The sequence below is a fragment of the Chelonia mydas genome, chromosome 4, assembly GCF_015237465.2.
Source record: "Chelonia mydas isolate rCheMyd1 chromosome 4, rCheMyd1.pri.v2, whole genome shotgun sequence".
Classification (NCBI taxonomy): Eukaryota; Metazoa; Chordata; order Testudines; family Cheloniidae; genus Chelonia; species Chelonia mydas.
In genome coordinates, this window is record NC_057852.1 from 138427946 (window position 1) to 139004661 (window position 576716).

General features: G+C 48.7%; 4 protein-coding genes and 1 long non-coding RNA gene across 33 annotated transcripts in view; 2 read left to right on the plus strand and 3 right to left on the minus strand.

The window, feature by feature from the left end:
• Nucleotides 1–84643: 84643 nt before the first annotated feature.
• On the minus strand, nt 84644–384881 carry DYSF (dysferlin). 8 transcript variants are annotated; one of them, XM_043544955.1, is made up of 57 exons: nt 366929–367158; nt 347928–347983; nt 345095–345186; nt 324609–324714; nt 308372–308486; nt 301591–301778; nt 301107–301235; nt 299749–299811; nt 297011–297061; nt 296869–296899; nt 295341–295456; nt 291619–291745; nt 290739–290842; nt 284109–284177; nt 283964–284007; nt 282882–282964; nt 278932–278973; nt 276794–276909; nt 275995–276108; nt 274822–274999; nt 272413–272537; nt 267560–267666; nt 249467–249659; nt 243552–243707; nt 237772–237903; nt 236693–236859; nt 234357–234471; nt 233439–233544; nt 232021–232163; nt 228319–228492; nt 212566–212659; nt 210300–210377; nt 196634–196815; nt 194998–195138; nt 193283–193312; nt 189021–189047; nt 187539–187580; nt 184023–184124; nt 183224–183385; nt 181850–182015; nt 180607–180680; nt 161224–161286; nt 148800–148898; nt 146851–146979; nt 141776–141931; nt 139651–139742; nt 136424–136594; nt 135595–135737; nt 132555–132694; nt 129710–129798; nt 129205–129300; nt 126927–127068; nt 112587–112686; nt 102146–102324; nt 101126–101235; nt 100257–100404; nt 84644–88313 (listed from the first exon to the last, which is right to left on the minus strand). In XM_043544955.1, exons 1-57 carry the CDS (start codon nt 367020–367022, stop codon nt 88275–88277), a joined length of 6330 nt encoding a protein of 2109 aa, XP_043400890.1. In that variant the 5' UTR covers nt 367023–367158; the 3' UTR covers nt 84644–88274. The 8 variants fall into 8 exon arrangements, with proteins under 8 accessions (XP_043400890.1, XP_043400893.1, XP_043400892.1 ...); XM_043544958.1 differs by lacking the exons at nt 278932–278973; nt 366929–367158 and adding an exon at nt 384679–384881; XM_043544957.1 differs by lacking the exon at nt 278932–278973.
• An 18082-nt stretch (nt 384882–402963) lies between these two features.
• ZNF638 (zinc finger protein 638) lies at nt 402964–474564 on the minus strand. 14 transcript variants are annotated; one of them, XM_043544967.1, is made up of 32 exons: nt 474345–474561; nt 464207–465830; nt 462617–462637; nt 456420–456481; nt 456089–456127; nt 452145–452452; nt 449437–449786; nt 447918–448064; nt 447607–447738; nt 447197–447255; nt 446985–447046; nt 446352–446402; nt 445373–445444; nt 443237–443449; nt 443076–443144; nt 442924–442992; nt 441718–441770; nt 439171–439302; nt 438872–439000; nt 438306–438347; nt 435100–435240; nt 432567–432692; nt 419675–419724; nt 413513–414968; nt 412841–412906; nt 409056–410181; nt 408789–408860; nt 407727–407900; nt 407547–407606; nt 405616–405708; nt 404102–404220; nt 402964–403279 (listed from the first exon to the last, which is right to left on the minus strand). In XM_043544967.1, exons 2-32 carry the CDS (start codon nt 465626–465628, stop codon nt 403208–403210), a joined length of 6987 nt encoding a protein of 2328 aa, XP_043400902.1. In that variant the 5' UTR covers nt 465629–465830; nt 474345–474561; the 3' UTR covers nt 402964–403207. The 14 variants fall into 14 exon arrangements, with proteins under 14 accessions (XP_043400902.1, XP_043400903.1, XP_043400907.1 ...); XM_043544968.1 differs by lacking the exon at nt 462617–462637 and having other exon boundaries at nt 474345–474564; XM_043544972.1 differs by lacking the exon at nt 462617–462637 and having other exon boundaries at nt 414803–414968; nt 474345–474559.
• A 7048-nt stretch (nt 474565–481612) lies between these two features.
• Nucleotides 481613–497614, plus strand: LOC122465430. Its single transcript, XR_006290283.1, has 3 exons — nt 481613–481661; nt 488425–488606; nt 495973–497614. It is a non-coding gene; the product is annotated as an uncharacterized LOC122465430 (long non-coding RNA).
• Nucleotides 497615–511390: 13776 nt separating this feature from the next.
• Nucleotides 511391–555183, plus strand: PAIP2B (poly(A) binding protein interacting protein 2B). 5 transcript variants are annotated; one of them, XM_037898414.2, is made up of 5 exons: nt 511426–511547; nt 535202–535331; nt 540433–540587; nt 551325–551501; nt 552117–555183. In XM_037898414.2, exons 3-5 carry the CDS (start codon nt 540441–540443, stop codon nt 552171–552173), a joined length of 381 nt encoding a protein of 126 aa, XP_037754342.1. In that variant the 5' UTR covers nt 511426–511547; nt 535202–535331; nt 540433–540440; the 3' UTR covers nt 552174–555183. The 5 variants fall into 5 exon arrangements, with proteins under 5 accessions (XP_037754344.1, XP_037754342.1, XP_037754347.1 ...); XM_037898416.2 differs by lacking the exon at nt 535202–535331 and having other exon boundaries at nt 511391–511547; XM_037898419.2 differs by lacking the exons at nt 511426–511547; nt 535202–535331 and adding an exon at nt 535898–535922.
• Nucleotides 555184–564479: 9296 nt separating this feature from the next.
• NAGK (N-acetylglucosamine kinase) overlaps nt 564480–576716 on the minus strand; it is a 15593-nt gene continuing 3356 nt past the window's right edge. For 2 of the 5 annotated variants that reach the window (XM_037898420.2, XM_037898421.2), the window contains exons 2-10: nt 573030–573114; nt 571959–572057; nt 571357–571498; nt 570250–570360; nt 568807–568919; nt 567245–567332; nt 566254–566351; nt 566018–566096; nt 564480–564905 (exon numbers count right to left, since the gene is read on the minus strand). In XM_037898420.2, the coding sequence (XP_037754348.1) occupies nt 564718–564905; nt 566018–566096; nt 566254–566351; nt 567245–567332; nt 568807–568919; nt 570250–570360; nt 571357–571498; nt 571959–572057; nt 573030–573114 (1003 nt within the window). In that variant the 3' untranslated portion in view covers nt 564480–564717. Of the gene's footprint in view, nt 564906–565258; nt 565403–566017; nt 566097–566253; nt 566352–567244; nt 567333–568806; nt 568920–570249; nt 570361–571356; nt 571499–571958; nt 572058–573029; nt 573115–576716 lie in introns of all 5 variants that reach the window. The other 3 variants (XR_005225272.2, XR_005225273.2, XM_037898422.2) reach the window with 3 other exon arrangements.

A 576716-nucleotide genomic window follows, 5' to 3' on the forward strand; every position in this document is an offset into this window, starting at 1 on the left:
TGCATAGGTGAACACAGACCCAAACCCTTGGATCTTATGAACAATGAAAAAGCAATCAGGTTCTTAAAAGAGAATTTTAATTAAAGAAAAGTAAAGAAAAGTAAAGAAAATTTAATTAAAGTAAAAGAATCACCCTTGTAAAATCAGGATGGTAAATACCTGACAGGGTAATCAGATTCAAAACATAGAGAATCCCTCTAGGCAAAACCTTAAGTTACAAAAAGACACAAAAACAGGAATATACATTCCATTCAGCACAACTTATTTTATCAGCCATTTAAACAAAACAGAATCTAATGCATATCTAACTAGATTGCTTATTAACCCTTTACAGGAGTTCTGACCTGCATTCCTGCTCTGGTCCCAGCAAAAGCATCACACAGACAGAGAGGACCCTTTGTTCCCCCACCCTCCAGCTTTGAAAGTATCTTGTCTCCTCATTGGTCATTTTGGTCAGGTGCCAGCAAGGATATCCTAGCTTCTTAACCCTTTACAGGTGAAGGGGTTTTTCCTCTGGCCAGAAGGGATTTAAAGGTGTTTACCCTTCCCTTTATATTTATGACAGGTCCTGGCTACTCATCACCCTTGACTGCCCCATGTCACTTTTCATCATGTGGGCTGGTGGCTCCATTTTCGTAGTCAAAGAGATTCAGTGGAGATGTATGTCTGTGAGTACAAAAAAATGGCCTCATGATACCCGTATGATAAATTGGGCTCATTTCACATCTTTGACCACCAAGCATGCACCTTCCCTCTAGCCCATCTGAGCAGGGACCGCTGCTACCCTTCTGAACCTCTGAGTCGCTCCCACTTTGTAATAATACAAACACAACCTGCCACAAAAATACAGGACTGGGAACCTAGAGATCAGGGTCCTTTTTCACAGTGGAGGCCATGTTTTAATGCAGAGATTGTCTCGCGACACCTCCCCGTTCATTTACAAACCTGCTACAACCCGACAACCATTACTGTGGCTGCTTCAGGTGAAAAAGTAACATCAGGGAAGTATTGCGTACAGTTATTAGCCATTGGTCCTTTACCAAGGACACTGGGAGGAGCAGCCAGCACATGGAATGGATAACTAGCAAGCAGATCACAGCTTGAGAACCCTTGCTGCAATGTGTAACATCTGGTTACCTCGCCTTAACCTGCATAAGTCTAGTTACCCTCCCTAAAATCATCCATCGCTGTTTAGAACCCAGCTTACAGCATTTCATGCTCTGAACTCCTGCATCAGTGAGTTCCAATGGTAGGAAGGATGATTTTCTTCTTTCGCTGCCTTTCATTCTGTAGAAATCAAAACATTATGAGCCATGCTGATGGGAACTGGGGAATGTTGTCCTGATGCATTACACATTTCTCCAGCAGTGTAAATTTTGTTTGGGGTTTTCTCTGCTCCCACTACTCCCTGGGTCCCCCATAAGGCCCTGTCAGGGTGCTGATAAACTAGTTGGTCCCTGATGAACAAGGAGTTAACTCCATCTCACCTGCCCCTCCACTTGCAGGGGTGCTCAAGGCTATAAAAATGGCTGCTGGGGATACAGAGGTGGGGAGTTGAGAACATAGGACTGGAAGAGACCTCTTGGGTCACTGAGTCCAGTTCCCTGCTATCTCAAGCAATCCCATTCATAAACTTGATCTTAAAACCTAGTCAGCCATTTGCACCCGCTCCTCCTACTGGGAGGCTGTTCCAGACCCTCCCTCCTCTGAGGGTTAGAAACCGTCTTCTAATTTTCAGCCTCAATTTACTCATGGTCAGTTTATCTCTATTTGGTCTTGTGCCAACACTGTCCTTTGGCTTCAACAGTTCATCTCTCCCCTGGGTGTTTATCCCCCCAATGTATTTATAGGAAGCAGGCATAGCCGCTCTCAGCCTTCATTTTGCCAGACTAAACAACCAAAGCTCTCTGAGTCTCTTCTCATAAGACAGGCTTTCCATTCCCTGATCATCCTAGCAGTTCTTCTCTGCACCTGTTCCAGTTTGAATTCATCTTTCTTGAATGTGAGTGACAAGGAGAGCGCTGGGAGAGCGCTGAGCCAATTCAACTGAATGTCTTCTCATGTGAACTTGCTCTGTTCTCTTGTTGGGAATATTGTGCCTTGATGAGCAATGGCAGGTACGTCACCACAATGATGTCACTAGGGTGACCAGATGTCCCGATTTTATAGGGACAGTCCTGATTTTTGGGTCTTTTTCTTATATAGGCTCCTATTACCCGCCCCACCCCGTCTCGATTTTTCACACTTGCTGTCTAGTCACCCTAGATGTCACTTTCATAGATTCCAAGGCCAGATTGACCACTGGGATCATCAAGTCTGCCCTCCTGTGTAACTTACAGCCTTTCTATCTTACAATGTGGGAAGACCATAGCTGTGCCCTGGGCTGTCATGGCTATAACTGCATATGCCGGTTGCCCTGCTGGTACCTATGTTTTTATAGAATCATGGGTCCTTGTGCAATTGCATTTACTCCCTTCTCTCAAAGCTCCTAACGGCTTTAATGGGTGTTTGCCAGAATAAGGGAGGATTAAAAACTGAGTACAAATTACATAAGGAGCTCAGGATTTGGCCCATAGAAATTAGAAGGGGATAAGACACACCTTGTCCCTCCCTCTACTCAGTACAGGCCTGTCCCTATAGTATATGCTGTCATGCTTTGTCTAGTTTAGTTTCAAGCGGTGAGGAAAGCTGGTGGCCTGGCACACAGGTTCTGGGTTCAAGTCCCATCTCTGCTACACGCTCCCTGTGTGACATGTGGCAGCTCACCTTGCTCCCTAGGGCTCAGTTCCCCTTCGGTACAATGTGGTTTGTGCTCATTGCCTCATCTTTGTCAGATGGGATTTTCAAAAGCACGCCCCGCAAGCGAAGGGTTCAGTTCCAACTGACAGTCAATGGAAGCAAGGCACCTCACTTACTTGGGTGCATCTGAAAGTCCCCCCCTTCAGATAGCAAACCCTATGGGGGCAGAGACGGTCTCCCACACCGTGTCTGTACAGCACCTGGCATCGTGGGCCCCCAATCTCGACTGGGGCCTTGGGGTGCTCACCTTAGGCAAATAACTCAAGCCACGGAGCTGCTTCTAGAGCTTCCTCGGCAAGACTCTCATGCAGTCGAGTAGGAGGACGCAGTAGGACATTCTTCAAGTTCAGTTCCCTTTTGTTGAGCTTTACCCAGTGCATCTCTCTACTCCCTTGGACACACCAAGGAATTCCTCTCTGTCAAGATTCTTCTGCTCTCTCCCTGATGCTCAGCACATCAGATGGCACTTAAGCCCACCTCTTGTAACAAGAGAAGCTTCAGGCGCATGCATGCAGGCTGTCTAAGATGTTTGCTTTCCATCGCCCTCCAGCCCAGCTAGCCGAAGAAAAATGTTTTCTACATCGGCCGCTTGAAAGACTACAGATCACCTACAAGTATTTTTATTGAGGCCGTTTTTTTCTTGTTCCGAACTGTAAATACTTTATGTCTTCCAGGTGCTGGCTACTTGGCTGTTGATGGAGTGTGTTTAGCCGAGTGCACAGCTGGGCCACGCAGGTGTGTAGAACACACAGCCAGGTGAATCTAAACAGCTGCTGGACGGGGAGAAACTGGAAGTCCCTTTCAGTCCTCGTGCCTTCTTAAAGTTGAAGCCACGGGGTGCAGTGTGCTGATGACCCAACGCAGGCTAACTGCTTTGAGAAGGGTCTCTCCTGCAAGCTGATTTTCAAAATTAAGCAGTGGAGGACAGCGAGCGGTGCGTGCGATAGAAATGACACAACACTGGGCTCTACAGACACTGCATGGTAAATAGATGGCAACGTTCAGTCATCTCTGCTGCCTTGGCAACACCTTCTGAGTCGTCACTGCCTCTGGAGCAAAGATGAGTCCTCCGCTGAGACATGACATGAGATGGAGAATCCTGGAGGTGGAATGTGTTATGTCAGTCACAGCTGTGTGAAGCTAACATGAGATGGGTGTGAACCATGGTCCGGGAGCATTTTACTGTCCACTTTTGCAGCGGTGTAAATCATCATGCAGGAGGTGAGGCTGCAGAGAATCAACAGTTTAGGACAGGAAGTGAAGCAGAATACTGTATTCTGCACTTCAGAGGGAATTTTGGGAGGCAGAGTGTAATTATCCAGGCTGGAATTGGGGAAGGATATCAAAGGGGCAATTTACATGAGATCGGGAGACTGCAGAGCAATTCCTGACTGCTTTCATCATACCTTTTGAGTCCCATATAATACATTAAAGGCCAAATTTCACTCTGTGAATCATCTTGACAGCTGTATAGATCTCAAGGCCCAGGCTGAAGCACACGAGAGCTGGAAACAAAGCATCTGGCTATGACATGGACTTCCAGAGGAGATTAAAAAAACAAAAAAAATCTAGAACCTGATCATTTTAGGTCCCCTTAGAAAAAGACGTTACACGATAGCACTAACACCCCCTATAGGCTGATATTATGGTTCAAATTTTCAACCCAGTTCTTTGACACAATCTCTAGAGATGGGAAAACACCTGGGCGGGGGTGAGGGGAGGGAAGAGAGAGCTTGGTAAACTGCAAATCTCACCCCAAGCATGTTAACCAACCTGACTCACGTGTGGAATTTTGATAATTGAAAACCCACAGTGCATTCAGGTGCCTAACCCCCATTGAAACCATTGCAACTAAATACCTTTAAGGCTCTGGGCTTTGCTGACTACAACAGACAGACTGAGAATTTTTCACCTGATTTATTCAGTGAACCAATTTTGTATCACAAACAAATTTGAAAAAACTCACAAGCTGCTTGTGGGCAGTTATCAAGCTGGAAAAGAGGTGAACTTAATCAAGGTATTTAAGCCTTGGTAAAATACAGATTTTATCCCCTTCGATTGAATGTTTTCCCTGGTTTTTTTAAAGGGAAATTAATCTTTCAGAAAAGTCCACGCTCATTCTATTGTTTGTTTTTTAAAACAGCAGGAACACGAAGCGTTGGCCTTCAGCTTTGAATTTCCGGACTTTTAGCAGCTTTTGCAACACCCTTAATTAAATGTGTGTGGCGGGTGGTGGGAGGATGTATGTACATATGTTGTGGCAACGAGCCAGTCCTTAGATGCCTGGATGGAAATGGAAAACGGGCTGTAATGAAGGAGGAAACTACATCTGCAACCCATGAAATCATCAGAAAGATTACAGGCTGCAGCTGGCTGTGAAGATGTGTTGCCCTGGAGAACCAGAGAACAGGTTCATTTCCAAAGTTCTCCTCCCCAATCTCAAATGGTGACAAAGGATGAGATGCTCTCAAAACCTGTGTCTCTGAAAGAGAATGAATGCATTAAATTGGAAGTAATGCAGTAGCGAATAGGCCGAGGGCTACTGAGGGTTAAGCTGGTGGCAGGAAATCCCTCCTCTGGCTTTGCTGGAGGTGCTTATCCAAGTGTAAATGAAGAGAAGGAATCGGTCCAGCCTCAGAATTTTCACTGGTGGGATCCAAAGGAGGTGAACTGCTTTCTGTCTCCCAGGCGTCTGCAGAAACAAACGCCATGCACAACACATCAAAGATGGCCACGTGTTGCTGAACCCCACGCTGGAGGAGGAGGAGGTGGTGGTCTCATGCTCCATTCCCTTTGATGCTTTCCAACACTCAGCCTACTATTCAGCAATAAAACAGAAAGTGCAAGCATGTGCACATTGGCAGTTATTCAGAGCACCTTGCTCTTGGCCTGTTTAACGCATCATGGAAGGATTTTTCCTTGGCTCTACAGTAGCTCATGTTCTGTCTTGAGGGTACTGACTAGGGTGGTCTGGTCAAAAATGTTCCCTCAAAACTGTTTGCAGTCAAATGAATGTTTTTGCAAAAAGTGTCTGCTTTCCATGGAAAAAGCTGGATTTTTTTCATCCAGAAATCAACCACCTGAAATATTCTGATTCAGCTATCTCACCATAGTGTCTCATGGGAGTCATAGTTCCATTTCCTCATGTCCCCATTCACCTCTATGAGCCTCACTCCCCAGCTAGACTACATTTCCCATGAGGAATCACGACCAGGGATTCCCACGATGTAACTTCCTCCCCTCACCATGAGAGGACACCATGGTGCATCATGGACGGTGTAGTCCAGCTAGGGAGCCTGACCTATAAAAAAGGAGAGTATGAGACTGCCAAACTACCCCTCCCATGATGCACTGTGGTAGGCTATCCAAACTGAAATATTTCAGTTCTGATGAAATTTTTCCATAGGAAAAAAAGGCACTTTTTTTTTGTTGTTTACCAGCTCAGCTACTTACCCCTGTTTTTACAGGGTGGAATTCACCCCGTGCCAAGGGCTGCCACCAGATCTATGAACCATTTAAGTCTAACTTCTTACCCATCATACCTCCCTCGTGTGTGCCTCAGAGTCATAGTTGCTGATATTAGCAGCTATGATATGTTTTTGCACCTTCTTAGTCCAGCAGGAGCCCACACAGCCCTGGGAAAGGGAGCTGGGGTCTGTTCCATCTTGTGCATCATCAGCAGAATTCTTTACCAAGCTCCAATCCAGTCCACCCGTGCAAACCCATTGGAGGTGGTGAGACTGCATGTGTCCTGAGGGAACACAGTATCCAGCTTTTATCTCGGTGACGATACGCAAGCAGGAAAGAACCCAGTTTAATTCTCGGAGACCAAACTGAGTTTGCAGTTTTGCCAGTTACCGAAAGCACTTTTATGAATGTAAGCCAAGCACGTTTACTGGCCTGATTCTCATTTCCATGGAAGTAATGCAATGGAAAGGACAATCAGGCCCTCGCTATTGAAACTACGAAGACACGGTAGGCACAGAGCCCAGCGATGCTGTTTCTGCAGTCTCTTTGCAGGACAGAACCGTATTTTTAAGGAGCCCAATTCATTGCTAGCATCACTCCCTGGAGTTCAGTGGAGCAACACCATTTTAAAGTGCCATAACGGTGCAAACTGGAACACAGTCACAATTGAGCTCTTGGGTCTAAGGACTCAGAAGTGGCATGCGGTTGTGATTTCCTCTGTTTTTTCGGAGGACGGGCATTCAATATGGTGCGAACATCAGGCCTCTTCGAAGTGACTCAAGATGGACAACTGACCATTGTTGCATCTGAAATCACTAGCTGCTTCTGCTAATGTAGGCCACAGTTTAAAGGGCACAGGCAGAAGCAGTACACAGGTGATGCATGGGCAGCTGCAGAGCAGCAAGTGACCATTATAACCTGAGTGCCTCGTGGAACAGGAGGTCTCCCTGGAGCACTAGGGGACATCTCTACAGGCAAAGCACAGAGAAAAGAATTCATGCTGACCACGGTTTGCATGCTTCCTCTGGACAAAGGAAGCTCCTCTTGAGTCCCACAGCAGTTTGAATCCTGGACAAGCCCCCACTTCTGTGATGGCTGCTAACTCCCTAGCGAGGGCTGTAACAGGCTCATATCAGGCAGAGAGGGGGACCTGTATGTTACATGCACTCACCAGTGCATTACATAAACACAGCTCAAAGTTCCCAGAGACCAGCCCCCAGCTGTCCTGCAAAACTGATAAGAGCTGGCAATGCATCCTTCCTGTTATTGTTATTTATTTGTGTGGCTGTGGCACCTGAGAGCCCCAGTCATGGACCAGCCCCGTTGGGCTAGACACTATACAAAACACATCAGAAAGATGGTTCCCTCAAAGAACTTCCAATCAAAGCAGAAGGCCAGAGGCAATAATAGACATACCCGGGAGCGGAAGAGACCAAACAGGCGATACTGGACAGCATGGCCGGCAGGATCTCAGTGCACCAGTTGTCTAACCCTTGACAAGTTTTTTGGAGGCATAACGCTGGCACCCGTGGGTGGGTTGTCTGCAGCAAAGATCACATCTGGGACCACTGGAGCTTAATACACGAGCTTCTATTGCCTGAGCTAAAAGGCCCACCTCTGTTAGCTAAGACGCTAGCAGGCTCGTCAACCTCTCATTGGCCCAGCCACCACTAGAGGGGGACAGAGTTCCACACCGAGCAGGCACAGCATACGTCGCTATCCTGGCAAAGGAGGAAATGCTTGCCGTATGACGAAATATTGGGCCATGGTGAAAGGTGCCAGCTTAACACAGTCCTGCAGACTGAATTCCTCTGTTCCAGGAACAAGTGGTACCACCGGGCAGCACCAGGAAAAGTTGTCTCAGCAACTGGTCTCAACCATTACCCAACGGGACCATTTCCAGAGATGAGAGGCCCTTTCAGGCCTTGGTCTCCCTGCTGAGACAGATAGAGAAGGGGCTACTTCATACCAAACAGGACAGTGCTCCTTGGGATGGGGATACCTGCTCACTAGAGCCGGACCGAGACCCACGACTCATTTCACAACGAGGGCACCAAACTCACTTCAGCCTCATTTACACCAGAAAGTTGCACTGGTTCAACCTCCGTTTCTTTTTGAACCAATTTAGCTAAAATTGGGCAAGCCATGAATGGATGCTCTTATTTTCCGTTTCAGAGTGGCTTACTGTAGTTTAGCTCAAACCAGTTCCTAACTGGCTTCAACTAAACTGAAATAACCTGGTTTAAACCAGAATAGGAGTGTCCACACACCATTGTTCACCAGTTTAACTACAACTGGTTTTAAACTCACACCTTTATAGGTCGTGGCAGAGAATTTAAGGCCAGAAGGGACCGTTTGATCGTCTACGTCTACTCTGACAGTGGCATATAGAGGACAGGCACGACATATCTTGCTACGTGCTATGGAGAAAGGCAGGCTGTGTCTACACTTGCCTCTGTGGTGTGTTGCTACCCGTGGCAGTGAAAGACACTGGCAGCAGGGAGCTGCAAGAGCCTTTCCCCACCTACCAGAGCTTTTTATTGCCGGGGGGGGCGGGGGAAAGGCTCTGGAAGCAGGGAGGCAGCGGGACAAAACGAGCAGTGTAGATGTGGGACGCACTGCCTTGATGTGTAGGGTACATACCCTGTCGGGTACTCTATGCTACTCCACTCACCTAAACCAGGCCTCACCAGCTACCCAGATATTTACACCAGAGTGAGCTGGGCACGCAGTGTCTGTGCGCTACACACTCCCGTTCGTGTAGACATCCCTCTCGTCTGACCTCCTGTATGTCACAAGCAACTTACATTTCACCCAGGTACCCCTGTATTGAGCCCAGTATCTTGGGGTAAACTAAAGGCATATCAGTCCTTCGGAGACTAAACCATTCTGTGTCACAGGCAGGGAGCAGGAGAGACCGAAGAGCCACCCATGGCCGAGGCACTTACAATGGCGGAGAATTGATTGGACGAGACATGCCCAGATGATCCCAGTGGGCGATCCACACTCCATGCTGCAGAGAAAAGTGAAAAATGTCCAAGGTCCCTGCCAATTTGAGTCTATTCCACTCTAAGTGCCAGGTGCATTTCTTTGACTTTGCCTTCTCTAACATAAGCACCTAGTAATGTGTGTGAATGTAGAGAAAGAGAGGGAGATTTTAAAAAATCCCAAACAAAACACTCCACTGCACACTTCTCCCTCTGGGGAGAGGATGAGTGAACCAACACATGACGGACATTACTCACGACTGGGAGGTGCTCAGAAGCTATGGTGGTGAGAACAGCTTAAGAACCAAGACAGAATAGAAACCAGTGCAATTTGGCATGTAGACCAGCCCTTAAAACCCTATGGTAAGCATTCTGGGCCAGGGACCATGCTTTCATTATATGTCTGTACAGCACGTAACACTGTGGGGCCCTAATTCCCAACCTGGGCTTCTAGGCATTACTGTCATACAAATCAAAAATAATCATATCCATATAGAAATGTCACTTAGCCCCTTCTGAGCTACACTCACTTGGAATTGATCCAGGAGCAAAAGGCATGATAGCCCATTACCAATGCCTGAGCTATACACTCCCCTTGCTCAGACATGAAATGAAAGGTCACAAAGGCTTATCTACTGTATCTCAGATTCGTTAGGTCAGTGTTTCTGGTATTTTAATACCCTGACAGTTATTAAAAACATATTGGTTGAGGTTTACAAACTAATCTAGCCATTGCAGAGCTGTTAAACCTCAACAAAATATGTTTCTAATACTCACATGCTATTCATTTAACATGAAAATTTCCTTAATAAATCGGAGCTTGACGTAATTTGGGGATCGCTGCTTATCGTTAAATCACTGACTGATGAGTACTGAAAACACTTTTAGCAGGGTTTAACAAGTACCCAACAAATCAAACCCACACGACTGTCATTGGCTCAAATCTAACAGCTGTAATCAGTCCTTGCCCAGGCAGCCCTTCCCGTGGGCTCACGCCTGAAGTCCTTAGGCACAACCCGCATTTGGAGCCTGATTGTGCAATGCTGTTATGCTGCAGTGAAATACATGCCTACATGAGACTCCAGCACAAAGCCTAGGGCTTATGTCCCCTTTAAGAGGTGCACAGACTTTACTCTGGGGTGAATTTTACCCACTGATGCGTACTTTCGGAACTCATCCCGTTGACGTCAATGGAGACACTCAGCGACACGTGCAAGAATTGCACAACTGCCTCTTTGAATTTTGACTGGATACACAGTAAGGACTTCATTGATATATTTGCTTGATTAAGAACTCCAGGAGTTGCCCCATCATGACTAGAGCTGGAATGACCCCCCAGTCCCGTGTTCATACTGTCTAGGATACAGACATTCCTGAGCACCTCACAGACTTTAACATCCATGGTGCCCATGGAGCGTGTGTCTCATCTTTCAATGGTTTGATGCATTGATTACGCCCTTTTCATTCAGATACAGGGCGTAATTCCCTTGCACAGAGCAGGCCATTGGTCAGAGCTGCCAGCACTCAGGTCCAGATCCTCAGAGGCATTTAGATGCCTATTTCCTGTTCATTTCAATGGCCGTGAGGTGCCTAAATACCTTTGAGGATTGGGGCTGAAGCGTCTGTAGCACAGAAGAGTGGTATTGTTGCTTCGTGAAAACAGATTCCCCTATGTGGATAGAAAGAACCAATTAAGCCACAAGAGAACTGTCACTCACTGGGTGTATTTCAGGCCTCGGGTTGCACTGTCTAGAACCAATCTCTGCATGGGATGGCCCAAACAGGCACAGTCACTGGGCTCTTCTCAGTTCTTGTGAGCACATCTACTCACCTTGAGATGTTGGCAAGTTCCCACTGAAGAGGCTGGCCATACTGTCGCTCATCTGGGCGTCGTAGCAGAGAGTGGAGGCGTAGTGTCTAGTGAACAGGGCACCATGTTGGGTAACCAGGGTTTCATTCCTGACCAACTATGTGACTGTACACAACTCTTATAGCTTTGTTTCTGTCTTGTCTATTTGACTGTTAGCTGTCCGGGGCGCAAGCTGCTTCTTACTACGTAGCTGGGCAGCACCCGGCACAAGGGAGCCCTGATCTCACTCGGGGCCTTTTACAAAGATAACATTGTGTTAAAGCCCAGACTGTGCAGTGAAGCTCACCATGAGCATCTGAATTTCGCATGTGGCCCCTATTTTGATCACAGGCCAAACCAAAATCCTGGCTCCAAAGATCCCAGAATTATGGAGATGTTTAACATTCCCATCTGGAATCCAGTCCAGCCTCTTGGCCAGTGCAGGACTGCTCTCAACAGTCGATTCTCCAGTGCTCCCTTTAAATGTCTCATTGGTGCTCAGATACTTCAGAGGGAGACCATGGTATATTAATCCAGGCAAACTATAAGTATCTTGACTTGTGATCATACCCACAATGCATAAGGTGCTGTGGCCAGAAACAGCCTGGCACAGTCCCTGCCCTAGAGCTGATTGAAAAATGGAATTTCCGTCCTATGGGAAATTCAACTATTTCATCCTGAATCAAGACAAAAAGTTGAAATATCAAAACTGTTCCGCCGTGGTGCATCATGGGACATGTAGTCTACCTGGGAATTTGCACCCATAGTGGAGACTGAGGGCATGTGGGACCCAGAACTACAAGTCCCATGAGGTAATGCAGCCATTCAGGCAAATCCAGAAATCAGGGTCAATTGAAAACGAAATATTATGTTTCAGGTTCCACAAACCGAAACGAAGCATTTTTGTTTCAATTTTCCAGATGCAAAATTCTTCCAAAATTGATCTTTTACGGCAGAAAATTTCAATTTCAATGAAACCCCATTTTTCTGACTGGAAAATGTTTTGTTCTCAATTTTTCAGCCAGCCCTGTCCTGCTCAAAAAGAGCTTGCAAGCGAAGAGTACAAGGAGAGGGTTAAAACGATCAATGGGGCTTGGGGGTGTTTATTTTAAAATAAATATAAGATATCCCCAACTTCCCTTCCGCTGAGCCGTTGTTGGTTGGCTGATTGATATAATGGTTCAGAAGCAAGTTCCAAGTGTGGCTCTGAAGACGGAGAAGGTGGTGGCCTTGTGGGCAGGGGAAGGGGGATGTCCCACATGTATGGGGTGGAGTTGGAGACAGAAAAGAGAAGTCTGTGGGAAAGGTGATCAAATGGGATCTGAGCAAACTTCTCTTTGGAATAAGTTGGCGAGATCTTGTGTGGGGTGGGAAAGAGCTTGGAGGAGGAGGAGGGAAGGTTTTAGGTTAGAGACCAGGGAGGTGAATAGGCAGCTAGGACTGGGAGGAGTCAGTTGATGAGACAGGAGCATCCGTGTTGTTCAGCCATGAAGATGGCAGAGGTGAGGGAGCACAGAGGGTGAGCTGATAGTGGAAGAAGTCTCTATGGTCACAGGACTTTCTCCAGTGGTGCTCAGTAGCATAAGGACAGGAGTGGAGAAATCAGGTGTTCAGGGATGAAGCAAGGCTGGAGAGATGGACTTTGCTGTTGGAGAGGCAGGCAAAGGAATCGAGGGTGGCGGCCGGCATCTGTGACTGAATCAGCTGAGAAGAGGGCTGGGAGAAGGGGGGCTAAGAGTGGGAGAGGTCATTTACATTGCTGGTCTGAATGGAGCAGCAGGAGATGGCAGGTAAGTGGGTGATGCTGAAGTGGAAGAGGTGTTCGCAATCAGACAGGAAAGAACTCAGTGATGGAGGGATCAGAGAAGGAGCAGTGTATGTAGTTCATGTTGTCACAGCATTGGGCTCTGATTATCTTAAGTACTGAGCACACCCAGCTCCCACTGACTTTATCATGTGCTCAGCCCTTCAGAAAAACAAGCCCTGTGTGTCTCTGTCCACCTCTAGTGGCTGGTCCACCTAAGAAGATAAGAGTCTATTAACGCTACCAGCTGGAAGAGTTACACCTTTGGCCTGAGGAAGATCAGCTCATGCTTTTGGCTGTGAGCGTCTCCCATTCAAGCCTTCTGGTGACTCAGGTAAGGCTAGTTACTCAGGTAAGCCAGCCTGGGGCTTGAACTTTGGTAGGCCTCAGACTGAGCTGCCCTAGACAAGGGAAGTAGACGACCCACATTAGCAGAGCATGTTCTTTGTCACCTCCCAGAGGCTGAAAGCATAGTACAGCTGGCATGGGTAGGCGTGATTATACTTAGTGAAGACAAGGTCGATGGAAAGATGGCCCTGGTTGGGTTTCCAGACATTTCTCCTGGAAGACTATTCCAGAGGGGATACGTCCAGAAGGACATGTTTCCTTGGTGAGACTGTTCCCCTTCTTGGAGTTCCTTCATGCCCCACATTCTGTGCCCTGCAGCTCTGACCTGAAGAGGCCCATACAAAATACAGAAGCACCCAAGGGGACAGCGCATGAAGGGGGATTACTTGAAATCCAGCCAGGGTTTCCGTTGTGCACACACCGCAGCTTTTCTCACTTGACTTCTCTTTGGCAAGACTGTGTTATGAATGCTCCCCCCAGAGGTGTAAATCAGAAACCACAATGAGTTGTCTTGACAGCGCCGCCATAGGAAATACGCCTTGTACAGCCATCTGTAATGAGATAACCCCGCTGATCTCCTCATGATCGTTCAAGTTCCTCGGCCTTTGGTCAAAGGTCCCAGTTTTTTACTCCCACGTCTATCTGGGCTTTTTTTTTTTTTTTACACGTGGAGGGGAGAAGAGACTCGGTGCTACTGTAAATGCTGAAATGCTTAGAGTAGCACCGGTGGGGACGAGGGGGGCGGGGGGGTTGTAAAAAGAAGCATGTTATTTGGCCAGCTGGATGCCTTTGGCAGGCAGGTAAAACCAGGAATATATTTTTTATCAAATTGCCTAATTTCCCTTACAGATGTAGACATAAATAACTTAAAAAACCCAACTCCCTGATTTCTTCCTCCGAGCCGAGGTCAGGCAAGGATGTGCACCGAGAGAAATCGTACGCTTTCAGTCACTGTTTTGCATGGATAAAAACTCTATTTTCGGTTCCGCCGTGTAAAAACAAAAGAAAATGAATAACATTGCCCCATTAGAGTGGAACGTTGCTGCTTCTTTTTAATCATTTTTCCTTTCCACGCTGTGAAGAGAGCAAGCCAGAGGTCAGGCACTGCTCAGAAGTATATTCAATATATTCCCCGCAGCAGGACGACTGGGTTCTCCTCCGACTGCCCAATCCACAAACGAAATGAATTTCTTCCGTAATAATGAGCGATGGCTCGCGCCGCTCCAGATATGGCACGGGGACAAGATGGGAATGAAATCCAATGAAGATGGTCTTGAAATATCAGCTACTGCTTGTTATTAGATTTCCTGCTGCAGCTAAACTTCTTCTTTTTTTTTAAGTTCTATATCGAGGCGCGTGGGGCCGCCAGCACTTGTTTAATTGTAGCCAAGTGAAATGTTCTCGCCTGGTTGGTTTACCAGCCGCGGGGAGGAGAAAAAGCTTGGGGATTCCCGTCATGCTGAATAACAAGGCTCAGCCACAGAGCAGATCGTGTGCGCCGGGGGAACTGGCATGGGACCTCCTGCACAGTAAGTGGGTCTGAGCTGAGGAATGGGGTGCAGGACTAGAGGGGAGATCAAGAGATGGGTGATGCTGCAGGGCTGACCTGGGGAGCAGGGCTCAGGGAGGGAAACAGAAAAGCCTTTATTTAACTGATTCTCCCGCTCCAGTGTGATGCTTCTAATTTCTATTATGTCTCCAGAAGAAGATACAGCTCCACCCTGTAGACCCCAGCCCAGCTGGACATCAGGTCTCTTTCAGAAAGTCATCAAAACCCCTTGAGGATGTGGCATTATGATTTACCTGGGGGTGGGGAAGGACCCTGGGGGGTTGGAGATGGAGGGGGCTCATCATGCAAAGCCATTAGCCACTTTGCCATTGATTTCCACCTGGCACATTTCAATGCTAGACAGAATTCACGGGTGCTGATTCTTTGACGAGCTTCACAACCTGAGCTGGTAGCTTCAATCTAGCTCTTCGTGGACAGTGGACGTCGCAGCTGATTGCAGCTGGCAGTCTCCACGGGGTGGCTGAGGATTAAATGGAAGTTGGGGACGGATTTCCCCTCTCACCCTCCAGGTCAGGGTTGACAACCCATCAGGCAAGGCCAGGAACGGGAGACTTGCATAGCTGCAAACCATTCCTCTCCCCTGCCACTCAGAGAGCAGGTATCTCGGACTGAAGCAGATACAAGGCTTCCAAGCCAAACAGATGGTGATGAGGAGGAGTGTGTGTGTGGCGGGGGAGATAATCCAGCCACTTAGCTAGTGGGGAGCGCCTTGTGGCCCACCTACAAACTTGCAATCCAGCCTTGAATCTCTCTCCAGCTGATATCGTAACCTGGCCCTCCAGTTAAGAGCCTGTCTCTTGGAAGCAGCCCTTTGGAACGCCTGCTGTTTTGCTGCTTCTCCAGGCCAGGTTTTCCAGGCTCTGTGTTGGCCAGTTCCCCTGATTCCAGCCTTGCACTGTGGGATTGTTTTATTTCATTCTCAGCAGCTGCTTGAGCTTGAAATGATAGACTGGAACAGAGCAAAAAAATCCACTCTGTTGGAGAAGCCCAGTGTTTCTGGGTAGGTTATTGTTACAGAGACAGTTGGAGTTCCATTAGGAACAACGAAATGAAAACCCCACACCAAGTGCCACACGGCTTTCCAGTCCAACTGCCGTCCTATGGGAGCTAAGCCATGAAGGCAGAGTGTCCTGCATTGAGGAGTCGGTCATTCTATTCCTGACCTGCTATGGGACCGTGGGCAAGCAGTTTCCCCTCCATCCCTTTGTCTGCTTCGATTCCTCGGGTCAGGAACCATCTCTGACTATTGGTTTGTAAGATGCTTAGCACAGTGGCTATTAATAAACACAGCGTCAAGGTGATGCTGATTCTCTCAGCACCTTTTCCCCACAATCACTGGCCAAATCCATTTCTGTTGCTTGTAGATGTGTGAGGAGGGTCCAGATACAGGATTATCTGTAGGATTATAGCCTACTACTGCTACGCTTTAATGGATTTACGGCTTTAGCTCAAGTGAGACCATTTAGTGCTGTCGTGCGGCAGAGCCCAGATTTAAAGGTGGCTCATGACCAAAGGTACAAGTGTGAGTTTGGGATGGAGAGATGTATGCGTAGCTTATACACGGCACATGCTTTGCTGCAAAACTATTTTTACAAATGTTTTATAAAAGTTTTTAAACAATGGTCCTGGGACTATTTTTTGTATCCTTCCACCAGTAAAGTCAAGTGCATTAGGGTGTGTCTACACTACACATTAAGCCCTGGCTCTGATTCAGGTTTGCGCCCAAGACCGCCTTCCATCCATATACAAATCAGTCTGACTCGGGCCAGCAATCACTCAGGACCCGGGTCCTAGGACCCTGCTAGTTGGCACTGAGTCAGAGCCTGAATCCGGCTGCAAAGCTGGTCCAACCCCTGTCATTTTGCAGTGTGGATGCAACTCAAGCCACAGACCCGAGTCAGAAGGTCTGTGCACTGCAGTGTGGATATGTTAGCATGGCTGTGGATCCAGGTCCAACAATTGTATCCCTAGGTTTACAATGCAAGGTGGACGCTCAAGCTTGGGCTTGGAAACACTGAATCCTCAAGCCTGGGTCCCACAGACCTGGGTTTACAATTCAGCAGCTCCAGACCTTCAGTTACCATGAAGGCAATTATAAGGAACTTGCAGGAAAAGAGGAACGACATGCAACAAAAATGGAGTAGCCTCTAGACATGACCTAAAATAGCTTTTCTGTACATCATAACCCTTGAGTCTATGGGTACAGGCCAGTGTAGCACATCCCAGTGGAAAACTGGAAATATTCCCTTCGCAATACTTCAATCTCCTGTTTCTAGTCTGGACAGTTTGCAGGATATTAGATCCTAAACTTCTCAGAGGCCTAGGACTGACTGTTGCGGTCCAATGTATAATTATTAGAGCTGGTCAGTACAAAGGGTTTACCACCACTTGAGGCAACCACATTAGGGGGTTCAGCGGCAAGGCCCTCCAGCTAGAGCCCTGTACAAATACAAAATGTGTATCCGCGTCCGATCTGCGATCTGCAAACAGAGTCCATGGATAGCTGCAGATTTTCAGGGCTCTAACTTCGGCCCCAACTCCAGTGCATCCCAACAACCATGCAGGCATGTGGCTACCACGAAGGGCTATTTTCCTAGAGCTGGCAGAGAGCGGGAGGTTGCAAACACCCTTGGTACCATGGCTTAAACAGTTGCAATTTAAGGTAAAACCATAGTGGTTCTTATTTGGACTCCGGAGGGAGGGGAGTCATGAGTGGGTTAGTTCTCCATAGGCCTCATGCGTGGAATACCTTCTCCAACCCAGCCCTATATGAAAGGCGAGTGTGTGTTTGCAGGTTTCCAGGCAGGATAGTCAGTGGTGTGTCTCATTGCGCCCTGCACGCTGCTGCTTCCCCAGAGGTTCTGCATGGACCTGACTCCAACTGCAGCATCTGCCCCTCTTCCACAGGCAGCTCCTCAGCTCCTGCTGGAGCTCCACATTTGGTTCCCTGGCTGTTACCCCCACGTGCCGCATCCCGGCTATTCCCCGTTTGCCACCTGGGCGCCGCTGCCCAAAGGCCCAGGGGACGTCTTGGGGCGGGATCTTTTGCAGAGTTTCTGCCCCCTTCTCCTGGCTGGCCCCGGGACAGGAGTGTGCCTGTGTGTCCTCCCCCAGAGGGTCATAGTGCGATGGGACGGAGGGGACTGAGGGGAAGGAGCGTTCCCGCTTAGCAGATCCGTCACACGTCGCTTTGGGGTGAAATGCCGCATTTTCAAGCATAACAGGCACGTTTCTCTGTGGAGTCATTTTACTAAAGATACAGCAGCTGCTGGAAGCCGCTCAGCAGCCTGGATTGGCAGCAAGAGCCCTGGGGTGGGGTGGGGGGGTTACCTACAGGGGCAGGTGAGGCTCTCAATACATACATTGGGTAGTTGAAAGATACTTTTTGGACAGGACACAAGCGCTAACACTCCGACTCTGGTAAACAGCATCATGGGAGCTTTAACAACGGCATGGTCAGGACTTCAGGTTTCTGTCTCATTTGAAAGATGGCCCCCTCCGCCCCTGCAGGCTCCAGGCTGGGGCATCAGCGCTGTCGTAAACATAGAGATAAGGGTAGCGTAAAATCCCTCCTGGGCAGCTGTACTAAATCGCTTTACCTGTGAGGGGTAAGAAGCTCAAATAACCTAGTTGGCACCAGAAGGACCAATAAGGAAAGAAGGTTTCAGAGTAACAGCCTGTTACAGCAAGGTAGCCTGTCTCCCCTTGTTTTTTTCCTGCAAAACCCCCCCCCAAGACGTTCTGGTTAAACTTGGATTATTGCTGTGCACATTGTAAGATGAGCTGTTGCCAGCAGGAGAGTGAGTTTGTGTGTGTGGTTTTTGGAGGGGGTGTGTGGGGGGGGGGTGAGAAAACCTGGATTAGTGCTGGAGGTGACCCACCTTGATTATCATGCGCATTATAAAGAGGGGTTTCAAAGGGGGATGGGCTATTGCCAGCAGGAGAGTGAGTTTGTATGTATGTGTGGGGGGGGTGGGGGGAAGGGTGAGAAAACCTGGATTTGTGCTGGAAATGGCCCTACTTGATGATCACTTTAGATAAGCTGTTACCAGCAGGAGAGTGGGGTGGGAGGAAGTTTTGTTTCATGGTCTCTGTGTGTATATAATGTCTTCTGCAGTTTCCACGATATGCTATGCATCCGATGAAGTGAGCTGTAGCTCACGAAAGCTCATGCTCAAATAAACTGGTTAGTCTCTAAGGTGCCACAAGTACTCCTTTTCTTTTTAAGGAAAGAAGATACTTTCAAATCTGGGTGTGGGGGGGAAGGTTTTGTTTGTGGCTCTCTTTGTTTGTTCCCTCTCCGGACGTGGCCAGAGGCGGAAAGACTCAAGTCTGACCCCAGGGGCACCTTGGTTTTGAAAGCAGGAGCCAGTGCTCCTTGTGGGGCAGTGGGGGTGGGGCTCAGGGTGACTTTGCCTATGGGGCATGGGGAGGGGGGCAGTTCTCTCCCCCCCCCAGATGTTGGTTATCCCACCCCAGGCTTTCATAGGTCGATCTGTATTGGAAGGATTCGATTTTTATCGGCAAAAGTCAGGAAACATTGATTTCACCATACCCACGCAAACTGACACGGAAAGTAATTCCATCGATAAGCACTGAAATTCACAGGGAGGCAAAGCAAGGCACATACAGCTGAGCGGATGATGGAAGGCTGCATATGTGCTGTATTTTGACATGGGATGTCGACCATTTGTGTTTTAACAGCTATACAGAGGTCACTTTCAGACTCTCAACCGCAACTGTCATGAAATGACACACCCCCGTCACACCCCACAACGGTGAAAGCTTACACTGACAAAAACTGGGGGGAAATGCTTCAAAATAAACATTGACATTATTCGTCAAACCTATCAAAAAAGCAAAATCAAATTCTGCTCAGCCTGGCTATATGCTCCACTCCCCCCACCGCCCCCTCCCGCTGGCTTTGCAGAATATAATATAAGCACACATAATCTTCTATATGCTGACACAACTGTGCCCCATCCCCACCCTGAATTGCTCGGAAATAAAGCCGCTGGCAGGGGCACCTAGGGCCCACACCCCTGAGCGACGAAAGATTTGCTGACATGGGTGTTAGTGTAAACGTGGTCTAAATGAGGGGGCAGGGTATACTGATGACTTTATCACACTGTATCCGTGCATCATAGGGTTTGTCTACAGGGAGGCGCTCAGGAAAATTAATCTGAATTAACTAAAGGTGTGAATTTAAAGTGGATTACTTATATTGCATTAAACCCCTGTGTGGATGCTCTCATTCCAGAATTAAAGTGGCCTTAATTTAGTTAAAATTATTTAAGGCCACATTAAATCTGAATGAAAGTGTCCACACAGGGGCTTAATGCAATGTAGCTAATCCACTTTGAATTCACACCTCTAATTAATTAGGATTAATTGTCCTGTGTGTCTCCATGTAGACAAGCCCATAGAGTAACAATCAGGCTCTGCTCCATGGCACAGTTGCTCTCCACCCTTGCAAGGCTGAGTAGTGCTGGAAGGGCTGGCATTCCAAACACAGCACAAAGAAAAGACTTTTATAAAAATTGGGGTCGGGAGGGGGGGTTTAAAAGAAAAATAGTTCTTCACATTTTGGTCCCTTTTTATTGCCCGCATTGCTTAAGATATCATTACCATAAATCGACTTGACCAGAACATTATTTGGAAACCAAATGGATTACCACATTTATTAGAATATTTAAACCATCTGTGTGAGGCTCAGTGTTCTCTGTGCCATAGGACAGATACATATTGGCCAGCTAGCCTCTGCTCCTCTTGGGCATGGAGCTGCTGCATTTTTACTGAAGAGGGTTGTATTCCATATTAATGTGAGGAGAGGGTCGGTATTTTTCCAGCATCGTTTACGTGGGGACCTCAATGGAATTTACAAATATTATTTAAGCCTCAGAGCACCCTTGCATGTCGTCCCACCACCATGAGAAACCTCAGGCACTGGGAGATTGAGGCCAACATTTTGAAATGTAAGAGCCCAAAGTTAGGTACCTAAATTACTCGGCCTGACTTTCAGAGGCTTTGAGTAGCTCTTGGAGGAGAGTTGTGGGTGACCAGCAATTCTGAAATACCAAGGCAGGTTACTGACAGAACATGAGGAACCACTAGGAAAAGGACAGACATGAGACAGAAAATATCATAATGCCACTATATTAATCCAGGGTACGCCCACCCTTTGACTGGGTGAAGTTCTGGTTGCCCCATCTCAAAAAAGATATATTAGACATGGAAAAGGTTCAGAGAAGGGCAACAAAATGATTGGGGGGGGGGCGGTGCAACAGTTTCCATATGAGGAGTGAGTAAAAAAGACTCACTGTTCAGCTTGGAAAAGGATGGAAAGTGGGGGAGGGGATCTGATCGAGCGCTATAAACTCATGACTAGTTTGGAGAATGTGAATAAGGAAGTATTATTTACCTCTTCACATAACACAAGAACTAGGGGTCACCCAATGAAATCAATAGGCAGCAGGTTTTAAACAAACATAAGGAAAAAGAAAAGGAGTACTTGTGGCACCTTAGAGACTAACCAATTTATTTGATGAAGTGAGCTGTAGCTCACAAAAGCTTATGCTCAGATAAATTGGTTAGTCTCTAAGGTGCCACAAGTCCTCCTTTTCTTTTTGCGAATGCAGACTAACACGGCTGTTACTCTGAAACATAAGGAAGTACGTCTTTATGCAACACACAGCCAACGTGTGGAACTCATTTCCAGGGGATGCTGTGAAGGTCAAAAGTATCACTGGGCTCAAAAAAGAACTAGATAAATTCATGGAGGACACGTCCATCAATGGCTATCAGCCAAGATGGTCAGGGAGACAACCCCATGCTCCTGGTGTCCCTAAGCCTCTGACTGCCAGAAGCTGGGACTGGATGACAGGGATGGATCAGTCAATAACTGCCCTATTCTGTTCACTCCCTCTGAAACATCTGGCACTCACTGCTGTGGGAAGACAGGATACTGGGCTGGCTTGGACCATTGGTCTGACCCAGTGTGGCCATTCTTATGTTTTTATTGTGTGCATACATGTAGACTGAGATGTCTAGCTTTAAGCATCCACATTTCTCAATGTTGGCCTAAGCGTCTTGCTCCAATATGACACAGTAAATCAGGGGCTGAGAACACAACAGAAGAGTCCTGACTTCCAGTCCACTGGCATGCCACTCTCCACCCCTAGATATTGGCCATCTATTGATTGCTTCTTTTGGTTGTTATTTTACTGCACCTCTCTTTCAACAGGTGTTAGCTTCCTGGGCATAGAAATGGGGTAAGGGCCATTTACCTTCAAAGGGGTGAGACTGGACACAGTCTGGGTGTTGTGCTGGTTTCCGAGTTTCACAAAAGGCCAGAATGGATTGTCAAATAATCTAGTCTATAGTACAGGCCACTAAATTGCACCCAGATAGCCCTGTATTAAGACCAAATACTTTAATAAGACCAAGACGTTTTAGTCCCTCGGAAATAAAACTGTATGCCAAAGGCAGAGAACAGGAGAGACCAAGATACCGCCCGTGCCTGAGGCATCTGCAACGGAATCGATTAGGAGAGACATGCCCAAATGGTCCCAGCAGGCGAACCCCACCCCAGGCTGCAGGGGAAAGCGAAAAACTCCAAAGGCCCCTGCTAATCTGGCAAAAGGGTCTGTGCCCATGAGCTCACACGCCCCTTCAGAGCCTGGACTAAAACCCAAGACCAGTGTGCATTTCATCCCCCCTCTCATGGTGGGTCCACACAGGGGATAACAACCTACAGTGCTATCGGTTAGCCTGTTAGCTTAATTGGAGAGGTCTGTGGTGGCTCGAAAGATTCCACCCCTGTTGATGAGCCCAGGGGACGGGAATGATGCTGCGTGATGGAATTTCTTCAGTTTGCTTTTTTAAAAACCTCAGAAATTATTGGCAACAAACCCCACCTTAAAAAGAACATGGGGGTTGTAAACTCAAGCTCTCACAAGTTAACGGCCTGGGAAACCTTAATTCAGCCTCCTTGTGTGTGTGCATTGTGATAGTGTCTTTAACTACATGAGCACAGACTGTTTCTACCACAGCGCCCGCCTCGTTCAGTGCATGGGTTGGACCTACTGTAGGGACGACCACAGTGAAGGAGGCTTTTGTGTGTGGGTTTGCATCACAGCAAAAAAAAAAAAAAAAAAAAACCTGCAGCAGGGAGTCTCAGAGCCTGGGTCAACAGACTCAGGTTTGCAGAGCTCAAAGTAGCAGTGTAGACATTCCAGCTTGGACTCGAGCCGGGCTCTGAGACCCTCCCCTCTCACTAGGGCTCCGAGTCCAGGCTCCAGCCCAAGCCTGAACATCTGCACAGCTATTTTGAGCCCTGCAAACCCGAGTCAGTTGACCTAGGCTCCGAGACTCTCTGACATAGCTCTTGTTTTGTTCTGCTGCGCAGACGTACTCTGTAGGACCCCTGCTTCATTTGTTGGCGAAGTTGGATCGTGAATAAGGCAGGCGCTTGCAGGGAGAGAGGATCTGATCTCATGGTGAAGGCAGTTAAATGCAGCTCTGGAGAACTGCATTCTACCCCTGCCACTGAGTTCCTGTGTGATCGTGGGCATGTTACTTACACCTAACTTTGCACAGGTGGTTGCTAATTGTGAGTTCTTCATGTTTTGAGCACCCAACTTGAGACCCTGGGGTTTGATTTGCAGAAGTGCTGAGCACTCACAGCTGCAGCTGAAGTCAAAGGGGGCTGTGCTTGGAACACATTGCTTTAGGATGCTAAGTACTGGGAAATTTAGGTTCTAGGGGTCTCAAATTGGGCACCAAAATTGGTGAACTTCTTTTACCTTGATCGCTCTGTGCCTCACTTACTTGTCTGTAAAATGGACATAATAGCACACTTTCCCCTCTCGAGGTGTTGGGAAGATACATTAATTAGGGTTTGTAAAGCACCCCTATACTGTACTGATGAGTGCCACAGAGAAACACACGGGGAAATTAATAACTTTGCCTTCGAAGCAGGAGCAGCAGAAGCGCCTTAAAAGTGGGGGGGGCCCCCACAGGTGCCCAAATCATGGCCCCACCGCACACTGTGCCCCCGAGACCCCACCCCCACACCACCCCTTCTCCAAACCCCCTGCCCTCACATTGCCCATTCACCCCGAGGCCCTGCCCCCGCACTGCCCCTTCTCCCCAAGCCCCCACACTGCCCATTCCCCCCAGCCTCCGCCTTTGTACTGCCCCTTCTCCCAAGACCCCACCTCTCACACTGCCCCTTCCCCCGAGGCCCCTCTCCCACTCCACCTCCTCCCACCTAAGAGCCTGTCCCAGGCTCGTTCCTCTCCGCTCCTTCCCCCACGTTGCTCACCCTTACAGCTGGTAAAAAGTGGGAGGGCCATGGCCCCCTGGCCTCCCCGTTTTGGTGCCCCTGCCTCGAAGCTAGGTTTGAATGGTGTGCAGTAAAATAAGCCACCCATTGAAGAGGGAGAAAAAAACATATGTAATAGCTTCAGTGATGAGTGAAAAATGGGGGGGGCTTGTAGCGTTTCAGACCTGGATGCCGCACATGTAAATCCCCGAGATGATTCTACTCTTGGTAAAATCTGGGACCGAGTCATTTTGGTTCCATTTTGTTTTTTTTGTTTTGTTTTGGGGATGAAATGGGGGGTGAGTCTCCGGCCCCCCAACCTCTGAGACTGTCAGAATGTGCTGAGTCCAAGCTTGCGAGCCAGCAAAGTGGCCTTCAATGCCAATGGAAGCTCTCTGAAAGGGCGAACTGGCAGCAGGTGCTGAAATATGAGCGGGGGGGTTATTTTACTAAATCTCACTAGGGATTATAGTTCTGTCTCGGGCCGTGGTTGGTGCCTGTTCCCTAATACTTCTGTGCTAAACCTGCTTCCCCGTGGCTTTCTCATACTGCGGGTTAACAATAACAGGCTGGCGTAGATCCACATGTCCTGGCTAACCCAGCCGGGAGGGAAAGCACCAGCAGGAGTGCACACGGTTTTATCACCTTGGCTTCAGCGTGGCTCTGATTTCCGCTCATCTGCAATGGAAGGGCTCCCTCTGCTGCAGTCCTGAGTCTTCTCCGTTGCTTTCCCGCTGGTCCAAGAAGGGGCGTCTTTGCTGCCATCTCTCTGCCTCCCCTGGGGAGGTGAAAGGGCCCAGGGTTACCTGTTCTTCTGAATCAAGAAAACTTGATTAATCTGCAAACGTAATTGCAAAGTGGTTTGGATCATAGAGACTCTATAATCTATCATTTTTATTATATGATGTGTGTTATATATGTGGCAGGAGCATTGCTCAGTGCAGCGGTGAGCTACCTTGCAATCTCAAAATTCTGCTGGGGAGATGGAACGTGACATTTTCTAAGGAATTTTAGCTTTGATTGTTGTTATTATTTTTAATGACGTCAAATGCAAAGAGATGCAGGTTCTGGGGAAAGTGCAATTCAGACTATTCTCCACAGGAATATACTTTCTGATCCGGTACCATTCGGAACTAGCTCCCTGCCGGAGTTGGACAAAAATGGTCCAGTTTCATTCATCATTCTGCAGAGAACGTCGCCTACCACATTCCAGGAGGCAGGTCTGGGGCGAAGGTCTGGGCCCTCAGTATGATCCTCCATCACAGACCCATTGCTTGGGAAGATGCCAGTGTTGACCACATATCAGCCTGCAAGGCCAGGCTCCACATCCATCTGCAAGGGCAGATAACATAGTAAAGGTACTTAAATACACCTAGCAAAGCACTGGAGGAGGAACCTAGATAGAGAGACTTCATGTCATATTTTGACAGACGTATTCATCCATGGTGCTGAATAAATATTAATATTTCACAGTATGATGGGAGCGGCTATCCCTGACCAAGAAGGGCTGGGAAACCATCATTCTCAAAGCAAACCACATCATGTGGTACACAAAAGATGAGAGAAGAGTGAGAGGGATGTTCCAAAATCAGAACCCCTGTGGGCAGGACCCCAGATTAGGAGTCGTGTGACTGGGTTCTAGCCACGGTTCTTCCAAAGACTCCGTGCGTGGACTTAAACAATTCACTTAGGACCACTTCTTTAAAGATATTGAGTCACCTAGCTCCCACTGAAACCAAGGAGAATTTGGCACCTATCTCCCTTTAAATATCTGTCCCTTAGGCTCTGTGCCTCGGTTTCCCCTGCTGTAAAAGGGGGATAACCATACCTCCCTTCGCAACGCTCTTTGAAAACTGCTGTTGGAAAGTGCAACGTCAGTATTAATAACGATTATACCCAGCCAGACATGCCCAAAGGGTGGGAAGGGAGTTGTTACTATTATTTATTATTTAGTGCCTAAAAGCCCTCGTCACGGACCATGATCCCATTTTGCTAGGTGCTGTACAAACACAGAACAAAAAGACTGGCCCTGCCCCAGAGAACTGAGTTCCAGAGCGGACCCTGCACACAAAGATGAGGTGTCTCTCGCTCTCTCTCGCTCTCTGTGTGGAGAGAAAACGAAATTGTTGATGCAAACCTGCATTCAAGTTGTGAGAGGTGGGCCCATCTCAGAAGTTGCCTTCGTAATAGCCCCCAAATAAATGTGCCTTAAAGGCTAAGCTGGCCCCACTTCTGTATGGAAGGGAGGGAAAGGATGCAGGAGTCTTTCTTGGCACCTGCCCTCCATGCACAGTTCCCTGGGGGGCACAGGCTCTGCTAGTGCCCTGGCATAGACATCTGAAAGAGGGCAGGGACTTGGTGCCCAGGGAGGCATGTCAAACCGCTCCCCTAGCATGGTGGCACTGCCTCTCCTGTGCATTTGTCTTCGGCATTACTTTGAGGCTCAGCAGAGGGTTGAATGGGTCATGGAGACTGAACCTTTGGGTGTTCTGGCCAAGGTCAAGTTTGCGGTTCATTGATGGTGCAGCAGAAGAGAAGCTTGCACTGCCTTTTCCTGCGCGGTACCCAGAGGACTTTGTTTTCTCTAGAGCTGTCAATCCAACAACCAAATCCAGTGAAAAAACAACAGCAATGAATGCAAGGCCCAAATCTCACGCCAGCTTCTGATGCTCCTTGCTCCCCAGTCTCCAGCCATTTCGGCGTACTTCCTGGGGAAATGGGCCTTGCATTCCAGCCATACATCTCCACATTTACAGGGAATATTTTTTCAGACACAGCTGCGCCTCTACCTTTCCCCCTCCTCCTTCCCCCCCCCCCCCCCCACTTCTCCATTTTCTTTTTGCTGGAAAGCACAATTTGCTGCAGGGAATGCAAATAGAAATGTTCTGTGGAGGTTGGTGAAGTGTCATGCCGAGGCTTTGATGTTCCTTTGATTTCCTTTAACTATGGGAAGAAAAAAAAAGATGGCCACCCCCAAGCATGCCATAAAATGTGCTGAAAATTAGCGTGGAAGGAGATGGGGGGTGGCGGAGGGTGGCGGGGGGAATGGAATAAAGGCTGGAATGAACCAGACATGGATGTGTGGCAAAAAAAAAATAAAAAAAAAAAACCCAAAACCAACGCTCTCTTCTTAATTGGAAACAGCTCTGTGAGGGCAAGTTCTGTAATGAGTTTACGAGTGGGTTTGGAAAGGGAAGGATCGCACATGTAATTAAATGTGCAGGGGTAATAAAAATACTCGAAGAACCTTGTGTGGAATCAAGAGGGAGTTTAAAACCCCAAGGGCTAAACCGAGCTGCTAATAATTATAAGGCCATGGGAGTGCTAGTCCCTGAATAAATAATGGGATTCTTTTTTTTTTCCCCCATGGAAGTTGAGAGGCAGCTCTTCACCGGGCCAGGCCTTCATGCCAAAGCAGACGAGCAGGAGCTGGGTTTTGAGATGGGAGCACTGGGCTCTGCGATGTAACCTGACAGCTTCATCAGTCAACGGCAGGCAGAGGGATGCAGCAGACCATACGTTTTCCTGCCTTTGCTCCAAGAAACCCTGCGGTGGTGGTAGCGATATTAAAAGCAAACATGCAGAGGGACTGCCACGGCTCTTCTGGCCCGATGAGTAAAGCGTTGTATCAAATGGTTCATTAATGGCTCTAAAAGTCCCTCAGGCAGCAAGCTCCATGTCCTTAGAAATGAGAGGACTCTCGCTGAAACTATGGTTCATTCAAAGTAGAAATACCTGGGGACCAAGGCGTTTCCAGGGGAGCGAAGGTTTGGGGCTGATCTGGCATTAAGGTTCAGTTTAGGAATACTAGGCCTTTAGATAGCTCTTTCCAAGCATGGATTGCATAGCGCCTTACAAAGTGGGGGGCTAAGTGTCTTTCTGCCTCTGAGCCCATCTGGCTCCAATAATCTTAACACTTAACGAATTTACCTTCAACAACCCTTTCTGTGAGACGGGAAGTGCTATTACCCCTCTTCTACAGATAGGGAACAACAAGATTGGGCAGGACGTGCGTGGCAGAAGCTAAAATGCAATGCCAAGCTCCTAAGTTCAGTGCTGCCCACCCTCAGTTGTGATTCCCCTTTTCACAGGGAGGTCAAGTGACTTGTCCAAGGTCACAGAGAAAGTCAGTGGCAAAGAAAAGAGTAGGTCAAGGTCTCCTGTTTTCCAACCCTATTAAGACACAGCTATTTCCATTTGCATCTAAGGAATTTTGCTTTTCCCAGTAAGTCAACTGCAACAATAGAAATCTCTCTGTCTTTTTCTCTCTTTGTAGGCATTTATACTACACTCTGGGACCTGGAACAGTTCTGGAAGAACAGAAGGGGACGGCATGGCCAACTAGTGAGGTAGCCCTGAGCCAAAATTCCAGGTCCCAACTGAGAAGCTGTTTGGACTCCAAACCTCGATTCAGGCCCCTTATCTTACCAACAGGCTAAAGCAAAGCAAAGCCAAACCAAATTCCTTAGCTGTGTTCTCCGGTTCCATGAACACCCACGTTACCCACAAGATACAAACTATATTGTCTAATATCTGGTGAGGGACATAGGTCACCAGCCAAACAGGTTTTCATTTGCTGTAATGCCGCAACATTTTTCAACAGCGATAACAACTCCATCATAGTCTGGTGCAGACACCCGCTTATCACCACCACGTGATACCAAGCTACAGTGTTTGGTTCTTCGTTCAACGTTAGGAGGAATTTGGATCTGGGGGAATAGGTTCTGCTCTATATATAAGCAGGGCCCAGAGGCAGTTGGTTCTGGGGTTTGGGCCCATCTTCCTTCATCGACTCACAGATTTTAAGGGCAGAAGGAACTGATCACCGCTTCTGACCGCTTGTCCCGCACAAACCATAGAACCTCACTCAGCTACCCCTGTACTGGGCCCAAGAACTTACATTTGGCTAAAGCACCTCTTCCAGAGAGGCATCCAGTCTGGATCTGAAGCCACCAAGAGGTGGAAAAGTCACCATTTCCCTTGGGGTTTTGTTCCAATGGTTAATCACCCCCATGGTAAAAAAATCCATGCTTCATTTCTAATTTGGATGTATCCGGCTTTAACGAAGTCTATCCGGTATTTGAGGGACGGATGCCACTCTAAAACAACTAGATCTACCACTGTATGTATTGTTATTTATTTGTTTGCGGTGTTGTTGTAGCCATGTTAGTCCTAGGATATGAGAGAGACAAGGTGGGTGAGGTCATAGCTTTTATTGGACCAACTTCTCTTGGTGAAAGAGAAGCGTTCAAGCTTCGCAGAGCTCTTCTTCCGGTCTGGGGAGGGTACTCGGAGTGTCACCGGTAAATACAAGGTGGAAAGGATGGTTAAGCATAAGAAGGTAACACATATTGCAAGGAACTATTCAAAATGAAGCGGGTGGTTAACAACTCTGCAGTCATAGGACAAAAGGGAGTTGGTGGGTTACAGATTGTTGTAATGAGACATAAAACCGGCAGCATCTCTGCGTCCATGATTTTTAGCATCTAGCAGAGTTATGAATTTAAGCTCCCAAGCTCATCTTTTGAAGGTGCTGTGCAGGTCTCCTTTATTATTTATTTGTATCACAACAGGACCTAGTGGTGTCAGCAGGGCAAGGCCCTATTGTGGTAGGCACAGTACCGATCGATCTATCGATTGAAATCCCGAACCACCAGCCGTCCTGATCTCTCTCACGCATGAAATTCCATTGGCGTCAGAGCTGTTACTCCTGATTTAGAGCAGCATACGGAGATCCGATTAGGGCCCGACTGTGTCTAAATCTTCAGAGCTTATATATCACACCACAAACTTTATCAGCCATGAAGAGGAGAGTTAAACTCTGTTCTCCGTAAAGGAAAGGAAACAAGGGGGGAAAAGCCAGGTCACTGAGCAGAGCAGTCGTTCCTCCCCACTTATCAGTTTTGCTTCATATATTTCATTTATGGCTTTTTTTTATTGACCAAAGGAAGCCATGGAAACCGTATTTTCCTTTTTACCGTGGCAACACCGACGTGGTAAGACTGGGGACTGACCACATGAACATCTGAGCAGAGGCACTAAAAATTCCAGTAAATGTTTTTCTAGTATGAAACTAATAGTAAGTAAGCAAACCAGTCTTCCTCCGGGAGCAATTAACCTTGCTGTTACCCAAGAAGATTCTGCTGAACTCCATCAGCTACTCAGCTTATTTAGATGTACATCTTGGGGGGCGGGGAGGTTAGCACATCAGCTGTAGGAGCCTGCGGGTGCTCCGTTTGACACCACAGACTAGATTTTACCTCAGAGACTCACCACATCACGTAATTAAGGGTCTCTGTGAAAACAAAAGTCACCTGCTTTGCTCTCCATGTGTTGCTGCTTCTGGTGGGGACGGGGTAACCACATCCCTGCTTGTGTCGCGTTTGGGCTGCGCCATCATGGCACCAGGAAAAGAACCCCCTGGGGTCGCTGATATTGGAGATTGTGGAGCGCTGGGGGGGGGGAGATGAGGACTGGATGCCCGGAGCGTGACCAGGAAAACTCTACGGGGGTGAGAGATGGGAGGTATATGCAGGCAGCTCCGAGAGAAGGAAGGACGTGATAAATCAAGTACAGTAAACAGATATCGATTAGCTAGATGCAGGATTGGGAACAGACGCAGATCCTCCGCTGAGCATATGGCCCCCAAGTGTTCTTCACCAGACCTCATCGCTAGCAGATTTTCTCCTCCCCCGAGACCCCCAGAAGGATTTCAGTGCCTTTCCTTAACTACAGGAAAAAGATCAACGTTGTCAGGCAATGGGACTTGTACGATGTTAGCAGAAGCTCATCTTTTGGCAACAAAGTTTCCGACTCTTTTTTTTGTTCAATGTCCTGATGACAATGTGAACGTAAGTTATTTTCCACAGCTATTGCCTTTGGCTTCGGAGGGCAATGGGGTTATGGGCTCTCTGACCTCTACAGATCAGTGTCATCAACATCAAGTGGTTATATAGATCAACAAAACACTACCCAATGTCTTGCAGAGAACAATCCCCACACATGGGGTTGATGAGGCCTAATTAGACATGGCTCTTCCATGCTCCATTTGGGTCTGGATCTGAGGTGATCTGACCCAGTGTACTCGTTAGGTGAGAGCTAATTAGCCATTTCTATCTTGTGGTTCTTTCTGTGGTTCTATGATTGAATTAGCTCATTATATGGTGGGGAGGGCATGCTAGAGGGGTGATGGAGCTGCAGTGTTTTTCATTTCTGCATTAGGTTTCCAGCTAGAATCCAGCTCAGATTGCAAGAGGTTGAGCAAAGTATTGTCTCACATTTGTTTGAAGGCCTCTACGAAAAGAGATGGGCAGGAGGGGCCATCTGTCTAGCTAGCCCCATACTTTTCCATCCGTTTGTCCATCTGTCTGTCTATCCCCAAAGGATTTCATCCATCCATCCAGCTGTCCATCCCTGTATGGTCCCACACAGCTATCTATTGATCTACACTTACACACACACATGTAATATGTTACCTTTTGACCTTGAATCCAGGGTTTACACTCTCCACCCCCGCCCATTGGGATAAAGTTCCAGTTGCTCAAGCTCCCGGGAACCGCAATGTTTTCCACTGGTCTGAGTTAACAGCAATCCCTCGCAGTGGTGCTCTAGGTCATAGGCCGGCACACTCCATAAATCAGCCACCCAGCCTTGTAAAAGGATGTTGCACACGCTGCGTCTGGTAATGAGAGTCTCCCGGTTGTGAGGGTCGTGGGGAGGGGGCATTAGCACCTCTGCAGACTGACGTCAAGGGACTCTGACTAACCTCCGAGCAATCCTGCCAGTCTGATAGACACCCCCCCACACACACACACACACTTTGTTCGAAGGGAGTGAGGGAAAAGTGCGGGCTGGCCCTCCTCCATCGGCTGTGAAACTCCCAGGGCAGATCCCAGCTATAGCCCCACCACGCAACCTGCTGGAGCTTTGATCCTTGCTGGGTTTTGTCGGGCTCAAAGGTTAAACACTGAGAATCAGAGACAGAGAAGGGCCTTTCGGGTCAGCTAGTCCACCCTCCTGACCACAGCAGGGCTGTTTCCAAAGAGACATTTCCTAGGGCGTTCTCCAGCCTAATTTTAAATACAGCCAATGGATGAGCAATCCTTTCCCGGGGAAATCATCTGGAATTAAATTGAATTTTCTCGCTCATGTCAGTTGATAGTGCTGGAGGCTGAAGTCCTCTCAAGCATCCACAGCCAGACCCTCTTCCACCCACTATCCCCCAAGCCAGCCTAGACCTGTCAGCCACAGCCTTGACATGCAGGGACCACCTTTAGAGAAGAGATGGCCGCTCAGCCTCCAGGTCTTTCAGCAAAGGAGGAGCCTCCATCACCAGTAGTGAGTTTACCTGGAGAGGAACCTGTTCTCGCCGGGATGGAATCTGCCTCCTCATCAGCCCCTTAGACTCTGAGACAGACGGGAGCCTGATGGCAGAGGACCCTGTATGGCGACGGTCTTGCTTCATAACCATGCATAAGCTGGGGGCTCCTCCTTGCGGGGCTGATCTAGGGAGTAACAAGCCACAGCTCTAGTCGGCAACTTGTACCATTCATGGCACATTCACAGGCTCTCCCACCTGCTGTCTCGGCAACTTTGGGAGATGAACACTTCTCCACTAGCAATGGGACCAAGGCCCTCAGCTCAGCTCCTACTGGTCCCTCCCACAAAGAGCTTGCAATCTAAATATAACAGGAGAGGTGGATGCAACAAACAGACCACAGGAGCGCAAGACAGGAGCGGGTGAGGGGAGGAAGAGATGTGGGAAGGAGGGAAGGAACAAAGGAAAGGTGCAAGGAGGGGGCATGGAGGAGCTGGAGCCTGCAGCCAATCAACAGAGGAGAAAGACAATTCCAAGCAAAAGCAGACTGATGACATCATTGGCAACTGATGGACCCTGCAGAAGGTACTTGCAGGGATAAAATTAGAAAGGCCAAGGCACAAAACAAGACTTAACTAGCTAGAGATGTAAAGGGTAACAAGCAAACATTCTACAAATACATTAAAAGCAAGAGTAAGACCAAGGACAGGGTAGGCCCATTACTCAATGAGGGGGGAACAACAGTAACAGAAAATGTGGAAAAGACAGAAGTGCTAAATGATTTTTTGTTTCAGTTTTGACCAAAAATATATGTAGCAATTGGATGTCTAACGTAGTGAATGCCAGTGAAAATGAGGCGGGTTCAGAGGCTAAAATAGGGATAGAACATGTTAAAAATGCCTTACACAAGTTAGATGTCTTCAAGGTCACCAGGGCCTGAAGAAACACCTCCCAGAATACTCAAAGAGCTGACTGAGGAGATGTCTGAGCCATTAGCGATTATCTTCAAAACGTTACCGAAGACGAGAGAGATTCCATGGGACTGGAAAAGGGCAAATATAGTGCCAATCTATAAAAAGGGAACTACGGATAGCCTGGGGAATCACAGACCAGTCAGCTTAACTTCAGTCCCCGGAAAGATGATGGAGCAAATAATTAAGCAATCAATTTGCAAACACCTGGAAGATAATAAGGTGATAAGCATGGATTTGTCAAGAACAAATCGTGTCAAACCAACATAATAGTTTTCTCTGACAGGGTAACAAGCCTTGTGGATGGGAGGGAAGTGATAAATGTGATATATCTTGGCCTTAGTAAGGGTTTTGATACTGTCTTCATCAAGGATTTAGATAATGGCATAGAGAGTACACGTCTCAATTTTGCAGATGATACCAAGCTGGAAGGGGTTGCAAGTGCTTTGGAAGATAGGATTAAAATTCAAAATGATCTGGACAAACTGGAGAAATGATCTGAAGTAAATAGGATGAAATTCAATAAGGACAAATGCAAAGCACTCCACTTACAAAGGAACAATCAGTTGCAAACATACCAAATGGGAAATGACTGCCTAGGAAGGAGTACTGCAGAAAAGGGTCTGGGGGTCATAGTGGATCACAAGCTAAATATGAGTCAACAGTGTAACACTGTTGCAAAAAAACCCAAACATCGTTCTGGGATGCATTATCAGGAGTGTTGCAAGCAAGACACGAGAAGTAATTCTTCTGCTCTACTCTGCGCTGATTAGGCCTCAACAGGAGTATTGTGTCCTGTTCTGGGTGCCACATTTCAGGAAAGATGTGGACAAATTGGAGAGAGTCCAGAGAATAGCAACAAGAATGATTAAAGATCTAGAAAACATGAGCTATAAGGGAAGATTGAAAAAACTGGGTTTGTTTAGTCTGGAGAAGAGAAGACATGATAACAGTTTTCAAGTATATAACAATGACAAGGATGAAAAATTGTTCTCCTTATCCTCTGAGGATAGGACAAGAAGCAATGGGCTTAAATTGCAGTAAGGGAGGTTTAAATTGGACATTAGGAAAAACTTCCTAACTGTCAGGGTGGTTAAGCACTGGAATAAATTGCCCAGGGAGGTTGTGGAGATTGGAGATTTTTGAGAGCAGGTTAGACAAACACCTGTCAGGGGTGGTCTAAATAATACTTAGTTCTGCCTTGAGTGCAGGGGACTGGACTAGATGACCTCTCGAGGGCCCTTCCAGTCCTATGATTCTAAGATTCTTTGTCTGCCTCTGCTGGCGTGAGCACAAATTGCAACCGAAGCCTGTTGTCCTGCCTTATATTAAACATGCCGGCTGCTCACTGCCATCTTACCCCTTTATATTGTTCAGTGAGCACAGGCGGGTGTGAGATCCGAGGTGGGGATCACAAGGAGCGGCAGACCCGGCCAGCTCACATCGGGAGCAGTTTAAAAACCCTGCTTTCATCCCTTCGTGGCTTTGACATGCACTTGCTTAATCAAAGGCGTCTGGTTTATATTGTCACACACAAGCTGAAGAACCTCTGGAAGGGTTTTCTTTTTGTTCTGGAAGTGTGAAAGGTTAGAGCAGCTGTTTATGTGGAAAGGAAAATCTTGGATTAAAATCTGGGCAAGAGGCTGAAATCATTCAATTCCCATGACTTGCCTGTTTGGTAAATCTCTCCAATGCACAGGGCATAGCATATGAACTCTGCGGCCACTCGGGGAGAGAGGGGGTATACGTGCATGTATTGTAAGCCCTTTCGTCCTCTCACCCCAATGCACAGCGAGAGCATCTGCACTCCATCCCTGACGTTGCATCGAAGCAAAGTAAGAGGCAAATCAAGCCCTTAATTCCTCATTCTCAGCAACACGCCAGCGGCTGCCGAGACCAGAAATAAAAAAATGTACCAAACACAGGGCAGCCAGCTTGTAAATCCTTTGCTCGCATTGGCGAGCCGTTACTTGCATGAGCTGTCCAGCTGAACTCAGACTTGTGAAGGGATTCACAGTCTGGCCCATAACGAGCAGCAGCTGCACGCATACAGATAGATGCCCTGCCGGAATTGACCCACGGACCGTCAGTATCAAAACCCCACACCCTTGCCACGACGAGCAAGCTCGCCTTAGTGACCCTGGCCAATTCTGCTAAGCCAGTGCCTGGAGCACAGGCCCCAAAGGAATAAGGCCATTTGCTAAATTCTGGCCTGAATCTAGGTTTGGAGTTCAAACGTTCCCACAAACAAGGTTTGTTCGGATTGGAGGCCCACAAATGCTGAGAAGAAGAGGGTGGGACTTTGAAGCCTGGCACCTTTCCACCTCTCAGCTGATCACCCACCCCTCTCTCCCCAGTTACTCATGGACCCCATCCCCATAGAATGGGAGCAGCCATGGCCTTTGGAGCGTCTCAGGGCTACTGGAGAAAGAACTGACGTTAGAAGGCAGCTACGGCAGCTAGGCATCCAAAAGTCCTACGATTCTGGAAACAGTCCAATGACACGCAACATCCCTCTGAAGCCTTACATCTCAGGCCAAAAGTGTGAGGTGTAGCCAGCCACATGAGGCCACCACGAACTTCTGATTACTGTGCCTGACCTCACTTAAACCAGATGAATGCACCTCAGAGATGGTCGGAGACGATGGCCCAGTTTCTCCTCCTTTCTACCCGGGTGAGGCCACGGATTCCGCTCGGGCTGGCCCAGCCTGGGAGAGAACTGGCCCAATAGCTTCTCTTTTTGCCTTCTGCTCAGATGGCTCTTTGGTGCCAGGTGAGAACGTTGCAATGTGACATCATGGCCTTGCAGTGCAGCCTTCTGGCCTGTATGCTCGACAGGAGGCTGGGGAGCAGCAAAGGGGCCATAAGCCACTCAAAACTAAAGGAGACAGAAAGGCTAGAGTAGGGGAAGGAGGCTGGCAGCTTCTCCCCCTAGCCCTGTGTAAGACAATCTTTGTTTCTCTTGTAACCAGCACACTCTGAAACCTCCGGCATAAAACCCCAGAGGTGTGTGCAGGGGAATGGACTTGCTGATGGATGGCCTGCTGAGCCCACCACTCCACACCACCTGTGTGCACAGAATAATTACACCCATCTTACAGATGGGGAAAACAAGGCACAGAGACTGAGTGGGGCTCACCCAGGACCACATGGTGACTCTGTGACAGTGCTTGGGATGAGACCCCCAAGGATTCCTGGGATCCATTTCCACGCTTAGAGCACACAGTCTCTCGTGTATGTTGACAACATTCAGGCAGGACTGCTAGAAGGTCCCATTGGGCCATATTGGCTGGGGCTTGTATCTGATGTTTACATGCAATGGAATTAAAATGTCAGGGGAGGGCCCTGTTTTTTATCAAGACAGAAGCGTCTCTTGTCTTCTAGCAGATATTTTTCCTTCCCTGGCTGGGAAAAAAACAAACTCTTCATGCAAAGAACGAATGTAGTGGGGCTATGAACACAGTTATAAATATAGAAATGAAAGCAAAAGTGTCACATCAGTGAACAACAGGGCACTTATGGGATAGTTACCACAAATTAAGGACTGGCACAAGCTGACTTGGGAGCATAATTTATACCGTTGCCTAAGTCCTGGCTCGCAGACAAATGGGATAAAGTTGAGTTCACTGTGGAAGGTCTCTTTTTGTTCCACAGGCAGGGGGAGTGTTGTGTGCTCTGGAAGAAGTGGGTTGGGCATTATGTGAGAGACTCGAACCAGTTTGTGTGGGTGATGCTTGTAGTTAAGCTCTGTGCCATGAAAGAGAAGCCCGGAACAGAGACGTGCTGCATGATCTTCAATACAAGATTGGTGAGTAACAGAACATCAACCATCCATGGTTTGATGATGGATGAGGCCTCGATTCTATGTGTGTAACTGACACATGGCTGGAGGACACTGCTAGAAAGGTTGATTCCTACACTCAAAAGACACACACAATAGGATATGCAAAAGCCATCTTATTTCTGTGATGTCCACTTCCTGTGGTACCTCCCACAAGTGAGGTCCTTGCAGTATACTCCCCCAGGGAAGTAAGGGAAGCCCTCTTGCTTGAGAGAGGACAGAGCGCTGGAGAAGGTACCATAGGGAATAATCCTGCACTGGCCGTGTTGAGTTTCACCATCTAACTTCTGCATTTCTCAGGGCTGCAAATTCTTGTCATTTTTATCGCAAGTTTCCCCATATTTGGTGTATTTCTCAAAGCCCCAGCTCTGGGAATCATGTGATTATGTGAGAATCTCAGCATTCATTTAAAAATCAGACAAATCCAGCCTTGTAGTTGCAGAGAAAAGCTTGAAAATTTGACCTGAGTGGCCCCTAAAGGCTCAGAAGCCACAAGGTAAATGAAAAGAACCCAGCATTTATTATTTTAGAAAATCTCATGGTTTTTTAGTCAGTCTCATGCATTTTAAACATTTGGGGCTGGGAGTCCTGGTTGCTATAAAAGCTCTGCATTAACTGGAGAAGAAAGAGTGATTGGGCCATTTTCCTTCCGCCTCGCACCTCATTTGGTCTGAAACAGTCTCAAACTGATGATATCAGCAAGTTTAAAAATGTATGGATCGGATGAATAGACTATAAGGTGGATAGAAAGCTGGCTAAATTGTCAGGCTCAACGGTAGTGATCAACAGCTCAATGTCTAGTTGGCAGCTGGTATCAAGGGAAGTGCCCCCAGGGGTCGGTCCCGGGGCCGGTTTTGTTCAACATCCTCATTAATGATCTGGATGATGGGATGGATTGCACCCTCAGCAAGTTTGTGGATGACACTCAACTGGGGGGAGAGGTAGATACACTGGAGGGTAGGGATAGGGTGCAGAGTGACCTAGACAAATTGGAGGATTGGGCCAAAAGAAATCTGATGAGGTTCAACAGGTGCAGAGTCCTGCTCTTAGGACGGAAGAATCCCATGCACTGCTACAGGTTGGGGACAGACTGGCTAAGCTGCAGTTCTGCAGAAAAGGACCTGGGGATTACAGTGGACGAGAAGCTGGATATGAGTCAGCAGTGTGTCCTTGTTACCAAGAAGGCCAACGGCATATTGGGCTGCATTAGTAAGAGCACTGCCAGCAGATCGAGGGAAGTGATTATTCCCCTCTATTTGGCACTGGTGAGGCCACATCTGGAGTATTGCATCCAGTATTGAGCTCCCCACTACAGAAGGGATGTGGACAAATTGGAGAGAGTCCAGTGGAAGGCAACGAAAATGATCAGGGGGCTGGGGCAGATGACTTACGAGGAGAGGCTGAGGGAACTGGGGTTATTTAGTCTACAGAAGAGAAGAGTGAGGGGGGGATTTGATAGCAGCCTTCAACTACCTGAAGGGGGTTTCCAAAGAGGATGGAGCTCGGCTGTTCTCAGTGGTGGCAGATGACAGAATAAGGAGCAATGGTCTCAAGTTGCAGTGGGGGAGGTCTAGGTTGGATATTAGGAAAAGCTATTTCACTAGGAGGGTGGTGAAGCACTGGAATGGGTTACCTAGGGAGGTGGTGGAATCTCCATCCTTAGAGGTTTATAAGGCCCAGCTTGACGAAGCCCTGGCTGGGATGATATAGTTGGGGTTGGTCCTGCTTTGAGTGGGGGGTTGGACTAGATGACCTCCTGAGGTCTCTTCCAACCCTAATCTTCTATGATTCTATGATTCAATATCAGATTGTGGCACATGTCATTGTCCTGGCAGCTGCTGTCTTAGGAGGTGGGCATGCTATATTGCATCGTACTATAGTAACTGAAGTCTTGGGCTTGCTGAGTGACAGATTCTGCCTCAAAGAACTTGCAATCCCAGTATCCGACAGGAGATGACCGATGGAGGGAGAGTGACAGACAGGGGAGCAGAAGGAAGCAGTGAGACAGTGTTGGTCAGAATGACGGGCAGGGGTCAGAGCCCACGGCCAGCCACATCCTGCTCAAGTGTTTTGTAGGCGTCACGGTAAAGGAGAGGTTTGAAGGAGGACAGCAAGGTCACTTCTCCCAACGGTGAGGGGCCTCTTTCTTATCACATGATAACGTGAATTCTCTACAGGGAAGAGAAGAGTCTTTGTATCCTTTGGAGGCCTGCCTTGTCCTCTGGCTTTGGTAAGTGTGTCTGCTCAGCATGTACCCTGCGTACCCTCCGCTCGGTAGCTTGCACTATACCTCTGCTGTGGATAAACTGGGCTCAGCCTCCAGCGCTGTCTATCGAAAATGGCCTTAACAATAAAGAATGTGCTGGGAAATGCCAAGGACCAGTTGAGCACCGGAGCGTCAATGAAAATGAAGCACAGCTAGTCTGCGATACCCTGAAGTCGCACTACCACAAGCTGCAGTATGTCGGACTAAGAAAGCAAGGACAGGGTGAAAAGATCATTTAACTCAGCTAGCTGCTGATTCAACGGAGACAGTATGAGCCTGTGAAGAGAGCAGAAGACAGATTCAGGAGAGTGGGGGCAGAGCCTCACCCACAATGGAGCTAGGCCAACTGATACCAGCTAAGGATCTGCTCCTAGGATTAGAGTTTTGACTCTGTTGCCGACTTGTGCAGCCTGGGATAAGTTGTTGCACCTCAGTTTCCCCACATGTGAGAAAACAATAAGGACCGTGGGACTAATGCTTCTTCTATGGTGCATTAATATCTAGCCCCAGGAAGTGCTACGTAACGGTGAAGCATTGTTACTTTCACTCACTAGGACAAATCTGAGTGGAGACTTTTATATTATATAAACCATAAAGCCCTAACAAGAGCAATTTTGTGGCTTTGCTTTTATTTTTTAATAATGAAAAGGTATAATCGTAATATGGCTTCACAACAGCCCACAGTATATGCACAGTAGTTTTATTTAACTAAAAATCGAGACTGATTTAAGTCATGGCTACTTGCCAGGGGCATTAAAAAATATATATTAAAATCAAGCTAAGCTACTGGGGTTTTAAAAAACATTTAAAGATAAATTTAAAATCATTACCAGCCTCCGAGGGGCTATTTCCAGGCTGCCATTTGAGGTGAACGGGTTTCCATTGGTGACGGGGTCACAGGTTGATACTGCTATGTCCCATGGTATACATTTTGGCTTACTGAGCCAAAATGGCAATTTAAAACACTGGTGCAAACTCTTGGGCTTGCTGAATGTGTCACTCAAAAATTCCACATGTTAGCAGCAGAAGATGCTAGGATAGAGTTACTATAAATGTTATGTACCCTTGGCAAAAAAAAATAAAAATAAAAATAAAGGCCAATTGAAACTGGAACCTGATCTCATTTTACTATTACAGTTTGTCAAACTTTGTGGAAGCCTGTTCCACTGATAACGAGATTGGAGGTTTCCATAGTAGCTGAGCTTCAAGGGACAATTCACATCCCCTCTCAGAGAGGGCCAATGTTTTTTATTTGCTGTGAATCATCATCATCTTATATTGATATGGCTTGAATGCAAATTGAGTCCAAGCTCCTTCACAAACGATTTGCTGAAGGAACAGGAAGCAGCGAGTGTGGGTGCAGTGGTTAGAGGACAAAAATGGGAAACCATATTCTTGTGTTCTGGTCTCAGCTCTATTGCTTGCTCTGTGAATTTGGCAATTTGCCCCCTTTCTGTGCCTCGGTTTCCCCATTGATAAAAGTGGGGTAATAATACTTCCTTATCTCCCAAGTATGTTGTGAAGTTAGATTCATATTTATAATGGAGAGGGACCTAAATCAAAAGCACAGATCTTGACAGGCCTCTGAACCTGTTGGAGTTTTCTGAAATCTGAATCCAAATTTTGCTTCTCCAGCCAATCTCTGGTTTATAAAGCTATTTGCCACATAAATGCATAGTATTTTTATTAGTATTCCAACCAAAAAAACCTAAACAGAATGTCAAGGTTGCCCGCATAACCTTACCTCTGCCCCTTGTGTGTATGCACTGCAATCTTGAATCTGAGCTGCACACAAAGTTGCAACAGTTTAACAACAGGTAGATGTCTGAGCGGGGGAATGGCAAGCAGGGGGCTTGTATTACCACTCTGTACAGATCAGTGAGACCATTTCTGTGTCTAGTTCCAATGCCCACACTTTCAAAAGGAGGTTGACAGATTGGAAAAGGTTCAGAAAGAGCAACAAGGTCTGGAAAACCTGCCTTACTGTGAGCGACTAAAGAAGCTCGTTATATGTAGTTTTTCCAAGCAAAGGTTAAGAGGGGACTTGATTAGAGTCCATAAGTACCTGCCTGGGGAGAAGATTCTGACAGTAGAGAACTCTTTAATCTTGCAAAAAAACGGCATTGCCTGGAAACTGAAGCGAGACAAAATCAGACTAGAGCTAAGGTACACTTTTTAACAGTGACGGCAATTAGCCACTGGAATAACGTACCAAGGGATGTGGAGGACTCGCCATCACTTGAGAACTTTAAGTCAAGAGTAGATGTCTTTCTTCAAGACCCTCTCTAGCTCAACCGCAAGATATGGGCTGGATGCAGGAACCAGCGGGAGAGGTCCTCTGATCTGTGTTACGCAGGAAGTCAGACTGGATGTTTATAATGACCCCTTTTGGCCTTCAACTGCTACAGCTGTGACTCGCCAGTGACGGATTGTGGGCCTTATTTTCAGAGGTTGATTGCCTTTTGCCTGCTGCTCCCCTTTGGAGCTGTGAGACTCCCCTTGGGCGGCGTGATGAAATCACAGCCCTGAATGCTGAGTACAGCTGGTTCATCTACAGCCTGGCTTGCTCTGGGTGCAACACAACAGAAGCCAAGGCTACAGGGAGGTTGTGGTGTTGCTTTGGGTTGTCAGTGATAAATGGGATTCTGAAGGCTAACAAAAAATAATGCTGAGAGATCTATCCGGCTCCTACGGGGAAAGCCTGGAGTAGCTAAGCCTTGGAAGGAGTGGGTAAGTATGTCACCCTGGTAAAAAAGTGATACTGCATTGCACTCAGGGTCAGTGGTTATGTGTCACATCCATTCCAGCATTGCTCAGAGGCACCTACAGTCACGGGTTGTTTCGCACCAATTCATTTATATAACTTTGCCTGCTTCCTCTTTGCATCCTTCCTTCCCTTCCAGGCATTTTTACGCCTCCTCCTTCTTCTTGATCTGTGTTGTGTTAGCACTTCTAGCTCCAGGCCAAAACAGAGATCAGGTTCCCATGGTGCTAGGCCAAGTACAGACTCATTTTACATAGACATCATAAAAGTGCCAGCCACAAAGCACTGAAAGTCTAAATCAGGCGTCTCGAGCATGTACTTGTGTGGCCACCATGACATATTCAGGATGCACGTAATATTCACTTTCATTTAGAAGAAAACAGCAAGTTTCTAGGCCTCATGGCTACAAAGAAAATCTTCCAAATCAACTTGAGAGGAAAATGACACAGCGTTGCCTTCCTGAGTCTGCAAGGAGCCTGAAACAATGGCTCGGAGAAGTGTGAACTCCTCTTTCCCCTGTTAATCCCGTTGGGGTGGCAACGAAAGTGATGACACTTTAATGTCAACATTAACTATTGAGCTGCTGGATGGAACAGGAAAGGGGGTGTGAGGGAAGCCCAGGACGGGTGGGTATTAGGAGTCGCTGCAGGGACAGAAATGCAGAATGAGGAAAGGAAGAGACAGAAAGACAGAAAAGAGGGAGAAAAAGGAAGATGGGAAAGAAAATTCAAGAGCAGAAATAGTGCTGGCCCAAAGGAGGGGGTCCATATTTCCCCACTGAGTGACACCGAATGCGACAATGAAGTGCTTAAGGGACAATAGTAACTGAAAAATTAATATAATATAAAGCCAGATTCTATTCTTGATATCTCTGTGCAAATCTGCCCTGGAGATCAGTGGGTGCTCTGCTGGGCATAGAGGGAGACCTACTTGGATGAATGGACCAAAACTCTTAATGGAATTCAGCCCTCCCCACTCATAGAGACCCAGACGATGTACCCAGTCTAAACAGACCGGACAGACAAGGGGGTGGGGGTGTCAGAAGAGGAAGGAATATTACCCCTATTTTACAGATGGGGAGCTAAGGCACCGAGAGGTGAAGTGACTTGCCCACGGACACATGGGGAGTGTGACAGAGTCAAGAATTGACCTCAAACCTGCTGAGTCTTAGGCCAGTCCTTTAGCCAGACAGCCATCCCTGCCCATCCTAACCAGAGAGCTTGCCCCCCTGTCCTGCTAGCTGACAATTCCCTGGCATGAAACAGGAGAGCAATCATCAGGATACAGGTTACACAGAGACCAGGTCTAAACGGCAAAAGGCCCAATAAAGATTCTAGGATACACTAACCTGTCCCTCATCAATTCTTCAGACCTCATTACCAACACTTTCCTGCAGTTGTAGGATCAGTGTATGTGGGTGGGCTATGATAGACGCATCTAATGATAACTTGCTACACAGGATCCTAAAGCCAAATTCTGCTCTCATGGATCAGTGGGGATGCATACGGGTATGTGAGAGCACAAGTCATTCTTTAGAGAGATTAGAGAACAAAGACACCTTCCCGTCCATACTTCCATCCCCTTCCTGGCCAATGCAGGGTCAGATCCTATTATATATCCTCCAGGGCTTTGTCCAGTCCAGTTTTAAATAACTCAGCTGATGGGGCTTCCACCATTGCCCCAGGGAAAGGTATGGATCTCGCCATTGGAATTTTATTGCTGATTAGAGCTGGCCAAAATTTTTCCAACGATCAATGTTTCCATTGGAAAATGCCGATTCCGCAGGATGAAAACATTCCATGGGAACGTGTTGATTTTGTTGAGACTTTCGATGAAATCAGGCAGGCAGGTAGGATGGCCTGGTTTCCTACCCTCTCACCCGACCCCCTAGAGCTCCTGCTCCCTAGCAAATCGCAGGTTTGCCAGGCTGCTGGGTGGCTATTTCAGTAGCTGGCTGGCTCTCCAGGCAGCCGCTATCCACCGGATGGACACATGGGTCCCCAGCTAGGGAACCAGCCAGAAACTTTTAAAAAAAAAATCCATTTTGGTTCTTCCAAAAAACATTTTATTTTAGAATTCCTGTTTCACAGGAAACTTTGCCTTTTCTGGCATTTTGTTCCAATTTGGAATGAAAAAAAAAATTCAGAAATGCAAAATGTGTGGTGGGATGTACAATTTCAGTTCCCTCCCAGTTCTATTACTGCTGTTCAGCCCAAACTGTCCTTCTGCTTAATTTCATCACATTAACCTTTATTCTTTGAAGCATTATCAGCAACGTGTTCCCCAGCATGGACCAGTTTTAAGTCAATACGGGAGGTTTTTCTAAAAGCTCAGCTCTCGGAATTATTCCGGGGACGTTCTATGGCCTGTGTCATGTGGGAGGTCAGATTAGATGATCACAGTGGTTCCTTCTGACCTGGGAAGCCATGAATCTATGAATTCCTCTGTTTCCTTGAAGCGTTCAATGTTTCTAGATAGTCTACCTGCTAGGCGACTCATATGTAGGTCAACATTATCAAGCTTGGGTAGTTAAAGCTCTCAGCTAGTTTATGTCCCAATCGTGGGGTTGCTGGACACCAGGACAGTCTTGAGGCACAACTTAGAGTGGTCAAGGGGTTGTTCTAAATTGGGCTGGCTGCCTACTTCCCAAAGCTAGTCCTGGTAGCTGGAGATCAGATCGACATAAAGGTGCTCTGGCTATGCTTCCCCCCACCCCCCAATTTTCCTCAGCCAAACTGGAGGCTGGAAGGGGGTTAGTGTAAGATCCACTACACCCATCCTATACATCTGGGGATTCACCCCGTTAAGCCGGTTTCCCAGCTGCTTTGTTCAGCCCATGGGGCGTGAAGAAACTGGAGCTGGGATTGAGAATCTCTGCAAGCTCCCTGCTTAAGTACCGAGAGAGAGAGACTAGAATATGTCTCTGCAATGACACATTTCATTTCTCTTCTGCCTGCGACTGCCGAGGCATCCAGCATTGAGCACAGGCTCTTAACTTAACAGCTCAAGAACGTTTGCTTTAGTCCAGCCAGAGTCTAAATACAGTTTTATACCGTAAACCCCAAGCCCTCCAAAAGGTACAGCAATCATCTGCAGCTGAAATATGAAAAGGGCTGCGGTTAGAAGGGAGATTCTTGGATGCGTCAGTCAGTCACTCTGGAAAAATTACTCCAGAAGGGATTATAGCGGCACGGTTTACGATTTTTAAACCCAGGGCGACGACATTGAAAAAGCAGAGTCAGGGAGCTCTCTGCCATGCAGACTCTGACACAGGGAAGCCACGGAGGAGACGAGGTCAGTCATGACTGCATCCAAAATGGAAACAGGTAAAACAACAGCAGGATTCAGTTCTAGTCTCTACAGGTTCTTGTGCTTCACCTAGCCTGGCTGGGTGAAAAATAAGGAATACACTTGCTGAATCCAGCTGGTCTAGTGGGTCCCTAAGGCCAATGACACACCAATCTCAGCCATATCATTCAGGGGCTATTGGGTATCTTGACAGCCTCTAACCTGGAGGAGCTGTCCTCAAATACTGGGCTAAAATGGAGCCCCGAGGTTGACTCTCGACTTCCATCAAGCAGAGATAAATTGGGCTTGCTTTGTCCATGGTGCTGGGATGGCATGTACGCTGTGCTCATGGTGGGCTAGCCAGAGTCGTCTAGGCTGGAGGGCACTCATGTAACCTAGGCCTGCTTGGCGTGGCGCTCTGTCCCTCTCTAGTGGCACCTAGCACAGCTAGAGATTGATGAGTGTGTTACAACCTTAGCTAAGAGCCACATGGCGTTTAGCTCATGCAGTGGAGGCTCGTGCATTTAGCTCCAGAGGTCCCAGGTTCGATCCTGCCCATTACACTCACATAAGCCTTCACACTGATGTATGTGAACCCCTTATGAGCAGCAGCTGCTTTGGAATAACCTCAGGGACATGGGCTAGTCTAGGACCAGAAGGTCTGCGGTTAATCCAGACACTGAACCCAGGTCTCCTGAGTCCTAGTCTGGTGCATTATCCACAACAGTAGGCCATCCTTCCTTCCCTGCCCACCTCCATCTGCCCTTGGAAAGCTAATGCCTCCCCAGCCCAGGGGACAGGGCTACATCTAGCTAACCGGGGCAATGTCACCCGCAGTATTTTCCCCACACAAGCAGGGAGCTCAGCTGTTCACAAGCTCAGGTGGGAAACAGGGCACAGGGACCCAGGTTAGTTATAGTTACATAGCATGGTTCCAGGGTGGGACAGGCCTATTAATGTGATGCACTTCTGGGCTAGTGGTTCAAACACATACCAGGTAGGCAGCATCTGAAGCTCATTCCTAACCTGACAGCTATAGTTCTCTGTTTGCAGGAGCTGATGGGCTCTGTCCAGTTCTGCATAGACAGGTGTCCACATTACAAAGAACCCCATCACCACCGGTCTGCTTGTCAGAACGCTCAGCAGAGGAGGGGCCTGGAGAATGAACTGTCCACTCATCCCACAAGATCTGAGTTACCCAGGAAAGAATTTTCTGTAGTACCTGGCTGGTGAATCTTGCCCATATGCTCAGAGTTTAGCTGATCGCCATATTTGGGGTCGGGAAGGAATTTTCCTCCAGGGCAGATTGGAAGGCCCTGGAGGTTTTTCGCCTTCCTCTGTAGCATGGGGCGAGGGTCACTTGCTGGAGGATTCTCCTCTCCTTGAAGTCTTTAAACCATGATTTGAGGACTTCAATAGCTCAGACATAGGTGAGAGGTTTTTTGCAGGAGTGGGTGGGTGAGATTCTGTGGCCTGCATTGTGCAGGAGGTCAGACTAGATGATCATAATGGTCCCTTCTGACCTAAATATCTATGAATCTAAGACAGGCATGGTACTGCGGTGGCCATTTCAACAGCTGCTCTATCTAATGGTTGTCTAGAGTTCCCATCACTGGAGTTTCCAAGGGCACGTCCACACTGCATTGTAAACCTGGCTCAGTGGTTGCCCCAGGCATGTGGACTCGGTGTTTCCAAGCCCACGTTTGAAAGTCTACACTGCATTGTAAACCTGGGCTTGTAGTTGCTGGTCCTGGGTTTCACAGCCATGCTAACGCGTCCATATTGCACTATGCAGAACTTCTGACTCAGCTCTGTGGCTTGAGCTGCAGCCACACTGCAAAATGACAGGGCTTGCTCCAGAGTCCCAGCAGGACTCGGGTTCTGCCCCACTCTCGTAGGACCGGGGTCCTGAGTGCTTGCTGACCTGAGTGCGACTGATATGTGTATGGACAGAAGGGCTCTTGGGCTCAAACCTGAATCAGAGCCTGGGCTGAGTATGCACTGTAGACGTATGCTCAGGTATTGTTCTGGCAGTTGTCAGCAGGTGGTGTTGTTACACATAATCTTCCGAGTGCTTTTCTTAGTGTGCAAGCAAGGTTTCGTTTTAGGGAAAACATGCTGGATTGCTGTTAGTTTCGGGTTATGGAAGGTTTTTATGTAGAGGCAGCTTTTGGCAAGGGAGCTGTGGGAGCAGGAGGTGAGCTTGATCACTGCCATAGGCTCTGATTAGAGTCAATTCTGAGGCCAAGTTGCTTACGGGAACTGGGCTTTGGTGTTGGGCTGAGATTCCTGGAAGAAGGGATTATCTTGCATGCTGTTTGACCACCTCTGTTCCAGGTTTTATATGTGTAAATAAAACAAATTACAATTGGAATATACACAGATTCTGCATCACTGATTTCTCCTGCAACCGGCAAGGCCCAGGGCATCTGTTACTACTCTGCCCAGGGGTGACAGAGGAGTCAGAATGGGCCACTGGCATCAGAAGAAGGGGCAGCAATGTCCCTATTGTCATGTGGATATGCAAGAAATAACACGCTAAGGCAGCATTTCTCAAACTTGGGGTCCCGACTCAAAAGGGTTTGCAAGGCTATCATGGGGGGGGGGGCAAGATCACAAAAAACAGGGTTACCAGACATCCGGGTTTTCCCAGACGTGACCTCTTTTTTGGTCCTTATACGCATTCTTTTTCCTTGCCTTCAGACCTGGGTGGCCGGAGAGCGGAAGCTGCTGGCCAGCCACCCCGGTCTGAAAGCAGGGCCGCCACCCCCAGCAGCGCAGAAGTAAGGGCAGCATGGCATGGTTACTTAGCTCTGTAGGGATTTGCACTGATGCAGCAAAAGCTACGTCCGGTACCAAGAGTGGCGGTCGGGGGCTTAGCAAAATCTGGAATATTTTCAAAGGGGGGGCCCAGCAAAAAAAGTTTGAGACCCCCTGCTCTAGGTCTGTTAAGTGGGTACCTTTCACTGGCACTTAGTTTCTTCACTCCAAACTAAAAACATCATTTAGAAATAAACCCAAAGAGTATTCACATGTGAAGTAACCTCTGTCCACATTGAAAAACACACATGCATGGAGGGGAAGTAGAAGTGGGTGGAAGCCTGGGCAGCGGTGACCATGAGATGGTCGAGTTCAGGATCCTGACAAAAGGAAGAAAGGAGAGCAGCAGAATATGGACCCTGGACTTCAGAAAAGCAGAATTTGACTCCCTCAGGGAACTGATGGGCAGGCTAATATGAGGGGAAAAGGAGTCCAGGAGAGCTGGCTGTATTTTAAAGAAGGCTTATTGAAGGTGCAGGAACACACCATCCCAATGTGCAGAAAGAATAGCAAATATGGCAGGCGACCAGTTTGGCTTAACAGACAAATTTTCGGTGAGCTTAAACTCAAAAAGAAAGCTTACAAGAAGTGGAAACTTGGACAGAAGACTAGGGAGGAGTCTAAAAATATTACTGAGCATGCAGAGGAGTAATCAGGAAGGCCAAAGCACAACTGGAGTTGCAGCTAGCAAGAGATGTGAAGGGTAACAAGAAGGGTTTCTACAGGTATGTTAGCATCAAGAAGGTGGTCAGGGAAAGTGTGGGACCCTTACTGAATGGTGGAGGCAACCTAGTGACAGAGAATGTAGAAACAGCTGAAGTTTCTCAATGCTTTTTTTGCCTTTGTCTTAACAGACAAGGTCAGCTCCCAGACTACTGCACTGGGCAGCCCAGTATGGGGAGGAGGTGAGCAGCCCTCAGTGGTGAAAGAACAGGTGAAAGACTATTTAGAAAAGCTGGACAAGCACAAGTCCATGGGGCTGGATGCAATGCACCAGAGGCTGCTGAGGGAGCTGGCGGATGTGATTGCAGAGCCATTGGCCATTATCTTTGACAACTCGTGGCAATTGGGGGAGGCCCCGGACGACTGGGAAAAGGCAAATATAGTGCCCATATTTTAAAAAGGGAAGAAAGAGAATTCAGGGAACTACAGACTGGTCAGCCTCACTTCAGTCCCTGGAAAAATCATGGAGCAGGTCCTCAAGGAATCCATTTTGAAGCACTTGGGGGAGAGGAAGGTGATCAGGAACAGTCAATAGGATTCACCAAGGGCAAGTTATGCCTGATCAACCTGTTTGCCTTCTATGATGAGATAACAGGCTCTGTGGATATGGGGAAAGCGGTGGACATGATATACCTTGACTTTAGCAAAGCTTTTGTTACGGTCTCCCACAGTATTCTTGCCAGCAAGTTAAAGAAGTATGGATTGGATGAATGGACTATAAGGTGGATAGAAAGCTGGCTGGATCGTCAGGCTCAACAGGTAGTGATCAATAGCTCGATGTCTAGTTGGCAGCCGGTATCAAACGGAGTGCCCCAGGGGTTGGTTCTGTGGCCGCTTTAGTTCAACATCTTCATTAATGATCTGGATGATGGGATGGATTGCACCCTCAGCAAGTTCGTGGATGACACTAAACCGGGGGGAGAGGTAGATAAGCTGGAGGGTAGGGATAGGGTCCAGAGTGACCTAGACAAATTGGAGGATTGGCCAAAAGAAATCTGATGGGGTTTAGTAAGGACAAGTGCAAAGTCCTGCACTTAGGACGGAAGAATCCCATGCACTGCTACAGGCTGGGGACCGACTGGCTAAGTAGCAGTTCTGCAGAAAAGGACCTGGGGATTACAGTGGACGAGAAACTGGATATGAGTCAACATTGTGCCCTTGTTCCCAAGAAGGCTAATGGCATATTGGGCTGTATTAGTAGGAGCATTTCCAGCAGATCGAGGGAAGTGATTATTTCCCTCTATTTGGAACTGGTGAGGCCACATCTGAAGTACTGTGTCCAGTTTTGGGCCCCCCAATACAGAAAAGATGTGGACAAACTGGAGATAGTCCAGCGGAGGGTAACGAAAATTATTAGGGGGTTGGGGCACATGACTTACGAAGGGAGGCTGAGGGAACTGGGATTGTTTAGTCTGCAGAAGAGAAGAGCGAGGGGGGATTTGATAGCAGCCTTCAACTACCTGAAGTTCCAAAGAGGATGGAGTTTGGCTGTTCTCAGTGGTGGCAGATGACGGAACAAGGAGCAATGGTCTCAAGTTGCAGTGCGGGAGGTCTAGGTTGGATATTAGGGAAAACTATTTCACTAGGAGGGTGGTGAAGCACTGGAATGGGTTACCTAGGGAGGTGGTGGAATCTCCATCCTTAGAGGTTTTTAAGGCCCGGCTTGACAAAGCCCTGGCTGGGATGATTTAATTGGGGTTGCCACGGGACATAAGACAAATGGGAGCCAGGCTCAGAAGTAAAGAGTGATATACACTTAATAGGGGCTATGGAATACACGGTAACAAACGTTATTTGTTTACCCTCCCTGCCAATAAAACCCCAACATGGAAATAATGAATGGAGCTTGCAAATTAGTCACTAGAAATCACTTAACTCGTAAAAAATTATTAGCCCAGGAATAGAGGTTTGGAGAAAACAGTGAAAAAAGCCAGAGGAACTCTTGTCTTTAGACAAATGTTTTTTACACTTAAATTAATGGGGGTCAGGCAAGGGCATGGAAATAATATACAATAGGGCAGGAGGGTGGGGCGGGGGGAAACCCTCATTGGAGAAAGCCAAGACAAAATGAAGTTGGATATTGGTCAAATAAGTATTGCAATATTGTCAAGAAACCTGCCTCATTAAGCCAAATCCATTGCAGAATAGATATGGAGAGTATTTTGAAGTTAAAATATAACACAAGTAGGAGAAGTTAAGTAATTGCAAGTCTAATACAGTACAAAAAAAATTCTGGTTATAACAATATCGCAATCTGGTGACATATTAAACTGCTTCACAGTGGTGTGAATCACAGATTTGTAAAGACAGATTAATTGAAATAGATAATATGTAAGAGGGTTAGGTAGATATTGAACCAGCTTCTGTTAGAGAGACACAAGTTTTGGAGCTACACAGAGCTCTTCTTCACGTCTGGAAAGGTACTCCGAGCGTCACAGCTAAATACAAGGTAGAACAGATAGTTTAGCATAAGTAGATAGCACATATTCTAAGGGACCGTTCAAGGTGAAGTGGCCTGTTAACACCCCTGCAGTCATAGGACAAAAGGTCTATACATCATCATCCCTCACAATGACAGCATAGTGGCCTGCCTCCAATATTTACAAGATAATGGACAACACTTAGGTATCAACCCCATACACATCACCAAACTCATCCATTTCATCCTCACCCATAACAATTTCACATTCAACAAACATTTTGTCCAAACCATGGCAACAACCATGGGTACTAGGATGGCTCCCCAGTATGCCAGCTTCCTCATGGGCCACTTCGAAGAAGAATTTCTGGACAAATGCACCACGAAACCAATGATATACCTGAGATACAGCAATGATATTTTCATTCTCTGGACAGATGTCTTAAACGTCCTCATAGATTTCCATCACAACTTCAACAACCACCACGCACTTCAAACCCTTCTGACAACACTTCTGCACCAGCATCAACTTCCTGGATACAATGATCAGCTTCAACAATGGAACCCTACAGACAGCCAAATACAAGAGACCCCAAGATCATCACACGTACCTTCAAAGATCCAGCAACCACCCCAGACACACCAGGAAACCTGTTTTCTGCAGCCAGACACTCAGATATCAAGAATAAGAGTACTTGTGGCACCTTCGAGACTAACCAATTTATTTGAGCATAAGCTTTCATGAGCTACAGCTCACTTCATCGATGAAGTGAGCTGTAGCTCACGAAAGCTTATGCTCAAATAAATTGGTTAGTCTCTAAGGTGCCACAAGTACTCCTTTTCTTTTTGCGAAAACAGACTAACACGGCTGTTACTCTGAAAGATATCAAGAATGTGCTCCAAGGAGAAAGTTCAGGATACAGACCTTAACGTACTCAAAATTGCCTTCATCAAACAAGGGTGCTCCACCACAGATGTAGATCACATCACAGAATTGTCCAAATACCCGAGAGAATCTGCTTCAATACAGAAATAAAACCCCCTCTGACCGCACAAGTCTAGTTGTCAGCTACCACCCCACACTAGAACCCATACAGGGTATCATCAAACAACTATAACTCATACTCGACGGGGACCCCACCCTGAAAGAAATCTTTCCTGAAACCCCTCCTCTGGCTTTCAAAGAACGCCCGCAACCTCTCCAAGTCTCATCAGCAGAAGCCAACTCCCCACAGACCAAGACCCACCAACTCAAAACAGTACCAGGCCCTAGAACAACAGATGCAAAACCTGTATCTCCCCTGCTAGTGATGAACACCCCCCATGACACCCCTTTCAAGATCATGGGACTGTTCTACACATGACTATCATAACATGTGGGGTACCTCATCCAGTGCATTAAATGCCCCAATAGTAACTACATGGGTGAAATCAGACTATCACTATGCTCTTGAATGAACTTGCACAGAAAAATGATAAAAGACAAAAACACCTGTGGGCGAACGCTTTTCACAAAGCAATCGCTCTGCATCTGACCTGTCAGTTCCTGACCCTCAGAGGAAACCTGCACAACACTTTCAAAAGACGAGCCTGGGAGCTTAAATTCATAACTTAGCTAGACACTAAAAATCATGGTCTTAATAAAGACACCCTGTAACCCACTAACCCCCCTTTTAGTCCTTGCATAATGACAGGTTTCAGAGTAGCAGCCATGTTAGTACTTGTGGCACCTTAGAGACTAACAAATTTATTAGAGCATAAGCTTTCGTGAGCTACAGCTCACTTCATCGGATGCCGTAAGTCCTCCTTTCCTTTTAGTCCTATGACTACAGGGGCATTAACGGGCCACTTCACCTTGAATGGTCTCAGAATATGGGCTAACTACTTCTGCTAAACAATCTGTTCCACCTTGCATTTAGCTGTGACACTCCCGGTACCTTTCCCAGAGCTGAAGAAAAACTCTGAGTGGCTCGAAAGCTTGTCTCTCTGGCCCAGTAGAAGATATAACCGCACCCACCTTGTCTCTCTATAATCCTGGGACCGACACGGCCACAACAACGCTGCATACAAGGGGATTAGGTAGCACTTTCAAAAGCTGCTATGAGACTTAGAAGCCAAAGTCCCGTTTTCAAAAGTGATGGAAGGTTCACCTCAGAGGTGCCACAAGGACTCCTGTTCTTTTTGCGGATACAGACTGACACGGCTGCTCTGAAACAGCTCCTCAGAGACAGTTAAGGTGCCCAACTCTGGGCCTAGGCATGTAGGAGCGGACATCTCACAGCATGTCAACAGGACTTAAGCTTTTAGCTGCCGAAGTCTCCTCTGAAAATGGGACTTTCGGCACCTTAGTCCTTTTGTCATCAGGACCAAAGTTATGGAAAATAGTCAGATTTTTATCTTTTACTCTAAGGTACAACTAACACCTTTAAAGGGCAGCAGCAGGGTACAGTGGGTAGCGCATTAAACTGTGAATCAGGAGATCTCTGTCCCATTCCAGGCTCTACCACTGTCCTGCTGCGTGACCCTAGGCAAGTCACTTCACCGCTCTGTGACTCAGATTCCCCTCCCGCCTTTTGTCTATTTAGATCATCGGGGCAGAGACTACGTCTTCCCACCTGCATGTAAAGTCTAGCACAATGAGGCTGCAGTCTCAACTGATAAAGATCAGACACAGAATCAGTCTCACGGGACTCTTAACGTCAGTAGAAGCAGGACTGAGTCTTCTCACGTGAGGAAAAACTCCTATTGACCTTAAAAATGGGAGTTATTTCTGAGTAAGGAATATGAAACTGAGCTCTGTGTGTGTGTGTGTGTGCGCGCACACGCACTCATGCAGAGTATCAAGTTTGCCATGCCCTTCCAGTTGCTATTTGGAAATACAGGAGAGTCAGAACATATCTGAATTTATACTAAGCCCTATTAAACTGTGGGTGCTCAAATCCCACACTGAAAACTGAACGGAGGGGGAAATCTTGCACTGGGAAGGGAGAAGGCTGGATAATTATTTAATATTTCATACTCCCAATTCTGTTCGATGGGAGGCCGGCTTTTTTTCCTCCCTCCTTCTTTCCCAAAGGTCAGGCGCGGGGCAGGGGAAACAGAGCGAAGGTGGGAATTATCTCAAGCTGCCTTGTGAGCAAATTTACCCAATAATTTACTTTGTAACAGGTATTTATGGAGCAGCAGGGACTGGCATCTAGGCCAGAAAATGGGCCAAATTCCCAGGGTATCCAGCTGTGATTTTTTTTTCACAAGCTATGACTCTTCAGAGGAGGAAAAAATACCCCTCCAAACCCTATATTACCATGTGCAATTAAAGGGAAAGGTGGATACCAGTTCCCCTGGCTGGTGCAGCCTGTCTGGGCTGGGTCTGGCCTTTTATATGCAATCTCAATTACCTCGAAAGTGCATTCTTTTGGAAAAAAGGAAAATTGCAAGCAGACCTCTCAAAGGTTGGGGCTGGTTTGAAACACAGGGCCTCACCAGTGACTGCCTACTGTACCCAGAGACACAGCTGCCTCGTAGCCTGGCTTAAATTAAAGCCAGGCTTTGCCTTTCGTTTTCAGCTGAAGTCCCCACCGCAAATCGACAAGCAGTGCACTTTGCCAACAACTGTAAATAATGTTGCTAATAAACATTTGCCAGGAAGGAATAAACAGAGAAGGAGGTGGGGTGTCCTAGACCAGGGGCACCATCCCACCAGCTGGGACAGACTCTCCCCCTCTGCTAACAATATATATGAACAAAATTATTGTTCCTGCTAATTTCCTTGGACGTCTGAAACCAGAAGCTAAGAGTCCACTGTATAAACTGCCCGATGCAGTGAAGTGCTGAGTAGCCCTGGTTGCTGTTGATTTTACTCGCACTGGTCTTGTGGTGAAAGACCACTGGAGCACTCAGAAGATATGGGTTCAGTTCCCTGCTCTGACACAAGTTTCCTGTGGGACCTTGGACGATTCACTGAATTGCCTCAGTTTCCGTCTTCTGCTTGTATGTTTGTTCCTTTCCTACTGCCCTTGGTCTATTTACACTGTAAGCTGTTTGAGGCAGGGAGTGTCTCTCACTGTGTTTATACAGCACCGAGAACAATGGGACCCGGTTTTTGGTTGGGACTTCTAGGGTATGTCTACAGGCACACTAAGCCCGTGCTCTGGCTCAGGTCTGATCTGAAGCCCCATTTCCGTCCACACACAAATCAGTCTGGCTCAGGTCAGAAAGCAGTCAGGACCGTATTAAGCAGCTGGATCAGAGCCTTGTCCTGTTGTGACTTGGGTCCAAGCCCTGTCATTTTGCAGTGTAGACGCAGGTCAAGCCACAGACCCAAGTCAGAAGGTCTGCACAGTGCAGTATGGACATGTTAGCATGGCTGGGAGACCCAAGTCCAGCAACTGTAAGCCCATGTTTACAATGCAGGGTGGTCACTCAAGCACAGACTTGGAAACACCAAATCCACAAGGCTGGGTCCCACAGATCTGGGTTTACAATGGCATGGAGACATACTCCTAGGTACTAGTAGTAGAGCTCAAAGCACTTTCCATTGAATGGTATCACCACCACCCCTATTTTACAGGTAGAGAAACTGAGGCACAAATTGGTTGAGGGCCAAACTTTTCAAAAGTAGCCTCTGATTCTGCACCCCCCTAAAAACCCCACTTATGAATATAAAAAGAAAAGGAGTACTTGTGGCACCTTAGAGACTAACCAGTTTATTTGAGCATGAGCTTTCGTGAGCTACAGCTCACTTCATCGGATGCATAGCATATCGTGGAAACTGCAGAAGACATTATATACACACAGAGACCATGTTAGCCTACGTGAGTAAAAAACCCAGCCCTCCTGAGTACCAGGCCTGTGCCCTACCCGCTGGGCACCACACAGAGGTGTCTAGGCTAGGCCTGCGATTACCAAGCCTGGGGAAATATGCTCAAAACTTAACAGGAAGCAGGGCAAATCACTGGGACTGCCCTAAAACAGGTGTAAGAATGAGCTGCACTCCATGGCCTCCGAAGCCAGCGGAAGTTGGGGAGTGCCGGGAGGGAGCTCACAGACCATCAGCTCCTGGCAGGGAGCTGTCAATGTTTAACGATTTCTAATGCACTGTCAGTGCTGATCATTCTGGTGTCTTCCAAATAACAGCTTTGGGAAGTGCTGAGCACAGCCACACGGCGACGGTCAGGGGGCACGCTGCACTGTAACCCAGGAGGAAGCCCACTCCTGTTCAAGGAGCGCAGGGATTTGCTGCTCAGCTTGCTTGGCTGCAAAGTAACTTTGAGTGTTGTTAACCCCTCGTGCAGTTGCCCCCCCCATCTCAGGCATTCCTTTCAGTCCCTATGCTGGTCTCACATCTTTACCTCGAGATTTAACACAGCAAATCCGTGTTTTCTAGAGTGGACTCTGTTGCAAGCCGGTCCAGAACTCCCTATGCCCTGTACATTGCTAATTCCTTCAGGCTTCTGAACCCAGGGGCTCCTGCGGAGCCGCCTCGCCTCGCATTGGCTCCCAGGCAACGTTTCATCAATGAGTAAAAGAGAATCGGCTTGTGCGTAAGACATTGGCCAGAACAGCAGGGTTCCCTTACGACCTCTGCCACAGACTCCGTCTGTGACCTCGGGTGCACCACTTAGACCCAGATCCAGGGTCGCACAGAGGTTTTGGGTGCAAAATCTCAAACTGAGGCCCACCAACCTTCCAAAAAAATTACCATGAGGACAAAAGAGCAGCTGGGCCAAGCCCTCCACAGGGGCGCTGCAATTCCATGTGCCAGTCCCAAGGCTACTTACTCAAATTCCACAGATTTGGGGTCCCGCGCAAACAGGGGGCCTGGGACAAACTGCTCCCCTCCCCTACCAGTGGCCCTGCCCAGACACTCAGAAGTATACAGCTACCTAACTCCCACTGAAAGCAGGAGAAGTGGGGTTCAGAATGGGCATATTCCCTGTACAGTTCCAACCATACCAAGGGGTAGATTATTGTGGGGATGGAGGCCATATAAGGACCTTAGTAGATAGACAGTGCTGCTCTTAGTAGAGACAGGCCCTCTTTGTGCTGAATATAAAGGTAATGTTTAACAAGGCTGCTGGGCCCAGATAGACCCTGTGGTTCTCTCTAGCTCCCAACCTCTGCTACTTAGTGTTTCCTTCCCAGGATCTCCCTAAGTCCTGGCCATACACGAAGCAGTCCTGCAATGAGCTACTGACCAACCCACGGGTTCTATGGATTTAAATTAGCAGCGGGAGGGAACGGTTAGTGACCTCAAACCAGGTTTATGAATCCGTAAAGTCATTTTAGAGGAGTCCTTGAGGTTCATCCTCTCTGGGGCGAACTGTCAGTTGATGTCCAGGTAGGAGTGACGTGGTTTTTGGAAGTTTTGAGAAGACTTTTTCCCGGACTGTGCTGTTGATTCACTCTCTAGATGCAGTTCACTAGGGGCACACAGTATTTCTAGCTGGCTTCAGGACTCTTGCCCTTACTCCGGATACAGTTATTGCTTGCCATTACATGGTTGGGTCAGTAATTCAGGGGGCTGTGTGTCCCAGGTGCGCAGTCACAGATCCCGTTAACCCTAAATGCGCATTGGGAAGCCTGGATTAGAAGGTCTGCCCCAATGCCTCTGACCAGTCCATTCCGAGGAAGCCTCTTTGTTTTTTCAGCAGACAAGGGTTCTGCTCTGTGCCATTTTCTCCATTCCTCTGGCAGCTTTCAGAAAATCACAGAATCTGAATGGCTGCTGGATTTTCATTCTCATTTCCAGGACAATCAATTTGCAAGGAGAACAGAAGAACCCATGATATCCTGTCTTGGATGCTGCTGGTTGCGGGGGGTTCGCAAACATTACTGGCTCCAAAAGCTTTGTTGCTATCAGAGCTGAGGGTAAAATACTGCCAGCGTGTTGGGTGTTTTTCTGAAAATCATAATTTGCATTTTAAATGAATTTATTTTGTCTGTGCTCGAGCCCCTTTTGTGTTCACTTTCCAAGAGTGAGTTTGTCGGCAAGACCGTTTGTGGACCACATAAGAGAAAATATTGTCCGAGAGCAAATGTCTGAGTTTGTAATCCATCAGTCTAGGTACTCACACAGCACCAGCCACTGTAGGATGTGGACAGTTCGCAATACCCAACTATGGGGTAGGGGAGGTCTCAGGACCTCCACTGTACAGATGAGGAACCGAGGCACATAGACACTGGATGATCTGCCTAAGGGCATGTGGGAGGCCTATCAATAGAAATCATGTCTACTGAGGCCCTCTTCAAATGTCTTATCTACAAGATCATCCTTCCACACCCACAGCCCAAAATGGCAATATGCCCGAGACCTATTCACGCTCATCCAATCCAGAAATATCACATAACATGGGACCTGTTAAATATATCCAGTCATAAGTAACCAATGCAGCTCCAGCAACAAACATTAGATAATTATATGGACAATCAACCAAGTATTAGGTGCAGGTATTCAGAGAATCGTTCAAAGGAAATGCAATGTGCAAACAGAAGATATTATATTAATCCATTAAACTACTTGCTACAAATTGTTCCTTAGGCTATATCTACACTACTGCGGTAAGTCAACCCACGCTACGCAACTCCAGGTACGTGAATACTGTAGCTGGAGTTGATGTACCTTAGGTCGAGTTACCGGTGGGTCTACACCATGGGAGGTTGACAGGAGAAAATCTCCCATCGACTTACCTTACTCTTCTCACCGGGGGTAGAGTACAGGGGTCGCCTGCAGAGCGATCTGCTGTCAATTTGGCGGGTCTTTACTAGACCTGTTAAATTGATCTCAGAGTGTCGATCCCCGCAGTAGTGTAGACCTGCCCTCAGTCTGGTGTTTATACCCCTTTGTCATTGTCCTTCCTCTGCTCAGGAATTCACAGAAAGCTCTTTGGGAAGGAAACAAGATACACTCTAACGGTGCAGCATGTACCGATCGGATCTGACACTGAGGGCCTTGTAAATACCCAGAACATTATCAATTGGTTGAGATATTTATACTGTGGTCATCAACATGGGGTTATGAGCTGGGTGAAAGCTTGTTATGGGTTAAAAGCCCATTGAGATTGGAAGGTGTGAACTCCCCCGTCAATTAACATAGCTGTAAGCATAAGCCCCACTTTAACACAAAAGGTGTGTGTGAAAACCTTCCAGGAGCTTTTGGCTGAATGTTGTTTAGGTGTGCGGGGGGAGGGAGAGAGCTCACAGAAAATGAGGCCATGTCCACACTACAAAATTATGTTGACCTAACGTCAGCATACAGCCACCGCACTTATTAAATCACTCACGGGCGTGCGTAACCCATGCCTGCTTGGTGTGGCACTCTGTTCCCCTCTCGTGGCACCTAGACCAGCTAGAGATTGATGAGTCTGCGACAGCCTTGGTTAAGAGCCATATGGCTTGTAGCTCATGCAGTAGAGTCTCATTCGTTAAGCTTCAGAAGTCCCAGGTTCGATCCTTCGCGCCGATGTCTGTTGGCTTTACATAGGCACACTTGGCTCCTTATGTCAGCGGGATACGTCCTCATCAGCAGGACTTGTATCAATGCACCGTCAGTGTGAGGCATTGTGGGATGGCTCCTGAAAGCCAGTAACAGTCGATGAAAGCAACACAGTGTCTGCACTGACACTGTGTCAACCTAGCTACATCGACCATGACTCTATGCCGCTCGGGGTGGTGGTGTTATTAAGTCGGCGTAGAGAGGCACTTACGTCAGCAGGAGCCAAATGTAAGTGAAGACTCTTCCACAGCTAGGTCAACGCAAGGCAGCTTATGTTGACCTAACTGTGTAGTGTAGACCAGGCCTGAGGTCCAACAAGAACCGATGGAGTGAGAGGCAGCCCAAAGCAGCAGTCAGGGTGTGGCTGACCCTGGGAAAGACCTGGGGAGAGGTTTTTGAGTCAAGGGTGCAGGCTGAAGAGTGTGGCTGGTGCTGCGAGCAAAAAATCTGTTTTGATTCCTTCTGCATTCAGAGACACAGGACTTTGGTGCATTCTTTGTTAATAAACAGAACTGCATCAAAGGAATTCCAGATTACCACCAATTTCTACTCCCAACTGGAACGCCCGCAGGGCTCCAAACTTTGCCTAGCTGCTCGGGTCAAAAAGGGGCCACAAGAGTAACAAACTACAGGGCTTCTCAAAACAATCTGTCTGCGATGGGATTCGGCCTAGAGACAGATGGACCTTCAAAAGATCTGAGCTCACCTTCCAAGAAGCACCCGAATATTCAGATGCTTCTCTGGCTGCCTCCGATTAGCATACGTGGGGGCTAGAAATCTCAGGAGAAGAAGGGTGTTTTGTCTCAGATCCTTCCTTGTTCTGTCGAATCCCAGGGTCCTTCTGGGAAACATGAGCAAAATAAATAGGGAAGGTTGAACAGCTCCAGCCTCGGTGTGGGATAATCTGGGGCATCTGGATGTGTTCTGAGCTGGTGCAGGGACAGCTGTTTTAGGTACAGCCGGCAAATGGGGCAGGTCACCCCTTTTCTGGAACCAATTGTCGTTAGATTTTTATAGATAAGTATAAAACTGAAGTCTGCTTGGCACCTTGCTCCTCCTGGTTTCCCCTCCCAGCCCAGCCTCCAATGCTTATGCAGACATTCAGACGGCTTAAAAATAGACCCAGCTATTGCCACTGTAATGAAAGATGCACTACTCAGGCAAAGAGTGAAAAGCACTTTCCAAAGATGGAGAAGTGTTGCTAGCTCTTTGCCCAGATTGGGGAAACTGAGGCACAGCCAGGGTAAGTGACTCGCCAAAGGTCAGTCGTCCCCATTACAATAGGATCTAAGCACCTCACGATTTTTACAATTGTTACCCTCACACACCCCCTCCTGTGAAGTAAGGCAGTGCTGTTATCCCCACTTTACAGATGGTGAAGTGAGGCGCAGCGAGACAAAGCTGCTCTCTTCAACTGAAATCAGAGCCCCAACCAGGGCATTGCGCTGGTTTAACTCATCTGGTTTCAGTTCACTCCTTTAGTTAAGAGGGCACACCTCTCAGGGTAGACAAGGCCTACGTTGAGTCAAACACCATACTTGGGTAGTAGGGGGAAATTGAGGGGAAATTGAGGTAGAGTGGCTAAGACCACATTTTTCAAACGTAGAGGCCTAAATTAGGCATCTCGTTAAGTGGCCTGTTTTTTTCAGAGGTGCCAAGCATTGACTAGTCAATGGGCAGGAGGTCAGCACCGCTTTAAATCAGGCTACCTATTTGGGTACTGGAGGATGGATGCAGGCACCTAACTCTGGACACACTAGTTTGAAATTTTTGCCCTAAGAGGCTCACCGAAGAGCGCACAGAGAGTCAGGGGCCCTTCCACCCTCACTCTCGCTTCCAGAGAAAACCTGTGAGTTACTGAGCATACAACTTGAAGACACCCCATTGAGCTAGCCTGCGTGTAAATTTCTAACCAGTAAGGTAGAGGAAGGCTGGGCAAGTGGGGTAATTAACCACTGGAACAACTTACCAAGAGTCGTGGTGGATTCTCCATCATGGGCAATTTTTAAATCAAGACCTGGTGATTTTCTAAAAGATCTGTTCTGGTTCAAACAGGAATTAATTCAGGGAAGTCCCAAGGCCTCTGTTGTGCAGGTCAGGTTAGATGATCATAGCGGTCCCTTCTGGCTTTATAACATAATCTACTGATTAGTCTCCATGCACCCTATTTCCCCATCTCCCAGCAAGCTTGGGAGGGTAACTATATTAGCACTTGTGAGGGGCGCAGAGCCTGTCGGAATGGGAGCCAGGTGAGTACCGTAGACAGACAGGGCTGCTGTTGGGTTTGCCAACCGACAGAAGACGCTACAGAGGACTCGTCCAGCAAACGTCCCCACCCTTGCGCAATTGGTGGCTGGGCGGAGTGCAGCCGAAGTGCAAACCGGGTCACTCGCCGTGCTCGAAGCTCGTCCGGAGCCCTGGCTCTGTGAATACTTGCTCGTCTCATCACCAAACCATCATCAACCCCCCCCTTTTTTCTAAGGGGTGGGGATGGAGCATTTCTCTCTTTTCACTTTGAGCCAATTCAAGTGCAACTCAGAGTGCAGACGCCTCGGGGCCTGGCGAGGGGCTACGAAGCCTTGAGCAAAAGCCATTGCCGTCCACTGGCTGGCCTGTGTGAAACAGGCCGGAAGAGCCAGGGCCTGGCTCCCCAGACTCTGCATCAGAAAATCCACCTGGCTAATACTGCTTGAGTTCTCAGCCGCGACAGAAGACTGAATGGGCCCCTGACATGGAACCACACGGGGCCTTTTGCGGGTCCAGATTGCCGTCCACTGGCCGGGCCCTGAGGGGAAAAGCTTGCCCCCTGCCTCTGTCGTTTGTAACACAGTCACACCTCGAGGCCCCAGCCACCGTGGTAGGCGCTGTACAAACACACAGTAAGAAACAGACTCTCCTGTGTACTCTTACCAATGAAACAGACAAGAGTGAGAGGGGAAAGAGAGACCCAGAAAAGGGAAGTGACTTGCCCAGGGTCACGGAGCAGAGAATCCCAGGAGTGCACCTAGCTACAGTACTGATCTGCTGCCCTCACCATGGTATCTGCAGACCTGTACAGACCTGCAATTTTCCCCGTTGTACAGATGGGAAACTAAGGCACAGAGGCTCAGGCCCAGGGTTTTTGAAGCTATGGAGGCCCCGAACTCCCAGTGGCCCCAAGAAACGTGCCCAAGATCACACTGAAAGTCTATAGCAAAACAGGCTAGTGCCCTACTCACTGGATGATCCTGAATCTCCAGCTGGTGCTCTAGCCAAGGGACCTCTCTGCCTCCTCATTCCTGCCGGTGTCTCTCCCACAGCTAAAGCAAAGCTCCTCATTCTCCTGGGATGTCAATCCAGCCAGTTCCAGAAGCACCCTGATGATGGTGAGGGTCAGCATGCGGCCAGTAGCCACAACATCCATCATCACTGCCTCAGGCTCCCCAAGGCTATCTTCGAGAGGTACCCCAGGTCCCGACAGGGGGAAGTTAAAGGTCATTGCCGCAGTGGGGCTGTCGGGTAAAGGAAAGGAAGCGAGGGAGGTTACCCAGAGGGCCTGGCCCTGGCTTAACTCATTCCTGATGGCTTGCTGTTAGAAAACAGGGCTCTGCAATAAGGGAGAACAATACGCTTAAGGTCTAGCCAATAAAAGGTTACGAGCCATGCCTCAGAGCCTGGCAACAATATCACATTTGATCGTAACCCACGGATGTCTTGTAAATCATTATTTGAGAACCCACCGCCTGTGCACGGCGCATGTTTTTATTTAGGACCTTGTGCTGTCTCAGACGTATATAGCACTGGGATCAGGTGGTGAGATGTTTGATTTGGGGCCCTTCTGTAGCTTGGACTGTACACTGAATGGCAAGACATACAAGGGGATGTTGCATGGGAGGGGTTGATGCATGAGCTATTTTTTCCTCTTGGGAAGAAGGGCGCAGTGCGTGAAAGTGGGGCTCCGTATGTCGCCGTCAAGTTGTACTGTCTTTGTTTCTCATGTACCGTGACTTCAACGCGGCTGTGTGCGGGGCCATCAGGCATTTTGTTCTTGGGGTCACTGCAGCTGCAGCATTGACCAGAAAAGTACCACCCTGGCTAAGCAACAAAGTAGAAGAGGCAGAGAGAGGCAAAAAGGCCGTTGAGCCGTTTCCATTAAAAGTGATATTCTACAATAACAAGACACTTAGGTAGCAGGAGTCCATGGTGCCAAATGGCCACGACCACATCACACGGCTTAATTCCCCGCGTCCCAGAGCTCCGCAGGATCCTTACAGATCTGGTGCAGCCAGGTTAATCACAGATGACTCTGGTCGTGCAGTATCCTCTCCTGACCTCAGGTCCAATCTCCAGGGGTTGAAATGTGGGGACTTTATCTCCGAATCGGGCTATATGACCAACAAGTGCCAGCCGGTGGTGACTGATGAGGCCTTCAATCGCCTTGAGGCCAGTTCTCAATAATATATCCCTATGAGTGATCAAATCAAACCATCTTATGCCCTGTAGTTGCCACCGGCAACATATATGAAATGCCTCCAGCCTCCTGATGTCTTGTTTAAGTAGCATCCATGTTTCAGATCCATATAAGAGGATCAGAAGTACACAGGTTTGATAGCTCCCTGTTTGTGTATATAATTTCCCCTTTTTTAGGCTCCAGACCCTGGGCAGGTCTTTCGTGCCTGAGGCTGCTAAACCAATTCTCCCTAAGCTGTTTGACTGGCTGTGCCCATGTGATGACAATTTACTGCCTAGATAGATGAAATCATCCACTACTTCTACAGTTTGTCGAGCAGCACAGACCCCTTGTATCACAACTTCGGGGTTGACCCTCTGGATTTTTGTTTTGTCCAAGAAACCCTTAGCCGAAGGCCTAGTCGCACACGCTGGAGGCTCTTTAATGCATCTTTAAGGTCATTTGCGTCCAGGCTAAAGAAGACAATGTCATCCTCATAATCCAGGTTGATAAAAGAGGTTGAAGTGACAGTTATCCCAGTCTTTGTGGAGATGTGTTCCAGGAGCCAATCCACTGCGTGGCAAAACAGGGCTGGGAGTCAGGGCACAGCCCTGCTTCATCGCAGCTTTTGTCTAATCCCCATTGGAGCTCAAGGTCCCCCATCACACCCACACCTCTAAGCCTTTATATAAATCTTGACTCAACCTCAGGAGGATGTTGGGAACAGCAAAGCCTTGTAGGACCTGCCACAGGGCAGTTCTGTTGACACAATCAAAGGCTGCCTTTAGGTCTACATACGCTGCTGCCAAAGGACAATTGAATTTGCGATGGATCTCAGATAAAAGGCAAAGATGGAGTATAGCGTCCATTATAGCACGCCCCACAAGGAAGCCCGGTTGCACCCAGCATAGCCCCAAACTTCCAAGGTGGGGATACTGTGCTGAGTGCATTGTTCATTGTCACACTGAATAAAACCCAACTTTGGGGGAATTTATCTGATGCTGCTGCAGAACTGAACGGCCTCCTGACCCTTATTGACTCCTGGGCTCTTCTTGAAGAAGTTAGGTCCAAGTCTCCAGGGGGTACACAGGGCCTCGATTGCAATGAAGCACCTCCTGTGCGTATGTTACTGCTGCCCTCTTCTGGTTGGAATCAGAACAGCTCAACTGTGTGTCACAGGCCCTAGCCGGATAACCCTGGTGAGCACAAAATGTCCCTGGAACTATTGCGAAGAATGAACATATTGGTAAGAATCATGGCTTATTGGAGGATCGGTTACAATCTGAGCAAGAGCATAAAGTTTCCTCAAATAAAAGAGCCCTTTTCCTCAGCTAAATTAATTGGAGCAAGCCTGGTGCTGACGCGTGTGATAATCATCTAGCCCAGGTCCTTCTTTCCACCGCTTCTTCCATCTCACTGTGACCAAGATTCTAGATATTAAGGCCAGAAAGGCCTGTCATGATCATCCAGTCTGACCTCCTGCAGAACGCAGAGAACCTCACCCAGTGAGTCCTGGGCCGGGTTCCATGACCTGGGGATAGGCTCTGATACCAGCTCTGGGACGGAGAAACATCTCAGAACCCCTCAGGCCTGGCAGCTCCAAGCTGAGGCCTGTGGAAGAGATTGGCGAGGTCTGGGCAGGTGGCTGAGAAGCCAGGAGTGGAAATATATTAATTTCAATCCGAACATTGGCGGTCCTGGAGATAAAGCACAAAGTGAGAGCCGAACGCCTGCTGTCATGTTAGATCCTCTAACTCCATGGATGAATCCTCCGCCCCTTCCCCCTCCAGACCCCAGGGCCCAACGGTAGCTTTCCTGCTCTCATCAGCCTGACAAGGTTAACAAGGCAATATTGACCTGGTAGCCTTTAACATGTAATTAGCTTGTAGCATCACGTTACGTGTGGCCGGGCTGCTTTATTTAAGGAAACTCTGACTTGCTGTTCCCACATTTGGTTTGCAAAGGGAGGGGTGGAGGAAGGGAGCTGTGGGGGAGTGCGGGGGGTGCGGGGGGGGGTTCTCTCTCTCTCTCTCTCTCTCTCTCTCTCTCTCTTTATCTGCTGTTCATTACAGACCTCCCGACAAAGCCTCTGGAGCAGAGAAATGGAACATTCCCTGACATGTCGAATCAGTTCAGCCAAAGCTTGGAACATCCCCATCATTGCCGTGGCCAAAGTAAATGCCCCAGGCCATCAATACGATTATTATTATTATTATTCTAAGTTAGTGCACTGGATGGAAACCATGAACTGGTTTTCTAAGTTCTCAGGATCTGTTTTTTTTACTGAATAACAAGAGACAGAGAAAAAATAAAACCCAAGGCCACCACATCTGCAGTGACACAGGGTGACCTCAGAAGAGCTATTTGCTCAGCTGAACAGAGAGGGAGACATGCCCTGTATATGTGTGTGTGTCTCTCTCTCTCTCTGTTTTTCAAACTTGAAGGCTGAGGTATGACACCACAGGCAGCCAATGTAGGCTGGTGTTTAGCAGCCTGGACTAGGACTCTGAAAATCTGGGTTTAAATCCCCCCTAGCTATTTTACGTAATCTCTGCACCTTAGCTTCCCTAGTGTATAAAATGGGGGTGCTAATGCTGCCTTCCTGTAGGGGGCGCTGTGAGGATAAACTCATTAATCACAGGGTTAGAAAGGACCATGAGGGTCATCTAGTCCAAACCCCTGGCAAGATGCAGGATTTGTTGTGTCTAAGCCCCTCTGTGTGCAGTCAAAGGGACATTCTCCATAGTCCCTGGTAGGAGCCAGTTAACACCCAGTCACTGTACTCAGGGGCTGGGGGGTGGGCTGGAGGCGCTGGGGTCCCCAGCAGGAGGTGTGAACGCAGGAGAGGAATAATTGAGCTGAAAAGTTGATTTGACTCCGGGTCCAAATGTTTCTGACGCGGTCTTCTGGGCAGCGGGGCAGGGCTGCTGTGATATGCCCCTTCGCAGGGCGTGCAGGTTGGTACAAACTCAAATCATAGAAGTGGTAGGACTGGAAGGGACCTCGAGAGGTCACCGAGTCCAGTCCCCTGCACTCATGGCAGGACTAAGCATTATCGAGACCATCCCTGACAGGGGTTTGTCTAACCTGCTCCTAAACATCTCCAGTGATGGAGATTCCACCACTTCCCTGGGCAGTTTGTCCCAGTGCTTCACCCCCCCCCCCCCCCCCCCGCGTACGTTCCAGCTGGGCACTTACTCTGAGCAGCAAGACGGGAGCTCTCCTGCCATAGCACCAGTGAGGGGAAAGGGCCACTCTCCCATACCCACCGCAGTGGTTAGGTCACAAACATACTTCCGAAGACAAACGCAAAGGGCTATTATGGGTTAATTTGAGCTGGCAGAATTGCTCAATGTGAACAATTTAGCCCTCTTTCCTGATTATTATTTGTGTCCCTGAACCCCTGGAGGCCTGAGCTGATATCAAGGCCCACTGTAGTAGGTGCTGCACTAGGGTTGCCAAGTCTCCGGTTTAAAAGGCACCCTGGCGGCTCTGGTCAGCACTGATGACCAGGCCATTAAAAGTCCAGTCAGTGGCACAGTGGGGCTAAGGCAGGCTCCCAGCTCCCAGGTCGGGAACCGTGGCCACTGGGAGCTGTGGGGGTGGCGTCTGCAGACAGGACAGCATGCAGAGCCACCTGGCCGCGCCTCTGCGTAGGAGCCACAGGAGGACATGCCATTGCTTCCAGGAGCTGCCTGAGGTAAGCAATGCCCAGAGCCTGCACCCCCTCCTGCGCCCCAACCCCCTGACCCAGCCCGAAGCACCCTCCTGTACCCCAAACCCCTCATCCCCAGCCCCACCCCAGAGCCTGCACCACCAGCCAGAGCCCTCACACCCCCCCCCACACTCCAACCCTCTCCCCTAGCCCCCTCCCACACTCCGAACCCCTCAGCCCCAGCCCGGAGCCCCCTCCTGCACCCCTAATCCCTCATCCCCAGCCCACCCCAGACCCCGCACCCCCCAACCAGAGACCTCACCCCCTCCTGCACCCCAACCCCCTGAGCCAGCCAGATGAAAATGAGCAAGTGAGTGGGGAGATTTCAGAGTAACAGCTGTGTTAGTCTGTATTCGCAAAAAGAAAAGGAGTACTTGTGGCACCTTAGAGACTAACCAATTTATTTGAGCATAAGCTTTCATGAGCTACAGCTCATGATGAAGTGAGCTGTAGCTCACGAAAGCTTATGCTCAAATAAATTGGTTAGTCTCTAAGGTGCCACAAGTACTCCTTTTCTTTTTGAGTGGGGAGAGTGAGTGACAGAAGGAGGGGGGATGGAGTGAACAGGGGCGGGGCCTTGGAGTAGGGGCGGGGCCCCACAGGTGGGGCAGGGCCTCAGAGGACGGGCAGGGCAAGGGTGTTCGGTTTTGTTTAAGTATAAAGTTGGCAACCCTATGCTGTACGAACACAGTGAAAGATAGGCCTTTGCCCTCAATTGGGGCCCAGTCCACCTATCAGACCTTGATATTTACAAAGTAATTGTTTGATGGACAGTTTACTCAAATTCCAGCCTCTGGCAAGTTTGCATACAGTTCATCTTGACTATTTGCTGCGTGTAACTGGGTCACCTAAGTGACATGATATTGTCACTGCTCACTGATTGGAGGATTCTGGAGTCTGATCACCTCTTGAAAATGGTGCAGAACCTTCCTCCTTGACAATGTTTTTCCACCATAGCCACAAGGACTTTCAAAGCATTGCCAAAGCCTGGTCTCGCCTTGTACACATCTAGCTCTTCACCATACCATCTCAGCACCAAGTAGGTGCGCATCTGTTGCTGTGTAGGAATTTCTCAACATTAATACAGCTTAGTTCACTGCAATATTTCCACCCCAGCCCCGGACATTCAAAAATTGTGATTCGGGGCCCCAGCAATCATGAGATTGAAAACAAACAAACATTAGGTCCTTTTTTATTTGCCGTCCCGTTTTGGAGTCTTTGAAGCCCTTCTCCACATCCATGAAGACTAGAAACTTACTCCTCTTTGGGTTTAAATGAAAGCCTCGAGTCTCATGTGATCACCTGACTCCGGGAGCTGGGATTTGAATGTCACCACACAATACCATGAGGTTAATCAGCTGAGAGTGGCCTGCTCACTTGTACATTCTGTTTGTGGCCAGTCACATTTCCTTCTCCTCACATGCCAATCACAGTGCTGTGGTGTTTGGGTTACTAACGAGGCAGGGGAATCATTCAAATTAACTCCTTTAAAAAAATCTGATTTCTTTGTAAGTAATGCACAAAAATGGATCCGTTCTTATTAGATTACAAGGCAGCTGATGAGAAGCAGGAACCGCACTGCTCGGGCTATTTCAAACCAAGGCTGGAGGGAGCACTAAAAAATATACTGCAAGCATCAGTCCTGCATTGAGTGATGTGATGTATTGAAACTGTGTTAAAATTACAAGCTATTGCTTTGAGTGTAGGGTGTTTCCTGGTTCTACTTGCATCCAGGTGTCTCTGTCAGGTGACACGTGATGAGAATCAGTTCTGCCTAGATTAAAGTCGGGTGAGCAGCCTGCTTTCTCCCTCTCTGTTTTGGGGTTCTAGTGTGGTAATGTTCTGAATTCTAAGAAATAAAGCCATGTTACCATTAAAAAGAACAGGACGACTTGTGGCACCTTAGAGACTAACAAATTTATTAGAGCATAAGTTTTCATGGGCTACAGCCCACTTCATCGGATGCATAGAATGGAACATATAGTAAGATATATATATATATACATACAGATAAGTTGGAAATTGCCATACAAACTGTGAGAGGCTAATTAGTTAAGACGAGCTGTTATCAGCAGGAGAAAAAAACTTGTGTAGTGATAATCAAGATGGCCCATTTAGACAGTTGACAAGAAGGTGTGAGGATACTTAACATGGGGAAATAGATTTAATATGTGTAATGACCCAGCCTCTCCCAGTCTCTATTCCAGGTTAATGGGATCTAGTTTGCAGATTAATTCAAGCTCAGCAGTTTCTCCTTGGAGTCTGTTTTTGAAGCTTTTCTGTTGCAAAATTACAGTCTTCCAACAAGAGTATGTTGTGTTTTTCTCCGAGTTCTCCTCTGTGTAGGCTGGGAACTTAACAGATAAGCAGGGCAAGACTGGAGGTTCTAACAGATCTTTTCCACCTCTATCTTTACACCCCTTTTCCCCCTCCGTGTTTTTCCAAGCTCTAAATTTCAGGCCTCAGATTCCCTGAGGATTATCCCCTTGAAGAGAGTACCCCAGTTCAGAGTTCAAACTGTTTAGCAACAGGAAAGAGAGACACCATCCCTGCTTTCTCCTGACCCTGACGAAAACCCCAGGGCAGCCTTGATGGCGTAGCTGTGGCAGCTCGGTTTAGAAAACTCTCTTGGGTGGCATTTGCGTCTTTTACCTCCTTCCAGTGCCACAGACAACTTTTTTGTTCTTAACACAGTAGCCAGCTGCTACCGAGGAACAAAAGACCCTCAGAGCTGCAGGCCACTCCTGCCCGAGTCATCAGACAGAGGTCTGTGTGGTTTTTACGTTGATGAAAGTAACGATTACACATTTTCTTTTCTTCATTAGGGAGTTTTACTGTTACTGTAAAATACGCCAGGGTCCTTCCCCCCAACCGCTCCTGTCAGGGCTCGAACGGCAGGCACTGTTGGCACGGGATCAACAGAATCAATGAGCTAATAAAGGCGGGCAGCCCTGATCCTCATTCATGCATTAACTTGGCATAACATTTATATAAACCCAGACCTGACTTCCATTACCCCAAATCCCCAACCGGAGCAGCTAACCTTCTATCGTAGCAATTAGTCTTTTGTCCAAGTTGGCAGCTTTCTTCCCGTCAAGGTCTGGATGATTTACTGGACTGGAATAATCTGGTAAAGGGGTGGGGGGTGGGAGGGTAGGAAAAGGCCTTTCCTGCAAAGTGTTTAACTCCTTCAGTGACAAACCTCCTCTCTCTGTGGCTTGCAGGCCCTTGCTGCTGATAACCAACTGATCAGCCTTTGAAATCAAGTTACAGCACCAGTCTTGGGGGCATTTGCCATATGCATCAGGACTGTGCCAGCTGGCAACCAGCTCAGTGGGTGCAAAGACTACCCAGCCCTGACAACGAGCTCAGCTGCTAAAAGGTTCCACCACAAATGCTTTTCCCCAACACCTTCTCAGGAAACAACAATGACATTTAGTGGCCAGTTTGCTTCATCACCGCAGGACGGAAAGGTTGAGGGATAGCAGGGGCTTCAGAACAGCATCCTCTCTCCTGTTTAGTGAGGAGTTGCATCCTAGGGAGGCTACATCTCCCAGCATGCACAGCCGGCTTTATACGTGTGGCTCGTCCCAATCCCAGCTACCCCAGCCAGAAGTCAATGGGTGAGACCCTGTTAACCATACAGATTGTCCCATTCAGACACAGGTATGGCCATCTCCAGGTTCTGTCAAGTAGCCACTGTGGCTTTTAGTGGGGCAAAGTTTGGGAGCCCTGTTAATCAATGGGACCACTGAATCACAATACTAGACGCCTCCACAGCTTAAGAAGCATGGTCTAATGGTGTGGGCATAGGTTGAGGACTTTGGAGACATCAGTTCTATTCCCGACTCAGCCTCTGTCATCCTGAGCCAACCTCTTTGTCTGTCCTGGGTTTGAAATGGAGATAGCAGTGAGGATAACCTCCATTTATGAGTGCGGTGGGAAGGCCCTGGCCCCCCATTACCCAGTGAGGACCACTCGGTTCACAGACATATCAGAACAAAACCAGAAAAGTCCGTTCTCACTGAATGTGCCCTAGGCAATACCAGAGATTTCCTAAGACAGTCTGATGTCACCAGACCTCCCTCCCAGGGCCAGATCCTCAGCGAGGGTAAATCAGAATAGGTCTATTGAAGTCCACCTGCAGAGAATCTGGTCCCTGAGAGACTGCGATGAACCACAACACTAGACACAAATGTAACAATCCTCATGGGTCACAGGGCCTAAACCTGGCACCTTTGGGACAGCAGCACAGATCGCTGCCACATATGCTAAAGGAGCAGCTCTGTTAGCTGGAAGTAGCAGTAGGCTGTTATCCTGTATGGACTAGCCACTAGTAATGGATAAAAAACACACTTTACAAGCATATCATCTATCTTACGTACCTCTATGGCCCCCGTTACCATCGTTTCTGAGTGCCTCACAATCTATGTACCCTCATACTCCCCTGTGAAGTAGGGAACTACTATTATCCCCATTGTATAGCTGGGGAAACTGAGGCACGGAGGAGCTAAAATTTTCCACTGAAACATATTTTGACACCCCACCCCACCCCCCCAGAAAAGGCTTTTTGACCACAATAAAATATTTTGTGGAAAATTTTCATTTTGATTGACGTGTTTCAGTTTAAAAAAAAAAGTTCGGAGTTAGGTTTTCAACAACTAAAGAAAAGGGAGGGAAAAGGGAGAGAAAAGGGTGAAGAAATCCAAACCCCAAACCCCCACGTTTTTGTTCAATTTCAAACCAAAACAAAGTGGATTTTTTGAAATTTTGTTTAGTTGAACTCCAACAAAAATGCTGTGCAAAATTTTGCATGAGATGACCAGTTTCATTTCTTGCACAAATGCTCGTGGCAAATTCCACTTTTGAACATCCTTCCTATCTGTCTTTCTCTCAGTCTAGGCGAGCACCTTCCACGTCAAATCAATAGCAACAGCAAAGGCCTTAAGGGACTTTCTGGACTCTCTAGCATGTCTCCCTTTCTGGGGTAAAGATTCTGGGATATCACTTAGATAGAGGCTTTGGGGAAAACATGCAGGGGCTGTTTGGGGAGATGGGAGTAACAATACTATGAGTGTCATGCTTGCTCTGATGAAAAGGCCTTTTCAAAAAGACAATCACACTCTAGATTCACCTGATCTCCTCTGGAAGTTTGCTGCATAGCTTGATCTCTTTATCAAGACTGCTTGTCCACTAACAATGATCATTACCCCCCCCCCCTTTGTGATCCCTGGATGAAAGATGATCTACTAATGAATATTATTTATTAATCCTAGTGACTGTATTAAGATTCCCATGCCTGTTAGCTACTGTACTCCAAACAACGCTAAGTGGAAAAGCACAGTCCATACTGTACACATTGTTTACATTTAAATTGTGCCCTCTGGATTCTACATCATCTCAAGGTACCAGCAGCCTGAGTTAGCTGTTAAGCACTTTCTGCGTCTGAGGTGGAAGACAGGAAAGCTCATTTGATAGACGATCTGATGTTTTTCCATCCTGAGACCCTTTGGTCATTATTATTATTATTTTGGAACATTCACTGCACAGCCAACTGCCTATAAAAATAATAAACTGTTGGCTTTTAACAATCTGTTACCGAAAAGTAGTATTCAATGATCTCCAGTTCTTCAGCTGGTCTCCTGCGTTTTAATCGCACACAGACCTTGCGGAATGTAGCAGCCCCGTGTTTTCCATTGGGATGATGCCATATTAGAACCGGATTTCCTCCCAACGGGCCTTCCCATGCTCGGCCTCGCATGGGGTTTCTGCTTGGGTCCTCAAAACAGGAGCTCAGTGGTGAGTAGGCCCTTTGCACAGGGTGAATATCATCCAGTGATATCAACTTCCATCCTTAGAGGAAGGCAACTGAAAAAACGAATAATACTCCTCAGTCAGAAATGTGAGGTGTTGAGATGCAAGGATTTGGTCTGGGGTCATCTCTACTTGTAACAGGTGAAAAGATATGCCTGGATCGTCCATTGCTTCATTGCGCTGCTTGCAGTGGGAGTTCAGGATGCAGGTCTGGTCCAGACCAGGTCTGGTCCCATAATAACCAGCAACCACAATAACCTTCGAGCCTGATTCTGATCTCATTTGTGGTGGTGGGAATTGGGAGTAACTCCACTGAGGTTAATGGCATTCCCAGGTGAAAGTGTAAGAGGAATCAGGACCTTTGGGGCATTTTCTTATTATATATAATGAATTCATAAGAACGGCCACACTGGGTCAGATCAATGGTCCATCTGGCCCAGTGTCCTGTCTTCCGACAGTGGCCATGCCAGGTGGTTCAGAGGGAATGAACAGAACAGGGAAATTATTGAGTGATCCGTCCCCTGTCGTCCAGTCCCATCTTCTGGCAGTCTGAGGCTTAGGGACACCTAGAGCATGGGGTTGCATCCATGACCATTTTGGCTAATAGCCATTGATGGACCTGTCCTCCAGGAACTATCTAATCCTTTTTTGAACCCAGTTATACTTTTGGTCTTCACAACATCCCCTGGCAAAGAGTTCCACAGGTTGACTGTGCGTTGTGCGAAGAAGGACGTCCTTTTGTTTGTTTTAAATCTGCTGCTTATTAATGTTATTGGGTGACCCCTGGTTCTTGTGTTATGAGAAGGAGTAAACAACACTTCCCTAGTCACTTTCTCCAAAGCAGGCATGATTTTATAGACATCGATCATCTCCCCCCTTAGTCGTCTCTATTCCAATCTGAACAGTCCCACTCTATTTAAGCTCTCTTCACACAGAAGCGGGTCCATTCCCCTAATCATGTTTGTTACCCTTCTCTGAACCTTTTCCATTGCTAATATTTTTTTGAGATGGGTTCATCAGAACTGCACACAATATTCAAGGTGTGGGCATACCATGGATTTATACAGTGGCACGATGATATTTACAGTTTGATTATCTATCCCTTTCCTAATGGTTCCTAACATTCTGTTTGCTTTTTTGACGGCCGCTGCACATGGAGTGGATGTTTCCAGAGAACTATCCACCAAGACGCCAAGATCTCTTTCTTGAGTGGTAACAGCTAATTTAGACCCCATCATTTTGTATGTACTGTTGGGATTATGTTTTCCAATGTGCATTACTTTGCATTGATCAACACGGAATTTCATCTGCCATTTTGTTGCCCTGTCACCCCGTTTAGTGAGATTCCTTTTTCCAGATCAGTTGTGAATATGTCGAACAGCACCGGTCCCAATGCAGACCCCTGGGGCACACCACTGTTTACCTCTCTTCATCCTGAGAACAGAATTTCTTGCTAGTGAAAGGCACCTGGGAGACTGGAGTCGTCCGACTGCCAGAAAATAAACCATGTGACACACATCAGTGGCAGTGAAAGCTTCCCTCACACAGTGCCCCAAACCTGACCTGGAGTGGTCATTTACAAGAACACCTAGCTCTTACCCAGTACTCAAAGCACTTTACAAAAGAGGGCCCAATTATCCTGGCCAGTTTTCAGATGGGGAAACTGAGGCACAGGGCCAGAAGTGACTTGCCCAAGGTCACTCAGCAGACCAGTGGCAGAACTGGAAATAGAATCCAGGTCTCCTGCACCCCAGCCCAGTGCTCCATCCACTAGGCCATGCTAGGAGTGTAGAGAGCTCACTCTCCATGGCACATTCATTTGCTGACATGCCAACAATGGATCAGGTGGCAGCAGGTATTTTTTGTGACACGGACACCAGTCCAGTAGGCACCAGCCTCAGATGGCTGTTTAGACTTATCCCAATTGACCTGGAGAAACCCCATTTATGCCAGTGGAATTGCCCCACCATCACCAGGATCAAAGGGTGGGCCAACGGACTCATCTCATATACAAGGTGCCCGTCATCAGCTGGTAACAACAGTCAACCTGAGCTGGAATAAAGTTGAGGTGAATGAGGACAATTCCCCTGCATCAGACAATCCTCAGCGACAGCAAGTGTCTTATAATACCACCACCAAGCTCTTACATAGCCGCTCACACCTGTAAACCTCAAAGCGCTTTACAAAGGAGGCCACTCTCATTTCTCAGACGGAGGAAACTGGGGCACAAGAACAAACATGATTTGCCTCAGGTCGCCCAGCCGGCCAGTGACAGAGGTGGGACCTCAACCCAAGTCTCCAGAGTCTCAATCAAGTACGCTAGCTACTAGGCCACGCTGCTTTTCATGATGTACAGCAAGGGCCCTCCCTCCTTGTGCAGTTCACTGTCCACATGAACCAGTGGATGACCTGCACCTTTTCTACTCAATATTTGTCTCGTGGGCCAAGAAATGATTTGTCAAAAAGAAGACAGTACATAGTTAAACTTGGGGTTTTTTTTCCAATGCTGTTGTAGGCTTGGAAATAAATGTATTAACTGTCCATGTTTTGAAAAATAACTCTCCTGTGGATCTGCCAGTCAGCATCCCAGGGAGAGCAAAAACCAAACAACTGATGGCTAGAAAAACCAGTGCTGTGCTAATGTTGACAGAGAAGTGCAGATTTTGTTACACTGGCTGGATAAAGCTTTACAATTTGTTCTGCTCTCCTCCTTCCATCCAAGGATCCTTGGGGCTTTATAAACATGAATTAAGCCTCACACGACACCTCGGTGACAAGGGGAGCATTGTTACCCCATTTTACAGTGGGGGAAACTGAGGCACAGAGAAGTGAAGTGATTTGCCCCAGGCCACAATGAAGCAGTGTCAGAGCTGAAGACAGAACCCCGACACCTGCCACCCCAGCTGACGCTGTAGCCACAAGAACACGCCTTCCCTCTTGACCAGTTATGTTGGCGCAGGGATTTTAGATTGCAGCTAAAATTTTCAAAAGCACTTACGTGGCTTAGGACTCTAACTGCCCGAGTCACTTTTGAAAATGGGGCTTAGGTGCTTCAAAAATGTTACCCCATATTTACCACTCACATCGAGTCCCCAGCCCATCCATTTCATTGGGTTCGGATCCCCTCCCCCCAATCCCAATCCGCCTATTTGTTCTGGTTCAATAGCAAACTGCATCCAAACTGGGAAAAGGGGTGGCTCTCCAGGTCTAGCCCCAGCAAGACTGACTGGTTTGGGGTCAAAACACTACAAGGAGAGCTTGCAAGCAACATATTCAATCCTAGCCCTGGACTGACCTTCAACCCAGACCCTGACCCCACCAGTACACCTAATCCAGAGTCTCATCAGAGCAGCCCTGGCCAGGGGCCCATCTCTTCACCAAAATGTGGGATGAAACAGCTAATTCCATGCACAGTTTATCCAGGAACTACCTTACTACACAGACCAGGGCTCGCTCCATTCTTCTCTCTCCAACATTGGCCAACACCAGACGAACAAGAAACGCCCCAGTGGGCAGCTATGGAACAGTGGGCGGCTAACCAACAGGGGAAGTGTGGTTAATTCATTGGACTGAGACTCATGGCCTGTACAAATCATGGCTCCGACACAGATTCCTGTGTGACTTTGGGCAAGTCACTTACTCTGTGTCTTGTTTCACAGAGGAAGATGTATCCCCTCCCGTCTATTTAGAATGCAAGCTCTTAGTGTAGTGACTGTATCCCTGAGGCAGATCTGCACAGGGTCAAGACCAATGGGATCACAGTCTCAGTGGGGGCCTGTAGACATTATACTATGACCACAGCTGCAGCCTCTGATTCTGGTATTAACAGAAAAAACTTGTTCTTTGAAGCACTAGACAAAACCAGTTTCTACCGATGATATTTGCGCGATAATATGGATCTCATTACCTTGCATATTTTGCAGAAACCTTTTATTGTATGTGAAGTATTTCAATGAAACTATTATAAAAATGGGTGTGTCTTTCTTATGAATTGTTGATTTCGCAGCAGGCATTGAAGTTGGTGTCAACAAATCAGAGCAAGGAGAAATCAGCTACTGTCCCTGTATTTCTTGTGAAATAGACGTGCCAGCGTTGCTTTCGACTTCCAGGACTGCCTTCCTTATCAACAGCAAATAAACAGCTGAAATGACAGTTCCAACGAGCAGCGCTGCTCATGAAGTTGTTTGGTCAGGCTTAACGGTCAGAATGAGAGCGCGATGAAGTACTAAGCTAGGAGAGTTTGTTAAGAGCGTCTGTTTCCTGTAACTAACTACGTAGGTTTCACTAAAAGTTAAAAGCAGTTGTCTCAAAGCCGAAGCATTGCCTAGAGGACCGTACAAGTGTCTTATTGCATCTGACAGGCAATAGCCAGCCTCTGGAGGGGCAGATTGAGCATATCACGAATCAATTTAAAGGGCAATCTAGGGAGGGGAAAACCAGAAAGTAACGACTACTTATAACCACACTTTCAATATCTGTGTGTTGTCCATATTTGCTTTTTGGCAATTAAAGTGCACGCCTGGGCAATCTAGGTTCCGCTCCCTCCTCTACCACAGATGCTATGTATGACTTTACACAAGCTTCTGTCCCTCACTTTCCACACTGTAACCAGGTGTAAGAGCATTGCCCTTCCTCACAGGGGTGCTGTGACTTCAGAGATACTACAGCAATGAGGGTACTGGGGTACCCCCTAGCTAGATAGAACCAAGATCCCTGTGGAAATATCCATACATCTGAGCGGGGGTTTCCATAGTCTCTCTCTCTTTCCTGAAAACAAAATGCTGGATCCAAAGGCCAAGGAACTGGATGGAAAGGTTCCCATTGACTCCAGAAGGCTTTGGATCAGGGCTGGAGAGCTCTCTCCAGTTTAAGTGCCTTGGCTTCGCTCTTTTCCTTCATGTGTTTCCATAAAGGTGGGATTATGCTATTTCCAGAGGAAACCCCCATAAGGCCCGATTGTTGGTCGTGAGCAAAGCGGATGAATTTATTTCACACATGTTCTGAAAAGAAGAATGAAAAGAGAGAAAGAGAGAAGGCCTTGCGAGCGCTGGGGCTGTCCTAACTGGTAAACCTATAATTCATGACTCCTCCTGGGATGGCATTCGTTTCATGAGGTCTGGAACCAAAGCGATGTCAAGCCACAAATGAAAAAGTACAAGCGGGGAAGAGACTTAAGGAGAGAGGAGGAAAAGAAAATATTCCACTTACAGCATCCCAGGCTAGAGAAATGCTCCCATGGCCACAGAGGGACAACCAATGGGGCCGTGGAGACTTAACGTCACTGGGGAAGAGGGTCCAAAGTAGACATGAGAGATGGAGCTGAGCTACTCAGACATCTAGCTTGCCGCAGGCATCCAAAGCAGGGTGGTGCCCTATGGAGGCATTGCCAGGAGCTCGAAGTCTTAGGTTGTCTTCTCTTCTCATTAACAGCAGTGGGGTTGTCATGGGTGCAACGAGGCCCTCTCCACACTGGGGACTGGCCCCAATTCCAGCCACCGGTGTAGCTGCACCATTGCAAACCTTAGCGCAGAGAATCATAGAATCATAGAATATCAGGGTTGGAAGGGACGTCAGGAGGTCATCTAGTCCAACCCCCTGCTCAAAGCAGGACCAACCCCAACTAAATCATCCCAGCCAGGGCTTTGTCAAGCCTGACCTTAAAAACTTCTAAGGAAGGAGATTCCACCACCTCCCTAAGTAACGCATTCCAGTGTTTCACCACCCTCCGAGTGAAAAAGTTTTTCCTAATATCCAAGGTAAGCCATGATTTGCAGTGGTGCAGCTACATAGGTTCATAGATTCCAAGGCCAGACAGGAGTATTGTGATCATCTAGTCTGACATCCTGCATAACAGCCCAGAGAACTTTTCCACCATAATTCCTGGGGCAGATCTTTTAGAAACACATATGTCATAAATATAAAGGGAAGGGTAAATCCCTTTAAAATCCCTCCTGGCCAGAGGAAAAATCCTCTCACCTGTAAAGGGTTAAGAAGCTAAAGGTAACCTCGCTGGCACCTGACCAAAATGACCAATGAGGAGACAAGATACTTTCAAAAGCTGGGAGGAGGGAGAGAAACAAAGGGTCTGTGTCTGTCTATATGCTGCTTTTGCCGGGGATAGACCAGGAATGGAGTCTTAGAACTTTTAGTAAGTAATCTAGCTATGTATGTGTTAGATTATGATTTCTTTAAATGGCTGAGAAAAGAACTGTGCTGAATAGAATGACTATTCCTGTCTGTGTGTCTTTTTTGTAACTTAAGGTTTTGCCTAGAAGGATTCTCTATGTTTTGAATCTAATTACCCTGTAAGGTATCTACCATCCTGATTTTACAGAGGTGATTCCTTTACTTCTATTTCTATTAAAAGTCTTCTTGTAAGAAAACTGAATGCTTTTTCATTGTTCTCAGATCCAAGGGTTTGGGTCTGTGGTCACCTATGCAAATTGGTGAGGATTTTTACCAAACCTTTCCCAGGAAGTGGGGTGCAAGGGTTGGGAGGATTCTGGGGGGAAAGACTTGTCCAAACTACGTTTCCCAGTAAACCCAGTTAGAGTTTGGTGGTGGCAGTGGATATTCCAAGGAAAAAGGATAAAATTAATTTGTACCTTGGGGAAGTTTTAACCTAAGCTGGTAAAAGTAAGCTTAGGAGGTTTTCATGCAGGTCCCCACATCTGTACCCTAGAGTTCAGAGTGGGGGAGGAACCTTGACAACATCCAATCTTCATTTAAAATTTGTCACTGATAGAAAATCCACCACAGCCCTTGGTAGGTTGTTCCAATGGATGATTACCCTACCTGTTAAAACATTTACTCTGTTAAAAGTTTGTCTAGTGTCAACTTCCAGCCATTGGCTCGTGCCAGACCTTTCTCTGCTAGATTGAAGAGGCCACCAGCAAATATTTGTTCTCCAGGTAGGTATTTATAGACTCCTGGGGACTGAAACCTCCCTTTTGTTATATGGTGTGTACAACTAATCACAATGCGGCTCTGATCCCTGACTGGGACCTCTAGATGCCACTGCTACATGAATAAATAATAATGCACCAGTGGCCATGCCAGTGGTGTTTGGAGTCACCGGATGCCTGAGAAGAGAATCTACCCACTCCTGAGTCCCTGTCCAGTGCGCTATCCCCTAAGCTACACTGCAATCAGACAGTAGCATGCAGCCACCACAGAGCATCAGCAGGGTTTGCACCCAGTACCATCTGCACCAGAACACAGATATTGCCAACCGAGTTTAAAGAGCAGCTCCAACCCACAGGAGGCTGTTATCCTCTATAGGGACCAGCCAGTAGAGGGCGACGTGACACACACCGTACATGCAAAATACAACGGCACTTGCATAGCACATTTCCTCTTGAAAGTGCTGCTCAGACATTGACTAGTTCGTACTGATTGGGCAATTTCCCTACAAACTGGCAGTGGGACCCACCTCTATGCTTGCGTGAGAATACCAGGCTCCAGGCCCAGCTGGGGACAGTCTCCCTCCTGACCCCAAAGTGGAGTCAAAGCAAACACTTCCTGCACTTGATGGTAAGAACATGTTTTACGGTGCCTGGCCTCTGAATGTTTAAGCACTGGATATTCGAGGCGGCTGTAAGATGTAAATGGGAAAAGCAGACTGCACAAATGGCTTGGTTTTGTACTGGGAGCTGATTCATGGCAAAGACCGAGAGATGCTGGTTTCACGCCCCATTGCTTACCTGTCTGCATCAGAGCTTGATACAGATCAGAGCCCAAAGACCATCACACATGATGCTTGAAGCAGAAGCTCAATTCCCCCAGACCTCAGGGGCAATTTTGGTTTGGCCTGATAGATAAGAGGTAGCTGCTAGGCTGGGATCTGTAGTTTACCCAGCAGCCCCCTTCCATGACTACATAGTCTGGCCAGCATTTGGGGAGACCCCGGGCGGTGACACAAGCCAGCACAGGCTGTTAGTCATTTTGGGAGCCAGAGAGCCAGGATCTGGTGGTGTCCAGCAGCCTCAACAGAGAATCCCCTTTCTATTCATCCGCTGCCAATCCCGCTCTTGCTCTACCAGGCAGGACGTTTCAGGGCTCGGATCCAACCTTCTCAGTCGAGGAGTGTTTCGACGGGGGCCTTTCACACAGCCAGGGGCTGACTGCGTCATTCAGAGCCGGATCAAACTTTCCCCCAAGCCCGAGGCTGGTCTGGGCCGATATTACAAACCCAACCCCAGGCTAACGGGGGCCACTCCAATGGCTGCGCTCCCGGTGACGTGCAGAGTACAGGGCTACGCGGGTGGTGACGCGCGGCCGTGAAGGCAGGCCGTGTCCACGCTTGTCCCTGTGGTGTGTAGCCACGTGTGGCAGTGAAAGGCTCCAGCGGGGGAAGGCGGGTGGACGCTATGCTGCTAAAAATACCAGTGTGGACATGGAGGCCTGGGCAGGACGTGTAGAGAGATACCCGGAAGATATCTTAGGATTCAGGCCCAGCACCCTCGGAGCCTAAGCCGGGCCGTAGCGTCTCCACTGCTCTCGATCCCCGTGCTAGCTGGGTAGACGTACCTAAAGGTGCAGTAATATACCAGCCTACCAGGAGTCAGCGCCGGACTGCGCAGCAGGAGCCCTGGGTTCGAATCCTGGTTCTGCTGTGTGACCTGGGGCCAGTTGCCTCCCCCTCTATGCCTTTGCTACCCTTAGTCGTGTGACCTCTTTGGGCAGGGACTCTCTCTCCCAGACCCCGATCTGGGTAGCACAAATAGGAAGTATCCAGCTGACGACAGAGACGCAGAGCAGGTCCGAGCGCATGGAGCGCTGTGGGTTCTGCGCTAGGCCCGGTGCAGCCAGCCCGGCCCGCCTTGCCTGGCTCCTAACAGGAGCTTACACGGTATGTTTCCGTTCTGTCGACAGGTAATGAGTAGAGCTGACTGCAGGGCCCATTAGCTGGAGTTAAACCAACAAACGCAACCCCGGTGGGGCAGGGTCTCCAAACGGCTTTGCAGAGCGGCCTTTTATGGACAGCACGCAGATCCCCTCCTCTAATACACTACCCTGATGAAATCGTCTTATTGCAATGACCGGCCTGGGTTAACCCTCTCTTCTGAGCACCTGAGCGCCGGCAATCAGTACAGCCCCCCCCAGATCCCTACTTGGATTTTATTTTTAACTCCCGATTGGAGACAGAGGAGCCTGCCGGAGGTTAACAAAGTTCAGCCCGTTTGCGGTCTGGCAGCCGGCCAGCAGCTAATCTCCTAGGCCCACCAGCTCGCAGGGCTGAGCTGACCCGGGTGTCAAACACAAAGGCAGGCTGTTAGGGTGTCCCCTAAGGGGGACCCAGGCACTTCATAACTCCAGCCTTCAATTAGCCACGACAGCGAGTTAAAGACCAAGGAAATAATATAAAAACAAGCATCACAAAAGGGTTTAAGCAGTGGAACATTTGGTAATTAACTTTTACAGACATAAACACACAGACACAGCCCTGGAACTCCAAATGGCAGCATGGGAGACTCAGGCCATCCATTTGCCCGCTCTGCGCTTCAGTTTCCCCATCGATTACATGGCGGGGATAACATTTCCTGCCCCTGCCAGGGCAGGCAAGCCGTTACGCAATTTCATGTGTGAAGGCCCCGATCCTGCGACTGGATCCGTAGAGCAGCCCCTGGAATGGAGCCCCATGGCTGCCCCTTCATTTTGTGCTCGTGCCATGAAGGGCTACTCGTCTTCTCTGAATCACTGCAGCAGCTAGAGGCGCCAACTGAGAGCCAGGCCCCATTGTGCCGGGCGCTGTACAGACACAAAGCCCACAACAGCGCCTGCCCCAAAGAACTTGCCATGGAAATAGATGAGCGGGACTAGATTTGGGAGGGGAAACCGAGGCACGGCGAGAGGGGAATGTGACATGCCCAGGGCCATGCAGCAGCTCAGCACTGAGCTGGGAATTGAACCCAAGGGTCATCTATCCATTAGCCCGCATTGCCACTCTCCATGAACACGTGGACGGCGTGTTGCAGAGCTGTACCCATGTTCTGCACAGGGCATGCCATTGGCGGGGCAGGGCTGCCCAGGGAGGCAAAAGGGGCCATTGGCCTTGGGCCCGCAAACCGAACGGTCGCCTCTCCCCGAAATTCGGCTCAGTGGCCCCTGTCATGACGCGGGGTTTCCAGGCCGAACCCGAGTGACGCCGGGCCCCCTAGAGAGAGAGAGCAGTTCAGTTTTGTGAACCATTTCCAGGAGCAGCCTGGAATGGCTTCTACCCCGGTGACAAAGCCCCTGGCTCCTCACCCCAGCTTGGGCTCTGCCAGGGTTTACAGAGCATCACCTAGGCCAAGCTTCTCCGACGTAACCTTGCCCTAGATCCGCTCTCGTGGCCTCCTCCCCAGCCACGCTGCCGCTGCTGGCAGCTGTGCATTCAGAGGGGTTGTACTAGACAATCTCCACTCCCACCTCCAACCCGGTCCCTGTCTCCTCTCCGTCTCCACACGCTGTCTCTGTGCAATTCACACACGTCAGCAGCCTTGCCCGTAGCCTCACGGGAGTGAGCAATGAGGGGGCAGAAGGGGCATCAAATATCAGATGCATTTTGTGTGCGTCGGGGGCAGGATGGGGGAAGGAACAATAACCCCACTGGGCTGTGCACTTCGGACAATAAAACACACCGGGAACCAGAAGGTTTCATAGCATTTCATTTGTAACCACAGTGAAATCTGCAGTATTGCATCTAAGGCATAACAGGTGATACATACACATTCTGGCTCCCTCCCTTCCAGCCCACATTGAACAGGTGACCCAGGAGAGGCTCCGCATGACTCTGGACTTCTTGTCTGTTTTGGTGATGGGACGGGATGCAGCAAAAATACAAAGTGCAGTAGGCGGACAGACAGCTCCTTTGTGCTGCGACATGAAATTAACGTTCATTTGATCTTTCTTCTGTCATGATTTAGGGCCCCGTTTTGTCCAATTAAGTCCGTGGGAGCAGCAAACTCTTCTGAGAGTAAAATCTGGCCCTGTGGTTTGAACTAGGGAAAGTGGAGGGTATTATATGGGGATGAAATTGAAGCAATGCCCTCCAAATGTTTTTGTTCCATGTAATGGTTTATTTAGGGAATCTGAAATCAGTACCCTTTATTAATGTTCTTTTCCCTCCATTGAACAGCCACCCTGGTTTGTTATGGTAGGGTTGCTCGGAAGTGCTGGGAAAAACACAGTGGTTTCTTAATGCAAGACGGCTTGTGAGAGTTTGAGCTGTAAATGTGGGTTTGCTCTAGTAGGGTTACTTGTCAGTGCCGGGTGCACAGAGTGGTTGTTGGTTTGGGTTGCTAATAAGCATCTGGCTGCATGCATTGGTTTGTTATAGCAGGATGGTTTATCCTTGCTGGGTTGCTGGCACTGAGGTTTTCTTTCTGAGAGGGTTGGAGGTTATATAGCAGTGTGCTGGGATAAGGAGTTTCATGGACTCTGCAAGCAGATGCAAGAAGAAAAGGGAGGTGGAATTTTCTGCCTGATTCCCAACTGCAGCCTTGATGGTGCCTCTTTGCAATGAGTGCAGAGTAAGGAGATCCTGCGGCCAGCAGAAAGTACAGCACATAATACATTGACACAGGCTGGGTATGGAGGAAGGAATAAATGAGACACCCACATAGACACAGGTGCATCTGCAAAACGTACGGAGCCAACAGATGTGAAAAGGACAGGAAATACTGGGTGCAAATAACACAGGGAGTTGTCCATACACTTCTCTTTCTTAGCCCAATCTTCTTAATGGAGAAAGGCTGGACTCTAATTTAACCCAACTTTGACTAAAACGCAGCAGTCTAATGTCTACAAACAAACAGGGCTGCAGTTTCTGACCTGAAATGCCTGTCAGTGGGGCTGGGGGCTGTTTGCGGAGCTGAATGGCAACCATGTAACTGCAGCTGGCATTGGCCACTGCTGGAAGACAGGGCACTGGACTAGATGGACCGTTAGTCTGACTCAGTCTGGCCGTTCTTATGGTTAGGAAGAAACCCCCCCCCCCCCCCATCAGCAGGCTATTCCATCACTGACTTTGACAGAGTTTCTTGCACCTTTTTCTAAGCAGTTGAGGTTGGCCACTGTTGGAGACGTGATATTGGGATAGATGGAACCTTGATCTGAGCCAGCCTGGTGATTTCTTTTCAGAGCTGTCTATGGTCTTCAGGGCAGGGCCTGTTGCCCCTTGTGATTGCAAAGACTGGCATGTTCTGGTGCTAATCGCAATAATTAATAACAATGTATAAGGGATTTAGGGCTTGTTTCGTCTCCTCTCAATCCAGCAAAGCACTTAATTATGCGCTTCTTCGGGGCTTCCATTTAAACACATGCTTAAGCACCGTGCTGGATGAGGATTACAGGGTCGCTAAGGGTCACCTTTCATTATGGCTTGCTCTCACTGTGTACTTTGCATGGAGGGTTCAGGTACTGAGTGAAGCCGACCTACTGGACCAAACTCAACCCACTGGAGTCAATGCGAAAGCTTCCATTTACTTTTTATTATTAGGGGGAGGGATAGCTCAGTGGTTTGAGCATTGGCCTGCTAAACCCAGCGTTGTGAGTTCAATCCTTGAGGGGGCCATTTAGGAATCTGGGGCAAAAACTGGGGATTGGTCCTGCTTTGAGCAGGGAGTTGGCCTAGATGACCTCCTGAGGTCCCTTCCAACCCTGATATTCTATGATTTCAATGGGGCTAGGATTGAGCCCACAGACAATGAAAATAGTGGAATAACCTTATTGGAAAGAGACATGGGTCTTCACCTTTCACGTCCTTATTTTGGAAAGTGCTCACTTACTAGGGTAATGGACACAGAACAACAACCTGAAAAGACCAGATCCATCTAGTCTAGGATACTGCCTCCAAGAGTGGCCAAGGCTAGAAGCTTTAGAAAAAGATATAAAACCCTTTTCATCCACCTAGCTATACCAGGGGGGAAATTAGTTTCTGATCCCAGCTAGTGATCAGCTTACGTCCTGAAGTATGAGGATGGGCAACGAGAGGAAATGCAAATGCTGTTCTCATACAGAGAAATATGCATGTTCAAATATTGCAATCCTTACTCGGGCACAACTGCCACTTACTTAAATGGGAATTTGGACTGAGTAGGAGCCATAGAATTTGGCCTCCAATCCTTTAAAAAAGAGAGAGAGAAAAGAAAAAAACATATTAGGCTATTTCCCTCAATAATATCATGTGGCAGTGAGTTCCACAGGTCAGATAGTGAGTGTGTCTTAAATTATTGCCTTTTATTCCCAAATCCTGATTTAGAAGTTGAGGGGCATTAAACTGATTGTAATGTTGTATATTTCACTAGTGTTGCCATAATGTGATTTAACATTGCAGTTTGAGTGACACGTACATGTTTCTTCGGGGGAAGGGAGGGAATGGGAAACTAACATTGCACTGTCTGGCTCATGTGCTTATTCCTTCGGTATGTATTCACTCTGATTCCATTTAGCATGTTTGCAATGATACACTGTGAGGAGGAGGGTAGCTGTCTTGGAGGGGATGCAGATGGAAATGAAGAGTGCTATGGAAAGAAATCCTTGTAGCCCTTCTGAAAGCAAAACCCTCACTGAAGAGCGAGGGAGGTTTGCTCCAGTAATTACAATCAAATCCTGCCTTGCATTTGGTTGCTCTAGATTCTAATTCTATTCCTCTTCACAGTTTGATCCTGCAGTCCCTGTGTAGGCAAAGATCACACCCATTGACCTCAGCAGGAGCAATAGGTGCATTGTAACTCGCTTTAGGCTACACAGTGCTTTATATACCAGCTAATTCATCTACATTGCACAGAGGGCAAAACTAAGGCAGAGAGACTTATGCAAGGCCACCGAGAAAGGTATGACTGGAACTCAAGAGCACTTGGCTTGTCGGCCACTAAGCAGATCACTAGCCCACATTTCCTTTGCTAAGGACTGCATGATCAGTCATCTACACTGTCTCCGCAAAGCCTCGCAGAGTCTAACCAAGCCATACCAAACAAGGCCGTTTCTCAGTGGTGCGCTGATATTCAAGCTTTACAGAATGCAGCATATAAAATAAGGGTAAAATAACAAATATTCCAAACTGGTATCAGTTACATGCTGCTTCTGAAACATTATTGTGCATACTGCATCGTTGCAAAGTTATAGCTGCTTTTTGGCAACAGTCTAGCATCCAAGAGCATGTGTTTCTTTTCCTTCTCTGCACTGCCACGCAGGCCGATGTGGAGTGGTCACTGATGTCAAACGGTGCCGTGCAGTATCCCAGGATGTACTAGACTCTCTGGCCCTCACCGGTGCCGGTTCAGCTGAAAGGTTTGACCAGTTTCATAGCAGCGTAGTTCTAAGGAAGGGAAGGAAACGAGAGGGGGGAAAAGAACAGACATAAAGCAAATACAATATAATGGCACATATATGTTAAAATGTTCTTCCTTCACATTGCTGCATGGCCCCAGCTTCATGGCAGGAACTGGTATAGAACTCACATCCTCAGGCTGCTAAAAGACAGGTCTATTACATGTGAGCTAAAAGGGACTCGCCTCTGGTTAGCAGCAGTACAGGGCTTATGATACACAGGCAAGTGGTTCCGATTTCATCCAGTAGAGAGCAGAGGTGTCCGTCGTACTCACTAGCCACTAAACCATTGTAGTTACTCTCCAATTCTGTTTTCTCCTTCCATCTTATTTTTAAGATATCCAAAGTCGCACCTCTTCCCACACAAGCGTGTGCAGGGTGCTGCTGCCTGTCTCCTCCCATCAGCCCCGGCCTCAAACAGCCCCACCACCATCCTCCTTGCTGCAACTGAGTTTTAAATCCTCCACTGACTTGCTCCAATCGCTCTGTCTCTTTCTATTCCCACTGGCCCCTTAGCATCTGCTCCCTCTCTGTGCTCTTGTCCAGTCTCACTGCCAGGGATGCAAGAACTTCTTCTCTGCAGATCCTACCCTCTAGAACAGACTCCTTGTATTGCTCTGACCTCAGCTTCCCCTCTCTCACTTCCTTGTGTGTCCCTCTTAGTGCATTTCCCCTCTGTTATTGGCCTCATGGTGCAATGTGGCATTCCCCCCAACGCACACCCCCATATGATATCATACCCTTACTGTTTTCTGTGATTTCGAGCACCTTCTGAGAACCCTTGCAATTTTGTATACTGCAAAGTGTCTTGCGATACAGGTTGCACGGAAGGCACTATACAATAAAGCCAGGGCATGTCACGTTCTACTGTCGGCAGAATGCCCCCTTGAGAAAGGAGATGATAGTAACATGCCAGTTAAAGGCTGGTTATCAAGACCATAATAGAAACATGTTAATAGGCGTGTTTATATCATTTGGAAAGAGCTATATTTAAACTAGCTTTGATTCACACACACGCCCCCCCCCCCCAGCCAAATTGGAAGTTTCTTCTAAACACACTGAATCTAATTGGTACAAGATGTTCTGTCTTAGAATCATAGAATCATAGGACAGGAAGGGACCTCGAGAGGGCATCTAGTCCAGTCCCCTGCACTCATGGCAGGACTAAGCATCATCTAGACCATCCCTGACAGATGTTTGTCCAACCTGCTCTGAAAAACCTCCAATGATGGCGATTCCACAACCTCCCTAGGCAATTTAGTGTTTAACCACCCAGACAGTTAGGATGTTTTTCCTACTGTCCAGCCTAACCCACCCTTGCTGCAACTGAAGCCCCTTGCTGCTGGTCCTATCCTCAGAGGTTAAGGAGAACAATTTTTCTCCATCCTCCTTGTAACAACCTTTTATTTACTTGAAAACTGTTATCATGTCCACCTCAGTCTTCTCTTCTCCAGACTAAACAAACCCAATTTTTTCAATCTTCCCTCATAGGTCATGTTTTTTAGATCTTCCATCGTTTTTGTTGCTCTCCTGTGGGCTTTCTCCAATTTGTCCACATCTTTCCTGAAATATGGTGCCCAGAACTGGACACAATACTCCAGGTGAGGCCTTATTGACGTGGTATAGAGCGGAAGAATTACTTCTCATGTCTTGCTTACAACACTCCTGCTCTGCAAGGAGTCACTCTGTTGTTTTTAAAAAACAAAAACTAAAAGCAAGTTACAAGCAAGCTCTTTTGAAAAGCACAAGTAAAGTTTGACTAAAGGCATCATGATAAATTACAGTGCCTAGCGGATTAGGAGGCTGTTTGCCAATTGAGCGTCGCTAATAATGCCATAAATCAGGCGAGCAAAACTGGGGCTGCTTACCAAAAGTCATTAGAAAAGCCTCCAGTGGAATAGAACTTTCTAATTAATTACACACCATTTGTCTTTCCGAGTCTATCCTCCAGAACAGTATTATTTTTATGATTTGACTGGTTCCCCTTTGGAGGGGAGCAGGTTTCCTGTCCAGCTTTGAATTTCTATTAACGAAGTGCTGAAAGCCAACTAGGATTATCAATCAGTGCAGAAAGCAAGCTGTAATTAGAATGAATGGCAATGGAAGCAAAGCTGAGCTTGCATAGCACAAATAGAGCTTGAAAGGGGAGTAAACAGCTGTGTGAAAAAGAGAGCAGAATCCAGCTGGAATGAGCGTTACATTTTTGTATTTTGGTGGCCGCTAAAATCTTTACAATAAGCACTTTATCAGGTAGATAACTTTACCGGGGTATTCCCTACATTTCATAGATTCAGAAGGCCAGAAGGGACTGTTATGAGCCTCTAGTCTGACCTTCTGCCTAACAAAGACTAGAGAATTTCATCCAGTGACAGGCATAGTGGAAGGCAATATCTTTCCTTATTCAGTCAAGCTCAAATGGAAAGCCCATTTAGGTCGAAGGGGGTCTTTCCATTGACTTCAGTGCACACTGGATCAGGCCCCAGGTGAGTGGTATTGAGCCTGACAGCTGGTGGTGGAACTAGAGCATATCTTTTAGAAAGACATCCAAGCTCAATTTAGAGAGTTCAAGAGATGATGAATTTACCACAGCTCTTGGTACGTTTTTCCAGTAGTTAATTACACTTGCTGTTAAACACACCATCTTATTTCCCATTTGAATGTTTCTAACTTCAGCTTCCAGCCACTGGATTTTCTTATGTTTTAGCCTGCTGATTAAAGATGCCCTGATGACAGATAAGGTAGAGGGTATATAGAAGGATAGGAATTTTCCAGGGAACATCACCATCAGAGTCCTTATGTGCAAAGGTAATGGTAAAGATATAAGTGGCAACCACTGTATGACTAAAGTTAGTTCAGGCTGTCAAGTAATCCGGCTGTGTGGAACAGTCTCCACTCGATTCAGGAACCTCAGACTACCAGCTTTTCAATATTTTGTTTCCATTTTTGCAAAACCTGACAAATTTTAGAGACAATCCACCAAACCTTGCAGTTTTCTGCTCAAAACCAGGATGTTTTTTGAGTGGAAATGGCTTCATCGTCAATTGAAAAAGGTCAATTTCCAATCATCTGCCAAAGTTCAACATTTCTGTAGCAAAACCCAGAAAACTGGGATTTTGGTACATTTCCGTGGGAAAATGTGGTATATGGCAAAAAATTAATGAAAAAAAGCAATGGACTCACAAAACAGCATGGAATGAAAGTGCAAATAGGGTTTTCTTTTTTTAAATATTGCCCAAAAATATTTGCTGTTTGCACAAAACCCCAGTGGGAGGAAGGACATTCTTGTGAGTAAATTTTGAGATTAGGCCTGAGGAAATCTTTGTTCTATTCCCAGATCTATCAGAGACTTGTTTTGTGACTTTGGAAAAGTCACTTAGCCCCTGAATTGGCTAAACGTGCTTAAATCCACCCCTAAGTCCTTAGGTGCTCTGCTCATCTGGGGCCTTCTCAATTCTCCCCTCTGTAAAATGGGTGAAATACCTCCCCAAGCTCACAGTTCAGTTGTGGAGCTTAATTCACTGACATTTCTAAAATGAGCTGAGGACTTACCCAATTAAATTGACTGTAAAGCTCCCCTTGACTTACGTGGGGGTGCAGAATCAAACTGTGAGAGCCACGGATGGCAGGAACTATGCCAGGGAAAATTACTACTGTAGAAAGCCCATGGCTTAGACCTTTGGATTGGCCATTTGCTCTTGGAATGTCTGATGACACTGGCTGCCAGAAACTGGCATTATTACATTGGGCATGGGAATCAATCCATGAGTCAGCTGGCTTGTTTTTGTTTCCTGATGGGTTCCTTTCTGCCGGAAATTCAAGGGCTCTTCAAGCTGTCACGGGATAAGAGGGAAGGTCTTCTCAAGGATTGGTAACTGGTTAAATGATAGGAAACAAAGGCTAGGAATAAAAAGTCAGTTTTCAGAATGGAGAGAGGTAAATAGTGGTGTCCCCCAGGGGTCTGGAGGGACATTCAACATATTCATAAATGATCTGTAAAAAGGGGTAAACGGTGAGGTGGCAAAATGTGCAGATGATACAAAACTACTCAAGATAGCTAAGTCCCAGGCAGACTGCGAAGAGCTATAAAAGGATCTCTCAAAACTGGGTGACTGGGCAACAAGATGGCAGATGAAATTCAATGTTGATAAATGCAAAGTAATGCACATTGGAAAATAGCATCCCAACTATACATATAAAATGATGGGGTCTAAATAAGTTGTTACCACTCAAGAAAGAGATCTTGGAGTCATTGTGGATAGTTCTCTGAAAACATCCACTCAGTGTGCAGGTCTATAAAATCATGACTGGTGTGGAGAAAGTAAATAAGGAAGTGTTATTTACTCCTTTTCATAACACAAGAACTAGGGGCCACGAAATGAAATTAATAGGCAGCAGGTTTAAAACAAACAAAAGGAAGTATTTTTTCACACAACACGCAGTCAACCTTTGGAATTCCTTGCCAGAGGATGTTGTGAAGGCCAAAGCTATAACAGGGTTCAAAAAAGAACTAGATACATTCATGGAGGATAGGTCCATCAATGGCTACTAGCCAGGATGGGAAGGGACGGTGTCTCTACCCTCCATTTGTCAGAAGCTGGGAATGGGCAACAGGATGGATCACTTGATGATTACCTGTTCTGTTTATTCCCTTTGGGGCACCTGGCATTAGAGCCACTGTCGGAAGACAGGATACTGGGCTAGATGGACCTTTGGTCTGACCCAGTATGGCCGTTCTTATGTTCTTATATTATGTTCTATTCAGAGTAAGCCTTAGCTCCTCCAGTGTCAAGTCTCACAGAGTCTCTGGTGGAGATGCACCCCAGGTAAGGACATGGAAGCAGATTCCACACACTTCAAGATCTGGGACCTTTGACAACATTGTCCTGGCTAATACAAAGTGAGGAGGGCTCTCTAGCTCTGTACTCATAGTCCCATCTATGGAAAGACAATTCCTCCTTGGATAACATCCTGTGACACTAAATAACCTGGGCAAGTTTAGTGATGAGCACATGGTAGGAGGGCTTAGGGGGGAAAAAAGAACCAAGAAAGCTGTGGATCACCCTGATGAACCGCTGAGGAAATATACACGTTTCAGTGACCCAGCACAAAGGACCTCCAGCAAAAGAAACGTCCTTTATTTGAGAAATGAACATACCACCAGAAGACGCTTCTACCCACGGTACGGATAGCCGAGTCCACAAGTGTGCACCTCAGCTACAAGAACAATGCTTGCTTGCAAAAAGTAAGTGTGTGGGGCTTCGGGGCCCATGACGCAAAGCATCGTGCAAGATGCTTGATGTCTCTCTACAACAAAGTCAGGGAGAAGAAAACTGAGCAAAGCAGCACAGATAAGATGTTGCATGGGATTACCTTTGCTGAAGAGACAAGACTGAATGAAGCTGTGACTCCAGTCTTTAAACTAGCAGAACCTCCCACGGTTCTATAGAGCTAGGCTAGAACAGCTGTGGGTGGCTGGCTAGGAGCATTCACAGCACTGAACTAAAATCCTGCATCCTTTCACATATTCCAGGTGTCCAAGCACACAAAAGACATGATGTGCTCCATGCCTTCAACCAGAATATTGGACACACCCTCCGAAAAGCATGTGAGGAAGACTCTGACAACAGCAAAAATTATTCGAAGGGATATGTTTCAAATGAAACACAGTTTACTGGATCATTTGACCCAGGATGCCAAGCAAGATCTGTGTCTGAGTCACTATCGGCACTGATGTCCATGATATTGGATGGTCCAAACATTAAAACTCAGAACAAATTTCCATTCATCCAACTACACTTAGGTTGGCACACTTGTTGCTGTACAACAGCAATATCCATCGCCGTGAAGTACCACAACACAGCTTGAGAAAGATCTTTACCAATCAACATTGGTTTGACATTTCATGCACAGACACGAAAAAATGAGTGAGTGGATACCATCTTTCAACGTGGATTGTCCAACTCCTAAGACAGTGTCGGCCATCTGTCCCAACGTGGCAAACAGTGCATGCCAACACTTTGATGATGAGAAATGTTGTCTGTCTTCTAAAGATTTGTGCTGGTCCATTCACTACTGTGGATGACATAGACCACAATCCCAGCTCCACCACAGCCTCAGACTCCTTCCACAGAACTGGGATATCATTTTTTCAGCATCCCAGTACTCAAGTAGAGGGAGTTGTCTGGGAGATTTCCAGCCCAGACCATGAGACTGCAGCATCAGTGATGGAGACTATCATCACTTCCTGAGTCTTACACAATTGTCCCTCCCTTGATCTTGAAGAAAACCAGTGCTGCCATCCTGGCAGCAAAGGTTGAAATCAAGACTGATTGCCAGCTGATTACCCAAGCCCTGCAAGAAGAATGCAGGTGGCTTGAACAAGTAAGACAAGCAGCGAGCCTGGATACCTTCAATAGAGATCAAGACATTTCCTGGGCAGTTTACTTCGCCAGTAGACAGCCAGTGCCAGATTTCACCCCAACCATTACTGAGTTTCTGCTCTTTCCAGGTGACTCCAAGTCTGTGGCAATGGTTCAGCATGCCAGGAGGTGATCAAGAGGGCTGTACACCACCTAAACCCATGCCAAGTGCCCCTGACTGCTGTGAATCAGCCCTCTACCAAACAGACACAGTTGACCTGGCCTGCTGGGTACGGAGAGGACAAATCCGTCATTATGCTGGGTGGTTTTCATCTGGAAATGGCAAGTCTGAAGCTGATTGGAGATTGGCTAGAGGACAGTGGATGGACGGAAGCCCTTGTTCAGGCCAAAGTGGCCTCCCCAGCAATGGCTGATCCTTCTAGAAAGTGTCTCATATTGCATGAAGTAGGCATGCCCACCAAGTAACGGCCAGCAATCTGTACATCTTGGTCCCAAATGCAGACACAGAAGATCTCAGGGAAGGTGAGGCCTCCGTGGGGTATGATAAATGGTGTTGTCAGGTGCACAGCTGGCTCTCAGCTTGGTTGCTAGGCAACCCAGCAAGCTCCACTGGCCCAAAGAACCGTCTCCAAGTGGCCGTGCTTCCTCACTGGGCAGGGGAGCCAGCAGCCAGCCGTGTGGGCCTTGCGGCGGCACCGGGGCTGCTCAATACGTCCTACGCCCGCAGCTGTGTTTGCTCTGCTCCTGGTTCCAGTCCACGTTCCAGCCCTGCTCCCACCTGGTTCCAGTCCTTGTCCCAGCCCCGCTCCCACCTGGTTCCAGTCCTTGTTCCCGCCCTGCTCCGGCCTGCCTCTAGCCCTTCCTCCAATCCTCACACCAGCCGGGACTCCTGTCCGCTCCAGTCTAGTCCTTGCCTCCTTGCCCTGCTCCTGATTCTGACTCCGGTTCTGACCTTTGGCTTGGCTCCTCGACCCTGACTCCAGCTTCACCCTCGGCCTGCTGCCTGACTCCTGGATCTACGCTCACCATTACTCTGAACTGCCACCGCAACCACCATGCAAGATCCTGCTCTACCGACTAGGTAGGCTGCCCGTGCCCCAGCAGCTTGGAGTGTGAGCAGCCCAAAAGGACCAGACATAGGGAAGGTGCAGGCATAACAATGTGGTGGTCCCTCCTGGAATGACCCCGCGGGAGCCAAACTCCCCCTTACAGAGTCAGTCAGGGCCTTCCAGGAACTGCAGACCAAGGTTGCTGCACTTTGGGATGAGAATGCAGTCTGGCGGGCCCAGGCTGTGACGAGACAATGACACAGGAATGCCACCCTCCAAGCCCCGGCGGTGGCTACAGCCCCCGACCTTCACGCATACTGTCCGCAAGCTCATGGTCCCCCAGGTTTAATGGGGACTGTGGCAGGTTCCAGGAGTTCTTGAATCAGTGTCGCCTGCAAGTGTTGAGGTAACCCCTTCTCAGAAAAGAGTGCAGACTTAGTTAAACTGGACACCAAAGACATTGCAGACTCTGTGAGGGAGGTTGAGACTTTGTCTCTGTGAGAGAGATTGAGAAGATCGGGCAGCAGCAGTTCCACATTTGTAACAGAGACAAGACAAAATCAAGCCATTAACAGAGCCTATCAAGCAAAATAAACTCCCTTTATTCAGCAGACCTCCTGCAAGGGAGATCTCCAAGACCAAATTGCAGGTCTCATGGGGAATGGGATGTTTCAATATACTGACGACTGTGAAAGACTTTCTTGTTTCTTAATTCATTTTAGGCTGCATGTTTATGTAAACTTTTATATAAACTGCCTTTTTGACACACAGCGATATCCAGTAATGCACAGATCAATCTGATATAGCATTATTAGCAAAGAGAAATGTCACTTTCTGTTCGTGAAGAGAAACTTGTAAACTTATTGTGTTATTTTTCTACATAATTAATATTTTAGTAAAGACACTGGTGACATGCTACAGAGCATGTTAATTCTCAATATTTTTGTGCAAGCTCAAGCCCTCGCAATCCATTGCATTAGTTTTTAGGACACCTAATACAATAGGAAGACAAATGTACAGAAATAAAAACCACTGGGAACCATAAATAATCAGTAACAGAAAAACGTCAATAGAAAAATTGCATTCAGAATTGTAAATGGCTGCCGCAGAGGGAAAGACTACAGAGGAGACAGGAGTTCCCTGTGCAGAGAAACCCACAGGGAGCGGAAGAGTGATTGGCTCAGCAGAGGAAAGAGAAGCTAGGATGCTCTAGGGAGAAGCCAGAGGCCTGCAAACCAAAGGGAGGTCGTGTTAAACCCAAGCTGTGGGGAAGCCGCTTGGGGGCTTGGAGTTAGGAAGTGAGCCAGGGAAACAGCAGCATATCAGAAGAAGCAGCCCTAACTGCTTAATAGACGGTCCCTGAGCTGGAACCCAGAGTAGAGGGTAGACCTGAGTTCCCCTAACAGCCCTGAGGAAGGGGCGTACAAGCCCAACAGAAGGAATATTTAGCCTAGGATATGACTGAAGACTGACCCCAAAGGACGGGCCAAGGAATAAACCATAAGGAGGTCAAAAGCTCTTTTGTGTTGGGACATTTAGTGAACATTCAAACTGGACTTTTTTGTGAACCCGGAAGGGGACTGAACTGTTTGGGACTTGGCTGGACGGCTGAGCCTTGGAAGACCTGGTGAGAGGCAGACAGCCTGCAGGAGGCACCAGGGACAGGGGCCCCTGGCAGCATCGCACCCTGACACAAGGGGGAGCCAGGGGTAGTGAGGACACTACCTTCGAGCACCACCATTCAGGAAAGAGATGGACAAACTGGAGGGAGTCCAGAGAAGAGCAACAGAAACGATCAAAGGTCTAGAAAACCTGACCTCTGAGGGAAGGTTAAAACTGGGCCTGTGTAGTCTTGAGAAAAGACGACTGAAGCGGGGGGGGCCTGAGAGTCTTCAGATGGGCCAGAGAAGTTACAAAGCAACCGGGGATCAGCTGTTCTCCACGGCCACTGAAGGGAGGACAAGAAGTCACGGGCTTCATCTGCCAAAAGGAAGATGTAGGTTAGATATTAGGGAAAACTTTCTAACTCTAAGGGAGGCTGTGGAATCCCCATCATTGGAGGTTTTTAAGAACAGGTTGGACAAACAGCTGTCAGGGATGGTCCAGGTTTATTTGATGCTGCCTCAGCACCAGAAGATTGGCTAGACGACCTCCCAAGGTCCCTTCCAGTCCGACATTTCTATGAGTCTATAAAAATCCTTAAGCTCTCTGCTGCTCTGGGACCTTTAGCTCTCCGTGTCTCAGTTTTCAGCTTTTATCTCACACCCTTTGTCTGTATAGATCATGGCTCTTTTGCATAATGCAACTTCCCCAGGTTTCCCCTCCCATTTACCTGGAACACCCTCCTCCATCCTTCCATTACCAATATGGGAAGGAAAGGCAGTCACAACCCACTGACACCTGCTCATGACTCCCAAACTGAGAACATATGAGTGTAAGCTCTTCAGGGACTGTCTCTTACTATCTGTACATGCCACGCCTAGCACACTGGGGCCCTGCTGTTGGCTGAAGCCTCTATGGACTACTGTAATCCAAATAATAATAATAACGGCTTGTCCTTTAATGTATGCACTCTGAATTGTAACAGTGACTCTTGCCAAAGATCTGTATGTTACGGGTATCTAGAGTGACCAGACATCCCAACATTATCAGGACCTTCCCAGCATTAGGGGCTTTGTCTTATATATGCAACTGTGCCCCGCCCCTGAAAGAAAGTGTCCCGATTTTTCACACTTGCTATCTGATCACCCTAGGGGTAACCCCAATACAGAAACAATCCCCACTGTTCTAGCTTTAGTACCAAAGGTTGATATTTAAGAGAAAGGAACTAAATCTCCAAATGGGATAGACAACCCGGTGACCCAAAAATCTGGGGGAAGCCATTTTAAATAAATAAAAACAGAAACATTCCATGAAACAATCTAGCTTTCACGAAAGATGACTAAGCCTGTCCAAAGTAAAATGAAATACAACAACAACTTGCTAGGAACAGTCAGAGAAAAACACAAGCAATAATGAATGTAAATTAATATTTAGAGCTAAAGGATTTTTGTTTCTCTCCACTTAGTTTTAGTACCATAATATCGTAACAAATCCCAAACCACTGGAAACGTAAAGGAGACAGTAGGGATAGAACGGAGATCCTCCTCCTCAGAAAGAAGAGGCCCTGCTACTTGAGCTAAGTAAAATTGCTTGCAGTATAGGGCATAGGAAACACAACTGACCATTTCTGATTCTGTCCAGCAGAGGATGGTGCTTCGCACTTGTCTGATTATGTCTTTTTAAATAATAGTTAGCATGTAACTGATCCTTTCTCAGATGAGGCAAGTATTATTGTCCTCTAGTAAAGATGGGGAACCGGAGATAAAGAGATGTGTCTAGAGCTGAAAGCCAGGGACTCCAGAGCTGAAATCTTTGTCCCTCATATCTTTGTCCACAAGCACAATCTATTGTGTGTGATCTCAAATGGTTTGAAAGAGATTACAGTGCTTAGGAGACATTGAACACTTTGCTTTATGGCTGCACACGAAGCAATCTGTAAATGCAGCCTCTCTCTTGGATAAAGTTATAAATTACCCCAAAAGAGTGCGTGTTGGCGGGGGGTTATAGATGTACACGGCACAGAATTTGTTAAGTGCTGGAAAGAAAGAGGTCGGTCATTTTTCTATCAGCCTGGGGAGGGGAGGAATGGGATCCAAAACACAGCATGAATTATTTCAGTGTTTTAAAAACAGGAGGATTTGAAACCCATCCCCAGGCCAAGCTGGAAGGCTGGAGGTTTGGTTATTTATTTATTTTGTTTTGCAAATGGAATTGAACACAAGGCAGAAAAAGCCACTGTGCTGATTAATGAGGTGGGATCCTTTCCCCTCTGTTCCATACATTATATCAGCGGAACACTCCTTCCAAGCCCTGATAATGAGAGATTGGGCTGCTTGGATCCCTGTAAACTATCCTGCATCTTTAACCAATTACATTTGAACATACTTTCACTCCTGCTCAATGGAGGGGGGTGGGGAAAAGCTGCCTTTCTCTTACAAGTCAGCAGCAGTACTTTCCATCCCTGGATGGCCTTCCACTTGGGGATCTCAAAGCACTTTGGAAATCAATGAAACCTCACCGCCTACCCCGCGAGGCTGGGATTAGTATAATCGCCATCCCCATTCTACACATTGGGGAAACTGAGGCACAGAAAAGGTATATGACTTGACACACAGCAGAATCCAGACAGACAGACCCTGGAAACCCCCACCATCCCCATCCCTGGGGCAGTTCATTGGCGCTAGCAATGGAGACAGGGCTAGCGCAGGCCGACCATGACGAGGTGTGGCTGAGAAAACAAGGACATGCCCACGCTAGGGCTATGGGCGGAGTTGTGCCGATGGCAGGGCAGTGGTGGGAGATAGGTAAGTAAAATGCTAGCGTAGCCACGGCATGGGGGTTGGTTCTAATAGCTGCCTGGGGGGCCTGGCAGTGTTTCTCCAGCCCCTGCTGACATCGTACCGGGAAGGCGTAGATGAAAATCCCGATGAAGAGCAGCAGGATGAAGACCACGACGGCGATGAGAAAGACCCACTTGAAGCGCCGCCACAGGATGTACTTCATGGTTTTGTAGGGGGAGGTGAACCACAGGAAGGAGGTTTCCGGGCGCCTGCAACCAGGACCGTCAGGGTTAGCTGTGAGCTCGCTGCACGGGATGGCCCCCTCAGCCTTTAGCTGAGCACGACAGGCATCTCTAAGGGGGACTGCGCCCAGTCGGACGCGCCGCGGAATGTGCCGGCTGAACCCCCACCCAGCGATCCTGGGTGCGTTCAGGCAGAACATGCCAGCTGAGCCCCCACTAGATATGCACTGACCAGATGTCCCCATGGTACCATCTGAACCCTCTTGGATACCATGGGTACATCCTGGCACTACATCCCATCTGAGCCCCCTTGGATGCCATGAGTACATCTGGGCAATACGTGCCCTCTGAGCCCCCTTAGAGACCACGGGGTACAGGCGGGCAGTACGTGCCCTCTGAGCCCCCTGAGATACCATGGGGTACAGGCGGGCAGTTCGTGCCCTCTGAGCCCCCTTAGAGACCACGGGGTACAGGCGGGCAGTACGTGCCATCTGAGCCCCCTGAGATACAGGCGGGCAGTACGTGCCCTCTGAGCCCCCTGAGATACCATGGGGTACAGGCGGGCAGTACGTGCCATCTGAACACACACACACACACAGATGGTAACGAGCTATAATGCCCCACTATAAGTGTTTGCTGGATTGGGCCTCTGTAGATTGTGACCTCTTGTCACAAGGGCCTGTCTTTTCAACTTGCTTCTAAAGTGTCCCGGGTCCCTATGGTTGAGTTAGAATCAACAAGCTCTTACTTGGGGTCCTCCAGCTTCGGGTTCATGTTTGGCTCGTCGCGGCCCATCCCCGCCGGCTTTTCTTCCTGCTCCTGCTCTGTCACAATCTCCAAGGTCATTTCCAACTTACCCTGCATGGGAAAAGAGGCAGGAAATAGAGTAATTGGCTCTGTGGAGCGAAACACTGAATTGGGAAAGGAAAATTGTTTCAGGGCTTCGGCCAATGGCTAACTCTTAGGGATCAGGGTGATTATCCCACATCTGCTACTGCTGGATTTGGGTACTGGCCACAGGACGCTGGACTAGATGGACCATGGGTCTGATCCAGTCTGGCAATCGTTGTGTTCCTCTGTTTCAAATTAGAACTCTCTGTGCTAGGAGGCTGAGCTCGATTCAACCATATTTTTTTACGCCAAGAACATATCCCTTCCGTCGATTCTTCCATGAAAGTGCTAGCGAATAAGTGTACAGGCTGCAATGTCTGAGGAAACAACCAATATTGAGCCACTAATGGAGAATATTTGCAAAAAGTGAATTTTCAATATGTAACCACGCGCATTCACTGGGGTCTAAGTACTCATCCAGTCAGGGAACAGACACGTGCTGTACCACGTGACCTCAATGACCAATCAGAACAATTCAGTTTTCCAACTATCAAACTCTCATTCAGGGACCATCGTTTTGATCTGTTTCTATGGTGCCTAGCACAATGGGGCCCTGGTCAATGACTGAGGCTCTTAGGGCGCACAAATGAATAATCATGAGAAATTTGAGAATACAAAACAAGGCAAAGTTCACTACAACAAATGATTTGTTCTGAATTATTTGCCCAGTGCTATGACAAAAGCTGGAAAACCCTTAACAGAGGAAGGATGGACCAGGGGTTAGGGCACTAGCCTAGACCCAAGGTCAATTCCCTTTCCTGCCACAGATTTTCTTTGTGACCTTGGGCAAGTCAGTTAGCCTCTCTGAGCCTCAGTTCCCCACCTGTACAACAGAGATAAAAGCAAAGATGAGGTCAAGTGAGCCAAAGGGACTTACTGCTATGGTCTTCTTCTCTTCTGCCTCCACAACACAGGGCCACCAGCCCTTGACAGCTTTCTGCTCAAAGAGCGACACAAATCGATCAGAGGACAAGGTCTCATCCAGGATGTTTAAGGAGCACTTCTCAGCCGTCTTGGCGGGTGTTGGCATCCGGTTGAGGTCCATCTGAACAGAACCTGCAACGTTGAGAATTTACAGGTTGAGCATAAATCACATCTCCCAGGATCTGGAGGAAGATTGGGGTTCGGGACAGGCTGCGGGTTCCCTGATCCCATGGCCCCAGCCATAAACGTTAACACGTGGCATAACGGGCACCGAAATCAGGACTGGATTTCCCTATGAGCTCAGCTCCCATTGTGATACCATCCGGCAGCTTTTCTCAGGAACTTAGTGCCCAACGTGCGGAGTGCTGGCCCCAAATGGTCGAGGACCAACTTATTTAAGACCTTGTCTCTCCCTGTGCCCTAGTGCCACTGGGGCAGTCAGGGGGCATCTGGTTTGTATAAGAGCAAGGGGCAGCCGGCAATATTCTCCATTCTCAGGGTCTGGCTACACTGCAATGTAAGCTCAGGGGAAGTGGGGCTCGAGTGGAATCCTGGGCTTGAACATCCACATTGTATTTTAACGCTGTGTTAAGACCTTTCTAACCCTTGCTCGAACCTAGGCTTGGGCGTCCACACTGCAGCACTCAGACCCGAGTCAAAGTCACCATATCCCAAAGTCCCTAGCAACCCCTGCCGAAATGTGGCCACTGTAGCCCTAGGACCATGGTGCACTGGGGGAAAACTTTACTGCCTGCCCTACACATAACCAGGAAGCAGCTTGCTTTGCAAAAGGTTTGATGGATTCGCTCGCCCTTGCAAACCCAGGTGGCTCTCTGATAGTGTGCTTGGAGATCAGAGATCAGAAGAGAAGGGGTTAACGCTGGCCTGAGCTGCTGCTTTTTGCAAAGGGGAGGTAGCTTCCCTTCTCAGCGGAGTGGATTGCAGACTGTTGGGACAGAGAGGCCTGAGGAAGTTGTCCCATGGAATCGTGGGATACTTCTGGCTCTCTCCTGGGACCCAAGTCAAAAAGGGCTGTGTATACACTGCAATAAGCCTTGGACCCTGGGTCCTGACTTAACTCACTCTTGGACCTTCCAGCCATGCAGGGCCCTGGGACCCTGGCTCCAAGCCCTGGGTGAGCACCAGTGCAGTGTAGACGCAAGGGGTGTGAGGCTTGAGCCCAAGCTTATGCTACAGCATAGACATATCCTGAGCTTTGGAAGTCACTTCCTCTTGGTCTGACATAATTCAGGGTATGCTGCAAGCCATGCTGGCTTGCTTGAGCTCGGAGAGACTGGCAGGCTTCCAGCGGGAGCGTGAAGAACTAGGGACTATGGGAAGAATGAGATCTCCCTTTGTAGAGAGCTTTGAGTTCTATGGATGAGATATAACAGGTACTATCACTCAATAGACATAATCAGCTGCCTCGTTTATATGTGCATCTACACTGCGTATAATTCATTGCTTACAGCGCTCTGTTAGATGCCTGACAAAAGGGCCTCCCAATTTTGGTTCTCACTTTGCCAACGTTCAGCAGCCTGAAATGCGGATTTCACGTTGTCCAGTCTCTCAAGTTAAGCAGAGGTTTTCTACAGGGAGGTTAGTACAGCGTCCAGATAAGGAACCACCTAAGGAAATCCCAGAATTAATTACTCCAGTGTGGTGGTAGGGCCGATGTGCGGCTGGAGGCACAGAAGAGAGGTAACGCTTTGGTCCTGACCATTTGTGGACAATAAAGACCCCACAGCAATATTTTCAGGGGGCAGTCTGTTAGCCCATATGTCCTGCTTCCCACCCCGTTGGGTATTTACATTCTGCCTGCCCCACCCCTTCCACCTCTGCAATTTCAATTGGATACAATTTGCCTCCTCACTTCCCGTCCCAAACTGTTTTGTCAAAAATTCACTAGTTGTGAAGGATCTTGTTTTCTCCCTACGTTGCCTGGACTAGCCATCTTCTAAATCTTACCGCTCCATGGTCCCAGCTAGCCTGATGGGGGCTGGGAACTTCGAATGCACCTAAGTGACTTAGGAGTAGGGGATTTCTCCTTCTAAGTCACTTAGGAAATCTCACCCCTGGATCTTGCTAGTGCATTTACAGCTTGAGCATAGATCACATTTCACAGGATCTGGGGGGCGATTGGGGTCCAGGACCGGCTGGAGGTCCCCTGACCCAACCATTAAGAACTGCAAGAGGAACATCACCTAGGTCTGATCGCCCACCGCCACTGCTCCAACACCGTACTAGCCTGGGAGAAAAGCGGAGTATCTAAAGTTAGACAGCAAAATGCGTCGCAGACACTTCCATGCTGATGCAAAGAGGGATTTAGACAGATAAATGCTGATCCAGGCACCTCCTTTGCCTCAGCCGGCGTTTAGGTGACTCCCAGTGGTATTCGGGTGCTCGACTTAGGCAGCCATATTTGAAAGTGGGGCCCAGCCTTGCTCTTTGCGTGTTCAGAGCCAGAGGTGACGAACGCAGAAGAGCTGCCCGGGGGAGTCAATGAGAGACAAGGTGGAGGAGGTAACATCTTTCATTGGAACAGCTTCTCTCCCTCTCACTAACAGTGGGGCCCATAAAGATATCACCGCGCTCACCTTGTCTCTCTAGTACCCTGCACCCAACATGGCTACAGCTACCCTGCAAACAGGAAGAGTAAATGAGATCTCCAAAGTCACCCCTTGGCATGTCCTTGGCAGCTGTTCTGACCAGTCACCGGTGACACTCTGTTGTGCTGCCTGCCGCAGTCTGCAGAGAGGCAAAAGCTGCTCTCAGAGACGGGTGGTCATTCGCCTCAGGGTGACGTGCAAAGCTGGACCTTAAGCCACTGTGTCACGTGTCCCCCCAAACCGTGGCTGGGTTAGACTAAGCCCCTCACAAGAGGGTCCTGAGATCCTCTATGTCCCTGGGGTGGTGTGTGCATACCGATGGCCCTCAAAGATATCATCTGTCTCCCCACTGCATCGTTAGCTGGACACAGAAACTTTTACCATGATCTATCCCGGTGTATTGTGATAATAATGCAAATCTTTAGACCCACGTAAAAAAAAAAGTGGCAGATTACATTATTTTTCTGGCAACTGGTAAATCCATTAAAAAAAACGGCCAGGCTGGTCAAATACTGGCCAGGTGGTGACCCTACTTTGGCCCCTTTTCCCAGTGCTTCTTCCCCACCAGTTCTTTCCCAACGGCCCTTTCTGCCCAACAGTTATTCCCAGAATTCTGTGGCCTGTCCAGGCTGGGCCCCATATCCACCCCACTGCCTGTCAGTGAAGACACAAGGGGAAGCTGTCTCCAGCCTAGAGTCATGGCCAAGGCTAACTTCTCATGCTTGCTCTGGAGTCTGGGCTGCATTGTGCCTCCCCCAGGCAGTCACGCCTGCTCGTATGGTCAAATTCACTGTGCCAGGCACTCCCGTGCTAAGAGCCAGGCCATTGCTCCAAGGCCGACCAGCCGCCATCCCTGGGGAGGCGCTGGAGACACTGACAATGATACCGCTCATGTCACAGGGCCGTTCCCCCCAAGTGAGTCCAAAGTGCTTTGTGGGTGTAATCGAAAGCCGCCCTGAAGTCAGTGGGAGTCTCAGTGGGAGTCTTTCCAATAGTGGCAGGCAGGGGGGAAGAATGGATGAGAGCCTGGGAGGCTGAGTTCATTGCTGGCGGGGTATGGGGATTGGGGGAGAGCTCCTGCAGCGGGAGACCAACATCACTTTAAGAAATTTTGAAGTATTGGCAATACTAATTGTCCCTCTCTCACACACAAACAACTCAGAGGGGGGAGTCAGGGGAGTGCAAAAATCAAAAACCAGACCAAAATCATAGTGTGTACACGTTTAATCTTCGGCTTTTTGGATTTGTCTTGTGGTGTTTGAACCATGGTGGCTGGCCAAAAGCTGCTTCAGGGAGACTCCATCCCTTTAACATGCAGTGGAGGCTACAAGTCCCAGTGGGTGCAGGGTATGATGGGACTGGTGGCAACTGAGGGTCGGGGGGCAGAGTACCCGGGCTGCGGTGAATGGGGAAGGTGGTTCCCCCACAGGGCTCAAGCCTGCCTCTCTTACCCAGCTACAGCATCCACAGGGTGGGGCTCACAAGCCCCTTCTCCCTGGGCCAGTGGGCGGCTGCCCTTTTTCACCTGGCTCATTTGTGCAGGTGCCTGCGGAATGTGAGACTTGGGGGGGCAAATACAATTGCTGGGCTGGAGGAGGGTCAGATGCGGGGGCTCCAAATTAATTATTTACATTGTTGGGGGTTGGGCTCGGCTCCATCAGGCACGAGCGAGAGCAGGACCAAAAATCTCCTAGTTAGGATTGGGTGTTCCTGTCACAAAACAACACATCCCTCCATCTGCAGTGTGTGGAGACACACATGCCCCCAGCAGAAAAGCCAAGCACAGTCCCCCAAAGGCTCACAAATCATGAGTCAACTCCAAAAATTATGAGATAAAAAATTATAAAAAAATTTAATATGGACTTTTTTGGTCGGTCTTTTTTCTTTTTTGATCCCGCCCCACCATGCATGTGTAATTCAGTGTTGCCAGCTCTTCCAAATTTGAGTGAGATGATTTTGGCCCATATGTTCTTTTCTCCCCCAGCTACTAACACTGTTCTCCATCAACTAGGTTATTTGAACTGCTTAACCCTTTACAGGTAAGGCGATTCAGTACTGCCAAGGAGGGATTTTATGCTACCCTTCCCTCTATATTTATGACAAGAGGCAACCAATCTCAGAGGGGTTTTGTTCCTCCAGACAGAACAGAAAAATTCAGGAGACGACTGGAGATTCTCACTGTTGGCACCAACGGCACACAAGCACTGCTACTTAGCAACCCTAGGGAAAAGGTCTGGAAAGTTTCTCATTCCAAACCGGCCACCAGGTCAACGCCCCCCGAGGAGAAGAGCTGTCGGACCCCACCTCCCTGGCGGTGGGGAGCAGCAGTTTTCGCTCAGGTCCGTAGCCCAGGGCGGACCAGGTCCGAGAGTAGAGCGAAGGCGGGAGTTCCCCGAACTGGCTCCAGCGAAATCTGGGGGCGCGCCCTCCGCTGGCAGCACAGTTGAGGCCCGTCACGTTACAACTGCTGGTCATGATACTCCGGCGGGTGGACCAACGGCTCCACCATGGCCATGAGTCACCTCTCTAAGGCCCTGGCGGGCACTGTAGTGAGGATTACACCGCAGGGACCGGAATGTCAGCACGTGGGCCCTACACTCCAACACACGCGCACGCGCAGTGGGTTACCCTCAAGAGCCAACACGCAGGCTGCCGGGAGCCTACGTGCCATTGACTGAGTCTGACCCCACGAGACCGAAGCCCCGCAGGACAGGCCCAGCAACCCCACGCTGCATCCATGGTGGAGAAACCCCGGAGGTGTTTCCCCGACCACCTGTCCCTGCGGGAGATTCCAGGTGGCCCTGAGCTGGTCAGCTCGGTACAGGAGTGAGGAAGGGGGGGGAAGGGGAGGTGGACGAAGACCACTCTCGGGCCCAGAAGTAGCTCCATCCCCTTCCTCACACCAAGCTCAGCTAGCCCGGGATGCCGAGCCTGTCCCTGCACTGACCAGCTCGACAGCATCATGACAAGAAGCCGCAGGCACCCGCACAAATGAGCCAGGTGAAAAAAGGCAGCCGCCCGCTGGCCCAGGGAGAAGCGGCTTGTGAGCCCCACCCTGTGGATGCTGTAGCTGGGTAAGAGAGGCAGGCTCGACCCCTTCGGGAGAACCACCTTCCCCATTCACCGCAGCCCGGGTACTCTGCCCCCCGACCCCCAGTGGCCACCAGTCCCATCCTGTCCGGCACCCACTGGGCACTGGGACTTGTAGCCTCCTGCATGTGAAAGGGACAGAGTCTCCCTAGAGCAGCCTGGCCAATCCCGGCAGCTCAAACACCACGAGACAGACCCCAAAACCAGGCGATTGGCTCAAAAGCATGTGAAGTCTTGAAAACACAACCTAACTGTGTAGTTTTGGTCTTTGGAATTTTTAACAGCCCCTGCCCCCAGCATGGGATTTTGGGCCCCACTCGCAGGAGCTCTCACCCCACACTGCCCATCCCAAGTTCAACACTCAGTTCTGCTCCCCAGCCGGAGCCCGGCTTCTCCTGCAGCTCCCAGTTTTTCACCCTCCTCCTTCCAAGCCCTGGGGACTGCAGCAGAGCCCCTTCCCTCCCTCTCCCAGGCCAGGTGTTGCAGGGGGAGGGGAAGGATCAGGGTTGTACCATCCGGTCCCCATTGCTCACAGGGGTCAGGGGGACAAGTGGTGGAGCTGCCCTGAGCTGCTGGGGTCTCTGCTCCCCCCTCCCCTCCTGTGAAAGCAGTGTGGGCTCCTAAGAGTAGGGGAGAGAGCCCTGCCAGCTTCCAGCAGCAGTTCTCATTGGCTGCTCTTCCTGGGAGGCAGGGCAATGGGAAAGGCAGCCAATCAGAGAGGGATCTGAAATGCATGTAGGGTTTGGAGGTTCTGGCTTCGCCCCAACCTGGCTTCCAGCCCTAGCCCTGCTGGACTCACTGCCTCCCCTGTCAGGGTGAGGTCTGGGGTTGCCAACTTTCAAATCGCACAAAACCGAACACCCTAGCCCCGCCCCTTCCTCGAGGCGACGTCCCCTGCCACGCCACTTCCCTGAGGCCCTGCCCCCCACTCACTACATTCGCTCTCCCTCGGTGGCTCACTCTCCCCAACCCTCACTCACCTTCACTGGGCTGGGGCAGGGAGTTGGGATGCAGGAGAGGGTGACAGCTCTAACTGGGGGTGTGGGCTCTGGAGTGGGGCTGGGGAAGAGGGGTTTGGGGTGCAGGAGGGGGCTCTGGGCTGGGGATTGGGATGCAGGAGGAGATGAGGGTTCCATCTGGGGGTGCGGGTTCTGGGATGGGACTGAAGGGTTCAGGGTGCAGGAGGGGGGTGCAGGTTGAGGCAGGGGGTTGGGATGCAGGGGGGATGAGGGCTCCAGCTGGGGGTGTGGTCTTTGGGGTGGGGCCAGGGATGAGGGGCTTGGGGTACACAAAGGGGCTGTGAGTTTGGGGGGGGGGCTCAGGGTGGGGGTGCAGGCTTACCTCAGAAGGCTCCCAGTCAGTGATGCTGTAGGGCTAAGGCAGGCTTCCTGCCTGTCCCGGCACTGTGCTGCAACCAGCAGGTCCAGCTACTAGGCGGAGGGGCCAGGAGGCTCCGCGCACTCCTCTCACCCTCAGGCACCGCCCCTGCAGCTCCCATTGGCCGTGATTCCCGGGCAGTGGGAGTGTGGAGCTGGTGCTCTGGGCGGGGGCAGCGCGCGGAGCATCGTGTCTCCCCCGCATAGGAGCCGGACCTGCTGGCTGCTTCCGGGGCGCAGCGCAGTGCCAGGACTAGCCTGCCTTAGCCCTGCAGCACTGCTGACTGGACTTTTAATGGCCCAGTTGGTGGTGCTGACCGGAGCCGCCAGGGTCCCTTTTCGACGGGGCGTTCCAGTCGAAAACTGGACACCAGATCATCCTAGTGAGGTCCCTGCAGGTCAGGGATGAGGCTCGGTGAGGGATGGGAAGGGCTGGTGCTGAGGTGCCATGCAGTTCCCTTTGGGGGACAGCAGTGGGCATGCTGGGCCCAGTCCAGAGCTGGGGCAAATGGACGTCAGTGGCACTGCCCCCATTTACACCCACTCAGGATCCGTCCCGCCACCTCCAGGGCTTGGCCCAGCTGAGCCCTGAGCGCACTGTGAAGGAAGACACCTGGGGATTTCATTAGTAGAGATTGAGGGAGCCTGATCCCTCAGGAGGAGCAAACCTAGCAGGAAAACGGCCTATTTCCCAGGCAGCGCCTCCGGCTGCTCCTGCATTAACCCTGTGCAGACAATGCAGGGCAGGGTCGGAGCTGGGAATTATCGGTGTTTTCATTCACAAGTGCCCAGAGAGAGGGTCACACTGGCCCTCCCTTGCATGGGGACCACCTCTAATTTGCATTCAGTGGAGAAGATTGCATGTGCACTCTTTAACATATGCAGCCACCTTGCAAAGCCCTCACTGGTGCTGCTCTCCCTCGTGGGGTCCACTAGGACTTCAGAGGCGTATCCCATAGTGCTTTGTGCTGCCGTGACCTCAACCACTCTAAGTCTTTCCCCGTGAACTCTGAGAGCCCTGGTCTGCGTTTGTGGGCACACAGGGGGAAGGGTGGGAAGGCGCTGGAGAACTATCAGCGCTCGCGTAATGTAGCCTGGGTCCACACTGCTAAGTGGGACACAGGCTATGACCCACGTGCCCAGCTGGGCCAGCTAGCCGAGTGAAAAGCAGCTCTTCACCAGGGTCAGAGGGTTGGGGGTGTGGATGGGAAGGGGCGAGGGGAACACCCAACACCCCGCGTTAACTCTTTAGTGAAGACAGACCCTGGATACTGCTGTGTTCCAGGGGGAGCACTGCATGTTAGATGTGGAGTCTCCCCCAGCTGCCCCTCTGTGTTAACAACAGCGGCTGCAGCACAGAAAGCTGGGGGCTGCGTCAGACCTATGGGGTGCATTGTGTCCCAGCCCCCACTTTAAGCAAACTAGAAAACATCCTTCCTCCAACCCTGAGTCAGGCACCTAATAAACAGCCACTAAACAATTCTGCGGTGCAGAGGCAACTGCCTATTCACACCCTGGACAACAATGGGCTATGTGGACATGCAGATAAACCCACCTGCCCACTCCAGTGCACATGAAGGGAGACAGAAACATGGACCTCCAGCCAGACTGATAAATACATGGACACAAAGACCCTCTCCCAAATTTCAGCCCTGACTGGGGGAAAACCCCCTCTGAGATTGGCTGCCTCCCTCTGGGGGCAGAGCGTGTCTGGACTGCTGGGGGGGAGGGAGAAGTGATGGAGGCGGCACAGTGATGCAGAGAACTGATGGGGAAGCTGGTGGGTGGGGGGGTGAACTGATGTTGGGGGAGAACTGATGGGACAAAGCTTCTGCAGCAGGGGGCCAAAATCACTTCACTCCATACATTTGGGAGAGCAGGCCACACTGATCATCACCCGCACACATTGTATTCAGAAATCAAAAGAATGGCCAGAAAACTCACTGCAACATGCAGCAGGGCTGAGCTGAAGAGTGAGGTTAGTTTTGGGCAACACATTTCAATGCAGAGCAGTCAAATCACAGAGAGTTTGGAGAAGAGAGATCAAAAAGGTTTAGAAATTAAAATGCCCTGAAGAGATCAGAAGATGGAACACCTCACATTTCTATGGCACCTGAAACAGCCCAAAGCACTTCACACACTATATACATCCCGTGCAGCCACTTCTGGGGTAGAACGCCCAGCAAACTGCACAAAACAGAGGGGGCCGGATTTTGGCCAAGGAAGCCAAGCTCCTGCATTCTTACACAAAATGCCCCGGATCTTTAATGTCCATGCAGAACAGACCGGACCTTGGTATTTTAAAGTCTTGTCTTAAAGACTCATGTGTAGCAAACTGCATGGAATTCAGTTTATCTACCTTGGCATGGGCTGAAAGGCTGGGCATGTTTGTTCTGGAGGAGAAAAGGCAGAGGGGAAACATGAAAAGTGACTACAAATACAGGATATTAAAAGGGTGTTAGAAAGAGGTTTGAAGCCAATTCTCACTCATTACTGAAGACAAAACAAGATGCTCTGGGCTTATGGAAAGCTGCATCAAGGTGGAATCCTAAGAAAAATTGTTTAAACTCTTAAGAATATTGAAGATGATGGGGCAGGTACCAAGGTTTGTGAAATCAGCATTAATGGAGGTACTGGGATAGAACCATAGCTCATGTAAATCAGAGCAGCTCTACAGAAATCATTGGAACTACTAATAATTTATATCAGCTGAGGACCTGGTGCACTGAAGGTGGAGACCGGAGATCTATCATTTAGGGATTGCATCAGTCCTGCTGTGATATAGGGATCTGAACTATACTGCCACTGACCCACTAGACTTTCCTGTAATCCAAAGGATTCTATAGTGATTTGATCTCTATGGCCATATCTTGCTCTCTCTCTCTCTCTATTTCAGTACTGGGCATTAGAGGGGTGTGACATTCATTGCCTGAAACTTTTTATCAGCAAAAAACGCAAATTCTGAGACACCAAAACATTTCTCAGATGTCTGATGGCTTCACCGAGTGGTTCATATCAAAACCAAAAAAACTTCTGAAAAAAAGTTTCAATTTTTCACTTCAAAATGACTTGTACAGAAATTTCATTTGGTTTTTTTAAAGTTAAAAAAAATCAAACTAAATCGACGTGGAATGTTTAGTGTTGAGTCCAACAAAACATTTTGTTCTACTCAAAAGGATTTTTTTTTTACTTTTCTATTTGCCAAAAATGTTCTAAAAATTACTTTTCAGGTCGACTCGAATTTTTTTTTATATATTTTTCAGAATTGACAGCAACCTGAGAAATCAGTTCTTTGAACTAAGGACACGTCCCAACTTACCCAAGTAGTCATCAAAAGAGAATTTGTCATTGTCCCAGATCTGGAGGATAAGCTGGGGTGGGACTTTATTATCCGTCTTGTCCAAGCTCCAGAAGTGCTCCTGTGATCACAGGGGAAAGGAAACAAACCAGAAAAGATGTTGAGCAGAAAGAGGAATACGGGGCAATCGTCATTTCAGACATTGTGTGTCTTTAGCTCCTTCAGTGCGCGCAGCCATGCTACCACAGACTGTAACCTCATTAGTTCTCACATGTCATAAACACTGGCCTTAGCCAAAGCATGGATGGGAGACATTCAGTGGTGGTGTAGGTGTCTCCTGCTGCCTAGACCACCCAGGGCCAATGACCCCGAAGGGTGGTAACAGGTACCATGCTGCTGAAGGATCTCTCTTTTCAAAGCATACATTTTAAGGCCACAAGAACCAATCATAATCATCCAGTCCGAACTCCTGCATAACAGAGGCCAGAGGACCTCACCCTGCAATTCCTGCATCAAGACCACAATTTCTGTTTGTGCTATGGGAGATCTGTTAGAAAGATATCTAGTCTTCACTGAATGGCTGCATGTGATGGAGAACCCCACCACATCCCAAATTCCAAATTACCATCCATGTTTACAATTTATGCCTTATTTCTAGTCTGAATTTGTTTCCCTTCTGCTTCCAGTCATTGGATTTCATTCTGCCTTTTACTGCTAGATTAAAGAGCCATCTACTGTAAGAAATCTCTTCCACATACAGATACGTACAGACTTTGATCAAGTTACCTCTTAAACTTTTCTTTCATAAACTAAATAGATTGAGTTTCTTCAGTTTCTCTCAATGGAAGGCATGATTTTCAGATCTCGAATCATTCTTGTGAGTTTTTTCTGAACCCTTCCAATTTTTCATCATCTTTTGAAGCGTGAACCACAGAACTGGATACAGTATTCCAGTTATGGTCCCACCAGATGAGTCTTGGTCCCTGTCACAGAGGGCCTGCCCCGCACCGGCCCTGAGAGGGTTAAAACCAGCCTAGGGAGGCTGAGCGGCAGGCAGCCAAGGAGTGGCTGCAGGGGAAACAGCCAATCAGGGCCCAGCTGGCCCATATAAAAGGAAGTTGCAGACCAGAGTGAGGGAGTCTGCTGTAGGGAGCCTAGGGAGAAGAACGGCTTCCTAGGGGACTACAGAGAGACCAGCACCTGGGGAAGGGCAGGGGCTAGCAGGGACCGGGGGAAGCTAGGGAGAGCTCCTGATGGGCTGCCAAGACTTACAGGCTCGAGGCCCTGGGAAGAGGGCAAAGGAGCTGGAGCCAGAGGCAGGAGCAGAAGGCGCTGAGGCTGCGGGGAAGTGGCCCAGGGAATAGAGACAGTGGCCTGGAAGGAAGAGGCAGCAGGAAGCTGCTGTTTGTATGATCCCTGGGCCGGGGCCCAGAGTAGTGGGTGGGCCTGGGCCCCCCACTAGCCGCTGAAGGAGCAGCCCAGCTGTGTACTGCCAAGTCGCTACGAGGAGTGGTTGGACTCTTGGTGGAGGAGTCCCCTGGAAGTGGGGGAAAACGGATGGTGACTCGGCCGCAGGGCTGTGCCATGAAGCAGATGCTGAGAGGAAGGAGCCATAACGGGTCTGCAGGCGGAGGCGAGGACGGAAGCCACCACCACCTGAGGGTGCACCCGCTGGGACTGAGCTAGTTCCCAAAATGCCCAGCAGGAGGCACCAGGTGGTGAGTGACCCCGGGACAGTCCCACTAATATTCCAGCAATGGTCCCTCCGGAAGAGTCTTAGGCCTTGAACACCGAATCATTAAAGATCCCATGGCCCTCTTTGCAAGAGCTGGGATGTCAGTCCTGGTGGTCTGGCCATATGCTGATGTAAGAAATTGCATTGTGACTATCTAAATGTTCCCTGCACTTTCCATTAGATATGGTGCTCTCCCTCCATTCACTATCAGCCAGCTTTGCTCTTTGCAAATCTTCCCTCTGGAAACTTGGGTTCACATCCTGTGTAGGCTCCAAGTGAAACTGAGCTTGTGGTGGCATCATCTAGTTTATCATGGATATTGGCCCACGTCAAAAAAACTGCCACTTAATTTGGTACAATTGGTCAGTGTCCTCTCTAAAAGGGCCTGGTACTATGCTATTAGAAAGTGCCTGCAGATTAGGAGTGAGACGCTTCGGTAGAGAGAGATGGAGACTCGTGCACAGTGAAGGCTTCATAATTCCTGGATCTAGTCAATGGAGTATTGCTCACATGGGGATGCAGGGTCAGGACCACTATCTCTGTTGAATGTTCTCATTAAGAGCCATGGTGCATCCCGTAGGCAAGGCTTCACGCCCTCCTGTGTCAACATGGCACTATCATAAATGGAACTTGATTTAATTAAAACCAGGAAATGTGGGAATTATTCATGACACATTCTCCCCGCCATAAATTCACCACTGGAGCTACAAACCTCGCATTCATTATATCAAGCAATATAAGAAAAAAGAATGTGTCAGACTCCGTAAAAACATAAATAATTGACCAGGGCGATGGTGGGGGGAGGGGAATATTTAAACCCCATTGAAACTGGTTTCATTTAAGAGATCCCTCTGGAAGGTTGTATTTCAATTTATCTCCAATCCTCTGCTCACTTTGTAAAAACACACTGACGGTTTTGAAATGGGGTGTTTTATTTATGCATCTTAAATATTTTAGGATCCAGAAAAATTATAAAATAATAAATGGAAACTTCAATTTTTTTCACCTCTTCCTCCGAGAAACTGGTGTTTTTTCAAGGGGGTGGGAGAGGGGAGTCATTTTCCCAAGTAATAAATTATTCTAAATTAAAACTGCTAAAAAGGACTGGCGTCTGAGTCTTCCCTTTCCTACATTTTGATTATGTCCTACCCTGTAGAGGGACTGTTAGCTACCCAAGGGGGAAACCACAGAAGAGGGACCCTTGGGAAGTGTTATGGATATAGAGAGTCAACTTACAAAAGAGATATGGTTAAAACGTGGATGTCTTAAAGTGAGCCACCCAAATCCATATTTTAGGTACCTAGACTATGCAACCCCATTTTCGGATGATCTGAGCACCTGCAACTCCCAGTTACGGGAAGGGCCTAACTTTAAGGGACCTGAGTTTCAAAATGCTGACCTGCCCCTTTAAATATTGGGCATGTAGGAATATTGCTCGGGCATGTAGGAATGAAATCAGGAGGGCCAAATCGCACCTGGAGCTGCAGCTAGCAAGAGATGTCAAGAGTAACAAGAAGGGTTTCTTCAGGTATGTTGGCAACAAGAAGAAAGCCAAGGAAAGTGTGGGCCCCTTACTGAATGAGGGAGGCAACCTAGTGACAGAGGATGTGGAAAAAGCTAATGTGCTCAATGCTTTTTTTGCCTCTGTCTTCACTAACAAGGACAGCTCCCAGACTGCTGCGCTGGGCATCGCAACATGGGGAGTAGATGGCCAGCCCTCTGTGGAGAAAGAGGTGGTTAGGGACTATTTAGAAAAGCTGGACGTGCACAAGTCTATGGGGCCGGACAAGTTGCATCCGAGAGTGCTAAAGGAATTGGCGGATGTGATTGCAGAGCCATTGGCCATTATCTTTGAAAACTCGTGGCGAACAGGGGAAGTCCCAGATGACTGGAAAAAGGCTAATGTAGTGCCAATCTTTAAAAAAGGGAAGAAGGAGGATCCTGGGAACTACAGGCCAGTCAGCCTCACCTCAGTCCCAGGAAAAATCATGGAGCAGGTCCTCAAGGAATCAATCCTGAAGCATTTACACGAGAGGAAAGTGATCTGGAACAGTCAGCATGGATTCACCAAGGGTAGGTCATGCCTGACTAATCTAATAGCCTTCTATGATGAGATTACTGATTCTGTGGATGAAGGGAAAGCAGTGGATGTATTGTTTCTTGACTTTAGCAAAGCTTTTGACACGGTCTCCCACAGTATTCTTGTCAGCAAGTTAAAGAAGTATGGGCTGGATGAATGCACTATAAGGTGGGTAGAAAGTTGGCTAGATTGTCGGGCTCAACGGGTAGTGGTCAATGGCTCCATGTCTAGTTGGCAGCCGGTGTCAAGTGGAGTGCCCCAGGGGTCGGTCCTGGGGCCAGTTTTGTTTAATATCTTCATAAATGATCTGGAGGATGGTGTGGATTGCACTCTCAGCAAATTTGCGGATGATACTAAACTGGGAGGAGTGGTAGATACGCTGGAGGGCAGGGATAGGATACAGAGGGACCTAGACAAATTGGAGGATTGGGCCAAAAGAAACCTGATGCGGTTCAATAAGGATATGTGCAGGGTCCTGCACTTAGGACGGAAGAACCCAATGCACAGCTACAGACTAGGGACCGAATGGCTCGGCAGCAGTTCTGCGGAAAAGGACCTAGGGGTTACAGTGGACGAGAAGCTGGATATGAGTCAGCAGTGTACCCTTGTTGCCAAGAAGGCCAATGGCATTTTGGGATGTATAAGTAGGGGCATAGCGAGCAGATCGAGGGACGTGATCGTTCCCCTCTATTCGACATTGGTGAGGCCTCATCTGGAGTATTGTGTCCAGTTTTGGGCCCCACACTGCAAGAAGGACGTGGATAAATTGGAGAGAGTCCAGCGAAGGGCAACAAAAATGATTAGGGGTCTGGAACACATGACTTATGAGGAGAGGCTGAGAGAAGTGGGATTGTTTAGTCTGCGGAAGAGAAGAATGAGGGGGGATTTGATAGCTGCTTTCAACTACCTGAGAGGTGGTTCCAGAGAGGATGGTTCTAGACTATTCTCAGTGGTAGAAGAGGACAGGATAAGGAGTAATGGTCTCAAGTTGCAGTGGGGGAGGTTTAGGTTGGATATTAGGAAAAACTTTTTCACTAAGAGGGTGGTGAAACACTGGAATGTGTTACCTAGGGAGGTGGTAGAATCTCCTTCCTTGGAAGTTTTTAAGGTCAGGCTTGACAAAGCCTTGGCTGGGATGATTTGATTGGGGATTGGTCCTGCTTTGAGCGGGGGGTTGGACTAGATGACCTCCTGAGGTCCCTTCCAACCCTGATATTCTATGATTCTATGAAATGCTGGAGGTAGGAGTGGCCTCCTTTTGCTCACGAGAAGAAAGGAGGCGGAGCTCCTGCCAAGAGGGGCAGAGACTTAGAGTCTGAGGGACCGACAACGAGGATAACTGGCTCTAAGGGTGAACATATCATAGAAGCCGAAGATATCGCTGGATGTTCAATTTCACAGTGTCTCCCACAGTGAAAAGCACGTGGCATTTAACTGACTTTCATCAGCCGAGTCCATACTTTTTGCCACCGAAAACATGATGTTGGGAACAGGGATGAAATGTAGAATCTATTCGCAATTCATGGGGTGAGACGAAGAATTCGCAGCAAGCCGAACACTGGGGCCCCTTGTCTGAGCCAAGTCCCGCCACGCTAACTCACGCTCCATGGGCGCTCCCATTTTGATTTCAGTGGGCTTGATTCCAATGGCCTTATTCATACGTAGGCATTGTCTACACTCCCACTTCTGACAGTGTAACTTACGTCACTCAAGGGTGTGAAAAAACCCACATCCCTGAGCGACATGAGTGGCATCGGCGGAAGCGCAGGTGCGGACAGTGCTATGTCGGTGGGAGAGCGTCTCCTGCCCACACAGCTACCACTGCTCGCTGAGCTGGTTTTATGCTGTGGGCGGGAGAGCCCTCTCCCATTGGCACAGAGCGACTACGTGAGCCACCTTACAGCGGCGCCATCGAACTCACATAGACCCATCGAACTCAACCGTATTGAAAGCGGAAGGCAGCATGGACTGGCGGCAGGGCACTGACTTGGGTGTTGGTAGACCTGGCCTCTACTCCTAAGCAGCTGTGTAACCGCGACAAGATCTCCTCTCTATCTCTGCTTCCCCCCACCCCCAAACCCTTTGCCGATTTAGACTGTAGCTCCTCTGGGCAGGGACTGTAATGGGGCCCTGATCTCAGCCTCTCATTGCTACTCTAATGCCAATAATAACATGTGGAATACGGTGCTACTGAGTCTGGGCAGCAGAAACTGGCACAATGGGATTGCTCATGTACTCAGTTACTGCTCAGCCAGGGTATCAGAATCCGGCCCTCAACTTTTAGTCTGCAATAAGCACATTCACCGTCCAACACTGCAGCTTTTACTCAGATGACCAACCCTGCCTTCAGTGAGGCTCTCTGCCTGACTAAGGATGACTCACGCAGGATGAGACGTTTGGCAGATTCAGATACAGCACACAGTTTGCACAATCGGTACAGCTTGGCCTTTCTTGTGGAAAAATACTGTCAGCGTGGCTTGGCCAGCAGGAGAACACTCCTCCTAGGAGCCATGTGAACCAGGAGACACTGCAGAGCAAATCTGGAAACTAGGTTGTGAAAAGGGATCAGGTGGAGGGGAAAGGGGAGGAATTCGATGCATAGCTAAGTTTATGGTCTATTTTGAAGCAGCGAGAAATTTGCCTCGATGATTAAACCTTGCTACGAAGGTGCACCATAAAATTACCCTTTGCAACAATTCTGCAAGCCCGGGAGGGAAAAGGAGGTGAATTATTGTCGGTTTTGTTTTGCAGTGGTTTGGAGAGGGGGCGGTGTGTAAATGTTTTATGATTGTGAATAATACAGGAAGGAGGCATAAGAAATTGTTTCTATCGCTAGCAAAGTGTTGACAGTTCTGCAATTCTTCTGGGCTGTTTATGTTCTACGGAATACAAAGTCAAGAGCATTTTCTCTGGGGCATTGTGACCCTGAACTGCTGGTTTCCACTCTGTAGCTTTGAAGAAAGTCTGGCTTGTTTCAGCCTGTGCCTGGAGGAAAGAGCTTCTTCTTTGGCCCCATAGCCTGCATTTGTTCCTCCTGGCTGCTCCAGAGGGGGACCCTGTGGCTGGGCGAGAGGCCCTGGAGCATCTCATGGTGGTTGGCTGTCTGCTTTTTCTTGTGGCAGTTGAGCCCCTCCTCTTGTGACAACTAGAACTAACTGTTCCAAGGAGCAATCCTTCAAGGTGTCAAGAAACAGCTTCTCTGAACTTTGTCCCATTAGGACATTTCATCTATTTATAATAAGTAGGCAGCTGAAATCATCCATTATTACTATTTCATTTGACTATTTTGCCTCTTTGAGCTCTGACTACTGTTGCCAACTCTCACAATTTTATCCAGCCTTTCACAATCCTTGGTGTTTTTCTTCAAGCCCCAGCTCTTGGAGTCAGGTGACTGCAATAAAGTCTCAGTATTCACTTTGAACACAAATTCAGTTTTTAGCCTTCCTGGTAACAAACAAAAGCTTGGAAATGTGACCTCTTCAGGCTCAAAAATTAGAAGGCAGATGAAAAGAACCCAACATTTCTTATTTTTAAATTCTCTTGATTTTTAAGCCAATCTCATGATTTTGTGGGGGAACTGGCATAATTTTTAATTCTTGGGATTGGTAGCAACAGTCTCCATTAAAATTCTATCCTCAAAGTCCTTTCACTGATCAGGAGGCTGGCACCTTAACCCTATGAGTAATATACTGTTACTACTATATGACTGTGCAGTGCCTAACACAATGGAGCCAAGAGCTAATGAAAGGCTGTAGTTGTCATCACTCTCTAAATGTTAAATAAATTATTTTTATTATTATTATTATTAATAATAATAATAATAGACTTGGGATTTTTATTCTCCAGACCAGGGGAGGGCAAACTATGGCCCATGGGCCAGATCCTGCCCATCAGGGCTTTCAATCTGGCCCACGGGATTGCCAGCCCCATGGTGCAGCAGGGCTAAGAAAGGCTCCCTGCCTGCCCTGGCCCTGCGCTGCTCCCGGAAGTGGCCGGCACCACATCCCTGCGGCCCCTGGGGGAGGGGGGAGGCAGAGGGCTCCATTGGCCGGGAACAGGGAACCGCAGCCAATGGGAGCTTCGGGGGTGGTACCCGCAGGCAAGGGGAGCGCGCGGCAGAGCCGCCTGCCCCACCCCACCCCCAGGAGCCACTGCCGGACATGCTGGCCACATCCATGAGTGACACAGGGCCAGGGCAGGCAGGGAGCCTGCCTTAGCCCCGCTGTGCGCCGCTGCCACCGCGGAACCACTCGAGGTAAGCGGCGCCGGGCCGGAGCCCACACCCCAAACCCCTCCTGCACCCCACACCCCAACCCCCTGCCCTGAGCCCCCAAACCCCCTGCCTTGAACCCCCGCCTCACCCCTCCTGTACCCAAACCCTCTGTCCGGAGCCCCCTCCTGCACCCCAAGACCCTGCCCTGAGCCTGCTCCTGCACTCCCTCCCACACCACAATCTTCTGCCCCAGCCCTGATTCATAGCCTTGCATACAATTTCCCCACTCAGATGTGGCCCTCGGGCCAAAAGTTTTGCCCACTCCAGACCCTATGGCATGGTGCTCTCTACTCTGGAATTGTGTCTCATGCAGTCTATGGAATGTATTTGGCATAGTGCTAATTCCTCAGTCTCTGCAATCTGTCCTTTCTATATAATTTATAGCCAGGTACCAGAGTGTTTGAGTGACTTTTGTTATTCCCCTATCTTTCAGTAATGTCTCCCACATCATATTCCTCGTACATTGCCAGGCATTTCGGTTCACCCATTTTTGCCTTCCATCTTTTTGCTATGTTATCCATTTCTGTATATGTTTGCTTCTTTTATTATTAATAAAATCAATAATCGGAAATAGAGCTGGTTGAAATTTTTCAACTGAAATATTCATCAACACGGAAATGTTAGATTTGATTAAAATTTTGATTTTTCCAATGGAAACAAACTGAATTTTTTTGTTTCAAGTTGAAATTTTCATTTCATTTTTCAAAAACCAAAATATATTCAGTTTTCAGGTTCCACCATCTCATCTTTGTCTTCTGTATTTTACATTCCCCTTATTTTTTTCCACTGTAAAAGAAGGGAGGAAAGCAGGAAAAGGAGGGGGGGAAATCTCCATACTGAAAATCAATTACTGTTTTTTATCCCAGTTTTTGATAGCCAAAATGAAATGAAAATTTCAACAAAATGTAAAATTCAGTTTGAATTTTCTTCAATTGAAAAAAATCAAAATTTTCCACTAAAAATATCAAACAAAAATGTTTTGGGCACACTATGTTGCAGGAATAAACTTGGATTTTCCAACCAGCTCTAATCATGAGAAGAAAGAAAAGTTGGCTAGAAAGCAGGCTAGATTGTCAGGCTCAACGAGTAGTGATCAACGGCTCGATGTCTAGTTGGTAGCTGGTATCAAGTGGAGTGCCCCAGGGTTCGGTCCTGGGGCTGGTTTTGTTTAACATCTTTATTAATGATCTGGATGATGGGATAGATTGCACCCTCAGCAAGTTCACAGATAACACTAAACTGGTGGGGGGGAGAAGTAGATATGCTGGAGGGTAGGGATAGGGTCCAGAGTGACCTAGACAAATTGGAGGATTGGGCCAGAAGAAATCTGATGAGTTTTTTAAGGCCCGGCCTGACAAAGCCCTGGCTGGGATGATTTAGTTGGGGTTGGTCCTGCTTTGGGTAGGGGGTTGGACTAGATCACCTCCTGAGGTCTCTTCCAACCCTAATCTGCTATGATTCTATGATTTACATGACCCTATGCAAACATTTTCAAAAGAGAGGGCTTTAAAGAATGTGCCACTGATCCGGCAGGCACTCCATGTATGAATCCAGTGTTAGCTGAGGTTCCCTGGCATCCTACAGAAGGTGCTCAGCACCTTGTATGATCAGAACCTAAGTTCTTCAAGGAGCTTTGGTATCTTTCAAGGTGAAAAGCACAATATACCATGAGAAAAAAGCTATGGTGTTGTAGCAGCAGTAATTGTAATTCTGGTTATTTTTCATGAGGAGGAAGGAAATGGGTAACTGTCCGCATAACTCAAGGGATAAACTCCAGGGGATGTGTGATGAGCATACTGAGCCAGATCTGCTTGTCTACTGATTTGTCTTAGGATTTTATAATGCCACCTCAGTAGCAGAGCACCTCCCACATAGAATCAATAGCAACAGCAAAGTCCCTAATGGACTTCACAGAGTCTCTGGCTCTTCTCCCTGACCCCAGGCTGGCATACATCTGCTTAGGTCCATGGAATGCAATGGCCAAGTTACCCCAGAAGAGGTTCTGGCCCACAACACTCCTGGGCGGTCACTACCAGGAAGACATCAACAAATGGCAGTGAATCAACAGGAATTACTTGGTGGAAACAACTTACAAGGAAGCGAGGTAGGGTGAGGGCTGGACACGGGTATAGCTGGGAGTCATGGGGAAAAAACAAGCCTCTGGATGTAAGTCTCCTTCTTGCCCACTTTTTCCACTAGTCCATAGTGCCGCTCCCCGCTTCTCTTCAGATCCATCTTAAGACCCACCACTACCATGATGCCTACAGGAAACTGCCAACTAATAATGGCTACATAGAAAGCCGGTCAAGTTTGCTGCTATATCTGGGCCCTGATTTAGCAAAGCATTCAAGCAGAGGACTTCAACAGGGACTTAAACATGTGCTGATGCACTTTGTTAAACTGGGGGCATATTAATTTACATACACATCCTACACTTAAATGTCTCACAATCATCAAGTCATGCCTCCGGGTATCCTACATAACCACTTATTCTTAGCACTGTTATCCACCTGCTCCCACCCCAACTACCCACTCTCATTTGTTATACCCACTTCCTGTGTCTTATCTTAAATAAGACTGAAGTAGGGGTGGTGTCTCCCTATATGTTTATATAGCACCCAGCTCTTGTCTAGGTCTTCGGAGCCTACTGCTATAGAAGAATCAGGGAATCATAGAATATCAGAGTTGGAAGGGACCTCAGGAGGTCATCTAGTCCAACCCCCTGCTCAAAGCAGGACCAATCCCCAACTAAATCAAGAATCACACAAAATGAAGGGGAAGTAGAAGAAGAACATGCATGGTGAGTATTAGGACATTTTCTATGGGTGAGATCCATTAATCTGCGGAGTAAACTCCCAAGGGAAGTAGCAGAAAACTCATTGTTTAAAACAAAACTAGCCAAAGCCCTGGAGGAAAGTCTGTAGGAACCAATTTTGCATTGGCAGAGGAATGAGGAAGATGATTCAACGGATCTTTATGCATCTCTACCTTTGATGTTTCATTACGCTATTACAAGCAGAGACTAGCCTTAAGCAAACCTCTTCATCTGATTTTCCCTCAATTTTAGGATGAATATTTGCAATCCGGATCTGAATTTTGCATTCCGAGGTCCATCTCTCAATGGGGAGCTCAAGGTTCTTTGTGGATTAACTAACAGAGCGTGTAGCCCCAGGACAAACAAAGGAGTGGAAAGCCAGTGCCGGCACTCTTCTCTGCAGCACTCTCAGCTCAAATGCCACCTCCAGGAGGCCTGGGCACAGGTGGCTTTTAGCTGCTTAGAATTTGCTGTCTGACCGTTTTGATTTAAATTCCGCTTTCTATAGCTGTATTTAAAGATCAGTGCATGGGCTTTTTACAGCAGCAGTAATGAACCTGGAGTTCAAACAGCACATGGCGAGATCAAAAATTGAAAGAGTGGAATGTGTCCTGCAAACACAAAGCATGGCTTTTCATTCGTTATTTTTGCCTCTACAGAGCTATTTTACAAGCTGTTTATTTTCTGATACAGTGTTGGCAGACATGTGGTCGAAGGAGAATCAATATCGGCACAGTGGGATGTATTTTCTTAAAGGGTTTATTGGGGGGGCTTTGCTTTTTCAAAGGGGATAATTGAATGTGCTACACACTGTACTTTTGATTTGTTTAACATGAAGCGTGAAATGGGTAGAGGTATGATTCTGTCAATCATCTTAAGTATCCAGTGATTCGCACTGAAACTGGGCACCTTCATGGGGGGTTGAAGCGGTGGGTGGAGGGGCTGGCTAGCTCAGGGGATTGGTAATGGAACTAAGGAGTCTTTCACACCAAAGCACTGGCTCCAATCCATCTAACTCCAGAAAGTTATTTTCCTGTGAAAGGAATTGGGAGAGTGGCTCCTAATCTAGCTCACATCTAGGCAAAGGCCACACCCCAATAAGCTTTCTTAGGCAGAGAGACCAATGGCTGAATGCACACAGAGACCAAGTTCTTACTGGAAGGGCAGTGTGATGGAGGCAAGAACTCTTGTGGGGGGGTTAATTCAGTATTGGAGTTTGTAACTGTAACACCGACAGACTCTGGTTATCAGCAGGTGGGATCAAACCTGGGACCTCAGGAGCTAAATGCATGAGCCTCCACCGCATGAGCTAAAAGCCCTATGGCTGTTAGCTAAGGCTGTAGAGCAGACTCATTAATATCTCTCTCTCTCTCTCTAAGTGGTCTCAGCACCACTAGATGGGACAGAACACCACACCCAGGAGGTGTGTGGTGTTACATACTTCCCCTAGCTGAGGAAGCACATCCCGAGCTTCAGAGACTTCCCAGTGGAAATCCCAGATGAGCCCCCCCTTGTAACGCCGACAGATCCTGGTCATTGGCAGGCAGAATCGAACCTGGGACTGCTGAAGCTAAATGCATGAGCCTCTGCTGCATGAGCTAAAAGCCATGTGGCCCTTAGCTAAGGCTGTAAAGCATACGCATTCATGGGGGGGCGAGGGTGAGAAAACCTGGATTTGTGTTGGAAATGGCCCACCTTGGTTATCATACACATTGTAAGGAGAGTGGTCACTTTAGATAAGCTATTACCAGCAGGAGAGTGAGTTTGTGGGGTGGGGGGAGGGTGAGAAAACCTGGATTTGTGCTGGAAATGGCCCAACTTGATTATCATACACATTGTAAGGAGAGTGATCACTTTAGATAATTATTACCAGCAGGAGAGTGGGGTGGGAGGAGGTATTTTTTCATGCTTTGTGTGTATATAATAAGATCTTCTAAACTTTCCACAGTATGCATCCGATGAAGTGAGCTGTAGCTCACGAAAGCTTATGCTCAAATAAATTGGTTAGTCTCTAAGGTGCCACAAGTACTCCTTTTCTTTTTGCGAATACAGACTAACACGGCTGCTACTCTGAAATCTCTCCAAGTGGTCTCGGTGCCACTACAAGGGACAGAACACCACACCCAGGGGGCCAGTGGGTTACATGATGATACCCCAAAGCAAGCCAGTTCCTGAAGAGAGAGATGGGACCTTAAAAAAAAACTTCTCGGGAGAACTGGGGTAGGGGAGGTGGGGCAAAGTAGAATAGATCTCACCCCTCCCCACCCATGAACGTATTCCTGGATATTCTGCCTACATTTTCCTTAATTTAATCCCAGCATGTCTAGCTCTACCCACCCACACACCCCTGCCTGCTCCTAGGCTTCCCTGACACCTATATCCCCTTCCAATATCTGTAGGCTCTTCCCTCCCTTCACTTTTGCCAACCCACGTTATGAAGATAATTGACTATTTGTAGCTTGATCAGCAGCACAGTGCTGAGGACTGTCATTGTATATTTGGCCCCAATTCAGGATACGTGACGACAATTTCCTCATCTCGGGGTTCACTGCTACAGCTGGGCACACATGAGGTAAATCGAGTGCCCTCTGAAGGTCTGTTCGATCCCCCTTGTGGCTGTCTTTTACTAGCACTACCTCATATGTCCAGAACCCCTTCTCGAGAGTCAGTCCCTCTAACCCAGCGGTTCTCAAACTGTGGATTGTGACCCCATTTTAATGGGGTCACCAGGGCTGGCTCAGAATTGCTGGGGCCCGGGGCCAAAGCCCAAGCTCCACCACCCAGGGCTGAAGCTGAAGCCTGAGCCGCACCACCCAGGGCTGAAGCAAAAGCCCCAGGGCTTCAGTCCTGGGTGGTAGGACTCAGGTTACAGGCTCCCTGCCTGGGGCTGAAGCCCTTGGGTTTCAGCTTTGGACCCCCTGCCTGGAGCAGTGGGGCTTGGGCTTTGGTCCCCCAACCCAGGACAGTGGGGCTCGGGCAGGCTCAGGCTTCTGTCCCCACTCCTGGGGTCATGTAGTAATTTTTGTTCTCAGAAGGGGGTCACGGTGCAATGACGTTTGAGAACTCCTGCTCTAACCCCTTAACCACTGCTGTTGTGTAACCCACTGATTCATCGATTCGAAGGCCAGAAGGAAAGAAGTGTCACTAATCCTCCCTTCACCCCCATCATTCCCATGTAAAAACAGATCAATGGCAGGCATATCATTGCGTAACTTCAGTGTGTCGTTTGCTGTGTAGAACAAGCACATGTTGTTTGCGGTGTTGTTGTGGCCATACTGGTTCCAGGATACGAGACCAGATGTATGAGGTAATTCTTTTACTGGACCATGCTTCTGAGCTTTTCTCTTTCAGCAACAAATGTTGGTCCAGTAGAAGATATTACCACAAATACCTTGTCTCTAACAAGACGCATAGTCAGTCCCCCAAGGACTATAACTAGGCGGATGTAAGAAGCTCACCTTTTTAGCAATGTGACAGACTTGCTCAGCGGGAAGGTAGTCAAAGGGGAAGACAAATCTCCAGTTGAAATTCCCTTCGCCTCCCATAGACCGGTAATGCACATCGGTCTTCTGTTTGTTCTCCTCGTGGCCAATCATCCAGCTGCAAAATACAAAGGCACTGAATAATGAAATGAAAACAAAGGATCTTTGAGCAACTCACTCAAAACTGATGGGTGCAGATATAAAGATGACTGAAGGAATAATGACAGGTTTCAGAGTAGCAGCCGTGTTAGTCTGTATCCGCAAAAAGAAGAGGAGGACTTGTGGCATCTTAGAGACTAACAAATTTATTTGAGCATAAGCTTTCGTGAGTTGCATCCGATGAAGTGAGCTGTAGCTCACGAAAGCTTATGCTCAAATAAATTTGTTAGTCTCTAAGGTGCCACAAGTACTCCTTTTCTTTTTGAAGGAATAATGATTGGCATATTGCCCACTGGTTGCCTGTTGGTTTCCAACTGGTTTTAAGATGTTGTTTTTGACCTACAAAGTCCTAAATGACCTGGGACCTACCTACATAAAGGAGCCTAACTTTAGCTTTGACAGTTTTGGTCAGTAATTGCAAAATAACTTTCTGTAGGAAATTTTAATACAAAATTATACATTTATTTAGTATAAAATTTAATACAAAATTAAAAATAAAAAAATCTCCTTGCCATAGAATCATAGACATGTGGGGCTGGAAGGGACCTTCAGAGGCCGTCAAGTCCAGCCCCCTGCGCTGAGGCAGAATCAAGTAAGCTTAGATCATCCCTGACAGCTGTTTGTTTAATCTGTTCTTCACAACTCCAGTCATGGGGATTCCACAAACCTCCCTTGGAAGCCTATTCTAGTGTTTAACCATCCTTACATTAGAAAGCTTTTCCTAGTAGCTAACCTAAATCTCCCTTGCGGCAGATTAAGCCCATGACTTCTTGTCCTACCTTCAGTAGGCATGGAGAACAATTGATCACCGTCCTCTTTGTAACAGTCCTTAATGTATTTGTAGACATATCTGTACTGATGCTAACACAGGACCATCATGCCTGGCACGATGGGGCCCTGGTCTCTGTTGGGGTTCTAGGTGCTTCTTTGATACAGATAATAAATAGCAGTTTAGCTTCTTGCAAACAAAACGCACTGCTATTTATTTGAGGTATTAGGGCCCTGATTGTGATCTATCTCATCTGCCTGCTTCTAAGGACCCAGCCCATCACAGTAGCCTCTGAGCTCTAGTTAGGAGGACAACTAGGAGTCACACATAGTCACTAGTCTGACTTGTGACAGAGGTGCCTTTGTACCACAGGGCATAGTGCCAAATCACTTATGTGTCATGTGGGATTGGCTTTATAGGAGCCAGTGTCATGCAGGAATGTTGATTACCCCATCTTGGGAAGACATGGCAAATGATGGTTGGGCAAAGCATTTAGCTCATTTACAGCAATGGGTGATCTGTATGTTTGTTGGGAATGATAAAAAACCAGGCGGGGGGGGGGGCTTGATCAAACATTAGATATTCCCACTTCCCCAATGCCACCCCGCCCTACTCTGCGAATTCCAAGCTCCAAAACGTATGGAACCTCTTGGCTAGAATTGACAACAATGAACTTGATGCGAATACCAGGTAAGCCGTGTGCATTTTGGATTTACAGGAGGAAAATTGGGATTGTAAAAAAGGGATTTACAGTCTGTTTCAAAATCCTCCCTCTTCCTGTTCATAAAACCAAGAACGTACAAAATAAGTAACTCCCTTGGCTGTGATCGCACTATTTTACACAAGATAAAACATAAATGGAGTCAGACAGAGAAGGGAAAACGTGCCAGAGGAGTTACTGCCAGCTGCCACATTTTTGTCCAGGAAAAGGAATTTCAAAAAGGCAGCTATGTAAACAAGACTAGCTCTGTATACAACACATGCATAATCCATGCCATGGATGAGGCTTCAGTTGGGCTGGTATCCAGCAATACAACATACTAGCACCTCTCTCAAGTTGCTATCTTGTCCTTCAGAATCTCAGCTGTTATGGTTGCAAAGAAAACTGCAGAAATGCGAAGTGACTGTAGCTAATGCACTGGTGTTTGCAAAGAGCCTGGAACAACAGCTCGCAGAGGTGTGAACTTGCCCCATTTATCTCAGTGAGGGGTTCACTCAGATGCCGAATGAAGACCACCTGAATGTCGCAATAGTTAACTGTTTCCTTGCTGATCTGTAACACATTGACACATCACTAACATAGCCTGAAGCAGCGGGATCGCCTACCCTTTCACGTAGATGTCGCTCATCTTCTCTCCAGTGATGCTGAGGTCATCTAGGATCACGTCTTTGGTGTTCCAGATAATGCAGCGCAAGAAGAACCTGAAATATCCCCCCACCACACACCGAGACATCAGAATGGAATAAAAACCGTGGTCTAAAATGGAAGGAAGCTAAGGCTATATTTAAAGGCAGCTTGTTTGCAGAATAGCTCAGATGCAAAGGGTCTGATCCTGTAACTTTCACTCATCTGAGAAATCTCCCTGGGTGTAAAGTCACCCAGGAGAGTTTGGGCTAAAGGATGCTTTAGAAGCATATGGCTGTAGGCAATTAGGGCAGGAGAACGCTCCAAGCACTCATATCTCCTCTGACATGTGCATAACGATTCCCTGGGCAGAACGTGCAAGCAGCCACTATTTCTTTGTGTAAAAGTGAGCAGATAATGTGGTCTATTCCATCAGCATCCCAGACAGGGAGCTCACACACCAGCAAGAAACAAAAGCCAAGTCACCTCTTTGCTCTGCGCGGCATGATGTTGAACGGAGGTCCAGGCGGACCCAGAGACTTCGGAAACAAGTCTACCCACATCTGTAGCTTTCCCTGTAATGAAACAAACAGCTGTGAGGTCTAGGAACTGGGTTAACGTCACTCTCCTTGTTTGATGTGTTCATGGAAATATCGACTCGAAACAATGAAAGAGCTCAAAGGCAGGAGGAGATTTATTTTCGACAATGGCAAGGAGCCCACTTCTTATTTCAGCAAACAGATCTGGGAGCTGAAGCAAAGTACCCTCCTGGGGAGCACATACAGCGTACGAAACGGCTCTTTCATTTAATAGAGAGAGGCTGAGCAAGAACCGTCTGGCTTAGCTTCCAGAAGGCCCCCATTTTGAAGTAAGGGTGGTTAACCATTGGAACAAACTACCAAGGGAAGTGATGGATTCTCCCTCCATCTCTTGATGTCTTCAAATCAAGACTGGATCTCTTTCTGGAAGATACTCATTAGCCAAACACAAGTTACTGGGCTCAATACCTGGGTGAAATGTACAAGCCTGGGATACAGAGGAGCTCAAAGTAGATGATGTAATGGTGTGTTCTGGCCTTAAACTCTATGACTGAATCTACCTACATTGGGCCAGATGCTCTGCTGGTGTCAAAGGGTGTAGTAGCTTCATTGACTCAATGGTGCTAGATCGATTAACACCAGCTGGGGATCTGGCCTGTTACTTTTTGATGTTGTTGGGAATGGGTGCAAGGAAGAATCTAGGGACATCTGACTCCATTTTCCAGTTGCTTTATATTCCCGTGCTGCAGAGATCCTACTGAAATCTGCTTAGAGGTTTGTTTTTCTTTTTTTTTTTAAGGTTGTCACTTTAACTGTTAAATACCAGTGGGTGGTGATAAAGATATACTTTCTGTGCAGTGTCAAGGGCATAAAACTTATTGACTTTGAAAATCAGCCCATCATAAATGGCTTTGGGGTGGGGGGAGGCCATGAAAAATCTTCTTGCAACAGGAAACAGTAGCAAACTTTGGGCAGGTCTCCACTACCGCTTAAGCAGATCTAACTTACATCACTCAGGGGTGTGAAAAAGACATCCCCTGAACAACACAAGTTACAGCAACCTAAACGCTGTCCACACCAGCGCTATGTCAGCAGGAGACACTTCTAGTGTAGACCTGCCCTTTGAAAGCCCAGCGTATAACTTACTGGAAACAGGTGCACACATTCTATCTCCTAGCTTTAAAACAGTGGGCCAGGGCCTTCCTTTTGGGAACTCCAGTCGAGCTGCCCCGTGGACTCCCTGGGCCCAGTTTCTTCACAACTGATGAGAAGAGCCAGAGTGAATCCTTCTACTGATCCTTGGTACAAATCCTGAGAGGTGCTGAGTACCTGCAACCTGCTTGACTTCCATGGAACCAGCGCTTCTCGGGATTTGGTCCACATTAGTTCTGTGGGGGTGGCAATGGGCAAACTGCCCAAGATCTGGAAGATCCTTCAAGACTTATCCAACCGCCTGAGCTCAGGCTTCTTCCCAAGATTTCTGGTTCTGCTCACCAGGGGAGACCAGAAAAAACAACTCTGCTCATCATAGTTCTAGCCAAAAGTACGCAGCGCCCGCACGGGCAGTACAACGTTTAGAAAAAAGAAAAGGAGGACTAGTGGCACCTTAGAGACTAACCAATTTATTTGAGCATAAGCTTTCGTGAGCTACAGCTCACTTCAAGTGAGCTGTAGCTCATGAAAGCTTATGCTCAAATAAATTGGTTAGTCTCTAAGGTGCCACTAGTACGCCTTTTCTTTTTGTGAATACAGACTAACACGGCTGCTACTCTGAAACAATGTTTAGAAAGGAGTTAACAGAACAGTGTTTAGTCTGATTATAAATTCCGCAGGCCAAGGACCATCTCTTCTGCTGTTGTGTCTACAACAATGTCGTGCAGCCTAGAGGACTGAGCCTTGGGTTCTAATCTTGGTTCACCTACTAACCTGCTGCATGACCCCAGTCAAGTCCCTGCACATCTCTTTGTCCTGTAATCCTTCTCTATTGAGATTGTGAGCTTGTTGGGGCAGACAGTGTCTATCGCTATGTGTTTGTACAGCCCGACCTCAGCTGGCCTCTCTAAAGGCTGCTGTAACAGAGCAGAGCCTGCTATTGGCACACCAGTAAATAAGATTCAGGTGCTATTGTAGTCAGCGTGCTCCACCAGAGGGAATAAAGTGGCTGGAGAGACAGCGTGGCCAGGAAATGCTAGGTCTTAAACCTGAAAGCGCCTCTGTGGCCATGAGAAAGTCTTTAACCCACATCCCCGCCTCTGTTTTCCCATCTGCAAAGGGCAGGCAATAGTCTGCTCCCAGGGTGTTATAGGCATCACTGTCTGCTCAGTACTACGGAAGTGCCCATCGTTACTTAGTGGGTTATAGACTAGCGCTGGTCCGAAGAGTTTGGTGGAAATCTGTGTGATGGATCTATTCGGGCATCACGCACTCATAACCACGGCCACCTCCTGCAATCCCTGTCCACACAGCAAGCAGTCCTCACTGACAGCAAGGCCACCTGTCCAATGGGATTACTCTGCAGGAGGGACGCTTTGCGGGATCAGGCCATGATTGGTTCTTGTTTGATACACAGGGGAAGCCTAGCACCCCCTGGTGGATGCATGCACAAGATGCAGCTGCTCATGGCGTAGAAAGGCACTGCCAGGGTCATCAGAAGCCTGATCCTTGACAGCCCAGTATGAACCCGTGATGCATGGCAGATCCTTTGCCAGGGGCCCCTTCTGAGCAGGCTGCTGCTGGACCAGTAGAAAAGCTCTGTTTCAGGCTTGGTCACTGACATGCCCTGTGGCTCCTACCTGCTCAATTTCAGGCTGCAGCGGGCTGTAGAGAGGCCTCGTCTCCACGTGCTCAGGCACCAGGCCCTGCTTCCGCAGCGCGTACAGGGCGAGCCGCTCCTCCGGCGCTCCCAGGTGCGGGTTGAGGGGCTTGCCATCCTCTGCCACAGAGAGATCAGACAGCGAGCGAGGTTACTGAATGCCCTTCATGGCTCCATCACCGACCCGGGGCCCGATTCTGATCTCACACTGCGGCTTACCCCTGGGTCACTCCACGGACTACCCTGGGTCAGCGTGAGTCCAGAAGCCCGTCCCATGGACGCTGTGACAATCTGGGGCACATGAGCTAGCAGCCTGCTGCTTGGACCAGGAGGGAGCTGGCTGGAGGGGGACAGATGGGGGCATGCTTGGTAAGGGATGCTCAGCTCTGAAAGCCACAGCCCTCTTTGTCCCACCAGGTCCCGCATCTGATAAAAAGCCGCACTGGCAGCGCTGGTTTAGGGTAGAGTGGCTGGAGATGGGAAGGTGAACGGGACCATTTGGGGGAGTTTGCTCGGAGGTCTGCATATATTTTTGTTAAGGTTTGATCAACATTGTTCAAACTGGGTCAGTTTAACCCATCTTTCTAACATGCCGAGGGCCGCGGAGGGGCACTGCTGAAACCAGTGAGATCACAGCTTGTACCCGGGTCAGGGTCTTCTCTCCTGGCATTGATCTGAATAAGGAGCAACTCAGCTCTTCCATAGCACTTATCAGTAGATCTCACAGCATTTCACACACTTTACTTTATTTATTCTCACACACACCCCGTGAGACAGGGCAGGGCCCTGTTCCCGTTGTACAGATGGGGAAACTGAGACACAGAGAGGCTAAGTGACTGGCCCAATGTCACACGGGGAGTCTGTGGCAGATCAGGGAATCCAACCCAGGTCTCCCAAGTCCCAGGTTAACGTCCTAACCACTGGAGAGGTGAATTGGGCCCCTAGTGATTACATACAAACACCCATTTGCCCCCTGTGATATTTCTGATCAGATTTTCACAAGAGGCCAGCACAGAACGTTCCTCCATTGTGCCGACCTCTGCTGACCCTCGTGCAATGAATGCCAGAAGCTTCCTACCTTCTGAATCACGTTTCAGTCACAGCTCCCTTCTCCGTCCCTTAACCTTGGGAAAAGGTGCATTGTCTGCTATTATTGGACAAGATCTAACAACTATGGTCCTGCTCTGCTCTGCACAGACATTAAAGATCCCTCATCATTTTATGGAAGAGGAGGGAGTGTATCCAGTTGTCCTCACCCAAAACTTTCCCTCTCCACATATCTATGCACTGATTTGCTGGAGTCCTCCACTCCAGAGGTGGCTGCATTTCAGCAGAGCTGAGAGTCGGTTCAAAGTACCCTGAGGGCCTTTGAAATGAAATGCGCTATATCAATATTATTACAGCTCTGCTGTTTTCAGGTGATATATCCCAGCTTCTTTCTTGGCAGTGCCTTGAAGTGGTTAAACTTCATACACATGGGATTCGTCCCAAGCCCTGGAAACCTGGCTTGGGTGTGTACGTGTGTGAGGCTCAGAAATAAAAACCTCTCTCTGAAACCAACAATGTGGGGGTTATGAAATAATGGTCTGGGCACAATGCTTGTAAAACCCCTGCTCTCGTATTTAATGGCTTCACTTTATGCCCCGCCAGGTTCACATCTGACACTGCTCTGCACACACAGCTGGTTTCCAGATCTCGCTGAGGTCAAACCCCCAAGCTTTGTTCTGGTTTTGAAGTGATTGCCATTAAAAGAAAGCAAGGTGAAAGGCAGGCTGGGGTGGGGAGAGACGAGCCCCCCTCAACTTAACACCTCTCCAGCACTTGGCGAAAACCTGACGCAGAGCAGGAGGCTGTGAAGAAGTGGCTGCTTCCTAGCTCCTTCCAAGCGGGGTCTGTGCAGCAAAACCCTAACACATTTGGGAGTGCTTTGTATCTCTGCTGCGTACCCCAGGCCGCTGCACCACTCTCAGCCCGTGCAAGCAAAGCGCAGCTGCGTGATCACACAACCCTTTGTGCTTGTCAGACCTTATGAGGAAACTGACACCTTTCGGCACCCCTACATATTTGCATGGTGCGATTTCGCCTCTTCGGCTGGACAGAAATGCACCGTTTTGAGTCCAAAGAGGAGGAATTCCACCCTCCTGGCAAGATGGTGAATCCTGGTAGATTTCAACCATGCACAGAAATGCCATTCGTGTGTATACCACAGCGGATTGCCCTCGAAATCAGAGGTGGCCACCTGGGCACACACGGTTGTAGTTACAATGCTTCTGCCTTTCAAGCTGTATGATGATAAAAGTAAGGGTGTGTTACGCTGGCCTGGTGTATGTGATATTGTCGCCCTCTCGTGGCTATACCCAGCAAGTCCAGCAGCCTGCTACCTCCATGCTGTGGCAGATTTTCTGCAGCTCAAGGGCTAAAGGCCTGCATTTGTGCAGCTGAAGGCCCAGGCTCTAATTCCTCCTGATGAGAGCGGTGTCTATATGCGTTTGGCCATGGTTTGCTACAGTTACAGAAGGTATTAAGCTGATGGAAGGATGGCCTTGTGGTTAAGGCATTGAACTGGAGTTCTGGGTTCAATTCTTGAGTATACCACAGAATTCCCTACAGCACCTTGGGAAAGTCACTTCATCTCTCTGTTCCACCTCTATAAAAACAGCACCATTCGTCCTTTCTCCCACTCTTGGGCTGTCTAATCTGTTTAGCCGGTGAGCTCTTTGGGGCAGGGACTGGCCCTATGTGTATGTACAGTGCCTAGCACAATAGGGCCTCAATCTGTGCTGCAGTTCGAGGAGCTGATAGGAGCAATCCAGATTCTATAATGCTGGTGGCTCCTTTGGGCTGGCCATGTGGGTTTTCAGAGCAGAGACAACATGAGCTGAAGCTGTCACTGTAAATCAGCTCGACTGTTCATCTTCACCCATCAGTTTCGCTACCCTGTTTCACATTCTGCCAGTCTCCAGTGCAATAATCAGGAGGGGCAGTGGGAAAGGTTTATGGATGTGAGGAGACTCCTTTACCGAACTCAGAGAGGATGTACTCCTGTTCCCTGAATATGACCCGGTCTGGCTTGTAGATGGGAGCTTTGCAGTTGCGTTGCAGGGAGAAGAGATGGAGCAGTTGGGAAGGTCGGAGCTGGTCTCGCCACTGGTTGGGTCCAGAACTGAAGCGAGACGTTAGTAAGAACAAAGTGTTGTAAAATACACCCCACCTCCAAGGGCCACGACTGTTCCTGGGGCAACTGCCGGGGCTGCGGCAGAACTGCAGCGGGGGCGAATGAGGCCAGGGTATTTTTTAAAGAAACCCAAACTGAACTCTAAGAGCCAGCAAGGAGCTGCGGGTGGAAGCAGCACGGCGGGAGAGGAGCTGTTCCAGGGGACAGACCTAGGCACAGTGGGATCCTCGTTACGGCCTTACACAGCACATTTCACCCTGCCTGCGGGTGAATCTCCCCCAGAATAGGCAGAGGAAACCTCAGGCTGGACCTGACCGTCTCCCAGCGGAGATGGGGGGAGCCCCATTGGCTGAGACATTTCAAGCTGTAGGGACTTCCCCCCATCCCAATATCTGCAGGATGACCCTGGTTTTGGCAGGGTGACTCCCACGTGCTCGTGGCAAGCCCTTGGGGTTTTGGGACCAGCCACGCAGGGCCCAGGAGGCATCACATGGCGTGACGGTGATGTTCTGACACAAAGCTCCCCTGGGAGCGCCTCTCCTGGGCATGTCGGTGTGCTGATACCACAACAGATGCAGGTGCCCAGGATGGTGCTGGGTATCTTCCCTCCTTGACCCAGCCACGTCTCCCCGACAGGGCAGTTCAGTGCCACCTGAGCTATCAGAAGTACCTACATGCAGTAGGTCTGGGGCAGGCCGCACCGGGCACCGAATTTTGACAGGAACCGGTTCTCCAGGTCTATGACGGTCTCGCCAATCTTCTCATCCTTCGACAAGAGGTCATAGTCGTAGAGAGTGACCTTCAGGTCCTTCTCCAAAGGCAGAGTGCAGGTCAGCTCAAACATCCTGTGGAAAGGGGAAAAGCAAGAGAGTGTCAGGGATCGGGGCCTGCAGCCGAGCCAGTCTCTGGGCAGCTGGCCTGGCGTCGGCTGCCTGATGGGTGCACCTCCTGACTGGTGGGAAGAGGCAGCAGACCGGCTCTTGAGCCCAGCAGCAGCAGTTCAGTGGCTGCTCAAAGCACTCGCCCAGCGTTGCGATAGCTCCTGTGCCTGCTTGTTCCCAGCCCTCATACAGGTGAGCCGGTCCTGTTCCTCAGCTCCGACTCCTCACCTGTGACCCTGGCTCTGGCAGCTGGCCTCTGACTCCGGTTCTGACCCTGGGCTCCAATTCCTGATTAGCGACTCCTGCTCCAGCCATAAGGCACAACCACCCACGACAGAGAGAAGAACTGGGGGCGAGTGGCTTTCCCCGGGGTCTGTTGTTGATCACCTCTTAGGACAGACAAGCCAGTGGAAACAGACCTCATGTCTTCCACCCTCCATCACATGACAGAACAACGCAGGCTTATCAGCCTGCCTGTCTCACCACTGCCTCACCGTGGCTGATCAGAGCAATGAGCTACTGGACTGGGCCCTGGGAGACCCTGGTTCTATGCCCAGGTCAGCTGCTGACGTTCTGTGTGACTTTGAGCAAGCCTGCTTTCCCTCCCTGTGCCTCACTTTCCCAATCCACAAAATGGGAAATGGTCCTGACTCGCTTTGCGATCTACAGATGGAAAGCAACTAGAGGAGAGCTGGGGATCACTCGTGAATAGTGGCCCCAGAATAATAAGCGAACAGAATGTTGGGAATCATTAAGAAAGGGATAGATAATAAAACAGAAAATCTCATGTTGCCTCTATATAAATCCCTGATATGCCCACACCTTGAATACTGAGTGCAGATGTGGTCACCCCATCTCAGAAAAGATATACTGGAATTGGAAAAGGTTCAGAAAAGGGCAACAAAAATTATTAGGGGTATGGAACGGCTTCCGTATGAGGAGAGATTAATAAGAGTTGGACTGTTCAGCTTGGAAAAGAGACGACTAAGGGGGGAGATGCTAGAGGGCTATAAAGTCATGACTGGCGTGGAGAAAGTAAAGAAGGAAGTGTTATTTACTCCTTCTCATAACTCAAAAACTAGGGGTCACCAAATTAAATTAGCAGGTTTAAAACAAGCAAAAGGAAGTATTTCTTCACACAATGCACAGTCAACCTGTGGAACTCCTTCCTAGAGGATGTTGTGAAGGCCAAGACTATAACCGGGTTAAAAATAGGTTCATCTATGGCTATTAGCCAGGATGGGCAGGAATGGTGTCCCTAGCCTTTGTTTGCCAGAAGCTGGGAATGGGCGACAGGGGACGGATCACTTGATGATTCCCTGTTCTGTTCATTCCTCCTGGGGCACCTGGCATTGGCCACTGTCGGAAGACAGGAGACTGGGCTAGATGGACCATTGGTCTGACCCAGTATGGCCGTTCTTATGTTCTTATAATACCTTACTTTAAAATGGCGGGTGGGAGGGTGTCTTTCTTCCAGAAGCATCCCAAAGAATTTCCTAAACTCTCTGGCTCAGCTCCCCAGCTGGTGTAAATCGGTGTAGCTCCATTGGAGTCACTGGGGCCAAATCCTCAGCTGATGTAAACTGATAGAGCTCTGCTGAAGTCAATGGAGATGGTCCTCACTCTCCCTTTACATCATATACACACATGCACAAGCATTAGGATGGGCCTTGTTCTCATCTCACTCACGCTGGCCTTACCTCACTGATCTTCACTGACTTCCATGTGGAGTCAGTCCTGGTTTACACCGAAGGCCAGGATCTGGCCCATCGTGTCTGGGAGTCACTTCACCTGCAGCTGAAACGTGGCTGCCTCCACGGTGGAATGCGATGCCCTTTTAACAGCGCTCCCACCACTCTGCAGCAGCTTTTAGGAGGGGAAGTGAGTGATTGTGCCTCCCATTAAAGCAGCAGGAGGAATTCAGGTCAGCAAATCGTAATTGGCCAAGCTGGAAAACAGCCAGGATCCCAGGGTTATTCTTGTGAAATGGGAGCTTTAATAGGCATGAGCAGCCGGGACCTGGGTTTTCCGTCTCGTCTTCGCGACGGGGTGGTAGGTGCAGAACTCTGTCTAGACTGGTCTTTGGCTGGAAGCCAAGCCTGGCAAAAGAGACCCTACCCTCGGCTTGAGGAGCTTGCTGTGGACAGCCGAGTTCGTATTATTACATGTATCATGGTAGCATCTAATGCCCTAACTGAGAGCAGATCAGCATTGTGTTATGGGCCATTCAAACACATAGTAAAGGGATGGCCCATGAGCTGAAGGCCTTATAGCGCTAAAGACACAATGCAAATAACTGACGGAGGTCTATAACATCATGAAAGGTGTGGAGAAAGTGAGCAAGGAAGTGCTATTTACCCCTTCGCATAACACACAAACCAGGGTGACCTGATGAAATTAACAGGCAGCGGGTTTAAAACAAACATAAGGCAGTACTTCTTCACACAACGCACAGCCAACCTGTGGAATTGGTTGCCAGGGGATGTTTTAAAGGCCAAAAGTATAACACAGGTTCAAAAACGAATGAGATAAGTTCATGGAGGACGGGTTTATCAATGGCTGTTAGCCAAGATGATCAGAGATGCAAAACTATGCTCCCTAAACCTCTGACTGCCAGATGCTGGGACTAGATGACAGGGGATGGATCACTCAGTAACCGCCCTGGTCTGTTCATTCCCTTTGAAGCACGTGGCACCGGCCACTGTCGGAAGCCAGGATGCTGGGCTCGATGGATCACTGGCCTGACTCAGGATGGCCGTTCTTATGTAGCATTATTACCGCTATTTCACAGACAAAGAACAGAGAGTAAATGACTCGCCCAGGAGAGCCACAGAGTCAGGAACTGAACTAAAACCTTGCAAGTCCCAAAGCACTGCCTTAGTCACAAGACCATCTGTGCTCTCTGACACCAGCCTTTGCCTTCCTCTCCCTTTCCTGCTCCTTCTGGTCTGCTTGTGATCCTGCCTTGGGAGGCAAGTCCCACCATCCCCATCTGGAACTGAAGCGAAAGAGAAACGTACTTTCCGAAGACAGGCTCCAGCGTGCATGGGATGTAATTGTCCTGGTCATTTATGGATTTCTTTCCCACCAAAATCTTCACATAGGGGTCACACTACAGAGACAGGAGGAAAGAAACAACAGAGGAGGTGGGGCTGCTACAGACTCATCTTCAACAACAATACTAATCACTAAGGAGCAGATTCTGCCACCCTTAGTCATATGGATCAACCCCTTATTCCATGAACAGACCCTTGAGTAACACCCCACATCAGCAAGGGGGGGCGGAATCTGGCCCTTTGCTGTTCAGAACAAATTCCCAAAGGTGCTAGCGCTGGCTGATCCAGCTGCGACCCCTGTGCCAGGCCTTGCATGCGCACGGACAGGCCGTGGGGATGAGCAACCGAGGGGGCAGCATGGAAGGGGCTTAACAGAGTTGCCTTGAAGATCTCATTACCCCACAGGCGCCGACTCCATGGGTGCTCTGGGGCTCAAGCACCCATGGGGAAAAAATAGTGGGTGATCAGCACCCAGCAGCCACCACTGATTGGCAGGGCCGCCAATCAGCTGTTTGGCGGCTGGGGGAGGCACTTGGGGGAGGGTGGAGAGCAGTGAGTGGCGAGGTCCTCAAGGGAGGGTTGGAGCAGGGGCAGGAAGAGACGGAGCAAGGGTGTGGCCTCTGGGAAGGGGGCAAAGTGAGGCGGGGCCTCAAGGCGGAGCAGGGGTGGAGCACCCCTGGGGAAAAATCAAAGTCAGTGCTTATGTAACACCGACAGACCTTGGTCGTCAGTGGGCAGGATTGAACCTGGGACCTCTGGAGCTAAATGCGTGAACCTCTACTGCATGAGCTAAAAGCCACGTGACCTTTAGCTAACGCTGTAGCAGACTCATGAAGCTCTAAGTCGTCTTCTTGCCACTAGATGGGACAGAGCACCACACCCAGAAGGTTTGTGGGTTACACTATGCATGACCCCACTCTTAAAGGGACACATCCCCTTACTTTGTTTCAGATCAGCAAATGGCCTTCTCCCAGGGAGATAATAGCCGGGGACTCCAGTGTGGAGGGGAAGAACCCATGCTGAGATCCTCAGGGCGTTTTCACTGTCCCACAAGTTTTTTACAAGGGAAGGATGGAGAAGCCCTCGGTTAGCTAAGTCGGAAGACGTAACTCAAAGACACACAAGGAGCACAGGCACTGAGTAAGAAGCGGCCAGTTTTCTCCTGGCTGCATCAGGCAGGAAGAATCAGAGCATGCTGGGAAGGGGAGACGGTTGAACCTTTAATGATTTCTTTTTTTGACAGAAAATGGCTTTCCCACCCAAAACACTTCTGATTTCACTGAAATTCTTTGAAGGAAAGTTCCTCTATGGAAAGGAAAGTTTTTGTTTCATTTCAGTTTTTGAAAACTGAAAAAAAAAATCGATTTTCATTTTTGGTTTTTCCTCCCTTTCCTTCTCTCCATTTTTTAACTATTTCCAGGGCGAGGGGGGAGGGAGTTTCAGAAAATGTTTTTTGTCATTTTTAAAAGCAGAAACAAAATGGAAATTTTTCGTTTGAACCAAAAACAATTTTCTTTTCATTTTAAATTTTTGTCCAAAAAAAAACAAAAAAGGGTGTTTCTGAAGATTTCTGCAAAAAAAAAATTTTTGAAGGTAATTTTTGCTTCCTTTGAAATTTTGGCCAGAAATGAATTTGGATATTGCATCCCGCCCTATTGAAAAGCCCAACAACAATACAGGAGAGCTTAGGCCCTGGGGCTTCAGAACCATGGAAAAAGCACTTTGAAGAGCAAGTTGGTGTTAGTTTCTTCCTAGATGCCAAGGCCAGAAAAGTGAGCGACAGGGGGAGGGGGCAGAGAGAAGCAAGCGGGGTTGGGGTCCTGGGGGGGAAGAGGCGTCACAAGAGCGGGGTCTCGGAGGAAGAGGCAGTGTGAGGGCGTGGCCTCGGGGAAAGGGGCGGAACAAGGGCAGGGCCTCAGGGGGAATGGGTGGTACAAGGGCGAGGCCCCAGGGAGAAGGGATGGTTCAGGCACCTGTGCCCCCTCCCCCATTTTTTAGGGTGTTTCTGCCACAGGCCATGGAAGTCCACTCCGCGATTTCCGCCCTCAGCCTCATTGCCACATCTCCCAGATGCTCCCCTGAAGGATACCTTTCCATTGGAGTCCTTGGGTTGCAAGTCAAAGGCACGGATGATGTAGACCCTGATGAGACACTCCTGGGGTCCTTTGGCTGGGAGCTGATGGAACTGGCGTGGTGGGACCGGCACACTTGGGTCATCCGGGAGGGGGTACATTTTGAACGAGCCCTGAAAAGACATTGAGCATCCACATGTGTGCTCATACGGGCGTGTTACACTACAAATGCTAACAGCTGGCAACTGTGTGACTGAACTCAGGGCAAATCAGTGCAATGCTGCTTGTGTAACACCACATCCCCAGGCAGGACGTCAGCAGGAAGGATGGAACCTCAGCATCTTTACGTGTACCCTTCTGCTGCCTGAGCTAAAGAGACAGCAAGCTCCGCAGCTTCTTTCTGTGTCCCGCACACCACCAGAGGGGGACAGAGTGCCACACTGAATGCAGGCGCGATCCTTCACTTCCTGTCCTAAAGCTGTTAAACAGCCGCGGTGTTTCAACCCAGAGGGGGCCGCGAGTCAGTAGTAGATTGGTAAAGTGATGCCAAAGGGTAAGTCTACGCTGCAGTTAGACACCCATGGCTGGCCCATGCCAGCTGACTCGGGCACGCAAGAGGGGCCTTCCCCCTTAGCAGAGTCCTAGAGCCCAGATGCCAGCCCGGGCCTGAACGTCTATACCACAATTAAACAGCCCCTTAGCCCAGAGCCCTGCAAGCCTGCACGGGCCAGTCGCAGGTGTCTAATTGCAGTGTAGACATATCCTATATGCTCTTAATTACTATGCAAGGGACATCTGAGGCTGAATTACTTAGACCTTGATTCTCATTTACGCTGCTGTCATTTGTCCCCTTACGCTGCCAGAATGGTGCAAAGGACCATTAGTGCAAATGAGAACTGAGCTCTTAATGTTTTTAAGGAGCCGAGATCCTCAGATGAAAAGGTGCTTTACATGCACAAAGCATCATTTGCTACAGAGCCATTCAAAGAGAGACCAGTGGAGCTAGTGCCCTGAAGGGACTGGCTCCGAGCACTTGCGTAGACAGCCTGGCAGCTCTCTCACACACATGCTGTCCCCACCCCAGGGAAGAAAGATGCACCATTGTTTTGACCCAGTCAGCCACAGGCAGTGCTGACTCCAGATGTGATTTTCCACACGGATTATGTCTAAGCCTGTATCGGTTCAGAATGTGGCCATCGCCAGGGGATAAGGCAGTCAGACCTTGCTCTGATTGCGTTTGTTTGTACACTGTTATGACCAGTTCTCCATGGGGGTGCTAATAATAAATCTTTCATCCTAATAAGCACCAATCCAGTCTGCTTCTACAAAACCTTTCATTCGGCAGGATCCCAAAGCGCTCTGGTGACAGCGTACAATGCACATTCTCTCTCCCACACACACTATGGAGAATCACTTGCCCACCACTGAAATGCTGCCCCCTCTAAGTGAAACACAGCAGCTGCCCTCTGCCAGCCACACTACAGTGGTGTTAAGTGCAACTTCTTCTTACTTAGATTGTAAGAACTTTGGGGCAGGGATTGTCTGTTTGTTCTCTGTTTGTACAGCTCCTAGCACAATGGGGTGGAGCAGACCAGGGCTTCTAGGTGCTATTGTAATACAAATAAATAGGCCATTGCATCAAGACTTTAACATCTTATCCATAACATGGGCTCTAGAGGTGACCTGGGGTTTGTCCACACTTAGACATGGAAGTGTTTGATTTTTATCGGTAAATGCCGACCCGCCCCCTAGGGGTCCGCAGACCACAGGTTGAAATCACTGACCTAGACTGTCCCTTGAGGCCAATGTGGGATTGTCACTCTCCAAGCACTTTGAGGTTTTAAATGACTCAGGGTATGCTCTGAATGCAATTAGATATCTGCATGTCAGCTGACTCGGGCTCATGGGGCTGGATAATTGAGGTGAAGATGTTTGGGCTTGGGCTGCAGCCTAGGCTCTGGGACCCTCCCCGCTAACATGGGCCTAGAGTCTGGGATCCATCCTGACCCTGACCCACACACACAACAATGCAACAGCCCCTTAGCCCAAGCCCCGAGAGCCTAAGTCAATTGGCACAGACCAGCCGTGGGTTATTAATTCCAGTGTAGACCTATCCTCAAGCAACAGGGCTCCCGCTGCTTCCCCATGGATTTCACCGGACACACAGAAACCAACAAAAAATATTTCCATTGATAATAATCTAAATTTACAGACAGGCCAAGTAAGAAAAATGCTGCTACAAGCAACAGGGCTCCCGCTGCTTCCCCATGGATTTCACCGGACACACAGAAACCAACAAAAAATATTTCCATTGAAAATAATCTAAATTTACAGACAGGCCAAGTAAGAAAAATGCTGCTACAATTTTGACAAATGATGTCAGAAAGACAAGGTGGGTCAGGTTTTTATTAAACCAACGTCCGTTGGTGAGACAGGCTTTTGAGACACACCAGGTGTGTCTACACAACAACTAGCATCCCGCAGCTGGCCCATGCCAGCCAACTTGAGCTCACGGGACTCGGGCTTTGGGGCTGTTTCATTGCTGTGTAGATATCTGGGCTCTGGATGGAGGACCTTGCGAAGTGCGAGGGTCCCAGAGCTCAGGTTCCAGCCCAAGCCGGAAGGTTTACACAGCAGTGAAACAGTCCCACAGCCCGAGACCCGTGAGCCCAAGTCAGCTGGCATGGGCTAGCTGCAGATTTTTCTTTGCTGTGTAGACAGACCTGAGGAGCTCTTCTTCAGGTCTGGGAAAGGTACACCCAGCGTCACAGCAAAAGGCAAGGTGGAACAGATTGTTTAGCATAAATAGTTAGCACATATTGTAAGGGATCATTCAAGGTGAAGTGGTCCATTAACGCTCCTGTTGTCACAGGACAAAAAGAGGGGGTTAGTGGGTGATGGATTGTTGTAATAAACCAGAAATCCAGCGTCTCTCTTCCGTCTGTGATTTTAAGGGCAGGTCTACGCGAGAAGTTTGCATCATGTGCCACTACACCAATGCAGCTGTGCTGCTGTCGTGCTTCTAGTGAGGACAGGAGAGAGCTCTCCCGTCAGCGTCACAACTCCACCGCCGCCAGAGGCGGTAGCTGTGTCAGTGGGAGACGTCTACACCAGCGCTTAGGTCCATATAACGACGTTGCTCAGGAGTGTGGATTATTCACCCACCTGAGCTCAGCGACATGGCTGTCTCAGAGTAATTCCGCAGTGGAGACCAAGGCTTCGTGTTTTGTAGCCGTCTTTTGAAAGTGTTGTGCAGGTTTCCTCTGAGGATGAGGACTGAGAGGTCAATGCGGAGCGATCGCTTCGTGAAAAGTGTTCGCCCACAGGTGATGGGTTGCTTTTGTCTTTTGTCATTTTTCTGTGTGAGTTCATTTGAGAGCGCAGTGACTGTCTGGTTTCACCCACATGGTGGTTAGTGGGGCATTTAGTGCACTGGATAAGGTACGGAACATGTGATGGGCATGTGTAGGATGAAGGCATCTGGAAAGGTGTGTTGTGGGGGGTGTTGATCGTTGTAGCAGTGAAGATATGTCTGCAGGTTTTCCTCTGTTGTTCTGGTGCCGCTCTGAGTTGGTTGTCAGGAACCACCCCACCCTGGAACCTATAGAGGGTTTCATCAAACAACTACAACCCATACTTGATGGGTACTCCATCCTAAAGGAAATCTTTCCTGAACCCCCACTTCTGGCCTTAAAACAACCCCCCAACCTCTGCAAGCTCATCATGAGAAGCAAGCTCCCCACAGACCAGGACATGCCAACTCAAAGCAGCACCAGGCCTTGCTAGAACAAGATACAAAACCTGCAGCCATATCTCCCCTGCTACAGTGATCAACACCAATGATTCATTACTCTGCTAGACACAAAAACCCATGGACTGAACAGAGACACTGGATTTCTGGCTTATTACAACAACCTGTAACCCACTAACACTCCTCCTTTTGACCTCTGACTGCAGAGGTGCTAACGGGCCATTCTACTTTGAATGGTCCCTTACAATATGTGCTAACTACTTATGCTAAACAATCTGTTCCACCTTGCCTTTATCTGTGAGGCTGGGAGTACTTTTCCCAGGCCTGAAGAAGAGCTCTGTGTGGTTCCAAAGCTTGTCTCTCACCACCAGAAGCTGGTCCAATAAAAGATATTTCCTCACCCTCCTTGTCTCTCTAATATTCTGGGACCCACACAGCTACAACTACACTGCATACGACAGTGCCATCTGTCTTGGATGGTTTCGACACAAGCAATCCTGCATCTTGGCAGGGGGTTAGACTAGCTGACCCTCGTGGTCCCTTCTAACCCTATGATTCTATGACATACAATGTTGACAGATTGTGTTTTAACTATTATAAAGCTTTAACTTTTGTCATCTCCTTGTCTCTTGTCATTAAATAATTATCTGACACCCTCATCGTCTGGCCCTCCACACTTCCCTGTAACTGTGAAACTTTAAACTGATAAAAATGAAAATAAATGCTTCCAACCCATAACTTCACGCAACTGTGAACATTTCAGTAAATAAAAATAGGGCGGGGGGGTGACGGGGGGAACAAACAAAATAAGCATTGACATTAGCTGCCGAAATTATTAAAAAAAATAAAAATCAAATTCTGCCAAGCCTCGCTCTATTGTAATCACAGGGTGTCATTGCAACTCGAACAATCATAGCCCACCTAGCTTTGAACCAGCGAGCTCAGACACGGGTGCAGTGAAGCCACTGTACAAAGCCACCTGGAACCCTGGGTAATTATTCATGGGGTTAGCGCTTGCTGAACAAGCTTCCCTGGCTTCACTGCTCTGCGACCTACACTAGCTAAATGAGAGCTAGCTGGGGTAGGTCTACATGAGCTGAAATCACACCCTGTGTTTGCAGTGTAGACACACGCGTCGCATCCAGCATGTTAAGCACCAACTCTTGTCTGCTCTGCCCTCTGCAACGCTCCCGACTTCTGTCAGGCCCGGGGTCCAACAGATCCTTCCCTGCTTTATAACAAAGAAATATTCACGGGCACGCGCTAGAGGGTTTCGCTGCTAGTTTCCAGTTGACTAGCGCTAGGTCAAGTGACTCTGGGTATCAAGAGTGGCCGTCGGACCTTGAATTCCCCCACCACGGAGGGATCTTCGTTAACGTCCTGTGTTCTGCCGCGGTAGAGCTTGAAGGTGTGGCAGAAGTCGGAGAGCCTCTCAAATTCTTCCATATTCTCCAGCTCTGTCTCGTAGACCTAAGGAGGAAAACCCCTCTGAGTAAAAGGATGAATTTCACCCCTAAAGTACAAGACGCACACCATCTGCAGAATACCATGGATGCCTCTGTATTGCCTTACTCCCAGAGCCCTAAAGAAAGTCTTTCAGATCACTATGGTAACAATGACCTTTCATGGAGCCCTTAGACATTGTCTGCAGACCTGCCCCCTAGGGGTCCGCAGACCAGAGGTTGAAACCACTGACCTAGACTGTCCCTTGAGGCCAATGTGGGATTGTCACTCTCCAAGCACTCTGAGGTTTTAAATGACTCAGGGTATGCCTGACTCGGGCTCATAGGGCTGGCCAATTGAGGTGAAGATGTTTGGGCTTGGGCTGCAGCCTAGGCTCTGGGACCCTCCCCGCTAGCATGGGCCTAGAGTCTGGGATCCATCCTGACCCTGACCCACACACACAACAATGCAACAGCCCCTTAGCCCAAGCCCCGAGAGCCTAAGTCAATTGGCACAGACCAGCCGTGGGTTATTAATTCCAGTGTAGACCTATCCTCAAGCAACAGGGCTCCCGCTGCTTCCCCATGGAGGGTTTTTCATAGCCCAAGGGATCGCACCATTCCTGGCAGTCAGGCGATGATTTCTCTGTTTTAAATTCAACGGGGGTTGTTATGATACACTCGTCACTGTGGGATTGAGGATTTCATTCATCCCTCTTGTACTAGCCTTAACAATCCTCTCCTTCCTTGGGGTACATGCTCTCCTAGGCAGGTCATTTGTTCGGTTATAAACCAGACAGTCCTCTTTTTGGGTGGTTAGTTGTTCCCAGCCCAGTGCTGAAACAAAACCAGACATGGTTTTGTCCAATATCCGATGGGGGATGCTATTTTGAAAGCGTGCCACTGCACCCCCACTGGTGTGACCTCGCAAACGCCATGCATGTGAGATCACGCCGGCGGGGGCAGGCCCATTGGTACAAGAATGACGAGTATTCTGGGAATGCATGAGTGGCCACCCCACACTCTTCTAATACTTGTAGACTGGTAGCTCCCTGCCACACCCAGCCCATAAGCCTCGACGCTGCAAACAGCTACTTGTGCGTATAGCTGGTCAAAAATTGTCCAGCTGTTGAAACTGTTTTTCATCAGAAATATGGCTTTTCAACAAACAAAATTTTTCTGAACAATGTTTGTTTGCTGGAGGAAATTTGGATTTTTCACCCAAAAAAAGGGAACACCCCTAAAGAGAAATACTTCAGTTAAGGAAGGGTGCCTCAGTGCCTCATGAGACTTGTAGTTCAATTGTCTCATGTCCCCCTTCTCTTCTATGGGCTGGGCTCCCCAGCCAGACTACATCCCCCATGACCAAGGACTCCCACGATGCACTGCCACCCTTCTCCAAGAGGGGAGACTGTGCATTATGGGACATGCAGTCCGACCAGGGAGCCGGTCTATAGAGGAGATTGGAAGCATGAGACACAGAAACTACAGCTTCCATGAGGCACCCTGGCAGCATTTCTAAATTTAAATATTTTGGTTGTCGGCCAAAATGTCTAGTACTTTAATTTAGTCCAAAAAAAGTTTTGGGTTTTTTTGGGAGGGGGTGGGAGAGGGCTCCACAACCAGCTCCACCCACGTGCTTAACTTTACACATGGGAGTCATGCCACGTCCCAAGGACCCAACCCAGCTCCCGTTGAAATCAACAGCAAAACTCCCACTGATGTCAGAATCAAGTCTGGAAAAAACACCCCTGTACTGGCGCTCCCCTTTTAAAATAAATCTCACTCCACAGACAACCAGTATCAGACAGCTGCTGCAAGGCCTCAGGCACAAGGAGATGAAGTTACCTTCATTGTGTCAAAGCCCTTCTCTAAGTAGCCGCCGCATTTCTCTCTTTCCCCTGTTGAAGCGTAGAACTTGCTCCACCAGTCGATGAACTCTTCCTCCTGGAAGAGGGGGAAAAAATAAAGTATCTCCCTTGGGAAACCACCCGGCAAAAACCACGCCATTTAACATAATCGCTATGGTTGATATTCACCCCTGTGCACAGAGCCAGCACAAAACCCATGCACCCAGTGGGTGTTACACGTTCCCCTTTGGGCCTGAGCCACAGAACAGCGAGGCTGTGGCCTTGTCTACACTAAACAGGCTCTTCTGATACAGCTCAACCAGCGTAGCTACATCAGCAGAGCCCCCTGGTGAGGACGCAGTGCGTGCCAACAGACAGAGTTTTCCTGCCGGCATAGTAACACCACCTCCCCAAATGACTTTAGCTATGCCCAAAAAAGCACTCTTGTCAGCATCGCTGCGTCCACACCTTGCCACTGTAGCTATGTTGGCGAGGGGGTGTGGTTTTTACACACTCCCGACCAGCCAAACTCAGTAGTTTGGACTTGATATGTTACAGAACCTGGCTCTTTAGCCCAAGCTGTATAGAGTCTTTCCTTTAGCTCTGAGGGTCCCTGGTTGCTGGGTCAATCCCCAGTATGGTGGCCAAGACAGAGGTTGTCAGACAACACTTAGGCATTCAGGACTCTAAGTGGTGCCTAAACCTCTGTGCACAGCGGTGAATCTCACCCCAGAAGTGGGTCAAAGATGTTCTGGAGAAGAAGCCATCAGAATTTGTTTCCAGATGGCAGCTTTTTGCCAATCTTGGTGGCCCTCTGCTGAGGATCTCCATGTGGAAGGAAGGACGGGTTATAATAGCCCCCAGACCAACAGGGCCACATGTCTCAGAATGCTGAGGATATGTACTGGGATATCTCATAAATAAAACCTACCCCCAACTCTAAGCTTAGGTTGTAAACTTTCTGGGGACGGAACTGCATTTTTGTTCTGTTTGTACAGCGCCTAGCACAAGGGGGCCAAGGTCCATGCCTGGGTCTCCTAGACACTACCGTAGTATTAACTAGATCCCTTGAAACAAACCTTGAACCCAAGAAATTCCACCTCGCTCTAGACGAACGTAACAACCATGCAGATCTATACAATAAACAGAAATCACCAATCCCATAAGCTTAGACTTTTGAAAGTGAATGGCAGGAGACTCAAAGCCAGTAAGGAGATTGCACCTCATCAGTTATGTAAACTGGGAGGGCTAATGGGCTTTCAGGACTGCGGATATTATTCCAAGGAGAAAGCTGGCTGTCAGGTTCAGAAAATATGTATTATTTTATTATAAGTGCACAATTTTGAAATTTATGCAAGCAAAGATGAAGGGGCTTTGACCGTGATTCATGAAACATTCCTGAAAACTAATGATGTCTTATTTTAGAAGTCCACAAAATTCCATCACACTGACCTAATGGAGGAATCATAGTAGAGGTTTATTGGATTTAGATTTTAAGCCAACAGTGCAGGCTTCAAATTGCTGTCTTGAATAGACAGTGTCTTTAATCGCAATATTACATAAATTAGCTCTGAGGCCTCTGCTGCCTCCTTTTTTTTAAGTCTTGCCTTTCATCACTCCCCTTGTTTTATTGTTTAAAAATCTACGTCCTAACCAACCTGGCTTTATTATGACATTCCACAGGTACCAAGTTACAAAGAAAGCACTTAAACTAATCTCACGACTTACCCACGGTATCTTCTGCAGCCCCAAGACAAAGCATTTGGTTAGATATTTTTGCTGATTTCTACTGATGTTACAAAAAGAAGAAAAAGAAAAGAAAAAAAGCCAGAGGAAGCAGCTGGAATGTTAATAGCGAAGGACATTAATCGTTTTGCCTGCAAATGGAAAAGCCAGTTAAAGCAAAGGACCCAACACGCAAGTGACTGGCTAGGGGGATTTGATTTAATCATAAGGCAACAGCCAAAAGCACTTTAAGAGTCTTATCTGGGAAGCCAGGCTGCGTACTGATCAGAGGGCAGGACTGGGAGTCTGGGTTTCTATTTCCAGCTCGGCTACTGACTCAGCAGGGGTGGAATCCATCTCCTGGGCAGAGATCCAGCATCGGGCCAAGGAGTCACTGGAGTCGCACTTAACCCGACAGCAGACATAAGTGGGACATTTACCATGTGCAGGGCCTCTGTCCTTGGGTACATGGCCATGGGCAAGTCACTTGGGCTGAGACTTTTCACAGCTGGATGCCTCAAGTCAGCACCATGATCCATAGACAGACACCGCAGTAAGGCCTGATTCTGATGGAAGCTTTGCCAATGATAACAGCAAGCAACAGATCAAGCCCTAAGTGGCTTAATTTTTCAGACGTGCTGAGCAGTCACGACTCCCATGGCTGCCAGGGGAATTCACTGCTCTGTGCCTCCATTTTGGCCTCCCCGATCTGTAAAATGGGGATAATCTTTACCTACCTCACAGCGATGCTCAGGGGAATTGGTTAATGTCTAGAAAGTGCTGAGATCCCTGCATAAGAGGCACTAAAGAAGAGCAACACATGAATCTATTTAGCTCATCCTATTTAGCTTAACAAAGAGAAGGTCATGGGGTGACTCGATCCCAGTCTATAAATACCTACATGGGCTATTTAACAATGATATTTAACAATGGGCTCTTCAGTCTAGTGGGCAGAGGTCTAACATGATCCAATGGCTGGAAGTTGAAGCTGGACAAATTCAGACTGGACATTTTTCACAGTGAGTTTAATTAATCACTGGAACAACTTACCAAAGGTGGTGGTGGATTCTCCATCCCTGGCAATTTTTAAATCAAAAGATCTGCTCTAGTTCAAATAGGAATTAATACAGGGAAATCCCCTTGCCTGCGTTATGCAGGAGGTCAGGTTAGATTTTCACAGCGGTCCCTTCTCACTTTACAATCTAACAATCCATTTTATTTTACCAAGTGACATATCGGAAGGGAGTACTGTGATAAGGCAAAATGAAGGGTTATGTTAAAGAGAAATTAATTCACATTCTAAGAAGGTCTAATAACAGCGTTTTACAAACACATGGCCCTTTGCAGCAGAGGATCTCTAAGCCTTTTTGAGACTAAGGCCTTGATTCAGCAAAGCGCTCAAGTATGTGCTTAATTTTAATCACAGTATTGAAGTCTATGGGATTTAAGTCTAAACTTAAATTCCTTCCTGAATCAGGGCTCAAATTCAGCCCTGTGGAAAGGGCCAGCCAAAGGCATATGTGCTCTTAAATCCTACTTAAGCCCGCAAAATAAGACTTAAAAGGGACTTAAAAGAGCACATGGTCTTTGTGCAGGCCCTCGCATAGGTGTGTGTTTCACTCTACAGATGTGAATGAGGTAAACCTCACAACCTCCTCTGAGATAGATCAGTATCATTATTAGAGCTGGTTGGAGGGCTTTTTGATAGACAGGCTAAGGGACTTGCCCAAAACCATACAGGGAGTCAGTAGCAGGGCCAGCAATACAACCCAGGAGCCTTGATATGCAGTCCCCTGCTTTAACCATTAGACCCCACTCCTCCCTGTATGAGTACGCTTAATTACAGTGCTAATAAGTAAACAGTAATGTTAAAGAGACAAAAATCAGTTCTTTGCTTTCCAACCAAAGTCTAACATCAGGTGGATGTGTTTCCCTTTATGGGGGATGGCATGTGTGAGACCTAACGCTGGATGGGAACACAGATTGTGTTAGGGCTCCGTAGGGCCAGGCCAGGAGATGTTGTGGCTTACTCTTAAATGATCATCCATGCAGGCAATTCTTTAACTGCTCCGTGTGAAATCCCCCCCGCACACACACACACACAAGAAAAGCTCCCATTCACTGTTAAAAGCAGTGTCACACATAGCCCTCACCCTCAAGCATCATGCAGCAGGTTACCCCTATGCATTGAAAATCTCAGGGCTGGAGGTTACAGCCATTGCTGAGACAGGGCATGGAGGCATATCAACCACACTGATGTCAACAGAGTTACACCAGTAATGAATCTGGCCCATGGACCAGACCCCCGATGCTAGAAGATTCCCACAGTTCCCATCACGGAGCAGCGAAGGGGCAGCCAGAAGACGGGCAGCAGCCTGTCATGTGCTCCCATCGGTTTCCCTTCTGGCTGATCATGCACCGCACACAACACAAGTGTATTGGGGCCTGTAACAGGGTGGCTGGCACCTGCTCCCTCCAGGTGTCTGTGGAAGTGTCCCTTTTTATAGCCCTGCCCCCTTATCCCAGAATTCCTTGCTGTCCCAACCTCCATTCTAGGCTGCAGTCACTATAGGCCTGGGCTTCTCCTTAAAGGGCCAGCACTCTGTTACAGGGTCATTCCACCCATTCTCGTATCACCTTGGGGGATCCTTTAGGAAAATGAATCAATGCCAGTGCTGTACATGCAGCAGCACAGACCAGCAGCATGGATGTGAGGGTGCAGAATTAAAGAGGAGGAAAATCCTGCTCATCCTTCTTCAGGCGATGACAAAAGTGTGGCGGGAGGGTCGGAGTTGTGACGTTACACGCCATATTCTTTATGGAAATATGCTTATGATATGGATATGACATAACTGAGATGTACTTTACGCAAGATGGCTCATGTAAGGTACCATTGGAAAGGTTATGGTTTACTGAATGTGATTATCCAATTTGTATGCCCGTATCATTTCTGTATCTGAAGTTAGCAATATTGACCATGTTGCTGTATTTCAGATGTGCTATTTTGGGTGTCACCCACAACTAGTCCTTCAGGTACAATAATGAAAAAGCCAGACAGGGCTGATGGCCCATTAGGAAGAAACAAGAAGACTGAAGATATTAATCTCTCTTCTTCCTGAGAGTTCTCCTGGGACTAGCTGTGACACTGCTAGGTCAGGTGGTCCTGCCACCTGGTACTAAACTCTATCTTGGACTTCTAGTAATTTTCCACTCACAGGAGCGGGAGGTCAAGTTTGGAAACAAAAGGCTTCCCACCTTATGTAAATTCTATTTAAGGCTGGGAGGGAACGCATTCCAGACTCTCCTCCATGGACTACCCAAGGAGAAGGACTCCTGAAAGAACCTGAAGGGACAAAAGAGACTAACCTGAAGGGAAAGGCAGAGGTGAGTCCAGACTGAGACAGGGGTCCAGTCAGTAAAAAGAAATAACTAGAACTCTGAGCTACAGAAACTCTGCATCCTGCCTAATTCAACATTTACATTTTGTAACCTGTTTCTTTAGTGAATCAAGCTTAGTTTGCGTGTTTTGGTTTATTTGCTCAGTAATCTCCTTTGTTCTGTTTGCTACCCCTTTAGCCACTTGAAATCTGCCTTTTATAGTTAATAAAATTTGTTTTGTTTATTATTACACCCAGTTTCTATAATTTCTAACTGGGGGGTGGGGCAAGAAGTTGTGCATATCTTCCTCCACCTTGAGGGAGGGGCCAATGTATGAGTTTGCGCGCTGCAGATTTTTCCATACAGTGCAAAACAATATACCTTTGGGTCTTCACTCCAAGGGAGGTGGGCACCTGAGTGCTGGGGCAAGTCCCTTAAGCTGAGTCTTCCCAGAGCTGATCACAGTGTCTGTGTCTTTCTGCAGAGGAGTGTGGCCTAGCTTGTGTGTGTGCTAGAGGAGGCTTAAGAGCCTGGCTCAGCAGGACAGGTGGGCTCAGTGGTATCTCAGCACATCAGGTGGCATCTTCAAGGGGTACAACCTGTCACAGGAGTCTCCTTTGACCAGCCCCCAAATTATTTACGGCTAGAGCTGCGAAATGATCATCTCTGGGAATTTCAGGCAGCATTTCTTCTCTCCCACTGTGTCATTAGTTCTCCACCTTGAATGTTTTGCTTTCTTGCCCAAATTTGGACAAAATGGACATTTGTTTGGATCTAAATAACGCAAACATTTGGAAACAGATGAGGGAAAGAACATTAGAACGGCCACAGTCGGTCAGACCAAAGGCCCATCTAGCCCAGTGTCCTGTCTTCCGACAGTGGCCAATGCCAGGTGCCCCAGAGGGAATGAACAGAACAGGGAATCATCAAGTTATCCTCCTCCGTCACCCATTCCCAGCTTCTGGCAAACACAGGCTAGGGACACCATCCCTGCCTATCCTGACTAATAGCCATTGATGGACCTATCCTCCATGAATTTATCTAGTTCTTTTTTTAACCCTGTTACAGTCTTAGCCTTCACAACATCCTCTGGCAAGGAGTTCCACAGGCTGACCATGTGTTGTGTGGAAGAAATACTTCCTTTTGTTTATTTTAAACCTGCTGCCTATTAAACTTCCTTTTGTTTGTTTTAACAGCTTCTCTCCAAAAGTCAGCTAGGCCAGGGGCCCTGTGTTTACAATGTGCACTGGCGTCGGTAATTGTCCTCGTTCTGCCCCCGCCCCGCGCCCGCATTAGGGTTGCTTTGGGCTGTGCATGTGTGCTTACCACCAGAAAAGTGGGAGGGGAAATGGAAGGTGAGAGCGGGAAAGTGGCTTTTCTGAGGACACACACCACGAAAGTGATAGAGCCAGAAATAGAGCCCCGATGGCCATTGCTGTGCCTGCTCCGTTGGACCACCCGGCTTGGATGGAGTTTGTGAGGCTGCACAGAAGCATAAAGCCCCCAGGCTCACACATCGCACTGACCGCTTACATGTCATAATACGTCCCCTCAGAAACTTGACTGCCTTCGCCTGCTCTACAAACCGATCCAGAGCGTCGGAGCCTCTGCAGCGTTTCCCTCCAGATTCCATTATTCGCTAGCGCCGCTTCACGTCCTCTGCCAGAGTGGCACAATGGACCGGGATGTGCACAATGCTCGAGGGAGCGACCGCAGGAATGCGGAGAGGGAGGGCTGGACTTTGTTTCAGAGCGGGATATCAGCTATCAGTTTCAGCTGTAGATATCTGATCCCGACAGCTCGTCCAGCTAATAGTAACAGGATAAGCCGTAAAATATGTGCTCTGATTTGGAAGTAGCAAACACAGCAAATAACCAATTATTCCAAATAGTTTACAGATTTCAACTCTTCTTTTTTTTGGCCCATGTTCTCCTCACTAGCTTGTCATGGGATGAGTTATTTGTATTTGTTACAACTAATGACACAACTAGCCAACAAAATAAAAAGCCTTGTAATGATTTGGGCAAATAGCGTGGGATTGCTCCTTCTGCTCCAAATTATCATGATTATTTTATATTACAGTAGCACTTAGAGGCCCCAACCAATTCAGCATCGCACTGTGGTAGGCGCATAGTGAGAGACAGTGTGGCCCCAAACACCTTACAATCTAAACAGACCAAGGTGGGCAGAAAGGAAGCACTGTCAGGTCCATTCTACAGGTGGGGATGCAAGGCACAGAGAGACTATGGGTATGTCTACACAAGTGCTGGGAGGTGTGACTCCCGGTTCGCATAGCCGTACACGTGCTAGCGCCTGCAAATAGCAGGGTGGTCACAGCAGCGCGAGCCCATCAGAGACTCTAGGCACATATTTGGTTGCCTAGCCTGAGCCACTGCAGTCAAACTGCTATTTTTAGACCCCAGCATATATACATCTCATGGGAATCATGCTTCCCAGCTGCAGTATAGATGTACCTGGAGATCAAACAGGCAGTGTGTGAAAGAGGCAGGATCTGAACTCAGATCTCCTGAATCCCAATCCAGTGCCTTATCCACAAAACCACCCTTCCTCTCAATCTGACCCCCCTCTGGATACATGTTCTTTAAAGCTCACCTCTATATAAATCCATGGTACGCCCACATTTTGAATACTGAGTGCAGATGTGGTAAATAAGGAAGTGTTATTTACTCCTTCTCATAACACAAGACCTATGGGTTACCAAATGAAATTAATAGGCAGCAGGTTTAAAACAAACAAAAGGAAGTGTTTCTTCACACAACGCACAGTCAACCTGTGGAACTCCTTGCCAGGGGATGTTGTGAAGGCCAAGACTATAACCGGGTTAAAAAAAGAACTAGATACATTTATGGAGGATAGGTTCATCAATGGCTATTAGCCAGGATGGGCAGGGATGGTGTCCCTAGCCTCTGTTTGCCAGAAGCTCGGAATGGGCAACAGGGGATAGATCACTTGATGATTCCCTGTTCTGTTCATTCCCTCTGGGGCACCTGGCATTAGCCACTGTCAAAAGATAGGATACTGGGCTAGATGGACCTTTGGTCTGACTTACTATGGCCATTCTTATGTTCTTATGAGTTTCCTTGTGGGCCTCACTTTTCACTCACCTACACCAGTGCAAACTGGGATAACTCCACTGAAGTCAATAGAGCTCTACCGGTGCCAAAATGGTGTGAATGGAGAACCAGGCCCATTCAAGAAAACAAACAAATGCTCTTCTCTCCTGGTCCAATCCTGCAAGGTGCATGGGGGAGAATTTAAAGTTCAAATGGAAACTGGAGACTTTCAGTGAGAATCAGGTACCTAGCTACCTTTTGTGCCTTTGACCTCCTTCCCCACAGCACCCCACACAGAAATCAGCGAGAGGGAACAGGGCTCAGGATTGTCGACAATGAAAGGAAAGTGTTGTTTAGTGTATTAGGAGAGTGTGTCTGTGAATTCAGAGCCAACAGGCATTTCCAAAGGGATTAGCAGCCCCTGACATGTTACACTAGATGACAATTCATAGACTGTATGGCCAGAAGGACCCACTATGATCATCTGATCTGACCTCCTGCATAGCACAGCCTAGAGAATTTCACCGAGGGATTCCTGCACCCAGCCCATCACTTCTGTATCTTCCTAGTGGGGGAAATTCACTGCTGCACAGCACAGACGAGCACACGGACTCTCCATCAATCAAGTCCTATTCTGAGGGGTTAAGTGGCGCACAGGCTCCCAGCACAGCTGGGAATTTCACCATGCTGGTGTGAGGACTCATAAAGAGCAAGCATTGAAATGAACAGTGGTCAAAAGCTGCTGGATTGTAAAATTTGCTACTTTCTCTGCTAGTTAGTTGCAAAAATGATCCAGTCAGGGAACAGAAGCAATAGTACAACAACTAGCCAAAACAGCACAAGTTGCAAGACTTTAAGATCCTTGGGGCAGAAACTGTGTCTACCAACAAGGTCTGTACAGCCCCTTGCACAACGGGGTCTCAGTCACAGTTGGGGTGTTTCTGCGCACTGCTGAAGTACTACTAATAACTGAAAATAATAATAATTACGTGAATATCTGCAATGAACACTTACAGATATCAGAGTCTTCAATGGCAAAATTTACATATAACTGCAAACAACAAATAAATCTGAAAATTTCACCAGGCAAAGGTTGAAATATTGGATTTTCCTGAGGGATGGGGATTATCATTATGGAGGTGCTAGTTGCAACTCCACAGTGAAGGTTGAATTGAGCTGTGCACTAACCGAAGGCTGAATCCCTGCCTTACATATGAAAAATACAGAATATCCAGCCCCCAAACATCCAGCACTTATCTTTGAATACATAATTAATGTTCTGAGATATTACAAATAAACCTAACTAGTTTAGCAAATAAAATTTTAAAATGGGCCCTTTAACAAATTTTGCATCTCCCCTTTGACCCTAATTATCTTAATAACTGAATAACACAGACTCTTCAAACTTTCCGTGTAGTTAAAATTCACTGAAATCTTGTGTGCACACACTATGCTTGAAGAAATTAAATTGTAATTAAGCTAAGTTACTACTGATTGTTGTATGTAACTTGATTTATTTGAGCATAAGCTCTCGTGAGCTACAGCTCACTTCATCGGATGCATTCAAGTACTCCTTTCTTTTTGTATGTAACTGTTATGCTTTATACAGCCTATGGATAGGACCAAGTCCATGGCTCGTGAAGCTCTTAAGTGGACCCACTGAGACATCACTTTTCCTCTACAACTAATCTGCATACAACGGTTCTATTGGTTGCAGTGTATTAAGGGTAGGCAGGAGATAGGGACACAGCTGCCAAGTGTTCTCATTGGTAGATTACTTGGTCTAGCCCCATCACTGCATTTTAAATGTTCCATAGCCACATGCTAGCTTGGGCATTCTTCTCAGAAAGGCTCCGCTGCAGGGAGAACAGAGGAACAATGTACCAAGGGTCATGGTGGATTCTCCATCACTGACAATTTTTTCTTCCTAAAAGCTGCTCTAGGAATTATTTTGCGGCAGGCCTCTGGCCTGTGCTATATAGGAGGTCCAACTAGATGATCAGAATGGACCTGGGATCTATGAATCTGTTAACTCAAGGTAAAAACCCCATGTGGACATGCCCGAAGATGTGGGTACACTAGTCTTAAACCTTAGATTGCCACTGGTGACAAATCCACAGCCTCCTGTCTCATCTTGTCTCACTGTCCTCCAGGGCCACGGGGCCAAATCCAGACCCAGTGAGATCTGGTGGGACCCTGTGGACTTCAGAGGCATTGTATGCGTGGAATTTTTGGCCATAAAAGTTTTTCCAAATATTTAACCTAAAATTTTCCAGCTGCAGCCTCTACGCCCAATTCCAAAGCAACTAAAGGCCCTCTTTTTTGTGCAAAGATCCTTAGCAATAAAGAACAGAGAGACATGGAGGGTCAAATACATGGGGTGTGAGTGGTGCAGCTTTGAAAACAGAATGGATTCCAAGGTTTTCCCCGAGAGGCGTCAGCAGGGCTTTAGATCGTGAGGTTTATTATATTTAATCACATTCTTATAGGGTTCCAGCACTGGAATTGGTTTATTGCAGCCCAATATTCTGTGGCTTTTATTTTAAATTAATGACTTGCAGCTTTTTTTTCTTTTCAAAATTTTACTTGAACTAAAGCGAAAACATATTCACCTAAATTAAAGATGTTGATGAACGGGGGAGGGAAAAGACTATTTATGGACCTTTGTTTCCATATTCTAAATCCTAGCAAAGCCACTCATTCTTCTTTCTGCATGGAGAAAGGAAACCACTTTGGGGAAAAGATACGTTTTCCAGGCATAAAAAATATACTGGGTTTTAAAGGTAAATGTGTTCATTCAACAGGACAGATGGGTCTGTTTAAAGGAGATGAGAACACAATGTACATGACACATTGGACCATATCTGTGTAGATGCCACTGCGGGCTTTTTACATGCAAAAAGCCGCAGCAGCAAGAACCTACAATGCAACAAATGGAACATACTCCATCAACTACCTGTTCAGTACAGCCTGCGGAAGCCCATCTCGGTCTCTTTTAGCAGCAGAATTTGAACCTAGCCTTACCAAATCCAAGGGGATTTATTGTGCCTAATCCCAGAGAAACACAAAGTTTAGATACAGACTCAGATCTGAATGTCTTCAAAGGCTTTGGCTTTGGGATTGGGTTTGGCCCTTCTTTGTTGTATACATGAACACATAACGAATCAGGTGAGGGCAGTGTTGGTCGGGAGGAATTACTTGGATTTATTCCAGTTAGGGAAATGGAAAGCAATGCAGCTAAATTCTGACTTCAGGGGTGCATGGGAAACTCTTGTTGACTTCAATAGAAGCAGAAATTGTCCTATAGTTTATGGGTCAAATTCAACCATGGTCTAAGCAAGTGGAATTTTTCCCTGACGTAGAACAGGACCACTGCAGGTCTACAAAGCTACACCTTGTGGCTATCGACACAGATCAAGGGACACAATTTTATCACCCTGTCTGGCAACAAAAACTATGCAAACTTTTGATTTTGCAAAAAATTCAAGGTGGGAACAAGATACTGCACTTTGTTACAAACGGGCGAGAGGCGGAATGATTTGACACCAACTGTGGGCCTTCCCTCCATACAGCTCTAGCCTTCATAGCACTCCTCTAGACCCAGGGGACCAAGATTGCCCTGAAAATCCATCTATAGGCTGCTGCCTTCAAAGCACTTAGGCTGAAAATCTGTCCAGTGCAGTGGACCAGCACCACTTGTCTCTACACGGCTTATGTCCCACTTAAGACCAATGCTGAGGACTTAAATGGTGCCTAGGTCTCCTATTAGTCCCCTAAACAGGGATGGGTTTCACCCTGAATATGTTTTTTTTTAGCTCTTCCCACAAATGATGAGAAAACATACCACTTTGACAAATGAACTGGGTAAAGAAGATCTAGAGCATCACGAACTGCCATGCAGGATCTGGATAATTTCCACCTAATCCCACATCTTGGACTCAAACCCATATCCCTTCTTCTTCACAAGGCCAGCCCTCCAGAACATGCATAGCTGGGCACTTACAATCGGAATAGGAGGGAGGATACTTTCTGGTTGTCCTCCCCGACCCCACCTTGGTTTCTTTGACTTTAAGGGAAATGATTGACCAAAGACAAACATGCCCACAAACTGTCACTTTTCTAGCAGATCAGAGGAATCTTTTACCAAAAGCCCTGGTCCAATTTTTGAAGATTTTTTTTTAAATGATAGTCTTTATGAAAACCAGGCAACCCACTTAAGTAAGTTAGAAATGAAGCAATACATACATGGAGATCGGCCCAAGAAGCTGGCATGTTAATTAGAGCGGAGCTGGTCATGCCCTCTGCAAGCTACAAATTAAAATGACTGGTTAGCAATGGGGTTAGGGAAACACAGTTCAACAAAACGACAAAAGCAAATTTTAGAACAAAATTAAGGAATCAAAACAATGCAAAAGCCTTCCAAATAACAGAGCCACATTCTCCCAAGACTGGACTCTGCCAGCGTGAGGGGAGGATATGGGCCATGATCTGTAATCATTTCCATAGCTATTTTTAGGATAAGCTAAAATGTTCAGGAAAATCCAAATCTGAGGAAAACAGAAGGGTTTGTGGGGGTTGGGGTTGGGCAGTGTTAAGTGAATTTAGTGTTGGGGAAAAGAGACAGATTGACAGTCCTGGAGACTGAAAGTTTCTGCACGTGGATCAGGGACAGCATAGACAATTACAGGCCAAGTGTCCCTGGTGTTGCCTTACCAATGTGCCTTCCTTGTCTTCACTAGGAAAATCAGAGTACGGCCCAGAGGAGCGTGATGAACACTTGTCAAGCACAACTTTGCTGTCAGTGTGGATGGGGACTGGTCAGGTCTCCAGTCACCACCAGGGTTCCAGAGGGTTCCAGGGTTCCAGAGGACTGCCTCCAAAGAAGTGTTTTTTTACCCACAAAAGCTTATGCCCAAATAAATCTGTTAGCCTTTAAGGTGCCACCAGACTCCTTGTTGTTTTTATGGATACAGACTAACACAGCTACCCCCTAATAGAGGACTGGTCTGTTCTCCTGACCAGCTAACACAGGGCTCAGTTCCTGTCTATGCTGAGAGCTGAGTTGTTGTTAACATCATGTTAGTTAACACGACCTCTTGAGGTAACACGTCACCTAAAGTTCTAGCACAGATGAGCCTGAGAGTGAGGGACAAGCGTTCGGTCTCCAAGGCCCAGTATCCTTGGCTTCTCTACCAAGATTGGGGGTCAGTAGTAGTGGGGTTTTGTATGACTGTCCACTGGAAACTGCACTGAGACTCACGCTACGTAGAAGCTATGAACGAGGCTGGAAATTGTTATAAATATTGTCTCACGCATGAAACAAGATGACAGCTCACCCTGTCAACACAGAGAACCAGGGGTGCTGAAACAATTTTTATAGTGGGGGTGCTGAGAGCCATTGAACCAAACTGTAAATCCTGTATATGATGGAAATCACTTCAAGTCATGGGGTGCAGCAGCACCCCCAGGACCCCTACTTCCAGCATGTATGCACAGAACCTGAAATGAAATGAGCTACATTCACTGCTGAGGCCAATGGTGTCAGCAGGAATAAATCAAGCCCAAGGTGTTTTAGCTCAGGCGATTAGGAAACTCATGAGCCAGATCTGTTCTAAACAAGCACTGAATGGAGCTGCTTGTCCTTGGCCAACAAACAGCTGTCCGGTTGGTTGTTTAGATTGTCTCTTCTCCACCATAAATAATGCAGCAGGCTGAAACTGGACCAACATCTCAAAAGGAGGAAATGTCTGAACTGCACATTTCTTTTGGGGGTGAGAAATGGTGGGACAAACAATGGGAGACGCTCACCAAGAAACAATGTATTGACTTGAACATCAAGCTGAACTTGACAAATTTCCCATCAAGCTCATGGTTTAAAGTATATTTCAATCCAGTTACGTATTGTTGCCAATGGCCCCTCACTGTCCATGGAGTGAAGCATCCAGGGTGCTATAAAGGGGGGAAGATTGTAATAACTGACACATTGCGTGAGGCTGATTCTAGAGCCAGACTCTAGAGTGGAATCCCATTATCTGGGCTCAAGCCACAAAATTTAGATCCAAACCCAGGCTTCCAGGGCGTCTGCAGCTGTTCAGGATCCAGGGGTCTGGCACAAAGAGGGAGCCCATCCCCCGGTTCTCAACTGGAAAATCACCAATGCTGTGAGCAGGGACTCAGATTTGGGCTTTGATTTCAGCCCACCTCCCACGAGCACCCTGCAGGTTTATGGCAGATGAAACTCAGACTGGGAGCCTTGTGATCTGTTACCCATCAGCTCCACCAGGGGCGCCAAGATTCTCTTTCCCACTTGGCTGGGCTGGTGGTCGGAGCACGTCTCAGCTGAAAAGCACCACGGGGCTCAGATTTCCAAACGTGCTCAGTGCCCACACTGGGTGGGGGGCATATTTCAGCTCCCATTGAGGGACTTCAGGTGACTTTTAAAAGAGCCCATTGAGAACGAGACTGCTGGGGGCTGGAAATCTGGCTGCTCTACCAGGTGTCTAAATGGACACTGGGCTCTTCTGGAAAACCTGGCTGACAAATGTGGGTGTTGAGTCCTCGTCAAAGTTCAGGCCCATGAGCATCTGCCAGAAGGGTTTAGTGTAACTGGGCACCAAGGTGTCATTCAGGAACCCTGCAAAAGGGTGCTGGAGACCCTGGGTGCAGTAGAGTTTCCTTCTTGTGGGTCTCAGGCAGTACATTTCCTGCTCTACGTTATTACCCATGACATTTCTATTGCATTATGTACACGGTAACAATGGGCACATTCTGCACACATTTTTTTAAAACAAACTTACCATCCCACACCTGCTAGAGACAAGGGTGCACCTCAGCTCGGTGGCATCAGAGGCCGTGTTTTAAAATAAAGACAACCATGTGATCCTGTTCCCGAATTACACTAATCTGATGTGCAAGGAACCAAAACCAGACTTGGAAAGAAGTGGAGCAAACGGCTTAGAGACACACCGAGGAATACACAATGCACTCAAGACGAGGGGGAAAATAACCTTTTCCCTTGCTTCAGACACAATCGGACAATCAGCACAGAGCAATGCTGGCATCCACTCCCCTCCACATGTGTGTGCAAGCATGAGGCAGACGGGGAGTCCATACATGGCTGGGTAAAGTTTCCATTTGCCAAAGACAAGACAGAAAAATGCCCAAAGCAGTTTGGGACCTGATTGCTTGAGAGATCACTTCTCCCACACATGGCACACTGCTCATTGTAACCATTGGGGGTGCCTGAGCTGAAGGCCTAAAGGCTATTATGACTCATATGGCAATGGTAGCTAAAGGCCCTAACACAAGATCTGGGCCCCACTCAAGGTCACAGGTGGGGACAGAACCCAGGTTTTGCCTGACTCTCTGTCTGTTGCACCATGCTTCCTCCCAATGCTTCAAATGGGAGGGGACAGCTGGCAGGGTGATCTCCAGGAGGAGCCCCCCGCTTTGGAACTCATCCCCACTCCTTCTTCTGAACTTGCCCATATCTGTGGCACGAGAGGTTGCACTGCAACGCCCATCTTCACAGAAGGGTCACATGGTGCATAATTGTTCTCTCGGTTTACTGGACCACCTGAGAGAACAGAAAATTATACCCCAGCTATAGAATTCTATAGGATAGTCAAACACCCTACAGAAAGGTTAGAGAGAGACGGCGGGTGAGGTATTGGACCAACCTCTATTAGTGAGACAAGCTTTCGAGCCACCCAGAGCTCTTCTTCAGGTCTGGGAAAGGTACTGAGAGTGTATTTACTGATAGCGTTGTGTTTAGCTATGACATTCTCAGTACCTTTGCCAGACCCGAGGAAGAGCTCTGTGTGGCCTGAAAGCTTGTCTTTCTCACCAACAGATGTTGGTCCAATAAATGATAATACTTCACCCACCTCGTCTCTCTAATAACCTGGGACCAGCACAGCTACAACTGCACGGCACACAACCACAGAAAGGCTGTCATTTTCTATTAAATTCGATAGGACTAGAATTGTTTCCATAGTCCTTTATTTGTTTCACACAAATAAAATTCCACAGGACTTTTGCATAACAGTGTCAATTTTCATGGGCTTTTTGGGGTGAGAATGGAAAGCTTGGTTGGCTGTCGGGAGATTTTTATTATTATTTTCTGGGAGTATGGCTGGGCTTTTGGATTTGGGGTGATTTCAGTCACGTATTTTTTTATTTGCTTTGATTTATTAACAGATCCATTCTTTTACAACAGAAATCTTATAACACTTGTTTTACAACTTAAATAGAAATAACATAGTATATACACAAATACACAATTATAAACTGGCCTATGGGAGTCCCTAAAGCTGAACTGATGAGACCTTTCATTATCTCATGTTCTGGTCCAAACTTCTGTTTTTCTTACCTTTATATGCGTAACCTATTCATTAGTTGTCCTATCAAAACTCTACACAATATGAAGCTTTTCTCCTTTTTCCTCCTATTTTCTTTGTCTTAATATCTTAATTTTGAGTTTCACTATTGTTGAAGGGATTTCTCTCTCCCATAGTATTCAAAGAAAGTTCTCAAACTATCCAATTTGCTGACAGCGATTCTTCCAGCAAACTCCAAAAAGTTCCACCAGATTTCTCAGTACAGGAGTTAGCTTTTTTTTTTCTCCTTTGTAAAACTCTGACTTGATGAGTTAATTTTTCTAGTACCAGAATTTCCCACACTTTTTGATACCAGTCAATACATATAGGGGAGTAACTCCTCTTCCACCATCTTGCTATGGTAATTCTAGCAGCAACCAGGAGATGAGTGATCAATTCCTTAGGGCTTTTATAAGATGCAGAGTTTTTAGGACAATTTAACAAAAACACTAAGGGGTTATCTGACAGCTGACACCATTATCTCCTGTATAAAATCCCCAACAGCTTTCCAAAATGTCTTAATTTTGGGGCAGGCCCACCATGTATGCTCCCATTTTACTACATCCTCTCCAGCATTTTGCCCGCCCTGTACCATAAATTTCTTTAACTTTAAGGGGAGTTGGGTGCCTTTGATAAAGAATTTTAATGTCATTTACTTTTTATTAACATGTTTATTGAGATAGACAGAGAATCGCTCCATATGTTCTCCCATTCCTCAATTTCAGTGTCTATGCATACCTCAACTTTCCATCTTTTCATGAACATAGTTATTTCCTGTGGGTAACAGTGATTACTTTGTTAGGCGTGGAGATAAGCCTTTGAGTTTCATGGATGTAGTGAGTAGTTTCTGAAATGCTATCAATTTTCAGCTTAGGTTTGCCTTTTTTGGGGGGTGGGGTGAAAAATGTCTCAACAGTATTGATATGCTGGAATGTTGATGTCTTTTGCAAGGTGTAGTTCAACGGAGCGTGTTTTTGATTCTTGTAAGACGTGCCTAGAGCACTGGCAAGTACTTTTTTCCTTCGCTGGTTGTATGAAATTGAAGTGAATAAATAAATGGTTTAATTTCTTTTTACATATATATAAATTAAAACTCTAAGCTACTCCCTGCTCAGGGTTCTTTGAGGCACACCCATATTCTCTACGTATGTCTTCTAGAGACTGATAGATCTTTGGGGCCAGAATCATCCTAATTTGTGGACCTTGCGCACACAGTCAGTACTAAAATAATAATAGTAATTGTCCTCCCAGTTTTGCTCTTCATTAAAATAGACATTCAGGAGCAATAAACAAAGAGGTAAAAACACAGGAATGGAAAGTGCTAGAAAAACGCGAAAGATTTACTTTTACAGCTCCCAAAGCAAAAGCAAAACAAAAGTGTTTGTGCTCTGTGAATACTGAGCTCATACTGAACTCTGTGAATGTCAAAATGCTTTACAGGGGACGGCAAATATCATCACTGCTGTTTCACAAGTGGAGAAACCTATAGCATCGAGAGGTGAAGTGATTTGCCCTGGTTACTGGCACAGCCAGGACAAGAATCCAGCTCCCTCATTGGCCAGGCCAAAGCCCTATGTTCCAACCTATACAGACTATAACGCCTATACAGACGGTATTCGTGAAATATGGGCATGTGCTATGTAGTCCATCATTCCCCCAGCCTCATAGACAGGGAAGTTGTCAGGTTAAAAAAAAAAGATGAAAGAAAAACAACTTTTGATTGGTATGTTTTGGACATTTTGTGCCAAATTCTCATAGATTCAAGGCCAGAAAGGACCATAATCAGATGTCTGACCTCCTGTATACGCAAGGCCTTCAATGGTGCATTAACCCAGCCACACAGCTGTCTAGACAAGGATTTAAAGGTTAACACATGTTGACTAACTCCTTCTAAAAGTCTAACGTTGACAAAGCACATTCCCTTTAATGCTGCTAAGCTGGTCACGTTAAGCACATGCTAAGCTGGACAAGCCTCTTGCAGTGCACATGTGATCAATTGCACGTGATAAATTAGAAGCTAATGATGAAAATCTGGCCCACAGAACCCAAAGACGGGACTGAGGCTGGAGAACCACTCAAAAAGCAGTAACTACCCAGCTCCAATGTCATGTGGCACCAGTCATCATCCCAGATGCCTTGCGATCAGGGTTCAGACAAGGGCACAGCTCTAGTGGCACTAAAAGACGACCTCATGGCCACTGACACAGGTCAGATCTCCATGCTCACACTGCCGGACCTCGCCGCAGCCTTTGACAGAGTGAACCAGATAGTACTGCCCACCCGCCCAACATGATATAGCGGGAGCAGATGGCCCAGCACTGCAGGGGCTCCAGTCGTCCCTCTCCAGCAGAACTCAGAGTGATGATGAGCAACTTCTCCTCCTCTTCGAAGACCTGGGACCTGCTGGGCCCCACAGGGATCCAGACTAGCCTTGCTTCTCTTCGGTATCTACATGAGACCTCTGGGAGAGGGAATGAGATGACCCTTGCCCCCACCCCCAGGTTTAGCGGCTGTGCATCTCACGCTCACTCACTGCCACTGCTAACAAGTCCGATTGTCTATAGGAAATTAACTCTTGGATGAAGAGCAGCTGGCTCAAGCTGAACCTAGGCAAGACCCAAGTGATGCTGCTCGGTTGGGGGAAATGCTCTGAAGAGCTGGCGAAGACATTGTCTCCACCTTCCATCAAAGGCTTCCAGCCCCCATTTGTTAAAAGGCTGCGAAGCTTTGTGGCTCTATTTGACACCTTGCTAAGCCCGGATGATCAAGGAGCATCAGTTTCCAAAAGATGCCTTCTTTCACCTCCAGCTCACCTGGAAACTTCCCCCCGACGAGGAGCAAGCCCCAGTGATCCCTGCGTTCATCAGCTGCAGACTGCATTACTGTAACTACCTGTGTCTGAAGCTGCAGGTGAAAATGATTCCCGGGCTCTAGCTGGTACAGAATGCAATGCCCACTTTCTCCATGGCTCAGGCTATGGTAAACACATCAGACCCACCCTCAAGACCCTGCACTGGATCCCCGTCAGTTTACAATGCTGGATTAAGGCCTGGGCCCTAATTTTCAAAGCAATTAAAAGATCAAGCCCCAGCCACACCAAAGACTGAACTTCGACCCATGACGCCCCGTGACAGCTGCGCTCCTCTGGGACAGGGCAGAGCTCAAAGCCCTGAACGGAATGCTGGAGAGCTAGGGTCAAAGCGCTCCCTGTTGAAGGGATCCAGCCACAGGACAATCGCCCACAGGAGATCAGGTGAATCCAGAGCCTGACCATAGCTAGGAAACTTTGGAAAGACTTCATCTTTGAAAAAGCCTTTCCACCATCATTGACATGCACAATCTGAACACCCCCCTTTCGTTCCCAACACCCACTAAAAATCCCACCACCAAGCAGAGTTCTGACCCCCGAAAGGGAGAAGAGCTGGAGACTCCAGGAAGGGGGACTTGGTTGTTGCTATTGATTTTACATGGAAGCAGCTTGAATACAATGGCAATGGGTGGCAGGATTATACCCTAAGACACATAGATACTAGATAGGGAACACTCCAAAGTCTAGAGGCTTTTAGGGCTGGGAGATTGCGGCTGTCTCTGATTAGCGCATGCAATGGTGAACAACAACAGGTTAGGACCAGCAGCTCAAAGTTCAGGTGCATTTCAGAGCCTGTCTGCTCTGGAAGTCTTGCTAGATCAAGTTCCTGTATGAAATTTACTAATAGACACCCTACTCTCAGCTGGGATGGAAATGACTGTTTTCCTTTGTGGTTTCAGCATTTCCTGGCCAAATCTGGGCAAGGAATCACCCAGTTCTGGAAGGAGTCCTCACTTCCCATGAAAGTCAATGGAGATGAAGGTCATATTCAGAGCTTGCAGGATTGAGTGCTTAGCTCTGCAGGAAGCTTCTGCAACGAAGCCAGAAACCATGCAAATCTCAGCTAAACTTTGGGACTTGATGATACCAAAGGAGACACCTTCTACATTTTGGGGGGGATCCCTTCCCATGATTAGTGCAGTAATAACCTTAACCCCTTGTATCTGAAGAGCTCATGGCCTCTGCAGGGGTGGTTCAGTATTTTTCTTATTTAGCCAATGGAGAAAGAGAGGCACAGAGGCCAGATCCAGAAGCAAACTTTCTTTGGGTTTTGATCCAGGATTCACATGTGAGCTGCTGCATTCAGACCTGGACCTTAAACTCCTCCAACGTTGGAGGGGTTCAGAGCTGGGGTTCGGACCCCTTGCTATGCTTGCACATGCAGTAGCAGCCCCCCGCAATGCTGGATGAATGCCGAGGTTTGAAGCAGTTAACTATTGATCCCTCTTTTCTCTCCCCCAACCCCCTGCCGCTCGCTGGCCCTAAATAAAATTAATGTTTGTTCTCTCCGTTCCTGGCTGGAATAGCATGCTGGGGGGTGGGGAGAGCAGGAGGGGTGGATCTTGTGGCGCCAGTGGTGACAGGGTGCGGCAAACAGAATAATTATTTGCCCATGACGATCCACCACATCTAAACAGGATTAATTTTTGCCATTTAAACAGTTGCACAATGCCAGGGCATTCAGTATACACAATAGAGGAGTCTCTCAGCCTCGCTCCAAATTAGCCTAATTAGGAGCAGGCTTCAGGGTCGGCTTAAAGAAGAAACGGTCTGTAGTCTGATGCGGCGTGTCCGTCTCCCAGCAGCTGTTTTAGCCCTAGCGCTTTGGAGACTTGGTAGAGATCAGCTGGAAAAAATAAACTCAGCCCAGTGATGACAGATAGATCAGTAGAGATAGTGGCTGCATAGACTCAAATTAAATAGATACACACACAGTCGTGGTGCGTGCCAAGGGCCTAATTCTGCATTGATCCAAACCTCCAGCTGTCATTAACACCACACCGTCAGCAGCATTTTCCATTCACTTGACACTGGCGGAAACGGCTGTGCAAGGCCCGTGGCGATGGGGAATCAAACGTGCTTCTGAAGAGGCCTCCCACGCAACCCCCACTTAGAGGGTGCCATTATTACAATTTATCGCTTCTATGGCTCAATGGCAGGCGTAAATGGGAGCACTCAGGTATGGAGCCTGCTGCTACTGAAGTCACTGGCAAAACTCCCATTGACGTCAGTGAGTAGAATGGGACCGTTTTTTAAGGGTATGTCTATACGCAGCTCAAGCAGACATACCTGGGCCAGCGGGGTTCCCAGAGCAGTGATGTTGCAGCAACGTGGGTTGGAGACGCCCGTCCAGAACCATGGGTAATTACCAGCAGCGCCAGTTCACACTGCTGCTGCACCACTCCAGGACCCAAGCTAGGTAGATTCAAGCTAGCTCAGGCATGTCAGCTCGAGCGGCAAACACAGCCAGTGGCTGCAGTGTAGACATACCCTTAGAAGCCTGAATCGCTGATTGGTGCCTAAATTGTGTGTGTTTGTAGTCAACTGCACCCCCAACACTGGTGGTGACCTTTTAAAAATAAACCAGGGCTCATAGGTATATGTCTATTTATATACGCATGCATGTCTATCTATATAATCCCTGCAGTTTCTCTCTCTCTCCAGCATACTGCAGACATGTAAGCATGCATACATATAGAGCTACACAACAAATAGCAAATATTTTTTTTAAAATTCAGATTTTTCAATGCAAATTAAAACCCCAGCACTGAAATTTTTCAGTTTTCCAAACAAAAAAACCAAAAAGATTCTGAGCTTGCTCCCTTTTTTTCCTCCTTCCCCCCGCATTTTTCAGTAGCAACATGGGGGGGAAAAGAGTGGAGAAAGCAAAAAGGACAGGGGGAGGGAACAGCGTGAGAAAGGAGAGGGAGGCGGAAATTAACAGTCAACACTTTTTTCTGTTTTTCCCATAAAAAAAAAAAAATCAGAAGAGATCACAAAGGAATTAAAATCTTCCTGACATTTTTGGAAAAAAAAAAGGCCATTTTTCAGACAAAAAAAAATAATTCGGAACAATTTCATCCAAGATCAGGATACAATGTCCAACTCTTGACAGACCCCCTGTGTGACCTGGGACAAGTCACTTAGGGTCAGATCCTCAAAGGTATTTAGGCTCCTCCATTGAACTCAATAGGAGTTAAATGCCTGAAATCTTTGAGGATCTGGGCCTTTATCCCTCCGTGCCTCAATTCTGTATCTGTAAAATAGGGACTGTAATCCTCGCTCCTCCCATTTGTCTGCCTCCCCTGTTGATATTGTCAGCTCTTCCACACAGGGGCTGACTCTCGCGATGCATCTCTGCAGCGCCTACCACAATGGGGCCATGAATTCGGTGGAGGCTCCTTTAAACATGAATAACACTGGCAACAGGCGTGTTGTCTGTGGACAGATGGGAGAATCAGGCTTTATGGACAGCAGCCACCCACGCCTCAAGGGACATTCTGCCCTAGTGGGGAGATTCTTACCAACCCAAGACAAATGAAGGGGGAAAAATGGCCGATACACCCGGGCGTTTCAGAGACTGCGACACTGACTCCACGCCCAGGCCCTGAGGGCAGTTCTATCGGGGCAGTGACCTGTGAGTGATGGCGGTGCCAATACTCTTGCCTCTATCCAGGCTTGCTCATGAAGTGCTGCTGGGGGCCCTGTGGGCGGGCAGGGGTCTTCACGCTGGTGGCCATGATGCAAGCCCAGGCCCCGCAGCACTAAAGACTCCAGGAAGAATTACCACCGAGGTGAGATTCCTCCTCACTAGGAGGCCTTCATCAGTGGGGAACGGGAGCAGAGTTCCTCTCCCTCGGCCGTGCTTCCTGACCGCTGCTGGGATTGCGGCCGCTACCTTCTGGTGCAGCAAGGGCCGAACTGCAGCATTTAGTCACGAGTCTGAGAAGAAGGCCCCCATGGGGCGCTCTAGAACCAGCCTGAGAGACAGGAGCATTTTCCAGGCTGCAATGAGGATAGCAACTTACCCGGGCCACAACTCCTTAATGCTTTCCACTCCTACCCTGAGGTCAGGGTCTGTGACCCATCCAGCCCTAGATCTGAAAGGAGCTAGTCTCTAGCTCTGGGCCTCGCAATGGAAGGGCTGCAGAACAGAGCACTTGAGCAACTGGGCCAAAAGGAACTGGCACAGAGGCCTCGCTTAGCGTGCCGGGCAGAAACTCCCAGCGCAGCTGCAGCCTTGTCTCCGTGCCCGCAAGATTCTCAGCGGGCCGCTCTAATAAAGAGCATTTATAAGAGGAAATATTTTTTTCCCACACAAAGGCAGCAATTGGAATAATAAACAGCCGGCAAAATAAAGTTTAGGAATTTCCATTAACAAGAGAAAGAGGGCAATTAGTGAAGTGGCTTGGATCGCCCGGGTGCGTCTGTTTGCCCAGTCTCAGAATGCCAGACTGAGGGGATGGCCAGGGAAAATGAAAGGCAGCCACTTTAAAAACGAATCAAAGGAAATGCTTTATCTCGTAATCAGCCTGGGGAACTCTCTGCCACAATGTACCACTGAAGCCAAGAGATTAGCAGGAATGGACATTTGTATGGATAAGAGAAATATCCAGGTAAAATAGTAGATGTTAAAAAAATAATTAACAAGTGCTTTGGAAGGGATATAAACCCTCCTGCTTCAGGTCATAGCCCAATTAATGGGTGGTCAGGAAGAAACCTTTTTCTGTGGGCAAGTTATTCCATTAATTGTTGGGTTTCTTGCCTCTTCCACTGAAGCAGGTCTTACCAGCTACTACTGGCGACAGGATATTGAACTAGACAGACCAATGACTGATCCAGTCTGGCAGTTCCTATATTCCTAACGCAAGGAACTATTTGAACCTTTCGCCCAAGCTCAAACTCGGCACTCTGCATTATGGTTTGGAAGAGTTCTCTTTGCTCCTTCCTCACCCCCTGCCATTCTCTCTCACTTCTGGGCTTCCCTGGCTCTAGTAATGTTGCTGAGGCAGAATCAGGGAATACTGGGCATCTCCCTCTGAGGCCTGTTCTTGAGCGCTCTCCGGCCAAATCTGCTATATATGGTAATTAGTAACAACCGCTCCATGCAGCTACTCGCCTCTCCATTTCCAGAAATGTCTCACTAACAAGGGTGGGCCGTCAGACTGCCACAGTAGGATCTAGAAGCAATCATGTTTGATAGCTGTCTCGCAAACTTACATCACCCACCTACCCCCCCTTTGCAGCCTGGCACAGCTCAAGCTTGCGGCATGTTTCCCCAAACTCTGGCGGTGATGATCCCAATCTGGGGGCATGCTTCCTTGAACAGAACCATGGCGTCTTGGATGGTTGCCTATCACTACTGGAATCTTGCCGCTTTCCAGATGCCAAATCTGGGCCCAACCCGAGAAGCTTAGTTCCCACTGAAGTTGATGGCTGGGACCTTCGGTGTCTTTAAGCTCCGAGTCAATGATGCCCTGTTACCTCTGGGGGATTGTGGGCTGGCGGGCTCGCTCACCTGCCTGGGGCAATAACCAGCCACTCTCTGATCAGCTCACTCTCAGTCCTTGCCTCGGGGCTCAGTTTGTTGTCCATGTGCACTGACAACAGAAAGCAATTGTCCCAGTATGGCTTGTGGGCTTCTGGCAGTTTAGTGCTCAGGGTCTCCCCTGAGGCTGGGGATGGTCCACAGAGCCATCCGCCCACAGCCCACTGCCTGCAGCCTGGACTGTAGCTATAGGAGACCATTCCCCTATTCCTCTCTGGGTCCCAGGCCCCACCTCTGTAACCCCCAGCTGGTGATCACCAGGCCCAGTCACCTGACGCTGCCCCGCTGGGTCTGATGATTCCCAGCACTCTCCTGCCAGGTTCCTAAGAGCAGGGTTGGCTGTCTGCTCCCAGGCCCTTCAAGGGGCTGGCCACCCTATGACAAAGACCTTTCCTCGCTTTGAGGTGTCATTCATTTCTGGCAGCTTGCAAACAAAGCCCATTACAAATGGGATGAACCGGGAAACCATGCAGAGGGATCTATGTGCAAAAGGATTGCGTGTCGCAGCCCCTGATGCAGAGTCGAAAAGAGACCATTGCTTCAAACACAGCCACAGACCCCACCTATATAGGGCCCCTGAACACAACTCCAAGCCCTTCCCACCAGCAATAATCACAGGACCACAGGCTCCCACCTCGCACCCAGAGTGGCAGCGGCCTGCAGTTCCTATCTGCATGGCCAATAGCAAAGCTTGGGGAAGGGGTTTAGTTCCCCACAGCTGGCAGTAAAGAGAAACCTCGGGGCAACTACTGTACAACAAAGAGAATCCCACTGGGGATCGGGGACCTTGTTTCCTGGTGCACGGGGCAGCGTGCGTGCAGCCAGTTTAGCTGTTGCTGTGTTTGGATGTCTACCCCACCAGCTGTGATCCATCTCATTAGGAGGCTGTTCAGCTTGGGCTGGCCTCCTGCAAAATCCAAACATGCTGCCAGGAGCACGGACTAGAGCTGGTCCCAAATTTTCCAAGGAAAATGGGGGAGGGAGGTAGTTGGAAAAGGGGGTTTAATCAAAAACAAACAAAATATTCATTTTTGACAAAAAATTTCTTTTTTGGAAGTTTTTCAAAGCAAATTATTTCGGGGGGTGGGGGCGGACTTTCTTTCTTTCATTCTTTTCTCTTTTTTTGTAATTTTTACATTTTTTGCTTTCAAAATGGTGGGTTTCCCTCCTTTTAGTCAGTTTCCCAATTTTGGCTAGTTAGAAACCAGTAACACTTTCACTTTTAAAAGCAACATTTCCGTCACTTAACTGTGTTACATTAAAAGTAAAAGTGTTTGCCCCCATTATCCCCCCTCTTCTGACTGTTCCCCAACATTTATCAGTTGGGAAGCAGTAACAGAGCACAGGAAAAGTGCAGGGGAAAACCTAATTTCCCCCATTTCCAAATTTCCCAGCAGGAAAACCAAAATGTCCCAATGGGACTATTGCAAAAGAGGATTTTCCCCAAGAGAACTTGGGCAGGAAAATTCCTGGTTCTCTGGCCAGCTCTAGTGAAGATCTTCATCTGCTTTAACTCACAGGTCATTAGAAGCACATCAAGAGCAATTTCTCCAGATTACCCCACCACTGGCCCAAGTCCCATCCAGGAATAGCCAACCTTGCTGGGTGCAATACACAGTCAGGGGTTAAATCTGTCCAGCGAAGTAACTGGAGTGACAGCAAGAATGAATCTGGACCCAGGTGCCCATGTGAACGGCACCTTCCCCATGAGCAGGAGCCTGAGATGCCTCATGTCTCCCATGACTGATGAAGCAGACACAGTCGGGGCTGAATTCTTCGCTATCCTGGGGTAAATCCAAAGAGACTCTGACGGATGTGCTCCGAAATTAAACCATGTGACTGACAGCAGAGCTTGTCTCACTGTTGCCTACGAGGTACTGAGGAGAGACGGCCAGAAGTGCTGCAGAACTGAAGCCGGAGTTTCCACCAGCATCGGTTCCCTCCCCACATCCCCCGTCCCTCCAGGCACCATCTCATGCCTAAACAAAGGTCCCCCCCCCCCCCCGCCATCCCTTACAAAGCCAACCAACGCTGGACCCCCATCCCTTGCCCAGAGCAAATACTGTGCTCACAAATTCCTGGAAAGGACCTTCTGAAATGCTAGTCAAGCAAACAACAGGCACCCCCTAATCAGATTATTTACCGGGCTTTGACCTGAATTTTGAAGGACATGCTCATAAGAAAATGCTCATCCCAGCCCAATCTCCAGGTGCCGCGCCGCCAACAACTGTTCTGTGGGGTTCTTCTCAACGGGCATCTTTAGTACCAATCCACCCTTTGCTAACACACACCTCATAACCCAGCCACCTCCCCGGCCCCTCAGAGAAGATTTAACAGCAATCCCTGGGCAGAGGTAGCATGATCCAGCACATTACGCTCAGACCTCGGAATCAGCAGTCTGCCGCTAGCTTACTGTGTGGCACTGGGCAAATTACTTCACCGCTGCCTGCCTCAGTTTCCCCCCTCTGTGAAGTGGGGAGAATAACATCTGTTAGAGCTAGACAAAAAACAGGATGACAGTTTCATGAACATTTTTGACTCTGTCTATTAATATATGACTATGTCTAAATCTTCTATAGTGCTTTTCATGAGTAGATCTCCAAGTGCTCTTCAAAGGAGATCCCGCATTTTACAGATAAGGTATAGAAAGGACTTGCCCAGGGTCACTACGAGAACTGGAAAAGAACCGGGGCCTCCTGAGTACCAGGCCAGTCCCTTATTCACTACGCCACACTGCCTCTCCTTTGGCATAAAGTGCTTTGAACTCTACAGAAGAGTGGTTTTATCATTCTGATTCTCAGCGGGGTCTCTGTGACAATCAGGGTCTGGACTCCGCAGAGGGAAAGCAGGGGGTCTGAACCCCAAAGAATAAGTATTGAATCAACTAATTTATAGTAAAATAATATTGTATACAAAGTGTATCAAGTAAGGTATCATATAAAAACTGGTGACACGCTGGTCATGAATATATTTATGTGATGTACGGATGAATGGTGTGTTAAGAGTTATGTTATGTACTAGCAATATGTTCCTACAGTATGTTTGGGGGGCAGAGTTGATAAAGAAGCCTGTCTTACACAAAGGAATGTGCATTTACCTGTCTGGGTCAAGCTTTGTAAGCCCTGGACAATGGCAATGCATTTACATATAAGGTAAACAAAGCAATCAAGCTAACAGGAGGTGGAGGAAACAGCGTAGTGAGCACATCGGGGGACAGAGTCTGCACCCCGGGACATCTTCCTGGCTCTCGAGGTCAAGACAATGGACTCTGGGAAATACCAGGGGAGCCAAAAGACATTCTAGTTATCTAGACCCTAGGGGACGGCACCTTCTGATTCTGGGAATGTTGGATCCTCTTACCAGGAAAGGCTGGAGATGCTGTTAGCTTGACGGAAGTGAGCAAGCTGTTTAGACAAAGCCATAGCTTGCTAGGATCAAGTTTTGGGCACTACAAAACATGCTATTTTTGTTTGTTTTTAACCATACCCATTTCTTTTTCTCTTGCTTAGCGTCACTTAAAACACTGTTTTTTATTAATACAGCGTTTTTCTTAGATTTACTGTAACCCATGCAGTACTGTTATATTGATGTAAAGAGTGAGTCTGCAGCTCAACCAATAGGTAGGTGTGGGTACTGTCTCTTTGGAGACAGCAAAACGGAATTATTTCCATGGGTGTCCAGTGAGAGGGACTGGACTCAGAGACATGTCTCTGGGGAACTCAGGAACTGGGGGTCCCTGATTGCCACTTGCCAGGCTAGGTGAAGATGGGCAGAGTCTCGAGGAGTTTGCTGGTGAAGCACAGACTGGTGTGGCAGGGGGCGGACACACAGTCTAACCTCCAGCAAAGCTCACCCCTTCTGACACAGCGGCTTAAGGCTCTGGGTTTCCTGAACAGAGCATCACAGTATCCTATTACTAAACTTTCAGTCTTTTCCAAGACATGTTCCAGTGCCTTTCCTGGTACATTATGAAACATTATCATAAATAACTCAAAGGAATCCACAAATGGCAAACAGAGACCGAGTACATTTTTATCGCATGATCCTTGGGGTGTCCCCCCGTTTGATTACGAGTGTTCACTTAGATCAACATTTTCAAATCTGGGCGTCAAGTTCATCTGCTAGCTCCACATTTCGCTTGATTTGCGCAGGGTCTGAGCCCCTGCTGCTCCCAGCGGTTGTGAGTGCTCTGCACTTTTGAGACGCCAAACCACTTTTATTTAGGTTTCTAACCATGGATTTAGGAGCCTAATCTTCAGGCAGCTGCATTTCAAAATGTTATACTTATTCCCTAGCTTTGCAAATTTCAGTCCTTTGCAACGGGCTCCCTTGCCAGGGGTGTGGATTAGCAGGGATGCATAAGCAAGGATTCTAGTGCTATGCGGACAACTTTTACTGCTGCACTTTGACCCAAACTTTCAAGCCACCTAGTCAAGGGCCCTGGTGTGCAAAGATGCTGTGGATCGAGCACACGTGACACACTGGTGGGTAGGTTGCACTAAGATCCCACATTAGAGGCAGGGGAAGCAGTGTAATGCACACATAGAGAGGGTGGTGAATTAGGATTAGAGATGGAAACGAAGTGTGAAGTTCATCTTCAAACCAGGATCTGAACCAGAACTTCCCCAAAGTTGCGGGAGACTGTTTGATCCTGTGGTGCTGGTGTGGACCCATTTCCAGGGAGGATCCTATAAGTTATGGGGAGGAGACCTACTGGATTGCAGAGTCCCCCGGGGCATTACAGAAGGAGGTGGCCGATACCCTGCCGAGGTGAGGAACAAGCAGCAGGAACAGAAGAAATGGGAGACCCTGCTTTCCACAGCAACGGAACACAAGGGATGATGAGAAACAGAAGAAAGATACTGTAAAAAGCAGCATTGTTTCCAGGGAACAAGGGCTTTCCATTCCCAGGACTCTGTGCAGCATCAGGGGCTCTTTAAAGTAGGCAGTGAGGAATCTGCGGGATTGGCAAAGCGGGCGCTTAGCACACCAGAGGGGGAAAAGCAGGAGCCGATTAAAATGCTCCACTGACCTTCCTGGAACCCCTCATCTTGGGGTTTCTCAGCAATCGAGTTCACATGCAGCCCTGTGCCTCAAACACACAGGCTTAACCATTTGCACATGTTCGACAGCAGCTAAGAAGGCCAAACGGTTACGGAGCTGGGAAGCCTCATGTTCGGGAGCTGAGCTCAGAAATGGTGCCCTCTGGAGACCAAAGTCTTCTCGACCGCATGGGCAGGGCTGGAATGCCAGCGAGCAGCACCAGACTGGCAGCTCGGGAAGGGGAAGCAGCAACATGTTCTTCCTTCGGCACCTCCCCTCGAGCGAGTCAAATCCCCCGGATCGCCGAAATCCCAGAAAATGCCACAGCCTGTCACTACCCACCCACAACTGGGTTTTCTGAAAACTCTGCCCTTTCAGATAACAGCCAAAGACAGAGGGTTGGTCCCCGCAGATCTGGCAGTCAGCAGCTGCTGCTGCTATAAACACTGCACCTCTGCTTCCAGCTCCACTGATAGAGCAAAGCCAACAGAAACTGAAAAAGGCTGGAGTGGTCCTTGGTTTCCACGGGACAGAAATCCACCGCCTGTTTCTTTTCGGTGCAATGACCACTCTGCTGTTTTCCACCAGCAGGAGCAGTCAGAGTCTGGGAGCCACAGTGTGGGTGCAGGCAGAAAGAAGGAGCCTGAGCGATGGACCACCACAAAATTCTAGGCTGTGCCCTAAAGGCACCCAGAAGGACTAGCCAGGAAAAGAGAGCGGCCTTGTACACTGGCATAGGACTCAGGAGACCTGGGTCCAGCTCCCAGCTCTACCCTGGCCTCCCTGTGTGACCTTGGGCCACTCAGTTTCTGGGATCCCCCATCTGTAAAGTGACAAGCACCTGTCTCATCTACTCAGGCAGTGAACTCTTTGGGGCAGGGTGCATCACTTGCTAGGTGTATGTACAGCACCCAGCGCAGCAGCGCCAGGGTCTTAGGAGGGACCCTCTAGGGGCTATACACCTGATAATAGGCTGCTGTAGATCTTTACTGTAGAGCAACAACCAACTGCTCACCAAGGGGACCTGTGGGAGGGCCAAAGGGATAATTCAGTATAGGGACGGGCTCAGCAAAGAAGCTACCTGCTGCTGTGGCAGCCAGGCCAGAGCAGAAGGGCCCAGGCCATCAGCTCAGCATCGATTTTAAATGGTGAAGGAAACCCAATCTCAAGAATTGGCTGCCTGCCCCTTTAAGCTAACAGACACACACCAGACGTGAGTGCTCAGCTGCAGTGTTTAAGCCTGGGTCCTGACCTGACCCTGGCGTTCTGGGCTAGTGCAGGGAAACTCCTCTTCTGCCCTAGCCCCACTCAGCACTGCCCCTCAGAAGAAGCTGGCAAGCCTTCTTAACTGGCCTGCTGCCTCCCTCTTGATCAGTGTCTCCTCCTGGCCCTTGTAGGCCCGCAGAGGACTAAGTTTCACTGGTAGCCAGGCTTGAGTGGGTTTTCCTTAAGCAGGGGGATGCCAGGGCACTGATGCCCCCAGGAGAAGGCAGGGGAGGCCTGATAGACCCCTCGCACCCCACCCCGTCTTGTGTTCAAATGGAGGAGGAAACTGGGATCCTTTGTCCTGCTTTGGGGGACCAAACACCTGTCCCTACTCAGAGACACTGGAAGCGGCGAAAGGACAGGCCACTGATCAGGTGCAATGTGCGTGTTGCAGGGTCAGTACAGTTCACAATACATCGCAAAGCCCCACCCCCTGCCCCAAACCCATGCAACCCCAGCTGCATTCTGCTGCCAAAGAGATGGAGAAACCTATTTTCTTTCTACCGCTACCACTCCTTCCCTACCTGAACAGGGATCAGGGGCTCCTTGTCGTCGATATCAATGAGGACCTCGTCTCTGGGGGTGAGGCTCACCTCATCTGCAAAGAGAAGAAGAGTGGATCTAACTAGGAAATTGATGCTCCACAGAACACAGAGCCCAGCAGCTTGAGGACCGACATGCTAACTTTATTATCCACTGAGATTCTGTCCATCTGATTCTTTAATGTTTTAATCTACCACCCTGTCACTGAGCAATTGATATACATTTATATACACATTGCCACTGTTTATGTAGGACCTACACTATGTTGTGCTTTGTTACTGTGCAAGTATCAATGGGAGTACCGCTAAAAGTATCTCACAAAACCACCAGCACAAACGGCACTAATTGGCTCCCTTTGATGACAGTCTCAAAATTATTCACCAAACAATGAGACTTAACAACCTGTGGAACTCACTGCCACTAGGTATCATTGAGGCCAAGAGCCCAGCAGGATTCAAAAAACAGGATTCAGCATTTTTACAGGAATAATGAGCGCATCCACAGTTACATTAACGCAAATAATAGAGAGAGAAACCCTGATGCTCCAGAGTATATCAACCTCTAACTAATAGGGGTCAGGAATAAATTTCCTCTAGGGGCAGGTTATTCTATAACTGTCCACTAAGGGGTTTCTCACATCTTCCTCTGAAATAGCTGGGACTGACCACTGTCAGAGATGTACCTTGGAGTCTGATCCAATCTGGCAATTGCCCTGTTCATAAGTATTATTGCTCCCAACATACTGGTGGAAAATGTAAATCTGTGGCTTGCCCACCACGCACAGTGGATCTATCGAGGGTATTTCTCTGGCTCCATCACCTGAGCACCTCTCAGTGTTTAATGTATTTATCCTCACAATCCCCTGCAAGGAAGGAAAGTGCGATCATCCCACTGTTGCAGATGAGGAACTGAGGCACAAAGAGGCATCTCCTCAGCGGATTGATCAGGATTTCTCATTGCCCTTCCCTCTAGCTCTATCTGGCCTCAGACAGACTGAGTCTCCTTCTACGCTGTTCCTGATGAGACCCACCTGCTCTGACTACCAGGGTGAGTCAGCCCTGCACTGACCAAAGCTCGGCATGCTGTCACGGGAGAACGGAGGCACAGAGTTCCAGGCTCAGCGTCCTGTGCTCTGTCCGCTCAACCAGAGAGTCTCCTGCTTCCCTCAGTGGTTGAAACAGGGAAGGGAGGAGGACAAAGGAGCAAGCCTCTCCCCTCCAGTACCTGGCTGTTCCTCGGGGGTGTTGGTCTCCTCTCTGTACGGGTTGCAGTAGAACTCCTCAAGGGACTGGATGGTGCACTGACCCACCACGGGCTTTCGGCCAAACTGCCTGTTGTCGATGACTTTGATGATGACAGGAGGGCAGTACAGAGCTTCCTTGGGTAGGCGCTGCAGCGAGGGAAGCACACACTGAGCACTGTGTGGCTGGGGAGAGGGGCAAAGGACAGCTTCCCTGCGTCTGGCAGAAGCACATGGAATAAACCCGCGGGCAGACTGGAGCTAAAGCTGGGCTCCTTTATGCTGTCCTCAAGCTCCACCCACAAACCCAAGCCCCACCCGCAGTCCCAGAAGGGCTGGGTGTTGCTGCTAACGTGCACAGCAGATAACCAACCATGTGGTGATTCAGACTGTCCTCATTAGACACCTGAGTTAACAGTGTGGAGCTGGGCAGAGGCTGTTCACACCCCTCTGAGCCGCTGGGGCAAATGTTGCCTTTAACTGTACCCTGTGCAATGCCGCCAAAGGGGAGTGTACATCAGGGCAAAGTGTCACTCATCGGCTCTCTGCAGACAGAGGCAGGCGGGTCACACTGGGAAAACAGGCTAGCAAGACTCTCAGTCTCTCAGAAGAAAACCGATTTAGCAGGGGTCTGAGCACCTCCTGAAAGACACGGAGAGCCCTCAACCTGCCACGTCCGGACCAAGTCCTGCGCCCTTTCAACTCAATGGGCTAAACCCCCACTGATTTTAACGGGAGCGGAAGCAGCCCCTGAGAGTCATGTCAGAGCTCCTCACTAGAGGCTTGGGCCCTGATCCTCTAAGGATCCCCTGGATTTCAGTTGGAATGAGGCACCAGAATAACTCTGAGGGTCTGATTCTTATCAGAACTCACAGCCTCACGTCACTGCATTTTAACCCTGCAGCAAAGGGCTATGGAGCATGGTTAGTATCCACGGTTCCTTGCCTGACATTCAGCAAAGCTATTCCAGCTGCTTACAGGCTGACAAACTTTGGGGTGGAATATGAATTTACTAGAGAGCTGCATTTCAGAATCACAGACTGGAGTGGTAGGTCATTAGATCCTCTTGCTGGTAAACGACAGCAACCCCCCAATCTCCCTATTCTAGGAGCATGCGTGAGCCTAAGCAATCAAGGACGGGAATACAGATCTGCCCCCATCTTGGCTGAGCTTGCTGCAGTCTCCCCCGGGAAGAGGGTGGCCTCATTCCCACTGGGAATGGCTCCGATATTCAGAGCTAAAATGTGGGCAGCCTGGAAAGCAGACATGCTGGTTAACCCAGTGGAGTGCTGCGGAGCAGCGGGTGCAGCCATAGCTCTGTGAGCCAGGTGGCAGGTGCGCAGCGAGGGAGCCCTCACCACTTCCATGAAGAGCACGCAGACGTCAAAGTTGGGGTTCTTCTTGACGTTCTTGATGACGCAGGACTGGACCGTCTGGCCTCCGCACTCCACCTGGAGGCTGGGGGAGGTGATGCTGGCCAGCTGATAGCTCTTCAGGTTCCTCAGCCCCCAGGCCAAGATCTGCAGGATGAAGAGACAAGAGGAGATGAGGAAGGACACCGGGATGAGGGGAGGCGGTGACAGCAGATGACAGATAAGAAGCCAGGCTGAGCCTAGACCTTGTCTACACTGCGTTTTTTGCACTGATATAGCTACACCAGGAACCCCCACTCCCCACCCCCACGGACCTGATTCTCCTCTCTCTCCAGCCGGGGAAGAGGAGAGTCTAATTCTGAAGGGCTGCCCTAAACACAGAGCGAACTGTCCCCTTTAAGGGTAGTTGTGGCCAAGGGCCAGTTTGCCCTGTTCTAAGGGTTTAAGCCTCTTTGAGGCTAGGCATTCTGGGACTCCTCTTTCTCCCAAAAAGATCACATGGCTAAGCTGAAGCAGGAGGTCCTGCTGGGAAATAAGGTCAGGTGGCAGTCATGTGACAGGACTACATGATAAAAGGAAAGCCCATGGGCCAGTTGAGGCATTGCTCAGAGGGGAAGGAAGGCTTTAAGACTAGGCGCCCTCTCCTGGGAGAGCCACTCTTCAGCAGCAGCCCCCCTTTGTAAGCATCTATGATGCACAGTTGTGCAGGTCAGATTTGATCTAGTCGCGGGCAGCTGTTAGCCAGGATATTCCCCTATTCGCTCCGCCCCACCGAACCGCTCACCTCAATGGCAGTGCGCTGGAGCACTGGTTTGATCCCTTGAGGAACCATGTAAATGTTGGGCTCCCGCTGGGGCGGAGGGTAGGGCAGGTCCGAGTCTGCAGACTGCAGGGGGATATTGAAGGAGAACATCAGCTCAGGTTGTTATAGACCACAGATCACGCGCCTCCTATCACCGCACTTTCCCCTAGCGCCCATCACTGCACAGGGAACAGATTTCAGAGTCCGCTAGCTCTTAGTCAGAGAGAAGGGCTGATGGGGAGAAATGTCACGTGCAAACCACTTCTCTCCCCCTGCCCCAGTGTCGGGAGCAAACAATAACCTACTGTTACATGTTGGTTTTTGTTCCCTAGGTCTTTAAAGGGCTTGCTTGCCCACCATTGAAATGCAGCCACTTCTGCAGGAAACAACGACATCCGTTCTATGCCAGCCATGCTGCCCCATAGTCTAGGACAAGAAAGGAAGACTGAGGGATCCACTGGAACTGCATGTGGGGGCAGATTGAGATAGGTCAGCAGTTCTCAAACTGTGGGTCAGGACCTCCAAGTGGGTCATGACCCCCTTTGAATGGGGTTGCCAGAGCTGGCTTAAACTTGCTGGGGCCCAAGGCTGAAGCCTGAGCCCCACTACCCAGGGCCGAAGCCAAAGCCCAAGGGCTTCATCCCTGGGAGGCAAGACTCAGGTTGCAGGCCCCCTGCCTCAGTGGGGCTCAGGCTTTGCCCCCCCACCCAGGGCAATGGGGCTTGGGCAGGCTCAGGCTTCTGTCCCCGCTCCCGGAGTTCTCCAGTAATTTTTGTTGTCAGAAGGGGGTTGTGGTGCAATGAAGTTTGAGAACCCCTGAGACAGGTGGAGTGTAATTCCTTGCGTTGGAACGAGAGCTGGACATTGGAGCGCTGGTTTCTCCTGACCTTGATCTCAGAGTTCAGAGTCACCAAAAATGGGAATGCAAGCCAAATCTCTAAAAATGCACCCCTCAACTGAGGACAGTTGGAACTAATTTAGAAGGCCGTGATTCTTTCCAGGCTTCAGTGTTATTGCATTAAGCGGATATATATATTTCAAGTATAGGATTGGGTCAGATTTATATATTTAAAAGTACTACACAGAAATTTTTCTTGGTGGCATATTGGATAGATTGTACACTGAGCTGTGGTTTTCATTGGCAACTGCTGGTGGCTGCCAAATCAAAGCAGCTTGTTAGCTGAAGACTTTGCTCATTCCATTCTGGGGCAGGCAGGATGGTGGGAGCATCTGGCTTTCAACACAGGGCAAATAGTAAATATGTCCCCATCCACCCCTGTCCTTGAGTGTCTTGGGCACATACACGGTCGGCCAGGCTTACAACCTGGAGACATGCTATCTTTTCATGGGCAAAGATCAAGGTCTGCTCCTGAGAAGCACTGAGCACCCTCAACTTTTGAATGGGAGCCGGTGGGTGCTCAGCTCCTCTGGAAATCAAGGCACTTATTTAGGTGCATGACTTTAAGGTCCCAAGATTTCACCATGAGCGTTCTACAGGTGCAGAAGGTGTAATGTACCCATAGTCGTCAGTGAGGATAGAACCCAGGAACTTCAGTACCTGGCACTCTGACCTCCACCATTTCCAGAGAATCTTCGTTAGCTGTCACTAGGAGAAGGGCTTTTATCCTCGTTGGAACAGTCACTAAGGGGCAGCACGGTAACGTGCACCCCAATTCAGGAAATCACCTAAGTACATGATTAACGTCAAGCACCTGCTTAAGTCCATCCTTGTTTAGCTAAGCACATGCTTAATTTTAAGCAGGTGCTTAAGTTGCATTGATTTCAATTGGATTTAAAGACATGCTCACCTGTCCTAAAGCATATGCTTGAAGCTAAGCATCTCGAAAAGAGCTTTGCTGAATCAGACCCTTCCCCCATTAGGTTTTAGTCATCCCTCACTTTGAGAAAGCTCTGGAATGAGATTCCAGTTGTATGGGTAAAGCTGAGGGGCAGAATGGTTAGTGGCTTGACCGTCAGAGGTAGTGAGCATGTGCAGCTCCCATTGAACTCAACAGGAACTACCGCTCCTCTGAAGTTCTGATCAAAAGTGACTTGTCCAGGCTGAACGACAGAGCTGGGAATGGAACCCAGGAGTCCGGATGCCTCGCATCCAATGCGGCACTCTCTCGCCCTGAACCTAAGATGAGAGAAGAAGCCATAAGTGGAAGATTGTGCCAGGGCCTGCCTCACAACAGGAGGAAAAATAATCTAAAGACCCGAGAAGAGTAAAACAAAGAGGAAAGTATTGCCCGATAATTTGAAAGTAGAGATGAGCAGCCCAAGAGCAAGCCAGTTACCTGGAACCAGGCAAACTCAGGGGCTTTGGGTGAGTTTATTGAGTTTTCAGATTTTGGACTCAAAATCTGACAGCAAAATTAGGGGAAGGGAAACAAACCCATGAATTAAAGAATAACTGGCTAAGCCCACTGGCAAAGTGGTAGTGCTGGAGTTTGGCAGAGCGGTGCCTGAAATGTCAGTAGGTGAGTGGTGGTAGCCAAGTCCCTAAAAATCCAACAATTCCATCTGGTGAGAACAGGTTTTCCATCCAACACTGTTTGCAAGGGTGCGCCAGCTGCTGAAGCTACAAGCACTTTGACCTTTAACCTCTGTCAGGAGCAGGTGGAGAGAAAAGATCAGTGAGCAGGTCAAGGGTGGACATCTGGGGAAAGGGGTTACAGAGCCATGGGCAGGGCACAAGCAGTCACCAAACAGAGCTTCCCCTCTTTTCCATCCATCGGAAGAAGCAGGTGTGAAAAGCATCAAGGCAGGATTTGCTGACAGGCTGGGGCAGTTTTAATGCGGGAGATTGCAGGGACTTGACTTTTGCATTGGAACATGCAGCAAAGTCTTATGGAGGAGGAGACGTCTTGGGAAGCAGATGCAGATCAGGCCTGAGAGAGACAAAGCAATTTACTTCCCTTTCCGTCAACTCTCCATTGGTGTACAATTGGCCCAAGTTATTTCACTGCAGCTGTAATCAATTTACACCACCAGGGAATCTGGCCCACTGACACCAATGGAGCTACACCAGTTTACACCCATTGGGGATCTGGCCCCAGTGACTCCAGTGGAGCAATATCAATTTACACCAGGTGGGAGTCTGGTCCACTGACTTGGATCGAGCAACTCTGATTTACAGTCGCTGGTGATCTGACCCACAACTCCAATGGCACAATGCCAGGTTACACCAGTTTGGCTCCAGTTCCATCATTATCACCATGGGCCTGGCTCTCCCATAGCCATTGGGAGGCCATTTACACAGCCCATGTGGGTGAGAAAACTCCCCAGAGGAAGGGCCGTGGAGAATTCAGCAGACATGAGTGCTGTCATTGGGTGTTTCACAAGGCGGCTCGGCTGACTGGTCTGGGCAGGCCAGGCAGTCTCTCCAGTGGGAAAGGAGCCGGTTTCCACACTGGGAAGCTCTGTTGGGACTTTGCTTAATCCCCAGCCATGTGCAGAGAGGAACGGGAGGGTCAAGGGTTGGAGACTGAATGGTACCCATTGCAGGAGCCCTTCGTAGAAGAAAGCAGGCGTGCCCAGCTGTGGAGCGCCAATCCCAGAAATGGCCGTGGGGGAGAAAAAGCAAAGAGATGGTTACATTTCCCTGGCAGAGTTCAGTTCAGCGCCTGCAAAGCATGAGGGTAAGTCCCTCTCCTCCAGAGAGGAAGCACCGAGCCCAGGGGTATTTGGCGCTGGGGGAAAGAGCTGGATTGAAAACAGAGCTGGTCAAAACTCTACCATCGGAAAATGCTGATTAGACAGAAGTGAAACATTCTGCAAGAATGGGGCTACCAGTTTCCCTGGCTGGCTGGCTCCCTGGGTGGCCAGCTCCCTGGGCTACCAGTTTCCCCACCAGTATTTCCAAAACAGAACCTTGTGGAATTTCTGTTCCAGCTGTTTGGGGGTTTTGTCCTGATTTGGGATGAAAACTCAGAACTTTTCCCAAGATGGAAGTTCTGTTTCCAAGCAGTGCCCTACCCTGCCTTTGAGAGGGGGAGAAGGGAATCTCCACACCCCAGTCAGCTCTTTGGCCTGTCTGCCGAAGCTGCTGAAAAAGGAAACCAAGAGTGGTGATGTGGGCACTGGCACAGTTTCATCCCTGGTGCAAGCAGGTGCAGCTGTTCAGCCCAGCAGAGTTGCACATGTTTGCACTGGGGCTGAATAGAGCCACGTGAAAATGCAACCCACTCTAGTGTGGGGTAACCAGGAGGTTACCCCATACTACAAAAAGCGAACCCAGGACCTAGGGATCCAATGGCATGAACCTTGATTGACTAAGTGACAGGATCAGGTCTGTTAATTGAGGCATGCATAACTCTAACTCCTCTTGCAACTAGAGATGGGCCCAAACCAGATCTAAAGATCACCCAGACTTTTGGGGAAAGTCCTGATCCAGGCCTGATCTCTATAATGGGCCAGAACCAAATCACCAGACCCAGGGACACCCATGTTTTGGAACAGTTACGATTTGGGACCAAGCTGTGTGTCTGGCCTTAATTGCTGCAGCGGGTCGAAGGCAGCCCAACAGACCCAAACACTCCACATCTTGGGGATTGTCGATCTAAACTTCACAGCTTGAACTGCCCTCCAGCTACCACCATCTTGCAACTTCCCAAACCCCTCGCACCTGTCAGCACCTCACTAAGGATGGAATTCACCCCAGGGCAGGTGCCCAGCACAAAGCCCAGGCATCACTTAGGACCCACTTAAGCCTTAAGGGTGCAGAGGCATCACGCCAGTCCTCTGCACCAGAGTGAATTTCACCCTACTTGCCTTGCTGTTAGAAAACTGTCCCAGATCAGGCACAAAATCCACATACCTATCTTTCCTCGGGTGACTAATAGAAGTAAAAAGCTAATGCTATTCATTGGGCTCACCCATCAAAATGATCGCTTGCCCGCATTGGGCAGAATTTCATATAAAATCATAACTAAATATATGGGGAAGAGACGAACAACTTTGCAGACACGGTAAGCTCACCTCATCCAGACTGGCGGACAGCTCGCTCTGGAGGAGGAAGAGAGAAAGGACATTAAAATATCATTATCTAACACACTCACACACGCACGCTCTGCACCGCAGGAAACATCCTGCAGCTGTTTGGAAATAAGCCCCTTTATGAAAGTAATGCTGATGTCATGGCTCAGGGCAATACAGGCAACGATGCATCTGAGAGCCAGTCGCTCTTACAGCTAGCTGCCTAGTGTAATGCACGTGTAACAGGGTGGCTTGGTTTTAAGGGCTGGAGGGCCTGGGCCAGCCAACCCTGATTACAAAGGAAACACACCTGGGTCGGATCAGGGGCTTCCTTATAAAGAGCAGCAGGACAGCGTGGGCTCTGGCTGCCCGGGAGAGGAAGTCAAGGCTAGCGCTCCAGCCAGAAAAGGCAGGGACTGGCTGCTTTGGGTGGAGCAGATCCGGGCAGAGCTAGGGCTCTGTGTGCAGCAGAAGCACCAGCGCTGAGTGTAACCCTTCGTGTTACGGTTAGGGACTTTGATTGGCATGCTGAGGATTGCGTGAACCATTTCTGTTATTAAACCAGCCTGAGGTGGGGGTGCTCTGAGCCAGAAGCGAGACTGTGTGGAGTTCCTACAGGGTTCACAAAAGGAGGCTAACAGGGGTAGGGTGCCTGGCCACAAGGTCTCTGTGGTGCCCTGCTACCAATTTCACAGGTGATTAAAACATTCTGCTCCTGGGGTCCAATTTATTGTGTCCTTACCTACTGGCCATCTCGCCCCTAGCTCAGTCCCTCTCTCCCTTTAGGTAGGGAGTCCACAGGCCCCCAGCTGTTAGTAAGCTGTCCTACTGCACAAGGCCAGTGCGGCTGTGGGATTCCTAGAGAGGGCAGGAGGGCCATGGACGGGTCTCAGAGCTGAAGAGAGAGGTGACCCCATACATGTAGAGCACGGCCATCATTCGCTGATATTTTATCTGCTCAGAATAGAGCTGGTACAAAAAAAATTCATTTGAATATTTGCCCAATGAAAACTTGCCTTTTTCACAACTCATAACTTTGTGAAAAGTTTTAATTTCCCTGAACTAGTTCATTTTCTCATCAAAAATGAAAATCTCCGCATTTCAAACATGTAACTTTTTTCTATGTGTCCCTTTCTCCCACTTTTCCCCTTATTTCTTTTCACCTCTGAGCACCATAGAATGAATATTGAGGGCCTGAGGGGTTTTTGTAGGGCTGTCAATCGCAGTTAATTCACACGATTAACTTAAAATTATTAATCGTGATTTTAAAAAATTAATCGCAGTTTTAACCACACTGTTAAACAATAGAATACCAATTGAAATTTATAAGATATTTTGGATGTTTTTCTACATTTTAAAATATATTTATTTCAATTACAACACAGAATACAAAGTATACAGTGCTCACTTTATATTATTTTTTATTACAAATATTTGCACTGTAAAAATGATAAACAAAAGAAATAGCATTTTTCAATTCACCTCATAAAAGTACTGTAGTGCAATCTCTATCGTGAAAGTGTAACTTACAAATGTAGAATTTTTTTTGTTACATAACTGCACTCAAAAACAAAACAATGTAAAACTTTAGAGCCCACAAGTCCACTCAGTCCTACTTCTTGTTCAGCCAATCGCTCAGTCAAACAAGTTTGTTTACATTTACAGGAGATAATGTTGCCCGCTTCTTATTTACAATGTCACCAGAAAGTGAGAACAGGCATTTGTGTGGCACTTTTGTAGCCAGCATTGCAAGGTATTTACGCGCCAGAAATTCTAAACATTCGTATGCCACTTCAAGCTTCAGCCACCACTCCGGAGGACATGCTTCCATGATGATGACGTTCATTAAAAAAAAAGTGTGTTAATTAAATTTGTGACTGAACATCTTGGGGGAAAATTGTATGTCCCCTGATCTGTTATACCAGTCTCGGATGCTGACCCAGCACATGTGGTTCATTTTAAGAACATTTTCACTGCAGATCTGACAAAATGCAAAGAAGGTACTAATGTGAGATTTCTAAAAATAGCTACAGCACTCGACCCAAGGTTTAAGAATCTGAAGTGCCTTCCAAAACCTGAGAGGGACGAGGTGTGGAGCATGCTTTCAGAAGTCTTAAAAGAGCAACACTCTGATGCGGAAACTACAGAACCCGAACCACCCGTAAAGAAAATCAACCTTTAGCTGGTGGCAGAAGATAATGAAAGCCAACATGCGTCGGTCTGCACTGCTTTGGATCATTATTGAGCAGAACCCATCATCAGCATGGAAGCATGTCCTCTGGAACGGTGGTCAAAGCATGAAGGGACATATGAATCCTTACCACATCTAGCATATAAATATCTTGTGACACCGGCTACAACAGTGCCATGTGAATGCCTGTTCTCACTTTCAGGTGACATTGTAAACAAGCAGCGGGCAGCATTATTTCCTGCGACTGTAAACAAACTTGTTCGTCTGAGCGACTGGCTGAACAAGAAGTAGGACTGAGTGAATTAAAGTTTTACATTGTTTTATTTGAGTGCAGTTATTTTTTGTATATAATTCTACATTTGTAAATTCAACTTTCATGATAAAGACATTGCACTACAGTACTTATATTGGGTGAATTGAAAAATACTAATTCTTTTGTTTCTTTTCTACAGTGAAAATATCTGTAATAAAAATAAATACAAAGTAAGCACTGTGCACTTTGTATTCTGTGTTGTAATTGAAATCAATATATTTGAAAATGTAGAAAACATCCACAAATATTTAAATTAATGGTATTCTATTATCATTTAACAGCCTGATTAATCATGCAATTAATCATGATTAATTTTTTTAATCACTTGACAGCCCTACTTTTCTTTTTCCACTCTAACTTTTTCAAAATTTCCTCAACTTTAGAAAAGCTACAAAATAGCCAACGGAAAAAGGAAACACTGTCATTCTGCTACTCTTCTACCTTTTCAAAGTTGGAGAAGTTTTGAAGCTTTACAAGTGGCAGAGTTAGTTTCATTTTTTCCTTTTGCTGCTCTGTAACTTTATAAAAAGTGGAGAAGTTTTTAACAATTTTAGAGTAGCAAAATGAGAAGTTGAGGGGGTGGGGTGGAACTAACAATTTAGGGGAAAATAAAATCCTGGACATCATGTATTTAATTGCACTTAGTGGCAAGAAGGAAAAAGATGGGAAGGAGATAAATGAAGATTCAAAATTTTGAAAATTTACCAAAAAAGTCAGAAAAATGACAACTTGCTCTGTTTCAAACCTCACGAAATGGAACCAACTTTGAAATTTCAAATTTTTCCAAAAGCATTTGTTCATTTTCTGGCTAGCTCTCCTGTGTAGCATGGGGGCATAAGACACATTACGCCTGTATCTGTTTTCAGGGTGAAACCTGGCTGTCCATGCTCAGACTATGAAAACATTCCATGTAGCTTCACCAGGCCTCCTCCATCCCAAGCCCCCTCTTGCCAACTTGTTCCCTGCCAACCAGCTGCTTCCACACCCCAGCCAGCACTGCCTGTCTGGGATGGGGGACCGCACTTGCTACCCCTTCCTCTCCATCCCACAGGTAGCATCACAGGGGCCTCCCCTCCAGCACATCTGCCATGGAGGGGAAGAGAGAAGTCAGGCCAAGCGTACCCTGGCACTGAGAGCAGGAAGGGGGTGGGGAGGGCAGGAAAGGCTGTGCGTGGAGCGGAAAGGAGAGGCTGCAGTGGGGAAGGGATCAGGTAGGAGGATGGCGGAAGAAGGGGCGGGTGTAGCAGGAGTGTATAAAGGGCACAGAGGATGGTGGGTGGGTGAGGATGCCAGTGGGGGCAGGAGCAGCAGGTGGTAGGTAGGGTAGATGGAGCCTGCCAGGCCAAGGAGGGAGTGAAAGGCGGCTGTGCTGATGGGGATGCCACAACCCTTTGATCTGGGGGCAGTGCTGTGGAGTGTTGCGATGAAAGGGTTAAACCCAGCCATCGCTAGAACCCGTGGGGCCCGGGCTGCAGAGGCCAGCAGCCGGCAGACAGAGAGCAGCAACCTCTCTGGCATCTCTCAGAGACATACACCACCGCTCTGGGGATGGCTCACCGGGCTCCAAGCCTGGGGGCTGAGCTCCACAGTAAAGGGAACATCAGCAGTGAAATCAATCTGAGCAGGACGGATCATAGGAGCCTGACTCAGGCAAAGCTCCCAGGACGTTAATGGGAGTTTGCTGGAGCTGGGGCTTGGGGATCTGGCCCATTGGGGGAGTGTTTCAGGCCCTCAGAGTTGTCACTGTGATGCAAGCATTACCTCGAAGCCAGGGAGATGGTGAACAGCCGGCTGTGGAGAGCAAAACACAAACCGTCAGTGGATGATCCCTGCATTGTCACCAGAGAGCCCCTGCTCTCTTATCTGCGAGAACATTCACACCCTCACAGCCAGGTCCTGCTCCCAGCAACGCCAACTGACTTCCCAGGCCTCTGGGGACCTACGGTAAGGCCACATCCCTGGGCGGGTCATTGTTTGTGGGGACTGAACATGGGACGGCGAGATCAGAGTGCACGAGTCTCTACTGGCTGAGCTACAAAAGCTGGCTCTGTTAAGGTCAAGCCTTTAGAGACTCATATGCACCTACGTGGTCCGGCCGCTGTGTAAGCATGGGCTGCGCTATCACAGATACCTGCCTTATCTCTGGAGACGTTAACGCACGGCAAGGCCCATGAGTGTCAAATTCAGTGTCCTCCATCAGCCCCACACAACCATCCCCCAACCAATTCCCTCTTCCTCTCCTGGCAGCCACTCACCCACGCTGTTCTTTCCGGCCAGAAATGTAACCTTGGCGCTTGCCAAGGTCAATAGCTCTTGCTGGCCAGCTGGCTCGGGGTGCCCACGCACTGGGCAGCCTGTCTCGTTCCCCAAGGTGTTTTTCCCTACCGCACAGCTCCTCCTTGCTTCTTCCACTGTCTGCCACACATGAGCCTACCCTATGTGGGGGATGCCCTGTACCCACCCACAGCCCCAAGCTACTGGTAATGCCAAACACTGGTAATGAGGACATCACAAGTGCAGACCCCGAGGTCTAGAACAGCAAGGCCTGAATGTCCCGTGTCTCCCGCTTAGATCCTGGAGCAGGAGGGAGAGAGAAGCAGCAGGGGGAGGGAGGAGGGAACTCAATGAGCGACCTTAACATTTCCTGGGGAAGCAGCCACTTCCCTCGCCTTCCATCCCACGCACTCTCCCTGGCACTGGGACAATCTGGAGATCAGCCAAACCCGGGTGAGTGGAACAGCACATGGAGGTGAAGACGGCGCGGGGGCGGCCTGTGCATGGTGGGGGGTAAGATAAGCACGTATGGGGCCAAAGAAGAGTCTCTCCCAACTGGTCTGGGGCCAAAGACCAGTCGCTTTCCCATCAGCTTGTTAAAGGAGAGACACTTGACTTGGACGCTTGCTGCTCAGCCTGCTCTTCCAATCTCTACATACAAACCCTCCAGAAGCTCATTCTAGGCTCCCAGGGTGAGCCCTTCAACTGTGGGGAGGATCCACTGTGTTCTCCATGCAGCACAACGGAGCCGAATCCCAGCTCAGCCCTAGCTCTAGAGCTGCGAGCAACGCCTCCACAGTCTGAGCTGGACTCTTCCAGAGTCAGAGAGACTGAGGTAGGGGCACCAGGCAGCCAATGCTCTGGTTTCGCAAAAGCCAAATGAAGGAACAGCTGGCCTCAAATGGCAGGAAGTGCCTCCCTTCAGGTGGCTGCTGGGCTAGACAACAGCAGCCCTGCCTAAATGTGGCAACCAAGACGGGAAAGGAACCACTGAGACGACCCGCGCCCTTGGAATATCCTGCATCTGTTAAAGCTGGTTGCAGGCAACTGGAGAGCTATTTTAGCCAGCAAACTGGCCCGTGTGGACTCGCCCAAATTGGTTCCCAGCCCCTGTACGCTTGAAGCTTGACCCTGCTAAGCACCCATAGATTCCAATGAGATCTGGTCTCATAATTCCAGGGGAAGTCCTTTCCAGGCCTCACCTTCTCTCTCTGAATCAGTTCAAAGGCGGCGAGCAGTTCTCCTGCACTTCGGTTCCCCCTAGTGATAGGGTGCCAGGACAGCCTCGGGGAGCGCTCCAAGCTGGGTTTGCAAATGCAGCGGCCCATGAACTCGTCCGCACCCTGAAAGCAACACACTGGCTGTCATGGAGGTCGCGGAGGCCTCGCTCATAGTCCTACTTCTTGGCTTAGATGGCTACCCCGCACCGGTCTCACTTGCTATGGCTAACCCCTTTCATTCCAACATTGGGAGTCAGGGCAAAACATTCATGAGATTGGGTTAAAAAATCATGAGATTTTTAAAAATCCTAAATTTTGGGGCTTTTAAATTTGCCTTCTGGCTTTGGAGCCTTTAGGGGTCATGTTTTTGAGCTTCTCTCTGTAACCATCATGGCTAGAAACTTACATTTTTTAAATGAAAGGTGAAATTCTCACAGAAGCACCTGACTCCAGGAGCTGGCACTTTGAGTAAAATATCACCCACTATCAGCAATGTGCAATAAAATCACAGGAGCTGGCCTGTTAAACTGTCTGCAGGAACTCCCAAGCTAGAAAGTCCATGACCATGGGAACGTGAATGACATTTAGGCTTTGAAAGGGTTTTCTCCCAACATTATTTTGTGGGGGAGTGGAGAGGGAGTGGGTTTCAGGAAGTAAGAAGCGGCAGTGCTGGGCAGTTTTTATGATCTGTATTACAGTAGCACCTAGAGGCCTTAATCAGGAGCAGGGGACACCAATTGTGCTAGGTGCTGTACAAATATAATACAAAAGACAGTCCCTGCCCCTAAAGAGCTTCAGCCCCAATCCTGAAAGGTATTACAATGGAAGTTAAGAGCATCTGGGCCTTCCAGCTTTAACAGCGAGAAGATGTGAGCAGGGTATAGAACTCAAAACAGGGAGAGAAGGGTCACAACAGTTGGAACACAAGGCAGCAATTATTAGTAATATTTAGGCCATGCCAAGAGGCTCTAGCTGAACTCAGGGCCCAACTGTGCAAGGTGCTGTGCAAACACCTAGTGAGAGACAGTCCTTGCCCCCAAAGAGCTTCAGATCTAAACAAAAATAAGGGTGAGAGAAATTAAAAAACCACAATCCCCACTTTGCACAAGGGGCTATAGGGCAAAGAGCACAACGTGCCCAAGGTCACCAGGAACTGAGCCCACATCTCCTGATCCCCAGTCCAGCATGCTAACCACGGACCCAGCCCCCACCCTCGAAGAGCTGCAGAGAGATGAGTAAGAGGCTGCCCTAGCAAAGTACGTCATTGCCCATGAAACATTACAGAAAGAGCGAGTCTCTGGCTGACAGCACACGCAGGTGCAGAGGGACAGAATAACCCATCACTCAGGCCTAGTCAAACACGTACATCTGGGCCCTACTTCCCCATACGGCTCTGGGCTCCATCATGATAGAGAGACAGCCAGGCCAAATTAGAGCGAGTGGCGTTGTGACCCGAAGCATGTGGTCACAGCGCCACTCAAGTTTGGCTCCATTATGACAGGGATGGTCGGGCCAAATCAGGGGGCCCCTCAAATTTGGGCCCAAGGCACATGCCTAGTTTGCCTACGCCTTAATCCAGCCCTGCGGATAGGTCCGCACGGTGCATGATAACGCTTACATAGGTGTCGTGGTCGTAAATCTCCACAACGATGTTGGGGGGGACGTCGGCAACGTTCTGGGGATCCCCGAAGATCTCGACCTCGTAGAAGATGAGAGTCTGGTCCCAGGTGGGATTCAAGGTGTTCTTCACCACCACCGTCTTCTGGCTTTGGTGGAGGAAGGAGACGGTGGCGTACGGATCTGCAGCGAAGGGAGGTGGGGAGTTAGGGAAATCACAGGAGTGTATAAACAGGGCTATGTCTGTCCATACTGGAAACAGGAATGGGAGGAAAGGGCAATACGAGGTTCAACGTGCAGCAAAATCCGTGATGAGCCACTGAGTACTACAGTCTTCTAGAAAGCCCTAGGCTGCTCCCATCTCTCCTGGCTCCACAATGGCCAAAGTGCTGCTGTCCAAGGATCTACTGTATATACTGTAGCACTAGCGCCTCTCACCCAAGGCTCTGAAAGTACTTTACAGGCACCGAGAACTAACCTGAGGCAGTATAGCCCAGCCCAGCGGGTAGGGCACCTGACCGGGCGTGAGGAGACCTGGGCTCTTCCCAGCTCTGCTGCTCACATGAACCTGGGCAAGTCACCACTCTGTGCCTCAGTTTCCCCATCTGTCATGATGGTCACCTTCTTTAGTAAGGTTTCAGAGTAGCAGCCGTGTTAGTCAGTATTCACAAAAAGAAAAGGAAGACTTGTGGCACCTTAGAGACTCACCAATTTATTTGAGCATAAGCTTTCGTGAGCTACAGCTCACTTCATCGGATGCATGCAGTGGAAAATGTAGCTCATGAAAGCTTATGCTCCAATAAACCTGTGAGTCTCTAAGGTGCCACAAGTCCCCCTTTTCTTCTTTAGTAAGGTGCTTTGAGCTCTATGGATGAAAAGTGCTAGGGGATGCTATTATCTAGCTCCAGCGGCTTAATGGCTCTAAGAGTGGCTGCCTATGCTAGGAAGTGCGGGTTCAGGTCCCAGCGGGGTGAGGAGGTTATCAGCAGCTGGTCTGCCGGCGCAGATGTGCGGCTTGGGCTGAGGCCCTGGGCTGGCAGAAGTAAAGACGACGCCTGTGTTACGTGGAAGCTCAGATGACCCTAAGGTTCCCTTCTGGCCTTAAAATTGACAAGACATTAATGCTGGCTATGAAGCTAGAGGTTGTTCTGCGTCTCTCCTCCAGTACATCAGGGCTTATAACCCTTTAGCAAAGTGGCGAGTCAGACTGCAGCCGCCACGTGGGTAAGCAGAACAGTCACTAGCTCCCGCGTGGACATGGAGGGGAACACGTGTCTCACGGAGACTGGGTAAATTGGCACAGGCTAAGATGGAGGCAGTTCTGCCTTCATTGCTGGGTGGCTGGCCAGCAGCAGCCACTCTCCAGCCGCCCAGGTCTGAAGGCAGGGCCACCGCCAGCAGCAGTGCAGAAGTAAGGGTGGCCTGGCATAGTTACTTAGCTCTGGAAGGATCTGCACTGATGCCGCAAAAGCTATGTCCAGTACCAAGAGTGGTGGTGTGGGGCTTGTCACAGCCTGAAATATTTTCAAAAGGAGGCCCAGCAAAAAAAGTTTGAGTTCCCCAGGCTAAGCTCCTAGACTTTCAGAGCACTGACTTTCTTCTTGGAATGGGCCCCAAAAAGGGGCAGAAGATACCTCGGCTGAGCATGCAGGCAACAGACCCTCTAGCATACGGCCTCACCCCTTTTGCCTAGTGCAGTGCATTGTTGAGATCAGGTGTGAAGACAAGTCCCACTGTAACCTGCACCCTTAGCTTGCTGGACTGGGAGAAGGAGCTAAGGAGTGCCTAGTGGGCCAGACAGCAAGCAAGGCAATTAACACCTGAAACATGTTATTTGTCACCACTGTAGCATCATCCCTCCCAAGCAGCTTCACAAAGTCCATATTCCAAACTTTCCCCCTGAAATGCAGCCAGCTCTGGGGAAATGCCTCCCAATCATCAACAGTGCCATGGGAATACAACAGGGAAGAGTATTTTGGCCAAGGGCACCCTGATGGATGGAAAATTTGCCAAAGGATTCTCAGGGCAGGACGAGTGCCTTTTAAGGTCTCACCTGTAAGACCTTAGAGCAAACGTTATCATTCATTATCTGGTAGCACCAAGAGATCCCAGCCAGGGGCCAGGGCCCCATTGTGCTTGACCATGCGTACAACAAAAAAGACAGCCTCAGCCCCGAAAAGCTCATGCTCTAACTTTCTTGCAAATCAATTTATCTACCTCAAAAGGACTGAGTAAGCACCCCAGTGAATCCAACCCAGAGAGGCAGGGAGCGATGGCTTTCTAAGCCCACGGCTTCACCCACCAGAAAACTGGGGGCTGATTAAGCAGCGTTGTTTGTACTGTACTCTCTCTCCCGCACGCTCCTTAGTACTGCCCCGCCTTTGTTGAATTCCCAACTGATGCAGCTGTGTTTAATGAGCTGGGCTGTTTGGGATGCCACGGGCTACACTACAGCATGGACAGAACCTTTTCCACTTGTGCACTTTTTTCCAGGACAAGGAAGGCAGCAGAATCCATTACAATAAACAAAAAACCATGTGTTTGGGCCTGGGTTTAAAAAAAAAGCAGGAGGGGGGGGAATTGTCTTTATAAAGCCCTTTTGTTTGGACCCTTGTGTGTGTGGCAGGGTTTATTTTTGTAACTGTGTAAAGTGCCTTTAATGAACTCTGCTTTGTTAAAGCAAGTGAGATCATAAGTCCGCATTGTAACATTTTGTTGCTCCTGTTGTCTTTGGCTGCGTTTTTCCTAAGGAAGGGACTCCCTCTCTCCCCAGCCAATCAGGAGACATGAAATCACCCCTCTCAAAGCCAGTCTGAGTTTTATTTTAAACAACAAACTCATTGTGGAGGCAGAGAGGAGAAAAGATTTGGGTGGACTCCGACACTATTTGATTGTTCACTCTTTCCCACCTCTTCCCTCCTGTTTCAAAATAAAGGGTGAAATAACACCGAAGATCCCCACCCTTCCCCCTACCAGAGTCAAAAAGCTGCCAAAGAAATAGAAGGAATATGTTGGTGGCTCAGTGCGGGGCTACCACAGCCTTCTGGCTTCTAAAGCTGCTAGGGAACCCGGTTCTGTGTTTTAATACAAAGGCAGTGAGTGTCTCTTGTCTAATGGTGAGCACTGGGGACTGGGTGTCATGACTCCTGAGTTCTATTTCCACTCTACTGTTGCACATGCTCAGTCAGATGGAATCTTCAGAGAATTCAGCTGCCAAACTCTAACAAGTCTCCACTGAGCATGTGCAAACAGAGACTTATAGCTCAGCCATATTTGGGTGTATGATCACAGAGATGGCCGACAGCACAGCCCTGACACCAGGACGATCCCCTGGCAAATCTCAAGTCCTTGCCCCAAAACATGGGAGCATCTCAATGAAATGATCATGAAAAAAAACCCTGTAACATGTCTCTTTCCCCAGCCTCGTTCTGGAAAAAAAAAATTTTTGCAGAAACTTTAAAAAAAAAAAAATTCAGCCTGAGGCATGGAAAATTTCAGCCAAAACTGTTATGATTTGGCAAATTTATAAGAAACTGAAAACAGGGCCTTGTAATGGGAAGTGTTGGGCAACTTTAATGATAGACAGTGCTACCAGCTCCACTGAGAATACAGACAAGTGTTTATTATCACATAAAATGCTCCATATTTCTCGGGATATAAAACACCACTCACCTCGTTTCTAGTTGGGATGAAATCCTTCATGGTAGGCACATTTTAGTACAATTAAAAAGACAGGATACAGATGCTCTTAATCCCATGAAAATCTGGTTTGAGTCCCAGCTCCTTTAAGAAAAACACCCCTAGCCTTTCAATTCCCGCACCTCCTTTCCAAAGTTTCCAGGGTGGACAGACTGCTCTGATTTAGTGTTTGGTAGTAAAAATAAATACTAAAGATTTTATAGATGTGCCAGTGTCAGGTATTTTCTTTTCCAACTGGCTTTTCACTCAATTCTTTCATTCACAATAAACACGACGTGAGCCGGGCCTCCCCCTTCAGAGAGGTTCTTTGGTTCACAACAAGCCCAGGAGCTTAAACTCCCTGTTTCTTTGTTGGAAGGAAGAGGAGGATGGTCGGAGGGAAGGGAGCAGAGGAGGGATTCAGGGGTTAAGTGGGGAATGGAAAAAGTGATGTTCTTTCTTCATCCCACTCCAATCTGAGCTTAATTTGTACAGTCGCTGGTGTTTTGTTAACATTAAAGTTCCCAGGCCAGACTTCCAGAAGGAATTCCCTTTCAGATCTCCCTCAACGCTATTAAACAAACAAAAAGAAAGAAAGAAAAAGAAAAAGGAAGATGGACGGAGGAGGAGAAAGCCGAGATACCAATATCTCTGCCTGTTATGAAAGATGGGGCCTACAGGTTGCCAACTCTCCAGGACTGGCCTGGAGTCTTCAGATGATGTCACGTGATGAAATCTCCAGGAATATGTCCAACCTGAACTGGCAACCCTAGACCTAGTGCAGCTCTCACATGATACATTAACAAAAAGGGCATGGCACCTCTCTGGAGAGATCATCGGCAGGTCTCGGGTTGGCATCAGCAGCTGCTAGGGGCTTGTTTCCACGCTCTATTAAACCCCTTTTGAATGAACACCCCCCTTGAGGGGCAGGCTGCCTGCATGTGCTCTGGGGTCTCTGACAGGATTAGATGTGCTCTGTTAGCATCCTGCGCCTCCTTCTCCCCTCCTCATTCTTCTCATGCAGCCATAATGGCACTGGAGTCATTTCCAACCCACAGTGGGTTATGGGCGAGGGGAATCAGAGCCCTGCTCTACAGATGCACAGAGTCATCTGCTCCTGTTTACACCACTGTAAATCCAGCCAGTCCAATTAATGCAGGTGTCACAGGGCAGGCTCTCTCCCACTCTGGGGTCCCTTAGAGTCTTGGACGCTTCTTGCTTGTCAACACCTCTGGGTGTTTTGTTTTATTGATGTTACCACCACCAAATTCCCATCACAATCCCTGTGCAACATGTCTACCTACCGTGTCCTTCAACCCTCAGCCCTTCCTCCAGGAAGTGGGAGCGTTCTTTGCAGCCAGAGACCTAGCCTCCAACAGCCTCTGTTAGCACCCCCTCCCGTTGCATATCCTTCCTGTGCTTTTAACTAGCCTCCCCAGCTGGTGGGATAATTAGCTCATCAATGCCAAGTCTGCTTAGGCAATTAAGTACTCTCCACCTCCATCAAGCCTTTCCTGGTGGACTTAATTATTGCAGACGTGGTCAGCGTGCTGGGTCAGCTACTGGCTCTCAGCACTCTGTCCCACAGGGGTAAATAAAATGAGAATTTGGCAAATTGCTGAGTGCAACTCGCTGCTGAGAGGCTGATACAAAGGGCCGGGTTGTGATCTCTGTTACCTTGGTGGTAACTCGACTGAAGCTAATTGAATTTCTCTGGATTTGCACTGGCCAGCATCTCTGAGAACAGCATTTGGTCCCCGGGGCACCCTGGAGAGGCTTCCTGCTACCAGACAGTTGGCTGGTTCACTCAGAAGCTACTCCAACGTCAGCTGTAGGCGTCTTGACAGCCTCCTCAGCAGGATGACGCCGAGAGACGCTTACATATGGGAATCTTGTTCTCTCTGCACCACTCCGATGTTGCTTTTGGTGTGGTGATAACCAGGGGCTGCATGCGCCCAGCTCAACTGTTCTCCTAACTCTTCCTCTGTCACCAGTCCCTGGTTTTACCTCTCCTCCCCTCTCACTGTTCGTGGCCTCAGTGACAGCTTGTGGCAGTGAGTTCCACCATCTAATTATACCCTGTGGGGGGTCAGTATCATTTCTCCTGTCTTACAGATGGGGTGTGCTGAGCCATAGAGAGGGTAAGTGACTTACCTGAGGTTATGCAGTACCTATGTGGCAGCACTGGACTCAGACCTCTGGGAAAAAGTCCAAAGAGCCATGGTCTCTGCTTCTGCTGGGATCATCTGAGATGGGAGTTTGTGGTCTGTTCAAAAGAACTCCGAGACCCACGAAACTCCTCTCAGACCATCCAGTGGGAGAGACTTAGGCTTGCCACAGACGTTGGCCAGATCCACATGAGAGACAGAAAGGCTCCAACCTCCATTACCTAACCTCCGATGACTGCATCCCTGTCAGCCCTCCCAGACAAAGGAGCCCCCCAGTGGGCATTCCACATTCAGATTCTGAAGCTAGCTCTAAGCCTTGAGCAAGCTGGAGGAATGTCCATGCCATTACTGCACATGCCACGCTCTCTCCTTCCTCTGCAGAAAGACATTGAAAATGGGAGAAAGTGGGTGTCCGCGGCAGCACAATGAAGGGATCCATGCATGGTCTCTCCATTAATCTCAGTGCTGTGTTCACTCTGAAACTGAAAAACAGCCACCTAAATGCCCACAGTGTGAACTGTTATTGATCAGTTTAAGGAAGGCGCAGGCAATGGGCTCCTTCAGTCAAATGCCCTGCTGCTTTGTCATAGCTGTGGCTCTCAGCCACATGGACTCAGCCAGAGAAGGACCCTGAAGACTTCCCTTGTAACTTACCCAGTCTGCTGCTCTGCTCTTCTTCAATAGTTGATTATTACTGCATATAGGACATCCCAGCTGAGAGTCCCAAAATATGTGGCAAGCATCACATGGGAATCACCAGACTGGATCAGCCCTGAGGTCCATCTGCTCCAGTATCCCATCTCTGACAGTGGCCAGCAGCAGATGCTGCAGAGGAATGTGTGACTAAACTCACTGTAGCAGATGTAGGATCACCTGTCCCCCATGAAGGCCTCATATTGATCCCTAATAGATAGAGACCAGCAGGATCCTGAAGCAGCAGGATTTCAAAAAAACTGGCATCAACTGTTATACTCTGGATGGTCTTGTTATCCATATAAATGTCCAGTCTCTCGTGGAGTCTTGCTACATGACATCCAGTAGCAGTGAGTTCCATCATCTAATTGTGCCTCACCAGACCCTAGGGGTAGGTCAGTTCATTATTCCCATTTTACAGATGGGTGAGCTCAGCAACAAAGGCGGGAAGTGACTTGCCCAAGGTCACACAGCAGACACATAATAAAGCTGGGGAGAGAAACAGGCATCCTGACCCCCAGTTCCTACTTCTAACCATTAGACAACACTCCCCCCGCCTACAACTAGGCCTGGAACACAGGAATTGTGACCCTCATACCCTCCGCTCTAAACTTTAGATCATACTCTTCAAGGTAGGCAGAACCTGTGGTGTGGTGATAGAGCTCCTAACTGCAGTGGAGAACTTAATAACATAGAAGTTTCTTGGTCAGGATGTTCTCTAGCCGCTGCTGAAAGCATGGCTCTCTGTGTTTATATCTTCACATGACATAGAGTTAAAAGTGAGGGAATCCCTCTCTCTAAATAAGGAATAAAGGAAAGGAAAGAGGCCCCCAGGGTGGTGAGCGAGTGAGGAAAGTGGAAAGCCAGGGAGGAGGCCTGTGAAAGCTGCAGTAGGAAGGAGGCAGAGCCCTGTCTCAGCGCAGCAATGGAGTCCATAGCGCAAATGGTGCCGCTAGAGACGTTTGATTTTGCGGGATGTTTTGATCCTTGCTGGATCCGTAGATCTGAGTGATTCCAGGTGGCTTCTGGTTTAACAGAGAAAGCACAAGGACACCAGGTAAATGCTCTGATATTTGCCAAGGGTGATGCTGCTGTCCTATGTACCTTACCTCTCACTGGTGAGAAAAAGAAAGAATACTCCAAAGTGAAAGGCTTTTGATGCCCATTTCTTAGGCAGAGAGAATATTACATATGAAAGGGCCAAATTTATAGGAGGTGCCAGGAAGAAGGGGAAACAGCTGAGATTTTTATTCCTGCAGTTCATAGTCTTGCTGAACATTGCAAATATGGAATGTGACAATAAGAACTACTAAGAGACAGGATAGTTGTTGGTATAAGAGATATCAGTTTACCTGCACAGCTTCAGTTAGACCCAGATCTCACAGTAGCAAAAGCTATAGCAAAAGTGAGACTGCAAGAAACCATAAGGAACAGCAGTGTGACTCACAAGCTAGCAGCCTGGCGGGGACGGGACGGGACTGCATCAAATAATATTGACACAGGAAAGAGAAAAGACCCAAACGTGAAAGGAGCAGTCAGACCGAATTTACAACCTAAGAACAGTGCACAAGTAGAGAGTGGGAGAGCAAAGACCCTTAGTAGGAGGGTAGCTTGGAAAAGCTGTGGAAGGTGTGGCAAGACACTAAGCCATAGCTGGCAACAATGGCCTGCTAAACAGATGGAATATGGGAGAGGCCACAAAATGGGACAATATACAGGTTATCAAGAGTAGTGGGAACAATTTAAGAGGGAAATGCTATTATCAGATGACGAATCCCTAATTCTGAGACTATATCCTCAATAGAGCAGGCAACACCTTGGTGCACAAGCATGACTCTAAATGGTTGAAGCCTTAAATTCAAAATTGATACTTGGGCAGCAGTCACTGAAATTCCAAAAAAAATTATAACCGATCCCGGGATGAAGAAGATCTGCAAAGACTAAATAAGATTCTATGTGGGGCGAGTAACATTACATTGGATGGTTGAGGCCAATTCCTTGAGAAACTGGAGAAAGGATGGAAAGTTCTTCAACAAATAATATATATAATACAAGGACTGACAACACCCCTAAAGCCAAATTCAGGGAAGGCATTACTCACCTAACCCAAATACAAAGATATTTCTGCTGGAAAGAGACTCCTGGGCATCACAAATCATTGTGGGGAAACTCTTACCAAGTATAACTCATTTAACAAAATCCTTAAGGGATCTCCTGAAAGGTCACAATATGTAGATCTAGGGGAGCACAAAACAAAATGCATTTCATAAAATAAAAGAACTATTGACAACTCCACCTGTTTTGGCACAATATTTGGTCAAGTATCCAACCATAGTAGCAGAGGATAAATACCGGAGAGGGAGAGGAATTATTTAAGCTCAGTACCAATGTGGACACAAGAACAAATGGATATAAACTGGCCACCAGGAAGTTTAGACTAGAAATTAGACGAAGGTTTCTAGCCATCAGAGGAGTGAAGTTTTGGAACAGCCTTCCAAGGGAAGGAGTGGGGGCAAAAGATCTAACTGGCTTTAAGATTAAACTCGATAAGTTTATGGAGGATATGTATGATGGGATAACGTGGTTTTGGTAATTAAATATTCATGGTAAATAGGCCCAATGGCCTGTGATGGGATATTAGATGGGGTGGGATCTGAGTTACCAAGGAAAGGATTTTCTGTAGTATCTGGCTGATGAATCTTGCCCATATGCTCAAGGTTTAGCTGATCGCCATATTTGGGGTTGGGAAGGAATTTTCCTCCAGGGCAGATTGGAAGAGGCCCTGGAGGTTTTTCGCCTTCCTCTGTAGCATGGGGCACGGGTCACTTGCTGGAGGATTCTCTGCTCCTTGAAGTCTTTAAACCACGACTTGAGGACTTCAATAGCACAGACATAGGTGAGAGGTTTTTTGCAGGAGTTGGTGGGTGAAATTCTGTGGCCTGCGTTGTGCCGGAGGTCAGACTAGATGATCATAATGGTCCCTTCTGACCTAAATATCTATGAATCTATGAATTTATGGATGCATCTTCGTATGGTTCAGGAGAAGTGCGCACCCAGCCAGAAGGAGATCAGAGACCTGGTGCATTAATACCAAGAAGTGTCACAGAAACTGAGCAGCGGTAGAAAAGGAACTCTAGCAGTCACTTGGGCCGTGAACGGCTCAGTGCCTACCTGTTTGGCTTGAATTTTAATACTGAAACAGACCACAAATGCTTAGTTGCATTATTGAGTTCAAAACAACTGGATGACCTTCCACCTAGGATTCAAAGATTTTGACTATGGCTGATTCAATTTTCTCTCAATGCTGAACACAGATCAGGGAAAGCATTCAGAGAGGCAGACTTTCTACCTAGAGCCCCAGATGTGCAGCCACCAATGGAAGAGGAAAAGGCTTTAGAGAAAGGTGACAAAGTCTAAACTGACCTTTTTCTGGCAGCAATTCCAGCATCTGCCAGCAGACTTCAGCAAATTAGAAGTGAACAACTAAAGGACGAGACCTGCCAGAAACTGACTCACCTCTGCCAAAGAGGGTGGGGTTGAAGAAGTCAACTGCCAACAGACCTGCTACCATATTGGCAGAATAAAAATGACCTTCACATGACCAATGGCCTGCTTCTGCAAGGATGGTGCATTCTTATCCCCACAGTATTTCAGAAAGTGATGCTCTCCAAATCCGTGAGGGACAACAAGGTATAAACAAATCCAGGGCAAGACCCCAAGAATCCATATGGTGGCCCAGTCTGAGTAGGCAAATTAAGACCTTAGTAGAGGGCTGCAAGGGCAAGATATGTAACAAGAGCGGGAAACAATCACCCTGACTGCTACTCTCCACAGAACTACCTGACAGACCTTGTGTAAGCGTGGGAATAGTCCCGCTATTGTGAGGAACTTTCCTGGCTTCTGCACTACCCCGGTGAAGTGGGCTAGCAAAAGGATCTGAGTCCTCGCTCCCACTTCCTTTACCCAGTGGCCTCCCTGTCCTGGAGGACTCCCCTTTCACTCTCCTGTCTGGCAGAGTCCTTGTAATCCCAACAAGGCTGGGCCCAGGATTCCTGGGGGGCTCGACCCCCAACCCTGCTGTGGTCACCGAGGACAGGGGCCAGGGTGTCCCCACTCCGGGGTACTCTCTCTGCACTGGGCACTTCTCTGACCCACTGACCATTACATACAACTTAAAGCAAATGCAAGTTATTTAATCAACAACTAATTTTAAAAAGAATAAGGGAAAATGGGAAAGGTGAAAGGAAACACATCACCCCGCTCTGTGGCAGGGAACATCACAAACGGTGTCCCTGGAATGTCCGGGCAGTTCACAGTCTGCTCCTTGTAAGTCCCAGGCCTTCTTCTCCGGCCCTGGCTGTGCTGTAGGGATGCTGTGGGTCGGACACTCGCTCTGGTGGTGGCCACACGCTCTCAGGCTCTAAGTGGTAGGACCCTTCTTCCCAGTGTCGCCCCCGCTCTGTCGGGGTTATAGTCCAAGCCTGGCCTGCAGAGCCTCTTGGCTGAGGCGTCTCCCTGGGCTGGGCCCGCTGCCCAGGGTCCCCCTCGCTCTCCCCAGCTGCTCACCGCACCCAGCTCGGACTGCTCCAGCACCAGCTCCACCACTCGGTCTCAGCACTGCTGCTGCTCTGCCTCCAGCTCCCTGGGCTGCTTCTCTGGCCGCTCTGGCTCCGGTTGCTGCAGCTCTGCTCCCAGGACAGGTCTGCTCTGCAGGCTGCTTCTGTGACCCTGCTCCCAGCACGGACCTGCTTCCTGGGCTGCTTCTCTGGCCCCTCTGGCTCCGGTTGCTGCAGCTCTGCTCCCAGGACAGGTCTGCTCTGCAGGCTGCTTCTGTGACCCTGCTCCCAGCACAGACCTGCTTCCTGGGCTGCTTTTCTGGCCCCTCTGGCTCTGGTTGCTGCAGCTTTCTTCCCATGGCAAGTCTGCTCTCTCTGGGCTGTGCCTTTGGCTTTGGGGCTGCAGCTCTGCTCCCGGACAGGGGCTGCTCTCTCTGGATCTGGCCCAGCTCTGCTCCCCACCTCAGCTTGGGCTCTGCTTTCTCCTTAGCTCGGCCCCACTCGGTCTGACCCAAGCAAGTCCAGCTTACACGAAGGACGGGACCTCCCTGGCCTCCTGACTCCCTGATTAGCCTGCCCGCCCTGTCATTCAGGCTGACCTGGAGCATTGGCCTCTCCCCATTGTTCCTAGGAGCTGTCAGCCTCAGGGTCCTGGTTCCCCATCGACCCTTCCCCCTTTTTAGTACTGGGAGCTAGAAACTAAAACACCCCCACTGAATGTGAGTAAGGGGGCAACAGCCCCCTTACACTTGGCAGCAACTAGCCAGAGATTTGTTTTTCTGTAAAGGACAAACATACGTAATTGTAGTTGATTACTTCTCCAGATATATTGACTTGGCTATACTTACACAGACCTCATTGGCACAGGTCATCCAGAAACTAACGTCAATGTTTGCAAGACATGGAGTTTCTGAAGTCCTTATATCTGATCACAGGCCTCAGTTTATCTCTGAAACATTCCTAGAATTTGCAGAGAACTTGGATTTTGAACTTCACACTAGTAGTGCATATTACCCCCAGAGCAATGGGGAGGTGGAGAGAGCAGGACAGACTTTAAAAGGATGTTTGCAAAAATCAGTGGACCTGTATAAAGCACTCCTGGTATATCAGCCAACACCGCTTGCGTCTGAGCTATCTCCAGCAGAACTTCTAATGGGAAGATGAGTAAGGGCATCTTCACCTGTGGCACCACTACAGCTTAGCCCTAAGTGGCCCGATCTGAAGGAATTTTGAAAACTGGGGGCGGAAATAAAAATGTGTCAATCACAAAACTTCAGTGTTCCACACAGAACAAAAGCGCTGCTTGAACTGAGAGCAGGACACAAAGTTTGGCTGAAAAGCTCTCAGACATTTGGAGCTGTTTAGAACTTGGCAGACACTCCCAGTTCCTACCTAGTGGAGACTCCAAAAGAACTTCGGATTCTTCAATATTTCCCAACACAATAAAGAAGGGATCTGGGACCTACACTGTCCGGAAGTGAGCCCTGTCCACAGGGAACTTTATGCACAATCTCAATACAAGTGGGTAAATGCTCTGGAAGATTGATCAGAGCCCCGCAAAGACTTGATCTTTAGAACACTGCTCCGGACCAAGTAAATGCCATTGATAAGGGGACATGGTAGTGTAAATAGTTTAAAGGAATCTAATGTTTACTTTGGACTCTTGTGTGCATATACTTTGGTTTATAATTTAAGTTTCAATCGTTTATTATAAAGCACGGGAGGTGTGAAGTGGTTACAGAGTTCCTGGTCTTGTACAGTTACCGGAGACGATCAGGATGCGTTGCAGCGGGGAGCTTAAACATAGGAACTTCCTGATTAGGGAGTTCTCTCCTTGCTGCTTGCATGGCTCTTTGTGCCTCACATTACAGAGCCATACTAGATCACAGGATGTGGGAAGCCTAAGAGAGGAGCACCCAAATCAGAGCATCATTTAGACCGGGAAGGATCAAGTGTAAAGCAATATCGGTGCAGAAATGCTCGTTATCTGCCCTGTATCCTTTCATTTCCTCCATGCACATCAGGGGAGCCTGACACTTATTACTGGTCAGTGCAGAGAGGACTATCACCAGCTCTCGGTCTTATCTGCGTTCACATGTAGACTCTTATGCACACTGGTGCGGCGCACGCACAGGGACTGGCAGAATCAAGGTAGCACACTGCTTTAAACATCCCTGTCTTCGTTTCTTTTTAAAACCACCGAGCTCTCTGCTCTCCAGCTGTGCCACAGGCTTTCAACATAAGTCTGCATCTGTGAGCAGGGACCATTAGCAAAGCAAAAGCGACATGATTCAGGAGTGACCCAGGTCGACTGTGGTTTCTGGCTGCTTTCTCACAGAAGATTCTTGAAAGTCTGACTCCTTCTCTGATGGGAATCAGGCTACTCCCTCCTGTTTCCTTGGGAAAACCTCCTGCATCTGTCTTCTGTTGCTCAGCAGCACAAACCCCTTTTATTTCAATCTGTACCAACAATTACCCATAGAGCACTGAAGGCTGCCTTATGGATCCCTGGTCTAAGCTACCGTGCTAACTTGGAATTAAATTGTGTGCCCATACGAGCATCTGTGCTTACCTGAAAAACTGTCCTTGTCCATGGCGATCAGATCCCGAGCTTGGTAAATGTAGCAACGCAGGTGGTATCTGCTTCCATCTTTATTGAGAAACGGGGAGAAAAGAGCATTCAGTTCTGCACCGCTGAAGTGCTGAAAAATCTGTGATAATTATACAAGGGGCTTGAATGTTTCCTTGGATCCAGGGTGTCACGCCTTGGGCCTAAGGAAGCCAATCAAGAGTAGCGCCATCCACAGCAATGGAGTTACTCCAGATTTACACCAGAGCAGAATCTGGCCTGCCTATTGTATATTATCTGGTGAATGGTCTAGTCTAGCCTTTGAGTTGTGAAAACCTTTTTTTTGGTCCCACTACAATCGCATGGGAAATGCACCAGCTCCCTGCACTGTCCCGGTGGACTATACACTTACTGGGGCAAAACTTGCCTTAGGAGCTGGGCGGGGTACCTGCAGGGAGCAGAAGGAGGTGCTCCATAGAGGGATCCTCTACCCTAAGGCCTCAGAGTTAGCTACACATCACACACATCTTGCGAGTCGGTGCATCCACCTAGCTGTGGATGTAATGACATAGGTCGCACCCCCATCCGCATTCCCTTTGCTGTTCCCAGCTTTTTCAGCGAACAAAAACGTCCTTCCAGGCACAGGACCCCTGCGTGGCAGAGGATCTGTCGTGAACATTCCAGTAGGGGGCACCATAGCAGCACTTCACTGAACAACTCGGCAGATGTTCATAGATTCAAAGGCCTCTTGGTAAGCTGTTCCAACTTGTTTATTATCCTCAATGTTATAAATTTACATCTTATTTCCAGTCTGAATTTGTCTAGCTTCAACTTCCAACCATTGGACCATGTTAGACCTTTGTCTGCTAGACTTGAAGAGCCCATTGTTAAACATTTGCTACCCATGCAGGAACTTATAGAGTGTGATCAAGTCACCCCATAACCTTCTCTTTATTAAGCTAAATAGTTTGAGCTCTTTGAGTCTATCACCATAAGGCATGTTTCTAATCCTTTAATCATTCTCGTGACTCTTCTCTGAACTCTTTCCAGTTCATCGACACCCTTTAGTTGTGGGCACCAGAGCTGGACACAGGATTCCAGCAGCAGTTGCCAAATACAGAGGTAATATAATCACTCTACTTCTATACAAGATTACCCTGTTTACACACCCAAGGATCGCGTTGGCCCTTTGGTCACAGCGTTGCACTAGGAGCTCATGTTCAGCTGACAGGAAACTTTTTTGAAATCTCAAAATTTTTCCCAGTTTCCCACCTAGATCCACTTTCAGCATCTTCACAGCAAGCTTTAGGATCACAGAAGCATAGAAATGTCGGGCTGGAAGGGACCTCGAGGAGTCATCTAGCCCAGCCTCCTGTGCTGAGGCAGGACCAAATAAACCTAAAGCATGCCTGACAGCTGTTTGTCTAATCTGTTCTTTAAAACCTTTGACGATGGGGATTCAACAACCTCCCTTGGAAGTCTTGCTGTCATGATGAATATCTAGCCTCATCTATACTACAGATGCTAACAGCTACACCAGCAGAGCCCCCTAGTGCACACACAGTGTATGCTGACAGGAAGAGTTTTTCTGCCAGCAGAATACCCCACCACACTGAGGGACATTCTCTGCGCTGACAGAAGCACTCTTCTGTTGACATAATTGGGGTTGAGATTTCCTGGAATCTATGTCACCAGAGTGTGAGTGGGTTTTTTAACACCCCTGACTGACATAGCTGTGCCAGTGTAGTGTAGACCTGGCCCTAGGCACCTTTTTAAAATGTGGATCCTGGTCTTATTAGCCCTTATATAAACAAATCTACATTCAATCCCAGCCTCTTCCTTTTGGTCTGCTTTCTCTGGTGCCTCGACTCATCCTGACAGCGGGTGAGCCCCCAGGGAGCAGATATTACAAGGTTTTCATCAGTGGCAAAAAAACACCACAAAAACAAAAATTGCCATCCGCACCTCAATATTGTACACCATGGAAAGAGGATCTCGTTTAGACAAACATGTGATACACCAGCATGTTGAACACACCTACGTCAAGGCCCAATCAAGACTGCTGCATTGCTCTACTCAGGATGGAAATGAGCTGAACCTTCAGGTACTGGGGAATGGACGTGAGGTAAACTGGGGTATTTACACCTAGGGTGAAATTCACCCCTGTGCAGAGAGACAAGCACAAACCCCAGGCACCCTCTGGGCTTCACTGGATCTCAGGTGGTGCCCGGGCCTTGGGAATTTCACCCCTACATCCTAGATGACTTACAGTCAAATATGCAGGAGATGGTGGGTCTGTTTACGCCGAAGCTCAAGGTCGAAACCGATTTTCCATCATCGCTCTTGTCGTCTGTCACGCCCCCCTGAAGGAGAAATAGACGTAACATGAGTCCCGCAGAGCCCAGCTTTTGAATAACCCTCTTTTGGACGCAGGGCCATCCCTAGGGGGGTGCGGGGCCTGGGACATAGGCACTGAGTTTCTAATCTGCCGGGGGAGGGGGGGGGGGGGGGGGGGCTCCCCACTGGCTCCGCCCAGGCCCCACCCCCACTCCACCACTTCCCCCAAGGCCCCACCCCTGCCCTGCTTCTTCCCACCCGGACTCTGCCCCGCACCTTCCCGCTCTCGCCCCACCCTGCCTCTTACCCCCCCACAGTTCCACCCCCTCCCCTGAGCATGCTTGGCCCTCGCTCCTCTCCGCTCCCCAGCACTCCTGACACCACGAAACATCTGATCCACGGCAGGCGGTAGGCGCTGAGAGGGAAGCAGAGGTGCTGATCGGTGGGGCTCGCTGGCGGGCAGGAGGTGCTGAGAGAGGGGGAGGTTCTGGTGGGGGGCTCCTCCTCGTCCCCCCCTCGCCCACCTGCCGCTAGCCGCTCACCTCCCCATTCGCCTCCTCACCTGCCTGCCTCCCCGCCTACCTCCTCACAACTTTATAGAAGTACGAGGCCCCCCAGAGCGCGGGGCAGTCTCCCCAATTCGCCACACCCAAGGGATGGCTCCAGTTGGACGTGACGGTCCGTGACATAAAACAAGGACAGCCACTGCCCAGAAGAGCTTACAGTCCAAATGGGCCATGTGCTGAGAAATGAGCAGTCTAGCCTAGATCCCATCTATCTCAGGTACCGCCCCTCCTTAAGGCAGTATCTTAGTGCTTCATTATTTTTAAGGTATTTAACCTCTCCATGAGGTAAGGCAGTGCTCTTAATCTCATTTTACTGTCACACAGAGAAGCTAAGCAACTTGCACCGAGAAAGACTGAGGAGAAACAAGGACTTAAACCCAGGTCTCCCAACTGCTAGGCTACTGCTCTATGCACCAGACCATCTAATAGAGCAATTGACATAGGACTTGATTAATGAAGAACTAAAGGAAGGTAATATAATTCATGCTAATCAACACGGCTGTATGGAAAACAGATCCTGTCAAACTAACTTGCTATGTTTTTCTGATGAAATTACAAAGTTTGGTTGATAACGGTAACAGCATTGACACAATAACTTAGACTCAACATGAATTGTAAACGGGGAATCATCATCAAGGAGGTGTGTTTCTAATGGGGTCCCCCAGGGATTGGTTCTTGTCCCTACACCATTTAACATGTTTAGCAATGATCTGGAAGAGAACATGAAATCATCACCGATAGAGTTTGCAGAGGACACAAAAATTGGGGAAGTGGTAAATAGTGGGAAGGACATGTTAGTGATACAGAGTGATCTGATCACTTGGTAAGCTGGGTGCAAGGAAACAATATTTGTTTTAATATAGCTAAGTATAAATATAGACATCTAAGAAGTAGGGTTGCCAATTTTCTAATTGCACAAAACCAAACACCCTTACCCTATCCCGCCTGACTCACTCCATCCCCCCTCCCCTCCATCGCTTGCTGTCCCCCACCCTCACTCACTTTCACTGGGCTGCGGCAGGGGTTGGTGTGCAGGAAGGGGTAAAGGCTCTGGCTGGGGGTGCAGGCTCTGCGGTGGGGCCAGAAATGAGGAGTTCAGAGTGCAGGAGGGGGGTCCGGGCTGGGGCAGTGGGTTGGGATGCAGGAGGAGGTGCAGGCTCCAGGAGGGAGTTTGGATGTGGGAGGGGTCTCAGGGCTGGGGCAGGGGGTTGGGGTGTGGGAGGAGGTGCAGGCTCTGGGAGGGGGTTCAGGGCTGGGGCAGGGGGTTGGGGTGCAGGCTCTGGGAGAGAGTTAGGGTACGTGAGGGGGTTACAACCTGGGGCTGGGGGTTGGGGTGCAGGAGTAGGTTTGGGGGGTGGGCTCCAGACGGGTGGTGCTGACCAAAGTCTGGCTGCTTATTTGACTCTACCCAGAACCTTCTTTACTCTAGAAATCAGGCTGGAATCTCTCTCACCCAAATAAGTTTTCTCATCAGGTTTCTGGTGCTTTGTGGCTTAGATTGGGGTTGGTGAACCAAGAGAATAGCATTTCTCCAAGGATTTCTGCTTCCCGCCTCATCGGAGACAATAAACATGAAGATGTATGAAAATGAGAAAATATAATGAACAGAATTGAGTCAAACCTCCAAACAACCTTGTTGTTGGTTCAAATCTCACCCAAACCAGCTGACCCAAAGTTAACATTTGTAACCAGCTGGTGACATACCTACGGCTTCGTTGCTATAATTTAGGGTAGCACTGCTTAGGGGCCTCACCTCAGGTCAGGACCTCACTCTGCTAGACACTACATAGGCGCGTAGTAAGAAAGTGTCATTGCCCCAACAGCTTACAACCTAAATAGACCAGAGGTAGGAAGGAAAATGACTTGCTCAAGGTTCCAGAGCAAGCCAGCGTCAGAGCCAGGAACAGATCCCAGGTCTATTGAGATGCAATCCAACACCTTAGCCCCTGGACCATGCTGCCTCTCTGACTTCCTGCATGTCACTATCCTGCACACTGAGATCACGTCGAACTTGACAGCTAAAGCAGGGATAGAACCCAGATTCTCTTATTTCTGGAGCACCGGCCCCAACCCTTGAGCAAACAGAAAATCGCAGATGGCAGTATAAGGCCTCTGACACACAGATGAGCAGTTCTGACCCCATCCATCAGAGCCCGGTGCATCACAATGTTATTGTACAACCCAGAAAAAAAGCAAAGCACGTAAGCGGCCCTTCAGTCGCATTGTTCTGTTTGAAAGATCTCACAGCACGGGTAGTTAAAGTGTTGCACTAAGTCCCCTTGTGAGTAAAATTAATGGAGTATGAATTTTGTTAATGGTGATACAGATGGTGTCAAATGCATTGAAGTACTCCACTCGCTGCTTGAAAGGATCCTTGCCTAACCTGGGCCAATGCTTTTTCCTCTTCTTGTTTTTGCGTGCGCGCACCAGCCCTTTATCACCTCCTAATTGCCATATGTGACTTGAAATATTTAGTTGCAGGAAAAGGTGCATAAAGATAACTTCCTGGCTAGCATCAATCGGATCCTTAAATATTTCCAATTATCAAATGTTTGGGAAAGACGGGAGGGAGATATTTGAAAATAGGGCTGAGATGGATTTTCCAGAGCCATGGGCCGCCCGGGCCCAAAAATGCGTCAAAGAACTTAGGTGGTCTGCAGAGCCCTTTCTTCTTTCCCAAAAGCTCCAGGGCAGGAATAGTCATTACCAGGGCATTGTCTGCAGATGAAGCGCTGGGGTTTGCGGTGCAACTTATTTACAATAATTAAGTCATGCAGAGTTTTTAAAAGCTTACCTCCTTTTCTTTCCCTTTTACCCCCCACCCCCATCTCTCTCAACCCCTCCTTCCCAGCCTCCCAGCTAGGTTTCCTTAGCGTGGAGAAAAACGCAAAGCCCCAGCCTGTGTCTAAGGAATTTGCTGGGAGCTGAATAGCTCCACAGCTATTTTTATGACCTTTTCACCAAACATGCAGGATGGCCTGGCACGTGTCCTGCTGTTCGAAAGCTAGACGCTGCAAAAGTTCCCAATCCACACAGCGCTGTTGTGCGGCCACACCGGGGAACAGAATCTGCCCCCGGCCCTACTCTGTTCCAGGGACGTAGCAGGCAAGGTCTGCACCAGGGCAGGGGGGAATGGGGAGCCCACGCAGGAAGGGCAAGCTCTGTGCAAATGGCAAAAGAGGTCCCCTGTATCCCAACACAGGGAGGAGTGTTTGGTGTGGCTCAGACAAGGGACACATCCATGGGCCTGATCCAATGGCAAGACACCCTTGAGAACGAATGTGCTTGCTTAGAAAGAGCGGTGTGGTAACTTAACTGTGGGTAACTAGGTTATTATTACCCTCTGAGGAAGGACGGCAAACCCGAGCAGCTGAGGCAGTCTGTGTTGCTGGGAAATTCGTAGTGTAGGCAGGGAACTGTGCAGCCTGGAAAAACCCTGGTTAGGAGGGAGAAAGACACGTGTCTCCACCCAGGAAAGGTGATGGCTGAGGAACCAGAAGCCTGAAAATGGATCCCCTAGCTGGACGACAGAGGGGGAATACAGGTGCTGCTGCTCTGAACCGTGACACAGCAAACTTGTAATCTAATCAAAAAAAGGTATCAAGGTCGGTTGACAGGATCTATTTTATATAAACCCATGTTGATTGGCATTAATTATATTACCCTCCTTTAATTCGTTATTAATCATGCCCATTATCAGCCACTCCATTATCTGGTCTGAGATTGAGGTCAGACTGACAGGCCTATAACTACCCGGGTCGCTCTGTTTACCCTCTTTAAATATTGGCACAACATTAACTTTCTTCCAGTCTTCTGGAACTTCCCTCATGCTCCAAAACTTATTGAAAATCAGCATTAACAGTCCAGTGAGTACCTCAGCCAGCTCTTTTAAAACTCTTGGGTACAAATTAACCAGATCTGCTGATCTTAAAATGTCTAACATTAGTAGCTGCTGTTTAACACCCTCCAAGAGATACTAGTGGAATGGAAAGTGTGTTATCATATGATATGACAACATCATAACAGAAACACTGGAGAATATACTGTAGTTCTGTATGGAACAATGCTATACTGGCCCGAGGCGGGGGACAGCATTGGGTAGGACCCACCAGGCCTTTTCCATCACTAAATTCAAGGGCCTGACCCTCCAGCTTTATTTCAGGTCACACTCCTGTCAACCCTGAAGCCTCATTGCTTCAGACCTGTATAACTCGACTGGAGAGTGGTTCAGGAGAATGCCCTGTAAGGAACAATCCTGCATTGGCTAGGGAGAGAAGGACTGGAATTAGCCCGTTGGCCTTTTCCATCTCTGAATTCCCGGACCCTTGCTGGAGCTTGCAATGGGAGCTGGTTCAGGGCGGTTAGTGGGAAATGATCCTGTATCAGCAGCTATCAGTTGCCCCGTAAAGTGCTGCTGAAAGCGTGTCATCCTCTCTGAATTGCCTTTAAGGGTTAGGAGTGGACGATGCACAGAAAAACAGGTAAAGAGGCAAACAGGTCCCTAGTCCCCCGACTGTCCATCATCCCCGCAGACAACAACAAGCCCAAGCGAACGGCATGTATCATTACTCGTATAACACACTGGTGAGTCGGCCAAGATGGCCAGCTGAGGGCCTTGGCCACTCCGGGCAAGTGTTCTCTTAGCAGAAGAAGCTTATGGGGCAGCTGCCCTCTTTCCCACCCCACCAGAGATTGAAGCAGGCACCTCCCCGTGTCACAGCTGGAGGTGCTGGATTAATGAGTAATATATGGGCCAGGAGGTCTCGTAAGGGATTGTCCCAGCGAGCAGAGTGACCCAAAGGAGGGAAAGTTTTGCCTCTTAAGGAAACAGCTGGCTCTGCCTGCGCTGTGCGAATGTATTTGTCTAAGGCCTTGGCGGAACGTCCTGTTCCTGAGGTGGTTGAGGGGACCTCGTCCCAAGACAAGGGTGGCTGTAGGGAGGGCTCCTGAGAACTGCTGGGAAAGCAGGCCAGGCCCCCCCGAAAAGAGCCCCTTGTGGAGTGGAAAGCAGAGGGGCGAGTCCATCGGCGGGAAGATGGATCAGTGCTTTGCGAGAGTGGGAGGCAGCATCGGAGGCAGCCGTGTGACAGGCCCAACGGGAGCCCTCCATCTGTCAGCCAACTGGCGGCAGGCGAGTGCCAGGGCAGCCAGAAGCCAGCACCACGTGATGAAATAGTCCCTACAGCGGGTGCATGCGGCCGGCTCTGGCCAACAGCACCCTGTGTGTGGCCGGGGCCGCTGGCCCCAGCACGAGTCTGAGCGGGCGCAGAGGCAGAGCGGCCTGCACCTCTCGTTAATGGCCATCGGAAGTGGTTTGGATGGGTGTATAGGTGTGAAATCAGAAGCTGTGCATAGAAACGTGTGTGTGTGTGTTACACAGAGAGAGAGAGGATCCAAGGAAAGCACATTAGTGAGGATACAATCTGGCTCTCCCTACCTTCTAGCGTAATGAGGCATATTTCCCTCCTCAGCATGAGGCGGAGGGAGATGGAGTTGCCGTGGCTACTCCCGGGCTCAGCAACGGCTGCCTGGCCTTTCACAGGCCTCAGGCTCTCGAGCCATGGCCCGGCGGCCAGTAGTGGCCAGGGCACCGCTGCCAGGTCACCCGTGGAGCTGCTTCCATCCCGAAGGCAGAGCAGCTGCCGTCTACAAGCAGAGGCACTTCCTGCAGGCAGTCACCCAGTGTGGGTCTGGATTAGGCTACCTGGGGCAAAGGCCCCGGGCGCTATTCCGTGCCCTGCGTGGCAGCTTCTTGCCTTTCACCAAGGGGTCGTTCTGCAGAGTAAATTAACCGGGCACCAAGGCTGGAGCAGGAGGCAAAACACAAGCTGCACAGTGACCTGGAGAGAGCAGAGCGGTGTGGGCTCTGTCTTACTGCGCATGCCTCCTGTGCCCATCATCCGTCTGTCTGGTGTACTAACGTGGTTTCACCAACAAGCGAGCCGCACCCCAGACAAGCAGACAGTGCAGGCCCAGGGGGCTGTGTGGGGAGAAGCACAGTAGCATTAAAATCCTGAGACTGGTCTCTTTTGGTTTCTATCAATCACTGCCAATTTCTGTTATGCAGATGCCACTTTCCTCCTGCTGATGCCCCCTCTTCCACCCTGAGATCTGCCTGGAACTCATGGGTTTGGCAGGCTATGGGGACCACACACACTCCCCAAACCTGCCCCACCCAATGAAAGAATAAGCTAGAAACTCCCAAGGATGAAACCAGCTGGGCCCCCCTTCCCGCCTTTGCTCACTGCCTCCTGACTTCAGTGGCGAACTTGTCTGATCGGAATATCAGGATTAGGATCACTGCCCACAGCTGAGAGCCATGTACAGGGCCAGTCCCGTTCCCAGTGAGCTCAAATGCACAGGTCCCATTAACTCCCAGGCTCTATATGAACTGAGAACTCAGCATAATTTCCAGTTGGCCTGGTAACCTATGGACACAGATCTCTAGAAGCAGACTAGAGAAGTAGGAAGGAGCTAACCAGCCCGGCTGATTGACCCTCTACCATCACACACAGGGGTTGCTCCCTTGACACATCCTGCCTGGCTCCGTGCTAAGAACCTGGTCCACTAACCGCGCCATTGCCTGGTCACACCATTAGTGTCTGGATCGAAGGGGAATTCTTTTTTTCTTTTCTCCCAGAGATGGAACTGCCATGAAACAGCAGGAAACGGCATGGCTGGTTTGTCAAAGCAGCCTTGAAACATGCATTCGCTGGCAAACATGTAGAGAAGGCAGCTTGTGCAGAGTTGTTCCCTGAGCTCTTTTGCACACCGTACAATTAATGGTCTTTCTGAAAGCAGGATTCTCAGCCCTGGAGACCTCTCGCTGGTGCGTTTTCCTCACTGTCCCGGCCAGCGTGGCTCTACCATATGCCCTGCCATGGGAAGGCAGTTCATGCATCTCGGAGGCCCATTCAAAGCATGTGCTTTTGGCTAAGTCAGCCAGTTATTACCAGCTGCAGCTGAGGGGTTTTGGAGGCAGAAGCTGCTAGGAAATGGAGTGAGGTCACCTGGTAGCTACTTGTGGCTTTGGGTCACCACAAAGCAGGCAGGGATTAAAACCAGTGACCTGGAGGTGAACATCTCCAGGACCAAGGACCGGGTTGCTCCTGATCCTCCAACATGCTGAGTATGGCCAGTGTGGTGCCATGAGGCTGAGGAATTCAGCACCCACCATTGTGTTGGAATTTCCCACAGGAGCCTAAGGGAGACAGCTGTCAGCTCCGATCAAATTCCAGCACCAATTGGGAACCAATCTCTCTTAGTCCCCTTTGTGGTCCCAGCCCTGGTGTTTAATGTGGTTTCAATGATGATGCAGATGATTATCCAGTTCACCAAGGCAGACATGGTGGTAACGGGCCAAAGTGACGCACAAATCAGCTAGAGCAGTGAAGACTGTGGCCCAGAAACCCCAAAGTAGCATACACACATTCTTGTATCAAAGACAAATTCCTTCTGGTCATGTTTGGTATGATCTTCCTGTTGGAAAACAACCCTTGTAAATAGTTCAGTAAATCCGTGCCGGGTGCTGGCTTGTTTCGTTCCCCTTTGCACTTCAGTGCTCACTGGGCTTCGGTTTCCCTGCAACAACATGACGCTCCATAATTTGACCGTCTCGGGGAAGCTACACCACAACCACAGCAGGGCACAGAAGCATGGCGCAAAGAACCCAGCAGGTAGCGGGAATTTGATGGAACAGGCAGAAGGGCCTTCGAGAGGCCCTATAGTCAAGTGCCTTCCCAGCTCCATAGCTGGCAGGCAGCCAGGGTAAACCCAAAGGTAGCAGATGCATCTCCACGGCTGGCCCAGCAGCTAGAGCCTATTGGCTCCAATGGGCTTTGGACCATCCTAATGCTTGGCAGTGCCCTGTAGAGGAGCCAAGTTCAGTTCCCCGTTCTGGCTTCCTCCTCCTGTTGTATTTTTGCCTTTCGTTTTACAACAGTGACCCCTCTGACCAGGTGAAGAAACCACAGAAATCAGAGCTGGAAAAGATCTACAAGGTCATCCAGCCCGGCCCGTAGTGGATGCTTTCCACGGTGCATTTACTAATGTTCTGTCCAGGGTGGTTTAAAAAATGAAGCTTCCAAAATTTCTCTTGGGGAGACTGTTCTACAGCCTACAACATCTCGTCGCCTTCAGAGTCTTCCTAATATTCCACCTAAGCTTTCCTTTTCTTCCTTTAAATTTACCCCATTACTCTTATTTATTCTCTGCTGTATTACGCTAAATCCCTCTTTCTACTTGCGGTCTTTCCCCTTCAAACATGTGCAGACTTGTTTCCTCAGTTTGGCACAGAAAAGCTACAGCAGGAATTCTGTCTGGTTGATTTTGGTCCAGAAGTTGATCCTCCTGGAGTAGGGCTGCCTACATTTGGCTTTTTGCTGTAGGAGGCAAATACTACAACCCTACTTCATGGTGATGACACTGATGCCTCCTGGCATGATATCATCCGTATTGCTCCCCAGAGATAGCTGCATTTGAAAGGCAGGGGAATGAACCCTAAAGCACCCAGGGGCTCTGAGCTTTCTGGATGGAAGACACTATATAAATATAAGGTATTATTGTGGCACAGAGCATCCTGGAAAACACATAAGTCATGCAGGAATGAGACCCAGTTAGTGAGGAGTGCTGGAAAAGGCATGAATCTGCAAAACCATAAAGTATGGCAAGATCATTTATAAAGCAATCTGCAAAAAAACCCAAGTAACCACAGAAAATGTGGCCACTAACCCCAAACTATGAGGGCATAAAGGCAAACCAGAATGACCTACTGCAGATGGGAATTCAGAGAGCTGAGCCCAAAGACTTTGAGAGTTTGCTTTGAGCTATTAGGCCTGTCTCTGAGCCAGGCCCATAGCTGGGGTGTAATTCACCTGCTGGGCTCTTCACAGCATTCGCAGAATAGCTCAGATCCGACAGTGTGACCGTGCCCACTCTTCTCGCCCTCAAGGGGGTCCCAGCCAAATACACACAACCCAGCCACACAAGGAGCTGGTGCTTCCCCGCTGCAAACAGGAACTCTGGAGGAATGAGGTTGCCTCTAGATCATGACGGAGTCTAGGAGGCAACCCTGGAATGGCTTACATAGAGACGTGATGTTGTCCGTCACTTGGAGCCCAAGTCAAGACTGGATGTCTTTCTAAGAGATGTGCTGTAGCTCAGCCAGAAGGTAGGGGCTTGATGCAGGAATCACGGGGCATGGGTCCCTGTTCTAACTTTGGGCACCTTGGTCTCCGGAAGCCCAACTTTGAGGCCTGATTTGAAGACTTTCCCACCACCCACCATCCCAGCCGCAGTCAGGGGGAGCTGAGGGCGCGCACCGGCTTTGAGACTCAGACCTTACATGCCTCCAGCTGGGCCTGCTTGACCCAAGCTGAGCAGCGATGGCAGTGCAGGGGCAGGGGGGTTGCGTCTACGACACAGTACAGTCACCCCAGAGCAGTCATCTCTCTTGATTCCCGCACCCCCAGCACAGTAGCCGGCATTTAGGCAGACCCATTTTATTTACAGGCTAATGAATCTGAAACCAGGACCTTCGTGCGGCTGGTAAAGCCCTCATAAAACTTCAGCTCTCAGGCAGGAAGGGCTGCTGGGGGTTGAAATGAGACCGAAAGAAACGCAGCTAGATGTCTAAGCCCTGCCTCCCTCTGGGGAAAGGGGAAACAGTAGAAGGTTGATTGGGGAGCAGCAAGGTGCAGTTACAACGGCATGTGAACCCCCCGCCCGCAAACTCAGTTACAATGGTGAGCGTACTCATACTCCAACACTGACACACTGACATTGGCACGCACCCCCCCAATGCGGTTACAACAGCTGCGCCCACACGCACCCCGAACGCACAATTACCAGGGCTTCGCACATACCCCCCCCACACCGTTACAATGGCAGTGCACACATATACACACTCACCCTCCAATGCACACGCCCAGTAATGCACACGCCCAGTAATAATGGCAGCGTACACACACACTCCAACCGCAGCACACATAGCACTGAAGGCTCAGTTACATGGCGCGCATGCACAAACACATCCAACACACAGTTACAACGGCAGCACAGACATACACACTCATACACCCCAACGCACAGTACAGTGGCAGCGCGCACACACACAGACACACTGCAGCACAGTTATATTGGGGCACGCGCACACACACTCCCCAAGGCACAGTTACAATGGCAGTGCGCGCACACACACACACACTCCAAGGCACAGTTACAATGGCAGTGCGCGCACACACACACACACACTCCCCAAGGCACAGTTACAATGGCAGTGCGCACGCGCACACACACACACACACACTCCAAGGCACAGTTACAATGGCAGTGCGTACATACACACACACACACACACACACACTCCCCAAGGCACAGTTACAATGGCAGTGCGCACGCACACACACACACTCCCCAAGGCACAGTTACAATGGCAGTGCGCACGCGCACACACACACACACACACACACACACACTCCACGGCACAGTTACAATGGCAGTGCGCACACACACACACACACACTCCAAGGCACAGTTACAATGGCAGTGCGCACGCACACACACACACACACACTCCCCAAGGCACAGTTACAATGGCAGTGTGCACGCGCGCGCACACACACACACGCACACACACACTCCACGGCACAGTTACAATGGCAGTGCGCACACACACACACACACACTCCAAGGCACAGTTACAATGGCAGTGCGTACATACACACACACACACACACACTCCAAGGCACAGTTACAATGGCAGTGCGCACGCGCACACACACACACACACGCGCACACACACACTCCACGGCACAGTTACAATGGCAGTGCGCACACACACACACACACACACACACACTCCCCAAGGCACAGTTACAATGGCAGTGCGCACACACACACACACCCACTCCCCAAGGCACAGTTACAATGGCAGTGTGCGCGCACACACAGACACACACACAGGACCCTCTTTTGCCATGCTGCTTACAGTGAACTGAGCTGACCCAGAGACATGCTACCCACTGTTGCTCTCCTTCGCCTCCTCTCGGCTCCCTCTCTATCTGTGGATTGTGAGGCTCTCTCTACGAGGCAAGGGCTTCCCCTGCCCAGATGTTTAGCAAGCACCCAGAACCAGGGCCGGCTCCAGGCACCAGCTTTGCAAGCGGGTGCTTGGGGCGGCATTCAGAATGGGGCGGCAGTCCCTGTCCCGCAGCGGCCATTCGGCGGCAGCTCCGCCGCTCTTCCGGGCGCGGCGGCCATTCGGCTGCAGCTCCACCGCTGATGCAGCGGCGGCAATTCGGCGGCAACTGCTTGGGGCGGCAAAATATTGGTAGAGCCGCCCCTGCCCAGAACATCAAAGACGGGGCTGTAAAATCCAGCAATAATAAAATGCACTGAAACTAGTTCTGTTTTCTTGCTTTAATTTTAATCCACAGCTATCCAGGGAGATCACTGCTGTCTCTTTGCTGTACCCCACATTTTTCAGTGCAACAATGGGGCTAGAACTGCTGCCTCAAAAGTTCAGGATCCTGCCAATGACGCTAAAGGAGAATCTCTATCAAACTGCAAACAGTATAGAGCCTATGACACAAAATTGAGCAGCTCCGATTCTATCCAGAAAGGGGCAGTGATGCACACTTCCACAATAGTAAAGGCAGGGAGAATACAGCCTACAAGAAGGGGATTCTCCCACCTCGTCTAGACCCTGTGTGAAGGGTCCCTTAGGGAGGCAGGAGAACTGGATTCTAGCCCCCAGTCTGCCATTAACTCAGTGTGTGATTTAGGAGAAAAGTATCAGACGGGTAGCCATGTTAGTCTGTATCCACAAAAACAATGAGGAGTCTGGTGGCACCTTAAAGACTAACAGATTTATTTGGGCATAAGCTTTTGTGGGTAAAAACCCCACTTCTTCAGATGCATGGAGTGAAAATTACAGATGCAGGCATAAATATACTGACACATGAAGAGAAGGGAGAACCAGTGTTAACAAGGCCAATTCAGTCAGGGTGGATGTGGTCCACTCCCAATAACTGATGAGGAGGTGTTAATAACAAGAGAGGGGAAATTGCTATACCCTCCTGGCGCCATGGATCTGCTGCTTCCCTGTTATCGGAACGGGGACAGACTACCAAGAACTTGGCCAGGAGGGGTCACTCCTTCACAAGGACTTGACAAATGCAGAGCTGGGTGTGGCCAAATAGTGGGGGACGGAGCAAGACTGGTGAGCTAACAAATCGAGACCACCCCATGTGAGACTCTCAGTTCTGGATAGGAAAACTTTGGAAATCACAAAATCTTTCCGGACAGAGAACCTGTTTCCCAACCCGCCCTACTACGGTCTTCAAAGTGAGCACAAAAATGGGGCATTCTTCCCCCGCCACCAAACCTAAACTGGATCCAAATTCTGCAGCTTGGGTCGATCTCTAAGGAAACCCTCCTGAACACAACAACAAAGGAATGTCCATATCTGTATCCCCATTGTGCTGAAGGGGACACTGAGGCACAGAGAGGGGAAAGGAGCTGACCAAGGTCACAAAGCAATTTAATGGCAGACCATCATGCTTTACTGCCCCTGTGCGTGTGTGACACCACTGCCCTCTACGGCAGTGTTTTTCAAACTGTGGGTCGCGACCCACTACAGCGTCACGGCATGTAAGGCACTGGGTCGCACTGCTGACCGGGACGTTAAAAGTCCCGTCGGCGGTGCTGCCCAGCGAAGGCAGGCTAGGGCCTACCTTTTCCGACACCTCGCTGTGCCCCAGAAGCAGCCCGCAGTGCCTGGCTTCTAGGCGGGGGGGGACAGGGCTCCGTGCGCTGCCCCCACTCCAAGCACCAGCTCGACACTCCCATTGGCCAGCAACCGGCCAATGGGAATTGGGGGGGGGGGGGGTGCCTGCGGGCGAGAGTTGTGCAGAGCCGCTAGTGCGCCTCTGCCTAGGAGCCAGACCTGCTGCTGGCCACTTCCAGGGTGCAGCGTGGTCCGTAGTGCTCCCTGGCTGCACTGCTGACTGGGAGCCACCGGAGGTAAGTCCGAGCCCCAATCCTCTGCCCCAGCCCTGAGCCCCCCCAAACCTCAAACCCCTTCCTGCACCCCAAACCCCTCATCCCCAGCCCAGAGCCCTGACCCACCCGCACCCCAACTCCCTGCCCCAGCCCTGAGTCCCCCCCCAAACCCTGAGCCCCTCCTACACCCCAAACCCCTCATCCCCAGCGCAGAGCCCTGACCCCCTCTCGCACCCAAACCCCTCATCCCCGGCCCCACCCTGAAGGCCTCACCTCCGCACCCCAACCCTCTGCCCCAACCCTGAGCCCCTCCCACACCTCAAACCCCTCGTCCCCTGCTCCACTGGGTCACGGGCATCAATAATTTTCTTCAGCTGGGTCCCCAGGAAAAAAGTTTGAAAACCACTGCTATAAGTGGAGAAACCAAGACTCAAAGGAATTAAGTGAGTGGCCCCAAGTCAGAGAGCATGAGCAGTGGCACTAGGAATAGAACCCAGGAGTCCTAACTCCTGAGCCTGCATGCAGAGCATGCATCTCTTCAGGGCATGCAACAATTAAGATTACTCTCTGGAAAAACCTGGAGAGCTCGCAGGGTCGATGTGAATATAAAAAACCTGACATGATTGAATTCCATGTAGTAAGTTGTTTAAAACTTACCACCGAGTTCAACTGTCAGACAAAAGGAAGGACAAAATGTAGCATGAAGAAGAAAAATCCAAAGGGGAAAAAAACAACCCTATAATAGGGGCTTTGTACTGCAGTGGTTGTTTCCCATTTAGCTATTGGAAAAGCCAACCGATTATGAAATCCAAGATGTAAAGAAAGCCAGCATATTAGTTAAACAAATAATGGAAGGGCCCAGAGAGCAGATAACAAGGCTGTTTGCAAGCCTGAGCTCCAAGGTGGGACTCACAGCTATTCGAAATGGACTGGGCCACCTGTGCCGGCTCCTTTGATGGAGATGTGTCTCTGAGCCTAGGGGGATGGGTCTGATATTACAGTGGTTTATTGAATTTCTCCTTCTGTATGGGCCTGTGTTGCATTAGAGACTGGGCCCACACCACCACCCCTGCCCAACTCTGGGGAAGTTCAGGTTTGGATCCAAGCATCCTGGCTGATCCCTGTATCAATAATAAAGGGCTGAGATGCACCCTGAGCTCTAAGTACCAAGGCAGGTTGGAGGCGCAGTTTATGATTCTGGAGAATATCTGGGTTTCCTTGTTGCCTTTGGCGAGATTCTACAGTAGATTCAACTAGCTGAGTGGGATCCCTGCCCTGGCCGATGGCCAGATTCACTGCCCATGCAGCTGGGACTTGAACCTTACAGTCCTTAAGCAGCAGCTCTGCTGGGATAGCCTCTCCCAAGCCATGGTGATAAGAGCTGTACTGCCTTCATCCCAGCTGGAGAGCCCTCTTCAGCTCCCTTTCTCACTATCCCGTACAGGTGCGCTGAGCAAGTCCGCTGAGCAGTCCCCCTGTGCCTGGCAGCCAGACTCACCAGGCTAAATCCAGCCCTGCCTGGTGTAACTCCACGGAGAGACAAGGATAACTCTGACCCACCTGTGTGTTCATCGTGCATGTTGCAGCAGCAAAGGCCTGAACCGGGAAGCACATGTTCCCACGACACCAGGAGGAGCCAAAAGGAGAGTGGCACCTTGGTTGGGCCAACTGGAGTTGGGTTGGTACAGACAGAGCTAACCCCACACCCTGCAGCTGCCTTTAATCTAGCAGCCAAAGGCAGAACAAGATCCAGTGGCTGAGAAGTGGAAATATTCTTACTGGAAATAAGGAACAGGGTGGGTGATTAACCACTGGAACCGCTGCCAAGGGCCAGGGTTCTCCATCGCTTGGAGTCATCACATCAAAACTGGATGTTCTTCTGAAAGATCTGCTCTAGCTCAGCCAGCCGTTATTGGCTTGCTGTAGGAATCACTGAGCGAAATTCTCTGGCCTGTGGTTTGCGGGAGGTCAGACCGGATGACCCTAATGGTCCCATCCGGCCTCACAATCTATCAAATAATTTGGATCTGGATCTGAATTTCCTGGCTCAAGCCCATTTCTACCCACTGCCTTCCGAAACCCCAGGACTTGGCAATAAAACCTGCCCTGGTACCTACCAAAGCGCCCTCCAGGGCAAAGACAGCGGCCGCTCCAGTGCGCTCCAGCGGCTCCATGCGGCGCCTCCAGCGACGGCGGCGGAAGGTGTCCGTCTTGCGGTAGTTGAGATGGAACTTCCAGCCAAAGAGAGAGGCGTATTCCCAGCCCTCACCTTCCAACTCCTCCTGCTTGTGCTGCATGGGGGCAGAGAGCAGGGGAATCACAGCGCTGCAAGGAAGGACCATCTGCAGGGGGACAGATCTGCTCCCCAGCCCCCTTCTGGTTAACGCTGATGCCAAGAGCTGGATTGACCTCTGGAGAGTGGTGCCAAGTATCCACAGAGCAGGCCCAGGACACGCAGCCACAGGGCAAGCTTCCCCCATACTGCCACTGAGCTGCCCCATCCCCCCAGACCCATTCATCACTGGTAGTTAGAATGGGTAACCCATTGGTCCAGTTGCTGGTGGTTCTTTGGCATCAATCAAGAACCATGCTGAGACCCCCAAATTAATCTGACGGCACTGCAGAGCCATCCAGGGTACAGCCTTTCATTCACTACCATCTCCTTTGCACCCCAAATAGGGATAATTTACCCACTACTGATGTGCAGCCACCTGTGGGGTGAAAGAAGACCCGTGTTTACTTAGGCCCAGATCTTCAGAGGTATTTAGGAGCCTAACTCCCATTGATTTAAATGGCAGTTAAGTGCCTAAATACCTTTGAGGAGCTGGGTCTTGGCCTGTAAACTCTGGATGGCAAGGGCTGTCTGTTCACTGTATGTGTGTACAGCGCCTACAGCAATGGGTCCCCAGCCCTGGACTGGGGTCTTTAGACCTGGCCCCGCTATAAAGAATAAATACGACCAGTCAGTGTTTAACACCACTTGTAGGCGCAGTGGGGAAGAGATAAAGAAGATCATCTGCACTTGACACTGCAGGGGAAAGGAGCTAGGTCAGCAGTAATTGACCCCATGCTAATGTTGCCAGGCTGCTAAAGTCAGCTAACACCTTGATTCTTACCACAGACCGGCCAAGCGCTTTGTCTTACACCTCATCTGATGCAGAGCATGAGCTCAGCGATGACTCGAGGGGAAGGACACCGCCTACCGGGTCACCCGCAGCACCCTGTTTTCCTTAGAGGTCTCCCCTCCAAGCTCTGGACTAGCTCAAAGCTGGGGAGCCTGGGGGAGCTGCTGAAGTTGTAGGCTGAGGCACTTTAGAGACTTTGCCATTGTAAAGGAGAAAAGCATCAGGTCAGTTTCTCCCCTCGCTGCCCGCATCCCCCATGTTTCTCTGCCTGCATCTGATACTTCAGAGCTTGACAGTATGTTTCCTCCCCTGCCCACCTTTGGTTATTCACCAGTGAGCAGGGGGCTTCTGACGGGTTTCCTCGCTGATAAACCCTGTCGATACTTTCCCCCTGGACCCTCTGCACTGGATTTACACTGAGATGGAAAGCGGGGCAGACTGGTAATGGGAGCTTGAGGCTCTCAGCTCGAGGTCACTGTTTCACACTTGGCTGGGGATCTGAAAGTCCTTCCGACATGACAGGCCTGTAAAATGAGTCAGTCCCCTGCCCAGCGAGTCTGAGCTCCTTGGAGGATCGACTGGACCCTAGAGACAAGTCCCCCTCTCTTTGGATCACAGCTAAGGCCTGGGGCGGGGATGGAAGCTCTGCCTGTCTTCTGGATAAGGAGAAGACATCGGCATCCGTTGTGATATTATCACTCATGTATTTGTATGGTGGTAGGAGCCGGCTGAGATCAGGCCCCATTGTGCTGGGAGCTGGACAAACTTATGGTTATAGACAGTCCCTGCCCCCAGTGAGTTTACAATCTAACCAGTCAAAGGCAGGATTCCTATCCCAATTCGCCAGAGGGGGAACAAGGGGTGTAGAGAGCCTAAGTGACTTGCCCAAGGTCCCCCAGGAGGTGTGTGACAGAACTGGGACCTTTCACCAGCACCAAGTTCTCTTCATCAAATAATACTAAAGGGGCAGGCGTGCTGGCTGGCAGAGCTTAGGTGCCCTGGTATGATTTCAGAGGCTGCCGTGCCATGTCGCTAGCCTATCGGAGCCTCTGGAAAGCCACGGGGGCCCGATCGACCTCTGTGCAGTGGTTTGGCGGTCGGGTCTCCCTGCATTTTCTAGTGAAAGAGCAAAAGAGAAAATCTTGGGGGCGTTTGACTGTCGCAAGCCTCCAGGCTGCAGCCATTTCAACTGCATTCCTGGGCCAACGGCGACACCTAGCGGGGAGCATCGAGACAGCGGGATGCCAGGAATATTTCAGAAATTAGGCAGGGAGGCCGAAACCGAGCCCTGGGCAGAGCTTCCAGCACAAAGCCTGGATCCCCCCGTCCATAGGGTCTGATCTCCGGCCGTGAATGCACGGGCTAAATGGGTTATTGCCCCTCGGGGCTCCAGTGGTGTATAAGTCCTTGTGCTAGCCTCTCCGCACGGGAGCGGATCTCGCCCTCGCCGAACAGCCTGCTGTGCATATTTCACCATAGCCAGGAAAGCTTGGGCGGGCTTGCACGTGAGGTGGGGAGGAGGGGGAACCACATGTGAGAAGGAATTGGGTCCTAGTGAAAAGTGCCAGCTCTGGAAACGGGGTCCTCTGCTTCTCCACATCAGCTATGCCCACTGCCCTGCCGACACGCCCTCGCCCAACGGGGCTCGGGAGTCAGAGACAAGGTCACCTTCCAAGCCTCAGTCAACCCTTGGCTTCTCTCCTGAGCCTGCTGGCAAAGGTTGCCCTTCCCCACTGGGGCCTGAGCCACGCCTCTCAGCCACTCCCAGCCTGCAATGGGTTAAAGCTACAGCCTGAGGGGAAAGGCTCCCTGTGCCATTCGCAGCAGGAACGCCTGCAGGAATCCTTGCTGAGGGGTGTTCTCGTTTTTAATTCCGTTTAAAATGCAATTCCGTTCCAGAGGACGTCACGGGAAGCAGCAGGCACTCAGTCAAAGCGTCTCAAGCTGCTCATCCAAAAACAGAGGCACATCGACATGGCAGCTATTCATGCAAATCTGATCCTGGACCTCTCTTCTGCAATTGCCCCATCTGTGCAGTGGGGGACAACAACCCTTACTCACCTCACCAGGGACTGGAATAACTGGTCTTTGTCAGCTGCTCGGAGACAATGGGCCAGCTCCTCAGCTGGAGTGAATTGGAGGAGCTCCATCATCTTCAACTGAGCAACACCGAGGGACACCAGCTGGGGATCTGCCCCATTGACTCCAATGGAGCTATGGCCGACGGACACCAGCAGGGGATCTGCCCCATTGACTCCAATGGAGCTATGGCCGACGGACACCAGCAGGGGACCTGCCCCATTGACTTATTAATAAAACAACAGCAATAACCTCACAATTATTCCTATTGTGTCAGTGTCCCAGGTGCTTCTGAGGCCGAGGGGAAGCCAAGGTCCCTGCCCAGAAAAGCATACCATCCAAGGGCCAAATTTTCTCCCCCTACACAGGTAGAGTCATACGCCACCCCAGAAGTCATACTATGTAGCTCTCAAACAGGGCTTTCCATCAGATCTCAAAGTGCTTTGGAAAGGAGGTCAGTAGCATCACCCCCATTTTACGACTGTGAATTAGAGGCAAAGTGGCTTGCCCAAGATCACCCGGCAGCCCAATGGCAGAGCTGGGAACAGAGCAACACCAATGGACCCCATTTGGGGATCTGGCCCTAGGTATTATTCTCCTCTGGGATCGCCATACCTTTTTCAGAGCCTCCATCTGCTTAAGGTCCCTCCTGCGGAGCCGTACCCACCGCCGGCGGCGGCTAGTATGGTACATCTTCTCGGCCGGCACCCAGGCCTTGGGCTTGCGGTCTGGCGGGATAGCGATGCCGTACTCCCAGCCTCAGAGTAAAGGAGATACCAGGGTTAACGCGGGGATAGGGCAGCTGCCTTTGCATCTAACCATTAAGTCATTGCAGACGCTTTCAAAATCAATTTCAGCTGGGGTTTTCCTAAATAACAAAGCTCGCTTTCCAGAACCTGCCTGCAACATGCTTTTAAAGTGTGTGTCGCTTCCCCGCTCCGAGTGGCTGGCCACACAGAGAATAGCAGCCTACTACTGCTGCCAGATGTCAGAGTTACCCCTTTAGCTCAAGTGCCCGAGGCTCCGTGCTTTGGACCAGATGGCCTTGGGTGTGCACGCCCTACTGCTGATTCATGCAGGGGGCTGCTCTGTGGACATTCAACTCTAGGGTGTGACCTTAGAACAAATCCTTCTAGGTCATCCAGATGGTTCCCAGCATTTCTAGTCATTTGTCCAGGCTGGTTTGCAGTCCCCCGTCGTCCATCTGGGACGGCTGAGTGGTTAACGTGCTGGTCTTGAACTCCAGTGGGGTGTCCCGTGCTGCCTCCCACTCCAGCAACTCTGGTTGGTTTGGCTGCCAGGTTAAGTAATCTGCTGGTCCCTTCAATAAGAAGGTATGTGATGGGTGCCTACTCCGTCCTATGGGAGCACACTACCCAGCTGGCTGCTTCGCACTATCAGGAGGCTCAGATCCAGCCCAGCTGCATCTCACCCTCCTCCTAATAACCCCTTGTGTCCCTACACATTCCTTTCCTCCTCGGCACTCACACCTTTCCAAGGCTCGCAGCCAATGTTCCCCCTTTTAGCTTGGCTCTGTCAAAGCAGGGGCAGTCCCTCTAGGGGACTTTTGTTGCTCTCTCGCCCGTCTGTCGGTATCTTTCTGGTGAGGAATCCTGGCTGTGGCTGCGCTAGGGATCTGCTGGCCTCTTCTACGCTGGCCCTTTCCCCATCGCTGGTCCAGCACGAACAGAGGGGTAAAAACGCTTTCACCCTGCTGGCACGAGCGCTTCCATCCCTGCTAACTTCAGCTGAGCTGTCCTCGTGCTAGACTGATGGGGGAGAGAACTCTCAGCACAGACGCATCCCAGGATCCATCAGCTCCCACTGAATGGAAGCACTGCAGTGGGGCACCAGAGTAGACCCAGATAGAAATGGAGGGAATGTTTTTGTAGCTGTAGTGGACAAAGGGGGACAGGTAGGCTGCGATGGGGAAGCTGTGTGCAGGGCTCCTCCCTGGAGAGGCAATGGCCACGGTGAGCAGAGTAAAGGGGGATGGGGAGGGAAGCTCAAATATACATAAGGTTCTGGCATACCTCTCTCATCAACCGCTCGGTTGAGATCTGTGTCCCATTCCACGTCTTCCCATTTCCATCCTGGGGGACACTCGATCTCCTCCTTAGGAAGCACTTTCTCCCCATTCTGGAAGACATGGGGTGCGTTTACTGAGCAATAATCGGCCTATGAGCGCACCCACAGCCCACACGGACTTCCAAGGTGGCTAGCAACAAAGCTGGCCTTGTATCAGTTCTCCTTTTAGCCTGTGAGCGCTCTGGAGCATAGAGCACCCAGTGCCAGGCTCCATCCTGATGCTTTGTAAATAGTATCTACGGATGGAAATGCTGCAATAGCTCCGTTGTTCGGGTTGTGCTGAGACTCCCCGCAGGGACTCACTTGCTGTGCTAGATATGGACCAATGAGACAGGGAGCCCTCCCCAAACTGACAGCACTTGGCCGGATGGTGCAGAATGGATTCCCTGAGAATGCACAAGGGGATCTGCTGATCAGTGGATGAGCTGCAGTCATTTCCCGATAACCCCTCTGTGAAATGGTCAGTGAATCTAAACCTTTTTTTTTTTTTGATCCCTCGGTGCAAATACATTCCTGAAGTCTGAAATGTGACAACTGACTCATTTGTAGGGGATTCCACAATCTACGACACGGGCTACCTTTTCAGTCGGTTAATGCGGGCGTGGTTTGATTGACACTATGAATAAATAACCTAACTCTTTTCACCAACAGATCTCAAAACACTCTACAAAGCAAGCCAGGATCATTATCCTCATTTGGCAGATGGGGAAACTGAGGCACAGAGTGGGGAAGTGGCTTGCCCAAGGTCACCCAGCTGGCCAGTGGCAGAGCTGGGAACAGAGTCCTAGGACAATCAGGGGGGTTGCCATCTAAAGGAATACAACAGCAGTCTACAGGGGTGGGGGGGGGAGGGGAGTTCTTACCACATCCGTGTAGGCCTCAGCCATGTGGATCCACTGGCCTCCAGGAAGCCGGACTTGATTCTCAAACACTTCGTCTACAAAGCTCATGTGACCAGCATCTGTGTCATAAAGTAACCTGCATCCAGGGAGGATGAGAGGGAAAGAAAAGCAACTAAGAGCTTCCCTGCATCGTCTCCACAAACACTCGTCCTTTCAGCCAGCTGCTGCCTCCTAGATCCCAACCCGTTACCCACAGAACGGAAAATGCTCACCAATGCCACTGAGCAGATGCCTAGAAAATACAGCTGGATTGTGGACACTCCAGTTATAGGCTCTTCCAAAGCAGATATAAGCCTGAACTGCAGCATCCGCACTGCTGTTTCAGCCGGACACGCTATTCCAGCTGGATTTGCTTCTTGTGTGAACCTGCATTGCACTGCACATTCAACAGCTGCCATGTCCCACCCCAGAGGTGGCTGCATATCCATGGTGGGTGAAGTAACACCTACTTATACAGGGCCACTGTCTCCTGGCAGTTCAAGAGCTATGGGAGGCCAGCAATACCATGGATCGTGCCTGGAGGCCCCAGGCAGTGGGAAGGCGGTGCAAATGGATCTCCCAGCCCTGTGCAGTATACAGCTGAGCTCTGCAGTGGCACTGTCTGTGAAAGCTGGAGTTCACAGATTCCCAGATTCCAAGGCCAGAAGGGACCACTGTGATCATCCAGTCTGACCTAAAGACATGGGCAAGGTAGGTCAGGATCAAAGGCCACGGCTTATCCCCTTGAGCCCTATCCAGCTGCAGACCAGGGGAATGGACAGACTGGTGGGTACCAGGACCAGGTCTGTGGATATATGCAGTGAGTGGATCCACTGGCCACCAAGCCAGCACGGGCCGCTCTTGCGCTGCAGAAATTCCCTGCAACCTGCTTCCAGGTCCAGCCTCCCAAATCCCTCAGGTAGGCCCCATACCCAAATCTCTTGTACTTAGGCTCTGCACTGGGGACCAGCAGCTTGTTAGCTTGGAAGCTCCTTTCAGCGGACCATCTTTTTTGTCTGTATTTGTACAGCACCTAGCGCAAAAGGTGCTTGGTTCACACCTGGGGTTGCTAGATGCTACTGCAATACATATCATCTTAATTTAATAGTTTAGGAAATGCACTGAATTCTCAACAGCTGTCAGGGGAAGAGCTGAGCCCCAGACTCACACCCCTCTAGGCTGCCGGATGGTTTGCTATCAGGTCGCTACATGTCCTTAGGGTGTTTATGGACCCTTAGATGAAATGTCTTGTAATTGACAAATGCTATTTAAACAGGGAGCTCCCATGCCCCTTGCTGAGGGACAGATTCATAGATTCGAAGGCCAGAAGAGTCCATTGTGATCATCTAGTCCAGGGGTCCTCAAACTGGGGGTCGGGACCCCTCAGGGCATCGCGAGATTATTACATGGGGGGTTGCGACCTGTCAGCCTCCACCCCAAACCCCGCTTTGCCTCCATCATTTATAATGGTGTTAAATATACAAATATATATTTGTTCCCATGCAAGTACTTATAAACTGTGATCAAATCACCCCATATCTGCTTTTTGTTAGGCTAAGCAGACTGAGCTCCTTGAGTCTACTACTCTAAGGCAGTGTAGCGGGGTGCTCACGCAGTTCCCAGGCTGTTTGGGGAAGCAGGCTCAGCTGTGGCCACGCCCCAATCAGGGCTCAGCTGGCCTTTATGAGAGGGCAGTGGGCCAGAAGCAGACAGAGTCTCCTCTACCTGTGGAGGGAGGTGGGCCTGGCTGCTGGGGAGCTTGAGAAGGTACCTGGAGTGGAGCACGGCTGGGGAGCTCTAGCCTGGAAACCCCCCTCCCGGGCTGTGGTCTAGTATAAGGCCAAATAGGTACTGGGGTTGCAGGGGATAGCCCGAGGGGTAGGCAGAGGCAGCAGGTCCAAACCCCTCCTTGCCTGTGATGAGTGGCAATTAGACTGCAGTCCACCCCAGTGAGAGGGAGCTAGATGGTGGCTGGCAGCAGCCATGTGCTGAGGCAAGGTGGGGATTGTGGGTGGGGGTTCCCCTGGGTGGGGAGACCCAGAGAGTGGGTATACTGCCCGGGGCAGCATCCAAAGAAAGGGGCACCAGGGTCCAGGAGGGATGTGGGCCTGCAGAGGGCGCTCTGGAGCTGGAAACTGAGCTAATTCCCAGGAACCAGCAGGAGGTGCCACAGGGGTGAATCCCACCCCGTTACAGGCAGGTTTTCTTTAATCATTCTCGTGGCTCTTCTCTGAACCCTCTGCAATTGACCAACATCCTTCTTGAGTTGTGGGCACCAGAACTGTTATCTTACTGTGTCCATCAAGCGATGTACTCACGTCTTTTCTGGGCTGATGAACCAGTCCCCGGCCCACGTCCAGCCGACAGAGGGACGGAAGCTGTCCTTAGGCAGTTTGATTTTGCTGGTCACGTCGCTGTATTTGGGGTAGGTCAGGCCAGTCGTCCCCCAGTTCCCAACCAGTGCCAGCTTCACCTGGTTCTCATACTTAGACATCAAAATGAGAGACACTTTCAGGATAACAGTTGGGTATATGGGAACAGCGAGAGCATGGACAGAGACCCATAGAGAGCAGCTACTTGGGAGTAAATTCACTACACAGGGAAGAGCACTCCATCACAGAGGCAGTTTGAGGGATACCGTCACAGGAGTGGCCTGAGAAGCCAACTCCGTGCAGGCCACCTAAGAGCGTGGCCATGATCTTCAGGGGCTGTTAGCATGAGCGAAATCTGACTTAGTGACCCAGAGGTGAAGGACCCAATCCCCGGCTCAGGGTCTGCTTGGAATGACTGTGTTTACAGCTGAACTGTGGCTGCCCTTCCTGCCATGAATAACTGCACCAACTCGCAGCAGAGCCCTGAATTCACTTCCTTCCAGGGCAGGACGCTTACCTGCCACATTAGCGCCCCTAGAGGGAAGAAGCGGGAGGACTCAAGGATCCAAAACTCAGTGTCAACCTAAGTTCCTTGTAAACTGCATGGCCACACAACTGCGCCGCAGCCTATTAAGTGCCGGGCAGGCGCTCAGGGAACCCAGACCTGCCGTGGCCAGGGGACAGGTGCCCCTCCCCCAGCCCAAACCCAGGCCCGTCCTGGACCTGCCGCAGCCAGGGGTGAGGCGCCCTGGTCCGACCGGGGAGAGAGAGCTGGGTGGAATCCTCTCTCCCTGCCGTAGCCCTGGGGCAGCCTGCACCCCCATCCAGAGCCTTCATTCCCGCCCCCCGCATACCCCAACCCTCTGCCCCTCCCACACGCCAAACCTCTGGGCCCCACCCCACCAGATGAATTTTGCTACATGCACCAATTGATGTGACATATCACCTCCATATTGGTGCATACAACAAAATTCATTCCGCACGTGGGTGGGGAAAATTTAGAGGGAACACCGGTGTCCACTCACGGTTTCGGCAAAGACGGAGAGCTTCCCTTCTGCGTACTTGTTAAACTCCTTCTCGTCTACAGCCAGCCCAAACCAGAGCTGAACCCGCAACTGGGCCGGGATCCTGGGTCCCATCGCCTCTTCCTGTGGGTACTGCCAAAGAAAGGGAACCCAATGAACGTCCGCAGGGCAGCGGTTGCCTGCTAAGGGTAAGGGCTGCTCTGGGCTAACGCCTGTCCAGTAAGGATGAGAGAAGGTGGAAGCAGAGCCCTACTCGCTCCTGTGCGCCCAGTGACGTGGCCAGCCAGGCATGCAAAGGAGTGTGTGGTGTGCCCTATCGTGGCTGCACTGCCTAGAACCTGCTCCTGGACAACAGAACCCCACGCCGCCCCGACCCGCTGTGCCCTGTGAGGGATCAGAGCCTGTGGCAAAGCCAGTCTCTGGGCAACCCACCGAGTACAGCTGGCTTATAGTCAGTTGCCTGACTGGCTCCACCTGCCAGCAGACCGGCTCTTAAGCCCAGCAGCAGTTCAGTGGGTGTTCAAAGTACTTGCCTGCTGCCACGCCTGCTTTACTCCAGGTAACCCAGTCCTGCCCTTCGGTTCTGATTCCTGACTTCGGCTCTGCCCTGGGCTCCTATTTCTGCTCCAACCACTGGGCACAACTGCCCCACATCCCGGTCTCTGCCATGCCCTGTGGGCACAACCAGGTCCCTACTCTCCAGACAGCAGTGGCAGCCTGCTCCTGAAAAACAGGCTGGTGCTTCAGCTTTTTGTGCCTGGGATCCTCAGCTCCCTCCATCCTTTAGCTGGGGTAGTGCCCACACTGAGCAGGGGGCTGCATGCACGGGGGGGAAGCTGCCTCCCCATGGCCCAAAGAGCTTAGTCTACTGGTAAAGGAGGCAGGCAAAGGGAAACTGAGGCAGAGAAAGGGGTGGGGGAGAGTGAGGCTGAGCAGCTGAAGAGTGACCATGGCAGGCAAGGGGCAGGATGAAGGGGGGGGTCCAAGAGCCAATGACAGCAAATGCTGAGCGACAGGATGACTCAAGAGGCCATGAAGTCCTTTCCGGCAGGCCCTGACTTCCCCGCTGCACCCTCTGGCCAGTGCTGGTTGCTCTGGGGACGGAGCCCCGAGGGTCTAGGGAGTCTGCCCCCTAAGAGCTCTCTGTGGTTGCAGCTCCCCTGTGGAGGGTCACTCTGGATTAGGGGGTGGGTAAGGTGAGCTGGAAGGCCCTGATTTTCCACCAGTGCCCACAGTCACACGATGAGCACGTGATGGGTCCTAAAGTACCACCAGTGCCCCCTGCTCCCGTCTGCATGCCCTGGAGCTGGTCTGTGCCAAACGCCAGCCTGCCAGCAGACAGGGCTGTGGAGCAGCCCCGGTTCCATACCAGCTCAGAGCCCACAGGAATGGGAAGCAGCAGGCACAGGCTGCTACAGCCAAAGCGTGAGTCTGACACACGGGTACAGCTGCCTGAGAAGGCCCTGACCCACTGCCAATGGGCCTGGAACCCTCTGCAACATCCCCAACATGCAAAGGGGACTGATGGACACAAGGGGGTGATGGCCCGAAGCACATTAACCACTACATGCATTGCCATGCTGGGAGGGCACAGATGCTGGCATCAAAGATTACAAGCTCCCCCCACGTGCCCAGCAGTCTGGACCAGCTAACACTGCCTTGGCTAATGATACAGCATGTGGACATGTGCTGAGGCCAAATTCTGTCCAGTGATGCTGGTGTAAATCCAAAGTGGCCCCACGGGAGCCAGGGACACCTCCAGAGGGACACCTGAGTAAATGAAAGCAAAATCTGATCCCTTCTCTTTAAAAAGCTTCTAAACTGTGTAAGTAACTGCATAAGCTGGTACCTCTCTCAGGTTAAATGGATCTGCTCTGTGCTCTTTATGTAGACAGGGAAATACACAATAACGCTCATCACTTGTATCGCATCTGATAACATCAAATGGCTTCCCAACTGGCTAACCTTGTTGTGTGCCCTGCCACTAGAGGGTAACAGCCTACTACTGCAGCCAAGTAGTGGAGTTACTCCATCAGCACAAATGGTGGAGGTCTGTGCTCCAGGGCTCAAACCCTGATGAAGACTGGTTCTTTGGGGGGGGGGGGGGGGGAGTTGTTACTATAGCCAGGTGGGAAACAATTTTCCTGTCCCATGAGCATTTTCAAGATTTCAAAATCTTGCCTGTTTTGCATCGGGATAAAACCAAGACCTTTTGAATATTTTGGTGAAAAGCCAGAGACACACCCTCTGCAGAATAGTCAATACTATGGCCCCCACTGTGACTCAGGCAAAGCAAGGACTTGAACCCAGGTCTCCCATGTGACCATTCTATCCACTAGACAACTGGCTACACTGAAGTGGAAAGTGCTCACTAGCTCGCTCGCTCTCTCTTTCCTGTGAAAAGTTTTGGTGAATCGAGATACTTCCAACAAAAAACTATTCTGAAAAGCTCCAGACCAGATCTAGCTGTTCCATACCATTCCTCACAACACCCCTGTGAGCGAGGTAGGCAGGGGAAACTGAGGCAGAGCTAAGTGACTTGCCCCAGGTCCTGCAGCAAGCTAGGGATAGAACCCAGGTGTCCTGGCTTGCAGGTAAACCATGAGACAGGAGTCTTCTGGGCTGCTGACCTATTTTCACCCCGCAAAGAGCAGGAGAGAGGATGTGACTCTCTGCAGAGTGGTTGGTGCTGTTTATCTACTGGTAAGACGACCTTCAAGACTAAGACACTGAAAGCGGCCAACATATTTGAACAAAAATAGAAAAAATAAACAGTGAAATGTCTCGTTTGGTTTTTTTGCTCTCACTTGCTTTTTTTTTTTTTTTTTTTTTTTTTTTTTAAGTGATGCTAGTTTTCCATCCATAGCTGAAGTTGAGAAAAAAACTAAATATTTTGGTTCTTCCTTTCCTGCCAGCTGTTTTTTAGAGCTGCAGCTCCCAAATGGGGAGGACTGGAGAGAAGACATTTCATTCGAGACACAAGAAGCTTTCTTTGGCAAGGGGATCATAACTTCAGTTCATTTGGGTAGCTGCGGGTTGGGAATTTAAAACTCCCTCAGCCAAATTCTGTCCTCGTTTACAACTGGGTAATCCCGCTGACTGCAATGGGGTGGTGAAACAATCCCAAAATGCTGGCCCTTGGTGGAAATCGGACCCAGAAGCTTCTGTGCTGAAAAGGACAGGCTTCTAGCACAGGAGCTACAAGAATGGCGTACTGGTAGCACTAGTAGGCGCTCATCCACTTTGTGAGCCAGCAGCTCCAGAGGAACCTAACCCAGGCTGAACCAGGAGGTTATGCTTGAACAGAAGTAACCAAGGACAGAAATTGTGAGGAAGGGACTCTGGGTACATCTACACTGCAATAAAAGTACCGTGGCTGCGAGTCTCAGGAAACAGACTAGCTGAGGCCTAGGGAAAGTTACAATTCTTCCCCTCTTACAGATGAGCCGAGGCAGAGAGAGATTAAGTATGTCCCTGTATCCCAGCAGGATCGAGGGACACCACAGTGCTGAGGAAGACAGATGGTCAGCTGGAGAATGTCTGTGCCTTGGCCTAGTTGTTTGATCACCTCCTGTGTTACTCATAGACTTCAAAGCCAGAAGGGACCATCGGGATCATCCAGTCTGACCTCCTGCACATCGCAGGCCACAGAACCTCACCCACTCACTCCGGTACTAGACCCCTAACCTCTGGCTGAGTCACTGACATCCTCAAATCAGGATCTAAAAGACTTCAAGTGGCAGAGAATCCACCACTGACTCTACTTCAAACTAGCGAGTGACATCAAACCAGGTCCGGCTCACCGTGTCCAGTAGGTGTCGCACTCCCACTCAAAGTAGCACCACGCTCACAAAGTTCTACGGCTGACTCCGCCCCCTGGGGAAAAGCCTTTGCAGGGAAAGAGGGAGACAGTGAAAACGTTGGTGTCGGGCACACAGATCACTGCCAACGGGCATTCTGGAGTGGGTTCTCCATGACAGCTCCCAGTACCTGCTGGGAGTGTGGAAGCAGGTTCAATTGCTAATGACAGCCAGTCCCCGGGAATGCTTACGCTGTCACTATGGCAGCTAGCCCTGTGGCTGCAGTGGAGGAGCACTGCACCAGGAGACATTTTCCCCTCGCGAGTATGAGCAGGAGCAGCTCCCCAGTGAACAGCGGATTCTTGCCAGCAAGTTAAAAAAGTATGGATTGGATGGATGGACTATAAGGTGGATAGAAAGCTGGCTAGATCGTTGGGCTCAACGGGTAGTGATCAACGTCTCGATGTCTAGTTGGCAGCCGGTATCAAGCGGAGTGCCCCAAGGGTCAGTCCTGGGGCCGGTTTTGTTCAACATCTTTATTAATGATCTGGACGATGGGATGGATTGCACCTTCAGCAAGTTTGCAGATGACACTAAGCTGGGGGGAGAGGTAGATATGCTGGAGGGTAGGGATAGGGTCCAGAGTGACCTAGACAAATTGGAGGATTGGGCCAAAAGAAATCGGATGAGGTTCAACAAGGACAAGTGCAGAGTCCTGCACTTAGGACGGAAGAATCCCATGCACCGCTACAGGCTGGGGACCGAGTGACTAGGCAGCAGTTCTGCAGAAAAGGACCTAGGGATTACAGTGGACAAGAAGCTGGATATGAGTCAGCAGTGTGCCCTTGTTGCCAAGAAGGCTAAGGGCATATTGGTAGGAGCATTGCCAGCAGATCAAGGGAAGTGATTATTCCCCTCCATTCAGCACTGGTGAGGCCACATCTGGAGTACTGCGTCCAGTTTTGAGCCCCCCACTACAGAAAGTATGTGGACAAATTGGAGAGAATCCAGCGGAGGGCAACGAAAATGATTAGGGGACTGGAACACATGACTTATGAGGAGAGGCTGATAGAACTGGGCTTGTTTAGTCTGCGGAAGAGAAGAATGAGGGGGGGATTTGATAGCTGCTTTCAGCTACCTGAAAGGGGGTTCCAAAGAGGATGGAGCTCAGCTGTTCTCAGTGGTAGCAGATGACAGAACAAGGAGTAATGGTCTCAAGTTGCAGTGGGGGAGGTCTAGGTTGGATATTAAGAAAAACTTTTTTACTAGGAGGGTGGTGAAGCCCTGGAATGCGTTACCTAGGAACGTGGTGGAATCTCCATCCTTAATGGTTTTTAAGGCCCAGCTTGACAAAGCCCTGGCTGGGATGATTTGATTGGGGATTGGTCCTGCTTTGAGCAGGAGGTTGGACTAGATGACCTCCTGAGGTCCCTTCCAACCGTAATCCTCTATGATTCTACACCCATGAAGCGGGTGTAGCGCTGCAGTTGACACTAACACCTCTACGTGCCTTGGGGAGGGGTGTGGAATCCAGCTCCTACAGAAAGCTAATCATTTTTAGGATATTTCGTTCCGACATCAGAGGCCAAGTACCATGTTCCCCATTTACAGATGGGGAAACTGAGTCACAGAGGGGCGATGCAACTTATCCAAGCACACCCAGCAAGCCAGGATTAGACCCAGATCTCTTGACTCTCAGGTGACTACTGGGGGGCAAACACCACAATCGGGGGGGGGGGGGTTCCTCTGCACAGTTGGGGAGCAAAGACAAACACCAGAGCATTCTCCCCTCCTCCTCACCTTGCAATCCCAAATAGGAGTGGAATCCAAACCCTAAACATCTGCTGTTTTTACAGGCACTGCTGGCTTTATTTTTTCCCTGTTTACAGATTTCCCTGCTGGGTTTTGTTGGTTATTTTTTAAGGGGAGAAAAATGTTATTAAAAACAAATATACTTTCAAAAAGAAAAACCCAACCTACTTTCAAAAATATCGTCTGAAGTTTCCCACAGTTCTTGCCACAGCAGTTGGCGCCGGTCCTGGAGAAAAGAACTTCATGGGCTGGCACCCGGGCGTAAGCCACGCGCTTGTCTCCTCGAAGCATCCAGATCACTATGTCTGGCAGGCTGTTCTGGGGCTGGAAAACACGGTGGCAGACAAATCGCATCTATTCAACCTCCCCAAATCAATACCATGAGTCAACAAAAATCCAGGCTGAAAAGTGAGACACGGAGGGGGAGCAGTGGAATCTCAGCAGGTCTCACCACAGAGCAGGCAGCTCCGAGACAGCTGGCAGGGTCGCAGAAAGCAGAGACGGGAAAGACCCATCATTATTAATGTATTACAGTAATGCTTACGTGCCCCAGTGGAGAACAGGGCCCCGTTATGCTAGGCATTATGTAAACACAGAGTCAGACAGTCTTCGCCCCAAAGAGCTTACTGTCAAAATAGACCAGATGGACAAAGGGTGGGAGGGGAAACTAAGGCACCAAACAGGGATGGGACTTGTCCAAGATCACACAGCAAGCCAAAGTCAGGAACCCAACCCAAGTCTGAACGCAGGGCCCTACCCACTGGACCACCCTGCCCCACTGTTACGCAGCTAGACCCATTCCTGCCTTCTGTAGTTGCAGACCCTCAGAATCAGTTGCTGGTTTGTTGGGGGTGTTTTCCTCTGCTTGAATTTCCCTGTCCATGAAAGGGGTCAGGCTACTTGACCTCAGCAGGAAGGAGGGAGGAAGCCCCCTAGTCTCCAAAAGCCCTCACCCACAAGAGCATCAGGTGTGGTGTCAGCACGTTTACATGTGGGGGTAGTAGGTGGAGCTCGCAATACCAACAAAAGGAGGAGGACACAGACCCAAAATTTAACACAGGGATAGGGGTGCAGGTCCCAGGGTTCAAACAAGGGATCCAGAAGGGGACACCACGCAGAGGACCCCAGATAGTGCCCACTGCCCCGAGGAGGAGTCCGAGGAGCCAGTGGATGTCGCCCAGAAAAACTCTGCCCCAGAGTCGCAGAGACACCACACACACCCCTTGCAGCTTCCTCCTCCTGGCCTGTGCCGAGGAGGACGGCCCTGGAGGCTGAAGGCCGCTGGCTGTGACCACAGCAAAGACAGCCTGGCAAGGCAAGTGCATCCTGTGACGGGCTTCATCTCGGCAGTTTAGTCTCCATGGTTTAGTTGGCCTCTGCTGGTGGCGCCAACAAGGACACCATCTGCTGCCAAGTGCTGTGGGCACCTACCCACTACCCATGGGAAAAATAGTGGGTGCTTAGCACCCGCCAGCCACAGCTGTTTGGGTAGCTGCCCCGATCAGCTGTTTGGCAGCTGGGGGAGGCACTTGGGTGAGGGCGGAGAGCGGGGAGCAGCAGGTGGGCGGGGCCTGGGGGGGTGGAGTGGAGAGGCCTTGGGGCACAGCAGGGGTGGAGCACTCCCGGGGGTGTCACTCCTTTAGCTCAAGCAGTAGAGGTGTGAGCTTTCAGTGCAAAGGTCCTGGATTCACACGCCGATGAAGACACATGGTGGGAAGGGTCATTACACTAGGATTCAGCGCATCAGCAAACGCTCAGCACGTGCACTACGTGTAGCTCCCAAGCAGGGGCTGGGTATCTCAGATATGGAGCCTTCTGCCTGGCAGTCAAAGGTGAGGACCCAGCACAAGGTCAGAACTGATCACAAGCTGTTAGTTTCTCGTAGTTATTCGGTGGCCTTCTCCCAAGAACCACCATTGTGCCCGGCCCCCTTGCCGACAGACACAGCAGAGAAGGAAAGGACTGACTGGGACATGAACACGGAACCCCCCTGCACCCTGCAAGCATGAGCAAGGCCCACTAGCCTGTTTTGCGTAGCAAGCCTGCGTGATGTGTGTCACAACCTTCTCTAGTGGCTGCTCCAGAAAGAGGATAACAGCCTACTGCTGCAGGCAGCTAATGGACTGTCTCCTTTGGCTTGGGTGGTAGCACTCTGTGCTTCGGTGCTGCCAGCCCAAGCCCCGCTGATGCCATGGGGGAGGAGTTACACTGGCACCAATGGTGTCAGTGCCGTGTAGTTTCTGTGCATCACTAGAGGTCGTTCCGCGGGGCTGCCATTTTGGCACCTTTCATCAGCTCGACAATTTCAAGACAGAACTAGCGCTTGTCCCATGGCCAGTCCTAACTCAGGAGTGCAGAAATCATGCTACCCCGCTATTCCCTTTCGGCCACTTGCCCATTCCCCGGTGAGCCCCAGCCTGCAGGACGATGCTAGAGAGTGTAACTCTCAAGGCTCGGGGGCAAATTTCAAGCCCACCCAAACACGGTGCATTTGAAATTGTAGCTTAGACGCTGAAGTTATCGGGTTCTGCTTAGGGGAAGTGAGAGGGGGACGGAGTGGGGATGAAGGGTGAATGCAGAGACACAGAGGCTGGGAATGAGGAAGCAAAGAGAAATCCAGTGCAGGAAACAGCAGCAGAACAGCCTGGACTATTATCCTCAGCACCAAGCGTCCTATTTGCTTCAGCAGACGCTCCCCCAGTGTCAGGGCATTTCTCCCTCCCGTCCGGCCGGTAGCTCCTCTGCAGCACGGCCCCTCCAGCCAAGAGGGGAGAGCCACAGCAGCCAGTGGGATGCCTGGCCCCAGCCAGCAGGAGGTAGGCAAGCAAGGGCGGCCGACTCCCTTCACTAATCTGGACTTCAGGACCAAATGTTCTATTTCAAAGCTGGGGCTGGCAGAGTCGCAAACCAGAAACCACTGCAGCTGCTGGCCCACATTCTGAAATGTGCCTCCCTCTTCCCTGAGAGAGCGTCTCTGACTCCACAATCACAGCAGCTGGCAAGGGCACCAGGTACCTCCTGCGCTGACCTCAGTGCTAAAGCTCTGTTGGGGGATGAAAATAGCCTGTCCCCAAAGGGGAGCGAGGGACTTTAGATCCCATTAAAGGAGGGACACCACAAAACCCTTCCTGTGGCTCCAGTCCCAACGCAGGGAGGCCAGCTCCTTCTCTTCTGTGCTTTCACTGCGGGTGGCTTTAAAGATCACAGAAACAGTCACTGGGCTGCAACATCACCCCCCCCCGCCCCCCCACAACTGCCTGACCAGGATCTTGGAACAACCAAAGAAGAGATGGATCTCCCTCCGCCAGAGAATCCAGCCCCGGGTTTTACATCGTGCTGCTGGCTGGGCGTAGACTCTGGGGGCCAGCAGCGCCCCATCTGGTACAAATCAACATTGCCACTAACTTCAGCGGAGCTATTTCCAGCCGCTGAGGTTCTAGCCCTGGGCATTTAAACCCAAATCACTCTCCCACTGAAATCAGTGGTAAAACTGCCTTGGCCATCGCTGTGGGGGGGTCTCACACCCTACAGGGATAAGCGCAGCCTAGGTTGAATGTAGAGGGAATTAATAAAGCTCCAACTATGGTACTTTGCTACCAAATGTCATGGCCTTGTTTTAAGGAGCGTCCCATAACCCAGGACACCATCCTAGGAACCGCCGGGCCCAGTTTTCAAACACAGGCATTTTAAGGGGGCTTCCAAACTCCTGCCTTTGATGTCGGAGTTGGCAGTTGGGCCAGCAAATTCCCCTCGGTTTGAAAATCAGGCCTTAGAAAGCTTTGATGGCTTGGAAACCAGAGGCTGCACCCCAAATTAACAGGCTAGACTCTGGATGTTCTAAATCCTGCCATTTAAGGTATAAAGCCAAGACTGACCGCCAGCCTAGATCCAAACACTGCCCAGATTTCAGGGAGTCAGGGTCCAAACAGGGGGGCTGGGCCCTACCTTGGATAATGGGCTGAACCCGAACCTCCAGATTCCCCAGCACCCCTGAACTTTAGGAACATTTGGATCCAGATCTGGATGCCCCTCACTCACCCCAACCTCCCTCTAGAACAGAGTGTGGCAGAGAGGAGCCAAACCAATTGCTACCGAAGCTGATGGATAAAATTCACCCCTGTGCAGCAGGTCAGTCGAAGGCCTATGGACTCCATATATCAAGAGCTTAGGTGGGATGCACAGGCCCTTGCACTGATGTTCTGCACAGCAGCAACCTTCACCCTACGGGAAGCCAGCAGGCTTAAGAGCAAACCTGACCGGGGCGACATTGTCTGTATTGTGTATTTCTTCTGAGGTTAGAAACCCAGCCAGCTAGTGCCTTTAATGAAACCCCCAAGAAAACTGTTGTGGAGATCAGAGAGTGCCAATGTAAGTTTTCAGTATAGACCAGCCCTTACTCTGGCATAGCTATAGCATTTTAAATTCACTCCCTACCTTATTCCAGAATACCTTCCATGGACAGACAAGTCCTTAGCCCTCCGGAGCCAGCTCAGGTATGGGAGGGTGAGCTAGACATCTCCTCTGGCTTGTGCATCAGCAACAGAATTGCTTACTAGGATCCCCCCAGGCCTTCTCTGCGCTTAAAAGTTTGTCCCTTTAATTCTTTAACAGCATAATTAAAGCAGAACTGCAAGGCTAGCATGGATGCAGTTACACCAGCATGACAGGCGGTTACATCAGCATACCGTATTCCAATTCAGTGAAGTGAAATAAGTTATACAGGTATAAAGCACCTTATACCGGCATAAGTGTATCTACACCAGGCAGGCTTGGCTGGCATAACCACATAGGCAAAAATCACCCCCCTTACTGTCACAGTTATACCGGTAAACGTTTTAAAGTATAGTGACAGCTCTGCAAACCCTCTGAAGGAAGTGAACTGCACAGGGATTACCGAAGGAAGAATCTGTCCTGGAGCGCCCTTGCTACTCGAGATGATGAGGTGTGGAATGGAAAAGACCCAGTTTGGTCCTCAGATCCGAAGGAGAGTCTGCATGGATGGGTGAAGCGTTACCCCATCCTGGAGCAACCACTTGAATGGGCACAGGTGCCCAATGCAGTTTTGATCTGCTTTTAGTTAACAACCAGCTGCTAATAGGTGGCTGCTTTTCACTGGTCCGGAATGAGCGCTTAGGCAGGTTTTGCTGTACAGGATAATGCCCAGATCCTCAAAGGAATTTAAGTGCTTAACGCCCTTAGGCACCTAACAGGCTTTGATAATCTGTGCCAATATCAACATTCGCTTCAACTAGAGAAGAGTTTATTGTACCTGGAAGCTCCTGGCAATAGTTGAGCTGTCACAAAGTCCTAAACTATCTCATTTCTAATGAAGCAAACAGCCTACTGCTTGAAGGTTTGGGTGGGGATTATTAATTTCCAGATCATCGTCTGTTCCCCTGGTGGGTCGGTAACCTGCTGAGTCTCAAAGAGTACAATTCCTAGCGTGCATCAGTTTGGGAAAGTTCTAATGGTAAATTTGCTAAGGGGACACTCTGGAAAATTAATCCGAATTAACTAAAGGTGTCGATGTAAAGTGGATTACGTAAACCACATTAAACTCTGATGCGGATGTTCATTCAGAATGAATGTGGCCTTAATTCGATTTAACTTCATTTGCTTCCAAAGTGAATATAACTAAACCAAGTTAAGGCCATGTTAATTCTCAATGAGAGCATCCGCACAGGGTTTTAATGGGGTTTAACTAATCCACTTCAACCATTCATTTAGATTAAGGCCTGAGCTATGCTAGAAAAATTAGGTCAGCATAACTACGTTGCTCAGAGGTGTTAAAAAACCCTAAGTCCCTTTGTAGGTGCGAGGTCGATGGAAGAATTCTTCCATCTACCTAGCTACCACCTCTCAGGGGGTGGGCAGTGTCTACTCTGAAACATTGCCCTGGTGTAGTGGCACAGCTGTAATGTTTTAAGTGTAGACACCCCCACCGGTCCCTATGTAGGCAAATCCTAAGGAGTTGCTCCCAGTTAGGATGGCTTACCTCAAACAAGCCTGTAATAGCACCAAGATGGGCTGGGTGGGAAAGATAAAGAGCCATCAGGGCAAAAGCAATTCACCCCCACTTTTACCTCCTCTGCCATGGCTTTTAGTCTCAAGAGCCAGTCCTCAGCCTGGTCCAGCACTGTCTGGAGGTCAGAATCCTCATGCTTCAGGTTCAGAGCTGCCTGGACAATCTGGTTCAGGTTGGTGCTGCGGAATTTGTACATGTACTGATCCAGATGGGTGCTGGCTGTCTTGTCGCTGACATCAACTAGCGGCTGGCTGCAGATGGGGGGTGGGAGAAAGGAGCACAGAGAAACAGGCCAATGTTAGCTGTGCATTGCAAAGCAACGGCTTTTACTGGGGACTTTCTTTTTATGAGCAAGTTTATGCAAAAATAACAAGCCACCAAAGAGATATTTGGTGACTGAACAAGCGCCAGGAGCAAGGAAGGTTCAAACCACACTTACAGCCCTGAGACACTATTGCAATGAGTTCCAAAAAGGAGTTGTAACTGAGCTTCGTGCATCACTACACACACACACACACACACACACAAGTTGGCTCAAGCTGCAAGATAAATATTCCAGAAGCTCAACAGCATCTTCATCGTGCTAAGCTGTTTAAGAGTTTTCATGTTAAAACTCAATGATTTATGAGCTACCCTTATAGATATATTAAAGAACAAAAGTCCAACTGAAACAGAATGAGATCCGGGTTCAATTCCCAGCCCTTCCAGAGTGACGCTGAGCAAATCCCTTAACCTTGCTTTTCTTCCCCATCTATAAAATGAGAAGGCAGACAGACAGACTGACTGATAGTCTATTATCTCTCTCACAGTCTTCTCAGGCTTAGTAAATCTTGCAGCAAGATGTTATTTAAAAATAATTCCCATAATATGTGCAAATTGTGGGGGCTGATAATGTTTGCCTCTAGTGGCTGTGCCACATATAGGCTAAATGCCTCCTTCCACTACAAATTACAAGTTCGTTTTTCCAGTTCAAATGGTAGAGGTCTATGATTCTGGCATTGAAAGTCATGGGCTCTATTCCCACTGACAAACTGTCCTGGATGTGGAGACTGGGAAAATGTCTGATTTATTTTTACAAAAGGATATGTGTGACTCACTTTCCCCTCTCACTTTGCTGGGCATGAAGGGGTTACCTTCTTTCTTGAAACATCAGAAGCAATGCAGTGACTGCAGAGAAGTCACTAAGCATGAATGAACCATCAGAAAGTAAATGTCACTAAGAGATAATTACTGCAAATCCCTACACCCATGTTTTCAACCTTTTTTCTTTTCTGTAAAATTTGAATGGAGGTGTGGACCTCTTTGGAAATCTTAGACATAGTCTGCAGACACCCAGGGGTCCACGGACCACAGGTTGAAAATCACTGCCCTAGACAGATAAGCAGGTTTGCGGAAGTACCACCCCCTGGGGCGGAATGGCATAGACTGTTTTTGACAACATTCAAGAGGCCCAGCAGACAAGGAACAGAGAAATACATAAAATGGGAGGACAGCTATAGAGGAAGGGTCACTCACACTGGATCTAAGAACTCACACGAGATGGTAACCAACAGGAACAAAGTTGCTAGAAGGGTCTGAAGGGCTTTGAGACCTACCAGCTCTTGTGCACCATGGGTGACACCTGGAGAGCTAGGCATACATATAAGCGGTTTGTTGTTGTCAAGATCGGCTTTCTCTGTAATGCTTTTGGTTCTGAATAAATACTTTGCTTTACGAAGGCTGGCTGGTCTCCGGTAAATCCTGCCCATTGCTGCTAGGAGATCACAGGACGGCAATTGCTGAGCTAAACTCAGACTTACTAAGGTGATCACAGTGAATGGAAGGAGAAATTGCAGCCTAAATCCCTAGTCTGGAGGGAAAGGAACAAATTCCCACCCCAAAAAAGATGACAGCTTGAGGCTTGAGATCTAAGGGCGTGCCATGAAAGAGACCATGAAGATGGCAGAGGGGTAGTTAAGCCTGGAACCGTGACAACAGGGCCATCAGAACTGTATCCCTAACTAAAGTCATGGCCCCAATAAATTCATTGCTTGCGCCAGAATTTCCGCTTTCATTGTAAAAATATAATTCCAGTTCTTGCCCAGATGGTTGCAGAGATAACCTCACAGAGGTGAGCCAAGGTTCAGCCAATGCAGGGCTTCCTGCCTGAGTCCACACAGTCTGAAACATCTCTGAGAGGTGTGAACTGCCCCAGTAATCTCAGACAGGGCCGTGTGGACTCCATGATTCCGCAGCCATAGTGTTTAAGATCTCATCTGAAAAAACTTCAACACTGCAAACTGCATAGGATTCAATCATCTGCCCAAGATAGACAAGTGGGGCAGGAGTAACCACTTGAGAGAAAGCAGTTGAAGTCTGCCATACATTTTGTTAAGAGAGCCTTCACCCTGTACCTAGTCCTGGGTGGTTGCTGTATGAACTATCCTTGAGAAATTGTTCCAATGGCTAATTTCCCTCACTGTTAAAAATGTACAACTTCTTTCCCATCTCAATTTGTCTCCCTTCAACTTCCAGCCATTGGATCATGTTATACCTTTCTCTGCCAGACTGAAGTGCCTATTATCAAATTTCTGGTCCCTATGTAGATACTTATAGGCTGTGATCAAGTCACCCTCTTAAACTTCTCTATAGCTCCTTGAGTCTATCGCTATAAGGCAGGTGTTCTAATTCTTTAATCATTTTCGTGGCTCTTCTCTGAACCCTCTCCAATTTATCAACATCCTTCTTGAATTGTGGAAAACAGCAGAGGTTACAGCAGAGCCAAATACAGAGGTAAAGTAACCTCCCAAGGGATAGACATACAGCTAATCCAGAAGCACTGGGCTCCTCACAGGGATGCTCAATACCTCTCACTAACCATGGTGGATGCTGATGGTAGAACCATTAGCAATCACTTTAGGAGAGACTGTGGAACTAAACTAAATGGCTTTCTGCAAGTAGATAACAGATAGCCTGAAAGACAGTGTAGTGCAGTGGCTGGGGAACTAGGCTAACATTCAGGAAACTGAGGCACAGAGCGGGGAAGGGACTTGACCATTGACTTGCTGGGTGAACTTGGACAAGTCATTTCCTCTCCCACCTTTTGTCTGATTAAAGTGTAAGCTCTTTGGGGCAGGGACTGTCTCTCACTATGGTTGTATAGTACCTATTGCAATGGGGGCTCGATCTCACTGCTACCATAGTACAGATAATAAAGGCATTCGACAAACATCCCTCCCAGCCAATGTTCTTGTCAGATAGGAATTATAATCACCATTTTACAGATGGGAAAACTATGTCCCAGGCCGGTGCAATTCGTTGCTCAGTCTCATACAGAAAGTGGCCGAGCCACGAACAGAACCCAGGAGTCCTGCTAGCTTCTCCCACCACTCTCTCTATAATGGAATATAATAGCTCTGAGACATGAAAGAATGGCAATAACACAGATCAGTGGTTCTCAATCAGGGGTAAGCATACCCCTGGGGGTATGCAGAGCTCTTCCAGGGGGTACATCAGCTCATCTAGATATTTTCCTAATTTTACAACAGGCTACATAAAAAGGCACTAGCAAAGTCAGAACAAACTAAAATTTCTTACGACTTGTTTTATAGTGCTCTATATACTATATGCTGAAAGATAAGTACAATATTTATATTCCAATCATTTTATCTTATAATTATATGGTAAAACTGAGAACGTCAGCAATTTTTCAGTAATAGTGTGCAGCCACTCCCATTTGACACCATCAAATTAGGCCTGAATAAAGACTGGAAGTGGCTGGGTCACTACAAAAAATAATTTTCCCTCTGTTGATACTCACCCCTTCTTGTCAACTGTTGGGAATGGGCCACACATCCACCCTAACTGAATTGGCCTCGTTAGCACTGACTCCCCACTCAGTAACACAACTCCCATCTTTTCATCTGCTGTGTATTTATACCTGCCTACTGTGTATTCCACTCCATGCATCTGATGAAGTGGGTTCTAGCCCACGAAAGCTTATGCCCAAATAAATGTGTTAGTCTCTAAGGTGCCACAAGGACTCCCCCTTGTTTTTGCTGATACAGACTAACATGGCTACCCCTCTCAAACCTGAAGCAAAAAAGGCATTAACTCTTCAGCCATGGCTGTGTTTTCTGTCATTGTCTTTCCCTCCTCATTGAATTATAGGCTTGCCCTGTCTGTGGTCTTCCTCTTCCGTCTCATGTATTTGTAAAATGTTTTCTTTTTACCGTTTATATCCCTAGTTTGTTTAAACTTGTTTTGCCTTCACCTTACTAATTTTGTCTCTACAGGCTTCTGCTGTTTTTTATATCTTCATCCTTCATAATTTGTTTCCAATTTTTATAGGACTCTTTTTTGAGTTTCAGGTCACTGAAGATCTCCTGGTTAACCGGGGTGGTCTCTTACCATACTCCTCTCATAGAATATAGAATATCAGGGTTGGAAGGGAACTCAGGAGGTCATCTAGTCCAACCCCCTGCTCAAAACAGGACCAATCCCCAACTGAATCTTCTCAGCCAGGGCTTTGTCAAGCCTGACCTTAAAAACCTTAAAGGAAAGAGATTCCACTACCTCCCTAGGTAACCCATTCCAGTGCTTCACCACCCTCCTACTGAAAAAGATTTTCCTAATATCCAACCTAAACCTCCCCCACTGCAACTTGAGACCTTTGCTCCTTGTTCTGTCACCTGCTACCACTGAGAACAGTCTAGAGCCATCCTCTTTGGAACCCCCTTTCAGGTAGTTGCAAGCAGCTATCAAATCCCCCCTCACTCTTCTCTTCTGAAGACTAAAAAATCCCAGTTCCTTCAGCCTCTCCTCATAAGTCATGTGTTCCAGTCCCCTAATCATTTTTGTTGCCCTCCACTGGACGCTTTCCAATTTTTTCACATCCTTCTTGTAGTGTGGGGCCCAAAATTGGACACAGTACTCCAGATGAGGCCTCACCAATGTCAAATAGAGGGGAACGATCACGTCCCTCGATCTGCTGGCAATGCCCCTACTTATACAGCCCAAAATGCCATTGGCCTTCTTGGCAACAAGGGCACACTGTTGACTCATATCCAGCTTCTCGTCCACTGTAACCCCTAGGTCCTTTTCTGCAGAGCGGCTGCCTAGCCATTCGGTCCCTAGTCTGTAGCGGTGCATGGGATTCTTCCGTCCTTAGTGCAGGACTCTGCACTTGTCCTTGTTGAACCTCATCAGATTTCTTTTGGCCCAATCCTTTAATTTGTCTAGGTCCCTCTGTATCCTATCCCTACCCTCCAGCGTATCTACCTCTCCTCCCCTATCACAGTGGGATAGTTTGTTCTTGTGCCCTTAATAATGTCTCTGTCAAAAACTGCCAACAAGTCTGAACTCTTTTTTCCCCCAGGACTTACTTCTCATTGGGGGAAATCTTACCTACCAGCTCCCCCTCTGATTGGCTGCCTTTCCCATGGCCCCGCCTCCTAGGGAAGAGAAGCTAATCCGAAATGCTGCAGAAGCAGGCGGAGCTCTCCCTGCTCCTCTTGGAGGCGGGGGAGCAGAGACCCCAGCAGCTGAAAGACCCTCCTTTCCCCTCCTCCCTGTGAGCAATAGGACACCCCTTGCTTCTCCTCCTCCCACTGCAGCACCTGGCTGGGGGGCAGGAGGGATGGGGACCTGCCCCGGCAGGCCTGGAAAAGGGAGGGGACCCACTGCAGCCCCCCAGATCTGGGAGGGGGCGATGAAGAACTATGAGCTGCAGGACGCCAGGGGGCAGGTTGAGGGCAGGGGAATGGGCAGAACACCTGCAAGCAGAGGCCAGAAACACCCTAATACATACATTTGGGAGTGCTAGTAACAGTAATTGATTCACACACATGTGCAGGGGAGAGGGCAGGGAGTGAAAAGTTCAAACATCAAAAGACTGAACAAAACTACAATATCGTCTTTTTAAAAAACAAATCTCATGATTTTGGTACAATCTCCTGGTTTGGGGTCTGTCTCAGGGTGTTTGAACCATCGGGGTTGGCCAGGCTGCTACAGGGAGACTCTGTCTCTTTAACATGCAGGAGACTACGAGTCCCAGTGGCCACTGGGTACAGGGTATATGATGGGACTGGTGGCCACTGGAGGTGGGGGGGCAGAGCACTGGGGCTGCAGTGAATGGGGAAAGTCCCATATCTCCCTCTTTTGCCCAGCTGTAGCTCATAAGCCCCTTTTTTTTCTGGCCCAGTGGGTGGCTGGCCCTGTTTTATCTCCAATTAGCCACCTGGTCAATCCCAGTTCCAACCGGCCACCAGGTCAACCCAGGGAATGGGGCAGAAATTTTCTAAGTCCCCACCCAGCCACCAAGTCAACCCCAGCTCCGACCAGCCACCAGGTCAACCCCAGGGAAAAGGTCTGGAAAGTTTCTCATCCCAAACCGGCCACCAGGTCAACCCCCCCCGAGGAAAAGAGCTGTCGGACCCCACCTCCCTGGCGGTGGGGAGCAGCAGTTTTCGCTCAGGTCCGTTGCCCAGGGCGGACCAGGCCCGAGAGTAGAGCGAAGGAGGGAGTTCCCCTAACTGGCTCCAGCGAAATCTGGGGGCGCCCTCCGCTGGCAGCACAGTTGAGGCCCGTCACTTTATAACTGCTGGTCATGATACTCCGGCGGGTGGACCGACGGCTCCACCATGGCCATGAGTCACCCCTCTAAGGCCCTGGCGGGCGCAGTAGTGAGGATTACACCGCAGGGACCGGAATGTCAGCACGTGGGCCCTACACTCCAACACACGCGCACGCGCAGTGGGTTACCCTCAAGAGCCAACACGCAGGCTGCCGGGAGCCTACGTGCCATTGACTGAGTCTGACCCCACGAGACCGAAGCCCCGCAGGACAGGCCCAGCAACCCCACGCTGCATCCATGGTGGAGAAACCCCGAAGGTGTTTCCCCGACCACCTGTCCCTGCGGGAGATTCCAGGTGGCCCTTAGCTGGTCAGCTCGGTACAGGAGTGAGGAAGGGGGGGGAAGGGGAGGTGGACGAGGAGCACTCTCGGGCCCAGAAGTAGCTCCATCCCCTTCCTCACACCAAGCTCAGCTAGCCCGGGATGCCGAGCCTGTCCCTGCACTGACCAGCTCGACAGCATCATGACAAGAACCCGCAGGCACCCGCACAAATGAGCCAGGTGAAAAAAGGCAGCCGACCGCTGGCCCAGGGAGAAGCGGCTTGTGAGCCCCACCCTGTGGATGCTGTAGCTGGGTAAGAGAGGCAGGCTCGACCCCTTCGGGAGAACCACCTTCCCCATTCACCGCAGCCCGGGTACTCTGCCCTCCAACCCCCAGTGGCCACCAGTCTGTATGGGGGCACAGGCTGGCAGGGGGATGGCGGGGGAAGGTTCAGGAGGTGCGGGGCGCTGTCTGTATGGGGGCACAGGCTGCGAGTTAGGGAGGTGGCGGGGGAAGGTTCGGGAGGAGCGGGGCGCTGTCTGTATGGGGGCACAGGCTGGCAGTTAGGGAGGTGGCGGGGGAAGGTTCGGGAGGAGCGGGGCGCTGTCTGTATGGGGGCACAGGCTGGCAGTTAGGGAGGTGGCGGGGGAAGGTTCGGGAGGAGCGGGGCGCTGTCTGTATGGGGGCACAGGCTGGCAGTTAGGGAGGTGGCGGGGGAAGGTTCGGGAGGAGCGGGGCGCTGTCTGTATGGGGGCACAGGCTGGCAGTTAGGGAGGTGGCGGGGGAAGGTTCGGGAGGAGCGGGGCGCTGTCTGTGTGGGGGGACAGGCTGGCAGTTAGGGAGGTGGCGGGGGAAGGTTCGGGAGGAGGGGGGCCCTGCCTGTATGGGGGCACAGGCTGGCAGTTAGGAAGGTGACGGGGGAAGGTTCGGGAAGAGCGGGGCGCTGTCTGTATGGAGGCAAAGGCTGGCAGTTAGGGAGGTGACGGGGGGAAGGTTCGGGAGGAGCGGGGCGCTGTCTGTATGGGGGCACAGGCTGGCATTTAGGGAGGTGGCGGGGGAAGGTCTGGAGGAGCGGGGCGCTGTCTGTATGGGGGCGCAGGCTGGCAGCTAGGGAGGTGACGGGGGAAGGTTCGGGAGGAGCGGGGCGCTGCCTGTATGGGGGCACAGGCTGGCAGTTAGGGAGGTGACAGGGGAAGGTTCGGGAGGAGCGGGGCGCTGTCTGTATGGGGGCACAGGCTGGCAGTTAGGAAGGTGACGGGGGAAGGTTTGGGAGGAGCGGGGCGCTGCCTGTATGGAGGCACAGGCTGGCAGTTAGGGAGGTGGCGGGGGAAGGTTCGGGAGGAGTGGGGTGCTCTTTGTATGGGGGCACAGGCTGGCAGTTAGGGATGTGGGGGGGTCCTGGAAGAGTGGGGCGTTATATGTTTGGGGGCACAGGCTGGCAGTTTGGGAGGTACTAGCGGAAGGCTCTCGAACAGTGGGGCGCTGTCTGCATTGGAGCACAGGCTGGCAGTTAGGGAGGTGGGGGGGGAGGTTTTGCAGGAGCGGGGCGCTGTCTGTATGGGGGCACAGGCTGCCAGTTAGAGGGGTGGGGGTAAGGTTCGAGAGGAGCGGGGCGCTGTTTGTATGGGGGCACAGGCTGGCAGTTAGGGAGGCACTGGCTGAAGGTTCTAAAAGAGTGGGGCACTGTCTGTATGAGGGCACAGGCTGGAAGTTAGGGATCTGGGGGGAAGGTTCTGGAAGAGCGGGGCGCTGTCTGTATGGGGGCACAGGCTGGCAGTTAGGGAGATACTGGCAGAAGGTTCTGGAAGAGTGGGGCGCTGTCTGCATTGGAGCACAGGCTGGCAGTTAGGGAGGTGGCGGGGGAAGGTTCGGGAGGAGCGGGGGGCTGCCTGTATGGGGGCACAGGCTGGCAGTTAGGGAGGTGGCGGGGGAAGGTTTGGGAGGAGCGGGGCGCTGCCTGTATGGGGGCACAGGCTTGCAGTTAGGGAGGTGGCGGGGGAAGGTTCGGGAGGAGCGGGGCGCTGTCTGTATGGGGGCACAGGCTGGCAGTTAGGGAGGTGGGGGGGTCCTGGAAGAGTGGGGCGCTATCTGTTTGGGGGCACAGGCTGGCAGTTAGGGAGGTGGCGGGGGAAGGTTCGGGAGGAGCGGGGCACTGTCTGTATGGGGGCACAGACTGGCAGTTATGGAGGTGGCGGGGGAAGGTTCGGGAGGAGCGGGGCGCTGTCTGTATGGGGGCACAGGCTGGCAGTTAGAGAGGTGCAGGGAGGTTCTGGAAGAGTGGGGCGCTGTCTGTATGGAGGCACAGGCTGGCAGTTAGGGAAGTGGCGGGGGAAGGTTCGGGAGGAGCGGGGCGCTGTCTGTATGGGGGCGCAGGCTGGCAGTTAGGGTGGTGACGGGGGAAGGTTCGGGAGGAGCGGGGCGCTGTCTGTATGGGGGCACAGGCTGGCAGTTAGGGAGGTGGGGGGGGTTCGGGAGGAGCGGGGCGCTGTCTGTACGGGGGCACAGGCTTGCAGTTAGGGAGGTGGCGGGGGAAGGTTCGGGAGGAGCGGGGCGCTGTCTGTATGGGGGCACAGGCTGGCAGTTAGAGAGGTGCAGGGAGGTTCTGGAAGAGTGGGGCGCTGTCTGTATGGAGGCACAGGCTGGCAGTTAGGGAGGTGGCGGGGGAAGGTTCGGGAGGAGCGGGGTGCTGTTTGTATGGGGGCACAGGCTGGCAGTTAGGGAGGTGGGGGGGTCCTGGAAGAGTGGGGCGCTATCTGTTTGGGGGCACAGGCTGGCAGTTAGGGAGGTGGCGGGGGAAGGTTCGGGAGGAGCGGGGTGCTGTCTGTGTAGGGGCACAGGCTGGCAGTTGGGGGGTGGGGGGAATGTTCTGGAAGAGCAGGGCGCTGTCGGTGTGGGGGGACAGGCTGGCAGTTAGGGAGGTGGCGGGGGAAGGTTCGGGAGGAGCGGGGCGCTGTCTGTATGCGGGCGCAGGCTGGCAGTTAGGGAGGCGGGGGAAGGTTCGGGAGGAGCGGGGCACTGTCTGTATGGGGGCACAGGCTGGCAGTTAGGGTGGTGACGGGGGAAGGTTCGGGAGGAGCGGGGCGCTGTCTGTATGGGGGCACAGGCTGGCAGTTAGGGAGGTGGCGGGGGAAGGTTCGGGAGGAGCGGGGCGCTGCCTGTATGGGGGCACAGGCTGGCAGTTAGGGTGGTGACGGGGGAAGGTTCGGGAGGAGCGGGGCGCTGTCTGTATGGGGGCACAGGCTGGCAGTTAGGGAGGTGGCAGGGGAAGGTTCGGGAGGAGCGGGGCGCTGTCTGTGTGGGGGCACAGGCTGGCAGTTAGGGAGGTGGCGGGGGAAGGTTCGGGAGGAGTGGGGCGCTGTCTGCATTGGAGCACAGGCTGGCAGTTAGGGAGCTGGGGGGAGCTTCTGGAAGAGCAGGGCGCTGTCTGTATGGGGGCACAGGCTGGCAGTTAGGGAGGTGACGGGGGAAGGTTCGGGAGGAGCGGGGCGCTGTCTGTATGGGGGCACAGACTGGCAGTTATGGAGGTGGCGGGGGAAGGTTCGGGAGGAGAGGGGTGCTGCCTGTATGGGGGCACAGACTGGCAGTTAGGGAGGTGACGGGGGAAGGTTCCGGAGGAGCGGGGCACTGTCTGTATGGGGGCACAGGCTGGCAGTTAGGGAGGTGGGGGGGGAGGTTCTGGAAGAGCGGGGCTCTGTATGGGGGCACAGGCTGGCAGTTAGGGAGGTACTGGCAGAAGGTTCTGGAAGAGTGGGACGCTGTCTGCATTGGGGCACAGGCTGGCAGTTAGGGAGCTGGGGGGAGCTTCTGGAAGAGCAGGGCGCTGTCTGTATGGGGGCACAGGCTGGCAGTTAGGGAGGTGGGGAGAGGTTCTGGAAGAGTGGGGCGCTGTTTGTATGGGGGCACAGGCTGGCAGTTAGGGAGGTACTGGCGGAAGGTTCTGGAAGAGTGGAGCGCTGTCTGTATGGGGGCACAGGCTGCCAGTTAGGGAGGTGGGGAGAGGATCTGGAAGAGTGGGGTGCTGTCTGTATGGGGGCACAGGCTGGCAGTTAGGGAGGTGGGGGGAGGTTCTGGAAGAGCGGGGCTCTGTATGGGGGCACAGGCTGGCAGTTAGGGAGGTACTGGCAGAAGGTTCTGGAAGAGTGGGACGCTGTCTGCATTGGGGCACAGGCTGGCAGTTAGGGAGCTGGGGGGAGCTTCTGGAAGAGCAGGGCGCTGTCTGTTTGGGGGCACAGGCTGGCAGTTAGGGAGGTGGGGGGAGGTTCTGGAAGAGCGGGGCTCTGTATGGGGGCACAGGCTGGCAGTTAGGGAGGTACTGGCAGAAGGTTCTGGAAGAGTGGGACGCTGTCTGCATTGGGGCACAGGCTGGCAGTTAGGGAGCTGGGGGGAGCTTCTGGAAGAGCAGGGCGCTGTCTGTATGGGGGCACAGGCTGGCAGTTATGGAGGTGGCGGGGGAAGGTTCGGGAGGAGCGGGGTGCTGCCTGTATGGGGGTACAGGCTGGCAGTTAGGGAGGTGACGGGGGAAGGTTCGGGAGGAGCGGGGCGCTGTCTGTATGGGGGCACAGGCTGGCAGTTATGGAGGTGGCGGGGGAAGGTTCGGGAGGAGCGGGGTGCTGCCTGTATGGGGGTACAGGCTGGCAGTTAGGGAGGTGACGGGGGAAGGTTCGGGAGGAGCGGGGCGCTGTCTGTATGGGGGCACAGGCTGGCAGTTAGGGAGGTACTGGCAGAAGGTTCTGGAAGAGTGGAGCGCTGTCTGTATGGGGGCACAGACTGGCAGTTAGGGAGCTGGGGGGAGGTTCTGGAAGAGTGGGGTGCTGTCTGTATGGGGGCACAGGCTGGCAGTTAGGGAGGCACTGGCGGAAGGTTCTGGAAGAGTGGAGCGCTGTCTGTATGGGGGCACAGGCTGGCAGTTAGGGAGGTGGGGAGAGGTTCTGGAAGAGTGGGGCGCTGTTTGTATGGGGGCACAGGCTGGCAGTTAGGGAGGTACTGGCGGAAGGTTCTGGAAGAGTGGAGCGCTGTCTGTATGGGGGCACAGGCTGGCAGTTAGGGAGGTGGGGAGAGGATCTGGAAGAGTGGGGTGCTGTCTGTATGGGGGCACAGGCTGGCAGTTAGGGAGGCACTGGCGGAAGGTTCTGGAAGAGCGGGGCTCTGTCTGTTTGGGGGCACAGGCTGGCAGTTAGGGAGGTGGGGGGAGGTTCTGGAAGAGCGGGGCTCTGTATGGGGGCACAGGCTGGCAGTTAGGGAGGTACTGGCAGAAGGTTCTGGAAGAGTGGGACGCTGTCTGCATTGGGGCACAGGCTGGCAGTTAGGGAGCTGGGGGGAGCTTCTGGAAGAGCAGGGCGCTGTCTGTATGGGGGCACAGGCTGGCAGTTATGGAGGTGGCGGGGGAAGGTTCGGGAGGAGCGGGGTGCTGACTGTATGGGGGTACAGGCTGGCAGTTAGGGAGGTGACGGGGGAAGGTTCGGGAGGAGCGGGGCTCTGTCTGTATGGGGGCACAGGCTGGCAGTTAGGGAGGTACTGGCAGAAGGTTCTGGAAGAGTGGAGCGCTGTCTGTATGGGGGCACAGACTGGCAGTTAGGGAGCTGGGGGGAGGTTCTGGAAGAGTGGGGTGCTGTCTGTATGGGGGCACAGGCTGGCAGTTAGGGAGGCACTGGCGGAAGGTTCTGGAAGAGCGGGGCTCTGTCTGTTTGGGGGCACAGGCTGGCAGTTAGGGAGGTGGGGGGGGAGGTTCTGGAAGAGCGGGGCTCTGTATGGGGGCACAGGCTGGCAGTTAGGGAGGTACTGGCAGAAGGTTCTGGAAGAGTGGGACGCTGTCTGCATTGGGGCACAGGCTGGCAGTTAGGGAGCTGGGGGGAGCTTCTGGAAGAGCAGGGCGCTGTCTGTATGGGGGCACAGGCTGGCAGTTAGGGAGGTGGGGAGAGGATCTGGAAGAGTGGGTCGCTGTCTGTATGGGGGCACAGGCTGGCAGTTAGGGAGGTGGGGAGAGGTTCTGGAAGAGTGGGGCACTGTTTGTATGGGGGCACAGGCTGGCAGTTAGGGAGGTACTGGCAGAAGGTTCTGAAAGAGTTGGGCGCTGTCTGTTTGGGGGAACAGGCTGGAAGTTAGGGGTCTGGGGGGAAGGTTCTGGAAGAGCGGGGCGCTGTCTGCATGGTGGCAGAGGCTGGCAGTTAGGGAGGTGGGGGATGGTTCTGGAAGAGTGGGGTGCTGCCTGTATGGGGGCATAGGCTGGCAGTTAGGGAGGTGGCGGGGGAAGGTCGGGAGGAGCGGGGTGCTGTTTGTATGGGGCACAGGCTGGCAGTTAGGGTGGTGGGGGGGAGGTTCGGGAGGAGAGGGGCGCTGTCTGTATGGGGGCACAGGCCGGCAGTTAGGGAGGTACCAGGGGAAGGTTCTGGAGGAATAGGGCATTATTTTTAAAGGGGCACAGGCTGGCAGTTAGGGAGGTGGCAGGGGAAGGTTCTGGACGAGCCGTTGAGGCGTAAGCGTTGCAGTAAGAGGTTGTGAGTGTGTGTTGTTATTGTGTGTGCTGTTGGTATTGATTTGTGAATGGTGGGTTGTGCTGGCAACTTTGCGTTGGGTTGTACAGGTACTGAATCAACCTTTGAAGGACTGTGGCAGCTGGACTAAGTAATCCCCACTCTGAGCAGTCCCCTTCATCGCACTGACTCCTTAGAACCGCTGAAACTGGTGCATGCAGATTCGGTGTAATGTCAGTGTGGTGGTTGGTTGAGATACCTCTGTTAGCAGAATGGTTGAGGACTCTTGGCATGGCATAGATACAGGTCTTTACTTTTTTATTATACGGAGATTCTGTTATCAATTCAGGGAAGTCCTAGACTCTGTTGTACTGGATGCCAGACAGTATGATCACATTAGTTCCTTCTGGCCTTGGAATCTATAATGTATTTATACTGGGACTGTCAGCTTCTTGGGACAAGAAACCTTTTCTTGTTCTGTGTTTGTGCAGCACCTAGAACAAGGGGCCCTGATCCATGATCGGGATTCCTAGGCACTACCACAGTATAAATAACAACTTGCATTTACAAGGATAAATATCTACATTTCTAAAGCGTCTCCCTCCAGTATACTTCGGTACCCCCTGGAGTTTAAAATAAAGTAGCAAGAACACCACTCCATTCCAGGCAATGGTACCTTTCCTGTTACCCCTCCTGTTACCCCAAGAACGGCTAGAGTCAATACCAACTGCTATAGAGGTCTTGAAAACATGCCTCACTGTGATAGACTATTATCCAAGAGAAGGTCAACAGGTGACTTGATCAGTCTCCAAGTACTTACATGTAGAAGAGATTTCTGACAGCAGATGGCTCTATATTCTAGCTGCAAAAGGCAGAATGAGATCCAATGGCTGGAAGGTGAAGCTAGACACATTCAGACTAGAAATAAGGTGCTCATTGTGATGATTGATTACCTTCACTGTTCACAACAGCTTACCTAGGGAAGCGATGGATTCTTCACCACTTGGAGTCTTTAAAGCAAAACTAGATGTCTCTTTAAAAGATATGCTCTAGCTCAAACAGAAGCTATGGGCTTGAAGCCAAAATTATTGGGCAAGATTCTCCAGCCTGTGCTGCGCAGAAGGTCAAACTAGATGATCGTATCGGGTCCTTCTGGCCTTAAATTGAAAAGGATCCCAAAGAGTGTTCAACTCTCCAATGACTGGCTCAGCCAGATTTCTAATGAAACAAGCAACTCAGTGGTCCAATTTTAGAGCCTAACCAGTCCCTCTTAGGTTAGGCCTCCTGGCAGACATTGCTGCAATGCACAAGACTCCCCAGAAGGCACACGTGGTTGGTATCGGCAAGCCCATCAATTTGGATATTATCCTAATTAGTTTAGCAAATTCTGCTCTCTTTTCAGAACATGTGCTAGTGCTCCTCGCTGATTTATTTAGGCCAATTTCTCTCAGCTATGCAGAAGCAATTTACCACAGGAGCTTAGCACAGAGGAGGAAACAGCCAGAACGAACCACTGGCTTGGCAGCTCCCTCAGCGACATTTTTTCCTCGTTTAATTGAATTTGTTTTGGAGGGAGCAGCATCTCTGGAAAACCTAAATCCTGGGATTATCCTCGGGTCACGTATGGCACACACAGGAGCAATGGAATATTTACAGCCCTTACAATAGCTCTGACCTTTTCCAAGGAGCTGGGCGGGGGGGCGAACATCTCCCTGGTGAGGCTTAAAATCAAATAAATAGGTTTTGAAAAGAGCATCCTTAAAGCTGCCATCCTCGTTGGTTTATGGAGCATTTCCCGAGCAGCAGACTTGGCTCATCTGCATGCCACACGCGGAGCATGTTATTCCATTCCATCGCCTGCCCCTGAAAGAACAAGCTACTGGCCAGTGAACAAACCCCACAGGATGTGAGTGAATGCCATAGGCTTCCAAACACCTTTGCTAGTGACCTACGTGCGTCTTAGCAAAGAGCAGTGAGGACCAGGTGGCTCAAAGGCCCATTAATAGGCTCCATGCTGTCTTTTGCCATTAGGTTACTGGTTCAAATCCAACATAGGTTGGTAGAGTGAGTCAGTGGCATCGCGGGGGTGAGCCCTGTGTAGAATGAGTTAATGGGTCTTGGTCCTTTTCCCAGTGAACTCGCATCTGCAACTGAACACGTTTGTCTCAACGAAGGCTGGGGATAGACACAGAGGCCAAACTCCCCTTTTCTCCCTAGAAATGGTGCCTCTGAGTTGAGGACTGAGATACGTGAGGGGAGCAGGGCTGTAGCTGTTCAGTCACTGGGAGGCATCACTTTCCAGAGCTGTCAATTGGCGCCTTTCTCCAACACTTTTCAATATGAAGAGTGACTATTTCTGTACCCCTGGGTATTTTAAACTGGGAAAGCTTTATGAAAAGCAGCAGTGGTTGTTTAATAGCTGCCACCTTCTTCAGAATAGGCCACAAGCTGTTAACAATTCCCTTTGGCGAAGGCTTATCATCACACCCTACTCAACAACTAAAACCATATTAAAGATTTCCCTGTGAGCAATTGCTGGAGTTGGGACAATATGAGGGGAGGTGAATTGAGATATGGTGATAAAGCCTGGGAACTCCAGTTTCAGACCCCACGGCCCCAAGATATCACGACGATGTGGGCCACGGAAAAACCTAGACAGAGAGTCAAATCATATTGGAAAATAAAATTCAACAAAAGTTTGTGCCAGACATTCAATGCTCTTCCAACAGACCTTTCTGCTACTGGTGCCTACCTGGAATAGGTCCAGGTCACAGGACCTAGGACACATCGTTAAGGGAAAACATATTGGACTCTTTGCCTTTCCTGATTATGATATAAATCTGATGCTTCAATGGGAAAGGTTAGGGTTTTTCAAATCCGTGCATAACGTTGGATTCCCTCCCTTTGATGGGGAGATTAAGAGCTGGTTAGGCCCCAGTTTCAGGCTCTGTTTAAAAACGGAATGTGAATTGATCTCTTTCCATTATTATTTGTATTTCAGTAGCATCTCCAAACCTAACTGAGGTCCCGGCCCGATTGTGCTTGGTGCTGTACAAACACAGAGACAGTTCCTGATCCAAAGAGCTTACGCTCTGAAGAGACAAGACAGAGGAAGGGTGAAAGAGATGCACAGAGTGTCTTGCCCAAGGTCCCACAGCAAGTCAGTGGAAGATCTGGGGATAGAATGCCAGTTTTTTGCTTGGCTGTAGCATCAGTAATGAAACAGCCTGCAAGTGCCAGGGAACCAGACACTGACCATGCAGTGACGTGCTGTTAATATTCAACCTGGGCTGTGTGAGCTATGCAGAAGGACAATAAGGGACTGGAAAAATCTATTCATTTTCTTTACTCACTTAAACAAAAACCTCTTTTTTGTGACCACTGACAAGGGAAGAGCCAGCACCTCTGGGACAAGGTGATTCCATTAACGCAACTTCCTCTGGCAATATTTCGACTTTGTCCTTGAAAAAGTATAGAAAGACCAAGATTTTCAAAAGTAGGAACCTACACTTAGACTCCTCAATCCACATGAAGTGGCCTCATTTTCAAATATATGAAGCACCAGCATCCCCCACCAGAGTCAATGGGGGCTGTTGGGTGCTTAGCACTTATTTAGGCACCTAAATACAGAGTAAGGAGCCAAACTCTGGGCCCTTATTTGAGAAAATCTTGACCTATTTTTATTGATAGCATAACAGCTTGTAAGATTTGGTGTCACCTGAAACAGGACGGAGTTAAGGGGCTGGAAACTAAGTGTATCCTCCTCTGGCAGAATTTTGTGAAAAATACAGATTACTTTTTCATTCCAGCTCTAAATTTAATTGTGGAACTCCTTGCTACAGGATGTTGTTGAGAATTTAGGAAGAGTCAAAGAGAGACTGGATGTTCATATGGATAATAAGAATATCCAAGATTATAATACATAATGCTTAAAAAAAAGAGTATTGAAAGGCAGATAAACCTTTTTCAGGGCTTTAAACCCATCTCCTATTATTAGAGATCAAGACAAGACCTTCATGGTGGCAGATTCACCCAGCGAGGGAGGTTTAGGTTGGATATTAGGAAAAACTTTTTCACTAGAAGGGTGGTGAAGCACTGGAATGGGTTACCTAGGGAGGCGGTGGAATCTCCTTCTTTAGAGGTTTTTAAGGTCAGGCTTGACAAAACCCCGGCTGGGATGATTTAGTTGGGGATTAGGTCCTGCTTTGAGCAGGGGGTTGGACTAGATGACCTCCTGAGGTCCCTTCCAACCCTGATATTCTTTGATTCTATGATTCTCCCATATCTGCCTAGTGATGGGGTCCTTACACCTTCCTCTGAAGCACCTAGTGTTGACGCCTGTCGAAGGAAGGATACTGGGCTAGAGGGACACTTGTCAGATCCAGTCTGGCTGTTCCCATGTTCCTGTGAGTCAAGAATCTCTCTCACACACACAATACATCCAGAGGAGAAGTCACTGCTTCATAAAAGTTCATTCCTTCCGCAACACTAGCTGCAAATGTAAATTCTAGGCGGCTCTTTTTTTCTAGCCCTAGATTCCAGCTGGAAGCATATCTATTGCAATGGCTCAAGCTGCGCTACAATGAGGCTTATTCAGGTATGCTGGGTTGCAGCCCTTGCATAAAGAGTGGAAATTTATGATCTGCTTTAAATGTCACCTTTTCAACTCCGTGCCTTGGCTCAACAACCTTTGAAGTAAACATTAGCAAATGACCAGGATTTTTCAGCACAAGGCCCCTTCCAACATAAATAAATGTTCTTGTAATAAGCGCATGAAAAGGCTCACAGTTGAATTTGGCAGAAATACCTGCAGTCTGCGATGATGTCATCAATCAACTGGGCAACCAATGAATCCAAGTCATTTGATGAGCATTTGGCCTTGAGCGCAAGGTGGACCAGCTCCAAGCCTGCTTCCTACACAACACACAGAGCAGAGAACTCATGCACTGATTATGGCACCTCCCAGCCTTCCCCTCACCCGCACCCTACAGACCAGCACTGCACAAAAGTGCAATGTCATTTGAAGGCCCAACATAGCCTGAAGGCCTCCCATCCTGCAGCCAATGGGAGGCCCCAATTTTCATAGCCTCTTGTGTGTGCTTGTGAATCTGGGTGTCACACCCCCCTCTAGTTGCTGGTCCACACAGAGGATTAGAGCCTACTACCACTGCCAGTTAACAAAGCTACTCTTTTTGCCTGTGCTCTTCATGTTGAAGCACCAGGGTTCCATTCCTGCTGGAGACCCCAGCTGGGGGAGACAGAGAGCAAGAGAGAAACATTGGTGTCCTACAGATGGCTTTGTCTTTTTTCAGTCTGGGGGACGTCTCCCTAAAAACAAACAGATTTTTAACGAAGGACCTTCAAGCTTTCAGCCTACAGTAACTCCTTGCTTAACATTGTAGTTATGTTCCTGAAAAATGCGACTTTAAGCGAAATGATGTTAAGCGAATCCAATTTCACCATAAGAATGAATGTAAAAGGGGGGGGGGTTAGGTTCCAGGGAAATTTTTTTCGCCAGACAAAAGACTATATTTTATAGATATACAAACACATATACACAGTGTAAGTTTTAAACAAACAATTTAATACTGTACACAGCAATGATGATTGGGAAGCTTGGTTGAGGTGGTAAAGTCAGAGGGTGGAAGAGGGTGGGATATTTCCCAGGGAATGCCTTACTGCTAAATGATGAACTAGCACTCGGCTGAGCCTGCAAGGGTTAACACATTGTTGTTAATGTAGCCTCACACTCTACAAGGCAGCACAAATGGAGGGAGGGGAGACAGCATGGCAGACAGAGACAGAGAGACACACCCTGTGTGTGTGTGAGAGAGAAAGAGAGATGTGCATTGCCCCTTTAAGTACGCTGACACCACTCTAAGTACATTGCCTTTTTAAGTAGATCAGCAAGTTGAGACAGCAGCTGCTGCCAGCAAGCTCCCTCTGTCCTGTCTGTCCGCCGTCCCCACACCGCTTTATGGAGATGGCGTAAGTGGGGGGCAGGAGCAGGGGGGAGGGGGACACTCTGACATTAGCCCCCGTCATTCCTGCACAGCAAGCAGGAGGCTTCCGGGAGCAACTCCAGGGCAGAGGGCAGGAGCAGCACACAGCCGTGGGGGGAGGGACAGCTGAACTGCCGCCGCACAGGGAACTTAGGGGAGCGGGGAGCTGATAGGGGGGCTGCCGGCCCACCCTGGCTCCAAGACTCCCCGCCCCCCCAGCTAGCTCCACCGGGCTGCTCTTCCTGCAAGCAGTGGACAAAGCAGGTGGCTGCCAAACAATGTTATAAAGGAGCACTGCGCAACTTAAACGAGCATGTTCCCTAATGGATCAGCAACGTAACAACAAAACAACATTAACAAGGATGACTTTAAGTGAGGAGTTATTGTACTGGAGCATTTCCTGAGTGGCAGGCTTGGTTATTTTAAATTTCACACACACAGGGTTCATATTATGCCACTCCAACCATGAAAGGATGCTCCACAAACAGAACGTTTAGCACAAGTAAGTTCTGGGTTCAAACCCTGCTGTCAACCTAGATGGGGGCGGAGGGAAGGTTTCAGACTGGAAATAAGGCATATGTTTTTAATGGGTAGTGTAATTAACCATTGGAACAATGTACCAAGGGTCATGGCGGATTCTCCAAAAAGAAAAGGAGTACTTGTAGCACCTTAGAGACTAACAAATTGAGCATAAGCTTTCGTGAGCTACAGCTCACTTCATCGCATGCATTCAGTGGAAAATACAGTGGGGAGATTTATATACATAGACAACATGAAACAATGGGTGTTACCATACACACTGTCACGAGAGTGATCACTTAAAGTGAGCTATTACCAGCAGGAGAGCGGGGGGTCGGGGGGGAAATTTTTGTAGTGATAATCAAGGTGGGCCATGAAGGAGTCCAGGAAAGCTGGCTCTATTTTCCACTGAATGCATCTGATGAAGTGAGCTGTAGCTCATGAAAGCTTATGCTCAGATAAATTTGTGAGTCTCTAAGGTGCCACAAGTCCTCCTTTTCTTTTTGTGAATATCAACTAACACGGCTGCTACTCTGAAACCGGTGGATTCTCCATCACTGACAATTTTTAAATCAAGATTGGCTGTTTTTCTAAAAGATCTGCTCTGGGAATTATTTCGGGGCAGGTCTCTGGCCTGTGCTATGCAGGAGGTCAGACTAGAGGATCACAATGGTCCCTTCTGGCCTTTGAATCTAGGAATCTATGCTGTAAAAGCACTCTCTGTACGTTACATGTTGTGGCCAACCTAAGAAGCAGTTAGACATGTTAGTAAAAGTGTGCTGTTATGAGCAGGATCTGAGAAACAGGAGAATATTGGTCTGGCCCACTGATCACCTCGATGCCCCTACTGAGATCAGGGCTCTGTTGTGCTAAGCACTGTGTATGTTAAAAGTGAGGCTCCATCCCAAAGCGTTGATTGTTCCATTGCGCAATTTCAGAGGGAGAGAGCCCAGGCCCGGAGAGACGATGTGAGTTCCTCAGGGTCACACAGGGAGTCCGTGGGCAGCGCGTACATAGCGCTGCAGGCCCCAGGTTGTGCAATGGGCTCATGGAGCACTGGGGCACCATGCTGTGACCCTGTGATGCAGCATGTGCATAGGTGCAGTGTCTGCCCAGAGCAGCACAGCTTGCTGAGTGCAGTGTGCATGTGTGTAGCTTGTGCAGCTGAGTGAGGGCTGTTGAGTGCAATGGACGTGCGTGTGGTGCGGTACTTGCAGTTGCTGAGCACGGCATGTGTGTGTGTGGTGCAGTGGTTGCTGCTGCCGAGCGCAGCGTGCGCATGTGTAGTGCAGTACTTGCTGCTGCCGAGCGCAGCGTCTGCGCCTGTGGTGCAGCAGGGGCTGAACTGCAGCGTGTGTGTGTGGTGTGATATCTGCAGTTGCTCAGCGCAGCGTGTGCGTGTGGTGCGGTACTTGCAGTCGCTGAGCGCAGCAGGGGATGTGGTGCGGTATTTGCAGTCGCTCAGCGCACTGTGGGGGGGTGCGGTATTTGCAGTTGCTCAGCGCAGTGTGGGGGGGTGCGATATTTGCAGTTGCTCAGCGCAGCGTGTGCGTGTGGTGCGGTATTTGCAGTCGCTGAGCGCAGTAGCGGATGTGGTGCGGTACTTGCAGTTACTCAGCGCAGCGTGTGCGTGGGGGGTGGTATTTGCAGTTGCTCAGCGCAGCGTGTGCGTGTGGTGCGGTATTTGCAGTCGCTGAGCGCAGTAGCGGAGGTGGTGCGGTATCTGCAGTCGCTCAGCGCAGCGTGTGCGTGGGGGGCGGTATTTGCAGTCGCTGAGCGCAGTAGCGGATGTGGTGCGGTACTTGCAGTCGCTCAGCGCAGGGGGGGGTGCGGTATTTGCAGTCGCTGAGCGCAGCGTGTGCGTGGGGGGCGGTATTTGCAGTCGCTGAGCGCAGCAGGGGATGTGGTGCGGTACTTGCAGTCGCTCAGCGCAGGGGGGGGTGCGGTATTTGCAGTCGCTGAGCGCAGCGTGTGCGTGGGGGGCGGTATTTGCAGTCGCTGAGCGCAGCAGCGGATGTGGTGCGGTATTTGCAGTTGCTCAGCGCGGTGGGGGGGTGCGGTATTTGCAGTCGCTGAGCGCAGTAGCGGATGTGGTGAGGTACTTGCAGTCGCTCAGCGCAGCGTGTGCGTGTGGTGCGGTATTTGCAGTTGCTCAGCGCAGTGGGGGGGGGAGGTATTTGCAGTCGCTCAGCGCAGCGTCTGCGTGGGGGGCGGTATTTGCAGTCGCTGAGCGCAGCATGTGCACGAGCTGCAGTTGATGCACGGAACGTCGTATTTTTGAATAGCGCAAACATTCCTGCTTTGGCAGCGCAGCTCCCTTCCAAGCACGGTCGAATTACGGGAAAGAATGAAGTGGAAAGCACGCCAGCCTGGGAGCAAGTCAAGCAGATTCCCTGGGTTCCAAACAACCTGTTTCGGTTAGTCCTTTGCAGACTGTACAGTCACCTCACTTATTTTTAGACATGTTCCCTCCTGTGTCCCCTCAGTGTGTCTTTCCTGTTTGCCATCGTATGTGGCTATTTATCGACGCCAGATGTTTGCAAGCGAGAGTCCCTCCCTGACTCACTCTCTCCCTGCTCAGGTCAGAGTCCCTTGGATGTGACATTAAATCCACGTCCGTCGGACGCCTTTTCTGCCACTTTCTGGGTGGATCACCATCAATCCTCCTATGTTTTCTGCCATTCTTAGTTCCTCACACCCACCATCACACCCTGTATTCCTGGAGATCACCATTTACCAACCCCGCCACCTGTCTGAGTGCAGCCTCCTATGGGGAGGAACATTGAGGCTGTTTTAACAACAGTGCCACACAACTGTTTAAAGCCCGGATGTGAAGGATGCTATTGGCTAAATGGGGACTTAGAGAGGCTGCATGTAATTATGATAATTATTTGGCCTCCTAGACGCTGTCATTAACTCCCCTATTCATTTCTCAGCAGCTTTAGTGATCCCAAAGTTTGAGGAGCTTGGTTTTCTATGTCTGAAAGATGCCGCCCCCTGCAATACCATGCCCCCAGAGTCACTAATTAACTCAATACAAATTCCTCCTTGGGGTACATGATAAGGCTCAGCTCAAACTCCAGCAGACCTGACAGCCCTGGGCTCTCCCACGGAGATGCAAAGGCAACGCTCCACTCACCAGCCTGTCTGCAGTGCGTTGGAGGAGATTCTGCACGTCCGTTCTGTGGCTGATATCCTCCCAGTAGGACGACAGCACCACCACGGGCTTCACATTGCCCCACGGGAGGTAGTAATACTGGCAACCTGAGGGACAGAACACATTCGTATCTGGCTGTGTGTGCGGGATGACACCCGCAACCGACTGGCCCATAGACAGAGAAAGGGGCAGAGGCCTGCGGCATTGTGCTCTTTGACCTGAAGGGCAAAGGTTTTAGCCCTGGTTCCCTCCGTGTGTGAAGCAATGAGATGAATTATAATCCAATCAGCCTTGGTATGAAACAAGATGTCGAGTGCAACTCGAACTGTTGTAAGAAACCCACAGCTATGTAGGTGCCACTATGCTGGGGCCAGCTGGGACCTCCTGAGATCAGAAAAAGGTTCTGCTCCAAAAGCGCAGGCCCCGGCATCCAAAGGGGAGTCTCCATTATGTGTCGTTATTGGGCCTATGACTCATACTTGAACAGTTCTGATTTCCTGCAGAGGAGGGCAGCAGTACACGCACACACAATCAGTTCATTGCAATCACAGTAACAGCTTACACATCTGTCACACCATTTACACCCCCGAACCCTTCACATATCCTACATGCACCAAAACCACTCCACCCACCACAGCAATGCAGCCACTGCTGGGGTGCAACTGAGGGCAGCTGAGTCCCCTGCAACACCACTCAACAGTTTCAGCTGGGGAGTGAAGAGGAATACCACATCCAACTAAAACAAAATGGGAGGAAATTTTAGGCAGGCAGAATGCAATTGCCCAAGATGGAACGTGGCCGGGACAGCAACCCTAAACACTGCAAAAATGGCCATGGCATCCTGGATGGCCCTGAGCACCCAAGGAGTTCTGCACAGCTAGAGGAGATGGAAGGGGGAGGTACATTTTACTCAGGGGTGCGGGCTTTTGAAGGTATCCCAAAACAGGAACATCCAATAGTGGTAGGGTGGCCAGGTGTCCGGATTTCAACTGGAACGCCCAGTCGAAAAGGGACCCTGGTGGCGGTGCTGATCAGACCATTAAAAGTCCAGTCGGTGACACAGTGGAGCTAAGGCAGGCTCCTGGAAGCAGCAGCATGTCACCCCTCTCTCTGGCTCCTATGCATAGGAGGCCTCCGCAAGCTGCTCCCACCCCAAGCGCCGGCTCTGCAGCTGCCATTGGCCGGGAACCATGGCCAATGGGAGCTGTGGGGGTGGCGCCTGCGGACGGGACAGCGTGTAGAGCCGCCTGGCCATGCCTCCACCGAGGAGCCAAAGCGGGGACATGCCGCTGCTTCCAGGAGCTGCTTGAGGTAAGCACCACCTGGAGCCTGCACCCCTGTCCCCCTCCTGTGCCCCAACCCCCTGCCCCAGCCCTGATCCCCCTCCGGTCCTCTGAACCCCTCGATCCCAGCCCCACTCCAGAGTCCACACCCCCAGCCAGAGCCTTCACACACACCCCAATGCCCCAATCCCCTACTCTGATCCCCCTCCTGCCCTCCAAACCCCTCGATCCCAGCCCGGAGCACCCTCCTGCACCCCAAGCCTTCATCCCCAGCCCCACCCTAGAGCCCGCACCCGCAGCTGAAACCCTCACCCACCCCCCGTGTCCCAGCCCCCTGCCCCAGCCCTGATCCCCCTCCTGCCCATCCAAACTCCTCAGTCCCAGCCCAGAGCACCCTCCTACACCCCAAGCCCCTCATCCCCAGCCCCACCCCAGAGTCTGCACCGTCAGCCAGAGCCCTCATCCCCCCCAGCACCCCAAACCCCTGCCCCAGCTGAGCCCCCTCCTGCACTCCAAACCCCTCAGCCCCAGCCCGGAGCCCCCTCCTGCACCCTAAATCCCTCATCCTGGACCTACACCAGAGCCCGCCCCCCCATCTGGAGCCCTCACCCCACCCCCAATCCCCTGAGCCAGCCCGGTGAAAATGAGCAAGTGAGTGAGGGTGGGAAGAGTGGGGGGGGGCTGGAGTGAGCAGAGGCGGGGCCTCTGAGAGGGGCGGGGCAGGGGGTGTGGAAAGGGTGTTCGGTTTTGTGCAACTAGAAAGTTGGCAACTCTAAATAGTGGAACACGGGGCGTGTGTATTAGAGATAAGCAAGCTCCATGATCTCAGGTCAATCGGTGTCAGAGGGTGAGCTGGGCCTGTAACGGGGCAGGGCTCTGGCCTTCATCTGAGCCAGGCCACCCTGGTTCCCACGGTACAGCAGCGCAGAGGTGCTGTGACAGGCTTCCAGGAAGGCCAGGAAACCTGCCAGGATTCAGGTGGTTTCCTCGGCCCGTCGTATCGGGGGCACTGCCTCTGGGGGGCTGTAGTCACAGGGTCCCCTTGGGCTCGACCTGGTTTGAGGAGCGGCCTCCTTGCCACGCCCCTTTCCCCGTGCCCGCGCCTCACCGTCAAACACGGCCCCGCTGTACTGCGTGGCGGAGGCCAGCGGCAGGCACGTGTTGTCGAACTTGTTGCCGTAGTTGCCGATGCTGACTTCGAACTGGACGGCGGCGTCGACGTCCTGCAGCATGCTGGCCGAGTAGAAGGCGGCGAAGAGGCAGTACTTGCGCCGTCGCAGATGCTTCTGCAACACACAGAGCCGGCCCCGTGGGAGGAGCCGCGGCCTGGGGCCTCTCCCAGCCAAACCCTCGCCCACCCCCGCATGCGCCGGGTCCCGGGATGGCGTGGAAAGGGGCAGGGAGGAGCAGCTGAAGGCCAGCGTGCAAGAGAGCTGCCCCTCTCTCCCCACACGAAGGGGGAGACAGGAGGGGTGAGGGGTTTGGACCCTACTCCACCCCTCACCCAGGAAGTGGGCAAGGAGAGTCACCCAACAAATCTCCTGATGTAAGTGAAACCCACTGCTGCACATGGCTGGAATGCCCTCCGGCTGGAGAGCGTGGGGCTAAGCCAGCCCTGGCTGCATGATTAGCCCCACCTGAGAGGAATTAGGTGACCCCAGGGTAAAAGGCAGCCAGAAGAGGCAGATAGCTCCAGAGACTGCAGGGAGCAAGACGGTTCTGCAGGGCCCTGAGTCAGCAGGGGAAAAGCGCAAGCAGGAGAAAGCTCTCCTGACAGGGAGACCCGGGAGAGACCCTGCCCAAGGAGCTGGGCAGAAACCGGGCTGCAGGCTGCACCAGTTTGCATTTCACTCATTGTGTTGGTGTACTGCGGGGCGGGACACTGACCTAGGGCTGGAGCCCAGAGAGCCGGTAGGCACCTGAGGACTAAGTGGGATCCCTTCTGGAGACCATTTGAACTGAGAGTTCACAAAGGGCCCTGGAAGAGACAGGACGGCCCCAGGCACAGGGCCCCAGAGGGCGACCTCTCTCCATAAGAGGGGTGGCCAAGAGGCAGCAGACGACCACACCGTATACCCTCAATGCCCGAGTCAGCAAGAAGATGAGTCTGCGGCAGCAGCTGGCTAGCAGGGAGAGCCTTTTGGCTCCAACTGTGCAGCAACAGGCTTTAGTTCTGGAGGCTGCAGGTTCAGTGCCCAGCTCTGCCAATTACCAACCCTGTGATTTATAGCCAGCATGATGCTTGGTCCTCGGTAGTGCTTCAGCAAGGATGTCCACATACCTCTACCCGTAGAATATCGTCAGGCGGGATGTCCTCCAACTTCTGCTCAATATGTTCCACCAGTTTTGTCTCCAGCTCCATCAGCAACCTGCCCCGAAAGGCCACTCCCTCTCCCTTAGAGTTAGATAAGAAGAAAGTGCTGTTACCAAGATGGCCGCATCACAGATATGCTCCCACTGGAGTCTACGGGAGCTTTGCCGTTGATTTAGTTCAGTTCAAGAGGAGCAGGATCGGGCAACGTATTTATGCAGCCCCTTACAGATGTAAAGCAGACGATGTTATTTTTTGCCCCTCAGCTTATGCTCAAATGCCAAAATGTACTTGCCAAGAGGGGTAATAATTTCCTGTAGGTGCAACGGATCCTGTTTAGATCTGGGAGAAGAGCGGCTTTTTCAATTCAGTAGCAGTTGTGAAAAATCAAGAGTTTCCATCTGGGTCAAACCGACTCTGAAAATTTGGGGAATTTTTTGTGAAACGAAAACGTCCTTTTGGGAGCTTTCCCACATCTGGGGTAAGTGTCCTAAGCACTCAGCTAAAGGCTATTTGGGGAAACGGGGCCAGCAACAGCAGCAGCATCTCCTCCTCCTCCGCCACCGCCTGCTTTGAGAATGGCTGAACCGATTTGCATCCAGTTCGTGAATAGTTTTACGTCGAGCAAAGCTCCATTTTTTGGCAAACTATTCTTCCGAAAAATATAACCCAGCTCCAATCCTAGTACCGATTAATGAAAGTCTGGGATAATGAGAGTGTTTCACTTTGCAAAGAAGAATTTTGGAAAACTGAACCACCACAGCTTCACCTTTCCCATGTTGAGTTCCTCGTAGGGATCTGGAAACCCGGTAAATTCCCTCGGGCTGCCGTAAAGGTTTACGTAACAGGGTCCAAACGTCGGCAGGAATCCCAGCCCGTCGTCCACTAGGAGACCACAGGGAGCAACTGGTTACTGAACCACTACAACAGCACTTCTAATTAATGCATAAAGAGAGAACGAGCACTGAGAAAACTATAGCGTATCCCTCCAACTACAGAGTTACGGGTCCAGTGGGTGCTAAGGGCAGGAACACGGATCCCTTGTGGACTAGACTCTGTTATTATCCTAGAATCACAGAATCATAGGACTGGAAGGGACCTCGAGAGGGCATCTAGTCCAGTCCTCTGCACTCAAGGCAGGACTAAGGATTATCTAGACCCTCCCTGACAGGGGTTTGTCAAACCTGGTCTTAAAAATCTCCAATGATGGAGATTCCACCACCTCCCTGGGCAATTTATTCCCGTGTTTCACCACCCTGACAGTTAGGAATTTTTTCCTAATGTCCCACCTAAACCTCCCTTGCTGCAATTTAAGCCCATTGCTTCTTGTCCTGTCCTCAGAGGTTAACGAGAACAATTGTTCTCCCTCCTCCTCCTAACAACCTTTTATGTACTTGAAAACTGTTATGTCCCCCTTCAGTCCCCCCACATTGCACAACACACACATGGGCAATTTAACCGGCTCATGGAACCCGCGAGTGGCTGGAACCTCTCCATTGCCACCCACTATAGGGCTTGTAGCTGAGGTAAAGGAGGCATGGCCGGTGTGTCAATGCCACAGCACAGCCAGAGGCAGCCAGCCCTTAAGATAGCCTTGGGGCTGATCTAACTTACACCAAGGATCTAATCGCTCCTGATTGGTGGTTTAAAGCCAACTTTGCATTCCACAGCCTCCCTGGCTGCACCAAGCACAGACATGGTCTGGGACTGGGGCCATCAACGTCAATGGGGTGACACCAGTGTGAGTGAGGTCAGAATCAGGCCCTGGTTAGGTGACAGCTCCGTATGGTGTTTACTCTGTACAACTACTCCAGCATTACACCGGCAGAACTGAGAGCCCTTTCTGTGCTGAGCTAAGACCAGTCCCGTTCCCAATAAAGCCAGTCACAAAGCGCCCACGATTTCAGTGGGAGGCAGACGGACCACCCAGCACTTCCTCTATCCCACACAGCGGTGGACACAACTATACAATTCAACAGAAGGAGACCCTGCCAGTGAGAGCCTGGTCTCAGGGACTCTGGTCCAGCCAATCTGCAGTAATCGCACTGAATTCAAAGGAGCTATTTCCGATTTATACTGGGGAGCCGTGGCAGTGCTAGGCCATGTCCACACCAGAAAGGGGCCCACGCCACAAAATTCAGATCAGGATCCAGATTTTAGCCCCATTCCCTCTTTCGGAGTGTTTGGAATTTAGAGAACGGAATTTATTCTGGGATGATGAAGGCTCTCCTCGTCCTATAGTCCTGTGTTTGGGGTTCTAAAGGAGTGGGCCAGATTCCCAGCAGGCGTCAATCAGCGTCACTCCGCTGACCACAGTGAACTGGGAATCTATCCCACTGACTGCCATGGAGTGTGTGCCGGTTTACACCAGATGAGGATCTGGCTCAGTGCCCTCTTCCTTAGGACACCTAATGATCCAACAGGTGACCCTCAGACCATTGCTTGAGAGATTGGCATCAGATGCTAAGTGAGCAGGAATAAATTGGTGTCCCCCTGCCTTGCACTTTGAAACCAGCCAGGCCCAATGCACCAGGTCTTGGCCCAGCGAGCAGCACAACACATCCTGGGTCCTGCTTACCACACGAAATACCGTCAGCATTCAACAGAAAGATGACTAACAGAGAGCAGTGCCTCGTGCTTGGCATACCAACCCCACCAGAGGCCAAAGGACGGTGGAGACTCCGACCATGGCCCATCCCACCCCACTGATGATCCAAGGGGGCACATATGAGGCTGGAGGACGTCTGGGGCCATATCTCAGTGGCTTGCTCCCTTTGACAAGCCACATTTCAGACACTGAGACTTTTGCTGATCCTGGTTCTGTCCAGTTTCCCAGTGTGTCCAAACACAGCTAAAACGGCCAAATTACCAAACCATGATTGCAACCAACAGGCTAAAGGGACGTACTGGCTGTAGCTTTCAGGGGCTTCGCGAGAACAGGAAACTCATCTGAGGCACAAAGAAATGAAGAGAAGGTTAGAGTGGGAACAACAGAGAAGGGGTGGAAGGAGCATGACATGAGACCAATGCATTATGGGACATGCAAGCTGCTGCTGCAAGGGGGCTTTTTGTGCCAGACTCTAGAGAGAGACCGAGAGGGGACCTATAACAGCTACAGTCTCCTAGGTCACTCTGGCAAGAAGCTACTCATGCTGCACCATGCCACATGAGGCCCTGGGAGTGGATTGGGAGCCTTTCCTACAGAGCCCAGGCCTGGCGTCCTTACTCAAGTCAGCCGGCCAAGCCGCCTCCCAGGAGCCCAGCAGAGGTCCAAATCTACCTCCCTGCTCTGTGTCCCACAATGCATTGCACCAATCTAGCTGTGGCTCAGGCCCGTCTCTGACAATGGCTACACCCAACCCCTTCACTCAACGGTCCCCGGGGCTGCAACGGGCATCCCAAAGCACACCGGAACAACTAGGGGCTTCCGTTCTGCTCCTCTATAAACGCTGTCTCCCCAGAGCTGGCCTTTGGTTCTGTGGGGCCCAGCGCAAGGCAAGACATATGGGGCCTCAGACAGACAGTTGGTCATTAGGGGGATATGGAAGAGGGGGATGGGTCCCTTGATGGCTACTGAATCCAGGCTAGGACATGGGGGGACCCTGTGTGGTGACTGTAGGCCAGAGAGACCCACAAGGTGTGTCTGTGTCCAGCAGCCGCTGTATGCATCACAGCCAAGCCGCAGGATTTCTCTACCACATGGGACATTGCACATGTTGTATCTGGGGGACCGGACAGAAAGGGAACAAGGGGCATCTGGGATGGGGTGGGGAGGAAAGGGTGTATCCCAGTGCTTCGTCCTTCGAAGAGTGAGGTTGCAATGGGCTGTCGAGTGGGGATCTCCTGGGTACACGGTAGGTGCGAGTGTAGGTCCCTGTGCGGCCTCCCACGATGCCCACGTGACCTGCTCCTGTGGCTGGCAGAGAAGTTAACTGTGAGGGGGTCCCTCTGTATCCACGTACCTGCATGGCCCCGCAGAGCCATTGCTCAGGACTAAAACCCTTTGTGGCTGCCAGTCTCAGCTCCCAATGCGCTTTGCAGTGCAACAACCCCTAAGAGCACAGGGCTGGGACCGGCCTAAGGGAAATGCTTCCAAACACCTCTGACGTACCCCTCTTTCCTGTCGCCCATCCCCTCCCTCTCTCTCTAGGGCTCTGCAGCTGCCCCATAAGTTAGGTTTCCTCCCAGGAAAGGGAGGATGAATAGACAAAGCCCGTGTCAGTGGGCGCATGGCATTGCAGTCTGAACTCCATACTCCGCATGCACTGGCAGGGTAGTTTGTGTTGTAAGAACAGGTTAGCTGCCCCCTAAGGCCCCGACTGCATTACAGACCTTGACCGAGTTTGTCACCAGGCTGACACCCTGTGTTTTAGGCCTAGGCATTCTTTTCTTAAGCACTGTGAGGGCACCATGTTTCAACCCGGCTTGTAAGCAGAGCTGCGGCTGGACTCTCACCGGGAAGTTCTGCTGCGTATGTGTGTTTGAGCCGGGGGTCATTGAACTGTGCACGGGTAATAGGGTTAGCTTGTCCCTCTACCTCCCTGGTCCATAAGCAAGATCCCAAAATGCATTGCACCACATGAGAAAATACCCACAATCCTCTGCCACTCTGCACCAGCGGCAGAGACAGGAGGTTGCAGCTGCCCCAAATTTCCCAGAGTGCATCAATGGGAACATGGCGGTGCTATACAATAAGTATGGGCAGGCCAAAACCATTGACATGTGATTGGCCTGGGAGAAATGCTACAGCGTGGATACGCCAAACCTTGCAAGCTGCAATTGTGTCAGCACCTGGCGCCCACTCACAAGGGTTCTGTTTGGAGTGCAGCCAGTACAAACCAACGGGAGCATGGCGGCGAGGACAGTCGGAACAGAGCAGCAAAGGGAGTTAGCTGCAGGAGTTATTCAGTAACCGACAGGGTTAGGGCAGGTTCAGGCCACAGTCCCTACCACAGCTCCGAGCAGCTGCAAAGACCCGGGTTATTCAGAAACCACAACACAACAAAGTGAACCATGAGTCCCTGCACTTCCTCCCGCCTGACACGAATACCATGACACGAACGGTGTGATTGAGGTCTGGCCGCTGATTGCCAGACCCCCCCAGCCCCCACTCGGGACATCTTCAGGACTTGAACCCAAGAACCCTCAGCACTAAAAACACGAGCTGCTACCACTGGAGCTAGAAGACCAAGCCTCGCTGCTGCAGCAAATAACAGGCTCACAAACCTCTTACGTGAGCCAGCCACTGAGGGTACGTCTAAGTCCAGCCTCTGATTCAGGTTTGATCTCCAGTCCCCTTTTGGGACCTGGGTCCTAGGACTCTGCTGGGGGCGGGGCAGGGTCACAACCCAAATCCCACTGCGACTCGGATCTAAGCCTGTCATTTTGCAATGTGGACACTGCTCAAGCCACAGCCCGAGTAGTGCAGTGTGGATGCGTTAGCATGCCTGAGAGACCTGGGTCCAGCAAGTGTAAACGCAGGTTTACACCTGGCCTTGGCCACCGTCGGAAGACAGGATACTGGGCTAGATGGGCCTATGGTCTGACCCCACTATGGCCGTTCTTATGTCGGTTTACAATGCGGTGTGGATGCTCCAGCACATGGCTAGAAACAGAGAATCCACAAGCCCGGGCCCAGCAGATCCGGGTTTACAATGCAGTGTAGACATACCCTGGAGGGAAGACACTGAGTCAGGACTTAGCAGAGTCCCAGATCCCTGAATCCACACAGTCTTTCCCCACCCTCTACGCACTGAGAACAGGCAGGAGGGGACTCTTCCTGGCTCCTAGATTACAATGTGAAGGTGGGTTCAAACTAAGGCAAAATGAGCTCCACGCTCCCTAATGCTTCTTTCGTGAGCAGCCGGGGCATGCTCAGACAGAGCAATTCTCCACCCCTGCCCTACGGAGCTTGCACTTCAAAGCGGACACACATGCAGAAATTCAAAGGGCCACCACCGGCACGTCACCAGGACGTTCCCAATGCCCAAGCAACCCCGGGCCCCAGCGGGAGGTTAGCAGGGCTTGCACCAGTCAAGAAGTAAGGGGAGAGTTTGGCCCAGAGAATCCAAAGATACCCCATGGATATAGGCCCCGATCCATCACGTGCTTACCCTTTGGACTGGAGCAGGCCCAGTGAAGCCAAGGGGATAATCCACCTGCTTCAAGTTACACACCTGCTTAAGTGCTTTGCTGGACCAGGCCATAGCCAATAACTGGAAGACACGCTGGAGTCGTGCAGCGAGGATTTGGGGTCAAATTGTGCCCCCCATTCGGAGCTTTGCCACTGGCATCAATAGAGGCAGGATTTAACCCTGGATGCCCTAGTGCCAAGTGATGACTGCCCCTTCCACAGGTGCCCATGGGACAGGGAGGGCACAGGATGCCTCCCCGCCTTTGTACACCACACTGTGCAGGAGCCAGCCACACCTCTCCCGGCTGTCTCCTCAGCAGCCGGCAGAGCCGTCCGAGAGCACAAGAGAGGGTATGCTCCCCTCCTGTCCACAGGCAGGAGGCAGCATCCCACTGCATGTCCAGGGCTCATCCCCCTGATTTCTAGTGCCCCTGCTGGGGTGGAGCTGGGCTGCAGCCAAAACCCACCCAGAGCTTCAGCGCAGACGACATTCACGACATGCCTTAAAGAGTCACCCACTTCTGTCGCGACGCAACTTCAGTCAGAGTCACTTGAGATTCCCCCATGCTCGCCCGTCGGAGGAGAAGGCACCAGCCCCCAAGGTTTCATAGAGAGGATCCCAGTCAGTATTTCTCCTTCACTAAAGCCAAGACCAGCCTCCGAGCCACGAGCATGCATTCCCCATAGCGCCCATTGCAAACTCCAGGCATGGGCCTCTCCTTACCTTCCAGCTCTCCTCCCGGGGCAGAGATTTGAGACATGCACAGGTGGGTCGTGCCGATGACATCATTGTGAGTGACACGGTCCCTGAAATAAGGGGTTCAGTTTAATTGTAGTAAGCGTTTGATTGATCATGCTTTGCCCATAAAGTGCCTTCCTTGGGAGATCTCCATGTTCTTTACAAACGTTAACTCTCCAAGTCATCCCTATTAAGACAGGTCAATATTATTGGACTAGATCCCCATCTGGTGAAAATCCACATTGCTCCATTGGAGTCAGTGGGCCAGATCCCCATCTGGTGTAAATCCACATTGCTTCATTGGAGTCAGTGAGTCAGATCCCCAGCAGAAGTCAATGAAGCTGTGCTGATTTTTACCAGCTGCAGATCTGTCCCATTAACTTGGTGTTACAGAAGGGAAACTGAGGCACATAGCGACATGAAGTGAATTGCCCACTATCACAAAGGGAGACAGTGGCAGACTGCACAATAGAAGCCAGGAATCCCAATTCCCTGTCCACTGCTCTAGCCACTTAGGGACAAAACCTGAACATCCACCCTGCAATTTGATAGCCCCACAGCCCAGGCCTCACAAGCCCACATCAGCTGTCGTGGGCCACCCAGGGATGTTTAATTGCAGTGCAGACATTCCCTTAGCCTGCTCCCTCCTGCATGTAAGATTATTAGCCTAGTACCCATCACCTTATTGCCTACAGCTACTACCAACCTGTATGTTCTTGGATGTTTACAAAGGTGAGAAATAATTTCCTATATGTTTTGGAGCCACTTGGTTGCAGGTAAAGGAAGTTACTGCCCTGGGGAGTGCTCCTTACAGCCAGTTATCACCTGACCCACCCCGGCCTTAACATGCCTGGAAGACCTCGCTTGGCCCTTGCACAGTGGAGGTGTTGGTTCTGGGAATGCATCTGGCTTGGGACGCTCGCTGCGTTTCGGATCTGGGTTGCACTAGTACAGGACCATTGAGACTGGGGGTGCCTAAATTGGTCCTTAGAATAGGCTCCCCACTGTGTAGACACAGCCCATCTCCTCTTGGACGTTGTCTCCTTCTATCTCCATTTCAGACTCACCAGTCCATGACCCGGATCCTCATTTTCTCACACATGGAAGGAAACTAGGGAAATAGGCACAAAAGGGGAATGGTCAGTGCAAACGGCTGAGGGAACAGTGCTCGGAGCGAAGCGACCCACGGGGCAGAGATCTGCCGTTGCTCACCATGGCCGGCACGGTGATGCGCTGGTTCCACTGTGGGTTGGCGTTCTTCTCTAGGATCTTAGAGCTGATCTGGCGAGAGAAGGGAACAATAAAAGGCAGCGTCAGGGCAGCATTGGCTCTCCCTTCTTTATGAGCCACAGACTCATCTGGTTGTTTCTGTTACGTTTCCCTGCCCCAGGTGGGTTTTTCGTGGCTTCCAATTCTTAGGAAACCTTTGAGGGTGCAACAACATGCACCTGAGGGAGGCAATCCTGAGCCATAACGGGCCAGGATGTCCAAAAACCAGGCCTTCCTGCTGCTGTCTGGCTTTGTGGGTGGTGTCAGGGCAGGGACACCAGAGCATGGGGAACCAAAGGGCCATAGCTCCACCGCTTTTAAAAAAGGGAGGGCTATGCCCTCCCACTTTTTACTGGCTGTAAGGGAGAGCAACAGGGGGAGGGGCCTCAGGGAAAGAGGCAATGTGGGGGCAGGGCCTCGGAAGAAGAGGCGGGGCAAGGGCGTGGCCTTGGTAAGAAGAGGCGGCACGGGGGCGGGGCCACAGATCAGGCATCAGTTACACACACACACATACACACACACACTTTTAGGGCACTTCTGTCGCTCCTGTGTCAGGGTCCTCAGACTGTCTCTATCAAGCCAAATGTTCTTCAGGGTCCTATGTGATGCCAGGAGAAACACCTACTGTGTGGGGGAAAGGAAGGCTTGGAGCTCCTTCCAATGCCCGGGAGGAGCAAGCCATGGCTACGGGAGGAGGGGGAGCAGTGGGACACACGGTAACACCCGGGTACAAAATATACAGAAACAACAGAGTAGGTCACACTGGTGGGGGAGTGGCACTATATGTGAAAGAAAGCATAGAGTCAAATACAGTAAATATCTTGAATGAAACAAACTGCACCATAGAATCTCTATGGATAGAAATCCCATGCATGAACAAGGAAAGTGTAGCAGTAGGGATATCCTACCGACCACCTGACCAAGACGGTGACAGTGATTGTGAAACGTTCAGGGAGATTAGAGAGGCTATAAACACAGAAAATGCAATAATAATGGGGGATTTCAGCTATCCTCATATTGACTGGGAACATGTCACCTCAGGACAGGATGCAGAGATAAAATTTCTAGACACCTTAAATGCCTGCTTCTTGGAGTAGCTAGTCCTGGAACCCACCAGAGGAGAGGCAATTCTTGATTAAGTTCTAAGTGGAGCACAGGATCTGGTCCAAGAGGTGAATATAGCTGAACCACTCAATAATAGCAACTATAATGTAATGTAATTTAACATCCTTGTAAGGGGGAAAGTGCCAAAGAAACCCACCACAGTAGCATTTACCTTCAAAAGAGGGAACTACACAAAAATGAGAAAGCTAATTAAATGGAAATAAAAATGAATCGTCATGTGTGAAATGCCTCCAAACTGCATGAAGACTATTTAAAACACCATAGAAGAAGTCAGATTGAATGCATGCACCAAATAAAAAAAATAAAAAAGTAAGGGGACCAAAAAACACCACCATGGCTAAATAGCAGAGGTGGTTAGAGACAAAAGGGCATCCTTTAAAAATCGGAAGTCAAATCCTAGTGAAGAAAATAGAAAAGACCATAAACTCTGGCAAGTCAAATGTAAAAGTACAATAAGCAGGTCAAGAAAGAATCTGAAGAGCAATTAGGTAAAGACACACCAAAAAAGCAACAAAAAAATTAAGTATATCAGAAACAGGAAGCCTGCCAAACAGTCAGCGGGCCACTGGATGATCGAGGTGCTAAAGAAATACTCAAGGAAAACAAGGCTGTTGTGGAGAAGCTAAATGAATTCTTTGCCTGGGTTTTCACTGCAGAGGATATAGGGGAGATCCCACATCCAAGCCATTCTTTTTTAGGTGACAAATCTGAGGGACTGTCCCACACTGAGGCATCAATAGATGAGATTTTTTAACAAATTGATCAACTAAACAGTAATAAGTCACCAGATGGTATCACCCAAGAGCTCTGAAGGAACTTAGATATGAAATTGCAAAACTACTAAATGTGGTATATAACCGATCACTTAAATTGGCCACTATAGCAGATGACTAGAGGGTAGCTAATATAATGCCAATTTTTCAGAAAAGGCAATCCTGGCAATTATAGGCCAATAAGCCTAATGTCAGTATCAGACAAACTGTTGAAACTAGTAAAGAAGAGAATTATCAGACAAATAGAATCTATAGATGAATATGATGTGTTGGGGAAGAGCCAACAAGGCTTTTGTGATGGGAAATCATGCCTCACCAATCTATTAGAATTCTTTGAGGGAGTCAACAAGCACGTGAACAAGGGTGATCCAGTGGATATAGTGTACTTGGACTTTCAGAAAGCTTTGACAAGGTCCCGCATCAAAGGCTGTTAAGCAAAGTAAGCAGTCATGGGATAAGAGGGAAGGTCCCCTCATAGATCAGTAACAGGTTAAAAGACAGGAAACAAAGGGTAGGATAAATGGTCAGTTTTCACAAGGGCAAGAGGTAAATAGTGGGGACCCCCAAGGATCTGTGCTGGGACCTGTGCTGTTCAACATATTCATAAATGATCTGGAAAAGGGGGTAAACAGTGAGGTGGCAAAATGTGCAGACAATACAAAATTACTCAAGATAGTCAGGGACTACAAAGAGTTACAAAGAGATTTCACTAAACAGGTGACTGGGCTAAAAAGTGGCAGATGAAATTCACTGTTGATAAATGCAAAGTAATGCACATTGGAAAACTTAATCCAAACTATACATACAAAATGATGGGGTCTAAATTAGCTGTTACCACTCCAGAAAGAGACCTTGGAGTCATTGTGGAGAGTTCTCTGGAAACATCTGCTCACTGTGCTGTGGCAGTCAAAAAGGTGAACAATGTTAGGAACCATTAGGAAAGGGATAGATAATAAAATAAAAAATAACATAATGCCACTATATACATTCATGGTACACCCACACCTTGAATACTGTGTGCGATTCTAGTTGCCCCATCTCAAAAAAAGATATATTAGAATTGGAAAAGATTCAAAGAAGGGCAACAAAAACGATGAGGGGTATGGAACAGCTTCCATATGAGAAGAGATTCAAAAGACTGGGACTGATCAACTTAGAAAAGAGACGACTGGGGAGAGAGGGGGGGGATATGATCGAGGTCTATAAAATCATGACTGGTGTGGAGAAAGTAACTAAGGAAGTTTCAGAGTAACAGCCGTGTTAGTCTGTATTCACAAAAAGAAAAAGGAGGACTTGTGGCACCTTAGAGACTAACCAATTTATTTGAGCATAAGCTTTCGTGAGCTACAGCTCACTTCATCGGATGCATACTGTGGAAAATACAGAAGATGTTTTTATACACACAAACCATGAAAAAATGGGTGTTTATCACTACAAAAGGTTTTCTCTCCCCCCACCCTACTCTCCTGCTGGTAATAGCTTATCTAAAGTGATCACTCTCCTTAGGTCCACCTTGATTATCATACACATTGTAAGGAGAGTGATCACTTTAGATAAGCTATTACCAGCAGGAGAGTAGGGTGGGGGGAGAGAAAACCTTTTGTAGTGATAAACACCCATTTTTTCATGGTTTGTGTGTATAAAAACATCTTCTGTATTTTCCACAGTATGCATCCGATGAAGTGAGCTGTAGCTCACGAAAGCTTATGCTCAAATAAATTGGTTAGTCTCTTAGGTGCCACAAGTACTCCTTTTCTTTTTGTAAATAAGGAAGTGTTATTTACTCCTTCTCATAACACAAGAACAAGTGGTTATCTGGTGAAATGAATAAGCAGCAGGTTTAAAACAAACAAAAGGAAGTATTTCTTCACACAACGCACAGTCAACCTGTGGAACTCATTGCCAGGGGATGCTGTGAAGGCCAAAAATATAACAGGGTTCAAAAAAGAACTAGATAAGTTCATGAAGGCTAGGTCCATCAATGGCTATTAGCCAGGATAATCAGGGATACATCCCCATGCTCTGGGTGTCCCTAAACCTCCAACTGCCAGAATCTGGGAGTGGACGACTGGAGATGGATCACTCAATATTGCCCTGTTCTGTTCATTCATTCTGAAGCATCTGGCCACTGCTGAAAGACAGGATACTGGGCTTGATGAACCATTGGTCTGACCCAGTATGGCTATTCTTATGTTCTTACGTAGCTGCAGAAAGAGGGATGTCCCGAGTGCCTCCTTCTGCCCATCCAAGAAGCAGATGTCTCCTGAAGAAGGAGCTCCCCTGCATTGCAGTCACTGGTCAGTGTGTGTGTGGTGCTTGCCAGCAGGGGGCAGATCTGAGCATGCACAGTTTAGAGGGAACTTTGGCACGGGCCAGGTTAAAGTCACCTGAGTCCAGTTCAAGGTCTTGGTCCTTATCTTCAAGGTGCTCAATTGCTTGGGCCCAGGATAGCTAAAAAAGCCTATTGCTCCAAGACAAGGACTATGGTCAGCAACTCTCCACCACAAGGACAAAGCTCGTCTGGGCAGGAAACAACTTTCTTGGGTGCGATCTGAGACTACGGAATGAACTTCCCCAAGAACTAAGAACCATCCCAAACTTCCCCGCTTTCCTGTCCAAGCGCCCTCCGCCATCCTGCCTCCTCTAGACTGGCTCTAGACTGTTCTCAATGGTAGCAGATGACAGAACGAGGAGTAATGGTCTCAAGTTGCAATGGGGGAGGTTTAGATTGGATATTAGGAAAAACTTTTTCCCTAAGAGGGTGGTGAAGCACTGGAATGCGTTACCTAGGGAGGTGGTAGAATCTCCTTCCTTAGAGGTTTTTAAGGTCAGGCTTGACAAAGCCCTGGCTGGGATGATTTAACTGGGAATTGGTCCTGCTTCGAGCAGGGGGTTGGACTAGATGACCTTCTGGGGTCCCTTCCAACCCTGATATTCTATGATTCTATGATTCTATGATTCTCTGATGCAAACACAGAGCAGCGTGGACATTTAAAACGCAGAACCCTGCCGCAACAAAACCTTCCACTGCCCACACAATTCACCCTGGGGCCAGGATAAGAGGAAGTACAAACCACACAGGACAGATGTTAGGGACCAACATCTGCACTAACTTATTGCACCAATGGAAGCATGCAGATACTATGGTGAGGAGGGCTATACGAGAAACTATTCAGAATGGACTACGCCACATTTTAACAGAGAGATTGTTTTGTGGGCCCTTCCCACCTCCCCTTTCTGAACACCCAGCCCCATTCCCATTTACGATCCCATAACATCCCCATCACAACTACAGCCCATTGCCTACCTGGAAGAGGAAGGTTAGGAAAATGTTTAATGTATCATAATGGAATTTATCAGATGGAAATTAAGGGAGGAGGTGTCAGATCCATGGGACCAGACAGATCCTCGTGGACCAGCAATGGTTCATGGATCACAGCTTGGGAACTGAGAACATTTAAGAGACAATGAAACAATGATCATCCATCAACTTAAGCCTGTTCCAAAACTGTAGCTGAGCCCCGAGCTAGGAAATTATTTCTTGGTTATTTCCCCACCCCTCCCCGCAAACACACAAGGATCTAAATATTTGCATTGTCATTTTTAATACAACAGCACCACTAAGAGCATGGAGCAGAAATTACTCATATGCAGCAAAGAACAGAAGACACCATCCATGCTTTCTCCAGAGAGATGCATCCCATGGCTAATCTGTTGCTACTCAGAACCTAGCTTTGCCATCCTGTCTGTGTCCTACCCTGCAAATAGTCCTGTGAGCAAAGGCAGCCAAGACTGGCTCCTTAGTTATGGGTTTTTATTTATTTTTGCATTGAGAGGGATCAGATATTTTAATTAAAAAAATGTTTTGTCATTTTAATTTTGTGACACTGACAAAGGGGTAGTGGCTATAGGCACAAGTACGGATGTGTAGGAAAATCTGTCCATCTATCTCGATATTCTTAGTGCACCCTTCTTCGTGGTATTTCAGCACAAGGGCGGAAAAGACAGATCAAAGGGGGCATAACTAAGGCTGATGAGATGAAACTGCGCGAAGGGAAACTTGGACTGGGCATCAGGAACCATTTCCTAAGAGTGAGGATGGTTAGAACATGGCACCAGACTGGACAAAGGTGTTCTAGGGGTCAGGGCAGCACTGACCAGGCTGGATGGAGGAGTTGACCTAACCCCGTAGATGTTCCGGCACTACAGAAATGAGCAGAGTATGAGCAATCAGACTAACAGATCTTCCCCATCTCTAGCGTTTGGGAGTAAGATACAGATGTGAGCGATGCCACTGCGTGCCCACCGGGGAGCTGTGTCAGTCCAACAGGTCAAACTGCTGCAGGCATCACTCTGCAATAAAACTCTGCCCAGGCCTCATTCCTCTTTGTTTTTCTCCAAAGCAACAAACAAAGGCACCAGAGATGCCCTAGACCACCTATTCCCCCATCTCCTGACCTCCTTTACTTTCATCTTCTAGAAAACGGTGCCACCCATCTCCCACATTTCCATGCTCCAATTGACCCCTAGGTGACAGCTGGCTCACAACCAAACACTGTCCCATGGAACGAGGCTGGTGGCCCATTGAGGGGGTTGCTAAGGGAAGAGGAGTCCAGGAGACAAAGGCAGATTTCCTGCTCAGCCAGAGGATGGCCCGTCAGTTTCCACCACTCACCGTTCTGCCAGCAAAGCTGACTTCCACAAATGGATCAACCAGGTTCTTCTTGTTGCTCTCAAAGCCGAAGATCTGCTTGACATTGTCCATGATGGCATCATCCACTGGAACAGAAGAGAACCCTCAACAATCAGCGCTCGTAAGGCTGGAGCGCATAAGGAGTCAGCTGACTGTGATGCCAGTGGCCAGCCCAGAATGGCCCCGGGCTGGTAGGCCCTCGGCTTCAGAGCACATGGAGGAGTCTGAACTCTCTGCTTAGAATCTGACTCTGAACTTTTCCATCTCTGTGGCCCAGTCTTTACCGATCAGCCCTTCAGTTAGTACCAGTTATGTGGTAGTGACAGATGTGACCACTGTGGCACTGAGACCACTATGGGATTTTACATCCATTGAAAGGCAATGAGTTCCAGTCCCTGGTGGAATAAGAGGTGGAAGCCTCTTTAACCAGCCCCCAAGCCTTGTCCCGGTAACAATCCTGGCCCTGTACTAATTACTTTTACAGCCCTGAAGCCGTAAAAGTCCATCTGCCCCGCAGGGCGCATGCCTCTGAGTGACACCAAGCAGAATGTCAAAGGACAGCTCCTCAGCTGGTGTAAATCAGCATAACTCCACTGACTCTAGTGGCGCTGCACCAATCTACACCAGCTGGGGGTTTGGCCCATTGTCTACCGTGGCGCTCTGATGATTCACATGCACGGGAGAGCTGGTCTTAGGCATTAAAGAGTCCGGTGTCAGAGTGAGATGCACGGAATGGAAATACAGAACACAGGTGGACTATTTCCCTTCACCCTTGGGCTGTAACATGTTACTACTGCTGTGCCATTTCCAAGGTGACGAGCATGGATCAGTTGCAGTTAGACCCCACAGCAGAAACACATACTCTGGGGCAAGTCTTCAGCTCTGTAAATTTTCAGGCAGAAGTGAGCCCCTCTCAGCGTGACCCCAGTTGGGCGCAGAAGATTCCCCTCAATATCTTCCTTCTCTTCAACCACTTCTTTCTTCTCCAGCTGTGAGACAAACAAACAAGCTGTTACAAAAGGAGAGAAACGGGGCTGAACCTTTCCGCAAAGCAGAGAAACAGAGTCCGCTAAGCAGAAACTAATGCATCCCACCCCCATGGTGAGACCTCCTTTACCATAAACCAGCAACGGGCCCCACCTGGGACCCTCAGACCCAAACCAGTCGTGAAAGTTTGGATTCAGAGCCAAACTCAGGGATCAGGTCCATCTCTGCTGTAAAGCCACAGACACATAGAGAGTGCAGGATCTGAGCTAGAGGGTGGGACCTTTAAAGCGTTCAGCATTGGCCTAACTCTACTCTCATGAGGTCCATGAGCATTTTACTTCTGACTTCCCTGTGTGGCGTTTTGAGTTTGGTTCTGCTGGTAGTAAGAGGTCAAATAATCAGGTTCAATCTGTATTTATCAATCATAGATTGTAATCAAAGATTAATACAGTGCAATACAGAATACAGAAAGATCTGATCTGAAGAATGGAAAAGTGGCTGCAGCTTGATTCATACCCAGAAACTGTCCCCTTTTTATATTGTGCTTTGGACAAAGACACTTCCTTTCTCAAAGAAAATTCCTAACTGATCTACATGTAGAATCCCTTTCATGGTATCTCAGCTTATCTATTCAATATGCCAGAGAAATCTGTGATTAAGTCCTTATTATAGAAAACACCTGTGGCAATAAGTAATTCCTAATAAGCTAAAAGCATCTCTCGCTGGCTCAAATTATCTCATCGATCACCGAAGATATTTGCAATAACAAGTATCCCTCATCAATTACAAATGGTCCCTTCCTGGACATCTGGACACATTCTCCGTGGGTCAAGAGGCTTCGGGTACTAATATTACACACATTCCACCATTTGGTCACACACTAAATTCAGCCGAAGTACATAGTCCCTAGAATCTTAGCTACAAAAATTAGTATGGTAGATATGAAATGCTTTGGTTCATGCACAAAGGATCATGGGGTTGTATATACAAAGAATAATGGGAAGTTTGGTTCACTTGCTAACAAGTAGAAGCAGGCTAATTCTAAGCGTTTTAGGACCCCACCCCCCTTTCATACGCTCTGTAAGCTGATCACCTGCAAGGTCAGGTAGAACTCTTCCTTGCTGGCATGTAACAGCACTGGACAGGACTATTATAGGTGACCTGCAAGGCGTAAAATGGGATTTTGTTCCTTCATGATATATAACGGTGACCTGAATATTTTTCCCCTGATTTGAGATTCAGGTCATCTCTACCCTGGAAGACTCTAAGACAGTTAAAGAACTAGCTTCGTAGATTCCAAGGACAGGAGGGACCACTGTGATCATCTAGTCTGACATCCTGTGCAACACAGGTCATAGGACTTCCCCCAAAATAATTTCTGCTTGAATTACAGAGAAACATCCAATCTTGATTTTAAAAGTGCAAGCGATGGAAAAGCCACCATGACCCTTGGTAAACTGTTGATATCGTTCATTACCATCATTGTTAAACTAATGAATTTATGGCATCAGAAAAGCGAAGGAAGTGAATCTTTGTTAAATGGGAGGGAGTGGCATTTTCATTCACACTGTTTATAACTCTTGGGGTTTGGTTGCTTGCTTTGTTAATCCTATTAGCTCAACCACTAAGGAGAAAAGCTTTCTGTGTGTATTACCACCACCCCAGCCCCTACCTTCACAACTAAGGACTGAGAAATTTCCCAAGCTACATTTGAGTCACCCAAGAAGTTTTCCAAAAAAAGCAGGGATGTCTTAACTTGAAATTCCTAATACATCTAAGGTACAAAACAAGCAGAAAGAAACACTTTCAGGCTCTCTTTACAGAATCATAAAATCGTAGGACTGGAAGGGACCTCAAGAGGTCTTCCAGTCCAGTCCCCTGCACTCATGGCAGGACTGAGTATTATCTAGACTATCCCTGAGAAGGTGTTTGTCTAACCTGTTCTTAAAAATCTCCAACTATGGAGATTCCACAATCTCCTTAGGCAATTTATTACAGTGCTTAACTACCATGATATTAGGAAGTTTTTCCTAATGCCCAACCTAAACCGCCCTTGCTGCAATTTAAGCTCATTGCCTCGTCCTATCCTCAGAGGTTAACGAGAACAATTTTTCTCCCTCCTCTTTATAACAACCTTTTAAGTACTTGAACACCGTTATCATGTCCCCCTTCAGTCTTCTCCTCCACACTAAACAAATCCAATTTTTTCAATCTTCCCACATAGGTCAAGTTTTCTAGACATTTAATCATTTTTGTTGCCCTTCTCTGAACTTTCTCCAATTTGTCCACATCCTTCCTGATGTGTGGTGCCCAGAACTGGACACAGTACTCCAGTTGAGACTTAATCAGCATGGGGTAGAGCGGAAGAATTACTTCTCGTGTCTTGCTTACAACATTCCTTCATCCAGAATGATGTGTTACACTATTGACTCATATTTAGCTTGTGATCCATTATGACCCCCAGACTCCTTTCCTTCCCAGGCAGTCATTTCTCATTGTGTATGTGTGCAACTGATTGTTCATTCCTAAGTGGAATACTTTGCAATTGTCTTTATTGAATTTCATCCTATTTACTTCAGACCATTTCTTCAGTTTGTCCAGATCATTTTGAATTTTAAGCCTATCCTCCAAAGCACTTGCAACCTTTCCCAGCTTGGTATCATCTGCAGACTTTTTAAGTGTACTCTCTATGTCATTATCTAAATCATTGATGAAGATATTGAACAGAACTGGACCCAGAACTGATCCCTGCGGGACCCCACTCCATATGCCCTTCCAGCTTAATTGTGAACCACTGATGATTACTCTCTGGGAATGGTTTTCCAACCAGTTATGCACCCTCCTTATAGCAGCTCCATCTAGGTTGTATTTCCCTAGTTTGTTTATAATAAGGTCACGCAGGACAGTATCAAAAGCCATACTAAAGTCAAGATATACCACATTTACCACTTTCCCCCATCCACAAGGCTTGTTACCCTGTCAAAGAAAGCTATTAGGTTGGTCTGACATAATTTGTTCTAGGCAAATCCATGCTGACTGTTACTTATCACCTTATTATCTTCTAAGTGTCTGCAAACTGATTGCTTAATTATTTGCTCCATTATCTTTCCGGGTACAAAGTTAAGCTGACTGGTCTGTAATTCCCCAGGTTGTCTTCATTCCCCTTTTTATAGATTGGCACTATGTTTGCCCTTTTCCAGTCATCTCTCCCTTTTCCATGACTTTTCAAAGATAGTCAGTCATGGCTCAGATATGTCCTCAGTCAGCTCCTTGAGTATTATACATACTGAAGAAGCAAGAACAGGCTCAAAGCCATCATTTTCCTTTGTAGGGCACCGTTAAGGAGAGGGTTCGCCTTCCTCTGAAGCGTCATTTATAGGTCACTGCCACAGGCAGGTGATTGCTTTAAGTGGACCAATGATCTGTTGGAGTTCCTATGACACAATCATTGTCAGCACATCCCCTCAGATTGCTTCCCGTCATTGGTCTAGCACAATCTCATTCAAGCCAACCCTTCATGTCTTCTTCAGGCAGCAAGACAAGAGAGCAGGCCCTCAAGTAGCTCTCTTTCTCCAGTGACAGCAAAATGGTACTTACAGGAGCTTCGTCGCCAGGTCCCAGCACAAAGAGGCTGACTTTCACATAACCTTTGGCCCCAGCAGAAAAGTCTTCAGAGTCAGAAAGAAGCAGCCACTTCCTGAGCAAGGCATGCTCTAAAAGAGAGAAACCGGGTTTCTGGCTTATTACTGTCTGCCTCATAGGATGGAAAGATTTTGTAGCTTCAGAATAAGGGATGTGGGAAAGCATTTCACAGTATTGTCAACCCGAAGCATTTAATAATCATGAGCCAGCTCTAAAAATATCAGGAAATTGGCTCTAAGGTCATGAGAGTTTTAAAAATAATAAATGTTGAGTTCTTTTTATTTGCCTGCTGGTTTTTGAGCCTATAGGGTTTGTGTCATCAAGCTTTTCTTCGCAACTGTAAAGGCAAGAAACTTACTTATTTTTCTAGTGAAAGCTGAGATGCTCACATAATCACATGACTCCAGTAGCTGGGGCTTTAAGAAAACCACCAAACAGCACGAGACGTGCGATAAAATTGCAGGAGTTGAGGTCACTGAGTTCACCTAAACTAAGAACAAGACTTGAACCTTCCTCCAACACATCTGAACTTTTGCATCTGGAAAAAGTTGGGTTGGAGGTTTTGTTTGTTTCTCACCCCTTCCGGTTTCAAATGGACAGGGATGGAAAGGGTTAAATAGATGTGAGAAAGGCTGGCTTCTCATTGCATTTCCTACACAGATAAAGCAAGCTGCAGTGTAAGTCATTCTAGCGGCTTTCGCCATATCTAGGCACTCTGTCAGTCTTCCTTTCTCTCTCTGCAGGGACAGCTTCTGGTTGTAGTACAGCCCTCCCCCCGCAGCCTCTCTGCTAGGAGAGCATCCTCACCAGCAGAGTATCCCTCACTCCCCATGGCCCTCTCACTGCTCCCCTGGGTCCAGCTCTCCAGTGTGGAGACGTCAGTGGGTTAAGCCCCACGGCTCCTCTACCTTCAGCTCTCTCTGACCCTCAGCTTCAGCAGTCAGCAGGCAATGCCCTCTGCTGGCCCTCCTGCCTTCAGGCCTCTCCAGCCCTGAATCTCCAGCTCTGGGAGGTCAACCGGCAAACCCCACTTGACTTGTTCTTCTCCTGCCTTCAGCCTTCCCCCAGGAACCACCTACAGCTTCCTTTAGGGACCTTGCACAGTCTCTTGGTCTCTGGCATCTCTCAACTCCCTCTTTTCCTGATTGTGTCAGGCAGCCCTGATTCACAGTGTCTGCTACATCTAGGGCCCAGGTGCCCTCTTTCAAACCCAACTGGGGTCAGCGGACAAGTCACAGGTGCATGGGTCTCTTCCCTCTTAAAGGGACAGCGTCACCCTGTGATGTGTATATATAACTGTGTGTGTTTGTGTGCTTACATTTAAATATACATGTGTAAATACATGTGTGCGCACATGTAGACCTCTGCATTTGGCCCATAGAAAGTTGTAGCGAAGAAATGTCCCTAAATTGTACAAATTTGATTTCTAATTTTAAAATCTCTAATGGTTCCAAAAATCTCTAACTGTAATTGTTTAACTCACTTGGTTCTGCATAAACTGTCCCGACATCCAGCTATAAAATAAAATGAAAAACAAAATCAAATGTTTAACCACAGGCTGCACAGAAAAGAGGCCAAAATGATTAAAAATATGTAGAGAGAGAGATGAAATCACAAATCGTTACCCGAAATTCCCCAATCACAGAGTCTGTCCGGAGAGACCGGGAATCAACAACCTGGAGCGGGGGGAAAGATGCAAAAATGTAAATCCAGCATGTAAGAAAAAACTCACAACCATCCATGTTAAATCATCAGCATTCTCAGTGCACTCAGCTTGGTGGTTTGGAAAGCAGGTCAAAACTTGTCAGATTTCATCGCAATTCTTTTCTCATTTCAAGTTTAACAAGAAATCAGGGAAATACATTTTGCAAAAATATCATGATCATTCCCCCCACTTCTTTGACACACTCTAGCAGTTTGTGTTTAACCTCACTAGGGGCCTGACACGAAGCCCCTGGAAGTGAAGGAGAGAGTACTGTTGAGTTCAGGGTGTTTCGGGTCAGTGTGATGTTGGCAGACCAGGTACCAGCTTATGCCGAGGTCCCTAGGCCTCTCTGAAAACTGACAAATGCATGGCTGGGAACCAGTCTGACTGACCTGCGTGTTAGTGTTGTTAAACAGGTATTAGATTTCCAGAGACGTGTTTAGTGTTTGGACTTTATGAAATGCTGATAAATCGCTGCCTGCATTAATTTCACTATTAACACCTGCATCCTGTTTTCTAAGGTAATATTTAAGTATTTGCTCAGTAACTATAAAAGCGTTCGCTGTGACTAAGGCTAAGATTTTGTCACGGTTATTTTTAGTAAAAGTCAGGGACAGGTCACGGGCAATAAACAAAAATTCACGGAAGCCACGACCTGTCCCTGACCTTTACTAAAAATACTCTGGGGAGGGAGGGGGGACAAACAGAGCACTGCTGGGGCTTGCAGCTGCTCCTGCGGCAGGGGCTGACGACTGCTGCTCCAGCCCCAGGGGGGCCGACCCAACCCCAGCTGCTGCTCCGGTGGGCCGGGGACTGCTGCTTTGGTGGCCCCGGGGCTGGCCGCCACTCAGATCTTCCAGCAGCCCTGGGGCTGACAACTCTTCCAGCCCTGGCCAAGAAGAAATCTCAAAGGTCCCGGAAAGTCACCCGTGACCTCCATGACAGAATCGTAGCCTTAGTTATGACACTGGAAAACACCCCAGTCAGTAAAGAAGCATTACCAAGGGTGACAAATCTCAGAGGGGTGTTAGTCTGTATCCACAAAAACGAGGAGTCTGGTGGCACCTTAAAGACTAACAGATTTATTTGGGCATAAGCTTTCGAGGGTAAAAAACCCTCTTCTTCAGATGCATGGAGTGAAAATTACAGATACAGGCATAGATATATATTGGCCTATGAAGAGAAGGGAGTTGCCTTACAAGTGGAGAACCAGTGTTGAAGGCCAATGCAGCCAGGGTGGATGTGGTCCACTCCCAGTAATTGATGAGGAGGTGTCAATACCAAGAGAGGGAAAATTGCTTTTGTAGTGAGCCAGCCACCCCCCAGGCCCTATTCAAGCCCAAATTGATTATCAAGGGTGAAATACTGGTTTACCACAAGCGGCATCATCTCCTGCCCAACAAAAGACGACCCATGGACACCAGACAAGCCATTGCGGAACATCAGTGGACAAAAGACTTTGCTGATTGCTCCCCCCACACCCATGAAGGGGAGACCTGCACAAATGGTCGTCCCATCAGTTTGAACTCTGGGGGAAGGGAATAAAAACAACTGAGCAGAAGGAACTTTGTCACTATGCTGCTTGAACTGTGAGGGGGAAAGACTTTTGAGCATTAGCAAGAGATCCCCAGTTGGTTAGCCCGGGTTAGCCCTAAAGAACATACAGAGCTTGCTTATTATAGCAGGTTCTAAAAAGCAACAGAAGCTAAGACTGTAACTCATTTATGTGTGTGTTCACCTACTTTAACCTTGTAAATAACTCTCATTTCTTTTCTTAGTTAATAAATCTTTAGTTAGTTTATTATAGGACTGGCTACAAGCCTTCTCTATGGTGTAGGATCGAAGGTGCAGCTGGGTAAGTAACTGGCCCTTTGTGACTGGGAGTAACCTGAATAGTGTTGGGATTTTTGATGCAAGGGACCATCTACCACCAAAGCAAGTTTGCCTGGCTGGCAAGATAGACTGGGCTGCCTAAGGGGACTGTCTGTGACTCCATGGGTTAGGCTGCTATGGTGCTTGAGAGCTTGTTACTTCGTTGGTGAAATTTAATTGTAGAACACATATCCAGTTCAGGGTTTGTGCCCTGGTTTGTGACAGTCCGCCCTGAGGTTGGCACTCACAGTCGTGAGCAACTCCAGACAGCTTGACGGCAGGGTCGGGTACTTTTGATGCCAAAGGCCCCAGGTCTGATCCCTGCCCATGCCCATGGTGTCTGTGTACACATGGGCCACCACAGCAAGTGAGTGCAGAGCTGGGAAGAGTGGATTGTTTCCTATGAGACAACCCTGGCTTTAGTGGCTTTGCATCCCTCACATCAGGGGTGGTCAGAATGTGGCTAAACATAGCCCGGCAGAGACTTCATCTCCAATACAGAGATGCTACCCTGAAGGACAACAGACCCCAGCATCCAATGCTCCATTCGGATCAGAGCTGCCAGCCAGCCCCTGCAGCCTACCCAATCATACCAGTGGTAAGGCTGGCTGCAAACTGTTTAGCATTGTACCAGCTAGATACAACTCCCAAGCTAGCAGCAAGTGGCCACATATGGTCCTTACCTGGGTCAAAGTTTGGGGGTCCAGCCCATCATTATTCCAAGGAACCATAGGGCTACTGTGAAGAATGGAAGAGGAGTTTGGCCGTTTTGTCTCGAGAACTTACCGTGATGAATATGGGCTCATCAAACAGCTCGGCCGGAGATTCAAAGACATTGAAGAAAAAGATCTGTTAAAAAATACAGATGAGACAAAGATCTGAAACGTGGCCGAAATATGTACAAGGGGCCAGAAAAAACCAGTAGCCTGGCAAAGGCTGGCAAAGGTTGGCCTTGACATCAGTTGATTAAATCACAGTGCAATCCTTAGAGATGCTTTCCACTAGCTGCTGGAATTCAATATTTTTCCACTTCTCATCTGAGGATCTCAGAGCACTGGATCAGGACTTGAGGGACCCAGCTCTGCTACTCACCTGCAGAGCAAATCACTTCTCTGAGCCCCTCTTTCCCCTCCTAGGCTTTGTCTTTCTTTTATATTTAGACCCTAAGCTCTTTGGGGTAGCGTCAGAGCCACCGGGCAGACAGCTGAGGCAGGAGACGATGCAGGCTGCAGCCGGGGCTGGCTACTGTGGGAACAGGCCCAGGCTGGAGCAGGGACAGGGACAGTCTGTTCAAACTACTGGCAGTGAAAATCCCCGTGGCCAGCTAGTGAGGTTGAGCAGACTGGAGAGACTGTGTCCCATAGGACCCTGGGTGGGGCCTCGCCTGTAGATTGGCTGAACCCTGGTTGAATGGCATGGGCCCGAACACAAGACCTGCAGGTAATTGCCTCTGACGACCCATCCCACCCTGGCTCAGGGATGATCCTCAGGCTGACGCAGGCTCAGGTTCAGAGCGGTCACAGGCAGGGACCATCCCACTGTGTGGGTGCCCAGTGCTTAGCACAGTGGGGCCCTGATCTCGGCTGGTACCTCTAGATGCTGCCGTAATAAGAAGGTGAGAATCATTTCCTGGCTCTCTCCGGGCACTAGCTGTACCTGGAGGAGCGCGTGGGCGTGTGTCTGTTCACTTGTCTGCCACGCAAACTGCAAGTGACTAACGTGCTAGGAGAATGTTCTCAGCTGCCCTGTCACATGATCCCTTTCGGGGGCCCTACAGGATCAAAGCAAGCCTAGAGTGAGGCTAGACTGCTAACGCCACAGGGCCGAGTGTTGGCCCTTGCACTGCACAGTGCTGGGCTCTCGAACAATCAATCCCCCCCCCCCCCGGACAAGCGCCAGAATAACGAACCCCATCTCACCAGCTGCTAAAACAACTGCCTGCGGGGGTTACATCTTAACGAGGGGGTTCTGACTGTCTAAGAGCAACTGAGGCATTTCCCACGGCACCTTCCTAAATCCTAGATCGTGAGCTGCCAGGGGATAGGGGTGGTCTATGTGTTACTTACGTACACAGCGCCTAGCAGGATGTGACCCTGCTCCCAGGCGCTACCCCAGTGGAGACAGCGAACAATAGCCGGACTCACCTCATCGAAGAACGGGCCATTCCCCTTGCGGATCCTAGTTCTTTTCGTCTGTCCAGCAACCGTCACTTTCACCACTGATTTGATGTTGACACCGGGAAGCTGCCTGCCCTCTATGACTCGCACCCTGATCTAAAGGCAGGTGGAGGAGAAAAGGGCAACAGCCCGTCAGACGCTGGGGAATGCTCAGCTCTCAGCTACGCCAGCCCAGCCCACTGGACTCAGTGGGGTTGCACCCACAGTGGCAGACGGGAGTCTGGCCTACAGGGAGAAGACGCAGCCCTGAGCTGCAGCACTCGGCTCCCGCTCCCAGCTCCCGCAGGATTCCCGGGTGCTTGGATCAGTTTAACGCATTGCGGAGCAATGGAGACCCCAGGATGGTCACGCACCAGAGAAGGTTTCACTCCTGAGGTGGCGCAGTCAGTGGGACGGTAAAGGAAGAGCAGCTCGGAGAGGCGAACACCACACACACGTTGCTGCTGCTCACCTGGAAGTCCTGAGGTTTGTTGGACAGCAGCTTTTTCGGGGCACTTTTCCTCCTCTTAATCCCATGGACGTGGTGTGAAGGAGGTTTCCGGAGGAGCGTGGGCTGCTCCGACCCCGAGGGCCCTGTGGAAGGCTCCGTCTCATCCCCTGTCGCTATCTGGTCTTCAGTGTCTTCCTCCCCGGCTGTATCTGCAAGGCATGGGGGTGACAGCTAGGTCAGGGAGGACATGGAGAATTGGGAACCGAGCCAAGAGATCAGAGCTGAATCCACAGAAACAGGCCAGGGCAGTTCGCCAGCGTTAGCTCTGCACAGGAGAAGGGCCCACGCGGCAAGGGTCAAGCCATCCAGATCTGGCCAGGGCTGTCCCCAGTATCCAGACCTCAGGTTGGGTTCACACCACACGACCCCCCTGTGCCGGGCTAGGCCCCGGAATCAGTCCCAGCTCAACAGGATGAGCACCACTTCCCGAGCAGCCATCACCACGTCCTAGGGCAGGGGTTCTCACAACACATGTTTTGGTGGCAACCAATTCTTGCTGGTGGCCGCTCTGACAAACCTCTCTCTCTGTCCCTGCCGCCCATAGCCCGGGGAAGGTGGGTTGGGAACTCACCGGCCGCCTGTGGAGTCCCAGGCTCCCGGTGCCCCGGCCAGGCGCGTGAGCAACCGAACACCACAGCCGCCTCCAGCACCGCGCACACCGGCCCCATGTGTCCCCAGAGGCGCTGCCCGGAACCCATAAGGAGGCTGCCCAGTGCAGGGTGCTGACCCCTGCTGGTGACGCCAGTGCAAACACCAAGGTGGCACGCATCTCACTGCCCTTGGGCAGAGCTATTCAGGGGCAAGAGGAGGGAGGGGCTGCTGATTCTCCCCCCCCCCATCTCCGCCCAGGCTTTGGAGGCTGTCACAGCCGCAAAAACATCCAATGGCAGCCCCATGTGAGGAATGCTGTCCTAGGGGCATAGGGTGGAAATACTCCACAACTTCTGCTACTCCTCACTAAGCCTGGCATCTGGGAGCATGGGCACCCCTAGGCACTGACTTTCATTTTTCCGGGTGTTTGCTCCACCCCCATCCGCCCTGAGGTCCTGCCCCTACTCACCCCTTCCCCCAAGGCCCCACCCTCACTCTGCCTCTTCCCACCCCCACTCTGCCCCCTCTCCCGAGGTCCCACCCTTGCTCCGCCTCTTCCCACCCCCACTCTGCCCCCTCTCCCGAGGTCCCACCCTTGCTCCGCCTCTTCCCACCCCCACTGTGCGCCCTCCCCCCTGCGCCTCCCGCCCGCTGCCAAACAGCTGATCAGTGGGGGGCCGGTGGGTGCTGAGCACCTACTATTTTTCCCCGTGGATGCCCCAGCCCCGGAGCACCCACGGGGTCGGCACCTACGCCAGCAGGGATGTTTCTTTTACTTACTAGACCGGAGGAGAGGCGAGGGGGAAGCAGTCCCTGGGATCCCTCTTAAAACAAAAGCCAGTTTCTCGAAGCAGCTACAGCTTTAGCTCCCAAGCTCAAGGTGCACGAAGTGCACACTCAAATCTCTGCAAGAGCTGACACCCAGCACAGCAGCATCTGTTGGTTATGATGCACGTGACCCACACTAGAGAACCGCACCGATTTTTGTCCTCCCCTTGGGGCTAATCTCTTAAAGGGCTTGGCAGCCTGCTGTAGAGATGGGTGAAACCTTTTAGCCACAGCTGCTTTTGGGGTGGGGGGGGATGCAGATTTGGTGACAGCAAAACATTTTGCTCATTCGCGTCAATTTTGCTGAATTGTTCGGTCTGGGCGGGAGACGGGGAGGAATCTGGAAAAACCAAAGTTGATTTTTTTTTGGTGTGGTTTGAAGTGACTTTTAGTTTCACAATTTCCTTGATTTTTAACAAATCCAAAGACATTTTTTAATGGTCAAAATCGAAACAAAGCAGTTCAATTTTGTCAATACAAAATGGTTCATTTGACCCCAAATGAAATTTTTTCCACCATTTGATTCGCTCAGAATTTAAACAGGTTTCCACTTTGGTCCCAACCAAAAGGAATTTTTTTTCAGCTTTTCAAAATTGCTAACGAATTAAAACATCCCTTATTCACCCAGCTCTAGTCTGCTGCTGCTTCAGGCTAACGGAGGAAGTCCCACGCTAGAGGCTGACGCGTTTCATAGAATCATAGAATAGAATCATAGAATATCAGGGTTGGAAGGGACCTCAGGAGGTCATCTAGTCCAACCCCTGCTCAAAGCAGGACCGATCCCCGACTAAATCATCCCAGACAGGGCTTTGTCAAGCCTAACCTTAAAAACTTCTAGGGAAGGAGATTCCACCACCTCCCTAGGTAACGCATTCCAGTGTTTCACCACCCTCCTAGTGAAAAGGTTTTTCCTAATATCCAACCTAAATCTCCCCCACTGCAACTTGAGACCATTACTCCTTGTTCTGTCATCTGCTACCATTGAGAACAGTCTAGAGCCATCCTCTTTGGAACTCCCTTTCAGGTAGTTGAAAGCAGCTATCAAATCCCCCCCTCATTCTTCTCTTCCGCAGACTAAACAATCCCAGTTCCCTCAGCCTCTCCTCATAAGTCATGTGTTCCAGTCCCCTAATCATTTTTGTTGCCCTCCGCTGGACGCTTTCCAATTTTTCCACATCCTTCTTGTAGTGTGGGGCCGAAAACTGGACACAGTACTCCAGATGAGGCCTCACCAATGTCGAATAGAGGGGAACGATCATGTTTAGCGCAGGCGGTCCCAGGTTCAAACCCCCTCTGCAGGGTTGGTTATAAACATGGCATCAGGGGTGCCGGAATGGGGAGGTCCATAGCCCCATCACTTTTTACCGGTTGGAGGGGGCAGAGAGGTGTGAGTGGGGGCGGAGCCTCAGGAGAAGAGGCGGCATGGGGGAGGGACCTCAGGGAGAAGAGATGCCAGTGGCCCCCCTGCACTTTTAGGGAGCTTCCATCACCCCTGTGTGGCACTAGCTAAGTCCCATTAGCTGGGGGCAGTGGCATGCTCATCAACCTCTTGAAAGTGACAGAAACACACACACCCATGCTGTGGGTCTCCCCCCCTCTCTCACAAACACACAAAACAGGCAAAGCTGCAGTGGCTAGAAACCACATTTTGGATGAAGCTGCTGCCATGCAAAATTCAACTCCCCAGCCAGCCTGCGATAGGGAACGATTCTGGATCGGTGATTCAATCTCATTTTGGTTTTTCATCATCACCACCACGATGAAGGGTGGGGAAGTCACTGTCCCTGGGCTGAGAACTTTCCCTGATGACTTTGCAGGAATAGGGCAAGAAGGGTGTCCTCAATTACCAAGCGCCCTGGGGAAAACACCGACAAGAAGTGGCCAGAGGGGTGCCGGCAGGGCCGGATCAACGCCCATGAATCAATGCAGATTTGCATGCGAATAGAAAGAAGCTCGCTCGCTTGAGCTAGGTGCGTTGGGACCTGGCGCATGGAGCTGTAGCACCATTCGGGGCGGCCCAGCCAGCCCGCTGCCACGACGGAGACGCGGCTGGCCTAAATTTCAGTGAGCGGCGCTGCACACTGGCCCACGGAGTCACAGCACCACTCAGGTTTGGCCCGGCCCCCCTCCTTCACAAGGAGCTGCAGGGTGCGTCACTGGTCCCAGCAGCCCCGCAGCATGGCCAGTGCGGCTGCAGTGAGTGTACAGTGTGGCTCTTTGTTGCGATTCCTCTTGGAATGCAGGAGCCCAGAAGTACATCGGTGCATCCGTCCAGCTGTGCTGTGATAAGCTGGCTAGTGCAGGCCTGGCCTCAGACTGTCACAGCTAAACGCAGGGTGAAACAGACTGTTTAGCATAAGTAGTTAGCACATTTCAAGGGACCACTGGAGATGAAGTGGCCCTTTAACACCCCTCCCACCATAGGGAGGAAAGGAGGGGGGCAGCGGCGGGAGGAAGGGGTTGTTAGTGGGTTACAGGTTCAACAAGGACAAGTGCAGAGTCCTGCACTTAGGACGGAAGAATCCAATGCACCGCTACAGACTAGGGACCAAATGGCTGGGTAGCAGTTCTGCAGAAAAGGACCGAGGGGTTACAGTGGACGAGAAGCTGGATACGAGTCAACAGTGTGCCCTTGTTGCCAAGAAGGCCAATGGCATTTTGGGATGTATATGTAGGGGCATTGCCAGCAGATCGAGGGATGTGATCGTTCCCCTCTATTCGACACTGGTGAGGCCTCATCTGGAGTACTATGTCCAGTTTTGGGCCCCACACTACAAGAAGGACGTGGAAAAATTGGAAAATGTCCAGAGGAGGGCAACAAAAATGATTAGGGGAGTGGAACACATGACTTATGAGGAGAGGCTGAGGGAACTGGGATTGTTTAGTCTACAGAAGAGAAGAATGAGGGGAGATTTGATAGCTGCTTTCAACTACCTGAAAGGGGGTTCCAGAGAGGATGGATCTAGACTGTTCTCAGTGGTAGCAGATGACAGGACAAGGAGAATGGTCTCAAGTTGCAGTGGGGGAGGTTTAGGTTGGATATTAGGAAAAACTTTTTCCATAGAAGGTTGGTGAAACACTGAAATGCGTTACCTAGGGAGGTGGTGGAATCTCCTTCCTTAGAAGTTTTTAAGGTCAGGCTTGACAAAGCCCTGGCTGGGATGATTTAGTTGGGGTTGGTCCTGTTTTGAGCAGGGCATGGGACTAGATGACCTCCTGAGGTTCCTTCCAACCCTGATATTCTATGATTCTAGGTTGTTGTAATAAGCCATAAATCCAGTGTCTCTGGTCAGTCTGTGATTTCTAGTGTCTAGCACAGTAATGAATTTAAGCTCCCAGGCTCGTCTTTTGAAAGGGGGCAGGTTTCTTGTGAGGATGAAGACTGAGAGGTCAGATACGGAGTGATCGCTTTGTGAAAAGCGTTTGCCCACAGGTGACAGGGTGTTTTATCATTTTCCTGTGTGAGTTCATTCGAGAGCGCAGTGATTGTCTGGTTTCACCCACCTAGTGATTATTGGGGCATTTTGTGCACTGGATGAGATACAGCATGTGTTGTGATGGGCATGTGTAGGACCCGTGGATCTTGAAAGCTGTGTTTTGGGGGGGTGTTGATCACTGTAGCAATGGAAATACCTCGGCAGGTTTGCAAGGGTTGTTCTGGCAGAGTCCAGTGCCGCTTTCAGCTGATGCGCCTGGGGCTAATATCATCCTGGGGGGTATTAACAGGAGTGTCGTATATAAAACGCAGGCGATTACTGTCCCGCTCTACTCGACACTGGTGAGACCTCAACTGGAGTATTGTGTCCTGTTCTGGGGGCCACACTTTAGAAAAGATGAGGATAAATTAGAGAGAGTCCAGAGGAGAGCAACAAAAATGAGAAAAGGTTTCGAAAACCTGACCGATGATGAAAAGTTAAAAAACTGGCCATGTTCAGTCTTGAGAAAAAAAGATCTGGAGGAAGGTAGAACGAGAAGTCATGGGCTTCATCTGCAGCAAATGAGATGTAGATTAGATATCAGGGAAAGCTTTCTAATGCCAAGGGTAGATGAAGCTCTGGAACAGGCATCCGAGGGAGGTTTTGGAAGTTTTTAAGAACAGGTTGCACAAACCCCTGTCAGAGATGATCTAGGTTTATTGACTTCTTCAGGTCCCTTCTAGCCTGACATGTCTATGATTCTATACAACTTTTGCAGAGTCTAAAGAGGTTCAGATCCAGGCCTGTCTCTCTGCTAAAAACTTCTGGAAATCCAAAGCATCATTCACCACATCATTTTCACCGCCATTGCTCAGCTCCCTAGCACTGTGAAAAGTAATGCACATTGGAAAACATAATCCCAACTATACACATACAACGATGGGGGTCTGAATTAGCTGTTACAACTCAAGAAAGAGATCTTGGAGTCATTATGGAGAGTTCACTGAAAACATTCACTCAATGTGCAGCGGCTGTCAAAAAAGCTAACAATGTTGGGAATCATCAAGAAAGGGATAGATAATAAGACAGAAAATATCATGTCGCCTCTGTATAAATCCATGGTACGCCCACATCTTGAATACTGTGTGCAGATGTGGTCGCCCCATCTCAAAATAGATATATTGGAATTGGAAAAGGTTCAGAAAAGTGCATCAAAAATTATTAGGGGTATGGAAGGCTGCCATATGAGGAGAGATTAAGAAGACTGGGACTTTTCAGTTTGGAAAAGAGATGACTAAGGTGGATATGATCAAGGTCTATAAAATCATGACTGGTGTGGAGAAAGTAAATAAGGAAGTCTTATTTACTCCTTCTCATAACACAAGAACTAGGAGCCACCAAATGAAATGAATAGGCAGCAGGTTTAAAACAAACAAAAGGCAGTATTTTTTCACACAACGCACAGTCAACCTGTGGAACTTTTTGCCAGAAGATGTTGTGAAGGCCAAGACTATAACAGAGTTCAAAAAAGACCTAGATAAGTTCATGAAGAATAGGTCCATCAATGGCTATTAGCCAGGATGGGCAGGGATGATGTCCCCTAGTCTCTGTCTGCCAGAAGCTGGGAATGGGTGACAGGGGGTGGATCACTTGATGATTCCCTGTTCTGTTCATTCCCTCTGGGCCACCTGGCCTTGGCCACTGTCAGTCGACAGGATACTGGGCTAGATGGATCTTTGGTCTGACCCAGTTTGGCCGTTCTTATGCCTGCAGCAGACTGTAGTGTAATGCTACTGTTAAAGTCCAGGATAATGGGTTCACTGTGCAGGCCAGATAGCACGAACAACACACGTAGCAGAATGCAGCCTAGAAATGCGACAAATACACATGCAAGAGTGTCTCTTTACCGGTGATGGTGTCGAGCTCAGCTGTGGATGGTGTTGGCTCCGGAGGGGTAGGCGGTGGGAACAGAGGAGCGGCCCCGGGTGGAGGAATGTAGGAAACCTGCAGGTTGAGGAAGGCCTGGAGAACAGAGAAGGATCATTATAAAAGGCTCATATGCAACATGACTGAGTAGGTCATTACAGAACAAGTCTCAGTGGTTTCAAGTGCATTGTCCCCTCCTCACGTTTGCCAGGGATCATTCCAGCCTGAAAGAAATTGCAGAGTTAAATACGTCACTGTCGTACCAGGTATTGTGCATGCAGTGCACCTACCCTGCTGTCCATTATCTCAAGAGAACACCTGCTAGGCTGCCCAGTGACCCAGGTACAGCCCAACAGGATGCACTTGCTGCCCAAATAAACATACCAGGATGCTGAGCCTGCAAATAATACCTTTATCTAGCACTCTTCATCAGTAGCTCTTGAAGCACTTTACACGGGGGTCAGTTTAATCATCCCCATTTTACAGAGGGGAAACTGAGGCAAGAGAGGAGATGTGACTTGCCCAACATCACCCACTAGGCCATGAACAGAAGCCATGTCTCTGGCATCCCAAGCCAGTACACTATCCAAGGAGAGGACTCAAAAGTGAAAGGTTTAAAATGCTCCTACTGGCCTTCTTTTCTGAACTCATTATGGTGCGGCGGGGGAAAGCAACAGCTCTGTACTTGAAAGGGTTTCTGCCTTCTGGGCTCCTGCAAAATAATCATTTTTATGGCACAGAAAATTCCCAGTTCCGTCCTAGCTAAATGGATACATCCCCACCCCATCCAGCTTCCCCCAGCCGTTCAAGAAACAACAGAGCACTGATGATGGCTGCTTTTTAGACAATTTAAAGATGCGCTTGTGATTAAATAATCGGCCAGTAGAGGGCAGCTCTAGACTGTTTAGTGTCTCTAAAGCCAAAGAATTGAGAAACTTCCTCGGAAATGGAAAAGGAAGCAGGAGTGGAGGGACATAGCCGGGCAAGGGGCAGGACTGGGAGCTAGTGGTGCATAGTGTCGAGGGACCAGAGACATGGGTTCTATTCCCGGTGCTGCCGGTGACTGCTATGGTACGTTGGGCGGCTCCGCATCTCTGTACCGTCGTCTCCACATCTGTAAAACAGGGATAAGGCTGCCAACCGTCAAGAATTTTCGAGAAGGCTTCTTAAAGTGCTCAGGCCTCCTTCAATGAGAAAGGCAAAGGCACTATCCCTGGATCTGAACACACATCGTGGACAAGGTTAGCTGTCAAAAAGGAACCACTGTTATTAATTATTCACAGATTTTTTTCATAGATTCCAAGGCCAGAAGGGACCTCCTGCATCACACAGACCCTACGACTGTCCCAAAATAACTCCTAGTGCAGAAACACATCCACTCTTGATTTAAAAATTGTCTGTGCTGGAGAATCCATCATGACCCTGGGGAAACTGTTCCACTCGTTAATTACTCTCACTGTTAAAATGTGACACCTCATTTCCTGGCTGAATTTGTCTAGCTTCAGCTTCCAGCCATTGGATCATCTTATACCTTTCTGAAGAGCCCATGATTAAATGTCTGTTCCCCAGGCAGGTACTTATAGTCTGTAATCAAGTCACCCCTTAGCCTTCTCTTTGTTAAGCTAAATAGATTGAGCTCCTTGAGTCTCTTGCTATAAGGCAGGTTTTCTAACCCTCTAATCATTCTCCTGGCTCTTCTCTGAAATTTCTCCAATTTATCAACAACGTTCTTGAACCGTGGGCACCAGGACTGGATACAGTACTCCACAAGTGGTCACACCACTGATAAATACAGAGGTAAAATAACCTCTCTGCTCCTCCTGGAGAGTCCCATTTATGCATCTAAAGATCACATTAGCCCTTCTGGCCACAGTGTCACACTGGGAGCTCACGTTCAGCTGATTATCCACCAGGACCCCCAAATCTTTTTCAGAGTCCCTGCTTCTCAAGATAGAGTCCCCCGTCCTGTAAGTGAGGCCTACATCCTTTGTTCCCAGATGTAGATATTTATATTCAGCTATATTCAAACATGTATTGTTTGCTCGTATCCAGCTTATCAAGCAATCCAGATCACTCTGTATCAGTGACCTGTCTTCTTCATTATTTCCCACTCTCCCAATTTTTGTGTCATCTGCAAACCTTACCCGTGATGATTCTATGTTTTCTTCCAGATCATTGATAAAATTGTCAAATAACACAGGGCTCAGAACCGATCCCTGCTGGTCCCCACCAGAAACACACCACCTTCATGAGGATTCCCCGTTTACAGTTACATTTTGAGACTGATAGTTAGACTCAGACTTTAAGGCCAGAAGGGACCATTGTGGTCATCTAGTCTGACCTCCTGCACATTGCAGGCCACAGAACCTAACCCACCCACTCCTGTAATAGACCCCTGGATGAGTCAGGGACGCCGGAATGGGGGGCAGGGGGGTTCAGGGGGCCATGGCCCTCCCACTTTTCGCCACGGGCCCTGCCCCTCCTCTTTCCCCCAAGACCCTGCCCCCTGGCCAGGCCGGCAGCTGGAACTCGGCCAGCTCTGGAAAGCCACGGATCCTTCACCTGCCTGGGGTGGGGGGCCCTGGGAGCAGCCCCCAGCCCGTGTCCCCACCCCACAGGGACCCCCACCCAGGGCAGGTGGAGGGTCTGCAGCACTTCACAGCTGCCCACACTGCTCTTACTCCGGACAGGGGGCAGGACCTCGGCGCTGCAGCCCAGCCATAGTAAGAGCCGTGCGGGCAGCTGTGGGGAGCTGCGGACCCTCCACCTGCCCTTGGCTGGGGCCCCGGGGGCAGGACACAGGCTGGGGGCTACTCTCAGGCTCTCCCACCCTAGGCAGACAGAGGATCCGCAGCTGTCCAGAGCTGCCTTGGCTCCCCGGCCAGTCTCCAGCTGCTGGCCTGGCCAGGGGGCGGGGCCACAGGGGAAAGAGGAGGGGCGGGGCCACAGAGGAGGCAGCGGCCCCTCCCCCCTCCCACTTTTGGGAAGGCTCAGTACCCCTGGGCTGAGTTACTGAAGTCCCAGATCATGATTTACAGACTTCAGGTTAAGAGTCCACCATTTACACTAGTTTAAACCTGCAAATGACCCATGCCCCATGTTCCAGAGGGAGACAAAAAGTCTGTGACAATCTGACCTGGGGGAAAATTCCTTCCTGACCCTGAGCATTTTGGCAAGATCCAGCAGCCAGACACCTGGGAAAGAATCCTCTGCAGTAACTCAGAGCCCTCCCCATCGAGTGTCCCATCACCAGCCACTGGGGATATTTGCTACTAGCCGTCGCATATCGGCTTGTAGTCAGCCTCCTCAGACCATCCCTTCTCTAGCTCAGTCTTGAAACCATTTAGGTTTTTTGCCCCCACTGCTCCCCTTGGGAGCCTGTTCCAGAACTTCACTCCTCTGGTGGTTAGAAACTTTTGCCTAATTTCAAGCCTAAACTGTTGATGGCCAGTTTATAGCCATTGGTTCGTATGTCCACATTGACACTTAACTTAAATAACTCCTCTCCCTCCCTGGTATTTATCCCTCTGATGTATTTATACAGAGAAATCATATCTCCCCTCAGTCTTTGTTTGGTTAGGCTCAATAAGCCAAGCTCTCTGAGTCTCTTCACATACAGTAGGTTTTCCATTCCTCAGATCACCCTAGTAGCCCTTCTTTGCACCTGTTCCAGTTTGAATTCATCCTTCTTACATGTGGCAGACCAGAACTGCACACAATATTCCAGATGAGGTCTCACCAGTGCCTTGTATAATGGTACTAACACTTCTCTCTCTCTCTGTCTACTGGAAATACCTTGTCTGATGCATCCTAGGATCACATTAGTCTTTCTCACAGCTGCATCACATTGGCAGCTCATAGTCATCCTGTAGTCAACTAATACACCCACGTCTTTCTTCTCCTCTGTTGCTTCCAACTCATAAGTCCCCTGTTTATAGCTAGCCAGCTTTTAATCCATTTAATGTGTGCCGTTTTAATTTTACATCGTTCTAGTTTTTTAATCAAAATGTCATGCGGGAGCAAGTGAATCCCTTTACAGAAATCTATGTGTATTATTACCACAGCATCTAGAAGCTCCATTCATGGCCCAGGACCTCACTATGCAAGGCGCTGTACAATCACAGAACAAAAAGCCGGTTCCTGCCCCAAAGAGCTAACAATCTAAGCACATTCCTCAGTAACTCAAACCAATGCCCAGATTGACCTGCAACCTGACAGAACATTGAATCTTCACTTGGAGAGCCGGTGGGGCAAGTCTGGGGAGGATTCATTCTGTTTTTCAGAATTAAAACAAGACTGAATCCCTGTTTTACATGCAAATTGCAATGCACTGTCCATGCCTTCAAGGCAGATCAAATAGATACCCAGTCAGCTGCATCCCTGCCTCGTTCTGGAAATGGAATCTATCTTGGTGGAGGGGGAGGTGGTTGCCCCATCTGTATGAATAGCAGATTGCAACACCCTAAAATCTGGTGTATGCTAGATGGAGGATTTTATGTCAGTAACAATTCAGTCCCAAGATGAAACCTCAACAGCCAAAAAGAGATTCACAGCCTCTCTACTGTCCATCTGCAAATGCACTAACAAACTGCACCAGGGAAACGGGAACTTTCTACTGTAAATCCTCAGCTGTTGACACATTTTCTTCAACTGGGATCTTATCAGATATAACAAGGTGAGCAAGGCTCGAGACTTCCATGGAAAAGAACAGGGAGCCCCAGGGCAAAGGTATCAGTCACTCATAGATGGCACTCTTCTTTCTGCTTCAATGGCCCACCGTGGCAGAGCTGGTCAAAAAGAAGAGACAAATGTGATTGATTTTTTTTTTTTTAATTTTGAAAAATTTTGGCCAGCTATAGGGGACAAATTTCACAAAAAATTCCACCAGTTTTTTCCTCAATTTTTTCAACATTTGAAATGTGGTTGAAATTTTAACATTTGAAAACATTTAACTAGCTCCAAGACTGGAGAGAGCTGTGATGCTGGAAGTGGCGTGCTAGGGGGGAAAGAGTAGAAGGAAAAACAGGATGGTAGAAAGTAAGGGAAGGGATTAATTTTATGCTTTAGGCCAACACAAGTGACTGGGCTCAATGCAGAGGTCACTGGCTGACGTTCTCTGGCCTGTGCCAGACAGGACATCAGATCACATGATCGAATGGTCCCTTCTGGCCTTAAACTACAGGAATTTACAAACTACCTTCTCTTCCACACACTGGCTTTCCCGCTGCTGCTGCTCCTGCCATCTCAGCATGCAAGTGACAATTGCTCTGTGCACCCACAAAATGCCCAGTTGGCACAACTGAACTGCTCTATCACCTCTTCCCACTTTCTCACCCACTTATACCAGCCGTGAAAGTTATTATACAGCAGCATTCAGAAGTGCCAACCCCAAATGTTCACGTCAGGTCTCAAAAAGCACGAGATTGGTTTAAAAACCATGAGATGTTCATAAAAAATAACCTTTGTATTTGCCTGTTGGTCTTTGAACCTTTAGCAGGGCCTGCTTCCACTCTTTTCTCGGCAATCCGCTCACTACTTTTTAAAAGACTAAAAGCGGAGTTTTCACCTAATCACAGGATCTAGGAGCAGGAGCGCTAAGAAAGCACCGGACACCAGGAGACTCACAACAGATTCACAGTGCGTTGGCAACACTGACTTACACACCACTGCAGAATTTGACCTACCGGTTTGGAACTTGATCCTCAGTCAGGAAGTGCGTGTCCATTTGTTTGGACTTTAATTGCAGGCTGCTTCCAGAGGAGAGCATCTAACAGGCTAACCAAAGTGACCGAGGGATGACGTGAATTCACTCTTTTGGGGAAGCTTGCAGAAGCTCATCTGAGTGGTTACTGATCAATGGTACCATGCTACAGATGTGCCTGGTGCTGGGCAGTTCAGACACAGATGGAGTCTCTACCTCTGAGAGACTGGCAGTCTAAGCTTTCGTTTAACAGAAGAATGAAGTGCAAGCGGGGCCCGTCGCGAGACAGCGTGGTTCCGTGAAATTCCAGTTAAAGAGGCATTGCCTGGCAGGTGGGTAAAGACTGGAGGAGTGAGCGTTTTTGCATGCCCAAGCAACGCTGACTGGGCCCAAATCGCAGATCCAGTGATGATTCTTTCCAAAGCAGTTACACAGTGGTGGTGTGGAAAGGGGACAGGAATCACAAGCAGATGCACACACACCCCACCCATTCCATGCACGGATGTTTAATCCATCTCCTGAATTGTCTACCAACCCTGCCAGTCTAGCCTCTGCTGTCCTCCTCCCACTGTGAGGTATTTTATCTACCACTGAGATCAGTTCAGGTGAATGACGGGTTGACCATAGAACTTCTCAAGGCCCCCCCCGCCCCACCCGGCAAGCTTCTAAAGGCTTCTCAAGGCCCGCCCCCCCTCCCCCAGCAAACTGCCCTTTTGCCAGTCTTTAAAACCAGTAACACCGAAGCTAACTCTCAGAACCAGATTGTGCCTCAGCCCCTGGGGCGTCTTCTACTCCCTATTCTGTAGCCCCAGAGGTGGCAGACCATGGGTTGGTTCTCAAGCTGGGATTCAGGACCCTTGCCCCTCTTAGGGGTCACAAAGAGGTGTCAGGGACTCACAACTAGAGCTGGTCAGGAAATCAGTGACAAAAGCTCTTTTCAGCAGAAAACGCAGATCCATCAAATCTAAAACATCTTGTGGGAATGGGCCGGGTTTCTATGAGTTTCTTCCTACCCAAAAACATTGCGGAAAATATTGTGAATTTGTCAAAATGTTTCAAGATTTTGAAAATGAAAAATTGCGGGGTTTTGTTCAAAAAGTCTTTTTGCTCTGAAATTTAAGCTAGTTATAGCAAAAAAAATGTACATGGCCAATATTGAAACAAAACTGATTGACTCAAACTGGTTTGTTTATTATTGTTATTCTCTTTTTTTTTTTATTTATTTATTTTTTTTTTAGTTTGCAAAGGTTTTTGGGATTTCAACTTTTCATCCCAATTCGGGTGGGAAATGTTTTCAATATCTCAAAAAATGTCATGGGACAGGAAATCCATTAACCAGCCGGCTCTCCTCGCTATCCCCTGCCCCGGGGAAGTGATAGGGGGTATAGGCTAGATGGGAGGAGAATTTCGAGGTGAAAGGGGGCCCTGGTGTGGAACAGCTGGAGAACAACGGCAGCAAACCCAGTGTTGAAAAATCTCATGATATTTAACGTAACGTCATGATTATTGATTCCTTGGGTTTGCCATGCTGCCTCTCACTTTGGGTGCCTTCGTTTTTAGTTGCCCAACCTGAGACACCTTCGGCCTGATTTTCAGGGCTGTTGTCTAGCCACAGCTCTAGTGATTTTACATTATTTGCCCCCTTGTACTAGGCACTGCACAAGCACAAAAGAGATCACGCTGAGAGCTCACGTTCAGCTGATTATCCACCACAACCCAAATATTTTTCAGAGTTCCTGCTTCCCAGCATAAAGCCCCCCCATCCTGTAAGTGAGGCCTACATTCTTTGTTCCTAGATGTAGACATTTACATTAAAATCCATACTGTTTGCTTGCACCCAGTTTCCCAAGTGATCCAGATCCTATTGAACTGGTGACCAGTCCTCTTCATTATTAAATATAAAGGGAAGGGTAAACACCTTTAAATCCCTCCTGGCCAGAGGAAAAAACCCTTTCACCTGTAAAGGGTTAAGAAGCTAGGATAACCTCGCTGGCACCTGACCAAAATGACCAATGAGAAGACAAGATACTTTCAAAGCTGGAAGGGGGGGGGAGAAACAAAGGTTCTCTCTGTCTGTGTGATGCTTTTGCCGAGAACAGAACAGGAATGGAGTCTTAGAACTTAATAAGTGATCTAGCTAGATATGCGTTAGATTCTGTTTTGTTTAAATGGCTGATAAAATAGCTGTGCTGAATGGAATGGAGATTCCTGTTTTTGTGTCTTTTTGTAACTTAACGTTTTGCCAAGAGGGATTCACTATGTTTTGAATCTGATTACCCTGTAAGGTATTTACCATCCTGATTTTACAGAGGTGATTCTTTTACTTTTTTTCTTCAATTAAAATTCTTCTTTTAAGAAAAAGGTTTCAGAGTAGCAGCCGTGTTAGTCTGTATTCGCAAAAAGAAAATGAGTACTTGTGGCACCTTAGAGACTAACAAATTTCTTTGAGCATAAGTGTATATAAATCTCCCCACTGTATTTTCCACTGAATGCATCCGATGAAGTGAGCTGTAGCTCATGAAAGCTTATGCTCAAAGAAATTTGTTAGTCTCTAAGGTGCCACAAGTCCTCCTTTTCTTTTAAGAACCCGATTGCTTTTTCATTGTTCTTAAGATCCAAGGGTTTGAGTCTGTGTTCACCTATGCAAATTGGTGAGGATTTTTATCAAGCCTTCCCCAGGAAAGGGGGTGTAAGGTTTGGGGAGGATTTTGGAGGGAAAGACGTTTCCAAGCGGGCTCTTTCCCGGTTATATATCTGTTAGACGCTTGATGGTGGCAGCAATAAAGTCCAAGGGCAAAAGGTAAAATAGTTTGTACCTTGGGGAAGTTTTAATCTAAACTGGTAAAAATAAGCTTAGGGGGTTTTCATACAGGTCCCCACATCTGTACCCTAGAGTTCAGAGTGGGGAAGGAACCTTGACACCAGTCCTCTTCATTATTTCCCACTCCCCCATTTTCTGTTTCATCTGCAAACTTGATCAGGGATGACGTTATATTTCCTTCCAGGTCATTGATAAAAATATTAGAAACATTTAAATCATATAACCATTTAACATAGAGATTTTATAGCATCAGGCCAACAACCAACCCCAGTAGAAACAGACCCACGTGATGACGACCTCGCTGGAAACATGCCCGCTCATTTGCCGTTACATTTTGGACCTATCAATTAGCCAGTTCTTAATCCATTTAATGTGTGCCATGTTCATTTGATCTCATTCTAGTACTTTAATCAAAATGTCATGCAGTACCAAGTCAAATGCCTTACCAAAGTCTGAGTCTATTACATCAACACTATTACTCCTATCAACCGAAACCTGTAATCTCGTCCAAAAAGGTATCAAGTTAGTTTGACAGGATCTATTTTCCATATACCCATGTTGATTGGCATTAATTATATTACCCTCCTTTAGTTCTTTATTAATCGAGTCCATTATCTTGCCCGGAATTGATGTCAGGCTGACAGGCCTATAATTACCCAGTCATTCCATTTTCCCTTTTAAAAAATTGGCACAAAATTAGCTTTCCTCCAGTCTTCTGGAATTTCACCAGAGCACCAACATTTATTGAAAATCAACATTAATGGTCCAGCGAGCGTTTCAGCCAGCTCTTTTAACACTCTTGGATCCAAGTTATCTGGACCTGCTCATTTAAAGATGCCTGACTTTAGTAGTTTCTGTTTAACAAACTCCAGAGATACCAGTAGAATATAAGGAGGGTTATCATCCCCATATGATTAGACCATATCATCTGTTTTTCCCCAAACACAGAAAAGAAATATTTATTGAATATTTCTGCCTTCTCTGCATTATTATTGATAACTCATTTCCACCAGGAATGGACCAATACCATTGTCAGGATTCTTTTTGTTTTGTTTTGTTTTTTAAACACCTTCTTATTGTCCTTAACTCTGCTGGCTCCACGGATTTCTCCTTGTGTCTCTTGGCTTCCCTTTTCAATTTTCTACAATTCCTCTTCTCAACTTGCTAGCCCACAGCTGCCCCTTTGAGAACTTAGAGGTGTAGATGGACCCCAGTAGACTAACGGACAAATTCCATAAGGAGGAAAGCATAAACATTCACGATAACCCACATGCTACAAAAGAGTCATCTGGGTTCCCGGTTGCAATGAGCCCTGGGAGCCATTTGGAAAAGATACACCTCATCGGGAGAGATTGTATTGCTGCTGGCAAGCTCATGCCACTGGCCATAAAACTAAACCGGGATCAGAGAGACAGCCAGCATTAGCTTCTAGTCTCCCTCCCCCCACAATTATTTTAAGCATCACTGCCTTTCCATGAAGGCTTCCTTCAGTCCCAGCCCACCGTCATCAGCTCAGCATCCCACATGCCACTGACTCATCCAGGGTCACACACCACCACAGAGGAAAACAGAAACAGCACCACAGCTGCGCGCCTCAGAACCACTGCGATCCAGCTTCCTGCTCTCAATCCCACAAAGAGCAGAACACCTCCTGGACTGGCCTGACCACTGCACAAAGCCAGAATGGGTGACTGCCACCTGAATGAACTGGACAGAGAGTGGGAAATAGGACACTCAGCCACAGAGAAATTAAGTGACTTTCATGAGGAGTTTGGGACAGAACCCAGCACTGAATCCACATCTCCTGAGTCCCCCACCCATGGCTTAACCCCAGACCATCCTTCCTCTCAAAGCCCTATTAGCACTTCTAGCTTCTCCATCACTGGGGTCTTCACAGCAAGACTGGCTGTCGCTGTCTCTGTCTCAAACACACGCTTTAGGTCAACCACAAATGATGGGCATCGTCCAGGAATCACTGGCTGAGGTTCTCTGGCCTGTGTCATGCAGGAGGTCAGACGAGATGGTCACAGTGGCCCCTTCTGGTCTTCCAAACCTTGCCCGTGGATGTTACATTTCCAAAAGACATGGGGCCCATGGTGCACTGCGGCTAAGACATGCCTTTCAGGAAACAGGACTGCTAGCTAACTGGCAACACTCCACTTAAAGCCCTACATAATCAAAGACTAATCACACTACAAAAACCCTGTCTTCTCTCCCCTCAGATATTTTTATTAAAGACCTCCCTGTTCAGGGGAAGGATGGTCCAGTGATTAAGGCATTAAATCATAGAATCATAGAATATCAGGGTTGGAAGGGACCTCAGGAGCCCAACCCCCTGCTCAAAGCAGGACCAACACCAACTAAATCATCCCAGCCAGGGCTTTGTCAAGCCTGACCTTAAAAACCTCTAAGGAAGGAGATTCCACCACCTCCCTAGGTAACCCATTCCAGTGCTTCACCACCCTCCTAGTGAAATAGTGTTTCCTAATATCCAACCTAGACCTCCCCCACTGCAACTTGAGACCATTGCTCCTTGTTCAGTCATCTGCCACCACTGAGAACAGTCTAGATCCATCCTCTTTGGAACCCCCCTTCAGGTAGTTGAAGGCTGCTATCAAATCCCCCCTCATTCTTCTCTTCTGCAGACTAAATAACCCCAGTTCCCTCAGCCTCTCCTCGTAAGTCATGTGCTCCAGCCCCCTAGTCATTTTTGTTGCCCTCCGCTGGACTCTCTCCAATTTGTCCACATGCTTCTTGTAGTGAGGGGCTTAGCCCATGGAAGACCCCTGCTCTTCCTGTGTGACCTGAGCCTCAGTTTTCCATCTGTAAAATGGGGATAATAACTCAGGGATGTTGTGAGGCGCAATACGTTAAAGACTGTGAAACGCTTTGAGATCCAGTGATGAACAAATAGGCATTATTGTTCTCCCTCTACCCTGGCCACGTCTATTGTCGCCTAAGCACTGCAGAACTCGCCTGCCCTGTTTTAGCAGGTCTCCCACTGGGCATGTTGGCAGCTCCACAGGCAAAGGTGCTGCTGGGCTCCGTGTCTGAAGAACTATGCAGCAGCTACCAGGAAGGAAGGAAACTCATTCAAAGCATTCGCTGATCGGCTGGCAGACGCACAATGCATTTAGGAAGGGAAATGCACTGACTTGAGTGTCCCCACTGCCAGGACTCCCCTCCAGCTGGGGTAAAATTAGAGCACCAAAACAAACATGCTTCCAAAACTAGGGAGGCCAGGTGCAAGTTGTCATCCTGGGGTATCTGCTGCCAGGACTTCTGGGGCCAGGGAGGGGAGAGAAGCACGCTCCTAGACTGAGAGCTGCTGTTTATAGGAACACTTCGTTATTTACGGGCTGTCTGTGAACTGAGTTCCCCAAACAGGAGGCGAGGGAAACGCCGGTTGGGAATGGAAGTGAGCCAGTAGCCGAGCAAACATGGAACAAGCAGAGCCACAGGGGAACTGCTGAAGGAAGAAGTCAAATTCTTGCCATCTAAGAGCCATAGGACAGATATCTTCCACACATCCCAGGGGGAGAGGTGCACAATTTACTTCCCTAGTTTCATGCTAAGGCAATAGCTTTCGTGTCTACAGAGGACCTGGAGGGGAGGAGGAAAATTGGCTTCCTTACGATGGCTAAAGAAGGGTTGATATCAGCGTTCTCTCTCATTTTTCCCACCCATGTGCGGAACGAATTTTGTTATGTGCACCAATATGGAGGTGATGTGTGGCACATCACCGCCATATTGGTGCATATAACAAAATTCTTGTGGCGGGGTGGTGCCGAGGGGTTCGGAGTGTGGGAATAGGGCTCAGAGCTGGGGCAGAGGGTTGGGGTGCAGGGGGTGAGGGCTCCAGCTGGGGGTGGGGGCTCCAGGGTGGAACTACAGATGAGGGGTTTGGGGTGCAGGGGAGTGCTCTGGGGCTATGGTGGGGAAAGAGGACTCCCTCCAGCTCTCTCTCCCCGCAGCAGCTCCAGGGCTGCAGGATAGGCGCCCCTCCCCCAGCAGGTCCGGTCCAGGACTGGGTCACCCCGGCTCCACCTGGGTGCAGGCCGGGCCACGCAGCCCTGGCCATGCCTGGGTCTCGGCCGGGCCACGCCTGGATCTGAGCCAGGCCGCCACAGCAGGTCCGGGCTGCAGCAGAGTTGGGGCTGGTGAAGGGGCGCCTCAGCCGTGGCAGGTTGGGGGCCAGGCTAGGTCTGGGCTAGGGGAGGGGTACCCCTCCCCTGGCCGTGGCAGGTTCCCAGGTAAGTTCCCTGAGCACCTGCATGGCGCAAAATAGGCTGTCGCATGGCCACGCAGCTTCCAGGGAACTTAGGTTGAAATTCATCTCCTCTGTCCCTGTTTCCCTTGGAGCGTCAATGGAAGACTGGCAAACTAGTGGGACTGTCACTTAACAAAGCTGAAGTAAAACAAGGTGACCTTCTGGCCTTGTGCTACAAGGTTCCTGGTCACAATGGTCTGTAGAGGTGGTGTTCAGATCCGGACTAGACCTGCACAAGAGTTTGGGTTCCTGGCTGGATCGGGGGGTTGGGCTCAGGATCAACAATGTGGGAATCCTAAGAGAAGTTGTCCTGAGTTTCCCCCAAGCATGGAAGGGCCCCGCTGCCTCGCACTGACATCTGTTCTAATCTGTATTTGAACCAGAAAACAGGATTTGAATCTGACCCACATGATGGGGTCCGACCTGATCCAACCCCATAAGGAACTGAATCCAAGTTCCATTCCCAGCCCTGTCGGTAACAATAGTATGATTTATTAGCTGTGCAGTGGCTAGACCAAAGCTGAGGAAAAGGAGGCGAAAGGCGTGACAAAAGAGGATGAAGCTCTGCCGGTTGTCGGGTGGGTGAGCCAGCACAGCCTCCTGGGAGAGTCTAGCTTATGGGAAAGGCACTTGCATGGCCGGGTCCCAGAGCTGTCACAGCCCTTGGCAGCTGCATTGGGGAAAGGTCTATAAAGAGAATCAGCCTTGTGCTGCGGACTGCCCAGCCTTACCGACGTACAGAACACGCTTCCCTGGGAGGGGAACGGAAACGCTTTGTTTAGAAAAGGGCTCATCTAAACAGGAACAGAAACACGTGGAAAGGCTTAAAACAGACCCAGGAATGTCCAGCGGGGTCCCAACTGGATCGGGCCAGACCTGAGCCCAGCTTGTCCCAGCCTGCACCTTGTGCAGTCGTTTCCCACCGGTGCGTAAGCAGGGTCTGAATGAGCTCTCCCCTAACATCTAGTGCAGAAAAGACTCTCGGGACCAGGCCACATTTTCATGAACGCGCCTACTCTGCCGAGGTATTCAGCCGGAGCTGCCAGCCCCCAGCAGTGGGGCTCCAGCTGTGAGCCCCGTGTGTGGCTGACAGCTAACAGGTGACGTAAGTGTCTACACAGACACCGCAGCAGCCTCTCTGCATCAGCCTAAGCACTACGCCTCTCGTGCAGGTGGAGTTATTCGCTCGGTGTAGCGGGTGAGTTACCTCGGTGGGAGCGACATTTTAGTGTCAACGCATACAGAGTTAGGTCGACGTAATGCTGACCTAACTCTGTAGTGTACGCTAGGCCAGAGAGGGACGTGCTTGCTATGAGTACCTGCCTAAAAGGCAGTAAAGGGACATTAGCAATGGTAGAGCAGCCGGCTGAAGGAGTGCTGGTCCCCAGTGGAGTCATAACCCTCCCCACTGAAACCCAGGAAAAGGTGATTATAGTGATTGCTGATGAAACAAGCCGTGATGTCATTGTGAAACCAGGGCAGAAGACAGCAGACCCGAAACCATCGTGAGACCCCAGTGTGAAGCTGAGGTTCCAGCCATAGAGCCTGCAAAGTTTGACTTCGGAGATTCACCATTGTCCAAGGAGCAGAAGGATCGCCTGAGGAGGAAACTTTGTGAAAGATCCAAGATGTTCTCATTACATGAGTGGGCCGTGCAAAGGGAGTGGAACACAACGTCAGACTACAAAAACGAGGAGTTCAGTGGCACCTTAAAGACTAACAAATTTGTTTGGGCATAAGCTTTTGTGGGTAAAAAACCCGCTTCTTCGGCCCTAAACCCCCTGGCGGAAGCTTTAAGAGCTGGTTCAGGCGCAGAACCTCAAGAGGTGGCGTGGCAGAGGTTGCCGTAGAGAGGCAAGTGGTAGCAAAGAAAGCAACGGCAAGCAGCACAGGGAAGGACAGTGTGGCAGCAGCCATGGGCAACGATGCAGAGTGAACGGCTGCAAATGTGAGCAGGGCACAGTGGAGGGAGGGGAGGGGCGTGTCCAAGGAACATTTGTTTGTGGGACTTTCACACCGTAAGGTGAGGAACTGAGGCGAAGGACACCGCCCAGCATGCTCCAGGATGGGTGTTTTGCTTATGATCGCATGGTTTTGAATGTGGTTGTGGTGTTTGCCCTGACTAATGCTGGGTTCCCATTCCCTTTTAATAAAAGTTCTCCTTTGTTATACACAGACTCGGTGCTTGAAAAAGGGGAAGTGTTGCCTCTTAGAGGTGCCCGGGGGTGGTGTTACCTTTTCCCAGATTAGCAGGTGGGGGCTCGAGCTGGCCCTGTTTTATTGTGCCAAGAGGAACGCCTAGACAGCTAACCCGGCCCTTGTTGCTGCCGAGTTCACCTGGCAAAAGGGTTACAAGAGTCTTACACTCATGAGCAGGGGGTTGGACTAGATGACTTCTGGAGGTCTCTTCCAACCCTAATCTTCTATGATTCATTTCTCATGGGCATCAGTGACGGCACAAGGGGGCAGGGGATCGGCTCGTCAGGAGTTTGGTAAATCAGGAGCTAGATCCTTATCTCAGCGACACCAGTTCAATCCACTGATGCCAATGGCACTGCTCTGGATTTACCCTGGGACAGCCGCCCTCCCATTCCTGCCCAGCTGCTGCACTCCGCAGGACTGAAGCCAGCTTGACAGATTCTCTGCCGTTCTAGGTGCCCCAGAGTCCTCTGCAAACCTCCCATTTATTGGGCTGCCCCTTTGGAGTTCAGCGAACAGGGAGGTTTGGCTAATCCGGGGTCTGCAGTTCACCTGCACTCTGGGGCTTCAGGGATCACATCACACGTCAGGGAGGAAACCCAGAATCCTGACCGTGAGGTCCTGCCAGGCCTTTGGGCCCAGTGCCTGAAATCAGGGGCAGTTTTGCATGTCCCCTCCATAGCTCTGCCCACAGAAAAACTGGAAGGGTCAGGGGAAGGCACCCCATGATTCTGCCTCGGCTGTGGAGTTCTGGGAGTGTCCATGCACAGCCAGGCGGCTGCATCTAGCCCAGGGTTTTTTCCAGTTTCTCCTGTGCCTCCAATCAGCACCTCCCGGAGTCCCAACCCCCCACTTTAGTGTAACCCCAAGGCTTGAAGCCTCGTTCTGTTCAGACTTCAGTTCAAGGCTGCCTGGGCAACAGGGGAGCAGGTGGAACCATCCCAGCCTCTGGTCGGTTTTACTGAGACAGGCATTTTGTCCCAAGGGCTGCCTCCTCCACCGGTTCTCCTGCCCACACACTTCATCGGGATCCGAATTCCCACCCCCACCAGGGACCGACACCACGATCTCCCTTGGGCAGCAACATCACAGATTTTCCAGGGCACTGGAACTACCGATGGGTGGGGAGAGCGTGTGTATTGTATCACTTCCCTCCAGCCACGCCCGACTGTCCTCCCACAAGGAAATGTCACCGCACCAAAGACCCCAGACCAGAGAGGGACTTACCCCAGTGCTCTGCCTCTTGGTGTCCAGCAGGGGGACGTTAAAGCTGGCAGCCAGGGTGGGAGAGCCCAGGACGTCCTGCAGGGGCACTCGGGCTTCCCCCAAAAACCTATAAAAGAATCAGAGGAACAAAATGTTAACGGGGGAGGAAGAGAGACACTGAATGCATCAGGTTAAGACTGGGGGTCCCAGGCTTGGGTGAACTGGATAGCGTCCCATGGAAGCCAACAAGATTAGGTATAAAATACACAGGAAATACCCCAGATTTACAAGTTTGGAAACTCCTTGGAGACACCGCCCTGAAGATCACCTCTTTCTCACCTGCTTCTGGGAGGGCGGCCCCTGAGACAGCAAAGCCAGTATCTATATTATACAGAGATCTCAGGGACACTCAAACTTCCGGATAAGCAAGAGCTCTCCATGGTGAAAGCTGAGGTCCCTGTGGCCCTCCTAAACACCGCTGCGCCTCCAAAGCCTAGGAGCTCTGCAGGGTGGAAACGTGCAGCGGTCTATAGGTGCAAAGTACAGTACAGTGTGAGCCTAGAACACTTCTGGGCAAAAGAGAGTAAAGAGGCTTTATTTCATTCCCCTCCCTGGACAGATGGCCCAATGGTTAGGGTGCTAGTTTGGGGCTTGGGAAAACTGGGTTCTATTCCCTGCTCCCCTATGGCCTACTTATGTCACCTTGGGGGAGTCATTTAGCCTCTCTGTGCCTCGGTTTCCCCATATGTGCAAGGGGGATGACAGCACTGCCTTGCCTCGCAAGGGTGTGTGAGAATAAATACATTAACAACTGCAAGGTGCATTGGTGATAGGGGCTGTATCATCATCATCTAAGCTAGACAGATCCCCTCAACAACCCTGTGAGATAGACCATTGTATAGATGGGGGAACTGAGGCACAGTAAGGGAACGTGGAACATGAACTGGCTATTCCCTGCTCCAGGCTCCCGGCCCTGCATTCAGACCACTAGATACCTGTCTCTCAATGCTGTGGTAACAACACAACCCTGTGAGTATATTCCACCCACACGCGTCAGGGCGAGGCCAGGCAAAGACCATGACTTGTAGGGTTTGGCTTGTTTCCTCAACAGCCCAGGGGAGCTAGAGTCAGGCTGATGCTCGCCTCCTTCTGATTAGACAGTCAGCATGGACCGAGCTGCCAGAGTGGGGGGAGGAAGACTAGCAGCTTCTCCTGTCCTGGTGCTGCACTGAATACGCCAGAGGAACAGCTGTGGGTGCCATCCTCAGAGACCACAGTGGGCTGAGGAGGACCCCAGAGATGGGCCTCCCATCTATACAATGGTCTAGCTCACAGGGCTGTTGAAGGGATCTGTCTACGATGATATAGCCCCTACCACCACTGCAAGACGTCTCCTAGCTGACACACCAGGTAGGTCAAACAGGATGTGCTACGGTCATTTCTGTTCGCTCCGCCCACGGAAAACACTATGGGGTCTGTTCTATACCCAAGACGCTAATCCTAGGGGGCACTGGGCATAGGGGGCGCCGGGGGGACTGTGGTTCTCAACCTGCGGCCCAGGTAACACGTGGGGGGCCGCACATGTGGCCTGCCTTGATAAATAGGGTGAGAACCACTGCTTTAGAATTGTTTCCGAGGAGCAGCCATGTCAGTCTGTAGCTGCAAAAAGAAAACCAGGACTTGTGGCACCTTAGAGACTAACCAATTTATTTGAGCATAAGCTTTCGTGAGCTACAGCTCAGCGGTAGCTCATGAAAGCTTATGCTTTAGAATTAAGCATCTAGATTCCCCTGAGCTTAAGGTAAAAGCGCCGGTATCTGTCGAACTGTTTCAAATGGGAGTACTTCACAGAGCACAGTGGAGCTTTTAATATGCAGTAGCAGGGTCTGTATGGAAAATTACAGCCTGGCGGGCTAGTGCACCCGAGCTTCCCACCCCAACTCACCCTAGAGACAGGCCCTAAGTATTTATAGCACATCCACCTCACTGCACTGGGACGCTCTGAACTCAGCCCTTCCGGTTTCCTTGGGAGCTTAAGTTCCATGAAGATGATTGGGTGTGTGAATCTTGTACTAATTCTTAGTATTCGGCTGGTGCTGCTTGCGATCTGATTGCAAATCTCGCGGTCGTTGGTGTTTCTCTCAAAGCCCAGCTCCTGGAGTCATGTGATCACGCGAGGCTCTCAGCTTCCATTAGGGAAAAATGCAAATTTCTAGCCCAGGTGGCAGCTAATGGTTCAGAAACCAGAAGGCGACTAAAAAGAACCTGAGTTTTATTTTTCAGGCTCGTGACTCTTTGGGGCCTGATTTGTGCCTTTTGAAGGCGTGGGGTTAGGAATACTGTTACTTTTGCATATTGGCATTATTGATGGAGCCATGTGAGCTAACACCTGTATTTACTTACATCGTGGCTAGGTCTAGAAACCCCAGTCAAGGAGCGGGGTCCCATATCGTGCCAGGCATAAAAACAATAGCCCCTCCCCCAGACAGCAGGAAACAAGTGGACCAGACTGACGACCAGAGCAGGGATGGAGTGGGAACACGAGGCAACAGAATTGAGCAGAAGGGCAGAAGTCCCAGGTCGCCCCTTGCTACCCAGTGCCAGATGGGTGAGTGATCTGTGGGCACCACGGCACAGGAGAGATTTGGACGAGGGCAAGGTGGCGACGTCATGAATATTGAAAGGGGAGTTTACCCCATGCAGGGGGTGGGCAGTGTAAGAGAGCCGGGGGTGCTCAAGGGAGAAGCAGACAAAGGAGCGATGCAGGCGTTATTGCTGGAGGCGAGACGGCAGAGCCCATGGGTCGATAAGCTAACTGGGCAGACAGAGAGGGTAGGGCTAAGTGATGACAGGTCTTAAAGGCAAAGGCAAGGGGTTTGGGTTCGAAGCAGAGGAGGAAGGGAGGCGGGGGGAGGGCGCAAAGACGAGGTGTTTATGGGGTCGGAGGAATGAGCCAGGAAGGTTCTGAACGGGCTCGAGGGGGCAACATGGCTGGTGGCGAGGCCACAGAGGAGCAGATTATAGCCGCCGAGGGTCAGGAGATGATGAAGGCCAAACTGGAGCCCAGGCAGCGTGGACAGAGAGAAGCTAAGAAATACTATGTAGGTACAAACAGCCAGACCTGGACCTAGCCTGCAAAGCAGCTGGGAATCCCGCCCCCGGTTTTTAATTCATCCACATCCCCTTGAATTCGCTCCCCTCCTGGATTCAAATCCTCCCTTACGCCTCTCTCTTTGGGTAACCCCTTCGGCTGCTCTGACCCAAAGCCCTGCCAGATGGGCTAACCGAGCTCTCTGCTTTCCCTTCGCACTCGTGCTGTGGGCTGAAATATGCTGCACTGGAAACTAAAGCAGCGAGATGAGAATTCCTGGAAAAAAGGTATCAGTCACTCTGGGGAGACAATGAGGGGAAGCCGGGAAGGGAGGTGCCCAGACAAGCCTGTAACATAAATTATAATGCAGCCGCTCTTCGAAGGGGTTATCGTCCTAGCGGGGAGGGGGAAGGCGCCTGGAGCTCACTCAAGCAGCCAGCCTGAGGTTTATTATTTCCCCCTATTTTTAAGTTTGATTGAACACAAATCGCCTGCCAAATCCCCCCCCGGGAGCCGTTGTTTTCCCACTGCTCCATTTGCTGCACAAATCCCCTGCACCTGGAGGCAGGGTGGCCACTGGGGGGATGATGGGAACTGGGTTTTCTCTCTCCCTGTTTAAACAGTCGGGGCCTGATCCTTGGCTTGGGTCACAATGGAGCAATGTTGATTTACACCAACTGGGGGTCTGCCCCATTGACTGCAGTAGAGCTATTACAATTTTTCACACCAGCTGGAGATCTGGCCCACTGACTCCACTGGAGCTATGGCTGATTTACCTCAGGTGGGGATCTGGCCCTTTCTTCCTAAGGGATGGGGTGGGATGGGATGACCCACACGCACACCCGATACCCCTGCTGTTACGTGACAAATTGTGCCCTTTGTCGTAGGTTCCTCACCACTAAGGGAAACAAGAACCACAGGGCAAGGACTGCAGCTTCCTCTCTGCACCGACCGTGGGGGTGTCGCTTGGTTACAAACGCCAGGCCTAAGCGACTAACATTTCACTGATACCTGGATGGCATGTTGCTAAGGAAAACCCAGTGGCTGCAAGGAGTGGCGTTAGTGACTCAGCAGGGGGCGCTCTTCCCTGGGCATCAATACTGACCTCAGCCCCCCGGGCTGTGCTGCAGAGAGTGAGGTCGGCCCTAAGAGGCGCTGTGCTGCAGGGAGTGCTGTCTTTCCGAAAAGATGTAAATACAAACTTTCGGACCCCTTGCGGTCGCTGACCATCCCATAGCACTTTAACCTTGGGATCATGGCCAAATTCCAACGTGTGTAAGTTACATTCGACCTCCTTCCATTGCCCCGGCACATTGCACTGGGTATGGCCTTCTCGGCTTAAACAAGATACGCTGCAGGGTAGGGATAGGATACAGAGGTACCTAGACAAATTAAAGGATTGGGCCAAAAGAAATCTGATGAGGTTCAACAAGGACAAGTGCAGAGTCCTGCACTAAGGACGGAAGAATCCCATGCACCGCTACAGACTAGGGACCGAATGGCTAGGCAGCCGCTCTGCAGAAAAGGACCTAGGGGTTACAGTGGACGAGAAGCTGGATATGAGTCAACAGTGTGCCCTTGTTGCCAAGAAGGCCAATGGCATTTTGGGATGTATACGTAGGGGCATTGCCAGCAGATCGAGGGACGTGATCATTCCCCTCTATTCAACATTGGTGAGGCCTCATCTGGAGTACTGTGTCCAGTTTGGGGCCCCACACTACAAGAAGGATGTGGAAAAATTGGAAAGAGTCCAGCGGAGGGCAACAAAAATGATTAGGGGACTGGAACACATGACTTATGAGGAGAGGCTGAGGGAACTGGGGATGTTTAGTCTACGGAAGAGAAGAATGAGGGGGGATTTGATAGCTGCTTTCAACTACTTGAAAGGGGGTTCCAAAGAGGATGGCTCTAGACTGTTCTCAGTGGTAGCAGATGACAGAACGAGGAGTAATGGTCTCAAGTTGCAGTGGGGGAGATTTAGGTTGGATATTAGGAAAAACTTTTTCACTAGGAGGGTGGTGAAACACTGGAATGGGTTCCCTAGGGAGGTGGTGGAATCTCCTTCCCTAGAAGTTTTTAAGGTCAGGCTTGACAAAGCCCTGGCTGGGATGATTTAGTCAGGGATCGGTCCTGCTTTGAGCAGGGGGTTGGACTAGATGACCTCCTGAGGTCCCTTCCAACCCTGATATTCTATAAGATAGATTTTTATTAATCTTTGCAGTATTTTCCCCTTCCCATTTAACAGCCAGATGGAAGCTCCAAGCTGGGATCTATTTCCTAACACCAGCAAGACGGCTCAGACGGGCTCAGCAACAGGGACCGATTGGGGGAAAGCTAGCGTAATGAGGTGTCCACTGTCATTTGTGCTTATCTCTACTATATGCGGTTAATATATGCTTCTCGGTCAATCTCAGCCCCTGCCTCTCATGGTCACAGACTGGTGGTGACCCTTTCCCTTAACACTGAGAGAGCCTTCAGCGGAACCCCCTGTAGCTACAGCACTTAGGTCTGACCAAAAGAAAGCCACCCTGCAGCTGTAGCTCATTTGCCTCAGAAAACAAATCCACTTTGTATAAAATGTTTGAATAGTTGTTGGGCCAGAGAGTGAGAGAATGCCTGGTGCACTCACGCAGGAGGAGGAAACCCCAAGTCCAAGTCCCTGTTCTAATGAATATTCATTTATACAAAGTAGAACAGCTTCAGTAGGACAGAGAGTGCCACCCTGCGTCAGCCGGTGGTTTGGGCACTCACCTGAAGCGTGGAGACCTAGGTTCAATCCCTGCTCTAGAGTGGGGATTCAAACCTGGATCTCCCACGTCTCGAGTGAGCGCCTGAAGCACTGGGCTAGAAGTTATAAGAGGACAGCCTCTTCCCCCCTTTCAGCAGTGTGAATTCAATCCCTTCGAAAAGCCAGGAAACAAAATGTTACGGGTCGAACGACGTGTTTCAACCAACCCAACGTGGCCTTTTTCAATTTGCTGGAATTTTTCCGATTCAGCTCAGGTCGAAACAAAATGTTTTTTCAATTTTTCAGAACGGCCAGTGATCCAAAAACAACGAGTTAATAGCCTAGCTCTGCTGATGAATTCATAAACCACAAAAGCAGTACCTGAGCGTTGCTTTTACAACAACCCCAAGACGCAATTCTCTCGGACATCGCTGTATGATTATCAGCTTGGATAACTGTTAGCTGAGAAGGTTTCTCACCATCTTTTGGTTTGGTTTGCGTACGCTCCTTTTTCCAAGATGTAGCACAAGCCTGTCAATTTCCGTTTGCAACTAGTGTGTCCAGTTCTGGTGCCCACAATTCAAGAAGGATGTTGATAAATTGGAGAGGGTTCAGAGAAGAGCCAGGAGAATGATTAAAGGATTAGAAAACATCCCTTATAGAGACCGCACTACTTGAGTCAATCTATTTAGCTTCACAAAGAGAAGGTTAAGGGGTGATTTGATCACGGTCTATAAATAACTACCTGGGGAACAAATATGTAACAACGGGCTCTTCAGTCTACCAGGGAAAGGTCTAACATGATCCAATGGCTGGAAGTTGAAGCTAGACAAATTCCAACTGGAAATAAGGCGTGCATTTTCAACGGGGAAAGTAATTGACAACTGGAACAATTTACTAAAGATCATGGTGGATACTCCATCAGTGACAATTTTTACATCAAGATTGGCTGTTTGTCTAAAAGCTCGGCTCTAGGGATTATTGTGGGGCAGGTCTCTGGCCTGAGCTATGCAGGAGGTCAGACTAGATGATCACAATGGTCCCTTCTGGCCTTGGACTCTGTCAATCTTTGAATATGTAAAAATAGGGAGAGAGAACAGAGCAGTAGTTAAAGTCCAGTACTGAAGATCAAAAAATCCAAGTTCTATTCCTGCCTCTGACTTCCAGGTCAACCTGGGGCATCACTATCTCTCTGGGCCTCAGTTTCACCATTGGTGAATTGGGAAATATGATGCTAACTCCCGTTCCAGGAGGTTGCTCATTATGTTTGTAAAGCACCATAAGACTCTTGGTGGGACAACTGCTAGTAGACCTGGACAGTGTTATCTCCCTGCTATTTTTCAAAGAGAAGTTGATTTCAAACATTTCTTGTAGGGATTTATTCAGCAACAGGGAGAATTTAAAATATTGCCACCAGGGCAGTGCAGATTCAGGCTGCGATGGCCCAAGTCAGACTTCAGTAAGTAACACGCCTTTGTGCATCATCCTAGGATCCCACCACAATGCTCTCACCATCAACAAGAGGCCAAAAATCAATCCTACGTCCCAATCTCACAGGACAATCCATGGCATTGTCTTCACTCTACTCTCAGGGTATCGTAAAAAGGAGTTGGATGCGTGGACTCCTTATTGCCTTGCAACACTCGAACTGTTCACTTTCCCAATGATCACTTACATTCATGGCCAGGAATATATTTGTCTCAGCATGTGGTATGTCCACCGAGGAAAGTAGGTTCTGGTAAAAACAAATACCCCAGAGAAGGAATTTGCATGACCTACCCACTTCTGAGGCAGCCAGCTGCTTTGTCTACCAGATTCACAGGTAGACATTCCATATCCAGAAGCTGGTAGCTTCCAACAGCCGTCCTGAACTGTAAACATGCTGGAGCAATGGCTCAGGCTCCTTTCAGTCGAAAACAAGGAAAGTGGGGTATGTATAAAACCAACCATTAAGGGACAGAAGACACAGCCACCTTCTGATGAAGGTTACAACACTGTAAATCCAGAGCAACTCCACTGCCCTGGATGGAGTTAATTTGGATTTACCCCTGGGGAAACAGAGCTGAATCCAGCTCCCGCTGTAGGAAGCGAATAAGAAGCAGCAGATCCCAAGCCCCCTTTCTTTGGCAAACAGAGGACAAAATCCACAACGATAAACATTTATTTTTAGGTGCAGGACAAAGTAAAAAGAAAACAAGAAAATACGACAAGCACCAATTCCAAACCACTAGAGACCCTGCTAGTAAGCATGCACGCAGGGCTTTACATCTTCACAACCCCAGGCAAATCTTAAATTAAAAAGGAGCGCCCAGGCTGCCCTTAACGCCCATGGTACTTATTCCTAACAGCTGGCATGGAGCAGATTCCGCTTTCCAAAGAGAAGGTGGGATCTGAGGTTGGGGGGAGCCAGACAGACACAGCACCCTACTGGGGGTGCCTGAAGAACCTACACCTGCCCAGGTTCCCAAGGGGGATGGGAAGATAGCCATGTGCGTAGACTGATTGTTGCTTTAAAATCCTTTTTCTCTCTAACGCTTTATTCCAACTGCAGAACACACAATGCTTGTGATTTCAGAAGGTTGCCTGCTCACGGCAGTCACCGCTGCTCACAGCCTCCTGCAGGACGGAGCCACAGGTGCCCAATTCCAGCCGGACCTGCTGCGCAAGCACGGCGGACACACGGGGGCTGTAGCCCGGGGCCCACTCTCATTAGGGGAGAGTTTCAGAATTACACCCCAGGAGAGGTAGAGGCCCCAGGCTCGACACCTGGGGGGTTGCTCCCAGAGCGGGACAGAAATGCAGCTACCCCTGTAACCATGGCACTCCTGTATTGCCCAGGCCAGAGAATTTCACTTCAGTTCCTGCATCAAGCCCATATCTTGTGGCTGAGCTAGAGCTCCCCTTCCCACCCCCATCCCCCCCCGCTTTTTTTCTTTTTTTTTGGTAAAGAAATTGCTTATAGAAAAGGAGTACTTGTGGCACCTTAGAGACTAACCAATTTATTTGAGCATAAGCTTTCGTGAGTTACAGCTCACTTCATCGGATGCATATGCAAATTGCTTATCGAATTTTAAGGTCTCAATATCATTTGAGCAGAGGGCTGGAGTGGGGCAGGGAAAGAGGGGGTTCGTGTTTTCCACTGAGAAAAGCAGCAGGCTCAAGCCCAGCAGTTCCTGGCAAAGAACAATGTTGCTATTCCAGCTGTTTCAAAACATCCTCCACAGGGCCCAGAATTAACCTCCCTAGCCAGATTCCAGCCCCCAGGGATGACAACGTGCTGTGTTGTGTGCCCTGCTGCACAGAATTCAGCTGGGCCTTGCTGTCCGCGTCAGGGCATTTCCTGCCTCAGAGCACAGCCTTCCCCACCCCCTAGTTAAGGGCTTTTTCCTTTGAGCTGGATTAAAGCAGCGGTTCTCAAACTGTGGGTCGGGACCCCAGAGTGGGTGGGGTCACCAGGGCTGGCTTAGACTTGCTGGGGCCTGGGGCCAAAGCCCAAGCCCCACCACTTGGGGCTGAAGCAGAAGCCCAAGGGCTTCAGCCTTGGGCGGTGGGGCTCAGGTTACAGGTCCCCTGCCTGGGGCTGAAGCCTTCGGGCTGCAGCTCTGGCCTCCCCACCCGGGACCATGGGACTCAGGCTTCAGCTTTGCCCCCTGTCCAAACCCAGGATGGTGGGGCTCGGGCTTCGGCTTTACCCCATACCCCCATCCCAACCCGGGACAGCAGGGCTCGGGCGGGCTCAGGCTTCAGTCCCCCCCTCCTGGGGTCATATTGTAATTTTTGTTGTCAGAAAGGGGTCACGGTGCAATGATGTTTGAGAACCCCTGGGTTAAAGCACGGCTCTGCTCTACAAAGAGAGCCTTGCAGGGATGCAGGTTTATGTCATTCACTGCTTACGAATCAAAAGGGCTGAGTTTACAATCAACTCTGCATACTCTGTCTGGGATCTGTGAGTGGAGCAGAGTTCTTCATAATGTGAACGTCATCACCAGAAATCAATTATACCCTCACTCCACTTCTCTCCAAAACAACAAAAAACCACAACACCCTCTTGCATTTGCGAGGTCCTTGGAATAGATGTTTTAGAAATTGATTCATAGTGTTTATATTTAATCATTCTGAATGCAGATTGCATACATGTTTGTTAATGATAAATTAATCTTTCCAAGCCTATATGTAATTTATATCAGTAAATGCCAGGCAACATCGATTTCACCATACACACACACACACACACACACGGATGAAAAAGCATTCCCATCTCTACTAATCAAAGTACACAGATCAGCAAAGTAAGAAAAATGCTGCTTGAAAATTTAGAGTTTGATTTAAGGATTTTTACTTTATATATTTTGACATGGGATGTCGACAATTTGTATTTTAACAGTTACAGAGCTTCAACTTTTTGAACATCAGCATCTACGCTCATTAAATATTGTCTGACCCCCACAACTGTGAAAATAAACTAGATAAAAACTAATAAAAATGCTTAAAAATAAACATGGATAGTCTCCCGTCGAATTATTAAAAAAAATAAGAATGCAATTCTGCCAAGCCTAACAAGATAATGAGAGAAGCGGGAGCTGTCCCTTTGGAAGAGGGTCAGGGCAGGGTGAGAGAGTTATTGCAGGGGCTGGAGCGTACAGCGTGTTTGCTGCTACTTCAGGAGAGGGCTGGCTTGTAGATGGGCCCTGAAGGGGCCTCTGTCTGCAAGAAGCTCTTAAAGCAAAAGGTTTGAATGCCCAGCACAGACCACATTTTCTCTGGAAAGCTGAGTCGTGGACTGAGGGTAGAACGCCTGCTTTCCTTCACCAGATTTGTGCCCTCTCCCGCCTTGAACACAGAGGCAGGTCAATATCAGGTTTATAACAACAGCCTTTCACTCCTCAGCAGAAACATTTCTCCTCCCTCCCCCCTTCTAAGTGTTCCTGAAAACAGTTTATTTTTTCTAAAAACATAACATTCCCCTGCAGCTTTTGCAACCCAAACTGCAGCATCCCTGCTACCCTGAGGGAAGGGCCAGGTGAAACTGACATACCCACTAATGTGAAATGACCAGATAGATGTTAGTTTTCAGCTATAAAGCCTTAAATTATCAGGGACCTACCTGCCTTTTTCCCCAAATAAGGTTCTGTGAGTAAAGCTGTATTGGTATGAGAGATGGGGCTCTGGCAAGGTGTTTTCCTTTACAGCCCCTTAGACCACACTCAATTATATCCTGAAGTTGTTAACATTCAGATCAGATTATGCTCAAATAAATTGGTTAGTCTCTAAGGTGCCACAAGTACTCCTTTTCTTTTTGCGAATACAGACTAACACGGCTGCTGCTCTGAAACAGATCAGATTGTCTGGCCCTTCTTTGCTCTTTGACCCCTACAAAGTTGAGAGCAGAGCAAGTGATTGGGGAGCAGGGGGACTCTGCTGGTAATTTTGACCACAATCCTGCAGAGAATTACCCATAAACTGAACTTTAAACACATATTCAAGTGGCTTTATTGAATCGAGGCCTCTGTTACTGTGGTTTATTAAATGTTTCTGTGTCTATATTGCTGTGGGGACCATGCTAATTGCTGGCATCTGTCCAGTATACATCTCATAAAATAAACAGTTTGTCAGGGGCGTTTGGAATGGATACTATTTTGTTTACACATTCATAAGTGTAGAGAAATAGTCTATTATTCTCCAAACAGAGCAAAATGCAAAATGCCAGTGTAGCATAAATGATGACACACAAAATAGGATAGCTAATGTACCTTTGGTTTCAGGATAGAAGGTGTTTACTTGTAACACGGACAAGGAAATCTGTGTCCCCACTCACCCCAGTGCATGAATTTTAAGCCCACACTTTCCTTTAATGTTGTTCTGTGCTTGCCCAGCAGTTTGAAGAGCTTGGGATTCTTTTTAGTTTAATCATTTTTTCTATTCTTAGATATTCCATTTATAGGAACATGAGAATGGCCAGGCTGGCTCAGACCCAAGCTCCAACTAGCCCAGTGTCCTGTCTCTGACAGTGGCCAGCCCCAGCTGCTTCAGAGGAAAGTGAAAGAAACCCTGTGAATGGCAGATGTTGAACAATCTGCCTATTAGTTCTCATCCTAGCCCCCTATAGTCAGAGATTGGTGGTTTTGTCTCCCTTCCAAGCTCTGTAAGTATAAAAAGAGCAATGTAGACATGCTTAAATAACCCTCAACTACCTTTAATCCCTTTACAATGAGCCTTCCAGACAGCTAGATGCTGCGTCCTAAAACTGACAAAACACAGGGAAGACAGAGTTAACTAAAGCTCACCAACCCTGGAGAATGGCTACATTCTGCCTGCAAAACTTCAGTCAGGGCACAGGTAACAATCTCTGCATGGATGATCTGTTGGGTTTGAACCAGGCCCTGCAGCCCCACCACACTGTTCTTTAATAGTTGAGCTAATGAAGTAATTATCAGCTGGTGGCCGCAGTAGGTTATTAACCTACTTTGCCAGTGTATTACGTGTGCAGAGCAAAACATAGCCCCGAGAGAGCAGGAATATCTGTTCACTGGCTGCATTCGGAAGCAGTGTCTGGCTGGGTTTTTTTAACCCCCCAAAGAGACTAAGGAGCATGTTTTCAAATCATTGCATGGATGGGGGAGGGTGAGTCAGATGGGTCCACTCTTATTTCCAGGGGCACAGTGGATGGTATTTTCAGAGACAGGTGCACACCCAGCCACAAAGCTAGAATCAGTAACTCAGGGCTGATCTACACAAGAAAGTTTTGCCAACAAAATTTTCTGTGGGTCAGTCCAGCCTTACGTACATCCATGCTCAGTTTTGAGCCTTGTTGACAAAACCCTCAAAATTCTACTAGTTCCCTGAGCAACATACGTCCTCTCCCCCAAACAGTTCTACTAGGGTTATGCCTGTGTGGACACAGACAAACCCTGTTCCCGTATAAGCCATCCTCTAGCAACACATAGAGAACATAGAGAACTGCATACGTGGATCAGCCACATCACACTCGGCAAGCGTGCTATACACCCTAATTGCCAGAAGATACAAACAACAGGAAAACTTCAGCCCTGTAATGACTGGCCATGGAGCATTCTCTCCAGGGCAAGCCCTCCATGGCCCTAGCAGCCACTTCAGTGAAGCCGTGCTGGGAAGCTGATCCCCTGTAGCCCAGTGGTTCTCAAACTTTTATACTGGTGACCCCTTTCACATAACAAGCCTCTGAGTGCGACCTCCCTCTTATCAATTAAAAACACTTTTTTACATATCTGCCACCATCATATAAGCTGGAGGCAAAGGGGGGTTTGGGGTGGAGGCTAACAGCTCACGACCCCCCATGTAATAACCTCGCAACCTGCGGAGGGGTTCTGACCCCCAGTTGGAGAACGCCTAGCCCTCTCACTGCCTCCCCATCTCTGCAAGGGGAGTGGTGTAGAGTTAACCCCCGGCTTGCCGAACGCAAGGCGGAGCCTCCACACACGCCGATCTAGGAGACAGAGAGCGACGGTTCTGTATCAGAAGTGATTAAACTAAAAAATAAATAAAGGGTCCCCCAAGAAGCCCGGACGCACACAGGCGCACAGTGCAAATGCTGTTTGCAAGGCTTCAGTGGGAAGGAAGCTTCCGGGAATGTTTATATTACAACTAGCTCCCTTCCCAGCTCCAGCACAGCATGAGCCTGGCCAAACACAGGAAGGGAAACAAACCCAGCCTCCCCGAGGCACTAAAGAGGACTTAATCTTTACACCTCCCGACACTTACAGGATTACCCAGGGGATAAAAGGCTACACAGAGGGAGTTGGGCTTAGAACCCTCATCCTTCTGCTCTACGGACACAAGTCTCTGTCTCTTGAGCTACAGGAGAGCACCTGAGCAGTCCATCTCTTATCCTTTCCCTGGGCCAGCCACGAGCCATACACACAGCCAGCCGGCCCGTAGCACTTCTATGGAATGTGCTGTAGAGGCGCAAAGGGTTATTTACTTTCTCGGTACTCGAGGAAACCCACCATCTGCAGAAAAACCTGAGAGTCTCTGGATTAAATTTAGAAGCGTGAGCAACAAGGGTGATATCGTGGTGGGAGTCTGCTATAGACCACCGGACCAGGGGGATGAGGTGGACGAGGCTTTCTTCCGGCAACTCACAGAAGTTACTAGATCGCAGGCCCTGGTTCTCATGGGAGACTTCAATCACCCTGATATCTGCTGGGAGAGCAATACAGCGGTGCACAGACAATCCAGGAAGTTTTTGGAAAGTGTAGGGGACAATTTCCTGGTGCAAGTGCTGGAGGAACCAACTAGGGGCAGAGCTCTTCTTGACCTGCTGCTCACAAACTGGGAAGAATTAGTAGGGGAAGCTAAGGTGGATGGGAACCTGGGAGGCAGTGACCATGAGATGGTCGAATTCAGGATCCTGACACAGGGAAGAAAGGAGAGCAGCAGAATACGGACCCTGGACTTCAGAAAAGCAGACTTTGACTCCCTCAGGGAACTGATGGGCAGGATCCCCTGGGAGAATAACATGAGGGGAAAAGGAGTCCAGGAGAACTGGCTGTATTTTAAAGAATCCTTATTGAGGTTACACGGACAAACCATCCCGATGCGTAGAAAGAATAGTAAATATGGCAGGCGACCAGCTTGGCTTAACAGTGAAATCCTTGCTGATCTTAAACACAAAAAAGAAGCTTACAAGAAGTGGAAGATTGGACAAATGAACAGGGAAGAGTATAAAAATATTGCTCGGGCATGCAGGAGTGAAATCAGGAAGGCCAAATCACACTTGGAGTTGCAGCTAGCAAGAGCTGTTAAGAGTAACAAGAAGGGTTTCTTCAGGTATGTTAGCAACAAGAAGAAAGTCAAAGAAAGCGCGGGCCCCTTACTGAATGAGGGAGGCAACCTAGTGACAGAGGATGTGGAAAAAGCTAATGTACTCAATGCTTTTTTCGCCTCCGTCTTCACGAACAAGGTCAGCTCCCAGACTGCTGCACTGGGCAGCACAGCATGGGGAGTAGATGGCCAGCCCTCTGTGGAGAAATAAGTGGTTCGGGACTATTTAGAAAAGCTGGACGAGCACAAGTCCATGGGGCCGGATGCGCTGCATCCGAGAGTGCTAAAGGAGTTGGCAGATGTGATTGCAGAGCCATTGGCCATTATCTTTGAAAACTCATGACGATCGGGGGAGGTCCCAGATGACTGGAAAAAGGCTAATGTAGTGCCCATCTTTAAAAAAGGGAAGGAAAAGGATCCGGGGAACTACAGGCCAGTCAGCCTCACCTCGGGCCCTGGAAAAATCATGGAGCAGGTCCTCAAGGAATCAATTCTGAAGCACTTAGAGGAGAGGAAAGTGATCAGGAAGAGGCAGCATGGATTGACCAAGGGCAAGTCATGCCTGACTAATCTAATTGCCTTCTATGACGAGATAACTGGCTCTGTGGATGAAGGGAAAGCAGTGGACGTGTTGTTCCTTGACTTTAGCAAAGCTTTTGACACGGTCTCCCACAGTATTCTTGCCAGCAAGTTAAAGAAGTATGGGCTGGATGAATGGACTATAAGGTGGATAGAAAGTTGGCTAGATTGTTGGGCTCAACGGGTAGTGATCAATGGCTCCATGTCTAGCTGGCAGCCGCTATCAAGTGGAGTGCCCCAAGGGTCGGTCCTGGGGCCGGTTTTGTTCAACATCTTTATTAATGATCGGGATGATGGGATGGATTTCACCCTCAGCAAGTTTGCAGATGACACTAAACTGGGAGGAGAGGTAGATATGCTGGAGGGTAGGGATAGGATACAGAGGGACCTAGACAAATTGGAGGATTGGGCCAAAAGAAATCTGATGAGGTTCAACAAGGACAAGTGCAGAGTCCTGCACTAAGGACGGAAGAATCCCATGAACTGCTACAGACTAGGGACCGAATGGCTAGGCAGCAGTTCTGCAGAAAAGGACCTAGGGGTTACAGTGGACAAGAAGCTGCATATGAGTCAACAGTGTGCCCTTGTTGCCAAGAGGCCAATGGCATTTTGGGATGTATAAGTAGGGGCATTGCCAGCAGATCGAGGGATGTGATCGTTCCCCTCTATTAGACATTGGTGAGGCCTCATCTGGAGAACTGTGTCCAGTTTGGGGCCCCACACTACAAGAAGGATGTGGAAAAATTGGTAAGAGTCCAGCGGAGGGCAACAAAAATGATTAGGGGACTGGAACACATGACTTATGAGGAGAGGCTGAGGGAACTGGGGATGTTTAGTCTGCGGAAGAGAAGAATGAGGGGGGATTTGATAATTGCTTTGAACTACTTGAAAGGGGGTTCCAAAGAGGATGGCTCTAGACTGTTCTCAGTGGTAGCAGATGACAGAACAAGGAGTAATGGTCTCAAGTTGCAGTGGGGGAGATTTAGGTTGGATATTAGGAAAAACTTTTTCACTAGGAGGGTGGTGAAGCACTGGAATGCGTTACCTAGGGAGGTTGTGGAATCTCCTTCCTTAGAAATTTTTAAGGTCAGGCTTGACAAAGCCCTGGCTGGGATGATTTAATTGGGGATCGGTCCTGCTTTGAGCAGGGGGTTGGACTAGATGACCTCCTGAGGTCCCTTCCAAACCTGATATTCTATGATTCTATGATCTCCCCCCAAGCTTTCAACTCAATGTCATCAGAAATGCAGCACATTCCTCTCGCCGCTGAAGTTCACCCACACGCCGCGTGTAGGTGGCATAAGTCACACATGCCCTTTGTTAACTTTAACCAGGAAAGGCCAGCAGCTCACACTAGGGGAGGCAAACCAAACCCCCAGTCGCTCCAGCGAGACCTCTGCTTAGAAAGCCTGTTACCTATTTACAGACAGATCGGATGAAACTCAAACCCCTCCCAGGCCCATGGCTTTAAGATAGGGAAAGGAAAGAAAACCCAGCATGCTTCCCTCCTGGCTCCCCTTTCCCAAGGCTCCTCTGCACTGCGCACCCAGCTCCCTGAGCAAACGAAGCTTTTGGAGTAAAAGCAGAAAAGACCAAAAGAGCCAAATTTTGCCCTTCGAATTAGTCACAAGTGCCCAGCCCCTACTCAAGTCAGAGGAGCTCTGTGTGTGTCTGTAATAATCATACCTTATCTATGTAGCCCAGTGGGCCGGCTTACCTGTATTATACTCATTGCTTTGTTATTCTGCTTTATTATATTTAGTAGTAATGCAAGGAACCTATAGGCTTTTATCCTGTAAAATTTGGCTTTAGTAGATAGTGGGAGGCTTGAGGCCCATAACCTTTGGCATAGATAAACTTAAATAACTCATAAGTTATAGGGAACTGGAAGTAGCAGGCAAGAGGCAGAATTTTGTCCAGAATACCAACCTCAGCCACTCACAGAACATAACTGATACCAGCATCTGGAAGGTTCCGGACAGAACATCCGACCGCAAAGGTGCCATGACAGCAAATGGACGTGTATGGTAATAGGGTAACATCAGACATATACTAACCTATAGAAAACGGACACCTTAAGGGGAGGAAATACAAATAAGGACCTCTATTGAATCACAGAATATCAGGGTTGGAAGGGACCTCAGGAGGTCATCTAGTCCAACCCCCTGCTCAAAGCAGGACCGATCCCCAATTAAATCATCCCAGCCAGGGCTTTGTCAAGCCTGACCTTAAAAACTTCTAAGGATGGAGATTCCACCACCTCCCTAGGTAACGCATTCCAGTGCTTCACCACCCTCCTAGTGAAAAAGTTTTTCCTAATATCCAACCTAAATCTCCCCCACTGCAACTTGAGACCATTACTCCTTGTTCTGTCATCTGCTACCACTGAGAACAGTCTAGAGCCATCCTCTTTGGAACCCCCTTTCAAGTAGTTCAAAGCAATTATCAAATCCCCCCTCATTCTTCTCTTCTGAAGACTAAACATCCCCAGTTCCCTCAGCCTCTCCTCATAAGTCATGTGTTCCAGTCCCCTAATCATTTTTGTTGCCCTCCGCTGGGCTCTTTCCAATTTTTCCACATCCTTCTTGTAGTGTGGGGCCCCAAACTGGACACAGTACTCCAGATGAGGCCTCACCAACGCCAAATAGAGGGGAACGATCACGTCCCTTGATCTGCTGGCAACGCTCCTACTAATACAGCCCAATATGCTGTTAGCCTTCTTGGCAATAAGGAAACACTGCTGACTCATATCCAGCTTCTCGTCCACTGTAACCCCTAGGTCCTTTTCTGCAGAACTGCTGCCTAGCCATTCGGTCCCTAGTCTGTGGCGGTGCATTGGATTCTTCCGTCCTAAGTGCAGGACTCTGCACTTGTCCTTGTTGAACCTCATCAGATTTCTTTTGGCCCAATCCTCCAATTTGTCTAGGTCCCTCTGTATCCTATCCCTACCCTCCAGCATATCTACCTCTCCTCCCAGTTTAGTGTCATCTGCAAACTTGCTGAGGGTGAAATCCATCCCATCATCCCGATCATTAATAAAGATGTTGAACAAAACCGGCCCCAGGACCGACCCTTGGGGCACTCCACTTGATAGCGGCTGCCAGCTAGACATGGAGCCATTGATCACTACCCGTTGAGCCCGACAATCTAGCCAGCTTTCTATCCACCTTATAGTCCATGCATTTGACATGGCAGCGTCACCATAACCTATTATAAAAGTAACATCCCAGGGGCAGCGGAAGGTTAGGGAGACGTAGCCCTTGGGAGAGGCCAGAATGATGGCCACCAGGGAAGATGAGGATGATGACGGTGATGAGAAAGATAATGGTTAAGTATGTAAGATAATGGTTAAGTAGGTTAAGAAAGATAAGGGTGTACGTGTGGATGTCCAAATGTACTTTCTGTATTATCTCTATCTGCCTTGTTGAGTTTAAGTGTGCGTATAACTTTGCTAAATTATTAATAAATTATATATTTGTAAATATATAGAGAGAGTTCCTATGGTGTGAGTGTTGCACCTGTACATATCAGGGTTCCCAAATTATATGATAATTTTACAATAATCTTACTGGCCCTGATCTTGGGACAAGAACCTGTTAATCCTCAGGTTACAATATATATATATCCAACTTTGGGTCAGGCTACATCTAGCGTTTTCGTCAGCAGATCTCAAAGCACTTTATGCAGAGATCACTATCATTATTCCCATTTGACAGATGGGGAAACTGAGGCAGAGAGGTGACGTGACTTCCCCAAGGTCCCAGGAGAGCAGAGCCAAGAACAGAACTCTGCTCCCCCGAGTCCCAGTCTTGTGCTTTATCCACTAGGCCACACTACCACAATAAGCACTACTCCCCCTCCACAAGGTCAAACCCCCGATCTTCAACACCGCAGCCCAGACCTCTCCCACTTCAGCTAAAGGAGGGACTTCACTAGCTGGCAGCAGTAGTAGGCTGTTATCTTCTCTGTGGCCCAGCCACCAGAGGGGGACATGGCACATATTTAAGCAGCATATTCCAGAGACATTCATCTGAAGGCAGAAGCTGACCCAAAGTTATTAGCTACATCAGCAAAAGAACAGACCACTACAGAGAGAAAGAAATTGGCAGTTCAACCAGAATGAGTGGAACTGTACTCTACACCAGCGGCTCTCAACCTTTCCAGATGATTCTGCCCCTTTCCGGAGTCTGATTTGTCTTGTGTACCCCAAGTTTCACCTCACTTAAAAACTACGTGCTTACCAAAATCAGACATAAAAATACCAAAGGGTCACAGCTACACTAGTACTGAAAATTTGCTGACTTTCTCATTTTTACCATCTAGTTATAAAATAAATCACTTGGAATATAACTCTTGTACTTACATTTCAGGGTATCATACACACAGCAGGATAAACAAGTCATTGTCTGTCTGAAATTTTAGTTTGTACTGACTTCTCTGGTGCTTTCTACGTAGTCTGTTGTAAAAGTAGGCAAATCTCTAGAGCAGTGGTTCCCAAACTTGTTCCGCCGCTTGTGTGGGGAAAGCCCCTGCCGGGCCGGTTTGTTTACCTGCCGCGTCCGCAGGTTCGGCCGATCACGGCTCCCAGTGGCCGCGGTTTGCCGCTCCAGGCCAATGGGAGCTGCTGGAAGCGGCGCGGGCCAACGGATGTGCTGGCCACCCTTCCCACAGCCCCCATTGGCCTGGAGCAGTGAACCACGGCCACTGGGAGCCGCGATCGGCCGAACCTGCGGACGCGGCAGGTAAACAAACCGGCCCGGCCCGGCAGGGGCTCTCCCTCCACAAGCGATGGAACAAGTTTGGGAATCACCGCTCTAGAGGAGATGATGCACCCCCTGGAAGAGCTCTGAGTACCCCCAGGGGCACACACATACCCCTGGCTGAGAGCCACTTGGCTAAGAGCCCTTGTGAATATTGATTCACGACCCATGGGCTTCATGGAAGCATCTTAAGAAGGGATTTGAGTACAGAGCAGGGGCTTGGAGAGAAGGAGGTCAATCTATGGTTGTGATTCTCCTCGCCCACATCTTGTGTCATCGTTTACAGCCATGCCATGGAGATGTATAACGCAGCCTTCCTGTTCTGGGACGGGGAGCTTTTTATACACGCAGCCCAAGAGTAAAGAGCAACCCATGGTGCAGGGCAAGTCAGAGGATTCTGAAAATGAGAATTGGGAAACTTGGTTTGTCCTCCACCCAAAATAAAACCCCCATGTTTTGGGTTATGAGCTGCCCAACAGCCTCCCTTATAAACAAATCAGTCGCTTTAATGGACAAGAAACAACAGAGGAGATTTGGGGGCACGTCTTACCTGTTTCTTCCGACAGTCTCATGGTCTTTGACGACAACAGTGAGCTCAGCATTCTGGTCTAAGGGAATTCCTTTCAGATCCCAGTCAAACCCCTAGAGCGAGAAGAGAAACAATAAAAGATCATCACCATGTTACAGCATTAGCACAGCTATTGACCCACAGCTAGAGCCAGCCGAAAAATGGAATTTCCATTCCACAGGAAATTCTGACATTTCAAAATTTATTTTCACTCCAAATCAGGACAAAAAAAATCAAAATTCTAAAAAGCTTCTATTCAAAAACATTGTTTTGCTTCAATAATGTTGAAACAAAATGTAATATTAAATACAGTATATATAAATATTATTAAAATGAATATTTTAGTATAAGAGCCTAAACTAAGTGAAACAAAATGGGAAAGTCAAAATGAAATGTTTTTACCATATCAAAACTTTTGACATTCAACTGTCTTCAGTCAAAAAGTTCATCAAAATTGACACATTCCCACTAAATGTGTTGATTTTAATTTGACTGCATTTCCACTGAAAACAGTTACACCAAAAATATTCTCAGCCAATTCTTCCCACATTCCTCCTGCAAAAATGAAGGGTGTTCACATCACAGCATTTGCCATGATTTTAATCATCAATCTTACAACACAAAGTTTGTCAGGAACCCAAATTTCCATTCCATGGGAAATTCCAAAATAAACTAAAAACAAAAATCGGAAAAGAAAAGATGAAATTTTGAAAATTCCCACAAAATGAAAAAAAATCTAATAAAAAAATTGATTTGGGACCATTTCATTTCAATAGTATCAAACCATTTCACTTCAACTTTTATATTCTACTAAAATATTATATATATAACATACTGAATTGTATTAAAATGAAAGTTTTCATATAATATAGAAGTCTGAACAAGACGACATTGTCAAATCACATTTTGACTTTTCCCTGTTGAAAAATCTTGTAGGAATCAACACATTCCCATAAGACATTTCAATTTCAACAAAACTGCATTTTTCAATAGAAAACTGTTCTATCAAGAATCTTTCGACCAGCTTTCGTCATGAATTCAGACTTGATCTTGGCTGGCAGAAATCATTGGAATGGCCTAAGACATTTTCATAATTTTAAGTTCATATGTACGCTAATGAGATGCTAACCAATTTTTTTTTTTTAAAAGAAGCTTTGTAGATTTCTTCCTTCCAACCCAGGAGTCTGATTGGGCAGCGCACATGCTGTCCCGGTACATTGGTTTAAAAGCACTGGTTAGGAAGGACAGCGGATGAGGCATTATATTGTGACTTAGGGCACCTGGGTTCAATTCTCAGCTCAGCAACAGACTTTCTAGGTGACCTTGGGAAAGTCACTTGAGCTACCCTGTGCCTCAGTTTTCCATCTGCAAATCTTGCAGGAGTTTTGGGAATGTAATGAAGGTGCTCAGGTGCTACAGTGAGGAGGACCAGGTGAAGTACCTACAGTGATGAAATGGCACTTTAAAAAGCGCTCAGTTCCACGGGACGTTCTAAGAGAGCCCACCACTTTCACACAGCAAGTCACAGCTTCAGAGCTGGTTCGTCATGAAATTGACGGAAAAGCCCGGAAGTCTGGACCTGGCAGACCTCTGGAAAATTCCCTTGGTGAACTGAGTTCTGGATTTCAGGTTTAGTCTAAACAAGAGAAGAATGAGGAGGGCCATGATAACAGTCTTCAAATATGTCAAAGGTTGTTATCAAGATGACAGTGATCTATTGTTCTCCATGTCCACGGAAGGTAGGACAAGAAGTCATGGGCTTAATCTACAGCAAAGGGAGATGTAGGTTAGATATTACCTAACTCTAAGGGGAGTTAAGCTACCTCTCCAAAGGCCACACCTGGCTGATACGTCACACTTTGATCACTCCAGTTTGCCCTTAAAGGACCCACGGCAGAGCGGCTTTCAATTAAAGCTAATTCCTGCTAGGAGCATGGATCAGCTTGCCTTGCTGTGGCTGGCTACTAGAGGACAGACTACTGCTGCTGCCGGCTAACAGAGCTACTCCATCAGCATCAAAGCACAGACCTCTCGAGCTAAAGGTCCTGAGTTCAGACACTGCTGATGCAGTGTAGTCATTACACAGACCCCAGGGCATACGTGCACCAGCATTTAGACCACCCCCACCCCCTGTAGTCTCTGCCCCAGATCTCCCGTCCAGGGCTCTGATCACAGAGGGCCTGCAGATGAGGCTTCCGGTGGGCTTTAGTGAAGCCAGAATCGAGATGGGAAGCAATGCACCCACCAAGTTTTCTGAAGGGCACGATCCAATCCCCAGCAGTGATGGAGCTCTCAGCCTCCTGCTCTGAAAGCACCCACCCGAGCTAACGGAGAATCTCTCTTTCCAGCACAGGGGTCGAAGACACACAGCTGAGCAGCTCTGATTCCACTCAGCTGTGGCAGCAGCCAGTTCACTTCACAGCACGATATTTCTGAGCAGGCTGCTGACCACACAACACACCCTAGGCAAAGAGGGAGGAGCCTGGAGGCTATTTTGCATCCTATTCAAATAATGCGTTGGTGGAACTCAGGCCAGGGCACAGGGGTGAATCAAGGCAAGATCCTAGGGTTCTGGACCCAGCCGCGAACAGCAAAGGATAAATTATCCCCTAGTGTAACGGCACTCACGGCAGTGTAGCTACACCAGGGATGAGCTTGGGTGCTAGAAAAGAGAGATACAGAGCTCAGCTCTTTTCCCACACGGGGTAGAATTCGGACCAAGCTCTGTGACTCAAGAAATGGAATGAACTCTGGCTCCCACAAACGTGGCTCCTGGCAAGAAAGGGGAGCAGGTTCAGAAGGGGGCGCCACTTGCCTCATTCCACACAGGGTTCACGTTGTTCTTGATCACTTTGGTTCTCTTCTTCACACCTAAAAAAGGAGTAAAGCAGAAGGGTTAGAAAGTCCTCAGACACTCCCCTCCCCATCTTCCCCTGAGCAAAAAATTCCTGCTGCTTTAAAAAACAACAAAACATATTGCTCCAAGTTTGATTATCCCATGAAGATCTTAGGAAAAGGCAGCTGCATCCCCAGCCTCAGAGAGCTTCCCGTCTAACATCCTGGATCCTGCAAGGAGGGCTGCAGGGTTAGGCCCAGTGTTAAGGCAAGACACAGGGCCTGGGAGCAGTGGATGAGGAGTGCAAAGCCAGGAGGATTCCTGGAGAAATGGGCAGAATGGTCTCAGCTGGAGGGTGGCGTGAAGCTGAGGGAGGAGGAAGGTGACCCCAGGAGCACTACTGGGAGGAGAAGGGATCTAAAGATGCACCCTAAAAGAGCCAAATAAAAACATAAAAGAGCAGGGGGGACCATCAGGGCAAGCTGAAGTTAACAAAACGCCCTGGCAATGAAGAGAGACAAAAGGTCTGGGTGTGACATTATGAGTGTAATATAATATCTCATTGAAAGGTGACATAGGGCCAGAAAGAGTTAATCAACTCACAGAATGACATGACCCCTGACCAAACTTTAAAGACTGGTTAGGAAGATATGTGGTCACAACTCAATGGCCCCCTCCCCGCAGGGAGTCCCCTGGGAAGGCAGATCAGCACTGTATATTGCTAACGCTGTTGCAAGCATCGCAAAGCATTTTGGGGAGGGTCAAAGGTGTGCGAGTGGGGAGTAAACGTTTCCTTTATAAGGTACGAGAGGCCAAGAAGGGGGGCGGGGGGGAGAAGAAGAGAGCAGAGAACGAGTTAATTCAACACTTCAGCTAGCTCAATCTGAAGATAAGACGCTGGCCCCAGCCAGCCCAAGGTCGCAGCTCACAGCCAACGTTTGGCTGTGAGCCGAGAAAGACGGGGGCTTGAAAGTTGCCCGAGAAGCCATGAGAAAGAAAATCCAACTGCACAGACATGCACCTGCAAGATAGCAAGCCCTAGGGCGGCAGAGTCTGAAAACACAGACGAGACAACAAGAGGGGGAGCCAAGCCAGGCATCCCTGGAGCCGGAATGTTTTGGGAAAGGGAAAGAGACCACAGAGAGCCGGTTTGGACTTGCACAAAGAGCACCAGGAATGGAATGGAACACCCCCAGAGGAGCCCAGGACTTAAAACCATCCTGAGAGCTTGAGCAATTCGGAGATTTGCAGCGGACCTTGGACAACGTGGGCCCAGGACAAGAACTCCCGTCCACACACCCCAACTTCTTCTTATGTTACACCTGGGCCTGGCCAGCCTTTGGTAGTACGTGTGTGAGTATGAAAGTGGGTTAGGGCTTGGGGCGCTAATGCTTTCTTCCTTCCTCTGAGTGACGTGGGGAGCACCCATCACTCTCCGCTGTTATTTTATTATTTTATCAATGAAACTTTAAAACTTAGACACTTGGTGTGTTACACCATCTCCTCCCTTAAAGATCCTGCGGCCTGAGCCTGATCAACTGATGCTTCAGGCAGACTGGTAACAGAAACCTGACACAATGTAAATGAATAGAGCTTTAAAATGCAAACTTGTATTGTTAGATATAGAAGGGTAGCTGTTTGCTCAGGTCTTGTGATGTAAGCAAACAAGTCTTGTCTATTACTATGGCTTTGATTCAAAGATCAAAAAACGAGTATTAACGTTTAGGAAGACACTTGAGTGAAATAGTATCATTGTCAAAATGTCTCTTTGAAGGTTGTGGTAACCTGTATCTGAACTGTTTAATGGATAAGTTACCCTATGCTAATTGCCACGATCTTTGGGAGAAGGAAAGTTAAGCCTATTGTTTTCTCAGGCCAAAAGGCTGCTGGAAATGTAAAAAACCCTGGGACACGATCCTTCTTCATCTCAGATCTGCTTTGGGTTTCAAGAAGGGGAAACCCTAAGCCATAAGAATTGAGATCCCCAGTCACTGAATATGGACGCTGAACTGTAACCTGTGGACTATTTCTAAAAGAACTTTTGGCAACAACAAACTCACCATCTCTGCTATGTAACTGGACCTCAAGAAATTAAACTCAAGTCTAAACTTTCAACCAACTCTCTCTCTTTTCTTTTTTAATAAATTTTAGTTGAGTTAATACGAATTGGCCATAAGCGTGTATTTTGGGTAAGATCTAAGTTATTATTTGACCTGGGTCTGGGGCTTGGTCCTTTGGGATCAGGAGAACCTTTTTTCTTTCACTGGGGTATCAGTTTTCAGAACCAGTCATCCCCATAAGGAGCGGTGCTGGTGTCGATACTGGGAAACTGGAGTGTCTAAGGGAATTGCTTGTGTGACTTATGGTTAGCCAGTGGGGTAAAACCAACGTCCTCTCTGTTTGGCTGGTTTGGCATGGCTTAATAATAAAGGACAGCCAGCTTTGGGCTGTAACTGCCCTGCTCTAAGCAATTTGTCCTGAACTGATACTGTCAGCTGTGTCCTATCAAAGGCAGCATCGTTACACTGGGACTACATACAAGGAGAAAGGGGGGCTCAAGGTGGCCTCCATTACAGACGAGATGTTCAGCCAGCATCCATGCCTCACGAAAAGCGGATCCCCACTCTCTCGACCGGACAAGCGCTGCATGATCATTGGGTGAGAAATTCCTTATTAGACAGGAAAGGGATGGGGGCGTCCGTGCTCTGTAACCATGCTTCCAGTCCTTATACTGGCTTCTGTTTGAATCTTTATCTCAAGCTCTGCCAAATAAACTTCTATTTGGTTTTACTATAGACACGACTAAGTGCCACATGCTCAGGATGGTGCTGAACTTAGGTGAAACTGATGAATTGGGAACTTTGTTTCCACACGGGCAGCAAATCCGTGCACGCTGCAGGTGTCCAGAGGTCAAGGAACTGGACACTCAAGTGTAACGCAGCGGGGTGTACAGACAGGTTGGTGGTGCCCGTGCCCTGGGGCTAGAGCAGGAATCTGGGGGACTAACTATCTCCGCTGTGCCCCGAGTCCTCATTTAAGGAGCCGAAAGACTGGGGGGTGCAAACTGCCAGCCTGCACGGGGAAGAGCGGGGCTTGCAGAGCTCCAGGAGGACACTTTTCTTGCCAGCAGCTGGTAGTTTGGTGCAAGTTTCCCGCAGTGGGCACAGACAAGCGTCCCTTGTGCTATAAGCAGGCGGTAGCCATTCACCCTCTCTCCCTTGAAGATTCCCAGGGAGCCCCTGCCAGAGTCCTGGTGCTGCAGGCAGGGTGGGGGCTGCAGCCCGGATGCTGGGGTTCTCCCCGAGGAACGGAGACACTGGGAGCCCACGTTCTGCCTGGCACCTCTCCCTGAGCTCTCCAGGCTGCATCCTGCCCTGGCACCAGGGCCCAGGCTTGGCACATCCCAGCGCTTCCTGCCCTGACTGCAGCCCCTCAAGCCTGCCTTCTGCGTAACAGCAACTGCTGGAGAATGGAAACTTCTTGCTGGGAACCAAGAGGTTGCTAATAAGCAGAATCCACTGTATAAAATTACAAGGGCGTGGCAGTGTGGCCTAGTGATTCAGGCACAGGGCTGGAACTGAGGAGATCTGGATTCAATTCCTGCCTCTGCCACTGCTATGCTGGGGACCTCAGGCAAGTCGCTTCACCTTTCTGTGCCTCAGTTTCCCCACCTGTAAAATGGGAATAATGATTCTGCCCTCCTTTGTAAAGTGCTTTGAGATCTATGGATGAACATCAGCATACACTAGTATTATGATTAATAAATAATGAGCTGTAATCAATACTATATTAAGTCAGCGATACTCAGATACTCAGACCTCAGTGGTTCAGGAGCCCAGATGTTGCTTCAAAATTTGCCATCGATGAGTTGATGCAGAGAAAAATACACAGATGCTTTCAATTACATTAAAAAATTCAGCAGCCTCACTAGAAGCTGACGCTGCATCACTGACCACCAAGTTCAGTGAATGAGAACTGCAAGGGACAAAAAAAGCTCACGGGTTTAACTCTCGGATCCGTGTCTGCACTCCTCTGTTCTGTCCTCTCATGTTGGCACCATTATCGTAGCCCTGACCTCTCACGTCAGCGATTGCAATTCCTGTATCCTCCAGCTTTTTAAGAAGCACATTTGTCATACCAGCTTCTGTAGTATCATCAATGCCAATAAATTCTAGAAAATGCTCTGACAGTCACGATCGCAGGGACATTTTCACTAGGTTCTGTTGTTGTTACAAAACACACCATTGAAGTCGTTTGTTCCGTATGGCTGAGGTCAGGTGTGCAGTCCAGATAACAGAGGAATATCTTGCTGACTTCCGATCTGCCACAATCTTCTGTTTGACTTTTGTTGCCAGGAACTGTCTGATCTCATTTTGGATCGTTTTTCCAAGGTAGTGGTGTGTGTACGTTTCTTGAGTGGTGACTCAGATGCTCCTGGAGCACAGCACCAAAGTCAGCCATCAGCTCCACTATTTTAAGGAAGTTTCCACTGTCTGGCACATACAGCTGATCTGAAGTGCCACGCAGGGCTAGGTTTTGGGTCGCAAGCGTTCTCACCATGGCCATGAGCCTTTTCAGAACATTTTGCCAGTAAAGAGACTCTGATGCTATCTTCTCTTGATGCTGATCCTCTATGGTGGCCTTTAACCTTAGTCTGATCTCAAGCTCTTTCCACCGATGGAATGCTCTCTGGTGGTTTGCTGCCTTCTCATGGCATGCCAGATTTCTAGCCAGATTTTTCCAGTCCTTTGTTCCTGTAAAGCCCAGTGTGGTGGAAACATTAGACTGGAAGAGTTTGCAACAAAAACAGTATGCAGCATTCTGGGTTTTTGAGTATATAAGCCAGGCCTCTCCACTTTGTCCCCATTGGGGATTTCATGCCAGTAATGGGTTGGATGGAAACTTCTATTTTCATTGGCTTTGGGGAACATGAAGTTTTTCACTTGCTGTGGCCCGTGCAGTACAAGGAAGTCCCTCAGGCTACTGCTCGGGGGGGGTCTACCGTCCTGGATCATCTAGACTTAAGGAACTAAACTCAGCAGCAGCTGTTTCTTCCGCCTCCACCACACTCTTCTCTGATCTACACTTTTCTTCAGGACTGTGCATGGCTACATCCACTGGAGATGGAGATACGGATGCTGCAGCAGCTGCCAGGTCACCTGCCCTCTGACTGACTGGAAGATCAGGCATCTCCGCACCACTCACTCCTCACTGGGGCCGGAAGGCTCACCGTGAACATTTGGGTCTACGTATCTCAGGAGAGCTCCTTCCTGCTTAGATAGAAAAGCTTCCTTTGCTTGCTTTCTTTTTCTGAATGCTGCCCCGGGGGGCGTTTTCTTCTTTCACTCACGGCTGCTGTTCTGTGCCAGCTATAGTGGCTCTCAACACTCAGTTGAAGGGGACAAATAAGCAGGCTGGTAGCAGGGCCTGAGTGAGGGAAGAGATCAGAGTCTTAAGGGCCTAACTGGCTCCTACTACTTCAGCTGACGGCCTGTTCTCCTCAAGTGGGTTCCGGGAAGCAGCAGGAAACAGGAAGCTCCCTGAGAAGCTGGGGTTAATCAGCCCAGGCCCTGGAGGTGCTAGAGGGGTACATACAATATCAGGGTTGGAAGGGACCTCAGGAGGTCATCTAGTCCAACCCCTGCTCAAAGCAGGACCAATCCCCAGTTTTTGCCCCAGATCCCTAAATGGCCCCCTCAAGGATTGAACTCACAACCTTAGGTTTAGCAGGCCAATGCTCAAACCACTGAGCTATCCCTCCCTCCCATACATAAGAGGCTCCTCCTCCTCCTCTCTCCGCCTGCAGCTCCTGCTGCTTTCTGTGATTCCCCTCTCACCTTTTCTCCTGCCTGCCTGTTATGTCTCTTGTGCCCTCTTTCCTCCAGCACAGCACTCCCCCATCTCTGTGCATCTAGAGCAGAGAGGATACGTATGCACCAGCAGCAGACACAATTTTCTACACTCTGGGTCCTAGTGGCGCCCCCCAGTCTGGCACCTGAGGCCAGGTATGGCCAGCCATGGAAATATGTTTCCTAATATCCAACCTAGACCTCCCCCACTGCAACTTGAGACCATTACTCCTTGTTCTGTCATCAGCTACCACTGAGAACAGCCGAGCTCCATCCTCTTTGGAAACCCCCTTCAGGTCGTTGAAGACTGCTATCAAATCCCCCCTCACTCTTCTCTTCTGCAGACTAAATAACCCCAGTTCCCTCAGCCTCTCCTCATAAGTCATGTGTCCCAGCCCCCTGATCATTTTCGTTGCCCTCCACTGGACTCTCTCCAATTTGTCCACATCCTTTCTCTAGTGGGGGGCTCAAAACTGGACTCAATACTTCAGATGTGGACTCAGCAGTGCCGAATAGAGGGGAATAATCACTTCCCTGCATCTGCTGGCAATGCTCCTACTAATACAGCCCGATATGCCGTTAGCCTTCTTGGCAACAAGGGCACACTGCTGACTCATATCCAGCTTCTTGTCCACTGTAACCCCTAGGTCCTTTTCTGCAGAACTGCTGCCGAGCCATTCGGTCCCTAGTCTGTAGCAGTGCATGGGATTCTTCCGTCCTAAGTGCAGGACTCTGCACTTGTCCTTGTTGAACCCCATCCGATTTCTTTTGGCCCAATCGTCCAGTTTCTCTAGGTCCCTCTGTATCCTATCCCTACCCTCCAGCATATCTACCTCTCCCCCTAGCTTAGTGTCATCTGCAAACTTGCTGAGGATGCAATCCATCCCATCATCCACATCCAGAAGCTTCTAGAATTCGGGGTGGTAGTTTTGGGTCTGCTCTAAGAGGTTCCCTGTGGCTGGGGTCAGACTCTAGGAGGGCAAGCAGCCAGGGCAGCTGCTTTGCAGAAGGCCATGTGCCCTGGGTAAGCTGGGAGAAGCTGAGCCCAGGGGCAGGAAGCAGGCTGGTGTCCCTAACTCTGAAGGATTTTGCAGCAGGTTAGTGATATTGTTATCCTCTAACAGGGAAGCCTGGGCAATGCTAATTATATCATAGGAAATTGGGAGGGGAAAATAACTTCTAGTTTAATTGAATGCTTTGAATGTGGTTTTGATTTTAGCCAATCTGTTCTAGTTATATTGTCTGAACTAATCTGAGCCACCAGGTGTTCTTTAACTGTAGTAATGGGGAACGAGCCATTTCTAGTTTGCTATTTTCAGTTTTGTATTTTCTTGTAACAGGGTTTTCTTTAAATCTAGACACGTAACTGGGTGGTTGGTTAATCAGTTCGCTGACTGGCTGGCAGTGATTTCAGCACAGGAAGAGTCTGCCTGGATCCAGCTGAAGATCCCTACAAGCAAGTGGAAGGAGGTTGTTGTTTTAAACTCAGCAGATTGTCTAGATTTGGTGATCAGAGACTCTAAGTGAGATTTAGGTGAACTAAACCTAAGCTTTGGGAACTTTCAGTTTCTTCCCACTGTGTTTCTGTGGGGACTGAACTGTTCAGATTTTAATTTGTTTTCTTTATTTATATTTATGTATAACTGTGAAGGTAATGTCTGTGGATTATAAAATAGCCATGTCATGCTGTAAAAATTAGATTTTTGTTTCTTTATCATAAGATTTTATAAAGTTATTTAATTAAATTCATTTAAATTATTCATTTATTAAGTCCTTTTAGGACTTGACTGTGAGGAGGTTGACCCTGTGCAATCCTTGCTGAAAATCCCTAGAGACCGAACTCTGGGTCTCCAGCTACTTTCTAGGTGAGTTGGGGGTTTCTTTAAGGCACTGGAGATGGGAAATGAAGTGAACTCCAGCCCACCCAAAGGTTACACAAACATTGCAGCACTAAGCCCTGGGATAAGAACCAGAAAGTGAAACTAAGGTATTGACGTGCTCTTCCCTCCCTTGCAGGCCCTGGTGCTGGGGGCTCCGGGGTAAGGCAGCGTAGATACTCTTACACCACTTAGGATCCATCTTTTCCAGTAGTTCTCAAACTTTTGTACTGGTGTGACCCTTTTCACATAGCAAGCCCCTGAGTGTGACCCCCCCCCTTATAAATTAAAAACACTTTTTTATATATTTAACACATTATAAATGCTGGAGGCAAAGCGGGGCTTGGGGTGGAGGCTGACAGCTCACAACCCCCCATGTAATAACCTTGTGACCCCCTGAGGGGTCCTGATCTATACTGTGATCACAGGGCGTGTGGACATACCCCAGTTACCTGAGCTAGCTAGGTTTAAAGCTAGCAGAGCAGCAAAGCCATCACAAGTAAATTATCCAGCGTTCCTGGCAGGCTTGTGCAGCCCATGCTGAAGCCTACGCTGGGCGGTTTCACTACTCTGGGACCCGAGCTAGATTTCAATCAGAGACGTCCCCTCAAGCTGTGTGCACACCCTGTGATTGCTGTAGAGGTGATGAGCACACCCTTACAGAGCCCCTGCCCCGGGGCAGTGTTAGGGTTCTTGGTAGGCCGAGGGGCAGGATTAGGGTTACTGCTATGTGGAAAAAGAAAAGGAGGACTTGTGGCACCTTAGAGACTAACCAATTTATTTGAGCAAAAGCTTTCGTGAGCTACAGCTCACTTCATCGGATGCATTCAGTGGAAAATACAGTGGGGAGATTTATATACACAGGGAACGTGAAACAATGGGTGTTGCCATACACACTGTAACGAGAGTGATCAGGTAAGGTGAGCTATTACCAGCAGGAGAGCCGGGGGGGGTGGGGGGGGGGACGACACACGATGTGCAGGTGAACGAGCCTCTGATAGTGTGGCTGATGTGATTAGGCCCTATGATTGTGTCCCCTGAATAGATATGTGGACACAGTTGGCAACTGGCTTTGTTGCAAGGATGGTCACATAAACACCACCCTATACCGGAAACCTACTGACCGCTATTTCTACCTACATGCCTCCAGCTTTCATCCAGACCACACCACACGATCCATTGTCTACAGCCAAGCTCTACGATACAACCGCATTTGCTCCAACCCCTCAGACAGAGACAAACACCTACAAGATCTCTATCAAGCATTCTTACAACTACAATACCCACCTGCTGAAGTGAAGAAACAGATTGACAGAGCCAGAAGAGTTCCCAGAAGTCACCTACGACGGGACAGGCCCAACAAAGAAAATAACAGAACGCCACTCGCCATCATCCTCAGCTCCCAACTAAAACCTCTCCAACACATCATCAAGGATCTACAACCTATCCTGAAGGACGATCCATCACTCTCACAGATCTCGGGAGACAGGCCAGTCCTTGCTTACAGACAGCCCCCCAACCTGAAGCAAATACTCAAAAGCAACCACACACTCAACAGAACCACTAACCCAGGAACCTATCCTTGCAACAAAGCCTGTTGCCAACTGTGCCCACATATCTATTCAGGGGACACCATCACAGGGCCTAATCACATCAGCCACACTATCAGAGGCTCGTTCACCTGCACATCTACCAATGTGATATATGCCATCATGTGCCAGCAATGCCCCTCTGCCATGTACATTGGCCAAACTGGACAGTTGCTACGTACAAGAATAAATGGACACAAATCAGACGTCAAGAATTATAACATTCAAAAACCAGTCGGAGAACACTTCAATCTCTTTGGTCACTCGATTACAGACCTAAAAGTGGCAATATTTCAACAAAAAGACTTCAAAAACAGACTCCAATGAGAGAGTGCTGAATTGGAATTAATTTGCAAACTGGATACAATTAACTTAGGCTTGAATAGAGACTGGGAGTGGATGGGTCATTACACAAAGTAAAACTATTTCCCCATGTTTATCCCCCCCCACTCCCCACTGTTCCTCAGAGGTTCTTGTCAACTGCTGGAAATGGCCCACCTTGATTATCACTACAAAAGGTCCGTATTTCCCCGCCCCCCCCGCTCTCCTGCGAGTAATAGCTCACCTTACCTGATCACTCTGGTTACAGTGTGTATGATAACACCATTGTTTCCTGTTCTCTGTGTATATAAATCTCCCCACTGTATTTTCCACTGCATGCATCCGATGAAGTGAGCTGTAGCTCATGAAAGCTTATGCTCAAATAAATTTGTTAGTCTCTAAGTGCCACAAGTCCTCCTTTTCTTTTTGTGAATACAGACTAACACAGCTGCTACTCTGAAACCTGCTATGTGGAAGGCAAGGGTGCAGGTTAGGGGGTCACTTGATTTCCCCAGGGGAAAGAGCTGCCTGCTTTCCAGTCCTGTCATGCAGCAGGAGAGGAGCAGCCTAGAAACAGGAGCGTGATTCTTAATCAAAGCGCAGCCCTTTGAGCAACCGCCCAAGGTGTCGGTGGCAGAGCTGGGAATCCAGCCCTCCCCCTGGGAAAAAACTGCTCATTGCAGCTGCCGAGCCGCGCTCCTCCTCTGAGGGCCTAGCTCAGCCACTGAGCTTCTGCCATCGTACGCACCGAGCCAAGAGCCTCCGTCTCGCCGGCACACAACCTCCACATTCCGTTCCAAAAAAGATGTTACCCTCCCCGGCCAGGCAGGATAGAAACACATGGGATGCAGATTGCAGACTGATGGCTAATCAATCACTGGCATCAAGTAACGGGAACAGGGATGTTCAGGGGGAAGGTAGCCCCTGGGGTATTCACGCAATCAGCCCCCGCTCCCTGCACGCCCAGATGCTGCCTCTCGGCATCAATTCCCCCTCCAGCAGCTGCCACCATCCCACCCTCTAACCTTAGGACTGGGGGGCAGAAAGGGGGGCCCTTTGGAGCTTCCCTGTCTGGCCAGAGGAGGGCACTGTCGAGAGACGGTGAGCCCTTCCCCTCTCTGCGAGTGCTCTCCAGAGCCGGCCCCGGTTTTGGAAGGTAACTAGGTGGATGCTGCTGGAATTGCAGGCCTGTGCCGAAGAGTCTGGAGATTTTCTTCAGTAACCCCTTCTTGCCAACCCCACAGCTCAGCTCAGGGAAGCCCTGGGTTTATCGTGGAGGGCCAGATTCTGCCAGCTGGCTCTCAGGCTGGGCTCAGCCATAACTCTTGCCTCTGGGGCCCCGCCAGTCCTGGGCAAGTCCACTGCTCCCCACAGGAGTTGGGCTCACTCCCTGGGTTCTCTCTTGGTCCAGTTACCTCCTGTCCCTGGCGCTGCTCCCCAGAGCCAGCTGCAAGATCCTGACGGTGACCAGACACCCAGAGCAGTATCTGTCTGCCCTAAAAGGGGAGGGAAGGCCGGTCACTTCCCCAGGCTGGGCTCTCCTGGCTGCTGGGCCTCTCCTCTTGGGCAAGTTTCCCTCTGCTCTGTGGCCTGCTTCACCTTTTGAAGCTCCCCTTCTCCAGACCCAGCACACGCTGCAGGAGCACACCGAATTGGCACTGCCTGATGTTAGGCTAGCTGGCAGTGGGACGGGAGCATGTCCCATCACACCCTCATGTACATGGCAGCTGCCGGCTGAAGCCACCCACATGCTACGAATCCACAGGCAGTATGTTTACGGTTATCCCTTTCTGAGCCAATCCAATTTTCAGGGTGTTGGGGCTGTTTTCATTGGGAGATTTGATGATGGAATCAGGTCTGTTCTTTAGTGCAATACTGTCTATTTGCAAAAGAATGTATGAAGTCCTTTTTCTCTGAATACAGAAGGAATCGAAAAACAGGAGATTGATTCACAGTTACAGGCCTCTTCCAGCCAGCACTTTGCCCAAAAGCTCTCTCTTTTAGCTTTTTTTCCTTGGTATCATGCTATTATGGCTTCCCTGGGGATTCTTTGCTCCTTCCTTCTCTCTGTTTCTCTGCTGATTCTCTCACACAGACACACCAGTCAATGCCCCAGCCCCTGCATTTGCTATATCAGTCTCCAGTCTCTGCTTCTACTCAAGCATTTCCATGTGCCCAAGCTTAGGGTGGAGGCTGCTATGGTTTGAGCTAGCTGGTTCCCTTAATGAGCTTGACTGGTTCTTACACTTATCCTGAATGAAGGTTTGCAGTAAGGCCCACCAACTTCACTCCAGCTTTTCCCAGCCTTCCCCCACTAGCATAACCACACATGCCCCAGAGTCATCAGCGGGGCTCGAAGATGCAACCTTCAGCACAAGCCTCTGGCAGTTGAGCTGAAGCAGCCGTTCCCAAGGTGTGGGTAAGCAGCAGGCTCTTCTCTCTGCAGAGCAGCTACAAGAGAGAGACATGAGCACCCATGCTCCATCAGCCCCCTTGACCCCACAGTTCCTTGGTATTTAATTCAATGGTTTAAGGGCAGCTCCCTCCTGTTTTTCTTCTGCCTCCGCCCCTCTTATATCTGCAGCCCAGGCCCTGTTAAAAAAAGTTGATGATAGTGTTTCACCTCCTCCAACAACACCATCACCAGAGGATCTCAAAGCACTTTACTGGTTTATCGTCAGTGCTCCTCTGAGAGGAAAGGAAGAGTTATTGCCCCCTGTTACAGATGGGCAAACTGAGGCACACTGCGAGGCCATGACTTGCTCAAACCAAGTGAGTAAGTCTACAGTTGACCCTAGTAAAGATCCCCGCTGCCCCCCAATCCTATGCCTTAACCTCAACACCATCCTTCCCGACCAAGGTGCATTACCTTGCTAACAGCAGCTGTACTAGATTCTACACTGAGCCAGTGTCTCATCTCAAGCACACTGGCGTAAATCTGCAGCATCCCCCCGTCCCTGACTTCAGTGAGACAAGCTGTGAGGTATGGCGCTACAGAACCAAATGAAGAGGCCTTTTCCTGTGATCTGCAGAACCAGCTCTTCTCCTGCTTCAGCACCTTCCAAAGCAAGTCACTAGGTGCCCTCCCCTGCTTGGCGATTTTTAGTTGGGCTCTGTTGGTGGTGGTTGCTTCATTTAATCTGAAAGTAACATCCCAAGGACTGAAGATACAGGTCCATACCTCTTATGGCCAGCACTCTGCCCAAAAGCTCTGTACGCCGCGGGGCAGGCAGGGGGATAGGTCTGAGCGGAGTTGTGCAGGCTTTTGTTGACAAGAACAAGAAGTTTGAACTGGTTGCGGAAGATCAATGATTTTGGGGGTCATCATGCCCAACACCAAACCAGGCAGCAATTCAAGTGTCACATGCGCATCTGAATGTGACTGTCAATTACAGCATGCTCTTCGGTACTATTTACTATTTGTGAAGGACAGACAGTGGGCTCAGTGATCCCAGCCAGAGGATCCCACAGCCGTTAAAAAAAAAAAAATCACATAGGGACTGAAATGCAGCAGCCTCTGGGGTGGGACACCACAGCCGTTTACCAGTACACAGGGACACTGTGCAACAGTTTAGGACGGGAAATGAAGAGGTGTATTTTGTTCCGCCGAGGAGGAACGTGTGTAAAAATAACATGGAACGAACCAGATTTCGGTTCATTTCTGGTCACGACACTCGCAAAACTTGCCATGAGGGTTCTTTAATGACCACAGATGGTCAGGATCCCAGGGAGACTCCAGCCTGAATCCGCAGCATAAACGTGTTTTCCTTTAAAGCAGGGGTCTCAAACACACAGCCCGCAGAGTTATTTGCTGCGGTCCGCCGAGCTCCCCGCACCCCCACCCCGAGTTACTTACTGCGACTGCCAAGCTCCCCTCCCCCGCTACCTCTCCTCCCCCAAACGTGCCGTGTCCCCACTCCTCTGCCTACCTCCAGGTGCTTTCCACCGCCAAACAGCTGTTTGGTGGTGCTTAGCGCTTTCCAGGAGGGAGGGGAAGGAGCGGGGAAATGCGCGGTCGGGGGAGGAGGCAGAGAAGAGGCAGGGATTTGGGGAAGGGGTTGGAATTAGGGACAGGGAGGGGGCAGAGTCGGGGGACTTTGGGGAAGGGGTTGGAACTGGGGCGGGGAAGGGGTGGAGTGGGGGCAGGGGCAGCAGGTGGGGGTGTCAGTGACGCGGCCCTTGGGCCAATGTACTAGTCCTCATGTGGCCCTCGTGGTGATTTGAGTTTGAGACCCCTGCTTTAAAGCACCTGGGCTACAGCACAGAGGCTGCCTTACCGGAGACGCCGCAGGTACGCTGCTTCCCTCACACCTTCACCACCCAATCAATCTTCTTTGAGGGGTACGTGGCTAGTTAATGCCGGGACTTCACCACCCCGCTGGATCAGGAATAACTCAGCCCAGGGCAGGACATAAGGGGCACCTATGACATAGCAGAGCAAGCCTGGTGCTGGTAAATCAGGACTCCTGGGGCCTATCCTTACCCCTGCCACCAATGTGCTGCTTTGCTTTGGGCAAGTCATTTAACTGCTCCGTGCCTCCGTTTCCCTTTCTGCAAAATGTTTGCCCACATTTGTAAAATACTTAGAGATCGACAGATTCATGGGTTTTAATGAACCATAGTGCAGGCCAAAGACCCTCATCCAGGGATTCCTGCAAAAAAGTTCACTAACTCTGAATTGAACTGCAGCTTATTTTTTAGAGACATCCAGTCTTGGCTCTAAAGGCTTGAAGTGATGGAGGAGAGGTGCCGAGAAGGGCTACTCGGAGGCTCAGGGGAATGGAAAGACCCTGCCTTACCAGCAGAGTCTAGGAGCTTGGCTTGTTTAGCCTGGCAAAACGCAGAGGGGTGGAGAGTTAGATGGGCCCATGGTGCCCGTGCTCCAGGAATATTCAGGGCTCCAATGTTTGGGGCCAGGTCTCTCCCCTGGCCCCACCTGACACCCCCATGTGCCTCCCGGCCCCACCGGCTGCCCCCAGGCAATTTAAAAGGGCCCGGGGGCCCCCAGCCACCGGTACTGGCAGTGCAGCGGAGCTAAGGTAGGCTTCCCATCCGGCCTCCCTCTGCACCGCTCCCGGAAGCAGCTGGCACGTCCCTGAGGCCCCGGGGGGGAGGGGGGGGGGTTCATGTCTCTGCAAGCTGCCCCCGCCCAGAGCGCCAACTCCACAGCTCCCATTGGCCGCCGTGAACTGTGACCAATGGGAGCTGTGGGGGCGGTGCCTGCGGGCAGCGGCGCACGGAAACCTCCCGGCCCTTCCCGCCTAGGAGCTGCTGCCAGAGGGATTTGCCGGTTGCTTTCGGGAGCCACCTGAAGTAAGCGCCGCCTGGTCGGAGCCTGCGCCCCTCACCCCTCCTGCACCCCAACCCCTGCCCCAGCCTAGAGCCCGCACCCAGCACCCAAACTGCCTCCCAGACCCCGATTCCGCACCCCCTCCTGCACCCAAATTCCCTCCCAGGGCCCATCCCCTCACCCCTTCTGCACCCCAACCCCCTGCCCCAGCCAGCACCCAAACTGCCTCCCAGAGCCTGCACCCAGCACCCCCTCCTGCACCCCAATCCCCTCCCCCAGCCCAAAGTCAGCACCCCGCACCCAAACTCCCTCCCAGAGCCCACACCCCTCACGCACTCCTCACCCCCTGCCCAGAGCCCACACCCTGCACCCAAACTCCCTCCCAGAGCCTGCACCCCCTCCTGCACCCCAGCCCAGAGCCCACACCCCTCCCGCACTCAAATACCCTCCCAGAGCCTTCGACAGGTGTGTGGGAGGGGGGCAGGATTTGGACCCATTCTGGGCACCACCAAAAATTATACAAATTTTTTTTACAAATTTATACAAACTGCCGCCCCTGAAAATGCAGGGTGAGAAGGAATCGGATTGCTCTCCGCAAATACTTCAGGGAGGGAGAAGAGCTGCCAAAGCTAGAAGACCATGTTGGAAAAAGAACAAGTGGCCAGGAGTAAACTTCGGCTGGAAATTAGGTTTCTAACTCTCAGAGGAAGGAGGTTCCAGGACAGCTTCCCACTGCACTGGGGCAAACTACCGAACTAGTTTGAAAATGGAGTGTGAGAAGTTTATGAACCGGATGATAAGAGGGGGTTGCCTCTGAGAGCAGGGGACTGGATGCTATGACCCAGGAGGGCCTTCCAGTCCCGTGCAGAATCCATCACTGTGCTAGGTACCTTCCGTGGTTGATTACCCCCAGCCTTGTTTCCAGTTTGAGTTTGAAAAGCATGATCACCACCGAGACTCCACCAACCCCCTGGTGCATGCAGGCTTTAGCCCTAGTGACGGCGTTTCTGGGTGCTAGTCAGTTTGTGCAAAGGGGAAAAGGAAAAGGAAAAGCCTTTCGCGTGAGGCACAAAAACAATAGCAGTGACTCAAATGCCAAAGGCCTCCCAAAAGGTTTGCCTGATGGTTTTTCTTCCCCTCCTTCCATCTGTTCGTCACACACAGCGTTCACTATGACTATATATGGTCACTGTAATTCCAAGCAGATTCACAGAATCCGAATGCATGTAAATCCCAGCGCTGCGATCCAGGCTTGTGAACCTGGTAGCCAGGCTTAGGGGTGGGCCAAAATTTAGGTTTTGTTGTTGTTTTAAAGAATTTTACAAAGATACTTTAATGGGCTGTTTGTTTTGCTTTTCAGAGAGCAATTCAGGGGAAACCTGGCTTGGGGAGGGAGTGAATCGACAGGTTCCCCTCTGATGTTTGCAAACCAAGACCCTGGCCCTGCAAGCCACATGCTTAACTTTTATGCACTTCAAGGCATCCCACTGAGCTCAGTGGAACTACTCACCAGACATAAAGATCAACAAGTGAGAGTCTTTGCCAGACTATCGCTCAAGACCTCACACCTGAAGCTGCTCTGCCTACATACGTGAGCCCAGGATGGGGGCCCAATACACTGCCGCCCTGGGCCAGTGCCCAAGCATACCACTCAGCCTCGCCAGGGCCTGCCTGAGCCCCAAAAGGAGAGACACACAGAAGTTACTCATTCAGGAAACTGAAATTGCTGTGGGATCTTTCCTTGAGCATAAATAACCGGCCCCCATTCAGGAAAACCTCCCTGTTCAGCAGGGCATTTAAGCGGGTGCTTAACTTTATACATGTGCTTAAGCCTCAGAGACGTCAAGCTCACTGCTCACATGCTTTCCTGAATCAGGATCTCTGCCTGTGTCCCAGTTTCATGCTTCCTTATTGCTGATGGAAGTTATTGCCACCATGAAAAGCGAAGCAGCACCAAATCTGCATGGAAGGCAGGTACCTTTGGGACTGATTGGAGAGACATTTGAGAGGTAGGCGCATGAGAGTTCCCAAGGGAAACTGACTAGAAACGAACTTGAAACTGACCACATTCTTTCCGACATGCGAAAGAGCAAGACAGGATAAATAATGAAAAGGTGGTTCCTAAAATTCTGCCTGTTTTAACCCAAATTTGAGTTCCGATCCTGCAAAGAGATCTGCCCCTGCAGATCCAGTAACAGCCCGGGGGACCTGTTAGCTCCCCACACCCAGTGGGTTTTTGATCTTTAAAAACAAAATTAAATGTTGCCCCTTTAAATATATTTCAAAAATAAAGACCCATCTACACTTTAATTAGGGACTCAGATATTAGGGCACTGGAGACCACAGACAGCAGTGGGAACAAAGACATACCTACATATACACAGCCATGCCATATTCACCTGTATGGCATGCAAAAATCCACTGGGGCCTTTTATTACCGACCAGGGTTCCTAACTTCGTCTCTCCATTTCTACCACGACCTTAGCGGTAGTACCGAGCACCATGCACAAGAATGCAGAAAGTAGCCTGTAAAGCAGAATTCCTGCCCGATCCTCAGCTGTCTAATTAGGAGGGTCTTGGGCCAGATCCTCAGCTGGTCTAAATCACCAGAGCTCTGCTGATTTCAATGAAGGTGATCTACAGCAGCGGCAGACCTGGCCCATAACTTTTCCCTTTGATGTTTATTCTGCGGGGGGGGAAGGGGCTGTATTTGTGGCAGCCCTTCACCTGGGTTGATGAAGACGGCATCACCTCATCAGTGCCCTGAGCTTTTAGTAAAGTGACCATTTAACAACATAACCTGGGAAACTCTTCATCCTCCCCCACCGATACACCCCGCCTACAAGCAAAAACTGCCCCGAGTTAGTGACACACTTGATTCATGTAGGAAAAAGACTCTTCTATAAACCACCCCTCACCCACCGGCTAGCAACAGTTCAGGTAGATCGGCTTCTGGAATTGTAAACCCCCAACCCAAGTAAAACCACAAGCCACAGCTCGCATGCAACAAAACCCATGACTAGTGAAATCCTACTAGTTCATCAGCACATTGTGTACAGCCCCTTGCGTCTCCTAGACTGGAAGCCCTCCAGATTCTGTCCCTTTGGCCCAGATCCATGTTGATGAACCCTTGTGCCCAGGCAGACCGCAACTGAAGTCCATGGAGCTCTATGTGGGCACAAGGGGTCACCCATGAGACTCTGGCAGCATGACCTAGTGGATAGAGAACTAGGGGGCGAGGAGACCTGGGTTCTATTCCCGGCTCCTCTACCAGCCTGCTGGGTGACCTTGGGCAAGCCACTTTACCTGCCTGTGCCTCAGTTTTCCCATCTGTAAAATGGGGGTCAGGATACTGACCTCCTTTGTAAAGCACTTTGAGCTCTCCTGACGCTAAGAGCTAGGTCTTATTATTACTTGTTGATTCAGCGCCCTGCACAATGGAGCTCCGGTCCCCCCCGGGGGCTGGGGGCATTCCAATAATAATCAGGGTTTTATCCAGGCTCACTGCCCGGGTACTGGAGCACTGCAGGGGCTAGACGCACACGAGACGGGAGCCGCCGGGCTGACAAATTTAAGATAAACCGACTTCAAAACATGAAAAGGTGCCGGGAGCCGAGGTGCCAAGACAACGAACGACAGGAAAACCCAGGGCAGGTGTCTCCATCGGCGTCTCTCCGTCTGGATTCAACCCCAGGATAGAGCATCTACACTGGGGGGCTGCATGGAAACATCGGGGAGCAGGGGAGTAGAAACAGGAATCCCCTCCACAGAGACCGGTGCCTATCCGGAGTCGATCCGTCGGCTGCAGCCAGGGCCCCCGGACTCACACCGGCGTCCCCCGGGATCACACCCGTCTCCTTGCCAGCGCCCCGGGGGGGCTGATCTCTGCCCAGGGCTGCTGCAACTTAACACCCAGGGAGACCAACAGCAGGGGCGGGGGGTGTTCCCTGGCTGCCCCCCCATAACACCCCTCCCCTGTAAGTGGCCATGGGGGTCGGGTCCCCCGGTCCCCCCCCGCGCCCCGTGTAGCGGCGGGGACCCGGCACCCCCTCACCTCGGAAAGTCAGGCTGGCCACCGGGTCGCTCTGCTTGTCCCGCTTCTCCAGGTTGGGGAGGCTGGAGGCTCCGTGCAGCCGGCAGCGCAGCATGGCTCCGCCGGCCGGGGGCGCAGGGCGGGGAGACCGAGCGCCGCGGCGGGGCGGCAGCGAGTGGGGCGCGGGACGAGCGGCTGCGGCGCCGGCCCCCGGAGCGCCTGGGTCCCGCCAGCATCCGCACGGCCGGAGCGGGGCGCACGCAGCCGCTTGGGCCAGCAGGGGGCGCTGCTGAGCGCCGTGGGCGGGCCCGGGGAGCGGGGTTCCGCGGCACCTGCTGCCGGCCACGGACCAGCCCGGGGGCGACTTCCCCGGCTAGCAACCGGCCCGCGGCTACCTCCCCGCCTCCCCGGCTAGCAATGGGTCCAGCCGGCCCGGCGGCCACCTCCCCGCCTCCCCGGCTAGCCACCGGCCCGCGGCCACCTCCCCGCCTAGCAATGGGTCCAGCCGGCCCGCGGCCACCTCCCCGGCTCCCCGGCTAGCAACCGGTCTGGCCGGCCAGCGGTTACTTCACTGCCTCCCCGGCTAGCAACCAGTCCGGCCAGCCCGTGGCTACTTCCCCGCCTCTCTGGCTAGCAACCAGTCCGGCTGGCTAGTGGCTACTTCCCTGCCTCCCTGGCTAGCAACGGGTCCGGCCTGCCCGCGGCTACCTCCCTGCCTCCCCGGCTAGCAATCAGTCTGGCCGTCCAGCGGCTACTTCATTGTCTCCCTGGCTAGCAACCGATCTGGCTGGCCCGCGGCTACTTCACTGCCACCCTAGCTAGCAACCGGTCCAGGCAGTCTGTGGCTACTTAACTGCTACCCTGGCTAGCAACCGGTCCAGCCAGCTAGCAGCTACTTCACTGCTACCCTGGCTAGCAACTGTTCTGGCCAGCCTGCGGCTACATCACTGCCACCCTAGCTAGCAACCGGTCCAGCCGGTCTGCGGCTACTTAACTGCCACCCTGGCTAGCAACCAGTCCGGCCAGCCAGCAGCTACTTCACGGCCACCCTGGCAAGCAACCAGTCTGGCTGGCCAGTGCCTATATAACTGCAACCCTGTCTAGCAACAATCCAGTCATCCAGTAGCTATTTAATAGCTGCCCTGTCGAGCTACATCCAAAGAGCAACTATCTCCCATCAGTGCAACGTTCTTTAGCAATCCAGCTGCCTGGGGCTAGCAATAATTGCAATCTGTGGGCCTGATTCTGCTATTCCTTCTGTGCACGGAACTCCCATTGACGCCAGTATGGGGTTCTGTGCATGGAAATCCTGCAGGATCTGTCCCCTTCCTAGCCACAATCCAACAGGCAGATTGCCTCACTAATTCAGGCTTTGTAGCTAACAAGGTGAACAAGCCGGTCAGGTCGCTGGACTTCTCCTTGTTTGATTTTCCTTTTGACAACGGAGCACAGAGCTTTAAAGGACATTAAAAGATGCACAATGGAGCGCGGGCACAGCCTAAGGAAGCAGTGGAAAGGCAAATGCTGACATAAGTCGTCTATTGAAGGTATTTTTAAGGTACCAATCAATCCCCTTTGATGTCTAAACCACAGTAAGGATTAATAATCCTTGGCCCTTCTCTTGTCCATCCCAGGACCAAAGAGCACTTTGCGAACAACAAAACCTCGCAGGCCCTCTTCCCCAGGTGAGGCAGGCCCTCATCCAGCCACTTGGTGGAACTAATCTGACGCAAGGTGTGCGGCCAATAAGCATAACATTCAGGTAGCCAGTGCCAGGTTTGCCAGTCTCAAGGATGAAAGTGAAAAACCTTCAGAGCTAAACTCCAGGGCTGCTACAGCTTGAGCTGAAGAGACTGTACCATGCTCCCCGCCTATGGGTCAGGTGGGATACGTAGGTGACATTGACAAGTAGGTCACACAGACCAGGCCCCAGAGCCTCCAAATACACACGGAGATTGACTCCATGGCTCCAGACAGTCTTTGCACATGAATGAGAGATGCTAGGAAATAAGATAAGGAGGACTTGTGGCACCTTAGAGACTAACCAATTTATTTGAGCATAAGCTTTCGTGAGCTACAGCTCACTTCATCGGATGCATACTGTGGAAAATACAGAAGATGTTTTTATATACACAAACCTTGAAAAAATGGGTGTTTATCACTACAAAGGTTTTTCTCTCTCCCCACCCCACTCTCCTGCTGGTAATAGCTTATCTAAAGTGATCACTCTCCTTACAATGTGTATGATAATCAAGGTGGGCCATTTCCAGCACAAATCCAACAGGAGAGTGGGATGCACCCCAAAAACATCTTCTGTATTTTCCACTGAATGCATCCGATGAAGTGAGCTGTAGCTCACGAAAGCTTATGCTCAAATAAATTGGTTAGTCTCTAAGGTGCCACAAGTCCTCCTTTTCTTTTTGCAAATACAGACTAACACGGCTGCTACTCTGAAACCTAGGAAATAAGATGTCTCCTGATTTCCCGTGGGATGCTCTTAGCCCAGCAAGGACCGTATTGTGCTTTGCCTCAGACTGGGTGGCCATGAGGAGTTAATGGGACACAGCACAGAAGAGTCTGCTAAGCGACTAGCCATGAATTTGGGGTGAGAATGTTTCTAAGGGCTACCTGGCTCCCCCATTCCCACCGAGTGGTTTCTTGATCTTCTTTAAAGGGTTGTGTTCAGCTCCTGGGAGAGAGGCAAGCAAGGGGGAGGAACTGGGAGCAGCTGACAATCCGGCCATGGAGGAAGCTATGTTGAAATGCACTAGCCAGACGTACAGTTGCCTGAATTATTGCTAACAAGGGATAGCGAACGTGCACGGGCACCGTGAAAGGCCTATAGTCGAGAATGGCTTGAATTGCTAAAACACAGCCCCAGGACACCCCCTGCTGGGTGAGCGTGGGGTGTGTATTCCTGGCAGGATAAAACAATTTTTCCTGTAGCAAAATTCCCTCCAGTTCATGCAGTGCAAGTGATCTGTATGAACGAATCTGCCTGGATAATTAGTTACATCCCCCCAATCAAGATGGAACACCTCTCAAACATTAATTATTTTACCCTCCTGTGTGGTCGGGATGTAGTAATACTTGGATGGTAAGCTCCTCCAGGAAATGGACGGTTGTTTTGTTCTGTGTTTGTACAGCACCTCGCACAATGGAGCCCTGATCTACCACTGGTCAAATAAATAATTATTAACTTCAATTTTCATATGGGGAAACTGAAGCAGAAAGAGATGTAGTACCATGGCCAATGTTACAGAGACTCTACAAACCGGGAATTAAACTCATGAGTCCTAAGCCTTAACCATAAGGCCATGCTTCCACTCTAGTGTGGCCCTGAAAGCTGAACCTCCATAGGTCTCAATCCAATAGGCCTGGCTCCCTCTGATCAGCGATGCATGTAGCAATCAGGGGAGGATTTTACAGGGGGTGGGTGAAATTCTCCCCAATGCAGAGGGCCTAGGGAAGGGCCCACAATATATGGCTCTAACTCTCTAAAAATGGCACCAGTTGGGGCCACGACTGTCCTCTCCAACACACGCCAAGCCAATTTGCTACGTTTACAAGTCAAGAGAAGGCTTTTCTGGCGGCCAGCCCCACCAGGTCCCCTGGGGGTCTGAGAGCCGAGAGGGGAGCCTTCCATTCTCCCCACCACCCCCGGAATGAAAGGTGAAGCAGACCCTCAGTGACACTTGCCCGTGTCTCTGCCTTCGGTGGGGTGGCACAGCTGGAACTGTCTGGAACGTAGCAAAGAATTGTGTTGCTGGTACACAAGAAGAACTAGATCCCGGCTCCCTCCCCAGTAGCTGGGCTGGCCTGGGAGGGCTAATGGATTGAACGCAGCAGAATTGGAATTAATTTGCAAACTGGACACCATTAAATTAGGCTTGAATAAAGACTGGGAGTGGATGGGTCATGACACAAAGTAAAAACTATTTCCCTATGCTAATTTTTTTTCCCCTATAGTTACTCACACCTTGTCAACTGTTTGAAATGGGCCACCCTGATTATCACTACAAAAGGTTTTTTTTCCCCTCCTGCTGATAATAGCCCACCTTAATTAATTGGTCTCATTACAGTTGGTATGGCAACCCCCATTTTTCATGTTCTCTGTATATATGTATCTTCCTACTGTATTTTCCACTGCATGCATCTGATGAAGTGGGTTTTAGCCCACAAAAGCTTATGCCCAAATAAATTTGTTTGTCTCTAAGGTGCCACAAGTACTCCTCGGTTTTTTTTGCTGATACAAACTAACACGGCTATCACTCTGAAACCTCTTTTGAACAAGAGTCAAGACAAGAAGGAATTTTTAGTCGAGTGGGTTTCCTAGGAAACATTTGGGAGAAGGGGAATGCAAATACCCACCTCCAAATCCATACTTTTGAAACTACACCCTAAGGAGAAACCCACTGTCTACTAATTAATTATTCCCAGGATCAAAGACCCAATGAATGACAGACTTATTTCTAAGTGTGTTTGTTCTGAGCTCCTAGCTGTTATGAACTTGTGACCACAGACACATCCTTGTGTGGGGTTTGAAGGCTTGTTCACCTACCAGAGGCCTTGTGGGACTTGGGGTGATCTCTGGCACACTTATTAGCATGAATGTTGGTTCGCTGATTGTTTTGTGCGTAATGCTCTTCCCTTAAGAATTAATGTGCTTGCTTAGGAAGAGCAGGGTGGCAACTTAACCGTGGGTATTTACGCTGTTTATAGCCTCTGAGGAAGGAAGACAAAGCCGGCCTGCTGAGGCAGTCTGTGTCGCTGGGGAATTCAGAGTGTAGGCAGGGAAATGTGCAGCCTGCAAAAACCCCAGGCAGGAGAGAAAGAGACATGGTCTCTGGCCAGGAGAGGTGACAGCTGGGAGACTGGAAGCCTAGAATGGGTGCATGGGCCGCACCATGAAGGGGAAATACAGGTGCAGTCACCCTGAACTGTAACAGTAACCATTAAAACATGGCAACTAAATAGAGTCTTTATACTAAATCTCCTGGTTAGCGAAAAGGAGCAGTGTGATATGCTATATCCATACCCATTTATTTAAGCACTTATACAGCTCAACTTACATTACTTCAGATTCTTAATGTTTACATTCATTCTTATTTTAGGAAGGGGAGACGGATATATTTCTTATTGACTAGATGATGAGTGATTATTTTACTTGTGATTTTCATCCGTCTCTCTGTGGCTGAAAACTCAAAGTCAAAGCCAAATGCGCAAAAGTAACATTTTAATTTTGTTTTATGAAATAAAATAACCTTAAATAGGCTGGTTTTCAAAAAGGTTTATCAAAATTTTTATCAAAAATGCTGCTGATTAATGAAACCCAGGAAGCATTAGCTGTAGTTAGTAAAATGAACTGATTATTTCTGATCACTACAGGTGGGATCCACCAACCTCCAGGTTTAGATCCACAAAGCTCCCACCAGACCCTGTAGGGTCCTCAACTCACTCAGCAGCTAAGTTTTCAGGATAAAAGTTCCCTCTGTACAGAGGTTTCTGCCTCTGGGCACGTACACTGCTGCTCCCTTTCGGCATCGGGACCCCCATCTCTCGCCTAAGCCCAGAGCGATTCGTGAACCTGGGTGAGATGGGCAAGCGAACGCCTGTCCCTCCTGCAGGGTAGAGGCCGGCTACAAGCCTGGGTCCCATCCAAGCTCCCGGGGCTGGAGGAGGAAGGGGCACTGGTGGGGCCCCACTGTCTAACTTTTAGCCTAGCGGTTAGAGCTCTCAGCTGGGATGTGGGAGCCCGGGTTCTACTCCCTCCCGCTGAGCTCTGGGCTGTTCTGCTGTGGGGCTCCCTCGGTCTCTCCTGCTGAAGCTGTTCCGGTGTGGATAAATAATGACAGAGGGACTGGTGCCGGAGCAGCCCACCTCTCGGGTGGGTGCCCTAAGCACTGGGCTAGAGACATTCTTGTGCTCCAGCCCATTGACTATTTCTCCATAGTAGAACAGCCCGGGGGCTAGTAAGCGAGAATACCCCACAGCTCAGTGGTTAGAACATGCTCCTGAGCGGTGGGGGACCCTTGTTCAAATCCTGCTAGAGGGAGCAATTAAATCTGGGTCTCCTCTGACCCAGGGGAGTGTTCTGGGCACCGCCTCCCCTGGTTGTCTTGTGTGGGACGAGGCCAGTGCCTAGCTCATCCCACCAAGAAAGGCCATAGGTAGCCCACTAAGCAGAGGTGCAAAAAGAAAAGGAGTACCTGTGGCACCTTAGAGACTAACCAATTTATTTGAGCATAAGCTTTTGTGAGCATCCGATGAAGTGAGCTGTAGCTCACGAAAGCTTATGCTCAAATAAACATTAAGTCTCTAAGGTGCCACAAGTCCTCCTGTTCTTTTTGCAAATACAGACTAACACGGCTGCTACTCTGAAACCTAAGCAAAGGTGGGAAACCTACGTCCGGGCTGCCGGGAGGTGCCTAGCTCCCAGAGAGGGTGGGGCTTAGGACAGACCCCTTTCTGTCAGTGTCTCCCATGGGCTAGCTCAGGCTGGCTTGTGTGGATTGGCTAAGGTGCCTGTCTCTCCACATTCATTGCATAGGGAGCCTGGGATCCTAACTCAGGCTTTGTGGGTTGCAGTGATTTTCCCTTAGGCACCACAACGCTGAGCCCTGCAAGTCCCCTTGTGGATCTGGGCCCAGGTCCTTCAAGGTTTTAGAACTAGTCGATCTCTCCTCTCACACCTAGTGTGCGTTCATGGATTGGAGGTGGAAAACAAGGTTTCCTGCTTTTACAACTCCCCGTTGGTTTCTTAACTGTGAATGAACTAGTCATTGAACTGAGCCAGCTGAATAAACTGAAGTGACAAAGCTACTGCTCTCAAAAGCTAGTTCAGCCCCTTCCACAGCCTCTGGTTCCAGGTCCTGAGCCGGTGAATTCCCCCGGTTCAGCCATAGGACTGTCTTTCAAACTTGGCAGCAAATATGTACCCCTTAATATTATTTTTGTATTTCGTTTAAATAATATTAATGGCATACATTAAGTTTAGGTCTTACCATAAGTTGTCAGTTTCAAATTTAGTTTTAAACAGGTTTAGTTTAAAAAAGTTAAAAGCCTGTATTTAATTTAAATAACAGCCTATTTAAATTTAAAAATCTGATTTTTTTTTACTTTAAAAATATTTTGATGTTTCTCCACCCTGGGTTCAATGAGGGTCTCCTCCGAAGCCGTTTGCCCTCCAGAGGCGTCTATGTTAAGTTCAATGGGCTTTGGATCAAGTCCTCATAGATTCCAAGGCCAGAAGGGACCACTGTGACCATCCAGTCTGTCGTCCTGTATAGCACAGGCCAGAGACCTGCCCCCAAATAATTCCTAGAACAACATCAAGTCTTGGTTTAAAAATTGTTCGTGATGGAGAATCCACCACAACCCTTGGTAAATAGTTCCAATGGTTAATTACTGTCACTGTTAAAAATGTACACCTGCCAGCCTGAATGTCTCTACCGTAAACGTTCAGGCATTGGACTGTGTTATACATTTGTCTTCTAGATTGAAAACCCATTATTAAATATTTGTTCCCCATATTGATACTTACAGCCTGTGATCAAGTCTCCCATTTACCTTCTTTTTGTTAAGCTAAACAGATTAAGCTCCTTGAGTCTATCACTATCAGGCAGGTTTTCTAATCCTTTCATCATTCCCGTGGCTCTTTTCTGAAGCCTCTGCAATTTATCAACAACCTTCTTGAATTGTGGGCACCAGAAATGGACACAGGACTCCAGCCACCGTTTCACCAGTGCCAAATACAGAGGTAAAATAACCTTTCTACTCCTACCTGAGATTCCCCTGTTTGTATGTCCCAGGAGCACATTACCTCTCTTGGCCAGAGGGTCCTGAGAAAAGGAGTGATTTTTATATTTCAGCTGTTGGAAACAATTAGGTTTTGTTTGTTTGTTTTTATTTAATAAACTCAAATGCTCAGTAAATGTTTGTGAGAAATTAGGTTTTTGTTAAAATTCAAACACTTTTCCCCATATGCACTGAGCACGCTCACAGTTCACATCACCGAGGCCTCCCAAGGATCATCCAGCAAAACCCAGGAAGGCCAGACAGGAGTTTCCCGATACTACTAAGGTAGAAAAATAAAACAAGCAGCAACACTACCCTTCCAGATCTCCTTCTGCCCACGTCAGGAAACCAGAGAGTAAAGGAAGAAGGGATGGGAAGCACACACCTATTTCCATTTTCTTTGCAAGGCACACTTAATAAGGGAAAGAAACAGAAGCAAAGCAAAAGAAATTAGAAACAACAGCAGGTAATGAAATTATTCTTTAAACTATTAAAGTGTCTTGAAGGTTTCCTTTGAATTCTATCACACAACGCAGAGCACAGCTTTGATGGAACACACACTGGGGTACTGAACTCAGCACTGGAGAATGACATTTACTCCCCTGTCACTTAACCACAGACAAATTAAATTAAGAGGAAGTCTATGTAAGTATTAAATATAACCATAAAATGAGCAATATTTTTCCCAATAAGCTACATACCTCAGGGTTTTCTGCGAAGCTTCTGCTATCATGGAACATGAGGGTTTGAAATATTGCAAGGTATTTATTTATAATCTTCTGGGTAGATCTGGGTAAATTTCTCATCACCGCTTTTTTTGGCTTTTCTGTGCTACAGAAATCTTCATTCACTGGCCATTATTTGAAGACTGCACAGTCTGTTTGTGGGTTAGTTTCTTTTGTCTAGGTTTTGGTTGTTTACAAAAGGCTGAAGCCGAACAGATCCGGACATTAATGACAGAATTTTTGTCATGGCCTATAACGGCCCCCAGAGCCCGGAATGAACACCTTTTAAATCCATTTTGTGATGTGCTGAAATTCCAGCTGGTTTCTGGAAACAACAATTATTAATACTGCCCCAATAATTTACATGCAAGGAGCTCTCTGAGCCGCAAATGTTCATTTTTAACAAACCTTGGAAAACTACGGAAATTCCAAAGGACTGGAAGACAGTGTAGGTCCAATGAAGGGAACTATAGACGGGTTAGCCTGATGTTGATCCCAGGTCAAATAATAGCATGGCTAATTCAAGACTATCAACAACGAATTAGAGGCTAGAACTAGAATTAATGCCAGTCAGCATGGTGTCAAGGAAGGCGGGTCTTGTTGAACAGCCCTGTTGGGTTTTTTTATAACATTACAGGTCTGGTTGATAGCAACTGGATATTAGGGAAAACTTTTTCACTAGGAGGGTGGTGAAACACTGGAATGCGTTACCTAGGGAGGTGGTGGAATCGCCTTCCTTAGAAGTTTTTAAGGTCAGGGTTGACAAAGCCCTGGCTGGGATGATTTAGTTGGGGTTGGTCCTGCTTTGAGCAGGGGGTTGGACTAGATGACCTCCTGAGGTCCCTTCCAACCCTGATATTCTATGAACTGCACTGATAAGAGTATACTTGGGTTTCTCCAGGACACTTGACTTAGAGCCATAGATTCGTTAATTCCAGGGCCAAAAGGGGACCACTGTGATCACCTCGTCTGACCCCCTGCACAGCACGGGCCACAGGACTCCCCTGAATTAGTTCCTGCTTGAGTTAGAGATGATCTTATAGAAAAACATCTAGTCTTGATTTTAAAATTGCCCCTGATGGAGAATCCCCCATGGCCCTTGGTAAGTCGTTCCAGTGGTTCATCACCCACACGGCTATCAACGTGCGCCCTTACTGCCAGTCTCAGTTTGTCTAGCTCCAACTTCAAGCCCCCTCGCTCCGACTGAAATATTTGCATGATATAGAGTTAACAGGGAACGCACTGGATGGATTAAAAACCGGCTCGCTTATGGATCGCAGAATGTAGCTGTTAATGGGAAAAGATCAAAGAGGAGGGCTGTTTCCAGAGGGGTCCCCAGGAACTGGTTCTTGGTCCGATGCTGCTGGATATTTTTATCTACCACATGCGCAGGGAACTGAAGCAGGGCACAGGGCCTCACCCGTGGCCCCTGGGTGAAGGGAGAGCTGCCTTAGCGATACCAGATCCTCTTTACCTCCTAGCAGGAGCTAGGTCAGCCAGACGGGTGTTTCCCCCTCCCCCTTACACCTCCCCCCACAAGTTCCCTTCCCCGCTCATCCTCCTCTATCACCCAGAGCAGAGGAAGGTGATGAGACACCCTTTGAACGGCAGCATTGTGTAATTTTCCGGCAGGCGATAACGGAGAAATGTTGTTTCCACAACATCCACATTTTCCATGAAGAATGTGCAGCAGGCTGGCTGGACACCCCCCAGGTGCGGCAGGAAGCATTGTCCAGTGGTTCAGGAGGGGGCTGGGAGTCAGGATTTTGGGTACTGCCGTTCCCTTGCTGTGTGATGCTGGGCAAATCATTTCCTCTCTCTGAGCCTCAGTTTTCCCCGTCTGAGCATACCGATCCACTCCACAGGCTTTATTAGGGAGGGTTAAATCATGAGTAGGGCCCTACCACATTCACGGTCCACTTTGTTCAATTTTACAGCCAGAGGGTTTTTTAATTGGTCAATTTCACGTTTTCAGATTAAACATCTGAAATTTCAAGGTGGTGTAACCGTGGGGACCCAGAGGTGGGTCTGAGCTCCTCCCCCCTCCGAGAGCGGCTGTGTAGGAGAAGGACAAGTCCTGTCCCTCGCCAGCCTGGCTGGGACTCCCAGCTAACTGCCCACTGGCTAGGGTGCTCCCAGCAGCCTGGGGAGATCAGATTTCACGGGGAAGGGCTTATTTCATGGTCCATGACAGGTTTTTCACGGCTGGGCAGTGAAAGTGGTAGGGCCTGGTCATTAGTAGTTACAAAGTGAGCCATGTAACCCACACTAATATGTCATGGTTCTCTGCCCCCTTCTAGTGGATACAGCGGTTATGAGTCTTGAGTGTCTGCAATTAACAGATCTGGTCCGTCAGCTCAAACTACAGCAGCTTGTAACATCTACATCTAAATGCCCCAGGTTTGGTACCCCCAGGCATCAGATACTCGAGAAAAGCAAAATTATTAGTTTTTCCTCATTAGTGTTGCAAGATCCTTTGGCAAAAGGTAAATCAGCATTTGTAGTACTTGAATGCCAAGTGATAGTCCCTACCCAAGAGTCAGCTGTACAGGGGGCCATATAGCCAGGAAATCCCCTGCGGTTTCTAACCAGGATCACAAGGATGAAAGTCCATTTTCCTGCAGCAGAGCAGTCAGTAGCCAAAGAACCCTGCAGGTCAGAGCCTGGCACAGAGCCATGGAATAGAGACGCTCAATAATTTTCTGTTGATTCTTTGGGTTTTGATGGAAAATGGAGGGTTTTTTACTAAATGGAAATTTTCAAAGAGAAAACAGTCTATTTTTGTCTGAATTGTTCAGGTTTTTTTTTTTTTAAATTATTTATTTTGCTAACGATACTTGAGGGAATTTAAACATTTTCCATTTTTTGACAAAACACACAAACATTTGCACTGTTTGTTTTTGTTTTTAAACCCTTGTCACGGATGTTTTTCATGAATGAGGACACTGGTCCCTGACCAGCCCCACAGTGCAGCCCCCTCAGGACCTGTGTCAGCTGCAAGAGGGGCCGGGCTCGCCCCAGGGCTTGGGTGTTTCTACCCTCTGCGCCTGTCTGGAAAGCGTCCGGACGCTGCTGGCTGTTTCTATCCTATCCTGGCACCTGAGCTCAGCATTGGCAGGCCACAGAGGGGGAAATAAAAGAGAGGGAGAGAAAGTAAGAACGCGAGAGGGAGCACGCACAAGCAAAGTGTTCCTGGAGGCAGGAATCTCCGGCCTGATTTTCAGAAGTGCTCCCCACGCCCCACTGAGATGGGCAGCCACGAGCGCTCAGCACCTCTGATAATCAGACTCTTCTTGTGCAAGACACACACTTTGCAACATCACCAGGAAGAGCAGAGTGGGGAAGGATCTGTTAGCTCCCCCGGTCCCTCTCCTGGCCAGGGCAGAATTGTCCCCTATTAAGCATTTACTGCACTTGGGTTTCAAGCATCCCAAGTGATGGGTTCCCGTCTGCTCCCCTTTGAGACGTGAATCCACACCCCACTGTCCAGAAGGCACTGCTGATATTCACTCTCAGTTTGCCCCTTCTTAATTCCATGCCATTACTGCTCCAGTGTCTTCTAAGGAGGGAAAATATCCCTTCCCTCCTTGATGTTTGCCCGTCTGAGCTGTGGACGCTGGTCTCACATCCCCGCCCCCTTTGGCGTGGTTCAGCCAATCATTACAGATTCAGCTCTTCCAGGTTTGCCTCATCCCTACCCTCAGCCTCCTTGGCTATTTTATGGCTCAGCTGTGGGGGGAGGATCTGGTGGTTAGCGCATTAGCCTGCTACTTTAAACACTGGCATGCGATTCCCCAGGCTGCTATAGGTGGCCTGGGGGACCTTGTGCCAGTCGGTTGGTCTCTCCGTGACTCAGTTTCTCTAGGTGTATTGTGGGGAGGATAGCCTTTCCCTGCTTCACAGGGGCAGGGGGCAAGGATAAATACACGAAAGCCTGCGGAGATACCCCAGTCACAGGGGCCGGGTCAGACAGGCATCTCTGATCTCCCTCCACTCGGTCAGGATTTTTCTGCTGATGGGAAGCCCGGAGCTGAACCCTCAGATTCCAGGCGTGGCTGCTGCACAGCCCAAGATGGCACTGGCCACTTCTGCTGCTGACTCATTTCATTGCAAACTCTGGGCCAGCCCGCCATCCGCTCGCAGCCCCGGGTCTCAGTGTCACAGCTTTCCAGATTCCTTCTTCACTCACCCCAAGCCTCTCCTGTGGGGCCTGCTCCCCTGCCCAGGGACGGGCTGCAGTTTTCCAGCTTGAACCTCCCGGTCATTTTCTGCTGGAGTCCCTGGTCTCTGCAGGCCCCTTTGGTTTATTTCATAGATTCATAGATACTAAGGTCAGAAGGGACCATTATGATCGTCTAGTCTGACCTCCTGCACAACGCAGGCCACAGAATCTCACCCACCCACTCCTGCGATAAACCTCTCACCTATGCCTGAGGTATTGAAGTCCTCAACTTGTGGTTTAAAGACTTCAAGGAGCAGAGAATCCTCCAGCAAGTGACCCGTGCCCCATGCTACAGAGGAAGGCGAAAACCCCCCAGGGCTCTGTTCTCTGTCCTCGGTCGCAACTCCTCCCAGTGCAGCCTCATCTGCACATCTTAGTAAAGTGCCATTACTCCCTTTTCCAGATCCTCAGTGAAGACAGTACCTAAGGCCACACCTGACCCCGGTCGCCGCCCTCTACTAGGCGTCTTCCTCCAACTCCGGACAACGCTGGCTGCCCGGCCCCCTGCTCACTGCCGGTTCTCAAAGCCACAGGCCGCGGCTCGGCCTGAAGCCCTGCCTCTCTCAGAGGATTTGCAGGGGCAGAACAGCATCCGTGCAGTTAGGCCAGTACAGCCCCCTAATGCAGACCCGCTGCACGGATGGAAAGCAGGGTTTCCGCTGCGCAATTTGCTCTGGTCAATGGCTGGATGAAGCCATGCTGGTACGCGCCTCGCTTTACATCAGTGCATCAGGTCACACGAGGATCCTGAGTCTCTGTTTCTCTAAAGCAGCCGGGGCTGAAGGCACTTTGCAGTCAGTTTCTCATGTCAGCGTTCAGGAGGCAAATAGAGCCGGTCGGAACATTGCGGGGGCGTCTGAATGGGTGAGGAAACACTCTGCCGTGACTCACGCAAAGCGGAGACGCGCACCCGGGTCTCCATCCACCCCAGCCACTGCTCTAACCACTAGGCCACTGCGTCCTGAATCAAACCCCTCCGCTTTTCTGCGCAAAAGGGTCGTTTCAACACAGTTCAGTTGTCACAAAAACATTCAGAAGCGTTTGCGTTTGCTCCAGTGTAGAATGACACGACCTCTGAAATCCCACTCAGCTCCCCGCGGCCGCACATCTTACACCCAGGCCCCATTTGCACCCCTCTGGCAAGGGAAAGGGGCCTTCCTAAAGTAGGCGTTGGCGGCACTTCCTCCCGCCTCCAGCCCTTTAGTACGAGGAGAGTCATGCAAAGGGGGCCTAGTATAAACGAGCAACCTCTAGCAGAAAGAGCAGCCCTGTGCCAGCAGTCGTGAAGCACGGCCTCGAGCTGGGCGAGCCACAGGTTCCAACAGCAGGAGACCAGGCGGCTTCGGTCCAGGACACCGACCTCTGCCGGAGACACATGCAGCCCCTGGCAAGAAAGGCTTCCTGAACAGTAACTGGGGTGAGACACTGTTAGCAAAACAAAGCTCATCTCCAAGTATCTGGATCCTTCCCTCCCTTCCTGGATCTGGATCCTTCCCTCCCTTCCTGCAACCACGAATCTGCGGGCCACTGGGAAGTCAGCCAGCCAGGGTACAGCAGACATGCATTCCAGGTCTGTACAATTTTTTTACATTCCATGATGCGGTTCAACCCAAAGGATCCCAAAGTGATTTGCAAGCAAACTGCTCTACAACTCGTATCCTAGGGATCGCTTCTCCCATCGCTGCTCAGATGTCCAGCCCCTGCTCAGCTGTAAACTTTGATCCGCCACTGAAGTGCAACTGTCTCTGGGGTGGAACACACGACGTTACTATGCATCAGAAGGTGAAGAAAAGTACTAGTGATGTTGCGGAGGAAATTTGGGTACCAGAATATAGTTATCCAAAGTGTGTTGTGATCATTACAAGTCCTACGGTACTTTTCATAAGAGTAGCAGCATAAGTCTTGGTTTCTTGACCACAAGTGGCCAGGATCTCTGCTTCGTGTCTCATCCAAAATACAGCGCCTCAGCACTGATCATCTAAGGAACTTAAATGGCCCCAGTTCTGTAGTATGTCAACACCTCAGACCTTTAACTCCCAAGATCCCTGTGAGATAGGGCAGTGCTAGCACTCCCATTGCACAGAGAGACTCAGGTCACACAGCGAGTCTGTCGTAGAACCAGGACTCGAACCCAGACCGGCACTAACCACATCCTTCCTCCCCCTGAGATAACAGTGGCCCCCCTACAGTCTCATCTACAGCCTTCCCTGCAGAGCGCTGCCTCTTAGCCCTGCGCTCAGCGCTGACTTGGAGGGGAGGGCGCCCCGTGCTGAGCACCCACACTGCTCTCTGCGGCACATCGGTGTTCCTTCGGCCGCTCCCAGCCACGCACTGGCCTGGGCTGTCCCTTCCCTGCTCAGCTGTAAGCTCTGATGGGCTCCCCTCCCAGGCTGGGATGGCTGCAGGACACCGAAAGGGCTTGCGGGGGCGGGGGGGGGGGGGTTGTGAGCTGCTAACTCATCCTTGAAGCCCCACTAAGAAAGCAGGGAAAACATGTCCCCAACACCCACGAGCCACCTGGGCCCCTCCTGTTCCAGGAGAACTAAAATAAATGTCCTGACTGAGGCACATTTCTCTGTGCCGGCAGAAAGCTCCAAATGCCACAGCTGGGAAGAGGTTGAAGGCTGGGCCGCAGAACAGGCCTGTGTCATTCAGTGCTGAGAGAGAGAAACAAACGCAGCAGGACGGAGTCCAGGACAGGCTCTGCCAGGCAAATGAAACTGCCGAAGCTTCCCGAGTGCAGGGGAAGAGCAAGTCCTGTCCCTCCCCAGCAGTGTGGCGGAGATCAGACCCACTTCCACCTCCAGCAACCTCCAGCGACTGCAGGAAGCTCCGGGGGTGCTGAAGGCAGCGCAGGAGCGATGGTGGCAATCCAGTGACCCCCCCCCCCAACAGCCTTGTGACTTCCCCCACGACCCCCTTTGGGATCGGGACCCCCCCAGTTACAACACCCTGAAATTTCAGATATAAACATCTGAAATGTGAAACTGACTATTTTTCATAGCCTAGGGCAGTGAAATTGACCAGAATGGAGGGTGAATTTGGTAGGGCCCTACCCATCTGGCAGGGGGCTGCCAGACCACTAGTCCTTCCACTACGCCCTCGCAGCACTAAGATCAGATCCTCTCTAGCCATATTCCCCATGGATCTGCCCCAGCAGTCACCAGCCTTCCAGCCAGAGACAGGCTGGGACTCCCTGTCAGCACTCCTGAGCATCAAGCCTGGTGTTCTGCCCCCGGATGCTGGGAGCTCTGGAGGCACTGAGGCCTGACAGGGAGGTAGGAGCTTCATGGATCATGTGTGCACTGAATGCACATTGGCACAGTGCTCACTGCCCAAACTCCTACCTCCTGTCCCAGCATGCAGTCGGCCCGGTGTAAAGCCCTGGCTGGGTTCTCCAGACAGAGGGATGTCTCTTCTTTGGTCGTTCCAGAGCCCTGGAGAGCGAATGTCCCCAGCACATGGCATCGTAGCCATCCCCCAGGTACCTTGCACTCCCACAGTGCTCTCCCTCCGAGGGGCTCAATGCACTTTGCAAATGTTAGCATGGTCTCCCAACCCCATGGAGGCTGGGGGAAATCTCTCCCAATTAACAGAAGGGAAACTGAGGCACGGAGACAGTGGAATGACCTGCCTGTGGTCACAAAGTGAGTCACTTGCATAGGTGAAAGATAAAACCCAGGTCCCCACTTCCCAGGCTTTAACCACTCGGCTATGCCTTCTATCTAATTGCTCGCTCTCTCTCTCTGCAATCCTGCCAGGAAGTCTCCCATGTGTGCTTTGCTGTAGTGATTCAAACTCATTAGAAGTGAAATTCACCCCCGTGCTGGGGCCCTGGCCCCACTTAAGACCCGGGTGGAACCTATCTGGCTGCAGGATCTGTGTGCAAGGTCAGTTTCCCCCTATCAGAATCAAGTGGATCAATTCTCAGGAGCAGAGACTTTTCACTGGGCCAAGGAGGGCCGTGCAGCCGCAAAGAGGGGGTTATAAATAGCGTGAAATGATCTGGAGGCTTTACCAGCTGCTGTTTTCTTGCATCGTCATAGACTCGGTTCTAGCAGAGACGCTGGGACCGGAGAGCTATGCAGAGGCCTGGCGAGAAGGCTCAGAAACACAGTGGGCATAAGTGGGCTGAGGCACAGGGCAATTTGAACGCAACACAGGAAGACCCAGAACGATTTTAGACATGCAGGTCCCCTCTGTGCACTCAAGGGTTAAAAAAAAAGAGAGGTACAGTAACTTGATCTGGAAACCACAGGCGTGTGTCTCTGCAGCCTGGAAAAATCCCCAGGATAGACCGTTAGCTCAAAGCCCAGGATTTTCCCTCCCTGTTAGGGCATGATCCCAAGAGGTGCTTGGTTCTCACTGAAGCCAACAGAAGCACGCAGCATCTCCCAGGATTGGGCCCTTGAAGCTTCGAGACACAATATTCTACAGCTAGAGAACAGAGTGAACCCCCATCCAAGCCACAGGCACCTGGGAGAACCTCCATCCATCAATCAGTTCTAATATGTATCCTTCACAGGATGCAACCTTAATTCTTCAACGTCCAGAAACCTGCCGCCGGGTTCTGCTCTCAGACACACCCATGCCTCTGCTAACCTCCGTGGATTTACTCCAGTCTAAAGCAGGACCTGGCCCCAGGGTTCTGCTCCCCTCTCTGCCCCAGAATGAGCCTCCTGGGGCAATTCAGGCTGCTTTTCTGCACCTCGATTTCCCGCTTGTAAAATGGGGACAATGGCACCAGAGGGGTTTGTGGGCTTTCATTCATCAGGGCCTGGGGAGCCATGGGTGGGCGGGGCCAGAGAATGACCAGAAAGAAGGGGCAACATAATTCTTCTGTCCAACAATGAAACTTTCCCCTTCGGTTTTAAATGCTTGTTTCCTCCCAAGGGAAGCAGGAGGGGAGAGGTTCCGTGTTATTCCCCAACTGGCAGTGCCAGCTGCAGAATGCTCCTCCCCTGCTTCGCCAACACTCAATCCCTTCCTCCCGTTCATGGTGCCTCCTGCTATCCCAGGGCTCTTACCTTCAAACACCACAGAACAGTAAGAGTCGCTGATGTCTGTATCCGGCGTCTGGACATTTTCAGCATGGAGAATGAAAACCCTGAGCATTCCTTCAGCCGGGGATGGGCTTGCCTGCTTCACTCTGGGATGGTTTATGTCCCTGCAGCCAGCCAGCCCTGTCTCCCTTCTGTTCCCTCAGCCATATGAGTGGCTGGCACATTTATACTTGTCAGACAGACAGCGAAGCAGCTCTTAAAGGGGAAGGGACCCATTTGAATTCAGAGTGTATAAAGAAGGACCCTCCTGCTCAAAGGAGATGCCAATCAGTAACTTGTTAGTTCAATAAACTCTTCGGGGCAGGAACTGTGTCTGCCTTGGGGTGTTTATTGCGGTTCCCAGGTTTGGTTAGACATATTCCTGAAGGTTTCAGCCTATGGCATAATCTTTAATTAAAGTAATCTTTCATTTAATTCAACCTGTCCAGGTGACTGTACCCCTTTCAGGAGGCTGATTTGTCTTGCACACCCCCCAAGTTTCACCTCACTTAAAAACGACTTGCTTACAAAATCAGACATAAAAATACAAGTGTCACAGCCACACTAGTACTGAAAAATGCGGACTTCCTCATTTTTACCATCGAATTATAAGATAAACCACTTGGAATAGAACTCTTGTACTTACATGTCAGTGTATCCTATATAGAGCAGGATAAGCAAGTCATTGTCTGTGTGAAATTTTAGTTGGTACTGACTTCATTAGTGCATTTCATGCAGCCCATTGTAAAACTAAGCAAACGTCTAGACGAGTTGATGTACCCCCTGGAAGAGATCTGTGTATCTCCAGGGGTATGTGTACCCCTGGTTGAGAATCACTGAATTAAAGGTTGATCTTTAATTCCGGGAGACTCCAGGACAATCCAGGAGGGTTGGCAGCCCTAGTGTTTATACTGCGTTTAGCGCCAGGGGCCTCTGGAAGTTGCTGCAAGACGTGGGGTGTCTGGAAGTTATGGCAATACAGCTGATGACGAATAGGAATATTCCCAACAGATCCGCTGTCAGACCTTTGGGGACGCGCGTTTTGAGCAGTGCACTCTGCTGGTGATCCGATGGCACACGGTCCCAGCCCGCTCCCTGACTTCCAGCAATTTCCTCACACCGCTCTGAACTCCGCTGGCGCTGGCTGGCTGAGGACCCCCAAAGCTTTTTAATGTCCAGGAGAGTCTGACACCGCACACGATGCAAGCGAGGTGCTTGCTAGTCTCCACTTTGCAGCTAGGGAAACCGAGGCACAGAGCGGTGAAGGGATGTGCCCAAGGTGACCACAGTGGCAGAGCTAGGAACAGAAACCAGCTCCCCTGCCTCTGACCATTCTTCTTTCTCCACAAGATCACCCAGCTGGTTCAGGGGTGCTCTGTCTCCACATTCAACTGCACAGTAGCTGGGTGATTTGGGAGAAACCTCCCTGGCTGGGAAACTCTTTCCCTCTGCTCCCCACAGCACGAATTTTCTACCAGGGGGCCCGCTCTTGAGCCCCCTCCTCATTTCAGAGAGGAGGATGCTCAGCACCTGGCAGGACCAGGCCCATTCAGATCACATCCTTCTCGACAAGCATTTGACAACGCATCATTGATGGAGAGGTTTCTCCCCTAGCTTAGGTACCTATATGGCCCCTGGTGCCACAGTGTCTGAGTGCATCAGTCTTGAATGGATTTATTCTCCCCACACCCCTGCCAGGTAGGGCTGGGCTATAATCTCTGCTGTACAGATGGGAAACTGAGGCACAGAGAGACCAAATGACTAGTCCAACAGTTCAATGGCAAAGCCAAGGACTGAACCCAAGAGCTCTGAGTCCCAAGCCAATGCTTTGTCTGCTAGCTCGCCCTGCCTCCCCTTCCCTGGGACTGTCTCCCATGGGCACCATACCCCCATGTGACGCTTGCTCATGAGCGGTGGGTGAACGAGCCGTTGGGGGAGGCTAGCCACTGGCCCCTCCCCTTCTGCCTGAGGCCCCACCCTTCCCCGTCGACCCCTGCCGGAGCCCAGCACACCCCCCTTGCGGTCACCAGCCCCCCTGTGTGCCCCCTGCCCCGGAGTGCCAGGCGAGTGGCTTGGCCCCAGTGCCCCCAGCCCCAGTTTGCCAGGTGGGTGGTGCGGCCAGAGCACCCCCAAACCCAGCACTGGGTGGCATGGTCCCAGTGCCCCCAGCTCCAGCCCCAGAGTGCCAGGCGGGTGGTGAGATATGCCTCAGCCCCAGTGACCCCAGCCATCGGATTGCACTCAACTGGTCCCAGCTTGCCTGTCCCAGCCTCTCCACCACAGAAGAGCAGGAAGGGAACTGGAAGCAGGCAGGAGGGAGCCTGGGGGTGGAGCACTTGGTTTAGCATTTGGCACTGGGTGATGGGTGCATAAAAACAAAACACCACTGATACCCAGCGCAAGCAAAAGCCCTGAACGACACAGCTACAAACCAGCCCGAGGGCAGCACCAGTCCCCTAGCACCCAGCCTGGGGGAAAGTGATGCTTTGTTCCCGACCCAGCCTCAGTCTAAAGCAAGGCTTCTCTCTGCCTTTCCATTCCACTCCCTGGGTCAGTGATAGAATAGATTTTAAGGCCAAAAGGGACCGTTAGATCTTCTAGCCTGACCTCTGGTATAGCCCAGGATATGACAATTCCCCCAGCTACCCCTTGTAACTTGTGTTTGGCCAACGGGGATCGTCCAGAAAGGCAGCCATTCTAGGGTGACCACCTGTCCCAAGTTGGGCAGGACAGTCCTGAAATGCACATTTCAAGTCCCAGTCCTGGGCTGAATGACTCCAGGACAGCACTGGTCCTGGATTCCCTGCGGCACCGCTCCGTGACTGCCCGAGGCTCAGGGGCGGTGCCAGCCTCTTCCCGGTGGGCAGGGCTGCCTTTGGCTTTAGCAGCCCCTTGCCACGAGGTCTGCCCCCCTGCTCCTCCCCTCTCCCCTCAGGCCCCGCCCCTGGCCAGGCCAGAATCCAGAGCTGGGCAGTAGTCAGAGCCACGGTGGGGAGCCCCGGACTCTCCACCTGCCCTGGGCGGGGTGCCCCAGGGGGTGGGGACACAAGCTGGGGGCTGCTCCTGAGCACCGCAGCCAGGGCAGGCGGAGGGCTTAGGGCTCCCCACAGTGCCCCTGGCTCCCTGGGCAGCTCTTACCAACGCCCGACTCCAGCTTCTGGGCTGGCCAGGCAGCGGGGCCTCAGGCGGAAGAAGAGGAGCAGGGGGCGGCGCCATGGAGGGAGGTGGGGCTCCTGCACGTGTCCCATTTTTGCATTTTGAAAAGGTGATCACCCTAATCCGGGCTGGACTGGCCACCAAGAGATGGAGAACCCCCCACTTCCCTTGGGACTTCGTTGCCCTGCTTAATCACCCGCACTGTTAAGATGGTGTGCCTTCCTTCTTACACCAATTTGTCTGGCTTCAGCTTCCAGCCGTGGATGGCCAGCTCTGAGTGGGGATGAATCATAGAATCATAGAATATCAGGGTTGGAAGGGACCTCGGGAGGTCACCTAGTCCAACCCCCTGCTCAAAGCAGGACCAACCCCAACTAAATCATCCCAGCCAGGGCTTTGTCAAGCTGGGCCTTAAAAACCTCTAGGGAAGGAGATTCCACCACATCCCTAGGTGACTCATTCCAGTGCTTCACCACCCTCCTAGTGAAAAAGTTTTTCCTAATATCCAACCTAAATCTCCCCCACTGCAACTTGAGACCATTACTCCTCGTTCTGTCATCAGCTACCACTGAGAACAGTCTAGAGCCATCCTCTTTGGAACCCCCTTTCAGGTAGTTGAAAGCAGCTATCAAATCCCCCCTCATTCTTCTCTTCCGCAGACTAAACACCCCCAGTTCCCTCAGCCTCTCCTCATAACTCATGTGTTCCAGTCCCTTAATCACTTTTATTGCCCTCCGCTGGACTCTTTCCAATTTTTCCACATCCTTCTTGTCGTGTGGGGCCCAAAACTGGACACAGTACTCCAGATGAGGCCTCACCAGTGTCGAATAGAGGGGAACGATCACGTCCCTCGATCTGCTGGCAATGCCCCTACTTATACATCCTAAAATGCCATTGGCCTTCTTGGCAACAAGGGCACACTGTTGACTCATATCCAGCTTCTCATCCACTGTCACCCCTAGGTCCTTTTCTGCAGAACTGCTGCCGAGCCATTCGGTCCCTAGTCTGTAGCGTTGCATTGGATTCTTCCGTCCTAAGTGCAGGACTCTGCACTTGTCCTTGTTGAACCTCATCAGATTTCTTTTGGCCCAATCCTCTAATTTGTCTAGGGCCCTCTCTATCCTATCCCTGCCCTCCAGCGTATCTACCACTCCTCCCAGTTTAGTGTCATCTGCAAACTTGCTGATAGTGCAATCCACACCATCCTCCAGATCATTTATGAAGATATTGAACAAAACCGGCCCCAGGACCGACCCTTGGGGCACTCCACTTGATACCGGCTGCCAACTAGACATGGAGCCATTGATCACTACGCGTTGAGCCCGACAAGCTAGCCAACTTTCTATCCACCTTATAGTCCATTCATCCAGCCCACACTTCTTTAACTTGCTGGCAAGAATACTGTGGGAGACCGTGTCAAAAGCTTTGCTAAAGTCAAGGAACAACACATCCACTGCTTTCCCTTCATGGGATGAGGTGGTTACAGTGATTACGGACAAAGGGTGGTAACGACTGACCTTTATATACACCACAGTCAGCACCGCTCCAGCTGTGATCTCACGTCACCTGATCGCGCTCAGACCTGGGGGCTCACCTGCCTCTCCCCAGTCAGACGGGTCCCCAGATCCGCTCCCATCTAGCACAGGAATGGTTTAGGAGACGCACACAGGTCACAAATGGCCGGTGCCAGAGTTTACAGGCGTGTGTGCCGATCTCCCACTCCCTGGGGTACAGGAGGAGGGAGAGGCTGGCTGCTGACGGAGTGGCCAAAATAAAATGCAGATTCTGGCCTCATGCTGGTAGCTCAAACCTTGGTCTAGGACAGGCCAGATCCAAATGCAAAGACCCTGACAGCTGGGGACAGGCAGACTCGAATCCAGAGTTTGGACCTTCACATCCAGGGGTGTGCAAACGCAGGGAGAGGCTTGGACCCCATCTCAGCATGGGTCTGGGGCGTCAGGAAGCCTGCTCTCTTCCCAGCTCTGGCTCCTTGTGTTGCATTGGAGGGAAATCATTTCCCTTTTCTGTGCCTCAGTTTCCCCTAGCTCTAAAATGGGAATAATGCTTTACTGGGAGGGACACTTTGAAGCTTAATTCATGTTTGCCAAGAGATGTGGTTTTGTCCGGTATCAGGCGGGAGAGACCATTTAGAACAGCGCGTTGCTCCGTTCTCACCGACGTGACCTCGTACGCATGCTGAGTGCAAGGTCAGGGCGGCAGGAATGGGGCAGCAGCATGCTCATCAAAGTGGCATCCCCCGTGCAATGTGACGTCACACACACTGTGCGTATGAGGTCACGCAGGCAGCGTCAGGCCCATGTCATTCCTGGTAAACGCTGGAATATCCGGTATTCCGGGAATGGGTGAGTGGCAACCCCACTTCACAGACTGACTAATTTACCCTCATGCCCCTCTTTCAGTTGGCATCTTATCCCTATGCTACAGACAGGGAAACCGAGGCACAGAGAGAAGAAGTGATTTGCCTGAGCCACAGTGGCTGAAGCAGCGGGACTAGTTTCCAGGAGTTTCCTGCTCTGGGGCCTGTGCGCAGATCACATCTCTCTCCCCCGGCCTGCTGCCCCAGCATCCTAGTGACAACTGGCAGGCTGCCCCCGCAGGGGTATCAACTTCTCCACGTCCTGCCTTCACATGGGGACGTCCACCCTGACAAATACCCACAGGTGGCAGCGTCTGACTCAAAGTAGTGCTGTGGGTGAGTTCCTTATGCTATTTAAGGGGAGAATTATTTTTACTTGCTGGGCAGATTTCATCTGGGGTCAACCATGAACTTCTCTTAACTTTCTGAATTCAGAAAAGCACCGAGAGCCAGAGTCAGCTCCTGGGTGTGACACCACCGGTGCTGTTACACCAGGGATTAATTTGGATCAGCTTTGCTGACTCTTCAGCCAACCCAGTGGCTGATTTAGATAACGTTCCACAAGTGCTGGCCCGGAGAGCCCCTCCTTTAGTGTTTAAACAGATTCCCGAATGTCCAACGTGCCTCCGCTTTTGGAGGACAGAATTAAAGACACAGCTTCCGCTTTTGAGAAGATAACAGGCCACTCCAGAACTTTCGCAATAATTTAGAGCACTGGACATTTACCTTGCGGCCCTGAAACTCACCAAACAGATCTGTGCGCACGTTTATTAAGCTTTCCATTTCTAGCATAACCCACCATATGCTGGGTGCTTTCCAGACGTAAAAGGAGGCACATCCCTCCCCCCAGAGTTTGCAATGTAAGGGCATGTCTAGACCGCACTCTTAAAAGTGTCCCCCAAAGTTATGAAGCTAGGGTCAACCACAACCAGCTAACGTAGAATCATGCCAGAGGTCCCCAAACTTTGGGGCTCATCCCCCTAGGGGAGCACAGAAGAACATTCGGGGGGTGCAGCAAGGCCCGGGCCAGCGCCCATGGGAGGGAAGGGAGGAAGCACCACCCCGCCCCGCTCCAACCCTGCCCCCATCCCCAGTTCCTGGCCCCACCCCCAGCCTTAGCCCCTGGCCACACCTCTATTCCCAGCCCCACCCCCAGCTTCGGCTCCCTTATTCCTGTCTGTGTCCCCAGCCCCAAGTTGTGGCCCCACTACCGGGAGGGGGGGAGGCAGACAGGGGTAAGGGGTGGGCGTGACCATGAAGAGTTTGGGGACGACTGTGTTAAACTGCGTCTACACTAGAGAACACATTTCCAAAAACGCCCTATTTACCTATCTAGACAGGCACCAGGGCACATTAAAAGGGACAGACGGTTTAAGGGGTCAAGGTAGCAGGTGGCTGGGGCTTGGGAATATAGGCCACATTTCCAAATCTGGTGGCCTGAAGTTAGGCGCCAAACCCCGCTCGGCACCTAGCGAACAATGGCCTGCGTTTCGGAGCGCCGCAGCTTGTATTCCCTTCCCCAGGCGTGCAGACGGTGCAGCACCTTGGCAAGTCAGCCCACGTCTATCCGGGCGCACGGCCTCCAGAGTCAGCCGCCGAGCCGTCGGCAGCCAAGCTGGACCACCCTGGCAACAGGCTTCAGAGGAGCAGCCGTGTTAGTCTGTATTCGCAAAAAGAAAAGGAGTACTTGTGGCACCTTAGAGACTCACCAATTTATTTGAGCATAAACTTTCGTGAGCTACAGCTCACTTCATCGGATGCATAAAGTGGAAAGTACAGTGAGGAGATTTTATATATACACACAGACCATGAAAAATATACCTTGTAAGGAGAGTGATCACTTAAGATGAGCTATTACCAGCAGGAGAGTGGGGTGGGGGGAGAACAACATTTTCACACCACAGTCCTTTTCGGCACAATAAACACTTCTCTCCAGCCAGCCACGTTCTCGCTATCATCAGCAGGTTTACAGTTAGGGTGCCAGTGAACTAAGACCACCACTCTGCAGGAAGCAACATGGTGCCGTAGCTGGGACACTGGGCTGCGAGCCAGGGCACCTGGGAGCTAGCCCCAGCTTTGGCACTGACCTATATGATCCTGGCCCCGTCCTTTTCCCCTCCCTGTGCCTTTGTTTCCCCTCCCACCCTTTGTCTGTTTAGATTGGGGAATCTGGAAAAGGGACTGTCTCTATGTGTCTGTACAGTGCCTAGCACATTGTGGCTGGTAAGGGTCACCATGACACCAGTCCTTTTAAAGAGCCCTCTTCTTCTGAGGCCCAAACAAAGGATTTAATAACTCAGTTAATATAAAAAGAAAAGGAGTACTTGTGGCACCTTAGAGACTAACCAATTTATTTGAGCATAAGCTTTCGTGAGCTACAGCTCACTTCATCGGATGCATACTGTGGAATGCATCCGATGAAGTGAGCTGTAGCTCACAAAAGCTTATGCTCAAATAAATTGGTTCGTCTCTAGGGTGCCACAAGTACTCCTTTTCTTTTTGCAAATACAGACTAACACGTCTGTTACTCTGAAACCTGTCAGTTAATATAAACAGTCAGGCGCAGATCCTAGAAGAGGCATATCCACACAGACTTCAGTGGGACTCGCAGCACAGGGTTTGCCCACTCAGATCACACTGCAGGATGAGATCCTCAACCATCCCCACCTCCGGGATTCCCAGTCTCCTGTCGCTATTGGTAGGATGCTGGGTGCAGAGGCTGCATTTATTATTCCGATTAAAAATAAGGCACTCGTTTATAACATTGTGGGTGAGTGACCATTGGAACCAACTGCCCAGGGAAGCAGTGGATTCTCCATCTCTTGATGTCTTCAGCTCAAGACTGGTGGCCTTTCTGGAAAATGCTCTTTAGCCAAACACAAGTTACTGGGCTCACTACAGGTGTGACTAGGTGCAGGCTGATGGCCTGAGCTAAGCAGGCCAGAGTAGCTAATCCGATGGTCCCTGCTGACCTTAAACTCTATGAATCGAGTTTTGAGCGTTAATCAGTCTCCACCAACAAATAAGAACGTAAGAACGGCCAGACTGGGTCAGACCAAAGGTCCATCTAGCCCATTCTCCTGTCTTCCGACAGTGACCAATGCCAGGTGCCCCAGAGGGAATGAACAGAACAGGGAATCACCAAGTGATCCACCCCGTCGTCCGCTCTCAGCTTCTGGCAAACAGGCTAGGGACACATTCCCTGCCCATCCTGGCTAACAGCCATTGATGGACCTATCCTCCATGAATTTATCTAGTTTTTTTTTGAACTCTGTTATAGTCTTGCCCTTCACAACATCCTCTGGCAAGGAGTTCCACAGGCAGATTGTGCGTTGTGTGAAGAAACACTTCCTTTGGTTTGTTTTAAACCTGCTGCCTATCCATTTCATTTGGTGACCCCCTAGTTCCTGTGTTATGAGGAGGAGTAAATAACACTTCCTTACTTTCTCCACACCACTCATGATTTTATAGACCTCACTCATATCCCCCCTTAGTCATCTCTTTTCCAAGCTGAACAGTCCCACTCGTATTAATCTCTTCTCACACAGCAGCCATTCCATACCCCTAATCATTTTTGTTGCCCTTTTCTGAACCTTTTCCAATTCCAATATATCTTTTTTGAGATGGGGTGACCATATCTGCAGGCAGCATTCAAGATGTGGGTGCGCCATGGATTTACATAGAGGCAAGATGATATTTTCTGTCTTCTTATCTCTCCCTTTCTTAATGATGCCCAACGTTCTGCTCGCTTTTCTGACGGCTGCTGCACACTGAGTGGATGTTCTCAGAGAACTCTCCACACTGACCCAAGATCTCTTAGTTGAGTGGTAACAGCTAATTTAAACCCCATCATTGTATATGTACAGTTGGGATTGTGTTTTCCAATGTGCACTACTTTGCATTTATCAACATTGAATTTCATCTGCCATTTTGTTGCCCAGTCACCTAGTTTTGAGATCCTTTTATAGCTCTTCACAGTCTGCCTGGGACTTGACTATCTTGAGTGGTTTTGTATCATCAGCAATACTAGTAACTGTGATCCTAAACACCCCCATGGTCACACCCTACACACTTTTGTAATAATCTTGGTACAAAATATACCTTGTGAGGTCAGGAGCAGTGGAAGTGCCCTAAAAATGGGGGGGCCACAGGTGCCCAAACCATGGCCCCACCCACGCCACATTGCCCTGAGGCCCCACCCTCACACCCCCCTTCTTTCTAAGGCTACACCCCTGCACCACCCATTCCCCCAAGATCCCCATCCCCGCTCACTGCTCTCTGCCCTCTCCCCGCTGCTCACCCTTATAGCCAGTAAAAAGGGGGGGGGGGGGGGGCATGGCCCCCTGGCCCCTCTGTTCCAGTGCCCCAGTGTGAGGTATCATTTGAAAACTAATAACTCACTCCTCACGGATATTCTTGTGGAATGTGTATACATTGTGGGCATTAGGAGTTATGGATATATGTTCAATTATGACTGAAGTGTGTTTAAATCAGGCATGTTGGGGGAGTTGTGAACAGATCTGCCTTAGACAAGGAATGTGTATTTCATTCTCTGACGAGCCTGATCTTCAGGCAAAGACAGTGAAGGTCCATTTTTACACACTAGGTAAATAAAGCTATTAAGCTAACAACTACTGGAAGAGTATGGAGCTTCCTTTACCACCACAGTCCAGGTCTCCTTCCTCACAGCTTGAATAAACTTTACTCTGAGCGGCAACCCTCAGAAGAATCCACTGCAGAGGTTTACTGGTCCATACAGACGGGTCTGAACCTCAAAGTGTAGATAACTGAATCAACTGATTGTACACAATATTACTGTATTGTATCTAGGAGTATCTAGAGTGAGGTCTTTTCTGAAAGCTAATGACACACTGGTGATTAATATCATTGTGAAATGTCTGTACTAACACGACAGGAGGAAATATAGATACTTAATCATATTATGTTTTAGAGACTGTGGCTAACTTGGGATAAACAGGTTGCTTCCCAGGCTGCAGAGAAGGCAGCTATTTACCTGTCTCCTATGTAAATTAAGCATGGTGGAATCAAAACAATGGAAGCCCTATCTACATACAGGAGGACAGGAAGCCCACAGGAAGGGAAAACCGTCATGAGATCATCCTGCCTCTTGAAACAGTCATTGAACGCTGGAAGATAGATGCAAAGACAGAAGCCATCTTTGACATCCATCACCAGACAGACACAAGGGACCAGAGCTCTTGCAAGCTGAGAAAGATGGGTCCTTCAAGCAAGGGGGCTTAAAGTCTCTGGGAATTGAATATAGAAAACTGCTTAGACAAAGATCCTTCATTCAGGAGGACATGGGAAGCCAGACCTTTATGCTTCTGTGGAAGGTCCGAAGAGAAAAATCAGCCAGGGCTGGGAAGAATGACTGGTGAGAGAAACCATCTTGAACAAAGTCTGAACCTCAATAGATTGTTTTAGACTTGTAGATGCACGTTTTCACTTTAATTTGCTTGGAGCATAAGCTTTCGGGGGTGAATACCCACTTGGTCGGTTGCATGTGACGAAGTGGGTATTCACCCACAAAAGCTTATGCTCCAATACGTCTGTTAGTCTATAAGGTGCCACAGGACTCTGCCGCTTTTACAGATCCAGACTAACACGGCTACCCCTCTGATACTTTCATTTGCTTGTAACCCTTTCTATCTTTACTCCTTTTACTTGGCATCCCTTAACCTAAGTCCTTGTGTTAATAACTGTGTATTATTTTGACTATAAACCAGCTCAGTGCTGTGTGTAAATGGAAGGGTGTATTTACCCCACTTCATAAACTATGATGTGCTTTTGTATCTCTAGAGGAACAAACAAACATTAGTATTTCTCTGAACTGTCCAGGAGAGGGCTGGACAGGGCAGGGCACATGGTTCTGGGGAAATCCGGGACAGGGAGTGTGTTGGGGTCACCTTGCTGATTGTAATGCAGGCTGGTGAAAGCCAGAGTGGGGCTGTAGACAAGCTGCTGGGTTCAGAGCTGCTAGCACACAGACACTTCAGGGTCTGACCTGCAGGCTTGTAGGCTGGCTGAGAGTATCCCAGGCTGGGAGTTACAGCAGCAAACCACTGTAAGGCACCCAAGGATGCAGGGCAAGTGATGACACAGCCCCACACTGGTCTGAACCGCACTCCATCACGTAACTCACTTACTGTTGAATATTTGTATTATATCACCCAAAGGGCCCAATCAGGATCAAGACTGCTGGGGGCTGTTCAAACAGTCCCTGTACTGAAGCGTTTACAATCTAAATTGACAACACACAGATGGGGGAGGGGAAAGGGATGGAGCTGTCTTGTCAGATGCTTTTTGTTGTTGAGATGTTTTGCCATTCTTTGACGAATAGACCTCATGTCAAAAACATTTTAAAGGAGGGTTGGATAAGAGGGTGGAGGCCTGGTGGATGTGAGCTGAAGGGAGAACGGGTAGTGACGGGGGACTTCAACTACCCAGACATATGCTGGGAAAATAACTGGGACTCAACTGGAGACAACTGTTTATTACAGACAGTGGAGAAAGTGACTATGGGAAAGGCATTCTAGATTTGATTCGACAAATAGGGAGGAACTAGTTGAGAATTTGAAGGTGGAAGGCAGCTTGGGTGAAAGTGATCATGAAATTATAAGAGTTCATGATTCTACGGAATGGTAGGAGGGAAAACAGCAGAACAAACACAATGACCTTCAAGAATGCAAACTAGCAAACTCAGAATTGGTAGGTAAGATCCCATGGGAAGCAAGTTTAAGGGAAAAAGGGTTCAGGAGAGTGGATTAAAGAATCATTAAGGGCACAAGACCAAACTATCCCATTGTGGTAGGGGAGATAGGAGTGTGGTAAGAGACCACCCCAGTTAACCAGGAGATCTTCAATGACCTGAAACTCAAAAAAGAGGAAACTAGGTTAAATTATGAAGGATGAATATAAAAAAAAAAAAAAAACACACACAAGCAAGTAAAAGGCCAAGGCAAAAAAGATTACACTGGCTAGGGACATAAAGGGTAACAAGAAAACATTTTGCAAACACACAAGAAGCAACAGGAAGATCAAGAACAGGGCAAGCCTATGAGGAGGGAAAGAAGAGAACAGAAAATGCAGCAATGGCCGAAGTGTTACATGCCTTTTTAAATTTGTTCTCACCAAAAAAAAGTTAGCAGTGATTGGACGACTCACATAGTGGACATCCGTGCAAATGGGGTAGAATCTGCAGCTAAAATACGAAAACAAGTTAAGAAATACTTAGATAAGTTAGAGATCTTCAAGTTGGCAGGGCCTGATGAAATACATCCTAGAGTACCTTAAGGAACTGGCTGAAGAGGTCTCTGACCACTAGCGATTACCTCAGAGAACTCGTGGAGGTCAGGAGAGATTACCAAGGACTGGAAAAGGGCAAATATAGTACCTGTCTATAAAAAGGGACAACCGGAGAATTACAGACCCATCAGCTTAACTTCAGTGTCCAGAAAGATAATGGAGTAAATAAACAAGTGCCTAGAAAAATAAAGGTGCTAAGTAACGATCAACATGGATTTGTCAGGAACAAATCCTGTCAAACCCTTTGACAGGGTAACAAGCCTTGTGGTTAGAGGGGAAGATGATGATGTCATGGAGCTTGACTTTAGTAAGGCTTTTTACTGTCTCGTGACAACTGGCACAATTGGCTGGAACACCATACTCCAAGTAGTTCTCAATGGTTCCCAGTTGAGCTGGCAGACCATATCTAGTGTGGTCCTGCAGGGGTCTCTTCTGGATCCAGTTCTATTCAATATCTTCATAAACTATTTGGATAATGGAACAGAAAGTACGCTTATAAAGTCTGTGGAAGCTAGGAAGGGTTGCAAGCACTTGGGAGGACAGGATTTTTCACTAGGAGGGTGGTGAAACACTGGAATTGGTTACCTACCTAGGGAGGTGGTGGAATCTCCATCCTTAAAAGTTTTTAAGGTCAGGCTTGACAAAGCCCTGGCTGGGATGATTTAGTTGGGGATTGGTCCTGCTTTGAGCAGGGGGCTGGACTAGATGACCTCCTGAGGTCCCTTCCAACCCTGATATTCTATGATTATAATTCAAAATGATCTTGACAAACTAGAGAAATGGTCTGAAGTAAACAGGATGAAATTCAATGAGGACAAAAGCAAAGTACTCCACTTAGGAAGGAACAATCAATTGCACACATACAAAATGGGAAATGGCTACCTAGGAAGGAATGCTGCAGAAAAGGATCTGGGGGTCATAGCGGCTCACAAGCTAAACATGAGTCAACACTGTTGCAAAACAAGCAAATATAATACTGTGATGTATTAGCAGGAATGTTGTAAGCAAGACACAAGAAGTAATTCTTCTGCTCTACTCCGCACTGATAGGACCTCAAATGAAGTATTGTGTCCGGTTCTGGGCACCACACTTTGGGAAAGATGTGGACAAACTGGAGAAAGTCCAGAGAAGAGCAACAAAGATGATGAAAGGTCTAGAAAACATGACCTATGTGGGAAGATTGAAAAAACTGGGTTTGTTTAGTCTTGACAACAGTCTTCAAGCACATAAAAGGATGTTATAAAGAGGAGGGTGGTACATTGTTCTCCGTAACCTCCGAGGACAGGACAAGAAGCAATGGGCTTAAATTGCAGCAAGGGCGGTTTAGTTTGGACATTAGGAAAAACTTCCTGTCAGGGTTGTTAAGCACTGGAATAAATTGCCTAGGGAGGTTGTGGAATCTGTCACTGGAGATTTTTAAGAACAGGTTAGACAAACATTTCTCAAGGATGGTCTAGATCAGAGTTTTTCAACCCATGGGTTGGGACCCCAAATTAGGTCCCCAGAATGTTTCAAAGGGTCACATGGCAGCTCCTGTCCCACACGGCTGGCTGGGCTCGCCTCCCTGCTCCAGGCACTGCAGCCTCTGGGGTCCCAGCGCCACTCAGGTTTGGCCCAGCCATCATGACAATGGAAGCCCGGGTAGGCCAAAAGTGAGTGAGTGGCACTGCAACCCTGTGAGCCAGGGCACAACTCCACTCACCCAAATTTGGTCCAGTCAGGGGGGTGGGACCAAACCTGAGCAGCGCTGCAACCCCGGAGGTTGCAACGCTCAGAGCCAAGAGCCAAGTCCAGCCAGCCCCACAGCAAAGGAGCCACCACTGCTGGGTGAGTGCCAGGCAGGACCCGACCGAAACCACGCCAGCGCCTCCACCTCCAGACTATTTACTGGGTTGCGACCGGTCATAAAGCTTTACAAATGGGTCTTGAGCCCAAAAAGGTTGAGAACCTCTGGTCTAGATATTTAGTCCTGCCTCAGTGCAGGGGACTGGACGAGATGTCCTATCGAGTCCTACATTTCTATCAACCTCCTGAGCAGCTCCACAACCAAGGACTGCCTCAGATTTGAAATTTAACAACTCATAGGATGTTGCAAAATTAAGTATCAGCCTTATTTCACAAAATGGGGGGACAGCGCACAGAAGTGAAGTGACTGCCCCCAAGGCCATGAAGGAGTATCTGTGCAGACGCAGGAACCAAAATCAGGTCCAACTCCCAGGCACTCTTCCTCCCAAAAGCAAGATTTACCAAGTTCTCTCTTAGCCTTCATATTCACTGTAAATAACTCTCATCATATTACCTGCAGTCATTAAAGACCCTATGGCCCTATTCTTAAGAGGCCATGCATACATCACGCCGGTAGGATTTGGGTGAACATATGCTTGAGGTTTGTCTAAATTGGAGATTTGCCTCCACAGCCACCAATGTAGCCAAACCAGTGCAGACAGGTAAAGTCACTACTTGAACCCATGGACCTTAATGTGGTTTGACTTTAAGTTCCATCGGTACAAACAGGAACTTTGCCCATCTGTACTACTCATTTGCACCGGTGCAGCCTCACAATGGCTGCTATAGAGGTAAATCCCCCAAGAGCTGGCTAACTTAGGGAGCTATCTTGGCTTGTATGTCACTGCTGCTCTCTACTAGGTGAAAATGGAACTGCAAAACCAGTTGTGGGGCAATCTGGGTGTGGGCGACTCAGTGGGGGATCCAGGTGCGGGATCTGGCTGCACAGGGGCTTGTTGGATGCAACAGTAATGGGACTCTGCAGGGGGGTCCAGGTGAAGGTGGTTGGGGCTCGGGGGGTGGGAGGTCGGTGTGTGCACGCGGGGCCGGGGGGAAGAGCTCGGAAGGGAGGTCTGGGTGTGGGATCCATGTGCAGCTGGTTGGGGCTTGGTAGGGTGGGGATCCGGGTGGCTCATTGGAGTAGTCCAAATGCAGGGGGAGTGGGGCTCATCAGTGGGGGTTATGGGTACAGCAGGAGAGTCTGGGTACGAGGGGATCTGGATGCGGGGGTTGGGCAGATAGGGGAGCATCTCCCTGTACAGTGATCCCTCCCCCTGCAGTTGAGGAGCTGGAAGTGCAGGGGGTGGTGGGGAGTTTTCAGAGCTTCCTACAGCCAGGGGAGAAATCTGGGAGTGGGTCTGACGTGGCCCCAGATGCTGTGCAGGGGAAGAGGAAGTCTCATCCTCCCCAGCCCAGCTGGGACTAGCAGCTGAGCCTGGCACAGGGTAAGAGCCACCAGCTGAGTCTTCCCCAGTCCCGCCCCTTGCCCTACAGTGATTTACCTCTCTGCCGGCTGCCCTGAGCACCCGAAACATACTGCTGGGGGAGAGGCTGCATAATCGCTCTTGTGGCTTCCCTTTGCTTCCCCATCAGAAAGATATTTTTCTGAGGGGAAGCAAAGAAATCTGCAGGGGACAAATTCTGCACATGCATAGTGGCGCAGAATTCCCCCAGGAGTAATACATTTACTTTGTATAGGGTGTTGCTTTCTTTGTAAGTATAACAGGTAAAATTACAGCAATTTGTTTACACCATACTATAATTCTAGCAGAAATTTTCAAAGGCATAAAAGGGAAGTGGGCAGCCATCTCTCCATGTAAGTTAGGTGCCCAGCACCTCACTGGGCACCTTTGGAAACTTCTCCCTTTGTGTCTTTGTAACTGCTATTTTCAACAAAACCCAAGTTTTGCATCTGCTTTTTTTATTAAAAAAAGATCAACCAGCTCCAGGGCATTGTCCCTTTCCAGAAGTCCACAAGACACTTTAAAAAAAAAAAAAACAAAAAAACACCTACTTAAAAGTTACAGCTGCATAACAAACAATTTTACACTTTATTCCTGTAACTGCAGTAAACAGTTTTTGAAAACTAGGTTCAAAAGTTGCCATGGTTTATCCTGGAGCACGTTGTGCAACTGATAACAGGACCTAACTCTGTTGGAAAAACATTTGCCATTCAGAAGTTTTATAAATGCTTTCCAACACCCAACTCTTCTACAGTAAACCATCTGTCTTATCTATTTTAACATCACTTTTCTGAACTCTTGAAAACAAGCTCTTCATTTTTGAAAACTTTGGGCCAAATTCTGCCCTCTGTTACACACATGCCTCCTCCCCGGTCCATTGATTTCATCACACAGATGTAATTTAGGGCAGAATTTGGCCCTCCCTCCCTCTTTTTAACGCAGCCTGTATCCCTCAGTAGAAGGTAGTAATTTACAGAGTGAACAATCAGGCATTGTCTCCCATGCTTTTGACAGAGATGTGGCCTGAGTTTCACAGGAATGCATGGAACTACTCCCCCACTTTCCCAAAGGAATATGCGCTTGTAATTGCCCGATGGACTGGACTTTGCTACTAGGAGAGTTCTATCACGCTAAGAACTCAGCCGTGGATCTTTCTTGAGCAGACTCGATTACACTGAAAATATCTGTACCAATGATATGATGTGACTTTTAAGGTCCAACAAATCTTTGCTTTGACTGGTGGGAGCTCTCATTCATTACATCTGCAGGACAAGGGTTATGCACAACACCATCCATCCAACATTTAAGGTTGTTAAAGTGGGTCTGACAGGAAAATTTCAGGCAGCAATCTAGGTGAAAGCAATCTAGGTAAACGGTAAACAGTCAAAGCAGAGGCGATTTCTCTGAGATTCAGATATGTTGGGGGGGGGGGAGGTAGCAAGAATGCCTGAGGTACATATTAGACATAAATATCCAAAACCAAGCCAAGCACTTCCAGACAGATCGCTGACTGTTCGGCTTTCTTTACCCAAAGGCCTTCTATTATCTCATGGAAGAAGACAACAACACCTATTTGCTCAGAATAACTCTGCCTTAAGCTTAGTGATAAACATTATACAGAGCAAATCGAGGGCCAGATCCTGCTCCCACTGACGTAAGAACAAAACTGCACTGATTTCAAAAGGTGTGGGATCAGGCCTTCAGAACACATGAAACTACAGTGAGCAAACAGATTTTCCCATTCCATGGCTGAACTGAAAGAACTGGGAAAAAAAAATATCAGTTAATTTCTAAGCAAAATTGAATTTCTCTGTTTTTTCTTGCTCAAACAAAAACACTGAAAAAATGTTGTTTGGGTGAAACAGACATTTTGTTTCAGCAATGTCAACTGAAAATAAACCATTTTGACATTTCCACAGTTTCTGTTTGCAGCTTTTTCAACTGAAACTATTCAAGTTTGACCCAAAGTGGTAAATAATTGATGCCTCGAAAAATATATTTTTCAATGAATTTACTGTTCTCAGAAGACAATTTGCCCAGCTCTACATGAAACATATGAAGATTGAAATTTTAATAGCTAAGATCTGCAAAGAAACACTAAATGTGGATCTCTGGATGTAGTAAATTGCCAAACATGAAATTACACCAAACAATCACATGGTGTTAACTATACAGTAAGAACATTTATTTCAATACATAAGAGATCTCTCCCAGGCCAGATGATTTGATATAGAAATCAAAATGACCATACATTTTCTTCTCTGTCTTTGTCTACCTTGAACTCAAATTTATACAACATCAGAGTTTGCTTCTGAAACAAAATTACAAATTAAATCATAACAAAAGACACAAAATTTACTGGACCCTAAATTAAATTCTTTTAAAGAATTCTTCTCTCCTCCTGAGATCACCTGGAACTAAGTTCTTCCCCCTCGTCTTCCTCCTCATCTTTCCCATCCTTTTGCTTGGCCATGAATTTCTGTGGGGAAAAAGATTTTAAAACATCTTACTTTGTAGCCAATGACAAGACACAGCAGTTAACACTTAATTCTCCACGGCAGGATATGCATCATGTTCTAAATACAATGCACATTTACGTGTATTGAACAACCAGAAGCCGGCCAACTCCTGATATTGACTAGATTCTATCCTCACCGAAGTTTGCAAGTTAATTTTGCCTAGAGACTCATCTTCAGGTCTGCTGGTAAAATGCACTTATCAATGCTCCTCTTACTCTCCCAAAGCACACACCTGCACCATTGGGGAGATGGTGTAAATGACTCCTAAATTAAATTTTCTGATGGTCAAATTAGTATCTTAAGTTACGTGTGCAGCCATGTTAATCACAGTCTGGAGCCTTGATGACTCAGTAACATTTGGCAAGGCTAGGCTCTTAATATAGATATATGGAGATTTGCCAAAGATGGTAAGACAACTCATATCCCTCCCACACCTTCGTGGGAGGGGAAGATATCACAGATAGGATTTCCCAGCATTTAACTCAATAGTCAAGGTCATTAAGGGGTTAATAATTTCATTTCTTTAATTTAAAGTGTAGTACACTCTAGAAGTTATTTTTATCTGATCTACAGAACATAGCCATGAGTGTCAACGTATTGAAAAAAACAATATAATTTGCATCTATCTGCAATTGGTTTACAAACCATTCTTTTCACCTAGAACCTACGGTTTAGCAAAACCACTACCTGAGATAATTAGCAGTCGACAGAACAAAACAGATTTAAAAATCTCAGGTACTTTATTACTTACGGTTTAAAGGGAAAGAATCAAAAATTGTTACCTCCATATTCTGCTGATGACGCAGTGTCTTGCAATGATTTTTCATAGACATTTCACCTGCGTAGAAGAGCGAGCAGATCTGACAGAAGTAGCCAGCCTTTGGAACAAGAAAATCTAAACCTAAAAAAAAAAAAAAAAAAAGGGGGGGGGGGGGGGGGGAGAATTTAACATTTCATCAACAACTCTCAATTAAAATCTACCAGGTACATTTAACCAAAACGCGTGCGTGTGGGGGTGGCGGTCTCTTTCAATAAGGCCGGAAGGGATCACCAACTCTTCATTTGCATGCTAACCCCAACAACCAAAATTAGTTATTTGGGTATTACAGCCCACAGAAGATTAAACCATTATGTGCCACAGGAACAAAATAGGAGGGACTGAGGTTCACTAATTCCCAAGGCCCCTGAAATGGCGAGAAATTAAGCGAGATATATCCAGATAGTCCTAGCAAGTGACATTCACTCCATGCTGCAAAGGAAGGTGAAAATCGGCATGGTCACTGCCAACCTGACCAAGGGAAAAAATTCCTTCCTGGCCCCACATATGTAGATCCTGAGCACATATAGCATGACCCATCCAGCTAAGCATGTGAAAGACAGAATGCTCGGTGCCACCTCAGAGCACCATCCTACCCATCCAGTGTCCCATCTCTGATGAATCCGAGGAAAGAGACCAAAGAAAACCCAGAATATGTTGTGGTTTTAAGGGGGTAACCTTTCCTGACCCCCTGAAGCATGAACTTTAGGAACATAATAATTACAAATTATACCTTACATCTTAAGTGCCTTGTTAGTCTTTGCATCATTTAAATCATTTTATACGTACTGTTCTCCCTAAACATAATATAATTCATTAAGTGAATTATGCAAGCATGCTCTAGATCAAGGACAATTTTATACAAGCATCATGTCAGAATTCAAATTTCCTAATAAATTCCTTTGCCCTGTGCATGTACATGCTTCCCAAATCCAGTAATCCAACATGGCTACAATAACACCGCAAACAAAATTAAAAATTATGGCACCACAAAAATCAGTTTATATGGACATCTCAACTCCCAACATTCAAAAAGCCTTAAATCTTAGGATATGTCTATACTGCAATTAAAATCTCACATCCGTTCAATTTCAGGATAGACCTTCTGGCATCCCCGAGCTCAGACTCTAGCCCAAGCCCAAACATCTACACTACAATTAAACAGCCCCTTAGTCCAAGTCAGCTGGCACGTGTCAGCCATAGGTGTCTAACTGCAGTGTAGACATACCCTTAAGGAACAGAACATCCTAGCAAATCATTCACAGCAACTAGAAATAAACCTTGTACAATCTTAAATTCTCACAGGTGTAAAAAGTTATTTCATCCATCAGAAACATCAGATTATTCAGTGAATGTATGCACATATTTTATTTATAAATATGCGCAAACAATGCTCACAGTTTCTATAATTAAGATATTTGTTACTAAAATCAAATTTTATTGGGATTTAGAACATTAAACAAAGATTTTAGATTTTACCTTTTGGAGTGCTTTGTGTCTTGGATTTATCTGCTGAGGAATCCACTTTTCTTCGTTTAGACTCTGGTTCTGTATCTCCTGATCCAAATTCATCTGTTAAAGCCATAAAATAGAGTTTGAAGCAAAGACTTACACTAATTTAAAGGTATTTGGTACATAGCTTAAATATTTTTCATTAGTGTGGGAAGCAAACACCAGGTCTATGACCGTTACTGCTTCTTACACTGTTTGGCTTAGACAAGCTAGAGAGTTTTTTTGTTTTTTTTTTAAATAGACATAGGGATGGTATCACCAGATGAACTTGAAATTCAACATTTGTGTTTTACTATGTCATTGCAAGTGCCTTGTTTCCAGCACGAAGCTCATTACAGACAAAAGAAGCACTACAACTTCCCTCAATTTCTCCCTTGTAGAGACATCAGCTCAGAATTCATAGATTCCAGGGCCAGAAGGGACCACTGTGACCAAATCTGACCTCCCTTATAACACATGCCATAGAATTTCCCTGAATTAATTCCTGCTTTAAGTCCAATATCTATCTGTGACTGAACTAGATTGTATCATTTAGGGAAAAAAACACTCCTGATTTAAAAATCCCTAGTGAGATACCTCGATAAGTTGTTCCAATGGTTAATTACTCTGACTGTTAAAAATTTGCACTTTATTTCTAGTCTGAATTTGTCTAGCTTTGACTTCCAGCCACTGGATCTCATTATACCTTTGTCTACTAGATTGAAGTGCACTCTATTACCAAATTTCAGTTCCCGATCTAGGTGCTTAAGACTGACTTCTGTATCCACATATAAATTAAAACATTAGGAGGACATGCAGATTGTTGTAACATTCTCAGTGCATTTCAGTTTACTGAAACACAAACTTATGTTATACAGGTATAATTGACTGATATGCTGCTCAATATTGAATTTTAAGTACTGCACACATGTCATCTAGTTTCATTTGGACTGGAGAACACTGATTCCATGAAAAAAAATTAAGGGTCTGTAGAAAGAGTTTCCTGGTTAACTTGGTCTAAGGTAATGCCAAAATATTTGCTTCTGGAGACATGCAGATTGATAGGTTCCCCTAGAAAATGGGTGATTGCATTGTCTTTATTAGCAGTAAACGTTTATATATGATTTTGCCCAAAGGCCCCAGTTAGAATTGAAGCATCATTGTGCTTACTAGTGTAGAAAACAGAAAAGAAATCTTTGTGGGTGTCTGAGCTCCCAAACATTAAGGCACCCCAACATAAAGCTGCAGGACTTTGCAGCTTGAATTTGAGTAACAGTTGGAGGCTTTTGTAATCTTGTTTCTAGAATGCTCAAAATAGAGGATTCATATGCAGTCTCCCAATGGTTAACCATTTTAAAATGGGCTCCATAGATAATGTGGCATGGCACACTCTCTCATACTGTGAATCTGCAGAAGCACTGTCATGAATGAGAACAGAATCAAGGAACAACTTTCCAAAGCCTGGGTAGACTAGAGGGAGCACTAATAAGTACTGATTTTCCCCATCTACTCATTGCTTGAAACTTTCCATCCTAGCATGTGCTCCTAAAAATCTGTCTCTACTGTTAATCTATTCAACTTGACCTTTGGGCCAGAGACTAGGGGGAGGCAAATTGTACCTGGAATCCTGGAGGAGTGTGGGGCCTGTAGAGGGGAAGAAGCTGAGAAAAGTACACATCAGTGCTTTAAGGGTTGTTCTTGAATTCTGGCTATAGGAATTCTATCATGTTGTGCAATATAGTATACAGCTAAACCAAGCAAAAAAACCTGAAAGGGCAATATTAAAAAAACAAAACAAAGCAGTTTCAAAATGTTCTGTTACGAAAACAGCTACAGCTTTCTTTTAGATTGAAAATGGATGAGACTCCAATGAAAAATTATGAACAACCAAGATGACAAATCTCTACATCAGCCCTTACCTTTCACAGTTTTTTCAGAAGATTGTGAAGGCGTCTCACTGCAGACTTCCTGCTTTATATCTGCATCAAGCAGTAGACTTGCATTTAGATCAGGTAATACAGATTCTGTATCTGGTTCTTTAACAGTTGCAGTCTGACTGTCTTCATTCAAACTATTTGATTCTGGGGTAGTCAAGGTACCTTTTCCCATTTTCTCCTTGCTGGACTCAGAAGTTGAGCCTTCCACTAATTCTGTTTTATCTGCTTCCTCCTCAGTGTTCTTGTCACACTTTTCTTGCTCTGTTTCAACAGGTGTCTCGGGTGGTGGAACAATTGGTCTTTTCCTAGGCCTACCTCTTTTGCCTGGGGTTTTCACTACATAAATACAGAAGAATATTAACTCATTCACCATGTATCAAAAAGCATTTCTTCAGATTTATCAATATCATTAAAATTACAACTGAAAAATTTAAGCATTCGGCAATTTAAAAAAAAAAAAAAAAAGCTTTTTGTATGTGCAAGTAACTTTGGAAATGTGGTTCTCCCAGAGAATGATGAAAGGAAATAATTTTTCACCACATTTTGATACTACACAGTATGTTTTCATACAAATGAAAGTATGAGAAGTCTTTAATTTAGATTCATACAGAAAACAGTCTAAAAAACCAGAGTTTAGAAAACATGCGCTAATAGATCTGTGACATGTACAGACATTTGGGACTGTTACAATTATCTATGGAATGTGAAAAAATACAATTATTCCTTTTGGATTGGCCAAACTGGCACTAAAGTGATGCCTACTGATTAGAATAAGCTAAAGTTTAAGAAGTTCCCTGTTGTAATTAAGATTGTGGCCTCTGCGATTTTTCCCCATCTGCCTTGTTTATAGCATATTACTAATGGAAACGAATGAATGTCCAGAGGACTATCAATTGCACAGGGACTAAGTAGGATAACAGTTTAATCCATAAATCCTTCACTTCTGGACACGCATATTTATATCTTAACTTCAGGTCAGAAGTGTGGAAAATAACTAGAACAGGCGATGATGCGTATCAGAACTGAAATGCATCACACTGATGTGAGGGAAAACTCAGCAATACTGGATTGACACTATGCATTAGCATTGGTGAGAGTAAAATTTTATAAAGCTCTCCCTGCTAAACTCTCACCCTTTTATACTTATTCTAATATATTTGACCTTAATTTGTCTGCAGTTGTAGATCACAAATGCTTCTGTCCATTTCTGGCTCTACTTCCTACCTGGAGGCTGCTGCTTGTTCTTAGTTTGTCTCCCCATTTCATTTGATTCATGCGCTTTGCTCAGGCTTAGCTCTGTAATTAAAGATTATATTTAACTTCTACACTTTTATTTAGGTAGTTTGTTTTTTCTCTTCATTGATACAATATCCAGTTATCTGCCCTGACAGATTACTGGCTACTATTAAATGACACATTAGCATAGTTTTAAGTGCCTTTATGTTAATTATATATTTTAAAATGCATCTATAAAACTGTATCAGTTCCTACCTGCAGACTGCTGCTCACTCTCAGTTTCTCCTTTGATCTCTTTTTCACTTGTCTTGTTCCAAATTTCAGCTTTTTCAGTCTTCTCTGTATTTGCTGCAAGTGCCTCCTTGTCTGCCTCCTGTGTACCTGCTACAAGGGTCTCATTTTCTATTTCCTTTGTGTCAGCTTCAAGAGTCTCCTTTTCTTCTGACTTTGAGTTTGCAATAGCAGCCTCCTCTTCTGGCCCTATATCTGCCAGAATTTCCATTTCTTCTGGTCCTGCAATTGCAACAATATCCTCCTCTTCCAGGTTTGTGCTTATAAAAGTATTTTCTTCTTCCTCTTCATCCTCCTCCCCAACTTCATCTACAGTAACGAAGTTTAGTTCTTCTTTTAAACGGTTGAAATCTGCCAAAAAGTCTTCATCATCTTCAGTAACTTCATCTAAAGTTACTAGAGGCTGATCATCACTGTCTTCCTGTATTTCATCTACTGTCACTAAAGTACTAGGATCTTCAGGCAGCTGAGAAGAGATAAAGTCTCCAGGATCCTCAGTAGCCCGTTTATCATCCTCTTCCTTAGGTTTTAAGGTTTCCTCAATATTCAAATCTGAAGGCTCATTTAGAGGGAGCTCTTCAACTTCTCCTATTTCATCCACAGTTACCAAGGGTTCTGCTTTTAGAAGATCTTGCTCCTCATAAACTGAACTGGAGACATCTTTAGGTACATCATGTGAAGAAAAGTCTTCCTGTTCAGATATCTCATCTAAAGTAACAAGTGATTGTGGGTCTTTTACTGCTTCTGAAATCAGCTCCTCTTCTTCATTTACTTCATCCACAGTAACTAGACCCTGTGGGTCTGTTATTGCTTCTAAATTGGAGTCTCCTACCAATTGTGCAGTCATCTCCTCCTCTTCTCCAATCTCATCCAAAGTAACAAAGGATAATTCGCTTTCAGCAACATGTGCTATGGAGCTTTTACCTTTCTTCCTCTTGGCAATAGGCTCAGAGGAAGAGTTATTTTTAGCAGAGTCTTTTCTTTTCCCCCGGGGTGGATTTCGCCTGGTTTGAAGAGGAGAGTCTGTCTCTTCTACAACCTCATCCACAGTAACAAACTCATCCAAGTTAAATGGGAAAAGCTCTTCTTCCTGTGAAATGTAAAACTATTAATTTAGTAGGCAAAGTGCACCAATACTATAATGTCCGTCATCCACATTTTAAGACAGAACATGAAACTGCAATTTTTCAGGTGAATTCACTAGTTGTGAAAGGCATCTGCAGTTGAAGTTGACAGTGAAATTTTGAAGTTCAATAGCTAAAAGATGTATCATACACGAAAATGGAAAAATCCCACTGAAATCGAAGACATTTTATTTTGCGTACGTAGCACAAAAAACATTAATTATGTGAATGGATACATATCAAAAGGAACATATACACAAGAAACTCATGGAAAGAAAAGTAATTTGCTTAGTTTATGGGCTCAGTTGCAAGTTTATTCAGTATTGACATTTCTACTCTGAAGATGAGCCAAAGGAATGTAGATACTTGAGAATTTTCCAAAATCATACCTGGGTAGACTTGATTTTTTTTAAAATGGACCACAATGCCAATGTATATTTTAAATGTTTTTCTGAATTTGCAAGAATTCAACTGTAGCCCTACATAACTCTTCAAACAATGTCAGCACTTGGGGGGTGGAGACAATATTTGATGTAACAGATAAGACAGGCTTCAAACTGTCCACTCTTTAAAGTCTTTTCTCTTCCCTTCAGACATTTCACCTTACATATCCCCTTTTCTCTTTCCTTCCATCCTTTTATTCTCTGGTTTTGACATCTGAAGTGTGGTACATTCCAACATACTGACAGAACTGGTGAGGAGAATCTCTCTCGACCTTCTTTCCTTTAACCTCCTCTCTCTTCCTCCTCAACCCATCATTTCTCCCACCAATATCCACAGCCATTCCTTGCTGTGGATAACCCTTTTCAGAGGAGACATGGGAGGTTTCGGTTTTGTGAGGGCCTTGACTGAGTGGAAAAAGGAGGAGGTTGTGACTTAATGGCACATACAGCGGTGAGGAGGCAAGGAAGGATATTGGGTGTTGGCTTTCACTAACTTGTTTACAAAACTGAATTATTTTCGACTGATTTTAAAAAGATGTAAATAGATGGTGAACATTTTGGTGCTAATTTAGAATTCTGTTTGCTCCAAAATGGTTAAGCCATTTTCACAGGAGTAGGAAACTAAAAACTGCCTATTTGGGATTCAAGTCTGTTTTGATTCATAACTTGTTTTTTCTCTCCAGTCTGATAGGTGGAAGAGAGTCCTTCTGAAGGCACTTTATAAGTAAGATGAAAATCAAGGAGGCAGCAGAAATTAACTCTTGACAGTGTGATGTAAGTAAAAAAAAATTCCAGCCTCCTGGCTCCAAATTTGGAATCAAATTTGTTGTATAAGTAATCAATGAATCTGTCAAAACCTCCATCATGCCAATGTATACACTTCTGCACTTGCACATGGAGAGAAAAACTTGTTCCTATAACAGTTTAGGCCCAAAGCAATTTGACTCCCTCTTTCCTATCAAATACCATAGCTATATAAAAAGGGACTGTACCCTTATTCCTCATTTTTTGGTAGTCCTGGCAAAAATCAAATTGCCAGCACAACAAACTGATAGACGTGCAATGTCACATGTCATTTTAAGAAAGGAAACAGAATACAGCCAAGTTTTTTTTAAAATGACTTCTTTCAAACTCAAAAATGAAATTATTGTAGGTCGTCTTCTCAAATTTTGCAGGCAATAAGCACTAAAAACAGTGTCTCTCTACCAATCAGAAAGCAAAAGAGTACACAAAGATTATCGTGTAAATCAGATGGAATATATAGCCAAGACTGGAGGGGAAGGAGAGAGTGGCTGGCTACACATCTCTAACTAAAGCAAGTCTTTTGCCTTCTTTTTTTCCCTGCAGGCGGAGAAATGCTCTGTCAAGTTGTAGAACAGTGAAAAATAAAGCTACACATCATCAATCCTGGATTAGTAACTGACTTTCCACATCTACTGCGCCTTTTTCAATTTGCAGCATCTGTACCAATCTCAGTGATTATTTTAGTACAGATCTGGAAAAAATGTCAGTCAACATCTTCTTTATGGAGAGAAAAGGAAGCACGTAATATTGAAAAACTGACTTTTCTCCCCTTTCCCGCCAAAACCCTCAAACAACATGAAACAGAGGGAGAGTCAAACTGAGGCTTCTTCAACTCAGCTATCTGTAAAAACTATAAAAACCTAATCCCTACCAATCCCTTATTTCAGCCAATGGCATATCAGGAATGTAAGTATTGTTTCTCTCTAGCATAAAGCACAAAAATTATTTGTTTATGGGAGAGGCACTGTTATTGTGATTGGTTTTGATCCCTCCCATTACACCAGTTATTTGAGAGAGGACCTGGGAAGATTGTCTCTGTCATTCTTATCCCATGCCTCATCACGGCACTTGTAAGGAAGAGCTCTAAGATAGGCAAACTTGAGATCTAATAGTCAGACAGGCTCCTTTTTGAAGCAGGCAAAATTTGGGACCTAAAAATTACCCCGTCAAAGAAAGTTAAGCTTTTTATATTCCTGAAACAGGAAACTCAGGCTCTTTTCCCAAGATGAACATAATTTACAGACAACTAATAAAAAGCTGTAACGAACAGTATCCTGAAAAATCCACTGAGCAAGAGCTCGCAAGAAATAAAGCTAAACTTATTTTGTTCTCTCAAAGAAAATCGCTACTGTAAGTTCAACTATGTTTGGTTCCTTACCTCTTTTGGTTTTACATTGCCACCAGAGCCAGTTTTAGTATTCCTACTAATTCGACCAGCAGGAACCTGCAAAATTAGACAAAAATTTAAATGAAACAAGTTAGCCAATCAATCATCTTGTCAAAAACTTCTTCTTCTCTTAAGGAAGTTCTTTTTAAACAATCCAGATAGAGTCATTTGATTGCATGCTTGGCATGTACAGAACTAAGCCAACCACCACTTATAAGTCCAGGCATATAGTCTCTAGTACCAAGTCACCGGTAACGTCTTGTTTAGTTATCTGTTCACCTTTCAGCAACCAGTGCCTGTGCAGGATAATCTAGGACTTGACAAAGGAAGCATCAGCTCACAAAAGGAGAGAAAACTTCTTTCCCATTCAGAACTATACCAAGAATATAAAGTTATGACACTCAGTACAGACCTGCTTACAGAAGTTACCTTCCTGCAATTTTATCCAAGTAACATTTTCAAACCAGTTACATACTTGAATTGTACACAACTGGTTGCTTGCCATCCTACTACTCCAACTTGACTGTTGGCCCAAATCAGTTCAACAGGTTACAGAAAGGGGAAGGGGAACATAATCTTACTGTCTCATAGTCAACATCTGGGAGAAGCATCAGAGTTAGTTACTGGTCAGTCACATTGAACCAGCCTTCTTGCCCTTCTCACCTTATTGCCGTTGTCGTCTTTCTTCATGCTGGATGATCTACTCTCTCTCTCTTGAGACTGCTTTGAACTACCCCTAGAGTCCACTCTTGAGTCCTTGTCTTGCTGAGATGAACTCCTCCCACTGCCTCCCTTTACAACAACAGGACTCGTGTCCAGTGTAGACTTGGTGATGCTATCTGGCAGACTTGATCTGCTGCCAGTAGCTCTTGGTTGACCCACTTCTTTTGATGAAAGTTTCTTCTCAGTAGCAGATCTGCTTCTGGTCTCAGGTTTTGAGGAAGCTTTCTGCTCCTCTGTTTTAGTCAGAGAAGTCTCATTTCTCCGCATCATAACTCTTGACTTTGATATATCAGGGATAGACACCACAGCCTTTAAGATTGTTTTACTAACAGAGGTAGGTTCCTTGATGGATACAAATGCTGCAGCAGACGTACTTGCTTTGCTGGTTTCATCTATTTTAACTTGTCCTGGTCCTTTATTTTGATGTGCCTTGATTAAAGTTCTCTCATTCTTTTCATTCAGCACTTTTTCTTCAGTGTTCTCTATGTCTGTCCCAACACTGGCCAGAGGCTTTTCGGGTTTCTTCTCTACATCTGTCCCAACGTTGGCCACTGGCTTTTCTGGTTTCTTCTCTGTATCTGTCCCAATGCTGGCTACAGGCTTCTCCAGTTTCTTCTCCATAGCTGTCCCAATCTTAGCCACTGACTTTTCCAGTTTCTTCTCCAAGGCTGGCCCGACTTTGGCCACTAGCTTTTCTGGTTTCTTCTCTATAGACACCACAACATTGGCCACAGGTATTTCAAGTTTAGTTTCCACTGCATCAGTAACAGCATTTTTTACAGGAGTATCCAATGTGTTGCTTGATTGTATGTCTTGAGCTGACAGCAGTTCCACTGAAGCCACAGCAGAATCAGGTGGCACTGCTTCAGAAACAGCCTCAGCTGTTTCCATGGTTGTTGGTTTCACAGCAGAGTCTGACTGCCCATCTTCTAGCTTGCCCACACTGGATAACTCTTCTGATGATCCACCGGCAGGAACAGGCAATTCCTCAGGTTTCACTTTAGTTTCTCCTTCTGTTACAGTTGTGATAGCAGATTCCAATAATTCTGTTTCAGAGTTATCTTTAACTACCTCTTCCTTCTGAAGGCTGAAAGGAGGCAGCAGGATCTCTTCTGATTTAACTTTGGATAATTCATCATCAGCTGGTTTGGTAGCTGAGCCAGTAACTGCAACTTCAAATTCCCCCTTGGATGTTTCAACTTCCGATGGCTTTGTAGCAGAATCACGTACCGTTCTTTCAGGCTCCAGCTCAGAGGCTTCTATCTGCACTGTCGAAGTCTCAGCTTTGACAGAGTTGGAAATGATTTCTTCCTTTGCCACACTAGGCTCTACTGGAGGATTAGCAGCTGCTGTTTGCACCACTCCTGATCCCTCTGGGTTTTTTTTCAAGTCAGAGCTAAATGTATTTAAAAAAAACAAAAGAAATCAAACTATGTTGAGAATTCCACAGTTATCAGTAACCTCTTGACGCCAATGGTTGGGATTTCCTGATGCATTAGTGGCTTAGCATTGGGAAATCTAGCCTATCAGCGTTAAAATGGTTAGAATATTGAGGCAAATAACTGATTAGTTTACAATTTTTGTCTAATCCACTTCAGTACTGAAGACCTCTTATAATTCAAATTACATTACTTACTTGTAGTTAGATTTCTCTGAAGGTACTATACACTATAGATGTGTCCTGTGACCTCAGAGCTGACAAGCAAGCTTAAATTTGGATTCCCTGATGTGGGACAGACTGTGTACACACACACACACATAAAATGTAACTCAGTTTTTCTATATAAAAACTTAGTCTAAAACTATGGTAAATTGCTCAGCTCTCCAAGAGCGATGTTTGAAGATAATATCCTCTGCAGTAACTACCCTACTGAACTCCTCATAAATGTTACAAGTTTAATAAGCACTTTCCTTTTCAACTGAAATGATCTTGGTTATAATTGTGGAAAAGGCCACGCGCAGACAAGGCCTACTTTCTGCAATGCTATACTTTGCTGTTTAAGCTTACTGTCAGCTCCCAAGATAATAAAGCCCAGGATGACAAAGAAACAGGATAGCACTTTTCAGAGAACTTCAGTTACAGGCAAGTACATTATTCTTCTCTGAAGAAAACATTGTCTATAGACATTCTTGGGAAACTTTGAAGCTGGAGATGTCTAAACCTCCTTTTTTGTGTCTCCTGAAAGTGGCCATCCTGAGATTACATTAAACTAGATGAAAAGATGCCAATACATCAATCAATTCTGATGTTCTAGTTAGGCGATAAAACGTATGTAGACGATCAGTCGAGGGGATAAACAGAAAACTGGTTAATAAGTGGACATGCACCAAGATGTGGATCTTTATTATGGTCTCTCAGATCCAAAGTATATAAAAAAGAATATATGCACAACTATATGAGTCTTCATGAAGGGCTGCCATTTGGTTAATACTTCTGGCATGCTGACATCAAGAAAGTCCAAAGCTGACGCAAACGGAATCAATCACCGAAGGCCCAACTTTGATGTGGTAAGATATACACGTGTTAAAGACTACATTAAGTCAGAACAATTAAAGCAGCCAAAAATCAACAAGGAGTAAATCTCCATCACCTAAGCACAACAAGATGCACACGTCAATGTGCCCTGAAAGCTCACCTCGCACCTAGCACCATCATCTTCGTCTGCCACATATACTGAAGAGAAATAGGAGGAGTGGGGCTAGTTCTGTTTCAGAAGGTCAAGTATCACTATAGATTGAGCATAGTTGTAACCTATGTTACTATTATGCATCAGAGAATCAGACGAAAACTTGCAGGAAAATGTAGTCGAGCGGCTTCCATCTGCGATAGGTGATCTACTGCAGTCCTCCCCCTAAAAGGTGGCAGGCTCACAGCATTCCAAAGTACAGCAGAAAAAAATCTCTCTTGGAGTAATGGATCCTGTGTGTTTCTGAACAGCTCCTGCACGGAATTTTGGGAGTTTCCTCCCAGGCCTCATTGTTTACTTCATGGTAACTGGAGATCTCATAAAAGAGTTAGAAATATTTTCTCACTTGCCCATTCAAATAAAATTTTCTCCTTCCAAAAATTTGTTTGGAGTTGAGTCATTTCAAGTCAGTCATGTCCAAACACCGGTGGCTGGGGTGAAAGTGTTTCAATTAGTTTTTGACCAAACAAAACTAATCTGTTTCTCGTGGCACAAATATTAACACACTGATCAGTCATGACAACAAAGATACTTTGGTATTTAACAACCTTAGAAAGGCAGGTCTCTGAATACCAAAGACTCTATTATGTTCCAAAAGTGAGATTCATTTCAAATATATTTCCCTTCTATTTGGGCATACAATAGCCCCCCGCGACATTTGCCTAGTCTTTGTATGTAGTAAAACTCATCTGGACAACTTGATGCAGTGCACAGCCAAAAGAGGCAGTCCTGAAAGACCAGCTCTATTTAAGAAGCATAGAGATTTTGATCAAAGATAAGCTACATCCCCCCGCCAAACTGCACACAGCTCAGCATCTGCAAAGGGGGAGAATCTGTCCATAAGCTTCTACCAGGAATGGAAAAAACAGCAAGTTTATTAAACAGCAGCAAATAATGCAAGACCATACATTACTTGCATCTTCAACTGCTTATAGTGAATGCTGTAAGTGCACACACATACATCTTCTATATAAATCAACTGAGATCAGTCTGTGGATCTTCAGGACTGTGTGACTTCTCTCAGAGACAAAAGTACCTTGGTGGTCTCCAAAAAACATTAATCTGACAGATTCAAACTGGACTTTCATAGCCCGGGCTGATGCACAGTTCTGCTTCCTTGTCCAGAATGTAAGGTCAATGATGAGAGAGTGAGGCAAAAATATCAAGTTGGTTGAAAATAATGGGTGCAAGGACTTGAAAGCCCTGCTATGCTTTGGGAAGGAAGTGGCATACTGCACTACCAGAAGGATATTTCCCATTGCATAAAAAGGGTAAAACCCACAAATACCTGATGCTCCAGTCTTGCATCTTCAGTCATTTGTGTCAACACCTAACCTCACTCAGAGCTGCCCATCGGAGTTAACAATGGAGGTCAAATAAAGGGTGAGCTCCAGCAACCCAAAATAGAGCAGGAATGTGCCATAAAGGATGCAAGATAGAGGCAAATCCTTAATTCTCCATTTTAAATTCAGATTAAGAAAGAGATTGCAGGTTGGTCTTCAATTCTTCTGGAATCTTAATCTGGAACAGGAAAATTCTTGACTACATTTGCTGAAAGAAACCACCTCCTTCATTATTAGAAACAGTTGGGATATCCATGCCAGTGGTTTACCACCCCAGCCAGAAGGTCAAGTGAATGGCCTTAGGCCATTTCTTCATGCTGGGTAATGATCAAATGTCAAGAAACATTCCAAGATTTCTTTAAGATTATCTCGACCATCCATAGGAATCAAGAATACTGTTCCCCCTTCTCTCCTCAAATTATCCTATCCCATTTCTCTCCACAGAAAAATTCCGGGGATGGGGGGGCGGGGGGGGGAGGGGAAGCGTGACAATAAAACAGCACTCATCCCATATTATAGGACTTACTTTTTTGCTTCTTATATGGTGATTATATCTCAAAAGGATAACAGGCCTTACAAAGAAAGGCTTACAAAGCTGAATGTAAGGATCATTCCGACATGGAGACAACTGCCTCATAGGCTGAAAGGGAATCTGTACAGGGTGAAGTTGGTAAGCAAAAAACTTTATTTTGTCCATTTGTTCACCAGCCACAGTACTACTTTGCGCAGTATCTGGGACTCAAAGATAAGATTAATTTGTATTGTGCCATATTGGTAGGTCAGCTGCTACCTAGAACCCATCGATCTGGAATCAGTAAGGTTACCTGAACATCTATATTGGTGTGACTCAGAACCACTAGTTCAAAAGCAGTTCCCCTATGCTTCCAACTTCCAATGTGCTCTGAACACCGCTCATAAGTTTAGGAATGTCTTAATACACTTTTGTTTTACATTCATAGCTTGATACTATTTTCAAAACCAGCACGTAGACCATGAGAGAATCATCAGGAGCACAGAGAAGGAAGAAACCATGCTTTGAAAATATTACACCATTAGCAGCTGTGTGATATTACATATAACGTCTTATAAAATGTTACTATACTATAGAATAACAGTGCATAACACTATAGTAACATTACCTTAAATGGTAAATTTTGGACCATTATTAAAGAGCACTATAGATTAAATCTCTCTCTTTCTCACACACACACACACACACGTACGTACATGGATCTGAGTCACAGAAAACATTTTAAGGACAATTATCCTTTTCCCACCTACAGGAAGTACTTTGTATGATCTATTGTCATTTGAGATAAAAAGTATTTGCAAAACATTGTGTTTTATATTCTAGAACCAATGAATAGTAACTCCATAATTAGATATTTTACTATCATTCAGGCATACAAGGTGCATTTAAAAAAATTTCCATTGAGTATTACAAAATAATAATTTCTCTTTTCTGGATTCTGATGTTAAAGTTAAGTATCTAAACTAGTTTTCCATTATCTAGTTAGTGGCCTATATCCGTTAGACAGAAGTATAAAGTAAATTTAGAAAACTGAACCACCTCCTCTAATTTGTTTTAGCATTTGAAAACAGAAACAGATGTTGTGCTTTGATAAATGACAGCACTGAAAGATGAAATATAGGAATCACCTACTGGCCAAGTACGAGAGCTTTTTCAGCAACATAGTCTTCCACCAAAACTTAAACACATGGGTGAAATCCTGGACCAGTTGAAATAAATGACAAAACCATTTACTTTAACAGGGCCAGGATTTCACCATTTCTCCACACTCATTCAGACCCCAGACTCTCAAGCAAACACATATTTTACAAAAAACTCTATGCAAGTTAAGTAAATGTCTTTGATACACAGGACAAAACTAAAAAAAAAGGAAGTGGCAGTAGGTAACTGTTAGCACATCTCTAAATAATCCAACTGCAGTTTTTTCCCATTATACACAGCTTGCTTTTGAGAGAAATGTGTAGTAGACTACTTAATTCATCAATCATGGAGGGTCACTTTTTGAACAGTGCATACAGAAATTAATATTTGAAAGGCATACCTTCCTTTACTTGGTTCTTGGTTTTTCAGCTCTTTTTTCATAACTTCAGCCTATAACATAAAATCACCAAGTGTTGAACATCTATGAAATTCAGAAATAACAGCACAAAAAAGTATATATGCCCAATACATCCAGTTAAAAGCACCACAGAGCCCATTCATAACTACACCCGGAAGATCAAATGACAGTGAATAATGTAAGTCATTCTAAAAGGTCTTATTACAAAACACAGTTTGTAAGATGTGTTTTAGCCTGATGTCTTGTGGCTCTTTATAGCTGTGATGACTTTAAAATGATTTAGCATTTAGTTTCTGTTATGTTTGGAGGTGGGGGAGAGAGGGAGGGGGTTAAACGTATTTCCCCTGTTCAAGCAGCACCCTCTTTCTGCTCCTTCGTATCCCCATCAATGTAACAGATGTAGTGAGTGCCCTGATACAACTATGGTTTGTCTGTCAGAGACAGATATACAGAGGACATAACTTATCTTTAAAGAAGATATTCTAATGTATGTTCCAAATACAACAAATGTCACAGCTGTACTAAGCTAAAGGTTTGACTCTGCCCTCCAAAATGTGCTGTTGTGACATCTGTTTCTTAGAGGATAATCAAGCCATTTTGTTTTTAAAATAATTAAACTCACTTTTTAAAATTTAAGGACTATGTCCTCTGAAAAACAAAGCACTACCAATCCAAATTCTCCAGCTACTATGATGGGGAGTAAAGTTCCAACAACCTTTTAAGCAATAACAGGGACTTTGAAAGTGGTAGTGGTAGGCTTTGGCTCAAAGTAGAAATACAGTGTTTAGAACTATATTATACTAAAATAAAGAACATCACCTTTACAAAGAATTGCAGGTATACTCTAATGACAAAAACTGATTTGGAACCCATTTTCAGATCATATGATTTCAGTATTATCACTTCTCTCCCATCCATCCAACACCAGATTTTAGTAATAAAAGAATACAGAAAGCCAGTTTGCACACTTTGTAACTGGACTGTGCTTGGAAAGAGGAAAAAATATAGCTTAACTGATTGTTAGTTTCTCAGAATAAATTAAAAGGTAATGGGAGGCTTTTTAGAGAAAAGAATGCATATGGGGAAATACAGCTGGCGCTCTTGGGCTCTACAGAATGTGGACAGCAGGATGTTTCAGCATTGTAAAACTCAAAGAAGGGTGAATGCACACTGAGAGGTTGCTGCGATCGGAAGCAGCAAGGAACAAAGGGGGACTCATCCTCTCCCTACCCAGGTGACCCACTACAGGCACTTCCCTCTCCTACTCAGCTACGCAAAAAAGAACTCCGAAGCACTGGAAAGTACATCTACAAAGTACAGTTTTCTGACTGTGGAGTGAAAATTGTTAGGGCCCTATTCACATAGATTAGAACAGTGCTAGATAAAAGCATGTTTAAAGGACAGTATCAGCTCTAATTTAGAACCGAACAATGTGCGTGTTGTAAAAGCATCTTTTTTTTTTTACAACACCTAATAGAAATATTTCCATATGTTTTAAAAATATCAATAGACATTTAATAAAAATAGATTATGCTCCCTTGCATTGCAAGCAATGTGGCATTGGGCTAGTACATGAGAACACAAAAGTAAACTGATTTTCCGTTTTAAGATGACAAACACAAGATGTAAACGAGTAAAAAGTTAAAATGTTAAGACTTTCAGCTTTAATAACTTTAGGTGTTACTAGTAACATAGGTAAGGAATTTTTTTTTTTTTTTATATCAAATGGGTTTTTACATGAATGTTCATTTAAGCATGGTTACTGCTAACAATGTTGATATATGCTGCGTTCATGAGGCTAGAGGGTGTAGTAACAGTATTATTCTATGTCCACACCTATATGCCATCTTCAGATGTATGGACTGCACACATATAGGTGTGTTTACATTAGACAACTTAGTATTCATACCACAACAGCCAAATGGTGAAACACCATCAGCCACTTACACAGGCATGTTTCAGAGCGGTAGCTGCGTCAGTCTGTATCGGCAGAAAGAACTAGGAGTACTTGTAGCACCTTAGAGACTAAAATTTATTTGAGCATAAGCTTTTGTGGGCTAAAGCCCACTTCATCAGATGCATGCAGTGGAAAATACAGTAGGAAGATTTTATATATATATATATATATACACACACATACACACACACACACACACACACACACAGAGAGAACATGAACAAATGGGGTTGCCATACCAACTCTTAACGAGACCAATCGATTAAGGTGGGCTATGTCAGCAGGAGAAAAAAAAACTTCTGCAGTGATAATCAGGATGGCCCATTTCAAACAGTTGACAAGAAGGTGTGAGTACCAGTAGGGGGAAAATTAGCCTGGGGAAATAGTTTTTAGTTAGTGTAATGACTCATCCACTCCCAGTCTTTATTCAAGCCTAATTTAGTGTCCAGTTTGAAGATTAATTCCAGTTCTGCTGTTTCTCATTGGAGTCTGTTTTTGAAGTTTTTTTTGTTGAATAATTGTGACTTTTAGGTCTGTAATTGAGTGTCCAGGAAGCTTAAAGTGTTCTCCGACTGGTTTTTGAATGTTATAATTCTTGACGTCTGATTTGTGTCCATTTATTCTTTTGCGTAGAGACTGTCCGGTTTGGCCAGTGTACATGGCAGAAGGGCTTTGCTAGCACATGATGGCATATATCACATTGGTGGATGTGCAGACAAATGAGCCTCTGATAGTGTGGCTGATGTGATTAGGTCCAATGATGGTGTCCCTTGAATAGATACGTGGAAAGAGTTGGCAACGGGCTTTGTTGCAAGGATAGGTTCCTGGGTTAGTGTTTTTATTGTGTGGTTGCTTGTGAGTATTTGCTTCAGGTTTGGGGGCTGTCTGTAAGCGAGGACTGGCCTGTCTCCCAAAATCTGTGAAAGTGAGGGATCGTCCTTCAGGATAGGTTGTAGATCCTTGATGCACTGGGGAGGTTTTAGTTGGGGGCTGAAGGTGACTGCTAGTGGCGTTCTGTTATTTTCTTTGTTGGGCCTGTCCTGTAGTAGGTGACTTCTGGGAACTCTTCTGGCTCTGTCAATCTGTTTCTTCACTTCAGCAGGTGGGTACTGTAGTTGTAAGAATGCTTGATAGAGATCTTGTAGGTGTTTAGCTCTGCCTGAGGGACTGGAGCAAATGCGGTTGTATCTTAGAGCTTGGCTATAGACAATGGATCGTGTGGTGTGGTCTGGATGAAAGCTGGAGGCATGTAGGAAAGTACAGCGGTCAGTAGGTTTCCGGTATAGGGTGGTGTTTATGTGACCATCACTTATTAGCACTGTAGCGTCCAGGAAGTGGATCTCTCGTGTGGACTCGTCAGGCTGAGGTTGATGGTGGGATGGAAATTGTTGAAATCATGGTGGAATTCCTCAAGGGCTTTTTTCCATGGGTCCAGATGATGAAGATGTCATCAATGTAGCGCAAGTAGAGTAGGGGCATCGGGGACGAGAGCTGAGGAAGCGTTGCTCTAAGTCAGCCATAAAAATGTTGGCATACTGTGGGGCCATGCTGATACCCATAGCAGTGCCACTGACTTGGTATACATTGTCCCCAAATGTGAAATAGCTGTGGGTGAGGACAAAGTCACAAAGTGTAGCCACCAGGTTTGCCGTGACATTATCAGAGATACTGTTCCTGACAGCTTGTAGTCCATCTGTGTGTGGAATGTTGGTGTAGAGGGCTTCTATATCCATAGTGGCCAGGATGGTGTTATCAGGAAGATCACCGATGGATTGTAGTTTCCTCAGGAAGTCAGTGGTGTCTCGAAGATAGCTGGGAGTGCTGGTAGCATAGTGCCTGAGGAGAGAATCTACATAGCCAGACAATCCCGCTGTCAGGGTGCCAGTGCCCGAGATGATGGAGCATCCAGGATTTCCAGGTTTATGGATCTTGGGAAGCAGATAGAATACCCCTGGTCAGGGTTCTAGAGGTGTGTCTGTGCAGATTTGTTCTTGTGCTTTATGCTCAAATAAATTGGTTAGTCTCTAAGGTGCCACAAGTACTCCTCGTTCTTTTTACCTAGGCATGGCTCAAGACATTTTTACCACCGTGTCAAACATATCGGCTTTGGTGTTTTCACTACTGTCAAGACCACCTGCAGATTTTCATAACAGTGGTAAAAATGCCTGAGCCCTATATACCCTACTGCTTGTATGCTCATGTTGCCATGTTGTTGGAGACTGTTGCTGCTATATGGACACTAGTTTTTCCCTTGTATCATTCAAAGCACAGAGGAGGGGAAAAAAATACTGCTTTGAAAGCACAGAGTGCTGAAAGCTGCTCTTTGTTTGCACTGAGCTCTAATTTGGTTAAACATGTATTGTAACAAAGCCATGTTATCTGTTGCTAAACAAGATACGGGCAATGGTTACAGAAAGCACATTTGCATCTTACAATGCATCTTTGAAAGACATTCCCTTCATATCATTTGTCAAATGTACATGCTAAGTCAGTATTTACTTTTTTATTGCTAATGGTGAGTTTATTTCTAGCATTTATACACTGCTTAACATTTTCTAAAGTGCTGTGAAGTCTTTTACATAAAAATGAAATACTATATAATACTCCTAAGAAAAGGTGCAAACTCAGTGCCCCTTTCCATTACAACAGAATTGGTATCATATAGAATACAGATGGAAGATACTTCCAGTGCCATCTAATCCAGCCCCCAAATCAAGCAGGAGATACTATATATGGAAATTTACCTCTCATAACTGGAGTTCTTTGAGATGTGCAGTCCCTATCTGTAGTCCACTATGGGTACAGATGCACTCCATGCACCCTGAGAAAATTCTCACAGGTAGTGTCCCTTGAATCTATACTGTGCCCTGGCTCCCCTCGTGCTCTGTACTAAGGGTATAAGTGGCGGTGGAGACAGAGACCTCTCCAGTTCTTCTAGTCTTACTAGGAATCAGAGATTATCTGAAGCTGAGGGGAAGGAGGGCAGACAATGAAATCACTCCAATTATAAAGAGGTAACTAATTTCCCTTTCTTCTTTCAGTGCTGGTCCCTATATGTATTCTACTGTGGGTGACTGACCAGCAGTATCTAGAGAGGAGGAGGAGGGTGTGAGGATTCATGTGGTATGGCTGCTTGTAGAACCACTGCCGCAGAGAACGCCAAAATTTGCCAAAATAGCTTGTTTATTATTATTTTTATTATTATTCCCCCTCTCCCCCCACTGTTCCTCAGACGTTCTTGTTAAACCCTGGATTTGTGCTGGAAATGGCCCACCTTGATTATCATACACATTGTAAAGAGAGTGATCACTTTAGATAAGCTATTACCAGCAGGAGAGTGGGGCGGGGGGAGAGAAAGCCTTTTGTAGTGATAAACCACCCATTTTTTCATGGTTTGTGTGTATAAAAACATCTTCTGTATTTTCCACAGTATGCATCCGATGAAGTGAGCTGTAGCTCATGAAAGCTTATGCTCAAATAAATTGGTTAGTCTCTAAGGTGCCACAAGTCCTCCTTTTCTTTTTGCGAATACAGACTAACACGGCTGTTACTCTGAAATAACTCAAATAGTCTCTCAAAGGAAGTAGGAAAGCATCTCCCTCTGAAGAACTGTTCCAGAGCTCCCCTGGCACAGTACGTGCTGCACTTCCTGTTTGTTTGGGAAGCAACCAGGACCCAGGCAGGAGTTCCCCATGGAGTGAAGGTGCTATTCATCACTAAGCTATTTAATAACCACTTGTGGTCAGTGGCAAAGTGCCTGTTACTGCTGTCCACCAGCAAATTTTGGGTTCCTAAGCAGTACACTGCCATTAGGGTAATTTGGGCCTGGATACAGCAAGTCCATAAACTGATCACTTCTATATACCAACGAATGGATCTTGCTCCTCCCTGTTTATGTAGAATAAGGTTGTTATATTGCCTGATGTTACAAGAATGGAATAATGGTAAGAATGCCCAGCATGCTCCTCAGACCGCTCTGAGTTCAAGGAGATTTACGTCCATTCTAGTTTCTTGGGGTACCCAAGTACCTTGTTCTGTGACACTGCCCATGTGAACGTCCTCTCCTCCCTCCAATCTAGCAAGGAGGCTTCTGTGATTATTGTCCTGTTGGGTGTCTGGGATAGAAAAGGAATGCCTATGCACACTTGTGCAGGATCTTTCCACCGAGTCAGATAGGGATTGTCATTATAGTGTTCATGCTGTGTTTACTTAGTGTATATATACCATTCAAAGCTAAGCCTGCAAGCAGTGGAGGTGGAGTCTGATGCATGGTGTTACATAAGTACAAGATGCCATGTGACTCAGCAGAGTAAGGCAAATCTGGACCTATGTCCAAGAATTGTGTATAACCTGATTTATCAAGGTGCCCGTGGTTTTGAATCTGTCCATAGGGATATAACCCTTTTCTCTCACTGAGTCTAAGATCGCTCCTTTGAAATCTATAGTCTGGGTCAGTATCACCCTAAACTTTTCCACATACACAGTACTTCTCAAGGATCTAGGAAATGGAGCAACAATGAGGTCAATGCTTCTGGATGTGTCCTGCCTATAAGAAGCCAGTCTTCTAGATATCGGAAGATGGTGGAACCACCCCATCTGAGCTGCACTGCTGCTACTGTGGAAAACCCTTTTGTGAAGGTCTTGGGTGCAGCTGCTAGACTGAACACAAGAACCCTGGTATTGACAGCGGTCAGGATCCATCACAAGTCCGAGGATGGGTCTCCACCTTCCTGTCTCTCTGGGAACTAGAAAATATTTTGAATAAAATCCTTTTCCTTGATGTTCATGCTGCTCTATTGCTCACTGCTGGAGGAGGGATTTTACCTTCTGAAGGAGGATCTCCTCATGAGTATTCCTTGTAGTGGGCCAGCGAAGGAAGTGTGGAGGAGGTGGGGAAAAAAAAACTCAAATGTTAAAGCCGGAATGGATGATATGGGGCACCCACTTGTCTATTGTTACTGCCCTCCAGTTGGGCAAAATTATGTGAGGTGTCCACCAAAGAGGATCTTGGAATTGGTTGGAAATAGGCCACTGGGGAACTAGGAGTCAGAGTTGATGCTATCAAAATAACTGTTTGGCCAGAGGTGACACTGGGTAACCACGATAGAGGTGGAACGGGAAGGTATCTAAATTTCTGCACCTTCTGCCATTTGCGAGATGTCTTATAAGAGCACTGGTGGTAGAAGGGCTGCAGTAAAGGCCTAGCTTGTAAGGCTAATTATTGTATTTCCTCTTCTGAAGTGATATATATAGATAGAGAGATAGATAGATACATACACCCCCACACACACACACCCACCCACCCCCAGGGAACTGAGAGTTGCCTTGGGGTCTTTTAGTGAACACTAAGACTTGCCTGTCCTCTCATTAAAAAGACTGATTTCATGAAAAGACAAGTCCTGTACAGTGTCCCATCCCCCCCGAGAACCCAAAAGAATGTAGCCAAGATTCCCAGCACATCACTACAGCAGTCACCATGGATCTGAACACTGTATTAGCAGCACTGACCACAACTTGTAATGAGGTTCTTGCAACTAATCTGGCCTTAAAACTGAGTGCTATCCTCTTGGGGGTAATTTTTCTTTAAGTCCAGGAGCTTAGAATAGTTAAAAACAAACAAACACACACAGTTGACCAGGAGGGCTTAGAAGTTAGAAATTCTAAATTGAAGGCTGATGGAAACAAACATCTTTCTCCTTATAAGGCCCAAATGTATGGCTTCCTTATCTGAAGGAGTGGCCCTTGGGTGCTGTTGTCTGGACCTTTCTGTGGCTACTTGGATGACGCAAGAGTTCAGGACAGCCTGGGAGAATAAGAACTCAGCTCCCTCAGTCATGAAAAAGCACTGCTTTTCTGCCCCCTTGGAGGTAGGAACACAAGCAGCTGGTGTATGCTGTACCAGTTCTTGCTGGTTCAAGTATGGACTCGTTCAATGGGAGTGCTACTTGACTAGATCTCATAGGCTAGAGGATGACCAGGAGCCTGTGTTGTGGGTCCTGGACCTCCTATAAGGCAATTTGGAGCTGTTCTGCCACTCTCTGAAGCAGCTCTTTGAATTGTCTGTGGTTGTCCAGAGGAGAGAGACAGGTTGGAGAAACTGCCTCACTGGGCAAGAAAGATGATACACCTGTGAGTCGGGTGGCACCAGCAGATTTGGCTCATTTTCCTCTTCTTCCATAGGCTCAGGAGGTTCCAATTAGCCTCTTGAAAGGTATGTGTGGTAAGATTCCCTATCCTGGATCACACGGACTCTGGGAGGTGTACACACAGATCCCAGTAAGGCCAGCATGAGAGGCTGAAAGTAGGTTGTGATAGCACTGGGTACCATCAGTTCCAAGGAGAGGATCTCTGGTTGGGCAGACAAAACTGGTACAAAGAGACTACTCTCAATCCTCTGTCTGGTTGAATTCTCTCGGTGGAGGAGAAGACTGTTTCACTAGTACATCCAACTCACCCGATGGTGAGAAGGTTGGGTCCAGTTCTATCAGCAGTGCTGTCAGTACCGATGTTGAGAAACCACAGATATAGGATGGGGTAAGGAGATGGGCTTCTCCCTGAGTCCATGACTTCTACTGGTATTAGAATCTCCCAAGTGAGGATCGGTCCCAGCAATGGGGAGACTATGGGTCTGGGAGGATGAAGATACCTGCGGAAGTGACATAAGATACTGGAGCCCTGGAAGGCTGCGTCTCATCGCCTTGCACCAGAGTCAATGTAAAGGGACTTTCAACAATCAGTGGTTCCTTATGGGACTGCTCCTGCGGCTTTGTCTTAGTCAGTACCGTGGTCAGTGTCGATGGCAATGTGGGGATGGTACTGAATGAGCTTTGCTCCTATGCACACCTTCTGAACACAGCCATGAGATTTAGGAGGACCTAAAAGTCCTTGTGTCCTGGGCATGGAGACCTGTCTGATCTGGACAGGGTCGGTATCCCTTTTCTAGGTAGAGCTCGGAGGCAATCTGCTTTTATACTTATAAGCGCCTGTTACTTATGTGAGAAGGCCGAGATGAAGAATTCTTCACTTCAGTTATTCCTGCTCCCGAGTCAGATATCTAGTTCAGAGGCACACTTTTTGATGGTTTAGGCCGATGTACTAGGCCTGGATCTGACTGAGGCCTCAAAGTTCCATAAAATGCTTCCAAAGCCAGAGTTCTTACACTTGCTGTGTTTGGCTAGGGAAGCAGCTCCAGATACTGCACTTAGTAAAGACAGGAGCTTCTCTGAAGCAGTGCTGGTGGTCGTCGCTGACCAAAAAGGAGGAGGGGTAGAAGACCAACTTTTGAAGCCCAGAAGCCTGGACAAAACCTAAGTCCTCTGATCCTCCAGTGCAGGACTCCCAGGGGTGGGTGTTCAAATTAACTCCTAGTTAAAATTTTAAAACTATTAACAATACTACCAATATATAAAACTTTAAATATTTACAAGAAAAAGTTTAAAAGGATCATTCAGGACACTGGAGATTCCGACTGAGGCCATGATGCAGTAAGAAGGAACTGGAGAGGAGCGTCAGTCTGCACAGTCCCATGTACCCTCAACAAAGCACGAGCAGAGCTAGAGGGCACAATGAGAAAAATGAGAATGGTGTCCAGGCACATGGAGCACATGCATACACACAGTGGACTACACATACACACCAGCACTAAGGAAAAACTACCCCTTCCATACACTTTGTGAATTGGAAAGCGTCTATGAAAATTGTGATATCTATTTATTTCTTAGACTAGCCATTCTGTCTATTTCTAATTTAAGTTAAGATACTGCAAAGCAAAGACAAGGCCATTGCATACTAGATCAAATGAACAAGGGAAACAATGTGACCTACTGGTTAGAGCAGCAGACTGCTCTCCTCCTGTCTCTCAAACTATGCTAAAAGACCTGACTAGGAAGGCCTATGCTACCTCTTGGGAGAAAGGGATCTAGACCTGGAAGGAGGCACAGCCGTCGCTGACTTGCAGGAATGGGGTTGCATACCACAGGATGCCAGTAGGGCCAATGCTGATAGGCATATGTACACCAGACCCAGAGGAGGATACCAGTGGAGCGGTTCTCTGACAGCTGTGCCTTTTCGTTTTGACAGACCAGTCCTTGAAGATTCTCCCAGATTCCCACTGTGATCCCCATGAAAGGGAGGGAGAGTGAGAGATCAATCCCTACTGTGCATCAAAAGAGAGGAGGAAAAGCAGTATGCTTCCTCCAAAGGGTGGGCTGTTCTTTCAGGCATACTAAGGTGTTCTAATGTCCACTCTACCTGAGAGGGAGACTGAGTTGGTACTTCTGATACCTCTCTCGCCTGTGGTCCAAGGTCATCAATGCCAGAATGGAGGTGGATGACCAAGGCCTGTTGGTTGATGTAGCACAGGAGTTCTGGATGGAATCTTGGCTCACCAAGCTGTTCATGGAAAGGGATTGACCGGAGGACCAAGGTTTAGCCGTGTCCTTCCTTGTGGGGTACAGACAGGCTTGCATAGGGAGCTCCATGAGGAACAATTTTAGGCAGGCCTTTCTATCTTTCCGAGTCTGATTAGAGTAGGAGTGACATATGGCACATTGCTAAGGAATATATCCCTCTCCTACACAAAAAAGGCAACTGGAATATCATAAAGCAGCACTGAAGCATCACACGATGGGCAGGTTTTGAATCCAAGGGATTTTGCTTCTGCCATATTGTGCAAACCCACATATAAGGGAATGGTGAAGGGTTCAGACTAAGAACTAAATAATTGATTGAACAAGTTTTGTTTCTTGCCTAAAAGCAAGACGACTAACATTTAATTAATTTACTAGCAATACAAGTAACTAACACTAATAGCAGCACTGTGCACAGAGAAGCAGGCGGACACCACAGGGATTCAGTCTCGCTGCCTGATGCAGTAAGGAGGAACTGGGCCTGCTCTGCCTTTTATACCCTCAGGTGCAGGAGATGCAAGGACATCTAGGGCACAGGCATGGCCCCAACAGATATTACTAGCCAAAAGAATCGGATTGTGTGTGTATGAAGTGCATTCACACCAACAGTAGGATCCAAGTAGATTACAACTCAAAAAAGAATCCTTATTTACCCCAAGACAACCGAGAAGCTCAATTTTTAAAAAATACTTAGAATCTGGCTGTTCACATGGATTATTCAAAGCATCATTCTGATTGACTAGTTAGCTATGATGTCACAGTTGTGCCTGAACTCCCAACAGTGAACAATTGGGACTGCATGACTAAACAAAAAATTCCTACAGCCCTGTTAAATGAGTGTGGATAAGAGGAATGGAGAGAGGTTAAGGTGAGGACAAAAACAAAATTATCGGGAAATGTGCAGCTGGAAAGTGGGGGGGGATTAAGTTCTAAACTGATCCTTCTTTCTCCTAAATTGCTAAACTTTCATGTCAGCTGTACTTTGCAGTACTTTCAGCCATATTCAGTAATCTTCTCTTGTAAAAGATAAATTGGGGGCTGTTCAATACTTCTGTCATAACCACACAGCTAAGGGTAGCCTAGAATTCCTCCTTACCTGTAAGGAGTTAAGAAGCTCAAATAACCTGGTTGGCACCTGACCAAAAGGACCAATGGGGAAAGAAGATACTTTCAAATCTGGGGTGGCAAGTCTTTGTTTGTGCTCTTTGTTTTGTGTGTTCTCTGGGGAAGCAGAGAAGCATCCGGTAAGAAAATTCCTTCTCCTAAAACGAGTCTCAATATTGCAAAAAAAGTAAATAAGGCAAGGCGCATTAGATTATCTTTTGTTTTTAGCTTGTGAATTTTCCCTGTGCTAAAAAGGGAGGTTTATCCCTGTTTTTTTGTAACTTTAAAGTTTTGCCTAGAGGGGAATCCTCTGTGTTTTGAATCTGATTACCCTGTAAAGTTTCCTTACATCCTGATTTTACAGAGGTGCTTCTTTTACTTTTTTTTCCTTTATAATAAAAGTTCTGTTTTTTAAGAATCTGGTTTACATATTTGGTTGGTATATTATTCTCAAGCCTCCCCAGGAAAGGAGGTGAAAGGGCTTAGGGGGATATTTTAGGGAACAGGAACTCCAAGTGGTCCTTTTCCTGAATCTTTGTTTAACTCACTTGGTGGTGGCAGCAGTACCCATCCAAGGACAAGGAAGGATTTATGTGTTGGGGAAGTTTTTAACCTCAGCTGGTAGAAATAAGCTTAGGGGGTCTTTCATGTGGGTCCCCACATCTGTGCCCTAGAGTTCAGAGTGGGGAGGTAACCTCGACAATTCCGAAGTTCATTTTTATAAAATAAAGTAACTTAAGTGGCTGCTGGCCCACAAACTGATGCTCAAACAACAGTTGGCTGGGGTTTTTTTAGGGGAGGAGGAGGAGGCTGAAAAAGATCAGCGAACCTTAAAACTAAGCATTTTCAAAACCATACGGAAAAGGTGCTTCTAACCATTTTTCTATTATTTTCCTCTTAACCCTTTGATAGAAGCTACTTTTAACAGAGGGAAGAGATTCCATAAACACACAATTGATTTTAAAAAGATATTCCAAAAAAATGGAAGAGCAAATTAAGCAGCAGTAATCTCAATACGCTATTCTAAGGTGCACATTAGTAGGTTGTTGGAACACTTCTCTAGTAGCTGGTTTCAGAGTAGCAGCCGTGTTAGTCTGTATTCACAAAAAGAAAAAGGAGTACTTGTGGCACCTTAGAGACTAACAAATCTATTTGAGCATAAAGCTGTAGCTCACGAAAGCTTATGCTCAAATAAAATTGTTAGTCTCTAAGGTGCCATAAGTACTCCTTTTCTTCTCCAGTAGCTGTAGGCACTCAAACTTTGGCTTTGAATCTCAGTGTACCTGAAGTTCATGACTCCGAAGTAATGTGCATCAACAGGACTGGTGTTTACTTTTGTTTAGCAAAGGCTAGACAGCCCACAAAAGTAAAAAAAGTTGTCTAACCAAAAAGACAATTGTCTTACCTCTGCAGGTTCTCTCCTTGGTGATAGCATACAAGTCAGCGTATTTTCACCCATGTTATATGGGTACTGTTTTAGGAAGCAGCACATTGATTTAGCTGAGTCAGGACTATCTAGCTGAAGAATTGCCTTTAAAAAAAAAATGAGCACATGGATTTATTTATTCTATTTTGAACGCATAATTAACAAATAAAGCCAACATTTTTCTAAGTAATAATAGTGGTTAGGTTTGCTTTCCTTAGTTGAGAGCACTAACATAGGTTTACTAAAGTGACATTGCTATTGCATCTGGCTTATTTCCTCAGCTGTACTGATATTTCAAGGATCTGTTCAACTTTTTTTTAAAATTACCTTAAAAAAATAAAAAACAAGGTAGGTGAGGTAATATCTTTCACTGGAGCAACTTCTGTGGGTGAAAGAGAAGCTTTCGAGCTATACAGAGCTCTTCTTTAGATCTGGGAAAGCTACTCAGAATATCAGAACTAAATACGAGGTGGAACAAACTCTTTAGCACAAGTAGTAGAGGCATATTCTAAGAGACCATTCAAGGTGAAATGGTCCATTAACAAATCAAGAGACAAAAGAGAGGGGTTGGTGGGTTACAGATTGTTGTAATAAGCCATGAATCCAGTGTTTTTATTAAGACCATGATTAAGACCATCCCATTCCCTCTGGGGTACCTGGCACTGGCCACTGTCGGAAGCCAGGTTACTGAGCTAGATGGACCTTTGGTCTGACCCAGTCTGGCCATTCTTATGTTCTATGTAAAAGGACAGCATTGCTCCCTGCCTCGGATATTTACAAGACAGTGGACACCCCTCAGATACCCATCCCAAACCAATCCATTTAATTCTCACCCATAACAATTTTACGTTCAACAAACGCTTTGTCTAAATCATAGGAACAGCCGCAGGTAGTAGGATGGCTCCCCAGCATGCCAGCCTCTTCATGTATGTAATGTTGTTGTGGCCAGGTTAGGCCCAGGATACTAGAGAGACACGGTGGGTGAGGTAATACCTTTTATTGAACCAGCTTCTTTTGACTGAAGACACAAGCTTTCAAGCTACACAGAGTTCTTCCTCAGGTCTGGAAAAGGTACATAGAGAATTGTGTTTTAGCTATGACACTCAGTACCTTTCCCAAACCTGAAGAGCTCTGTGTAGCTCAAACACTTGTCTCTCTCACCAGCAGAAGTTGGTTCATTAAAAGATATTAACTCACCCACCTTGTCTTTCTAGTCTCTCCACAGGCCACTTTGAGGAAGAATTTCTGAACAAACCACAACACCAAAGATATAGCTCAGAAACATTGGTGTTTTCATCCTCTGAATAGACAACCTAAACTCCCTCACAGATTTCAACCACAACGTCAACAATCACCACCCATCCATCAAACTCTCTTTAGAACACTCTCACATTAGCATCAACTTCCTAGACACCACAATCAGCTTCAAAAACAGAACCCTACAGAGAACTAAATACAAGAAGACCACCACCTTCAAAAGAAGAGCCTGGGAGCTTAAATTTATAATTTTGCTAAACATTAAAAATCACGGTCTCAGGCCATGTCCATGCTACACACTCACTCTGATATAACTATGTCGCTCAAGGGTGTGAAAAATCCACACACCTGAATGACGTAATTATACCCAGGCAAATATTTGTAATAAAAAGTAAATATAAAGTGAGCACTGTACACTTTGCATTCTGTGTTGCAATTGAAATAAACATATTTGAAAATGTAGAATCATAGAATATCAGGGTTGGAAGGGACCTCAGGAGGTCATCTAATCCAACCCCCTGCTCAAAGCTGGAAAACATCCAAAAGTATTTAAATAAATTGTATTCTATTATTAACAGCACGATTAATTTTTTTAATCTCACAATTAATCGCTTGACAGCCCTAATTAAAACAAGAGACTTAAATAAGAAAAGAAAATGTTTCATGCTACTGATTAGAGTAGCAGCTGTTTAGTAATTTTAAAAAATAAAAAAATGTAAAATTAAATATAAAAATAAAATACACAAAGAAAACAAAAACTTAAAAATGTCAAAATCAAAACTTTTTGTTTAGAAAAAACAAAGTAATTGGCTGTCTAAACCATTTTTCAAAATTTTAATTGTGGGAAATTCTAAAAAAATCCATCTTTTGTTCCGAAACAGGAAAAAAGTTTCCAAAATTTTGGAATTTCCCTGTGGAATGGGAAATTTGGGTTTCTACCAGCTTTAACCTCTAATTTCCCATCATCAAAGGCACACATTTTGGTGGCTTTCTTGATAACTCAATTCCTTTCTCTTCCAAGCCTACTGAAACTATTCCTGAACCAGCCAGAGTAGGTAGCAGCATATACCATTCCTTTTCTCTCTGACGCAAGAAGTACTTGTTCATAGCAACAATAGTCAAAATCAAGGACCCAAATTTTAATCTTTAATCTCTTGAATAGCAGCATACGTTGCTAATGAGAGATTATCAGGTCAGATCATTTAAAAAAAAAATTAAGGGTCTCACCACACCAAGATTAAAATTATATATTTACCTTCTTTTTATTCTTCAACACAACATAGTGATCCACCTTCCCAAATCGAAGTCCCACGCAAACTACTTCAAGTTCTGTGTATCCATCATCTGGTAAATTACCAAGATGCACAAACTGATTATATAAAGTTTCTGTATTTACCTAAAAGAAAAGCACAAAGACTGAAATTCAGAAATATTGTATTGAACTGGTAAATACAGTAAAATTACTGTGAAAATCCTGTCATATCTGAAGAGAAAAAATAGTCATATCTATCCTTTTACTCTGAGTTCATATTCAATTTAGAATATTCAGTGAACCACAGCAGGACTTCTATAAGAGTACTCCAGAAGAATTCCTCCTTCATCCTTTAACTCAGAGGTGGGCAAACTACGGCCCACCGGCCCCTGAGCTCCTGGCCCAGGAGGCTCGCCCCCAGCCCCACCCCCACTATCCCTCTCCCCCGCAGCCTCAGCTCACTGAGCCGCTGCTGCAGCAGGGCTGTGAGCTCCTGGGGCAGCGCAGCTGCAGAGTCCGCAGCTGCAGACCTGGCGCTCTGTGCTACACGGTGTGTGGCTGGCTCCAGCCAGATGGTGCAGCTGCCTGTCCTGGTGCAGCCGCACTGCCAGCCACCAGTGCTCCAGGCAGCACGGTAAGGGGGCAGGGAGCGGTTGGACAGATGGCAGGGGAGTTCGGGGGATGGTCAGGGGCCGGGGGTGTGGACAGGGTGGTCAGAGGGCAGGGAACGGGGGTTGAATGGGGGCAGGGGTCCCGGGAGGGGGGCAGTCAGGGGACAGGGACCAGGAAAGGTGGATGGGGTAGGGGTCGGGGGGGGGGGGGGCAGTCAGGAATGAGAGGAGGGGTTGGATGGGGGTGGCAGGAGGCTGTCAGGGGTGGGGGTTCTGGGGGCAGTCAGGGGACAGGGAGCAGGAGGAGTGGATGGGGTAGGGGTCGGGGGGGGGGAGGGGCAGTCAGGAATGAGAGGAGGGGTTGGATGGGGGTGGCAGGAGGATGTCAGGGGTGGGGGTTCCGGGGGCCGTCAGGGGACAGGGAGAAGGGGTGGTTGCATGGGGCAGGGGTCCCGGGGCGGGCAGCAGTCAGAAAGGAGAGGGGTTGGATGGGATGACGGGGGGGCAATTGGGGGGGGGGGGGTCCAGGGGTGGTCAGGGAGAAGGGGTGGTTGGATGGGGTAGGGATCCCAGGGGGGCAGTCAGGAATGAGAGGAGGGGTTGGATGGGGTGGGGGGGGCAGTTAGGGGTGGTCAGGGGAAGGGGTCCCAGGGGGCCATCAGGGAACACGGGGGGGGTTGGAGGGGGAAGGAGTCCTGGGGGAGGCTGTCAGCCTCCCCTAACCAGCACTCCATACCGTTTCAGAAACCCGATGCGGCCCTCAGGCCAAAAAGTTTGCCTGCCCCTGCTTTAACTGCTCACGTTTTCAGAATTTCAACTTTGGTATACAAGGCCACATCCCAAAACAGTAAGAACTTCTCACTCCTTTAGATAAAAAAAACACTTACAGCCTGTCATCTCAACTCTTGGCTGGAAAGAGATTTTATTTCTTGGGCAAATAAACCTGTGTGTCTTCTGGTATTTCTTTGTCTTTGAACCATTGTTCTTCAACAGTAAAATGTGGGCTTAATCTGAAGTCTGAGATCCAACCTGTCTAAACCAAACTTCCTCCTTCTCAAGGTTCGTGCCTAAAGACTGCCAAGACCTTTCTTTGATGTGGGAAATTATTATTTTAGGAACTGTCCCATGTTAAAGCAAAATAGAGGATCCCTCCTATTCAAAGATTAATATATAACAAATAGGGAGCTGAACATTTCCTAAAGAGAGGAAGATTGATCCAACTACTGGTCAGAATGCTCAAAAGGTTTCTGTCTGCTGCATACATGGAGTCAGTTGCACAAGTTTTAGTGGATTACTGTACTGAAATGGGAATTTTCTTTAGCTGTATTAATTCTATGTGTACCTCAGTTTCCCCTTTCCACTGGGGGACAGGGAGGATTAAGTCTGCTCTTAAGGCCAACTAAGAGACATAGGCATGTGGGGATCATCTCCCTGTCTGGGTGGAATGAAGAGCCATAAAGAAACCCAGATCAACAATGGGACCGGAGAGACAAAGAAAGTACCAAAGACTCAGATTTCCCTGTACCTCTCAGCAGGGAAGCTAAGCAGAGATCCCAGCTTGAGAACAAGGACTGGAAGCTGCAAAGCAGGGGCTTAAGAGTCAGCTTCTGAAAGATGCTTGGAGCTCTCTCTCACCTAGGAACTCACTAAGGAAGGAAGTCGGAGAGATAGAGACAGAGCCTAAAAATGGAATTCACTACAGCATGGCTGGTGCTCTGGCCTAACCAAAATGGACTATGCTTTAACCTTCACTTCTCTATACTAACCTAAGGACATACTATACTGCCTTCCAGTTGACTAATAAACCCTACTGTTTTGAAAGCTCTGTATGAGTGTCACTGTAAATACTTGGTGAAGTGCATTAACCCCTGAATAGTGTACAAGTCTCTATCAAGAGTCCATCTCAACTGGACTCACTGAGCTACAATGGCTGGCAGTTATAGAGCTTTATTAAAGTTGAGGGACGGCAAGTGTGTGGAGAGAGAGAATAGGAGGCTCTCCCAGGACTCCTATTAAATGCTTATCACCTGCACTCATCCATAGTGTGTATCTAAATAAAGTGTATGCTTACTCAGTCCACTTCTTGCTTCTTCATAGAATCACAGAATCATAGAATATCAGGGTTGGAAGGAACCTCAGGAGGTCATCTAGTCCAACCGCCTGCTCAAAGCAGGACCAATCCCCAATCAAATCATCCCAGCCAGGGCTTTGTCAAGCCTGACCTTAAAAACTTCTAAGGAAGGAGATTCTACCACCTCCCTAGGTAACGCATTCCAGTGTTTCACCACCCTCCTAGTGAAAAAGTTTTTCCTAATATCCAACCTAAACCTCCTCCACTGCAACTTGACTTCTTGTTAGTCTATGAGCTCTCCTACTGACTTCTAATTGAATAAAAAGTGTAGTAATAATAAAAGAAGTGTCTTCTGTTTCTAATGTTAATTTTTAATATTTTTATTTAATGGAATGCAACATTTACACAAAATGTTATTAAATTTTGATAGCACTCAGTGTAGCAGCTACACTCCCAAATTATACAAATGTAAAAAAGTTAGCAAATGGCTAAATTACTGACCAATTTTTTAAAAGTCTCTAACTTACCTTCGAGTTGGCATCTTTAATCATAGCAGTAAATATAGCTTCCTAGAAAGAAGAGACAGGGCGTTACGGTTCTGAACTTTAGAAGCTGGTTGGTATGGCTGCATGTAATTGGAAGGACTCCTACCAGTAATATATCGAAACAGAACCTGAAAAGCTAAGGTTCGTTGCAACCTTTCCGAAGTTCATGAGTTTGGTATTGCCAACCTCTCTCTAAAATTACTTTCATTATGATCTTCACATTCTCTTTGCCAAACAAAAATTCTATCTACAACTGTACTCACTAAAATACTTGCTAATGAAAATAGAAGCACTAGGAAAGTAGTAGAGTTGAGTTTCAAAATAGGATATACCCAGAGGGTTACAGAGAACCTATATTATGTGCCCAGGAAAGAGAGGAGGCAGGGTGTACAATCAACATAACAATAACTTGAAACAGCAGGGCCCTAATGGATATTAAACAGAGAGCAGTAGTCTAGACTGGCACGGAGGTACTATAAAAATGGATGTTGAGTAACTGCAGTCACCTGAAATAGAAAAAAGAATTGCTTCATATTTCATTTGCTTACCTCATCTTTTATATTCTTGTATTCCGGCGCCATACTAATGCAGAGCTGATTTCCATCCACTGACATTGGGAAGCAGGTATAAAATTTAACCATGGAATCTGCAGATTTTTGATTTATTTCCAGATATGCCTTTTAAACAAAAAAAAGTCTAAGTGGCCTCATAAAGCACAATAAAAAAGGTAGAACTACTGCGTCCCCTTTAAGTTATTTCAACATCTGAACTTGTTACAAATTTCTTTGAGAGCTTCTTTAGGTGATACTATACCAGAAAACTTTTTTCTAAATACCAATTACAATACCTTTTTATGAGAAGACAAAATTAAAACATCTTTCAGTCCTCCAAATGGCTTTGTTAGGTTGGAAACTTCCTCAACAGAATATCCTTTATCAGGTAAGTTTGAAATAAGCACAACACATATGTCATCAAGTTCCTGCAAACAAAGGAAGGTACAGATTTTCATTAATCCTTGCTTCTACTCTAAACCAACTGTCAGTCAGCCTTTCTGTATTTAATTCCTATTGTTTATCTTAAAAGTGCATGTATTATTCTCAGATAAAAACGACATTAAATTGGAATACATAGCAGATATTTAAGAATAAAATTATGCTGATGCTGTAATTATCTCAAAAGCAAGCATTACAAACCCAGAAAATTCAGAATTAAGATTAAATTCAAATATGTTAGTGTATGGAAACACACAGAGCACCCAAATCACCTTTATTCTGCCCTGTATCGATGTCATGTAATAACCATGATTAGTGCATAGTAAGGTCTTCAGTTCCAGATTAGATTAAATCAATTTCTGAATACATACTAGATTTTTCCTGAATTTCCTGGGTTTGTAATGCTTGTTTCTGGAATCATTTCAGCATTCCTGTAATGATTTATGAACTTCATCTTTGTGTTTTTTCTTAAATGTTAGTAGATGATACTTCTAAAGATTATGAAGATATGTAGCACTGACCCCAAACCTTTATTATTATTATTATTTTAAAATTTTTAGGGCCAGATGCACCAGGACACACTGGCTGCTTTGTGTCACTCTGGAACAGCACAAAGCAGCCAGTGTATTAGCCAGTTCCCCCCAGCTCCTGACCTCCACACATGCATACACACATCCCAGTTTTCTCTTCTCTCCCTTCCCATAAATGTCCTTGCACACCATCCACAAATAGCCTCCCTCCTCTTATTTTTTCTTCCTTTTTATAGAGCAGATACGAGTAGTTTTTAAAAAGTAATGTTTAGGATTATCAGTCATTTTTTACTATTATTCTTCACAAAACTTCTCCTTCAGAATGAGTCAATGAATAATATTCTTCTACAGAGATTTCCACAAACTACCCTCTTTCAAAATGGCTGTCAATTCCTACAGTTCTCAATTAATGTGAGCTACAGGATTGTTATTAGCAGAATGACCTTCATATTGGCCACTGCCTCCTAGTTCCAAATGAGACTGAAGCCAAGCTGCCCCAGGGAAGATGGTAGGTAGCATGACACCATCTTCAGCCCCTGCAGAAGGAGAGGCTCTCCGTTATGAAGAGCAAAAAAGAACCATTAATCCTAAAACAAAATCTTGATATCTAGACAATGCACAAGATTTTATGTGAGGGGTTAACTGTAGGGAAATTTGAAGGGTCTATGTTCTTCCACTATTAAGATAATTTGTTACAGAAAAATGGCCAGACACAGGATGCTGAATTTCTCAAAAGACCCATTTAATGAATTTAAACTGAATTTAATTAACCGATTTACTTGTAATTTCTCAGAAAATTCATTGTGCTACAGAATTCATCATCAAGTACTACAATTTTCAAGAGAATATACTCTATTCATCATAAAAAACAAAGTGGTTAAATTCCTGCTTTAAGAGTAAAACTCAACTCATCCTTAACTATGGATATGAGAGTGGCACTGCCATAATTTGTTAAGACTGCCAGTGTGCGCTCAGGGCACTGACCCACCCTAAGGAATTTACACTCTAGCATGGCTGGTCAAAGAATATTAAGTCAAACAATGTGGTAAGTCAGAGCGTCTTTATAATGAGGTGACGGCATCATATTACTGACATGACAGGTTTCAGAGTAACAGCCGTGTTAGTCTGTATTCGCAAAATGAAAAGGAGTACTTGTGGCACCTTAGAGACTAACCAATTTATCTGAGCATAACTGGTTAGTCTCTAAGGTGCCACAAGTACTCCTTTTCTTTTTGCGATTACTGACATGAGTTAACATTTGTGGGCATCATGTAAGCAGTGAGTTTTAGAGAGGGGACTGGACTAAAGAGGGTGGCTGTCTAGAGCAATAAGGATAGGGGCTGGCGAGGGAGTTCCTGATAAGGAGAAGGGCATGCAAGAGGGCACAAAAATGAGAACATGCTCTATAGAAGTTCTCAGGCTCTGGTCTGTAGACCACCAGCAGATACATGGAAGCTTTCCTGTTGGCCTACAGAATTAAACTTTTGAGAACCAAGGTGGAGCAGGGAAAGAGTTGCAGGAAAAGTGGCTCATAAGAAAGTCTCTCCCTTTCAAAGTGGACTGCAGAATGAAGAATTGGAGACTCATTGCTCTGTAACCTATATACATATTGAGAAAGACCAAGAACATAACACAGATTGTAAAAATTACTCTCATTTACACATCTGCTTCTCTCACAGGACCATACAATTCTGGGGAAAGAAGATGTGAAATCTGCAGAAGTTTCTTTGCTGGCCCTATATATATTATGCATATAAACGGAAGACCTGAGATTCTGGTAATGTCTACACAAGTATCTTTCACCAACACTGAATTCGTACTTGAAAAATATTTACAGATTCAAATAATTTTGGTTTGAATGTGAAACCTGACCTTGCTAGCTGGCTCAGTTGGTTCTTCACTCTTTGTAGTCTCTCCAGTAGCTTCTGGGGGGGGAAAAGGGAGTAGGCGGGGGGATGTTTAGGTTAGTATATCTTTAAACACCATACAAGTATTTATATATCCAGGGAATGCCCATATAATCTGTCAAAATAGTCTCATGCAAATGATCACTTGCTTAACTGTGCCATTTTAAGATTTATAGTTTCAATTCTTCTGAAGGCAATTTTCAAAGTGATAGAAAATACTGGGACACGTCTTCATTTACTGGACATGGAGAACACTACACTGGCGGTGCATACATGTAGCAACGGGAATTACAAACCAAATTTATTCAGAAAATAGTTTTTAATAGCCATAGGACTTTGCACATGAAAAAATGCCATTACCTGAGGAGCTCACAGTATGCTGTAGTCACTATGGCCCTGTCCATATAACAAGCATATTTTTGTAATCAGGTTGTTGACAATCAGCTGACCTGGTTACAAACACCTCTGAGTTGTGCCCACACAAGATATCACTCATGTTTCTATCTCCTCCCCTATGAAGCTGCCTGTGTTTATATCAGTGCATTCTGCGAAAAGTATGTGCAGCTCTCTCATGATGTTTCAGAAGACGACACAGTGCCCAGAAAAATGCAGACAGAGCAACAGCATAACATACAGGGAAGTGGTCCCGACCACAAAGTTGTAAGGGACCAACCAAATCTGTGATGCAAGCATAGTAAAAGGGGACTCATCTATATTACAAAAATAAGTCTTCCTGTAACTACTTCAGCAACCCTGAGCCACCATCAGCAGCTGGCAAGGGCAAAACGCTATTAGGTACATAGTAACAGAGTATTAACCATGTTTTGTGTGAATAAACCCTATTTAGAACCAAGCACGACAGTAACTGGTTAGAACCCCAGTTATAAGAAATAATATAACCAGGGCCTATTTTAGCTAATTTTTCATAGGTAAATTGAGGCACCAAGATTAAATGAGTTGGTGGGAGAGTTGGGAATAAACATAGGAATGCTCACACCTTTGCTCTAATCACTTGTAAATAAATAACATGCTCCATTCCGTGCTACAAATGAAAAGTGCTACATAAGAGGTAAGTAGTATACACCCTGAAGATGTACATTTTCTCATTACAGTCTCTCCCTAGCCCCCGCCTGCAAAAAAAGTGCTTGCATATTTTTCTCCATGAACCTACTTGAAGCATTTTCCTTCTTGGTACTCTCAGCTGTCTTCACTTCCACAGTGTTCTTGGCCTCAAGATTTTCTATGTGAAAATATTCTCATTTTAGTTTGCAAATATTGACAGGTTTATGACAGTAGTGAAAAACTGTTTAAACTGCAATTTACCTTTGTTGGCTACAGATTCCATAGACTGATTTGATTCCACCTCCAGAGTAGAAGTCAGTGTAATTGACTCTACAAGAACAATTTTAAAGGAGCCATCAGATCAACAGTAATTTTATATAACTTAATACAACATTTTAGATAGTGTATCACTACAGACTTACCTTGCACAGCTACAGGTTTACTAATTTCTTTGGCCTCATCGTCTCCAGCTTTCTTAGGTTCTGTGGTCTTCCTAGCCTCTACAGCCTGTTTAGATTCTGTGGTCTTAGCCTCTACAGTCCGCTTCGGTTCTGTGACTTTCTTAGGTTTTGCATCCTTCTTTTTGGATTCTGCAGACTTCTTAGGATCAATACGCTTCTTTTCATTAGGTTTTGCTGTGTTGGGAAAGGAAGAGCAAAGCATTCATTATTTCAGCATATTTAAATTACCTAGTTTGCAAACAGAAATATATAACACAATTCCTGTTAGACGGATGTCTTAGGCCTTAGGGATCATCTCCAGATCAACTTAAACATATTCGTGATTATCCGACCCCTCCTCCCACAAAACAAAAACCACCCACACTATTTTCTCATTCTTTCTGGAACAGGACACAGAACTATTTAATTAAACTCGATTTTTTTTCTTTTTGCTTACTTATGGACACAAGATGGATATTTGTAAGATAGATGTAATAATTGTTTCCGAGCCCTAAAAGCTGCCGTCTACTATAAGTAACAGGTAAGATGTACCAGGAGGGGTGGGGGCGGGGAGGTGGTCTCCTGACCTGACTCAGACACTGGTCAAAGTGAGTACTCCATCTTTAACAGTCTGAGCTTAATTTCCCTGTTCTTCCATGCCCTAGACTTGACAGCTAGGCAGAAATTGCACTTCTGGGAGACATGCGACTATGCCACGCAATGGACACATTTAGTGTGGCCATCACTCACAGGCGCAGCCTCTTGACAGGAAAGACCGCATTTGAAGCCTGGCGAGCCAGACATTCCCTGCCAGGAAGACAAGGCTCCGCAAGGAGAAAAAAAATTATCCACTTGCTAACTAACCTAGAACCACTACTAACGACTAACTGCAATAACTAATCTTTAAATTAATACAAAACAGCTGAGGCATGCTCAAGGCAGACAAACTAGAACTCTATCTCAGGCCAAGGCTATGGAGAAGGAACTGTGGCCAGTTCATCTGCGCATCCCTACATAGCCTTGATGTGCATCATGAGGAGGCATAGGGCACGTGCGTGGGCCAAATGGGCTCAGGCAGTGGAAAAAGCTCTGCTCAAAGGCTTGAGAAGTGTATGCGCACCTGAACTGGCACGGCCATAGGGCACCACTCAAAGAACTGGTCTCTCTATGTTTTTACAATACCAAGCACACAGAAGATTTTCAGTAATTACTAACCACCATTTTCTGAGGATAAAGGCAACTCGATAAGCATGCTCTTCCATTAATTATAGGCATTTTATTCAGAAATATGCCAATTCCTGGCAGTGAGGGATGCTACTCTTGCCTCAGTTCAGCATCAGAACCTAGAATTTTAGGTGTCTAGTCTTCTTGAATAAGCACAGTTGGTGACGAGAAGACAAGACCTCTTAGAACAGCATTTCCCAAACTGGGGGAGGGCAGGGCAGCAGCAGAACGCCCTAGACTAATCTGGGGAAATGGGGTAGAAAAGAGCGATGGGAATCGCTCAATGACCCTGGTTTCACTCTAGCTTCCCATTACAAATATGCTGGTGTAGGTATAATGGCCCACTTCTTGAAACCCACGTTCCCTCTCTGCTCCCGTAGGCAACGATTATATGCCTTCTGCAAACAGCACCTAAGTACTGGTGCCATCATAAAACAACTGCTGCCAACAACAGGCTGGAGCCCAATGCAAGGGAACATAAGGGAGTCAGGCAGCTTGCCTATCAAACAATCTATTACAATGACAACAAGGAGTCCGGTGGCACCTTAAGGACTAACAACACATTTATCAGAGCATAAACTTTCATGGGTAAAAAAACCACTTCTTCAGAGGCATCTGAAGTGGTTTCAGGTTGCATCTGAAGAAGTGGTTTTTTACCCACGAAAGCTTATGCCCAAATAAATCTGTTAGTCCTTAAGGTGCCACCGGACTCCTCGTTGTTTTTGTGGATACAGACTAACATGGCTACCCCTGATACTTGACATCTATTACAAGGGGGACTCCAGAGGGGAAAAAGCTGGGACTCTTTGCCTCAGAACCTAAAGCACTTCTGTTTTATAAGGAAAAGAATTTCTGCATGTTTTCACTGAAAGTGAAAATTCTCATTTGCCTTACCTGAAGTGGTTGAAGTTTTCTTAGTTTTACTATCTGTTTGCACCGCCAGTTTCTTTGTTACTTCATGTTTACCTAAGTAAAATAATTGTAACGTAAGAACTCAGTATAAGCAGGGGTCTTGGAACTGGGCCTGGCTTGAAGTAGTAACAACCACCAAATACACCGGACCCTCGCTAGAACGCGGGATTTGGAATCCATGTGCAGTACTGCGTTAACGTGGGGACTGCGTTATAGCGGGGACCGCGTTAAATTGAATTCCAATTAAAGTAATTAAATTTGGGATTCATGGCCGTGACCACGTCATATGCGAATTTGCGCAATACAGACAGACGTGTGTTCTAGCGAGGGTTCAGTGTACATAGTTTCTGCTTTCAGCACTCCCACTATAAAAACTGTTCCAGCACCCTTGAATATAAGTGGATATTATTACACTAATTTCAATCCTAAAGGAATCCCAAACACATTACAAAATGGTATACAATTCATAGGAATCACTTCATCCATGACTGAAATGGAGCCAGCTCTGGAGTAAAAAGAGGCAGCTATTTAACTGTGCACAGCAACACAACAAGAGAGACAAGTGGGCAAGAATACCAACAGTAACCGCAGAGGGAGTTAGACGAGTAAAATACAATTACTAAAATTCAAATTAGGCTAGGACATTGAGGTTCTGTTCTTACAAAAAGTGTATTTTTTAATGATCACAAGTAATCTGAATCTCAATTTTACCTTATCTGAAAAAAAAAAACAAAAAAAACCAGCCACTAAGGCACTGGATTCAATGACAACACAAGGAGAGTGCCATCAACTTAATCAACAGCAGCACGTATATTTAAACACCTGACTGGTTTCCCATCCAAATACTGACTTGTCCTAATCATGTTTACAGTGGCTTGTGAAAGCTAATGGAATAACAGTACATGGCAGCATGGCTGTTTAGTTACTTTCAAATGTACATTAAAACATATTTAAAACCTACCAGCAAGTTTAACTGCTTTTGTTGCGGTATGTCCGGCTTTTGTTAATTTTCCTGAAGAAACAAGAAAAATATGTCATTAACAAATCCTAAATCAGAAGACTGTTTTGCTTTAAAAGCATGACAAAGCCTGGTGGCAAAAAATTATAAAGCCCTATTTTAGCAATGGTCTTCAATCTTTCAATAGGGTGTTAGAACACTGACAGATAAAGCTGGCATGCACTGGGATCTAGAAGGGAGCATAAGGCACTTGCTGCAGTGCCTCCTGACAGCTGAATAACTGAGCAGCACTGGTATGGATCTTGGAGGCAGCTATTGCTTATGGGGCTGATCCACAGCCTATTAAAGTTAACAGAAAAAAACCCATTGATTTTATATGACCATCAATACAATATTCACATTTTACAGATAAAAGCATACAATTTGTGATCAAGCTATTGGAGCATAGGAGTTAGGGATTTATTTTCTTAAGGGGTGTGTGGTTGTATTGAGAGAGGAAATTTCAAGGATAAACCAATTGTTTTCTAGCCCCCTTCTTGGGCCTGCTTTCAACCACAACCAGGGTAGGCAAAAGTAAACCCATACTAGCCAAGGAGGAGGAAAGGGAGATATTATCAAAGAGCGACTAGAACTCACCTGCAGAAGCAGCTGGAGTAGCAGATTTAGTCTTCTTAGTAGTAGTACTGTTTCCATCTTTTCTAATATGAGAAAAACAGGATCAGACATGACAGGTGGATTTCGTAAGTTTTTAAAAAACAATTTCACAAATGTAAAAACAACAGAAAGAAAATGAATTTTCAAGAATTACTAGCAAAAGTGTTACTTACTATGCATGCATGTTCACTTACTTTGTACTCAATGCAGCTTTCTTTACGTTCTGTGGAGCCTTCTTCAGACTTACTTTGACCTGTAATTTACAGAAAGAATATGAAGTAAAACTTTACTGTGTTCTCTACTTCTTACCTGTTACTATAGACTACATATTTTATGGCTCGGAAAAAATTATCATTTATCCACAAATATCCATCTTCTGTCCATAAGCAAGCAAAAAACGAAAATAGAAAAAAAAAATCAAAGAAATATAAGAGCTGGAATCAGATACATTCATATTTGTTTTAGACTACTGTTCCTCCATAGATGGAGATCCATACCAATCTTAATTCCCCAAAGAAACCTGTAGCTTTAATCATTCATTTTCTAAAGCTAACTTAAGTACCCAACAACAAAACATTACCCTTTTCTCCAATATCCTGCTTACCTGGCCAGGAGGTGCTTTTGGTTTTTCTGCTACGCTGATTTTCACACGCTTCCCATTTACCAGCACTGGCACTGTCTCACCATACTTCACAGCTGCTATCACTGCCTCTTTGTAGTTCATTTCTAGGAAGGCCTAAAATAAATTGCAAGTTTGTTCTGAATTATTTGCCATACAATTGAAACCTAAGAATCAAATAATATTTTGTTTTAGGATCTCTGTTCGTACCATGTTCATAGCCATGTACATTTAAGGCACTATAAGCATGGCATATGGATGCCACATATTGATGGGCACCTTAGAATATAGCTTACCTCATTTCTAGAGCGAAGCACCAAGAGATCACTAACTTTACCAAATGGCTGAACAATTTTTTTAATATCTTGATCTGAAAAGCCATCATCTGGCAAATCCGATATATGGAGAACTGTGCCACAACTCAAAAGCTTCTCTCTCAACAGCTGTAAATAACAAAACAATTTTCTAAGCCGCACACATTAGAAGAAAAAAGCTTTGAATGAAAATTGTTGCAATTTAAAAACAGACAGACTGGTAAGTTAACTTTTGGCACTTTTGTTTAATACTAGGATTGACTGTAAACCTGCCTTCCCTTCTTTCAAATCCTTGAGGGGGCCATTTAGGGGTCTGGGGCAAAAATTGGGGATTGGTCCTGCTTTGAGCAGGGGGTTGGACTAGATGACCTCCTGAGGTCCCTTCCAACCCTGATATTCTATGATTCTATGTCTAAAATTTTTTAAGTTTATTTGTAAAACATGATGTGGGACCACAGTATAATGTAACTGTAATATTATGATCTATTTTGAATATTAGGGCTATTAGTTTTTAAAAAGCATTATAGTTTTAAAATCCTTTTAAGTTGTTTGGTCTTATGATGCACAAGGTGCTTCACAGGTTCACAAATACTACCAACGTCATTTAGTTTCATTTGGATATCATCTATTTAATTTACATTTATCGTATTTACAAAGGTACAATGTTCTTTTTGTTGTACACTTTGATGATGGGAAATGACATGCTTCTAGCAGCATGACTGGTTGCATCCATCACAACTAAACAGTGCTAAATAATAATAAATTCTGCAGACACCACCCACTCGTTTATGTATGGTTTAAGGTGCCTATTAACAAATTTATGAGAACAGTCATGTGGTTAAATTATTCAACTGGGACCCAGGAGTTCTGGGCTCAATTCCTATCTTTACCACAGGATTCCCATGTGTGTAAGGGCAAATAATCTAATCACTCAGTGCCTCAGCTCCTTATCTGTAAAACTGAGATAGTACTACTTTGTCTTGTCTATTTAGATTGTAAGTTGCTCTGGACAAGGTCTCGCTCTTAGAATGTGTATATACAAGTGCTTAGCACAATGGGGTCCCTCAGTTGGGGCCTCCAGACACTACTGTAATACACATTATTGTTAATAAATACATAAATGAATGAATAAGAACTACGGAATAGATAGTACTGAAACAAGCACCACAGAAATGCATATTAATTGGTCAACGCTGCATTGTTCTTATTTCTAAAACCAGAAAAGTGAATTCATGCTAAGAAAGCTGTCAAAGTCAGAGGCCAGAATGACCTATATGCATCTCCTGAATAATGTTCAGCTTTCAACATATCGTGTTGCAGTACTGCTTATCAGACTTGGTAAGTAGTCACTGCTACATTTAGACGACAATTTCTACTATGCAAAGCCAGCAAGCCAGCTGTTTAAAGGGAATAGTTACACCTTTTTCCAAATGATCTCCCTCAAGATGAAAAGTATTAACCAAATTCTCAAAACCACAACTGAAAATACAAAAACACTGACTCTGTTATAAGGAGCAGGACGAGGAGCATTGGTTTCCTTTGCAGCTTTCCCATCAAAATTCATCTCTTTCTTTTCTTGAACACCAGCAGTTTCAGATTTCATTTTAGAAGCAGCTGAGCCAGGCACAGATGACAAATCTTTCTTCAAAGTCTTGTGATGACCTGTAGCACTTAGTGGCTTTTTCATAGGTCCATGCATCTTCCCTACCCCAGAAATCCCTTGTGCAGGTGATGCTTTTCCTATCCCTGAGGACCCTTGTCCAGTTGCTTGAAGTGATTTTTGTTTATTGAACTCTGCAACGAAACTGGCTCCCAAACTTTTTACTACAGCCTCCAAAGCTGCCTTTTTGTCTGAGGAAAAGAAAAACAATTTTTCTATATAATACATTGTTTATCAGTTTCCCAAGCAGAATCGGAGCGGTAAGAAACTGCTTTATCTAAACAAATCTGATAATTTGCAAAAGTGCAAAGGAAAATTATGAAAAAAAGATAGAAAGGAACCTAATGTTTTTAATCTAGCTTGTTTTCCTTTTATCGTTGTTTATAATTAAAACTGTAGCAAAACCAAAAAAATTTTTTACCATTAACATTGCCTGTTTTATTTCAGCAATACATTCATAGCCTGGACAAAGTAAGTAGACAACAGTGAGTTTCCGTTCCTAAATATGTGCAGTAGCACAAAGCTGCAACGTTTGGATTGCAAACACTGCAGGAGAATTTTTCAGTATACAAACCTTTTTTTTTTTTAAAGTTCCAATTAAAACAATTAAAATAAAAATATTTTTTTGTAAAAACTTGTGTAAACAAGGTTTAAGTTTTGGACCTCAATCACCCCAACCACACAGTATATTCCCTTAGCAAGCATAACTCCATTTTCAGAACTAAGTTGCACACATAGTTGCCCAAAAGAATATGAACTTTTAAGAGCTGTACATACTTTCAAACTGGGTGAAACGAAGTGACAGGCAGAGAAGAGGAAAAGAATAAAAAGTGTCCATGGGTACTTTATATTTCTAAAATCTTCCAGCTAGCATCCTAGAATTTTTTTTTTTAATCCCATCCTGCTCATCATTCCCCAAGCCACCTTTAAAAAAAAAAGACTTTCAAGTGTGAAAGAATTAGTAGAGATTTTAATATAGCTTTCTCTCCTCCTCCCCCTGCACTACCACCAGCCCTCTCCTCTATTTATTGCCCTTGCCAATGCATCCTCCTGTTCCTCTTTCCTCTCTTCTATACTGCAGTTGCCAGAGCAGCTTTGCAATTATTATGTTGCGGGGGGGAGGGTTCTTCAACTGCTCTCTGCTCCAATCTCACCTCATTGATCTAAGAGCTAAGCAGGGGTACTGTCAGGGTTCCCTCCCCACTCTCAACTCTAGGGTACAGATGTGGGGACCCACATGAAAGACCCCCTAAGCTTATTTCTACCAGCTTAGGTTAAAACTTTCCCAACACACAAATTCTTTGCCCTTGGAGGGTATGCCACCACCACCAAGTGATTTAACAAAGTATCAGGGAAAGGACCACTTGGAGTTCCTATTCCCCCAAAATATCCACCGGAGCCCTTACACCCCGTTTCCGGGGGAGGCTTAAGAATAATATCCTAACCAATTTGTTACACAGTGATCACAGACCCAAATGCCCTGGGTCTTAGGACAGTAGAGAAATCAGTCAGACTCTTAAAAGGATTTTATTTTAAAAAAGGTAAAAAATCACCTCTGTAAAAGCAGGACAGAAAATAACTTTACAGGGTAACAAAAAATTCAAAAACACAGCAGAACTTCCTCTAGGCTTAATTTCAAAGTTACAAAAAACAGAAATAAACCTCCCTCCAGCAAAGGAAAAGTTCACAAGCAAAACAAAAGATAATCTAACATGCCTTGCCTGGCTTTTACTTACAATTTTTGTAATATGAGAGACTTTTAGGATGGTTTATAGGAGAAGGAGTTTTCTGACCTGATGCTTCTCTGCTTCCCAAGAGAACACACAAAACAAAACCTCCTCCCCCGCCAAGATCTGAAAGTATCTTCTTTCCCCATTGGTCCTTCTCGTCAGGGGCCAACCAGGTTATTTGAGCTTCTTAACCCCTTACAGGTAAGGAAGAATTCTAGGCTACCCTTAGCTGTATGGTTATGACAGGTACAATTAACATTCTCTCAGCGGGCAGTGTAGTTCCTTCTCCCCATTACTGACACTGCTAGAAGAAGGCAGGCCTAAGATCTTGCGCAGTGAGGAATCTGATGCCCTTCATAGAATCTGCAATAGTTGATAATGTCACCAAAAGCTAAAATGGTACAGGGATGACATTCCACACTGTTTTAGGTGTTGCTGAGGTTAAAAAAAAACAAACAAACAAACAAAAAAACACTTTTCCAGGAGAAAAAGAAAGCTGACATATGGAATTGTTAAAACATGGTTCAGTTCTCATGGCTCAGGAGACACCATCAGCTTACAAAACATCATAACGGTCTGAAAATTTACCACTTCTATTAACACCTAAAATTATGAAAGGCTTAAAAAACACAAAAAACCGACCACTTTCTACAGCATTATTGCAGGCACTTGACAGCAGTTAGTGAACGGTGAGTTCCACTATTTCCACTATATAATCAAACTGGCAGATGGGCTCAAGGACAGGTAAAGTTCCTGAAAACTACCAAAGTTTCAGTATGATAGCTTGCCCTTTAATTTCTGTAATATCCATCTCCTTACCTGGAGATCTCGTTGTCCTCCTTGATGCCCATTCATTGCTAGCAGATCTTTGGGGTCGTGGACTACACCTCAGAGGATTTCTAGATCGCTGTGGTGACCTAGACCTGTGTCTAGGGCTAGGACGACGCATCTGCCTTGGACTTCGACTTCTTGGTCTAGCTAGCCTGAAACGGCCAGGGCTCCGGGATCGGGATCGGGACCGGCGAAGCATGTGGCCAGAGCCTGATCCTCTTGAATGCCTAGGACCAGGACTAGCAGAGTTGGAACGTCTCTTTGGGGTCTGATTTTCTTTTCTCTCGCCTTCATTTCTGTGAAACAAATGTAGATGACCAGATTACCCAAAGTAGTTCCTTATCTAATCTGAAAAGGATCAATTCAATTTAAACAACTTGAAACAACTTGTGAAAATAAAAACTAAAACTGGAGATAAGAGTAGGTGTGCTTCAAACTCCAGTAACACAAGTTCCTTAATGGAATTTAAGTACTGGGAATTGAGTTGGAGAGGTGACTAGGATAGAGGTGGCAACATCTGAAGAGAGAAAGAGAGGAACCTAAAAAGCTAACCCCAAAGTTTTGAGCGTAAGAGACAGGGAGGATGGTGATACTGTCAACAACAGAAAGAGGAGGAGAAGAGGGTCCATCAGAAAAAATAATTGTGTGTTGAAACTGAGTTTCGTGATAGGCAATGCAGGACAATATGCCTGCAAAACAGTCAGATACATGGGAATGAACAAAGACAACATGACAGGATTTAAGTAAATATCAGACAGCTGCAAATAGATGCTACCTACATTTGTGTGAATTGATGCAGATGCCAAAGTATATAGGGAGGAAATAATATAGAACAGAGCCTTGATGGCTAGGGGGAGAAGAAGGATCACATGAGAAGACAATGAAAGCAGTCAGAGGTAGTAGAACCTTGACAGACCAGGCCACAAAAGCCAAGGAAGAACAGGATGTTCAGGAGAGATGATCAGTGGCTAAAAACTGCAAGGTGACTGAAGATTCATAGGTTTCAGAGTAGCAGCCGTGTTAGTCTGTATTCGCAAAAAGAAAAGGAGTACTAGGGGCACCTTAGAGACTAACCAATTTATTTGAGCAAAAGCTTTCGTGAGCTACAGCTCACTTCATCGGATGCATTCAGTAGAAAATACAGTGAGGAGATACACAGATTCATACATACAAGATTCATAGAGGTTCTAAGACCAGAAGGGACCATAATAATCTAGTCTGACTTCCTGCATAACACAAGCAATAGAATTTTACCAGTAATTCCTGTATCAAGCCTAGCAGAAACAGATAAAGTAGCAGCAAATGCAAAATGTGAGGATGACAGGAATAGTGGGAAGACAGGTCAGCGAGAGAGAAAGGTAAAGGAGTTGTCACTGCAGCGTGAGGCTGTGTACTAAATCTCATCTTAGTGGAATTTGAAATTAGAGAAAGGCAACCTGTAAAGTCTTATTACTCATATCTCCATTAAAAAACAAAGTTTTTACATCACATAGACCAATCACAGTAGTTAAGTAAAAACGTAACACTGCCCTATGGATGGAAGATCCAGTAACTGCTGCTGAACTGAGAACCACGCACAAGTAATACTTCCAGGACCCTGAAAAACAGCCAGCAGCTCTGGGTCTGACTGACAGGTATAATAGCAAGCTACACCCAATTTCTCACTGTATTACCATGATACAGATATTCAGAAAAGCCCCACCCCTCAAAAAAAATAAAAATAAAACCTTGCACACCCTTAAGCCTACTTAAAGTCCCTCACCCCAAGCATTGGATCTAATGTTAGAAAAGGTTCCTACCTCTAGGAACATGACGTTCTCTTCGTTCTGTACTGCACCGAGCACGTCAGTACTCAAAAATAATCATTAGCACCAAAAACATCCACTTGAAGTTTTAACAAAATTCTCTCTTCAATGAATGTTTCAAAACTTAGTCAGCCATACGTATTCTCAGACAAAATCATTAATACATTTAAAAAGGTGCCTGTGCACTAGATCTGTTCCAAGTAATTTTTGTGTTCATATTTTCAGCCTTTTAACGAGAAGCTTCCCAGGAGATACAGAATCATAGAAATATGTGGCTGGAAGGGACTTCGAGAGGTCCTCAAGTCCAGCTCTCTCGGCTGATGCTGGACCTAGTAAACCTAGAACATCCCTGATAGGGGGTTCATCCAACTTGTTTTTAAAAACCTCCAATCATACGGATTCTACAACCTCCTTTGGAAGCCTAATCTAGAGTTTAACTACTCTTACAATTAGAAAGGTTTTCCTAATATCTAACCTAAATCTCACTTGCCACAGATTAAGCTTATTACTACTGTCCTACCTTCAGTGGATATGGAGAGCAAATGATCACAGTCCTCTTTATAACAGCTCAACGTATTTAAAGACAGTTTTCAGACTCCCCCTCAGCCTTCTTTTCTCAAGTCTAAACATGCCCAGTTTTTTTAAACTTCCCCCAAAAGTCAGGTTTTCTAAAAACCTTTTATCATTTGTTGCTTTCCTCTAACCTCTCTGCAATTTACCCACATCTTTCCTAAAGTGTAGCCCCTAGAACTGGACGCAGTGCTCCAGCTGAGGCCTCACTAGTGCCAAGCAGAGGTGGACATTTACCTCCCATGTGTTACATATAAACACTCTTTGTTAATATACCCCTGAACAATATTAGCCTTTTTCGCAAATGCATCACCCTGTTGCCTCATATTCAATTTGTGATCAACTATAACCTCCAGCTCCTTTTCAAAAGTACTACTGCATAGACAGTTATTCCCATTTTGTAGTTGTGCATTTGATTTTTCCATCCTAAATCAAGTACTTTGCACCTGTCTGAATATCATCTTGCTGAATTCAGATAAATTCTCCAATGTGTCAACGTCATTTTGAATTCTAATCCTCTCCTCCAAAGGGCTTGGAACCTTTCCATCTTGCTGTTATCCTCAAATTTTATAAGCACTCTCCACTCCATTATCCAAGTCATTAATGAAAATATTGAATAGTACCAGACCTAGGACTGACCCGTGGTACCCCACTAGATACATCATCTTAGCTTGAGAGTGAAACATTGATAATTACTCTGTGATTATGGTCTTTCAACAAGATGAGTACCCATCAAAAAGTAATTTCATCTAGAGCACATTTCCCTAATTTGCTTATAAGAATGTCATGTGGAATTATGCCAAAAACCTTACAAAAAATCAAGGTATATCACATCTACCGTTTCTTCCCTAGCCCCTAGACCAGTAACGCTGTCAAAGACAGAAATCTATCATTTCATGACCACCTTCATGCAAATTGCAAACATCTTGCTTAAAAGGATTAGGCCAACTTCAGGAAACAGAAAATTATCCATCTCTTCCTGATTTATACACAAGACACGCTAAAAATACACACAATTCTGAACAGAATATTCTGATTTTGCTGAAATATAAACAGAATTAAGCGAACAAGAGTAGAGATTTCAGTCTGTGTTTTCAAATAAAGTTGCTTCAAAATTCATGTATGCATAGATCTTAAGGTCAGAAGAGACTATTAGATCATCTAGTTTGACTTTCCGTATAACACAGGCCAAAGGTAATGGTGACATACTACCTACTGAGCCCAATAACTTGTGCTTGACTAAAGCATATCTGCCAGAAAGGCATCTAATCTTAAGCAAGACAGTACTGTTCTCCATACTTTTCCAGAGACTGTTCCCTCAGCCTTGTACTTTTCTCTGAAAGAGTAGCCCCAACAGTACAGTACTGCTGTTGTATAGGGAACCTATGATAACGCATAAGAAACCCTCATTTAGTATAATTGTACAATAAAAACTTAAGGGCACCACAGCTATTACTCACAAGAGGTAAACTAGATAAAGGAAAAGTAAATCACTATTGTATTCATTTTTTATTGTTGGAGTAATTGAAAATTGCCTGATTTCTCAAAGGCAGTTACCTCTTTGAAGAATGGACCTCAGGATTCCAATCAGGATACCTGTTTTAAAAATAAAATAGTCAATGCAACAAGTTGAACTTGCAACCTGAACTACTTTAATATTAGATTTCCAACTATGTTCCTAACTTATTTTCACTGCAATAGGTTTGGTAGCTCAAGTACTGGAGCAGCAACAACTGTAAGTATCTAATGTTAGCTTAAACTGTATCCTAATCACCCAAAACAAATAAGGATGACAGATACATAAGGCTAGTTAAAGAAATATGACAGTGATATGGTATACCATATGACTACCGTATAAATGTACACACAAATAACAGAAATCCCTTACTGTTGACGTAACTGACGGCAGCTCTCAATGTGAGCAGGATTATTCTGATGCTGAATCCAATCCTGTTGGAGGAAAAGATATCCACAGAAGTTTAATAATGTATAAATGCCAAAATTTGTCCAAAATTAATATAAAGGAAATTTTTCTATTGTGTCTTCCATCACTGGCAAAATTTTAGCTATCAAAAAATCTGATGTTTATTTAGTTCAACTCTCTCATCTTAAATGACTACATTTTATACTAAATAAAAAACCACCAATATCACATTAAATTTGTTAACCAACACACATACAAATGACGTCTTTAGCAAGAGTTAAATAGAAACAATGCATTAAATTAAACTAATCAGCAATTTATTTGCTTCAAACGAGTGAGTGGTTTCAGTCATCATTACTTAATTCCATCCTTAGAGGTTTTTAAGGCCCAGCTTGACAAAGTCCTGGCTGGGATGATTTAGTTGGGGTTGGTCCTGCTTTGAACAGAGGGTTGGACTAGATGAACTCCTGAGGTCTCTTCCAATCCTAATCTTCTATGATAACTCAAAAAAACCTTTAACAGCCAGTTTATGTATAAGACTATTAGCTATCATCTAAAAAAATTTAGAGTTTAATGTGTTGTTACTTACGTTGAGAAAATCTGACAAACCGAGAACTGTATAATTTCAGCAAACACAGATGGGCAATTTTAAGATGTTAGATATCAAAAGCTAAGTCATTAAGACTTATGCCATTATATTAATGCCTCAAACTCAAGAACAGAATTTTAAAATGTTCAGTCTTACTTATGCATAAAAATATATTGTAAACAAAATATTTTAAACTTTTATTTTCTGTCAGTTAATTCATGTGGAGAGGAAGCATATTTATTTATATTTGGGAACATTTGGCTGGAAATTAATAGCTGTGACACTATAGCCTAAAGGACCAATGCCTCACACCTGCAAACCCTTATGTGCTTAAGGTTAAGACCATATATGAGTAGGCCAAATGAGACTAATTAAGGTTTGCAAGACTGGGGCAAAAGACATTAATGCCTAATCTACACTAGCAAATTGACCTATCTTTTGCTGAAAATTATTGGTACCAACGGGCAGTTTGTCAGTACAGACAGGTCTTATGGCCCCAAACTTGTAAAGTACCGAGTGTTCTCAAATCCCAATGAAAGTTTCCCTAAAGCCAATTGCCATTCCACTTTAATAATGGTTTAAAAAACAGATATTATATATTGCAACTAAACATGTAAACTTTTACAAAAACAGCAAAATTCTAATGTAAAACCAGTTTTGCAACAGAATGAAAACCAGTTTTTAAAATCAATTAAATTGAAGTCCCATGCTACCGAAGCCGTAAGTGTTCCTTGTTGCAAGAACACAGTTACTGGTAAAAGTATATTATTTTTCCAAAAACATTTCAGAGTTTGTACATAATATTAAAAAAGATCACCTTGTGTGAAATTTTAGAATACTGTCCTGTCTTCCTCCACATGCCAGCAGAAGTTATCAAGATGGCGCAGAGAAATATTTGTAATGGCTTTTTTCGTTTAAAGCCACAAAAAGGGAAATTCAACTAACCCTGTCCTCAACTAGATCTCTCCACTTAAGTAACGCAGCAAAATTGGTACAAAACAGCACCTCACTGCTCGGCATTACCCACATACCAAAACAGCAGCATGAGTTACAAACTAAAAAACAGAAAATTCAGGTGTTGAAAGTTTATTTCTATTTAAAGTCTGTAAAACAAAGTTAAAATAAAACTTCCTATAGCTTATTTTTTTTAAACCAGTCTCAGAGGTGTTGTGAGGATTCATTACTAGTGTTTGTAAAACATTCTGAAGATTCAAAGTGCACAGTATTACTCATACTTTAATAGTAATGCAAAGGCATTTTAATAGTAACACTTGTTTTGACAAAATATATTAAGAATTAATTTTTTTTTTTTTTTTAAAAGACGACTACTATTGAAATTATTTTCGTTCAGGAACAAAAATATTTCAGGTTTCAGTGTGGTAGCCGTATTAGTCTGCATCAGCAAAAACAACGAGGAGTCCTTGTGGCACCTCTAAGGTGCCACAAAAACATTTCAGACTCTGAGACACTACGACTGCCATACTTGACTGCAAAACTGTATGCATAGCAAAGTACACTTATTTAAAGATTGCAACTTGCACTAAAATACAAATAAATTTTCATAAAACTACTTCTCCCAAAACTCAGCATCCATTTTTCCTACTCTTAGAATAAAATGTCTGTAGGCTGAACACTTGTAGCTAAAAAAATGGGAGTTTAAATTGATAAATCTGAGGAAACAAAAGGGAAAGGAATTAACCCACCCACCATCTTCCTTCTGGTCCCAAATGAGAAAAATCACCACTCATTTTCAGGGAGGGGTGTAAAGAGGCCATTTTTGTTTCCAAGTCTCCTTTTAGCTAGCAATCCAACTAGCATTAACTAGAATGGCAGACAAAGTGATACATACAAATAAGCTAATCATTCGTTCTGAATTTTAATTTCCCCAATTCCCTCTGGTATTTCATATAATCATTCCCAATGTATTTCCTTCCAATTTCCAATCTGATTCCCTCAATCCCCAGGACTATCCCTCTCCCACCCTGCAATATAAGAATTTTCTTTCTGAAAAAGGTATGAACCAAGATCCCTCTATAGCATCGTAAGTGTTCCTCTTTTAGAGAGTCAAGCCTCATCTACATTAGCATCACACCTGCCATGCCAGGTTTTCTGCAGAATGTTATGTAGAAGAGCTAGGAATAAAGATGAATAGAATCATATTTTGTCCTGTGAACTAAGTAATGTATGCAGAAGCATACACATAGTTCTCTTGTAGGAAGAAAAAACAAACAATTCACATGATTTCAGATTTAATTTAAAACCCAAGAAGTTTCAACCCAAAATAGATTTAAAACAAAGGTTAAAACACCTAAAATAAAATAACGAAAACATTGCTGCCCAATTATAATATTCAATGAGCATGTAACAAATTCATTCAACACTGAAATTACAAACCAATCTCATTCTAAAAATAAAGAGGATACTGACATTTTTAAAGCTATAATGTATTTCTACTGTACAATTTACCTAGAACTGTGATGTTAAGTCATGAAGGAAGTTACATTTTCTGGATATAGTCACTAAATGAGTTAGAACAATCCTGGTTATTTTGTTTGTTGCACAAGAGGTGGTTTTTCCCTCTTAAAAAAGCTTGCTTATTTTGAAAGAAAAAAAAAATAACACGCTTAAAAAAAATACTGACAGATAATCAGAAGAATTGCTATTCCATTTTTTGCTCTAACAGGAAAATAGTTTCCATCTGAAACAAAAGGCTGTAGAACAAAAACATGAGTATTGAGCAGACAGACACGATTCGCAATATCATCTATGATGAAACTCAATTTTCTGGCTTTAATTTTTTGCTGGCAAAAAAAATTATTCAGAACTCCAACCTGACTACAAGACTTTTACCCCAAACAGCATTCAGCACAGCAACCCCAGTCAGAACTACAAAAAGCAGTACAGGCGTGGAGATAAAAAACAATATGCATGCGATCAACTTATTTGGGCCACTCAGAAGTTCAAATCTTTATTGCTTCCCTAACCTCAAGGAGCCTATCAGGATCATCATGTGCCGTGAAACTGACCAGATCCATAAGATAAAGCAGGGTTTGGCTGAGTCAATACTTAGACCACACATGGACAGAAGGTTACCACCTGAAGTTGTTCCAGTGGCACTCTTCTCTGATGTCAGAAAACAACCAATACCCCAGCATGGTAACAGGACTTTGTGATGCTGCTGGTGCCATCTTCATAGAACCAAGAAGTTGAACACTTTTAATAATTATAGAGAACCAATGGCCAGTTTTTGTAGCAACAGTGATTTTAACCCCAGTGGTCCTTGCCAAACTCCACTACGTGTAATTACATTATTCCTCAAATTCCTTCTACAATTTGAAATGGCTAGGCTATTCTTTACTTTCTGTTCTAAACTGTGGTAAGGTTGCTATGCCTTATTAAATTGCTACATTCCACTCCAGAAATGGCTGCATTTCAATGGTGGCAGGAATGATAATACATATCCCTTAAAAGGAAGTTGTGAGATTTAATGTTGGTAAATGCTATGAGGTCTTAAACAGCGCCATACAGATGCAAAATATTATAATCTTTGGGTTTTGTACAGCTTCTGATACTGAAAGAACAAAACATAAAAGCTATTGCAATAGAGAGGCATTAAAAAACTAATTTCAGATTAAAATGTTGTATTGTATCAAAGAGACAGAATACTAAACTTCAGAATACTGTGAACATCAGGACCACCTTCAACTGTGATCATATCGCACAAGTTAAGCAGGGGTATGTAACTGCAGGGACATCCACAGGGAAAAGCCTAGGACTGTTCCCCAAGGGTCAGTCCTAGGACCAATCCTATTCAACTTATTCATAAATGATCTGGAGAAAGTGATAAACAGTGAGGTGGCAAAGTTTGCAGATGATACTAAACTGCTCAAGATAGTCAAGACCAAAGCAGACTGTGAAGAACTTCAAAAAGATCTCACAAAAGTGATTGGGCAACAACATGGCAAATGAAATTGCACGTGGATAAATGTAAAGTAATGCACATTGGAAAAAATAAATCCAACTATACATACAATATGATGGGGGCTAATTTAGCTACAGCTAAACAGGAGAAAGATCTTGGAGTCATTGTGGATAGTTCTCTGAAGACGTCCACACAGTGTGCAGCGGCAGTCAAAAAAGCAAACGGGATGTTAGGAATTATTAAAAAAGGGATAGAGAATAAGACAGAATATTTTATTGCCCTTATATAAATCCATGGTACGCCCACATCTTGAATACTGCGTACAGATGTGGTCCCCTCATCTCAAAAAAGATATACTGGCATTAGAAAAGGTTCAGAAAAAGTTCAAAATTTAAAATGATTAGGGGTTTGGAACGGGTCCCATATGAGGAGAGATTAAAGAGGCTAGGACTTTTCAGCTTGGAAAAGAAGAGACTAAGGAGGGATCTGACTGAAGTCTATAAAATCATGACTAACGTGGAGAAAGTAAATAAGTGTTATTTACTCCTTCTCATAACACAAGAACTAGGGGTCACCAAGTGAAACTAATAGGCAGCAGGTTTAAAACAAACAAAGGAAGCATTTTTTCACACAACGCACAGTCAACCTGTGGAACTCTTTGCTACAGAATGCTGTGAAGGCCAAGACTATAACAGGGTTCAAAAAAGAAACTAGATAAATTCATGGAGGATAGGTCCATCAATGGCTATTAGCTAGGATGGGCAGGGATGGTGTCCCTAACCTCTGTTTGCCAGAAACTGGGAATGGGTGACAGGAGATGGATCACTTGATGATTATCTGTTCTGTTCATTCCCTCTGGGGCACCTGGCATCGGCCACTGTTGGAAGACAGGAGACTGGGCTAGATGGATCTTTGGTCTGACCCAATATGGCCGTTACTATGTTCTTAGATCCTGGCCAAATTGTTTTACCTTAACATAACCTATTACCTCAGCTACTTTATTCCTCAGTTCCTGTCCAAGATCATACGTAAGGTTACTACTGCTGGTGATATACTGGTTGCTGCACCAAACTCCAAAGGTAACTAAGTTTCAGTGGGGAGAAAAAACAGACTCCTATGTATGTTTAAGTTTATAATTCTGTATAATACTAGCAGCTGCTTTACGTAGCATTCTTTGCAAACAATCACCACTAATCATTTGAACCTGAAATTCAGCTGTCTTCCTAGCAATAATGAAACTAGTCTGCATCCTCTTTGACATATATTTCCCAACTTCAGAAGAAGCTGAGGGGATGGGGATTTTCCCCACTTTGCCATTTCTCTCATCCTCTTCATAGTTCATTATATATCTATTTGTTATCATCACTGTTTGCTTGCCTTTCTTCTTTTAGACTGTCTCAAGCTTTTCCTATTTGCCATTTTATAAAGTCACCGTTTGCACCATGGAGAGTCTGAACCAATTGCTCTGCAAAGTTGTACTACACTTAAGCTTACAAAAAGATTTTAAAAATTTGACCTGAAAGCAAAACATCTGAAGATCCAGTTCTACCTTCAGGTACAAAAAGCTTTCAATCATATATTTGTCTTTTCAGCATAACATTTATCATGAGTTCAAAGAGGACAATAAGTTGGATGCATAGAAATCTTTACCTTGAAATCTTTCAATTGTAACTGAAATACAAAAAAACAGATGTTTTACTTGAAAAAAACAGACTAGAAAGCTGAAACCAAAAGTAATATTTGGATTCATGAACTCTTTGGAATACATACCTATAGAGTGTTAATTAACTTTTGTTGAAAGAAAGATCTTCGTTCTTTGCTTTAAAAATCTGATTCCTCCCCCCCTTTTGTATCTTTATGTTTTTCCAAAAAAGGCTATTCAAGGATATCCTGGTTGTTTTGCAACATTTTTTTCTAAGCCACATTAATGAATTCTTGTGAGGAATTCTGAACTGTCCGCTCAGCAGCAACACACGTACATTAAATAAGGTTGCAGAATGTTCAGTTTAAAAGACCGGTATTTCCAGTCAATACTTGCAATATAAATATTTACTTGAATTTAAAAGGGGCAAGTGAACTAGATACTGAGTAGTTCACATCCAAGGGAATCAGCTACATAAGTTACTTTAGAAAAGAAAATCACTAATTACAAACCCAAATTTGTTACCACATTCAGCATTAACATTCTATTTTAATCAAAACCCAATTTCTTTGTTAAGTTTTAACAATTTAACAGAATAAAAAACGTATACATACTAAAACCAGAAGCACTGAAGCCCATTAAAAAAAGGTATTTAAAATACACTTGTATTCCCACAAGTACAGAAGCTTCTCTTGATTGTCCTCAACCCCATTTACTCCTCTTTAAAACAAGGAAGTAGTTGTGCACCTGGAAATCTTTGGGAACTTTTACCAAATTCTGTGGAAGCTTTTCCCAGGTTTTGCAAACTTTTCTGGTAACACTGTTTAGGCAAATTTAAATATATGAAAACCATGCTGAATTATTTTGCAAATATTTGAAATTAAAATGACATTCCCCAGGGATTTTTTTTTTAATTACTTCTAACATCCTTTCATTTACTCCCCAAGGTCTTCTCCTCCTAGAATGATCTTCTCCTTTCCCCATACTCCCAAACTCCTTGAAGATTTTTTTAAACATTGAAAGGGTGTTTAGGCTTCAGAATTGAGACCCCAGTTAGATAAATGAAAGCAGTTAACACCTCGCAGAGCTATTCTTCAGTCTCTGGTAAGATCATGTTGCACCAACTCACATTCAGAGTGATATCTTTGAAACCACACAGACTGCTTTTTAAAAGAATGACTGGGGGGCGGGGGAAGAGACAATATGAAAATCTATCCTAAAACTGTGCTATTGTATAGAAATTGCTGTGTGTGTTTCTAGTGGCCTAGTTATGAGGTGTTAATGAAATATTTTTTTTATTTCTCTGCCAAATATAGTATTTAAAAAACCAGTGCAAACAGACCTAAGAGCCTTAATATTGATGTAAAGAACATTTGTGTGCCTATACAGTCATAAGAGCTACAGGCTAGCCAGTGAAGTTATAGAGGTGTCTGCCAGTATTAATATTTCTAATCTTTTAAAACCCACAGATCAGGAATCATACCGGAGCACAATATGCACAAGTCATCTAATGCAGAGTAAAAACTATTGAATAAGATAAGATGTAACTGTATGTTGGATACAAGTATTTTACACAGTAATCTTTGAAAAACACTCACCTTCATATGAGTGCATTCCATGTTACACAGAGAACACATATGTGGAAATATCCTTGGAGATGTAGCATAGTAGTCATTCATCATAGATGGAGTCGGCAGTCTCTTTACCTTCTGAGTAGCAGCCTGTGAAAACACTGGAAGCCAAGAGGCTTTCACAATTCCAAAAGGAGACTTAATAGGAGCTTCAACTTGTGTCTGGAAGTTCTTCTGACCTGAGCCAATCTGTGCATTAGATTGATTAGTCCCAGATTCATGCTGAATCCTTTCATGATGTCTTACAGCTGCAAGAAGTTCAGCTGAAAAGGGTGGATGGCTGATAGGTGGCATCACAGGTTGGGCCATAGGTGGCTGGGTCAAAGACTGCTGGACAATAGGTGTCATCACAGATTGGGGCATAGGCGGCATCCCAGGCGGCATCATAGGTGGCATCCCAGGCTGGCTCATAGGTGGCATCATAGGTGGCATCCCAGGCTGGCTCATAGGTGGCATCATAGGTGGCATCCCAGGCTGGCTCATAGGTTTTACCATTGGGAGTCCTGTAGGTGTCATACATAACCCTGGCACCTTGCCTGCAGCATCAACTGGAAAAAATGACTGTGTATTGGATGAATCGCTATGGAAACCCATCTGTTTCATTAATTCCTCAACTGGAAACATCGGGTTACACGTTACATTGGATGGTGGAACTGAAATAGTTTGCTGCGGTTGAAATTCTTTTCTGTTCTCTTCAGCTGGTTCTTCAGGATTGTACACACGCACCTCAAGAGGATCTTCAGTGTATCCATACCTGCTTGTGTGCCCATAATCAATCACTTTGCTCTTAACAGTTGAACCACCCGTTCCACCAACAGTTTCTTTTTCTCTGCTCTGAGAATGTAAGTTGGGTAACTGATGACCCATTTTACGCATTCGTATATCCCTCAAAATTAGTGGCATGTTTTCAGGTGTTAACTGGTCATCTGGGTAGCGACTGAGTTCCTCCAGATCTTCATTAGATAATCCAAAACTTGCTAAAATACTTGATGCACTCTCTGTTGTATAACGGCTCTGGACATTTGTATTCTGCTCTGTGATCCGGGTTGACGCGGGATGCTTTCGGCTTGTGTTTCCAGTTGGACATGGATTGTTATCCCAACGTGAAGTACGAACCTTTTCCTTTTGCTCTTCCTGTAAGTTTGCTATCTCCTTTGCTTGCCTTGGATCGGTTCTGTGTTGAGTTACCTGAACATTAGTTCTTCGTGATCCTGTCCGCTGTAAATTTTCATGTCCTCCAAATCTTTGTGAAATTCCTTGAGGTGTTCCAGGTGCAGGCTTTCTTTGAAGACCTGCTATGCCACCTCCCCTAAAAGCTCCTGGAGGTTTTGAGCCAGATGGGTTAGGTGCTCTTGGCCTCTGATGCAAGTTTCCTCTAGGACTAAACATGGCGATTTTCAGGAATGCCTGATTTAACAAAGCATAAGGTGGTGTTGAATTGTCTGAGGCAGCTGATGTCAACTGCTGAAGAGCCAACTGTGTCTTAATCTGAGCAAGCTGTAAAGGAGGAGGGCCCAACAGAAGTGGACTTACAATGCCAAGGTTCAGGGAATTCACAAGTGGTGCGAAACTTTCCAAGAATAATACAAAGCTGAAAGTTAAAACACAAATATTATATTATTTTCTTTTCAACTACTTTGTGCAGTGGATTCCACAATGCAAGCAAAACATTTTTTAAAAGTCATGAAGCAGTATTTTAATGTCACAGTTTAAAAAATATATATGTATATACACACAGTAGAATGTAGACTTTTGTGAACAAAAAAGTCAAATCTCTTGCTGTAAGAATTCTCATCTAATCCACTGGGCAACTTGTAGTTAAGTGTATTTTGCCAAACACCCACGATTATTATGTTTTAGATGAGACAGAAAGACATCCAGCTGTTGTCCTCTCCTCAGCAGCATCTTCTGAACAATGAGTTTTAGATCTTCAGAGAAACCTCTTCAAAGCCACTGTAAATTACTTCACAAAATAGTATGAGCAAATTTTAAAATCCTTTACAAAGCACAGGAAAAAATGTTACATCCAAATATATTGTTAAGAAAATAATTAAAAAACTACTGGAAAGAAACATAATTGTAAATGAGAACCTTATTTATGTAGGGTACTCTTTTTTTAAAAAAAAAAGGGGGGGGGATCAATTTACCCATGAAGTTTATAATGCTCTTATCTGGAAGTAGTTACACAGGTTTTCAATGTGAATACCAGTGTAACTGTTCCCATGATTAAGGTACTATACCAAAACCCCATTTAAGGGATGTGACAAGTGAGTATTTTTATTCTGTGGTCAGAAAATTTCCATTTTTCACATATTACAGGTAAGAACCTGTACTGATTGTGTACCTGTACAAATAAAGACCATCTCACTCATCTCAAAGCTGAAGTTACTTAAGGAAAGAGCAAAAAATTAGCACGACAATGGACTCTTCTTTCTGAAGAATAAGTTTTTCAATCCCAGATGAAGGCACAGACAAGTGAATCCTTTAAGATGACAGAGGCACCTATGAATAAGGATAGAGTACAGTCAAAGGTTGCCCAAACTAACAAAAAATTAACAGCTGCAACTTGGCCCACATTCTTGGGGATAAGGAGTTACAAAATTTGGGAGGTCTTTTGAAGCCTTGGGCCTGAATTGCACAGTTCTGCCTGTACTTACAAGTACATCAGTTACTATGTTGTAAATAAGTTAGATCAGACTTCAACTTCCTTAAACTAGTTGATCTGTGAGTTTCATTTTTTCTGCAGTAGTTTGGGCTTCAGCCTGAGGTTTTATAGCATAAATCTCATTGAGAATCCTTCTAAATCACTGACTGGAAAGGAAGTTACAGGCTTTCTTAACTTTGCAAACCAAGCTTCTTTAACAGAGTTGAAGTACTTGCCTCACCACAGCTAAATCCATAGCTGGTTTGAAGTTTAAAAGTATCCTATTTGAGTTGAGCAAAACAAAAACATTTCTCTAAAAGGGAAGTGCCTCTCCTTCATGCTTGCAATTTAAAAATGGCGGTGCTGATTTAGTTCCCTGGGAAATTTCAGCTCAAAAGGCAAATGTTTGACAAAGCTATGAATGGAAATATCAGAGGGCTAAAGAACAGAGTGGTGCTTTCAAGAGGTTTTTTTTTCCAAGTGCTTTCAGTAGTTTTGATGTCAGCCAGGCAAAGGAAACAAAGAGCTCATCTTTAGGATCTAAAAGAATGAGCTAGCGACCAGGAGCAGCTAACAGGAGAGTTTTGTGAGGGAGTTCTCCAGGTGAAGGAGGAGCAATTAGGTTACCCTTCGGGTAAGTTTGTCATCTGTAGTAACTGTATTATTGGTGTGCATACTGCCTGACTGAAATATACCGTGTAGTCTGTTTGTTTGGGTAACTATGTTTGTGTTGAGACTAGCCTAGTGGCCTGATAGGCAAGGCTGAGAACTTCTTGACAAGGCTTTGATCCCTAAGCCCTTTAGCACCCATCAACCCTTAACCAGGGGGCGGGGCTAGTCAGGAAGACCAGGGCTTTAAAAAGCCCCCTCCTAAGCACCAGAGGAGCTAGGGAAAATGACTGGCTAACAGGGTAGTTTTGGGAGGGAGTTCTCCAGAGGGAGTGTGTGGGGGAGGGCTAGATACACTTAACATTCCTTAAACTTATTTAAACTTAAAGCCAAAAACCCCGATAAAAACAAAAGAACAAAGGAACGAGCTTCAGAAGTAAAAAGAGAATGTAGGCAGAAGTCTAGCAACAGAGTGGGGGCTATCCAGTTTATTGCACCCAATGCAGCATGCCCAGGTGGTGTATGTGTGCATTTGGTGCAAGGAGCTCCTGGCCCTCAGAGACCATGTACAAGCTTTGGAGACTAGAGTGGCTGAACTGGGAAGAATGGGGGAGGCTATGCCTCACCAAACAGCGAGACATGGTCTGACCCCGGCCTTCTATCCAGCCCCCTGGAGCCCCCACCCACATCCAACTCTCCCTCCTCCACACCCGACTGCCCCCCCAGACGCCTGTCCCCTATCCAATACCCCCTGCTCCCCACCCCTTGACCACCCCCAGGACCCCCACCCTATCCAATCTCCCTGCTCTCCCCGCCCCATATTACCTGTGGGGAGGGGGAGAGAGAGGTTCAGTCCTTTCCCTTTGCATTTCTCCTGCTCGTTTGGCTGCTCTCCCTGGCAGTTGGGCAGGGCTCGCTCCCTGTCTGGGTTTGGCTGCTTGGCCAGGGGCCAAGCATACTGGGAGTGGAGGGGGACCCTGGCTTACATTGCCCCTGTCCCCGGCAGCAGGCCCCAGGCCCCTTGACCGGCCCCCTGATGCCCCCCAATGCTCCTCACCCCCCCCACCCCCGAACTCCCTCCTGCTCCCTGCCCCGACTGCGCCACCCTGGAGCAGCAGGTCTGGCGGTGATATAGCCGTGCCGCCAGGCCAGAGCTGCAGTCACGCTGCCCAGGCACTGGAGGAACTGTGACTAAGAGGGAGGCAGGGAGGGAAGGGAGCAGAACGGGAGGGGCCAGCCTCCACCCCGCTCACTATGCTGCCAAGGAGTTGGGCTGGCTCCTCTGCAAGCCTGTCCTGACCCCGCTCCCTGGCAGGAGCTCAGGGGCCAGAGGGAAGGGTCCTGTGGGCCGGATGTGGTTCGCCGGCCGTAGTTTGCCCCCCTCTGGTCTAGAAGATACCATCAGAGATGCTTAGTTTTGCAGTTCTCAAACTGTGTATTTGTGTCTCCAGAGATAACGTACTTGTTAACAGCAAAAATGTTTTAAATAAATATATAGAGGTGAGAAATAACAGACCTCAACCCTATTGTCCCTCTGCAAATTTGTGTACACAGCGTCAATCCCTTATCTCTCTAAAAGTGCAAAGTTTCAGAAAGTTCAATGAATAGAAGATTGTTGGGGGCAGAATAGATCTGGACAAGGAGAAGAAGTTTGGAAATAAATGCGAGAAGGGAGGGACAAGCAGTAGAAACAAAAGTGAAACTGTTTGAGCAGCATATTCCAGAATTCTTGAGGTCTTTCTGAGTGCAGCCTTCATTGATTTGAGATCTACCATATCATTCTCTCACGAGAAGGGAAAACCTATAATGGCAGCAGGCTGTAAAAGAGATCCAGTTTGGGAATATTTTAAATGAAGTTCCTCTATCTGTGGGTAAGACAGGCATGCATGCAAAATGCAAACAGTGCAACAAAGAAATGCAAGGCCTGGTTGCCCGAATGAAACAACATCATGAGAAGCGTTCCTTCTCAGGAGGAAGCTGCCTTGAAGATGATGAAAGGAACATGTCTGAACATGCAGGATCTTCAGGTTGGTAAACTTTTTTATTTCATACTTCTTTCTTAAGGACTGCCCTTCTTCCTTCTGGACTATTCTTGAATTCTCATGTTTGAGCAAAAAATATAGTTGTTAACTCTTATGGTACTGTCATTTTAGATGCAGTTGTGATAAAAAATGAACAGCTGAAATAGGCAGATCTTCCTTTTAGAGTTTCACCTTTTAAGTAGTACTCAGTGTCAGTGAATGCAATGAGTAGCACTAAATGAGCAGTATGGTAATAATTAAATAACTGCATTGACTTATTTTGTTTAGGAGAATCCATCCTCAACATACAGGATTCTGAAGACTATCCACCTTCAAGATCACCATCATTTTCTATAGTTTCAGAGCCATCTGCCAATGATAGTATTTCAGTCACATCATGTATGTCACATAGCCACAGTATATCACCTGTAGCAAAAAGAAAAAAAAACTCCATCATCCAGAAACAAGCACAGATAAGTTTGTGATAAGAACCAGCAGATTACAAAAAGAGGTAATTACCCTGTTTGTCTCCTTTCCCTATGACTGAGAACCCACACTTCATTAACATGGTTCAGTCATTAAGACAAAGATACAGTCCACCCAACAGAGCAGATGTCGCAGGCAAATTGCTGGATAAGGCGTGTGAAAGAGAAATTGAGTAGTGTGCAAAAGTCTGGAGGGTGAAATTGTTAATCTGAGTCTTGACTGGTGCAGCAGAATTCACAATGATCCTGTTGTACGTGCTTGTGTGAGAACAGAAGAAGAGAATGTCTTCCTTACAGAAACAATTGATACGTCAGGAAATGCACACACAGCAGAATACTTACAAGTAGCAGCAGTAAAAGCTATAACAAACTGAAAAAAAATTCAAATGTCTAGTATGCATCTTGGGCACAGAAAATGCTGCAAACGTATCCAAGATGAGAAGAAATTTAGGAGAGAGTCCCAAGCTAACAACTTATGGGTACAGTGCTCATTTGCCGCACCTCCTAGCCAAAGACTTTAGTGTTCCAGAAATAAAAGGTAATGTTGAAATTGCAAAATACTTCCGTAACAGGTAAAGTGTGTACCTTTGACTAGTGATTTAAATCAATTTGATTTCAATCAAATCCACCCTGCTAATTATTAGTGATTACATCACAGGAGGCCCACATTTTTCCTGTATTCCAGGGAAGGAATTAAGTGACAAAATTAACCTAATTAATTCCCAGTTTGAAAGGAAACAAAACACAATGACAAGACATGTATTTCAGAAAGCCTGAATTCAGTGATTGCACCTAAGTAGCATATACATTGCTCAAAGTTAAATCTAGTCAAATATTGACAAAAAATATATCTGATCATTAAACTGAATATATAAATTTAGCACTCCAAACTACCAACTGCCAGCAGATAATGTGAAGTTAACATTACTTATGAGACATGAGATTGCTGAAAGTAACATTTAACAAAAAGTATCCATCCCCAGATGAGAAAGCATTTTAAGAAAGCACAGTAAACTAAAATTTCTGAAATACGACTAGAACTTGGTATGTAATTAATAACATGCTACTCATTTGAAACCTTTTGAAAAAGTTGTCCCCCAACTGCTATTTGAGTTCAACACAGCAGGTTGTTACAGAGCTGTACATTAGCACAAATCAATTAGCAAATAGCACTGAAAATGGGAAAAAAGCTTTACAGTATCCTTAAAACAATTTTTACTACTAGTATATAGACCTATTCCCTTTTTAAAGCCATTGTTTCCCCTCTGCTAATGTTAAGAAAGGCCCCGACTCCACTAACTGTTCCATGTGGGCAGACTTCTGTACCACTGAAGTCCATGGGTCACTGCATACACGCAAAGGTCTGCCCACATGGAATAACATGCAGGATCAGGGCCTAAATGAGCTGGAGAAAAAGCAATGGCAACACTAATGCTTCCCATCTTAAATCTCATGCTTTTAATTATTTTAAAAAACAAGACACCACCATTTCGCAGAGGAAGGTTTTAATTTGCTGGCACAGTGATAAAGATTCAGTACTAATCAAACTTCAATTCCCCTTAAACTTGAGATGGCCACAAAAACCTCAGAGATCTTGACCTTTTCACTTGCAGAAGGGCTCTGAACTTGACAAAATCTTTCAAGAGAGGACAGTTCTTTGAAAAAAGACACTGAACATAACCCTAAGTCAAGCAGACTGTAGGCCCCCATCAAGATACTTTGGAAATGAAGAACAGGGGAAGAGGAAGCCAGTAGTGTTGTATCCATCCACTAACCCCCTAATGCAGTGGTCCCCAAACTTTTTCTGTCACCCCGCTCCCACCAGTAATGGAATCTGTCCACACCCCCTCAGAGGCCAGGTCCAGGAGCCCAGGCTTGGGCTGGGTGGTGCTCCCTCCCTGGGCCGTCTTGCCCCTCCCTCAAACGTTCCTCCACACCCCCTACCGTTTGAGGGCCAATGCTAATTAAGACCAAGTCTGCCTCTTCCCCCCCTCCCCAACCAATGCAGGACTGTTCCCAGTTGGCTCTCGCAGACACATTTTTGAAAATATGAACAAAGAGATTGGGCGTTTTGGGGAATGGTTTCTTCAAGAGGAAAAAAATAATCTAATCCCAATAAATATGTCCCTTTAAGATCTCACAGCAGGGGTGGGCAAATTTTTTGGCCCGAGGGCCGCATCCAGGTATGGAAATTGTATGGCAGGCCATGAATGCACACGAAATTGGGGGGTTGGGGTGTGGGCAAGGGCTCTGGTTGTGGGTGTGGGGTCTGGAGTGGGGATAAAAAATGATAAGTTCAGGGTGCGGGAGGGGACTCCAGGCTGAGGCAGGAGATTGGGGTGCAGAGGTGGGGGGTGAGGGCTCCAGCTGCGGGCTCTGAGATTGGGCTGAGGGGTTGGGGGTGCAGGAGGGTGCTCCAGGCTGGGAGTGAGGGGTTTGGAGGGCAGGAGGGGGATCGGGGTGGGGGGTCAGAGGTGCAGGCTCCAGGGGACACTTATCTCAATCAGCTCCTAGAAGCAGTGGCATGTCCGTCGTCCCCCCCCCCCCCCCCGGCTCCTAAATGGAGGCGCAGCCAGGCAGTTCTGCGTGCTGCCCAGTCCACAGGTGCCATCTCTGCAGCTCCCACTGGCCATGGTTCCCAGTTTCAAGAGGAGCCCCCTTGCTTCTCCTATGCGTAGGAGGGGGATGGGGGCTATGCCGCTGCTTCCAGGAGCCACACGGAGCAGGGCAAGCCCCAAACCCCGCTCCCCAGTGGGAGCTTGAGAGCCAGATTAAAATGTCTGGAGGGCCAGGTTCGGCCCCTGGGCAATAGTTTGCCCACCCCTGCCCCTCAGCCAGGGTAGGTTGATTTGCATCAGCAATTTTAATCATGTTTTGCATTTGTACATTTTAGTTATTTTCCTAAAGAAAGGTTGATTCTCATTAGGTAGTAACCTTTATAATGTTGATTCAACTAAAAGAGTCTTTACACTAAACTTGGTGCTTCCTTTTGCTATCCAGGATACCCTGTATCCATACACATTTATTTAGCTATTATATACATTAACTTTACGAGATGAATTTTTTACTCGAAAATTGTATCAAGCTATATTTAGATAAAAATTCAAATTAAATTAAAATGCATAAAACTAGTATTTTTCTTTTATTAAATAAAATTACTTTAAATGTGCTGGATACATTAAAAAGTTGACCAAAACGTTTTTTGCATTTAAAAAGGATTATACAAACTAAGTATTATCTGTAGTTAGTGCACTGAACTGATTGCTTATGGTCACCACGTCCTTCAAGATTTTTAGGAGTGCTTCTCCCAATGTTTGTTCTTATCTTGGAAGAGGAAAAGAAGCTTCTCACCTTTTTGAACTCCCAGCTGGCTTCTTAATTTTGACTGACCTAGTCACTGAACTGAGTGAATTAACTGGAAGAAAATATTCTCTCTGCATCTACACAAGAGGCTAGTGCTGCTAAAAGTGATTTAGATCTTCAACACACCGCACATACTGCTTCATATTATTTTCTTGTATTTACATTTTCTGAATAAGTTTGACTACATTTAAGACTTAACAGTTTTAAATGTTTATTTTTTAAAAAAATCCATATTTAACTTTAATTTAAAAAAAAAATCCATTTTTAAATCACTGATTTTTCCCCCACTCTGCCCACAGTAGATCTATGACCCAAGATTTTGAACCTCGAATCAAACAGAACATAAGTGCCCCCCCTAAAAAAAATAAAATAATTAAAAAAAAAAAAAAGCAAACGCCCAACTGCAAGCACACCTAGAAGGAAACCTGAGTCTGTTAACCGCACAGCTGCCTCCCCGCAGCTACAAACGCCTTTGGACCAGGAAGGCGCCTTCCGTCCCGCACTGGGTGCGCTGCGCTGCACGCGACTATTTACCGATGCGCTCGGCGCTGTACCTTACCCAGCCTGCTCGCCCCCGAAATCTGCACGGCGGGGGGGGCGGGCGTTCAAGGCGTTTCAGTCCCTGGCACCAAGCCCGACTCGCCCATTAACCCTTTCCCAGGGCCGGCGGCGCCCCCCGCCCCGCCAGCCGCGATCTCCTGGCCCAGCGCCGGGAGAGAGAGTGGGGAGGGAGGATGGGGGCCTCCCGCAGCCTCCTCGGCTCGCACAGCACTGCGGGCGCGAGACCCTCCCCAGCAGCCGCAGCGCCCCTAAAGCCGCCCCTCCCCCCAGCTCCTGGGCCCCGCCCCTTCCCCGTCGCCCCGGGCCGCCATTTTGAGCCGCCGCGGCCCCTTCTGCGTCACACGGGAGCTCGGTGGAAACCGCCTCCCCCCCCCAGCCGCCGGACTCCCCCCGCACCCGGCCGCATCGTGCGGGCCCCATACCTCTCAGGGGGAACGGCGGAGCCGGGTCGCTCCCTGCTCCGCAGCGGCCTCTCGCTCGGGCGCCTTGGCCGATCAGCACAGCCCAGCCCGGGCGCCCCTCCGTCAGGCAATGGCTGGCGTCACACCGCTGCGCACGCGCACAACTCAACGATCGGAGGGACGCGCGCGTGCCTCTAGGAGTAACTCCCCGGCGGCCCGCGAAGGGGGTGATCGCGACGCAGCCGCAGAACACACCCCGCCGGGCGTCTGCGCCATGGGCTGCCCAATGCGCTTGCGTCAAGTGGAGCGGACAGGTGCGCACACATAGGGGTTGACCTCGCGCTCGGGAGAGGCGGCTGCCGGCGCAGGCGCACTAGCTTCCTAAGAGCTCCCCCATTAGACAACCGTCCCTCGCGCCCGCCGGACCCTCCCCGCCTCCCTCTTCCCGCGCGTGCGCGCTCAGAGCAGAGCCTGAGTGAGCGCAACGGTGGAGCTAACTGCGCAGGCGTGCCCCATCTCGCCGCGGGGCATGATGGAGCGCTGGCGACCGCTATATAAGGGGACGGCAGGCGGCGTCTCGGGTTGCAGAGGGTTTTGTGGTGTCTGTTGCCTTTGGGTGGCTCTCTCTGATCTCTCTAGTCCCACCCAGGGGCCCCCTTGTAGGGCTGCCTTTGCTGCCGACCATCTATCTCCCTTCGGCCTGGAATAGTTCTCTTGCGGCCTGCTGCTTGCCCTCTGCTTACAAACCCACCTCTGTCACCCCTGCCCCAAGCCCCCCGTCGTGCTGGAGCCTAGAAACCCTCCTGGCCTGAATTCAGGAGCGGCTGCTTTGTGCCGGGCTAGCTGCCAGAGATGGCTTTTTAGAGGCCCCTTGCCGGCACACACAGAGGTGAGATCGTGTTCTCTTCCCTCCACCCCCACCGGGGCATGGATTGCCGCGCTGGTGCGGAGAAAGAGGTGAATGCTAATAGGTGACGCTGCCCCCGGTCTAGAGGGCGACTGCTGCTGCTGCAGGATCTCGGAGTTCAGCGGTGGTGTGACTCAGAAGCCTGTCCCTTGATTCTCCTCCTCATGACAATGATAGGTGTGATCTAGAGAGCTGTGACTCTTACCACGGGTGGCGCTAGGAAGTTCTTGACTGGGGGCATGTGTATGTGCTCCAGACTCTCTCCTTGATTGCCAATAACAACATGACTTCACAGAATCCCTTTGTGTACAGTGAAGACATAAACAAAAGCTCTTTTAAGAATGGTCGTGATCTCCTTAAAAAGACTATAATGTCTGCAACCACACACCAGGCTATTAACCCTACTCCCTTGTTATGCTAAACACAGTACCCAAATCATGCACAGTATACAGGAGACAGCAGAGAATAGGACTTTCTAAAACCAGATCTACCTCCGGAGTACATCTAAGTGCCCTATGAACCTCTTTTGCGTCGGTCTAGGCTTCCCATTTGGGGCAGGCAGCCTTGTGCTGGCAAACTGGTTCCAGGTCAGGACAGTGCTGCCTGCAGAGACTCCAGCTACATTACCCTAGTATAGTTCTGTGGAAAGCACTTGGGCATGGGATGCTCTCTTGGCTTTTTAATCTGGCATCAACCACCTCACAGCTGGGTACAGTGCTGTCTGGCAAGTTAGATGGGCACAGAAGTAACTTGCTGCCCTTTAGCCTGCCTCAGATCCCTGTTTCGGTCCCTGTGTAGGAGAAGTGCAATAGTACAATCCTTCCATATAGCTTCTTGCTAACAAAAGCCCAATATATCACTACCCAGAGATCTACATCAATAAAGCTTGAAATTTTGGGTTCCTAAACTAGTTCCTAGTGTCAGATACTAGTTGAGAGCAGGGGAAGTGCTGTAATATGTTTGATCTAGATCATGGCTATTTTTTTCCTATGTCCATTAAAAAAAAAGGGTAAAAACTTTAACATCCTAAACATAAAATCGTAGAATATCTGGGTTGGAAGGGACCTCAGGAGGTCATCTAGTCCAACCCCCTGCTCAAAGCAGGACCAGTCCCCAACTAAATCATCCCAGCCAGGGCTTTGTCAAGCCTGACCTTAAAAACCTCAAAGGAAGGAGATTCCACCACCTCCCTAGGGAACCCATTCCAGTGCTTCAGCACCCTCCTAGTAAAAAAGTTTTTCCTAATATCCAACCTAAACCTCCCCCACTGCAACTTGAGACCATTACTCCTTGTTCTCTCATCTGCTACCACTGAGAAGAGTCTAGATCCATCCTTTTTGGAACCCCCTTTCAGGTAGTGGAAAGCAGCTATCAAATCCACCCTTATTCTTCTTTTCTGCAGACTAAACAATCCCAGTTCCCTCAGCCTCTCCTCATAAGTCATGTGTTCCAGTCCCCTAATCATTTTTGTTGCCCTCCGCTGGACTCTTTCCAATTTTTCCACATCCTTTTTGTAGTGTGGGGCCCAAAACTGGACACAGTACTCCAGATGAGGCCTCACCAATGTCAAATAGAGGGGAACGATCATGTCCCTCGAACTGCTGGCAATGCCCCTACTTATACAGCCCAAAATGCCATTAGCCTTCTTGGCAACAAGGGCACACTTGTCTCATATCCAGCTTCTCATCCACTGTAACCCCCTAGGTCCTTTTCTGCAGAACTACTGGCTAGCCATTTGGTCCCTAGTCTGTAGCGGTGCATGGAATTCTTCAATCCTAAATGCAGGACTCTGCACTTGTCTTTGTTGAACCTCATCAGATTTCTTTTGGCCCAATCCTCTAATTTGTCTAGGTCCCTCTGTATCCTATCCCTACCCTCCAGCGTATCTACCACTCCTCCCAGTTTAGTGTCATCTGCTCGGGGTGTAGTCCATGCCACCCTCCAGATCATTAATGAAAATATTGAACAAAACCGGCCCCAGGACTGACCCTTGGGGCACTCCGCTTGATACCGGCTGCCAACACGGAGCTGTATCTCTCAAATCCTGGATTGAATTACCCCAAATCTGCACCACAAACTAGCCATGGGCCTCCTTCTAGGCCAGTCTGACATTGCTTGTTGATTTAGAGCACTTTTAAAAAAAAATTGGCTCTAAGTTGAAAGCCTTTATTGAGAGTGCATCTAGGGTGCCATTTCATAATGAGCCACAAGGAGAGATGGTACCAGCGCCTCTCACAAGCAACCTCTGCCAGACACTCTTACAGAGTTTCAACCATAGGTGAAAGCTGTCCTCCTCCCTGCATCCAATGAAGTGAGCTGTAGCTCACGAAAACTTATGCTCAAATAAATTTGTTAGTCTCTAAGGTGCCACAAGTACTCCTTTTCTTTTTGCGAACACAGACTAACACGGCTGCTACTCTGAAACCTCCTCCCTGTGTAACTGTTCCCAGGGCCAGGGGTCTGTGGTACCAGGCATGGCCTGCCTTCCGACTGGTCAATCCCACCATCAACCCAGAGAGCAGCTGGCATGACTGGCAAAGGGAAACAATATTCCCTGTGCCCACCACAGTGAATCTAACCCCGTATCCTAATCTATATACCCAAAGAGGCTGAGCTAATTTAACCTTAACTCTGGACTATCCTGGTTTTGAGTGCTTAAATTTAACACCTCTTGGGAGAGAGTTATGGTATGTAGTGTAGTTTGAACTCAATGCTTTTGAGAAGGAAGAGGAGACAAGGGCCTTGCCGGCATGGGGTTTGCACTTGGGATTTCCAGCTCCCCTTGACAGTGCTCTGATATTCTAATGATAGCTGCTATAAAAACACCTTAGTGAGAAGGAGAGGTGGACAGAGTTCAGAAGAGAGCAGGGTTAGGTCAAAAAAATTACAATCTAAAGGCCAAATCCTGCTTCATTTATTAATGTGAATACTTCCACTGAAGTCAGTGGAAATAGTCACAGACGCAAGGAGGATTGGGCCCCATTTGTACTAGGACATAGGGTAAGAAGACATTCTGATTAGGCTGTGTCTATATTCCCAGCATAGTGATACACGCCTAAGAAATAGCACCGATAAAGGAAAATATCTGGGCATAGGGAGTGTGTGTTGGAAGAGCCAGGAGGCACAGACAGAGGGTTTCAACATCATAGTTTAAAACCACAAAGGGATGCAGCCTTTAAATAGCTTTTTATATTGTATGTTTGCAAGTGGTGACTAACCTACACGTTTTCCACTCCGTGCATCTGATGAAGTGGGTTCTAGCCCACGAAAGCTTATGCCCAAATAAATTTGTTAGTCTCTAAGATGCCACAAGGACTCCCCAGTGTATGTTTAGATAGTAAATGACTATCACTGACACTGAATCCCAGCCCCTTATGAATGCTTCGAATGGTGTGTCTTAATCCTTTTTTAATGCAATACTTTTTTTAGGGGTTTCCAAACTGTTCCTATCACCTCAGCGCTTGGACATGCTACAGTGTTTCAAAACAAATACAAAATTGGGTCTTAAAATAAAATGCTATATACAGAGCTTGCTACAAAAATAGCTCAGAGGGTTAATAAAAGGGTAACCAGACAGGTAAATCCTATACTGCTCTCTCTCAGGCTCAAACTCAGGCCCTGGTAGAAAGGAGCTGATTTCCAAGGGCAGGGGATTTCAGCTGAAGATGACCTACCACTGATCCTAGAGCAGTTGGCCTCTGGAATTAATACAACAAATCAAATTGGACATCAGGATATTGTTGGAGCTTAACAAATAATGAAAAGGAGTCAATTGTTAGATCACCCAGTCCTAGACCATTAAGGCTTTACGGCTTGTCACCAACACTTGAGCCATACCCAAAAGCTAACATGCAACCAGTGCACTACAGAGGGCCCTTGCAATGCAGAACTTTGTGTAGGTTTCATATAACCAGACTAAGAAATATAGTCTGGGAGCGGCTGAGTGTATGTTTCCTTATGCCAGGGAATGTTTCTGCACTAGCTACCCTTTCATTTCTGGCTAGTTTACACTACACAGACTTTGCTGCTGCTGTGGTATAGTATAGCAGCTGAGGCCCCTAGTGTAGACACAGTGTATGCCAACAGGAGGAGGGTTTCTGCCAGCGGAGTGACACCACCTGCCCAAATGATCTTAGCTAAGCTGTACGCAATGCTGCAGTCATGTTGGTCCCAGCATGTTAGAGAGACAAGGTGGGTGAGGTAATAACTTTTATTAGACCAACTTCAGTTGGTGAGAGAGACGAGCTTTCAAGCTTATGAAAAGACATTACCTCACCCAGCTTCTCCCTCTAATTAGCTAAGCTGACAGAAGCACTCTTCTGGCCGCACACCTGCAACTACACTGGGGGTTTTGCTGCAGAGCTGTGTGGGTTTTTTCACCTTGAATACTGCGTGCAGTTCTGGTCACCCCATCTCAAAAAGCTATATTAGAACTGGAAAAAGTGCTGAGAAAGGCAACAAAAGTGATTAGGAATATGGACCAGAATAAGGAGATTAAAAAGAAGAGATGACTGGGGTATGGGGGGAGGTGGGGAATATGACAGAGGGTTATAAAATTATGACTGGTGTGGAGAAACTGAATAGGGAAGTGTTATTTACCCCTTCACATAACACATGAACTAGGGGTGACCTGATGAAATTAATCGGCAGCCAGTTTAAAACAAACATAAGGAAGTACTTCACACAAAGCACAGTCAACCTGTGGAATTCGTTGCCAGGGGATGGTGTGAAGGCCAAAAGTATAACTGGATTCTAAAAAAGAATTAGATAAGTTCCTGGAGGATAGGTCCATCAATGGCTGGTAGACAGGATGATAAGGGATGCAAACCCATGCACTGGATATCCCTAAGCCTCTGAGTGCCGAAAGCTGAGCAGGATAACAGGGGATGGATCAACTGATAGTTACCCTGCTCTGTTCATTCCCTCAGGGGCACCTGGCACCAGCTACTGTCAGAAGTCAGAATACTGAGCTAGATGGACCATTGGTCTGACCAAGTCTGGCCGTTCTTATGTTCTTACTTTTTAAAAAAAAATTAAGCGTAGAAGGTTAAAAATGTGAGACAAAATGGAGGGAGAAGCTCTCTAATTTTCCCATCCTGAGGGAAAACAGTGTTGAAGTGGGTTACTGTCACACACTTAAACTGCAAAAAGAATAGGAGGACTTGTGGCCCTTAGAGACTAACAAATTTATTTGAGCATAAGCTTTCGTGAGCTACAGCAAAGCTTATGCTCAAAGAAATTTGTTAGTCTCTAAGGTGCCACAAGTCCTCCTGTTCTTTTTGTGGATACAGACTAACACGGCTGCTACTCTGACACCTGCACTTAAACTGTGAAAGTTTAAGTGAAAGTTTACTTTCTAAAAAGTGAGTTATTTTCTTTCACTTTTAAAAGTCTTTTTCTCTCCACTCTCCCTCCTCCCCCCACAAAAGTTTTCTAGAGGAAAAAGGGGTCGAATCCGAGAGAAGGCAGGCATTTCCCCACAGTTTTGAAACAAATATTCATAAACCCAAAATTTCAAATACTGAAAAATGTCATTTTTTCTGCTGTTTTTGATTAAATTTTAAAAACTGCATCAAAACCAATATACTGGAAAATAATTAGTTTACCACTAAACTCCATTTTTTTATGGAAAAATTTTAGTTTTAAAAAACATTCAGTAAGCTCTAGGTTCCTGGGTCCCAGGTCTTATGGCATCCCGCTCCACTGGAAGACAGAGGCAGATGCACCAGGGCTGTTCTTTCCAGATCAACCCTTCCCCATGCCTTGTTGCCTGGTGGCATGTATGGGGCCTCTGCAGAACTGATTTGCACAGTGTGCAGAACACCCTGTGCAAGTTCCTCGTGTCCCCAGGCCACCAGCATAACCAAACTGGGCCCCTGCAGCTACAGAACAGAGCAAGATTTAGCACCCAGAAACCCCACCCCCCCACCCCGCCCCCATTTTGAGCATTTTCCATTTGGCTGTGAAAACATGGCCCATTTCAGCTTATTGCCAGATATTTCAGGAACAACAGCAGGACCTGAATGGCCGAGTCACCTTAATAATAGGGTTGCCGACAGTCCTTTATTACAAGGGACGTCCCTTATTTCTTCATCTCTGTACAACAAGGTCGGGAGTTGCTGAGTACTGCAAAAAGCAGCAAGAAATACTCCTGGCCAGTGTAGGTAAGTCCTGCTTAGTGTTATTAGTATTTATAATGATGATGATGATGATGAGAAGAAGAATATCAGGAGGAGGGGTGAGGCGGGGATGCTAAGAAAACAGTCCCTTATTTTTTAAATATAATGTTGGCAGCCCTACTTAATAATGAGGGGGAAAGACTCCTGCAAATGCAGCAATCATAGGGTACAGCTACTTCAGTGCCACCGAAGACCCGGAGCGAGTGAAGGACCCGCCGCCGAAGTGCCACCGAAGACCCGGAACGCCGCCGGGTGGTACAAGTGGCTGGCACCTTTTTTTATGTCCGCTCTCCCCCTGTTCACTCCACCTGGCTACACCACTGGAAGGGGCCCCTGAAATTGCTTTGCCCCAGACCCCCTGAATCCTCTGGGCGGCCCTGGTCCCAGAGCTCAGGCTCCAGCCCCAGCCCGTATGTCTACACAGCAATTTTACAGGCCAGCAGCCCCAGGCTCCCCTCCCCCGTGAGTTGAAGTCAGCTGTTTAATTGCTGTGTAGAAGTATCCTTAGGGGCTTGTACAGAAGGCCTCTGTGCCAAAGGAACCCTCTTCTCTAAGCAGGACCTGAGAGTTTTCTCCCAGCAGATGGTGCCTATGAGCTTGGAGAAGCTCAGCAGAGACAAACACGAGGCATATTTAACCCTACAACAGGATTGTGTGGTAACCACCGTAGTCTTTAAGCAATGACTAAATGAGGAGCAATCCCAGACAATTTGTTTCTCCTGATTTCTGTCCCTGAGCGTGATGCTCTGTGGGACGAGGACTGTACACATTCCCAGACCGTCCCTCCCTGTCATTGCCACTGGTGCCGGCTGTGGTGTTGCTCTACTGTTAAGTACCAGTTGCCCAAGGGCCTTACGTACACTTTTATCATATTAAGTTTCAAAACCACCCATGTGGCAAGTGTAGTTTAGTAGCCATTTTAGACGGGGTAAACTGAGGCACAGGCTGGTTAAAGTGACTTGAACTCCAGGTGGCAGAGTTGGAACTAGAACCCAGAAATCCCTTGCTCGACGGCTCCCTCTATGGAGCATGGGCAGCATTTGCCAGTGTGGGATCTATATGCATGGAGACAATACTGGGATTTCTCCCCCTTCTCTTCTAAAGGGCCACAAACAACATGAACTCTAACCCGAGGGAATGTTCGTGTCTGGCTCCGCAAAGCCTTTCTGACATGGTTATTGTGACGTAAGAGCAGGGCAGATGTACCTTGCCCTCTGACAGGGTAGGTAGGCCCCTCTTGTCTCCTTTCTGTCCCTCAGAGGGGATCCAAATAGCCTTATGCAGCTCCTCCTCTTGCCTTCCCCCCACTCCCTGCAGCCATAGGGGCATGCTAGACCCAACGGCAGGAGGATATGTGGCCAGAGCTCTCTGCTCTTCTGGGCTGGCAGACAGCTCCATAGGGAGCCATTGTTGGCAGCATATATTAGAGTACCCCTTGGATTGCTCTAATTTACACCCCAGAGCAGCCCGTTAGTTGGCAGCTACAAAGGTAATGTAAAGCATTGCTCCCCTGAGCCCACCTGGACTGCACTTCCTGCAAGGCTGTAATGCCCAGGAGTCAGGTCGGTCAAGAGCAGTACAGATCAGTGGTCAGAGTTCACACAAGCGGTCCAATAGCCAGGAGGATCCAATCCCAAGGAAACATGCAGCAACATAGCTAGTGGGGCCAGGTCCAAGTAGTAATTAGCAGGCAATGGTTTGTTGATCAGACAACACCCTAACAGAAGCAGAATGTTTATATGTGGTCACCAGCCAGTCGAGGTCAAAGTCATGTGGTCATCTGGGCTACAAGTGCAGAACCCTGGAAGCTGGCTTGCCCCAGTCTGTGAATTCCCTGGCCACTGGGTGGCTTGGTGAGGTGCAATGACCCAAGCTGCTTCCTAAGAACCCACTGGGCATGTGTCAAGACTGGAATTTGAGAGTCCTGCCAAAGGCTCAGCAAAGAACTGCTCTAGAAATATTGAGCTCTGCAGATCACACTGCCCACCGCCATGCTTTAGATTTTTACTCTCCAAACACAAACCTGCCCAAAGTCCAGCTAAGGACTGTGGATACTGTAGTCCAGCAGGCATTTCTTGTGCAAAGTACAGTGTTATCTGAAAGAGCTTCCACTAGAGGGCATTGTGACCAGCATGTGCACAAATTGCTACATTACAGGGGGACTTGATATTAGTTCCCTAAATTAGCGGTGTTGCATCTCCACCCGTGTTCTCTCTACTTGAACAAATAGCTGCCCAAGCTCAAGCCTAAAATCCTCTTCCTCGCTGCCTGACTGGTGAGGCTTGCTCTCATGCTCAGGGTCTGACTGATGGCCAGATTTGGGGACGCAAAGGAATTTTCTCCCAGGTCAGATTGGCAGAGACCTTTGGGGAGTGGTGGACGATGCCTTCCTCTGCAGCATGGGGTATAGTTCGCCTGCTGGGCATGTCTCACTTAGCCAATTCCTGCTTCTGCAGGAACTTCAGGTGTTGGTGGCACCTCAGTCTCTCCTGTTCGCTCCCTGTGGCTCACAGGGTTTCCTCCCGAGGAACGAAACGCTTTAGTCTAACAAAAGTTGATGGGATTAATGTAGCGTATCTGGGTGAAGTTTAGCAGCCTGTGCTATAGAGGAGGTCAAGCTAGATGATCTAATGCAGGGTTTCTCAACCCATGGGTCGGGACCCAGAATTGGGTCCCCAGAATGTTTCAAAGGGTCACATGGCAGCTCCTGTCCCACAGGGCTGGCTGGGCTCGCCTCCCTGCTCCAGGCACTGCAGCCTCTAGGATCCCTCCCAGTGCCACTCAGGTTTGGCCCAGCCGTCAAGACGACGGAAGCCCGGGTAGGCCAAAAGTGAGTGAGTGGCACTGCAACCCTGTGAGCCAGGGCACAACTCCACTCACCCAAATTTGTCCAGTTGGAGGGGTGGGGCCAAACCTGAGCAGCGCTGCAGCCCCAAAGGTTGCAACACCCAGAGGTTGCAAGACCCAGAGCCAAGTGCCAAGCCCAACCAGCCCCACAGCGCAGGAGCTGCCATTGTGGGGTGAGTGCTGGAGAGGCTCCACGTTAGGGCTGGCGGGGAGAGGCGCCTCTCCCCACCGGGGCAGGTCTGTGCTGGTGGAGAGGCATCTCTCCCCTCCGCAGCCCTGAGCCCCTGCGTGGGGCTTAATAGGCAGCTGCACGACCACGCAGCTTAGAGGGAACTTAGGTCCTGAGCCCATTTGGGAAGTCCTGATCTAATGGACTGTTCTGGTCTGGTCTGCACTAGAGAACTGAACACATCATACCGGTGCAAGCAGCAATGGTGCAGGGGGCCCGCACAAGCTGCCTTGTTTCCGGTGTAGTTCTCTCCCACCTGCACACAAGCACGGCACTCCTCCGCTGCAGAGCCAATGACCTTGGGGACCTATCCCTCAGTCCCCAGCACAGCTCCCCACAGCACTGGTCTTTATAGGGCTTTGTCACCACTTGGGCCCATCCACGCAGGCAACACCAGACTACGCTATCAACTGGCCAGGGCACTATCGCATTATAATCCAACCCCCGGCATAGTCTCCATGGGCTGTGGACGGGCCCTTCGAAAACTGGCAGTCCCCAAATGTAGCACAGGAGCAATGAAGCGCTGCTTACACCACAAGGGCAGCGTGATGGGGTGTCCACCCCACACAAAGCCAGAAGAGGTTAAGGGGGCCAGCTGGGTCAATTAATCACCCAGGCTGCACATGGAGGAGGAGCCAGGGAGCAAGGACTAATTAGAGATGGCACAGCTAGACAGGAACAGGAGAGGCCTTAGTAAAGCCCAGTAGCTGGGGGCAGAAGAGGGCTACAGAGAGAGAAGGTACAGGCACTCTCAGGGTGAGAGGAGGCAAGGTAAGCAGCAGCCCAGGGATACAGCAGTAAGGTTGAGGACTGTGCAGACCTTGACTGCATGCTGTGTGGTCCCTGGGCTGGCACCCAGTGTAGAGGGTGGGCCTGGGTTCCCCTGCCAGCCACTGGGCAGTGGCACTGGTAAGGGACAGTGCATCCTGTGAGATTTCGATACCCTGGAAGGAGAAGACTACAGTGACCTGGCCGGAGGGCCAAGCCACGAAGCAGGAGCAGCCAAGTCCCAAGCGAGCAAGACAGGGAGAGTGGACGGAGTGCAACTGCAGGAAGGGGTGCTAATCCCCAGATGTAGCCTGAAGGAGGCGCTCCAGTGGTGAGTGACACCCCCCACTCCCCCTGTGACAGGTAGACAAGGTGGACTGAGGTTAAATGGGGCCCAATCAGGCTGCCTCAAGGAAAGAGTTTTCCCCCAAGGCTATCCCATTTCCCCAGACAGATTCTTCAGCAGGGCTTCCCCTGACCACCAGGATGGGCATCTTCTTCTTCTTAATTATAATTTGTATTAGTCATCTACCAGGACTCCACGGTGCTAGGTGCTGTACAAACACATAGGAACGGCCAGACTGGGTCAGAGCAAAGGCCCATCTAGCCCAGTCTCCTGTCTTCCGACAGCGGCCAGTGCCAGGTGCCCCAGAGGGAATGAACAGAACAAAAAGGTGGTCCCTGCCCCAAGTAGCTGCCCGTCCAAGACAAGAGAGAACAGCTGGATCCAGACAGACATAAATTGTCTTCCCCCCTGGATCTTGTTGCTCCAGAGAGGCAGGCCACCCCAGGCAACAACCTGCTGGCAACAATCAGCTGTAAGCGGTGCTTAATTTGGCCATTCATAGCCCCGGCCCCTCTGGGCTTGGCCATTCATAGCCCCGGCCCCTCTGGACTTGCTGCATCAGTTTATGAAAGTAAAAAAATTGCTTGAGCCCCGGCACCTCTTTCATTACAAATTAAGCACTTGCTGTGAGCTGCCTGCTGCTCTGCCATCCTCAGTGTTATAGGGCCTCAGACCCAAACACCTGCCTTAATCCTTCTCCCATCCAGGGCCAAGTCACTTGTGTCTCTCTATACTCCTCTCCTGCGCAGCGGTAGCAGATTGTGTACGTGTAGGGGGAAAAAACCTGCCTTCCTAAAGTCATTGGGTTAATTGGCTTATTTATAAGACCAAGAGCATACAGTGGGATGAAATTTTAGCCTATCTAAATTTCTTGCTTTATTGATGGGAAGGGTAATGAAGTTAATTTCATTCCCTCTTCTGAAGCCTAGGCAGGCTGTTGTGCAGGTGTGTGGGGATATGGGCATGTGGATGCGTTACTCAGCACCTCACAAGAGCCTCAGTCCCTTTGCAAAGTTGCCAGCAGACACAGAGAGGCTGGGAAAAGGCTGAAAGGCAGGAAGCCATGCGGAGTGCAGGATGCCTGCGGAGCTGGAATTGCCCTTCCGAATGTACAGTCACAGCAGATGTAAAAGTCACTGCAACTATAATGCAGCTTGAAATGGCTAAACAGAGACATCGTATCGTTTAGACTCTGGAGGCCTGATTCTCCTCTTGCTTCCACTGACAAAACTCTTGTTCAATGGAGTTACTCCAGATTTACACCAGTGTAAGAAGAGAATCAGACCCCATTGTGATGCTACGCCCCATATTCGTCATAGAGATATGGTTATGATACGATTATGGCATAACTAAGATGTATTTTGTGCAAATTAAGGCGTGTGAGATATCATTGGGAAGGTTATGATTTACTGAATATGATTATCCTACTTGTATTCATGTATCATTTTTGTATCTGAAGTTAAGAATATTGTCTATGCATTTATTACAAATGTGTTTACACCTGGGGAATGCCCACTAGACAGAAAGCAATCAGTCTAGGTGGCTAGCTAGGAGGAGCCATTAGAAAGAACTATAGAGCATATAAGATGTTTATCACCCACCGGGAAGTCTTCCTGAGAAGCCTTCCTGGGGACGCTGCAAACAGACTCTGAGTTATGGCTGCAGGGACATGTGACCATAGAATCATAGAAGATTAGGGTTGGAAGAGACCTCAGGAGTTCATCTAGTCCAACCCCCTGCTCAAAGCAGGACCAAGTCCCAGTTAAATCATCCCAGCCAGGGCTTTGTCAAGCTGGGCCTTAAAAACCTCTAAGGATGGAGAGTCCACCACCTCCCTAGGTAACGCATTCCAGTGCTTCACCACCCTGCTAGTGAAATAGTGTTTCCTAATATCCAACCTAAACCTCCCCCACTGCAACTTGAGACCATTACTCCTTGTTCAGTCATCTGCCACCACTGAGAACAGCCGAGCTCCATCCTCTTTGGAACCCACCTTCAGGCAGTTGAAGGCTGTTATCAAGTCCCCCCTCGTTTTTCTCTTCTGCAGACTAAACAAGCCCAGTTCCCTCAGCCTCTCCTGGTAAGTCATGTGGCCCAGCCCTTGATCATTTTCGTTGCCCTCCGCTGGACTCTTTCCAATTTGTCCACATCTTTCTGTAGTGGGGGGCCCAAAACTGGACACACTACTCCAGGTGTGGCCTCACCAGTGCTGAACAGAGGGGAATAATCACTTTGCTCGATCTGCTGGCAATGCTCCTACTAATGCAGCCCAATATGGCCTTCTTGGCAACGAGGGCACACTGCTGACTCATATCCAGCTTCTCATCCACTGTAATCCCCAGGTCCTTTTCTGCAGAACCGCTGCTTAGCCAGTCGGTCCCCAGCCTGTAACGGTACATGGGATTCTTCTGTTCTAAGTGCAGGACTCTGTACTTGTCTTTGTTGAACCTCATCAGATTTGGCCCAATCCTCCAATTTGTCTAGGTCACTCTGGACCCTATCCCTACCCTCCAGCATATCTAGCTCTTCCCCCAGCTTAGTGTCATCTACGAACTTGCTGAGGGTGCAATCCACCCTATCGTCCAGATCATTAATGAAGATGTTGAACAAAATCAGCCCCAGAACTGACCTTGTGGGGCACTCTGCTTGATACCGGCTGCCAACCAGACACTGAGTCGTCACCTGGTACTGGACATCATGTTAATACTAGTGTTTTTCCACTGACCAGGTGTGGGACTCAAACTGGGAGACAAAGGATTCCTGCCATATTCAAAAACTATTTAAGGCAGGTGAGTGACATCATCATGGTTTGTTCTTCTCCACAGACTCTCCGCCCAAGATGACTGCTTATAAACGCCTAAGAAACAAAGACTGAACTATGGGAGCACGACTGAGCCCAGGCTAGAGGGTTGTCTGGCCTGTGAAAGAAATACCTGGATTTTTAAGCTTCAAGCAAGTGCAAGTTCCCTTCAAGAACCTCTGCAATCTGCCTAAAACAACACTTAGGGTGAGAATTTGCTACTTATAACCAGTTTCTTTAGTATATTAAGCTCATATTGCATTTGTTTTATTTGCTCGGTAATCTACTTTGATCTATTTTCTATCCCTTATAATCACTTAAAATCTATCTTTTGTAGCTAATAAACTTGCTTTTGATTTGTCTTAAACCAGTGTGTATGGAAATCATACTTGGGGCAGAAAGCTGTGTATATTCCTCTCCACATTGAGGGAGGGGGCAAATTTCATGAGCTTACGCTGTACAGTCCTCTGTGCAGCGCAAAACGGTATAATTTGGGGTTTACCCTCCAGAGGGAGGTGTGCACTTGAGTATCGGGACAGTTCCTTAACTGAAGCCTTCCCATGCACGGGCTAGTCAGAAAGCCTGTTTGCATGTTACAACAGCTGGGTGTGTCCCTACCTGTACATGTGCTGGTGAAAGTGTGAGACTGGGAGCGTGTCTGCAGCTTGTCACAACTTTACAGTTAAAGTTAAAGGGAGCCCAGGTTGGTGGGTCAGGCAGGCTCAGTGGTACCCCCATTCCAAGTGGCACCTCGAGGAGAACCTGTCACACCCATACTGCAAACCTGTATTTAATGGGGGCTTAAAGAGACCCTACCACTGCAGAGAATATTGAAATGTACATAGCCAATCTCTTTTTCTTTCTTTTTTTTTTATACCCTTGCTTATCAACAAATGCTTCTGTACAATATCTCCTCCTCCTCCTCCAGCAACCCTAGCACCTCATTACATCTTCGTTGTGCAGCTAAGATATAACGAGCCAGGTATTTCTGTGGCCGCTGACTGATGTCAAAGACAGAGTTATTAGTATGATTCTACTGCAGGTCCCAGCAGAAAGAGTAATTGGACTGTGTGTGTGTGTGTGTGTGTGTGTGTGTGTGTGTGTGTGTGATACCTGACACAAATAAACTGAATAATACCCAAATGAGTGAGTCCTGCAGCCCATCCCAAATAAATGTAAATAAAATGTTTATGCAACTGGAAACCATCACAAAATCTGCCTGTCACTTACAATTGTTTTAATGGGTTTAAAACAATAGTGGGGATTTTTGACTGTATCACTATACTCCTAAAGCTAGGGGTGTGAGTTACAATTAGTCTGACGGATCCAGCTTCAGAGTGAGCCACGTAGATCTCCTCAAATGATCTAAAATTCACATCAGTGTCAGGCTGAGTATCTCAGGCCCTCCCAGAGCTAGGAATGACCATTCAACCCATCAGGACATTGGCAATCCCCACTTCCTAATGGGATAACAGCCCCGTTCCTAGCCCTGAAGGGCCACACAAGAGATTGGGATATATTCCTGACATTGTACAGAGCAACAGTCACTCACTGGTGCAGGACGAGAAGGTGCTAACCCAGGTCCTTGGGCAGGGCTGTTTGAGGGGGAAGATGGAAATTCCATATTTAGGAGGAGAAGGAGGCAACGTGTCTGAGGCTGATTGATTTTTCTGTAGCTTGTGGGGTTGGGTTGGTTTTTTTTTTTATTTTTTTTTGAAAGCAGCTGTTTGAAGTTGCAAAAAGAAAAGGAGTACTTGTGGCACCTTAGAGACCAACCAATTTATTTGAGCATAAGCTTTCGTGAGCTACAGCTCACTTCATCGGATGCTGTAGCTCACGAAAGCTTATGCTCAAATAAATTGGTCAGTCTCTAAGGTGCCACAAGTCCTCCTTTTCTTTTTGCGAATACAGACTAACACGGCTGTTACTCTGAAACCTGTTTGAAGTTGCTGAGCTTTTGGAATGACCTGGGCTGATGGAAGAGCAGGCAGAGTGCAGGTGAGTGGGGACGGAAAACAAGAACAACAGCTTGTATGTTATATCCCATCCCCTACCCTTCACCTGATTTGTGAAGGTTTCTTATCTCTGCTTGTACCCCTGAGAGGGGCCTTCAGGCACCATCCTAATATAAATGCTTCTTACTATTAATACTAGCATGGGAAAGCAGAACGAATACACAAGACAAGAAGGGATGGGGGCGGGGGGAGGGAGAGAAAAGAAGGAGAAGGAGTGAGTGCACAGACAGAAAGAGGTGTAGGAACTATGGCCATGTCTACGCTACAAACTTCTGTTGACTCAAGTTACATCGGCATCCAGCAGCCACAGTCAGCACATCACTTGAGCGTGTGCACACTATGCTCCTTGTACGCGCACCACTGACACTCACCAGGAGCGCTTGTACTGATGTGCAGCACAGTGCACTATGGGTAGGTACTCAACTGTGCAGCTTGCCACTGTCCAGTGCAGGGTCTTTTGGGAAGTGTAGGCAATGCATGATGGGACTGAAACGAGTTGCACGGGGTGACTGGGAGCATGGGGTCAACTTCCCAGTTTGCAACTGTTTCCATCCCATAATGTCAGCTGTGTGCCATAATTTTCATGCCTTTTCTTTCCAAAATCCCACAAATCCATGTGGTCCTCCTCTCTGTCCACCATCACTGACAGAAGCATGGTGTGACAGGATCCCCGGGGTGCAGCCTGGGACTGTAGGACCACTGTGTCCCCCTGAACTCTCTCCAGCCTGGGCTGTCTCTCACTATGCCTTGCCAGCGACCAGCAGCAAACTCCTCCAGGCGCTGTTATCACTCAGCACAACCGCATGTGGAGTCCCACACCCAGCTAGATTGCATGAATGCTGCCAGAGCCACTCATGAGTCACACAGGGAAAAGCACCAGCCAAATCCCCCCAGTTCCCAGCACTGGACCTCAGGAATATACCATCTTGGACTGCTCAAGATGAGCAGTGCAACTTTATTAATTGGTTCACCACTTCATCAATGGAAAGTGGACATACTCAAGGAGCTGACTGAGGAGATATCTGAGCCATTAGCAATTATCTTTGAGAAGTCATGGAAGACGGGAGAGATTCCAGAAGCCTGGAAAAGGGCAAATGTAGTGCCCATCTATAAAAAGGGGGAAAAGGACAACCCAGGGAATTACAGACCAGTCAGATTAACTTCTGTAGCCAGAAAGATAATGGAGCAAATAATTAAGCAATCAGTTTGCAAACGTCTAGAAGATAATAAGGTGGTAAGTAACAGTCAGCATGGATTTCTCACAAACAAATTGTGTCAAACCGACCTGATAGCTTTCTTTGATAGGGTAACAAGCCTTGTAGATAGGAGGGAAGGGGTAGACATGGTATATCTTGATTTTAATAAAGCTTTTGATACTGTCCCACATGAGTGTCTCATAAATAAACTAAGGAAATGCAACCTAGATGGAACTACTATAAGGTGGGTGTAAAACTGGTTGGAAAACCATTCCTAGAGAGTAGTTATCAGTGGTTCACAGTCATGCTGGAAGGGCACAATGAGTGGGGTCCTGCAGGGACCAGTTCTGGGTCTGGTTCCGTTCAATATCTTCCTCAATGATTTAGATAATGGCATAGAGAGTACACTTATGAAATTTGTGGACGATACCAAGCTGGAGGGGTTTCAAGTGCTTTGGTGGGTAGGATTAAAATTCTAAATGATCTGGACAAACTGGAGAAATGGTCTGAAGTAAATAGGATGAAATTCAATAAGGACAAATGCAAAGTACGCCACTTAGGAAGGAAAAGTCAGTTGCACACATACACAATGGGAAATGACTGCCTGTAGCAAGGTGCTGGTGCAAAAGCACCTAATTAGCCCCTGCTCAGCCAGCTCCAGTCAAGAGAAATAGGTTGGGGCTGGTGGGACAGGCATGATGCCTGGCTTGGGGATTGGCCCCACCTGCAGGCCTGACAAGCCAGCAGCTACAAGGGCTGGGAGTCAGTATAAAGGGGGCAGCTAGCGGGAAAGGTCAGGCTCCTGGCTGTGGGCTGACTGCTAGCCAAAGAGGGAACTAACCCTGTAAGCCTTGTAAATAGCTCAACACTGGTGGTGGGAGAACTGTGTGTGTAAATAAAGCCACGGGTGCTGCATAACTGGAAGCCTCTCTGAGCATTATTGGGGCAGTCAGCGGGCCCCAGGAGGAGGGGACGGAGCTTCCTGGGCAGAGGACCTGTCACACTGCTTAGGAAGGAGTCCTGCAGAAAGAGATCTGGGGGTCATAGTGGATCACAAGCTAAATATGAGTCAACAGTGTAACGCTGTTACAAAAAAAAGTGAACATAATTCTGGGATGTTTTAGCAGGAGTGACCTGAGAAGTAATTCTTCTGCTCTACTCTGTGCTGATTAGGCCTCAGCTGGAGTATTGTGTCCAGTTCTGGGCACCACATTTCAGGAAGGATGTGGACAAATTGGAGAGAGTCCAGAAAAGAGCAACAAAAATTATTAAGGGTCGAGAAAATATGACCTATGAGGGAAGATTGAAAATATTGGGTTTGTTTAGCCTGGAGAAGACTGAGAAGGGACATGATAACAGTTTTCAAGTTAGAACAAGGAGGAAGAAAAATTGTTCTTCTTAACCTCTGAGGATAGGACAAGAAGCAATGGGCTTAAATTGCAGCAAGGGCCGTTTAGGTTGGACATTAGGAAAAACTTCCTAACTCTCAGCGTGGTTAAGCACTGGAATAAATTGCTTAGGGAGGCTGTGGAATCTCCATCACTGGGGATTTTTAAGGTTAGACAAACACCTGTCAGGGATGGTCTAGATAATTAGCCCTGCCACGAGTTCAGGGGACTGGACTAGATGACCTCTCCAGGTCCCTTCCAGTTCTATGATTCTATGATACACCAGCCTTTGCAAACCTGAGCAGATTTGCCACACACTTCAGGCAAACTCACTGGTAAAGATAAACAGTTAAATTTATTGACTACAAAAGATAGATTTTAAGTGATTATAAGTGATAGGCAAAAAGTCAGAGTTAGTTACGAAAATCAAATCAAATCATGCAATCTAAACTCTCAACCTTATTAGACTGGGCAACATCTAGGTTAAGCAGTTTTTCTTACCCCACTGGATATGGCAGTTCATTGTACACAGATTTCACCCTTGAAATCCGGGCCAGTCTCTTCTGTTGGAGTCTCAAGTCTTCAGTGTCCTTGTTGTTTGCAGCACAGGTGGGGTCAGGAGAAAAGGCCAAGCATGGGGCCCATGTGTTCTGTTTTATGCCTTCAGTCCCCTGTGCTTGGAGAACACAAGTCCAGGCATGTCTCGTGGGCATTGCTGAGTCCCCAGGCAAGGCTGAGCAATTCCCCTGATGTGGCCTCATGCAGGTGAGTCACTGAATTGTAGCTCCCTTGCTGGACAATGGCTGTTGATGGTTGTTTGACACCCTCCCCAGGTGTTGGTTACTTTCCTTGCTGTTGTCTCTGGGGGGCTAATATCTGGCTGATTCCCCAACTTACTGCATGTTTTAGTGACAACCATACAACACAATGCTCATAACTTAATGTGCATTAATAATTTTATGGATAGAAAAATGACTTTTATAGGATCATAACCTTTCCCCGATACCTCACACTGCCTGCTTTATATGCAAGATCTCAATCCTATATAAATGAGGAATATGGGGGTTACAGGATGCTCCCCCAAAGTACAGAGTATCGCACATGGGTCCAGCACAGCTCTGCACTATTGTCATGACGGCTGCATCACCGGGTGCATGATTCTGCAGTATTTGCAGAGTTGTAAGAAGAGAAGTGGGGAACATGATGATTCCTTGCAGGACAGATGGCTGTGGGACGTAGTAAGAACCATTTTAAGGTGGTGGTTGGCATTCACAGAGCATTGGGAGATGGTGGCACACAAGTTCTGGGTCCGAGAAACAAGCACTGACTGGTGGGATCGCATCGTCATGCAGGTTTGGGATTATGAGCAGTGGGAGAAGAATTTTCAGATGTGCAAGGCCACATTCTGGATCCATGTGCAGGGACGCCAAAATAAGAGCTGCATTGACAGTGGAGAAGCGAGTGGCGATTGCACTATGGAAACTTGCAACACCAGATTGCTACCAGTCAGCTGGGAATCAATACGGAGCCAGGAAAGCCACCGCAGGGAGCGTCCTCATGCAGGGCCATTAATCGCCTCCTGCTGTGCAGGACTGTGACTCGGCAATGTGCTGAACGTAGTGGATACCTTTGCTGTCATGGGGTTCCCGAACTTCAGTGGAGCAATACAGTATGCATATCCTTATTTTGGCACGAGACCACTTTGCCACTGAGCACATCAACAGAAAGGGCTACTTTTCCAAGGTCATGCAAGTGCTGGTGGATCACTAGGGACGCTTCACTGACATCCATGTGGACTGATCAGGGAATGTGCACAACACTCGCATCTTGAAGAACACAGGCCTGTTCAGAAAGCTTTCTTTCCTGACTGGCAGATTACCGTTGGCAATGTTGAAATGCCAGCAGTGCTCTTGGGGAACCCAGGCTACCTCTTATCCCTCTGGCTCATGAGGTCGTACACCGGCCACCTCGACAGCACCAAGGAATGCTTCATCTACCAGCTTAGCAGGTGCAGAATGACAGGTGAATGTGCCTTTGGTTGATTGAAGGGAAGCTGGCGTTGTTTACTCACATGATTGCACCTCAGTGAGAAACATATCCCAATGGTTATAGCTGTCTGCTGTGTCCTGCATAATATATGTGACACAAAGCGGGGGAAGTTTCCACCAGGGCAGATGGCAGAGGTGGAGCGGCTGTCTGCTGAATTTGAACAGCCAGGTACAAGGGCTATTAGAGCTCAACAGAGAGCTATGTGGCTGAGGGAGGCTTTGAAAGGCCATTTTGATAGTGAACCGGAGTCGTGTGCTCTACCTGGCCATGCTCGTTCGCTGCCAGGTATGACTCGAGTGGTGACTGCTGTATATGCAGGAATATATCATTGTTAATGAATCTATTAATTTTGTTTGTGAATGGTCTTATGAGTCGGGAGTGAGACTCTGCAGTAACAGGTAACTGGTCACTTTCAGAACTACTAAGCACTAGCCAGGATACGTTGTGAATTAATAAAGACGAATTGTATTCCAAATAATAGAATTTTATTCTGTAACAATCTGTTCAACCCCCCTCCCAGGCAATTCGAAAACTACATTTAAAATTTAATAATTAAGAGAACAGAACTAATGAAGGGGAAAGAACACTCGTCCATTTCAGCTTCACATACACCAACCGTGGCTTATGCTGACCTGTGAATGGGAAGCTCTGGTTGTCTTTAATGACCCCCAAGGTGGAGTGGTAGGGGCAGTGCAGCCATCCCTGATGTGATGTGGAATGTTGGGGGATACAGGGAGATCCTGATATTGAGTTCTCAGTGGGCTGCAGAGGGAGGTGAGCCTGGGATTCTTGAACCTGCAGGTCCACCAGAGTCTGCAGCATCTGTCTGCTGCCTGAGAAGCTTCATTACTCCCTGGTGCCTCTCCCTCTCCTTTTCCTGCTGGGACTCCTGCACCTTTCTCCTCTCCACTCTTTCCTTCTCCAGGATGTCTGCAATGTTCATCCTCCAGGCTCTGTGCTCACTGTCCGATGCAGCACTGGCTTGCAGGATTTCCTGGAACATGGCATCCCAAGTCCTCTTCTTTCAGCTTCTTACCCGGCTCAGGTGCTCGGTGGGTTTGGAGGGGGAGCCCCCGAAGGCCGCGATGACAGCAGTTGCAGATACAACACACTCCGGTACCATTACCAGTGTTCTCACTCTGGAAAGTGACATGTAGGCTGAACTCACTCCCCTTGCTCCTTGAAAGCTGTAAGCACTACCTTCTCACTTCTGCTTGGGATTGCTTGTGCATGGCACCAGTCACTGCACCAGCCCTGGTGAGCGTGGCCCTAGGGGGGCGGGAATGAGAAGGCAATTGCTTGGTTCCATGATTCTAGTAGTACAGGGCAATGGCACTGAATACTGGCACTATTTCCCACAACCGGTAGGGATTTTAGCTGATGTCTCACTCCTGAGGGTGACCAAAGCAGAGAGAGCACAGCTGCTGCTGGCATCCCGAAGCCCCCCAGGCCTGTACGCTGCTAGCCTGTGTGCTGCCATGGTGCCTGCTGAAGTTACCCCTGAGTGGCGTAGGAAAGTATCCTACTGTGGCAGAAGGAATAAGGCGGCCCTCCCCACAAACCTTCTGCAGAGGACTGCAAACTACCTCCCTGACAGTTTCATCGAGATCTCTCCAGAGGATTCACGGGACTTCCCTGTGCACATAAACAAACTACTCTGCCTGGTTTTCCCTACGTAGCTCTAGAGGGGAATGAAAAGCAGTCAGCAACTCTGCCTCGCTCAATCGTACCTCTCCCTCTCCTGGCATGAGTCAATTAATGCGTCAAAAGATGTGTCCTGCTACTTTGGGGGAGGGAGAGCATTCCTGTTTAAAATTAAACTACACACTTAGTAGTTTCCTTCCCCTGAATCTGACTCCTCCCTGCTCGACTGGTGGGACTGCAGTGAAGTTAAGAACAGGTCCTGGTATGCTGAGCAGCTGGATTCTCCTGGTCTCCTGTCCCCCACACTCCTCCTCTTCCTCATTGTCCACCTGCTCCTCTTCGCTATTCATGACAGGGGCCTGTGGGTCGGGTTCCTTGGAGGTATCCATGATGCTGGTGGGGGTGGGGTCAGGGTCTCCTTTGATCATGGCGTGCAGCTTTTTGTAAAACCAGCTGGTCTGTGGCTTGGCACCGGATCAATTGGCGGCCTCCCTGGCCTTCTGGTCTGCCTACTGCAGCTCCTTGGCTTTCGCGTGGCACTGCTGCTGGTCCCTGTCGTAGCCCTTCTCCTGCATCCCCTGCGCAATCTGCTCGTAGGTGTCCACGTTTCTACGGCTGGTCTGTAGCTGGGCCTGCACAGCCTCTTCTCCCCACGGGCCCAGGAGAGCCGATATCTCCTGTCTACTCCAGGCTGGAGCGTGTCTGGAGTAGGTAGCCGGCCCGGGCAGCTGCACTGAACAATGGAGAGCTGCTAGGTGCGTTCGGCAAGCTGGGCAACCAGGAAAGGGAATTTCAAAATGTTGCAGGGCTTTAAGGCAGGGGAGGGGGACTCCTGGTCTCCCTGACCAGTGGAGTTCACACTGGTGACCAGAGCAGTCCATGTGGGGCATTGTGGACTGGCTGCTGGAGGACAGTAACAGTCAACATGAGTAACACGGCCTCGGCCCTTGCGCTGCATTGACCGTGGGTCTAGGCCGCTCAGGGAGGTGGTGGTACTAGTAAGCTGGCGTAAGTGGGGCACTTATGTCGGTGGGAGCCAAATGGAAGTGAGGACACACGCACAGCGAGGTTGATGTAAGCTGCCAGGGCATGGTCTGGGGGACTGTGCCGGCAAGCAGGCCCTGCTGTGTCACACAGCCTGGTGGAGAGGGGACACCAGACCGCGCTGGAGGGCTGTGCTGCACGCAGAAGCAGACTGCAGCTAGCAGAATGGTAGCAGGTTGCGTCTTCTGTGCTTCTTCTGAGGTTGCAGGAAAACAGAAATAGATCATGAAAAAGCAGTCGGTCAAAATCCACCACATGTGCCAACAGCCAGATTGCAGTGTCTGGGGCCATTGCTGTATAGACAATAGGTAGCATCCAGGGGAATTATTATGAGTTCTATCTCAGTAACTACTAGAGGCCCCAGCTGAGATGGGGGCCCTGTTGTGCTATATAGACACAAAGGGAAGGAAAGTCCCTGTGCTCAAGATCTAAGGAGAGAAGACAGACACAGGTTGAAAGGGGAAGCAGAGGCACAGAGAGGGGCCGTAACTTGCCTAAGTCACACAGCAGAGGGGACTAGAACCCAGGTCTCCTGAGTGCTAGGCCAATGCACAATCCACTAGGCCACACTCCCATTTCACAGGTCAGGCAGAATAACCCTGCTCCGAGCAGGGATTTAACCACCCTCACCCCAAGAAGAGAAACAAGCCCCTAGCTAAAAATCCTTGGGTTTTAATAAATAATGAAGCTGCTTTAATGGTGCAGTGGGAAACCCGATATTCCCAGCTCATTCCTTCGACTAGAGCCAAGCAAAATGCCTCCAGGCTTGAGGGACTCAGAGGGAGCCACTGGCGTTAGGGCCTGAGTCCAGAAACAGAGGCAAGGCTGGGGCTGGGACAAGGAAAACACTTAGGCCATATTTAAAATTCCATCCGTCTACCACTTGGGCGGATTCTGTGGTAGGGAGGAAATTGCTGATTCTCTGGACTAATTCAGGGCACTCTGTCCTTTACCACCCTCCCCCATGTATGTTCCCGAAAGAACCTCCCACCCAGCCAACACATTCGATCCATTCATCGGAAACCTGTTTCTATTGTAGCCCTTTGGAGACTCAAGCAGCAGAGATCTGTGGTCTGTAACAGGAACAAGAGAATTGTGAGTATGGTTCCCAATGCATTTTTGATAGGGGGCTGAAGACCAGGAAGGTAAGTCCTGGCTAGGATCCTCCATCCTGAGCTGAGGGTAGGCAGTGGTGTGTTAGTTAAGCTATGTAACTGGTCTGCATGCTTCTCCCCCTTGCCAGGAGCTATTTTTAGCTGGTGTATTGCAGGGCGGTATTCTCAGCCATAAATGGAGCCGTCAGGCAGCTCGTAGGTTCAGAGTTAATTTGTCCCTGTGGTGCAGTTTCAGACAGTTAGAGACGGCTGGGGAGAGGCACAGCTGGGGATTGTCACCTTCCCGGAGCAGCACGCTCCTATTACAATTTCTTCCTAACCGAGTCGTCCAGCTCCAAAACCAGGCATGGGCAGCTCTGGACTTCCCAATGTGCTGTCTGCTCTCCTTGCCAGCGTACATGACTCACATTTAGGAGACTGGACGTGTTGTGATGTTTTCCCCTCTCTGTCCTGCCTCCCACTTCCTCATTCCACCCCGCTCAATTACTGCCTTGTTCCAAAGACAGCAGGGGGATGAGGCCAAGCTCCATATGGAGAGCATCTCCTGTCCCAAGGGTGCTGGGATTCTTGAGGATTTATACTGTCAGCTTCTCACACTGAGTCTCTGCAGAGACTTGCACCAGGAGGCAAAAGGGTAATTAACTATCTCAGATAATTTGCCGGTGGGAAGACAGATGGTCTAGTGATTAGGGTGCTAGCCTGGGACCTGGGTTCAAATCCCTGCTCTGCAACAGACTCTGCCTGTGTGACCCTGGGCAAGTCACTTAGCCTCTCTGTTCCTCGGTTTCTCATCTGTACGATGGGGATAATAGCATGTCTCTGCTTCACAGGGAGCTGGGAGGAGAAATGTATTAAAAAGTGTGAGGCGCTCAGATGCTATTGATGGGCGTCAGATAGGTACTTGAGATAGAGAGAAAATGAATAAGGAAATATCATCTTTCTATTGTGCTGTTCATCCCCAAAATAGCTGCAAGAACTTTACAACCTGGAACATCCAACACTGAAATGCAGTCACCTCTGGGTTAAAAGGTAGCAGCTGTTCAACAGAGCACAATGGGTTAGCAAAGGCAGTGAAGAACACTGTTTCTGACTGAAACTTCAAAGGGGTTTTTAGAAAGCAAAATAGAGTCTGCCCCACTCGCCCGGCGCTGGTTTCTCTAACTGTGAACTGATCAAGATCCTGGGGTTAGCAATCCTGCTCTTGTGAATAGTGTCATGGGATTGCTAATGACCAAAACAGGTGCAGACCTTGGCCCAGACTCTAGGAATTTAGACTCCTAAATGCCTTTTGCAAATGAGATTTAGGCTCCCACATCATGTAGGTGTTGGGACACTGAACACCTAAATAGCTTTCAACCAGATTCAGGGAGGAGGGGGGAGCAGCTGGGCCCTGAGTCAGCAGCATGGCCGGCTACAGAACCCAGGAGTCCTGGCTCCCAGTTCCTTGATCTAATCCCTATACCACGTTGGTTCCCTGTTTCAACTTTTTTAGTCAATGGGCCAGAATCTGATGTGATTCAGAAGTAACTCCGCTGATATCACTAGAGAGGCCCAGGTGTAAAATCAGTGTAAATGAGAACAGAGTCAGGTCCAAGGGGAGAAGCAGCATTCAGGATTAGTCCCCCACAACCATCTCAGCCCAACAGCCCCTTCCCCCACTGAAGGGACTTTACAAGATCAGCCCATCCCCTCTGGACCGAAAACACACAGGGGAAGAAGGGTTGTAAATCGAGTCTCTTTAAGCCTAAAACAGCTGGCGAGGATTCCAGGAGACTGGAGGTCAGAACATCCTGAACTACCCAGCAGCACTGAAGGGCATAAAACATTCCTTCAGCTCTCTGGGAATGCTCCCTCCCTCCGCAGCATGCGCGTGGTTGTGTGTGCGCTGCAGAAGGGAGGTTTGGGGGAATGGCTCCATAATTTGCACTCAAGCAGCGCTGACCTCCTGCTGCTACACACATTGATGACTGAGTTAAATCTGAGTCACTGCTGCATTATTCCAGTCAGTGTTATGTGTTAGTTCAGTGGGATTGCATGGGCATAAAACTGTACAGGCAAATTACAGATTAGCAATTGGATGCAGTTTGGGGCGAAGCCCTGTAAGCTGGTGAGCTCGTCCCCTGAGAACACTCTCCAGCCACAATTCTGAGCACTGTTCATTATTATTATTCATTTGCATTCCTATTGTGTCTAGGAGCCCTGGCTATGGGCCAAGACCCCACTGTGCTAGGCGCTGTACAAACACAGAACAAAAAGACAGTCCCTGCCCCACAGACCTTACAATCTAAGGAACAGAGCTGCTTTTTACACACCAAACACCAGAATGGGTAAAAAAAAGAGTAATGATTGTTTAAAAATATTCTGAGAACATTGAAATAATGTGCATTCTGCAGGTTTGGTTTATGCAATATTTTTTCCCCCAACTTTTTATAGAAAATTTCTGGTTTTGAAAATGTTCCATTTTTCTCCCCCATCGCCCTTTTCCCATTTTGCCAATAAAAAAAGAGAGAGAGAAGGAGGGAAAAAACATCAGAAAAGAAAAACCGAAACCTGAAAGTGTTTCAGGTGGGGGTTTTGTCAAAAAAGAACAGAAAATGTTTTGGGGGGGGAAATGAAAATAAAAACACCTTTAAAAAAGTCAGTTTGGGAAAAAAGGCCATCTTAAATCATCATAAAAAAATCTCCTCAAAATTCTTTGCTCCGCTCCCCTAGGACACACATGCGCAGTGGGACAGAGGATTCAGGGAAGACCCCAAGCTTTATACAACCGGGGGCTTGGATAACTGTGGCTATCCCTGATTAGAGTGCCAGCCTGCCTGAGGCCCGCTGGGCAGACAAGGGGTCCACAGGACAAGAGCACTTTCCTCCGTGTAACCCCTCCCAGCGGTAAGTGGGGTTCCACTGCTGTTCGTCCTGTCCCACAAAGAGGTGGAAGGGTTCATGTGACCCTCCCCAAGGGGAAGAGCTCAATTTGCCCCACATACAATATCATCTCCTCTGTACCTTAGTCTTCCCCTAGGGGGCCCCCCTGGCACAGCTGAGGCTGTGGGTTTGAAGGCAAGTCCCCTCGCACTAGCCTGCTCAGGAGGGAGGTCCCAGCTGTTCACGCAGCCAGGGGTTCCCCAGCTTGGTTGATGGGTGTGGCCATGGGCTCTCCTGCAGCTCTAAAGGGAAGCCAGTTGAGGTGCCCCTTTAGCTCAGGGGTACAGTTCGGCAGTGGGGTGTGGCAGATCCCCAGGTTTGTCCCAGGGGCAGGCTGGCGTGTTTCTGAGTCCCTGGGTGTGGGGAGGAATGAGTGGTAGCCGTGCAGCTAGTTCTCTTCCAAGACCCTGGGCTCCATGACAACACGAGAGGGGACTGCGACCTACCCAGGAACAACAGCACTAAGTGGCCTGTGGCAATTGCTGCTTGTGTCCTCTGCTAACCCTCTGGCGCTGCTGGGCTGCGGGCACTGCTCAGCTGGCACCCCCCATAGCTCGGCTGGGGGTGATGCAGACTTGGGGAAGCTGGCCCAGGGTGGGGAAGGGGAGTGTCTCTGCAGAAATTGGCCGTGGTGGGATTTGAACCTGGGCTCCCTGCAGGGCAGCCCCTTCCGGGTAGCTGGAGCTGTAATGCTGTGGGCAGCGGGCTGCTCTTCACAGCATCCTCCTCCTCCAAGCCCCTGGGGATTCCCCAAGGGGCTGATCCTGCTGCCTGCCCCTCCCTCCATCGCTGAGCAGCAGGGATTTCATAGGAGTGCATCATAGCTGGGCTCCACACGGGGGGTGGGAAGGGAGCTGGGAACAGCGTGGAGCCACCACTCCTCTACATAACACCCTTGTCCTCTGTGGGGATGGTCTCGGGGCGTGCACAGCTTCAGAGGGCAAAGCCACTGCCTGTCTCCTAGGCTGCTGAGATCCTGCCCCTCACCACTGGAGGAGTCTCTGTGCGTGGAACCTGCTGGCACTTCCTGAATAACCCCCAGTGGGGCTGGTTTGGCTCACAGGCTGTAACCTGCCTCCCCCAGCCTTGAGCGGGTGACAGAGACTGGGTCCCCAGGATGGTCCCTGAGCTTGGGGCCATGGGGCTGGGCTGAGGGATGATGTCCAGAGGTAACCAGCCCTTCTCGCCAGCACACAGAGAAGAAGGTGCCCTGGGGAGGAACAGATTCAGATGGCAAGCGTCAGGGGGTAGCCGTGTTAGTCTGGATCGGTAAAAGCAGCAAAGAGTCCCGTGGCACCTTATAGACTAACAGACGTATTGGAGCATAAGCTTTCGTGGGTGACTACCCACTTCGTCGGATGCACGTAACGAGGTGTTCAACTGCTAGGAGAGGGCCTCATCCTCCCTGATTGAACTAACCTCGTTATCCCTAGCCCGATTCTTGCTTGCATATTTATACCTGCCTCTGGAAATTTCCACTCCATGCATCCAAGGAAGTGGGTATTCACCCACCAAAGCTCATGCTCCAATACGTCTGTTAGTCGGGGAAGTGTCACAGGACTCTCCCGCAGATTCAGGTGGGCAGATCCTGCAGCAGTGGGTGCTATAGGAAATAGATGAGTAGCCGCAGAGACTGGGTCCCTGCCCATTACTGGTTTGGGGGCTCTCGGTGTGTCCCTTTTCCCTGCGGGGGATCAGTTCCTCTCCTGTGCAGGAGGGAGCAGCACTTACCGTCTGAGAGGGTCCAAGGGCAGCTGGCTGGGGGGCTCCACGCCCTTTGCCCTCTTGTCTTTGCTCACGATTCCCTGGCTGCCCACCGCTCTGTCACCGGGCTGCATTTTCCCATCCAAGACGTGGCTCTAGCGGGTCGCCCGGTGCATCCCTGGGACGCTCCCTTTTCCCTGCCGCTCATTGGCGATCAGCTGAGGGGACAGCCCCCACATGAATTCCCCTTTGCCCTCCGGCAGCCCCCCAAGCATCAATCCACCAGTGACAGCAAAGAATCTGAAAGCCACCACTGCCTTGCTCCCTCGGGGGATTGAAGATGGATGTGTCCAATGGGGACCCCCCTCCAGAAATGTCCTCTGCCTCGGGCGAAGGGAGGGACTCTGGAAGGATCCCTGTAGCCCTGACCGGCCAGGAGACTCCCTGTAGCACCTGGAGTCCAAGCAGCCCGGCTGCCCTTGGCAGTGGCCCAGTCTCAATCTCTGTATCCCACAAGCTGTAAACACGAGGCTGCTTTCCCAGTAGAGCACCCTTCCTTTCTTCCCCCGCCTTGGCAGGCAAGGGAAGTTTCAGCTCTGCAGCTCCTCCAGACAAGGGGCTCTCTGTTCTCTGAGAGTTCTTGCTTCAGGGTCCTCTTAACCCTCCGTGGAAGGTGCAGCCCCAGGAGCAGCTGCCTGTCAATCCGGTAAGGCTGGCTGCCCAGAGAGGGGCTCTGGGCTGGCTGGGAGAGGCTGACTCAGTGTGTGACAGGTGCTCATGCTCAGATAAGGTTTTCTTTTTTAAAAAACTATCTTGAGCCAAGAACTTGCCTTCCCCAGAGAAGTAAGGGAGCTGATCCTCTCCTCGCTGGCCGTCTCCTACCCTCAGTGTCCCTGCACCTGTCCCTAGCAAATCTCTCAACGCAGCCTGTGCTTCTCTGCAGCTTCTGTGCCTGTTTGCAGAAGGTCATGGACCAAGCAGGATGTAGTGTCAGAGCCCATGTACTGTACTGCAAACAGCTAATGGGGAGTCTCCTTTAGATCAAGTGAGCTTTCTGCCGCTTGATCTTTGTTCCAGTGCCCAATGGGTGCAATATGAACAGCTACAGAGATGACAGATACACTGGATGGATTCCCTGTGCAATTCACAGTACCTGTTTGCGGCATAGTGACAATCCCATTTGGCTGCTGATTATTCTTACAACGCAGCCCGTGTCTCTGGTTATGGTGCTGGATGAACGACAAACTCCTCAAAGATCCCATGGCTGCATGTTGCTGGAAAGACTCCCCCACGAAGTGCAGGAATGCCCATGAAATCTAAGTGTAGAACTCAACCAGTTTGCGGGTTGTGCCCTGGGTTTTAACAGTCTGCCCTGAGGTTGGTACTCACACTCGAGCTTCACAGGATCCCCAGGGAAGAGCCAGCAAGAGGAAGTAAAGTGGGGGAAACTCAGTGAGGTACCCTTCCTGGACAGTGACTCCTGGGGAAGGAGTCATGGTACCTCCCCCAGTCCTGTTGGATCTGTCCAATGCTGTGGCCAAAATCCTGACCTGTATAAACAGAGGAGTAGGAGCAGGGAAGTGATATTTCCTTGGCATGTGGCACTGGGGTGACTGAGACTGGAATACTGCATCCAGTTCTGGGGTCTACATTTTAAGACTGATGTTGACAAATTGGAGAGAGTGCAAAAAAGAACCAACAAAATGATTTGAGGGCTGGAGAAAATGCCCGACAATGAGAGACTTAAAGAGCTCAATCTGTGTAGCTTCTCAAAAAGATGACTGAGGGGTGACTTGACCACAGTGTCTAAGTACCGTCACAGGGAGCGAACACCTGGACCACGTGAGCTCTTTAACCTAGTGGAGAAAGGCAGAACATGAACCAGCAGCTGGAAGCTGAAGCCACACATAGTCAAACTAGAAATAAGGCTCTGGTTTTCAGCAGGCAGGGTGATTAGCCATTGGAAAAAACTCCCAGGAGAAGTGGTGGGTTCTCCATCTCTTGATGTTCGATGCAGACTGGCTGCCTTTCTGGAAGATGTTTTGGCCAAACACAAGTTATTGGGCTCAATAAAGTGGTAACTGGATGAAACTCTCTGGCCTGTGCTAGACAGAAGGTTAAACTTACTAATGATCCTTTCTGGCCTTAAAATCTATGAAGGGACTCCTCCCCACACACTCCTTTGTAAGCACCTGCTGCTCCATTGCTCCCCTTTCTCCACAGTATTGCAGTTCCTGTCCTCCCTCTGTACACCTGGGACAGTGCAGGCCTGGGTAACTCTGCTGCCCATATCCTGCTCCATCAGCTGGCACAGGGCCCACCCAGGGAGGCTGGATATTTTAGCTGTGTTATTCTGCCCAATGCAGGAGACAGTACCGCTCCATAGAGAGGCAGCAAGATGTCTCCTGTATATCATGTGTCTAGACTGGAGTGTCTGTCTAATTAGCCCCTGGGGACAGGGCACACGGTTTTCTCTTGGTATTGGACATCACCCAGCATACTGGTAGCAATCAGGAAACATATAAGAATAAACATTTATAATAATAATCAGCTCCAAGTTCAAACACTGCCCTCTGGGGAGCGCAGCTTGTGCTGGCTCTAATCAAACCACTAGGCTTTGGAGAAAGCTGAGTGCTAGGAACTGTCCTTTCCCTGGGTGTTGCTTGAGGAGCTGGACTCTGCTGCGCTAGGAGTTGTACAAACACAGAACTAACAGAGGGCGGAGCTTGCAATCTAAGTACAGGACAAGAGACAACAGGATACAGACAGACTGGAGCGCACACAGAAAAACAGGTCAGCAAGATGGACAGGGCTCAGCACACCATCAGCCTACTCATTGTCAATTTTTTGCAGGCACACAGAAAGTTGCAAGCACCAATTGCATGCTGCCCACAAGCCCCTGGGAACTGACCCTCGGAGCTGCTGAGCACCTCCTGTGAATTGCAGGGGCTCAGCAGCACCTTGAGCTGGGGAAGGGCAGTTAAATAAAATGCCAATATGTCTCGTTAAAGAAGAAAAGCACCCTAGGAAATACAGCCTTCTCCGGGTTCACTGAAGCCAAATGCGTGCTTCTGGAGTGACCTCCATTTCTGGTGTTTCCTGATTTTTGAGCACTTAGACTGACCTTACCATTACCTTCATGCTAGTTCTTTACACTTAATTGCCTGTGTATTTTTTTAAAAAGAAAGATGAAGGATATATTATAATTAATCAGCACTGTTTGTGTTGGGGGATATTCAGTTCATCCAAATCAGTCTGTCCTCTGACCAGATAAGGTAAATAGATAAACACTTAGATTCATAGATACTAAGGTCAGAAGGGACCATTATGATCATCTAGTCTGATCTCCTGCACAACGCAGGCCACAGAAGTTCACCCACCCACTCCTGCGAAAAACCTCTCACCTATGTCTGAGCTATTGAAGTCCTCAGATCGTGGTGAAGTATGAATGGCTCTGCCGTAGCAACAGTGGTCTGAGTCAGAACAAATTCCTTGTTTCTGCTGAACGGGGACTTCTTTTACAGAATACACGATTAGCCAGTGGAACTCCTTACCACAAGATATAATTGAGGTCAAGAGTTCAGTAAGATTCAAAACAGGATTTGGGGCATATACGTGGAGAATAAGAATGTTGTTACATTATAGGAGGTTAAAATAGTGTTGCCCTTGATCTGAGCAGTTAGCCAAATATTTGCAGCCTTATCAGGTTGTTTCTGTTAGGATGAGAAATTGGTACAAATCAGGTATTCCTTTGGTGCAAGCCTGTTTATTTACACAGCATGTACCCAAAGTCGTGGTTCCCTGAATGCAGTAGGAACAAACAACCGCAGGCAGTTCCCTAGCTCACAATTTCCAAGCCTGCCTTTCCCAGCCAGTCCTGTGTTCCAGAGCTCTGTTTCAGTTCCCTCTCGTAGCCACACTCACCACTGCTTTTCTTTCTGTCTGCCTTCTAGCTTTCTCTGTGTTTCCTCATTGCTTTCTCCTGGCTCTAACACACACATGGACACACACCGCTGCAACCAATCAATGTCCCAGCATTTGATTACAATCAGTCCCCCAGCTCTTGCTCAGGTCTTGCCATGGGCCCCAGTGCCTTGGGTGGTGGCTTCTTATTGTTTACAGCGATCACTACATAAAGGAGCTTATTTGCATCTTCCATTTAGCTGGAATGAGAGGTGTCTAAAATGCCTATCAGCTTGATGGTGATCATTAACACCTTGCAGCATAATATTATGTATAAGGGACCTCTACCATTCTGCTTCAGACTGTAGAGCAGAAGTCACTCACTAGTCCCCAATCCAGCCAACACTCGTGCACACAGTTAACTTTATACTACTCCTGTATGTAAAATTAAGCATGCTCATAAGTGGTTGCAGGAGCTGAGCCGTAGACCATAAACTTATCAGAGCTCCTGCACCTTGGCTCATCATTTACACAAGGAGAAAGTGGATATAAAATACCACCATTGCAGGTGTGGGCTGGATACCCGCAGAGGCTAGTGTGTGAAGGGAGGGCATCCTAGGCCTGCTGTGAGGGCTGGGTGTTCCCTGGGGCCAGTGTACCCTTGAGTGGGTGGTTGGGGGGAAGGAATCCTTGGTGGTGGGAGTGGGTGACCTCAGAGGCTGGTGGGCTGGCTGGGGGCAACTTGGGGCTAATGTAGGAAGTCAGTGCCCAACTAGGTCTGGTGCTCTCTGAGGCTAGTGTCACCCTCAGCCTGGTGTGGGGCTTGGGACCCATGGGTAATTCCTGAGCCTGAAATGGGGGGGGGAGAGGAGGATGTTAATGCACATCAGGGCTAGGGGTCCACTAGGCCTTGAGCAGGGGCTAGGGGCCCCTGGAGGCTGGGTGCTCCCTAGGCCAGGGGCTGGAGGGCCCCATGTGCAATCAGTGTTCCCTAAAGCTGGAGCAGAGATTGGGGGTGCTTATGGGGGCTGGGTGCTTCCTATGCCTGGAGTGGGCTCCGGGTGCTTGTGACACTCCCCAGGGGTACCAAGTACCTCACCACCATCTGCCCTTTGTGTGAAGTAGTCTCATTTGTGTCTGCTGCTTCCTGAAACCACCAGCCTCTGGCACCACAAGCACGGCCTTCCAGGCCTCCCTCTCTCTACAGATAACGACAGGCACACAGCATTCTCTGCTGCGTCCAGCCCCCTTCTCCACTGGACACTCCCAGAACAACCAGGCCTGCTGTTCCCAAAGGGACTGTGCCCACCAGCTTGTAAAATTTAGCTTATGACCAGCACTTTGCTTAACACCAGGGCACTGAGCTAGTTCTAGAATGAAAACAAGGATAAGTTTATTATCAAAGAACAGAGATTCTAGTGACAGCAACACACACAGTGTCTTTGTCCTTTGTTCACATGTATTTGTTGGCAGTGACAGAGTAAGAATAGTGGAAACAAATGGTAACATGTAAATAAAATCATAACCTAGTTTCCAAAGCCTAAACCTAACTAACAACTAAATAAATCTGCCCAAATAAATCTGTCAGTCTTTAGGGTCCCACACGAGTCCTCGTTGGATACAGACTAACATGGCTACCCCTCTGATACTTGACACCAAACTAACAAGTTACTCTCATGTCTAAAGAAGTTTTCTCTCACCCAAAGTTCTCGCCAACATTTTCAACCAGACCCCTTTTTTCATAAAGCAAAAGTGCTCTCCTTTGTCTTGCTTATTGACAGGAGCCCATGTTGTAGCTCACGAAAGCTTATGCTCAAATAGATTGGTTACTCTCTAAGGTGCCACAAGTACTCCTTTTCTTTTTGCGAATACAGACTAACATGGCTGTTACTCTGAAAGGAGCCCATGTGTCCCCTTTCTCCCCCAAATGTACTTAAGCAAACCTTTGATCTGCACCTCTAGATAAAGTTCTCCTCCTCCTGTGTTTCTCTTCCTATTAGATCCTTTCTGCAGTTTTTTCCTCACAATCCTTACAAGGAGGAGAGAAAATAATTATTATTCCTAACCTCTGAGGATAGGACAAGAAGCAATAGGCTTAAATTGCAGCAAGGGGGGTTTATCTTGGACATTAGGGAAAAACTTCCAAACTCTCAGGGTGGTTAAGCTCTGGAATAAATTGCCTAGGGAGGTTGTGGAATCTCCATCATTGGAGATTTTTAACAGCAGGTTGGACAAACACCTGTCAGAGATGGTGTAGATCAGTGGTGCCCAAAGTGGGGTTCACGAACTTCTGGGGGTTTGTGAAATGTTACAAGGGGTTCTTGGGAAAAAAATTCCTTAATGGTGGACAGAGCTGTCTCTAGGGACCCAGGGCAGCACGGGGCCAGCAGCCTGGAGCTCCCGGACTTCCAAGAGCTAAGCAGACCAAAGCAAGCATATCTATCCCACTGAGGAGATTTAAACTTCAAGACTTCTTACAAGAAATGGAAAGGGAGGTGGATATTTTTTCCTGTTTTTAAAATTAACGAGGCAACTAGTATTGTTTTTAAAATGAAGAACATGTTTAAGCTTTGTTCTAATGTGCATTGTTTGCCTGGCCTGCCCAAGACCCGAGTGCTTGTGTAGGAGGAACTCTTTGAATTGGCGTCTTAACTCCCTGCTGCTCCACCTCCGCTACTCCCTGATGAAAGCCAGGAGCCTGGTCTTACAACAGCCTTATTCAAAGTGATACACGCTACGACAGTGAGATCTTGGCGTTTTCACCAATGCAATAAAAATACTGCGATAATTAATCGTGTGTCATCAGCAGGTCATAAAACCAAACGTTAGCGTTGCAGGATCCCTGCTTTTACAATTCATACTCAGGTCAAGGAGAAAATCCCTGGAAATGTTCGTTTTTAGGAGGGGTTCGCGGGGCGTGACAGGGGTTCGCAGGTTGTTAAAGTGGGGGGCCCCCTGGGCTAGCTAAGCCTCGGTCCCGCCAGGCGTGCAGGGGACGGGCCCAGGTGACCCCTGGAGGTCCCGGCCACCCCTGCGAGCCCCTGGTCCCTTCCCACGCAGCGCGGCCTCCTCTGGGAGCCCCACTGTGAAGGGGCCGATGCTGCCCAACACCCGCGGGCGCCGCCGGACCCCGGCAGCGCCCCAGGCGGGCTCTGTGCGGCCACCTCAGGGGGAGGCGGACAGCGCCAGGCCGGACATCAGGGCCCCGCTGCAGCCCCGGCGCGGGAGGATGGCACTGGGGCACAGCGCGGCCGCGCGCGGAGCCTGAGGGGGCTGGGGGAGGGGCTGGAGCGCGACCCCCAACGGCCGGACGTTAGCGCCCTAACAACTCACTCGCCACACCGCCCGGGGCCGTTGGACGCCGACGGATTCCCACCTCCCGCCCCTTCTCCCCCAATCACCGGCCTCGAAACAAAACTCAGCTCTGCAGGCGGAGCCCTCTCCCTGTAATTCCTCCTCTGATTGGCTAAGTCTAACGTTGAGCGACAGCTGCTTCATCCAGTCAGACTACGCCATAGGCGACGGAGGCGTTCCGGTATAAACTCATTTCCCCCACCCTCCCCAAGAATCCCGTCCCCTGGCCCCACGTGGGAGACGCGTTGCTCTAGTCAATCGTGGAATCGACCTTCGTCCAATAAGCACCGCCCATATGCCTCTTTTCCCTTGACTGCACAGGTGGAGCAGTGGCGAAAAGGACCAATGAAATGGCTCTGGAGGCGGGATTTGGGAAGCGCCGAAAGAGTGACAGGCTTCTAGGCCAATAGAGAGCGGAGTATGGGTGAGGGGGCCTAATGAGGATAAGAGGCCGGCTCTGAGGGAGCGGGGAGGGGCACGTTCTGAGCAATGGGATGCAAGAGGCTGCCCCCAGGAGGCAATGGAGAGGCGGGACAGGGCCGGAGAGGGTGGGGCTCAGGGGGGGCGGACGGTACGACAGCCACGTAGTCCAATGGGGCGAATGTGTGTGCGCGGTGCGACCAATGGAGAAGAGGGGGCGGGCCCTCGGGCAGCAGAGCTGGGCGAGTGACAGGCACCTCAGCCAATGGGGCGCGGGGCCAGCCTGCGGAGCCAGCGGAGCGCCTGCGGGCAGTGGTGTGCGTGTGGCAGCGGAGCAGCGTGTGCGGCCTCGGCGAGCGGAGAGGCCCCTGCGGCGCAGGCGGAGCCCGGCCAGGTGGGTACCGCGCGGGAGAGAGGGGTCCCGGTCCCCCAGCCCCCCTGGGGATCCCCGGGAAACGCCCCCTGCTCCGGGCTCTGTCCCCCCCCCGGGGATCCCCCCCTGCTCCGGGCTCTGTCCCCCCCCGGCCCCCCCCGGGGATCCCCCCCTGCTCCGGGCTCTGTCCCCCCCCCGGCCCCCCCGGGGATCCCCCCCCTGCTCCGGGCTCTGTCCCCCCCCCGGGGATCCCCCCCCGGGGATCCCCCCCCTGCTCCGGGCTCTGTCCCCCCCCGGCCCCCCCCGGGGATCCCCCCCGCTCCGGGCTCTGTCCCCCCCCGGCCCCCCCCGGGGATCCCCCCCCTGCTCCGGGCTCTGTCCCCCCCTGACCCCCCCCCCCGGGGATCCCCCCCTGCTCCGGGCTCTGTCCCCCCCTGACCCCCCCCCGGGGATCCCCCCCCCCTGCTCCGGGCTCTGTCCCCCCCTGACCCCCCCCCCGGGGATCCCCCCCCTGCTCCGGGCTCTGTCCCCCCCTGACCCCCCCCCGGGGATCCCCCCCCCTGCTCCGGGCTCTGTCCCCCCCTGACCCCCCCCCCGGGGATCCCCCCCCTGCTCCGGGCTCTGTCCCCCCCTGACCCCCCCCCCGGGGATCCCCCCCTGCTCCGGGCTCTGTCCCCCCCTGACCCCCCCCCGGGGATCCCCCCCCTGCTCCGGGCTCTGTCCCCCCCTGACCCCCCCCCGGGGATCCCCCCCCGGCTCCGGGCTCTGTCCCCCCCTGACCCCCCCCCGGGGATCCCCCCCCTGCTCCGGGCTCTGTCCCCCCCTGACCCCCCCCCGGGGATCCCCCCCCTGCTCCGGGCTCTGTCCCCCCCTGACCCCCCCCCCGGGGATCCCCCCCCTGCTCCGGGCTCTGTCCGCCCCCCCCGGGGATCCCCCGGGAAACGCCCCCCTGTTCTGGGCTCTGTCCGCCCCCCCCCCCGGGGATCCCCCGGGAAACGCCCCCCTGTTCTGGGCTCTGTCCGCCCCCCCCCCCCGGGGACCCCCCGGGAAACCCCCCCCTGTTCTGGGCTCGGTCCGCCCCCCCCCCCCCCCGGGGATCCCCCGGGAAACGCCCCCCTGTTCTGGGCTCTGTCCGCCCCCCCCCCGGGGATCCCCCGGGAAACGCCCCCCTGTTCTGGCCTCTGTCCGTCCCCCCCCCGGGGATCCCCCGGGAAACGCCCCCCTGTTCTGGGCGCTGTCCGCCCCCCCCCCCCCCTCGGGAAATGCCCCCCTGTTCTGGGCGCTGTCCGCCCCCCCCCCCCCCTCGGGAAACGCCCCCCTGTTCTGGGCTCTGTCCGCCCCCCCCCCTCGGGAAACGCCCCCCTGTTCTGGGCTCTGTCCGCGCCCCCCCCCCTCGGGAAACGCCCCCCTGTTCTGGGCTCTGTCCGCGCCCCCCCCCTCGGGAAACGCCCCCCTGTTCTGGGCTCTGTCCGCGCCCCTCCCCTCGGGAAACGCCCCCCTGTTCTGGGCTCTGTCCGCGCCCCCCCCCTCGGGAAACGCCCCCCTGTTCTGGGCTCTGTCCGCGCCCCCCCCCTCGGGAAACGCCCCCCCTGTTCTGGGCTCTGTCCGCGCCCCCCCCCTCGGGAAACGCCCCCCTGTTCTGGGCTCTGTCCGCCCCCGCCCCCCCGGGAAACGCCCCCCTGTTCTGGGCTCTGTCCGCCCCCCCCCCCCCCGGGGATCCCCCGGGAAACGCCCCCCTGTTCTGGGCTCTGTCCCCCCCCCCCCGGGGATCCCCCGGGAAACGCCCCCCTGTTCTGGGCTCTGTCCCGTCCCCCCCTCCCCGGGGATCCCCCGGGAAACGCCCCCCTGTTCTGGGCTCTGTCCCGTCCCCGTCCCCCCCCCCCGGGAAACGCCCCCCTGTTCTGGGCTCTGTCCCCCCCCCCCCCCGGGAAACGCCCCCCTGTTCTGGGCTCTGTCCCCCCCCCCCCCCCGGGAAACGCCCCCCCGTTCTGGGCTCTGTCCGTCCCCCCCCCCCCCGGGAAACGCCCCCCCGTTCTGGGCTCTGTCCGTCCCCCCCCCCCCCCCCCCGGGAAACGCCCCCCCGTTCTGGGCTCTGTCCCCCCCCCCCCGGAAACGCCCCCCTGTTCTGGGCTCTGTCCCCCCCCCCGGGAAACGCCCCCCTGTTCTGGGCTCTGTTCCCCCCCAGCCCCCTTGGGACCGCTCCCCCCTCGCCTCCCCCTGGGACCGCCCCCCATCAGGATTCCCCGGGAAATGCCCCCCTTCTCTGAGCTCTGTCCCGTCTGCCCCCCGGGACTGCTCCCCCCCCAGCTCCTCCCCTGCTCCCAGGGCTCTGCCCCCCATTGGGATCCTCGGGAAATGCCCCCCCTTCTGTGGGCTCTGTCGCCCCTGCCCCCCGGGACCACTCCGGCCCCCTGGGACTCCCCCCATTTTCCCCCTTTGGGCTCTGTCCCTCCCTCCCCCCGGCAGACCCTTGCATCGTGCTCCCGCTGGGACTCGCCCCCCCCCTCCTCTGGGCTCTGTCCTCCCCAGGACCGATTCTCAAACCCCCCCCCGAAACAGGCTGAGTTTTGCTCTGTTCCCTCCATCAAAGCCCCTTAGGACCAGTCTTCCTGACCAGGATTCCCATCGGGATCCCCCGCTTCCCCTGGGAACAGCCCCTTCCATGGAACACCCCATCCCATCCCCTGTGACTTTCTTTCAGGATAACCCCCCCTCCCCAGGACTAGCTCTCTCCATTGAGCTCTGCCCCTTCCTCCTAGGACCAGCCCTCCTGCCTGGGATTCCCATTGGTGTCTGCCCTCCCCTACATCCCACCCCACACACACAGGGGGACTCCCTTGGATACGCTTCCTGTTCTCTTCCTCAGTGTGCTCTTGGTTGCCTTTTCTGTCCGCTTGACCCCAGGTGCCACTGGGAATGGGTGGGACAGGAGTGGACGTGGCATCTCTCGGCTGAGCTGCCCAGAACGTGCCCCAGAGTTGTTTTTTGGGAACCTACTTGCTGCTTTACCTTTTACTACCACCCCTGCCCTCCCCCCGAACTGGGCTGGTCACCCTAGGATGTCGCAGTGACAGGGGAGGTTGTCATAATCCTTATCTAGTTCAACTGGCAAAGTGGGTTCTCACAGTAAGCGCCTCAGACAGAAGGAGAGTGAAGGTCCTGATTTGGCTGCCCTCGCCTGGGCCGGGCACCCGTACTGTAGGGCGTGGTAGGATTCGATCCCTGACTTACTCTCCCTGCAGATGATGTTGTGCAGGACTTTCCCCCCTACTCCCCGAAGTTTATTAAATGGCAAGGGAGCCATCAAGTAGCCTGTGGGATGCATGTCCCAAGAGCATGGTGAGCTTGGGTACCTAAAGAAGATCATCTTAAAGCAGTGATGTCTCCTTGCACAACCTTTGGGGATGGGGCCGTGGTTGTATGGGTCCTGGCGGATGGGCACAGACAGGCAAGGGTTCTCCGGGCTCCCGCTCTGTGACTTACTTGTGAGAGATTCTCATGGACTCCCCATGAGATTTAAGAAATCGGAAGGATTTCTTTAAGGCACACACACCTAATTAATTCTTTACCCTCAGGGTGACTCGGGAGCTGTTGCTCTTCTGGCACGTTCTTTTTGTAGTGGCTGAACGGGAGCCACCCGGGACAGTAACAGCATCGATGTCTGTTCTGCTTCTCTTTGCCAGGCCTTTGTGGTCTGGAGCTGTCAAAAAATGTTGAATTTCCTCTTGCTTTCATCTCTCCTAGCCGGCACGAATGGGCCTGTGTACTGGCGCGCTGGGCATGATGCGGCGATTGATTAAACATTCTAACCGAGCGCAGTTGGCTGTGGCTGTGCCAGAGGCCTGAGCAAGCGGCCCACATTATTAACTCCTCGTGGGATCCCTGAGGAAGTAGCATGTCACTGGTGGCTTTAACTGTGCTCTAAGGTGAAAAGGGATGAAACTCGGAACAGGATGATGCACTGTCATGGCAGTTATGTGTCCTCCCTTCTTGGTGGAGGAGAGAGGAGGGACAGTCCTGCCTTTGAACTCGCAGTCTGGGATATGGATCTCCTAGGATGATTTGATCCCTTTTTAACCACCTTGAAGGTTCCTCCAAATCTTAATCTCCCTGCAGTTTGAGCCTTTTGGGGGCAGGACTAACAGACTCAGGGGTGGAGGTGGGAAATACTACTGCTCCCTGATCATCCTTTCTGGGCTGCTGGGCAGCCATCTGTCTGTAACATGCTGCTTCTCGCATAACGCAAGTTCCCCAGTGCTGATTCTGGGAGGCCCAGAAGTGTTGTAATATACTTGTCACCCAGCCCTATGCTGAGCTAGCAGTGGTCTGATGAATTGATAGGGATCTGCTCCCCCTGTAAAAGGGCTTTCTCCACCCTCTTCTCAGGAGGCACTTGGAGCTCTTGAGATTTGCTTTCCCTTCCCCAAAGAATGTTTCTGTCTTATTCCTTCAGCCAGGCTGTGCCCTGATCATGGTCCCTGTGGACACTGCTCCTTCCAGAGCCTCTTGGTATCGCCCCTTGCTCAGCCATAGAGGGTAATGTTTGCAAGGCACTTGCTCTGTAGCCTTGGGCCTAAGGATGGCCATAGAGTCTTGGAAGAGAAGTTGAACTGGCTCTGGCATTGCTGGTTTTATATGTGCTAAATGGAAATCCTTTATTTAGTCCAGTTTTGGGGGTATATCTGAGAACCCTGTAGCCCTGCTTCGGCCTGTCTTCTCATGTGACACCGGGTGAGAGCGTGCTTCGTGCAGAACCCTGGAAGGTAAGCTTGTCGCTGCACTGTCTGCTGGCGTATGTGGAGATGGACTGAGGTGTTACTGCTCAGTTCCCCACACCACTATTTCTTAGGTGGCCTCCTTGGTTTCTGCAGAATCACAGCTTTCATTAATGACAGGTTTCAGAGTAACAGCCGTGTTAGTCTGTATTCGCAAAAAGAAAAGGAGTACTTGTGGCACCTTAGAGACTAACCAATTTATTTGAGCATAAGCTTTCGTGAGCTACAGCTCAGCTTATGCTCAGATAAATTGGTTAGTCTCTAAGGTGCCACAAGCTTTCATTAAGAATGTCCTAGGCTTTCTGGGTGAAAAGAGACCCACAAATGGGACCTGTTGCAGGGCTGTCTGCCCACGTCTGCAGACAGTTGGAAACAACAGCCCTGCAAGGTATGTCGTGCCCCCATTTGACGCTTAAATGTCAACGTTAACTGTTTCACTGGCAGTAACTTCAGCAGCAACCTCTGAGGGGCTGATCTGGAGTACTAGCACTTTCAAGTCCAACCGCTGCCATATGCACTGGCTCACATTAAGAAAACCAGATAGACACTGAGCAAGGTTGCAGCACTGGAAAAACTAAGATCCTCAGTGTTTATCGTCTTAAGATTCTGTCCGGTTTACCTGGGGTAGTGTGAATATTGCTGTGTGAGAACTGCAGAGCACAGCTGATGTGTGTAGTAATATACTGTAAGGAAGTAGGCAGTGTGTGCATGCACAAACCACTGTCCCTTCCTGGATGGAATTGCAACTGGACTACCACATGTCATAGACCCTACAGTGTTAACAGCTAATGTAACTAGGGCTGTCAGGTGACTAAAAAAATTAATCACGTGATTAAACAATAATAGAATACCATTTATTTAAATATTTTTGAATGTTTTCAAATATATTGATTTCAGTTACAACACAGAATACAAGATATATGTGAAAATATAGAAAAACATCCAAAATATTTAATAAATTTCTATTGGTATTTTCTTGTTTAACAGCGCGATTAATAGTTGTGAGTTAATTGCGGTTCCTCAACAGCCCTAAATGGAACCATCGCTGTTGGAGCAAGGAGTTCGGGGTTGCATCCCCATTGCCATCGTTGCACTGACCTGTGGTGTGCAGCGTAATGACTCGTGTAGGTCAGACGTTAAAGACCAGCAAGCCTGCTAGGATGGCTTACATCTGCAGAAGGAAACGAACCTCCTCACCCGTGAGGATTCCTTCCTGTTCTGAGAGCTGCACACAACCTAACGAAAAGGTGCCTCGCAGAGTGCCTGACAAGGCAGCCGTTGCCTATAGTAGAGGCTCAGAGCCACGTGTCCTGCCAGGCCTATGTGCAGTGAGTTAGCGCGTTCATCGGGACGGTGTCAGAATTGGTATGATCAGCTGAAAATATCACCCACCCCTCTGTCTGCTCTGTGGAGTTCCTTGTCTGGGAACTCCTGGCTTCCAGCGGAAGGCTTTGGAGGGCTTTACTGAGCCAGCACACCCGCTGCCTCTTGTGGAAATCGTACCATAACAAGCGGGTGTGCACCTGATGGAGGGGCAATCTCAGTAAATACAGTGCAGCCGCAAGCTTACCAGACAGGTTACCAGACAGCCATCAGTTTTGAAATACCTTGGTGCATCTCTAGTGCCAGAACTTCCTTTTGTGGGTTTCTCCTTCGTTTTGCCTGTGTGTGTCTTCCAAGGAAATCACGGAGAGGCTCAAAGGGCAGAAAGACCAATGAACTTTTATTGTGGGTGGGAGCAGTACTCATGAGGAATGATGCACGGTCTGTGGGCAGGTATTGTGCAAATATCACACCCTTCCTCCTCCCCCCCCCCTTCCCAGTCTCTCCATATCCCAACTAATCTTGGTTGCAAACCTCAGTGTGCCAGCCCCTTGTCCCCTCAATCCTGACCCACAGCACTCCCTGCTATTCCATCCCTTGGCTCCCATCCACAAATTTGCCGGTACACCTCAGTCCTGCTCTCTATGTCCTGCCCCACTGATGCACCTCAATCTACTACAAAACAAAGCAAAGGAAACTAAGTTTCCAGTGTTTCTCCATGCTGCCTGATCCCCTCTATGCAGAGCCAGAATCAGATCTGCTCACTTTCGGTAGCGGGGGTAGGCTTCCACAGCCCCCACAGTGTAAAAGCATTAATTCACACAGGGCTCTGAGATTCTGTGGTGGAAGGTGCTGCAGACTGCAGAGTGTAATTAAAGCTGCCTAAAATTCTGAATGGGACACAATAGTCTTGGTGCCTCATTAATGTAATTATCCCGCATTGGAAAGGGGCCTGGACGCTGGGGCTAACAGCTTTTCATCTCAGGACATGGGGTCTTCAGTGATCACCAGTGGCTGTTTTAATCTTCACCCAAAAGACAGCCTGTCCCCAACCACAGGGACCCTTGCCACCTGCTGGCCAGAGGTTTTGGAATTGAGTCAGAGGGCAGAGTGCTTCCTGCTGAACTGCCAGCACCACTGTCTCCAGAATCATGTCTCTCTTATTGGGGGAAGAACAAGGTGCCTGACCAGGCTCTATGCTGCTTAGCTCCTTCCCTGCCTTGCATGTTTCAGGTATTTGTTACATGCAGGTTTTTCAGGTTCCACTGTAACGTGTAGCGACAAGTTGTATATTGGTATGAGAACATCGTGGCCAGTCACACACGACTTTTCTCTCTGGCTGAACCTTGTGCCTCCTTGCTGGTCAAGTGATTGGGACGGCCAAGTGAATCTGGTGCATGCTGGCATTCGGTCCTGTTGCTCTCATGACAGCGAATGCCATAGTTCAGGTTGCATGAAATCTTCCCTCTGTGTTCACTCAGCTGCTCGGAACTTTATATATCTCCTGGGTTGAGAATGTCTAGACTTGGAACAGTTCGATTGTTATCGGCAAATGTCGGTGAACGTCGATTTCACCGTGTACACGCACACTGATGAAAAAAATTGCCATACATGATCGAAACGTACAGAGAGGCAAAGTAAGAAAAATGCTGCTTGAGAACTAATTAGCATTTGAGTTAAGGATATTTATTTTGTATATTTTGACATGTGATATTGACAGTTTGTGTTTTAATGGTTCGAAAGCTTTCGCTTTTTGAATCGCAACATTTGCTGTCATTAAGCAATTAATGTCTGATCCCTCCATAATTTTCCACAGCTGTGCACATTTAACTCGACAAAAGTAAAAAATGCTTCAAAATAAACATTGATATTACTGGTTGAAATTATAAACAGTAAAAACTGAATTCTCCCAAGCCTAAAAAACGTCCATGCTTAGTCTCGGCCCAAAAGGGGTCTTTATTTGTGTGTGGGGGAGAGCGTGGCGGGGAGATAAAATATTTCTTCTTATGAGTCAAGCTTATATATATAACTCCCACCGGTGTGGTTACTGGAGATGAGTATAGGAATTCTAGTCATTTGCATGAGGTGATGTAAACAAACTATTATGTTACTTGTGCTCCTGTGTTAGCAGTGGATAGGAGCCCAGATCCTGGTGCCTTCACTTAGGCCTGTAATCTCTTGGTCCTAAACCAAAGTGGTGACCCATAGAAGGGGAGCAAAGGGATGTTCTAGACCCGTAGCTGGGTTTGCCTTGCAGAGACAGGGATTTTTGTGCCTGAGGAATGGCAGACCAGCAGTGTTAGGGTTAGCCTAACCCTGAAGGCTGTTAGTGTGGAGTTGCATGCTTGTTGTCACTTGTTTCATGGCTCCGATCCTGAAACCATTGTGAGCCCTGACAACGCTTTGTCTGATTGTACCTGGATTCTACAATACGCTGCTGCGTCAAAAACTGAGGCAGACCAAAACTTGGGAAGGATTTGAGCGAAGTCAACCTGTGACGTGGCTGGTTTTTCTTCTCTTCCCCCCCCCCCCCACCCCCAAGCTCCCAATTTGTTTGGAATAAACATCTGTGGATGTAGATACACCATGGTATCATCTGGGCCCATATTGGGGGCACGGCTAGATGAACCCATGGTTCAAATGCTGGTGGCTGTCTACACTCACTCTCCAGCTGTGGCTAATGGTAGTGCGGCTGCACCAAGCTAATAATGATCTTAAGAAACATCCAGCATAGCCACAGTCTGGGTCGGTAGAAATTTGATTAAGCCGAGTGGGGGGAAGTCCAGGTGAACATAGCTCTGCAGGGAGTCAGATGGTGTGGAATAGACTCCTAGGAAACATGGAGGAGCCCCTTGCTTGAGAAACTTTAATACTGTACTCTAGAGAGCCCTTCTGCAGTGATGGTAGGGGCTTGGGTGAGTGAGATGTAATGGATTTTTTTGGATGTGACTTTTCCAGCTAAAATGTGAGGGTTTGAAGCCTGAAGTATGTTGTACAGCTGGGGTGGTATCTACTGGCCTAGAAAACCTTTGCTCTTAGAGGTGGAGAGCTATGTGAGTATCCAAAGAGAGGAGAGCTGGTTTTCTGTGTCTAAGCGGAGTGTCCTTTGGTAAATGATCAGCCAGTGTGCAAACACAAGGATTCCCAGCGCTCTTTATAGAGTTCAGTGGTGGGATCCCTAGCTCACCCAGTAGCCCCGGTGCATAACCCTTGACATTCCCCACTGAATGGCCCTGGACCAGTCTCTGTAGGCTGTAGAATGTGAGCGCCCCCTTTGGTGTTTAAAACCCCAATGAATTAGGCCTTGTGACCCTTCTGTGGGGGTCCGTGTTCTAGCTGCATTGTACAGAGGCGGAATCTGAGATGAGAAGTAAGGCAGCGAGGTCACACAAAGTGGCAAAGCCAAGCCTGGAACCCACATTGAATTTGCACCCCATTCGGTGCTGCCTTTCTTTCATTTGGCTCTCGGGAAGGGGCAAAAGACTCCCCATCCCACAGAGGCACTGATATGCCGTGCACAACATAACCTGCTGGAGCAAGAACTTTGCAACACCGGGGATGGGGGTGGGTGGGAATCCCTACTCCATGCCCAGGGCTGGCTTCTGGTTAGGCAGCAGTGGAGGGATGGGTTTTGTAGTGCGTGTCCTTCATCATCTCTTGGCTCGGAGTCTCCAGCTTCCCTGCGTGCCAAGTGTGGCTAAGATTCATCAGGGTGGAGTCACTTTTGCTTGTTCTCATGAGTTCGGTCTTGGTGCACGGAGCAAGAATGGAGCGTTTAAAGCCTCTCGCAGGCAGAGGGGATTGCGCCAACAGCGGGACGCTCGTGGGTATGTTGTGCCTTTGCTCTGAGCAGGTAGCGGCAAGCAGACTTCCATATATTTTCCATCTTAGTCACTGATTACCAAGGAAGTGAAGTAGCTGACTGAGCTGGGAAACTTCGGTCTCCAGTGTCGCAAGAGCCCCTCCGCAGGTAAAGGGGAGCTACAAAGGGAACTAGAGGGTCTCACGCGTTGCACCCACCCGGGGTTCTGAGCATCTTTCCACTCCCCCTACAAGCTCCTTCGGTGTTCCCCTCCCAGCCCACTCTGTCAGGGACTCCCTACAGCCCCCCTCCCCGTGTCAGGGGCTCTGCACCAGTATTTTTTCTTGCTGAGAGGTAAGTCATTCTGGTGGGGAGTAGTCAATGTTTTAGATACTTCTTGGGAGGATGGGCAGAGCTGAGATCGGGGGTGTTAGCTGCAAGGTATTAGTGGCTGTCCTCGGCTGGTTCTTTGATCTGTAGCCTATTACAGAGGTGGCTGTAGCTGCTAGCTCTGCTGACCAGGAGCCAGGGGCTCCATGTGGCCCCCATTTCCCCCTTCTGTTTTTCTGATTTTTTTTTTTTTTTTTTTTTTTCCCACCAGACTCAACAGGGCTTTGCCCATCGTTGCCTAGAGCGTTCCCTGGAATTGATTGGATGCAGTGTTCAAAAGTTATCCCCTTACAGACAGATGCCATCAAGTTGTGTAGGGCCTTGCTTTGCTCGGCCAATGAAATTGGCCCTTTGCACTTGATTGTTACTTTAAGATGGACACGGAAGGCCTGTTTCTAAGTGCTTTTTCTGGCTTCTGTCTGTACCTTCGAATTCTCAGGAGGTCTGGCTCTGCTTCTCCCTTGTTTTGCTGGAGGACTTTTGGGGGTCTTGGAGGAGGTGTATTGTAAGCGTTCGCACCTTAATTGAAAAGGCTGGAAATGCTGCGTGACCTGTTGGGTTGGAGGGACGAGAGCTATGATCTGGCGCTGTGGCGAGCACAGAGAATACATTGTGTTAAGCTGAATTTGATGGTTCTGTGATAATCAGTTGCGAAGAGGCAACTTGGCTAATGAAATGGGAATGACGTGTCACCTGGAGCAGCCCAGAAAAACTGTTCAAGCCTTTGTATCTGTCGCAAAGAATCAAAAATGGCACAAGCCCAAATTTTTCTGCGGGCCGCTGAAGGTGGTAGGGTTAAGATCGTAAACAGCTTAACTAGGGGCAGGAATCTTTAATACACAATTGTGATTTTTTAAAAAGCAAGCATGGAAGTCAGAGTGCGCCAAGTCCTGGTTGCATTTTAACGAAGACACAAGAAAGCAAACAAGCCTTGGGAAGTGGGGGGGAGGGATAGCTCAGTGGTTTGAGCATTGGCTTGCTAAACCCAGGATTGTGAGTTCAATCCTTGAGGGGGCCATTTGGGATCTGGGGCAAAAATTGGGGCTTGGTCCTGCTTTGAGCAGGGGGTTGGACTAGATGACCTCCTGAGGTCCCTTCCAACCCTGATATTCTATCTTATGATTCTAAGTGCAGTGGAAATGCAGTGCTAGCCCGTCAGACAGCTTTAACTGGGCTTTTATACAGTGACTTAAGTATTAGAAGCACTGTGGAGCTATTAACTATAGTTGATTCCCATGATACCCGTGTGAAACGGGTGAGGAAACTGAAGCAAAAGGTAACAGGGTAGAATTCAGCCTCTCCTGCCTCCTGGCCCTTTGCTTGTTCCCCAGTTCCTTCCACTTTCATTCCGGCCTCTTCTCCCCACTCAAATCATGGAACATGCATACGGCTATACATTGATCATCTTGACAGTGGAAAAGCCCTCTTTCCTCTATGTGCGGTACCCACTGCCCCCCTCGCCCCACTGCTCAGCTGCAGGCTGTCCTCCCCTGATCCTGGGTTAGTCTCTGTGGTCAAGTAGGACTGGATGGAGACATGTACCTGGGAGTCGTAGAGTTTGGGGCTAGAAGGGCTCACAAGATCATGTAGTCTGACCTCCTGTATGGCACAGGGCACCCACGCCACCTTCAGACTAACTCAACAACAGGAATTAGACCAAAGAATTACAGCCCCCAGGAGACTCAACCATTCTGTGCTACAGACAGAGAATTGGATGGACCAAGGGGCATCAAGGCCCCTGCGGTGGCAGATACCCAGATAATTCCAGCAAGTGATCTGCACGCCACGCTGCAGAAGAAGGTGGAATATTCCCGAGATCCCTGCCAATCTGCCCTGGTGAGGATTCCTTCCCAGCCCCACAGATACCAGTCAGTATCTGCGCATGTGAGCAAGAACCAGCCAAGCCCTCAGGAGGGACAGAGAGAATTCGGTGCCACCTCAGAGCACTGGCCCACCCCAGTTGGTGTCCTGTGGCCATCGCTAATACTTCAGAGGAAGGAGACTGCAGCATCTTCATACAACACCTGTGCTTAGTTTCTTGAAGTGTAACTTTACCTTCTGGGATTTTCCTATGTTTGCATGTAAAGGATCCCCTGACCCCCACAGTATTTTGATAAAGGGTGGCCTTCTGGTTAAGGTGCTGGACTGGGACTAGGGGGACTTGGGACCTGCGCTGCTATAGACTCCCTGTCTGACCTTCAACAAGTCACTTAATCTACCCTATGCCTCAGTTTTCCCATCTGTAAACAGGAGTAATAATCCTTACCTTTCTCCTGCTGTCTGTTGAGGTTGTAAAATCTCCAAAGCAAGGACTGTATCCCACCATGTCTGTACAGCACCTAGCACAATGGGGCCCTGATTATGGTTGGGACAACTGCGACAGAAGTGATTTACAGTCTTACCTCCCCTCCCCCCCCCCGCCAATTTGTGTTTTTTGGACCTGTGAAGCCGGCGTAAGTCAGACACTGAATGGCTACAGTGTCTGGTGCAGGGCTCTGAAATGTCTTCCAGGCAGTTTTTCCAGTTCCTTTTCTCCCTCCGTCTTTTCCCAGACCGGTTTAAACCTCTTTAAAGCTTTCTTCGTTGTACCAATTACCGATGGCGTGTAGGTGGGGATCTGGCTGGTGAGTAAGTCGTAAACACATACGTGCCTCTCAGTACACAGCAGAGCTCTGTTTGGCAACTTTCGTCTCTTTTTAAAACATCTGACACCACTGTTGTGTCTCCCATCCAGCCAATAATTGTTTCCATAAAGTGCACACTTTTGTGCTCTTTAATTAACCTGTAGCTTCTGCTGACGTCTGCAGCAGCATTTTCCAGAGACACCAATCAACACAATGTCTTCTCACATTCACGTTACAGCTCCCGCTGGCTAAAGTACCCAGACAAGCTGAACCTTAGATGTTATCACTTATCGGCTTCAGCTGCTGCTGTAGCTTTGGCGATACTTGTATCGGCATTGTTCATTGTGTAACCCACTGTTCGTGGCTCGGTCGCCCTCTAGCGGCGAGACCGCTTACAAAGGTTTGAGTCAGCGACTGCCTCTGAGCTGATGGACCTGCTTCTTTTAGATCCTTCAGGCCAGCTGTTGGGTCGTGCAATGTTCAAAGTGCTCCAGGACAGGTTGGCTGGGCGCTGGCATCGGTGCACGAGCGGACCTGCATAATGCTGACAGTAGGCGAGTGGCAGATAGCTCAGGCAATAGAGACTTGTGCTCTTAGATCCAAAGGTCCTGAGTTCAAATCCCGCAGACTCAACCAGGGCGTCCTTACAGTTGAGTTTTTACATAGGTAGTCCGCATGGCCTCTCAAAGTGCTGTCTCAATATTGTGTGCAGTGTCATGAATCAGATGAGGAATGTCTTGGGTCTTTCCATGCCAAAACGCTGACACCTTGGCCCATCAGTATGCAAACACAGCAGCTTCTCAAGTCTGTTCCTTGTTTGGTTTGACATCTTCTCGAATGTCATTAGTAGCATTGTGGACACTTGTTGCACCCAATCCTTGTAGGTGTTTAGCAGGCAGGCTTTGCTCACAGATCAGTCCCTCCTGATCCTTTTTGTTGCTTTTCCCTAAACTCCCTTCCACTTGTTTGGAGCATGCACAGTGTCCCATGCCTTTTGCACCCTGCCTTTCAGGCTCTGTGAAATGGAACTGGTTTGATCATGGAAACTGACAGCTCTCCATGTACCATGTGGGTCATCGTGCTTCGTCTCCCCGTGGCATGAAGGATGTTGCAGCTGCTCACGTAGAGGCAGGTGTCCCCAGCGGTGTCTATAAAAGGAATCAGATTAAGATGAGGGAGGCGGTGGCAGGGGCACTGTAGGCCAGTAGGCGGAGAACCCTCCTGATGGACCACAGATGATCCCCCAAGGGAAGGGTGACCTAGTGGGGGATATTGCGATTAGGCTGTTCCCTGGTTTTGTGTGATCTGTACTCTACAGGTCTTTACATGATTAAATATAAAAGAGCATAAAGTTGGAAGAGTGTCAAAGCATGTGTGTGCTGACTGCTTCTCAGCTAGTGCATTTCTGAGCGAGAGTTCAGCTGTAACCCAGAAGCTTCACATCTATTGAGTGGAGTTCTGGGAGAGGGGTGCATTTAGAATCAGGGGAGAGGGTCTGAAGGGTCAGCATTGCACCCAGGGGGCCTAGGTGGCTGGACAGCAGGTTCCAACACTGAGGGTTGTCAGATAGGTCTGTGGTCTGAGAGAGCACCTAGGGACTCCAAGATCGGGGCAGTGGCTGGACTCCATTCAGGCTCCAGGAGCTTGAAACGCTCCTGGGAATCCAGGCATGGATTCCCCCTCCTAGCGAGAAAAGGGTGCTCGCTAGGATCTGTGACAGTCGCTGCTTAAACCACATTTAACCTGGCGTAGCGTGGAGACTAAAAATAGATACATAAATCTTGGAAGTGCTTCTCCAAAGCTGAACAAATGCTCAAAACCTGCCCCTGTCTAGAACAGAACCTGCAGCGGTTGGTGCTTGGGACTCAGTGAAGTGGAGGAGGGGGAGAGGGTTCGGCTGTGGATCATTGCGTGTGAAACGCTGACCTGGGAAGCGATCCAGGTTGGCGGCGGGGCAAACCCCGCAGAGAAGCGGCTCTGCAGGCTCTTGGCGCAGTCTGTTGACGCGATAGTACTCAGGCCATGCAGGGGTGGAAGAGGAGGAGAAGAACCGCTTTGGAAATCTTGCCTAGCAAGACCATCGGAATCCAGGGAAGGATGAAGGGATGGTGGAGGAGCAAGGAGAACACACCTGCATCAAGAAACCTGCAGCCGTTGGACTGAAAGGTAGAAAGTGTTAGCACTCCATTCCTCCCATCATCTCTTCTTGTTCTTGCCCGATACGACTTTTTTCCTCGGAGGAGGAACAGGTGGTATGCGGTTACCCAGACGATGGGTGCGAGCTAGCCTCCGTCACACTGTCACTGGCCTTTTGTATGGGACAAAGTCCTCTCGCAAACCCTTAAGTTAACTTTTGTCCATCCTGAATCTGATGTGGGGCATATTCTGAGTGCCCTTCTGATGGGATGGCCTTGGGGTGACAGGACAGGACAGCACAGCACTGGGGCCTGCCGGGACAGCTGGCTTCTATTCCTGGCTGTGCCATAGACATGCTGAGTATGTCTACACTGCAATTAAAACTCTGCTGGCCGGGCTTGGGCAAAGGGGCTGTTTAATTGTGGAGTAAATGTTCTTAAGGTGGGAGGGTCCCAGAGCGCAGGCTGCAGCTCAAACCCGGACGTCTACACTGCAGTTAAACAGCCCCTTAGCAAAAGTCATCTGGCACAAGCCAGCCGTGGATGTTGAATAGCAGTGCAGATGTACCCTTAGTCTCTCCTTGTCTCCATTCCTCCATCTGTAAAACGGGAATGATGCTAACTTGTAAAAATCCTGCTGTCTTCAGTGAGACCAGGATTCGGCCCTAGTATTTTGTAAAGGGCTTTGAGATCCTTGGGTGATAAGTGCTTTCCAAGTGCAAAGCAGCATTAGCACCTCAGACGACAGTGGTGAGCTCTTCAGAACTGCCAGGGATGGGGTGAGGGGTTCGGCAAGAGTCCCGAGCAGCCTGGGTAAGGGAAGGCACAGATGTTGGACTCAGCCCATGGCATCACCAGGCCAATAGTATTAGAGCTTTGGGTGGAACAAGTCCCACAGACTTGGTGTTGTGGAGAAGGGGCTGCCTGCTTTCCTTTCCAGAAGATTGCTGTGGTTTTTCTTATATCGGCAAAGTGCTGCATGAAGCCACTAAATGCTGTGCTCTGATGGACCCTAATGGTGCTTTCTTCTCTCTCTCAGAACTGAGTGTGTGACATACCTGCCATGCAGGGCTGAATGCAGATCTCACTGAAGAGTGCTAGGCCCCAATCTGGGTTCCGTTTTATATCAGCGTTGGCATGAAGGAGACCTCTTCTAGAAGCATGAAGTAGGCAGGAGCTTTGCTGTCTTCAGATGGACCTTCTTGGTGTGCTGGGCTCTCTCTGAAATCAAGTCAGACCATACTGTGCAACCTGGCCGAATTCAGCTGTGCTCACTGGGAAGCGGCTTGAGCAAGCATGACCTGGCATTGAAACCGCAAGGAAAGGAATCCACCTTGGGGTGACCATAGGCAAGCCCCTTGCAAGAAGCAGAGCTGCTGAAATGGCAAGAGTTGGCTGGAGTGGAAATCTGGGTTTTGAGGGGATGCGGATACCAGAAGATCAAACTGTTGATGAGAATTAAAAAGCTCTGGCATTAGAGTGCCAAGTGCACAAGTCCATGGGGCCGGACGAGTTGCATCCGAGAGTGCTGAAGGAATTGGCGGCTGTGATTGCAGAGCCCTTGGCCATTATCTTTGAAAACTCGTGGCGAACGGGGGAAGTCCCGGATGACTGGAAAAAGGCTAATGTAGTGCCAATCTTTAAAAAAGGGAAGAAGGAGGATCCTGGGAACTACAGGCCAGTCAGCCTCACCTCAGTCCCTGGAAAAATCATGGAGCAGGTCCTCAAAGAATCAATCCTGAAGCACTTACATGAGAGGAAAGTGATCAGGAACAGTCAGCATGGATTCACCAAGGGAAGGTCATGCCTGACTAATCTAATCGCCTTTTATGATGAGATTACTGGTTCTGTGGATGAAGGGAAAGCAGTGGATGTATTGTTTCTTGACTTTAGCAAAGCTTTTGACACGGTCTCCCACAGTATTCTTGTCAGCAAGTTAAAGAAGTATGGGCTGGATGAATGCACTATAAGGTGGGTAGAAAGCTGGCTAGATTGTCGGGCTCAACGGGTAGTGATCAATGGCTCCATGTCTAGTTGGCAGCCGGTGTCAAGTGGAGTGCCCCAGGGGTCGGTCCTGGGGCCGGTTTTGTTCAATATCTTCATAAATGATCTGGAGGATGGTGTGGATTGCACTCTCAGCAAATTTGCGGATGATACTAAACTGGGAGGAGTGGTAGATACGCTGGAGGGGAGGGATAGGATACAGAAGGACCTAGACAAATTGGAGGTTTGGGCCAAAAGAAATCTGATGAGGTTCAATAAGGATAAGTGCAGGGTCCTGCACTTAGGATGGAAGAATCCAATGCACCGCTACAGACTAGGGACCGAATGGCTAGGCAGCAGTTCTGCGGAAAAGGACCTAGGGGTGACAGTGGATGAGAAGCTGGATATGAGTCAGCAGTGTGCCCTTGTTGCCAAGAAGGCCAGTGGCATTTTGGGATGTATAAGTAGGGGCATTGCCAGCAGATCGAGGGACGTGATCGTTCCCCTCTATTCGACACTGGTGAGGCCTCATCTGGAGTACTGTGTCCAGTACTTTTGGGCCCCACACTACAAGAAGGATGTGGATAAATTGGAGAGAGTCCAGCGAAGGGCAACAAAAATGATTAGGGGTCTAGAGCACATGACTTATGAGGAGAGGCTGAGGGAGCTGGGATTGTTTAGTCTGCAGAAGAGAAGAATGAGGGGGGATTTGATAGCTGCTTTCAACTACCTGAAAGGGGGTTCCAAAGAGGATGGCTCTAGACTGTTCTCAATGGTAGCAGATGACAGAACGAGGAGTAATGGTCTCAAGTTGCAATGGGGGAGGTTTAGATTGGATATTAGGAGAAACTTTTTCACTAAGAGGGTGGTGAAACACTGGAATGGGTTACCTAGGGAGGTGGTAGAATCTCCTTCCTTAGAGATTTTTAAGGTCAGGCTTGACAAAGCCCTGGCTGGGATGATTTAACTGGGACTTGGTCCTGCTTCGAGCAGGGGGTTGGACTAGATGACCTTCTGGGGTCCCTTCCAACCCTGATATTCTATGATTCTAGAGCTCTGAGGCGCCTTCTGGCTGAAACCTGGAGCTGGAGTGCCATGCGATAAGGACAGCAAGAGGACTGTGAAGTAGAGCTCTGAAACACTGCAGTACGAGTGGCTGTACTTGGTGAACGATGTGAGCAAAGCTGCCTGATGTGTGATTGCATCTTAAGTCTGATGGGGGGTGTTATGAAACCATTGGGCCAGATTCTGGCCTGGGTTACGCCAGAGTACATATGGAGTAATGGTTAAATGAAATTGCTCCAGATTTACACCAGTGTGACTTCAGACCAGTATGTGGCCGGATAGATTTTTATAGTAAAATACTGTGAAGATGCAAAGAGACCTTTGTGCAGGGCGCCGTAGAGCAAATGCAGCTGTGAACAGGACCTTTATTCTGCTGCAGGATTGCTGGACTCTTCCATACGCTGCAGAATGGCAATTTTGAGACATGCTCATTTAGAGTAAATGGAGGGGTTTTTGTGTGTGTATTTTTTTTAAGAATTCGGAATGAAAATAAATAATCCATTCAGTACCGTCGTCCCTGTGTTTAGTTTGATTTCAGTTGATTTTGTGCTGATCCTACATTTTTTAAGACAGTGCTTGCTTTTGTACTGACCAAGCGTCGCTGCGTTGTAGCAATTGTCAAGAGGGTGGGAAGCTGGTGGACTTTTCATCTACACAGGGCACAACTGGGCTTTAGCATATAGGGGAAGGAAGTTTGGGATTGTGTCATAAGCACACTCGCTGCATGCGGGGGAAGTATTTGATGAAAAAGATCTGTTGCGAAAGAATCAGAGTGTTAACATTTAAGTGCCATCTTTAGATTTCAGGATTAACATCCTGTTGAGATGAATGGGGTGATTCACCCCTCTTAGAGCCATTGTTTCAGACTGCCTGCAGATTCAGGCAGGCAGGACTGCATCATTTTATATTTGGTCTTGTTTTCAGCGATGTCCCTGGAACCATGTGAGGCCTAGAAATGAGTTTTCTTAAATTAAAATCTTACATGCTGGAGAATTGTACTATGAAGGGTGGCCTAAAAGTGAACTCTGAGGTAAATTCCATGGATATTGAGAATCACAAGCTGTCAGACAAATGTTAACTAGTGGTTGTAACGTTGCAGACGTAACTCAGAATTTTTTCTTACTTCCAGGAGAGAGACCATGGGCAGCTAAGTGACTTTGCCTTTTGTTGTGTAGCTAGCATTGGGAAAGAACCTAGAAGTCCTGAGGTGAAATCTTGGCCCCGATGAAGCCAATGGGAGTTTTGCCATTGACCTCAGTGAAACCAGGGTTTCACCCCTGCTTCCCAATTCCCTGCTCTGACATATACATACAGGCCAATTTTGAGTTGTACGCCGCTAACTGACATAGCGGTGTTACAATGAAGTCAGTGGATAGCGTGGTGAAAGGTGAGCTGCAAAGCTAAAACAGTCGGTGCAGGACCAGTGGCTCTGACTCCTGCACATCACTCTTTCCCTTCTGGCTATCTGTGCAGGTATTTTTTTGACACCCATCACTGTGGTACATGTTAGCAATAAGCTTGCTGAAGGATGCAGTCCACTCATGTTCTGTACAGTTCCTGCTGCTTGTGTGAGCAGCAGCCTGCCTGCAGATCTAACGGCAAAGGCCCGTGTCAGCCAGTGACCGTTCCTTAGTGCTTTCCTGGCTTTCGGGGCCTTGGCTCTAGCTCAGTGAAATCCTGTGCAGTCAGAACAGCCTGGCTGGTATCCAGCACCATGCTAGCTCACAGCATCTCTCACTCCCCCTGTGCAGAAAACTGCTGTGGCCAAGGGCTAGCGTCCGAAGGGGACATTTTCGATCCAGCTGTTGGGCCGTGCAACGGTCCAAGTGCTCCAGGAGAAGTTGGCTGGGGGCTGGCGTCGGCGCACAAGCGGAAGTGTATAACGCTGACAGCAGGCGAGTGGCAGGCCCCACTGATTTGGTCGCCTTGCTACGCACACCCAATAGGGATGACACAGTCACCTCCTGTTCACATGTGTACAGCAGGAGGAGATTCACTGCAGAAGTCGGGAGTGAGGTGCGTCCCCAGTTGCAGGCACAGCTATGAGTGATGCTTGTCAGCTGTGCTGGTAATAGTTCTTGTTTCAATCCACACGGCATCTGTGTGTTCTAGTTTTGGAAGCTAGTGAACAGCCAGGACCAAAACATCTGTGTCACGTGACTTAATTACTATGTTTCCTTTGACTCCAAGGAACCAAAAGCCGTATTGGCACATACAGCACGAGGAAGTATCCTTGTGTGCTTGATACTGTACAGGTCTTGGGCTTCTGCAACACCGCTGCTGGTGATGGATGTGCTATTTCACCATTGGAAAACATCCAGCTAGGAGGAGTGTTTGTGGTGGGTGTGCTCCTACATGCTCAGGTGGATTTTGAACCATATATCTCAGAAGGGACTACTTGTTGGACCTCACTTTTGGAAACTTTTCTCATGGAGGCACAGGGTGTCCATCAGCCAGCTGGTGTTTCCTGCATCCAACCCTAGATCCTATCTGGCACTGTCTTTCTGCAGCTTTCACAGGGTACTGTTGTCCTGTCTGTCAGACTCGGATTACAAAATTAGCTTTGTCATACCCTTTTCAGGCCTGCCTCAAGTACCCAGCAGCCAATTCATCGAATGTGTGGCATTAGTCTCCAGCCATCCTGTGAGACAGCCAGGGCAGCTCTGGTGTACACTGTGGTTTCTTTGTGGCATGCTCTTAGCTCCAGGATTCCTTCACTTGAGCTTCCAGCTGATGTCTGATTCAGCTTTGTCTGGTCTTCTCATAGTTCCATCAGCAAGCAAGAGGGACGATACACCGATCTTACTGGGTGACTAAGCCCAGTTCCCATTGAAACATCATCTAGGCATTTTGCAAAGAACAAGGCTGTGCAGAAAAAACAATTTCTGGACCGACAGCTGCTGTGATTGTCCCTCCCTTTTCAGACTTAAATGTGGTGGTCTGGCCACGTCAGCAAATGTCTAGATGCCAGATTTCTTGATGGAGCTGAAGCTAGATGACTTATCAGAATCAAGTGCACGTCTCTCAGATCTCTCCATTTGTTCTTCACCAACATCTGCTGTTGTCTGTGGAGACTTGATACATCTGATGTTACATGGAGACTAGTAGATATGTTGGTAAGCACCTCTGGATGTGATTCAGGGCCAAATGGGTTTGTCTTATCAATGATATGGTTGGTGAGAGCTGTAACATGATCTTCATCTTCTTCAATGTAGAGACAAGGACTTGTTTGTTGACTTTGTCCTCCTTGCTTCTTGTTAGGTCATAGCGTTTGCATATTCATAACATGAAGCTGTGTATGGTCATGTCTAACGCTAATACTGACCTGTGCATAAGTGTGTCTGACATATTCTAGAAATTAACTTTTTAATTCAAAGGCTAGTACAACACGTGTAGGTGATTGCAAATTAAAACCTTCTACCAGGCAGACTGGATGCTACAATGTACATACAAAAGTTTACCAATGGAGAAGCATCACGTTAAGAATTCCCATACTTTACATCTACCTGCTATGCAGTACAATCTGTAGGTACGGCGTCTACTGTGGCTGGTGCACAGCCTTCAGTGTGAGACTCCTCTGGTCAGTGAACTTCAACTGAAAATATAGAAAACGATTTGTGAGATATTTGACAATTAAGAATATGCGACATGAAAACACTTCGTGTTAGGATATTACAAAATGTTGATAGTCGCCATTTTTGCCACAGGCTAAACAGCTTCATTGTTTTGGGGCGGGGGCGGAACTTGTCCACGCAAAACCAATAACAATCTTTTCATACATTATCGTTTGGTTGTGTTGACCAGTAACCCACGGCAGTAAGTTGTTGAAATGAACCACTATAGTTATGTTGCCTTGTTTCTGGAACTGTGCAAAAAATGGCTCTCCTTTTGGGTACCATTATTTTATCTTGCCTGCAGGCTGATGGCGACATTTGACAGCTCCATGTCAGACCTCATCTAAATACGCATAGTATAAGTTTTCAAATGATCTATGATGTTGGTGTGCAGAGGGTGGGCACGTTTAAGCTCCAAAAATCTGGCCCGTTTTGGAGAACTGCTGCATGCCTGAAGAGCTTACCCTGAGCTCTATTGGCAGGTGAACAGTGCACTTATCTATGGTTAAGTGTGTCTGCACTGAGTTTCTCCGCAAAATCTAGTAACAGCAAGGATGGGAGTCTGAGTGTAGTGTGATGGCTGCTGTCTTGTTTTAGCTGCAACCCTAACTCCGCCACTGACTTTCCATGTGGCCTTGGCCAGTCTGTCTCGTTGTCCCATCTGTAACGTGGTGATGCTTAGCTACAGTACTTCTTGGTTAGAAACGAAACAAAATAAAACCGAGCCCCTGCCCCAAGGGACTTAGTTTCAACATAAGACAAGAGATGGGAGACAGACATGAGCAGAAGGAAACAATGAGACTGCTTTGGTCAGCATGACAGGTGGTGGTGGTCCGAGCACAGCAGCAGTTTAACCATTGTCAGTTTTGTGCAAGCATCGTGGCAGAGGAGAGTTTGAAGGAGGACGATATGTTAGTTTTGCAGATGTTCATGGGGAGCTCCTTCCCCCAAGAGGGGCAGCCTTGGAGAAAGCATGAGGGTGTGTGAAAATTTGACAAATGGATGCTGGAGACTGCTATTGTGGGCTGATTGTGAGTGAGGATCAACAGCTTGGTAGCAAATGAGATAGGTAGGGTGGGGACTGGCTGTGAAGGGCCTTGAAAGTGAAGACCAGCAGTTTGTTTGTTTTGTGCTCGAGCAGGGGGAGCCAGTGGAGGGCTGTGAAGAGAGAGGTGACGTGGTCAAAGCGACGAGCTAGGAAATGATCTTAGCAGCAGCCTTTTGAATGTGTATTGGGAGGCTGATTGCTGGTTGAGTTAAACCCTGAAGCAGGAGGGTTTGTGTGTCTGCCAAAACTCTTGGGTCTTTTGTTCTTCTGTATCCTAGAAGATCAGTAGAGAACTCTGAAGAGCTCTGTACGAGTGTGAAGTGTTCTTGGGAGACTTGAACCGTTACTGTAAAGGCAATCCGCAAAGGGTATTCTAGAACTGAGGTTTGTCCCTCTGTGTGGCACAGGGGCTGGAGGGTGCCGGAGTTGATCTGTTTTCTGTAGCCTTATAAATACCAGAATTGTCAGCTCTATCCTTGCGGGGCTTTGTTGGAGGGCGTCTCTGGAGAGCACGCTGCGTGAAGGGGCAGAGGGCTGAATCTGTAACTTCAGTAGCTAATTGGCAGTTTGGAGAAAGGATTTCTATGTTAAACAGTCTGACTAAAAGTCCTTCACTGAAAGGCCACCTCCAGCTGCGAAAAGGGTACCTGATCCATTGGGGTAGGGCAGTCCGTGGCAGTCATTGCTGCCTTGTGTACCCTTGGGCATGAAACTGACCTGCCTGAACCGTGCCCGTCCAATGAGCCATTGGCTGGGAGGACTTTATCTCATGGCATTCAGTGCTCAGAGAACTAGTGAAACAGGGTCCTGGCAATCATCACAGAACGTCCCTGGCTAGGGACCTGGATTTCCAAAGTGGAATGACCAAGCAGGTCATGAAGAAGGGTATAGGCTCACTTTCTGCCTCCTGCTGCAGGTCACCTTACAAACAAACAGCTGTCTTCTTCCATCTGGCCTGTATTGTCTGCATCTGTAGCCTGGTGTTGAGATGCCCTCTTGAGTGACTCCGGCACGGTGGGAAGGAAAAGAGAAGCACAGCCATCAAGGTATGTGAGAAAGGGAGACAGCCGGGGTGTGCTGTGGGGCACGGCCCCATAACTCAGTAACTAGCTGTCTCCGGTATCAGGTTTAAAATGACACCATGGGTCCAGGCCCAAACTCAGAAGAGGCCCTGGCACCTGGACCTTGGCCCCACCCCTACTCAATCTCTTCCCCCTGAGGTCCCGCTCACTCCTCTCCGCCCTTCCCTCCACCCTTGGGGAGACGAGGCTGAGCACGGGCGGGCGCTCAGGGTAGAGCATGGGTGGAGTGGAAGTGGGGGCAGGGCCTCAGGGTGGAGCACAGGCAAAGCACGGTGCGTGGGGCCCACAAAAGATTAATCCAGCCCTAGCTGTCTCTCTGGCTACATCTTGCTTTTCTCCAATTCAAAGTTCCCGGCCTTTCCTGAGCCTCTGAGCTCCTGGCCTGGTGTGTGTCCCTCCCACGGTGTACCTCATCAGGGCTCAGTGTTTTCCCTCGATTTCTTTGTAGACAGTTGTTTCTTCCTGCCTACTGGTGGTGTTGCTCAGCAGGGTAGCACTCCTTTCCCCAGCGCTGGATGGAGTGATGATGCAGATAGCGGGCCCTGTCACGTGGTGGTGAGCTCACATTTGGTTCTCAAGTGCCTGGCAAAGCGATGGAGGAATCCTTTTGCCGCTGGGAAACTGCTGCAAAGCTCTGCTCGGCGTGGGTCGAGCTGCACTGAGGGAGCAGGCCTGGGATTACACCTAGCACAGCTGATTGACGCTGTCAGGTGTGGGTGGATGGCAGAGGTTGCCTTTTGTTGTTTCATTTTATTTTTGGGGCGCTTGATTTTTGTGCTGCCACTTTAACTGCCCCAATCTCTGCAGTTACTGGTACAGCTCCTCCTGGCTCACACCTGGTGCAAACCTCAGTGCCAGCTTAAGATCGGTGTCCCTGCCACATCCCTGTGTTTGCATAGGAGGGTTTACTCTGGATAGTGTTAAGGAACAGTAATCCCTGCCAGTTCTTTAACGCTGCATGAGGGGTTGGCTTTGCCTGTGTAAACATCTTGTTTTCTCAGCGGAGCAAAGAAATAAGGGGAGACTGGATTGGATTTCTTAAAGGGGAGGAAAAACTCTGTTGTGTTCTAAAACTTCAGCATCCTCTTGCCCCCACCCTGCCTCTGTAATCTTCCCCTCGACCCTCTGCTCCACAACTCTTTTCCTACCTTCTCCACCACCTTTCCCCCAGGCTTTGAGTGATGCCTGGTAGGGAAGCTTGCCCTAGCAAGGAAGAGGACCCCACCCTATTAACTTTTGCAGCATTTAAGCAGTCATTTTAAAGTCTTCAGCTTTTCTGGTTGTGCTAAACCTTCCAAATGGGACCTGGTGCGGTCTTCCAGAGTCTGCAGACAGACAGCTCCAGGGCCCCTGCTGCTGCTATTCTGCCCTACAGATGCAACATTAAGATTCTGGTCAGTTTCCGCTACTGTGGAGAACCCTGTAGACAGCAGCCGAACAAGCTGATTCCTGCTACTGCTTGGGGACAATTGGAACAGCAGCAGAGGTATTCGTGGAGGAGGGGTTGGCCTCTCCCCCACATACCAGGCGGCTGTGGTAGAGGGAGGTGAAAGAGGAAAGATCCTTATTTCCTGAAGCTAAAACGTGGGTGTGGAGCTTCACATCAGAGTCATCTACAAGCCAGAGGCTGATGGAATAACCAGTCAGGATCTAGGGTAGAAATCCCAGCAGCAGGGGAGCTGGGCTTCTCAGCCCCCACACAGCCTTATGCTTTGGATCCACCTCTGTCTAGTGGGTCTAGTTCTCTAGCAAATGATGATGGGTAAGTATTTCAGGCCTTGTTCTCCTACAGGAAATGTGGCTTCTTCCCCTCCTCCCCCATAGTACTTGTGCTAAATGAGTATTGCAGAATTCCAGCTGCTGTGGGAAGCGTGGGGTGGGGAGGAAGACTGTGTCAGTCTGCTGCCCAGAGTCCAGATCTGAAGCCAGCTGTGATCCAGATTCTAAAAGGAGAGAACATTTCAGCATGGTTGTGGGCGGGGACAGGGTGCTATGGAATGAGACCTGTTTTGGATGTGGCCAGAAAAGTGCATGGGGTCGAGTCAAATAAGACTCATCCCACTTTTCCTCTGCCTTGCAAGATGGCATCTGTCAGAGCTGGAGCTACCCAAAACCCCAGGGAAGACTAATCATCCACAGACACATTGTAACTAATTTGTGGGGTTTGATTTTTAATAGTATTTTACACTTATATAGCCTGCTACATCTCACATTCCTCTCTTTCCATGGTTTTCCCCTCCATTCACAGTAGGAATTTAGATAGATGTGTTTCGCCTCATGCAATTTTAGCGTGTCTCATGATATTTGTAGTTATTAAAGCTCCAGTTTCTGGAGTCATGGGAATGTGTGTCTCAGCTTTTGTGTAAAAAGTTTCTAGCTCTCATGGTTATAGGCAGTGGTGAGCTGGAGCTGGTTCGCACCAGTTTGCTAGAACCGGTTGTTAAATTTAGAAGCTTTTTTAGAACCAGTTGTTCTGCGAGGGACAACCGGTTCTAAAGGGGCTTCTAAATTTAACCGGCCAAAAGTGGCGCCTTAGGCACCGACTCCAGGGGTGCTCCAGCCCTGGAGCACCCAAGGGGAAAATTTGGTGGGTGCAGAGCACCCACCGGCAGCTCCCAGTCCCAGCTCACTTCCGCTCCGCCTCCACCTCCTCCCCTGAATGCGCCGCCCTGCTCTGCTTCTCCGTGTCTCCCCCCCCCCCCCCCCGGCTTCCCTTGAATCAGCTGTTCGCGTGGGAAGCTGGGGCAGGCTGAGAAGCAGGCGGCAGCTTCCCACTCAGGCTCAGGGAGGCAGAGCGGAGGTGAGCTGGGGCGGGGGGGTGCGAGGAGGGCCGCCTGCGCCGCAGCAGGTAACCCGGGGGGAGGTGGGGGGGGCGCAGAGGAACCGCTCCCCGCCCCAGCTCACCTCTGCCACCCTCGGCTTGAGCAGGAAGCCGCTGCCTGCTTCTCAGCCCTCCCCGGCTTCCCGCATGAACAGCTGATTCGCGGGAGGCCGGGGCGGGAGGCGGAGAAGCAGAGCGGGGCGGTGCGTTCAGGGGAGGAGGTGGAGCGGAGGTGAGCTGGGGCCGGGTGCGGGGTGGGGAGCTGCCGGTGGGTGCTCTGCACCCACCAATTTTCCCCGTGGGTGCTCCATTGATGTGATCAGTGGATGAGCGGCTGCTCCCCCTGCTCCCCAACAGCTACACTCCCCCGCCCCTAGGAGCCAGAGGGACCTGCCGGATGCTTCCTGGGAGCTGCCGTAGGTAAGCACCGCCAGGACTCCCCACCTCGCCCCCCGGCAGGTGCCTCTGGCTCTTAGGGGTGTGGTGGGCACCCACTACGGTGGCCCATGAGACCCTCCTGCCCAGTTCTGGGGGCAGTCAGGGGACAGGGGAGGGGGATGGATGGGGCAGGGGTCCTGGGGGGGAGGGCATCAAGGAACGCGGGGGGGTTGGATAGGGCAGGAGTCCCGGGGGGCGGGGGTGGGCAACGACCCCCTCGTGGGGTGAGGAGGGAACCCGTTGTTAAGATTTTGGCAGCTCATCACTGGTTATAGGAGACGGCTTAAAAACCTAACCCAGGTGCATCCTGACAGGCTGAGAAACCAGAAGGTTGAGGAAAAAAAACACCTATTTTAAAAAGTCTCATGACTTCTAAGTTACTCTCAGAATTTCTGCAGGCCTGAGTTGTGGTTTTTGCTGTTGGTGGGTTTTTTTGTTAAGTGCGTGGGCTGGCGATATTGATTCTAGGGACGGGCCTGTAAATGAGCCGGTTTGCAACCATCCTGGACGTTAGAAATGAACTCACCTATTCAGTCATGTAACCTCCCCTTTCCAATCAGGGGAGAGGCCAGGCCTGCCCCATGGAATCCATTTCAGTAGTAAAGGCAAGAAGGTTAAGTTTGGTGTGTTTGCCCCCTTAAGTTCGCCATGCAATGTTAGCCTGCGTCTGTTGTACCTCCTGCATGGTGAACTGGTTAAGTAGGAATCGGATGTGGGGCAACGTGGAGGAGTTAACGTGAAGAGAATTTGAAACCTGAACTCCTGAGTGTTCCTGCGTTTAAATGTTCAAAGAGCATATTTAGTTTTTACTTTCTAAGTTGGCTAAAGAGGATGGGGTGGGAAAGCCCAGGGCTGGGAATCTGAGAGCTGGCTTCTGTTCCAAGCCCTGTTGCTGACTCTGTGTGGCCCTAGGCGAGTCACTAAAGTCAGGGCTACGCTACAAAGTTTTCAGTGGAGCTGTGTCGACCAGGTGTGTAAAACCACACTCCCCGGTGACACGCTAAGCTGGCAAATCGCCAGCGTACACGCAGCTGTGCAGACGAGAGCTTTGGTCAGCATCGCTGCTGCTGCTCGGGGAGGGGCGGTTACTGTGCTCGCAGAACTTCCCCTGCGGGCAGCATGCGCTGCAGCCACAGGAGGTACTCTGACAGAAAGATGAAGCCTTAATTAACTGAATGTAAATGCTGATAGATCCCGAAGGATCTCCTGGGCACTGCACATCCATCCCCCAGGAGAGGAGTGCATGCTGGAGTAATAAGACAAGTGACAGGTGCTGTACACCTCTCATCTTGTGGGATCGGACAACACAGATCATCCTCAATATGCTTGGCAGGTTTTCTGCCTGGTGGGGCGAGACCCAAGCACTGCACACGTACCTCCTTTCTTGCTCTGGGGTTGAGTCACACGATGGTGTGGAAGTCCTGAACTACCTGAAAGGGGGTTCCAAAGAGGATGGATCTAGACTGTTCTCGGTGGTGGCAGGTGACAGAACGAGGAGCAATGGTCTCAAGTTGCAGTGGGGGAGGTTTAGGTTGGATATTAGGAAAAACTTTTTCACTAGGAGGGTGGTCAAGCCCTGGAATGGGTTACCTAGGGAGGTGGTGGAATCTCCTTCCTTAAACGTTTTTAAGGTCAGGCTTGACAAATCCCTGGCTGGGATGATTTAGTTGGGGATTGGTCCTTCTTTGAGCAGGGGGTTGGACTAGATGACCTCCTGAGGTCCCTTCCAACCCTGATATTCTACGATTCTATTCATGGTCTGTCACTTCCCTCCTTCTGATGCTCCCTGTTTTCCCCTCCCCACAGAACCAGTAATGATGAATGGTTCCAACGTTGCCAATACGACGACGTCCAACACGAAATCCAAAGACGAGCAGGTTGTGAACGGGCACGATGAGAAGGAGAACAACCCTTTCGCAGAGTACATGTGGATGGAGAATGAAGAGGATTTCAACAGACAGGTGAGAGGGAGGCAGCTGGCTCCATATCTCTCTGCAGCCCTCATTCCTGAACCAAATCACACTTCCAACTGGGTGTGCAAACGGGCCGGGGGACGAGTGGAGGAGGGACAACCTGCTCCTGTTCTCCCCACCATCCCATCCCCCAATAACATCTGGCCACGGTGACAGAAAGGACATGCCCTTCCCCCAGACTTTGCTCTGAATTTTAGGCAAGTCAGTTCCTGCCTGCCCAGTTTGGAAAAATCAGGCCTGAGTTGGGCATCCAAAAATGGACGTGCCCCAAATCACAGGTCACTTCCAACAGCATTGTGCATAGGGAAGGGGTTAATGACTTGAGCGGCAGGTGCTTGCCAATAGGTGGACTCGAGAGAGTCACAGTGTTGTTGCAATAACCTTAGAAGCTGTTTGCTCTGAATTTGAGCAAATGGCATCTGAGCAGAGGAAACCTTGGTAGGAGAGAGTTAATGGTCTGCAAAATACTTGATAAATGATGATCCAAACTTTGCATGACTCTCCTGTCCCATGAGAAGCTTGTAACATGTTGCTTCGAAGCTTGTGACTTGGATGATGATGAGGTGGGAACACTGCAGGGCTTGGTTTTTAGGCAGTCTCCCCATTCCCAACACACAGTCTTATCCCCTTGCTTCTCCCCTGGCCTCGCATAGATTTCGTCCCGCTGCCAAGCCTGTGCGATGTGGCAGGGGAAAGCTTGCCGGAGCTCTGCAGAAGGGAACAGCACACGCCTCTAGCTGGAGGAAACTTAGACTCTGCTTGAGCTGGGTGGGGAATGAGCTCGCCTGCCGCTGGCCGTTCCATTGGCTGAGCAAGCGCCTGCTATGGGCAGGAAACCTGAAACTTTCCTGCTGGAGACAGCGGACAAAGGCTTGCTGCTTTCCTGAAGTTCCCCACTCACTCGGTATCCTCAGTGTACCTGTGTGGTGGGGGGTTGTTCCAGCTGAGAGCAGGAGCGATTGGATGGAGGCCATGCTTCCCTCCCCTCCCCCAACGCCCCAAAAGGGGAACTTCCTCAGTCTTTAATGTTCTCAGCAGAAAATCTCCATCTGGGAATGTTTAAGCTTGTTCCCATGGGAGCAAACCCCAGCCTCCAGGGCTCACATTAACCCTTCGGCGCAGAGCCGTAGTCCTGTCACGCCAATTATGCAACAGTCGTTACTGAATTATGGTTCACGTTTTTTTGTTTTGTTTTGTTTTTTGTTTTAAAATTGCAGCTAGACACAGCCGCCGCCCACGAGCAGCTGCACGGGCGGGACTGCGTTAGACTAATTAGAGAGAATGTTTGCAAAGTGCTCAGCTGCTGGAAGCCCCATGGAAGCGCTCATAAGCCATGTTATATTGAATTCAGTTTGCCTTTTTTCCCCTGAAGGGAGCATACTATGGATGGAGGCGGATGGGGGGTGCTAAGGGGCAATAGGGAGGAGTCATGGGGTAAGGAATGAAACTCCAGGGTGAATGCTGGGGATCTGTTTGACTGTGGAATGGGGTCCAATTGCTTGGGACTCTTCAGTGAGATTGCAAAGGGAAACCAGTCTGTGCCATCCTGCATTCGCCTGCTTTGCCAGCCTCAGCTCTTCGACTAGACAGGCTTTGAATCTGGAGCTATCCCAATGATCTAAGCTGGACGGGAGGTGCATGCGTGGGGTTCTAGCAGCCAGACCATATAACTTGTGTTGCAGGAGCATCTCAAGGCACAGGGAGGGACCAGGATTTGCAGAGCTGCCAGGTGTTGCCCATTCTAGATGGGACCATCTGCGTTACAGCCTTGACGACGGCGAGGTCAGGCTTCTGTCCCTGGGAGTGTGTATTCCAGCCTGCAGGGGGCTTGATGCACCCGTGGGGAGTAGAAACCGGTCCCGGGGGCATAAGAAGCTCAGCCAGCTTTTTCGGGACAGTCTGAGGTTTCGCTGAACGGTTTCTAGTCTTGATGCTTGTCGGGGGGAGCCCCCCAGGGGGACAGCACTGGATTGGGTCACAGACTCAGGTGAACCATAGAGATGGGAACCCATGTCATCCGAGGCAGAGGTAACTCTGAGCCCATCACTGTGGGTCACGCCACTGCAGTGAGTGGAATTAGCCTGAGTTGGGCTTGGCCCTGTTTCCCACTGATAGTTTTATCCCTTCAAAAGGCTGTGTTGAGAGACCATCCCCTTCCCCCCACCCCCCTCAATCCCTGTGGGGGTTGGAGGTCCAGGCAGCGACAGGACAGACCTGACTTGTGGCCAGCCCCAACTGGGTGACTTGTCCCTAGACTTGGGGTTGAATCCTTCCCAGATTCACTTTCTCCCTGTTTCCTGCCAGTTTTCTGGAGTGTTTGTTTCCTCCGCACAGTGCTAGCCAAGCAGAGAAGTGTCTGGGTGTCTTCACAAGTCCCCAGGCTCCTCGCCATGCTCCTCCCTTATTTATTCCAGCAATGGGCCTTTTCCCATGGAAGGAAGGCTCCTTCCCCCTGTGATGTGCAGGCTCTCTGGGGCAGAACAGGAAGCAATGGGCTCTGGTTGTAATGGAGAAAACGCAGGTTCGATACCGGAGGAAGCTAGAACAAGCAGTGAGGGGAGTCGGTGGAGTTGTAATGCCTGTGGGAAGGTGCAAAGGAGATTTTAAGAGCCCCTCAAATAAGGCACATTTTTAACAGTGAGGGCAGTTAACCACTGGAACAACTTCCCACAGCCTATGGTGGATTCTCCATCGCTGGCAATCTTTAAATCAAGATTGGATGATTTTTCTAAAAAATCTGCTCCAGTTCATACAGGAATGAATGTGTCACGCGGGAGGGCAAGCTAGGATTAACAGCGATCCCCTTAGAGCCTGTGAGTCTCCGAGCTCAGACTGTCCTGACCGGATAGTGTAATCGTGCGAGCCCTTTCTACACTCCTGGCTTAGCACCAGGACATCTGCTGGCTACAGGTACGGATTCTGCTAGTGTGGCTACTCCCTTGCACATCTGGGCGTTGTCAGCACCAGGTTTTGCTGGTTTCCTTGTAATACACCCCCCCACCCGCCTCTACACGTAAGCACCTACAAGGGTGCCCAAGCGTGCCCAGCGCCGTTGCTCCCAGCAAGGTGAAGTACTGTACTCCAGGAGTGTCTCCCTCCCACCAGGCAACCCCCCCGCCCCCGTGTATCTCGGGAGAAAGCACTGGCATCTCCATGACCAACTCGGCTGTGTGTCGCTTCCACAGCTCAGCTGCATCGTTCCAGTATCCACAGCAAAAATGCAAAGCCCTGAATGAACCTGCGCGGTAGCTGGAGGTGCAGTTGGCTCAGCCTTCGGGGGCCATGCTCCTGACTGGATCTGTAGCTCAGACTGGGTTAAGGCAGGGTTCTGCCTACTGTGGCCGGTCTGAGACCCAGTACCGCGCATTCATCTGCGCATCCTCAGGAGCGTGGGATCCAGAGCGGGGCTTGACGTGCAAGGAAGGCTCTGAGCGCCTGCATAAAGCAACCAGCAGGCGTGGGGCAGCAGAGTTACACTGATGGGTATTTAAATGACAGGAAAGAGGAAGCAAGAAGCCTGCTCTAGGAATAAAAATGCACGAGGTGGGATGTACTGGAGTAGAGTCAGCTCGTTTGGGAGCGGGGAGTTTGGCAATCACGGAACCTCCTCCTCCTCCTCATTGTTTCTCCTCACCAGTCTCAAGGACCTGGAGGGAGCCCACACTGCCCTCTTTCGCAGCCTCTGTGCAGTCCAGTTGCTTAACCAGCTGATCTGGGGGACTAATCTGGATCTGATGATGATCATCTGTCAGACAGCTGCAGCAGCAGATGCCAGTCCTGTGCACACTGGGGGAGCTCTGTGGCAATCAGTCACTGCTGAAATAAGTCTAAGTCAGCATTCGTCAGACAATTTGCAATAAACGTCTTGCAGAATACAGCAATATAGGGATGGCCAGACCCTGTTAGACCAGGACCTACCTAGTCCTGTATCCTGACTCTAGGGGCCTGTACCACTAGATGTTGCAGAGTAAGCTGCTAGAAACCCTGAGGAGACAGCTAGGGAATGACCTGCCCCCAGGGGAGGTGTCCCAGAGTTGGCTTACAAGGCTAATGCGGAGACTTGGTTTTAGCCTGCATTGCTGTAGAACAGGGGTCAACAACCTTTCAGAGGTGGTGTGCCGAGTCTTCGTTTATTCATGCTAATTTAAGGTTTCGCTTACCAGTCATACATTTTAACATTTTTAGAAGGTCTCTTTCTATAAGTCGTTAATATATAACTAAACTATTGTATGTAAAGTAAATAAGGTTTTAAAAATGTTTAAGAAGCTTCATTTAAAATTAAATGAAAATGCAGAGCCCCCCGGGCAGCGTAAGTGCCACTGAAAATCAGCTCGTGTGCCATAGGTTGCCTACCCCTGCTGTAGAATAACCGCAAGATCAGAAAAGTCTCTGATCAGCTGTTCCAGTTGAAGGGCCCTGTACTGTGGGGAAACTTATCTCAGTCCTGAGCTGACAGGAGGAGCTGGTCTGTAGGATTTCAGGCCAGATCACATATTTAAGTGTTGGGTTTTTTTTTTGCTCCAGGCTTGGGCTGGGCTTGGCTCTGTCTCCTGACAGATGCTTCCAACGCAGGCCTCTGGCTTGCAGTTTCACAAGGGCTTGCTAAATGCCATTGCGATTGCAAGCTCAAGGAATGGCTCTTTCCGGACACAGCAGACCCTGCTCCCCTGTGGCCTGGAGTGAGTCAGGGTTTCTACTGGGGCAGAGAGGTGAGCGCTTCCCCCTGCCTTCATAATCTTTGCCAAGCCTCTGTTGGATGGGGAATAGTCTGAGGCTTTTTAAGAAGAACTTTGTAACTAAATTGGCCACGGGGCTCTGAAGTAGCTAGGGTGTGGCTGGAGTCCAGCTAAAGACCCTGTGGCACATTTGCTTCCCTGATGAATTGCCTGCTTGGTGCAGTAGGTTATAAGGAGGGCCCTACAAATTCACGGCCGTGAAAAACACACAATGGCCTGTGAAATCTGATCTCCTCCGTGAAATCTGATCTCCTCCATGAAATCTGGCTATCGTGGGGGCGCAGTATTGCCACCCTTCTTTCTGCGCTGCCTTCAGAGCTGGGCAGCCGGAGAGCGGTGGCTGCTGGCTGGGCACCCAGCTCTGAAGGCAGGGCCGCCGCCAGCAGCAGCGCAGAAGTAAGGGTGGCCTGGTATGGGGAGGTATCCTCACTTTTGGGGAGGGGCAGGGCCAGCCTTGTGGGTGAGCGACGTGGATGACTGCCCAGGGCACCGTGGACAGAGGGGTGCTGTGGTTACCCATCGACATACAGCCAGCCCAAGGCCCCTATAACCCCTGAGTGCTGGGGAGGAGCAGGGCTGGGGATGCCTTGGCCGGGGGCTCCGACCCTGCGCCGGGCCCTAGCTGCTAGTCCTGGCTGGGCTGCGGAGGGATGGGACTTCCTCTTCCCCTGCACGGGCCGCTCCCAGGGCCAGGTCAGACTCCCCCCTTCAGTGGTGGTGCAGAAGTAAGGGTGGCCTTGTGTTTAAGGCATGGGACTAAGAGCTGGGAACAGAACACACAATATCCCAGCTCTGTCACCAGTGTCCTATGTGGTCATGGGCAGGACGCGCTCTCTTGCTCTGGCTCAGTTTATCCATCTGTGAAATGGGCTATTGGGCGTTTTGAATGCATTGCTTATGCCCTGATGTGCTATGCGAGCCAAAAACCACAGTGCCTGCCCTGAAGGGCTTAGTCAGATAAGACAAGATGCACTGGGAGGCGGAAGGAAGGTGGCACGTCCGATGCCTTATTCTGTTATCTTCTGGGATGCAGCGTTGTGATGGAGAAGGCCTCTGGCTGACTGGGGGCGGTTAGTCCCTGTGGGCCATGTGGAAGCAGCAAGTCTTTAGGAGGGATTCGACTGGGGGTGGGGAGCCAGGAGTAGTGGGACCATGAAGCCTTTCCATGTATGGGTGGGCGGCAGGAGAAGACGCAAGCGGTGGTGGTGGAGCAGAGCAGAGGGATTCTGTTGCTCGCTTGCCGTGCCTCGCTGGAGTGTGGTCTGCTTGAGGGGACTGTGTGCGGCGCGTGGGGGCCTGCTACCCAAGGCTGAGAGCTCCTAAGGAGGCTTTAGCCTGCTGTCCTTAGATCCCTGATCTGTTTAGGATCCCTTGCCGGGGGTGGGGCTGCTCAGGGAGAAGAGGGGTTTAAGAAACCAGCTCCTAAGCGACCAAAGGAGCTAGCAAACAGCAGACTTTTGCGCAGGAGTTTGAGGTGTGTGTGTGCGTGCGAGAGGCACCTAACAAACATTCTCTAAACTTAGACCGATAACACTTCTCACCCCTACTGAAGAACAAAAACAAAAAAATCCTACAAGAGTAAAAAGAATGCCGGCAGAAGTCCAGCAGCAGAGTGGGGGCGGGGGAGGATATCCAGTTTATTGCGCTGAATGCTGCATGCGCGATTGTGGCATACGTGTGCATTCAGTGCAGGTAGCTCCTGGCCTTCAGAGACCAACTATGGGCTCTGGAGACCAGAGTGGCTGAACTGGAGGAGCGAAGGGAGACAGAGAGGTGCACAGAGGAGACTTTCAGGGACATGGCAGAGCAGCCCTATCCCCACTCTGACAACCGCTGGGCTGTTGAGAAGGATGAACGTCTCAGAAGGAGAACATTAAGCTGGAATGGAGGGAAACAATCTCATAGTTGGGACCCTCCTTTCAGATGGTGTCACGGTGTCCTCGCATTGAGGATATCCCTCCAGAGGAGGGGACTCCAGTTATTGGGAAGAGACAGGTAATAGTCATGAGGGCTTTGGTTATTAGAAACATAGATAGCTGGGTTTGTGAAGGCCAGGAGAACCAAGTGGTGAATTGCCTGCCAGGTGTGAAGGTTGCAGACCTCTTAAGACATCTAAACATACTTGTTTGCAGTGCTGGGGAGGAGCCGCTTGTCATGGCCAAGACCATAACAGGGTTAAAAAAAGAACTAGGTAAATTCATGGAGGATAGGTCCTTCAGTGGCTATTAGCCAGGATGGGCAGGGATGGTGTCCCTAGCCTCTGTTTGCCAGAAGCTGGGAATGAGCGACTGGTTGGATCACTTGACGATTCCCTGTTCTGTTCATTCCCTCTGGGGCACCTGGCATTGGCCACTGTCAGAAGACAAGATACTGGGCTAGATGGACCTTTAGTCAGACCCAGTAGGGCCATTCTTATGTTCTTATGGTACACGTAGGTATCCATGACATAGGGAAAGGTGGTAGAGAGGTCATGGGAGGCTAAATTTAGGCTGCTAGGTAAGAGATGAAAGTCCAGGACCTCCATGGTAGCAGTCTCTGAAATGCTTCCAGTTCTAGAGCAGAACTGCAGTATCTCACCGCATGGATGAGAGACATTGGTGTAGGGAGGAGGGTTTTAGGTTTATTAGGAACTGGGGGGCCTTTGGGGAAAGGGGGAGCTTACACAGGAAGGATGGGCTTCACCTAAACCAAAATGGAACCAAGTTGCTGGCATGTAAAATTAAAAAGGTCATTGAGGAGCCTTTAAACTAAGGGCTAGGGGAAAGCCAACAGGTACAGAGGAGCATGCAGTTTGGACATAGACTTCCTTTGGGGTGGGAAGTACTACATCCTAGTAAAGAGGGAGGATAGAAGTTGATAAGGTAGGAGCTGAAGCAAAACAGTCAGACAAAAAAGAGTCCCACTCACTTATATCACATCAAGGCAGACAACTAAGTATTGACAAATTTATAAGTGCTTGTATACAAATGCAATAAGATTAAATATTAAGACAGGAGAACTTGAGTGCCTGGTGTTAAATGAGGATATTGATATAATAGGCATCACAGAAACTTGGTGAAACAGTGGTAATCAATGGGACACAGTCATACCAAGGTACAAAATATATAGGAATAACAGAGTAGGTCGTGCTGGTGGGGGAGTGGCATTGTATGTGAAAGAAATCAGAGTCAAATACAGTAAAAATCTTAAATAAATCAAACTGTACCATGGAATCTCTAACGATAGAAATTCCATGCTTAAACAATAAGAACATAGCAGTAGGAATATACTACCGACCCCCTGACCAGGAGGGTGGGGGTGATCAGAGAGGCTGGGAAAACAGAAAACCCAATATGATCTGGGAAAAGGGGTGTAAACAGTGAGCTGGCAAAATTTGCTGATATTACAAAATTACTTAAGATAGTTAAGTCCAAAGCTGACAGTGAAGAGTAGCAAAGGGATCTCCCAAAACTGGGTGGTTGGGCTACCAAGTGGCAGGTGAAATTCAGTGGTGATAAATGGAAAGTAATGCACTTTGGAAAACATAATCCCAACTATACATATAAAATGTTGGGGTCTAAATTAGCTGTTACCACTCAAGAAAGAGACCTTGGAGTCATGGTGGATAGTTCTCTGAAAACTTCCTCTGTGTTTCAATCCTTCTACCTCCTGATTTTGAATATCTGCAGTTACGTTTTTTGTCCTCAATTCCTGCTATGGCTGGTGGATCACCGCTCTAGACCTCCAGTGAACCTCCACCATCTGGCTGTGTTGGAGAGCTTGAGCCCCAGTGGAGGAGTTCCCCCTTCTCCAGTGTGCGCTCTGTAGGAGTAGCCTGCCACCACGTGTCGGCATAAACACACTGCTGGTGTGGTTTAACGAGTGATTATACGTTCTTTGATGGAACGCTCCCAGAGCAAACTCCAAGAGTCTCACTTCTTATTCCCTGCACGCAGAGTGGGAATGTTTATCTGAGCTGCCCTGTGGGATGACACCAAAAGTGACAGGCTGAGCTACTTCTGCAGTGGGTTTTGTCACTTCTGTGCAAATCTAATGTTCCACTGAACCCTGGAGCTGAGCTGCGCTAGACAGTAAGGGGCCTGAAAGGTAGTGTACCCACCACCCGTAGTGTGCCCCTTGTGTCCAGGTGCGAAGCTGCAAGGAGCACTGCTCTCCAGCACCTCATGCTGACCGCCTGCCTCTCGCCGGGTCTTCCAGGTGTCGGCCGTCCAGCCAAGTCAAATTTCAGTCCCCTTCCGGAGTAACAGAAAGGTCCAAGTGAAAATCCTAACAAATCCAAGTAGTTTTTCCTCTGCCCCTTGTGGGCCAAACTAATAGCTACTTCTGCAGCCGGATTGCCCATGCTGCCTGCCATCCGCAGGGTCTCTGGCAGTTTGCCCTGGGGTCGCCCTGCTCCCCCGTAAGAGCCCTGTTTCAGGACTTCCCCCATAGGAGTCTACTCAGCTCCCCATGGATTCTTCTCACTTGACCTCTCCTTCCTTTCCCTTCCCAGAAGCCGGTTTCCCCCTCTAGGATGCTGTAGGCCAACGCCCTCTCCTCCCCCCAGAGCCTGATGACAGGAGCCGTGCCGCTGTCCCCCTTCCTGGGGGACCCTGGCAGTTCTCTCTGGGTCTCACCCTGCACTCTGAGCCCTCATTCACAGAGGCCTGCTCTGTCTCCTGTGAGCTCCTTCCAGCCTGCAGCAGATGCTGGGCCTCTCTAGAGAGATCCTTTGTGCCCCTCTTTATACAGCTTGAGCAGCCTCTATCTAGCTCAGCTGCTCCATTACCAATTAGCTACAGGGCTGCCACATGAAGCACTCGAGTGCTCCCAGGTGTCGCCCACAGGGTCGTCATGAGCCAGTTGGGCCCTCGTTCTCGTGAAGAGCCACTGGTCCCATGAGTGGTCCATGTGGACTTCACTGAGGCACAGACAGAAGACAGGAGCGGCAGCCTATATGCCACTGAGCTGCGGGTCCTTAGAGCCTTTTGAGACTCAGACCAGCTGCTTAGGTCCCCAGCTTTGAAACCTGTGACTTGACCAAAGCCCACCCGACAGGTTGGTGGCAGAGCCAAAGATGGAACCCAGGAGTCCTGGCTCCTTGGCAGCTACTCTTGCCCCTAGAGCACACTACCTCCCAGCATTCTACAGTAATTGTCCAAAACGCTCCGTCTTGCAGTGTTGTAATGCTGTAGTGTGTGTTAATAATGGGCCGGTGCAGACTGAAGCAAACAAGCAATTGAAGGCAGAGCTGTAGAATCCTATTGCCTTCCCAGGGCTAATGCCTTGCAAAGGTTGGGGTTCCTACTTTGAGCCCCATCCACGTTACACCCTAACCCCCACTGTCACAGTCCTCTAATTGGCTTGGATGCCCAATTCGACGCATGCGACGAGCAAGCTCTGCTTGAACGTGTGCACCGTAGCCGTGGCAGGGAGTGCCATGCTGGCAAGTTTAGGTGGGGCGTGTAGATGGACCCAAAATTGTAGTGCTCCCTTCTGAACTGACTGCTGCTTGCCGTTCACGGTCCTTCTGACACCGTCGGTGCACCCTAAGAGCCATGTTTACACATGGCTTTGCCTAGCCACCTTGGAGGCAGGACTCCTGGGTTCTGTTTCTGGCTCTATCACCCACCTGTTGCGTGGGCTTTGGGCCAGTCACTTTCAGGCCAGCTACTTAAGCCCCCAAGTTTAATTTTCAAAGGTGCTAAGAACCTGCCTTCGGCACGGCCAGATCTTAGCCCAGGATTAAACCGTGGCTCTGGCATGGTAAAAGCATGTCTCAGCGTGGCATGGCTTTGCCACACCTATGTTCCTAAAGTGTCCATCCCACAGCTTTTCTCCAGGGCATGGGGAGATGTACTCTCATTCATAGATTTCCAGGCCAGAAGGGACCATTGTGATCATCTCGTCTGACCCCCTGGAAGCACATACTGTGCTGAGCATGCTGGGTGCACACAGGCAGGGGGCGTGCGACCCTCAGCCCTGATGGTTCTTTCCCCTTCCCGGCCAGGTGGAGGAGGAGCTGCAGGAGCAGGACTTCCTTGACCGCTGTTTCCAGGAGATGCTGGATGAAGAGGACCAGGACTGGTTCATTCCATCACGCGACCTGCCCCAGGGCATCGGGCAGCTGCAGCAGCAGCTGAATGGCCTCTCGGTGGGCGACAGTTGCAGTTCAGAGGATATTTTGGTAAAGATCTGGGAGCAGGTTGTGTGCGGTAGTGTCCCTCGGGATTCCCCCACCCTCAGCAGGGCCCTGTCTCAGGGTGGGGAGCACCGATGAGGGCAGAGCACCTCTCGCTGGTGGGGTTTACTCCGCCATTGTGTAATCCCCACTAGCACTGGTGGGATTTGCATGCACTGCATGGTGAGGAGACACCCCCCTCAGGGTTGATGAGTCCCCATTTCCTTCCATGACGGTCCCACAGGCCAGGAGTAACCATCCCAGCTTGGTATGTCCGAGGGGTTACGTTCTGCAGGGCTTCCCCTGGGTCTGCAGGAGGCGGGGTGGCTGGTTGTCATATCAATGAGCTATGCCCATCACTCGGGTAACCCCAGGCATCTGAGATGATCTGTACTGGGATTTCCTGATCTGGAAAACACTGCTGATTGTGGGGCCTTGCAGGGGCCTGTGGGTGTTGTTATCCCGCAGCACAGACTGGGGGCAGGGGAGATGCTCTGCATCAGTTCCCATTACATGGCATCTTAAGTAGCCAGATCTCTGGGTAGAGAGGAGGAGAGGGGGGTGAGGTGGAGAGAAATGCACGGTGAGAGGAATGATCCATCTCCCTTTTCTCCATTTCAGAGCAAAAGCAACTTGAACCCCGACGCCAAGGAGTTTGTTCCTGGAGTGAAGTACTGAACCTTCAGGCAAACTTTGAACAGACTGTGTCCCTGGCTTTTGGAGTGGGAGAGGGGGGTGGGAAAGGATCCAGGCTAGAGTTGAACTCGGCACGTGAATGGAGTCGCCGCGATGCAGGGAAATCTTGCTCTATAAGCTTATCGGGTACCTTTTTGTTTTTCCTTTATAGCATCTCTTGTTTGGGCAGGCGGCTTTCTGGGACTTGGAGCCCTGCGGGCTTATCTTGTGACTGCTACTCCATCGACAGCCAAGTCCAGGTGTGTGCTTCAAACCAGCTAACAGAGGCCATTTTTGAAAGCAGGTTCCCTGCTCTCCTTCCCATCCACAGCGTGCCAGGAAATGCTGTGGTGAAGGGTGGGGCTTGGGGAAGGATCCGGATTGGGTACGCTTCATATTTCCATTCAGCAGGGATTTCAGAAAAGCTGAAGCGTAATGAGGCTGCGACTCAAATCCTTCCAGCTTGCTGGATTTCCCAGCTTTCCTCTGGAAACACGACATACGCCCTTCCTTTGCGTGCACCGACCACTAGACTGGGTAACTCTCTGCAGACCAAGAGAGAAGTCTGGCCTGCTTTTCTTGTTGGTGGAAGTTCTCAAGCCAGGGAGATCAGATCGGCAAGAGGCCAAGCGACCACTGGGGAAATGGCTCCTTCTACAGAATGTCCATTCGCCTTGGCTTTTTGTTTCCGGTTCTTGGGCTTATTCAGCGCTGCAGGCTGCCCCTCTGAAACCTCCAGCATCTGCTGTTTACAAATCACTAGGCAAAGTGACCCACCTTTTCGCGTAAACAAAAAACAAACCCAAAGGGAACTAAAATGCTCCCCACTCCCCGTCATGCTGCTGAACGGTTCTATGGGGAGTTGTGTTCCAGCTCACATGGCAAACCCTCCTTGGAGAGGAGAACGATCCATCCACGTCTGGTGCGCTCCTTATGGGCCCCATCCTGCACGGTGCAGTGCTCCCCTTAGAAGAAGATACTCAGCAGCTTGTAAGATCAGGCCCTGGCTATTTGGAGTGTGGTCTGTCTGCTCCCTGGGCATGCCCGAGTGTCTCATGAGAATGCTGCCCTGGCTTGAGAGAAGCATTGGGGCTGCTGGTCATCACCTTCCCCGGGCAGGGAGCGCCTGGCTTGATGTCCTGACTTGTGCCCCACAATTTGTCTCTTGCCGTGTGAGATGCTCGGTGGGTGTGGAGGCAAATTTGGCTTTTGATAACGAATGCTTTGAGCTGATGAGAATTGTTGGCAAACAAACCAGAGACTCCAGGACACCTGTGGGAACCAGCTGGGAGCAGGACACTCTGCCCATGTTGTCAACCAGTGTTTTTGAATGGTCCCATGGTTTGGGATTTAACCATTGGGCTTGGGGGAGTGTCTCAGCAGTGGTACGGTCCCCTCAGAATTTAGGCATCCAGGTATTTAGAGATTAAAAACATCCTGGGTTGCAGGAGTTGATGTCACTTCTGAAGCCCTCCAAGCCACGGTTAGACACATGGTCTGGGAAACACAGGAACCTCCTGTAACAGGAAGGGATTTCCATCCTCAGACTAGTCTGGAGGAGTGGGAAGAGCAAGTCCCCTGTGAGCTGTCAGATGGACTTGCTGGGGCCGTATGGAAGGCTGGGGAACCTTCAGCATAAAGGTGAGGGAGCAGCTTTTAGGAGGCATTGCCCACCACCTTGTCCTTGGGCTGACGGAGGGCCTGCAGGATCAAGCTCTCTCTAGAAGCAGATACCAGGAATTTTCACATGAGCTGGTAAACCGCAGGCCCAGCTCCATTTGTAACAGACACGCTCACAGCTTCCCTCTCCTCTGTGCCAAGCCGGAGCCATCTCCTCTTGCAGCAGGAGGCCAGGATCCAGGCTTTAGCTTCCCCAAAGCAGAGCCCCAGCCTCTCTTGGTTTTAAACCATCTTCCGGGAGGTTGGTGGCTTCCTCCTTCTGGGAACCGAGGTCCGCAACCTCCGCGGCAGGTGGACCCAGCTGTCTCTCAGTGAGGTTGCCTAGGCTGACGCTTGCTTTTTTTTACTATATCTGGCCTTGGTGAAGTAGGCTGGGGTTCTCTGCTCTGTCCATGTACAACACAGGCCACAAACACCCAGCTTCAGAGTGCGACCAGGTTTTTAATCTCCTCTCCCTGCTGCAGCTTTTTATATCGTCCCTTTGAACTTTTTCAGTAGATTGGCAATGGGGATTCTGGAGTCCTTTCAGATCTCACCTGGGCTGGAAATTTAATGACATCAGAGGGCTGCCCACTGGCCTGTGTGAAGTGAGTGAGGTTCTCAGGCCAGTTCCCACTGACCTGGCAAACCCTATTGCGCCTGTTGACAATCTCAGAAGAAGGATCCACGGAGCATGACTACCCCTTACGGCATAGTCGAAGCACATGGCATTGTTGCTCTCTGTATGGGACCTGCTTTGGGATTAAACTGAGAGATCAAGTCTCCGTGGCTGTCAGGCTGACGCCTTCAACCAGCACTAAACTCCCTTGCAAACTTCACCCAGGATCGGAAGTGGCTCAAACTGGAGTCTTACTGAAGTCTGCAGGTACCTGTATGAATATTGCTACATAGTGGCAGGATTGGGCCTGGTTGTGTTGTGTCCTCCTGTTCTTGGGTACAACCGTTGCCTTTAGTGCCTACTTTCTGTTGCCCTACCTAAAAGGGGTTTTTCCATTATCTGGAGCCAGAGCGCACGCCTTGCTACGCATCTAGCTATGGATGGACTGTGGCACGGGAACAAAAATGTTCAAATCCCAGCTGCCCTTTGGAACAGCCCAGTCTTCTGGGTCAGCGTGGATTCCACTGCCATGAGAGATTAATGTCCACGTGACTGTGCGGGAGTGGTAAGGGTGGGCATACAGGTCAAACTTCTTTTGTATTACTGGTTGAGTTCTCAATTCCCCACCACCACCTTACTCTGGCTTCTTTCTGACTTTTGAAAACACTTTCTGATGACGTGCTGTACATTTTTAAGATACGCATTATTAAAAATAAATCTTTTTGGAGTTGTGCAGTGCAGTTCATAGATCTTTCTAAGGGCCGGGTAAGCTCCTAATCCATGGGCAACTCCCACAAACATCAAGATCCCAGTAGGATGCCTTGTGTCAACTTGCTCTTTCACAAGTCCTCGTTATGGAAAAGACACCCGTAATTCAATGTTAATAAATGTAAAGTAATGCACATTGGAAAGCATAATCCCAACTATATGTATAAAATGACGGGGTCTAAATTAGTTGCTACCACTCAAGAAAGAGACCTTGGAGTCATTGTGGAGAGTTCTCTGAAAACATCCACTCAATGTGCAGCAGCTGTCAAAAAAGCAAGCAGAATGTTGGGAATCATTAGGAAAGGGATAGGCAAAATAGGCTATTGCCTCTATATAAATCCATGGTACGCCCACATCTTGAATACTGCATGCAGATGTGGTTGCCCCATCTCAAAAAAGATATATTAGAATTGGAAAAGGTTCAGAAAAGGGATTAGGGGTATGGAACGGCTTCTCTAGGAGGAGCAATTAATAAGACTGGCACCTTTCAGTTTGGAAAAGAGGTGACATGACTGAAGTCTATAAAATCATGACTGGTGTAGAGAAAGTAAATAAGGAAGTGTTATTTACTCCTCATAACACAGGAACTAGGGGTCACCAAATCAAATGAATATGCAGTAGGTTCAAAACACGAAAGGAAGTATTTCTTCACACAACGCACAGTCAACCTGTGGAACTCCTTGTCAGAGGATGTTGTGAAGGCCAAGACTCCAACAGGGTTCAAAAAAGACCTAGATAAGTTCATGGAGGATAGGTCCATCTATGGCTGTTAGCCAGGCTGGGCAGGGATGGTGTTACTAGCCTCTGTTTGCCAGAAGCTGGGAATGAGCAACAGGGGATGGATCACTTGATGATTCCCTGTTCTGTTCATTCCCTCAGGGGAACCTGGCGTCGGCCACTGTCGGAAGACAGGAGATGGGGCTAGATGGACCTTTGGTCTGACCCAGTCTGGCCGTTCTCCTGTTGTGTGTAACAAGTTCTGAGGGGTAGCTGGGCCTTTCCCTGTTGGCTCGCGTGGTTGAGGCTTGCGCTGTCCATGGGGGAGTTCATGGGTCTGATCCCCACGGCCCCGCCCTGTGTCTGTGGACCTGCACCTGGGCCTTGCAGATTCAAGCAGAGCGTTCAGAGTTCTCTGAACATTGTTACAGCCTGGTGGGGATTTCCAAACGGGGCTGCTGTGACTTGACACACCAGCAGCAGGATGTCGTGTCTGCCCACTCTATCCTATCCGCTGGCTTTTCAGCAGGAGGCTGCCACGGGCCTGTTTCCCTAATCTCCCCCCCATCCCCCACTGCTCGTTAAAGCAGGTGGTTACTTAATCGGGGGAGGATCGCGGGCTGGGTTTAGGGGCATCACAATTGCAGGGCCGGCATTAGGGAGCGGCACACGGGGCAATTCCCCGGGGGCCCGCCATAGCGAAGTTAGATGCTTCAGTCCCTCTGTTCTCCCCCCGCACCGCAGGGCGTGGGCTTCAGTGTCTCCCCCCCCCACCCCCCCCCCACGCACAGCAGGGCTTGGGCTGAAGCATGTAACTTAGCTTTGCTGGAGCCCCCCATACCAGCCCTGAGTATTACTCATAATTTACTTAATGATGATCAAGGTAAGGGTTGCAATTATTTTAAGAACGAGGAGATGCTGAGAGCTGGGGAGGCTCGCTGGAGGGAAGAGCCGCACTGCAGGAGTCACGGGAGTGCCGGCACTGTGCACCCCCACCAGGACAGAGGTGGCATTACGCCCAGAGGCCTTAATTCCGCCAAGTACTTCACGCGGGGTCCCACCGAAGTCACATGCTTAAAGTTACCCCTGTGCTTCCGTGCCTTTCAGGTGCTCGGCTCAAAGCTGGTCTGCAGAATGGGTGACCTGCTTCCTGGGGTGCAGCTTTAGGAAGTCTCTTCTGGGGGGCCACTTGTGCAAATCCAGATGTGGATGCAGTGAGACTAGTTCCCTGCAGGCCTGTCGACATCAACGCCGGGCCGTTGGGAAGGGAAAGCGAGCGGCTGCAGGGACTTGTTGGGATTTCCTGTTTATCATGGTTGCGCCTCCGGAGCCTGGTGGTGGATGCATTGGCTGGGTCTTAAACACTGATCCTTGCGCTCGGGGGGGGCCGGAGTTCTGGCAGTATCACAACCACATGGGTGTTCGCTAGAGCAGGCTCAAGCAGGAAGGCTGACTAGGAAGGTGTCCCTCCCCGTCCTGAGTCCCTAACAGAAACGGACCCTGGGCAGGTCTGGATTTTAAAGGTGATCTGGAAAGGGAAGAAAATGGGTTTTCTTTGCCTTACAGTGGATAAAGGGAAGTTTTATACTTTTAAAACGGGGCGGGGGAGAACACTGTTAAAAATTCTGTTTTTGTGTCTTTAGGCAGGTAGGTGATGTCCCCAGTACCAAGTAAGTCCTGATCTACAGCCAGGGGAAATGATCTTTTCTCAAGTCTGGGGGTTGTTGGGGACACATTTAATTCAAATACAGTACAACCAATCAAGAGAAGAGCTGTTGCACCTCCTTTCTATATAAGAACTGGAAAAGCTTCAACTCTGCTGGCAGTTCACCATCCCAGGAAGATGAATGAGACTTGGTTTACCTGATGCTTCTAAAGTTTAAAAAAACCTGCCCTGTTTTCTTTATCCATTTCTTCCATTTGCAAATCGGGGGGCCAGAGGAAACGGCTGAATAAACAGCAGCGCCAAGCCGTGCTCCCGGAGGAAGCGTTGCCTGTCTGCCCAGTGCCTAGAGCTGTGGCAGGTGGTTTCTGCTGTGGGGAAGGAAAGGGAAGATTCCCAGATTCCAAGGCCAGAAGGATCCATTGTGAGCATCTGGGCTGGCCTCCAGTACGGCACAGGCCAGAGACCAGCCCCACAATGATCCCTAGAATAGAGCTTTTGAAAAAAATCCCATCTTGATTTAAAAATCGCCAGTGATGGAGAATCTACCTCAGCCCTTGGTATTGTTGCAATGGTTAATTACTCCTGCCTTTAAAAATGTATGCCTTATTTCTAGTCTGTCTAGCTTCAACATCCAGCCCCTGGACCATGTTAGACCTTTCTCTGCTAGACTGAAGAGCCCATTGTCAAGTATTTGTTCCCTGTGTAGGTCCTTATCAATTGGAAGCATCACCCCTTAACCTTCTATTCGTAAAGCTAAACTGATTGAGCTCCTTGCCTCTATCACGCTACGGTAGGTTTTCTAATCTTTTAGTCATTCTCATGGCTCTTCTCTGAGCCCTCCCCAATGTGTCAACATCCTTTAATTGTGGACACCAGAACTGGGCCCAGGATTCCAAGTGTGGCTGCACCAGTGCCAAATACAGAGGTCAAATAACCTCTCTGCTACTCAAGATTCAAGTTTGTATATCTGAGGTTCGGATTAGCCCTTTTAGCATCACACTGGGAAATTGCTGATTATTCACCATGACCCCAAACCTTCTTCAGAGTTCCTGCTTCCCAGGGTAGAGTCTCCCATCATGCATTCTTTGGTTGTAGATGAATACATCTGCATTTAGCTGTATTAAAACATATTGTTTGCTTGGGCCCAGCTTACCAAGTGATCCAGCTGGTTCTGTGTCAGTGCCCCACACTCTTCACGAATCGCCACTCCCTGCTTTTTGTCATCTGCCATCTTTATCAGTGATGATTTTGTTTCCTGCCAGGTCATTGATAATGTTTAATAGAGTAGGGCCAAGAAGCGATCCCTGTAGGACCCCATTAGAAATGCACCCATTCAATGATGATTCTCTGATACAGTTACATTTTGAGACCTATTAATTAGCCAGGTTTTAATCCATTTAGTGTGTGCCATGTTCATTTTCTATTATTCTAGTTCTTTAATGAAACTGTTGGGTAGTATCAAGTCAGCTGCCTTGCAGAATTCTATATCCCTGACCACGGTTATCTTCATCAACCACCCTTGTAATCTCAATACAAAAAGGTATCAAGTTAGTTTGACAGGATTGGTTTTCCATTAACTCATGTTGATTGGCATTAATTATATCACCCTCCTTTAATTGTTTATCAACAGAGTCCCATATCAGCTGCTCCATTATCTTGACCAGGATCAGTATCAGACAGACAGATCTTTTATTACCCAGATCATCCTGTTGACCCTTTTTAAATATTGGCACAGCATTAGTTTTCTGCCAGTCTTCTGGAACTTCCCTAATGTTTTAAAACTTACTGAAAATCAACATTAAAAGTCCACTGAACTCCTCAGCCAGCTCTTCTAAAATGCTTGGATGCAAGTTATCTGGACCTGCTGATTTAAAAATAACATTAGATGCTGCTGCTTAATATGCTCCTGAGATGCTCACAGAATGGAAAGAGTTACTGTATGATACAACATCTGTTTTTTCAAATACAGAATAGATATTTATTCAACACTTCTGCCTTTTTGGCATTATTATTGATAATTCTACCATTTCCATCTAGTAGTAGACCAACACCTGTGTTAGGATTCATTTTGTTCCTAATATATGTTAAAAACTCCTGATTGTCCTTAATTCTGCTGGCCATAAAATTTTTTCCTTGTGTCCCTTTGCTTCCCCTATCAATTTTCTGCCATTCCTACCTTCTAATTTATATTCATTACTACCAACTTCCACTTTCTTCCATTTGTTACATTTTGTATTTATTATTTTTTATAGTTGCCTTCACTTTCCCTCTAAACAAGATCATTCTTTTGTGTGTCTCAATTTTGTGGCTTTTTAGTAAAGTGTTCTTAAACATTCTCCATTATCACTCTCTCTTTTTTCCTTAGATATTTTAGCTCATAATAGTTTTCAGCTTTGTGAAAGGGGCCCCTTTCAAGCATTGAGTATATATTACTAATCTGGACTTTATTCTGCTTTCAAATTATAAATGTGATCAAGTCATGAACTTTTGTACCTAAATTACCATAATTTCTTCTAGTTCTGGGCTCAGTTCATCTTTATTCCTCAAGCTGAGATTGAATATAGAATTCCCCTGTGTTGGATGCAACACTTGCTGAGTTAGGAAATTACTGTTTAGAAATCCCAAGGATGTTTTAGGACTGGCAGTGGGAGGCTACCAGCATACTTCACTCAAACTGAAGTCCCACATGAGCATGCAGCTTTCCCCCTACACATTGTAGATACGTGTGTAAGGAGCCAGTCAGCCTGTTCCCTAGTGCGATTTGGTGTGTCTAGCAGATCCCATCTAATCCCCCATCTTGGGCTTTTCCTGTTAGGGCGTTGACCCATAAGCATTCAAGATCATTTTCTTCCAAGTTATCAGTGACTTGGAGAGAGGTAATGCCAGTTTTGACACAGAGTGCCCTCCCCCTGCCCTTTTGCCGACTCAGTCCTATACCAGTTCTAACCAGTGATTTTAACATTCCACTCATGGGAATCCTCTCACCAGGTTTAAGTGATGCCAACTTTATGCTAATAAACGAGCAATTCCACTTTCTCTTGTTTGTTACCCAGGCTCCTAGCTTTGGCGTATAGGCAATTAAAGAATTTCTTCTCTTCATCTCCTTGGGTTCCTTGATGAATTTTCTTCTCAACATCTTGATTTTGTGCTAAATGAGTGCTCTACCTTCCCTCTTGTGACCTTCCTATTTTTTGTTAGTTTAACCCCCATCCTGCCTACTTTAACTGGCCTGTCCCTGAGGAAACTAGCCGCCTTTCTGCTGCAACGGAGATCACCTTATCTATGCAGCCTTCTCTCCCCTAGCTTCTGGCTTCCTTCACTCAGGGGGCAGGAAGGATCTTGGAGAAGATGGCTTGGACCTTCTTGTTCAGCATGCTTCTGCATTCCCTGCAATCACCTATTGCCTGGGAAACCCAGCAATGCAGTGCCGTTAGTGCTGATATTAACCATCTCCACTGGATCCCTGTCCATTGATTGCAGTGACATCTCCTGACTCTGCTGTTGTCCACCTGTCCCTTGCAGAATGTTCTTTTGATTCTTCTGCGTCATGAATCCCCACCAAGGATTGTCTGTCTTCCTCAGCTGGGTGGAGAACTCTGAGAGCAAGTCTGGTTTTCTTACTGGTTGGCCTGAACTGCCGCCCACAGCTGTGTCCCCCACATAAAATAACCAGTGTCAATTACAAGAGTTCAAAAACGTGAGCTGAACATGCTGGCTGGGCCTGGGGCTTTCAGGCTTTTCTCTGCATAGAATCATAGAATATCAGGGTTGGAAGGGACCTCAGGAGGTCATCTAGACCAACCCCCTGCTCAAAGCATGACCAATCGCCAATTAAATCATTCCAGCCAGGGCTTTGTCAATCCTGACCTTAAAAACTTCTAAGGAAGGAGATTCCACCACCTCCCTAGGTAATGCATTCCAGTGTTTCATCACCCTCCTAGTGAAAAAGTTTTTCCTAAATCTCCCCCACTGCAACTTGAGACCATTACTCCTTGTCCTGTCCTCTGCTACCACTGAGAATAGTCTAGAACCATCCTCTTTGGAACCCCCTTTCAGGTAGTTGAAAGCAGCTATCAAATCCCCCCTTATTCTTCTCTTCCGTTGACTAAATGATTTTCCCTCAGTTCCCTCAGCCTCTCCTCATAAGTCATGTTCCAGACCCCTAATCATTTTTGTTGTCCTCCGCTGGACTCTTTCCAATTTTTCCACATCCTTCTTGTAGTGTGGGACCCAAAACTGGACACAGTACTCCAGATGAGGCCTCACCAGTGTTGAATAGAGGGGAACGATCACGTCCCTCGAACTGCTGGCAATGCCCCTACATATACATCCCAAAATGCGGCTAGCCTTCTTGGCAACAAGGGCACACTGTTGACTCATATCCAGCTTCTCATCCACTGTAACCTCTAGGTCCTTTTCTGCAGAACTGCTGGTGGCTGGGTTTTGTATTAAAATGAAAGCAGAGCCCCGGTAATCACATGACTCTGGAAGCTGGGGCTTTAAGCACTAAACATCATGAGATGAGAGGAGCAAGGCACAAGTTCCGGCTACTGTGGGAGGTTGGTGCAGGTGCTAGAACTATTTCCCCCCTGATTTAACTCCTGCTTAAATCAGTTGGTACCAGATTTGCAAAGGTTACTCGAGCCACTCCTACTCTGGCTCCAGGCTACAACTCTTGGCAATTGACATGGGGTAGAAAACCTTGCAGTAAAAAGGACTCTAATGCTTGCTAAGCGGTTGGCAGAGTGAAGCACTGCTCTGTGCTGATCAAGGGCTAGATTTCATTGCTGGGTGGAATGGTTACTACCAGTGTTGCAGCACCATCCATCCAGGTGGCTTCTGCGGTGTTTATGCCCTTCAGCAGGAGGTCCCGAATCGCTATGCATTAACCTACACTCACAATGGACCTTTTTTTTCTACCACTTAAGCTGGGACAGTCAGCTGCTAATAGAGCCAGGTTCCAAACATGGTAGAAGTAGCGTGAGCTACTGCACTTGTCCAGTTACCGTCACCTTTCCCCAGGTGTAAAATAGCTTCCTGGCGCCTTCGAGTGTGCGAAGCGCACGCTACGTGGGGGAACCGCCCTAGTGCCAGCGCAGGAGCTCCCGGTCGATTACCCAAGGGACCGAGTGTCAGTAACTCCCTACAGCAAGTAGGGGAGTTATTTAACTTCTCCTGGGAAGTGTTTCGGACTAAAGCTACTTTGAAAGTTGTGTCGGCTTCACAGCAACATCCGCCCATCGCTCAGGGCTGCTCTAGCCCGTCTTTATACTCAGTTGGCTTTTGGGGGCAGAGGGGTGGTTAAGCCAACATTGTAAGACTGGGGTACTCGCTGCAGCTAGATGGCAGGTGTGCAAAGGTGTCTCACCTACAGACAAGGTGTGCTGCCTTAGCTACACCAGTGTAGTTAGTGGTAGTTATCCTCATGCAGGTACCACTCGAGCGTAATCCCCGAGGGGAAGGGGAACAACTGGTAGTGCTATAAGGCACCTTCCTACCAGTAAAGCTGCAGGCAGACGAGAGCTGTGCTGATAACTCGCTCAGAGGGTTCCCCAACCCCAACCAACTGTTGTACCACGAAGGCCTGGTCTGTACTACACTGTCAGGCTGACGTAAAGCAGCTTACACCGACTCAGCTCTGAGAGCGTCCACACGACAGCCTTGCTCCCATCGATGTAAGTGCCCTACTGCAACGGTTCTCAGGTAGGGGCCTGGGGCCCACTGGGGGGCGACGAGGAGGTTTCAGGGGGTCCCTCCAAGCACGGCCAGCATTAGACTTGCTGCGGCCCACGTCAGAAAGCTGGAGCCCCAGTGCCTGGGGCTGAAGCCAAAGCCTGAGCAACGTAGCGTCACGGGGGACCCTGTGGCGTGGGGCCCAGGCAGTTGCCCTGCTTGCTACCCCCCAACGCCAGCCCTGGCTTGTATATGCAGAAAAACAGTAGCACAGGTGGGCTGTGGAGTTTTTATATCTTGTTGGGGGGGGGGCTTAGAAAGAAAGAGGTTGAGAACCCCTGGCCTCTACACCGATGACATAACTCCATCCCCAGGAGAGCCACAGGGCTTACGTCGGTGTAGTTAGGGCAAGTGTGTCCCTCTGGGCAGTGCATTACTTACATCTGTTGCCTGTCGTTCTTGTCAATTCCGCTGCTCCCGAGTCACCACTCCCAGCTGGACAGCTACCCAGGCTCCTGGCTCAGGCCGGCACCTGGGGTCCCTACTCCCCAGCGGAGCCTGCTGCCCCCTTGGGTCCTGGCTCCCCACTCTGATCTGGGCTGCCATCAGAGGTCCCTGCTGGGAGCGCAACAGCCGACCGGACTCCGGGTGTGGATCTCCAAAGCTAGCTCGGTCCAGAACTGGAGAGAGAACCCAGGAGTCCTGTGGCCTAACCGGCCCTTGTTCCAACCATTTAACTGACCTCCTGCTCCCTGTACTCCACCAGCCTTGGCTACTTGGGCTGATCAGCAAGTGACTCCTCATGAGAAGGTTTAGCAAAAATTCAAGTTGGCTGAAATTCGTTCGAGGAAGGTGCTTTTAGTTTTTGGCAAGTAAAACATTCTCAGCTGGCCAAAAGGGAGCGCAGAAGTTTGAGAAAATGGAAACGATGCCCACAGAAGTTCCCGGTCAGTCAAAGCTGTTTGCCATCACGGCCGCTTCAGTGGCAGGATTTCAGCCAGCTCGATGGTCCGCTTGTCATCCACTCACCTCCCTGCACCCCTCCACCCCATCCTCGGAGGGCTGCGGCTGTCGAATGCATAGAGCTGATTTGGCTACAGGGGGTCTGCAGTTGTTCCTGTGAGCTCAGAGCAGGGCCCACCTTCTGGCCTGTAGGTCCTACAAGAAGGAACAGATTCTGCTCCCAGGAGACAGACGGAGTCAGCTGTGTCTGCTACCTTTTACTGACAAATTACAAAACACGTTGATACAAGAGCCAGCTGTAATTCCCGCCGATATGTAACTAGATTCCTCCCCCCCACCCCCCCCCAGACTGCGACAGAGACACAAACCAAGAAACAATTTTAAAAATCGGGCCGAGGGGCCAGATGCTGCCCAGGCAGAGCGCACTGGCCGGGGCAGGGAGGGAGAGGAGAGGAGAGGAGAGGAGTCCACCCCGTGGGGCCCTAGAAGGAGTGTGTGTAGAAGACATCCACATTGGCAGTGTAGTCCAGGGGCACTGCCTGGCCTATGTGCTTGGCCCCCAGGCTGGCTCCGCCCAGCGCTGACGAGTGCTTCAGCTTCAAGAGGGTGAACTTGGAGAAGATGCCGTGTAGCTCCTTCGGCCGGGCCTGGTTCAGGACGTTGAGGAACCCTGAGAGAGGGGAGAGCATCAACTGGCCACACTGCAATACAGCTGGGGCCGTTCAAGGACAGTGGGTGGGCTGGACGCGCGAAAGGGCAGGGACCCAAGAGCTGGGAGCCAGGACACGTGTAGCCCAGTGGGCCGGCTTACCTGTATTCTATTCATTGCTTTGTTATCCTGCTTTATGATAGTTGTTAGTAATGCAAGGAACCTACAGGCTTTTATCCTGTACGATTTGGCTTTAGTAGATAGTGGGAGGCTTGAGGCCTATAACCTTTGGCATAGATAAACTTAAGTAACTCGTAAGTTATAGGGAACTGAAAGTAGCAGGCAAGAGGCAGAATTTTGTCCAGAATACCAACCTCAGCCACTCACAGAACATAACTGACACCAGCATCCGGAAGGTCCCGGACAGAACATCCGACCGCAAAGGTGCCATGACAGCAAATGGACGTGTATGGTAAAAGGTAACACCAGACATATACTAACCTATAGAAAACAGACACCTTAAGGGGAGGAAATACAAATAAGGACCTCTATTGAATATGCATTGGTCATGGCACTGTCACCTACTATAAAAGTAACATCCCAGGGGCAGCGGAAGGTTGGAGAGATGTAGCCCTTGGGAGGGGCCAGAATGGCGGCCACTGGGGAAGATGAGGACAATGACGGTGATGAGAAAGATAATGGTTAAGTAGGTTAAGATAGATAAGGGTGTACGTCCAAATGTAGTTTCTGTATTGTCTCTATCTGCCTTGTTGAGTTTGTGTGTATAACTTTGCTAAATTATTAATAAATTATATATTTATAAATACATATAAAGAATTCCTATGGTGTGAGTGTTGCACCTGTACACATCAGGGTTCCCAATTATATGGTAATTTTATAATAATCTAACTGGGCCTGATCTTGGGACAAGAACCTGTTAATCCTCAAGTTACACTTATATTTACCCAATTTTGGGTCAGGCTACACATGGCAGCAGACTCAGAATTTGCAGGGATCGGGGCACAGAGGCTCAGTGACTCACCCAAGGGCACAGCTAGGAATAGGACCCGGATCCCTTCCACTCCCGCACCCTCACCCCAAGGCCTCCCCCTCTGCCCAGTTTTCTGGCTCACCTTCTTTCATCATTTCCCAGCTGTTCCACACGGAGCCCACGCACAGGATCGGCAGCCCCAGCTCGCCTCGGAAGAGGCTCTAGGGGGAAAGCAGAATTAGAGATTGCAACCCAAGCCCGTGCTGCTGAGAATCAGGGCAAAACGCTGCACAGCACAGACAGAGCAGGAGGCCCGAGGCTGGCAAGCTCTCCCGGCCGCGTTTCAGGCCCAGTGGCGTCAGGCCCTCTGATCGTTACCTTGTCAATTTTTGGCAGCACGGCTACAATGTGTCGAGCCAGGACTTCCCCAGCCTTGTTGAAAACGTGACCGCAAAGAGGGTCCCCCGCTTGGGCACCTGAGCAGGAGAAGAGAAGGAAAGCAGGGGCCGTGGTGGCTACAGAGGGGCACTAGGGGGAGTGATTCCGGTTACAATGCTGCCGGGCTTGCTCCCATCCAGAGAGAGAGAGGCAGCAGCAGGCTTACAATGAACGTTTTCACCCGGATAATTTAAAAGCGGCCAAAGGGATTTGACTCGAACTCTCCAACGAACAGGGCAGAGCACGTGCCGGGGAGACTTCAACCCGCAGGGGAAGAGTCTCAAAGCTGAGTGACCTAGACCAAAAGGGAATTATAGAGGAGGCTAATTTATAGCCTGCACTGCAGAGACCCAGGGCGCGTCTACCTGTCCCCCACCGCGGTAGGGTTTTAGTGAAGACACCAGCGTGGGGCCAGGAGAGCTGCTCCCGTCCGCGACAGGCAGTGCCGCTGTCACCGGGAGAAGCTCTCCCACCATAGCCCTGTCTAGACCGGGGTTTGGTCACAGAACTCTGTCGCTCAGGGGGGTGGACTGTTCACACCCGATGTCCGTTTGCAATGCAGCCTATTCAGCCACGTCAGAGCTGCCCCAGGGAGCTTTATTGTAAATTGCGTGGGAGGTGTACAGATTTCCCCCGTCCCAGCAGGCAGAGTTAAGTAGTACGTGATGGGATCAGAGCAATACGTGTGCTCTGAAGATACGGCCCAAGGTTTGGGCCCTCCGCTCCCACACGCTGCCTCCTCTTTGTGCTGGCAGCCAGCAGCAGAAATCCACTACCCAGCGATTCCAGCCTTTTGAACAAAGTCCTGCCCAGGTCTCCCATCAGGCTGTCTCTGCCCTATCACGTGCCCAGACACCCAGGGGATGGGTGCCGCCCAAGAACCGGAATGGAGGAGTAACCAAAACCACCCAGGACAAAGTCCCTCCAATACCCTCGGCTAGTTTTTGGCAGAATCCCGCGAACTTGGACTTCTCGAACGTCCGGTAGAGATGCGTCAAGAGGCCCATCCTGTCAGAGACCTGCGGGGACACAAGATACGCAGGGATGATGCGTGTGGCTGTAGCCGGAGTGCAGACTGGAGCAGGGGAAAGGGCCCGAGGGCTGCATTAGCTGGACTCTGCAAAACTAATCCCTTAACAAAGTAACCTCTCGCCGCCCCTTCTCAGCCAGGCTCGGGTGTGGCAAAGCTCCACTGTGGGGCGATGGGAGGGGAGCTGCTGAGCGTAACCCGGAAGCCGAAGCCACAGCCACGCTGGCCGTGATCAGGGTCCCCTGGGGCTGCTGCTGGCGCTCGCGAGCCGGGCACCGTGGGCAGGGCTGGAACAGCCTCCCCTCGGCTGTGGCTCAGGCGTGGAAGGGGGCCGCTCTGCACTGTGTGAAGCAGCGAAGGGAGGGTCCCAGCCTGACCCTCTGCTCGGGGCCCCTTCCTCAGACTGTGGGGGCTGCCATTAAGAAACCAGTGTCCCCACTCCAGTGCCCATCCCAGCCACCCCCAGTCTGCTGGCACACTCAGCTCCAGGTACCCACAGCAACGCGGTGCGTGGGAACGGGTGGTGGCTGGACAGTGGGGGAGAGGGAGACACCAGGCAGCGACTGGAGAGTGCAAGACTGAAAGGGTAAGCTAGACCCAGCTCCCCGAGCCAGGCCCCTCTCCCTCCCGTACCGATGGCTGCCAAGCTGGGGGCTGCCCCCACTCCCCGACACAGAGGGACTGCCGTGCCAAACCTGAGTGGCGTGGGGCTACGTGGCCAGGATCGGGAGGAGCCACGTTAATCCAGGATGGGAATGAAGTGCTAAACCGCTCGGGGGGGTCACCAGAGAGTGGCCGGGAAGGTCCCAGGGTGGTGGGTGAGGGGCTGGGACAAGTTGATAGGGGCCACAGGGTGAGTGGGGAGTGTTTGGGGGGAGGGAGTTGGGGCGAGTGGAGAATGTTGGTGGCATGTTGGGGGGCAGTGGGAGATGTTGGGTGGGAGTGGGAGGGCACGGGGGATGGGACTGAGGTATTCGGGGCTGTGGTGAGTGGGATGTAGGCTGCTGGGATATGGGGCGGCTGTCAGGACAAGTGGGGGCATTCGGGGGTCTGTGTGTGGGGTGAGGGGCTTATGGGGCTCTCTGTGGGGGTGGGGGATGTACGGGGTAGGGGTGCTTTGCTATCTAGTTATGGAAGGTGGGGGGGAACAGGGCCCCCACGACCTTTCACCCAGGCATGGTCACTCCAGGGGGCCAGGCTGCATGCGTTCCCATGGGCGAGCGTGCCGAGGAGAGAAGCCGGCGCGTGCCAGGCTGCAAGCTGCACAGCAGCGCCCTTCAGAGGGCTCTGGAGGAGCAGGAGACCAACAGCTATGACCCGGGGCCTTGATCACAAGAGGTGCCAAGCACCCAGCAAAGCGTCAGGCTCGCCACCCCTCTGAGACGTCAGACCCAGCCTGGTCCCATCTCCCCGCCTCGAGCCGCGCCCTCTTCCGGCAGCACCCGCGCGGCTCGGCCAGGTACCTGGAAGTAATCGAACATGGCCTGCTTGACGTAGCCGATGTCATGGGGCGGCACTTCCAGGTTGTCCAGGCAGTCGAACACAATCTTCACAGCCTGGTGTGCAATCCAGAAAGCTGCAGAACAGAGGCCACACGAGGCAGGCGGTTAGGCTTGGCTTCACTGACCCAGAGCTGAGCTGCTGCCGGACCCAGATCCAGCAGTGCCAGTAATGGGCTTGGGTTATGGTGGAGAGGACAGGTCAGTAAAATACCCTTGCGAGGATGCTGGAGGTACCCAGAAGCCACCAGGACAGAGCCAGGAAATTGTGCATTAACAGGCAAAATTGACAAGAAACCCAAACATTAGAAAGTAGAGGAAGTACCCAGGTAACCTTAACTCTGCCCCCTTCACAACACCGGCCCCCCACCTTTGCTCCTTTCATAGCTGCTCTAAGGGTTTATCTACATGGGGAAACTGACCAGGATAGCGGCAGCCCTTTAAATTCACACTTACCTTATTCCAGAATAGATTCCCCATGCAGACAAGCCCTAAGAAGTGTTATTTTCAGATCAAGAGCTTTAGGAAATCCACAGCCCCTGGCTTTAGCTCCGAACAGCAGCCCACTTGGACAGCTTTGCAGGCGGAGAATTGAAAACATGCCCCATGGTCTATAACTGGTTTTATGTCTCCACTGGAGAGACGCTAGCTCCATGTCTCACGACTTAGATCACAGGACATTATAGGGCCCGATTCTGCAAGATGCAAAGAACTGCCAGCGACAGACCCCCACAGAATCAGATGCGGCCATCCACTGGCCATTCGTCTGATCGGGTTTGTTTCCACGGAACATGGAGCACAAAGGAGGCTGGGGCCAGCACAACCATGGAACGGCTACACGGAGAACACTGTCATCTTGAGATCACTGGCAAGAGGAAACCGTTACGGATGGAAAAGGGAGCTTGAGTTTCTGGTTCTCTCTGGGCATCTCCTGTGGGGGCGGGGGGGGGGCGCAGAATTAAGGACATTCAGATCCCATACCTTCTAGTTTCCCTACATCCGAGTGCCTTGTAACCGTAACTCTGGATTTCCCGTGTGTTGTTATATTATAACCACGATGTTCCCGTAAAAGCTTTTACCCTTCAATTCCTGATCTGCCACTGCTCCCCCGAAGGACAACGCTGCAGGCCACCTCTCATCTGAGAGCCAGGGACTCACTGAGAGACTTCCAGCCTCTCTGCAGCACCTGCCGTTCCCCGCTGGGCAAGGAACAGCCTCCCCAGGGCGCTGGCAGGGCGAGAGGCCCAGATTTGTTCTGGCTCGCTAAGCAGGGCAGCAAGCAGGGTGGGATGAGAGACCCACAGGCTCAGGAACAGTCAGACACAGCTAGCCCTGGCCCAGGCCCCCCTCCGCCCAGCCCCAGCGTCCCCAGAACTCCTCGGCGAGGAGACGCGCCCCATGGCTTACCTGACCCCTCGTCTCCCATCATGTGACCCCACCCTCCACAGCTAACCTCTGACCCGTCGGGATTGATGAGTTTGCAGTTGGAACCGGTTCCCGAGATCAGCACCACGCCACCTACGGGGGAGAGGGAAGGGCTTACGGGCCTGATGCCAACAGGTGACCGGGGCCAGGCTTAGGAAAAATGGCACTCTAGGCAAACTTGTATTTTGCTGCCCCCAGCCCCCACTGCCTCCCTGGGCTCTGCACCCCTCCCGCTTCCCCTGGGTCCCCCTACCTCTCCAGGCTCCCCACCCCCCATCACTGGGGGCCAACCCTGGGCCAGTGCTGCGTGAGCCAGTCATTCCCTCTTTCGACGCTATTCCGCACACAGCGAGCGGCTCCAGCAAGGGGCGCGCGGGCCTGATCGCTGGGCTTCCCTTGCAGCCGGACCGGTTCTCCCCCATGCTCCCACAAGTACCGGCGAGACCACGAGGGCTCCCCCTAGTGGTGGTACTGCCAGGGCGCGAGCTTGTTACTTGCCGGACTGGGAGGTGCAAGAGGACCGGTCGGCTGCTGGCCGGTCGCCCCAGCCCTGGAAGGGTTAACGCTGCGCCCAGGGTCTGTTCAGACCCTTCCTGCAAGGCAACACTGGCTGCATCGACAACCTGCAAGAAACCGCTCCCGTGGCCCTGCCCCCGGCAGCTCCCTGCCCCTGCGGGGCTCTTTCAGCCTTGGTAGGAATCAGGCGCTCATCAGGCAGCGTGACCGGACACTGGCAAGCCACCACTTCAGGGGACAGGGCTGGCTGGGCCCAGGCCCTTAGCAGGGCACACCACCCAGTTTACAGGGCCCATGTTTCCCTAGGGTCAGCAGCGCCTCACTCCTCTAGGGTCCCCCGTTTGAGAATCCCTGTCGTAGCCCCTCGGGGCAGAAGGCCGGGGCTCAGAGCCCCGCTAGGGCAGCTTCCCACGCCGCCACCAAGCCTCGGAAACAAAGCGGCTCCAAACAGGAGGTGGATAATAGTGTCAGTTTCCACGTGGCTTCCCCCCCCCACCGCAGCAGGACCCAGCACTCAGAACCCTCCTGCCCCGCCCCCAGCCGCGCGCCCAGCCTGCCGTGCGTGGTCCTTGCCGTGGTCGGTAGCTGTGGCCATGGCCCCGATGGCGTCCGTGGTGATGTAATAGTTCTCGCTCAGCTGTGGGAAGCGGGTCTGCAGCTGCTCGATGAGTTTCTTGATGGCCTCTTCCTGCTCCCCTCCACTCAGAGACAGCCCCTGTGCCCAGGAACGCCGCATGAGTCCGACAAACGAGAGCTGCGCGCCCCTCCTCACCAGCACTGGGCAGCCCGGGCCCCCTCCGCCCCAGCCCAGCACAAGCTGCGGATCCTGCCGTTCCTAGCCGGCCGGGCGTCCTGTTGACCACACAGCATTTCCCACATTGTTCTGCATCTCATTCCTCAGACCCGCCCGCCTTCGCTTTCCTGACCCTCTCTGAGCACTGGGCAGAGGTTTTCCCCTGCTGCCCCCGGTCTCTTGCCCGGCAGTACTGGGGAGCGGCTGACACCCTCCAGAAGAGAAACGACACCCCAAGGACTCAGTCTGAGAACAGGGCCCCAATCTCCTGACCTGTGCTCTAGCCACAGGACCAGCCTCCCTCCCCTCTGAGCTGACTGCGCCCTTGAGCAGCCCACGTCGCAGAGCCGGCAGGGCTCGTGCTGACACCCGGGTAACTCACCAGCGAGCGGAGGGGAACCTGCAGGTTGGCGCCTGCCTTGCCTTTGGCCTCGCTGACCATCTCATTGATCCTTTCCAGGCATTTGTCCGAGCCGACCAGCTAGCCAGGGAGGGGGGGAGGACAACAAACATTTCTCATTAAACCCTTCCGCTTTGCTGTGGACAAGCTGCTCCCGTGCTAACCGCCCAGGATTGGGACTAACATGCAGACTAGAGCCAGGCATCCCCCCTTCCCGCCCAGAAGTGCTTGGCTCAGCGACCTCTGGAAGGAGGGGCGTGTTCCACACCCATCACCATAGCAGTCCACACTAGGAGCCTAGTGTGGATGCAGCTTGTACCAGCCAAACCGTGCTTCCGCTGGGATAGCTTATTCCAGGCCAGCCCCAACATCCCCCCCGTGCATACTAAGCAATACTGGCAAAAGCCTGGGTGTGCTGGCGTAGCTCAATCTACACTGGGGGCTTTTGCCAGCCCAACTCTGTCAGTCGGGGTCCCACCTCTTCACACCCTGTGCCAGCAGAGTCTGTAGCGTAGCCCCGGCCCAAGGGCAGGTGCTGAGTCTGAATCCAGAACTCAAACATCTCAACGTGTTGATTTCTTGGGGTTGGGCCCAGTCTGAAGATGGGGACCCCAGCATCAGAACTGAGATCTGGACTTCGGACACCTCAAGGCAGCCTGGGGGCTTGGGTTTTAGCCCCCCGCTTTCTTGGTGGGGTGTCAGGCCGAGGACCAAGGGTGCGATGTTAGCTAACTCGGTCTGCCTAACTGGTTCTAAGAGTCTGCGCGCCCCATCCAGCTGTAACTCAACCAGCACGGCAGGGGTTAAACGCATGGGCTCTCTGCTGGCCTAGTGGGGGCCAACTGGTTTCTTCCCAGAGCTTGGAAAATAGAGGTAACAAAGTGACCACAAGAAGTGCACTCTGGGTAATGGCATGCAAATTAACCCCCGCCGGCTATCACTAATCACCCCCAGGCTTGACTGCTATAGCAGCACCCCCACCCCTCACCCGGTAACAACACCCCGGATCCCTCTGGCCCCAGCAGCGCCTGCCACGTGCTGCGTGATCCTTACCCAATGGTTAGTGCAGGGCCCGTCGGTCTCTGCCAGGATCTTGCCATCTTCAGATATCAGCACCACCTTGGAGTGGGTCCCCCCGCTAAGGAATCAAGGGCACACACAGGCCAGTTCAGTGTACAATGGGCTCCAGTAAGGCTGGGTGAGCAGCCGCTCCAGAGGCAAAGTTCGAGGAAGGTGCTGGGAGAAATACCACCTCAGCCACTCACAAATCTCTGCAGGGTGCCTCTAGGTTGGGGAAAGTCAGAGCCATGATTCCCCATGGATGACGGAGCAGAACTAGGGCTCAGGTACTTTAGCCACCGAGTTTGAAGGCAGCTCTGCTTACGTCTGGACGACATGGCGCACGCAAAACACCTGTCCTGTCTACACTAGCTCTTCCTTCGTGCATCTTTTGCTTGCTCCAGGTTAGTAATACAAAGGGCTTTGCTGGGATGGAAAATGCTCTCTGAATGATATTTAAATGCACATTATTTCTCCCAAGCTACATTGGAATGGGTTGTGAAAATGTTAGAACAAAATCTCCAGTTAGCTTGAGGCACCCGGCTACTTCTGGCAAACACTGACATTCACGATACACAAGGAAGTTTATTTCTCTTCCTCCCCCTTCCCCATTTAGAGCTGTTGTAATATTACCAGCTGTCTCCCTCCCATTCCTTTCACCAGCAGGGAAATTACAGGGCCAGATGAGAGTGGGTGGAGAACTAGCCGGTGTGTCTGTTTGGCCCAGCCTTACCCAGCTGTCTGCCTTGCTCTGTTCTCCACTGTGCAGCCCGAACACTGATTCATATGGGATGCTTTTGGGCCTGGGGTTCTGTTTATTTTGGAAGCCAGACATAGAAGATGATCCTTTTAGAAGGGCGCGTGTGGGGGACGGACTGGCTGGCTCTGGCTAAAGGCAGAGAGAACCTTGCACCTCTAGGTTGCTGGTGGGACTTCACCTCAGGTCCGTAGTAACCACCCCCGGCGCACATGAAATGAGTTTGGAAGGTCTTAGTGCAGTTCCCAGCAGATTGATGGCCACACCACAGAGAGACCCCACACCAAACGGGCCATGCAGACGGAGCTCTAACCCCTACAGTTGGTCCCTCCAGGTCAGGGCTGAATTGCATAGCCAAGGCCCGGGAGCGGCACATCCCCATCCACACCGTACCTGCCCCACAGGCAGGAGACTCGTCATCCCGCACTACAATCGCACTCCACCTCCGCAGAGCACCGTCCCCTTTCCAATGCAGACCACTGCAAGCCCGCCTGGACACCCGCCCACCATGGCTGCACTAGGGGCAGGCTTCAGTGTAACCCCCCCAGCGCAGACCCCTTCTACGGACGAGCCATAAATTGCTCTGTGGGGACAGCTCACTGGCCCATTCACTCCGCCATCCTGCTCCGGCCCCAGTGGACGGCAGCCCTTCCCGGACAAACACGACCAGCAAGTTGCGCAATGCTGCGGGCGACGTCTCTTGGAGGGAAGTGGAGGACGGGGCAGATCTCCGCTAGACTCGCAGGTTACCAACTCAAGTCCTGAAGCATGAGGCTCAATTAAGCTTTTCTGTTTTCGTTTACATGAGGCCAGCGTCCCTTCCCAGCCCACTGAAAGGAGAAACCCCCCCCACCATCCACGAACCCAGGCGTCCTGCAGAGCACAGCAAGGCTGGAGTGATGCCACCCACGTTCAGGGTACATTTGACCTGAATTCAAATGCCAAGGATGCAGTCTATGGTTTAAGAGGCAGTGCGGTGTTACCTCCTTGAATAAGGCCCCGATCCTGTGACGACAAGCTCAGTGCAGGCAAATCTCCAGACCTGTAGGGCTCCAATGCAGAGGATCAGGGGCTAAGTGTGCAAACCTCCCAGTGCCCCACAGGCCTGCGCCACCCAACAAGCATCCCCGGGGCTCAGCTATTCCTAAAGGTCAGCTGCAAAGCCTCTGCTAGGTGTTGCAGACAGACACCAGAGCAGCCTGAAAGGGGGCTGGGAACGGTGCAATTCTCCAGCCACTTATGCAGGAACTCAGAGTGATCCTTTCAGTGCCTAAGGAAATTAGGCACCCACTGAAAGCCATCAACAGTCAGGTGCTCAATTTCCTTAGGCATTTCTAAAAAATCTCACTTGGTCTATGACTCTGCATCAGCAAGGGGGCCAGATCCACGAGGTATTTAGGGTCCTAACTTCCACAGAAATCAATGGATCTTTGTGGATCAGGATGGAAATGAGAAGCCTGAATACCTTGGAGGATCTGGGTCCAGAAGACTTTTGGTTCGTAATCTGGATTTATTAGAGTGGGGTGTGCCTGCTGCACGGCTACACTGTTGCACAAGACACTTACCAGGCACACTTCCTCTTCCACAATGGGCGTTTCCCAGTGAGTGAGAGCAAAGCAATGGGAAAGGGGTCCCTTCCTCCCAGACAAGTTTCTCTTCAACCAGATTACAAGCAAACCATTGGAGGGCACAGTGAGGACAATAAGCAGACCCTGGGCGAGGACGGGGTACAGAGAACTGCAGCATGAGCACATGCTTTGTCTTTGGGGCTGCCTTCCTCGGATTCATCTTGGTATCTTCCCCTTTCACACATGCAGCCATTTCAACAAGTGCAATTCCAGTAACAACCTGGCAGATCCGGAGATCCTCTCGCCAGCTCCCCTGTTCTGAGCCTCGGGCGGAAGGCTGGGCAGGTACACAGCTGAACTTGTTAACTGCATTCACCTTGCTTGGGTGGTGCGAATGGGGCAGGGATCGCTCAGAGAACCAGGAAGTCTCTCGCTCCCACTCAGCGGAGGTCTCAGCCAGGCCAGCGTTGTCTCAAATTACCTTAAATCTCACCACTAACCAGGCCAAGGCCAGGGCTGGGTTAAGCGGGCTCAGCTTCCCCCTTCCCACGGGCAGGGCGATGCGGTCTTCTGCGAGACCCCCCTCATCTTCCCAGCAGAACAGGAATTGCCAGGCCACAGAGCAAGGCAGCGTTGTCTAGTGGGGAGAGCACCGGACTGCGAGTCAGCACGGCTGCGTTCTAGTCCCAGATCTAGTACGGGCTTGCCGGGCGGCCTTGGATATGTGACCACTTCACCTCTGCTGCCGTTTCCAGCCCGTGTCTGGTCAGTGTAGGTCGTAGCTTCCTGGCACGGCAGCTGCCTTTTATATTTGTGTGGCCAATAGCACAATGGAGCTCATCTCAATCGCCCCTCAGCGCCTATGGTATTAACAACATCAGTGGTCCATCTAGTCCACTCTCCTGCCTGTCTTACTGGCCAGTGCCTTCAGGGGAAGATGCAAGGTCTTTGTAGTGGACAACTACAGAATAACCCATTCACAGGGGCAGTTTCATCCTAACCCATTCGCTAATGAATGATTTATAGCCCTCTAGTTTATCTTATTTGGACTATGGATTTTCTGTGATCCATCTAAACCTCAAAGAAATCCTTTCTGAAACCTCTCGGCCTCCATCATTTTCCTGTGGCAATGAGTTCCGCAGGCCAAGTGTGCGCTGTGTAAAGTAAGGATTTCCTTTATATAGTGATAGTAGCTCCTGCTATTTCAAGCTTCTCTGGGCCAGGACTGTATTATTTAGTTCTACAGACTGGACACGTTAGCAGCTCTTCGGAAATTACAGTACAATAGGCATTAAATAGATTTTAGTGGGGTTGCACCCGGTCCCCCCATGCATGAATCTGGCTCAATAGATTTTT

Excerpts from the sequence above, each read along its gene's own strand:
- DYSF (XM_043544955.1), bottom strand. The coding sequence starts at position 367,022 with ATGCTGCGCTGCCGGCTGCACGGAGCCTCCAGCCTCCCCAACCTGGAG. Across the intron at positions 301,236-301,590 it reads ACAAACCTCAGGACTTCCAG|ATCAGGGTGCGAGTCATAGA; the intron begins GTGAGCAGCAGC and ends ACCTGCCTTTAG. Across the intron at positions 189,048-193,282 it reads ACCATCTCCCTGGCTTCGAG|AGCGAGCTGTCCGCCAGTCT; the intron begins GTAATGCTTGCA and ends TTCCTCCTCCAG.
- ZNF638 (XM_037898405.2), bottom strand. The coding sequence starts at position 466,034 with ATGAGAATTCTTACAGCAAGAGATTTGACTTTTTTGTTCACAAAAGTC. Across the intron at positions 442,993-443,075 it reads GGAATCTGTAGCCAACAAAG|AAAATCTTGAGGCCAAGAAC; the intron begins GTAAATTGCAGT and ends ATTTTCACATAG. Across the intron at positions 405,709-407,546 it reads TTCTGAAAAAACTGTGAAAG|ATGAATTTGGATCAGGAGAT; the intron begins GTAAGGGCTGAT and ends TGGCTTTAACAG.
- PAIP2B (XM_037898416.2), top strand. The coding sequence starts at position 540,441 with ATGATGAATGGTTCCAACGTTGCCAATACGACGACGTCCAACACGAAA. Across the intron at positions 540,588-551,324 it reads AAGAGGATTTCAACAGACAG|GTGGAGGAGGAGCTGCAGGA; the intron begins GTGAGAGGGAGG and ends CTTCCCGGCCAG. Across the intron at positions 551,502-552,116 it reads GCAGTTCAGAGGATATTTTG|AGCAAAAGCAACTTGAACCC; the intron begins GTAAAGATCTGG and ends TCTCCATTTCAG.